The sequence below is a fragment of the Ambystoma mexicanum genome, chromosome 3q (genome assembly GCF_040938575.1).
Source record: "Ambystoma mexicanum isolate Mex_15411 chromosome 3q, UKY_AmexF1_1, whole genome shotgun sequence".
NCBI lineage: Eukaryota > Metazoa > Chordata > Amphibia > Caudata > Ambystomatidae > Ambystoma > Ambystoma mexicanum.
Genome location: NC_090926.1, coordinates 808,791,278 through 809,367,993, shown reverse-complemented (window position 1 = coordinate 809,367,993; position 576,716 = coordinate 808,791,278). Strand labels below are relative to the sequence as shown.

The 576,716-nt window shown below is 45.4% G+C and overlaps 1 protein-coding gene across 2 annotated transcripts; it reads right to left on the bottom strand.

The window, feature by feature from the left end:
- Positions 1 to 141,924: 141,924 nt before the first annotated feature.
- WFIKKN2 (WAP, follistatin/kazal, immunoglobulin, kunitz and netrin domain containing 2) lies at positions 141,925 to 394,020 on the bottom strand. Of its 2 annotated transcripts, none has more exons than XM_069654909.1 (2): positions 393,443 to 394,020; positions 141,925 to 145,466 (listed from the first exon to the last, which is right to left on the bottom strand). In XM_069654909.1, the coding sequence occupies exons 1-2, from the start codon at positions 393,620 to 393,622 to the stop codon at positions 143,949 to 143,951; spliced, it is 1,698 nt and encodes a 565-aa protein (XP_069511010.1). In that variant the 5' UTR covers positions 393,623 to 394,020; the 3' UTR covers positions 141,925 to 143,948. The 2 variants fall into 2 exon arrangements, with proteins under 2 accessions (XP_069511010.1, XP_069511011.1); XM_069654910.1 differs by lacking the exon at positions 393,443 to 394,020 and adding an exon at positions 329,640 to 330,349.
- Between the last annotated feature and the right edge of the window lie 182,696 nt (positions 394,021 to 576,716).

Genomic DNA, 576,716 nt, shown 5'->3' with positions numbered 1-576,716 from the left:
CCTACCGAGACGATCTGCTCTCACGGGAGGGGGGTCAGGTTCTCCATCCAGAGGTCAGATCCCTCAACCTTCACGCTTGGCTTCTGAAAGGTTGAGGTATAGGGATTGGGACCTCCCTGAAGACGTGATGGAGGTGTTGCTTTCGGCCCAAAGGCCAGCAACAAAGTCTCTGTACCGTTGCCGTTGGCGTAAGTTCTGCGACTGGTGCAGAGTTCAGAATGTGGATCCTTTTGCATGCGACATCCCCATGGTTCTGTCCTTTTTACTTTCTTTGGCCCACAGGGGCTTGCAAGTGGGTACCATTAAAGGTTACCTGGCGGCGCTGTCCATCTTTAAGCGCTCGTCTGAAGAGTGTTCTTACTTTAAAATCCCTTTAATTTCACAGTTTCTGAAAGGGCTCACTAATGTGTTCCCTCCGTCACCTTTCCTGGTGCCCGGTTGGGATTTAAACCTTGTTCTTAAGTTTCTTATGGGTGCTCCGTTTGAGCCTTTACATTCTTGCCCTTTGAGGCTGTTAACTCTGAAAACTGTGTTTTTAGTTGCGGTTACTTCCGCTCGCAGAGTGAGTGAGTTACAGGCACTTTCAGTTAAGCCACCCTTCACTGTATTTCACAAGGACAGGGTTGTCCTTAGAGTTCGTCCTTCTTTTCTTCCGAAGGTAGTGACGGAATTTCATTTGTCCCAGAAGGTTTTTCTTCCGGCATTCTATCCTCCTCCGCATCCTGGTAAGGAAGAGGAGAGGCTCCATAGGCTTGATCCTAGGAGAGCTTTAAGCTTTTATGTTTCACGCATGTCTCGGGTCAGAGTGGACGATCAACTCTTTATTGGTTACACTGGAAAGCGTTTGGGGCAAGCTGTGACGAAACAGACTGTCTCGCTGGATTATTTTGGCCATCTCGGAGTGTTACCGCTTGGCGGGTAAGGACCCACCGGCTGGTTTGCGGGCCCATTCTACCAGGGGTATGGCTGCAGCTACTGCACTGCAGAGGGGTGTTCCTATTCGCAACATCTGTGATGCAGCCACCTGGGCTTCAGTACATACATTTGTACGTCACTATTCCCTCGATTCCATCCGAGGACAGGATCTGGCCTTTGGCAAGGCGGTCCTTTGCTCTGCTATTTGATTGGCTATTCTAAATTTTGATTCTAAATTCTTTCCCTCCTCCTTGCTCTGGTACTGCTTTGGGAGTCTGTCATAGATATGGAATGCGTCGGAGGACCCAATCCCCTCGAAGAACAAGTTACTTTCTTACCTGGTAACGTTCTTTCGATGGGATGGTCCGACGACGTATTCCATATCGCTCCCGCCCTGCCTTCCCCGCTGCAGAATTTCTTTTGCGATTGCAGCTTACGTTCCGCAAGGCTTTGTGTCTGACTGGCAGTTGACTAATGTCACACGTTCTGGGGGAAAAAACTACAACTGAGGCTTCGGGCGTCGTGCGTCCTACTTATCACATCGGAGGACGTCGGAGGAGGTCCTCGACGACGGCGCATCGACGTCATCGACGCAGGACGAGCTGTGGTGATTACATGTCATAGATATGGAGTACGTCGTCGGACCATCCCATCGAAAGAACATTACCAGGTAAGAAAGTAACTTGTTCTTCTGTTTCTTTTCATGGTGGTCAGTGGTTTGTCTTGTTGCTTGTTTATTGGAGTGGTCATTGTGATTACAAAGGGAATGATGAGGTGGTCGCTCCAGAGTATTTTAATTTGATGGTGCCGTGGTAATGAGTTCTTTGTTGGCGGAGATTGCGTCAAGTGTATGCCATGCCGAGTGGTTTGCTCGAATAGTTGTTGTAGATTCATTGCTGCTAGTTGGCTGGTTAGAGATTTTTGTGTGGTTGTGGTTTCTTCATCGAACCAGATGTTGAAATCTCCAAGGACGATCAGGTGATTATGCTTGATGGCTAAGATGGTAATTGCTTCCGTGAAGGCATCGACAAATGTTCCATCGAAGGTTGGTGGTCTGGTATATATTTCAGGTTTGTTTTGGGGTTTACTGATAGGCGTAGGATTTAGGATTCACATTTATCGATGTTTAGTGGGTCTTCCAATTTGATAGCCAGGTGTTCCTTGTGGATGTTTGCCAGCCCCCCTCCTCTTTTGGTTTTTCTGTTTGCTTGCATGCATTTGAAGATTTCAGGCATGCAGTTGTTTTGGGTGATCTTGTAGTTGTCGTCTAGCCATGTTTCAGTTACAAATAGGATGTCAATATCTCCGTCACAAAGGTGATTGTATATTTAGGTGGCATGTATGGACACTGACCTTGCATTGATTAAATTGCAGTGGGTGTCTTTGGTGTGGTTTTGCTTATTCATAGTTCCTTGTTTTGGTTTGCAGTTGTTGGGTCGCGGTGCTTCTGTATTGACATTGGTTGGGTGAAGATCAAGATCAGCAAAGGCATTTCCACTACTCTTGGGGAATGCCTGTTTGGAAAGGACAATGTTTTCATCATCCCTAAGAGAGTGCTAAAATGATCCTTGCTCAAGTTGCCAAGAGATACTTTACCATCCTTGAAACATTTTTTTTGGGGAAGAGACATTTTCATCGTAAGGGGGTGTTATATGAAAGAGACATTTCTACTACTCCTAAGGAGCTGTTGTTTGAACTGAACATTTAACTCTTGGACTACTTCAGGGGAAGGGAACTATCCCCTGGATCCAAGGATTGTTGTGTTTGGATTTATGTACTTAGTTTTTGATTTTCTTTCCTCCAAGTTTAAAACAGAGGTATTACCTTGCACATGTAGTTTATTTTTGGTGTGAGAGTCACAAGGACTGTTTGCTAAAGCTGGACAATGAGACACAGACTGTGCCCTAGTTTTCATTTTATAGGTAGGGAAACTCTAATTTGGATAGCGATAGAGAGGCCTTTTTCCAAACCCTTTTTTAAAAAATTGCCAATGTTGAAAATATTACAACTTTGTGTAGGTCTCTCATTTTTGACCCCTCACAGCAGGGTTCTCCCTTTATAAGCAAAATGCCACAGTGAATTGGTCCATAGCACACATCTTAGTGGTTCAATCCAGGCTGCTAATAATTGTCCTTTGCCTTCTGATGTCCTTCTGAGTGCCTTCTCTGCTGTAAGTGGGTTGGGGACAAGGTTTTGGAGACCTTAAAAAATCCAAGATGGTTACAATCCTCTGTGGACTGAAGCTCCCTCTTGTGCTACTCAAACTCCATAACCCCTCTTCTGTCTCCCTACATCAAAAGAACCACCTGGGGGAAGGGTGGCCACTGTAATGGCAGGGCTGCCTTTGAAGTAAAGTACCTGTTCCCAGTTGAACCACTAGGCAGTGTTCCTTTTCCCTGGAGGATATGACCAGCCTTCTCTGGCGGAGCCACGGTAAGGCTTTCTGGGTGGGACACACATGGTGGTTGTAGGTGCAGCCACCCAAGACATTGTAATAGACACCAGGGCCTGTCATGATTGAGTTGCTATTCACCACACTGATGACAAAATGGCATCAAATGCTAGCGGCTGTATATTTGTGTACCCCCAGTAACCACCATGTCAAAACTAGATATGTCATATAGTTTGCATCAACTGCCATAAGTCTGCTAGGGTGAGCAGTTACGATCCTTTGAGCCAAAGGTGCATACAGTTAAAAGTCCACCTCTGCTGTTTCCAGCAGTTGGGTTTAGGAATGCACATGTGGCCTTTGAACCTGCCCTGTTGCCACTACTAGCATTGTTAGTAGACTTTCACAGCAAAGTGCAAGACTCTGTTATGCTTTTTGACATGTAGCATTATGAAAGTGGGGTCTGATTAGCAGCTCTCACTTTCAAAAACCGAATTGCCCACATCAATTTATAATGGAAAATCACAAAAACTCAAGCTTTGGTGCCCTCACCCAATGGCATTCTGTCACAGTAAGGTATCTACTACCTCTCTATTCGTATACCCAGTGCTAGAGTGCCATATATCTGTACTACTCTCCTCCTGTCATGCCAATTCGGATTTAATTTCTCAAAGGTTTGTTCTTCTTTGTAAAGTTGATGCAGGACACAAATACTAGCCCTCATCCACTGCTGGGCAGCGCTTCGTTCTAAACCTGTAAGCTGTCTCCTTCATTAAAATCTACAGTTAGTAGGTAAGGTAACAAAGAGATTTTATATTTTCTAATGGCTCTCTCAGCATTATTATAGGGTTGGCACTTGCATTTGGTGTTGAGCCTCTAAGTCGAAGCTTGAAGATGCCCTAAAAGCGTAGTCCATTGCAACGTAGCGTTTCTCATTCACCCACGTCAAGAAATCAAATGGGACCTTTAGCTGTGAGGCACACATAGGCCTTACAATATTTGGAAGTGTTAATCTTCCCCTCAGCAATGACTTTACTAGATAGTTCTTGACCATCTAATGATTCTTTTCCCCATGCACAGTCTAGAAGCTTTCTTTCACTGTATGGATTGTTGCCATAGGAACCTGAATCAGAAGGGCTTGTAATCCGAAAGACAATCTGGACAAAAGATTTATCCTAACACAAGGCTTTCTTCCTATTAAAACATTCTCAAGTTTTCCCCACATTGGAAGAAAACTGAAAGTTTCCTTCAAAGATTATGCTATATTATTTCTCTATAAAGAGCTATATTTGTTTAATATGTACTAAATGCGGTTTTCAGGTGGCCACGTAGGCATAATTTACTTTCATCACCACTGTAGCCTTGGGTGTGGTTGCAACCATAATGACGTACAATCGATCATTTTAAAACCTAATACTTTCACAAAGAGATTTAGGATCCCTACTTTTCTGGGATGTGAAAATGTTTACATCTTGGATATTAGATGAATAACATTGTCTGCAGATAGCACAATGTCATACCCGGTCTCTTATCAGCACACTTGTCTCTATATTTTGCTCAATAGCGTGCACCAATGTCTCTACTCTCTGGGAAACCTGAAAGGAAACAGGAGGCAACTGTGACTTGTCCTTGCCCAAATAGACCTCTTCAGATAAGCAGCCATTAAAACTCCATTTATATTTGGCATATGCAAAATTCATAATTATTTATTTTTGCATACTGGAGCAGGTTCCAAATTTGTCTGGCACCAACTGTATATATTTCAGTCGCTAGTTCATAGGTTTTTTTGCATGTCATGAAGTCGATATTTCCCCTCAGTAGTGGTAACACATTCCAGAACTTTAAAACTGGTCTTATGTTATCAGATGTTTGTCTCCCCTTTATAAAACATGTTTGCGTTTAGATGAAGATAGGGAGAACATTTTTTAGATGCTTATCAAGTGTTTGAGATCTTTGTTTCACAATTTAGCAAGATCAATGTCAGGACAGATTGTACATTTTAGTTTTTAAGATCCCAAGCTAAGCAGGTGCAAAATGATCAAATAGTTATCTGAAATCTATCATAGAATGAATCAGTCCGGTCCAGAGCCTTACCTCTTGAGTCAATTGCTATGACTGTCTCAGTTATGGCCCTTTCGAAGTCCAGTCTTACACCATTAATCATTGTTATATCAATGTCATATAAAAAGCTATTTTGCCTTTGTAATCAAAACATTCTTTTGGAAGTAATTTGTTGTAATCATCGAAAGCTTGCTCTTTTTTTTTCTTTCCTATTCACAAGTATGATGGTCATCTTGATTAGTTCTGATTTGCCTTCTAAAGTTCCTCTTCAGCTTTCTGAGAAACTCTTGTTTTAAAATTATGGATACATGTTTTGTCTGTTTTATTCTCGTTTCTGTAGCTGACTTAGCATGGTTTGAACCAATTGTGTTTTAATGGCTGTTTATATTGTTTCCGGGTCACTTGTAGCTGCGTAGTGGTGGTTTGTCCCTTTTCTAGGTAGATCGAAGCCAGTCCTTGTACACACCCTGATGCTACTTGTGCAGCAAATTTTCTAGCACGCAAAATATTTCCACGATGGGCTGTGTGCGAAGTATTGAGGTCTGATAATGGACCACATTTTGACAATGAACTTTTTGAACAAATAGGATTCTATTGAGTATAAAACGTACGATTTCTGCTGCTCATCATCCACAAGCAAACTGGCTATGTGAGAGAATCAATGGCTTCCTAAAAGAGAGGATAACCAAGTTCAGATTAACTCTGAAAAGGGATGGCTATACTGCCTACCCTTAACATTCTATGCCCTTTGAAATCAGCCAGGATCAGACCATCATCTTATGCCCCATGAGTTGGTGACAGGGCTTCGCATGAGGACACTTCTTATGCCCCCATCTAGAGTCATAAGTGATGCCCGGTGCTTCTGTGACAGTCAGCCTACTGCTCACCAGGCTAGGATTCCAGGATATGGAATTTCTCTTGGTCGTAAACTGCAGATTTGTTATTTCTAGTGTTTGGTGATTATCCACCATAATGTTAAAGGTTGCCACCAAAATGCTATAATCACTAAGCTCTGTTTTTTCTATTTTGAGATGTTTACATTCCGTAAATAAATCATTTGTGACAAAAATGTAATTAATGCATGTTGATGCCAAGTCATTATGACATTTGTCATTTTTCTTTAGGTCTCCCTGGATATTCCCATTTGACATTTGTAAATCCCAGAATCCTGTTATCAAAATCCATGTTTCCCCATTTCTCAACTTCTTAACATTTAAAGGATAAGGATAACTATGTTCCTTAGTAGAACTACATGTAGAATTAAAATCGCCTGACATGATAACATCACAGATCTCATCCTCTCCAACAAGTGCCTCCAATATTTTCGTCATTTGGTCATGAAAGCAGTCAATGGTGGCATGTGAGGGGTTCCAATATACATTAATCAGGAGTAGCCTTCTATTAACATTAACGTTCATTTAAAATTTTACATCTGAATTTCCGTAATAAGTATCTATGGGCCTCATTCTAAGTTTGCCGGTCCGGAAACAACGGTGCCGTTAAGCTTACCGGCACCGTTGTTTCCGGGCCAGCAAACTACGGGGTTGCCTGCTGTAGCCGCTGTGCCAGACAGGTCTGACCCTGACGGGCACAGTGGTCACGGCAGGCAAAGCCGTCATGGAAGCACCGGCATCGTTAACAATGGTGCCAATGCTTCCGTGTCCCCCCTCGCAATTTGCCGGCGCCTGACTTTCCCGGCCGCCGAGGTTGTAATCCCCCACTGGCACCGGGAAGTCAGACGCTGGTAAATATCTACAAGTCTGTCTACCCCATTTTTTCTGGTAGCGAGTTGCTGAAATATTTTAAAACTGTCATTTCTTATTGGTGAGATTAACCATACTTCCTGTAGAAAGGTATTGGAATTTGGGTTTAATTTTGTGCATACTTCCCAATTATGCAATACATGGACATATCCCCTCACATGAGAGACAAGAAAAAGACTTTCTACATTCTTTCTGATTGGGATCCATCTCTGCTATTTGCGAATCAATGATTTTCACCCAACATATTATTTGGCAGCCAACTCCAGTCTTCTAGCCCATCATTATCAACTCCCAGTGGACTGATGCTTTTACCACCCTTTGCCTCAATGTGCAGTTGGTAAGTTTTATTTGAAGGTTTCTCTGACTAATCTGAATGCAGTTGTTTAGGTTGAGTTATTTTTTACTTCTGGGGATTCTCGAATTTTGAGGCCCTTCCAATGCCAAATGATAGTAGGGTGATATGTCATATCCCATTTGCCCGAGAGCCTGACATTCCGTAACCATCATTTCAAATGCAATGTCTGAATACATGGTAATAACAACAATGACCATTCTTCTACAGTCTACAAAGTCAACCAGATGTATATCCGTAGAGGTAATCAGATGGAATTTTGGAATCTCTTATAGTAGATATTGGAGCGATTAAGCACTATTTGTTTCTCGCTCCTTAATATGAATTCAGGTAGTAGTTGTTTGGAATGTCTAGTTTGACCCGCCGAGGCTAAGTCAAGCTCTTTTCTGTTATTCTGTTAGTCATTGCGCCTGATTCCAATTTGTTCTTTGGGAGTTGCCCATTTCTGCAAGCGTAGAAGTATCATTAGCCAGGCTGTCCATGTGTACTTGTATGGGTCGAAGGTGAGGTCATTAACCTCTTCATTGTTGTACTGTTCGTGATCCCATGCTGTGTCCATTTGATCTTGAATAGTGTCCGTTTGGACATTTATTTCTTTGCATCATTACCTTCCTTCTTCTTATTTGATTTTTTTATTTCTACCTTTTGTTTAGTAATGGGAACTCTTCCTGCATTTGTATGATCTCTTCAATATCTGAATCCTGGAAATTCCTTATTTGGGCCTGACTTGATTCTTCCTCAGTCAAATAGAGGCGTCTCAGAAATGTTTTTGAATTCCTTCGGTTTGCTCCCTTTTTTAGATTTCTTACTTTGTGGGATTAAATGGCGTTTATAAATGTTGGTAGTTATGTTTTTCTCTTCTTATTATTCTCCTTCTCAGTTTACTGTAAAGGTCTGCATTTCTTTTGACCCTGTGTAAACATGAACCAGAGCTGCTACCATTTTGTGCCAGCCTAATTTCACTAAGGATGATCATGTGTGCATTAACTTCCATTTGAATGTTATCGTACAAATGGGCAAGCAAGCTTAGTACCATGTTAAGGGCTGAAATCGAGGGGGAAGTTTATTTTGCCATAAGAGGAAACCATGGAACTTGATAAATAGGATGACGTTTCTAATTGGTGGTTATTTTGTTCAGCCTCATGTTCTATCAGAAAGAAGAGAAAATCTTCAAAGTTGTGCGAGCTGTCTTGATTGTTAAAAGTCTTTGTGTTCCCATTTAATTTCTGCTCACTCCGAGTTATGATACCATCAGCATTTTCCATTTCTAGTATACTTGGGTCATTTATGAAGTTGGGGGCTTGGGGCCGATATGAGCTCCTTCTTTTCATCGTGAGGTTTCAGTGGTACTCACCCGGTAAGTAAATGGAAATCCGCAATTTTTCTTGCTGGTGTGCCCTTGTTGAAGACTTTGTTTATGGGTAGTGGGGCTTTTATTTGCTAATCTCTGATCCGCCTCTCTGCTCTGCAGAGTCCAGTTGTTCTTTGCTAATTTCTGTCACTCTTTAAGCTTGATACGTGCCCCACACAACCTCCCTTGCAACGACTGATATTGTATTTGCATCAATTTCCTTAATGATCATCAGTAAAGGAATAACAGCATTGCAAACAGAATTCTTGAATACTGCTCCTCGCCCAGCATTCCATTGACCCATTTCCAACGATACCTGTTCTGCAGCTATTGTTTAGAAGTTGCTATTTCTCATAGTAACATGCTGCTGCTGATCATCTGGATATATCCTTACCAGCTCAGTGTCACCGTTAACTGCTGCAGTGGAATTATTAAGGTCGTCGGCTTGAGGCAGAGACTCCCTGTTGCTACGGGGCCGCTGTAAAAGTAAGTGATAAGGGAGCTGTTATAGGTCCCGGCATCGTACTAGGGTCTGTGATGTTTTCTGAACTTTCTGAATTGACTGTGTGAGATGGCTTACTGAGAAGATTGTACGTACAAGTGTCCATTTGGACAGTGCTATGCTTAAAAGTAAGTCTCTCACCTCTCTCACACACCTCCAACTGCACTCACTATGGCACTCTGTGCCTGCCAGTGTTTTATTTTTTTATTTTTTTTGGGGTCCTCACCGGCCAGTGGTTTTTACAGCCGATTGCTGGTGACCTCCAGAAATGGTCCTTCCAGGGAACATAGACCACAAGCAGAAGGTGTTGCCAACTGCACTCATTGCAGCACTCCGCGTGGTGCTTTGTACCGGCCCTGTGGTTTTTACAGCCGATTGCTGGTGACCTCCAGAAATGATCCTTCCAGGGAACACAGGCCACAAGCAGAAGGTGTGGCCAACTACACTCACTGCAGCACTCAGTGCCATTGTTTGATATTTCTGAAAACCAATGCGTGTTGATTTTTAGCAACGAAGTGATTAAAGGTTAACATTGTTTACTAGAATACAGCTTTGATGAATTGTGATAATCAGGAAAATGCATACATTTGGGTTTAATCAAACACTTTAATATATGTAAAACATTAATTTGTTGTTCTTGGAGGCTACAAGAATTCCAATGGGTGACCAAAAGATTAAAATGACCATTTTATTTTGCTATAATAAATGTACAACTGAAAGTGTAATCATGAAAGACTGATTAAAAACAAACACTATTCATTTATAAAAGAGATGGTTTGAGTATTTATGAGCCATTGCATATTAAAGTGCATGATTTGAGGTAACACATGTAAAGAAAAATAATTGTCACTGACTCATGTTTTTATTTTGCCAAGTATCTGCCCTTAAAGCCAACCCTTAAAACCAACATCTCTCAAGCCAGTCATCAAGGAAGTCGCAAAGGGCAAAATGTTATAACTGAAAGCTATATTTTGTGTATCTTCACCCGTAGGGAAGTCCCTTGTATCGACACAAGAGGTAGGAAAGTCACTGGGGTTAGAATAAATCTCAAAAGGGCAGCTGATCAAATCTAGTGATTAAAAGAATGACATGCATTAGTGAGGACTGACCGGTAAGGAAACAAGGGTGGTTCAGATGAACCTGAGGTGGGCCTACACACTGCATAGCAACCTGCTCAGAACTGCAGTGACACACAGACTACAGAGGCAGCCGGAAAGCGAGGTTCCGATAGGAGCCAGATTGGAGCAGAGTTTGGACGACCTAGCTGTTTCGCAAGCTGGACCGCCAGGGTAAGAGGAAGCAAGCAGCTAATTCAATGCTTGGACTATTACAGAAGTTCTGTCTAAGGGCCTAGAGCTGGCACTTTGCCATTTTATTCCCAATTCTAATGTTTAGTGCTTGCTTCCTTAATTTGATGAGGAAACTAAATTACAGCGCTGAAATGTTTGGAAAGTAGAAGCAAACCGCTTTCAGATGCCTTCACTATGAAACAGTAAATCTGCTCACTGGCCAAAACTGGTACTTGCCCAATTTTTTACAAGTTATTTTTTGACTGTGACAATACTTTGGGGGCTTTAATAAATAACCCATTCATGCATTTTTGCAAGATACACTTTTGTTTCAATGGTTACACCATTAAGAGGGACCATGATGTATTTTTGTTAGGCAAGCATTTTAACTATCTTTGTGCTGGTGAAACACTGAGTTTATCGTAATACCAAGCGTTGTCAAAGCACATCAGACTGTGCTGTCCCTCATATTTTTGTAGCCAGGTTGTTTTTATTTATACAACGGCTTTTACCAAAGCACTGTAAATAAAACACATGAGTACAATAACAGTAAATGACAGGAGCATGATCCACAAAATAACTCATGTGACAGAAAAAACAAATCAATAATCAGCGTTTTGTGACAAAACAATCTGCAAAAAAAAGAGACAAATGCAGTTTTTTAAATTGGTTTCGAACAAGAGTGAATATCCAAAGGAAGAGAGTTTCATAATTTAGGAGCTAAGAGTTAAACAAGCGAAAATGAGAGAGTGCGTAAGCAAGTTGAGGAACAGAAAGAAGTAATTGAGGGGCAACATGAAGAGCCCTTGCTGGTTGATATGATAAAATCAAGTAATAAAGATTAGCAGGAGCTAAGGCATGGAAGAATGTAACAATCAACTTAGAAACTGATACTCAAAGCTCAATTTAATGGAAAGCTATGTAGCAGCAGAAGGCAAAGCATGATTAAGAGGAAAAGGAAAATAATTAAGAAGACAAACATATAAAGAACAACAATAAATAAAATTAGATAGAACAATAGTTTGTAATACAATTTTAGTAGGCGCATAAAGCAGATGATGAATTTATTTTTGTTTTTAAAAATTAGAACAAGACCTCACTGGAATGGCAAATAGAGCCTGTAATGAGAAGTAAAAATAAAAAATAAAGCCCAGTTACAAGATTGATGCCCGAAAGGAAGCAGAAACAGAGCTAAAGAAATAAAAGGAGACCTAAGGAAGAAAGAAGCAGATAAGAATTGTTTTTATTCATTTTAGGACTGAGACAGAGAAAGCAAAATTACATCCAAGAATGAACAGGTAAAAGACAGGCTGATACACACAGATGAACAAAATCATCAAATGAGGCAAAGGAAAGGGAAATCTGAGTGCCATCAGCTTACAAGTGAGTCTGGAACCATGGGCCTCATTACAAGTCTGCATCTCTGCATATAAGGGTGCTGTTACCGACGTACTGGCACCCTTTCCGGACCGGCAGACTACAACTCTGTTTTTGAGGGCCTGTGTGACCTGCCGGGCTCAACGGTCACGGAAAGCAGAGTTGTCACAGAAGCACCGGCACTGTTATGAACGGTGCCGGTGCTTCCGAGTCCCCATTCCCGTGGAGTCCTATGGGACTGCACAGGAATGGGGACTAACATTTTCCGCCGCCTGATATCTGGGGCTGCCAGGACTTTGAGCTTATGGCCCTTGGAACATGCATCTGTTACTGGATGGGAATACACCAGAATAATTCTGGTCCAAATAACCGGACAAACTCAAGAAGATGGCAAGTTATTTTTTATTAACAATTATCTAAAACAGGGAGGTTACAACGAACATCAACAGATAAGCTCAGTCTCTCAATGATTTCCACAAAAAATACAATTTATATACTTCATTATGCATCAGAGTGACATCATACTATGTGGCAATAGTGAAAAACCTATCGAGGGTTGGGATTGGTTAAGGGAAACATCTGGATATACAATCATATAGGACCTAGGATTGTTATTGACTGTCCTTTATCAGGTGGACAACTTATACCTACCCGAACATACGTGTCATTTTAAGACAAATCAGTTACGTGTTTCATTGGTTTCTTAAGCTATAACGTCCTTCGTTGTATGGACAGATACAATTGGTTTGGCACGCTTGTGCCGTGTCTGGAACATTCGGTTAATTTAGCAACACATAAGCAAGACCCAGGTGCAGGGAGATAGGACATGAAGCTACCTCACCACCCAATTAGCCCAACATCTCTCATCACCCATGCCGTCTGCAATGAAATTGTCTTTGTACTTGGCCTTGCAGAGTATTCTCATCCTGGGAATGCACGGGAGTGAGGGCACTCGCTATTGTGTCTGGAACTCCAAGTTCGAACTCTATTTCCATCCTTAACTCATGTGACAAGAGACCACTATTTGGTTAATTCTGTAGCTTTTAAATGCTTTAAATGAATTAGAATTTGGCATCCTTTGTGTTCTTCCTTGCACCTTAATGTGAGAGGATTCATCCTCCGCAAACATGTTCTTCTACAGCATAGATACCTGACCTTGATTTCTACGATCTTGACTTTCAGCAACCTGTTATTCTACTGCAGCACAGCTTTTCATTCCCCTTTCATGGTTTTTTGATTATTTATTTCATGATACCAGTGTCCAGTTTCTATACTGTGGTGACTTTGCCTGCATTCTATTCACTACATATAGCTAGCCTATATGATGACTTGATCTATCTTGCGTTTCAGAGTCTGCACATTCATTAAACCTCTGTTTTCTGCAGAAAATTTCTACTGTGTACTCTTCTTTATACTTGAAGGTTAATTTAATTCCTTACTTTGTTACTTCTTCTCTGGGATCCATAAATCATCTTTGTTCAGCATCTTGGGACGTCGTGCACACTTTCTTATGACATCATTCATTCATTTTCTTAGCTCTTTCTCATATTCCTTCATGGAGTTCCTCCTGCAGGCCATCAACTCAAGGGTACATTCAATAGGGTTGCCTTAATGGATATCTTCTTCCAAATACTTTCTGCAGTATTGGTACGATAGCTGGTGACAGACAAGGCACAGTCTCACGTCTCCAGTACAAAAGGAGGTAGGGGGTGGGATCTCCTGTGGATGTATAAATCTGCTCCTCTACAATCCCCCCTCTGGTCGAGTCCTCGACCACCTCCTCACGTTTTCCTGCTTCTTTGTACCTTCTCCTGAAGAAGGGTCTCTTGTGTATCCATATTCGTCTCCCCCCTCAGGGTGCCGGTATTTTTAATATGCTCATCCACACTCCAGGTCATGTAATTGCATTCTCCACTTGGGGTACAGAAGACGTGATGTCCCACGTAATTCTTATGATCCTTTGGATACCAGAATTTTGTTCCCTCAGGTGCCACAATACTTGCTCTAATACGATCAGTAATGGCACTTTCGCTCAGCACATTGTCTTCTGGTTCATCCATTGGGTCAATCATAATCTTCATTCCCATTGCTTTCTTGGCTGTTTTCTGGTATTGTCCAATTATTATCCTTATGATACAGAATCCAATCATTATCATCACCAATATTGCTCCAAGGAACTTGAATTCATTTGCTATCCAATAAGGAATCCATGAAAACAGTAGTGAGAACCAACTTTCATCGCCATTGGCCTCTGTCTCCGCCTCCATTTTTACGTGTAGCTCTGTCAACATCGATATCGCATCCGTCAAAGTCCCATTCTCGCCGTCGTGAGATGGTATGAATGTACAACATGATGGCCTGATCTTGGTGCAAACACCTTCCATTGCTGTAATCATTTCGAGGTCATACCTATTCTGGAGGATCATCAACCTTATGACCCTCAGCTCTTCTTTTATGGCATTGATTGTTTGCAGCTGCTCCCACCTGGTGTTCTGTAGTTCTCCAGCATGGGGTCTGGCATGGATTCACATGCTCATGAATATTCCCCGTCGTCAGGCTGGGAATCCTCGGTAAAGAAAAATCAGTATCAGTTTCGTTTCTGATCTGTCCTTCGTAGTAGTAACCAATCACTGATCTCTGCGTCATACTGACCACAGCCAATGACTGCCCTCTACCTAAGCCCCGCCTCTGGCAGCCATCTTCAGATTTTTACTGCACGTTCAAGTGTTGGGAGTCCTCGTGCTTAGCTCTCGAGCTTTTACTGCGTGTTTCGCGCTTTTTCAGGTGAATTTTCAAATTTTTTCCGTTAATCGAGCCTCAAGCTCCACCGTTTCTACTCCCGTTAACGGCTACCCGTTGCAGGATTTTCCTACGCCCCTCAAGGGTGAAGATTTCGTCAAATCAACTTCTTGGAGGATTCCAGAAGATTCGCGGCCTACTTCGAGATGGCCCAGGACGCGAGTTCGTCACCCGGACCAAAGCTGTTTCGCAGCTGCCCTGGATGCGGGCTGCAGAATGTGTTTAAGGAAGACGAACATTCGCGATGCCTCTACTGTCTTCATGGGGACAAGACTCATGTAGAGAAGGACTGCCAGTTCTGCAAGAACTTGTCGGAGCGGACCATGAGGGACCGTCGATCCCGTCTCGCCAGCTGGTTGGAGAAGGGCTCAACGGATGAGAAGAAGAAGAAAGGGTCCGAGCGAGCTTCTAAGTCCTGTGCGGGCGCCCCGGCAACGGGGGCCCAACACCAGGCCAAGCGCCGCAAGTCCGCTGGCTCCGGGAGCGCCGAAAGGTCGGGCTCTTCGGTCGCCAGGCAGGGCGCACCTTCCCCGGCACCGTCAACCACGAGCCAGCGGTTCGGGGAAGAGGAAGTCCGAGACCCGAAGTCGGGAGAAGCCCCGTCCGATCTAGGTTGAAGGGGAGCGAGGCGTTGCCCCTCCCCCTACGGAGAAGGCCCGGGACGCACCTAAGGTGGTGAAGGCCCCTACCCAGCAGGCAAAGGCCTCTATCGAGGCAATCGCGGCGACTCTGGCCAAGCCGGCAGAGACCCCGCCAGCGGAGACTGCCTCCGGGACTAGAGTTTCCCTGCCACCAAGGAGGGAATCCTCTTTTCTGCCCATCGTCACGGCCACCATGATGGAAGAAGCGAGGGGGGGCACGGTAGCCTCCTCGAGCTCGGAGTCAGCCTCGGAGGAGGAACTGACCGAGGCCGTCAGGAACCTCGAAGTCCAATTCGAGAAGGTTCGATCCCGTAAGGAAGATCCTCGGGAGATAACCGAGGAAGACGACGATGGCGGGGAAGAGCAGCCTTCCCTTCCGGCGCAGCTGGAACCTAGGCCTCAGGATGGCTCGACGGCCATTTTGTCTGCGATCCAGTCCTTATGCTCTGAGATAAGGACGAGATTCCCACGGCCCAGGCCGGTGGACCCGCAACCTGGCCCGTCGGGAAGTCCTCAGAACAAACGACGGAGGACCCAACCCTCTCCTCCACTCGCCCCAGTTCCCTCCTCATCCTCCCATGAGTCGGGAGATGACGGTGCGATGGGCTCGACGACAGGTTCTGAGGGCGACGACGACGGAACGGGTCTCCCGTCGCACGGGCCTCGCCACCCGACGAGATTGGCTCATTCCACGCCATGATCGCCAGGGCGTCCGAATTGTTCCAGCTCTGCCCGGAGGAGCAGAAAAAGGAAGGTTTCCTCTATCAGCGCCGGGAGGAAGAGGAAGAGGAAGACTGTCATCGCGGTGCCTCTAATCGATGACATCTGGGAGGAGGGCCTGTCAGTTCTCAAGAACCCCTCCACAGCACCAGCCAAACGGGACCGGTATGAGAAGAAGTACCGGGTCCCCGAAACCGCTCCCCTGTGCCTCAGGGCCCAGCCAACGCCAGACTCGGTCGTCTCGGCGGCAGCGAAGAAGAAATCGGCGGGGTCAGGAGCCTCGACGTCGAATTCCCCGCCGGACAGCGAGGGAAAGAAGTTGGATGCCATGGGGCGGCGGGTCATTTCGTCGGCGGCGGCGACGACGATCAAAGCGGCCAACGCCCTGGCGATCGTGGCCCGCTACGACAGGGAGCTCTGGTTTAAGCTGGCCCCCATATTGGACTTCCTACCGGACGACAAGAGGTCCGAGGCCCTGGAAATACTTCAAGAAGGCGAGGTGACGTCGGACCACGCCATAACGGTGGCAACCGATATTGCCGATACCGGGTTCCGCCAGCTGGGCAACAGTGTTTGCCTACGACGACGGGGTTGGCTCCGGGTGACCGACTTCCGTCAGGACGTCCAGACCAGGGTGTTGGACATGCCGTTCGACGGCAGCAACTTGTTCGGGAAGGCGGTGGATGAATCCCTCCAAGCCATAAAGATGGACACGGAGACGGCCCGCGCCCTAGGAGCCCTTCAGCAACGACGGCCCTTTCAGAGCTCCGGAGGCAGACAGGGTGCCTCCAAGGGATCCAGCGGTGGCTCGTCGTCCTACCGCCAGGCGGCACGCTCCTCGACTCAGGAGGCCTACAGGGGTCGCGGCAAGCAGGGAGCGCCTCGCCGCCGTCGGCAAGGTGGCCAGGGCGGCAAGGCCACCACCTCCAAGCAGGACTGAACCGGCCGTGGTCTCGGGCCCCCACCGAAGCACCCCGGTGGGAGGCCGGCTGACGAATTTCGTCAGCGTGTGGAAGTCCATCTCCACCGACCGTTGGGTGCTGGATACCCTGGCAAGAGGACACTCTATCGAATTCCTGAAGAAGTGCCCTCACGTTCCACCTGTGGCCAGGAAGGAAAATCGCGTCCCGCAACTGCTGTTGGAAGTACGGGCGATGCTCAGGAAAGGCGCCATCGAGCTTGTCCCGAAGAGGCTCCGGGGCTCCGGGGTGTACTCAAGGTACTTCCTCGTCAGGAAGAAGACGGGCGGCTGGCGCCCCATCCTGGACCTTCGTCGTTTGAACAAATACATCAGGTCACAAAAGTTCAGGATGGTCACCCTCCAGCACGTACTGGGACAGCTGGAGGAAGGCGACTTTCTATTGTCGTTGGACCTGGAGGATGCATACTTCCACGTACCCATCCTCAAAAGTCACCGAAAGTTCCTCAGGTTCGTCGTCCAGGGACGCCACTACCAATTCAGAGCACTGCCGTTCAGATTGAAGTCGGCCCCCAGGGTCTTTACCAAGTGCCTAGCACCTGTGGCGGCGCGGCTGCGCCTGCATGGGATTCACGTCTACCCCTACCTGGACGACTGGCTCATCCGCTCAAGGACGAGGGAACTCGCCGTCGAACACACTACGAGGACCGTCCAGCTACTCACAGACCTGGGATTCGCCATAAACTACCCAAAGTCCCACCTGGTGCCGTCGCAGGTGGCCCTGTTTCTGGGAGCGAAGCTCGATACAGTGAGGCGCCTGGCGGCCCCGTCAGAAGAACGGACGAAGACCATTCTGGGCAAAGTGCAGCGCCTGCTAGCCACGGACGTGGCCAGGGTGAGGTCCATCAAGTCCCTCCTGGGGATGATGTCCTCTTGCATCTACCTGGTGCGCCTCTGCAGACTACGGATGGGCCCTCTTCAAGAATTTCCGACGCCTGTTGGATGCAGGCGACGGGCACCTTCGAAGACAGGGTCCCCCTCAACGAGGTGTTCCGGCGGGCGATTCGGTGGTGGGGCGTTCGAGCATGTGCATGTGTGTACTGCTATGTATTCTTACATTCATGAGCATGTGAATCCATGCCAGACCCCATGCTGGAGAAGGAACAAGTTACTTACCTGTAACTGTTGTTCTCCAGCATGGGTCTGGCATGGATTCACATGCAAACCCTCCCGCCTACCCCTCTGCGGCTCTTCACTTGGTCATACTGCCACTTCACGTGCTTCCAAATCTGAAGATGGCTGCCAGAGGCGGGGCTTAGGTAGAGGGCAGTCATTGGCTGTGGTCAGTATGACGCAGAGATCAGTGATTGGTTACTACTACGAAGGACAGATCAGAAACGAAACTGATAATGATTTTTCTTTACCGAGGATTCCCAGCCTGACGGCGGGGAATATTCATGAGCATGTGAATCCATGCCAGACCCATGCTGGAGAACAACAGTTACAGGTAAGTAACGTGTTCCCTATTTGGCATTCACTGCTGTTTGAATTCCAGGCATGAACATAGATGTCGGCATCATCACAGTCTTGCTGAACAACTTGTGCTCATCAGAAATGTCTTCATAAGCCTTTAGTGAGAAATAATTTTCTCTCTTCATCTGCCGGAGTTCAAGTGACCTTCTTTTTTTCAGGTGGTCGTCCACTTTTGGAAATCCTTCAATTTTCAGATCACTCTGTGGAATCGCCAATGCTGGAACATGGATGTATACCAAGGAACACACTCCACCCCAATTCCTGAGCAGTTTCATATATGCTCTAGATACGCAGGCCCAATATTGACCCATTAAGACAGCCATCCCTCTCCTCATTCCTGGAACATCAATTATGTTTTTGCACCCTTTATTCTGTCCAACTCGATTTTTTTTTCCCATGCTCCAAAAGCACAGTGTCGCATTAACCAACGGGACTATAGCCACTGGGCCTGATTTGTCTTCCACCCATGTCAACAGTTTAGAGTACTTGGCCCATGACTTTAGATACTCTTCATTCACCTTCTGCACCTTGTGCTCTGCTTCCTTCCTCAGCCGATGAGCTGCACAGGACATCAATCCATCTTTCCATCCTTTGGCCGTACTCGCTTGTCCATAGTAGATTAGCAGCTGTGAGCGCTCCCAGAATCCAGGCATTCCAACCATTTCTGTCATGTCAGCAAAATTCATCCTCTTCATTTCTTCAATAATCACCTTGTCTTGTCCCGCAGAAGGATGCACAAGCATCTTATCTGTCCATCCAGGCTCCTTTTCCATTTTTGTTGGCTTGATATAATCTTCCTGGTATGGAAATGTCTGTCTTGATCTCCATCGCAAGGTTGCCCAGTTCCCTTGAAACTCTCCTCTAGTAGTACATGCTGCTAGATGACTGAGGCACTTTGCATCTTGCGCCGACATCTATTTTGAAATTAAGGTTCTTACTGTACTCGTGGCATAGGGGATGAGAGAGCAGACGTAGCAGCTCTCATCAGATGCTCTCTCCCCCACCTTTCTCATGTGTTGGTAACACATAATTCCCCAGGTGAGCTGAATTATCAATATAGGTATTTATCCCCTGGTTATCTTCTTCTGCATTCCTCTTATGTCACCTTACATGCCCAAAGAGGACAAAGAAATGATCATCATTTGTACTCATACTTACTAGGAAAAATCACAGGTGTTGTGTTAGGATAATAAAGACTTCAAAATGTAAGATGGAGAAAGAAAAAGAAAATACATAGGGGTGTGTGTGTATGTATATATATATATATATATATATATATGGCATAGAAGTCTAGAAAAGCATTTGGTGTTCCATACCAATACTCTTTGAACGTGCGCTCTATCTATAACCACATTATCTTCTTGACAAATCATTTTAATATAGGTGTGTAATTTACATTCCTAGTTGCACAATATGCTCAATTATCGCAATTAGAAGTCTTCTTATAACAGGACAATGTTTTGGGTCCTGGAGAAATGCATGAATATTAACATCTCTACAAGGGTAAGGTATGACTGATGTATAAACACAAAAATAGCAACTACAAGCCGATGTGTTTCACTTTCAGTGGTATTATGTATTATCCTTGAAACAGAGATGCTCCTAAAAACGAATCTGGGTATTTATCTCTCTTCCAATTTCTAATCCGGAACTGACGTTTAGGCATAGTACTGATGCAATTTTTCTTTTTTCAAAGAATTTCTAGAAAGTAGAACCATCAGAGGAATACATCAGTCAGGGAATGAAGGATACATGATATGGTATTTGTAACGCGCCTATACACAAGTGTTTCTTGCTGTAGTCCTCTAGTTTTCCATGATTTCCTGTGGTCCTTGGACCGACCCACTGGCCCAGACACCAGAAAACTGGGGACACACCATCATTCATTTGACGAGATAACGTGGGAGAAAAAAAGAGAAGTGCAACAGGAACTTAGGGCCCTGAAGCAAACTACTCTATCAAGAGATCAATATGTAGAAAATGTTTGAAAGATCAAAAGAGCCTACATAAATTGGTCCCATCAACATCAGGCCTCGCCTTCAGAATGATGGTGAAAGAATAATTGAGGCTCTCAACGAAAACACCTCTTGTAATTTTTGGTCTATCGTCAACAGAGAGGGGGCTTCTCTAAATCAAGATCTAATAAACTCAGTAACGGAAGTAGAATGGAATGAGTACCTGATGCCCCAATACCTAAGGCCTTTGGCTATAATATCCCAGATGTCATTTGGGAGTTGAACTTTGAAGAGAGAGATGTAAGGGATTTGATTAAAAAAAAAAGCATTGTCCTCACGGGTGGCGGGCCCAAATGGCCTGCCATACCAGGTACTGAAAGAAAACATACATTTATAGGGGAAGGTCCTAACCCAGCTGTTTAAAGAAATTCTGGTTAATGGAACACTCCTCTGGTCCTGGACCACTTCAGTCGTCGTCCCCATATTCAAAAAGGGAGACAGGACATCTGCAGCAAATTATTGCCTTATAGCCTTTTGGATGTTGAGAGCAAATTGTTTGCGGGTCTAGTGCTAGGGAATTACAGAAATGGGCAAAGCGCAATCATATTATCCCCAAATATCAAACTGGTTTTTGGAAGGGCCTTTCGACATCATTAAATAGGACCGTCTTAACGACTTTGATGGAGAATTCAGGCACCATGTGGAGAAAAATCTCTTTGGCGCCTGGATTGATCTGTCAAATGCGTTTGACCTGGTGAATAGAGACCGCCTTTGGGCAAAACTTGAGGGATACCAAAATCACTATTAGCTATCCTGATCGCTCTGTATAGAGACAATATGGTGCAGTGAGATTAGATGGTGGAGGTTTTCTCTCCGATTATATCAGTGGAAAGAGGGGGTAGGCAGGGTTGCTTGGTGGCACCTTTCCTTTTCAATCTGTACCTAGCAGACATGGGAAGGAGGTTGGAAAATTCTGCCTTGATCAGCCCTAGGATAGGAGACAGCACTATTAAATGTCTTATATATGCAGACGATATCGTCCTTTTGGATAGGACTGAAGTTGGTTTGCAGTGATTGTTGAATTCCCTGATTTCATACATTAAGGAAAGTGACCTCCTACTCAATCCAAGCAAATCAAAAATAGTGTACTTCAAGAGTAGAGGTAAACAAGGCTCCAAATGTATCTGGAAAATGGAAGGACAAGTTATTCCGGTTGTCAAGGAGGTCCTTTATTTGGGCTTTCCCTTTTATGCGTCCCCGAGTTTGGCCCAAAGTGGTCAAGAACTCTTCGGGAAAACATCTCAACTTCAAGCCCAAATGGTCAAAATCAAGAGGAAATATTGTAAGTTTTCAATTTTACCTGTAGTCAGATATTGTACAGCAAAGGTCATACCAATTCTTTTATATGTTTTGGAGGTGAAACCATTGACTTGGGAATTCAACTAGTAGCACTTGGAGGGAACCATATGGAAAAGGGTTTTTGGTCTTCCTCAGGGTTTTCTGATAGTAAGTCTATGGTATGAGCTTGGGCTTAAATCTTTAAGGTTACATGCAATTTGGAGACTTGCTTCTCTGTTCCGTCGGATAATCGCCCCTCAGTCAGACTCTGTATGAAGATCTTATGTCTAATTTGACCCAACAAAGATCATCCCTCCTGTGCACCCTTGTGAGATTGGTACTAGTAGTACTCACGGGCTGTAGTAGTGACATGGAGACTCTCATCACTAACCCAGATAAGACCAAAGGAGCCCTTTTTCAGACAGACTAGATCCATACCATCGACCAAATGCAAAAACTTAGAGTGGGAAGTGCACTTTCTCCTTATGATAAAAAGGAGCTTTCTAGCAAGACACTTGAGAAAGTTCCCAGATCCTAAAGTTAGAAAAAACTTCTTAAGGTTTCGCCTAAACCTGTTACACACAGGTGATGTCAAGTCCTTTTGGGGTCGAGGTAACGAGTGTCAAACATTGTGTAAAGTCTGTGAGGACCCTCGTAAGCGGCCCCTGAAACATCTCTTGATGGAATTGCGAGGGAACCTATGAAGTGAGAAAAAGGTGCCTTCGCCAGATGGTGGAAATCCAGAACTAGCTCCTTTCCGAAATGTTTTGGGACAGGCTTATAGCGGGTCATGATATATTGTTAACCATTAATGTAATCAGCATATTGAACTTTATTGGGTTCATACCGTCAGCTTATTGCAGAAATGCTCCCAATACAATGTTGATGGGAAGGATGAAGATACAGGAGGTCTGTGTCTTCTTTGCTCTTCCTGGTATGTTGCGTACCCTGCCTTTTTGTGTTTTCTTTGTGCCAGTACTTAACCTGTTCTGACTTCTTTTTAAATTGCTAGCATTTAACTTGTCTCATGAAATGTTTTGGATGTCCTTTTTTCCTTTCTTCTTTAATGAGGGTGGAAGTTATATACCTTGAATTTTTAGGTTTTGGATTGATTTCATTGTACTTTTTCTATTCAAATATTTGTACTGTCTAAATTGTTGACTTATATGAATTTGATCTTTTGTATGGTTTTTGTGTAAAAATAGATTTTTCGGTTTTAATACACAAATCAAAAAATAAAAATAAAAAATTAAAAAATTAAAATATTTTTTCAAAGAATTTATAGGAAGTACGTTTAGCTTTTGGAATTCTCTGCAAGTCCATGCACTTTCTGCTATGAGTTTTAAGGAGTGTCCAATGAATTCCAGTCCAAAAGAAATGTGTGCTTATCGTCCTTCTTGGTCATTGATCGAGTCCGCAAACACCACTTATTCTTCTTGTCTTCTTGGTCAACGGGTGCTGGGGGGAGGGTCTCGCCTTTGTAGATCTTCACATCACCCCAATGTACCCAAGCTCTTATTCCTGATACCTCAACTGCAGTAGGGGAAACTTCCTCAACACAAAAAGGACCATTACATCTCGGTTCATGCCATCTATGAGAAAAATTCTTTATAAGCACTTGGTCTCCAACATACAACTTTGGTTGCAGCAATAATTTGATTGGTTCGGTTACTAGGCCGTCTTCTTCTGTGTTCCTCAACCCCTCCCTCTGATGCTTGACTTGATCTGCAATGAAAGAAACAGGGGTAGTCATACATGTCAAATAATCGTGCATTTCATCACTCTGGGCATCACTCATGACTCTAGATGGGGGTGTAAGAGGTGACCTCATGCAACACCCTGTAACTAACTCGTGGGGCCCAATATGATGGTCTGAACCTGGCTGATTTCAAAGGGCATAGAAGGCTAAGGTTAGGCAGTATAGCCATCCCTTTTCAAAGTTAATCTGATCTTGATTATCCTCTCTTTTAGGAAGCCATTGATTCTCTCACATAGCCCGTTTGCTTATGGATGATTAGCCGAAGAAAACTTACATTTTATACTCAATAGTAGTCCTATTTATTCAAAAAGTTAATTGACAAAGGATGGTCCATTATCAGACCTCAATACTTCGCACACACCCCATCATAGAAATACTTTGTGCACTAGAAACTTTGCTGCACAAGTAGCATCAGGGTGTGTAGAAGGACTGGCTTCGATCTACCTAGAAAAGGTACACACCACCACTACACAGCTACAAGTAACCCGGAAACAATATAAACAGCCGTTAAAACACAATTGGTTCAAACCATGATAAGTCAGCTACAGCAACGAGAATAAAACAGACAAAACATGTATCTATAATTTTAAAACAAGAGTTTCTCAGAAAGCTGAAGAGGAACTTTATAAGGCAAATCAGAACTAATCAAGAGGACCATCATACGTTTGGATAGGGAAGAAAAAAAAGAGAAAGCTTTCGATGATTAAACCAAATTACTTCCAAAAGAATGTTTTCATTACAAAGGCAAAATAGCTTTTTATATGACATTGAAATAACAATGATTAATGGTGTAAGACTGGACTTCGAGAGGGCCATAACTGAGACAGTCATTGCAATTGACTCAAAAGGTGTAAGCGTCTGGACCGGACTGATTCACTCATTCATTCTGTGATAGATTTCAGATAACTATTTCATCATTTTGCACCATCATCATTTCATTTGCCAGCCCCTGACTTCCCGGACTGCCGCAGTTTTAAAGCCCCAGTGTTACCGGGAAGTCAGGCACTGGTAAATTATTCTGAGTCTGGCTGCAACCCGCCGTTAGCACCGCAGGGTTACCGCTGGACTCAGAATGAGACCCATTGTCTCGTATTTTACCAAAATGATAGTGAAGCTATGTTTTAGAATATTCTAAAAGGAGCTCATGTAATTTTTGGACTCTTATTAGAAATTCAAATTACCCTTAATTATTGGCACAAACTAATCCTATACCAGCTGGTATGCAGATTTGTATTAGGCCCCACCAAACACAGAACCCTTAGATAGTGGAGGGGAATGTGGAATCTGAATTATGATATGGAATCCACCTGAACATTAATCTCCAAAGCTTTTACGTCCAGAGCGCCGGGCCAGAATGGACTGAGTAATTTTGTGTTCAAGAACATGCCAGATACTTGGGCTGCTATCCCATTTGTAATATGATATTCTCTTAAAACATAAAACACCAGCGACATGGAAAGTATTGAACATTATCCCTATATTTAACAGATGAAACAGAGATCGCTCCATTATCCGAACAATTAACAATTACATTTTCAATGTCAATACATTCATTAATACGTTTAAAAGAAAGTAGTCACTTGATTACACAATTTAATTAAAAGACCACTGCACATGCCTTTAAAAACCTTACAATTTGAATTAGTAGAGAAAGTTCATTTGCATTTAAAATCCCCCTCCACACATCCTGTTCTGTCGATATAAAATCCATAGACAGAATTTCCCACCTCAGTATCTGTAGTTGGGACAGTACACACACAAATGTTTCAATGTCTCTATCTGATTACCACAATACATACAAAGTCTCTGTTCCTGCGGGACTTTCATTTGTCTGCCTAAGACTTCTTGGGTTAAGTCTAGATTTTATCTAAATCTTAAAATTTGGGACCTGAAATGCCTTGATGGGTGTTTTTTCAGGTAGGGGCCAATCTCCAAAGCATTGGTGTTGAATGAAATTTTCTCCAAGACCAATCCACATGTGTCTGGATAATTCTCTCTTTACCAAATGGGCTGTTGCTCCCAATTCTTTCACTGTAGCCCCTATTGTTTGTAATAACTTTAAACGCTCGGCACCCCACTGTACCAAAACTTTACATGTGCCTTTTACCCACAGTACATTTAGGATCTCGTACATAGAGGCAACCGGCGGAACCAATATATATGCAAAAATCTGCAGCTTTCCCCAATCAATCCTAGTATGAATGGGGAGCTGTCCAAGTTTGTATAGTATCCCCACTAGTGGGACTGATTGCGGCAGACATAAAAGCCCACCCCAAATCATTCCCTCCTGTTTGTGCCAGTCAATTTGATCTTTCCTTGTCTGAGCGCCATATATTAGTTTAGGGACTCGCTTCTTCACTAAAGCATACCGAAACTTTGATGTCGGTTATCAGGCCCTCCCATGTTACTATGAACGGAGGACCCTAAATATTTGAACGTATTCACCATCTCAAGGCTACCACTATTTAACTTCCAAGGTACAACTCTGCATTTTTTGTTGCCTGCCTTTAGCACCAATACTTTGGATTTCTTTGTGTTAATCAACAAATCCAAACTGCCCAGAAATTCTTCCACTGCAGTTAGAGCGCTTTGGAGACGAATAGCTGTCAGGTCACATATCACAATGTCATCAGCATACAATAACTGTAGAATTTTGAACTCTCCCAGTGTAAAACGACGAGAGACCCTCCCTTACCTCCTCCTCACCTTGACCTTCAGAAGAGCTGTCTCTGGGTTCCGTCTGCTTCTTTCTAGTGTTTCTGGCGTTAGGATCCCCCTTCACCTTGGGTTTATTGTTCTTCCTTTCGTGTAAATGGGGTCTAGCTCCCTCAGAGGCCACCGTGACTGGTAAAAATACCAAAAATCGCAGAGAACTCCAAGGAGCCAAACCCCCAAACCCGGGGAAAAAGCCACAAGGTGCCAAAAAAACCTGGAATAGTCTCTAGTATATTGCTTGAAGTCGTAGAGTTCTGGCAAGTAAACGTCCAAGAGTAAAATCCAAAGGCTTGTACAGCTGTAGAATGGCACAAAAGGATAGGCAGAGCTGGACTTGAGCAGATAATATTCAATGAGGAATACAAAAATACCCCACTGACTCCTTAAGAGCTTCCAAGGAGCAAATTGCAGTCCTGATAAGAGCAACGAGGATGAGGAGCCAGGAGGATTCCGTATATAGAAAGGAACAGAGACACGGGATAGGTAATGAGGTGCTGGCTGTTAAGTTCAAAACAGCTGACACAGTGCACCAGTTACTGCAGCCGATAGAATTCACGATAGCAGAAAGTTAGAGGAAATTCTACCATGAACGGAGAAAGGCAGGGACAGCACAAGTCAGGTAAGAAAGAGTGAACGCGAGATTGCTGAAAACAGCTGACAGAAAGTTAGAAGCCCAGAACAGTAGAATATCTTTGGTAAAAAGCTGAAGGCAGGAAGAAGGTACTGATGTAAGAGATGAAAGAAAGGAAGAGAGAGAGAGAGAGAGAGAGACGCTGCGGCGTGGTACGGAAAGTGTACCGAAGCAAGCTGAATAAACACAGACCCCGTACAAGTATGTAGAAGACACTGCCCGAAGCGAGGACGGACAGAACAGCTGCAAGAAAGAAACCAAGGACAGAAGCTAGGGAGTCAGACAAAAAGCGATAGTGCTGGTCCAAGATGAAAGACGGATACAATGCGCCGTCCAAACGGAACGGAGCATAGATGTAGTCTTAGGTGGTCATCTTGGGTGAGGACTGGACAGTGAGCTGTGCTTCCTCAGTCACATTCCTAATGCTTCCACTTCTGCCACAACTTCCAGGGCGTAAGCTTCACACTGAGCCTCGGGGGATTGGTTCTTATTGAAGTTAAATAATCTAATCCTAAAATATAAAAACAAAACAAAAAAGGCACTAACACACACCCTTGACGTAAACCTCTATTTGTCTCAATCCATGGAATATATGCAACGGGGGCCTCAAGTCTCTCTCTAATTCTTGTGCCCACGTGCATTGCCTCCAAAATCCCCACCAGGGCAGGTGGACAACCCTTGTTCTGTAGATTTTATCCATAGCAAGGCCCCATTTACTTGGTCAAAGGCCTTGCTAATGCCCAAAAACACCAAGAACACAGGTCTACATTGAGCTTTTGCCTGGGCTGCCAACAAGTCCAGCACAAAACTATTTAAGGCATTACCCATGCCCTGACGGAAACTCGTCTGAAAGGAGTCCAAGCAATTAGTATCAGAAGCCCAAATCTGGAGCTCCGTAAGCAACATTTTAGTGAAGATTTAGTTTGAGGCATCTAACAATGAGATAAGTCTATAAAACAAAGTGGAAGACCCATCACCTCCTTTAAAGATGAGAATAATTGTGCCGACAGACCAAGTTTCAGAGAACTCTTTGTTGATCAATATGGATGCAAATAAAGCTGACAATACTTTAGACCAAACAAGATTTGAAAGGCCATCAGGGCCCGGCGCATTAGACTTGTTGCTCTTTTTTTTATCAGTAATGCAATATCGTCCAAATCCCACCTAATAGCCCCCTTCTACCTGGCCTGCAACCACTCTGGTGAGCCATTCAGCCCCAATTTCATATAGAGGTCACTAAAGTGTTTCATCCATACTTCCTCCTGGATCGATTGGGTTTGCAGAAATCGATCTCTGCCTTCGGATTGTATTAGTTCCCAAAATCTACCCAAATTGTTCCCCAACATGCAAGACAACATTTTCTCAGCATTGTTAACATACGTCACGCATTGCCTACCCTTAATCCAGTTTTTGAACTCTTGTTTTATCCTCCCGACCTCTTTACCAGATTCTATAGGGAGTTACTTCTTTACCCTTTTTTATCATTTTGACACAAATAGCCTTGACTAAAGAAACCATGCCACTTTATGTAGCTTGTACCAATATGCTGTTGACTTTTGATTTGGTAAATAGTGGGAAACTGTGGCAGAAAGTGAAAAGATGGGGACTTTCTGGAAAGCCTATTGAACATTCTTATTTACATAAATTTGAAGACGATTGAATGTGTAGGGAGCAATGTTGAATGAGTTAGACACTTTTAATGGCCTTCGGCAGAGCTGTGTAGTGGCTTCCTGCTTGTTCAACCTCTATGCATAGAACATGGGAGAATTTCTGTCAGAAGTAGCTTTTGTCACCCTACATGTAAGACCGGAAAAAAATCAGTTGGCTCACAAATGCTGACAATGTGATGAGTATGGCTCACACCAAGATAGGCCTCCTATGCCTCATAAACTCCTTTTTACAGTATACCATTGACAACAATTTAAAATTATATGCATCAAAAATAAAGATCATAAGAATTATGTGAAATACCACCAAGAAACATGAATACACCTAGAGAACAGGAGACTACCCATTAACAATTACCAAAGAATGTATCTACTTAGGGTTCCATCTGAGATCCAATCCCACTAAGGACGCCTTAATGATAGTCTTGGTGGAGAAGGCAAAAGGTTTTGGATCATAGATGAAACAGATCAATTATCGTTATGGTTGTTTTTCGATTAACCCACAAAATAGAGGGAATATTGTGGAGAAAAGTATTAACATTTCCTAGCTGTGCACCCGCCACAGTCTTAAGATACAAACTGGGGCTGACTTCATTAAAAGGTTTTTACCAATGGAAACTCCTATAATTTTATAGGAATGTCTTAATACAACCTAAGAATTCCTTTTATGAAGATCTTGTACTCCCAACAAATACAAAATCAAACTCTCCTATGGATATTTTTAAATCAATAGCCGCGAATAGTTTGAATGCATCCTCTACAATACTCCTGATTGAGAATCCTTATAAGGTGAATAAGAGGCTTTTTAGAAAGGCCTGGTCTGACATAAGGGATGGAATATTGAAATATAAACATCTTTTCTGGGATATCAGGCGCCAAGGCAAGATTCCTAAATATTTGACCAGTATACTGAACTCATACTGGTGAACACAATTTCTGAAATGTGTTGCCTACAGGGGAAATAAAATATATAAGGTCTAACGTACTTAACATCATGAACTTCTGTACATTTTGTAAGGATCCTGATGCCCCAGAATCTTTTACATTTGATAATTGAACGTCTTTCCCTCCAGAAACTGAGATGTCAAACCTTTGAGAAATGTGTTGATAACATAGGTTGGGTGAATAAACAGGCTTTCTGGCAGTGATTAGTAGCAGGCACTGAGCTCCCCATGGCAATAGCATTAATGCGATGATTTTTAAATGCCCTTAACTTATTTACATTACAATAAGGATGAAATTATATCCATACATCTATTATATGCACAAGTGCTTTACAAGCGTAATTGTTAAGGCTTTTTACATCTATAAATATTAACTAGTGCCATGTTATATGAGAACAAAAGGTCTGTTGAATGTAATAAAACAGTCTCTACGCCCCCTGAGAAACTGTATATTTCTTAAACGTATTCGAAATGTATTTGCTATTTGTGTATTTATTCTCTGTTTTTAGACCTGTGTGAAATGTTTCGTAAACAATAACATACTAATAAAACATTTTGCATCTAGGTGCATTGAAATCATAATATCAACTGCCACATTCTATTCTCACTTTGTCAATCGCTCTAAAATAATTGCTTCTAAAATCAAGTATATTGCAAAATCTATTTGTATAAACGTATTAAAAGTAAAATGTAACCACAACTTCTCCAGAATTGACTTATTGCTAGCCTCCCCCCAGATCCTGGCCTTCACGGACGACGTTACTATAGGCCCTCGAATCCTTTCAGACCATGCTCCTGTCTCTGTAATCCTGCAAGCTCACAACCCCAACCCCCCCCCCTCGCCGCCAATGTACTTTGTATGACCCTATCTTAGGCAATATGTCAGTGAAGGACTCCATTGCCAGAACTATAAAGAACTTCTTCATGGAAAACCACGATGAGGATACCTCCCCAGTCAATACCTGCGATGCTATGAAGGCGGTACTCAGAGGGGTGCTGATCGCCCAAGGCGCGGCCTTCCACAAATGAAAACATGTGTCTCGTGTCATCTTAGAAGCCGCGGTCCGAGTGGCGTAACCATCCATAAACAAAAGGGCTGGTCCCTGAAATCCTACAGGGTCTTACAGGTAGCAAGGAAAAGACTGGAGGCGCACTACGCTGATGCAACGGCTAACCTATTAACCAGATCAAAACAATGGTATTATGCCAACAACAATAAGGCCAACAAGCTGCTGGTAAATAAACTGGCCAAAGTGAAGATAAGAAACACCATCCTGGGCCTCAGTGATTCTCAAGGGGTGATCCAATTTGCGGAACGCGAGAAGCTTCGCCTGGTGGTTACCAATTAATCGTAGATAATGATAGCAGTGCAGAGGAACTCACTCAAACAACAATCTTACATTTGAGAGGCAGCTCTTCTGCCCCTCACTCCCGCGGCAAGGGAAGGACTTGAATCGCCCATCACAAGCGAAGAAGTTGAGGAGGCTATAAAAAGCTTGAAACCCAGGGACCCCGGCCCAGACGGTTTCTCTACTCGATTCTTCAAACTCTTCCGTTTGCACCTGATTGCCCCCTTAACCAAGCTCTTCAACTCGTTCGCTACCACAGGGAATATCACTCCAACTACGCAGGAATCCATTAGTGTCCTTATCCTCAAGCCCGAGAAGGATCTTAAGGACTATAGCTCATATAGCCCCATCTCACTATTAAATTTAGATGCCAACATTTACTCACAAGATTTTGGCCAACTGCCTCGCGCCCATCCTCCCCAGCATTATAGACCCGGACCAGACTGGATTCATAACCCACCGGTCAACGGGGGATAATATCCGCAGAGCATTGAACCTAATAGAGATCGCCAATCAGGAAGCACAACAACTCACCCTGCTGGCCCTAGATGCAACCAAGACCTTTGATAAAGTGGACTGGACCTACCTACACCTCACCCTGAAGCCTTCAGCTTTGTCCCGGGTTTCCAGAAAATGGTCCTGGCCACCTTTCAATCCCCCAGTACACGGTTGATAGTCAATGGCCTCTTGTCGGATCCGATCTCCCTCACATGTGGAACTAGACAAGGATGCCCCTTAATCCCCCTACTCTTCACTTTGGCCATGCAGCCCCTGGCCCAACGCATCCGTCGACATCCCCGAATCAAGGGCCCTCAGATAGACCCCACTCACCATAAGATTGCTCTTTACGCCGATTTGCTACTAACCATCACTGACATTACGGCTTCCATGAATGCGGCCCTGGCTGAAATTCAAAGTTTCGGGAGGGTATCAGGCTTCGACATCAACTTTGTAAAGTCAATAGCCTTAGGGGTGTGCCTGAGCCCAGGCGGGAAAGAAGCCCTAGTAGCGCAAATCCCATTCCAATGGAGCACCAATTCCATTCCTTACCTGGGGGTCCGGATCCCCGCCCACCCAGCAAAAGTATACCAGACAAACTTTCCTCCCCTCTTCGAGGAACTGGAAAGAGACCTCACCTGATGACAGCCGCAGGAGATTTCCCTTTTGGGCCGCATTACGGCATACAAGATGAACCTTCTCCCACGGTTCCTCTAAGCCTGCTCCTTCCTACCCACTTCAATCCCACTCCCGCCCCCTGCAGCGGCTCAAAAGGAAAATGATTGACTTTATCTGGACAGACAAGAAACGGCGCATTCCCTGAAAAACCATGATGGTCAGTGTGAAATTGGGAGGGTTGGGGGTCCCGGATCTCGGCAAATACCAAACCGCAGCGTAGCTGGCTCACTTTCAAGCGTGGGGTATCGCTTCGGGGTGCCCGAAATGGGTGGAGATCGAACAATCATGACTTTCCCTTCCCCTCCGCTTTACCCGTTTATTCCCTCTGCCCTGCACCGCTTTTGGCCATGCTAGCTGACCTCCACCAAATAATCGCTCAGGGCCTGGGACTGGGCTTGCAGACACAAAGGTATCCCTGGGGTACTGAGTACTTTCTCCCCTATCTTTCTCAACCCAGCCTTCTCCCCGGGCTCCCATTCTGCGGATTTCAGGAATTGGGTGGCAGGAGGCCTCGAATCGCTGGGGCAGCTCTTCGAGGGAGGTGCCTCTCGCACCTTTGAGCAATGCAAGGTAACTTTCCAACTCTCGGAAACAGATACTGGTGCTTCCAGACCCGAGCTGCAGCAACACGGCCCCTGCCCCCTTAGAGCTTACGATACAAGACCTGCCTGCCCGTGGTAAGATCTCGGCCCTTTATAAACTGTTGCAAGAGGACCCCTTCTGCAGTAAACCCTCCTACATGGCCCAGTAGGAGGCAGACCTGGGTCAAGCTATTGAGGACCATACCTGGATGGACATCTGGACGAGAACACGCACGGCCGCCCCCTGTATCACCAACTGGGAATGTGCCCAGAAACTGCTTTTACGCTGCTACTTCCACCCTCTTCGCCTTCACCACTTCCAGCAAGCACTAGATCCACATTGTTGGCGCCTTTGCAGCCTCCGGGGATGCTACTTCCACATGTGGTGGACATGCCATAAGGTAAAGGAGTTCTGGTCCCAATGCCTCGCCATAATAAAGGATATTACTCAAGTGACAATACCACTGGCCCCCGAGCAAGTCCTCCTGGGGATTCCGATCACAGGCTCCTACCCGAGAACAGGAAGGAAAGCGGCGCTGATAACTCCTGCTGGTGGCCAAAATCACTGTGGCATGCACCTGGAAGTACGCAGATGGCATTCTGACGACCCTTTGGTGGGTAAAAATTTGGGACATTCTAGTTGCCGAAATGGTCACGGCAGCCAAAGCGGGCTTCCTTCATCGGTTTACGAATATTTGGGCCCCACTGTTAGACTATGACCAGACCTATCTGGCCCGGACCTATAAGCCACGCTTGATTGCGAGAGCCCTTCACGTAACCAGCGAATACTGGTTGCCGGACCCGGCCCAATAAGACTGGGAAACAAGCTCCATCTGGGGATAACGAGGGTGGGGTGGGGTAATTGTTAATTTGTAAGCATTCTGGGGGCAGTAAGCAAATGTTAATGTATATTTTTCTGCTCGCTATAATAAAGAAACAAATTTAAAAAAAAGTAAAATGTACAGACTAGTCTGTGTTATGTTCCATGTGCAGTAGTGCACATTTTCACCACTTAGACCTCAGGCCTAAATCCTCTCATTAAAAACCACTGCTATGACAAGCTTTTTCAACACAAAGCATACATACTTTCCTATACCCCTTGAAACCTTGAATCTGTTCTGCGTTTGGACATAAGCAAAAACATCAATATAACTCTTCCATTCAATGGAACCTGTCCTTTTTTTGGGCACAAGCAAAACTTCAATCTAATGCCTCTATTCAGTCTCGGGAAAAACAGAATCAAAATGCTAGGCCTCTCTTCAATCTTAGGAAAAACAAAATCAAAATGGTAGGCCTCTTGTATCTTTGCAAATACAGAAAGGATGTAACAAATGCAGCACGTCTGTGCTTCAAGGGCTTGGGATGGCATACCGAATACATGGTCTTGCTTGGACTCGACTCAGACTCCCATCTGCTTACCAGCTAGCTGTTTCTGCTGCTGTTTCTCTCACACAGCCGTTGCTGACCATCTTGTCTGCCAGATATAAAAAGATTCTGTCTCATTTCATGTCATGTACTCTATCAGAATCTCATTCAACTTTTTTCTTTTTTAGTTTATAAGATTTTATTTTCTTGAAAGCACAAATAACAAATCAACAATCTCAATGACAATAACATGCAGATAAATACCGTGGTTAGAAAATATAAATGAGAATGTGATAATCAACAACTATTAAATGGCGAAGGAATACGTCAATTGAAATCGATAATGGAACAAATAAAGAGGAGAGGGGACCATGAGGTTATTGAATTACTTAGTTTCAATAATAGATTTTGTGAATTTATCTTGACAATTTGAGCAAGTGAAAGGGCAATTGAAATACCTAGATATTTAATACATATTGGGTTCCAACTGAGACGGAGATGTGTAAAATCTTCTTTCATACCATAAATATTAAGAGGAAGAATTTCAGACTTCTCTATTTAATTTATATCCTGAAAAATGAGAAAATAGGTCAATAGTGTCAATTAAATGAGGAAAAGATGTGTTTGGCTTTTCAAGGAAGATTATGTCATCAGCATATGCAGTCAGTTTGAATATGGAACTACCACACCTAATCCCTACAATATCTTTATTTCTACGTATTAATTCTAATTGGGGATCAAGAGCTAAGACAAAAAAAGTAGGGGAAAGGAGGCAACCTTGCCATGTACTTCTACGAAGGGAGAAACATGGGGAGAAATCGCCATTGATAGAAATGATGCCTTGGGATCAGAGTTCAACCAATTGAATATAGTTATCTCCAATTGCATGCCATTTAAAGGCCTGGAATAGAAAGTTCCACTCAATATGATCAAAAGAATTTGAAAAATTCAGCATCAAGTGCAACTGAGTTTGTTGGTAGGCTCTTTTTATTTATGCAATGGGTGAAATTCATAAAAAGTCTAGTGTTAACTGAGATAAATCTTCCCTTAACAAAGCCTACCTGATCTGATTTGACCAATTTAGACATAAATGATTCTATTCTCTTGGCTAAAATGTTTACAAAGATTTTACAATTGGAATTAATCAACACGATTGACCTATATTTCTTGGGTTGTTCACTATCCTTGTGTTTACGAAAAGGTAAAGGAACCTGATGATTTACCAATTTATGTATATAATGATTCTAGTTTTGTTGAAAGAGCAGGAGAAAAATGCAAAAAGAAATCCATAGAAAAACCATCAGGTCCAGGAGCTTTACCTTTCTTAAGGTTTTTAATAGCCCTGGTAATTTCATTAATGTGAATAGGTGAATTAAGTCTACTTAGATCAATATTTGCCAGGTGATTGTTTTTTAAACGGTGAACAAAATCATTAAAGTCAATATCGGAGTGAGTGTGATCTGAGGAATGTTTTCCATAAAATTTGGCAAATATCTATATCCGAGGTAACTACTTTGCCTTGTCCATTCTTAACTGCAGAAATTCCAGTTTTCTTTTTTGGTTTTGAGATATGAGGCAATAGCTTTACCTGCTTTATTAGATGATTGGTACATTTTGGATTTACATTTAAGCAGTACCCCAGGGGCTAGTTCCATTCATTGTTATTAATAGTGAAACAAAGAGCAAGAGTTTGTAAAAAAAAAAGCGTATCGTTAGCTGTTGAATGATATTGTTTTCTAAATTCTGGAGTTGGCCGCGAAGGATATCTTGATCTTTTTTTGCTTCCTTCTTTCTTTTGGCTGCAAATGAAATAATATGTCCAAGGAGAGATGCTTTATAGGCGTCCCAATTATTGGCCGGGGAAGTTTCCTTATCTTTACTACTTTGAAAGAAAAATTTAGGAAAATTAAGGAAAGCCTTTTCAAAGGTAGCGTTTTGTAGCAAGGAGTTATTGAATCTCCATCTTTAGTAACATTTCTAATACATCCCAATTTGTTATTAGTTATGGGAGAGTGATCTGAGATCGGAGAGCATTCAATAGTAGAATCAATGATTGAAGTTACTAACAATTGGGCAACACAAATATAATCAATATGAGATATAGAATTGTGTGGGAGGGAATACAAGATACAATCTATAACTGTAGGATGAGAGAATCAACAGGAGTCAATAACACCAATTTCTGTTAAACAACTTGTACATTCTATGTGTGACTTATTACTTTTAAATTGACACAGGGATATTCTATCTAAAAAAGGATCGATAGTATGGTTAAAATCTCCATATAGTACCAGATTAGGGAGATCAGTCTGCTGTATCATACATTTCCGCTAACACCAAAATTTGGGATCAGGATTGATAGACCCATAAACATTAAGAATTGAAAAAGTCTGCGAGCCAATTAATAATTTAGCTAAGACCCATCCGCCCATAGTCTGCATTTTTCTGGAATATTGGATAATGAGTACCTTTTTTTTAATAACATTCCCACACCATTATGTTTGCCGTCTGCTTGTCTAGCTAATACTTCACCCACCCAATACTTTTTCAATTTCATGGACTCTTGTGGGGATATGTGGATCTCCTGTAAGCATGCAATGGTTAGTTTGAATCTATTTGTGTGCTAAAACCCTCCGTCTGTTATTGGGTTATTAACACCCTTAACATTCCATGTCATACATCTTAAGGTCATGGTTTAAAAAGAGACAACAAGAAAGATTATAACAGTAAATATATGCTTAACATGTGTTACAAACCAAAATACCTCATGTAAAACCAGAATGAATTAAATAACAGAACAAAGATCATGCTGTTTATACTATTAAAAAAAGAAAAAATGAAACAGCGGAAAAAGAATAACAAAAATATTTAAAAGGCAAAAATTGCAATAATTGAAGGTGTTGTGGAAAGAAAAAATTAAAAGATTATATTGTTTAAAGTGAATCTACCAATCAGGTTTGGAAAAATCAGGTAAGATAAAAATCAAAAGCAAAAAGATCAGAGTCGCAATGTCAAGTGCAAAAAGGGTGTGTAAGCGCATCCAAAAGTGGATGAAATGGTGAGTCAAACAGGAGAGGTTGCCGACTCCAAAATAGATATTAAGGTTGACAAATCCTGAGGAAAAATGTCTAGAGTAAATTCTTAATAAGATAACAACGTAAGACGAAGGTTAAAAAAGAGAAAGCAGCATATCAGGTGTGACTAGTGGGGGCGTGGCCTGGAGCTTATGGCGAGTGGAAGCTGAGTCGCTATGCTCTGGCCGAGACGCCGTATCTCGATCCTTTTGCCTGCCTGAAATCGCACCTGAGACGGAAAGCACCGGTTCCGAGGGAAGGGGAACCGACCCCACACACGATACTGTGGTCTTCTCCTGGATTCGGACCTCCAAACCCACAGATTCTTCCCGATAAAGGTCCCCTCTGTTGGCGGGACCTTAGATGGCGGCCATCTTTTGAAGCCGATGCCGGAGGAAAACGCTAGCCGCCTTCGCAGCGAAGCCGATCCATAAGCTGCTGCCACGACTGAAACAAGGAAGAGGAGCCTCCCCCTCCGCCCGGGTCTGAACTTCTGCTGCGACAGCTTCCGACCGGGGAGCCAACCGGGCGCTCCCGTCCGGGGAGACTGGGCCCGGGCCCTGGACTACGGCACCGCGAGTGGCCACGCCGACCCCCTGGTGCGGGGAGCCCCGCCATCGACAGCAGAAGAAGGTGGAGGTGAGGAGAGCACTGGTTGCGGGCATAAACCAATCGAACATGTGCCGTTGTATATCCCTCCGAGAACTCGGACACTGACCCCGCGTAAAACGGACCACCCCACCTCCGGAACCATAAGCTCCCCAGACCACACACCGAAATCACTGGGCTGGTGGGGGCATTGCTGAGGAAACAACGCCCACCACCATCTACCCCCACACAACCGGGTGGCGTCTCCGAACGCCCCTCATCATGGCGGCCAGGAACAAGACGAAGACAAGCACCATGGACACGTATGTGTCTGCTAAAGCGAAAACTCCTCCGCAGCCATGCACTTCCACTCCCGAACCTCCCCAAGCAAAACCGGCGGACTCCCCTGAAAATCAAGCTCAGGTACTGGAGGCAATTGCATCACTGTGCACATTTATAGATTCCAGAATCGGGGAGTTCAAATCCGAGCTACAACTCATGCGCCAGGATGCCCTCAGTCTAACAGAAAGAGTTAGCACCGCCGAAACAACCATAAAAGAGACGTCGGACGACACAGCGGAGCTGAAAGCTAAGGTACTGGACCTGGAACGGAAGGTGTTTACACTCGAGGCTAGGGCTGAGGAGGCCGAGGGCCGGGCCAGACGCGCCAACATCAGAATACTGGGGGTTCCGGAGGGAAGTGAGGGCTCGAATCCGACGGCCTATATTGAATCCCTGATACAACAGGAGGTGGCCGCTGGAAGGCTAACGCAAGGATTCTCGATCGAAAGGGCGCACAGATCGCTTCAGAAGAGACCCCCGCCGGGCTCACATCCTCGCCCTATAATTGCTAAAGTACTCAACTTCCAGGATAGAGAGACCATCCTCCGGCACTCCAGAGAGGAGGACCCCATTGAACGCGGGAGCTCTAGGATCACGATCTACCCCGATTACACCCCGAAAGTCCAACGGGAGAGGAACTCATTTGTGCCGATTAAAGCCCGACTCAGGCAACTGAACCTGAAGTACATGCTGTTATACCCCTCCAGACTGAAAGTGATCCACAAGGGGAGGGCGATCTTCTTGGAATCTCTGCAAACATGTGGCTGGAAGACAACAATCTAGCCGCAGATAAGGACCCTCAACCCACGGAAAACGGAAGAATCCCCTGCGCCTGAGGCATGGACGAACCCATGACTCATAAAGCTAACTCGGACGCAAGGCAAATGACCTAAGAGAAAGTAAAATCACCCAACAGTTAGCAACGAAGATGCGGCCCTCGCTCGGCCCACGCCAAGCACAGAGCCCTACCCCCACGAACAGTACAGTACAGTACAGGACAGGCCAGTTGCCTGACCGACCTCCCTCGTGCCTGACACCCGGAATGGGTCCTGACGGTACGAGAGCGCCTGAGCACCAGCAGGAACTTGTCGTTGCTGGGCGCACCAGTTCCAGTTTTGTTAATTGTTTTGTTCACACCACAGTCCTCGAAATATTAGCAGAGGGGAAACATGAGACCGGAGGCCCTTGGGGGCTTAGGAAGAGAAAACACCAGAACCCAGAGGGAGAGCCTCACCACCTGGAGAAAGGGCCGCCCCGTGAAAACGGGGGCGACCGGAAAGATGAAACCAAGACACAAACTCAATGGCACTCCAACTTAAGGTGATGACGTGGAATGTGAGGGGCATGGGCACGTACCTGAGAAGGAATCTGATCCACTTACCTGCGTAGGAAAAAGGTGTCGGTAGCGATGCTTCAAGAAACTCACCTCACGGAAGAAACTATGGCCAAATTATCCGAAAGATGGGGTGGGATCGGGAGAGGGGCGCCATACTCCAAATTCGCCAGAGGAGTGTTTACGTGGGTGAGCCCGACTGTGCCCTTCCAGCTACTGGACTATGAAGCCGACAAAGAGGGCAGATACCTAATAATATGGGGTACTATTGAATCCACGCCAGTCTGCCTGGTGAACTCATACTTTCCGCAACACGGAATACCCTCACACCTTGAAATGCTCAGTGCTAAAATGATTCTTCGCAGAGAGAGTGCCTTCATATGGGGTGGCGACTTCAACTGCATCAGGAACGGAGCTGTGGACAGATCAGACCCCCCCGTCATTCAAATAACCCTGCATCTAACGCGCTAAACACCACAATAGAACAGCTCGACCTAGTGGACATCTGGAGGGAACAACATCGCACCGAGAGGTGCTATTCTTATTACACGGCCCCGCACAAGGTCTACACGAGGATAGACTATTTGTTCATAGATCGTGAGCTGGCTCAACAAGTAGACTGCACATTGTATCTAGGCAGAACCATATCCGATCACTCACCGCTGACCATGCAATGGGCTCCTAGAGGACCCAGACCGCCAATCCCGCTATGGAGAATGCCACCCACAGCACTCGCAGACCACGCATTTAAGGAGGAACTTGGTACTAAACTTGAGGAATACCTAGACATTAACACAGGCTCAGTGTCAAGCTGGAGCACACTATGGGAGGCCATGAAGGTTGTAACACGGGGAGAAGTTATATCAGGTGCTGGTGGCATCTGAAAGCACCTGAAGCTGGAACTGGAGAACAAGATCACGCACCTGGAATCCGAAATCGACATCATGCCGGACGCTGAAACAGAACTGAAGGGCACCCGGGAGGAGTGCCTTTTGGCCTGGAATAGACTGTTTAAATTCGACTACACGACCTACATAGCCAGGGCACACAAAGAAGCAGATAAACCTGGTAGAATGTTGGCCTGGCTATGCAAACACGAGTTCCCAAGACACCTCCCAACTGAAATAACTGATGAAAGGGGGATAACCCACAGGACGCAACAAGACATTAACTCAGCATTTGCGGCCTTCTACTCCAAATTGTACGCCCACGACACCAAAATACCAGTTGAAGACATAAGGGCCACACTGGCTGAGATTGAGCTCCCAAGACTGACGGAGGCCCAAAGAGAGCTACTGGACGCGGAAATCACTCCAGAGGACGTGACGGAGGCGATTAAATCGCTATCCATATGCAAGACCCCCGGGAGTGACTGGCTTCCGCCAGAATTCTATAAAGCGTATGAAGCGACCCTTGCCCCAATACTCCACAAGGTGTATATGGAGGCATACAAAAACGGAAACCTACCCAACTCCATGAAAGAAACAATTATCATCCCTATACTTAAACCCAACAAACCTGTCGACAACTGTGAATCATACCGCCCAATCGCCATGCTAAACTATGACTGCAAGATCCTGACCACAATTCTGGCTAAGAGGCTGGCGGGGGTGATAGGAACCCTGATTCACGAGGACCAGAATGGTTTTGTACCAGGACGCAATACCACCGCGAACCTGAGGAGGCTCCAACACATCATGGCAGAGACCTATGATCGAGACGACGACCTAGCAGTGCTATCCCTGGACGCTATAAAAGCCTTCGATTCCATCTACTGGGAGTGGCTGATCGAAGCGCTAAGGGAATTCGGCTTTGGTGAGAGCTTTTTAAAGTGGGTCGAGGTATTGTATACTACTCCGGCAGCGAGAGTGAAGACTGGAGGGACCGTGTCCGAAGCCTGGCCGATACAGCGGGGCACGCGGCAAGGATGCCCGTTGTCCCCGATGCTATACATACTGAGCCTGGAGCCAGTGGCTGCGTATTTCAGGAAACAACACTTCGACGCGGGCATTGGGCTGGGCAGTGATCACGCCATAATATCCATGTATGCAGATGACGTCCTCCTGTATTTGAATAACCCTCAGCTCAATGCACAAGTCGCGTTGGACATCCTCGACAACTATGCCCGATACTCTGGGATAACATTTAGCAAGCTAAAGTCGTGTGCGTTCCCACTGGCCAGACTCAGGGGTCTGAATAAGTCCGACCTTCCAGACGTCGGGATACAGTGGCAACCAGAGAAGTTTAAGTACCTGGGAATCGAAGTGTGTCATACCCCTGCGCTCACGCACAAACACAACACTGAAAAAACAGTAAGAGCCCTTCGCAAATCTATGAACTTTTGGTCGAAGCTACCACTGGCAGTAATGGGCAGAGCGGCAATAGTCAAGATGATAGTTCTCCCCCGTTTCTTATATCACTTCACGAACGTATGCTTCTACATCAGACCTCCCTTCTTCAAAAAACTAGACTCTCTAATCAAGGACTTCATATGGGGGTCGTCCAGACACAAGCTCTCTTTGCCTACACTTGCGCTCCCGTACAAAGAAGGAGGGATACAGCTACCCGATCTGCAAAGGTACTACCTAGCTGCGCAGCTCAGCCACGCGACGAAGTGGCTCTCCGATGACCTGTTAGCTGAAGTGGGGCTCCTGCGACATCCGACCTCCAAGCTATTCCCTAAAGAAATGCTTTGGAACCCGACGAAACAAACTTCCGAAGTTCCCATGATTGTTACCCTGGGCAGGCAGATATGGGCCACAATTGGCTTCCTTCGACAACTAAAACATCCCAACACCCCCATCCTGGCGGATGTATGCAAAACTCAGGCAGACTTAGCGACCGCCAGGAAATGGGAGAGAGCCGGAATCTACACATGGGGAGACCTGTTTGAAGACGGCATGTTCAGAGAACTTGAATCGCTACAAGCTAATGAAGGCATCTCGAACACCCAATTCCTGTGGTACCACCGCCTCAAGCGGACAGCCAGGGCACAGTGGCCTGTCTGGCCAGAGGAACCCCCACCGGACCCCCTCCTCCAGGAGATGTACGATTTAGCAGACGGTTGGAAGCCGGTCTCCCGCTTATACACCAAACTGAACGATAGATCCAATCCAAAAAGCGCGTCCCTGAGACAAAAATGGGAAACCGAATTAGGGACCACACTAACTGACAGTGAATGGGAGTGAATACTACTATACCCCAAAGAGGTGTCGAGGAACATTAGATTCAAACAAGTTCAATTGAATGTGCTATACAGAACGTACATGACCCCATCAAGAGTTGCTACCTTTAACAAACAAGCACCACCGAACTGCCCCTGGTGCGGAAATGATAAAGCAGACATGATCCACATGTTCTGGACCTGCACCAAAACGGCGAAATTCTGGTCCATGGTGGAAAGCACCTGCACCAAAGCGGGACTCACAAGATATGCGTGGAACCCAAAGGAATGCTTACTGGGAGCCCATCCCAGACTCAGCAAATACAAACACCTGGTCAAACTAATGGACCTAGCCTGCATCCTCGCAAAAAGGTCCATAGCTATGGCATGGAAATCACCAGGGGGCCCGAGGCACGGACGTTGGCTTAAGGACCTGGAAAAGTGGACGGAGGCAGAGACCAGAGCCTGGCAGGATGGAATCCACTCAAACGATGACGACTCCAATGACACCCTAGAATCATGGAAGGCCCTGTTGCGCGACATCCAATATGCTTTGGACCACAAACCCCCCTGAGCTCTCACCCTCGCTAGAGACTTGCCTGAGGCTTACCCCCAAGAATGGACAACCCGAAAACCCATCCCCCGTGACCTTGGGTACGCCGACTACCAACCCCTCTCCCTCCCGCTACAATCATGAACAACATATTGAGCTACGAAGACTGTGGTAGTTAATTAGTTGTAGTTTGTTTGTTATGTTACCGTTTGATGGTTATGTACTTATATAAATGCCAATAAAATACTTTAAAATAAATAATCAGGTGTGACTAGTGGACCCGATATCCATTGTTTCAATTTTTTTGAAGTCTTATGAAAGTCGGTAGGGTCTTGGAATGAAGATGTTTTGCCATTGATGGTGACTTTAAAAGTGCAGGGGTGGATCAGACCATAACTCACATTTAATTGCTTGAGTGCAGCGCGAGGGGCAAGTAATTGTTTTCTTCTTTGAACTGTAGTTTTAGATACATCCTTGGGGGCGTGGGCAGTGCTGTACGGGATGGCGGGTTAAATCAGAGCTCCTGCTCCTTTCATTTACTATATAATTTTCCTGAGGGATTCCTACATAATATTTCTTTATTTCTGCCCCGTACCTGCTTCTTTTATCCGTGTCGGGTATTGGAGAGGCTTTCAGCTCTTCTCTGTAACCTTTTTTGAGGCGGTGACAAGGCCCTGCGCACCAGAGCTGCATTAACACTGACGCCACGCTTCCTCTCAGCAGCTTTGGGCCGCATCAGACGTTTGGCGTGGCCCTACACATGGAAGTGCTTTTTCTACCACAACACCGGCAATTCTGCTACAAATGCATTTCCTCCATTAATCTTTGTCCTGGAAGGTACTTTAAGATATATTTAAAGACTAAATACCTGATCGTCTTTCCACAGGGGTGGTATTGGTACCATATCTCTTGCTTAGGGAAAATTTATGAAAGGCTATCTCTCATTTTGATCTTTTTCTCCCATATAGTTGTATACAAACAATAGAGGAGTAATGCATGTGAAAAGAAAATGTATATTGTAATAAGCTGACAGTGATTGGAACTCCTAAAAGGTACTGTGGTAATTGTGATAGCCTCTATTTTCAAGCAACATAAATTGGATGCTCTGTGCTCTTAGGATTTGGGCAAAATAATTGAAAAATAGTGTGGTGTATAGGCACGTTATAAATGTCATATCATACCATACGTGTTCCAGGTTACTCTCAATACCTTTCATTATGGCTTCACTAAAAGGCCAAGCAAAAAGCTCTGCTACCAAAGAAGCTTCGGCACTAGTGGCGGCCACTTTGAAAAGGCCAACAAGTGACTTCCCTCCTCCTGCTCAAACATTATTAGAAATCAATATGGAAACAATTCTGTTGGAAATAAGAGCACTCAAGCCCATTTATGGAGAACACCAATGCTAAACTCCAGCAAATGGATGACTGATGAACCAACTTGAAAGCAGGACTGAAGTCGAGAAAAGAATTGGTGTGGCTGAAGACATTGCCACTTGTGTCGCTCATATGGTAGAATCCATTCACATGCTGCAGAAACAAAATAAAGATTTGTAAAACAAAAATCGCAGAAACAATCCATTGTCCTCAATATACAAAGGGCACACAGATTTGGGCCAAGGAAAACACAATTGCACAAGAGAAATGCACCTAGAACAAAGGTTTTTCTACTTCTGGAGTACACACCACTTCAATTGATCTTACAAAAGGCTAAAGGAACCGACCATCTGGTATGCAATGGGCACAAGATTTACATCTCCTTCAACATTTACACACTTTATTTTAGTCTTATTTAAGTATTTCTATGCTAGCTGGTCACATTGCTATTGCTTCTATCCTGGACAATTGTCTTTGTGTCTAGCATGTTTTTGAAATACAAAAGCAAGCTGTACTATGCTTGGTTTAAAACTGGACATTACCTATTCTTGAAAACAGTGATTAAAGTGTACTGCCCTTAGATGCCTACATTGGTCCTATTTAATTAAACTTCACAATGCAAAATTCCCCACAGCACTTGTGGCCTTTAATTTGCTATCTTGTTCTGGGTGGTTTACATAGTTTGTTTTCGCTTATTCCGTCTACCTTGGTGCTCTCTCCCTCTTAGCCGAGAGTCGAACATGAACACTCATAATTCAATTCTGAATTAACTCTGGAAAAATAGGCATTTACCATTGTACAACTATAAATTCTATATGTATCCACAGCTTATACATTCAATATGCTGGTAACCACTACTCCTAAACTCTAAATGTTTCAGTTGCCTTATACAGTCCCCTGCGCTCTCAGCACTAGTCATGTGCTTACATGCTGTGCACAATGACGTTCTAAACACTTCCCGCTGCTTTACAAGTGCTGATCATGCTGTTAAAAGGTGATGTTTAGGTCTTGCATATAGGATGAGATTTGTGTATTTCACTTACCCCTAAAGCACTACCCAGGTGTTCTGTGCAGCTCCTGTTGTTCAAATGGGGGAACTTAGGGATTGAAATAGCTTATACAACTCGATAAAGCTAGATATGACATTTTTCATAGAATAATATGGGTTTTTGCAATATAGGTTACACTCCTTCTTAGAAACGACATCAAGGAACAATGCCATCCCACTGCACACTTATCAGCTTTCCTTGATCAGTTGTGCCTCACTTTGAGGTCTAAATGCTCACTAAAGATCTTCAGATTTAAACATATACACTGGCTCATTGAAGTTGCACTCCGTTAGCAACTTCTTCATGTGATTGACACTCATGATGACCAAGTAGTTTTTTCTTTCAAGCCATCAGATGGTAATTTTCACAGTTCATATTTACATCATTATATAATGCAAATTATTTAACTGTTGCAATTTTTCAGAATGTGTTCTGCGAGAGAATGTAAATGCGGTTTTCATAGGCTACAATAAACAGTGAATCCCTTCAAATTAACACACTGGGCCTCATTCTGAGTGTGGCGGTCTGGAAACAAGGGTGCCGGTAAGATTACCAGCACCCTTGTTTACAGACTGCCACTCTACGAGTCTGTCTGCAGGGGCAGTTGCGCCCAGCAGGGTCAGACCTGCCTGGGGCCACGGTCCCTGCAGGCAGTCTTTTCACTGAAGCACTGGCACCGTTAGCTATGGGACTCCACAGGAATGGGTAGTTACCAAATCTGCCGCCTGAGTTCCCACGCCGCCTGGACTTGAAATTTCCCAGTCTGGTGAAGGATTCAGTGTTTCCAGGTCGGCCGCAACCCACCGGTAGCACCGGCGGGTTACTGCCGACCTCGGAAACAGGCCCATTCTGTTTAACAAATATCCTCAATAAGTGTTTGAAATGTGCATGTTCTGTTTCATAATAAAATGAGAATTGTTTGATCATGTCCATTTAGCGTGCACTCATTTTGGCATAGAAATGTTTTTAGAGTTATGGTTTAAATGAGCAATATAAGAAAGAAATGAACCCTTTTGTGGGACTTTGTCTATGCAGTCTGCATGGAAAGCATTTACTTTAAATGTACATTTCTTTTCTGGTCATGTTACCATTTTCCAAATGTTGTTTGCATTGGACACATGTTTACATGAACAGCTTTGAAAGCAATTGAAAAGGTTTAATAGTGATTTGTGCATGGTACCTGGGTGTAATATCTTTTCATCCTTTCATCACGAGACTCTGCGCGAGCCTCTCGTGATGGAAGGATGGATATAATGTAGAGACGTATATTAGAATGCGAGTTTCAAACCCGCTTTATTTCAGTTGCTTCCCGTGGTCGGTGGGGCCGATTCACTTTCACTAAGCTCTTAGAGTAAATAAATAACGTGTTAATTAACCACGTCATCTTGCATGTATTTGACCACTTCAAGTGGCGACGAGGATCTTCAGGCTCCACCGCCCCCCGCGTGTCCCAGGCTTTCATCAGCTGCGATTTATGTGCGTGAGCAGGCCTTGCAGCTTTCCTAAAAGCTGTGGCCGCTCCGCTCCGAATCAACTCGACTTCCAGCGACGCCGAGTCAGGGTCAATTAAGTGAGTGTTTTTCTTTCATCCTGCTCGTGTTTACTTCCAATGTATGCTGTCCGGACACACCTCTTGGCCTGTTCTGTTACTTTTACCGTATTTCACAGAGTACAGGTGCTTTCTCCCTGCTTCAAGCCTACCCATCTACCGTAATTCTCAGTGTATGGGCGCAAATACATGGAAAGTGAATGTACACAAGAAATTGAACCAACAAGTGTTTATACTGCAGAAAGTCATATGTTTGGCTGTGCATACCTTATTGTATTGGGACACATAATCTACTACATTTGTATCGCAAGGAAAGGACGATAATTAACTATTTCAAGCCTCTCACCACTATTCTCAGCACACATGTGCAAGTACATGGAAAAAAAAAATACAGAGAATTAAGGTGACAAGTATTTGTACTGCAGCAAGTCACTGCATTTAAATTTAAAAGAGACAATAAGAGGACTGCATTTGCATTTTTGGTCATTCCTTTTCAATTTTGTGGCACATACCCATTTCGATCAGCATGTCTTTCAATAGTGTAGCGCCGCCCATGTTCTTCCTCTCTGATGTTGGTGAGCCAGCTATTCCATGGAAAAGATGGATTAAATCATTTGAACATTACGCTGGCGTTGTGTGTGGTCAGAATTGCAGCGTGGAGAGGAGGAAGTCCCTTTTAATGCATTGTTTGGGCCCGGCAGGGCAGGAAAAGTTTGAAGATCTACCAGATCTGCTTTCTGATGAAGATAATGACCTAAATGAATATGAGCGGTCAGTGAAGAAGATGGGAAAACATTACGAAAAGAAATTGAGCACCATTTTGGAATGTTATACGTTTGGGAAAAGAACTCAAGGAGAGGGTGAGAGTGTAGAACAATACATCACTAATTTGAGGAAGCTAGCCAAAACATGCAATTTCAATACTCAATTGGACGAGAGATTGAGAGATCAATTTATGTTGGAGTGTAGGAGTAGTAAAGTAAGAGAAAGATTATGGACTGAGGACGACCCCAACTTGGGACACTGTCCTACGTGTGGCCAAGGAAGTGGAACACACTGAGAAATGTGTTAAAGAATTAGAAAGCAGGATACAAACTACTGATATTAAACATGAAATTTCCAAAGAGAAGTATGCGACACTTACCGCAAGTAAAGAGAATGAATCCATTGCTCAAATATCAGGAAATCCCAATAGGAGATACAAATCAGAAAGGAGCGGGAGATTGCCTTGGAATGATGATAAAAGAAAAAACCAAGCTTCAGAGTTAATAACAGTGACGGGAGAAAGAAAAGTCCGCACAGGCGAGGAGACGACCCTAGAAGGAAAAGTACAGGGAGATGTTTTAAATGTGATAGCATGGATCATTGGGCGGATAACCCGGAATGTCCTGCCTTGAAAATTATATGTGGAAAATGCAAAGGCAAGGGGCATTACGCCCGATGTTGCAGAATGCAGAACACTTCCACTAACTGGATAGGAAACGATGATAATAGTGATGAAGATGGAGAAGAATGCGTGTTTGTCGTAACTGACGAAGAAAATGAACAAGAAATAGAAAGTCCCAAGGCCGTAGTTTGTGTTGATGGAACTAACATGCACATGATGATTGATTCAGGTGCAAAATATACCTTGATACCACAGACCCTCTGGGACAGGAAGAAACATGAATACCTGCATGAACCAGACATAAAACCCAGGGCATAGGACGAAGTTAAAATAGATGTCATTGGATGGTTTTGGGGAGGACTCAAATTCAAGGAGATGAAAGCCAATGGGAAATAAACATAACAAGAAAGGGGAGAACGCCTTTGTTAAGCTGGACTCACCAACGCAAACTCAAAGTGAAGTTAGATGCTGCATCGGATGAGTCTGTATATTCGGTTGAAAGCAACACTGGAGGAATGCAAGAAAACAAAGAAATCACCAGAGAGGCTGATATGATGAAAGGAATTTTCAGGAAAGAAATTGGATGTCTGCGTGGGTTTGTTCATGAGATCAAAATGAAACCAGGACATGTTCCTGTTGCACAGAAGTTGCGCAACGTCCCGCTCTCAATGAGGGAAGAAGTAAGAAAGGAGATTAAATTATTAGAAGATCAGAAGATCATCGAGAGAGTAGATGCCAGTGAATGGGTTTCACCATTAGTTGTATTAAGAAAAAAGTCTGGAAAATTGAGAATATGTGTGGACATGAGAGAATTAAATAAGAGCGTGATCCCAGACAGACATCCACTCCCCAATATTCAAGAGATTGTATCCACTATTGGGCCCTCGAAGTATTTTTCTACTCTGGATTTAACGTCAGCGTACCATCAAGTTAGACTTCATTAAGAATCCAAGAAAATGACAGCCTTTATCACGCCAGATGGATTGTATCAATACAGAAGATTACCATTTGGGTTGGTGTCAGCTGCTTCAGTATTTCAGAGAATCATGCACAAACTATTTGAAGGTGATGAAGGGATTATTTGTTTTCAAGATGACATTGGTACACGCCATCAACCAGAAGGTGCATAATGAAAGATTACGACATGTCTACAAGAAGTTATATGAAGCAGGTATGACCCTTAGTAGAGACAAATGTAACATAAATCGCAGCGAAATCGAATATTTAGGACATACCATATCTGCTAGCGGCATAAAGCCAAAGAAGCAACTTGCTGATGCCATAATGAACATGCCGAGACCAGAGTCAAAGGAAGGTGTGCGTACGTTCATTGGAATGGCGGAGTACTATTCGAAATTTATAAAGGATTTCGCTATACATACTGTTCCGCTCCGTGAACTTTTAAAGAGGAAGTCATTCGAATGGAACAGGGAGTGCGAAGAAGAATTTGAAAATATCAAATCAGAATTAAACAGAGCACCATCATTGAAGAATTTCAAGAGTGGGAGGAAGACTATAATAACAACAGATGCAAGCAACCTAGGGTTAGGAGCTGCTGTCACACAAGAAGTCGAAGGAAAAGAAGTTCTTATTGCATTTGCATCTAGACTGTTAAAAGGTGCAGAAAGATCGTACGCTGCAATAGAAAAGGAAATATTGGCCATCAAGTGGGCAACAGAAAAGTTCAGGAATTTCATCTGGGGAGTGGAGGTGGAGATTCGCACTGACCACAAACCATTGATACATGTCATTATGAATAAAGGTTTGGACAATGTATCTAACAGGATCAAAAGATGGGTTGTACTTCTGCAAGAATACAACTGTTCCGTACGATATGTACCAGGAGTGAAAAATCGTGCTGCTGATTGTCTGTCGCGGCTTACCAACAATTCTGAGGCAGATAATGAAAGTGAAAATAATCCAGAAGTTGTTTTGAACATTGAAGCGCTATCCATATCCAAAACTGAGTGGGAAGAAGCGGAGAGACAAGATGATAATATAAATCAGTTGAAGCAAATTATACAAAGCAATGGAAGTCTAAAGAAAGTTATGTTTGAAGAGTCCGGTCTCATCGAATACTGGAGAGTTGCAGAGGAACTCAATATAGCAAGTGACAGAATTATGAGAGGAGATCGAATAATTCTGCCTACAAGTCTAAGACAAAGAATCATCGATCTGGGCCATGAAGGCCATCAAGGGATTGTGAAGACTAAGCAGAGAATACGTGATGATTTCTGGTGGCCAGGATGTGACCTGCAAATCGAGAGAACCATCAGAGAATGTATCCTTTGTAATCAGAGTGACAGGGCGTGTGTGAGTGTGAAATACCCGATGGTAATAACGAATATTCCAGGAAAAGTATAGGATGAAGTAGGCATGGATATACTAGGGCCTATTCATTGTGATGGTAAGCAACAATTTTGCTTGGTGGTCATTGACCTTCTGACCAGATGGGTAGAAGTCTTAATCAAACCTCATATGAATGCTAAAATAGTGGTAGATTTTTTGTCAGAGATATGCACCAGGGAGAGTTTCCCAAGAAGCATATTAACAGATAATGGTGTCCAATTCAGGTCAAAAGAGATGGAAAGGTTCTGTACCGGTAATTCCATTGTACCCAAAACTAGCGCAATATACCACCCACAAACCAATGGAGTGGTTGAGAGATTCAACAAAGTACTCAAGGATGCCATTCGGTGGGCTTGGTCAAATGGGCTTAACTGGGAAGAAGCGGTAAAAAGGAAGATAATTGCTCACCGCTTTACTCCCCATAGTACAACTGGTCTATCACCTTTTGAGTTAAGTAGAGGGCGCAGAGCAAACACCAAATTGACACCATCCTGGTTGGAGAGAGAAACTATAGTGAGAAAAGATTTTTGAGAGGCAGTAGAGAGTATCAGGAAAATCCAACTGAGGAATAAGGCAGCTCATGATAGTCAAATGAGCAAAGGGAAAAGAAACAAGGTTCCCAGAGTGGGGGGTCTGGTGAGAATTAAATTACCCCCTGTGCTAAGAGATGGACCCTGCAAATGGTCCAAACCAGTGAGTGTGATTGAGGTCTTTAGACATGCGGTGAGAGTGCAAGATGGTAGAGTCTGGAATATGGAGAGAGTATGTGTGATGAAGTCAAGTAAAGATGTGAGAACTGGTGAAATGGAACACAAGGAGCAATCTAGTAGGGGTGGTAATGAAAGCATGGAGAGGAATGGTGAGCATGTGAGATCTATGTTGAATAGAAATGTGATATCGAAAATTTCCTTGCCAAAACCTAAACCAGATCCTTTGCATGTGTCAAGAACAGGAAGAGTAATCCGCAAACCAGACCACATGAAGGATTTTGTCTAATAATACCGAATATACAGAAGAAGGATACTAGACTGTGTTCCATAAACAGCAAGAGACTAAGGAGGGGAGATGTGTAATATCTTTTCATCCTTTCATCACGAGACTCTGCGCGAGCCTCTCGTGATGGAAGGATGGATAGAATGTAGAGACGTATATTAGAATGCGAGTTTCAAACCCACTTTATTTCAGTTGCTTTCCGTGGTCGGTGGGGCCGATTCACTTTCACTAAGCACTTAGAGTAAATAAATAACGTGTTAATTAACCACGTCATCTTGCGTGTATTTGACCACTTCACTGGGTTTGAAGGGAAGACGTGTGAAACTGAATAGGTCTGAACTCCAATATGTTGATATATATCTCCCTATGTGTTTGTTAAACTTATCAGTCAATTGGCATGAAGGTACATAGGTTACAGGCATATATAGCTTGCCTTAGATTTTTAAGCTGTTCATTCCCATGTATATTTATTAAATAAGCACCAGCCCTTTTGAACGTTCAAACACTCTAAGGAAAGGTTTGAATGTCTTGAGCTGTTTAAATTGCTTATTGGGAGAGAGAAAAGAGGAAAAGAAAACAAACAACTGCTTTGTATTAAATTCATGTGGATATGGTCCACTAGCTACTCTGGAAAATGTGCAGCCTTGTCCGTTTTGACTTCTTAGCTGAAGTGTCTCCTTCTGGCATCCTTGCAAAGAAAGATGAACAAAGTATCTGGTTTCAGTATGGTGGTAAATAAAACTCACAATGTGTCCCCCTCGTCACTCTATCGGTTAGATGACCCTGATGATTATCCAGTCTGAGACTCCTAGAGCAAATTTAAACGGCCAAGAGTTCTCATTTACAAAGACACTTCTGGTCCAGGTACGAAGTCAGTCGTGTACAGTTCCAGGCACATTAATCTCTGTAGAAGGTGGCTAGAATTAGAAATCCATATCTCTAGGGCAAATGGATGAGCATAGTTTATCACCCAGTAATGCTGAATGTGTGCATGATGGACTGGTTCCATTTCTATGCAGGTATCTTCTCCCTCAGTCTCTGCACCAACTGTCTGTGCTGGTTACCCGCAGCAGATCAGTCGTATCGTCTGCAATCAGCGGCTATCACGTTTGCATTCTGCATGAGGAACTGGTGAAGTTATGAATGCACAGTGGATGAGTGATGGTTTTTGCTTACCCGAGTTGGAGATGATGAAGGTTCCGACTGTTCTCAATGTAGCTTGCTCTTGTGAGCACAACAGAAAGCAATTGTGCAGAGTCTTTGAAGATGTAGCCCAGCTTTTAGCAGAATTGCCATTTTTGATTTTCAGTTCTGTTCACCAGTTTGGATTGCAGCAGTCATGCTTGCAGTTGCGTGTCGCTCCTGAAGAGAAAGATGAGGAAAACCAGGATGACTGCAGCTGCAGCAATCAAAAGCAAAGATTAAATGCCAGTGACCAGTCTTGACAGGAAGTAGAGGATGCCTGTCCCTGTATTGAAGACAGAGTGTGTGACCTATATGTGACTATTGCTAGAACGGAAGTGATTGCAGGCAAAGTAGAGCTTTCCAGGATTGTGCTCACGCCATCTAACCAGGTTTAAGTGCCATCCAGTCGTATTTGGTCAGGTACCTTGTCTTGTCTGCTGCTTCTTGGAATGTTTGTTGTGCTGCCAATTGTGCCAACCGAAGTGACAGCAGTGAAAATTGAAGAAGAGTGAGTTTGGCTTCAAGCCATCCCGCTTGTACTGCATCAACATGAACTGGCGGTTAGAGAATGATTCTGCAGCAATTGACCACATGTGTGACAGTTGTCAGGCTAGCAATTGCCACAGACCCACCAGAACATGTTGCATTGAGCTGCACAATGAAGAAACCATTACGTAATGGTATTTATTAAGGAAAATGTTTTGTGCCACGAGAATTCACTTTTGCAATGAATACTCGCGAACAATTCATTATTTAATGTTATTTTATAATGTTGTCTTTCATTTTTATATCAAATGTGTGAAAAGTTTGTATAAATTGTAACATACCTAACAATAAAAATAAATAAAAGAAAACATTAGGTAACGAGTACTATCAGCTTGCATATGTTTTAACCCGTTCCTGCAGTCATGGTTCAGACTGTAGAATTTTATGACGGTTCGCTGAACTGTATTCTTGTGATGACTGGGCACTTCACTTGTAGCGTGCCAACACTGTCTTTAAAGGGTTTGCTGGTAGATTCTTGAATCCGATTGTGCCACTCAGGTATGTGTGTAGAAGATTTCAAAGAAGGTGGTTTTTATCCATTGTTTTTCTACAAAACAGAGTGGATTTTGTATGTACTTGAATGTTCAAGAACCCACGGATTATCGAAGATTTTGCATATGTAGCCCATGCCGATGGTGCACTCAATAGTGGTTATGTTGTTTCTGATGGGACTTGACTTCTTGCTTGTGTTTAAAAGTTCACATCCCTCATCTTAATGGTAAAGGTCAGTGATGTCCAATCTGGAACACCTCATGAGAAGTTATCTAGCAAGAGGTAGAGAGAGAGATCTGCAGAGGGCTGCTAGTAATTTCTTATTATGGACGGATCATGGTGTATTGTGCCAATCAGATACATCCACAATGAAATCTCGAAGGACGCAGCTGTCTTGTAGCTCATTGAAGTTGTCATTGATAGCATAGATTCTCCAGCATTGGATCTTTCATGGATTCACATGCCCTTGAATATTCCCCGTCATCAGGCTGGGAATCCTCAGTAACATTAACTCAGTTTTTCTTTACATTTTTAAACTGCTTGTCACTTTAGTGCTCTATTAGTCATTTTGGGTCATACTACCCACAGCCAATTAGGCAGGTCCCCTTATCTCCACCCCTGGTGGCCGTCATCAGATTTATTACCACACAAGGGAGTCCTTGAGAAATCTCTCTTCAGATCTTTGACGAGTTCATCTATTTTTGTATTTGTTTTTTCCATAATATCATCTGGTTTGGTGCAGTGTCGCTTCCCGCCAAGTGGTGTGAATGTTTGGCCCATTCCATCACTTCCAAGGTTGCTGTATCTTTTCCATCCCGTTTTGGTGCCTTCAGGAGTCTGTGGACTCCACTGACCACCCCGTCAACAAGAAAATCCATTGCTTCAATTCTATCCTCGTCGACGATGTCCGCATTGTCTTAGCTTTCCAGGCCTACTCCCGCTCAGTTATCACAGAAATTGGATCAGTAGAACGGGATGACACTGATTAAGTTTTAATACATATCACATTTTATTCAATTAATTCATCACAATAAAGAATTCATACTAATATCATAAAATCACATAAAAATCAATCAATTCATACCCTCATTCATAACCACATACAACACTCATTCAAACCTTTGAATATAAAAAGCCCTAGTGTTTTCACAATAGGTATTCAAAATATCATTACATCACATGTTCATTACAACAAATGTATTCCCTTTGGCCTATTCAGCAATGACCCAGTCCATAGTATCAAGTGTCATTGTATAACTGGTATCGAATTCCACCAGATATCTTTTTCAGAAAAACGTCGACACGTGTTTCGGTCAGAGACCTTCTTCAGGACGTTGGGCTTGGAGCGAATACTCCACCCTGTTCTTTACGTATATGGGCCAATAGTAAATCTAAAAATCAATAATAAAAACAACAATGTCATCCCTATTTCTTAAACGAGGTGACAGAAAATGTCACATTGTGTTAGAAATTAATACACACAAACGCCCTACTCACCCCAAGATACACTTCTCAGGATCGTGGGTGGGACAACAGGAATAAATCCTCCACTAGCATCAGTATGTATAATAAGCCTGTGGAACCAACAAAAGCAAACAAAGAACACCACTTAGTGTGTTACTTAACATATTCAACACTACCAGGCACATAATGTGCCTACATGTGACCTTATATGGTACACAATTAAAATGAAAAATAAAGATAAATATAAAAACTTACACACAACCTAGTGCCAAAAGAAGCTCCTTCCGGAACCTTCAAGATGTAGTAGCACGATGTATACTAGTATATAGTAATCACTCCGTGGCACTGTAAATGCAACAAATAATGGCAGTCCATCAATAGAAAATATCAACTACCTGTAACATCCAGTGTCCATATTATTATTGTTCTCTGCATTAAATAATACCATGGCCAGGAGCCCTAACATGCGGTATCAACACTATCAATATCCCAGTAACATTCACCACGTGGTATCTATCAACCATTCTCTCACTCGGCTGGCCAATAACACCAATAAAGTAGACCCCAGTGCATTCATATACGCTCTGGCACCCTGCCACATGAGAAACTCTATGTTGAAATCTATCGCCCCTAAGTGTGATCGTAATGTGCCAAATCTCTTCTGTGACTACTCATTCGGCGGACCATCGTCACCACGAGCATCTATCTATTGCTCGCTCGTCCCTTACCTTCTAGGAAACACCGTCCTCGCCATCACAATATAAGTGGAATCGGCACCCTCTTCATTCACGCGGCACCGACCTCCAAACGTAGCAGCAAAGCTTCAAGCTCACTAGACATAATCGAGGGACTAACCTTTATTTACAATGAAGAACACAATCAAAGGACTGCATCAAGGCAGCCAAGCTACATGCTCACTAGACATAGTCAAAGGACTAGCTATCGTTCTAAATGAGGCGCACAAAGAAGGGACTATTATCTCTAAGTATTTTAACACCCAGGCGGGCACGGGTCTACTCCATTGGGAAATAGAAAACAATTCGCTCCAAAGCCACCAGAGCATGATAACACACGTAAGAGCAAAAGCAAGCTCCTGTGTTGTGTTTATAATATGCGCTTTCACACAACTAAAGAGAAAAAAAAAAAGTGAAAAAAAAAAGTCAAGAGAAATGTTTTGTTAAATTAACACATGGCCCCGTGTAATGGATCCCTTCTTAATTTATTCACAGCCTGATTTTATGGACTGAGTTTTTGGCAGTGAAAAATAATAATAAAGAAGGGAATACAGGGATATTGCACAACTATTTGATTGGTAGATCGTGCAGCACTTCTCTAAATGCCTAGACGTATATCATTAACATTATTATTCGTTTAGACATTTTAGATTGTGTCCATATATCTCTGTCAACCTCATTTTGAACAAGCACAAAATTAATGCACAGAAGAAATGCCCAGAGGAAATGAAAACCTAATAGACATCTCGATATCCATAGGTTCTCCATACATAAACACCTTTATATTTAGCATCACTGTGTTTTTCTTTTCTAACATACTGGTACACTGTTTAACATCGGCTGCCAACGGGTGTTATATGCAGTCTCATATTGATCACTAAAATATTTGTAAACAACATGTATCATATTGCACATCCATTTTTTGTGACAAGATTGTTCCATTCCACTGAAACATTTAGTCCCTCCTGAACAGTGTTAAAAGTGTGAATCCATTTTTGTTCGGTACGATGCAGTATTGTACCGATATCACCACCTCTAGAGTTACCTTTAATGTGTTGAAGTATAAACCATCTCATGTCGGTATCTTTGTGTTTCATTTTGACAAAATGATCGACAAGCGGTTTGTCTACCACTTCATTTCTTATACAGCTCCTGTGTTCTGATATCCGCTGACAAACCTCACGTGTGGTTTTACCCACATATAGAAGTTGACAAGGGCAGCTAATGATGTAAATCACATTTTTCGTCAGACAATTAGTGTGGCAATTCATCTTCCACACTCTTTGGCCGTATTGAAAATCTTTTTTTGTTATAGTCAAGGGACATGCTACACATTTGCCACATTTATAGTGGCCAACAATAGGCGGCAGCCCCCATTGTTCATTAATGGTAGTTTCTCTCTTGGGTTCCCTGTAGGTGTGAACCAGTCTTTGTCTAAGCTTCTGGTTACGTTTAAATGTGAACATTGGTTTTTGCACTAATGACCCTGGATGTTTGACTAAATTCCAGTGTTTGTTGATGATTCTTTTCACATCAACACTCACTGGGTTAAAAGTAGTTATGCATACCAAACGTTCATTCTTATGTCTCTCTGGAGTAGTTAAGCAGATTTCACGGTTTGTGTTTTCCGCTCTTTTCAGCTGATCTTTTATCAACCTTCTTGGGTATCCTCTATTTTGTAAGCTGTCTTTTAGCTGTTCAGCATGAACCTTGAATTCATCCTTTTCAGAACAGTTTCTTTTGATACGCAAGAACTGGCCATAAGGTAAGTTCTGTCGTAGACTAGCTGGATGAAAACTATTAAAGTGTAACAAGGTATTCTTGTCGGGGGGTTTCCTAAAAAGAGTGGTGGTGAGTTGGTTCCCAGTTTTTTTAATTACTAGGTCAAGGAAACTCACTTGGCGGTAACTATATTCAATAGTGAACTTTATGTTAACATCGATGATGTTTTTTTAATTTGGAGGGGTACTGCTGCATCTCTGAGTGAATTTCACCTCTGGCTAAATCAGTGCGATGTTAACATAACATCGCACTGATTTAGCCAGAGGTGAAACATAACATCGCACTGATTTAGCCAGAGGTGAAATTCACTCAGAGATGCAGCAGTACCCCTCCAAATTAAAAAAACATCATCGATGTTAACATAAAGTTCACTATTGAATATAGTTACCGCCAAGTGAGTTTCCTTGACCTAGTAATTAAAAAAACTGGGAACCAACTCACCACCACTCTTTTTAGGAAACCCCCCGACAAGAATACCTTGTTACACTTTAATAGTTTTCATCCAGCTAGTCTACGACAGAACTTACCTTATGGCCAGTTCTTGCGTATCAAAAGAAACTGTTCTGAAAAGGATGAATTCAAGGTTCATGCTGAACAGCTAAAAGACAGGTTACAAAATAGAGGATACCCAAGAAGGTTGATAAAAGATCAGCTGAAAAGAGCGGAAAACACAAACCGTGAAATCTGCTTAACTACTCCAGAGAGACATAAAAATGAACGTTTGGTATGCATAACTACTTTTAACCCAGTGAGTGTTGATGTGAAAAGAATCATCAACAAACACTGGAATTTAGTCAAACATCCAGGGTCATTAGTGCAAAAACCAATGTTCACATTTAAACGTAACCAGAAGCTTAGACAAAGACTGGTTCACACCTACAGGGAACCCAAGAGAGAAACTACCATTAATGAACAATGGGGGCTGCCGCCTATTGTTGGCCACTATAAATGTGGCAAATGTGTAGCATGTCCCTTGACTATAACAAAAAAAGATTTTCAATACGGCCAAAGAGTGTGGAAGATGAATTGCCACACTAAGTGTCTGACCAGAAATGTGATTTACATCATTAGCTGCCCTTGTCAACTTCTATATGTGGGTAAAACCACACGTGAGGTTCGTCAGCGGATATCAGAACACAGGAGCTGTATAAGAAATGAAGTGGTAGACAAACCGCTTGTCGATCATTTTGTCAAAATGAAACACAAAGATACCGACATGAGATGGTTTATACTTCAACACATTAAAGGTAACTCTAGAGGTGGTGATATCGGTACAATACTGCATCGTACCGAACAAAAATGGATTCACACTTTTAACACTGTTCAGGAGGGACTAAATGTTTCAGTGGAATGGAACAATCTTGTCACAAAAAATGGATGTGCAATATGATACATGTTGTTTACAAATATTTTAGTGATCAATATGAGACTACATATAACACCCGTTGGCAGCCGATGTTAAACAGTGTACCAGTATGTTAGAAAAGAAAAACACAGTGATGCTAAATATAAAGGTGTTTATGTATGGAGAACCTATGGATATCGAGATGTCTATTAGGTTTTCATTTCCTCTGGGCATTTCTTCTGTGCATTAATTTTGTGCTTGTTCAAAATGAGGTTGACAGATATATGGACACAATCTAAAATGTCTGAACGAATAATAATGTTAATGATATACGTCTAGGCATTTAGGGAAGTGCTGCACGATCTACCAATCAAATAGTTGTGCAATATCCCTGTATTCCCTTCTTTATTATTATTTTTCACTGCCAAAAACTCAGTCCATAAAATCAGGCTGTGAATAAATTAAGAAGGGATCCATTACACGGGGCCATGTGTTAATTTAACAAAACATTTCTCTTGACTTTTTTTCACTTTTTTTTTTTTCTTCTCTTTAGTTGTTGTGTGAAAGCGCGTATTATAAACACGACACAGGGGCTTGCTTTTGCTCTTACGTGTGTTATCATACTCTGGTGGCTTTGGAGCGAATTGTTTTCTATTTCCCAATGGAGTAGACCCGTGCCCGCCTGGGTGTTAAAATACTTAGAGATAATAGTCCCTTCTTTGTGCGCCTCATTTAGAACGATAGCTGGTCCTTTGACTATGTCTAGTGAGCATGTAGCTTGGCTGCCTTGATGCAGTCCTTTGATTGTGTTCTTCATTGTAAATAAAGGTTAGTCCCTCGATTATGTCTAGTGAGCTTGAAGCTTTGCTGCTACGTTTGGAGGTCGGTGCCACGTGAATGAAGAGGGTGCCGATTCCACTTATATTGTGACGGCGAGGACGGTGTTTCCTAGAAGGTAAGGGACGAGCGAGCAATAGATAGATGCTCGTGGTGACGATGGTCCGCCGAATGAGTAGTCACAGAAGAGATTTGGCACATTACGATCGCACTTAGGGGCGATAGATTTCAACATAGAGTTTCTCATGTGGCAGGGTGCCAGAGCGTATATGAATGCACTGGGGTCTACTTTATTGGTGTTATTGGCCAGCCGAGTGAGAGAATGGTTGATAGATACCACGTGGTGAATGTTACTGGGATATTGATAGTGTTGATACCGCATGTTAGGGCTCCTGGCCATGTTATTATTTAATGCAGAGAACAATAATAATATGGACACTGGATGTTACAGGTAGTTGATATTTTCTATTGATGGACTGCCATTATTTGTTGCATTTACAGTGCCACGGAGTGATTACTATATACTAGTATACATCACGCTACTACATCTTGAAGGTTCCGGAAGGAGCTTCTTTTGGCACTAGGTTGTGTGTAAGTTTTTATATTTATCTTTATTTTTCATTTTAATTGTGTACCATATAAGGTCACATGTAGGCACATTATGTGCCTGGTAGTGTTGAATATGTTAAGTAACACACTAAGTGGTGTTCTTTGTTTGCTTTTGTTGGTTCCACAGGCTCATTATACATACTGATGCTAGTGGAGGATTTATTCCTGTTGTCCCACCCACGATCCTGAGAAGTGTATCTTGGGGGTGAGTAGGGCGTTTGTGTGTATTAATTTCTAACACAATGTGACATTTTCTGTCACCTCGTTTAAGAAATAGGGATGACATTGTTGTTTTTATTATTGATTTTTAGATTTACTATTGGCCCATATACGTAAAGAACAGGGTGGAGTATTCGCTCCAAGCCCAACGTCCTGAAGAAGGTCTCTGACCGAAACACGTGTCGACGTTTTTCTGAAAAAGATATCTGGTGGATTTCGATACCAGTTATACAATGACACTTGATACTATGGACTGGGTCATTGCTGAATAGGCCAAAGGAATACATTTGTTGTAATGAACATGTGATGTAATGGTATTTTGAATACCTATTGTGAAAACACTAGGGCTTTTTATATTCAAAGGTTTGAATGAGTGTTTTATGTGGTTATGAATGAGGGTATGAATTGATTGATTTTTATGTGATTTTATGATATTAGTATGAATTCTTTTTTGTGATGAATTAATTGAATAAAATGTGATATGTATTAAAACTTAATCAGTGTCATCCCGTTCTACTGATCCAATTTCTGTGATAACTGTATAATACCTGAAGGATCAGGGATTCTAGTGCAGGTCTACCCCTTTCCTTATTTTTCTACTCCTGCTCAGCCACTGTTTTCACTGGCTCCATATGAACCACCTGCAGTACCCTGTCCGAACATGGCTCCTCCTGAACAACTGTTACAGCAGGGTGATGATTCTGACATGGATGCTCCAGAGGAAGTCTTCTCCAATGACAAGGAATGCCTAGACATAGAAGTTGACAAGGGCAGCTAATGATGTAAATCACATTTTTCGTCAGACAATTAGTGTGGCAATTCATCTTCCACACTCTTTGGCCGTATTGAAAATCTTTTTTTGTTATAGTCAAGGGACATGCTACACATTTGCCACATTTATAGTGGCCAACAATAGGCGGCAGCCCCCATTGTTCATTAATGGTAGTTTCTCTTGGGTTCCCTGTAGGTGTGAACCAGTCTTTGTCTAAGCTTCTGGTTACGTTTAAATGCGATTATGTGCCTTCTCTTCCAGTCATAGCGCAACTGACTCTGCCAAAGCAAGGTCCTTCTCTACATAAGCACGGCCTATTCAACCTACTCCAGTTACATCTGTCCAAGCGAGCATGCTCTCTGGGGCCCCTCATTCTTCTGTAGCTCCTACTCCTTCGGGAACAAGGGACGTGCCTATGGACAACCAATCTGTCCACTCTACAGACATGGGTTCGGAGCTCCAGCAACGGCTCCCAGCAAAGACAGGTTGGCGCCTCCACAACCCTCCAGACCCACTCCAGGGGCTCTGCTTTTGCCACAAGTCACCCTCACAGATGCATGCACAGACAATGGCGATTATCCAATGGACGTTGTCCGCACACTCTCTCAACAGAGGACTTTGATAATCTGGTTCCAAGTGACGGTGAGCAAGCAGATCTACCTCCAAGAGATTTTCCTCCTGACGAGATTGGCTCCTTTCATGCCCTCATGTCACGAGTTGTAAAGTTCTTTTATCTCCTGCCCAAGGGGCAGAAAAGGGAGGGTTTCCTTTCTCAGAGGTGGAAATCCGCCAGAAAGTCCATGGTAGCAATTCCAGTGCTAGAGAACATTTGGGAGGGGAAGAGCCTTTTGGTAATGAGGAATCCATTCTCTTTGCCACCCAAGAAGGATCACTTTGATAAGAAGTTCAAGGTCCCAAATTCAGCACCAAATGCCTAAGCACCTAGCCCTGCCAGACTCGGTTGTCTCGGTCACCGCCCATAAGCGCTCGGACAATCCTTCATCCCATTGTATGGGTCCTCCAGACAAGGAAGGCAGATAGCTGGACACTTTTGGCAAAAGGGTCATATCTACAGCTGCTAACACCATCAAAGCGGCTAATTCATTACGAATCCTCTCCTGCTATGACTGGGAACTGTGGTTCAAGCTGGGGCTGATCCTTGATTTTCTTCGGGACGATAAATAGGATGAGGCACTCGCACTACTGCACGAGGGGGAAACAGCATCCGATCATGCCATCTCTATTGTTGTCGACATTGCAGATACAGGATTCCGTCAGATGGATAATTAGGCAGTGTTACAACGTTAAGGTTGACTTAAAGCACCAACTTCTCTCTGGAAGTTCAGTCCAAGGTGGTCGATATGCTTTTTGACAGCACTCATTTATTTGGGAAGAAAGTAGATGAAACCCTGCAGGCCATCAAGACTGACACCGAAACAGCTTGCCCGTTGGGTACTCTGCAACAGTGTCAACAGTCCTTTCGACCCGGAAAATCAAGGTTTTCAAGGACTTTGAGGGATTATCGATCCTTGTACCGTCAGCAGACATCTCGCGCTGGTGCCTTCCAAAAGGGTTATAAAGGATGATCGGAGTGCTCTTATAGAGGGAACCAGCAACAATGAGGAATTTCCTCCTGAGGTCAAACTCTGAAGCAAGCCTGACCAGGCTCCGGATCTGACCCCTCACTTTGACACTCCAATGGGAGGTGGCGGCTTGCCAACTTTGTCAGTCAGTGGAAATACATTACCAACAACAAATTGGTGCTATTCATTGTTCGGCAGGGCTATACCCTGGAGTTCATTGGAACTCTGTGCTACAGCCCTCCCATCCCAAAGGCGGAAAAACACATACCCTGTGTGGTGACATAGAATGAGAAGTCTGTCCAGGCTCTTAAGGTTTTGGTTATAAACTTTTATTTCGTATTTAAAAACCTATCTTTCCCTATATCTTTTTTTAAACATTTTTTTTTGTCATTTTAAAACATTACAAAACATGCTTCAACAGTGCGCCACATGAGTCCCTACCTCCCCCCGTAGCTGTGATACAAGGATTTTACAACAGTCGCACGTTAATGCAATACATTTTAAATAAGGCAGTAGTCGGAAAGGTGAGGAGACTCTCAATCCTTTCAGCAACTTTGTAGACCATTGTGCTAGATTCAGTCTGGCTAATTTATTAGGTAGTTGATGTAAGGTCCCCATATGTCCGGAGGTCTGGCATGAAGGGGCAGGGTCTTAATGAAATTTGATTCAGTGTCTTGGCAGTATGTTATGTCCTGTAGCCATGTTTGTGTGGTGGGGGGACGGCCCCTCCCTCAGGTCATGGCGACCCTCCGCCGTGCCATTACCAGCAGTAGGCCCGTCAACTTCCTCTCTGAGGCTGGTATGTGCCGGTATGTCCCTCGTGTAACCCAGCATTGCAACTTTAGGGCTATGTTCGAGTTGTTCGCCTATCATTAAGGAGGTTTGTTCCAACACTTTGTTCCAGAAATGGCGAATTGACGAGCACTCCCAGGCTAGGTGTAGGAAGTCAGCTGAGGGTGTGGCACGTTGTTCGCATATTGCTGATATGGTTGGCCGTTGTCTGTGGAGTTTGGCCAGGGTGTGGTACACCTGTTGTAAAAAGTTGAAGTGTATCAACTTATATCGCGAGTTTAGGGACACTTTCTGGGTTTGCCAGAGGACATACACCCAGTCTTCGTCTGGTATCGTGACACCCAGTGACTTTTGCCATCTCGTCTTTGGGGTTGTTGACTGGGTGTAGGAGTTGCCAAGTGGGTGGTTGTGTCGGGAATGTGGAGATTAGGGATTGGAGTGTGTGACGAAGATGGAAGTATGCAAATATGTCTAAGGTGAGTCTGCTCTGCGTTCTTGTTTTTGTTGGAGTGTTAGAAATGTCCCATCTATGAACATGTCATCTAGTGTGTCAATCTGTAGTTTGCTGGCCCACTGGAGGTACCCTTTATCTGCTGCGAGCGGAATCCCTGGGATGAATCTCGCTGGAATAATGGGGGAGAACCTGGTTGGAACACTGCACTTCTGAGCTATCTTCTTCCATATCTCGTATGTGGAGTATGCTACGTTCAGTGTTGGTGGTACCTGGATTACACCTATGATGGCTTTTCGTAGCAAGTTGGGGGTTATCAGGGCCCGTTCGTCTTGGACATGTGGTCTGATAAAGTGGGTGGCATACCAAAGCCAGAGAAATTGAGCGTGAGCTGCCCAGTAATAGTGCTCCAGGTAAGGCAGTAATAGGCCACCTTTTGCTATTGGTTGAATGAGTGTCGTGTGGGCTACTCTCGCAGGGTTTGACAGCCCAAACTAGCTCGAGAACCAGGCTCTGCAGTTGTTGGAAGAACTTTTTCGACATTAGCAAAAGGATGTTTGCGAATAGGTACAGAAGCTTGGGCAGGATGACCATTTTTACTATGGAAATCTGGCCCCACAATGTGTGTGGTAGGTGTTTCCATCTGGATATTTTATTGTGCAGTGTTTCCACAACCCTCCCGCAGTTAACTCGAAAGAGATTGTTAGGGAGAATTCTCTGTTAAGGCTAATTTTCCAAACCTAGTGAGTCCCCCAGCAGCTTTGCTGGATTTTTGGGGTTTATTTTTTCTCCTGCTAAGAGTGAGACTTTTTTTCTCCCACTCTTATGCATGATTTGAGAATGTCCTTTGACTTTGTAATGTGTTTTATGGGCTATGGGGTCTTTTACTCTATAGGGTTTCATGTGTTTTTTGTAAGTGTGTTACACAGCACCCTCATTGCAGTAACACAGGGGTGTCATAGTGACCCCCAAACATAGACTCCATACCCTGGGACTGACTACTGTCTCCCAGGGCATGTAAAGTCACCATTGACTTTACTAGTCTTAAATTGTGAACAGAACCAGTACAAACCATCATATTGTGGAAGTACTGGTATGGGTTATTAGATTGCTCCTGGGTCTGTTTTGCGAGGGGGCACTGTGCAGTCCCCCCTCATCGAGTTTCTGGCTGGTGGCAGTAGTTACCACGCAAAATATTCCACCAGAATATTTCCTATGGTATTTTCCCACCCATTTTAAACGCACCACTTTTCTTGGTGCAATGTTAAAGGTACCGCCGGGTTATTTATTTAATATTTATTCCCCGGTTGGGTCTTTTTGCCAGGACTCGGTTTCAAAATGGCGTTTGTGTTCGCCTCTGTAACTCCAACCCAAGTCGAGCCCTTTGTTCCTCTTTTGGCGGGCTTCTGCACAGAAGCCTACAAAAGTGGTGCCACTCTGTCTGGGTCTACAGGATGTGTGGGAGGGGGGGAATAGGCACCCTGGACTGAGTTGCCTCGGCAACTCAAGTCGCACTCTTGTGTGATTGGCCCAGTGGTGAGCCGCCCGGCTCCCCACTTAGCATGTTTGAGTGACAGCTAGGACTGATGAATGGGGGTTTTCTGCATAAAAGCAGGGCTTTGGGGACTGGAACTTCAGAAGCCGCCACAGGACCTAAAGAATCCGAAGAGGGAGAAGCTGAGCCGACCTGCAACGACGACAGCACCGGCAGAGCCCTGCTGAACCGACTCACCACTTCCCGACGACAGAGAAGATCTTCATCCTGGAGAGTCTTCTTCCTTTGAACTGGTGGGGTTCACCAGTTCGCCTTCCTGGATCATCTCGTGGTCAAATTGCCCGTACAAGCACCCTCGTGGCCAGATAGCCACGCTGCACCACTACCGCGAATAAAAGGGTAGTACCTTTTAACCGAGAAACTCCACGACTGGTTTCTTCCCTGGCAGTGCAACGACCTCCAGCTTTCCTCCACGTCGAGACCTTCTCTTCCCCTGGACGAAGCACCGACTTGCACCCGCTACTAGGAACAACTGCCCCTGCTGGAGCTTTCTCATCATTTCAGGTACTGTGTCCCACCTGGTCTCCCTTGCAACAGACTGTTCAAAGTGTCCCGTAAATCCTTGACTCTCTATCCTGGGGTGACCTGGGACCTGTTAACTAATTTTTCTGAACTGATCCAACTCCTTTTGAACTATCTGCAAAGACTTTGAAAGTGTACTTCAACTGTGTGATCTTGGGCACATACCGCCTTGCTCTCTCCAAGAGTGGGCCTGGCCTATGAACTTTCTTGCTCTACAGTAGACTCTGCCTTCTTGACTTGCTGTGGTTCTTTTAAAAGTGTTGGTATTGTGTGCTTTCCTAATTCTGCCTTTTCCCTCCCTTTTTAAATAATTATTGGAGTGCCATCTTGGTTAAGCGCTCACCCCTGTTTTGATGATAAGTGGTGTTCTTTTCCTAAGACTTGTCGAATAATTAATCAGGGAGGTGTATATATTTCTATTGACTGTGTTTGAACTTGCTTGACATATTAGTGCCAGTGAATTTTTACAAGTGTGTTTTTAAATAAATAATTATATACTTTTATACCAAAGCTCTGCTCAGTGTTTGCTTGTGCTACTGTATTTTTGTACCTAATGTGTATACTCTATATACTGTCTAACTCTTCTTGAGAGAAGTCTGACTGCTCAGCCACAGCTACCAGGTACATCTGGGTGGTGCGGACTGCTACCAATTGGGTTTACTGCCAACACCTGTAGTCTTAAGCCTTTTGCAGTGGTCCCTAAGGGAACTGCACAGGTGCCTGCCTAACAGAGATCTTTGTGATTCCTGGACATCAGTATTCCCAGATATCTCAGTCCTGTGTGTTCCCATCTAAAGCTGTAGTCGTTCCTGAAATATTTGTTTTCAGGGGTTAGTGGAAATATGACCGATTTTGAGTGGTTAATTTTCAGACCCGAAAGTGCACCGAATTTAACGACTTCTCGCATGACTGGATTCAGGTTTGTTACTGGGTCGCTAATGAAGAGGGCCACATCATCGGCATATAGTGACAGTATTAGTTTTTGGGGGTCTAAGGACAGACCTCTTCCTATTTGTCTGGACCGTAGGCAAGCAGCTAGGTGTTCCATTGCCAGTGCAAACAGCAGGGCTGACAGGTGGCAGCCCTGTCTGGTCCCTCTCTGTAGCTCTATGCTTGCAGATTTTACTTTCCCAGGCACGATGTTGGATAGGGTGTGTTTGTAGAGGAGGGAGATCAGGTTTAAGAAGTAATCGCCCAGACCCATTTTCCGTAGCACTGCAAAGAGGTATGGCCATTCGACAGTCAAAGGCTTTTTTCTGCATCTAACAGAACCACCACTGCTTGTGATGATGATTCAAGCGCCTCGATGAACAGTCCTCTGATTAGGAATGACGTGTTGCGGCCCGGGACGAAGCCCGACTGGTCGGCGAGCACCAGACCCGGCATCGGGGGGGAGCAGTCGGAGGTAAGGTTCTTTGCGAGGATTTTGTTATCGACGTTAATCAGTGGTATTGGTCTGTACGAGGCGCATTCTTCAGGGCGTTCCCTTGTATATGGAGCAGAATCATGTTTGCCATGCAAAGTGTGGGGGCAAGCAGCCTTTCTCTAATGCTTCCTCATATACCTGCAGTAGATTGTTGCTTTGATCTGGGCAAATGCTTTAGAAAACTCCCCAGTTAACCCGTCAGGGCCTGGGACTTTGGTGCTTGGGAGTTTTTATCGCTCCTAGGATCTCTTCAAGCGTAAGTGGTTTGTTTAGGGGTACTCTCAGAGCCTCTTCCACCCAGTACAGCTCTGTGTCATCGAGATACTGTTGAAGGGTTTCCAGACTGCTCGAGTATTTAGAACTGTACAGATCACAATAGAAGGCTCAGAAGGTCTCTGCTATGTTGTCTTCCATGTAAACTAGGGTGCCTTTGGAGTTACGAATGCTACCTACCTGCGGGGGTTTACTATCTGCTGCCAGCAGACTCGCTAGGAGGGCTCCTGGTTTTTGGCCTAACCCATACTGGTGGATGCAGGGTCCTTGTGCCAGGAATCAGATTTCTCGGTCGGCGTTGGCCCTGAACTTATCTAATTCCTCTTTGAGATGGACTAGGGTGTGTGGGTCGTTTAGTGTAGCGTGTGTGCGTTACAGGTCCTTTAGCCGTGTCTCGCTTGCAGCAAGTGCTCTTCTAATTGTTTTCAGCATCATGTTCTCTTTGGCTATGCATATCCCTCTAATATAACATTTTAGCATTTCCCAAAGGGTCCCATTCGATGATACAGAGTCTAGGTTGACAGCTAAGAAGGATGTAATCTCCAACCAGAGTTTGTGGACGAACACTTGGTCTTGAAGTGCTCCTGGTTGGAACCTCCAGTGGGATCTGCCCTTCTCATTGTCCTTGGGGATATATTCAAGGGTGACAGGGGAGTGGTCAGAAAGTGTTATTGGGAGTATCTGGCAGGTCCCCCATTGGAAGCTTCCATTCCGAGACACCACCAGGTAGTCCAGCTGTGAGCTAGTGTTGTGAACCCAGGAGTGAAAGGTGAAATCACACGTGTCTTAGTGGCTAAGTCTCCACACATCGACTAAGTCGTAGGCCTTGCTAATTTCACGAATCTGGAGACTCGCCTTGGAGGGAGTGTTGGTGTTTATGTGCGATTTGTCCCGTTTCAGATCTAGTGTGGTATTTAGGTCTGAGTGGCTGTGTCTATTCCTGCAAGATGTGTCATCACCCAATCAAAGGTGTTCACGCTGTCTATGTTTGGGCAATAGGAATTCACTAGAAGAACTTCACTCCCCTCCAGTATCCCCCGGAAGAGAAGAGATCTGCCTTCCAGGTCTCTGTCTGTGGATAATAGCCTGAACTTCACTTTCTTGTTAATTGGTATGGCCACCTCTCTAGCGTACGATGAATAAGACAAGTAGTACCTGTGGCACCCCCAGTCGGACGCCCAGCAGCTCTCAGAGGTTGGGAGGAGGTGTGTTTCCTGTATGAAGGCTACGCCGATGTTACGTCTTCTCAGGTATTGGGACACTTGCAGGGTTTTGGCCGGATTATTGCCCCCTCTAATATTCCATGTTTATAGCTTGAATTGCGTAGCAGACTGTTATGGTTATATAGGATGTGCGTGGCATTCCTGGTTGCTGTCTTGGATATACGTGTATGAGTTTTTGGACTGTAGAAGATTCACCACGGGGTTAGTCAGTGGTGGCTGGGCCCAAACAGGGAGCATTCCATTATGAACTTCCCTCTCCCTGTGTGTTGCTTCCTACTAGGTGTAACTTGCAGCCAGTTACTTTTCCCACCCCCACGAGCAAACCCCAACCCGCCCGTCAATTGACCCTCCCTCCCAACTGGTGACTAACAAACATTGCTGAACTTGGGGTGCTAGTGCCCATCCAAGTTCAGTAGCTCCCTTCGGTTAGACTATTTAGCTGTGGTCGTCTGACATGTAATACTGAGTTCAACATTTCACTATGCCCAGACCGGCTGTACTGTGTTTGAACCCTCGGCCCCTACCAGACTTTTTCAGGATGGGTTCCTTCTGTCTCTGTCACCTCATCGGCCTTTGGTTAGTGCTCAGAGGTCTGCAGCCTAGCTCATCCAAGAAGTTGTTTGCTTCCTCTGGTGTGTTAAAGAACTGTGGCCTCCCAGCGTGTTGAATCCTTCGCTTTGCAGCAAACCGCATCGAATATTGCATTTGACTGTCTCGCAGGTGTCGTTTCACGCACGTGAAGGATCTTCACAAGGCTTGGACCGTGGGAGAGAAGTCGGATATATTTGTATAGTGTCGCTGTCATATTGTTGCTCTCCTTTGTCCCTGGTAAGTCTCAGGATCGTGTCATGGTCTCTGAAATTCAGTATCTTTGCAATAATTGGGCGTTGCCTAGCCCCTGGGATCAGGCGGTTTGACAGCACCCGGTGCGCTCTTTCGCCAACGAATAGTTGGGATAGTGCGGTAGCGCCAAATAGTTCTTTACACATAGTTCCAACACCATTTTCCATTTTCTGCAGAGCTCGTCTCTCTCTCACTCCCACCAGCCTGATTTTGTTGCGGCGTGCCCTTCCTTCTAGGTCTTCGTTCTTGACCGCCACCGCTTTCATTTGGACTTCTAGCACTGTCACCCTAGTCACCAACGCAGTGTTGCCGTCATCTAGGTCTGAGACTCTCTGCTCCACCATATTCAGCCTGTCACCGTGTTTGTCCAGCCAGTGTTGTAGTAGATCGACTTTTGATGAAAAGACATCGAGTTTGGAGTCTAAGTTGCCTGTGCCAGCTTTGAGCTCAAGCAGTATTTCACAAATGTCGATGGTTGGAGCTTGTGTTGACTCTTCCTCTTGTTCCATTGCCAGCGTCGGGGATGCCGATAGTGAATGCAGTCTGGGGGTCTTGACTATGGCTACGGGATCGAAGTTCAACTTCTGTTACGCTCACCTGGTTCCCACAGGGGCGTCGATCGGACCCGGACAGCTGCGGTTTCCACCAACGTGATACGTAGTGCCGAGATGACTGTCTGGACTGGCCGGCCTAATCTCGTCTGCTTGACCCGTAGAAGTATTCTCCTGCAAGTGGAGAAAGGGATTTAGCCACCCGTGGATTTTAGTTATGGCCCCCTCCCACTGTTCTTGTTCTCCCAACTTGTCACCTCCGATATCCCCTTTAAGTAACCGCATGTCATGCCTGCTGGACATATCTCTGGACCAGGAACGACCTCTCCATACAAAATGAGTTACGCCCATAGAGCCACTTGACCATTCTACTCGAAATGGAGGTTGTTCGATGCATTGCCCGGAAAACGACGTCTGCATTTTTCACGTCGTTAAAATTCACGTGACTTTGTTCTGTCACGTGTATCACGGCAGTGCGTACATAAGCAGCGTGGAAACGCCGATCACTGCTTCTGATTAAGTCAATTTTGGCGTTTTGTAGCTGAATTCCTGACCTGCGTTCTCGCATTTTCTTCAGCAACTTCTGTGGCCTTTTTTGAGCGTGTTTTCCTACACACGCTAATTCCTGGAACCTTGTATCCTGTTCGCGTGCCAAATCTCCACGTGGACGCTGTCTGCAAGCGCGGCTGTCCTGAGCTGCGTGTATCCTGTTCGCGTGCCAAATCTCCACGCAGACGCTGTCTGCAAGCGCCGCTGTCCTGAGCTGCGTGTATCCTGTTCGCGTGCCAAATCTCCACGCGGACGCTGTCTCCAAGCACGGCGGTCCTGAGCTGCGTGTATCCTGTTCGCGTGCCAAATCTCCACACGCGGACGCTGTTTTCAAGCGCGGCTGGCCTGGCTGCGTGTACGCTGTCGCGTGCAATCCTGCACGTGGTTTTCTGAACTTCTTTGAACCTTTGGTGCCTGTGGCAGTTAATAGGTGAAAATCTAATTTTGTTCGTCGTGGGAAAGAAAGTATTTCATGAACTATTGGAAGGTGATTGTGCACAGTACTTTGGACGCTATCCTGTGGTGCACCAACCCGGTATCTAGCGTGAGCCTCGTGCCGTTCGGGATAAGTCTCCCTTACTAATTTTCCCCTCCTTTATCGTTGTTTCCACTCCTGGATTTCTTCTTGAGACTTTCGTTGAATCCTTCAGTTTGGCCTTAAGGTTAGTGTTTCGAATTAATGCTAATACTGTGCTATCATAGTGATTTGAGTTTGGGACAGTTTCTTAAGATACTTTATCTATCCTAGGCATATCTTACGATACAATACCCACGCCCTTTCCAGTGATCCATCTCTCTGCCTGTTTTATCAGTCAGAGAGTTGCATCATTTGGAAGGTCTAATTTGACCTGCCTACAATCAAATCGTGTGAAAAAGGATCCGGAAGAGCCCTAACAATCGTATCCTTTTTTGGTTACCGTATCCTTTTCAATTGATACATTGGTGATTTATGACACTGCACCTTATGTTTTTAAATGATGAGCTCTCCATCCTGCGTGGCATGCAGGGGCAAGTAGATACCAGTTACTTCACTGGTTTGAAGGTACTGGAGGAGTTCCGGAGGAATATTGACTCTGGGGTTTATAAAGTTCAAAGAGTTCAATATGTCCGATGTTCACTCTTGTTCCATTCCCTTGTTGAATTGCAGCTGGTCCAAAAGAATATTGCCTGGAAGCAGCTGATGGCGTTCAGGTAAGAGTCTGTATTACCCAACACTGTCCGGTAAAAGTTGCATGAGTTTAACTTGTTGTTTTCTCTCCCTTTATAGGTGCAGCATACGAAGATGAGGCGTATTAAAGGGTAATGCCTCCGGTGGTAAATCAGGTAAGCCTATGGTGGTAAGAGATTGTATTTGTCGGCTCTCTTGGCTCACCTTGTTATTTCTTTTGTTTTCTCCCAGGTGCTGGAGTTCGACGAAGAAAATGATGGAGGCAGCGCCGAGTCGAAAGATGCTGTGGACTGGTGAGTATGACGCGGCGCTGCTGCTGGCGATGCGACGCGTGCTGGAATAATGTCCTTTCCAGGCTCGGAGACGTGCTGGATCCGGAATCAGGTAAGGATTTAAAATAATGTCCGTGATCTAACCTTTTCTCCTTCTTTCCCCTTTTTCTAGGAGCTCCTGATTCGAGGCGGGCGTGGCAGAAGACTGGATGCTGACTTGCAGGCACGGTGAGCGTTACGCTGCAGGATGCAGAATAACGCGAAGCGTGTGCTGCTGTTCGGGCGTGGTTTAAATAGCCTCCAAAGTAGTTCCAGGTAAGAAGTTCCCCAGAACCACACCCGAGTAAAAAATAGTCCCTGTAATAAAATAGTCCCATCCAGGCCTCACGTTGGCTTGGATTCATTTGCAGCATGGTCTGCATGAGGTAAGTAATGTCTATGAGCCTGGCGCCTGTGGCGCCAGGACTGGTTTCTAAGTTGAGGCTGGCGCCTAAGGCGCCAGGTCTGAACCCAAACAGCCCCCAGCCGAGGCTGCTGGGGTTTTAACAATTATCTGGAAGACTGCTCCCGGGGCTGATGGACTCGATCCGGATGCCCGAGGCTAGGCATCATGACAACTTCCTCTGGGATTTATCTGATTTACCCATAGTAGGTTTTTTGCCGTTGAAGTGGAAGGGAGAGGTGGTTTGGTTTGGCATATCGGGCGTACTTGGTCAAGCTAGAGTCCCATTGAGTCTGGAGGCTATCTCGTTGGCTGTGATTGAAGACTGACAGTTCAGTGCCGGGTTGGCTGTCTTTATCCAGGGGCTGAAGTGCTGTATGATTATTGCCCGATGAGTACTATTGCACGATGTGCAGTGTTCCTGTGCATGATTGACGGATGGTGGTTAAACTGCTGAGTTCTACACTTGAGGAGAACGAAGGGATTCTCTGATACCCACCTCCAGTGACCGCTGGAGCTTGTATGAAGAGTGACACGTTTCACCTCTGCATCACTGTTCTCTCGGTTTGATGATGCTCTGAAGTCATGGAGGCCGTTTCAATGTGAGGGGTAGGTGGTATCCTTTGTGGCAGAGCAGGCAATTGCTGAGAATCGTGGCAGCGGCCAGAGAAGCTGTTGTTTATTGTACCCTCAGTCGTCGAGAAGAGATGTGGGCGGAGTCCGGTGCAGCCGTAAGGGTAAGCGCCCTGTCATCCTGGGGACAGGCTGTTGCTTCGTTGGTCTAGGTGCGCTGGATTACTGACGCAGGGGCGGTCTGTGTGGCTGCTTGCCGACACGGATTTGCTTTGCGGTTACGTGGTAATTTGTGGTGCTGTTTTGGCTTCTGTTGTTTCCACTCCTTTACACAAGGTTATGTGATTGCTATGATTGTTGACTGGGTCGGGTTTGGAAACGTCTCAGTGGCTGGGTGAATCTGGCAGCGTTATGAGGAGGCTGGAGTTTGTGTAGGTTGAACAAGGCATCGCCCGGCCCCTCTACGAGTCTATGGGTGCTAGCGTTGGGCAGTGCAGCCTGTCCCGGTTGGGGAGCCACACCCCAGCGGGAACGTTGATCGGAGTGCTTGTAAGCTAGGTGAGGGGCTCTCCTGATCTCTGAGACTTGCTACTGGGGTTATCACCCCTTGTTGAAGCCTTTGGATATGCCTGGATGCCTCGAAGGCGCTGCCTGGGAGATTGTTGCCAGGAGCGAGACAAGAGCCGGCTGAGCCCCTGTGTGGTGGTTCACCAAAGTCTCTTCTCAGCGGGGCAAGGCGGAGGTAGGGAGCGGGACCCAGTGGTCTGGGGGTGTGGCGAGAAGGTGGGGAGTACTTCTTACCTGTACTTCTGTCTGTCTGGACCGGTCCGGTGTGTCAGAACACGGAATCCTAGTGGGCTTTCTCGCTTACCCGACAGTCTTTCAGGGGTCAAAATAGCTAGGAACAACATTAATCGCTTCCGTTCCTTTAAAGGCTTGTTTCAAAGGCATTGGGGGTTGCCATGGCGACGCTGGCCGCTAGTACATCTGCAGTCACGTGTTTCTCCGGTTTCCCGTTCACGTGACTCCCGCGTTGTGGCCATGCAAATTTAGGGCCGCCCCGTTTGCTGCTTCGGTGCTTCTGATCGTTTTCCTCGGCACAACCGTGGCGTTTTCGTTATCCTGGATCTTGCTCCTTCTCGACCTTTTTGCCTGTTTATTGGATTTGCTCTTGTCTTGCCCACGGTACTTCTGCTTCGAACTACTGCTACGACCCGGACTTCCTTTTTGGCTCAGATTCACGTCTCCTGTTTCACTTTGCCTGCTTACTTGGATTTTGACCCGGACCGCTCTCAGATTCGTTGTTTGGATTGTCTACTCTCGTCTCAAAGAAGAAGGATTTTTCACCCTAGGCGTACGCGTGCCGGCGGGAATAGGAACTGGTGCTGGACTAGAGACTACCTACAGCACATTTGGGACTTCGCTTAACTTCCTAGGCGTACGCGTGCTGGCGGGAATAGGATTTTGTGTTGGACCCAAGAAACCCCACAGCACCTGTGAGACTGCGTTCTTCTTGGACTTTCCCTTTGGATCCGTCTATATCAACTACATCACGTTTTCTTCTGCATCTCTTCTTACGGATATACAAGTAAGAAATCTCACCTCTTGTTCTTCTCCAATTGTTCACTCTTTTTGTTTATCCTTGTCTTACGTAAGCTCTTGTATCATTCCAGAGGCTGATTAGTTCCAATCTGCTGTCGTTTTTTCATGTTCGACATGTTATGCACATTACCCTACTGACAGTCAGTGGGGTTCCAGCTTGTCCTGTGCAGTTGTCAAGCACCTTGAAGGAAGTTGCAGTCATCGGGGGTTCCAGAGTGTCCTGTTCCTTCTTCAAACATCTTTCAACCAATTGAATGCTCAGACTGTTTTTTATGCACAACTGAGTGTTACATTGGTGGGAAGAAACAAATGACTGCACTACGGGTTCAGGCGCTTTACCCTATCAAGGTTCACTGATCTGACACGGTGTTCCCGTCCGGTGTTCCCTCTCCAAGGCAGACAGGCCGCGGTATGAGCCCTGAGCTGCTTGTCGTGATGTTGATTCCGAGGGTCGAGCCACGCGTGTGTGTGTGTGCACCTCGCTCTGACCGCGTTAGGCGTGTTGTAAGGCGAGTCGGTTGCCGGAGATCTTCAGAATTGCAGGCTCTGTTGATTAGTGGTGCATAAAGATGTAGGGGGGTGATCCAGCTTCGTACGAGTTTTTATATTCGTCTTGTTATTTGAATGCTCTGCTGCATAGCACACTTTTGGGTGCGCTCCCGGCCCAGCCCAGAGCCCGGCACTGTTGGAGGATTAATGTGTTCAGTGGGGGAAGGCCCTGCAGTTGGTCGGGAATCGTGTCAGGAAGTCTGTTGTCTGGAGGCTGTGGTATGCTGCGTGTCTCGCTGCCCCCCGGGTTGTGGCCAAGTCAGCAGCCGTTGTACTCTCTCCTTGCGCCTCCTGTGTGCGCACCGGGGGTTGCTCCAATGGTGTTGACCAGGTGCCTCAGGGGGGGAGTCGCCACCGCGGTCCTTGTTTTGCTTCATTGTCCCAGATGGCAGTTTGGGGCCTCGCTGCCATGCGTGTGACGGAGGGACCCTTGTGTGTCTGGCACCGGGGCATGCTCCTCACCACCTCTGCTCCGGCTGCCCAGTCCTCCGGGTCTTCTAGGTACACGGCTAGATGGTCCCAGCTGCCCCGGGGCTCAGTGCTGGTTGTGAGGGTGGCGCTGCAGTCCCGGTTCGCACCTTGCCATGGCAGACATGCAGCACAGCCGTTATCAGGGCCCACGTGTCTTGCAATATGTGTGGGCGTGAGGTTGCTCACCGAGGCATGGGTTCAGTGCCCCGGTTTGGGACACCTGTTAGGCGCTACACCCCGACCACGGTCAGTTGGGCTGCAATTGGGACGGAACCGTCCTGTGTATCGGTTTGTCTGCTATGGACGTTAGCCGAGTGTTCTTTACGAGTTGCTGTTCGGCCAATGGTGTTCCATCGGGGGCAAGGCCTCTCCCGCCTTGTGTCGTTGTTGGGGAGAATTCTCATTTATGGCTAATTTCCCTCACCTAGTGAGTCCCCCAGCAGCTTTGTTGGACTTCTGGAGTTTATTTCTTTCACTTGGTAAGAGTGTGAGCTTTTCCCCCACTCTTACCCATGTTTTTCCATGTGTCTTTTACCTGTTTTTGTGATTGTGGGCTCCGGAGTACACCACTTCAGTAGCCGCCTTCTTTTGTGTGTTACACAGCACCTTCAGTGCAGTGGCACAGGGTTGTCTTTTAGACTTCCCACCGACTCCATTTCTAGGGCTGCCTACAGACCCCCAGAAAAGGATAAAGTTGCAATTAACATTACTTATTCAAATTACCACAGATCCTGTACACCCCATCTTCCATGGAGTACTGGAAAGGGTTACTTCGTATCCCTTTGTATCTGTACCTCCTAGAGCATTGTTTCGCTCTTTTAACATTTAGACTTGGCTGGTGGTAATGGTATCTACCCTAACTTTTCTACCGCGATTATATTAGATAAACGTGGTATTGTTTTAGGCTATTATATTATCCTCGAACTTAAACCCGCTTGACCAAATACTTTTTCTTTTGGCTCCGATCGGGTTAATTCGGCATTTCTTTTTGTTAAAGTCCTTCTTGTTTCTTGCTTTGCGTGGCAAACCAGGTTTGCCTCCTTTGTTCACCGTCTTTTGGCGGGCTTCTGCCCAGAAGCCCTTCTCCAGGCGCCTGGGTGTCTAGGTGGGCTGAATGTGAGGGAGGGGTGTAGTCACCCCCTGCACAGGTTATCCTAGGAAACCCAAGTCGCACTTTGCCATGATTGGCTGAGGTGGTTGTCCGGGCTGGACAACCCCCCTGCTGTGTGATTGAAAGCCAGGCTGTGTGAATGGGGGATTTTCGCATAAAAGGCAGGTCTCTTGGGCTAGAAGTCAGAGAGTCGCCACTGGAACTGCAAGGAACCGAAGAGAAGCGGAGAAGAAGACTGCTGCAAGTACCCCGTCCCGGTGAAGCCCTGCTGCAGTCCTGAGCTATCTACCCTTCGACGAACAGAGAAGATCCAGTCCGGAGTCGTCTTCCCTTGAGCTTTGGTGGGGATAACCAGCTCATCTTCCACAGTCAGAGGATCCTCTTCATTGGTCGAAATCGCTGCACACTGCTGTAGTGGTCCGGATAGCCACCTGAAGAGTCTATCCTGTTTTTAAGGAGTGCACCTTTTATTCATCGTCGCTGCTGCCGGCTTCATCCCTGTGTGGTGCAGACTCCTCCAGTCGTCGTCCTTCACACTGAAGCTCCAGGAACCGTGGGTCTGTGGGAAACCAACAGGAAGAACTGCCAGGGCACCAGCTTCTCCACTGAATAAGGTACTGTGTTCTGCTTGAGGAATTAGGGTGAATCCCTTTTCTTCATCTCCAAGGCTTGCCCTCGTCTTCCCTCCTTCTTATAACTTTTGCTTCCGAACATTGACAATATCAAAGTACTCTTGGCTACGTTGAATCGTGAACAGTTCGACTGTGTGATCCTCGACGACAGGCACCCGGTGTCACTTGACTCTGGCTCCGGCCCTTTGACTCTTGAATTCCCGTCTGAGTGTTCCTCATTTCTGTCTGCGTAACTATAATATTGCCTATGATTTTTGCCTCCAACTCCCTCTGGGTATCTCAGCGGCTAAGTGTGTTTTTGCCCCAGTAGCATTTCTTGTCACGGATATGCGTTTATTTAGTAGACCGAACTGTCAAAAAGTGATTGCAATCGTATTCACAGTAACGTGTCTTGTTCGTAACACCAGTCCATTCAAAAACAGGTTACTTACCTTGAGTCATACTGAACAAAGTGAATTGGTTAGTTGCAGTATATTTTACGTGTGGTTTTGAATTTAATAGAATTGTTGTGTTTATAACAAATGGTTTAAAAATAAATGTACTTCTATTTTTCTACCTGAAACCTTGAGTCAGTGTTTGCTTGAGTTACAGTAATTGTGGTCCCTTTGTGTAATCTCTGCTACTGCTCATATACTCTTGCGATAAGCCTGGCTGCTCCGCTACTGCTACCACTTTAACATAGTAGTACAGGCTTGTACCAAAGGTAAAACTTGTATTGCCACCTGTAGTCTTAATTGTGTGTAGTGGTCCCTAAGGGCACTGCACAGGATTCTGCCTAACAGTCGTTTTCGCGGGTTGTTCTTTCGGCTAACCCTCTGCAACTCTACAAACACCCAGCTGTACGCAGTGGAGCTTGGTGAAATGGTTTACGATGACATGGAGATGGATTTCTCAGTGCAGGCTACTGATTTTGCAGGATACATGGGAGCTCTTCACGGAGCTCACGTGGGAGCCGCCATCTTGGTTGGGCTCTCTAGCGCCCTCCTCTTTCCCTATCTCTAATAGTGGTTTTTCATACCTCAACCAAACTAAAACTCTGGTCTGTCAGGAAGTCTGTGATGATCAAAAATAAGATATCCATCCTAGTCTAGTCTGAAAGTCTAAACTATCCCTAGCACTGAGAAACAAAAGTCCAAAACAACATCCCAGGAGAATGACTCCCTTCTCCTAGCTTGTGTTAGATCTGGACTTGAAAGTCTTTTCCTCTTATAGTTCCTTCTGCAGAGGTTTTAGTGGTTTGTCCCATCTTTTGTGAAAAGACAAGGGGAAAGGGGAAAACTGACTCTTGGGGTGATCCGGTGTGGACACAAATCTTTCATCAGCGTATGTAGACCTTCTCCGCTTCGAGGGTGGGGAGAGGTTTGCCTTGATGCTCTTGGAGACAACTTCCAAAGGATGCTTGTTTATGCTAACCGGGCTTTGTCCGATTCTTTTTCTTCAAATTACTAAGCGAACGGAAGAGTTTTTGCTCAGCCCAGGAGAATGACTCCCTTCTCCGGCTTAATAGTTTCTCAAAGTTTGGGTTTTACAAAGTTTGACAAATATCATGAGGCTAGGAGAATGCTCCCTTCTCCTAGTTTAAATCCCAGTTTTTAACAGGTTTTTTCTTAATTTACTTAAGTTACTTCAATTTCGGTTCTTCATGAATTCCTTAAGTTCTCTCCATTGACTTTGTATTCTCTCAATTTAAACACTGTCCTTTAACTTGTCCCCACCGGGAGGAGGAAGAGGCTCCCCAAATCCTTCTTGACTTTTCAATACAACAGTCTTATAGGACTGACCAAGGGACTTGCCTCTCAAATTTATATACTTCTCTCTCGTCTTCTTGTTTCACCTTCTCAAGTTTTCCCAGCCCCCTCCCGGATTTAGTACTGTTCCTGTTACTTTCTCTCTGGGAACTCGTCACCAACTTTGCCAGGGGTCCCCACTTTGTTCTTTCTCTTTTAACATGCACCCATCGGGACGATGGAGAGGCTCCCTGAGTCTTTCTTGACTCTTCAGTACCACAGACATGGAACCGCCTTGGGAGTTGCCTCACAAATAATCTACTTCTCGCTTGTTTTCTTGTTCCGCCTTCACAAGTCTTCCCTCGGGGGAGCTCTTCACAGGCTTCACCAGGGGTCGCGGGGTCGCTCTTTCTCCTTCTTCGGCCCGCGTGACTTCACAACCTGCTACTGTTGACTGTCTGGGTGCTAGTTTCAGACCAGACCGTCCACCTGTTACAGGTCGCACAACCAGCACAGTTCCTCGTACTTCCAATGTAATCGCCTACACAGCTCTGCAGTAGGCTAGTGTTGGCAGTTTCAGCGTCACACCCCCACCACAATGACTCTCAACTTGGCCGATTTCAGCCCCCAGATGACTGACAAGACACTTTACTCGCATCCCTCGGTTCGTTCTCATCACTTCACACCGCTGCTTCGACACAGCCTTTGAATGTCCTGTTTCCAACTCGCAGGCATTTTAGCGGCCACCAAGCTCGCCAACTTCTCCTTCTGAATATCGCTCTACTGTCCTTCTTAAGTAGCTGGTCGAGCCCCAGCATAACGTCAGTTTGATCAAGAACAGCTGGTTGAACACTTTTCATGCTTGACTGTGGCTTTGTTGGGTTCTTCTTGGTCTGAATACTTATCAGAGTCAGACTGCCTCACACATTACAGTAACACATACAGCCTCATTACGGGTCTGGCGGTAACACTGCCGGTGATACTGTCAGGTTGCTGCCAGACCCGTAAAAAAATTACTGCCACCTGACTTTCTGGTAACACTGGGGTACTACAACCCCAGCGGCGGGGAAGTCAGGCGCTAGTAATTTTTTTAATCCCCATTCCCATAGAGTCCCATAGGAGTCTATTGGAGTGGGGTCCACGGAAGCACCGGCACCGTTATTAACGGTGTCGGTGCTTCCGTGACGGTCTGCCTACCGTGGTCACTGTGCCTGGCAGGGTCAGACCTGCCGGGCACAGCAACTCCGGCAGGCAGACCCGTAGTGTGCCGGTCCGGTAACCGGACCAGCACACTTGTCATGAGGCCCACAGTCTTGGATTTTAGCATACTTAAGGCAGGGTTGGGTGTTATTATCTTGTGGGGTTGGGAGATAAGGGGGCCATGTCTCAGACTCACATTGTCCCCAGGAGGGAAGTCCCTCCCCAGGAGATCCTCCTGCATGTTACCACCCCTAGGGGGACTATTGGTTAGCAGCCTCACCTCCCTAGCCTCATGGAAAGGGGCATGCCTCTGGGGAGAAATGACGCCATCTGAAGGATCATCCAACCCTGTTATTACAAGAGGTGCAGTCCCTCCTAAAACAAAAGGGGCAATCAAAGTTGTGCCAACACACAAATCAGCACCAAGAGTATTCACCAAATACGTGGCCCACCTCCAATGTTCAGGCATTCATGTTTACCTGTATCTGGATGACTGGTTGGTGTGTGCCCCATCGCTTCCATTAATGATACAACACACCAGCGATACAAACTTATGTCCAAAAGAAATAAGAAACACCAAAGATTACCTAAAATTTAGGAAATTACTAAAAACCTGGCTCTTCAACACCACAGACTCAAACTGAAACAGGAAAAGGGATGACCAAACTAGACTAGACACGGACAACTCCCAAAACCGACTGGGAAGCTCCCACGGCACCTGAACGAGTGACGCTGGGTAGAGTGCAACACAGGCGACACCCATGGAGACTGAATCAACAAACCCACCCTAATCCTGCCCAACAATCGCTCTTGTACCTTAGTTGCCACCAGGCACCACAGTGTTATGGAATTGTCGGGATATTGGCAATCACCACAATAGTTGAGCTGTGGACATTGGCAGATGCACAGGCCATATGAGTGGGAAGGGAAGATAGGTAGGGCTGTGAGGCAGGCTGCGGGAGGAGGGGGCCAGATGTGAAAGGGACCATGAAGGCCGGACGGACCCAGATCAGGACAGATACGTAGGGGTGCTACCGAAACCCATCTGGTGAGATTACAGAAGCCCACCTCCTCAAGCCAGGATATAGATGCCAACTAACACATTTCCCGCTCTGCATACATCTCTTAAACACCAAACCAAACACAACCACAAACCTACAGCACAACAAACCACACAAACTTCACTACATGGCAACAACAAAACAAAAAGCAGACATAGACTCACACAACAGTACACGACGACTACCGGCCGCAAACACCCCAGGCCCAGCCAATGGACCCACTGGCTGAGGCCGCCAACAGCACATCACTGCTCTCTTGCACTTTTCCAGCTCCCTTCCATTAACCCCCCTCCCTTCCTCTTTCAGAGCCGCCAGAGCACCAGGGGACTACTCCGTTGGTGATAGTACGCGGTACAAATGTCCTTTAACATTAACATCTCTGGGGTTCTCAGTGAACTTTGCAAAATATTGCTTATGTCCTGCACAAAATTCACTGTTCCTTGGCTTTTGCCTCAACACTCTTGCATGTGTTGCCACGCCTTTGGAGGAGAGGTTGCATACCATCCTAAACAATGGTTCAGCAGCTGTCATGCCTACAGATTGTGCCAGTTTGCTCCCTCAAGTTCATTTTAGGAATGATGTCCTCATGCATCCCATTAATCTCACACTGCAGACTCGGATTGATACCACTTGAGGAGTTCTTAGATGCCGGTTGGCAGCAAATATCGGGATCTTAGGAGGACAAACTTCACTTCACGCCCTGCTTCCGACAAGCCCTCCATTGGTGGGGTCATCATCTCAACCTAAGTCGGGGAGTCCCCTTTCACCTTCCGGCACACCATGTAACAGTTATGACTGATAACTCCTTAGAAGGGTGGGGAGCTCACATGAGTGAATTCCACACTAGAAGGCTGTGGTCCACCGAAGAAAAAGCCCTACACATCAATGCCCTGGAGCCTAGGGTGGTGTTCTGGGCCATGAAGTCCTTTAAGCCACATTTGCAGACCTAGGTGGTTTGTGTCTTCATGGACAACACCAACACTGTGTTTTATATTCGCAAGCAAGATGGGACCCGCTCTCCGATTCTGTCTGCAGAGGCGCAGGCACTATGGATATGGTCACTGGCCTTCCTTTGCATCTGCAAGGGATCCACAATACCATAGCAGATTCACTCAGCAGGGAACTCGGGTCATTCCACAAATGGGCACTTCACCAAAGCCAAATTGAGCGGGGTGGTCCGGAGCAATAAGCAACAAATGCACCAGGTTTGCATGCAAGTTTCCCTAATGAGAGAGCCTGGGGGGCTCGTTCTTGTTCCCACGGAAATTACTGTTCCTTCCCGCTTTTCCCCTGATCCCTCTGCTACCTCGAGTTCTCAGTACACTGAAACAGAACTGCTGCACAGTGATCACAGTAGCCCCAGAGTTGGGCGTGCCAAACTTTGTACTCAGATCTGCTTCACCTATCGGTGGCTCCCTGCATGAGTTTGTCCCCGCTCCCTGACCTTCTCTTCGGAGACGTCAGGTCTGTCCTACACTATGACCCAGTGTCCTTCAACTTGATGGCCTGGCTCCTGCAGCCCTAGCATTTGGAAACATTCCGATACTTCCAGACTGCAGAAACATCTTTGACAGGGTCAGAGCGCCATCTACATTGTCCTGCTACAGAAGCAATTGGAAACGCTTTACAATATGCTGCACAACTCAACAACTAGACCCGTTCTGAGTTCAGGCTCCAGATGTTTTTCCATACCTTCCGTCATTGGCATATGTGGGTTTTAGCACACTCTTCTATCAAGTTGCATTTAGAAGCCATCTCATGCTACACATGTGCATCAGGTACGCCCTACCTCTGCTCACAAAAGCCGGTTAAAGAAATCCTTAAAAGTCCTGTTTCACACTGTTCCACCCGTCAGAGCTCCTGCACCAGCTTGGGACCTCACCATGGTCCTATCAAAGCTAATGGGCCCTCCTTTCAAGCCTCTACATAGAGCCTCTGTGAAGTATCTCTCCTTCAAGACAGCATTTCTTGTTATTAATTCATCCAGACGAGTGGGTGAACTGCAAGCCCCCCCCCCCTTCAAGCCTCCTTACTTGACTTTCCATCAGTCAAAGGCGGTCCTTCATACAAACCCTTCATTCATGCCAAAAGTCGCTTCTGCGTTCCACCTTAATTAACCTTTGATTCTACCAGTGTTCTTTGGTTCTTCTTCATCTCCAGCAGAGCGAACCTTACATTCCCTAGATGTCACTGAAATACTCAAGTTCTATGTGGCTCACACTAAAAAGTTCTGGAAGTCATTGCAATTGTTGCCTTTGGACCTGTCGGCAAAGGCAATGCCCTTTCCAAGTCTTCCATTGCGAGATGGCTGTCAGCGTGCATTTCTCACTGCCATTGTCTGGCCAACAGGCCCCTTCCAGGAAGACCAAGAGCACACTTGACAAGGGCTGTGGCTGCTTCTACGGCATTCCTGTCTGGTGTGTCCCTGCTCGGCATCTGCAGGGCAGCCACGTGGAGTTTTGTCCACACCTTCACAAGGTTCCACTGCATCAACAGGGATTCCAGGGATGAGTCCCAAGTTGGCCAGGCAGTGCTTTGCAACCTGTTCAAATGAGGTGAGTGTTCCAGATGTGAGTTGATTACTTATGTTGAGCTGTGCTTCTGCACGTTTTGTTTGTGTATATGTACTGCTGTATAATCTTTTTCAAGAGCATGTGAATCCATGAATGATCCAATGCGGAAAAAGGAATACCTTACCTACCTTTAAATCTTGTTCTTCAGCATTCTCCAATCACTTTAAAAATCAATCTTAATCACTAGCCAAAGATTGGGTTCTATTTTGGAGGGTGGTTTTGTGCCCCCCAAAATGGACCGCAATCTCAGTAATAAAGTTCAAATCGGGCTTGATGTCTTCGGATGCCGTTGTAAAATGGAAAATTCTATTTCTCTGTAGAAAAAAGATTATGGCTACCCGTCACCCGTTGTGGGTTAAGTTAAATGACTTAATCGATGATTCCCAATTAATGCATTTTTAATCTATGGATTGAATACTGGTTTTCCTTACAAAGCTTGATACCATTGTGGACACATTGATAGCTTAAAATATGGAACTTTGATTGGATTACTAACATATCAGATTGTAAAGAAATATAAACAATTTGCTCAATTTACAAGAAAAAGCCTAATATATTACCTCGCTATTTAGAAATATTCCCTAACGGAAGATGGAAGATGCTGTTCTTTAGACATCGTCTTAATCTGTTTCCAGCGAATGAACTTGTCGGGGCTTGTAACCATGCTGAGAGAGATAAAAGAAGCCATTCCTTCATGAGCTGTAGATAGTAATTTGAAACTGCCCTGCTGGTTTGGATTTCACCTTTCAACAGGGTCCTTGTTCTTTTGGGGAATTGTGACTATTACTGTGATGTGCTCCAGATAATAGGTATATATGTTAGGGAATCCTTTGGGGTTAGGACAGCTTGCTTCTAGTCATGTTTTGATGTCCTCATCAGTGTGCGAAGGGAAGCATTGTCAAAGCTGCCACCACAATTCTTATTGAGTGTTTTCTATTACCAGCACTGCGAACAGAATGTGTTGTGCGCTTTAGTGTGCATTGCCCAAACAAGAGGATTTGCCTCTTTGATGTTCTAAAACTTTTTGCCAAAGATGCGTAGATAGTATTAGTTTGCCCTTTTAATTTGTAAAAACTTTATATAACTGCCAATATAGGTCAAAATAGTATCTCCTGGCTATGTATTCTAAATTAGAGACAGTAGTTGTAGGCTTGTGTGGAAGATCCTGTTGGAACGCCATGATAATTCCTTGTAACTCAGCTGTCTGGGCTGATATGTCTCCTAAATGCCTTGATTTGGAGTTTAGACATTCGGATGCATTAAGATAGGTGAAAAGGTCCTTAACATAAACATGTGCAGTGGAGTATGTAGACCTTGCCCAATGGCTGGTATTGCTGAGCCATCGGTGTAAATTACTTGTACAAATATTCCAAGTAGAATGTTTGGTACTGCAACTTCTGATTCAGTTTATAAGCGCCTCTGATGATCAAGATCACACATTTGCATCACATGGTAATGGCAGTGCACATCAGGCAAAGCCTGAATAGCAGCCCATTAAATCCATCTGGGTAGTACTTTAATAATTTAGTGTGCAAAATGCTCGAATGTGTAGCTGCTTCCAGCTGGACGAGTGGTGTATTAATGTGTATAGTTGGATTGGGTGCTAAAGCCCTTTCTTTCTGTACTATAACCTTTACTGGTATTACAATCTTCTCTTCTGGAGCAAATTTTAATTCTGGTACCATTTAAACATGCCAACAATACACTATTGTCTCAGTTTCCCAAAACTTACAAAAGACATGCTTTTGTGTAGGAAGTGATGTTACTTCTAAATCTTTAGCAGTGTTCCTGTGACTTTCAGTCATATATTTGTCAATGCATTGCAAAATGCATGCATGTTCTACTTTTCAATCCAATGAACAGAAAATCAGTTTCACTAATGCATAAATTGATATTACCAAGGATGCGTAGTTGACCATGTACGTATGCCCATAATTAACCAAACCTAATAATGCTTTAAGCTGTCTGAGTGTACAAGAATTCTACAAGTGTGCACATGTTTCTAAAAATTGAGAGGAAATAAATGCCTCTTTTGAGCTAATTGTTTTATGATTAAATCCAACTTTTTTAGGGGAGTGTTTAAATCCTCATCAGTTTGGAATGTCTTCTAGTAGGGTCTGAATTCTCTTTTAGAATGTTGCTGGGCTGTTGTTGTGGTCCTGAGCAATTCTTTTGAAACATTAGCACAACCCTTTTGAAGGCAAATGCAGTGTATTTGAAACTATCTAGGTCTAATATCTGTATGAAGAAACTGTTACCCAGATCTGACACTGTTTTGTATTTGCACCTCTGGGTGTTACTCAACAATCCAAAACTGTGCACGTATATGAGCTGCCTTGGTGTCCGTGTGTACATTGGGTACTATGTAGGCCAAAAGTAAATGGTTTGTACCATCTTGGTTGCCCAATGCAAGAATGGGTGTGTTGTGTGGACTTGCCTGTCGTAGTATGACCTTTGCAAAAAACAAAACAAAAGATCAGGGTGACCCCATAACCACAATGACCCAAAATGTAATAAAGATTTTCACACTGACAAAGAAATTGCAGTATTATCACACTTCATTAGAAGACAACAGATTCAGTAGTTACCAACACATTCCCAACATTTAACATACACGGTACTAAATATTGATAATAAGAATTGGTACACAATAGAGTTTAGGTTAGATACTTCAGAACAATGCCCTGCACAATTCGTCAGGGGCAAGTGATTTCATACAGGTTTTAAACATCAAAACAGTGAGTGCCGGCTTTCCATAACGGGTACTGTGTAGTTTAAAAGTCCTTGGTCTAACAATTGGTTACTGTTGCTTTGATGTAAGGGTTATGTGGTGCTTTAATGGGATAATGTTCCTGCCTTTGAAGTATACCAGTATTTTGTGTGGTGTGATCTACCTGGTTCTTGAATAGTTGAACTGCTCAATATTATGCATGTATTAAGTTTTCCTCAACTTCTTTTGAAAAAGATGGTTTAATAACATCTTCTCCCTTAGGTCTTTCTCTAATGCACAGTGGTGGCCAGTGTTTGGCTGCCAAACAACCCTCTTGTTTTAAATGTAGATAGGGCTAAAAAAGGGTCTCAACCTGTTTTAGTTGTTCTCCTAGGTGAAATGTAATTAAATGAATGTCATTATTTTCTACCATGTGTCCTGTTTGAGTAGTTATTTCTACTTGCTTTTGTGTTAGTCTATTATCTGATTGTTGGTTGTGTTTGCCCACAAATATGGACATTTCCAAACCAGTGTCTAAAAGGAATACTATGCAGTAACTGGTGACTGTAGTTACTGAAATTGTCCTGTTTTTCTGGAGATTTTCCATTGTTTGATTGAAGAGCTTCTGTCTGCTTTTTCTTGCCGTTCTCATCTTATTTTCCCACAGGTTTGTGCTCTCCCTTAGATGCCGAGCCTTGTGTCTTGCCATTCTGTGAGTGAGAGAAAGTATAATCTTAATCTTCTTTGAGGATTTTGGATTTGTGTTCTATCTCTTAGTTTAATGTACTTCTGATGCCACCTTTATCTTTACCGCCTGATCCATTATTTAATTTGGATTTCTGTTTAGGGGTAAGAATTTCTTTTTTCAGAAGACATTTCTCTCTCACAATTTGTAGCAGAAGCCCTATGATCTTACTCTTCTGTACTGGGAAAGCTTTGATTGTGCCACCTTCTCTTTCCCTAGATTTGGGCAGGACTCCCCTATCTCTTGATTTTTCTCTTGTTCTTTTATAGATCCTTCTCCAGGTTGTGACCCCAGGTTAATCTCTACCTTTAAAGGTTTATATGGCTGTGGCTATGTCTCCAAATAGCTTTCTTTCTTGTTTGTTAGGAAGGAAGGCAGTCTCCTTCCAACATCTAGTCTAACAGGTTCTCCTTTAAGGAGTGACATTATCATCCCCTTCTGCTATGGGACTGTTACTCCACCCCCCCAACTATGGCTAACCCCATTGCCGATGTTGTTCCTTGTATGTTTATTTGCCCCAGGATGTTGGTTAATGCTGTAATTGATGGAGTGACTATCAACTCAAAATATAACCAACTAAAAATATAAACCCATCTATCATAGTTTTCTAATGGTGTGTTGCATTCTGTTGGTATGGTCTATGCTTTTTTGTGGAGTGATCTGCTGGCAGAGTGGCGTAAGAGTGGCTGTCTGTGCTGGTACGCCGATTTTGAGTGTTTTCTCCATTGCATTCCCCCTACTTACCTGAAGACGGAGCCTTTTCCTCAAAACCAGCATCCACCCGTGGAGCGGTGCAGAGTGGCTGTCTGTGCTGTCGGTGCAGTACGTGGACGGTGGAGATTTCAGCTACCGACTTCCACTTTTCCTCAAATATGGATAATCACCCAGCATCTTTGTGGGTGATTATCAATGTATCTGATACAATGTATCAGAAGTCAGGTTCGCTCACATGCACGACATGTGGAAGCCCAACCAACTGCATCATCGACGTCACAAGGAAGAGCGTTTTCAATTGCAAATTCCCTAAAGGAATGTTCTTTATCTGGTTCAGCGAGTGATTCTCATCTTACTGCCTCCATGGTGTCTTTCATCTACTGACTTAACTGCTAAAAATCAAAATAGCTTTGTAATGAGTACAAAACTCACTGTAATGACACATTCGAGAGCCAAACAGCCCGCTAACGAGTCTAGCGACTTCTTATGCAAGCCTTAGGCCCCTTGCTCAGCATCACACCCAATGACAAGTTTACCTGGAGTGGCGAGAGTACACCGGGTGTTAACCCATCTTCGTGGGATGTGCCAACCGAAATAGATGACAAGCTGGCATCCAGTGACGCTCATGCACCTGGATCATCTCGCACATTCTTCCACTCTGTCAGGCATACAAGAACTACATCATCTACAATTCCCCACTCCACCCACCTGTGTGAGGAAGTCTGCTGCTTCTGATGTAGACCGTAGCTTAACAACTGCGATTGAAGCAGGCCAAACAGGCTTGTCTCTTAAAGAACCATGCATGCCAATTTGCACCTTGCTTCCACTCAAACTACCAGGAAAGTAGAAGCCACATTGCCCGCAATAAATCCTGGGATGACCAAGGTTACACTAACTCCCCCGTCTCAAGCTCGCTCACCCCGCTGCTTGCTAAAAGCATCTTTCAAGCCCCCGCTGCACCATTGGATGATGATCCAGTTGCGATGTGAGTTTTGACAGTCAGGCCTCTACAGCCTCCCCTGCTGATGTGCCCAGCCCGAGCAAAGATGAACTAGCCAACCAGACGCACCCGACTACATCATTGTTAAAATGTACCCCTTTCACCACTAGTCGGGCCTCACCTCCTGACCTCGAACATGAACATATGAGGAAGTCTTAAGTGCTAGATGGCACCCGAAACAATTTACCTGCCAAAGTCGTGCAGCTTCTAGAGCCGGAGGACTCGTATGTACCAGAAATACTGGAAACAGATTGTTCTCAAAGCTCCACCCTGGATTATGTTTTCCATCAGCAAGTTACCCTAACTCAAGAAAATGCATATCCTGTGGCAACATGTTGGACACAAAAACATATTTTGCAAAAAGCAACTGCTTGAGTTTTGGTAATACTAGAAACAACATAGAAGCTAATACGAGTCACTGTAACATCTGCCTCCATCACAATCGCTTATGCGATTGTAGTGATGCTGACGACGACACTAGCAGTGATTCTTCAGATAGCACGTTTGTTGCTCCATAGGAAGAGGCTGAGTCTAGAAGTCAAGGCAACAAAAGGGCAACACGGAATACCGCTCCTGTGAGATACCTGAAGGTGTCTCCCTAGCTTGTCCCCGGGAATCTGTCATCCAGGTGGTGAGGACATGGCCATTGCTATTGGATTCAGTTCCTGGGGGTGGACCAGTGAGGGAGGATCACCTGGATAGGGAGTCCTTGGGGAGTGGGACACTAACGGGTGAGATACAGTATCTACCTTCTTTCCACACCTTTTCCCCATCCTACTACGTAGGATATTGCAAAACACTGACCCCCACCCTTTCCCGACACAAACACTTTCACACAACATGAAAGACAACGGACTAACTGTTACGCTCACCTGGTGTCCACGGGGGCGTCGATCTGAGCTGGGCTGTTGTTACCTCTTCCAGCGACACACGGGGCGTCGAAATGATGGACTGGACCGGACCAGCCAGCTTAGCTTGTTTTGCCCGTATGAATATTCTTCTGTAATGGAGAAAAGGGAATTAGCCACCTGCGGGGACTGGGCGCCAACCCCACCTTTCCCCACTCCTGCGATCTCTTCCCACAAATTACTTCCGAACTCTTGCTATGTTCTCACCTGATAGTTTGGAAAGATGAGTTCTCCATCCTGCCTCGAGCGCAGGGGCGCGTAGATGACCAGTTACTTCACTGGTGTGGATTGTTGGAGAGTTGCAGAACGGTATTGACTCTGTAAGGAAATAGTTTGAAAAAGAGTTCAAAAACGTCTGGCCTTCACTCTGTCCAAATTCCCTAGGTTGCCTTAACAGTTCTTGAGAAGAGTTCCAAGTGGCAACCAGTGAGATGCAGGTAAGTGTTTATGGATTCTGTTCAGTTCGATAATGAGGACCTGGTCTAACCTGTGACCCTTTCCTTTTGCAGGCGCTGAATCGGTGGAGGTTCCGGTGATTGCGGCCTCAGGCAGTAACCAGGTAAGTCTGTAGCAGAATTCGGTTTCCCCTACTTGCGCTTTTGTGTTGCTTTAGTTTCCCCTTTGGGGCCGGGGTACGGCGGAGAAGCTGTGGAGGCTGCGCCGACCCGAGATGAGGTACGTACTCCCTGTGGTATCAGGTAAGTCCTGGGGATTGCCTTTATTGTCTGGGAATGCTTCCTTGCTCACCTTATTGTCTTTATTTCCACAGGTGTTGGAGAGCGGCCGCTGGATGCTGAAAAGCACGATGGAATGCGGAGGATTGCTTCAGGTGAGTTCCCGCGCGGCGCTGCAGGATGCGAAGCAGCGCGTCTGATGATTTCCTCCTTCTAGGTCAGAGCCAAGATTCAGGATATTCAGGATTCAGGTAAGGATTGCAGGTAAAACTCTGGTTCTAACCTTCCCTCTGCTTTCTTTCAGGTTTTCAGGAGCTCCGGCATCCAGGCGGGCGTGGCTGAAGACTGGAAGCTGCTGCAGGCACGGTGAGCGTTACGCTGCAGGTGCAGAATAACGCGAAGCATGGGTTGCTGTCAGGGCGTGGTTTTAATAGCCTTGGAAGTAGTTCCAAGTAAGTATTCTTCCGCGGCCCCACCCGAGTAAAAAATAGTTCCTAGGGAAAAATAGTCCCTCCTTGGCCTCATTTGACTTCTGGTCACTGGCAGCATGGTCTGCCTCAGGTAAGTTAGCAGCATGGTCTGCTTCAGGTAAGTCCTTGACCATGAGCCTGACGCCCATGGCGCCAGGACTGATTCTGAACTTATGAGCCTGGCGCCATAGGCGCCAGGACTGCACCCAAATAGCCCCTAATTGGGGTTCATGGGCTTGCATTAAATGGCATGATGCCTGCTTCCGGGGTAGCTGGGCCAAACCTGGTTTCCCGGGGGCAGGCATCGTGACACTAACAGAGCTGTTTACATGACATGTCCCAATACAAGGGTCAGGCAATTTACCAAAATCACACACACACCTGACAGTGCTTTCTCTTCCCCACAATGATAAAAGATGGAGCACGACAGCACCCTTGGAGCAAGGCAGACTGCACAACATGAGAGCTTACTCAACACAGTAGTTCAAGAGTAGGTGAAAGAAGGCGCAAGTCGAGAGGATACGAAGGGGAGAAGTGACATTTCCCTTATCGACAGAGACCCGTGAAGCCTCAAGAGAAGGAATCATAAAACAATAGCCAGCATGTGTTGCAGCAGATCTCAACAGTGCCTGTGCGCCTCCTCCGCTGACAGCCAAGCTGGGGAGAGACGCATGGACCAATGGTGCAGGCCTTGAGACTTCAAACAAGAATGCAAAGCAGTTCATCACAACCGTCAGTCGAGGGGAAAGCTGATAAAGAAAGTGAACTGCGTTGAACGAAAATAACATGTGGCTAATTGAACTTTGAACAAACAAAGGAACTATTGAGAAGTTGCAGGCAAAGCCTGCAACAGAGGTGTCCGGCACCACGTGGGCTCTGGCTCTCTGATCACCCGAAGGTAGACACTACTATAAAAAAAAAGGCCTTGGGAAGAGGCGAAGAGAGGTCAAAGTGGTCTTACTGGGGTCTTGTAAAATCCTCTGTACTGTCGAAAGTCTTTGACCGACAAAAGATTGTAAAGAAGGGAAATGAATCCTGCATGGTGAAATCAGTAAGGAACTGTGTTTCATAAAGTTGGCAAGAGTGAACCCGGCAGAGGGAAGCCGACAACCAAGGGTAAAGCCAGGTCATCTGTTTTAAATCACATTGAAGATTTGTGAATGCAGGACCAGGGGAAGTGAATTGTCACCCTTGTCAGTTAGGTCCGATCCCGGCTGAGGGAGATGCAGGGGTGAAATGTCATCACCTAAAGTTCATTGAGCAAAGGAAATGTTTAGTTGTTTAGTGGAATACGACTGGTGAGGGTCCTGCACCCAGAAGAGGGGGTCCAAGGGGTGAAGCAGTCACCCAAAGTAAATTTGGAAAAGAACGTTATGTTTGTTTGCTGAATGCATCGGGCCCTCAAAGGCAAGAGACTTTTATCGAAAGAGACTTAACCATCGAAGAACCTGATAGCTTATATGGAACTGTTGGCTCGTGCTGAGAAGGCTTGAGTGTGTGCTGCACTCCAAAGTTCCACCTTGTTCCGTGCTAAAAACGTGGGGAAGGGAGACTCCTGGAAATCACATCCTGACTTACTGTTTATGAGCACTTTTGCCTTTATTGAAAACCCTAAACCCACACTCTTTATGTAATTTAGTTGTAAGGATTTGTCAATAGGATTATTTTACTATAGGCCCTTTTACTTTAACAAGACGCCACAAGGAATGCCTTATTTTTCATTTCATGGTCGTTGCTTGCTGCCATATTAGAATTAGGTTAGGCGTTTTTCCACCCTGTATATACAGTTTAATAAACACCCTTGAACTGTGATCACTTGTGTTTGTCTTTACTGTTGCCACCATGAATTCCTTGCACTCCTCAGAACACATCATCCGGTTTTGAAGCCAATTGTAGGCTCAAGTCAGTTTTAACGATTACGTTAGCCCTGTTTCTCAAACTGTATGAGTCCATCAATGAGCACTATAAAGATCAAGCCACTTTATTGGCAATGACCCATACCAAACTCAAACATATAGAAGCTTTTATATCGACACTTAAGAGAAACTTAGATCAGGAATCATCCTCTGACAGTCTGGGACAAAAATTGTCTGACCACATGGTTGAAATTGATGCAAGTAAGAAAGTTCAACTGGAAGCTGCAAAAGAAATTTTGAAATGGGGGAAAGATGCTGCCAAAAGAACTCACCTTAATCCAATGGTAGTCATCAAAAAGACGCTTGTCTCTCCACAACCCAGCTAGTCTCTGACCTGAATCCTAACGTTTATCAAGGCGGGACTGAGGATATATCAAAGTTCTCAGAGCTGGACATAAATGAGAATGCACACCAGGGTGAAATACATCCTTTGCACCAATTACCTGATTCAGCAATACAAAAGTCTGGGACCGGAGCCTTGTGGGAGCGGTGTCATTTCTGCTCACCTTAATTGGATTATTTTGTGTCACGCTTCCTTTGTTCACGAAGGTGGCTACTTAACATCCGGGACCCGCGCCCGTGGCGGAAGTGCCTGTTAAGCCTGCGATCCGCTTTCCCCTGCTACCAGAGCCTCGTGGGAGCTGCGTCATTTCTGCCCACCTTAATTGGATTTTTTTGGTATGTTGGACTTTTGTGAACAATTGTTGGCCCTAATAACAGCCCTCTATCTTTATTGTGTAATGACCGTCCTCTTTTATTTTAGTGTCACGCCCCCTTTGTTCACAAAGGCGGCTACTTAACATCCGGGATGCATGCATCCGAGCCAGAAGTGCCTGCTGTAAGTGCCTGTTAAGCCTGTTAGACCTGGGGCCGAGGCAAGGTGCTTATTCTTTATTATAATCTCACTAATGTGTAATGTGGTGGTAGTGCAGATTGGTTGATGTGAAGTGAGTTAACTATTGTATTATTGGTATTGGCGTTTCATTCCTAAACATAGTACCACATGAGAAATATTCTGCAGTCTACCTGACAGACACTCCTGAACGGACACGCTGTTAGCGGCTCGTAAAGCAAATAATGTCACGGAGATGCGCAAGCGTTGAGTACGTTTACTCTCGGGACCGGCTACCAGAAGCTCTAAATTACAAGGGGCACGGATATATGACGACATCTTATCCACGCCCCTTGTATTTACCCCAGTAAAAAACACTATGTGCATGGCATTAAACATGCCTCTTCCTCCCTCTCCCCCAGAGCCTAGTGAGGCACTCTTACTGGACGCAGAGGGAATGGCACATTCCTCAATGCTTTTGATCGGGGGACCTGCGCACACCCAAAATGAGGAAGCCTTGCGTTCCTGTCTTTTTGCCACACAACCTAATAAAAATCTCTTCTCCGCACATGATGCATCCTTTTTGGACACACTGCCAAACTTTTTTTCATCTGACCCTGCACTTTTGGCATTATCCCAACATCATGAAGATCCCCTAGTCAGATAGACTATCCCAATCCTCTACAGAGCACTGACTTGGCGGGAACCTTACTATTAGTATTACAAGAACTGAAAGATCATTGCACGTGCTTTATGGAAATGAGAATTTTAATGGAGCGCTTGATAGCCTCATTGAGAACTCGGAATTCCACACTGGAATCTCTCCCTGTACAAGTGGCTGCACAGTTGAGAGGTCTTAATGTGATGATAGAGAAGGGACCAGGCTCGAAATTAGTGGACCCTCCACCCCATCTTAAAATCTTGGCGAAACTTTATTAGAGAGGACAAGGTGAAAGGTCACCTTATGGAAGAGGAAGCGGTAAAGGTCCTAGGAGAGTCTCTTAGTAGTGATACCGGAGGATATATAACACCTGAAAATACCCTCTTGGATGAGATGACCCATAAAAATGAATTAAAAGAAATAATTCCCGGTCCTACAGTAAAGCCAGACTGCAGTCGGGCTTGTCCAGACTCGCTCCATCCAAGGACAAACTTGCCTATATCTTTAGGAGAGAAGGAGATATATGGCCTCTTTGCTAAACCCAAAATAGTAAGTCAAGCAACGCCTCTAATATTTTCTCCTGCCTCAGCATCTGTGCACCAATTGAACCCCCGGTGTTGGCCTCCTTAACGGGGGCACCTTTGGTACTAAGTGGGACCTCATCACTTAAGCTGCCTCCAAATTTGGATCACGTATTAGATTCTTCCGTTGCCCCCCCCCAGAGATAGTGGATCTGACTTCATCTAAGGACCACACCCAGATTTCTTCGGCAGGAATAGCGATCATGGAGAAACGACTAAGCAATGACACTCAGTTGGAATTGCTTATTCGCTCAACAGTGGAGAAAGTGCTTGGGGCGGGTAGAGTAACAACAGATTCGAGCCACGCTCTTGACCAGCAAACCAAGATGCTGTGCTTAAGCACGAAGGCAACGCCATCTAATAATGAAATAGAGATGACGGGAGGAGCGCATATTGTCATTTCTTCTCCTTCACCAAATTTGCCTGCACAAGAGTAAATAGTTCCGGCCCTAAAGAGCCATAATCCCTTTGTACCGAGAACTGACAATTTGGCGGAATTAAGATAGAGATCTCCAAAATGTTATTTGGAGACAGAACTAAGACATATCCAATGGAGAAAACCCTGTCATCTAGATTCTCCAAGCATTTTATTGTACCCCTTGTTTGATTGTGGTAATCAACCCTCTATGAATAGGGTAAGATCTTTACAGCTATTTAATGACATTGCATCATTAGGAAACCTCACCTCAGCTGACATCAAGAGGATTGATTTTATTCACCCAATGTGTTACGATCATGTGAGGGTTGTATTTCACTCAAGACTGGTCGTCCAGAAAGTACTAGCTGAACTGGATCAATTTAATAGTAGGGGTTTTGATATTCTGTTATTTGGGGATTGGTTACCACAACGAAACGAAAATAAACAAAGTGAACCCTCCCTCCTCCAGTCTTCCTTATGACAGCCACAAAAAAATTAAGTCAGAGAATCCTTTAGATCAGGAAATGAGCTGGCGATGTAATAGACTATCTATAGTATGCTGGAACTCTCGTGGCAATTCCTACTTACCATCGTCACCTCGACTATGTCACAAACTGAGAAGTAAAAGCATATTGTGCATCCAAGAGACTTGGACGACGACCCCTACCCCTCTTGATTGCTTTGAATGTTGTCATTTGCTTGCTACTAAAAGACTTAGAGGCGGACCATCTGGAGGCCTACTTAAAGCTATCAAGCTGGGAGGAGGTTTGCATCTTATTGAATCCTTTTTACTTCCACCATATGTGCTTGGGACTCTAATTGAATTAGATGGAAACAGTCACATCACTCACCACTTGATATTGAATGTTTATTGGTCCCCGGGATCCAATTTGTATGAATTAACTACAAACATGGATTCATTAATGGGGAATTGTTTGTCTAAATGTGTAGGCCTACAGATATTGATTATGGGCGATCTTATTACTAATATGAAGCCTGTAACATAATATGTGGATGCTGCTCCTGCATTTTTGCCAAATGTGGATTCTACTGGTGGGGGCACTGCCGATCTTTCTGTAGCTGTACATAAGAAATGTGACTCTATGGTTTGGAATACATTGTTTAAATCTTGGGGCTTATGATCTTTACACACTATTTTGGGGGCTCAGATGAATTATAATACTTGGTCAATAGGGAATAGATCATCTGCCATTGATTATGTATTTACTTATGATTATATATTTATTTAGTGGAAGCTAAAGCTCCGACCGCATTGAGTGGTCATAAAATGTTGAAAGTTTGAATGTTTTGATCGTAAGATTAGTACCAACATCTCAGTTTATGTCTTCGGCGTTAAGCCTGAATCCAGCTAGAAATAGGATTATCTGGCACCCTGGGAACATCCAGGCATGTAATAACTTGTTTCTGCATGATCATAGTACCTCCACCTATGAAGAAAAGCAAACAAGATTCACATATGCTCAATTTAGTCCATATGTAAAGACCCTCATAGACAACTCCACTAACCAAGTTGCTAGTAAGCAGATAAAGAAATCCCATATTCATCAATATGATAATATGGTGGCCACTGCCAAAACTCTATTGCATCGATCGTTAAGAAAAATCAGATTGTTGCCAGTTTCAGAAAAATCCAAAAAACGAGGGTGCAAAATATCCAAAACTACTATATAAAAATTGGCTAAGAGGCCATACATTCTCAATGTACCAAGCTGACAATGAAAAAATGCTGTTGTCACTGAGGGATAATTCTTTGCGCAGGTTTTGGTGCCTTATCAATGGCAGTGCCATGGTTCGTGCTCAAAACTCCATGGATCCGATGGGCCCACCCCAGTCACTGACTCCCATAAGGGCTTATCAAGCCCCAAAGGAGTGTCCCATAATCTCCTGGACTCAGTCCGTTGGTGCCAGGCTCATAAGAAGGGTTAAATCGCATGGAACTACTTACACAGTCTAGTGAGGCTGAGCCTTTCTGCTTACCCAGGGTGTGGTAAAGGGACTACTTTACCTGGAACTACTTGCAAGGCTATTTAAGCCACGCCCTGCAGGCAGAACATGCTTCGCGTTATTATGCACTTCTGCAGCGTAATGCTCACTGTGTATGTCCTGTCCTCGAACTGCTACAGCCACGCCTGTCCAGAAATCCATCCATCGGTACCTGGAAGAAGAAAGACAAGAGAAACAAAGTCAGTACAACAGCAAAGGCCTTACCTGCAGCATCCCATCCCTCGGTTGCTCCTTCAGCTGTTCCCCGGACCTCCGCACTTGCTGAAGGGAAGGTATCCGCTCAGGCATCTAATACTCACCCAGGGTCAGCATTCTTCCAGAACATCCTCGGAGCGGTTCTTCCATTCTTCTTTCCGGAGCCGCGCTGCTTCTGCAAAGAAGGAAAAGAAACAGCAGGTTAGTCACGCACAGAAGGGAAAACAGTTATTCAGACATTCAGCGCCACACTCTTGCGCTTCCACTCACCTGAAGGAAATCTGCTCAGCATCTTAGAAAGAGTTGATACTCCATTCAAAATCCGCTCGAGACCGCGCCTGAAAAAAAGACAAAACACAGATCAAAAAAGGACTTGGGGAATAAAGATTTCAAGCACCTATACCAAGCAACCATTGGCATAGAGACTTACCTGTTGACCCAGCTCTCCAAGACTCGGCAACCGCACACCGGATCAGTGAAGTCACTAGATCCAGGGAAAGACTGCGTTAATTGCGCCCCTTCTAGATTGCAGGACGGAGAGCCTACCTTACAAAACTCTAAGGTGAGATCAAAGAGGAGTAGGGCATCAGGTGGTTGAGGAGGTGGGTCCAATCCAACCCTACTCAGTAGCTAATATCTTATTCCGATCTTGCAGACAAACGCCTCGTGGGGGTGATAACAAGGGAGAAGTCGCAGCAAGCATCATTATCTGCACAGTACCACGCCAGTACAGACATCATTCGTGCAGCCACGTGCTACGCCCCCGTGGAGACCAGGTGAGCGTGACAGGCAGTGCCCCCCCAATATAGATTCTATTATATATCCAATTACTGAACAGGTGTGGTCCGGGCACTTCAGCTTCCTCTATGCACCCAGAGCTCCACCATTCCAAATAACAAATACCCTGTTATCCACTCAGTGGACTTGTAATTTCTCAATTTTACAAATTCGGGAAAGATTAAATTGGCTAGTGCGTCCTGGGCCTCGGGTACAAACGGCTTGTCAAATATTGTCTTGAAGAGTGATCCAGATACCTGGGCAAGGGAACTATCTCTCCTCTTTGAAAATATAGGCTTAACAAAGTGCATCCCTAACTCCTGAAATATGTCTTTTATAATTCCAATTTATAAAAAGGGTTATAGAACTTTGCCATTAAATTATCGTCCAATCACCCTATTAGATGCAGGCGACGAGTGGAGACAGCAGCAGGAGGACTTAAAATTTCTATCCGCTATGAAATGGGATGGAAGCAAAGAGCTACACCTGTATACCACGCATGTATGGACCTATCTTTAGCGTTCGACTTGGCCGACCAAGCAGTATTATGGAAGAAATTAAATTCATTAGAGATCTGCTCGATTCTGATCCATTTACACGAAGGATCAAAAATCCAAATACGTCTAAATAATGAAGGGCTTCTTTCCTTTCCAATTGTAACCTCTAATGGATTAAGGCAAGGATGCATTTTTGCTCCAGCCCTATATAATCTATATAGGTCTGATATTGGCCCATGCTTACAGAAGGTGTCCTTTATCCAACCTATTTTGGAGGGGAAGAAATTGAGTTGGTGCTCTTATGTGGACGACTTCTTGTTGTTTGACAAGACTCCATTGGGCCTGCAGCATTTGTTGTCTGCCTTTGCAGACTTCATGGCCATAAATGGTTTGATAGTAAATGGGCAAAAATCTCATGTAATGAGTTTTTCCCCAGGAAGAAGCAATCCTCGGAACTATGGTTTTTAGACAGGACAAAACTGGGGATTAAGCATTCAATGATTTATCTTGGCTTCCTCGTGATGGACAATCCAAACAATGCCCAGGCTCGAAATCGCTGTTTTATGAAAGCTAAACGAAGCGTTATCCAAATGCGAATAGTCGATCGCAAGTATGGTGCATTCTCTTGCTTACCGTTGTTGAGGTTTTATTAACACAAAACCATCCCGAAAATTTGTTACGGTTTAGAACTACCGTTTATAGCTGGAACTTGGAACAAACTGGCAGCCAGCATACTGAGAAATATGCTGTTGTGTCTACCGAAATGCATCCCTTTAGCAGCATTGAGATACGAATCAGGTATCCAATCACTACAAAGCATTATTGAATGGAAATGCCTTTCCTTGTATCGAAATCTCATAATAGAAGACATTAAAACCTTGTACTTTGACTTGGGCTACCATTTCAAACAAGACTCTACAAATTCCATCTATCTCAGTAAGCTAATTAATATATATGAACAGTTACTGATAAATGCGGGAGCTGGTTTATGCACCTTGTTACCCAATGCAAAAAAATTAAACAACTCCTTTGGAATGTAGATTGGGCTAATGCAATGCAAGAAGTGACAAAGTCCAGATTATATTCCCATATGGTTTCTCGTTATAAATGCTTAGGCTTTCCGGAACCATATTTACTGCACTTTCCCAATAGAAGCTGGAGAAACGCATTCATGAGGTTTTGCTTTAATGTTTTATTGACGGCAGAAATCATGGCAGTACGAGGTAACTTATTGGCAACTTCCATTGTGTGTAGATTTTGTAAGGAGGCAGGAGTGCAAGAAACATTGAGGCATCTCCTGATTGATTGTTCATTTCTAGTTTCGACTCGAACACTTTATTTTGGTTACTTTGTCCCGGATTTAAATAGCGTGGACCTTGATCTATCATGGAAATGCATGCTCTGACAAGAAGACAGCTTTTCATTTAGCGGTTGTTAGATTTTTAAAAACTGAATGTGGGCTAGTCTAGTTTCTAATTTTTATAGACTATTCCCATTTTATTCTAAATGTTTTATTTTTGACAGTTGTATCTGTTTTTAGAATAATTATTTCATTTCTTTGCTTGTTTCTTGGGAAATGTGTATGCAAAGTTTTTCTCATTTGGAACTTTGTTGAATTACTTGGGAAATGTGTATGTAAATATTTAATATGCTTATGCTTTTGATATTTGTAAAAAGGTTTTTTCTCTTTCTGTCAAAAAACAAAACCATATACAAATAAATAAATAAGAGTCTGAGAAGCCTGTTAGAAAAACCCAGGAGCCTTTTAGAAAAACCCAAAGTGAAAGTGTCATACTAGACTTGATGAGCAAAATCACAGGCACGGCTACAATTGAAGCTGACTGCCTGAATAGTCAACCGGGCGATAACTCTGTTATTACAACCCCATGCCCATCGAGCACACAAGAACACTTGGAATAAACTGCCATGACTATACCTGAAACTGTTGCCATACAAGAAGAAAACGCCAACGAAAACTGAGATTTTATATTCAAGAACAACCCGAAAGCAAGTTCAAAGAAATAATGAACGAGTTCAGCAACAACAAACTAAAAAGACAAAAAACATGACGGCAAAAAATATCCATAAGGTAAATGGTTTGTGCGGATTCATACAAAATCTGAAAGCTCTATTCCTAATGTAGGGACCTCTAAATATGTTTTGAAGGATAGAGATTGCAGTCAACCTAATGCAAGCCCAGATCTAACAACCTCCATCGCAGCCGAAAAAACAGAGCAACAACTGCAACACCCTAATTGTGACGAAAGGTGGGCCCTCAGCAATTTGGAAGAAATCTCTGTTTACGGAGATGAAGCTGGTGAAATAATTTGAGTAGTTGTCCCTCTAACATCTCCAAAACCAACTATAGCCCCTTTGAGCACTGAAGAAAAATATGACATCTCGGTCTGAAGTGTGAATTGACTGGTATCAGTTGACTTATCAAAGTAACATTTCTTAATGTTAGAAGAACGACGAGAGCAAATTCTGCCCGTCGGCTCAGAACAACATCACCAGTGACAATTGAAGATCAACAGGAGGGTGTGAAAAACTAGCAGCATAGACTTCTTGGGCTTACATCTACCTGAAGTGCTTTTCGACCATAAAGGCAGGACCAGTCATCGCAAACCCAGACACCTCTGACTGTAAAGCCGCTCCAGTTGATGGTCAAAATTTCAAAATATCGGCTGAAATTAAGTCACTGGTGATTGAGGAAAGTATCAGATCTATAATCCATCCCTCTCGAGTAGATCAAGGAATTAAACTTTCTGCGGAGTGTGCTGCAGGAAAGATGCAAATAGAACTGGAGAGATTGTCTGTTGATGATGGTCTAATGCTGAACCGATCTAATGTGTTTAGATTATTCCAGCATATACCGAAACTCCAATATCTAGAATCCAGTGATATCACTGCTATTGATTTTCCAGTGCCAAATCGTTTTGATTACCCCCGCCTTCAAATTAACTGTTACGCTCACCTGGCTCCCACAGAGGCGTCGATCTGGACTGGACTGCTGCGGTCTCCACCAATGTGAGGCGTAGGGCCGAGATGACGGACTGGACTGGCCCACCTAGCTTCGTTCGCTTGGCCAGTAGGAATATTCTTCTGCAAGTGCAGAAAGGGAATTAACCACCCGTGGAGTTGAGCGTAAATCCCCCCACCCCACTGTTTTCCCCACTGATCACCTTGGATGTTCCCTCTTATAGTCTCACCTGATGATTTGAAAAGATGAGCTCTCCATCCTGCATTGAGCGTAGGGGCGCGTAGATAACCAGTTGCTTCACTGGCTCAAAGGAATTGGTGAGGTCCAGGACAATATTGACTCCGATATTCCTGGAAAGGCGCCGTAAGTATGTAGTTCGTAAGAGTTCAAATGCCTGACTTTCACTCTTGTCCGATTCCTTGCAGGTTGCAGCTTGACCCTACTGAAGAGTTCTTCGTGGTAACCGGTAATGTTCTGGCAAGGATTTGTATTATCCAACACAGTTCGATAAAATAATGTCCATATGTAACCTGTTGCTTTCTCCCTTATTCAGGCGCTGAGAGAAAGTATGAAGTCTCGGGGAATAATGCCTCCGGCGGTAAAATTAGGTAAGTCTTTTGTGGTGAGGAGGGTTCCCCTTGTTAGTCCCTTTGTTTCACCTTGCTGTCCTTTTGTTTCCCCTTAGGGGCCGGGGTTCGGCTAGGATGCAGTGGAAGCTGCGCCGACCCGTGAAGAGAATAGTACCCCCGGTGGTAAAATCAGGTAAGTCTATGGGGGTATTCCTCTGTGTATTCCCTTGGCTCACCTTGCTGTTCTGGTCTTCTCCTTAGGTGCCGGAGTGCAGCGGTAACATGCAGGAGGTGAAATGTGAAGATGCTGCGAAGGCCGGTGAGTTCAGCGTGGCGCTGCAGCAGGCGAGGCGACGCGCATAAAATAACTTCTTTCTTCCAGCTCGAAGGCGCGATGGATTGGGAATTCAGGTAAGGATCAAAGGTATTGCTCTTGTTCTAACCTTTTCTCCTTCTTTCTGCCTTTTTCTAGGAGCTCTAAACTCGAGGCAGGCGTGGAAGAAGACTGGATGCAGACTTGCATGCACGGTGAGCGTTACGCTGCTAGATGCAGAATAACGCGAAGCGTGTGCTGCTCTTCGGGCGTGGTTTAAATAGCCTCCAAAGTAGTCCCAGGTAAGTATTCCACCCCAGCCCCACCCGAGTAAAAAAATAGTCCCTAGGTAAAATAGTCCCTTCCAAGCCTCGCTTGGCTTGGAGCTCTTGCAGCATGGTCTGCATCAGGTAAGTTTGCAGCATGGTCTGCATCAGGTAAGTTTTAATCTATGAGTCTGGCGCCTAAGGCGCCAGGACTGATTCTCCATAAGAGCATGGCGCCATAGGCGCCAAGACTGCACCCAAATAGCCCCTAGTTGGGTAACTTGATGCCTGCTTCCGGAGTTGCTGGACTTGGTCTGGGTCCCCGGGGGTAGGCATTATGACATTAACTCCAAGATTGTACGCTCTCTGTTATTGGAAGCTGCTGAGCTCTTTTGGCCTTTGGGGTTTGATCTAAAAGAACTAAAATCAGAAACCCTAAACTTATGCCGAGTGACAACAACAGAAAGTCTAACAGGCTTCCCAGCTCCCACGAAATTAATGAGAAATGAAAATCCTGGAACCTCCAGACTGTCTAACCAACAAACCCGCCTGGATCCCCTTAAAGATCTTGAAATGGACCTATCAGTCAAAAAAGTTATGTTTAGAGTTATGATAAGTAGACAAGAGAACGGCAAACGAGAATTTAAAATTTAAGAATCTGAACGCCAGAATCCCTGAGACCAGTTAAATTGGAGCTGGCCTGCAGGGTTGATAAATGTAAATAAAATACAACAGCCAACTTACCTGCCAGAAGCGTCTATCAGCGTTGGTAATTGGAATACCCATGGATTCAATCATCACTTCTACAATGAAAAATCCCTGCTACTCAAATCTGCTATTCTCTGCCTACAATAAACATGGCTATCCATTCCGCCTGTGGTAGATGGCTATTCAGTATTCTTAAATCCAGCAAATAAAGGTTTGAAAGGTAGACCAACCTCAGGCATAATGACACTAATAAAGAACAGAAAAGGCCTGCATGTTATCCGAAAGAAGAATTTTAACCGACACATCAAGATTATAACATTGTAGCTAACGAATGACAAAAAGACTAAACATATCTGCATGGTTCTTTTAAATTTATATTGGAATCCCATCAGATGGATAAAATAATGCTTCATTGACAGTTCTGTCAGCAATTGATGATATCATAGAATATGATGAAACAATGATAATGCTATGTGGAGATTTCAACCTAAATTGTATTGGGGTAACACTATACAACCTGAAGACTCTGGTTAAAGCAAAAACATTAAAGCAAGCTCCAATGCCAGAAAGTGGAAAACCAAAATGGATGAACACAACTTCCACCTTTTAAATGGCCACGTCAGTAACGACATCCCAGCAGCCCCAACCTGGAAGCGATCTAATCAAACTTCAATACTCAATTATGTCTTTGTACCTTCCAACCTGCTGCCACTGGTGAATCTTCAGTTGTGATCGACATGACTCATAGTGATCAGGATCTGGTTGAAGTAGCCCTTTGCTTACCAACTAGCAAGAATTGGGACATATGGGATCATAAGCTAATAGCAGTATCAGGCAGAAATAGACTCCACTTTTTTCGACCCAAGATATTCAACAAATAAATACTGACTATAAACGTGCACTAGCTAAAAAGACCATTGATGCCAACTATGTGCCGCTGTTCAGTGACTTTGTGATGCATATTTCTTGCAGTCGGAAAACACAATTTAAGTCAAAACACATATATGACACTGAAGTAGTCCAAATGAAACGACACCTGCACCAGGACATGAGGTATATAAGACTGGTTGATGGAAAGAACGCAAATAGCACCATAAAATAGCGTAAACAACGGTATAAGAACTGGCTAAATCATAAAAGCATAATGCTCCAGCGAGACGCAGAATGTATGTTGAAGATTCTAGCAGCGAATGATTCAAGAAGCAGATGGCTGTTGTTGAATTAATTAAATGGTAAACAGGCGGCACTCCAAAGTAACCAAGTACAAGATGAAGACTGGATGCTCTTTTATGGTACACTATTCAATCTGACATAAAACAAGGCAATACCCAAAAAAACTACCTACCACATCGCCTTGGTCCCTACATTTTGAGAAGAAAAGAAACCGATGAACTGATTCGAAAAACAAGCAACTTGCGGGCACCGGGCCTTAATGGGCTACTCAATGCAATACTTAAGGAAGCTCCAGATGAATGGGCCGAGTTCAGCATGACCCTATTTAAGGAGATAACTAGGAAACAAATCCCAGAATCTTGGACAAACTCAGTCTTAATACCCATCTTCAAAAAAGGCGATAGGGCAGACCTGAAAAATTACTGACTGATCGCCTTATTGGATGTTCTTGGTAAACTGTTTGCCACTCTGATTTTGCACCAACTAAAAGAATGGATGAAGAAATCGAGCCATTTTGATCAGAGGCAAACAGGTTTTGTCAAAGGGGTAGGCTGTTCCCTAAATGTATTCATTTTAAACATCAAACTAAGAGCATTTAGAAAAAGGTCGAAAATGTATGTGGCAGCTGTGGACCTGGTACACGGCTTCGATGGCATTGACAGAGTGCTGCTGTGGCAGACAATGACGACCTGGGGCTGCCCCCATGTCATCCTAGAACCAATAAAAGCTTTCTACACGACTACTACAATACGTGTAAGGCTGAATCAAGCTGGGCTATCAACTAAACAAATTCCAACGTTCCAAGGATTAAAACAGGGATGTCCTTTAGCAGCCGAATTAGTTAATCTTTTCATCTCGGATATAAAAGATCCAATGTCATCTGATGGATCGTTCACACCTAACTTTGAAAAGTCTTCAGTGGGGTTGATGCTATTTGTAGATGACCTCATCATTCTTGATCAGACTCCTATTGGCTTACACCGGAAACTAGATAAATTACATACTTACATTAAAGCCAATGAGTTTAAGATTAATGTCCCTAAATCGGCCGTCCTGGTTTTCCAGAGGCTAAACGGGAAGTGAAAACAACACAGCTTCCAAAGGCCTATAGGAAATCAAAGATTAACCCAAGTTCCCAACTTGAGATATCTTGGTGTAGACATCAATCTGAGTGTGAATGATGCAACGCAAATAGATGAATTAAGGCCCAAGGCAAAAAATCTGGCCACCCAACGTTCCATTATACAGAGACAATTTGGAAAATTCTCACTAATGCCAACAGACACATTTTATAAACAAAAAGTAATTCCCGTACTGATTTATGGCGCAGAAGCATCCCTGTGCCTCCCGTGGAAGGTATGGAGTACCTTGGAAGGCTTATTTTGGAAAAGAAATACTGAGACTCCATTCCTGTGTGACTCCGTCGATCATAAGACATGAACTAGGCCTAACTTCTATCTATGCAGCAGTAGTTTGGAAATCCTTGTTCAGAAAGCTGATCATGGAAAATCAACCAATCCTGTTTCATATACTCCACTTAAAAAACACCTCGAGCCAAGACTGGGCACTAAACCAATGGGCAGATCACTGGCTAGAAGTACTCGCGGAAGTGAACATGGAACTGGATCTTTTACTTAACAACCCAGATGCAGCAAAAAAGAAAATATGGGTCTGGGACTGGATGAAAACAAAATAAGTTAATTCCAAATATAAGCTCCATGACGACATAATAAATGACGTTAAAGCAAGGAACGTCCCTCCTAAATACTTGCATACGATCGAAATTTACTGCTGCGCATCAGGCTGAACATCCTTCTAACCAACCAAATCCTCAAAGCAAGAAAAGAGGGCATTGGTGACACTGATGCGTGCAGGCTATGCAAACTGCAGAAAGAAACACTAATGCATCTAGTTCTCTGTTGCTCCAGGCTTAGAGAGCAGAGAACTACGTTCCTCGGGCCCCCATGCAAATGAGTTAAACATTCTTGACGCTGAAGGTTGGTGTGTTTTGTTGTGTCGAGAGGTTAAACTCAAAGTGAGTTATGCTTTAACAGCATTTGTACCTGAACTGCTTAAAACAGTGTTGGTAAAGAACTTTGCGAGGCGTGAGAACTAGCCAATAAGTCCATTCATAAAAGCCAAATTGCCTTCTACTTTTCTTTTAAGTGTTAATATTGTATTGCAATAGTAAATTAACCTTTTTCATGAATTGGTAAAGGTTTGTAATAACCATATGCCGAATACAAAAATGCTGCCTGAAGTTGACGCATTTAGTGAATGTGACAGGCTCGGCAATATGACCCTGTCAATAAGGGAAGTGGAGATCCCAACGCCTGGGGTGGGAGGCTTACCAGGAGGGAAACCAGAACAATTCCTACATCAGAGGAGGAAGGCAGCCACTGGGACGGCCCCCATCCCTGTCCCTTTCCCATGTGCTCATTTGATGGCTGACACCACTCTAGATGACCCCAAACCTCTGTATGAAGATTCTGGCCAGTCGTTTTCTTACTTGCAGAAAACTGCATGTGCCAGAATTCCTGGTGGATTACTGACAACAAAGCAGCCCACTGAAGTCTCTAGCACAATGCCCATTGCCAGCACTTTTCCACCAGCAATGGAACGAAAGTGAACTGCCTTGTGATGCAGCAGTGACAATGTGATGAGCGGCAGCTCAGAGCAATGCACACCGCTTGCATCAATGGACTTGCTAACCTGCAGAATAGCCACAAAGCGGCTCCATGTGGAATGATGGAGCCCTGACACAAACTTTGACATGTTCAGCATGGGCTGCCATTGACAATAGCCAGCGGACCCAGGAGAGGGAAAGGAGTGGAGGACAGTAATCACCAGAGCTGTGCTGCTTCGGAAAATCTTCCTGCATTGATGACGTTGATACGCTGTCCTCGAGGGCCTCCGTCGAGCCGACACACGACGCCCGTAGCCTCAGTTATAGTTTTTTCCCCCAGAACGTGTGGCACCAATCTCCTGCCAGTATGACCACAGAAAACCTTGCGGAAACGTAAGATGCAATCGCATAAGAAATTCTGCTGGGGCAGATAGGGAGGGAGCGATATGGAATAAGTCGTCGGACAATCATCGAAAGAACGTTACCAAGTAAGAAAGTAACTTGTTCTTCGAGGGGATTGGGTCCTCCGACGTATTCCATATCTATGACAGACTCCCAAAGCAGTACCAACGTATGGAGGAGGGAAAAGAATTTAGAATATAGAAATTTAGAATGTCCAATTAAATTGTGGAGTAAAGGACCGCCTTGCCAAAGGCCAGATTCTGCCCATGGATAGGATATAGGGAGTAGTGTCTTACAAAAGTATGGACCGAAGCCCAAGTGGCTGCTTCACAGATGTTACGAATAGGAACACCCCTCTGCAGGGCAGTAGAGGCAGCCATACCCCTAGTAGAATGGGCCCGTAAGCCTACCGGAGGGTCCTTACCCGCCAAGCGGTAACATTCAGAAATTGCCAAGATAATCCATCTAGACAAAGTCTGCTTAGTAACAGCTTGTCCCAAACGCCTTCCAGCATAACCTATAAAAGAGTTGATCGTCCACTCTGACCTGGGACATGCATGAAATGTAGCAACATAAAGCTCTCCTAGGATCCAACCTATGGAACTTCTCCTCTTCCTTACCAGGATGCAGAGGAGGATAAAATGCCGGAAGAATGACCTTCTGGCTTAAATGAAATTCCGAGACAACCTTAGGAAGAAAGGAAGGACAAACTCTTAAGGACAACCCAGTCCTTATGAAACACCATGAAGGGTGGCTTAACAGAAAGTGCCTGCAACTCACTCTGCGAGCGGAAGCGACCGCAACTAAAAACACAGTTTTAAGGGTTAACGGTCTCCAAGGACAAGAATGTAAAGGCTCAAATGGAGCACCCATTAGGAATTTCAGAACAAGGTTCAAATCCCAACCGGGCACCTGGAAAGGTGATGGCGGAAACACATTAGTGAGTCCTTTGAGAAACTAAAGGAATCTTGAAATAAGAACACTTCTCAGACGAGCGCTTAAATATGGACAGCGCCGCCAGGTAACCTTTAATGGTACCCACATGCCGGCCCTTGTGGGCCAATGAAAGCAAAAAAGACAGAACCACAGGAATGTCACATGAAAAAGGATCCACATTCTGAACCCTGCACCAGTCGCAACGGTACAGGGACTTGGTTGCAGGCCGTCTGGCCGAAAGCAACACCTCCATCATGTCTTCAGGGAGGTCCCAATCCTTATACCTCAACCTTTCAGAAGCCAAGCGTGAAGGTTGAGGGATCTGACCTCTGATTGGAGAACCTGACCCCCCTCCCGTGAGAGCAGATCGTCTCGGTAGGGAAGACGAGGTGGAGGGCAGATGGACAAGTCGAGAAGGTCCGGGTACCACATTTTCCGGGCCCATGCCGGAGCAATGAGGATCATCTGGGAACCGAACCTCCGTAACCTCTGCAGCACTTGCGGGATGACGTGGACTGGAGGAAATGCGTACAGCAGTGGGAAGGACCACTCCACCATGAATGTGTGCCCTAAGGCTCCTCTTCGAGGAAATTCCCGCGAGAAGAACTCTTTGCACTTCCGGTTGACACTGGAGGCAAAGAGATCCACTTGTGGGATCCCCCAAAGGGCGAAGATCTCCAGGAGAATCTCCTGAGCCAGCTCCCACTCGTGAGAGATCGCGCTCTGCCTGCTCAGAGCGTCTGCTGTCTTGTTTTCGTCTCCTGCCGGATGCACTGCCGAGATCCAAATTTCTTGCTGGATGGCCCAGAACCAGAGCTGTATCGCCTCCCTGCACAGAGGAAGTGGCCAAGCCCCCCCTTTTTGTTGAGGTAGTGCATGGCCACTGTGTTGTCTGGCAGAATCAGGACATTCTTCCCTCGCACAGTTGGCAGAAAAGCCTTCAGGGCAAGCCTGACGGCCCTCCGCTCCAACAGATTGATATGGAGTCTGGACTCCGACGGAGACCAACGACCACTGACTGTCAACTCGTTGGCATGAGCTCCCCATCCCGTGAGGGATGTGTTCGTCACGATCGTCACCTCTGGCCAGGGCAGCCAAAATGGAGCCCTCCTCATTAGATTGCTTTCGACGTCCCACCACAGGAGGTCCTGGGTGACCGAGGGCGGCACCTGAATGGGGTCCGACATCCTGCCGTAGGACTGTGACCACTGCATCTTGAGGGCCCATTGCAGAGATCTCATCCACAACCTGGCCTCTGGCACCAGAAGAATGCAGGATGCCATAAGGCCGAGCAACCTCAAGAACTCGAACACCGGGAGACTCTGGGCATGTTGAAACTTGTGCACCATCTGCAGAATGTGATGAGCCCTCACCTGGGGAGGGAAACACTTTAAGTTCAGGGAGAAGCTCAGCTTGTGAAGGGAGTGGCAGGTGATGGACAGATGATCCAGGACTTGCTCGGGAGAGCGCGCCCTGATCAACCAATCGTCCAGGTAGGGGTAGACGTGAATCCCCCCTTTCCTGAGATACGCTGCCACCACCACCATGAGCTTGGTGAAAACCCTCGGGCGGAGGTCAATCCGAATGGCAGGAGCCGAAACTGAAAGTGCGATTCACCAACCGCGAACCTCAGGTACTTTTTGTTCTTCGGGATTGATCGGCACATGAAAGTAAGTGTCCTTGAGGTCCAGAGACACCAACCAGTCCAGGAGTCGAAGGGCCTGGAGGACTTGAGAAAGAGTAACCATATTGAACTTGTCCTTCCTGAAGAGCTTGTTCAAACCGCGCAAGTCCATGATGGGCCTCAATCCTTCGTCTTTCTTCGAAATCAAAAAATAAGGGGAATACCATCCCTTGTTCCTCTTTGCTACAGGCACCAGTTCTATGGCGCCTTTCTCCAGCAGGGATTGTATTTCCTGCGCAAGGAGCGGATCCGGACTCTTCAAAGAGAGATTCCCTGGTGGATTGTCTTGAGGCCTCTGCCGGAAAGGAAGACAGTAGCCATGGGCTTTGATCTCCAGGACCCACACATCTGAAGTAATGGCACTCCACTCTACAAGATGCTGCACCAGCCTTCCCCCAACCGGCGAACCATGGGGCATTGCCTCATGACTGAGCTTAAGTGGCTGCGGCAGTGCCTGAGGGCAAAGGGACAACTGCCCGAGCGGCCTTGGCACCTCAAGTACCCTGTTTTCCACCTCTGGTACTCCTACGGTGGCCCCTTTGACTTGAAGCTCCTCTCGATTTACCAAAGGATGAGTAATATCGAAAGGAACCTCCCCTCCATTGCTATCCCCTTGGACGAAAGGCAGAGGTTGGCGAACTGCTGCGCTCAACGACTTTGCTGCAGCTTTAGAGGTCTGCAACCTCTCAAGGCTCTCGTCAGCCTTGCTGCCAAAAAGATGTTCACCATCAAAGGGCATGTTTAGGAGCCAGACTTGCACATCCGGAGCAAACCCCAACTTCCGCAACCACGCAAACCTGCGTATTACGGTGCTCGCCGCCATGGACCGGCTGACACAATCTGCCATGTCCAGACCCGACTGAATGGACTCACACATGGCATCCTTGCCATCCTGCACAGTAGCCAGAAAACCATCCCGTTCCTCCCCTTCGGGAATATGATCAGCTGCTAACGACATACAGTTCCACAGAGTATGCATGAAACGTGACAAGGCACAAACGGAGTTGGCTGCCTGTAAAGCCATACCCCCTGAAGAAAACACTTTCTTCGCCCAGCCATCAAAATGCTTGTCGTCCCTATCAGGAGGGATGGTAGGGTATGACGCCTGCTTTCGTGGGGCCGTAGCCGCCTGCACCACCAAACTCTCTGGAGTGGGGTGCTTGGTCAAGTAGCAGGGGTCGCTACTGGCTGGGCGGTATTTTCGCGGCAAAGACTTGCTCACTGCCGGAAGACTCTCCGGAGCAGTCCAAGCTGCTGCCACCCTTCTCTGCAAGGCCATATGGAATGGCAGTACGGGTCAGTTGGTGGACCTTGGTCGAGGATATCCGTCAGGTCATCCTGCAGAAAATCCACTGGTGGCGCAGACCACCCCAAGTATTACGTGACCCTCGACATAAGGCGCCGGTACGAGGACTCGGCATGGGTGCCAGGCTCAGGCCTACAGAACTTCACCTCCGGAGAGGTGTCCAGACCAGTTGCGTCGTGCAACGACTGCCTCAGGCCTTCAATCTGTCTATGCCCAGACAAATTCTTGTCAGTTACCTCCTCGGGAACCATACCTTCCCCAGACCCTTCATCCACCTCAGAAATATAATCCAGAAGCTGGAATGAGGGCACAGAAAAAGGGACAAAGAAATTTTTATCCTTGGCCAGAGCCTTTCTAGGAAAGGCTTTGAGGGTGTCGATGGAATCGATGTCGAGCGTGGCACCGGTGGCTTCGACATAGTCCTCGAGGGCGGAGCCCCGAGCGTGTCCTTCGACAGCCTGGGCGCCGAAGGCGTCGACCTCTTGCTCGGAGGCAGAGCCTCGAGAGAGTCCCACGACCTAGGTGCCGAAGGCGTCGATGTCTTCTTCAAAGACCTCACAGGCTCCGACGGTCTCGAGGGCATCGAGGACCGGGACCTGGAGCGGGCATGTCTAGAGCGACCATCCTTGTCCGACCGGGACCTCGAAGGTGCCCAGTCATTGCGACGACCGCTCGAGCCCGAAGGCATGTGAGTGGCGTTTCTAGCACGGTCACGACCGGCATCTTTCAACGGCGTAGTCGGACCGGAGCCCTGCGACTGAACAATCGGCAACATCTCCTGTTGAAATTAATACCATTCCACAGGAGTGGAATGCTTGTTGGGACAAGCTACCTGCCGACGGGCTGACTCCTCGGATGAGGACGGGGAAGGCGACCGATGCAGGCGCTTCCGTGAGTGCCTCGGAGAGGCAGAGGAATGGCGGGACCTACTCCTGGACTGAGACCCCCCCGGACTTATGCCGACGATGCGGAGAGTCGCCCATCAAATCGTCCGTCGAAAGCCCAGTGGATCTCGACTTCCGGGGCTTGGCCACCTTATCTACAGAAAGCTTCTTCTTACGCTCCCGCAAGGCCTTCGATGTAAGCAACTGGCAGTCTACACAGTCATCCATGTCGTGGTCCTCCCCAGAGGCGTTGTGCGAATCCGTCAACAACATCTTGGACCTGCAGTCCTGACACTTCTTAAAACCCGGCCGCGGGGTGGAAGAAGGTAAAGACATCATGGAAATCTTCACAACGGACAGGTTCGAAGAACCGAAAGAACAGAACTCAGAAGAACCGAGGCGCGCCGAGATCTCCGAAGCGAACACGTTTGCGGAAAAAACTGAACTGAGGCTATGGGCGTCGTGCGTCCTACGTATAACGTCCGGTGACATCGGCTCGATGGAGGCCCTCGTGGACAGCGTATCAACATCATCGTCGCAGGACGCAGACTCCGAAAGATTTTCCGAAGCAGCACAGCTGTGGTGATTACTGTCATAGATATGGAATACGTCGGAGGACCAAATCCCCTCGAATGAAGGATCCCCTTCTTCACTATCTACCGCATGTTCTGGTGCAGCTTCTAGAGGTGATATCTTCATAGCACATGCTCTAACTATGGCAGTACCGGGCCTCATTACGAGTCCGGTGGTAACACTGGCAGTGCTTCTGGCGGGTTGCCATCGGACTCATAACATTTTACCGGCGCCTGACTTCCCAGTCACACCCCCTATGGTACCCAGACAGAGTGGCACCACTTTGGAGGGCTTCTGTGTAGAAGCCCGCCAAAAGTGGAACAAAGGGCTCGAGCTTTGGTTTGGAGTAACAGAGGCGAACACAAACGCCATTTTAAAACCGAGTTCTGGCAAAAAGACCCTACCGGTGAATTAATATTAAATACTTGCGGGAAGTGAGGCACTGGTAAAATGTTACTCCTCATTCCGGTGGAGACCCACACGACTCTGTGGGACTGGGACTTGGAAGCACCAGCACTGCTTCCTTGAAGAGTCTGCCTACCGTGGCCGCTGTGCCTGGCAGGGTCAGACCTGTCGGGCGCAGCGGCCCCGGCAGGCAAACTCGTAGTTTGCCGTTCTGGAAACAAGGGTGCCAGTGAGCTTACCGACACCCTTGTTTCCGGACTGGCAAACTCGTAATGAGGCCCAGTGTCTCTTTAAGATTATATAGTGTTGTCCAGTTTTTGCAGCAGGTGATTTCATGAAAGTGAATAGTGTCTCGCTAGGCAGACCTCCTGGTTGTGCCACAGTAAAATGTATGTTACACATATCTGTCCATCAACTACTTATGTACTGCTTGACAGCATTAAGCAGGTATTGGAACATACATATGTTGTGGTAGTTCTGCCATTGTAGTATCTCTTTACTAGAATTATTTCTCTTTCATTGTCAAGCTTGAAAACGCTAGTAGCTCTTCTTAAGTTCCTAAATGGGGAGTTTAAAAAAAATATTTTTGGGTAAGGAAAAATCCAGTATTTTTATTTTTGGTTCTCGATTTTAAATTCTAGAGATTATTAATCTAGGTAATGTGTACCAACTGTAATGGCATCTCACAATTCAAGCATGTTAAGGGTGCCCACTGTTATGATTTTTATCAAACCCTGCATTCCCATACAGTTGTATCATTAAAACAAGCATTAACACTGGCAATATATTCATAAATGGAAACACATTATTGGCCATATGGATTGGTTTCACTCATTCGTTTTAACATTTATGAATATTTACTTTCATGTAGAGATAATATATTTGTTTGTTTTATTTGCTTATATAGCGTGCCAAACCCAATGGGCGCTTTTCTTAGGTACATAGTTACAATACTATACAAAGACAGTAAATAATACAAGCAGACTATACAATGAAAATACAAACATTTCCAGAAATATACAGAGGAGCAGGAAATGTACAAGAGTTACAGGTTCAATACATAGTTAGGTAGTAGTTTGTGGCATGAGCATTAACAATAGTATTGTCAAACAACATGCGGTTCCCAATAGTAGCAATACAGTAGTTGAAAAGAGTCCCTGAACCCAACTCTTATAAAATGTTAAAGCATCTTGCAACCAATAACCAATGTGTGTGCAGCCTATGTGGCACAGGAAAACTTAAAAGCATACAATAGTTGTCGGGATTGGTGATCCAGAGGACAGATGAGGTTATACATACACTGTAAAACCAATTAAATGGAAAATGTTAAATCACTCTTGATTCTAGGTTGTTCAGGGCATTTGGCAATCTGCAAGGATATCTCTCTTCCTTCTGTCCTCTGTGCTTTAATGGGTCCACTTATACTGGCCAAAGAAATTTGAGAGGCACCACAGGTTAATGTTTTGTGTTTTGCAGAAACTCAATATCACAATTACCCCCATGTTTCACCAGCACATGGATAATTGAAGGAAAGGCTTATCTACCAAAAATAAATAATGGGGCAGAGCCCCCAAAGTATTGTTACAGTCACACATTTTGAAATAGGAAAAGTGCCAGGTTTAGGCCCCTGTGCATATTTACTGTCTCGTGGTGAAGACCCCAGAAAGCTGTTTGCTTGTTCTTACCAAAACAGTGCAGCTCAGTAATTCATTTTGGCCTTCAAATGAAGCAAGCATCAGAAATTAGAACTTTGAAAAATGAGCAAAGTGTCAACTCTAGGCCCACAGACAGAACTACTGTTATGGTGCAGGCATTGAATTGGGCGGTTTCTTTTTCTCACCGAGGCAGGCCAGCCTGTGAATCGGCCAGGTCCTCCAAAATCTGCTCCTTTGGCCTTCTTCAGGAACCTGGCCTCGAGCTGTCTCTGCAGTGTGCGAGTGTGCCGCTGCTGTGCCGAGCAGCTAGTTATATAGGATATAGGCCCTCTCCCCTCAAGCTCATCTAAACCACCTTTGTTTTCTCACCAGCCAATCCTCACTAGTGGGTGTCATTCTTTAAATCATTACATTTGATCTGCTGCCCTTAGTTCTAAGGTCTGCAACTCTTAGAATAACGTAGGTTTTTTTCACTATAGTTCACATTTCAAATTTCAGCATGTTGGAAACCCCTCCAAGGAGCAGTGTGAAAACAGACTTATCAGTGGATCAGTTGTACCTCATTGTCACGTACTATTGAATAACATGGTGTTTTCCAAAATGTTTACCCTAGACCTACAGAATTAAACCTATATAACCTGCTTTTTGTACTTCCAGCCAGTTTGCATCTGCTTCATATAACTGACACCAACAACCAAGCTTTTTTCTTTCATGCCTTCAGATTTTCAAGATGGTGGATGTTCAAAATTCACGTTTATATTGATTATATAATATGAGAATGTTAGGGAGAATTCTCATAAATGTGCCAATTCCCTTCACCTTAGAGACCCCCAGCAACTTTGCTGGATTTTAAGGACTTGATTTTTTTACCTGGAAAGAGGGTGAGACATTTTTCCCACTCTTTCATGTATTTTGATGTGTGTTTTACATTTGTGTTCTTTGACTTTGGAGTTTTAAGATAACTCCATAGGCATCGTTTCATGTGTGTTACACAGCACCCTGAATGCAGTGACACAGGGATGTCCTATTATACTTCCCAAAGGTTTAAATACCTTCTCTGGGATAAACTACTGTTTCCCAGAGAATGTAAAGTGAAATTGACTTTAATAGTCTTTCCAAATTCTTAGACCCAGCACACACCATCTTACAATGGAGTGCTGGAGGGGTTACATAGTATCCCCTGTGTCTAACATACACATGTAGCAGTCAAATTCTACCCTTTTCTACTGAAAAGGCTGGTGGCAGTGGTTTTACAACGAACTACCATGATTTTTCCCTACCGCGAACACTGGTAGCTAAATATCACGGGAGCCATGTTTTTCAAAATGGCGCCTTAAGCCCCTTTGTTTAAACAGGTTCCGGTCTTCTTTTTTTGCCGTTTCTTTTTGGAAAGGTCCTTCTAGAGTTTGTCTCTGCGCGCCAAACCAGGTTTGGTCCCTTTGTTCGTGTGCCTTTGGCGGGCTTCAGGACTGAAGACCGCCTCTGGCATCTGAGTGTCAAGGGTGGGCAGGACGTGAGGGAGGTGCCCGAAACTCCCTGTGCTTAGTCTCCTAGGAGACCCAAATGCACTCTGGCGTGATTGGCTGGCTGACTGTCCGGCCAGGCCAGCCACCCTGCTGAGTGTGACAGCTAGGCTGGAATGAATGGGAGAAAACTGTTTAAAAAGCGAGTCTGCAGGACTGGAAGGCAGTGTCAGCCACTGGAATGCAAGTACCAAATACGAGCTGGAAGAGGACAGCTGCTGCAACTCCTGGACTGTTAGTTTGCCCGTTGAAGCTCTGCTGCAGGTCCGAATTGCCAAACTCCATTCAACAGAGAAGCTCCTTCAAGGACGGCTTCTTCCTTTGAGTTGGTGGGACCATTCAACTCATTAGACACCTGGATACCATTCTCAAGGCTGGTTTAAGGATTAACCAGGGAGAGGAACACCAGCTTGTGTTCTTGAATCTACAGCTACTGCAACTGAAGTGACTCCATTTTGTTTGCATTCTTCAACGATTCCGTGCAGTGCAGGAGTCCCCCCGACATCCTCCCTCTTGTCCCCACTACTGAGGCTCAGGAACAGCGAGATGTGCAGGACTTGCCAGGAACCACGACTTCAGCAGTATTTGTTTCTTCATACCAAGGTACTGTGCCAACCCGATTGAGAGAACACCACTCTCGCTGTGAAAGTTCGTGAAACTTTGCCAACTTGCAGGCCTAATCAGCTTGTGACCCGACATATGATTCTTTTTTCGCCTAAACTACTTCTAAGAAATTTCGCAAAGACTTTACCGTACGATACCAGAATTGCTCTTTCGTATCCAGAACACTAGCCCATTGACTTTGGCCTGGCCTATTGACTTGAATTGAACTCCTCTGGCGAACTGAATCTGTTTGCACTGTCTAAAAAGTATATGTGATCTATTTTACTTACCTTGTGCCTTTTGCTCCTTTCTAAGTATTGAACTGCCATTTTGCTCCTATTTCAGGGGAGCTCAAACTGTCTCAAAACCTTAGACTTTTGTATTGAAGTGTATTGGTTTATAATATTAAGTTGCCTTCTCCTAGTGAAATGTTTTCTAAATGATTGTGTAATAAATTAATAAGTGTTTTTACCAAGAAATCTTGAGTATAAGTGTTTACTTGAAACACTGTGATTGAAAGTCCTTTGTGTAACTACTTGTACTGCTCACATTCACTCTTTTTTTTTCTCCAATAAGTTTTTATTAACCACTTTTCATTGAAACAAGTATGCATAAGAAACCAATAGAAACTCTGTTCATCCCACTTTCCCGCCCCTCCCTTCTCTCCCCCCCTCCCCTCCCAGATTCTACAGGTTCACTGACCGGTCAAATTCAACGAATAGATGGAATAGTACCAGCTCCCATGAGTTCACAGGTCCGATTCGTCCTGAGAGCAAACTATGCCCAATAGTTCCATCACCTTGGGGCACCAGGCTCGGCGGGCACCCGCCTTTAAGAATGACAACAGGCCGGCCCAATCCGACTAGAACCGCATATGAGACCCCTGAATCAAGTAGGTGAGCCACTCCATTTCCACCAGTGTCCACAATTTCGCAACCCACTCATGTTCCTGCGGAGGGTCCTTTGAATTCCACTTTCTAGCTAGGACCAATGCAGCTGACATCATCGCATACAGTTTGCGGTCCGCTTTGGTGGGCAGGGTGGCAAGCATCACGTTAAGGCCCAGTAAGTCCCGCCTTCTGCCTCCACCTTGCTGGGGACCCAACACCTGGGCTATCGCCCGCTGGGCTAGCGACCAAAATACATCAAGTTTCGGGCACTCCCACCAAATGTGAGCCCAGGAGCCCACTTCGCCACATTCCCTCCAACAATACACTGAAGATGTGGGGTACATCTTATTTAACTTAAGAGGGGTATGGTGCCATCTCAGCAAAAGCTTCAACCAAATCTCCCGGATTTGAATAGATCTTGTAAGTTTCGGGATTTGGGACCACAGCCTGACCCATTCCTGCTCCTCCATGCCCGACCCTAGATCCTTCTCCCATTTGCTCATGAAGGTCCTGGAGTGTAGTGCTTCTTCCCGTTTTATAAGTTTGTAAATGGAAGAGACCACCCCTCTGTCTCCCGAGTCTGTGTCCAGATACTTTTTAAATTGGGCAAGGGAGCGTGAGCCCGCCTGCCTTACTGACGGATGGGAAATCCAGTGCCTGAACTGGAGATACGAAAACCTCTGCTTCTCCCCCACGCCAAAGTCCTTCTTACATTGCTCAAAGTTTTTCGCATCACCCCCCCACTAGCATATCCTGCAACATCCTGCAGCCCCCAGAAAACCATGGATCAAAGCTCGGCGCGTAAGTGGCCGCCAGAGTGAATTGCGGGTTACCATGCAGGGGTGAGTACGGGGAAGGGAAGGAGGTGATCCGGGCTCTCCGACAGCTTGGTCCCATGCATCACCTGTCGCCGATGTTATTGCACTACAATACATTCTTTTCGGCCTATCGTGCCTCGGCAACCACAGAGCCCCCTCCAACCCTTTACCCACTACTGCTCTATCCATCGGCCTCCACACCTTGTCCCTGTCGTTCCTTTGCCAGTCCCTAATGACCCTGATCTGTGCTGCTAAATAGTACACTTGGAAGTCCGGCTCCCCTACTCTCCCTCTGTCAGGCAAAGCTTTCATAATGGAAGCCGCCACCCTCGGGCGCTTTCCGTTCCATACAAATCGGTTGGTTATTTTTTGCAGAGCTCTGAAGAAAGATGTAGGAACTCGGATCGGTAAGACTATGAAATGATAAAGGAGCAGAGGAAGGATTGACATCTTTAATGTGTTAATTATACACAACCACAAAATCTCCAGGGTGCCCCAGTCCACCAGCTTAGATTTCACCTTCTGAAGGAGCGGGGGGTTGGGGGGGTAATTTGCTATATATAATTGCTCCACATTCTTGGTCAAATGTATCCCCAGATACTTCAGCGAGGAGTCTACCCATCTATATTTGTAAGCCTTCCTGAGGTCCTGGGTTGCGGAAGATGACATTGTCAGGGGAAGCGCTTCAGACTTGTAGGCATTGGGCCTCATTACGACCCAGGCGGTCCGGAAATAACGGTGGCGGTAAACCCGCCGCCACCGTTGTTTCCGGACCGCCTGAGTCCGACCCCTGCAGGCGGGAGGTGATGTTCCCGCCAGGTTTGACCTGGCGGGTTTAACACCGCCCGCCTGCAGGCGGACGAGGAAACACCGGCAGCATTACGAGATGCTGCCGGTGTTTCCATGATCCCCATTCCCATCGAGTCCCATGGGACTCGATGGAAATGGGGATTAACACCATTCCGCCTCTGTGATTCCCGGAAAACCGGGGTTGTAATGCCCCGGTAATTCCGGGAATCACGGAGGCGGAATGGTAATACGAGTCCGGCGGTACCCAGGCGGTTTTACCGCCTCGGTTACCGCCGGACTCGTAATAAGGCCCATTGACTTTTAGGCCAGCTACTCGACCAAATCTGTTCAGCTCTCTTCCCGCCACCAGCAAAGAGGTGATCGGGTAGGTCAATGAGAGGATCATATCATCAGCAAAAGCTGCGATCTTATGGACCTCGCCGCCAAATGGGATTCCTTTGATATAGTCAGCCCCTCACACTTTCTCCAAAAACGGTTCCAGGTGAAGGGCGTAAAGGAGCGGTGACATTGGGCAGCCCTGCTTGGTACCTCTTCCCACCTGTATCGGTACGGAGACCTGGCCATTTATCGTCAGACGTATGACTGGGTTTTGATAGTTTGCCCTTACCCATGCAGTAAACCCCGGGCCAAATCCCATTCGACCCAAGACCGCAAACAGGAACCCCCGCTCAACCCGATCGAAAGCCTTCTCGGCGTCAATCACCAGAAGAAGGGCCGGGATATTCTTTTTCTGGGACTTTTCAATCAGGTGTGCCAGACATCTGGCATTATCTGAGGTTTGTCTGCCCCTTATGAAACCCGACTGGTCGCTATGAATTAGTTTGGGGAGGATGGATTCTAGACAATTGGCCAGGACTTCACATTCACTCTTGAGATAAGCCTGGCTGCTCAGCTCGCTACCAAACACTGTGTGGTACAGACTTATAACAAAGGTTGGTTTGGCTAACCCCTGTAGTCCTAATTGTGGTTAGTGGTCCCAGAGGGTACTGCCTGCAATTCTGCATAACAGAGAATTATTGAACTAACGTGTTAGTATTTTCTGTGAGAGAATGTAAGATACAATGTTCAATTAACCGCTTTAAGATAACACATTGGGCCACATCTTCATGTTTTTTGGTGGTGCAAGTGAAGAGATGCGCTAGAATGAACTCCCATAAGTGGATTTATTAAAACATGTCAGTCAATAGGCATGAATGCACATAGGTTACAGGCACATATAGCTTGCCTTGGATTGTTAAGATGTTTAATCACAGGTATTTCTACGTGATATGTGACAACTTGGGATCCCTCTAATCTGCCTCGGGGTCCAACCTTGGACAGCGGGAAGAGGTACCATGCACCTTTGGTCACTCATTCATCCATATCTGTAGCCAAGCAGGAGACTGTTACATTATTTAAAATAAAACATTGGAAAAATGTTAGACTTTACTAAGCAGCATCAGATAATGAAATTGAAAGGTTTTTCTAGAGTGCTGGATTATTTTTACTTAACAATGCTTACAAATCTTTAGATGCAATTGTGATTAATTCATGAATGCGGTTTAATGAACAGGTGCAAAATAAAACTAGCAAACCAAAATATATCCTCTAAAAATGACAGTGGACTACACTAGAGCATCCTGTGTGTCCCAGGCATTCCCTCCAGTAAACTGGCAGTTGCATGATCCCCTCAGGCCTGAAAGAGTCAAACGCCAAGACCAGCCCATGCATTAACTAAAGCAAAGCAAATGACTTAGCTTCACAATCAGACTCTTTCATCCAGGGGGCAAATGTCAAATCGGAGAATCTGATAAAAATGCTAGTTATTTAACAAAACCCCCATCATGTTAGCAGGAAATGCAATCACTCAAATACAACCCTGCAGTTCAGGTACTTCCCTTCATTAGCTCTCATTTCCACAAGCTTCCCCCATTCCATTCCTTGGACACACCCCGGTGGTATCCATTGATGTGGAAAAAGGCACAGAGGTACGTGAATGCTCCCTCTTGCTTGATGATGTTGCTGTGCACTTTATGACACAATGCCAATCTTATATAGTGTGGGAGACTCTGGGTGTTCCCATGTTGACTACCATTGAGGAAGCATTTGTACTAGGGAAGGTATGTTCAAGCAGCCTCTGCGGAAGCCATGGTGCCCACATGACAGCCCCCAAAAGGTGTAGAAAGTAAGCATTGTAAGTTGCATGCTACACCATCTATGTAGGGTGTGTCATGTGACAATGGCAATAGAAGACTGCTTTTTGGCAGTAAGTGCTGATGATGACCTAACACATGTACAGAGATGATGGGTGCCTCATTCACCTGGAACTATTAGGCAATGTATTCCAAGGACATGGATGCCAATATCAACCTGTACCCGACATCTTGCTGTAGGACAGAATCACATTTAGAACTGTATTTAGCACATTTAGATCACCACAATAAGTAAATGCCTCTAAGAATAGCATATGTATTCGACAACATCACACTAAATCCTATGAGACCCCTGAACACATCCCATCTATTCTATTTCCATCCCTGTCCACAAGAACACTGCCAATACATCCCTTTCCTCAACTTCACCCTCCTCCACCCAGCTCTCCCCAACACCACTTCCAACCTGTTGTGTTAGGGAGATTTTATAAAGGTCCTCTGCTGAGGGCTTAAGTAATTCATGACTCATGATAATGGCCAGCAAAGGAGTCGAGGCTTCACTCTCAGCAGGGGCGGAGGGGAGTAGGTAGTAAAGTAAAGTTGACTAGCACATAAGTACACAATAAAGGAAGTCCACACAGTACATTACTGAAAAATAGACTTTTATATACATGTGTGCAAAATATAAACATTAAGAATGAGTATTAAACATAGTACGCTAATGCCTAAAGGACACCAGAAAACAGACCAAACAAGTATTAAGCATTTTTTTAAAATCAGGAATACTTTTCAATACTTAAGGAAAGCTGCAGATAGTTTAAAAGTTGCCCATTTAGGTCAACAGGCAGCTACTGGTTAATGAGAAAAATGTTTAAAGGTTACTTCATTCACATGGGAGCTGCAGAGAACACAGTTTTAGGGCAGGTGTCAGCAAGGGAACCCACCAGAGGGGATCCAGCCCAGTAATTGCATAAGATGAATAGCCCATAAAGGAAGACTGCAGGGTTCAGGGTAACATTTAGATGCTCTGCCCAGGAGAAAGGTCTACAGCAGAGCCCCTAGGCACTGGAGAATGTAACCAACAAAGGATAAGGATGCTGGAGATCCTCGGGATGTTGACATGGCTGCTGGTGTGTGAATGATAGGCCTAGGGGGTGAGGGCTAAGAGTATCAATCTAACTTTGAGATTGTGCAGGTTGTGGTTCCAGGCACAAGGACTGCAGTAAAACGTCCTGGTGGCAAAAAGATGGGGCCAGTGCTGTAGATGAGGTTTGAGGATCCCCACGAGATGATGTCAAAATGGTGGATCAAGGCACATCGGGAGCAGCAGTGGACCCAATGTTCGCCCTTCGGTACACACATATTTGCAAATGAAATGAATAACAAATGTGTGACTTTTAGAACCTGGCTGCTATGAAACTAGGATTGGAGGGTGCCAAGGTTGATTTTCATAAGTGCAGTTTCAGCAGAGCTTCTTAATCAGCAGGACCACCATCTCAAAGCCCCTGGTAGCCACGACCCGCTAATACCCACAGTACTCTTCTCTTCAGTCATACTGAGGGCCGATCTGCTGGCTGCCTCAATACCAGGCACCAATAAAACACTTGTTTGGAAAACATTTTCCTTAATTTTGTTTAAAAAGGTTTACATCATTATTTTTAAAAGAATGCCAACATATCTCTGTCTAAACCATCTCCCTGCTGCAAACTGCTCTTGGGGAAATGGGTTATAGAGCTGTGTAATGTTTACATGTTAAAAAAACTAGACATTCATTTTAAAGCCCACATGACTTGCTATCAGTGGCTTGGACAGAGTATGGCATTACATGCCAAGGCACTCAATGTCACCCTAGCCCTTTGGAAGGCTTAAACGCCTGACCACTGTTAAGCTCAAGACAGTATTCCTGTCATTTAACAGTTTGCACAGAAGGTCGTCTAGATGCCCCGGGACAACTTTGGTGGTGGTGATGGTAGTGCCTTGGGGCAGTATAACATCTTTGTAACATGAAAGGAAAACCAAAACATTGAACATGTTGCCTATCTTTCAGGGAGTTGCCAACATGAAAAATGAGCTTTTCTGACATAAAGTCCTTCCCTGATGTTATTAAAAGGGTTTCCAGGTGTGCATGAAGCCCTGATAACCATTTATCTTGGCTGCAAGTACATTTTGGAGCACATTCACTGGTTATCCTACATTTTCTCTACTTTGGTTGGCTGGCTGGGAGGGCCCTCAGCTGTTCTTTGGGTGCACTTGTGTTTATGAATGTTGGCATGTGACCTGAAAGCTCCCATCCCTACTTCCCAGTCCTGATGGCTGGCCTTACTGTGGCATAAAATACTGTACGAAGTTTGTCATCGCTTCATGTTAACACCCAAGAATAATGTGGCAGAAGGATGCCTGTCTGTCACTGCATGCAGAATAACAGACATCTTGCCATTCTCCCCTTAGTTTTCCTGTTTGGTAGCACATCCATCTCAGCCTTTCACATAGTCTAATGAACACATCCTGCTTATGCTATGTAAAGTCTAGCAGGATATGCCATGTGACAAACTCTTGATAATAACATTTTTGACATCGAGGTGCCAGGCTTTTTGAATTTTTCTTGCACGTTTTTTACCACTCTGTTCCATTACCTTGTGTGTTACCAACAACATTCACCTTTATAAATACTCCATTATACATAGTCTATTCTTGACTGTCTTGGCTCAGGCTTGCCAGTTACAAAATGAACATTCTGAAGTTTGACCCTTGGTATAACGTATAGAGATGTCCAGGTAAATAAGTCACTAAACTTCCAGTTTTGGGTCGAGCACACTTTCGAGTCACTCATGCATCAACTTTACATTGTGTACTAACTTGCAATTCTTCACATATGTCTTTGAACCACAACCCAATTATCACAACACTTTAGGACACATCTGCAGAACCATGATCTCCTTGACAAGATTGCCATATACCCATGTGAACACAAAACATTCTTCACCTGCTGCATCTCTCCCTCCTTGTGTTTTCTTTCTTCCTGTAGAATAAGGTCCTGGAACCACTGCTGTCACACTATGGACATACCTAGGCACTCTGATACTACTGTGGTGGTGATATGGCACAGTACAAAAACATATTAAGATAACATAACATGTGTTATGTAATGATTGTACCAGGGCCCATCGTCCATGCTGGCCGCAACTCACCTTTGTTCAGAGTCATCTTTGACAGATGAGGGTGCACACTTGCTTGTTGCACATTTTTGTGGAACTGTACCTATGTATAAAAACCTGCAAGAATGTGACCTTTTTGCTATGTCAGTTTTAGAAGCATTGCAATTCATTGTGCAGGATCTCAACATATCCCCCTTCCAGGAGAAAAAATAATCCAGTCATTGCTTTTATACTCAAATTATATTGTAAACAATGCCAGGATTTAGGGAACATATTTTGAGAGCTTTCATTCAGCCTTTTCTTTTTTCGAAGTAAGAGTCTGAAGGAAGTAGATGGATGAGAAAAGTGGGCAGTGGTATGTCTACATTGCTAGCCTTAGAATGTGTACAGACAGCAGTTAGTTTGCATCCAGATTACGGATGTGTGACTGAATAGAAAACATGTGCCTATATATATGATATATGAGATTCCTATATTGCAAACCGAACTACCAAGCTATGGAACACTGTAGAAAAAAGGGGGAGTGAGGCCAATTAAGACGTTTCCTCTCATGGAGCCAACTTCATATATATGCATACCTTGGTATTCTGGCATGGTCCTTTCTCCCTTGCGCAATCTATAAAATGAGTCTTATGTAGTTGGGTAACAGTAACATCTGTTACCTACAATGCAATGAAGATTGTATATCAAAGTTCCAACTATGGCCTGATCATGTGGGCCTGCAAGAAAACCACTCCAAGAATATAAATATATTTCTCCAGCATGGGGTCTGGCATGGATTCACATGCTCATGAATATTCCCCGTCGTCAGGCTGGGAATCCTTGGTAAAGAAAAAAAAATCAGTTTCAGTTTTGTTTCTGAACTGTCTTTCTATTAATAACCAATCACTGGTCTCTGGGTCATACTGCCCCGAGCCAATGACTGCCCTCTACCTAAGCCCCTCCTCTGGCAGCCATCTTCAGATTTTTACTGCACGTTCAAGTGTTGGGAGTCCTCGTGCTTAGCTCTCGAGCTTTTACTGCGTATTGCGTTTTTTCAAAGAGTTTACTTTTTTTTTGTGTGTCAAATCGAGCCTCAAGCTCCACCGATTCATCTTCCGATTAACGGGGACCCATTTCGGAAATCTCTACACCCCTCAAGAGTGGAATTTCGTTGAATTTCACTTCTTGAAGGATTCCAGAAGATCTTTGAGGCCTACCCCGCGTGGACATGGCCCAAGACAAAGGAGACTCGACACTCTTTGGATCCAAGCTGTTTAGGATCTGCCCAGGATGTGGACTACAGAACGTCTTCAAGGATGAACACTCCCGGTGCCTCTACTGCCTCACTCCGACAAGTCGCACGTAGAGGAGGGCTGCGCGTTCTGCAAGAACATGTCCGTCCGGACCATGACGACCATCGTACACGACTCACTAACTGGCTGGAGGCGAAGAGCCCACAAGCAGGTGAGAAGAAGTCGTCTGAGCGGACTTCCAAGCCCTTTGAGGGTGCTCCAGCGATGGGGGCCCAAAAAAAGGCAAAGCACTGTAAGTCCGCAGGCACCGGGAGCGCCGTTGGTTTGGGCTCCTCGGCTGCCAGGCCGGGCGCAACATCACCGATGCCGTCAACCACAAGCCAATACTCCGGCTCGAAGAGGAAGTCGGTCAACCCAGGTAAGCTTCGGGAGAAGCCTCGGTCAGCCCGGACAGAGAAAGCCAAGGGGGAGCGAGGTGGTGACCCTCCTCCCAAGGTGAATGCCTCAGACATGCCTACGGTCCTGAAGGCCCAGATTCACCCGGCTAAGGCCTCGATTGAGGGAGTCCTGACGTCCCTGGTGAAGCCTGCAGAGGCGACCCCAGTGGAGACAACCTCCATGCCTACAGTTTCCCTGCTATCCTGGAGGGAATCGTCTTTCCAGCCTATTGAAAAGACCCCTGTGGAACCCTGGCCGAGAAGGAGGGGGGGCGCGATGGACCTAACGGACTCCGTTACCTCCTCTGAGGACAAGCTGTCTGGCCTCAAGTCAGTCCTCGACGAGAGGTTTGTCGAGGTCAGGGCCTACAGGAAGGATCACGATGAGGCAGAAGTGGAGAGCGAGGTTGGTGCCGATGAAGAACGTCAGATCGATGAGGAACCGGACACCACGCCTCTGCCGATGTAACCAATGCCGACGTAACCAATGCCACCGCCGACTGACTGATCAGATGACATTTTGCTAGCACTGCACACCTTGTGCACAGAGATGAGGACAAGGTTGCCCTTACCTCCGGCGGACGATCCAACAGTGCCTGGAGCGTCAGGGAGTCCTCCAGCCAAGCAGAGGCGAGTCCATCCTCCCCCACCCTTCCATCCTTCACCTCCATCCCCTCCGCCGAGGGATGAGACGGGGACGGGCGACGACAGAACAGATATCCCATCGCCCCCTCCCCGGGTTTCCCCTCCTGACGAAATTGGCTTCTTTCAGGCCATGATCGCCAGGGCCTCAGAGCTTTTCCAGCTATGCCCCGAAGAACAGAAGGAGGGGTTCCTTTATCAACGACAAGAGGCCAAGAGGAAGACCGGTCTGGGACGAAGCGCTGTCCCTTCTGAAGAACCCGTCCACGACCCCTGCGAAGAGAGACTGGTACAGGAAGAAGTACCGGGTCCCAGACTCCACCCCTATGTGCCTCAGGGCGCAGCCATCACCGGACTCAGTGGTCTCCGTGGCAGACAAGATGAAATCGGCAGGGGTGACGGCATCAACTCCACTTCTCCGCTGGACAGCGAGGGGAAGAAGCTAGACGCCATGGGACGTTGGGGTAGGCTCATCAGCAGCGACGACCACCATGGTGGCCAACGCTCTCGCTATCGTGGCTCGCTACAATAGGGAGTTGTGGTTCAAAATCGCCCCCCTCCTGGACTTCCTTCCAGACGACAAGAGGGCACAAACCCTTGAATACCTGCAAGAGGGCGAGCTGGTGTCGGACAACGCCATCACGGTAGCCACAGAATACCTGCCAGATGGGCAACAGCGTTTGCCTTCGTCGGCGCGGTTGGCTCAGGGCCACCAACTTCCGTCAGGACGTACAGATCAGGGTACTGGACATGCCCTTCGACGGGAACAAACTGTTCGGCAAGGCAGTAAATGAGTTACTGCAGGCCATCAAGGCAGACACAGAGACGGCCTGTCCCTTGGGCATGCTACATCAGCAACAGCCGTCCTTTCCAACCTCCGGAGGCAATTCTCAAGGTGCCGCCAAAGGATTCGGCGGCAGCTCTTCGTCGCACTGTCATGCAGCCCGCTCTTCATCGCAGGAAGCCTACAGAGGCCGCAACAAGGCCGGTGGACATCGTCGTCGTCGCCAAGGGGCCCAAGGTGGCAAGGCCTCGACGAAGCAGGTGCTGACAAAGGGCACAATAGAACTCGTCCCGAAGAGACTCCGGAGCTCTGCAGTACTTCCTCGTCCGAAAGAAGACCGGTGGCTGGCGGCCTATCTCAACAAATACATAAAATCCCAAAAATTCTGGTTGGTCACCCTTCAGCACGTGCTGGGACAGCTGGAAGAAGTGGACTTCCTGATGTCGCTGGACCTGGAGGATGCATACTTCCACATCCCCATACACAAAGGACATTGAAAGTTTCTATGCTTCGTGGTCCAAGGGCGGCACTATCAGTTCAAGGCACTGCCCTTCTGTTTGAAGTCGGCACCTAGGGTCTTCACCAAGTGCCTGGCACCAGTGGCGGCGCGGCTGCACCTGCAGGGGATCCACGTCTACCCCTATCTGCACGATTGGCTCATCCGAATGAAGTCAAGGGAACTCACCGTTGACCACACAGCGAGGACCGTCTGCCTGCTCACGAACTGGGTTTCTCGATAAACTTTGCAAAGTCCTGAAGGAGTTCTTTGACACACGGTGGATACATACAAGTGGCGGGAAGCTTCGAAGACCAGATCTCCCTCAACGAGACTTTCCATCAAGCGATCCGGTTGTGGGGCACCCGCGCGCATCTCATGGCGTTCATGGACTTCCAGACCCCAGCGCATCAGGAAACGGTGACGACGGACGCCTCCCTGGAGGTATAGGGCGCGCACACCGGAGACCTCCACACAAGAGGCTTTTGGCTCCCGGAGGCAAGGTCACTGCACATCAACGTCCTGGAGCTCCGGCCCGTGTTCTGGGCCCTCAGGTCCTTCCTTCCATCCCTCAAGGGCAAAGTGGTAAGGGTCTTCACCGACAACACCGCCACAATGTTCTACATCCAGAAGCAGGGGGCACCAGATCCCCAGCTCTCTCCAAGGAAGCACAGGATCTGTGGCACTGGGCCGTCGACCAGGGAATATTTCTGGTACCCTTTCACCTGGCAGGAGTGAAGAACACCGTTGCCGACTCACTCAGCAGGGAGCTGCGCTCTTGCCACGAGTGGGAGCTTCGGCAAGATCAAGTAGATCTCCTATTTTGACGATGGGGCAATCCCCAGATCGATCTGTTTGCAACGGCGATGAACACCAAGTGCCAGAATTTCACCAGCAGGTTTCCCCAGCCGGGGAGCATGGGGGATGCATTCTCCTTCCCCTGGGATGGCCTGTTTCTCTATGCGTTCCCACCGTTGCTCCTGCGACTCATCAGTCAACTCAGATGGTCCCGGTGCAGGATGATCCTTGTCGCACTGGCGTGGCCGAGGCAGATATGGTTCCTGGACCTTCTGGACATGTCAGCGTCCCCTCCAGTCAAGCTACCGATGGACGCGGATCTTCTTGCCAGGGAAGGTGGTGCGATCCTGCATCAGGACCCAGGATCTCTGAACCTGCAGGCCTGGCTCCTGCAGCACTAGAGTTCAGAGGCTACAAAATCCCGACAGACTGTAAGGAGGTACTTGCCAAGGCCAGGGATTCCTCGACTCTTAAGGGCTATGGACATAAATGGAAGAGGTTCTCTGGTGCTGTGCACAGAAGATTAACCCTCTATGGATTACGGCCCCTCAAGTGCTGCCGTACTTGCTGTCGCTGGCCAAGGCAGGGCTGGCGCATGCCTCCATCAAAATTCATCTGGCGGATATCTCCCAGAACTATGGGGCGGTCGTCGCTGTGGTCTCACCGCCTGGTGAAGGAGTTCATGAAAGGACTGTTCTGCTCATTCCCGCCGGTGAAGGCTCCGGCCCCAGCGTGGGAGCTCAATGTGGTGCTGACCAGGCTCATGGGCCCACCATTCGAGCCTTTGCATTCGGCGCAGCTGAAATTCCTATCGTAGAAAACAGTGTTTCTTGTGGCCATCACCTCCGCATGACGAGTGGGAGAGATCCAGGCCCTCACCTGTAAGCCTCCGTACCTGACATTCCACCAGACAAGGGTAGTGCTGAGGATGCACCCCTTCTTCATGTCCAAGGTGCGATTGGACTGCCATGTCAAGGAGCCCTTGGTGTTGCCTGTTTTCTTCCCGTCGCCTTCATTGCCGGCTGAGAGGACTTTGCACTCGCTGGATGTGGCTAGAGCGCTGAAGTTCTACCTGGACCGCACAAAGAGTTTTCAGAAGACATCACAGCTGTTTGTGAACTTTGGCCCTGTGAACCAAGGGAAGGCCCTCTCCAAGGCTTCCATTTCCATATGGCTCTTCGGCTGCATCATGCACTGTCACCGGTTGGCAAACCGACCGTTGCCCGGCCGTCCGAGAGCCCATTCGACCAGAGCGACCGCTGCTACTACGGTGTGCCTGCCTGCAGGGCAGTTACATGGAGGTCGATGCACACCTTCACGAAATTCTACTGCATCGACCGGGATTCCAGGGAGGAGTCCAGAGTCGGCCAAGCAGTGCTGCGCAACCTGTTCACTTGAAGGTGAGCCTGGTGAGGAGGAAAGAGATGCTCAATGTTGAGTTGTTGAAATGCTTAATATTGAGCCTTGCCACATCCCGTGGATGTGCATGTGTGTACTGCTATGTATTCTTGTATTCATGAGCATGTGAATCCATGCCAGACCCCATGCTTGAGAAGGAACAAGTTACTTACCTGTAACTGTTGTTCTCCAGCATGGGTCTAGCATGGATTCACATGCGAACCCTCCCTCCAAGCCCTCTGCGGCTCTTCTCTTAGTCATACTGCCGCTTTACATGCTACCAAATCTGAAGATGGCTGCCAGAGGTGGGGCTTAGGTAGAGGGCAGTCATTGGCTGGGGGCAGTATGACCCAGAGACCAATGATTGGTTATTAGTAGAAAGACAGTTCAGAAACAAAACTGAAACTGATTTTTTTTGTTTACTGTGGATTCCCAGCCTGTCGATGTAACGCTCACCTGATTCCCGCAGAGGCGCCGGTCTTGACTGGGTGAATGCCGTATCTTCAAAGGTGATGTGTAACACACGGTTTGCTCTTTGGGCTGGACCTCTGTGCACTGTATGTCTGACTCGAAGAGTAAGATGTCTGCAGATAGAAAATATGGGATTAATGAACTGGGGTTATTGGGTGCCTCTCTCCTCTTCCCTTTCTCTTCTCCTGTAGAACCCCAAAGGTTAACGCCCTCACCTTAGGTAAGTGAACGCCGAGCTCTCCATCTGCCTCGGGGCAGGGTGCCGTAACCAGTTCCTTCACTGGATAAGGGTGCAGGCCTCTTGACATCAGAGGACTGCTGTCCGTCGTTAACTGCACGAACGGTAAGTTCTGGGCGCTTCAAATGTCTTAAAAGTCTTTTGTAATGATATCTCTTGTTTTGCAGAGTTCCGGCGATGGCGGATGGCGGGCTGATGAGAGTTGAGGATCGAACCCGCGTGAGGAATAGAAGCGCCTGGAAGCACGTAGGTAAGCGCTTGTAGCCTGCTTCACGATGCGCACTAACTGTCCCTTTTATCTTGAAGGTACAAGTTCGGAGCTTTAGAGAAGATGAAGGGTGCTGGAATACCCACTGGATTCGGCGTGGGAAGGAGTAATGGCACGTGAGTAATAAAGTTGCCCAATGTCTTTAAACGCACCTTCTTTTGTCTTTCAGATGCGGGATGCAGCGCCGAAGGCCTCCGGAGCGTGCGAAGAGCTGGTAAGCTTTTGTCTTTCAGATGCCGGAATGCAGTGCGAAGACCTCCGGAACATGCGAAGAGTAGGTAAGCCTTTGTCTTTCAGATGCCGGAATGCAGCGCGAGGCGTTGGTGACAGCCGATGGACCAGGTAAGAGATGCGCTGCCACTGAAGACCGTAGTGCTAACCTGTTCTTTCTTTGTCTTTACAGGTGCTGCTGAAGACTGGATTCCAGGATGGTAAGCCTTTGTTTCCTTAGGCCCAGGATCAGAAGCAGAAGACACGATGAGCGTTCTGCTGCAGAGAATGCAGAATAACACAAAGCAAGATTCATCCATCGGGTGTGGTTTAAATAGCCTCCTGTAGTGCTTAGGTGTCTCCTTCCACAGCCACGCCTAGGTAAGAAAAGAGTTCCTGCTTTCCAGAAGAGTTCCAGTGTTCTGAACCTAGGGAGTGGCTCCTGCCCCACCCAACAGGAAAAGTAGTCCCAAACAGAAGAGGATCCGGGGTTCAACTGGCAGGTAAGTAAGCAGCATGGTCTGCTGCAGGTAAGTCCACCCAAGCATTATGAGCCCGGCGCTTCCAGCGCTGGGACTGGGCATCTTTATGAGCCTGGTGCCACTGGCGCCAGGACAGGGTCCAAAAGGTCCCAATTGGGACTGGCTGGCACTCGGAACCGGGGTTATGGGTCTGCTTCCAAGGGAGTCGGGCAAGTCCTGATCTTTTGGAAGCAGAGATCATGACAGTCGATGGGGGAATATTCATGAGCATGTGAATCCATGCCAGACCCATGTTGGAGAACAAGTTACAGGTAAGTAACTTGTTCCTTCTCTTAGTTTGGAGGCCCTGCAGTAGGCCCATGTGAATATGACGCAGGCACACGGCGTAGTGAAATTCTGGCTTTACTACTTATCGCTTTTAAAGTTTGCTGCGAGATATGCAGTCCTTTAATTTTGTTTGTTCGGCAGTGGGATGAGGAAAATATTTCTGAGAGTTGGGGCCCCAAAAGCCCTTAAAACTGACACTAATTTCAAGACCAGATTGCCATGTTTTTCATCTCTGTGGGATTAGGAGTCTGAATATGTGAAAGCTTGTAGCCGCCCCTGAATCACTGAGAATATGCTTTTCATTTTCTGTCTTTGGCTGGCCCAACAGGTGTTCTGGATCCTGCATCAAAAGCTTGATTCTTACTGGTTCCATCAACTGATCTTGTAGCCATTTCTGCTTATTTACACAGCATAACCATTTTAGAGTGAATACATATTCATCATTCTCCAGGATTGGATCTTTTATAGATTCACATGCTATGATGCAGGCTTGGAATCCTCTGTAACAAACTTAAACTGAAACTTTCAGTCACTTTTGTGCTCTAGCACAGTCATTTTGGGTCAACTGCCTACAGCCAATAGGAACATCTCCTTTAACTCTTCACCTGTCGGGCACCTTCAAATTTGTTTACTTCACGTTTATGTTGCGAGTCCTCAGATTTTCTCTCTACAAGTAATCTTCATAGAAAATTAACTTTAATTACAATTTCGATTAAATATTCAGCGTATTCAATGACTCATTGGCCCTCATTAGGACCTTGGCGGAGGACCATGGCGCTATTAGCACCATGGTCCATGGCGCTAAGCTGCCAACTCCGCCATGGGGGTTGGCGGACTTACCGCCCCATTCCGACCTTGGCGGGGCGGTAAGTCCCCAATCCCCATTTACCCTTCCCCATTCCCATTTTTGCCCCATAGGGCATAATGGGAGTGGGGAAGGCGTTAATTACGCCACCGTAAATTACGGTGGTGTAATGAACAACAAGTCCCTTAGCGCCATGGATTTTTCCGCCTGCAAAAAGCAGGCGTAAAAATCACCATGGCGCTACAGGAACTCGTACTCAGGCGGTAAGGGGCGCCATGGTTTACGCCGGCGTAAACCCCTTACCGCCTGGGTCCTAATGAGGCCCATTAACAGCTGGCGCTGACAGCAGAGTTGTAAAGTCCATAGACCATTCCCGCCGCCGGTAATTTTTGATGTTCATCGTCTGCGCAGTTTGGGCCTACCTCATGGCTGAGTCCAGAAAAAAAGCCTGTTCAAGGCTTGTGCCCGCTGTGGGCTGAAAAATGTTTACATTGAAGACCACCACGACGACTGTCGGAACTGTCTTCATCTGAATCACGTAATACAGGACTGTGAGATCTGCCAGTCCTTCTCCAAAAAAAAACACTGCGTGATTGTCACTGGCGTGTCGCGTGGCTCTAGTATGCCAGCTGGGCCTCTGACTCCGCTTCTGTATGGAGTCATGCCTCTAAACAGCAGGGCAGGATGGCCCAGCAAACCATATCTGGTAAGAGGTCTAGGTCACATGAAGTCCAGGCCAGATGCAGGAAGAAACATGGGAAATCTTCTGACGATGAGCCGAGATCGTTGCACAAGGACCGGTCATCACCTAATGTCAGTGCCCAGGGGTTTTCTAAGGAAAAGAGCAGCCATGGCCTTTTCCCCCGCCCGATGGAGGTGACCCTGTTAAGCAAATCCACTCCGAAGTCTGGTGGCCACTGTTCGTCGTCAATGGTCAAATCGACCCCGTGGATGTCGTCTTCGAGGTCGACGCCAAAAAAAGTCCTCATTGATGCCCACCTCCAGATCGTCCACACCAAAGTCATCTACACCGTCCACGAGTGCCCCCGCCGACGAAACCATTGATGATGATGACAACGAGCAAGCAGGCAACCTGTGGTGCCCCCGTCAAGGGGGATCGCAAAAACTGTGTCTTCTCGCATTGGTCATGACCACTGTGCCATCGATTGTGATGACCATTTCTGCCATCCCCACCAATACAGTGTCAGCTCTAGCTGAGCCACTGTGACCATCATACACAAGCCTCGGAGTGGGGGTGCTCTTAGAGGGGACCATCATAGTGGAGCCAAGCCTTTCTTCCTCTGAAGATGTAGAAGAACGGGATGTGGAGGCTGTCATGTCACCCCGCTCTTCCCCGCAATGCAGGACACCACCTCCTAGAAATTGGTCTAGTTTGCCATGTGGCAAAGCGAGCTTCCTAAGGCTACCAGTATTGCCCCCCTTGCATCCATCCCCTGTAGGGGACGAATTTCCTCAGGTGCAGCAAACTCCACCACTGCTTCCACAGAGGGACGTGTCGCTGGACATTTTATCCACCCTGACTACGCTGGTGGCTACAGTGCAACTAAGGCTTCTGGCACTGGCACCAACCCTGGCTCCGCTACAATGGCCTTCCACAGATGTTCCTGGTCCATCCAGGGAGGATGACGCTCAGTGACCAGAGACAGGGACGGACACAGATCCAGACCATCTGGACAATGTGGCGTCAACGCATACGTCTCACACTGACGATTTCAAAGATTTGGTCACAGCTGATGGGGAACCTGATGAGATCCCAATTAGAGACTCCCCCTGGATGAAGTGGGGGCTTTCCATGCATCATGGGCAGAGCGGCCAAGATGTTCACCCTCACCCCGGAGGAGCAGCACAAGGACAGTGTCTTGTATCAGCGGAGAGAGCAGCAAAGGAAATCAGTCATGTCCGTTCCTTTCTTGGCGTATGTCTGGGAGGATGTTCTAGTCACCTTGGTAGATCCTGCAATGGCTCTTGCAAAAAAGGACAGTTTTGACAAAAAATACAGGGACCCGGACAGTGCCCATGCCTGCCTCTGCACTCCACCCATGCAAGATTTGGTTCTCTCTGCTGCCGCCAGGAAGAGGTCAGCCAACCTGGCGTCATCGTTCTCTGTTACTCTGGACAAGGAGGGAAAGCACCTGGATGCCTTCGACAAGAAAATCATTACCATCACAGCCACAACTATCGGGACTACTAACACAATTGCCATTCTCGCAAGATATGATCATGAGTTATGGTATAAACTGGGCCCCATCCTAGAGTTTCTGCCTGATGACAAGAAACAGGAAACAATGGACATTTTCCACGAGGGCGAATTGGCATCAGACCATGCCATCATGGTATCCGTGGATATCACAGACACTGTATTTCGCCATCTTGGTAATGGGGCGATCTTTCGGAGACAAGGGTGGCTCAAAGCCACAGTTTGTAGGCTGATGTCCAATCCCGAGTCGTAGACATGCCTTTCGAAGGCATAGACCTGCTTGGAAAGAAGGTGGACAAAGCATTGCAATCTATCAAAACAGACTACTCGCTCCCTGGGCATGCTGCAACAAAGGCGCCAGTCCTTTCGGTCCAGAAAATGACGTTATAGTAGAACTTCACAGGACAACTGTTCCACATAGCAGTCATCTTCCTCGTACAAGTCACTGTACTCCGCAGGGGACCAATACAGGAAGAAGTCCAAGTTCTACAGAGGTTTTCAGCACTGCCATGGCTCCTCTCAATGAAGGAGCCAGTCCGGCAAGCAACCATGACCAGCCCAAGGCCTGTCCTCCCTCTTCAGCACCCCAGTGGGAGTAGGACTGTCACGATTCGTGAAAGAATGGAGAAACATCACATCTGACGAATGGATGCTATCCCTTCTCCAGCAAGGCCAGTCGCTTGAGTTCATACACTTTCCACCCGCACACAAGCCAGAGAAGTTGCTGCACCTCCTGCTACCAGAAGTGCAGGCACTACTAGCAAAAGGGGCAGTGGAGAAGGTGCCAAAGGACGAAATGGCTGCATGAGTCTTCTCCCTCTACTTCCTAGTAAGAAAAAAGGCACTGCACAATACATTGGGGGTTTGAGGCCCATATCAGATCTAAGGGTGCTCAACAAATTCTTAAAGGTGCAAACCTTCCGTATGGTGATCCTGCAATAGGTCCTGTCCCAGCTGCAACAAGGATATTTCCTGGCATCCCGCGACCTTGAGGACGCTTATTTTCATATCCCTATTGGCCGCTCACACCAGTGCTACCTAAACGTCATAGTTGCAGGAGTGCACTATCAATTCAATGCCAAACTGCTCAGCCTGCGTTCAGCTCCACAGGTGTTTACCATGTGCCTTGCACCAGTAGTGGCTCACCTATGACGGAGGGGCATCCACGTATACCCGTACTTAGACGACTGGTTGGTGATAGCCCCCTCCTACCCACTGGAGGACGTCAGCATGACATCCACGATCAGGAAGTCTACAACAACTCGGATTCTCCATAAACTTCCCAAAGTTGCACCTAGTGCCATCAGGACAGGCAATCTACTTCGGAGCAAAATTCAACACTCGATCCTGCACCACCAGGCTTTCAGACGAGAGGGTGGCGGCGCTTCTGGCGAAGGTACACTGCCATCAGAAGTGCCCAGGTGACCCCAGTCCGCAATTACAATTTGTTCCTTTGGATGATGTCATTGTGCATCCCTTTGATCACTCACTGCAGGCTGTGAATGCGGCCGGTGCAGGAATTCCTGAACGCCGGATGGATACCGGTGTCGGGGTTCTGGGACGATTGCATCATTCTGGCACAAACCTTCAAACTGAGCTTTCACAGGTTGTCAGTGAAGGAACATCTGGTGACGGGTGCCCCATTCAGGCTGCCAGAACCATCAGGCCACTGTCACGACGGATACCTCACTGGAAGGTTGGGGCGCCCACTGTCAGGACCAACACACCAGATGCCTCTGGACCAAAGAGGAGAAGAGCCTGCACATCAACCTGATGGAGTTGCAGGCGATTTTCTGGGCCCTGAAGTACTCCCTCCCCCTAATAGCGAAGAAGGTGGTACGAGTCTGCACCGACAATACAACATCAATGTTTTATGTCTGCAAGCAAGGGGGGGGGACCAGGTCCCCACAGCTATCCAAGGAAGCTCAGGCCCTTTGGCACTAGGAATTGCAGCACCAAATGTTTCTCATTCCCTTCCATCTGACAGGGATTCAGAATACCCTAGTAGACTCCCTCAGCAGGGAGTTGCACTCTTGCCATGAGTGGAAGCTGCGCGAAGATCAACTTCACCTGTTGTTCCAGACTTGAGGCACACCGTAGACCGACATTTTTGACCCCTACGACAACAGCCGGTGCAGGAGTTTTGCCAGCTGATTCCCCCACCCAGAAAGTTTGGGGGAAGCCTTTGCATTTCCATGGGAGGGCACCATACCTCCCCCTACTAGCGGAGCAGGTGGTACGAGTGTGCACCGACAATACGACATCAATGTTTTATGTCCGCAAGCAAGGGGGAAGCAGGTCCCCATAGCTATCCAAGGAAGCTCAGGCCCTTTGGCACTGGGAATTGCAGCACCAAATGTTTCTCATTCCCTTCCATCTGCCGGGGATTGAGAATACCCTAGCGGACTCCCTCAGCACGGAGGTGTGCTCTTGTCACGAGTGGAAGCTGTGCGAAGATCAACTGCACCTGTTGTTCCAGACTTGGGACACACCATAGATCAACATTTTTGCCACCTACGACAACAGTCAATGCAAGAGTTTTGTCAGCCGATTCCCCCACCCAGAGAGCTTGGGGGACGCCTTTGCATTTCCATGGAAGGGCAAGTTCCTGTATGCCTTTCCTCCGATCCCGCTGGTGCCTCGGATCATCCACACCTTCACACTATATCGGTGTAGACTGATATCAGTGGCCCCTGTGTGGTCGAGGCAGTTTTGGTACTCAGACCTCCTTGACCTGTTTTCAGCTGCTCCTCTCAAGTTGACACCACACCAGGTTATCCTGTCCAGGAACCAAGGGGCTGTACTACACCACAACCCAGCCTCACTCAATCTAACAGCCTGGCTTCTGTGTTTTTAGAGTTTGGATTCTTGTCCCTTCCACAAGACTGCCAAGAAGTCCTGGCCCGGGCGAGAGCTCCGGCCACTTTTGAAGTGCTACAAGAGCAAGTGGAAATGCTTCCAGGTGTGGTGCAGGAGCCAGCAGTTGCAGCCTCATTCCATCCGGCTACAAGAAATGTTGACTTATTTGTTATCCGTGGCTCAGTCATGCTTGACGCATTCTTCTATCAAGGTGCACTTAGCTGCAATTTCCAGATACAACTGGTACGCAGGCATACCATCCCAGTAGTCCACCGGCTAGAGAAGGAATTCTTATGTGGGCTGTTCAGCTCTTTTCCACCCGCCCGTCGCCCAGCTTCAGCCTGGGAAATGAACGTGCTCATCTTAAAGCTCATGAAACCGCCTTTTGAGCCTCTGCACAAGGCCTCCATCAAATCTTTCCTGGAAGACTGCCTTCTTGGTGGCCATAACATCAGCCAGGTGGGTGAAAACCAGTAATTTTTTTTTTTTGCAAACCACCTTATTTGACATTTCACAAGGATAAGGCTATCCTTCGTACTAATCCGATGTTTATGCCTAAGGTGCCGTCCTTCTTCCATCTGAATCAACCTGTGGTTTTACTAGTGTTTTTCGGCACACCGACGTCTCCAACAGAGCGAGCATTACATATCCTGGATGTGGTACGCACCCTCAAGTACTATGTGGCACATACAAAGTCATTTCGTTCTACTGATCAATTGTTCTTGTCTTTTAGGCCCATTGGACCGGGGAAGGCTTTGCCAAAGTCTTCCATTTCAAGGTGGATTGCGGCCTGCATTTACTTCTGACATCAACACGCTGGCATACCCCTTCCGGGCAGAGTTTGGGCTCACTCCACCAGAGCGGTGGTTGCTACCACTGCCTTCCTCTCTGGGATCCCGCTGCCTGACATCTGCCGTGCAGCTACCTTGAACCCGGTGCATACATTCACCAAGTTCTACTGTGTCGACAGAGATTCAGCTGGAGAATCTATAGTTGGACAGTCGGTCCTGAGGATCGTTTTTGTGTGAGGTTAGTAAGTCCCCAGTGGTAAGTTATGCTGGGAGCTTGCCTCCGGCCATATTGCTTGTAATCTATTCACAGCATGTGAGGAATAAGTTACTTACCTGTAACTCTGGTTCTCCAGTATTGGTTTCTTTCATAGATTCACATGCACCCCTCCCACCTACGGCGCATGGCTCATCTTCTGGCTCTTACCGCCACTCACGCGGGCTTGCAAAATCTGAAGATGGCTGACAGGGGAGCAGTTAATGGAGATGTTCCTATTGGCTGTGGGCAGTATGACCCAAAATGACTGTACTGGAGCACAAAAGTGACTGAAAGTTTCCGTTTAAGTTTAAACTGCTCTATGTTACTGAGGATTCCCAGAATGACGACGGGGAGTATTCACAGCACGTGAATCTATGAAAGATGCCAATGCTGGAGACCCGGAGTTACAGGTAAGTAACTTATTCCATGTGACCAAATAAGCACTTATATTTGAATTGTAATTTGTTTGTGTTTTTAGAATGAATATTCAGGTATGTTTTCGTGCAATGTTGTGGCAAAGGATGAACAAGGTGTAAGACCTCAATATATTGTACCCATTTTAGAAGAAATAGCAATGTACCTGGCTATTGTTGATTTAAATACAAAAATAGTTGATTAAAAAAGGAAATCTACACCAATAAATCTTGACTTGTAGAATATCTACTTGATCATATGAACAGATCACGCTTTTACTAGGTGAGTATGCAATAACTTTATTAATTTATTCTATACATTTGTGACATCAGAATTATGCAGATCACTCTTTCTACATGCAGCCTTTAAACGTGTGCATTTCGTAGCATTATTGGTGATTTTTTGGACTGATGATAATGAGACTGGATTTCCAAGGCTTCAATTCTCAACTCACCTAGTTTTTGATATTGAGAATGTCCAATTTGCACGCTTTGCAGCAAAGCAGCAATACAACAAGCACAGAAGCTGCCTTTGCCTGCATACTTGCCAGTGAAATTGTGTATCCATTGTGGGAGTTAATCATTTTACAATGTGAAGTTCACATTTTATGTATTTTTAGATTTGGGTATTAGGTAGCGCTAATGTGCCACCTATATGACTATTCTTTTATGTACAGATAGGAGGGAGATGGCATGCGAGCAGGGGCACACACTTTATGGGTGGTGTTTGGTTATTTACCCTCCCCCTGGCGTTGTCCACTTACTATCCGTCCTTCCTCACCCAAAACAGATCCTTATGGGATCTCCTTGAGCCAGCTCAATCAAGCAGTAACAGCAAAATGTGTACTGCAAGGGCCTGCTAGTGTTACGCCAAAGCAGTTTGTTTTCGAATTAATGCCTTAATTGATGCTCTAAATGTGCTATCGGTGTAATAAACATGGCGTAACCAAGTGAGCATTCAGCCACTTGATTTATAAGCAGTAAGTGTGTCCTCAATCCTGTTACTTGACGTTCTGTCAGAAACAAGTATTAGCAAAGTCAGCAGTTTTGGCTTGTGTATAGCTGTTAAAAAGGCATTTGCCAGTCACTGCTTCATATGCCCGGGGACTGCCACAATTTCACAGATGTGTCCATCTTGTGCCCGGTAGTAGCGTTGTGGCAGTGCCAAGACAAGGCCTGTACCATTCCCACACAAAAGCCAAAACTGTTGGCTTTGCGAATGCTTGCTTGCTTTGCGACCAGAACTGCATTTACCGAATTGACATGAAACAGTGATTGATGCTAAAATGAGAGAGCAGTGTGCAGGACTTTACAGAATGTTTACAGAAGTACAGTAAACATTGTACACCAGAGTAAATGGGATAAACAGTATGTGCCCTGTCAGTGTTGTTGACCTTGGGTGTAGAGGAAACCAGGAGACTCTTCGGGCTGACAAAGGTAGTGTTGGAGAGCTATTTTGCAGGTGGCTAATCATATGTTGAGGGGGATATTATTCTAGTTAAGGGGGGCAAAAGGGATACAATTACATGATTCCTGACGAAACACAGACATGTAGTGGTGGTAAGGCAGAGTTGGGTTTGTTATCAATGGTGAATAGGTGTATAAAATAGAAGGTGCGAAGAGGGGCAAGGGAGGCCATGTATGCACAGATTTAAACACTAGAAACCGAGACTTCTACAGGGACCTGTGATGCACCGTGATTCAATGTGCTTGCATTACTGGATCTCAATCTTGGTGTGACTGCAGGGGAGTATAGAGGATGTGCTGCCTGAAAGATTGACCAGGAGGTTGGTGGCAAAACCCATTCATGTGCCAAGGAATGGAAGAGTCAGCAGAGAAGGCAGCAAGGTGAACTCGGTAAGTGGTCCACCCTGCAATCCTTGATTGAACGGATGGTGTAGTGGGGATGAATTTTATGCAACCTTTGTTGTGGTGACAGTGACCATTACAGTGCAGCAGGTGGAAGGCCTGATTGTGCTGCCTAAATGAACCTACAGAGTAAGCAAATAGGATAGGATAGGAGATAACATGTTTGTGAAGCAGAGGTTTGTTTTAGGAAGCTTTTGATTGTGTTGCATGGCACAGAGGATAGTGATGCCCGTAAAGTTGGTGGATGAATACACTTATGGGGATCTACTTCTTTGATTTCGTCTACCAGTTGTTTCATATCTGTTTTTCATGTTTAAAAAAGAAATCACTATTGATTTTCCTCAATACACGTTAATACTTTAGGCGAACTATTTTCCTGAAAAGTGTTGAATGGCAATAATTTTTTCTTACAATTACACATTTCCCCACTGTGAACTGATTACTTTTTTTGTACTCCTAGAAAATCCTTCAAAAGCTCACACGTGTTCTTATGAATGACTTCACGAAGTTTTCTTACACGTCGAACACTGGTAAAACCAACAAAACTATTTGGTTGCAGAACTGCCATTCCATTGTGGACCTCTCCCATGATGATTAACTCGCCAATAAGTGTGGTCACGTTGGGACAGGGGCACTTCCAGTCCATGTTTAAGAGTGTGATTTCCAGTGGTTGTTGTCCCAAAAACCTCAACCCCATTTTCTCATCTTTAAGAACCTCGTCTACTGTAACAAGCACGTGCCCAGAATCTTGCTCTTCAGTCAGATCCGTTAGGCGCCCAAGAATGACAAAATCACTTTTGCAGAAGCTTGTCACCATCTTTTGACGAGGTTTGCATATTTTGCAATGCTGATTCCTTGGGAAAGGGCACATATCTTCACAGATCTCCTTACTTTCAAAATTGTTCTCGTTGCCACCGCACCCGCCATAGACAAAAGACTGACATTGCTTCATCCTGCTGTTGTAGGCCCACTTTGGTTCGTAGGCCTTGCACGGGCCTTGAAGCGCTGGCAGGTTACACACGTTCACAGGACCGTTCATGCACGCCGTCATGCAGGACTCGTACGTTTCAAAATGATTTAAGTTTTTATTGCAGTTACCGAAAACGAAGGTGAAACAGTTGTTTTTCTTTGCCTCATAGTACCACCTGGTTTGCTCTTCTCCGCAGTCTTCGCTGTCTGGCTGCTTCAGGCACTCTTCTGTTTGGAACTCTGTTTTGTTTGGCGACGTTGCTTTTATGGAAGCTTCTTTTAAAATGATGGATAGCGGGAAATCCGCCTGAACATGACCACCCGTGTTTTGCGCGGTGCATGTGTAGATCCCTGCGTCTTGCAGTTGCGTGTTGTAGATGACTAACTGCGCAATATTAGTGACAACGACATTGCCCCTGACGTGGTTGGGCTTCATAACAATGTTTGCTTTGCCATCTACCCGTTTTTGCCAAGTGATGTCTGGCTTTGGTTTGCCTGTAACATCACAAACAAAGCTTACAGTTTCCCCGACATAAACCGACTTATGTGTGGGGTGGTTAAGTAACCCCGGCGGCACAACATCTATGACCGTTGTTTCCAGAGAGGCGGTGGTGGGGCGAGCTGTGGTCTCGGGAGGCACAGGGCTGGTGTTTGGCCACGTCAGATGATACTTGCAGGTCACCACGTTCAGCATGATTCCTTTGCTGCAAGCTTCTGCGTCCATGAAACACTTGTTGTAGTAGGTCAGTCCGTCAGAAGCACACGTGAAGCTAGGTTCCCTTTCGCATCGGTCTCTGCATTTGCATACGGGTTGACTGTCCCAGATATCGCATTCCGAGCCTTGTTGAGTGCACATGAAGTGATCGCAGGTTGCAGCTTTTGGCATGCCCACGGGGCCTTTCTTTCCTTTGACATCCATATAGCGTGCAGCTACACAGCTTTTTGTCCCGCAAACATTTGGACAACATTTTTCATAGGTTTCACATTCCTGGAAAAAAGAAGAAACATATTTAACATAACTATTGGAAAGATACACATGATGATTCATGAAGCCACAATTCAAAATGAATAATGAGGTTACATTGAAATGCGGATTCAACTCGACTTCATTGATAGGCATTGGGCTGCATAACGTGTTGTGGGGGGTCTCTTCGGGAAGCGCAGTTTTACAGCAAATATTACACTAGCTCTATGAACGAGCATCCTTTTACGCCATCTCGGGTTTCACTGCCTCCTGCTGTTCTTTCTTGATTTAAATTCTGCGTGTCTGAGGTGTCAGCATTTAGGGTGGCACAACCAGCAGGGTGCAAAACTAAGCCACTGTGTCAGAGTGACTCGTCATAAATCCAGGTGACCTATCTTGCCTGGTCCGGTGGCTAGCAACGTTTCACCGTGCTGGGCTGTTAATTTGAGTAAGTAAAACAAGTTGTCTCCGCCCCATTCTGCACATGCACTGTACACGCCAGAGCACAGTGGGGGCACGTGATGCCACTTCAACTTCAGCGTCTCTTTGCACAGTGAGGGAAGAGACAACGAACACGATTGCCCACCAGAGAGAACACGGTCTGAGCCTGTGAGCTAAGGGCTGCCGGCTCTGTGCAGTATTTATATCTCAGCCTCAGCTGACTGAGACTCTGAGCTAAGCTGGTGGTCACTTGACTGCTACTTCGTGGTTGGTTGGTCGCTCTCATGTGGGAAGTGCTTATTTTTATTTCAGGACCCGTCCTACACATCACACCATTTCTAATGCGTCCATCGTCCTTTCAATGAGCAGCCCTTCCCCTCTATCCAAAGGCCTTTTTCTGGTCCCAACGTGAGACAAAGAGCATCCTACCCCAAACACTTGAAATCGGCCATCTCGCTCGTCGTTGCCACCTCCCCCCTCCCTTCTTTGCCCATTGGGGGACTTCATTGATTGAGAGATGAACGGACAGTTTTTCTTAATGCTGACTGCAATCACATGAACCCCAATCTCTGATGTGTTTAATTTGTGTATTTTGGAAATAGCCCGTTTTAAATCTCCAGAATTAGTTGTCTTCTGGACTGTATTTGCATTTTGACATGTGGTGTGTGACCCTACCAAGTGTGTTGCCCTTTTAAGAAGGGCAGTGTTATGTGTTGCCATCCCACGTGTAGCCCTTTTAAGATGGACCATAACTGTGTCATGGCCCAAGCTAATAAAAGGAGAAACTGCAGACACGTGCCACAGGCCGGCTGAAGACCCCATAAGAGAATGACTGAGGCTGTGTCTCGTTTAGGCCTGCAGGCCCAAACCGTGTGAGCACGGGCCTGCAGGCCAGGATTCTGTGGGGCCCTCATGCCAGCAAGGTGGCAAGGGTCTGCATGGTTAGGGTATGGCCTGCCCTTCTCAACTTCCCCCGGCAACCCCCTGAGGCAGCATTTTACACTGACTGCAGCAAGCTCAGCCTGTGATTGTGCAAGCTCACTTCCAGGGGAAGACTGGCAACTTTTGCCCTGGGGGTGGGTATTATTTTATGTCCCATGGAGCGTTGCAGTGGCCCAACCCCGTAATGCAACTGCCCCAACTTACAGAGCATGCACACTCAATGCCAAACTCTCCCCACCCACACACTCAACCCCGTTTTTTACAATTAACTTTCAGACGTCCATTTCACTTTTGCTCCATGCTTTAACCCTTAACTCAATCCCCTTCCCCACTCTTTCCTTGCCCACATTGCTGAGTCACTAATTCCTTGCCACTCACCTCTGCAATTGGCCATTACCCCAAACCTATTGCTTCCCCGGCACCACCTTCCATTGCTGTGGCTCAGATGTAGACAGTAGAGTACATTGATTGCAGTCAGCCTCTGCCAGAAACGACAGGAAGCTGTGGTCGGGTTCTTGCTGTTAAATGAGGCTATGGGGTCTGCACTCGGACAATTCAGAGTGAAAGATGTTGACTTGGCTTTAATTGTGCTCCCAAGTTTTAGTTTCTTGGAAAGTCGGCTGCATATTTCAATTCAGAGAAGCAGAGGATCTGCAAAGGAATCCGCCTGGGATCTGGTGATGGAACGGGCGCATGGGCGTCCTATTATATTTATTTGTGTTTTCAAGGAAGATGGTGTGCACGCATGTTTGTGTTTCGGTTTCTGTGACTGTGGTGATGTTTTCAGTATATTCTGAGACAGAGGGTTGGGACTTCCTGCTATCTCTTCCTACCATATCTTGATGAGAACTCCAACGCAGGAAGCTGGGCCGGGCTCATCTGTCAAGCTTTGCATATGCCAGCGCCACAGACATTTGCTGACATAGGGTACTTCTAGAAAGGAAATACGAAGTGTTTTTGCAGGTATCATTGGAAATGTTACACCCTTCTGGTTGTTTTGAGCAAAAAAAGCTATTGTCACTGGTAACAAGGGACAGCACTGTTACGGAGGATGAAGACTCCAAGTTTCCATGCCTGTGGTTGCAGTTGTGCTGGCATGCACACACAGATCATCCCCCAAACTGAAGGAATGGGAAATGACAATAAAGGAATATACATTGTGGAGAAAAGAGGCAGGATTTTTGTCAGGCTCCCAAATCTACTGGATATTTGCCAACTTCCGAGCAGAGACAGCCAATCCTATAAGAATAGCTCAACTACCAATGGCTTCTTATTCCCTTTCACAAACGGAAATCATTGCACAGTGGAAAAATGCATAAACATACATATAAAGCAGAAGTAGCAGAAAAAAGGCTCTGGGAAAGACACTTTGCCTACTAAGAAGAACCATTAGTCCAGACAACATTTCAAAAATAAAAACAGCTAAACAAGTGTATTCAAACTGGAGGAAATCTCATTGCATGATTTTAACGCAAGAAGATGCAGAAGCCATCTTGAGAACATATAAAACACATAACCTGAGAGAGCTCTAGAATCTCATGAACAATTCTCAATATCAACATAAACTGACTGCAAACGTCATGCAACAAAAATAGATACAGCACTTTTCCGCTATATATAAAGCCCATTCTACGGGTATCCGCTGATTCTGACCGGAGAAAGAAGTGGCATATACAATGAACAAACAAGACATCATTGAGATGATTCATAACTTAAACACCTCCAGTGCCCCTGCCCCAGGCGGGCTTTCTAACGCGATCATCAAGAAAGATCCCCAAATTTGGGCAAATTTAATGGAACAACTTCTCTCCCTGATCAACAAATTAAATCAGATCCTCTCCTCTTGGCAAACCGCAACAATAGTGCCAATTTATAAGCAGGGAGCTTGAGATGAGCCGGCTAATTTTCGTCCCATTGCCCTCCTCGATCCCTTAGGGAAATTGTTTGCCTCAATTCTGCTTAAAAAATTGAATAAGTGGGCCATTGAAACCAATCGATTTGCCACAATGCAAACAGGCTTCACGGCAAATGTTGGTACTAATGTGAATCTGCTCTTACTAAATCTGATCAAACACAAAGCCATAAAAACAATACCACTGTACACGCAGCGTTCATTGATCTGCACATGGCTTTCGACGCCATCTCCAGACAGAAACTATGGAATAAACTAGTAGGATGGAAATGCCCAAGGGAGATCAACGAGCCAATTAAATTGCTGTACTCTTAACACTTCCATAACGATCAGATTGTCTAAAGAAGCTGCAACCACTCCTTCCATCCACACATCGAACGGTCTGAAGCAGGGCTATCCTCTGCTGCCACACTTTATAATCTGGTCACTGCAGATTTTGAAGATCATCTCCAAAATAATGCTCTAAATCCTCCTAAAATCAACTCTATTCCTGTTCCAGCCATGATGTACGCAGACAACATCATTTTACTTGACAAAACGACATCTGGCCTACAGATAAGGCACGAAATAGCGACCCAATCACTAGCCTCAATCGTTCTATGCAAGCAATTCGATATACTTTGCAAAATGCTGTCTGAGAAAACACCAGCTATGCAAATTCTGAGATTTCGCCCGAACGCCATGAACAATTCCGTTCTACAAGCCTGGAAAGATGAACTAATACAACAACTTGCAAAAGAGGACATCTCAGTCGAAATGTTAACTCTACAGCCACAAAATACAAAAAGAAAACGTATGCAGAATGATTGAATAAAGACCAGCAAGAAGAAAGAAATGTATTGCATGAATCTTCAATGTCTTACTTACATACGGGCTATTAACGAGCTACACAAATACCTAACCATTTTTCCTGACTACAAGACCAGAGCAACCTACATGAAACTTCATCTTAATACTATATCGGCACGATACAAACTGGCCATGTCTAGATTGATACCTCTCACAGAACAGTACTGTCGGTTTTGTCAGGATCACGAGACGCCAGAAACATTATACCATCTTATAATGGTATGCCCAGCACTTGCCCAAAAGAGAGCCTGCTTTGGTGCTTTCTTTGAAATTTCATCGCAGTACATGGATGCCGAAACAAGATGGTCAATGCTAATGAACGGACAAGCCAATAAACTCCACAATCACTCAATTTCTTCACAATATACTAGAACTGGACAAGAGAACAACTTGAAAACCGATATAACTGAGAAATTTCTTTCAACTAGAAACTATCAATAATTATGGATAGGTGTTTATTTAAAAAAAATGTCCTTCTTGTAATTAGTTTGTACAAATATTTGATCTAATGCTTACACTTGAAAATTGTATAAATGAAAAGTTTACAACTAAACTATATAATTTTAAATAAAACATAAAATAAAAATAAGAATACCTGGACATTCCGCTAACAAGCCATTGGGGGTCATTAAAAGTTTGCCGGTCCGGGAAACAACGGTACCAGTACTGTTGTTTCCGGACCGGCAAACTACGAGTTCCGCGAGCGGGTGCCTTTCTGCCTGCCAGGTCTGATCTGGTGGGCGGAGCCGCACCCGCTCGCAGACCTCAAAGGATGCACCGGCACCATTCACAAATAGTGCCGGTGCATCCGCCCTCTCCACTCCATTCCAATGGGATTCAAATGGGAATGGGGAGTAATATTTTCCAGCACCCGGCAATGGGGAATTACCGGGACCGCTGGTGCTGTAATGCCCCAGTAAATCCCCATTGCCGGGTGCTGGAAAGAAAATGACTCCGGCGGCAGCCGTGCCGGTATTTACCGGCACAGCTACCGCCAGAGTCATAATGAGGCCCATTGCCTTTGAAAGGGTGTTTCCCTGTTGGGGATGGGGCAGAATCCGTCACATGTCAGTCCCTGACTGGCCTTTGGGGTTGAGCTGGAAGCAACTTCCAGGCCATGTGTGGCAAAAGACATCTAAGCTGTGGGAGCACCTTTTACTTTGCATTATGTATCAACGTCACCGGAAATTAAATACCAGAAAATGGTGCTACAGGCAGTGACATTGGACTTTGATATTCGAGGGCATCATGAGAAGTTACGTTATAAGAATTTGCCTTGTGTAAGTCAAGAGACAAATAACTTTGATTTGTAATATATGAATGGTCTGTGTAATCTCTATTGAGCAGTACGTTTTTTTTTAGTTTCGGGTATTAGGTGGCGCTGAAAGCGCTGAATATAAAGCTGAAACTATTATCATTAAAAAAAGAGCTTTAACATGAGAGCTTGAAGCAGGGGCTTTGGATGCAGGTTTGTTGTAATGCTTTTCAATGCAGGTTGGCATATGAGCATGGATACATGGTAGTTTGACTACGTGTCCCACCCATTTAACGCCCATCACTAAGTAAAATCAATGGGCTTTTCCTCCGATTCCCTCTCCATCCACGACATGCCTCTTTTTGCACTCTTTTGCTGAATTTGTACTGTGTGGTGGATTGGTCAGCCATTTTTCTTTCCAAAATGGCGGCCGCCATGTTTTAATGTTATTAAAAAAGTTATTTGACTTGATTGATGCTTTAAAAAATATTTACAGCATGTTTTAAGTTATGTTACATATTTTACATTGGGCCTCATTACAAGTGTGCCGTTCCAGTAACTATGGTACCGGTAAGCTTGCCGGAACCGTAGTTACTGGACTGGCAATCTACGAGGTCTGCTCGCGGGTGCCTGTTAGCCCAGCTTGTCGACCTGCCAGGCGGAACGGCACCCGCAAGCAGGCCTACCCTGTAGTGCCGGCACCGTTATTAACGGTGCCGGCGCTACTGGCCTCCCCATTCCCATTGAGCATTATGCGGCTCAAATGGGAATGGGGAGTAATAAATACCGGCAATGGGCAATTACCGGGTCCAGCGGGGCCCGAATGCCCCTGTAATTGGCCATTGCTGAGTGCCAGTAAAAAAACGACTCCGGCCGCAGCCGTGCTGGTAACAAAAGGCACGGCTACCGCCATAGTTGTAATGAGGCCCATTGTTTTTTTGTAAAATGTAGCAGGTATTTTAGGAATTACATTTTGGTTTAAAATGGCTTTGAAAATGTACATCTAGTGACTTGTGGCCATTGCTCTAGGGTTTTGGCGTACGAACACCTGATTGGCTGTGTAGTGGGTGATGTCAGTGGTTCTCCAGTCTGCGGTTCTTTATGCACGGCAGACATTTTCTTCAGCATGCACGTTGGGTAAAGATGCCGGGTCTGAATTCATTTTAGTAACGTTCTAATGTTACTAAAACATACTCAAGGCCGGTGGCAGCATTGGGAGTCCCGATGCCGTACCCGCTATGGGTTTGTTTTAGTAAAGTTAGACTGCGAATAAAACTAAATCAGAGCTATCAGCGGAATTGGGTTTTCCGATGCCGCTGGCTCAGAATTTGTTTTATAAATGTGTTAACGTTACTCGAACAAACTCAGAGTGGGTTGTACCATTAGGAGTCCCAATGCCCTCGCCCATTCGGAATTTGTAACGTACTAACGATACTAAAACAAACTTGGAGCCGGTGGCAGTATTGGGAGTCTCGATACAGTCACCTGCTCTGAGTTTGTTTTAATAACGTTAGACTGCTAATAAAACGAATTCAGAGCCTATGACTCTGAATTCGTTTTATTAACGTTCTAACATTACTAAAACAAACATGGTCCTGGGTGCATTTTGTTTCTTCCACGGCAAATCTTCAATCCGAGTCGCAGCCCCCCAGAGAACCATAGGCTACGTCCCTCTGCAGCCTGTGCCATAATGAACTCGACAACGTGTTTCTTTTGTCATCAGAAAGACCATTAGTCGCCTTGCAAACCCGTGACTGTTAAAGCGAGAAACAAAATAAAGCGCCTTTTGAAATATTTTTTCATACCCATAATGTCTAATAGCTTCATATGCTAAAAAGTAAAGTTTTCTTTGATGTCCTTAGCTGCATTTTCTTAAAACCATACATAAAACAGTGGAGATGTGTGATGAATCTCCAAACATAAGTGAGTTTATTACACAATGGGCCTCATTACAAGTTTGGCGGTAACGTTGCGGGTAAAACCGACAGGCTGCCGCCATACTTGCGATTTTTTTTTTCTGGCCCCCGCGAATGGGCAATTACCGGGTAATTACGGCCCCGCCTGGCCCCGGTAATTGTCAATTCTCAGGCGCCGGAAAAAAATGCTCCCCATTCCCATTTGAGGCCCATGGGCCTCAATGGGAATGGAGAGGTCGGATGCACCGGCACCATTCAGAATGGTGCCGGTGCATCCAACATGCTCTGCTCGCGGGTGCCGGTAAGCCCCCCCAGGCCAGTCCTGGTGGGCGGCAAAGGCACCCGCAAGCATAACTCGTAGTTTGCCTGTCTGTTAACAACGGTACCGGCAAGCTTACCGGTACCGTTGTTACCGGACTGGCAAACTTATAATGAGGCCCGATGTCTTTTATTGTGTCTTAAAGCACTGAAAATAAAGTGGGTAAATGGATATTTTGCTTCTTATAGTTTTCCATTCAGGATGTGGAAAATAAAAATACACTGAATTTTCGTTTGGCTCAACATGCTGCTATAAGGATGTAAATCCTGTTATGATGCTTTACTATGCAATTTGTATATTTTCCAAGTAAACTCTATAGGACAGTATCATTGTAGGCCTTGACACTCAAAACTTAAATATTTGTTGTAAGTAAAGAGTGGAAGAAGGTGGCCGTACCTAAATTTCAGAGTGGGTTAAAATCCCTGTTTTGCTGTTTAGCGTACGTGTGTGTGATCCTGGCCAAATAAAGTGATCCCACCCGGACATCAACTGCAAAAATTGGAGAGCTTATAAGTGATTACGTTTACACCCTTACAATAGGACCGTTTTAGTAAGTGCAGGGACACATTGGTGTACCCTGATGCTTCTCTGCTAGTGGTTCCAATACTGTCGGATAGAATTCCATTATTGCTGCACTGGCCCTTCCCCCAGTCTCGTTTCACTTGATTTGACAGGCAGACATAGTCTCACCAGCCAATCAGTGAACCAGAGATTCTAGTATTGCGGATTAACTTTGTACCCCATTTGAGTGGCTGATGTTCCAGCAATTGTATTCTCGCATCCAAAAACTTAAGCTGTTTGAATAAGTATGTATGGTTCATGGTTACAAACATTTTAATGTTAGGGTGAGTGTTGTGAACCATGATGTGAGCAGCAAGCCATGCGTCTGTTATGAATTTAGAGATTCACACATACAATCCTTTTATCAGAGACTTGTTTATCAAATATAGAGATCTCTGATCACTGTTATATTCCTGAAATGCTCTGTGATTTAATGCAAAGCATACAGGAACCCTCGTTGGTACTATTTGTCACCTTTCCTACTCTCATAGAGGTATTTTGAAAGAGTGCAATAAGAGTGTACCAGACTGTCCATCTTGTAATGATAACCTTCTATCAGAAAATAATTCATATTGTTAGTCTAGTATTGCTCCTTACAAAATACAAGTGAGGTATTACGAACAGAATACCTGCAACAGAGGGCCAGTGGGCCCTCATACCCTGGAAGGCTGGTCACACCGCAGTGTGCCAGTACGAACAGTTTGAAACTGCAGTCCCTAAGAGCAGATGACAGAAAAAACATTTACTTGGGCAACAGTTGTGTTTTCACATTACATTTCTTCTGTACAGTACTTGAATTACAATGTAATGAAACCAGCTTCAATTATATAACAATTATTTATTTATATTGAGGGGTTTTGTAGCATGACACAGAGGTGTAGGTTGAGAGTGATGTGTGGCAGTCAGGGGCTGGAGGGCCGCTTTCTAGTGCTTAGTCCCGGGCACCAAGTTGGCTAGAAACTGCCCTTCATGGAGATGTGCTACTGACGTGATGATGGGGTTAGATTGAAGACCATAAATACAAGCATTGGTACAGTTTGCCTAAGAATTGTACACAAGCCAAAACTGTTGGCTTTGACAGTGCTTGCTCAATAGTGTAGTCTGAACTGAGTAACGTCTAGGGACTTCTAAATTGGGCGCACAAGGCACAGTGAGATATCCTGATTACTCCAGGATCACACACTTCAGGATTTTGGACCAACCTGCAACATAGACACTAAACCACATGTTTTAAGGTCTTTTTGGTATGCTAGTGTGTTAATACTTGGCTTTTAAGAACACTTCGTTTTATAGAGATGACTTGAAAATCACATAAATCCTAGTAGCTGAACCTTACAAATGTCAAGCAAATAGAGAATGATTGTAGCGTTTTCACCTTACAAATGGAACAGACAAGTACCAGAATGCAAAGTAATAGGAGCCTAAAACATGTCCCTGGGTATTGCACATGTACTTTCAAGATTTAGAGACACAACAAAATATAGTGTGTGATAAGGTCACATGCAGATTCATATGGTATGTATGGTGTGAAGAGAATTTCAAGTGCAGAAGTGCGGCAAAAGTGTGGTCAGTTGTGGGCCTCTTAACCTTTGGGAGCTGTTTCTGGAGGGGGGCTCTAACTTGCTACACTGTCCAAAGCAACTTCAAAAACTCCAAGCCACACATGAAAAGTGTGGTTTGTTGTGGTCCATTGGAGGCCGCAGGAGGTTTGCGGGCACTCCACCATAACATAGAACATTGTTCCATCATGTCTCATTTGGATCTGACTTTGTGGCACTGGTACTTCCTGTGGGAATTCAGGTGCCGAATTTTGTAAGTCACTATTGTGAGTTCATCACAAACAACAGGGCTCAAAATTAGGATTGGATAAACTGGAACTACAAGCAGTGCCTTGGTGCAGTAACCGGTCACCAGGGCTACCACTATGGAAAAAGGAGCTAGTTTATATCTTTACATTACTTGGCCTGGGGAAGCCAAAAGTAGCTCCTGGTGACTGTTGGCTCACCAGTCTCTTCTAGATTTGAGTCACATACTTGAAATAATCAAACTGACATGATGGTAATAAATACATAAATCAAAGAAAAATAGACATTTAAGGCCCATCTAGTGACATTACTTCACAAACAATAATTAATAAAGAATAATGTATTTAACAATTACATATCAAGTAACATGCTTTTCCATTTATTGTACAAAGAAAACAGTTTCCAAACACTGTACAAAAGCTTGAAACTTGCTTTGTTAAACATTGTGAAGAGAGTCACAGATCATTTGAATCCTGAAGTCAACTTTTCAACTAGTTCATGTTTGGGAGGGCAAACCTCTTTTGCTATGTTGTGTGACATAGACTGGCTCATGGAAACAGAATTTGGAGCTTTTCCATGTTTGTTTTGTTTATTTATATAGCGCTCCAGACCCAGAGGTAAAAGGGCGCTTCGAGAAAAGGTTACAGAATACATTATATACAGTTTACATTTATACACGTATACAGTTTACAGGTGCACCACACAGTTGGAGTATAGGCAGTATTGTCAGACATAGAAGAGAGAAGATGGTAAAGTTAGGTTGTATCCAGTAACCATCCAATAACCTGTTTCGTGAAAGACTGAAAGGACTCAATAGATTTGATGTTAAATGGTAAAGTGTTCCAAAGTTGGGTGGCAAGGACCGTGAAGCTGGATCCGTGAAGCTGGATCCTCCGTCTCTTTTTAAGGTAAATCTGGGCACTGTTAGGCATAAGATATTGGAAGATCTGGTAACTCTGGTAGCCGATTTCAAGGTGAATTTGTTGTTGAGATAAGGTGGGGCTAGATGGTTTAAGGCTTTGTATGTGAGACAGATGGTTTTTAGGTCAATTTATTGTTGTACAGGGAGCCATTTGCAGGATTTTCTGGTGGTGGAGATGTGCTCTCGCCTGGGGATGTTTAAAGCTGCTCGTAGCGCGTTATTTTGGAGTACCTGAAGTTTGTTAATTATGGATTGTTTGCACCTAGGTATAGGCTGTTACAGTAGTCCAGTTTGGATTGTATAAGAGTCCTGGCCAGCGTAAGGCAGCTATTAGAGGACAAGAAAGGTCTACAGGCCCTGATGAGCCTGCCTGTGTGGGCAGTCAGGAATAAGTGTAACATTACTGCTGAAGCCCTAATACCCTTGGTCCTTCCCATTCTCAACGCACTCCCAGCCAACACCTACAATGACTCTATGGCCAATGCCATTGATACTATCGCCCCATTTAAGCTGCGCAAAGGTAAACCTAGAGCTCATTTGAACTCTTGGTACACCCCTGAACTCAAAATATTGAGAAAAAATAAAGCTAAGCTAGAAACACTATGGAAAACAACACCATCTGCTGAAAACAAAATTAATCTTAAGAATATCCTCCTTATACAAAAAGGAGATAATTTGCACCAAGAAAGAAGCTTACAACGTTAGGATAAATCAGGCACGATCCTGCACCAAAGAACTTTTCATCATTCTAAAGGAATTAGAAAATCCTAATCCACCCACAGATACTTGCATAAAAGACAAACCTTGGTGCACCAGTATCCAGAACGCCCTTGCCAACAAAATCACAGGGTTCCAAACTAAAATTGAGGATAAACGACAACAACTTACTAGTAGCAAGTCTACTAGCCCAAATACACTACCGCCCACAGACACTAATTTAGGCTTCACTTTCAAAAAGGTAACTATACTGGAAGTTCAATAAATGATAACCTCTCTAAAACCATCTAACTGCAAAGGGGACAGTTTATTTATTTATTCGCATTTGTTGAGCGCACAGCAGACCGGAGACATTGTGGCGCTAGTTACAGTGTTGCTTATACTTAGTTGCCTATAGTTACACTGTTGCTTATACTTAGTTGCATATAGTTCATGTCCGTACGGTTACATTGGACAAGATATTCTTTTTCTTACAGATATTCTGGAGCATCAGGAGCACATGATAGCGGGGTTAGTTGAATAGGGCAGTTTTGAGATTTGTTCTGAAGGAGAAGAGTTTAGGTGCGAGGAAGGGGAAGCCTCTTTCTCCTGCTTTAGTTCTGTTGATGCGAGGTATTGCTAGTTGATTCGTGTATTGTGCTCTTCTTGGTCTCGTGGATTGATATCTACCTATCATGTCAGATAGGTAAGAGGGAGCTGTGAGGTTGATGCATTTATGGGTGGTTGTGAGAATTTTGAAGGAGATACGGTCTTCGACTGGGAGCCAGTGGGCTGCCTGTCTGGCTTGTGTGATGTGTTCTCTTTTTGGAATGCTGAGGGCTGCTCTGAGAGCGTTGTTTTGAGTTGTTTGGAGTCTAGATAGTTTTTTTTGGAGGTGCCGGCTAGGAGCGCATTACAATAGTCTAGTTTGGCTCCTATCGTTGCTCGGGCGATGGAAAGGCAGTTATCCTTGCTTAGGAATGGGTTTATTGCATTAATGAGTTTAGTACTCAGTGCTGTGGCCGAGACTATGGCCCAGACTTGTTTGTCCATGGATAGCGTGGCATCTATGTGAACCCCCAGTGTTTTGACTGAGGATAGGACTGGGATGATACAATTGTCTATGTTGAAATTGATATACAGTGGATTGAGGTTGGAGAGGGTGGATTTCTGTCCTAGAATGAGGATTTCGTCTTGTCCCCGTTCAAGCAGAGGCCGTTTGTAGCCATCCATGCTTGTATGGTAGAGTATATTTGCTGTAGGGTAGAGGCGTCTTGGTGGTAATTCCCTGTCAGGGGGAGGAGAACCTGTGTGTTGTCTGCGTAATTTGTGTAGGTGATCCCCAGTGCGTCTAGTTTATCAAATAGTGGCTAGGTAAAAAGATTATAGAGCGTGGGGGCAGTACAGGAACCTTGTGGCACACCACAGTGGATGATGGAGGGTGCTGCATGTGCTGTATTAGAGAACACTTTCATGGCTCTACACTCTACGAATGATGTTACCCACGATGCTGCGTCATTAGAGAAGTGTGCCACGTGTGTCAGGTGTCTAGTAAGAGTAGTGAGGTCTACCAGATCAAACGCCCTGGACAGTTGCCCTGTCCACATTATAAAAGATGCAGCCAGAGATCTATCCCCTTTCATCACTAAACTAATAAATCTGTCCTTTTCCACTAATTCAGTCCCCAGTAACCTGAAACAATCTTGGGTTCTTCCACTATTAAAAAAACAATCATTAGACCAGGCCATTCCCACTAATTATAGACCCATCGCTACGGTCCCATTCTTGCTAGAAATCCTTGACAGAGTTGCCTACATGCAAATTCAGGACTACCTAGAGACTAACCAACTGCTAGGAATACGTCAATCTGGCTTTAGACCTCAACACGGAACAGAAACTGCCCTTGTTGACCTCAAAAGTCAGATTGATGAAATCAAAGATAAAGGTAATGCCGCTATCCTACTCCTTCTAGACCTCTCAGCGGTCTTCGACCTGGTCAACCACAAAATCCTCTGTAACCACCTATCGGCCGCAGCTCACTTCTCCTCCTCTGCTGTCATGTGGATACAATCTTTCTTGGCTAATAGAACCATGAGGGTTTTCTCTCCAGTGGCGGCAGCAGACCCTATCCCCATCACTTGCGGTGTCCCACAAGGCTCATGTGTGTGCATGGCCAGCGCATTCAATGTCAGATCTTTCCAAAATTCAAAATCCATGAACTGGAAGACTGGATTTGCCACCCACTGTTTGCTTCTTTTGGTAAACTCCTTGTTGTAACAAGGCACCCCGAAAAGTCCTGCAGTTTTTTGTTTGTTTCCTTTCAATGTTCTCGTTGCGTGCAAGTACAGCCAGTCTTGTTCTGGCCTCCATAACATTTATACCAAAATGCAACCTTTTAGGCCTGTACCTGACGCACATATTATGGAACACCTCCAAATCTTCAGTGTGGCAGAACTCTGAGAGTCCCCTCAAGTCTCTTGAAGGTGTTTTGAATACAGAGGGGAGCCTGAAACCAACCACCTTTTCTTACGCTCCTGCTCCTTGCTCAATGTTCCTTGTGCACATTCATGGAAATGTTTGTTTTCTTTCCAAGAGTGTAAGTTAGAACAATGGTGCATCAATGAATGCCATTTTTAAAGCGGAATATCTACAGAACTATCACAAGTTTATGAGCTCCACCAAAGATGGTTGCTGATAGAATGTGACCAAAATGTTTTCTGTAGCCTTTTTTTCCAACAGATGACATTTTTTTCAAATTTTGCGACGTGTCAATCATCTTATTGATGCTTGTTCTGTGAAGGGTTCTCGCATGGCCTTGGCTATTGAAACGTGCCTGCACTGGCTATCGGGTCTGTTTGAATTCCTCTGGAATGCAGATGTCAGGGCTGGAGTCATTGGTAGAATTGTGGGGGGCCTGGGAGGCGTTAAGGAGGCTTGCGGTTGTGCCAGCAGCTTGTCCAGGCGAGTTCTCCATCCTTATTTCAGAAAGAAGGCCCAAGGATGGAGAACCGCCCGGAAACTACATCTCCCAGCAGGCCGTGTGCTTCACAGACCTGCTGGGAGCAATCGGATCCCACGCGCACTACTGCGCATGCGCGAGCCGCGCCCAAGGAGCTCCGCTCGCAATCCTGGTCACCGGCAAGAGAGGACGTGTTCTTCCCGAGCTCCAGGAGGCACGCCTACGCGGGGCACCGCCCGCCTGCCACATCCCCGGCCCCGCGTACAAGAAAAGCTAAGTACACGTTTAACTTCTGTCGGAGTGGGACGCGCTACGCGCGGCTGGATCTAAGTTCCTAGGCTGAATCGAAGCACAGGAAACTTGATTACTAGTTGCATGCAGAGCATGAATACTAACCCTAAGTTGGAGTGGGCTAGGCGGTGAAGTAACCGCACTGATTAACAATCTTGAAATCCCACAGGGAACGTTCTAAAGGAACGACTTTTTGCACGCACGTGCATTGACTTTGTTTTACTGTTCACAGCCCGTAGTTGAATCGGATCTGGTGAGAAGTTTCGCAGCCCATCAACACAGAAAGGCCCAAGGACCTCGAACTCACGCAGAAGCCAGAGCTAAGTGTTTAGTACTTGTTTGCATGTTATTGTTTGTTGCCTACACATGGGGTAAATGTGGGGTACTTGTGATTGCACATCGGTAATGCTATCTTGGGCAAGCATTACAAAGTGACACCAGAGCACAAGCTGAATATTGGTTAGAGGCTCCAATACAAAAGCCTTCCAAGAAATAATCTCTGAGTTGAATATGTGGTGCTGGATGTGTGCGTATGAGAGGGCGGTGTATCTCAACTGAATACCTGCAAGATCGGCACAGGGGTCGAGGAGTATGTTACCCCTATTTCCCCCCAACCCATCCACAGTTGGTTCCTAAACCTCTTTCCGGTCATCCTGAACTCCCTCTACCTATCCACTCCACGGACCCTAACCCTCTTTCCCCAGAGGGTTGCGGAGGCCTGTGGTGACTATTTCCCAGGTGCCAAAACCCAATGGGAAGGGAGGCGTTTGTGCTGCTTCTGCGCCTGTCAAGAGGAGTGAGGATCTGACAGCAGAATGCAGAAGCTGAATGGATTTAGTGAAACCATATTTTTCCATGGCAACAGACGATGTACATTTAGTTACTTGCATGACGACTGAACTCACAATTTTTTTGGTTTTCATGTCTTGGAAATGGTAAGTGCAATATTTAGCAGAAAAACCTGGACTGTCACACTGTCCATCACCAGCAAACCAGCCTTTTGCCAGCAAGAGCATTGTCCATTGCCATTTGTTTGAGTGTCCATGCCTGGCTAATAGGAAGGAACAAGAAATCCTTCTGATATTTGTAGTACTGGGTTTTTGAAAGGAACTTGAGCCCCATACACTTGAAAAAACTTGAAATTGTACTGTACGTTGATCCGCTAAACAACAAAGTAGATGAACAAAGTACATTTCCAGGCACTTTTCCAAATGTAGGTTGAGCAGACCCTGAAGAATTAGCTATGGTGGTGTACACAGCTACCCTTGATCTTCTCTTCAGGTTGGTGCCTTTGTCTACATAAGTAAACTTCACCAATGGCTTCACACAAATCCTCCTACGCAATTTATGATTTAACCATTTTCATAATCTCGACCAGGCTGTAGTTGAATATAATGTATTTTGGTTCCATTAATAGCCAATCATCCAGATGTATAGTGGTTTGCAATTCCATGGTGGTGGATAAGTCCTCAACACTAGGAAGACTGAAGTCCACATAATGAGCATAATCGTCACTCAGTAGCGAAGATGCTTCGGTTATTTCTGTCTGTGATATTTCCGATTTTGTCCACATGTATTGGGGAAACAGGGAACATTGTCAGTTTTTTAGAAAGCATTTTTTTAGAAGGTGTGGATTGTGTGAGCGGTTCTGCAGGCAATTCTGAAACATCTTCTGTGTTTGTTTCTTCTGGGTGAAGTTGTGAGCTGTAACAATGATCCAGGATTATTTTCCATGGATCACTGCTGACATTCAATTCACATTCCGTCCACTGTACATCTGCATCATGATACTGAATCTTGCAAGAACCATACTGAGCATCAACACGTAGCTGCTGCCAAGTGACAATGGTTTGGCAAGCAATATCATTATGCTCCTCCTGTTCCTAGGCCTCTAATTGAAAAAAAAACATACTTAATTTATAGCACACATACAGAACATTTGAATTTACAATTTACAACATGAAAATGTAATATCAATGAAATAACTGATAACTTATTTTTTATTTTTTTATTGTGTTATTTGTACTCTAAAACAATAACACACATTTTAAACATGCTTTTATGTTCCCTTGTTTTTTTAATTTTCCTTGAAACAGTCAAATTGGATTTGCTGACCACCAGACCAAGCTGGAAAACAGCATTTTGAAATTGTATGAACCTTGAAATTTGCTCTTCCACTTAAAGAATCATATATATATACATATTGCATTTGTAATATTTATATATTATTTCATCTAACTGCTTAACAAACAGTCATAAAGTCGGGTCGCACTCTCCATGGCAAAAATAAATTCCAGGGCACTGGTTTCTTCTCAATACTTTCCTTTTTATTGTATTCCGTGGAATCAAGGCAAAAAACAAAAGTAAAAAGCCATCCAAATAAGGCTCTCCCATTCAATGTAGCCAGGGATATGCGTGACGAGTTTCGTGGCTTTCTCACCTCTTTTTCACAACAAATGCATACTCCAAAAGGTGCTTGTTAAATTGGCCATTGCATGATGGGATTTAGAGGTAGAAAGGGGACTGATTATTCTTTTTCTGAGATTTTTCGTTTTTTTCATGTCAGCCATCTTTACTTAGTTATAATCAGCATGCATTGTTATTTATAATGCTGATTGTTATACTGTGCAGTACATGGATTAAACAACCAGTGTTGAAACGTTCAGTGATTGTCCATGGAACTGAATTTGCATTTGTAACGTTTGTTAGTAAAATACTAAATACTGCGCGAGATAATACACGTGCATATAAACTTTGTGTTCTCTGATAGGGATACATACTGTTAGCTGCAGTGTAGCGTGGTTGACATAAAGTGCATAGTGCTTGTATTCCCATTTTTAAGGTGTATAGTGCAAAAGCAGCATATTTTTCTGTAGAAAGACATAGTGCATTAGCAGCATATTTCTCTATAAAGTGCCAAGGTGCATTAGCAGCATCATTTTCTATAAAGTACTATGGTCCATTAACAGCATATCTCATTTGGATTCCCCAATGAGATTACCTTAAAGTGCATTATGCATTAATAATCTAAACAAGCATTTTTCTCTCTTGTTAAAGTGCTGTAGTGCATTAGCAGCATTGAATCAACTTTGCCTAACTTATTGCATAGTGCTAGCAGCCTATCCCATGGAACAACACAATTTAAAAAAATGCTTAGTTTAATAGTAACACGTTACCCATCCATCTAAATACATATCTAAAAGCAAACCACTCGATTATTCGTTTTTCGACTCCATAATTACTAATCACATGATTCTGGTTGCAACTCTCATAGGATTGTGTGTCTGAACGACCTGCACAGTATTTAAACATTAACATCCTCTATCCTATACATTTAGGATCACTTTATCTTCCCTTTCATTATTGAATCTTTAACAAGCACTGTGATATATATTAAAAACATCTTAAAGAGAAATAACAATCACCAATAAAAAAACAAAAAATAGTTAAAAACAATGATCATAGCAAACCAGCATTTGCTAACCAATATGTGTTGGCGGTGCTGCTTTTGATATTCAGAACTTAACCTGATACAAAACATTGGACAATATACATGGCTTGACTTATTGACCCAGAAACGTATATAATTCTTCATCGATGTTGTGACCATTTGGTTGTTTACTTTTTAAGTCCAGAATACAACAGCTTTCTTTTTGTCGTAACATATCCTATCTGGTGCCGCCCCGTGGACCAATTGCAATCTAAAACAAAATATCACCATGGAAAACATTAAAACATATTAAATATTACATCACAGTTAAAATGCATGATAACTGATATTTTACAATATCTTATGTATACCTCTTGTCCATGTGTCTCTTCAATTTCAACCGCATCAGTAGTACATTCCTTGTACATAAGTTCAAATAACAGTGATTAAATTGTTAAATAATTTAACGTTAAAATCTTTGATCTCACAGAGTACATCTTGAGAAAGTTGATTTAACGATTATTGACCTTATAAAATCAGTTAAACTAGGTATGGTTAATTGTCTGATTACATTTTTTTTTAATTATTATTGCCATAAAGTCGACACTGTGTACATCTAAAATTTTAAAAAATCATATTTGAAAAGTGTACCTGATAACCTTCAGAGATGTTGCAGGGAGTTGGTGCAAGATCATCGAGCAAAACATATTCATTAAATTGTGGCCCCTTAGTCCCGTTCTGGGGAGACATCAAGCAGGCGATGGAACAAGTGTTTGGGGCAGAGGGAGGCATACCCCCGGAATGGTCACTATTAGGCTTGAGGCCAGCAGAAGGGCCGGCGGGTTCGAGGGGCAGGGAAAGAGCGAGGGTGATGCTCACTCTGGCAGCAATGACAATCATAGCCCAAAGATGGAAGAGCTCGAACATACCAATGTTTCAAGACTGGCTGCGTAAAGTCTGGGAGATAGTAGCGATGGAATGGGCCTCCTATGCAATGAACAATACAATACAAAACTTTGCGGGCGAGTGGGGTGAGGTCCTTTCCTTTCTCAGAGACGATTTCAGGATCGGGTGGCGCCCGCAACGTTTAAGACTTCTGGATCTGGAATAACCCCGACTAGACACTTTGTGGTGACAGGGAGCTACGGAGACTTTGGAACAGCACTGGGGGGAGGGGGGAAGGGAGGGAGAGGGGAGTTATGGGGATTGTTAAAGTTGTTGAAAAATTCAATAAAGAGAATTAAAAAAAAAATTGTGGCCCCTTTAAAGCGTTGTGATGTTATTTTGTTTCACCAATTCCATTTTTCGCTAAGCACCTAAGTTTATAAACAAAAACATACACCATTTATACAGTGAAAGGGTCTGTTATTCAGTGACAAAGTACATTTTTCTGAAGGTTTACTTTCATTGTTGCATGTGTTTCTGTGATACATCATAGTTGTTGTGATGCTTTGCTGACAGTATTGCAAATTATGAAAAAAGTGAGTTATCTTACATTTAAAAAAGACATTGTTAATCAATAACTATTAGTGTAAATCAATAAATTATCACTTCTCATATCTCATCCTCCAGACCGGTTGCAGCAGAAGAAAGGTATATTGTTGAAGTTCTAGGCTCCGCCTCTATAACAGTAATAAAGATGTACCATCAACACCAACAAAAATTACATGTAAAAGTTGGTCGATATTGACAAAGAAGCTTACAAGTCAGTTTGTATCAAAAGCTAATATTATACATAACAATAATCAATATGTTTTAAGTGGTTACAGGTCATTTGGTCGAAAATAAATGGTCGACAGGACAAATGGTCAACGCAATTTGGTCGAAAGACAAATGGTCGAATTTTCTTTTTTGTATTTTCACTTTTTTTTTTGGGGGGGGTCCCCCAACCTCCTTTTTTGCTAAAAAAACCCTTTTTTTTCCTAAACGAAAACCTGAAAAATATATATATAAATAAAAAAAAAATCGACCATTTGTCTTTCGACCAAATTGCGTCAACCATTTGTCTGTCGACCATTTCTCTGTCGATCAAATGACTGGACAGCGTTTTAAGTTGAACTTGAACAAATACCTATTTTGTATAGTCGCATCTGAAGGAATATTCTAAACAAATTACTTGAAAGGTGAGTGAGTTTGCTGTTGATTCTGGAATAGTGGTCGATGTAGCATCATAGTCCTTTAGTCGATGTATATATTCATACTATTGTTCACTAGAAAATGGACTTTAGTATTATGATTTAGACCACATCAAAAACAATAAAAAAAAGTTTGTGTGCAAGTAGCTTGGCCCCACCATTAAGATGTTGGACGTGTCTGTGGTTTCCTCCATGGCAACGGTCTGTAATTCCATCAGTGCAGTCTACGTAAAGACAGACATGGTAATTTTAAAGAAATTACCTATTTTTAAAAGATGCAATGTGAGTGTGTGTTTGGGAAGGCTACCATTGCACTGAACTATTCAGGTGTCTCCAAAGTAGGGATACACAAAGTAATCCAAAGATCAAAATGTACAAACCACAGTAAATCATGTCACAAAGGAAAGCTGTCTAATAAAATATCAATGGAAATACTCCCCAAAAACCTAAAACCGTTCCTTATGTAATGGTTCACAGACTATTTCAATACATTGAGTGTTCATTTATAAGACATATTGAACAGGAAAATTCAGGGGTCAGCGTGTGCAGAAATTCAGTTGGAACTGCATTGGGAAGTAATTTCCAAAGGAGTCTGGGGTGAGACTTTTTATTGTACTATGATTGTTCGTACATATCTTCTGAGAAGTGCATGCTGCATACATGGAATCGATTGCCACTCAGGTAATCCAAGACATCCTTGGCTCTGCTTTCAATTTCAGACATTGCAAATCCGCAACTCAAGAGCCATTTTCTTATTAAGTTTAAATACATGCAAGACTGTACTCTGACTTTTAGCATGGCTGTTATTAGTGCAACCAAAAACAATACAAGAAGGCGCTGTTGGATTGTCCCTATGATCTGTTAAAGAAATATAAATAAATATTAGTATTAAAAAGGTATCACAGTGAGTAAATCAAAAATCATATTCCTTTGATAATAAAAAAAAGTACTTTAGAAAAAATGGCACCTAAAGCAAACATGCATTGAAAACATGCACTACGAAGGATTACGTTTGTAAATAATACTCTGTAATGTTAAGTGCTAATTACAGAGAAAAATGCATAGGATGGTTGATAATGGTGTATATGATATGATATGGCATTTATAACGCACCTATACACAAGTGTTTCAAGTGTAGACATTTTGAATAAAATAACATGAGAATAGGGTTTACATTGGGTATAAAGCAATAGAAAGTGGCCTGGCAAAGAACGTTGACACTACAGAAAACAATAATAAAAGTTGACTAACTGTTACTTAGAAGAACAGATGAGCCAATTTAGCAAGCTAGGTAAAAAGTGGAGAGCTGGCAATATCCGCTGTTGATCTCACAGATGGGTTCTTGTTAACCCCCACATTGTTTATGAAGGATTACAGAAGTAAGTGTGTATGTGAATATCTGACATGGTCGTTCACCCCCACCTGGCTTCTAAGACAATGTTTGACGACCTCAATCCTGCCAGTGCAGCCCCTTTGCGAGCGCACACCCACAAGTGCGAACTGTCATTGATAGCGGAGGGGGATGGATGTGGATGAGGTGAGCACAATAGGCCTGGAGCACAGTCAAAGGACACGGAACATATGTTGATTGCAGGCACAGGGTCTTCAAAGGGGAGTCTGGAGACACCAGGTCTGGGGTGACGATGTGGATATGGGTGCCCAATGCAAAAGAACCCTTTGTGGTGTACATGGTATTCGGCACCTTGAGTGTTCACATACTCCCAGCCCCATTGTGAGCGCACACCCACAGGTGCGAAAAGCCATTGATAGTGGAAAGGGGATAGATGTGGACTACATATTATGTTAGCTGTCTCGGTCGTCAAATACACAACATATATAGAGTGAACTTGCTCATTACTTGTATTACGAGGGCGAACTGTAGCTCGAAGTTCGTGCATAAGGACCATCAACATTCGCAACACAGATCTTGAAAGGCTGGCAGCCTGAAGTCATGCAGCTCGGTAATGCATAGCAGTGGTGTGTCTTCTTTAGCAATGTAGGCCAAGTAGCCAGAGGTTTCTCACCAACAGCAGTTCTCCACCAGAGTAGGCATAAGCTCACAATGATGGAAGGCACACCATGTGGAAACGAGTTCTGTGCGACTGGTTCAGGCTCCGGTGATTAGTCCTCGTGACTTTCATCTGATTCCACATCGTCTAGAATTATCTCTCTTTCAAGGATGTCCTCTTCTGAATATTCAGGATTGTACAGGTAGGACTGAATTGTTGCCATAGTTCCTGAATAGTGAAGAAGCACAGAATCAACAGTGAGGTAAATAAACATTTTTTTGTTTGAATCGAGTAAAGAAAAGATGTTTCCCATTAACATTGACAGTATGTTAACACCCAAAAACCAAAAAAGTGATAGATGGAAGGTTTCAGCATTGCAAAAGGGGCCAATCCATATGCATATCAGTCAGGTACTGCAACCAATGGGAGCAGCCCTGCCCAAACTGCTAGTCCAGGTCCCCTCTACTAGGAAACACAAGCAACCCCAGACATGTTTTAGCCTTGTTGGGCCTCCTGCGTGAGGTGCAGCCTGGTTGCCTATGGCGCAGCGAGCAAGGGACCCACGTCTGGGTATAATAAAGTTACTCACTGTCTCTTTTTACGCGGGGTACCGCATGCGGCCGTAACCCAGCCCTCCTTAGCTCCGCCCAGATCATCGCCCATCTGAGACCTTTAAGCAATAACAGAGGAACCTTATTAGAGGGGACGGCGTGCGGGCGTATGGAGGAAAGGGGACTATGGACTAGGAGTAAGGCAGTCACTACGGTGAGTAACTTTATTATACTCCTACATCCCGTCCCCTTTCCCCCATACTTATGGGAGATTCCCAAGCACTCCTCACAGGAATTACGGGTGCATGAAAACTCCTTACTGAAAAAGGTTTTTAAGCATAGCATGACCAAACTGAGCATCAGCTCTGGTGCTCAGGTCTAGACAGTAATGCCTACAAAAATCCTATGGGGACGCCCACTTAGCCGCTTTCGCAATGGTCTCCCAGGGGACATACTTTTCCCGCCTTTCCCTGCACAAGATGAGCATGAATACCTTTTGGAGGTTGAAGACCCTAAGCAGTGTAAGCCTCCGCAATACAGGCAGTAATCCATCTGGAGATGGTCGCTTTCGAGGCTGGCTTAACTTGCGTATTACTGAAAGTCATCAAAAGCTGAGAAGAGTTTCTGAGCTCAGATGTTCTGTCCAAATAGAACTTAAAAGCTCTTCTAACATCCAGGCAATGCAAAACCCTTTCAGCCTCTGAGGCTGGGTTTGGGAAGAAGACGGGCAAGGAGATTGACTGATTCATTTGAAAATCAGAGATCACTTTTGAAAGGCAGGAAGGATTTGTCCTCAGGACAACCTTATCCTTATGAAAAACCAGGAAGGGATGCTCTGCCGACAAGGCCTGGAGCTCACTCACACTTCTTGCCGAAGTCACAGCCACCAAGAAGGATATTTTGCACGAAAGGTACATAAGGTCGACTGTAGCCGTGGGCTCAAAAGGCTTATGGCACAAGGCCGTAAGGACCACATTCAGATCCCACGTTGGATGCTGTTTGCGAACAGGAGTGTAAGGGTGCATGAGGCCCGCAAAGTGTCTTTTAATGACTGGATTTGACAGCGAAAAAGAGCCCTGATCCATGGACAGATAAGCGGCAATTGCCGATAGATAAGACCTGCAGGACAAGACATGAATGCCAGACTCTACCAGATGTGAGACAAAGGACATAACCAAGTTGATCGTAGCCTCCCTGGGGTCCAGCTGCCTAGCCAAACACCAGTGGCAGAACCGCAGCCATTTACTTTTATACTGAGATCGTGTTGAGCGTTTCCTGGCTGCCTGAATAATGCACATGTTTTCTGCGGACAGATTGAGGCGCTCTAAGGATCTGAACTCGGGCATCAGGCCGCCAAGTTGAACGATTGTGGGGAGGGGTGACACAACTGCTGATCACTTTGGTGAAGCAGGTTGGGAACCATCGGAAGCCTGATTGGCGCACACACCAATCGATGCTGAAGCTCCGAAAACCAAAAAATGGCCGGCCACCACAGTGCTATGAACAGAAGAGAACAATTTGCTGTGCCCCTCAGCTTGCAAAGTGACAGATGAATCAGAGGCGGAAAAGCGAAGGCCCTCATGTTGTGCCAGGGAATTTCGAGAGCATCCCCCAGAGAGAAAGCTCCCAGCCCATTTCTGGAGGCCTAATGGGGAAGCTTCCTGTTTGTCGACGTCGCAAAGAGGTCCACTTCTGGAATACCCCAGCAACGGAAAATCTGTAAGAGGACCTCTGTGTTCAGTTCCCTCTCGGAGCGCACTATTGTTCGTCGGCTGGGGGCATCTGCAGTAACATTCAGCTGCCCTGGGATGTGTACTGCCTCCAGCCAGATACCATGCTGAACAGCCCAGTCCCAAATCTGAATGGCAAGATCCACAAGAGGAGGGGACTCTGTACCCCCCTGCTTGTTGATATAATACATGGACACCACATTGTGCGGACACGGACCATTTTATTCACAATGACATGCTTGAATGCTTTCAGCGCCAAGAATATCGCCACGAGCTCCAGGTGATTTATATGACCTGCGGCGACCAGAGATAGGACACCTGAAGAAGATCCAACGTCGCACCCCAACTCAGAAGGAAGGAGTCTTTCGTGACCGTTAATAGCAGGCAGGGGTCTTGAAAAGCAGCGCCCACCAACAGATTGCTGAGGGAAGACCACCATAGGAGTTCTGTACTCATGAAGGATGGAACCAAAATCCTTTTGGAGTCTGGATCCACTGCTTGGCGCCAAGAGCTCCGAAGAGCCATATGCGTCCTCTTCATCTTGAGACGAACAAGAGGAAGGGCCAGCATACTTGAGGCCATGAGGCCCAGAAGCCTCTGGAACCATCAGACTGACATGCTCTCCGACCACATAAACACCTGACACGTGGCCAACAGATCCGCCATTCTGTCACCGGTCAGGTATACTCTGCAGTCGATCGTGTTCCAACGAAAACCCAGGAAAATCAAGTCCTGAGAGACCGTCATGGAGGATTTTCGCCAGTTCACCGACAGCCCATGGTGGATCAGGAGCTGGAGGAGAGACTGAAGGTTGTTCGAGGCTGACAGTGGACAAGGACTGTGCAGCAGCCAATCATCCAAATACGGATACACATGGATACCCTGTAACCGAAGATAAGCTGCGATGATCAACATCATCTTCGTAAAGACATACAGTGCCGAGCTGAGGCTAAAAGGGAGCACACGAAACTGGAAATGCTCCTCCCCATGGAAAACCGTAGGTATTTCTGATGCGGACTCCAAATAAGGATATTTATATAAGCATCCTGAAGGTCCACCACACTGAGCCAGTTACTATTCTGCAAAGAGGACTTTATCTGACAGGGCGTGATAATCTTGAATTTCTCTTGGGCAAGAGAGTGATTGAACTGGGAAAGGTCTAGGATGATGCGCAGGCTAGCCTGGTTGGGTTTGGGTACCATAAACAGATGGGAGTAGAAGCCCTCCCTCGTTCCCCTAGGGGAACGGGTTCCACCGCCCTGAGATCCAGAACCTTCTGGACCTCGGCTCTGAGGGAGGGCGCCCCCGACTGCTAGAAGGGAGGATTAGAGGGCGGGGTAGGAGGAAGGGGCAAGCAGAAACCCGCCCGAGCAACTGACAAGATCTGCCATGCCTCCCAGTGAGACGCAATGCGCCCTCCCACCAGGGTCTCGTGTGAGCGCAGAAAACCCTCATTTAGCTGGTTTCTCAGTGACGGGACCACCAGATCCTAAGGACGAGGCTGAGGATCGAGAGAAAAACCGGCCGCGTTGCTGATGCTGACGGGAGTTTCCGGTTGGAGTATCGACTCTACGAGTCTTCCGATCCAGAAACCCTCAAAAACCAGAGGAAGGCCATGGCTGTGAAGACATCCTTTGCTCCCGGAAAGGCTGTTTCACCAAAACTTGGCAGTCTGAGTGCTGTCCTTAGTCTTGGTCAGTTTGACGTCTGTCGACAAATTCAAAATCTCTTTGCCGTCAAAAGGCAGGTCCAGAACTTTATCCTGCACCTCTTTTGAAAACTTTGTGGCATGAAGCCAGGCCTGACGAGAGGTGTCCTCGACAAGCATGAGGCCCCAAGCCGAAGTGTCAACATGATGAGCCGCAGCCTCAAGCGTATCCTGCACCAGGACCCTGGCATCTGACAAACCTGCTTTAAAATCATCTAGTTTATCCGCAGGGATGAATTCCTCAAACTCTGACAGACCTTTCCACATTTTCATATTCGCCCCCGCTAACACAAGCTCCACGTTCGCTTCACGCAACTGCAGGGCTGAATTAGCAAAGATCATCCTCCCCAAAGAGTCAAGAAGCCTGTCCTCTTTGGCCAGAACCGGGGCTGCCATGACAGATGATGCCGAAGCCGGTCTGGATTGTAATGTGGCAGCAGCCACCACCGTGGAGGAAGCGGGCAGACAGGACGCTAAGGCTACCTCTTCCCAAGAATGAAGCCTATAACGAGCGTCAATTGTTTTGTTAACAAACAGTCCAGAGTGTGGTTTCTCCCAGACCTTACAAACCTCGGCCAAAACGTCCTTCTGGAAGAACAAGCCAGAACGCTCCAGAGAAGACAAGGTGAATGCCCCAGAAAGCACCCCTTCCTGAGGAGCGGGTGCCTCGGGTACTGGAACATCCGGAAGACACCAGGGCAAAAATGCTCAGTGAATCTCTCACTGGGCTTTTTGGAGACACCTTATGTGTAGTAAATACTACTTTGTGAAACTTCAACCACTTGTTTCTTTTGTTAATTTTTAATTCAACCTGTGTGAGGTTGTGGCCAAATAATACTCTTCAACTCTTCATATATCTTTTTTGGTTGATTATTTTATTCAGAAAATGTTCTCATTATAGCAAGGACCCCAGCCAATGCATTTCGGACATACTGTCCATCCTCAGGGCGGGTTCTACAATGTATAAACAGACAATTGGTTATGTTAACCCTTACTGAAAATTCGGTACATATTACACTGTGCACAGCTATAACTTATACCTGTATCAGCACTTTGCTTTGTCTCAAAACACATACTGCTTTTTTATTTCAAATAGGTTTGTGCGTGGTCAACTCACTGAAACTGCGCTATAATTCACACTGCCATTTTCACAAATTACGTGTTCCTTGTATCATGGCAAAAGTAGCTGTAACAATAAAAAAAATCTTCCTGTACATTTTGTCTATCACTATCTGCAACATCTCTCATATTGTACCTTTTCATCATAAGCTGTAGTTGCTGTTCCCATGTAACATGCTAATACGTTTAGAGACCTACCTTGCTCCCAACTGAGACACACATCTTTGTTCTGTGCAGCACTGTGAGTGCGTGGAAAATTGCTGGTGTGTTCTAAAACAGCGTAGATTGTGTAGTTACTGCATGTCTGGCCTCAGACCTGTAAATTAAGATGCTTGTGATGAACATGCTAGTCTTTAAACAGCACGTTGTGCGCTACTCACCTAAACGTATTGTGAATCCTGGATGTACCTGCATTCTTGCTTTCATGTCGTATTAGCCAGCTTCAGTTCTACCCGCGGCGTCCGTGTTGTTAATGGTTACACGGCGCCGCGGGTCAACTTAATTATAAATACTACGTCAGCATGTACAGAGTGATGGCGTATGCGGATATGTTCCTTTGTAGTTTATTGCAAGCCTGCACCGCAATTATGATGTGGTTACCGTGTTCCCTAGGTTACGCAACGCTGCAACGTTTCATTATGCTTCTCTCATGATTGAGCACAATTAAACAATGCAGATACCTCGCCATCGTCCTTGTCCATAGATGTAACAATTTAACCAACAAATAGCACACATTGTCATGCAAATTATACCAAACCATAACATCATTTTCAAGCATCAATATCAAGGTACAAATGTCAAGATATAAATATCTGCTTATACGTTGTGTGTCCCAAAATAGAAATGATTGTTTGCTTTTCATAAACAAAAAAATGTACTGTACAAAATGTTCATCCTGTACAGATAATATGATCATACTTCCATTGAATATCACTACTCCTTATTGTTTGTTTTCTTGATAAATCCTATGAACCAACACACTATCTCTAAAGGTCCACCCAACGTGTCATCTGAAGACAACTTCTCTTGGACGTTACAAAAAAATGCACATGTCAGAGAGCACAATGATCTTGATATTTATTATAGTTTCAAACTTTCCATGCTCAATCTGGCTCTATATATAAGATTTGTATTGCCTGTATCGTGATGAAATGAGTCTCTCAGCTTTCTTCATCATAATGTATTAGTTCAATGTGTTGTTCTGCCTTGTTACTATAGAAAGCAATGTAAACTTAACTCTTCATTAAGCCCGGCAGGAGCCACTGAGTCTAGTCTATGGATCCAATAAGCTTCACGTTGTTAAAATCTTGTGCCAATACTCAGGCGGAGATGTTTAGTGTAGACCACTTCTAGTACTTGAAAATGAATCTGTGCTATTTCATGCTTGAATAGGTTGAAGTGTCTAGCAACTGGTGAATTCCGGTTGTTGGTCCTTATATTGGATGTTCATTCCATCGTACCTTAACTTTACGACTTGTTTGGCCAACATAAGCCCACACGGACATTTTATAGTGTAGATGCAATTTTGAGTGTCACATGTAGCATAGTCTTTAAGTTTTCTCTAGTTTTTGAATGTGTGAAGACGTTGCCTTTGGTAATGTTATTGCAATTATTGCACAAGAGACAAGGGTATGTTCCTGGGTGCTTGCATGCTTGTTTTACCGTTGCCTCAGATCCTTCATGTTCGACTTCTTTTAAATGCAAAAATTGGTTTCTCCGTGAACTGATTTTGAAGTCTTGTATCATTTGATAGCTTCGGCCAATGTTTCAGAATAGTTTTCTCGATCCTGGTTGTTTGGGTGCTGTATTTGGTTAAAAATACTAGAGGATTTTCAGATCCAGTCCTCTTTTCCTTAGGATTTAACTGACTGTTACGTTCTTGTGTGCTTACTTTCAATTTTGCTTTGTGTAATTCATCATCATGGTAACCTCTGAATTTGAACTTGTTAAGCATTGCTTCTGATTCAATCTCCCAATTACTGGTTGTGTTAATGATCCGTTTGACGTGTAAAAGTTGACTGTATGGTAAGCTCTTTATAGTTGAGGGAGGATGAAAGCTTAGTCTGTGTAGAAGATTGTTTCTGTCAGTGGGTTTATGATAAACATTCGTGACAAGATTTTAAGCTGTTGGTGTTACTTGTACATCCAAGAAATGTAGACCTGGGTTACCAATTTCAAAAGTGAACTGAATTCTTGAATCAATGCAGTTGAGATATGCCAATAAGGAGGTCAAATTCTCTCGTGTCCCACTCCAGATCATAAAAATATCGTTGATGTACCTGCCCCAATGCTTAATGTGTCTGTGCCATACCGGGTGTTTACAAATGTGGTCTTCAAATTTGAGCATGAAGACGTTGGAGTATGCTGGCGCCATGGTCGCCCCCATGGCAGTTCCACTTATCTGAGGATAGAATGTCTTCCCATGTTTAAAGTAAGAGTTTTCCGCAATCATTTGCAATGACATTACTACAAATTCAGCTGATGCTCCAATGTTCTCTTCTCTTAACACTATCCATTCCACTGCTTGGCGTCACAGATCATGTGGTATAGACGTGTATATGCTGCACACGTCGATGGTAACTAAGATATCTTGTGGTTCAATCGTAATTTGATGTATTCTGTTCAGAAAGTCGGTAGTATCCTTGATGTATAGATCCGGAATACACATGTCTAGCACCCAGTCATGGAAGGCTCTAACAGAGCGAGGCTGGTCCTCGCTGTCCTGATCCCCATGTGTGTCATCCGACACATCCGGGTCAAGCTGCGTCGCATCCGGCCCTGCTGAAGATTTGTCCACTGGAGACAAGGGAGGCAAGGGAGGAAGAACAGGAGGCGGGCTGGCCAGTAAATGCGGAGCTGCCGGAACCATCGGTGCTGCCGCTGGAACCAACGGCGCAGGAGCCACTGGAGGGCAAATTTCCCTAAACAAACCTTGGAAATACTCCTTCATGGGGTCAGAGTGCATAAGCCTTTGAAATTTTCCGAAAAAGGCATCCTCCGCCGACGGTTTAGGCGTGGCAAGAGGGGCCCTCTCATGAGCGGAGTAGCTCCAGGGGCGTAAGGGAGAGGGCTGCCAAGAAGGTCCTTCTCCACTAGAATCAACGTAGATCAAGGGCGCAGATGTCCCAGGGAGCGAGATGGTGTGCGGTAAAGGCATCCGAGTGTTCCAGTCAAACACTGGACGGAAAGGATGCGAGTAAGGAAAACGATGTTCACCTGAGGAATCCAAAATGCCCGCCGTAGTCTTGGCGGGAACGGCCGCCATTTTGTCAGCGCCTGAGGAGAACTGCGACACATGTGGGAGTGAGGCAGTGGTCTTCATTTTAGCCTCGACACAAGGAACCTCAGGAGAGCCGGTACTGTGTGGCCTAGGATGTTTCTGAGACATGCTATCAGCCAAATTAGCCTGCAATGGAGGGATCTCGGCCACACCGGTAACAGAGGAATTACGGTCAGAGACCTCACTCTGTGCCCACTCGACAGAACCGGTATCACCGCCCGAGCAGCAACAATGATTACACCTCACCGACAAGACCTTTACAGGCCTCTCAGAACTGTCGGTCACCTTCCCCTCAAACAGAGGAGCCTCAGACCCGAGTCCCGTAACGGCTCCCTCACAAGGGGCCTCGAACCTTAGTTCGGTACAGAAAGCCTCAACTGAGGCTTCAGGACGTAAGCTGGTGTCTGTATGGGATGCCCCAGACAAGGAGACCTCAAAGCAAGCTCCAGTACCCACCGCCTCAGTAGAACTGGGCCCACAAACAGCCCCCACAGGAGGGGCCTTGGATTGTAATCCGGTGGGGATAGGCCCCTTACGGAGACCCTCGGAGAAAACTCCGGTACACTTTTTAGGCCTAGAAGGCAACTTAGGGGAAACCCCAGTAACAGAGCTCTTGAAGCTCCTCCCGGACCGGGAAGACATCGGGAAGGAGTCCCCCGCCCGGGGTGCCCTAAAAACTAAAGAACTTACCGGGTGTCTCTTCTTCTCACCAATGAAGCTCTGAAAATGGGGAGGAGGAGGGCACTGAAACACCTACTCCCACCGATCCGAACGACGCTGAAGAGCCCGGACCGAAAGGGAATCGCAGTAGAAGCACGAGTCCCACCGGTGGTTCGGACCCAAACACTCTAAACAAAGAGGATGGGGATCCGCCCTAGTGAAGGATCGGTCACACAAAGAACAATTTGGAAAATCTAAACGGTACGGCATAGACGGACTACTACGCGACCGCTAAGCTGGAGCCGGAGAGAAGGCCACTGGAAGAAATAAATCTCCCAAAGATGCAAGTGCGTCTAGTTCCGATCGTTCGGAGAAGAGGACTGATGGGCGATGCGCTGGGCAGAGCTAAGGAGGGCGAGGTTAATGCCGCGTGCGGTACCCCACGAAAAAAGTGAGGAAGGACACATTTTTGAAAAATGTGATGCTTTTTACAAAGTGCTCCAGTCCCGTCCCACAGGACGGAGGAATGTCACATGATTATGGAGGAAAGGGGACGGGACGTAGGAGTATATACCCTTTCTCACATAGTGAGACAAACTAAAATCAAAAAAGTGATGTGTGGAAGGTTTGGAATTAATCTGAACCACTGTCATTGCTCTGGGCAACCTTCCACACCACCGTTTTTAGCCCGTCTGCGCCATTCCACAAGGGTTCCAGCCATATGCAAATCAGTCAGGTACTGCCATCAATGGGAGCAGCCCTGCCCAAACTGCTAAGCCAGGTGCCCTCCGCACGGAAACACAAGCAACCCCAAACATGTTTAGGCCTTGTTGGGTCTCCTGAGTGAGGTGCAGCCTGGTTGCCTATGGCGCAGCGAGCAAGGGACCCACATCTGGGTATACCCTTTCTCACATAGGGAGATGAACTAAAACCAAAAAAGTGATGGGTGGGAGGTTTAAAAATTAATCTGAACCACTGGTATTGCTCTCAGGAACCTTCGACACCACAGTTTTTTAGCCCATAACAACGTTTTCTGACTTTCTAAGCAGTTACTGGGACTTTGATGTAAATAGTTATAGCGCAATGTTGTCTAGAATTGTATCTAAACTTATAGGAAAAGGGACAATTCTTGTTCACAAACCATGCACACATGATACGATCAAAGGATCAAACATGTGTCCAGAATTTATCTTCTGGGATCTCCCAGGTTTATTATAGACATAAAAGATGCACTAGTCTTTCAAAAACTTGATTAAGAGACTGAAAGCTAGCGTACTTAATACTTATAGCCAAAATATGCTCTGGCATTAAAAGGGAAACATTCTGCTACATTTTGGGAATTTACCAATATAATCTCAAACAAGCAGTATGCGTTCCATTCTAATATTCCAGCCCCAATCTGGGTAATTTATTGCCAAAAAAATGTATGCATTTAAATTTGTGACCGACAACAACCAAATCATGGTTTGTAAGTTGTATGTTGACTGGACAATAGTTTTCTCTATCCAAAACATACAAATCCTCAAAATGCATTCCTCCAAAGACCCTGGCCTGGATCAATTACTTCTCATAAAGTCAAAATACGATTCAGAACTGTCTATTATTCTTTATAAACATTTTTGTGAAGTAGCAAGGACACACAAGCTTCCCCCCATGTGGAATTCTTCTACAATTCTGTTTTTTTTTTAAAAAGGATGATAGAATGGACCCTTCAAATTATCAGCCTACAGATGCCCCCAGTAAGGTGTTCAGATCCCTTATTCTGAGGTTGTTGAACCCAATGGGGTTCGAAAAACACTGGGCACTACTTTAAATGGTATAATACTTGCACACTTAAATGATTTGGCCAACGGCCTGCAGCCTATGCAAATGCACATTGCAAGCATGGATATGTCCAGTACCTTTGGTCGTGTAGTACACAAAGGACTGTGGGCCAAACTTCAAAACTGGGGAATTTTGGTACAGTTAGTCGAAATATTACATGCAGACACCAATATCATGATCAGAGGGACTGCATGGTAGCTTAAGTCGCCCTACTGCAACCCTTATAGGGCTAAGGCAGGGTTTTATCGTTGCTCTGTTATTGTTTAGTTTGTGACTATCCGGTATAGAGCACTTGTGGTCTTCTACCAACTTAATTAAGGTAAAATTGTGCGCTCTTCAAATTCATTGGTTTGATTTTGCCGATGACCTTATTTTGTTGATCGTTCCTACCCCCATTGGCCTCCAAAGGAAATGTTTTCATCATCTGCAATTGGCAATAACCTTTTTATTTAAAGGAACCAAATCAAAGATCATAATTGTCTCTAATAGACGATCACCGAAACGTCTGATTTGGAGAGAGTTCAATCCTGCAAATAATTGGGATGTACTATCCAACAATAGTTTTTCAAGAGAACCTTAGAGCTAGGATGTTTCCCCTGACAGCTCAGTTGAAGCATATATAATATACATAATGTACATTTTCCATTATGCTAGCATGTGATTATTACTGTACCAACGTTGTTCCAGCACTCATGTTTGGCTTAGAGGTGATCCTTCATGATATGGGACCCTTCTTAAACACATTATAGGGATTAATATGGAAGGGCGTACTTAGATTCCTGAATTTGGTGCCAAATGGCATTTTACGGCATGAGCTAGGATTGGTTTCTTTGTGTTCTATTGTGATGTGGAAAAAACTCAGCGTATATGGCAAAATATCTGACCTCCCTCCTGCAAGTTTGTTCCAGGATCTGAACACAAATCTAATACTAAAGAAACTAGAATCATTACATTATTCCATCTATCTATTAAACAAGGTCCTGGAAGAAATGGGCACTGATGCACATGAATTGACTGCAAATCCCAATAAGGTTAAAACACAATTATATAACGGAGACTGGTCCCAAGCCATTGATAACATAAACTTGTATTCCCGGTATAGGGAATTCAGTCCTAGATTGGGTATCCCTATAGGTCAAAGAATCTGCCGTTGGTGCAACAATCACTTTGAAACTGAAACATTGAAACATCTTGTTATCATCTGCAGGAAGAGGACGACCTCACTGAGAATAAAACATTTAGTTAGGTATGTGTATACCCCGTTCATAGATTATGATTGGGTATTTATAACGTGCTTAATACCCAGAGGTTTCTAAGCGGGGAGCGAACCTGTGTTGCTCTGGATCGTCTTGCTGCCAAGGCGATCGCATTGCCCCTGAGCTATCCTCCCGTGACCTCCACGGCAGGCCCTGTGAGTCAGGATGATGTTAGGTGATGGCGTTTCTTTGACCTGAGCACATTGTAGGTTCCTTCAAACCCTTTTTCCCAACACTGCCACCCAACCTTTCCGCCATCTTTAGTTGTGAGTAATGCCAAATTCGAAAGCAAGGGTATTTTTTTATCCAGTGAAATTTTTGAATTTTGATTTTATATATTGCCAATTTTGCACAATAATGTGGACATTTAAGTCATTAACGTTTCATATAATGCAGTTTGGACTGATGAATTCAGATTTTCTCTCTTGTTATTGTTTATTAGGATTCGAATGGGAAATATATTTTTACATTTTGTACATTCTGATATGATTGTATTTTTTGTCTATAATTATTTTGTTATATGGATTGTGAAAGATTTAATTATATAAAACCATAACACAATGAAAAAAGTGCCACAAAAAATCAAACCCTCTTTTGTGTCAAATAGGCATACATCATGAAAACAAGACAAACAGTTAAAATGCTTTTTTCTAGGTAATAGCCTTGAAAGAAGGTACAGATGTGTGTAGGGTAGTAGAGCATTGTCACCAAATAAAACCATCTAATTTCTTATTCAAACAAGCAATTTTTTGGGTGTTGTCAAAGTCAGCTAGTTAGGAAACATGGTTCTTATATCGTTTTGTGCCATTCACTCCATTCGGGGTAAGAGCCTTCCTGTATCCATGGAAAGTCTGGAAGTTGTTAATATCTCTAGCCCAAGTTTTAACCAAGTGAAAAAACTGCATTGCCAAAAGAACCGTGCGGCATGTGATTCATGTATGAAGCCATTAATCTGAGAGGCCAGCCTGGCTACCTCGCTCCCCAATATGGATTCTCAGCTCTGAGACTCTTTGCTTTGCTGATACACACTTCATTTTTGGATTTAATCTCATGCGTTTCCTTTCAGAACACATTCCCACTCCTTTTCAACAAACTCTTATCTTCATGTGATTTTTTGGTCACGGATCGTTTATCCTCCATGTCTCGTCTGCTATGGCAAGATCAAATAAAATCCTCTGCCTTCAGATCCGGACTCTGGGACAAGAGGAAGGTTATCCACCCAGGATGGGTTATTTCACTATTGCTATTTAATGTCTGCAATTCATCAAACGTCACCTAATTTAATGATTGTTTTCCTTGCCGCCCAGCTTGGGGAAGGAATTGGTTGTTTAAAAGATCCTCTTCACTTTTGCATACACTGATTGGGAGGTCACCTGGTATAACATTCCTTGCCTCCTCTGAGTCCAGTAGAGGTTTGTGGGGGCCAGCAGTAATATCCCCTCAGACGTCTGACACAATGGCTACTCCAATGAAGCACTACTTATAAAAGGCTTCCTATTAAAATGATCTGTTAATAACAAAGTATTAAGTATTTGTGAGGCCCAAGTAGCAGTCCTTGTTTAATAAGTGAGCATTACAAGCATCCTGAATCATGCTGTCGGAAGATATTGATTTTATTGATACATTCTGCTAGTGTGACACCCCCAATTTCCTTTCCTCTCTATATACAGTGCCACCCCCACAATGCTGGACAATGAACAGCAGACAATGTCATTCTCAAAATTCGAAATGTATTCAAAAGAATTGACTAGGTTTAGAGAAAGGTGTTTGAAAAAACCCAAACAGTCAACCAAACGAATTTCTCTTCCTATACAACTCTCACTATTATCAGTCCATACAAGCATTCATTCTAATTACACGGCCCACGGTAGCGGCCGTGTAGTTAGTTATATTGCTAAACTCATAGGTAGATCACTTTTTCTGGCGGTTTATAACTCGCTCCCCCTGGACGAATCCCACTTAACTTTGCAAAAATAGTAGGGGGCGCAGTTGAGCAGCCAAGGAAAATGGCTGCTTGGCTTGGGAGCTGCGTCTCTGCCCACCAGAATCCTTTTAGCATCGGCGTTAATCCTTATTGTCAGCTAAAGCTACTGCCACGATTTTCTTGCTCGCCGTGGCCACTTTCGGCGGTTCGCGGCCGCCCGCTCTGCCCGCCGCCTGGAGGTGCTGCTGCATTGGATCCTGTGACGCTGCCATCCGTGGGCCCCCTGCGGCGCTTCCTTGCGGGGGGGACCGGCTCTCCTGCTGGTGCCCGAGGGGATGGGAATGTGGGGCTTCGCTGCCCCGGCCGCTGACATGCAGCGCGGTGGCCCAGCGCGGCTGCCCTGTCGGCTGCTAAGACTGTGAGGTGATCCGATCGGCTCTGTGCACTGCGGGCTGGGCTGGAGCCCCCCCGTGCCCGTATATAGGTGCGGCCCCCCACGACTGCTTGGTTGGGGCCTGTGCGAGCCGTGCTGGCGGGCCGTGCTCGCTGCTGCTTGGGGCCCTGCGGATCCGGACAAACCCACCATCCGGGTGCTGCCCCCCCCGTGGCTCTCAGTGAGACAGTGCCCGCGGCACCGCCAGGATTGGCCAGCGAGGACTCCCGGAGATGCGCCTGGGCAGTGGAACTGACCTGCCACTCGCTCCTCATCCTTGAAGATCACGCCGCTCAACCGCCGCAGGCCGCAGCCCCCAGGCCCATTGGCCCCGGATCTGGTCCCGCTGGGGGTGCGGCTGTCCTCTGGAAGACATGTGGGGCTAGCCACCCTTAAGGCTGCAAGGTGGGTGTTGGGGGCTGCACTGTATCCCCCTGCTTCTTCCTAGCGCGGGCCCCGCTCCCCATCATAGAGATTTCCAACAGGGCGCGGGGTGCTAACAAAGTAGGCGCCATGGACAATTTCGCCAAGGTGGCGCCCAGGGCGGACCATGCGTCCTCAGCAGCACATGAAGATCGCAAGACCCTACCGGACCCCCGCAACCCGACCTAACCACAATGATGGAGTCCATGGCCAAAAACTTTGCTGCCTGTATCACGTCCAGTGCGCTGTGAAACTGCCTACGCTGGAGGCCGGCTCCCTCCTAGCTCTCTTTACCTACAGGGCTTGGGCGTCTGCGGCCCATCTGCTGCGACTTACCTTGCCTTCACCTCCGCGGCCAACCTGGGGGCGTCGGCCTACACCTCCACCTTTTTGCCCCCTGACACGTTGTGCTCCACAAGCTATTGTGCTGGGGTCTTCTACAGTGAACTGGCGGCCCTCAAGGCGCTACTGGAGGGGAAATCGCCCCACTCACTTTTGCTGCGCGGATGGGAACGGTGTCACCCCCCTTAGCTATATGTGACCTCTAGCCGACCTACTATCAGCTTGGCGCCCCTGGACCCAAGTGTACACCAAGAGCCACTACTTACACAGTATACGCCGGGCCCCCCCTTGGTTCCTTCCGTCTGTGAGGCCTACGGCCCCCCACAAGACGCATGCTGGTCTCGACTCACGACTACACCACCTTCTCTGCCTTGCTACAAACTGCCTTCCTCACCCAGACGGGTCATTTCCAGCACCTCTGAACCTACGATACCTACAAACTGCAGCCGCTGGCCTACCGCCATCCTCCCCACAACGATCCAGCCGGCGAACACCAGCAATCCTTCTAAGCTGAACGGTGCTCCCCACCATAGAGATGTCCAACAGGTTGCGGCGAAATAACATTCGCATAGTGGGGGTTCCCGAATCTGCACTGAAGGGCCGCATGGAACTCGCGGCCGAGCAACTCATCAAAGAGCTCCTTGGTAACCCCATGCTCTCGCCATTCTATACAGTTGAAAGAGCGCATCGCTCTCTGGCACCCCACCCTAAACCAGGTGATTTCCCCAGACTGATAATTGCGAAATTGTTGAGCTACAAAGACAGAGATCATATACTCCGATTGGCCAAAGAGAGAGGGGAACTGAGGCTGGAATCGCAAATCATCAGGATTTTTACTGACTTTTCGGTGGGGGTTCAGATGGAGAGACGCTGATTCAGCGGGGTGAAGAAAATGCTAAGAGATAGAAAAATTGAATACTCGATGCTTTTCCCTGCTCGACTGAAATTCATCCATCGCAATAAAAGCTACTTCTTTACGGTCCCTGATGAGGCCGTTAAGTTCATCGAGGCGCAGATACCCCTGTTGAACCCCCAAGAGGACCCAATGGACGATGATTAATGCTGCGACCCCCAGGCTCCTACGTCGTACTCCAGTGGCTGTGGGCGACCATGGGACTGCTCCCCTTGTGTACTGTTGCTCGCCCCCTCGGAGTCCCACTTGCGGCCCGGACTCGGCCCACTGTCACCATATCTAGTAGTCTATTTCCTGAGGGAGATACTTCCCTAAATCACCTGTTTATAGCGCCACATACTGGGCCTGTACTCTGGAAATCAGTCCGTACTACCACACACTGACCTATGGTAGTTCCAACTTAGACCTTGTTACCCCAAAAAAAACATGAGTATCCACTCTTTGTAACCTGAACTTGATCAGCCAAAAATATTGAAAATGTTCATGTGTCATCATGCAGAGTTTTAACAATTGTGGGCCAGACGGCAGCCCCCACTGCAGCTGCAATGCCGCTTACGGTGGAGGGTTTGCGTTCAAGCCCCGGTTGGGCTATTTCTCAGGCGTTGGCGAGTTGGGGATGGCACGCAGTTTGTTTCAAGGGTGGGTTTCAACGCACTGCTCGTCTATACTGGGCGGTGAGGGTGGGGGGAGGGACAGTTGGGGTTTGTTCTACGCAAAATGGCAGGCTGGTTTTGACTGGTATTAAAAGATGGTGGGTATGCCTCATTGCAGCACTCATGATGATGTTCGAAGTCCGATTCCACATCTGGGACGATCCTTAAATCTTTAGTATGGCTATTAGAGTGTTGACGTGGAATGTACAGGGGCTGACTAATTTTACTAAGTCTCTTAGGATAACGACGTATGCACAGAGACATGGGGTCAAAGTTCTCCTATTGCAGGAGACGCACGCTATGAAACTCTTATCAAACCTTGCACAGACCTGGGGCCCCAACAGATATTATACTCAATACTCCACTCAAGCCAGGGGAGTACTCACTCTCATCCACAAATCGGTAAAGTTCACACTTCACACATCCCACATTGATCCAGAAGGCAGATATGTGATTCTACATTGTACTTTAGCTAATGAAGAATGCCTGCTTGTGAACTCTTACTATCCCAACAATGATCCCCCCGAATTTATAGACACAGTGTCTGCCATCCTTATGAAATATGTAGAAGTCCCCATTATATGGGGTGGGGACATGAACCTTATACTCGATAATGTCCTGGATAGAACGACCACTACCCGGAGAGCCACAACCCGTGCTGCCAAGTGACTCCATACTTACATGAGCACTTTGAATCTACACGATGCTTGGAGAACATTCCACCCCGAGGAGAGAGACTACACCTTCCATTCTACGGTACACGATAGCTCCTCGAGAATAGATCTATTCCTCCTGTCGGGTGACCGGATGGGCAGGGTTTTGGATGTTAAGATCCTCGCACGCACACTCTGACCACTCTCCCGTGCTGCTACAGATCCAACTAGGTAATACATCTGGGGCCCGTCCCGCCTGGCGTTTCAAATCTGACGCCCTCTCTGATATCGTCTTTAAGGCTGATATACTAGCGGACATAAACTTGTTGTTCGAAAACAACAATACCTCCGACACACCCGAAGGGACCCGCTGGGAGGCATTTGAGGTCTACATCAGAGGGATGTGCATCTCTAGGGAAGCTGGGGTCCTCAAAGCCATACGGAAGGCCTTGGATAACTCCGAAACCAAGCTTAAAACCCTAGAACAGGAGTACGCTTCCATACCAGCTCCAGCAACCCTAGCAAAGATTAGAACAGAATTGGAACAATTTGAGGCACACGCCCTAAGTGAGGTGAGATACTACGCCCGCCCTGTGGCTGCCCATAGATATGGTGAGGGGGATAGACCGGGCAGAACCTTGGCTAAACTGGTGCGGGCGGAGGGTGGTAGGACCTGGATAGATAGTATTATTGATGAAACGGGGTTAAGACACTGGTCGGACCAGGCTATCCTTGACACTTTTGCCAACTTTTACGCCAACCTATACGGCCCCCAGCCTGAACACACAGCCCGTGACCTTGATGACCTGCTAGAATCCATCCCGATGACCCTTATTTCTCAGAGCACCAAGGAACTTCTCGATGCCCCGTTCACCTTAGACAAGATAGTCCAGTTGATCTCGGATCTTCCTAAGAGCAAGGCTCCAGGCCCCGACAGGCTCACGTCTGAGTTCTACCGGGAGCATGTTGCCATCCTAGCGCCCATACTGCACGGGGTCTGGACTGAATCACTCCGATCACACACCCTCCCCCCCTCTTTAAGCGAAGCTTTAATCAAAGTCGTCCCCAAACCTGGGAAAGCCCCAGACGAATGCGGGGCCTACAGGCCCCTGTCGCTCATCAACACAGACATGAAGATCTTTGCTAAGGTAATTGCCAATAGGTTCCTCCCTTTCATGCCTCATCTGGTCCATGCCGACCAAAGTGGATTCGTCCCTGGTCATTCTAGGGCACTTAACATCCGCCGTCTCTTCAACGTGCTGTCTAGAATTGATCCGAAGGCTGACGCAGTGGCGGTCACACTAGACGCCCAAAAGACATTTGATATGGTTTCATGGCAATATCTATGGGCCGTGCTGGAAAAAATAGGACCAAACATGATCTCCTATATCAAGCTATTATACACGGGACCATCGGCTAGGGTGCTAGTCAATTCCGTCCCCTCATCCCCCTTCGAACTACACAGGGCTGCCCATTCTCCCCCATCCTTTTTGCGCTTGCCATTGAACCCATGGCCGATCATGTCAGGGATAGACACACGTGAAAGGGCATTCGCCTACAGGATGCACCGGAAATCATTTCACTACGCGGATGACATACTCCTATACGTCAGACAACCTTCCACATACTTAGACCCTATCATTCGAGACATAACAAAAATAGGCACTCAGGCTTCACCATCAACTACTCTAAATCCGAAATGTTCCCACCAACTAAAGCAACTCAGCAACCATCATGTGAATTCCTCCTACATTGGTCCCGGGGCGGCATCAAGTACCTCGGGGTGCAGGTGTCACTGGCCAAAGCTTCCTTGCTGGTGGACAACTACGAAGCAACGGCACAGCTCATTGAATCCAAGATGCTCAAGTGGCGCAATCTCCCGCTATCCCTTGCAGGCAGACTCTCCCTAATAAAAATGATCGCGGTCCCCAAGATCCTCTATATATTTGTTAATGTACCAGTGTGGCCAGGGAAGCAATATTTCAAGAGGCTTCACATGTCGTTCGCTCAATTTCTCTGGCACTCTGGGGCAGTCTGTAAGAAGTGGCAACATATGACCCTGCCCTATGAAAAAGGAGGTTTTACGATCCCAAATCTAACACTGTACTGGAACGCTGCACAGGCCCAACACGCCACCCACTGTTACACACACTTAAATCCGCCCCACACGTTAAATTAGAGAAAAAAGCGGGGGCCGGCACCCAATCCTGTCTTTACTGCTGCTGCCCATTTCATGCAGATGCCCCATTTGACCCTGTGGCCACCACGATTAGGGCGTGGAATAATATCCTTCACTCTAGCCAAGAGCAACACCCATATTATAAGTGGCTCCCCTTGTGGCAATTTCCCGGCCTCCCCCCTACATACGACCAACATCTCTCTCAACATTTGGAAAACCGGGGCTATCGGGCTCTGACTGACCTATAGCCTGATGGCACATTTATCACCCCTCAAACATGGCGCCCCGGGCACTCCAACTCTGCGCTTGACTTGCTGCAATACTATAGGCTGAGAGCAGCGATACGGGAAATGTGGCCCTCCTTCCCAGAGGAGCTTCCAGACTCACCTGAACTCCAATACATAGCAAACTCCACAGGTGGTAGGGGCATAATATCCTCCCTGTACAAAATGCAGATGGGGAAACTAGAGATTATATCCCTGGAACCACGGGAAGCATGGGCCAGCGAGCTTGAAACGGAGATCACTTTAGAAATGTGGAGTAAAATATGTGCACACACGTGCCAAGTCTCACTTAACGCTAGGTTCTGCTGCATACAATACAAACTTCTGAACAGGCTTTATTACACTCCGCACAGAGTAGTGAAATTCACGCCCACTTCGACAAATACATGCCCGAAATGTAAATCGGGCGAGGCAGATCATGCTCATATGTTTTTGTCCTGTGCTGCGTTGAACACGTTTTGGGTTGAGGTGACAAAGGCGCTCTCGGAGCTGGGAGGGCTCTTCCACAATGCCAACCCTCCCAATACGAGCTGGTAATATTTTTTGTGATGTAATGCATATACAAACTGTTATGATGTTTGCTTGTCGATACATAATCTGTTATGTACCAGTCTCAACCTTCGGCCAATTAACAGTTTCAACAAAAAAAAAAAGTATATGGCCCGCTCTGAATTTTTTCGCCAATTTTGGCGAGGTTTCGTGCAGGGGCGGAAAAGTTCTTTGGAAGGGGGATCCAAATTTTTATTTTTTCCCATAGACTGAATGGGGATAAACTTTGCGTACGCCAACAAGCTGAACGACTCGACGGATTTGCACCAAATTTGCAGCAGGAGCGTGGGCTTGGGCCAGAAAGCGTGCTTTTGTGTGTTTGTGTGTTTGGTGGAAATCGGACCAGTACTTTTGTTGCAAAGGACCGAAATGTAAATCCCAAAATATTAGTTATATCCACGGACAGAAGCGTCATTGGCTTGCGGTACGGCGCGCTGTCAGAGAACTTTGGACGCAGCCAGTGCTTGGCTGGAGGGAAGCGCGTTCTGCGTCAACATTCTTTGGCAAGCGCTGCCATGGTGTATCGGAGGACAGTGCACCGGCGAAAGAGTCAGCAAAATGTACCGTACGCCATGTGTTGGTGGCAAGAAGGGAGGGAAAAGGTGGGGGAGTGAGAAGTGCTTCATGTGAAATATGTAAAAAGGTGGAAGAAAACGGAGAAATGGCTGCATTATTTGTGCATATTGCGCCAATTTGCGGGTACCTAGACAGGCGACTACTTTATGTGGTGATTGAAGGCAGCTGTCGTAATGGCCCAATAGCTTCTGACGTGACTTGTTTGCGGCAACCTTTTTCAGTGGCGAGTGGTGGCAGGTGATTTTCAGAAGGGGAGTGAATTGCACATGACATAGGTCGGGTTGGAGTGCGGGTGGCTGTGCTCTGCAGATGGATAGCAGTAGTTGGGCAATGGTGGCATGCATGGGTGCATGAAGTTGCGGTGGGTCTGTTGAAGGATTAGACTATTGGGTGCATGGCAGTAGGCTGTAGACCGTACGGCATGCACTCAAGAGCCTAGGGCTTGAGCACACCCACCTCAGCAGTGCATGTCTGACTCTGCATCCGGTAGAGGGTGGTGCCTGCATAGTGTGGTGTATGCACATTGGTTGGAGTAGGGCCAATGTTGCAAACAGTATGTGGGCAGGTTGGCAGTGACACAATACTTTGTGAATGGAAGTGGGTACAGCCGTAGTATGTGAATGAAAGTGCACACGGGTGCAGGAGACAGGGTTTTATTTTTACATTATGGTTACTGTTGCAGTTTTCCTACAGAGCTCCATGGCGGTGCGCAGGTTGGGTAGGAGTGCTGGTGGCAGTGCTATGTATGTGGTTTGTTGTAGTTGGTGACATGCACGGTGGAATTACGTTGCGGTGGGTCTGTAAAAGGCCTAGACTATTGGGTGCATTTCCGAAGGCCGCAGGCCATGCACTCAAGAGTCTAGGGCTTGAGCACACCCACGGCAGTAATACATTTTGGACGCTGCATCAGTCAGCGGGTGGTGACTTGTACAGAATGGGTGTGGAGAATATTTCCGATGCAATAGAGCAGCAGAAGTGAGCTGCCATGTGTGTGTTTGGTTTCGCAGGTCAGGTGACTGTTAGAACATGGTAAAGTTTTCCATGTGTGGTTGGAGATGGAGCAATGAAAATTCACGCAGTGTGGGCACTGAGTGCAGTGTTTGCATAGTGTTAGTATGGTAGCGGGTATTGTTGCAGGGCAGCTTATGTGTGCTTGGATAGTGTGCTGTGTGCAGACTGCTTGGAGTATGGGCAATGTTGTGAACATTTTGTGGTTAGGATGGCAGTGACACAATACATTTTGAGTGGAAGTGGGTAAGACAATAGTATGTGAATGAAAGGGCATAGGGGTGCCGGAGACAGTGTAATGGTGACTGTTGCATTTAACGCTGTGCATTGCGGTGTGGAGGTTGGATAGGAGTGCTGGTGCCAGTGGTGCGTATGTGCATAGTGGTAGTTGTTGACATGCTGACATGCATGGGTGCATTATGGTGTGGGGAATGTGTGCAAGGAGCACACCCACTGCAGCAATGCAGGTTTGATAGTGCATCAGGCACAGGGTGGTGATCTTTGGGGAATGAGTGTGGAGCACATTGTAGACGTGCTACAGCAGCACAAGTGAGTTGTAAAGCATGTACTGTTGCAACATGCTACAGTATTTGGTATACGGTAGGAAATGGTGAAATGAGAAGTTGTGTAGTGTTGCCACAGGGTGCAGTGTTTATGTAATGTGAATATGGGAGGGTATGGTTGAACTACAGCTTGTATCTGCTTGGTTACTCAGCTGTGTGCAGATTTATTGAAGTAGGCTCAATTGTGTGAAGCTGCTGTGCATAGGTTGCCAGTGACACAATACTTTGTGAATGGTAGTGGGTAGGGGTGGTGCAGGCAGTGGTATGTTTGTGGATGCTGCTAATTGTGACAAGTTTTCATGAATCGATGTTTTATGGTGTGGGGGAGTTGGGTAGAAGTGCTGCTACATATGGTACGTTTGTGTTATATCTTATGGTTTGAAATGCACTTTCATCTACATATGTCTCTCAGCATTTAAAAATGGCACCTACCTCCACACAGGTCTTCAACAATTAGGTATTATGCAGATCTTGAGAGTGAGTCTCCCCTAGAAGCCTCTCCACCTCTCAGCCGGAATAGGCTAGGAAGAAGTGAAGGCTCCAGGGAAAAACCTCAAAAGGGGAAAAAACCCTGTGGTGAGCTGCTAGGGTGCGAAGACTCATGTGGGCAACAGTGGTGTCTTCTTAGTGCTACACGGGAACTTAGTGCAGGCAAAATCCCCCTCGTGGAGAATTCTAATGTAAATAGAATAAAGATTAAGAAGAGAGGAAAATACCACAAATGTATAATAAATCTAGGAGTGGAGGAAGGTTTTACCCTGGAGCAAATGACAGATTCCTGATTACTATCAGCCAAGTCGATAGTGACAGAAAAGCTACAGTGTAAGGAACCTAATAGAGCAGAGGGTAAATAGATTATGCTCAAAAGCGGTAATCTCAATCAAGATAGAAACAGAAGACCGAAAAGCAGGGAATATATAGCCTTACCAAAGTACCCGTAACTCTGTTGACATGAAGGGGTATAACAATCCAGAAGACTTAGGGCGGAAGACTGCAGAATATTCCTATGCCTGCTTCCTAACGTGTGACGAAGGAATAACAAAGTTTAATGGACCATGTGCAGAGTAGAACAAGCGAACTAAAGGATGAATCTCTAGCAACGTGACGCTACGCTCCGGACAAACCTTGAGAAAAAGCTGGTTGTTGAAGGAAGTAACTATTAGCCACGTACGTACGAACAGTCACTGAAATTATCTAACAACACAGATCAAAAGGAAACAGAAGAAAGTAAATTCAAGGGACTCCAAGAAGGGAGGTACAATTCAAGAGTAAGTTTGAGAAGTAGGTAGATAAGCGAACTTACAGAGTGCTGTGCAACTCTGACTAGAGAAGCAACGCATCGGTCTGATGTTCAAGTCTCCGGATATGTGATTCCGGAAGTTGGGGGCGTGGCTACCCGCTCGCAATGAGAGTCGAGAAAGACTGAAGCGTTGCCGGTGGTTCCCGGCTCCTCCATGTTGCGGGGGAAAATCGCATACATAGATGCCTGTAAAGGCGGAGACTGAGAATCCGTTAGAAGGGCTGTAACAGTTTGTATATAATGTTAGGTGCCCCCATGGTTAAATGCATGGATCCATAGTGTTTTGGTGGGTGAGGAAAGGACTGCACTGTTGTGTGCATGGCCAAATGTGTGCTGGGTGCGCCTCAGGATCTTTGTGGATGCTGTAATCGTGCATTCTTTAGCAGACATTTCTGGTGGAGGGGCTTTGAAATCAAACGGAACGTGTACTGAAAGTGTTTAACGGTAAATATGTATTGGTGTACAGAAGTGATAGTGTGCAATGCAGAGGTTTTGTATGTGATTGCTGCATGAGTGTTTGAAAATTTGACAGCACCCAATGGGGGAGTGCTGCAAAAATGCCAGTGCAAAGGGAAGATGTACTGTGTTTGCTTTACTGGGCCATGCCCCTCAGTGTAGATGGGAAAGTGCACGTGCCACATGCTGCCATTATGAGCATGGTGGACATGGAAATGGAATTGTGGCAAATAGGCAATTGGGTGTTTAGGGTGTGGTTGACCGGAAGCGGCGGTACCATTTTGACCCAATAGTGTCTCGAGGTTGGTGGAGATGGAGAGACGCACAGTGCTTATCGTCAGTGATACCTTTGTGCGACATCTGCACAGGTGCTGTGTGAAAAGAGGCATTGCTGGTAATTTCGGGTTGGAAGGAGTGGATGCTTTCTGGGGCTATCAGGGTGACTGCAGTTTCAGCGAGATGGTTCACTTTTGCAGATATGTGGCATCCGTCACAAACGTTGACATTGTCGTGGTGCACTATGGAAGTTTACATTTGGGTAACATGTCATGTGGACGGTTAATCTGTCACCTGAAGAGGTTGCTGAACGCAGTGATGCAGATTTTTCCTACTGCCAAGGTTGTTTTCTCATGCATAACTGTAAGAGGAGTATGGGTCCATGACGGTGTCATTTGTCCCCAGCCAGAGGTTGGAAGGTGTGTTATAAACAGAATTATGCGTGAATTTATGCAGACTGATGGCATGTTCTCCACCCACTATGAGATCATGAGGTCGCAAAATATGCAGTAGTACCGTAGAAATGGCATTTATTTGGGCGCCATTGGCAATGGCGTTTTCTTTTACACTGTGCAAGAAGCATTGACCAGAATGTGGTACAAATGTGAGGAGAGGCAAACAGAAATGCGTATAGAGAGAAAAAAACTAAAATAGTTGCTCGCACGCACACCCCCCCCTCACTATCATGAAAAGGTAGCAGATTCCGCGGTTCTTTCGGGATTACACGTTCCACATCCTGGGTAGACATGCAGATGGAGAAATCGTACATACCTTTACTGAACTTTGTAGTGGGCGTGCTTTGCAATGGCACAACGCTTGTACTGTAAATGTGTAATGGTACATTTGAAGTGTTGTACAGGAGCGACAGTGTTGGATGATGGCAGCTTCGATGCGATTGGTGGATGTGTGTGGGCCTATTTATGCATAACCCAATGGGATAGTGCTGCAGAGAAGAAAGGGAAGAAGGACTGCTTCAGCTTTACAGGGGTGTGGCCCTTGCGGTACTTTGGAAGGCGCACATGCCAGAATCTGCCCTTCGCACCATTTTGCCCAATTGACATGCCACTGTGGGGCCTGTCGGGTACTGTGGGTATGGTTAACAGGAAGGTGCGGTGATGCTGCTGTACATTATACTCTGCGTAGTGAGGGTGGCTGACATGGCGAAACGCATTGTGTTGACTGTAGGTGATCCCTTTGTCATAGATCTGCACAACTATGCCCTGGAAAGACACTTTAACAGCATTTTTGGTTTGGAAGGCGTGGATGCATTGTGGAACGCTGCGTATGAGTGCAATTTTGCCGATATGCATGCACTTTGGGAAGACCTAGCCACTTTTCATCTGTAGATTTTATCGTCATCTACTACGGCGGCATGAATATGGGTTACCCGGCTTGCTTAGATTTGTTCCGTAGACTGAGGAGATTGCTGGATGTCGTGAAGACGCTTTTTCCCACCACCAAGGTGCTTTTCTCATCCATAATACCACAAACAGTATAGGCCACTGCTCATGGATGTTGTTCTGAGCCATACGCAGGAAGGTGTCTCATCAACAGAAGCATGTATACTTTTTTGTCCGCTTCAGCAACAATGACCTCATTAGTTGTGGAACTACAGAGTTTTTCTAGGAAAATGGTATTTTGTTGTCACCCATTGGCAATGCAGTTTTGTTCACCGGTCTACATGACGCGGTAAGGAGTTTACTGTACTAATGTGAGCACAAGAAAACACAAAAGCAAATAAAAAATGAAGAAAGGTGTTTCTGTAGGAGCATCTAAAAAAACAAAAAGAAGGCTCTTCCAAGAGCCACCCCTTACCACGATTTCCCCCTACGCTAGTTGCAAGTTATTCTACCATCGAAAGCCACATCCGGGGATTTTACTGTTGGCGGTCATGGAAATGGGACTGTGGGGATTGTCCAACTAGGTGCTTATGGTGTGCGGCAATAGGAAGGAGGACGCTTGCTTCACTTGGGCCCGGCCCTCGTCGTACTTGGGGAAACTGCACGTGCCACATTCGGCGCTTATTACCATGATGGCTTATGGAAATGGGACTGTAGGGATTGTCCTATAAGGTGCTCAGGGTATGCGTCACAGAAAACCGTGTCAATTGGACAAAGGACTCCTCCAGCTTTGCAGGGGCGCAGTCCTCGTGGTACTTGTGGGGGGAGGAGTCCCGTTCCACATTCTGCACTTCTCACCATGCTGTCCAATGGAAATGGGACTATGGCCTTTGGCCAATCAGGTGCTTAGGGTGTACATCACAGGAAAGAGCACCAATATGGAGAAGGACTCCTCTTGCTCCACTGGGGTGTGGCCCTCGCACTAATTGGGGAAACGCACATGGCACATTCTGCGCTTATCACCATGCTGGCCTATGGAAATGGGACTGTAGGGATTCACCTATCAGGTGCTCAGGATGTGTGTCAAAGAAAAGCGTGCCAATAGGACGAAGGACTCCTCCAGCTTTACTGGGGCATGGCCCTCACGGGCCTTGGGGAAAGACATGTGCCACATTCTGCGCTTGTCACCATGATGGCCAATGGAAATGGGAATATGGCCTTTGGCCAATCAGGTGCTCAAGGTGCACATCACAGGAATGGGCAGCAATCATTTCTTCCATTACTTTGTGTAGTGTGGATGGCAAACATGGCAGGATGCACAGTTTTCGTGGTAGGTGATGCCTTTGTGGAATATCTGTTGTGTATGCCCTCCAAGAAGGCTTTTTTGGCAATTTTTAATTTGGAGGGAGTGGAGGTTTTGTGGCACATAGAAGCATGCTGTTTCGGCAGAGCGCTTGTAGAATGTCAACGCATGGCCACTTCCGGGCCTGTACATGCTGTGGTCGGAGACTTCTTCTGGGGTTCCAGACCTTGTTCCCATGTGTATCGTCAACTGAAGAAGATGATGAAAGCAGTGCTCATTTTTCCCACTGCCAAGGTCCTTTTCTCATGTATACCCCCGAGAATAGTGTGGAACTACTCCAATGATTCCTGTCACAAGTCAGAGGTCAGAAGGGGTCTCATCAACAGAAGCATGTCTGACTTCTTAAGTGCTGCTGGGATGTTTTCCTGTGAGAATGACATTTGCTCTCGATATATACACCTTTTCAAAGGAAATGGCATGTCTTTGTCGACCATTGGCAATGACATTTTCTTTCATAATCTACAAGCTGCAGTGAAGACTCTATTGTAAGAATGTGAGCTGATGTTGAAAACACAGAAATACTTATAAAAACCGCAAAAAAAGTTAGTTTCCATGGAAGCACCTTAACAAAAAAAACAAACAAAGGCTCTTTTTAAGAGCAGCCACAACTAACGACGTCCCCTAGCCTGGTTGAAAGTTATTCCTCCACTCCTGTGCGCGCACAGCACAAAATGTCAGTGAATATCGTGTTAGTTGCACGGTGGCACGTGTTAGATACACCCCTTTTGCAGATGACGCCCATACAAATAGGCCTGTACAGGCCACGGGATTGGTCAATAAGGTTTGTGGGTGTGGTGTGTACGCACAGACTGCGGTACACAGTGTATTTGTCAACAGAAATGCAGAGGGTGCGCTTATGGCTGTGTGTTTCATGAGCTACAGCGTGCAGGTTTTAGGGGAGTTCGCAATACATTGGCTGAAAGTAAATGGAAAACACTGTGCAGTGGCTGCTCATTTTGGAATATATCATGTGGATGTGTAGTGCTATGCAGTCCCTACAATGAAGTGACTGATTTTGGTTTGTCTGTGTGACACTTTGGTGACACGCAATCATGCCGATATTATTATTGTTCATTTTGAAGGAAAAATTGCATAGCATATTACACTAGTTTCAGTGCCGTGTGCGATGAAGGAGGCACTTGCCGGGGTCATAGGTTTGTTTCCGATCTCTTGCATAACTTTCTATCGCATTATGCAGACACCGATGTCGCTACGTCATTTCCTACTTGGTCCGCAAATGGAGAAAGCGCGGTACATTGCGAAGAAGTGTATTTGTGCCTTTGTACGACATGTGCCAATGGTGTACTTCACACATGAGACTGACGTTTCATAGCACAAACAGTTTTCCCCAGCTATACCGTTCATTTTACTATGCTTGCCATCCCGATTTCTGCACACCCCATCCAAATTGCCTTGGTGCCCTTCTTGAAAGTAGTGACATTTTTTGTAGTAAGTGTTGCACACTGACGCTCTTGAAAACGCTTTGCAACACGTAAAGAAACCTCTTTCTACAGTGAACCCCTTTCTAACCAATTGAATTACAGTGTTTTGCACAGTGCCACGCCTGCCACCCTGCATCCGTTCATTGGCAATTCCAATGTTCCTCTCTAAAACGTGCTTTCCTTATTTCCCTTTTTTTGTTACGCTCACCTGGCTCCCAGAGGGGCGTCGGTCGGACCCGGACTGCTGCGGCCTCCACCCACGTGATGCGTAGTGCAGCGATGACTGACTGGATCTGCCCTCCTAATCTTGTCTGCTTGGCTCGTAGAAATATTCTCCTTATATTCTTGAAGGATGAGCCCTCCATCCTGCATAGCACGCAGGGGCGCGTTGATGACCAGTTACTTCACTGGCTTGAAGATATTGGAAGAGTTGTAGATGAATCCTGACTCCAAAAGATCCTGGCTAAGAGCCGTAAGTATATAGTTCGTAAGAGTTCAAAATGTCTGGAATTCACTACTGTCCAATTCCTCTTTTATCTTGCACCTTTGACCCAATAAGAAAATTGACTGCTGAAAGCGCTCTGGTAAAAGTCTGTGTTACCCAACACTGTCCGGTGAATAATGCCAAGGGTTAAACTTGCTGCTTTCTCCTTATCTTACAGGTGCGGCATAAGAAGATGTGGCGTGCTGATGAAATATACCTCCGGTGGTAAAATCAGGTAAGCATATAGCGGCTAAAGAGATTGTCGCTGTCTGTTCTCTCTGCTCACCTTGTTGTTTCTTGTCCCCCTTAGGTGCCGGGATTCGGCGATGTAAAGATAGAGACAGCGCCGGATCGAAGAGATGCTGCGTGGAACGGTGAGTTTGGCATGGCGCTGCTGCTAGCGATGCGACGCGTTTAAAACAAAGTCTTTCCTCTGGTTTGAAGATGCGATGAATCCGGAATCAGGTAAGAAATCAGGTAATACTCTTTTTTTTTTTTTTTTTTTTTTAAATATTTTATTGATTTTATATTTTAGAAAACCAAACACACAACACAATACAACTGTTAATTATTTACAGAAACACAAAAGAAAATACGAAAAAACTCCCCCCACCCCCCATCAAGCCAGAGCCGGCTCCCTTGTATCCTCAGTCGGGGCACTGTCAGGTGGAACATTGTCCGTAGGCTCATCTTCCGAATTCTCAGATTCGTCCAATCCCTGTTGTGGGTTGGTCATAGAGGCCACCAATTGTCGCCTGGCCAGCAAGTGCCCTATCTCCTCCTCGCCCCCTCTAGTGACCGCTTCAAACCATACCACGGATTCAGCCTCCGCCCACCTCATAAGGTCCGCCCACCATAGTTCCACTCTCGGCCTGAAAGCCGATTTCCAGTTCATGGCAATCCTGCGTTTGGCCAGAACATATGCCAGGTCCCTCAGCTTGCTCAGGTGCCTAAAGTGTCTGGGCCTGGGGAAGATCGCAAGCATACACGACCAGGCAGATCCCACGTCCAACACCCCTCCCCCACCTGCGAGCTTCATCTTAACCTCCTCCCAAAATCTATGAAATCAGGTAATACTCTTGTTCTAATCTTTGCTTCTTTCCTTCTTTCTAGGTGCTCCAGGTTCGAGGCGGGCGTGGCAGAAGGCTGGATGCTGCTGCTGGCACGGTGAGCGTTGCGCTGCTGGATGCAGAATAACGCCAAGTATGTGCTGCTCTTTGGGTGTGGTTTAAATAGCCCCCAAAGTAGTCCCAGGTAGGTATTCCTCCCCGACCACAGCCAAGTAACAAAATAGTCCCTAAGGTAAAGTAGTCCCTTCCAGGCCTCACACGGGCTTGGATCTTCCTGCAGCATGGTCTGCATCAGGTAAGTGTGCACTATGAGCCTGGCGCCTATGGCGCCAGGACTGATGTCCCATATGAGCCTGGTGCCATAGGCGCCAGGACTGAACCCAGACAGCCCGTAGCAGGGTTTGCTGGGTTTTCTCAAGGCAACATGATGCCTGCTCCCGGGGCTGATGGAAGTGGTCTGGATGCCCGGGGGTATGCATCATGACATTTGGTTTTACCCATTTCATTTGCATTTATTATGGTATTCTGACACACGCCACAGAAGGAATGGCAGGAAAGGCCCGGTACAGAAGGGGCAGCACTTGCATGGATATTATAGGGGACGTGCCAAGAGACGGAGAGACAGAATTAAAAGTGGCCCTCAGCTACATAGGCGCCAATCATTGTCATGCTCCCGGAAGGACCCTTCCCACACACCTTCTCTCTGTAGAGTAGCGCGTTGCAATACATGCACAATATAATGCCCTTTGCCAGGTAAGGGTCTGTAGTGCGGCATATGGTCTGCAAGGATGTTTTAGAGCTCCGCTGCCCTACAGGAGTGCCCCTCTTGTTGACCGCAGCAGATGGGGTAAATGCTGTACATGAAATGACCCTATGTAATTGTTGGAAGGGAGGTAGACTGCCCACTGGTCTCTTGTGCTTTCATTTCAGTAGTCGTCACATGCAGTACAAACACTTCATGCTACGCCATTAGTTTTAGGGATAGCATTCCCGGAGATGCATACATTGTGGAATACAAGAATGTTTACAACAACGCGAAACACAGCTTCATTACGTGGAGCAGGAAGCCATTTATTCTGTGCAGCACATGCAACTACAATACTTTTCTAACCACCACTAAGATTGTTTGCGCTCTGCATATTGTGCTGTTTGCTTATTTGCCTTTACATGCACTGGTATGTGTGTGACAAAGTCACAGCAGGTTTGTCTTTTTGCAGACTCACTACAAACTGTCCCACCTGCAGTTACATATTTTCTTCAACTGTAAAACCTGCAGGCGACCTTTTGACACTTTCCGTCACACTGCTCAGTGCAGACACGATGTGTCTGTTTCACGGGTCATTGAAAGGCAAGCAGCACATCAATCAAATTAATGTGACATTTACCACGCCCACGTTACACTGCAAGTTACTGTTTCTCGTTTACCAGTGGGCGTCATACAGTCAGGCATGCTTTAGGCACAAATTGGTTGGTCTGCAGAGCCACCCACATAGTCGGCAGCAGTACTTGAAATGCAGTAGCCTACTGTATGAATCCGTAGCACTGGCGACAGGGGCGGTGTTACCAGCACACAGTGCATGACCTATGCATGGGTATAGGTGTGGAATGGATACACATGCGCTTCCACAACTACTTAAAAGTGCATTAGAAGATGCAGACATGCGGCCACTAATGGAGTCCTACTGATACTTGCAGTGTGATTGCACATACGCCGACCAGGTGCAGTCTACCTAGGAAGCGTCCATATTGCTCATCTGTACTCATCTCGGCCAGTACTGTGTTGCACAGATTCACCATGCAATTTTAACACAAAAAGAGAAACTACTCAAACACTCACCAACATTTACCATGTACATCTGTAATTGCTAAGATACACCAACACTATTCAGAAAAGGAAGGGGTAGCGCAAATGGATACATACACCAGACAATTTGCTCTTTTCACAAGTTAATCATGAGGGCAGCCAAGGAATCAGTAACAAACCGTTGTTAAGGGGACGTTATGGTTCTGTTGCAGTTCCAAACAGCTATCATCTTTACAGAAAACACTATGCTAAAGGAACATTGTGGTTACAGTGCCCTACTAAAAACCTATGAAATTTACTAACAAAAACATTGTTAAAGGGGCGTTATGGTTAAGTTGCGCTAGGAAAAACCTATGAAATTCTATGGAAAAACGTTTTTACAGGGAAGTTAAGAGTACAGGTAAAATTGAAAAAAAACCTAAATTCGCCAGTTAAGGTAAGCTAAGCAATCATAACTCGCGCCACCAGTGTGCACTGCAAGGACTAATACCCATGACATCAAAGATGCCATCACAAATCGCTTTGATGACATCACATGTCCATTTACTTTTCATGGAAAGCCTCCACAAGTGATTGTTATTGTAATGGTGGCAGAAAACTATCAAAGATAATTGGAAGAACTATCATGAGATAAGTAGTTCATTGAGCAATGCATTGCTATACACACCATTGTATTACATACCTCCTTGCAGTACATGAACCAACTCATGTGGACACGTAGCCATTGTCTGCACCACGTCCCATAGAAGTGTAAACTTGAAAATCTTCCCATGTTACATAGTGAAATCATGAATACTATTGTTTTAGAGTTGGGTACTGTGAAACATTTAAGAGGTAGCTTCCATTGCTGTAATACCTACTTAATTGCACTACTGCACAGAAAACATGAAGACACCACAATGCATACAAATATGAGCATATACATTGAAATTACAGTAGGCAAACAAAGAGCAGTATTACCGGAAAGTGTTCATAACACAACTGATTACCTGCATGCACAGAAATGATTGCTGTGTTTTACGCTTTCTTCTTCCCCTATATGTCTATGTATCATATGATGTGAGTGAACCCTGAGGAAAGAACATATGAAAAGGGTGCCGTAACCAAATAGCACCTTTTGAATTGTTACTTCCTGACTGGTAATGAAGAAAAGCACCTGGCCTACTTATGTCGGTGAACAAAAAAGTGGCAGCCACACATGTGACGTCATCAGTGATGTCATCAATACGATTTCTGATGGCATCTTTGATGTCATGGGTATTATTCCTTGCAGTGCACACTGGTGACGCGAGTTATGTTTGCTTCGCTTACCATAACTGGTGAATTTCAGGGTTCTTTCGGTTTTACCTTTAACCATAACATCCCTGTAACAACGTTTTTCCATAGAATTTCATAGGTTTTTGCCAGTGCAACTTAACCATAACGTCCCTTTAACAATGTTTTTGTTAGTGAATATATATAAAGGTGAGCAAGCGCTGTGGAAAGCGCAAAACGCGTCCATCCTGGACTGTTCATTTGGTGTCCTGCCTCTGTTGTTTTTATGAATGGTGGCTTTTAAAATGTAAACATTTTTTGTAAACTATTAAACTCGTAATTATTTTCACTACGAGTTTGCTGGCTCACCTTTTTTTGATTCAACGGCTCTCCCTGGTTTTTTGTCTCATGGCCTGGAGTGCGAGCTAAACTGTCTCATCTCCGATGGCAGTTTTCCTCTTGTTTGCTTTTCATATATATATATAATATTCAATGAAAACACTTTGTTAAAGGGACGTTATGGTTACAAGTAAACCGAAAACCCCCAGAAATGTGCCTGTTATGGTAAGCTAAGCTACCATAACTCGCGCCAACACTGTGCACTGCTAAGACCCAGGGCATAAAAGATGACATCACAAATGTCATTGACATTGTCACTGTTATGGCTGCTTAGCTTACCATAACTGCTGAATTTCTGGGATTTTTCGGTTTTACTTGGAAACATAATGTCCCTTTAACGTTTTTTTCAGTGAATTTCATAGATTTTTATTAGTGCAACTTAACCATAACACCCTTTTAAAAACATGTTTTAAGTGAATTGCATGGGTTTTTACAAATTTCCTACAACGTACTAATATCATACTTATCCCAATATAGCAACATTTTTGTCCAATTTACACATTTCACCTTCAAATCCACCTTCTATCATAATTTTTAACACTTCTATAGACTTTTTGCAACTTTTTCTACAGTTTTTGTGTTCGCTGACGTTCCCGAACATCTGACATCATAGCAGACTTTTCAGACAGTGTGATGTAACCATTCGCTCACGCGTGGCATGACGACATGTCTGCGAATGCGGCCATACTTCGCAAATGGGTCCATGCTTCGCGAACAGATCGGAACTGCATTTTCAGCTGATCTAGGAACTTTGAAGCTCAAAATGTACCCTTGTACAGTCCGTACACATATTTTTATTCATTATCCATTAGAAATCTAGCACACAGCACATACCTGGAAGAATATTCGCAAAACTGCTATTTATCTAAAAAATTGCATCAGCTATTGCCATCCCTCCTCTCCACCACCACCACCAGCTGGTGGACCTACACAATAAAAAAAGTGCAGTACTTCAAAAGACAATGAAGAGGACGAAGAAGATGAGGCAGAAGAAGTTCCTACCTCTAGCACCCAGAGAGAATATTTGGTGTGGCAGTCCTTTACGAGTGCTGGGAATGTACCAAAGGCTAAAGCTACCAAAGTTCAATGCACTGACTCAGTCGCGGACTACCTGGACAGTACTCCTAAGGGACCACCTCCATGCGCCATCACACCAAACCCAACCACTGCAATGCTCTCAGAAACGTTGTTCCTTTCTTAGCAAGTAATAGGCTGTCTTCCTCCACCTCATCTTCCTCCACCAATATGATATAAGTCATTTCTGATATGATATGCAACTTCATTTATAACGTACCTGTACACAAGTACACACACATCCTACTTCTGTAACCACACAGCCTACTTCTGTGGGGCACAAAATCCCACCAGCTACCTTGCAAGCAATAAGAGACTGTTGATCCATATCTTTCGAAGGCAACAGTACTCTGTATATACTGCAGCACACCACTATGCACGGGGGAGCAATTCCGAAGTGCTTTTGAAGCTGTAATCAAGGAGCATGAGAAACACTGCCCCTACCTTAGATGTAACACACACGCAACATCTTCCATTTTCCACCTGCACCTCCATATTTGTAGTTGTTGCCTCTTCCCTCATTTCCCTCCCCATCTTACTTTCTGACGTCTCCTGAAGACTTTATTTTAATCAAAAAACACCTAAAAAAAGGTTCCTTTAGGAACCACCTTCACAGTTAAAAAATAGAACAAAAAAAAGTATCTTCTAGCAGGGGCATTGCTAGGAGGGGGCTAAAGGGGCTATAGCCCCTGATCTTTTGGTTGTAGCCCCGGATAGAATCTCAGGAGCTACAGCCAAAAGACTAGCTAGCCCCCAGTCCCAACAGTATCAACAGCAGCTTAGCCCCAGGTCTTTTCCAGACCTAGCAACTCCCCTGTCTTCTAGACTCCATCTACTTTACATTTCTCAGTTAAGTAGATAGACTCAATACGATTCTCCAACATTTCCATTAGCATTTTGTGTTATGCTAATTGGAATAATGGGCAATTGTATAAAAGATAAAAATATAAAAGGACAGAAACAATTTTACATTCCCAAATATTTTTCTCCAGCATAGAATAAGGACCATAATCAATGGACCTTTATAACTCTCTGCGGTCTCAACAGTCCCCTTTTCAGACCATCGATCATAAAAACACCCGAATGGCATGTGCACACCATCGCACAGGGCAGCCCTTCTACCCTTTTTAATTTTATATTTGTAACACTCCCTCAATGCCTGCTTTCAAACAGTCACACATCCATCCACCAATCACTTCCAAAAACTGTACATATAACCCTATGGCCATGTTAAGCTTCCACACACCAACTGCCTCTCAATAATCTTCTACGCATCTTTTGCATCTCCAGTTCCCTTACCTATACGCAAAAATTGTACACAGTGCTCCTATAAATGCACATATGCATCATGCAGTGAGAGAAGTGCATAAATAGAATGGGCAGTATGGATGTAAGTGCTAATGAGATCCCAGGAGGGAAATGCCAAGTGATGCCAAGGTGGGACGCCACTGGCTAACTACTGGAGCAGAGGAGTCCAAAGGGTGGAATGCATCTTTATCGTAAGATCCCTTTAACAACGTTTCTTTCTGTCAATTTAATACATTTTTATACGTGAAAATGTTTTATGGTGTTACATAACTGTATATAAGTTATTAATAATTCCTCTTTTCATATATATGAAAGAACTATAAACCTCCCTTAAGAAATACATTTTTTGCAACACATACTTATGTCTGTCATTATCAGCAGTGCATGCTGGGGATGCAAATCATCATTGAATTGTCTACAGGATAAGGCTCCACCATGACCCCAGCCGAACCAAACCACCCCAATTATTCACTGCACTTAAACTGCATCCTAGCTCAGTGTCCACTAAAGCATAATAATGTAACCAATGGCCAGTGCTAATGGCTTGCAGCCATGCCCAGTCTCCAAATCCATGGAGCATGGGCTTTGGCCATGCTGCATTCCCCAATAAGCAAGTCAGAGTACACATTTGCGTTTGCCAAGGGCCAGGCCCACTACCCAGACACCAAATGCATATTTTTCTCCTTACCTTCATACACTTTGGAAAAATAAAACACAAGACATATTTCTAAAAACATGCTTTCAGGTCCTTGCGAAGGCTTGTCGCGCAAGTTTGTTGTAATCTAGTCCACACTTCAGGCTGTAACAGCAAGCAGAATATTTTTTCCCATTCAAACCTACCTCTTCGGCCATGCCACATGCCCCAATAAGCAAATTACAGTACACATTTCTCCTTGCTGACGGCCAGGCCCATTACCCAGACACCAATGTTATGTCACTGTGCTGTGTACTTACATTTTCACAGTTTCAAAATAATAAAACACAGGACACATTTGCAAAACCATGCTTTCAAGTTCTTGCTGACCCTCCTCATGCATATATGCTGCAATCCCATCCAGCACTTCAACCTGTAGCCACAAACAGATTTTTCTTTCCCATTCAAATCTATCCCAATTTCCAAAAAACATTACCACATAGCCTGTCCCTGGTGACCATGCCCACTTTAATCCCATTGCTTGTCTCTCGTGGTCATGGGCAGTGGCCTGATTGTCCGGGTAATAATATGACCCGGACAATTGGGCCACTACCCATGGCTACAGGGTATATATACATATATCAGTCACCAAAGGTTTATCACTATTATTTGTACCTACATTATGACACTTTTCAAAGAATAAAACACGGCACATTTGCAAAACCATGCTTTCAGTTCCTTGCCAATGCTCCTTACACAAGTTTGCTGCAAACCCATGTTTTATTTTTTGAAAAGTGTCAAAATGTACGTACATAAAATAGTCATATAACTTAGCCCTTACTTGACAATATCCATTCAGGCTTTGCACAAACATTCAAGGTTGAGTCTACAATATTTCTGAAAACATTTGTCCACATTGGTGAAACTGCAACAAAGTTATAATCCATCTACACATGTTGAGATCCCCCCTCTAATTTTGCCCTTCTTGACAAAATCCCACCAGACTTTGCAAAAACATTCATATCTAGGTCGAAAATCTCTTTGCGAACCTTTGTGCAGATTTGTCAAATGGCACCACATTTATAAGCCTTTAACATATTGTGCAAACTCCCTCTAATTGTTTTCCCTCTTGACAAAACAGCACCACACTTTGCAGAACCATTCAGAGTCAGGTCTAGAATGACATTCAAATTTTCATGCAGTTTTGTTGAGTGGCGCCAAGGTTATAAGCCATCCAAAAACTGCTTTTCACCAACCCTGTATTGCAGAAATGGGCATAGTCGCGGAACATCTCAAATGTTATCAAACGTCATAGGACTTCCCCGGACATCTGGACTGTTTGCGGATGTCAGAGTTGAAAAACACCTATTTTTTGTGCTTTTTAAGGCCATATCGCATCCCATTATCATCACCCCTCATCTCTCAATGGATTGTTTCATTAGTTTGACAATTGCAACGTTGTGTTCTTAATACCCAAATATCACTTAACTTTTATTACCTCGTTTTTGGTCGCTTTAAAAAGAACTTCTGGGCAGATTTACACAAAATGTACAAAAGCACACTTTTTTGACTAGGCCGCCACTCCTGCCACAAATTTGGTGAAAATCCGTCCACCTGTGTGGGCTGTAGGTATGAGGAAAATATATTTTCCATTGCGTCGATCTATGGATAAAAACAGCACTCTTGGGACCCCCTATAACTCCCCCAACCCCCACGCACAAAAACGCACCACACTTTTCAGTATCAATTTAACTGGGCCATATAAATTTTCTGCAAAGTTTTGTGAGGATTCTGACTTAAATTGCGCAATGGCTAACGTGAAATTCATGTTCAGTGCATGACACTGCCCAGCTCTCAGCCAATCATATACAGCCATTCTGCAATGGATGGGAATATTGATTTCATTCTCCAGCATGGGGTCTGGCATGAATTCACATGCTCATGAATATTCCCCGTCGTCAGGCCGGGAATCCTCGGAAAAGAAAAAATCAGTATCAGTTTCGTTTCTGATCTGTCTTTCTCAGTAGTAACCAATCACTGGTCTCTGGGTCATACTGCCCCCAGCCAATGACTGCCCTCTCCCTAAGCCAAGTCCTCTGGCAGCCATCTTCAGATTTTTACAGCACGCTCAAGTGTTGGGAGTCCTCGTGTTTAGCTCTCAAGCTTTTTCTGCGTTTTCGCACTTTTTCAAAGAGAATTTCTCATTTTTCGGTCAAATAGAGCCTCAAGCTCCACCGTCTCTACATCCGATTAACGGGGATCCGTGTCGGATTTTCCTACGCCCCTCAAGGGTGAAGATTTCGTCAAGTTACGCTTCTTGGAGGATTCCAGAAGTTTCTGCGGCCTACACGAACATGGCCCAGGAAAAAGGAAGCTCGACGCCCGGAAAGCTGTTCAGGGTTTGCCCTGGATGCCAGCTGCAGAATGTGTTCAAGGAGGACGAGCACGCGAAATGTCTCTACTGCCTTCATGAGGAAGAAACGCACGTGGAGAAGGACTGTGCGTTTTGCAGGAACATGTCGGAACGGACCATCAGGGACCGACACCTTTGTCTCTCCAACTGGCTGGAAGGAAGGAGTCTGTCAGGTGAGGAGAAGAAGAAGAAGTCCGAGCGGTCTTCTAAGTCCTGTGAGGGCGCCCCAGTGATGGGGGCCCAACAGAAGGCAAGCACTCTGAGTCCGCGGGCACCGGGAGCGCCGAACGGTCGGGCTCTTCGGCTGCCAGGCAGGGCGCGCCTTCCCCGGCACCATCAACCACGAGCCAACGCTCTTGTTTGGGGAAGAGGAAATCCGAGATCCCGGGTAAGCTTCTGGAGAGGCCCCGGTTGATCTCGAAGGATTCGGCCGAGGGGGAGCGAGGCGGTGACCCTCCCCCCCCAAGGTGAAGGCCTCAAGCACGCCTAAGGCGGTGAAGGCCTTGATTCACCCGGCCAAGCCCTCTATCGAGGGAGTCGCGGCGGCCCTGGCACAGCCTGTGGAGACTACACCAGTGGAGGTGACCTTGGGGCCCAGAGTCTCCCTGCCTCCTCGGAGGGAAGCCTCTTTCAGACCCATCGAGAAGACCCCCGTGAAGACTCCGGTGGAAAAAGAGGGGAGCGGTGGCCATTGTGGACATGGACACAGCATCCAAGGAGGAGCTGGTAGAAGTCTTACAGGGCCTCGACGAGGGCGTCGAAGAGGCCCGTCTCCACGTGAGGGATCCCGACAAGGGTGACGACGAGAGCGACGGCGGCAGCGGCGAGGGTCCCAGTCACCCGTCGCTTCCGGAGCGGCAGGATAACTCAGCAGCCATTTTCTTGGCAATACAATCCTTATGTTCGGAGATAAGGACGAGATTGCCCTTACCACCGACGGAGGACCCGGAACCAGGCTCGACGGAGGAACCAGAGCCGGGCCTGGCGGGAAGCCCCCCGAACAAGAGAAGATGGATCCATCCAGCCCTGCCTTCTCAGCCCTCGCGGCCTGCTGGGCCCTTACCCACGTCCCCCGTCCCTAGGGATGACACGGGAACGGACACGGGCACGACAGGTACCGACGACGACGGCGCTGATGATGGGACGGAGCTCCCATCGCCAGCCCGGCCCTCCCCGTCCATCGAGATCGGATCTTTCCATGCAATGATCCCCCTGTTGGACTTCCTACCGGATGACAAGAGGGCCGAGTCCCTGGAGATCTTGCAAGAAGGCGAAGTGGCGTTGGACCACGCCATTACGGTGTCAACGGACATTGCCGACACCGGTTTCCGCCAGCTAGGCAACAGCATCTGCCTTAGACGACGAGGTTGGCTCAAGGCGACGGATTTCCACCAGGATGTACAAGCCAAGGTGTTGGACATGCTGTTCGACGGGAACAACCTGTTTGGGAAAACGGTGGATTAATCACTCCAAGCCATCAAGGCGGACACAGAGACAGCTAGGGCACTAGGTGTTCTCCGGCAACGAAGTCCGTCCTTTCGGAGCATCGGAGGCAAGCAGGGTGCCTCCAAGGGATTCAGCGGTGGCTCCTCTACGTACTGCCAAGTGGCCCACTCCTCGTCACAGGAAGCCTATAGAGGATGAGGCAAGTCGGGTGGGCCCCGGCGTCGTCGCCAGGGAGGCCAAGGCGGCAAGCCGTCCTCCAAACAAGATTGAACCGACAGCGGTGTCGGGCCCCCACCGAAGCACCCCGGTGGGAGGCTGGCTGGCGAGGTTCATCAGCGTGTGGGAGTCCATCTCCACCGACCGTTGGGTGCTGGACACCCTGGCCCAGGGGCACGCCCTCGAATTTCTAAAAAAGTGCCCCCCGCATTCCACCCATAGTCAGGAAGGAAAATCACGTCCCTCAACTGCTATTGGAGGTAAGGGCGTTGCTCAAAAAAGGTGCCATCGAGCTTGTCCCGAAGAGGCTCCGGAGTATACTCAAGGTACTTCCTAGTGAAAAAGAAGACAGGAAGGAGGGTGGCGCCCTATCCTGGACCTGCGATGACTGAACAAGTACATCAGGCACAGAAGTTCCGGATGGTCACCCTCCAGCACGTGCTGGGACAGCTGGAGGAGGGTGATTTCCTGTCATCGTTGGATTTGGAGGATGCGTACTTCCACATCCCCATTCTGAAAGGACACCGAAAGTTCCTCAGGTTCATGGTCCAAGGACGGCACTACCAGTTCAAGATCCTCCCGTTCGGATTGAAGTCGGCACCCAGGGTGTTCACCAAGTGCCTCGCAGCGGTGCCGGCACGGCTGCACCTGCAGGGGATCCACTTCTACCCCTACCTGGATGACTAGCTCATCCGAGCAAGAACAAGGGAGCTCGCCGTGGATCACACGGCAAAGACCGTCCAGCTGCTCACGGACCTGGGATTCTCCATCAACTTTCCCAAATCCCACCTGGTCCCGTCGCAAGTCGCACTGTTTCTGGGAGCCAAGCTCGACACAGTGGTGCGTCTGGCCTCAGCGTCGGAGGAAAGGACGAAGGCCATCCTGGGCAAGGTGCAGCGTCTGCTGGCCACAGACGTGGCCAGGTTGAGGTCCATCAAGTCCCTCCTCAGGATGATGTTCTCCTGCATATATCTCGTGCGCCTGTGCAGGCTTCGGATGCGCCCTCTGCAAGAGTTTCTCGACTCCCGCTGGATCCAAGTGACGGGCTGCTTCGAGGACGTGATCCCGCTCGACGAGACCTTCCGATGAGTGATCCGGTGGTGGGGCACCTGCGCTCATCTGACAGCGGGCACAGACTTTCAGGCCCCATCCCACCAGATAACAGTGATGACGGATGCCTCCCTGGAAGGGTGGGGAGCACACACCGGAGAACTTCACACGAGAGGCCTTTGGCTCCTGGAGGAGAAGACACTCCACATCAACATCCTGGAGCTCCATGCAGTGTTCTGGGCCCTCAGGTCCTTTCTCCCGTCCCTCAAGGGCAAGGTGGTGAGAATCTTCACCGACAACACCACCACGATCTTCTACATCCGGAAGCAGGGAGGAACCAGATCCCCAGCCCTCTCCAAGGAAGCCCAGGATCTGTGGCATTGGGCCGTCGCCCAAGGGATGTTTCTGGTGCCCTTTCATCTGGCAGGGATAAAGAACACCATCGCCGACTCACTCAGCAGGGAGCTGCGCTCGTGCCACGAGTGGGAACTACGTCAGGATCAAGTGGATCGACTCTTCCAACGATGGGGAAAACCGCAGATCGAACTGTTCGTGATGGCGGCGAACTCCAAGTGCTAGAGGTTCGCCAGCAGGTTTCCCCAGCCGAGGAGCATGGGCGATGCTTTCTTGTTCCCCTGGGACGGCCTGTTCCTATATTCATTCCCTCAGTTGCCGTTGCTGCTCCGACTCCTCAACCAGCTCAAGAGGTCCCGGTGCAGGATGATCCTAATCGCACCGGCGTGGCCGAGGCAGATCTGGTTCCCGGACCTTCTGGATTTGTCAGCATCCCCACCAGTCAAGCTGCCAACGGACGCGGATCTTCTCTCCAGAAAAGGAGGTGCCATACTTCATCACAACCCAGAGTCGCTGAACTTGCAGGCCTGGCTCCTGCAGCACTATAGTTTGGAGGGTACGATATCCCAGCTGACTGCAGAGAGGTCCTTGCAAAAGCCAGGGCGTCCTCAACTCTTAAATGCTAGGGACATAAGTGGAAGAGGTTCTCTGTCTGGTGCCATGCACAGAAGATTAACCCTCTACGGATTATGGCCCCTCAAGTGCTGCCGTACCTACTGTCACTGGCCAAGGCTGGACTGGCTCATGCCTCCATCAAGATACATCTGGCTGCGATCTCCCGATACACCAGAATCACAGGACGGGCGTCCTTGTGGTCCAATCGCCTGGTGAAGGAATTTATGAAGGGACTGTTCCAATCCTTCCCACCAGTGAAAGCCCCTGCCCCGGCATGGGAACTCAACGTGGTGCTGACCAGGCTCATGGGGGCGCCATTCGAGCCCCTGCATTTGGCACCGTTGAAATTCCTGTCGTGGAAGACTGCGTTTCTTGTGGCCATCACCTCAGCACGGTGAGTGGGAGAGGTCCAGGCCCTATCCTGCAAGCCTCCATACTTGACTTTTCATGACAAGAAGGTGGTGCTGAGGACGCACCCCTCTTTTATGCCCAAGGTGCCATCGGACTTCCACCTCAACGAGCCCTTGGTGTTACCTGTTTTCTTCCCGTCGCCTTCGTCACCGGCCGAGAGGACTTTGCACAGCGCTGAAGTTCTATGTGGACCGCACAAAGAGTTTTTGGAAGACATCACAGCTTTTTGTGAACTTTGGACCTGTGAACCAAGGGAAGGCTCTCGAAGGCTTCCATGTCCAGATGGCTCTCTGGCTGCATCATGCACTTTCATCGGTTGGCTAACCGACCATTGCCTGGCCGTCCGAGAGCCCATTCAACCAGAGCTATCGCTGCTACCACGGCGTTCTTGTCTGGTGTGCCCCTGCTGGACATCTGCAGGGCTGCTACGTGGAGGTCGACACACGCCTTCACGAGATTCTACTGCGTCGTCCGGGATTCCAGGGAGGAGTGCAGGGTCGGCCAAGCAGTGCTGCGCAACCTGTTCGCCTAAGGTGAGCCTGGTGAGGAGGTAAGAACTGCTTAATGTTGAGTTGTTGATGTAATGCTTAATGTTGAGCCTTTGCCACCTCCTGTTGGTTGTGCATGTGTGTACTGCTATGTATTCTTATATTCATGAGCTTGTGAATCCATGCCAGACCCCATGCTGGAGAAGGAACAAGTTACTTACCTGTAATTGTTGTTCTCCATTATGGGTCTGGCATGGATTCACATGCGAACCCTCCCTCCTGCCCCTCTACGGCTTTTCCCTTGGTCATACTGCCACTTTGCGTGCTACCAAATCTGAAGATGGCTGCCAGAGGTGGGGCTTAGGGAGAGGGCAGTCATTGTCTGGGGGCAGTATGACCCAGAGACCAGTGATTGGTTACTACTGAGAAAGACAGATCGGAAACAAAACTGATACTGATTTTTTCTTTACCGAGGATTCCCGGCCTGACAGCGGGAATATTCATGAGCATGTGAATCCATGCCAGACCCATGCTGAGAACAACAGTTACAACAGTAACTTGTTCCTTGTGCATCATCTCCTGTACGCACTCTAACCTCTAAAAGAAATGTTAAAATGTTTTTAGAAAGAAAATGAATGTCTGCCCTGTCCTTCTCCAGTGACTGGGACATGAGGTTATTTAAATAGTAGTAATGGTCTGGTCATCTTTAAGACGTCATATCTTACCGAGATGCCATCTGACTTAATTGCCCCTCAGGGCGTGATGCCCTGCCCGCCCCCCTCGATCCTAGGTAGGGCTGTGTGGCATGGGCACAGAATCAAAAGTGTTAAGTTATGATGAGAGGCGCCTCATGGGTTCCGGCCTAGCGTTTTGACAGTTTCCCTGAGTGTTTGCACATCTTGTCATAATTTACCAAAATTCAGCCAGAGAATATTGTGTAGTTCGTTTTGACCCAGAGACCTCATTTTGAAGCATTACTCAAAAATATGAAGCTGACACTGGAAGGTAGCAAGTCAATATATTTAATATAATTTCTGATCTCTACGAGATGTGATCACCATTACACCTGCTATGATTAACACAGTTAAAACGTAGCATACTGTCAGATATAGAGACAGCATTGTTGCATAAACTATAAACATGATTCGCATTTGTTAGGGAAAATTCTCATTCTATGGCTAATTTCCCTCACCTAGTGAGTCCCCCAGCAGCTTTGCTGGATTTCTGGAGTTTATTATTTCCACTTGGTAAGAGTGTGAGCCTTTTCCCGCTCTTCCATGTGTTTTGCCATGTGTATTTCTACTGTTTGTGTGATCTTGGGCTCTGGAGCACACCACTCCACAAGTCCCTCTTTTTTGTGTGTGTTACATAGCATCCTCAGTGCAGTAACACAGGATTGTCTTTTAGACTTCCCATTGACTCCATTTTTTTCTGGGGCTGACTACTGTCCCTCAGAAACATGTAAAGTTGCCATTAACTTTATGTAGTCATTTAAAACTACAGACCCAGTATACCCCATCTTACATGGAGTGCTGGAAAGGGTTATTTACTATCCCTTTTTGTCTGTGCCTCTCTGAGCTTTGTTTTGCTCTTTTAACATTTAGGCTTGGCTTGTGGCAGTGGTATCGACCCTAACTTTTCTACCACGATTATAGTATATAAACGTGGTATTGTTCCAGGCTATTATATTAGCCTCAAACATAAACTCGCTTGACCAAATGCTCTTTCTTTTGGCTCTGCTCAGGTTTATTCGCCATTTCGTTTTGTTAAAGTCCTTCTTGTGTTTTACTTTGCACGGCAAACCAGGTTTGCCTTCGTTGTTCACTGTCTTTTGGCGGGCTTCTGCAGAGAATCCCTCCTCTGGGTGTCTAGGTGGGATGAATGTGAGTGAGGGGTCTAGTCACCCCCTGCACAGGGTATCCTAGGAAACCCAAGTCGCACTTTGCCATGATTGGCTGAAGTGGTTGTCCGGGCTGGACAACCCCCTTGCTGCGTGATTGACAGCCAGGCTGGGTGAATGGGGGATTTTTGCATAAAAAGCAGGACTCTTGGGCTGGAAGTCAGAGTCTCCACTGGAAATACAAGGAACCAAAGAGAAGCGTAGAAGAAGACGGCTGCTGCAACCCTGAGTCCCGGTGAAGCCCTGCTGCAGTCCTCAACTATCTACCCTTCGACGACCAGAGAAGATCCAGTGCGGAGTCTTCTTCCCCTGAGCCTGGTGAGGTCAAAAGCTCATCTTCTACAGCCAAAGGATCCTCTCCGTGGTCCAAATCGCTGCACACTGCTGTAGTGGTCCGGATAGCCATCTGAAGAAGCCTCTCCTGTTTTCAAGGAGCGCACCTTTTATTCATCTTCACTGCTGCTGGCCTCATCCCTGGGTAGTGCAGATCCCTCCAGACGTCGTCCTTCTTGTCTCCATGACTGAAGCATCAGGAACCGTGAGTCTGCAGGAAACTACCAGGAACAACTGCTGTGGCACCAGCTTCTTTAAAGAATAAGGTACTGTGCCCGACTTCGAGGAACTAGGGTGAACCCCCTTCACTCCTCATCCAAGGCTTGTCCTCATCTTCCTTCCCTCTTATAACTTTTGCTTCCTCTTGTGACAATATCCAAGTACTCCTGGCAACCTTGAATCGTGAACTATCTGACTGTGTGATCCTTGACAACAGGAACCCTGTTCCACCTAAAACTGGCGCAGGCCTATTGACTTTTATCTTTGGGTTAGAAAGTGTTTTCTGATTCTGTCTGCCTTGACCAAAGTATTGCCTATGATTTTTGCCCCCAACTCTCTTGTGGTAACTCAGGTGCTAAGTGTGGTTTTACCCCGGTAACATTTCTTCCCGTGGATACGCGCATCTGTCAAAAAGTGATTGAATATGGATTCCCGGTAACGTCTTTTGTTTCATAACACCTGTCTGTCAAATCCTAAAGTACTTACCTTGAGTTGTTCTACACCAAGAGAAGTGGTTGTGTGTAGTGTATTTTATGTGTGGTTTTAATTTAATAGAAGTGAAGTGTTTTGCAAACAGATGGTCAAAAATAAATGTACTTTTACTTTTTAACCAAAAACCTTGAGTCACAGTAATTGTGGTCCTTTGTGTAATCTCTACTACTGCTCATTTGCTCTTGAGATAAGTCTGTCTGCTCCGCTACAGCTACCACTTTAACAGTGTGGTACAGGCTTGTACCAAAGGTGAACTTGTATTACCACGTGTAGTCTTAATTGTGTGTAGTGGTCCCTAAGGGCACTGCACAGGATTCTGCCTATCATCATTTAACAAAAATGAAGTACAATTCATCATTCTCGAACACCAGTTTGAGCAATCATGGAGTTCATGTTGTGTTTGTCTAAGCTATACTATGGTATGATCAGGAGTGGAGTGACATAATAAAAAATGCCGTCAGTGTAACATGTGCAAAAAGGTTCAACCAACACACTTGAAACTCACGGTTTCCTGGGCTTGCTGCTCCGACCTGCAATCGACTGCTCTTCCCAACCCCCCATGATCTTGTGGTCTGCCTGCTGCGGAACCCATTAGCCTTAGTCTGTTGTGCTTTTATATTCACACGCGTGACTTAGCCTACATGTACTATGTGTGTCACTTCTTCGGCCTGTAGAGAAAGTCTAGAGTCTGAATCTGCTCTTGTGCTTTGGTTTGCATTGCACACATGATTTACCTATGTGAAAACTCAATCGACAGGTACCGTCTCCATCTCTTGGATATTTACCTTACAGTGAATGTGCTCCTTGTAGGGACAAGAGCAAAGCATTTCATTCACTCGTTGACCCCTTTAAAGGCTCATTCTAGTGAATGCCTTTCTCCAGAGGGAAACAGCTACACTTGTACTTCAGCCACTCTAACCGTGTATTTTCTATTTTGGTATTGTGTTTCCTGCCTTTGACTTTTTATCAGCACAGACGCATCTTTTAACTCCTACGAGGTCATCTTAAAACAGGAAGCTGTCACTTGTGGTTGGCTTTCTTCTGTTTGAAAGGGGAAAAAACTGTTTGCCTTTAGCTGACCCTAACGGCAAGTGCCTGTGAGTTTACAGTTAGTGTCTGATTCTGTCTTTTGAAAGCCACGCTAGCATTGTGTGTGAATGCGTGTTTTTTGCCCAAAGAACATCCATAGCGTATTACTATGATCGTGTATTTTCAAGACATTAAGCCGTTGAAGACAAGAGGCTGCTATTCTGTAGTTGGGAATCTATGTGCTTACTTTTAGCTGAAACCACAAGCGTTATTTCATCAATGGCAATATATCGGCTACAGCAGATGTCTTAACTTTGTCTTTTGACACTAGCCTTTGCCGTATGTGCAACCGTGTACTTCGTATTCACTGCATGCACAGTGAGTGAAGTGGTCTAATCTGTGGCACACCTGCTTTAGCTCGTTCGTAACATTTGCAAATCATGTCCAGTGGGGGCGAAGTTATAAGCTGCCCAAAAAGTGCTCTTCCTATGGGTTGAGAAACGTAACCATAACTACACGCCCGCTACCGCAGGCTGTGTAATATGTGTACCGTCGCGCTAGCGCAAGCCATAGTAAAGGTTAAGACGAAGTCTCTATGTCATTTCAGAAAATCACTATTCTTAATGACTTTGGAACGCTTTCATTTAAAAAACCTGAAATTAATATGAAAACATTCATGCTGCATGTGCATGTAAAATTTCGGATTTCAACATTAACGGTTTCATGGTTTATAAAATATTTACTTTGACCACATTTTGAAATGCTTAAATTTCATTGTGTTTTTCCACAGGGAGAAAAAACATGTTTTCTGCAAAAATATCACAAAATTGGCCGCTTTGTATTTCCTAATATTTTGCAAGCGCTTGGATTTTATCTGGAATTGGTGCATTGACCAAACCAATTTGAAAATCGACTGAGCTGTTAAAGATTTCAACTTTATCCATATATGTTGCATGCGCAATGACAACCAACTTTTTCACAAAATAACTATATAGCAGCTATAACCACACACCATACGAACCCACCCTCAGTGCATACAAATTACAGCTTACATCCACAAGCAAACATACTTTTCAAGCAGCAATATCTATATACAACAAATGCACAATAATGAACAAAGTACAAACTACAAGCCAACCACACACAACCTTCCACACACCCACAGCGCGCACAATCCAAAAATACACCCAAGCAAAGAAATACATAATTCAAGCAGCAAGAACCACTCAACACAAACACAACATTTGCACAGACCCCCACTGCATACACATTACAAACACAGACTGAAGCAAAGAAATAAGTATTTCATGCAACAATATTCAACCATCTTTACAATGACCAAACACAACATATGCATGCATCACAACTGTGTACACATTACAACATACACTAAAGCAAGGAAATGCATAATTCAAGCATCAATATGCAGTGAACATTATCATGACCACATACAACATACACAGTCACCCTCACTGCATACGCATCACAACATACATAAAGGTAGGAAATACATAATTCGGACAACAATATTACCCCATACTAATGCAAGGAAATACATACACTAATGCACGGAAATACATAACAATGTAGTAACACAAAACAATATCTATGCTGTGTACAAAAATAAAAGTAAAGCATCCCTGTAGGATAGAAAAATAAAAGTAAAGCAGCCCATGACTGCATATTGTAGGTCTTCAAAGATATTGACTAACAGTAAACTATTCCTCATGACTTTAATGAACTCCATCCACCTTAAAAATACATTTAATGTTCTGGTGAAAAATTAAATATAGACCATTTTGACCGATTGCCATTTGGCAAGGGCGTGAAAGCCCTGGTTTTTTAAAATTTTGTTTTATTAGTCCATGAAATGATGCAGATAATTCTTTCCCCAGAGGGTAATCTGCTGACCAGATCCTCCTTTGTCGCAACCCTATGCAAAACGCATAGTGTACTTGTGCCCTGCTGCATCAGTATCCTGAACCGCAACACCTGCTCTGTTCATGTTGCAAAGCAAGCTCAAAGGTCACAAGATGTCCATTCAGCCACCGCAGGGACAGCAAAGTCCCTTCAGCACAGGTGTGACATTTAAGATATGCACCCGGGGCGCTGTTGCGAGATGACAGGTTGAGAACATGTCTGCCAGCAGCTCTGTAGGAGCCAAAACATCCCGCTCAGTATCCTGTTTTCTTTGTCCATTAGTCGGTGTGCAACCCTATAATCTATGAAGCGGCACCGACGGGGAGCAGAACAGCGTCTCTTCTGTTTAAATCAGTCGTAGCTTGCTCCCATCTTTAGATTTAGGATTATATAGGCATTTCGCAAACCCTTTTTGAAGTTCAATAAACATCTTTGAACTGTGGTCACTTGTGTCTGTCTTTCTGTTGATGCCATGCCTTCCTTAAAGAGAGAAAGCGCTAAAGAGCTTTGATGTGCTTTTGGTATCTTTATTACGGAATAACTAGTCACAGTGTGCTGGTTTTGTTTTTAGTTGTTAAGGGCTGGATGGTGTGAGTGTTTGTGGGATGATTTGTGTGTAATTTGTTGAGTTTTGTGTAGTGTGTTGTGTTTAGTTGGGTGTGCATGTTGTGGTGGTTTTAGGTTTTTGCTGAGCTAGAGTTGTGTGTGTTTTGTTTGGTGTTTGACTGTGAGTATGCAGGATGTCGGAATGTTTTTATTAGGGTTAGTTAGTGTTTGTATTCTGTGCCCTTGTGGGCATGTTGGTCTGACAGGGTTCATATTCTTCTATGGTGGTGTGTCAAAATGCTTTCTTTTGTTGGAACATCCAAGTTTCGGTTCATTAGGTTTTGATTTTTTTGGTGTTTCTCTTGTGTTGTTTTTGTTTGGCTGTGTTTCCTGTTTAGCTCAGTGAGTTGTGAGTCATGTTTTTAGTCATTTTCTGAATTTTAGGTGGTCTCCTGTTAGTATTTCCTTCGGTAGTGAGTACCAATGTGTTGCCGAAATGCAGGAGAATGCTGATCTACCAAATTTCTGCTTTGAGAATTTGAGTATTGTTTTAGTTTCAGACATATGTCCCTTCTGACATTAGAATTTTGTTTGGTTTGCAGATGGAGATTTTTCCCTGTATGAATTCTGCTCCTTGGTCGTAGATTGCTCTGTGGGTTTTGCAGAGTGTTTTGAAGAAATTTTTTTTTTTTGATTGGTAGCCAATGTATGGTTCTCAGTGTTGGTGTGGTTTGTTCTTGCTTAGTGAGTCTGAGGAGTAGTCTTGTCTCTTGTGTTCTGTACTCACTGCAGTTTTTGTTAAGGTAGTCCGGCATGCTGAGATAGATGCTGTTGGTGTAGTCTATTCTTATCATGACACAGAAGATGACAGCAAGCGTTCTATGCGGGAAGCTGAAGAAAGGTATTATCTGCTTGATTGTTTGTATGTGGAGGAAGCACTTATTTACTACTGCATTGACTTGACTGACTCAAGTTTAAAGAGGAAGGTTGCTCTGAAATGTTATTGGCCAATCGATCGGGAATGTATTTCTGAGTATACATTGATCGTAAAATAAATTTCAATGCATCTTAACTTAGTTTTTCTCACATTAACACATGCGAAACGGACAGGTTGGGTACCGCCATCTTGTGCTAAACTTAGCCATTGATCCATTGCCCCATGTTCAAGTGCCCTCACTGCAGTAATTCAGATAACTCGCCCCTCAAGCTGACATGACTAGATGTTTACGCCCCTTTTCACAATGCCAATGCACGTCTCATGTCAACATCCTCTGTGTGTTATCTATGGACTTGTCTCCATGGAAATGCCAAGACGCCTCTTTCCTCGATAAGTATAAACAAACCCTTTTTGATCAGACAACATTGGAGTTTGTATTTCCTTTGTGTCAGTCTATTTCATTACGAGCCTTCCTGACTTATTTTTGCTCTGTTAAGCTATCTTACCAAGTACAATGTATTGAGAACAGGCACTTTCACTACCTAAAAAGAATTAACTATGTAATCGCTTTACATTTAAACATGTGTATTGTACAAGTGTCTTTACCAAACCATTTTAAAATTCTATATTTACATGAATTCTTTTTTACATGTGTCAATGCGAAATTTCAATGTTTGGGCCTATTATTCTTGTCTTGTGTAATTTGTAATATGGCTGCTTCTGCTCTTATTGTTACATTTTAAGGTAAAACCTAATTTTGTCACTGTATACAAACAAAAACCGTTTTATTTTTCTCACTGTTGCCAACCTTTGTGGAGAGCTGCTGTTGCAGCGACACCTCTGACTGCTTGGCCTACATAGCCAAAGAAGACCCAACACTACTATGCATTAACCAGCTGCATGACTTCAGGGAGCCTGCCTTACAAGATCTGTGTTGCGAATGATGATGGTCCTTATGCACAAACTCTCAAAAACAATTTGTCCTCAAAATCCAATTAATGAGTATGTTTCCTCTTTATACATTGTATGTTTGACAACCGAGGCTGCTAACATCTTATGTTGTTCTCCTACATTATTATAACTTCGATTGATCACTGACAAAATAATGTTTCGGGTACATTAAAACATTTATCGGTCTAATCTCAAGTATTCAACATTATATTTTACGACCAAACGATTACATTTCTTTCACTTTAAAGTTAATAACAATTTGGTCAACTCGACTTCCCTGAAGGGCCTCCGTCTCGAGGTTGACATCATCACAGTGTATGTGCACTCCATTTGGGCCGCTACAATCATGTCCATTAAGACTGCTGACATTTAAGACCACGTTATTAGTCTCTTTGACATCAGCCTGCAGGGTGAGCGAGTTACAGGCCTTATCCAGTAAACCACTGTTTACAACTTTTTATAAGGACAACGTTGTTCTAAGGGTTAAGCATACATTTCTTCAGAAGATTGTATCGGATTTTCACATCTCTCAAAAGATGTTTTTGTCAACATTCTATCCACCTCCACATCCTGGCAAGGAGGATGAAAGGCTACACAGGCTAGATCCAAAAAGGTCACTCAGTTTTTACATATCACATAGGGCTAAAATAAGACAAGATGACCAACTCTTTGTGGGGTAGACCGTTCACAAATTGGGTCTTGCTGTCACAAAGCAAACATGATCCAGATGGATAATCCTAGGCATTACAGAATGCTACAGGCTTGCAGGAATGGATCCCCCAGAAGGCGTGAGGGCTCACTCCACAAGGGGCATGGCTACATCTTCTGCCTTGCAAAGAGGGGTGCAGATAAATCACATGTGTGTGGCAGCCACCTGGTCTACCATTCATACCTTTACAAAACACTACTAGCTGGATTTGTATGCAGGAGTGGGGGGAGAATTTGGAAAGGGGGTTTTGAATTCTGTCCAAGACAAAACTTGAGAATGATATTCATGATTCGAAAATTCTTACCCCTCCTCCAAACCTTACACTGCTATGGGACATTATCTAAAGATGAGGAATACGTGGCAGGACACAATTCATTGGAAGAACAAGTTACTTACCCCTGATAACATTCTTTCGACCGGGTTTTGGTCCCACCTATTCCTCATCGCCCCTCCCAGCCTACCCCAGTAGAATTTCTGTGCATTACACCTCACGCTCCTTCATTGCCTGATACTGTCTTGGACACGCTAATGCCGGTAATCCTGTTGGAAGGAGGTGAAAAAACAGAACTGAAGCTAACAGGCGCTGCACGTGTTGTATATACCCATGAGCACCCTCTGACGAAAAATAAATTCTAAAGCTGCTGACCCTGGAAGGAAGATATCTAAAGATGAGGAATATGTGGGAGGAACATCCAGCCGAAACAACAACAGAGGTAAGTAACTTGTTCTTCCCTATGTTCCAAACTGTTTTTGCTGGAATGGGAGCTCACATTTCTAATTCATCCCTACTTGAAATCAAAAGTACTGTCAGTACTTTGCTCGAAAAGGTACTTTTATTAAGGATGACAATGCCTTATATTTTAGAAGACAGGGCAAACAAAATAAATGCATTTATTGGATTCATTCAAGTAAACTATTTCTGTATCTGTTACATAGATGGTACAAACTTGTGGCCTATCGAGCGTTTACATGGTCAACTCATGGAAGACTGGGATTCCACGTTCAACGAGTAATACCTGCATTTGTGGTTTGAGCCATTGATGAGAAATTCTCCATCTACTCCGGACAATACTAGGGATTTATACAGACAGTACCTCAAACACAGCAGTACAATTTGTAGATTGTCAATGCAATCAACCTTAACAAACTTAATTTAAAAAAAATTAGTTAATATGAAAAGTTACTAGAACTAAATTGTAAGTCACCAACACGTCCATACATCCAATATTTAGAAATGTATGCTATCTGTAAGGAAGGCATGGTATCAACAGTAAGACAGACACAAGTGACCACAGTTCAAGGGTGTTTATTGAACTTCAATTGGGTTTGAAAAAACACCTATCTAATCCTAAATCTAAAGATGGGAGCAAGCTACGACCATCAAATAATAACATAGTCCTAGTGGTGTCTTGTCAAAATAAAAGGGCCTATACTAATAAATCATTACCTCTAAATACAAATAGTGTGGGAAATAATGTTATGCAAAAGAAATGTGTTCAAGAAATGATATATCAGGATATTCAAGCCGTTGGCTTCCCTTCCCCACGTTTTCCGCACGGGACATGGTGGCAAACTCGAGCTTAGCACAATCTCTGGCTTCTCAAGCCTAAGGGATGCAGTTCAAAACTTCAACATCATGGCCGTCTGTGTCAAAGTCTCTTTGCCATTCAAAGTTTCTTCTTTCAGAGGACCTGATGCAACAAACAATAAAGTTCCTTTCCTTTATGTATTTAACATATACACAATTTTCTTAGATGATTTACTATTCACCTCGGATCCCCCTCTGCCGTGCTCAGATCCACTTTGACACAAAATCTTCAATCAGTTTCCGTCCGCCGGGCTCGGACCAATTTATCTACTTTAACACAAACTTGCATTAACGCAAAGCTTTCAATTGATCTCTCTCTGCCAGGCTCTGACCAACTTTATCTACTTTGCCATCAACTTTCCTTACTGGATCAACATCAAAGACTTTCAATTGTTCACAGGATTTAGCTTGACCCATTGCAGGACCACTTTGATTCACAATCCTTTGCCACTCTTTCACTTACTCTTAGCTGGATGCCTTACAGAGACCTTCGATTGAGCACCCACGCGGTGCTGGACCACTCTGTCAAAGGTATTGTATCTTGGTTTCAAAGGTAAATCACTCATCTGCAGTTCAACTTTACTAGCGTTGGTTAGCACATGCGTTTCATCAATGTTCGTTCCAGCACTCGCCATACTATGTTGCTGCTTGCAACCTTGGCTACAACACAGACCATTCTTGTGTTGGTCTCCCCAACTCACCGGCTGTGTTGATTTCACTGGCGCTGCTTTGTTGTTGGAGCCAAGGACAGTACTACGGCAGCTGGCGGTTCTCCCCGCCTTGATTATCGACGTGGGAGGGCCCCGAGTACCTCCGACACACAATGCAGGATTTCTCAGCCTGGTTTCCTGGTCTTATGCTTTCTATTCTCGAGGCTTTGTGAAAGTAACAGTTCCTTGTCGAAAAGGATGAGGGTACTTCCCTCCCTGCGCGTTACGCTCACCTGGCCTCTGCGGAGGCGTTGGTGCACGGTCATTGCCCTCCCTGGGATGAAACTCATCTTGTCTGTTCCTCCCTCTGCATCTGTGTGGGGAACTGCGGTGATGAGCAGTGCGGTTCCTGCGTGAATATAAGTGGGGGCTGTATGAGTATGCAGCCTGTGGTCCCTGACCCCTTCTCCAGAACTCTTCTCCCTGGATGTGGCTTCCCTGGGGTTGCACTACTCTTGAGGCTCACCTGCTAAATGATGATGATGAGCTCTCAGTCTTGCTGCTTCTGGCAGGGGAGCTTGTTGAAGGGAACCGAGTTCCTTCACTGGTCTCTTGTCGTGGAAGTCCAGGCCAGCTGCGACTAGTCCACTTCTCTTGTAGGTAAGTGTTTCCTTGTTTCCACTTGCCCGCTTGTCATCCAACTGTTGTAATTGTATTTGTAAAGTTCATTCTCTGTCCTTTGTATTTAATGTCTCTTTTCTCTGCTCTCTCCCCTTGCAGGTGGTGTAGCGGTGCCGGCTTTAGAAGAAGCAGAGCTGGCGGTACAGAGAAGCGGGGCTGAGATGGTCTGATAGCTGGTAGGTAGTCTTTAATGGTGCCTTATGATGCGCGGTGGGTTTAAAATGCGGCGCGACCCTGGGTTGGGTGTTTTCTGGAGTTCTAACCTTGTCTTGTCTTCTTTTCTCGTTTCAGGACTTCGGCTTTGTGGGACAGAGAGCGCAGGTGCTGCGGCGTCGGTTCGGGATCTGCCAAGAAGATGGAGCGTTGTCGTGAGATGCGAGCCAGGGTCCAAGTAAGGATGCTGCTGTTGCAGGATCACGATGTAAGTAGCTGGTCCAGGTGGCGGTGAGCGTCATGTTGCACAAAGGTGCAAAGTAACGCAAAGCGTTTGCTTGAGGGATAGGTGGGTTTATATAGTCTTGTTCCCGGCCACCCTGTCTTGTTCCCGGCCACGCCCAGTAGCTCTGGCCTGCCTGCTGCCACGCCCTGCCACACCCGATGAGTCAGTACCTGAAGACCAGGCCCAGGCAGCCACGCCTGATGAGTCAGCACATGGGGATGTTCTTTGGCATAAAGGCTTTCAGGCTCTGGAAAGTTCTTGTAAAATAAAAGCACTCCAGCACTGAAGTAAAATAAAAGCACTCCTGCACTGAAATAAAGTGTTCCTGCTCACATCTCTATATAAGCCTGGCGCCAAAGGCGCCAGGACTGAGTCCAGCCACGGCCCCTGTGTTTGAGTCCCAAAGGGACATAAGTGAGTCAAGTGACCCATTGCACCTGTCACTAGATGGTGTGTTTTTTGTGTTTTGGGGCCTGTGGCCATGCCATGACAGCACTCCTCCCTCAAGGCCCCTCTCAAGGTTGGTTCCATCCCTGGCCCTGGTTTAGTGGGGTTATTGCGGTGGAACTGCCTGATTAATCGTGGGGCGTGACCATGTTCATTGGCGTCCATAACCTTTCCAGTCTATAAGGTAGAATAGCTTGGACCGGACCATCTTAGAGTCTAGGATTCTTTTATCTTCGTATTCTGGTTCTCCTTCAACTATTTCGGGATTCGGTGGACTATCGATCCGTGTACCTGGTCTCAATGGTTTTAGGAGGAAGACATGAAACACCGGGTGGATCTGCATGTGGGCCGTTAATTCTAATTTCATGGCCGCAGGGTTGATCACAGCTTTGATGGAGTATGGTCCTAGGTACCTGGGATGGAAGATTCATGGCCCCTTCAGAGAAATGTTTTTGGAAGCTAACCAAACCTTGTCCCCGACCTGTTAATTTGGAGCCTCTTTTCGGTGTCGGTCTGCAAACTGTTTCTGATTTTCTTTGGCTCTGATCAAATGTTCTGCTGCTTGCTTAAGGACTCGAGTGATGGTTTCATATAAGGTTGTTACAGCTGGCATCTCCAGTGCTTCAAGTGAATCAAAGACGGATGTTTGTGGATGTCGACCATACACTGTGCAAAATGGCATATGTCGTGTACTGGTGTGGATTTAATTGTTGTATGCATATTCGGCCAACCTGTTACGCTCACCTTGTCTCCGCGGGGGCGTTGAGTCCGAGCGAGGTCAAATGGTGCGTTGTCCAGCGGGGTTGAGCTCCACTCTCTAGCTGGTTTGCACAGGTTACCCTTGTCTCTGCTTGAACTGGCCTGGGGTCGGCTTCCTGATGGAGAAACAGAGTAAATATGAGAGACTGGCGCCGTCCCTGGCGTCTTCAAATTGGAGTCTTTTTGGTTACTCAGCGCGGTGTTTGCTCACCTTAGAGATTTTCAAGATGTGCTCTCCTTCCTGCTCATCTCGGCAGGGATGCAAGTTCTTCTCCTGAATAGTGTAGCTGCTCTGATTCTGGTGCAAGAGTCTTATGGATTAAGTTGCTTCACTGATCCGTTATGAGGGCACTTGGATCGAGTTGCTCCACTGATCCGGTGCAGGTAAGCCTTTCTGTTTAAGTATGCTATAGAACACTTTCGTTTATTCACTGTTCTCTTGCCAATGTTCTCTAATCTCTCTAATGTCTCTTCTCTCAACAGGTTCTGAACGTCGATACAATTGTGAATAGCAGAAGCACAGATGAAGCTGCCACGTGAAGTGCTGGACGCTGTTGAAGGTATGTAAGCTGCGGTCGTGAGAGAGAGCTTTTCCTCTGGACTAACCTTGTTTGCTTTTCTCTCTTTCTTTGTAGATGCCGCCGGTATGCAGAAGTTGGAGCGAAGCGTTGGACATGTACCGGAGGCTGAATCAGCTGCTGTGCAGGAGGATGTAGGTTGCAGACCGCTGCGATGTCAGAGGTCACCAGGTAAGTGTCTGGTAAGCTGGAATCGTCACGCACTTGCAGAATTCTACAATGCTTTCGGATGTCAGCCGAGAGCGTTCTGCTGCCAAGGGCAGTTCAAAGCGAAGCGTCTGACAAGGCCTGGGCAGGGTTTATATAGTCAGGCTTGGCCACACACAAGATCTTGGAGCACTTTCTGCTGTCCACGCCCATACTTGCCACACCCGTTCCAGAAGAATGTTCAGGCCTGCAGACAGTCTGTGCCTGTTGTTGAGCAGGCTTCATACTAAGAGCATGGTGCCAAAGGCGCCGGGCAGGGTCCAGGTGGGCCTTCCTTGATCTCTCCAGCTTTTAATCCGGACCAAGTGTCTTTTAGGCCCCAAAGTCCTGAGGGTATGATTGCTTTGACCCCCAGAGGTGCTGGTCATGACACAACCAGAGTATGTCCTTCCAGGTATCTTCAGTTTGTGGTAACATGCACCTTAAGTACTGCTCTAGAGTTTGATCGGTCCGTTGGGTCTGGCCATCGGTTTGGAGATGATGACTTGTGGACAAACGAAGGTCGATTTTGGTGATTCTGCAACATCTCCCCCAGAGAGCTGTGACAAACTGAGTTCCGCGGTCTGATATCAATAAATATGGGAATGCATGTAGTCGGACAATTTGTTCCAAAAAGATGGTGGCCAGAGTAGAGGCCGTCGGGACCCCTTTTAGAGGAATGAAATGGACCATCTTAGAGAACAGATACACGATGTCCAGGATGGTGTTGTATCCGTTGCACGGGGGAAGATCAGTAATAAAATCCATAGGCAGCGTATGGCAAGGCGCCGGGGGCACCATCAAAGGACGTAGAAGGCCTGCAGGACTTTGTTTCTGAGAATTGTGCTGAGCGCAAACACCAGAGGTCGCGATGAAATGGGCAATATCTTTACGCCAAGTGGGCCACCAGTAATTTTTCTTTATCTTATCTTGGGTTTTAGCCATTCCTGGATGTCCTAAAGAGTCATGGTAGTTTGCTATAATTTGGTTTTGTAGGTCTTTATCCAGAACGTGCAGTCTCCCTTGAAAGTGCAGTAGATTGTTAACAATAGTGTATTGGTCTCCTCTTGACAGCCATTCATGCTGTTCTGATTGGTTCATCAAGTGTTGAAGGTCAATTTTTAGGTTGTCCAAAGTGGCAGTTGCTGCAATTGTGTTCAGGATTCGTTCTTCAGGGATGATTGCCACGGGGTCTGGTGTGGTGAACGCCTTTTCGTCTTCGGTCATTCTTGATAGGGTGTCTGCTTTTCCATTGCATACTCCGGGCCTGTAGGTAACGACAAAGTCATATTCCGCAAAATAGAATCCAGCAGAGTTGACGTGATGATTGTGCTTTTGCGGTTTTCAGATGTTGTAGGTTATGATGGTCCATAATGACGGTGACTGTGTGCCTGGCTCCAAGAAGGTAATGCCCCCATGCCTTGAATGATGCTTTTATTGCTAACAGTTCTTTATCTGTGAATGCATAGTTCAATTCGGGAGCGGAGTACTTACGAGACCAGAAAGCCACGGGATGTAATTGTCCTGTTTCGGGATCTCGCTGAGACAAAACCGCTCCCATTGCTACGTTGGAAGCATCGGTTTCGATGACGTATGGCAATTCGGGTCGGGGATGCCGTAAAATGGGTGCTGATGTGAATGCTCGTTTTAGGGTCTGGAAGGCTACTTCTGCTTCTGTGGTCAACTGAAATAATTTCTTTCGCAGCAGGGATGTGATGGGGTGAACAATCTGGGAGTATTCTGGGATGAACCGATGATAAAAATTGGCGAACCCAAGCACACTTTGTACACCTTTCGTGGAAGTTGGTGAGGGCCATTGGAGGATGGTATTTACTTTGTGCGTGTCAATGTGTTGTACCACTCGCGGTGTGAGTATAAACCTGAGGAATTCAACTTCGTCACGTGAAAGAAGCATTTCTGCAACTTGGCGTACAGCCGATGTTGTCGAAGTCTTTCTAAAACAGCCTGGACATGTTTGTCATGATCCTCCTTGGTGGTTGAGTAAATGAGGATGTCGTCGATCTAGACGAGTGCACACACGTCCAATAGTTCACGGAGCACTTCGTTTATAAAATATTGTAACGCTGAGGGGGCATTACATAGGCCAAACGGCATAACCTGATATTCATAAAGGAAATATTTTGTGCGGAAGGCTGTCTTCCACTCATCCCCCTTTTTGACTCTTATCCGGTGGTAGGCTCCTCATAAATCCAATTTGGTATAAATTTGCGTGTTTTTTACTTGATCCAGAAGTTCTGAAATGAGTGGCAACGGGTACAATTTTTTTACTGTGATCTGATTGAGGGCACTGTAGTCAATACAAGTTCTCAGGTCTGCCTCTTTCTTAGGCACGAAAAATAAGGCTGAGGAAGCAGGGGATTTTGACAGGCGAATGAAGCCGTTGGCTAAATACTGGTCCAAGTATGTTTTTAAATGTTGGTTTTCTTGCTCCGTTATAGCGTAAATCCGACTGCAAGGAATCTGGGCTCTGGGTACAAGATCAATTTGGCAGTCATACATTCTGTGCAGGGTAAGGTATTTGCTTGCTCCTTTTGAAAGACATCTTGGTAATCCAGGTATTCAGAGGGTAAAGAACTGGTGAGACCTAATACGATTCCTTTCTTTGAACTTGGTTTAGTGTGATCTTTCACTAAGCATTCTTTGTTGAAACAGGTGTTAGAACAGTGTGGGGGAAAAGTCAGAACTCTTTTACGCCAGTCGATCTTGGGATTATTGGTTTCCAGCTAAGGCATGCCTAATATCATTTGGAACTGAGGAGTGCCAATGAGATCGAAGGTGATGTCCTCTTGGTGACCTCCCTGACACAGAAGCGTAACTTTTTCAGTATAATGTTTCACTGGGCCAGATGATAACTGAGATCCATCAACCGCTGTAACATTTTCCGATCTCTGCTTCTGTCGGAGAGGAAGACCTATCCGGATAGCCAATTCTTGGTCAATGTAATTCCCCACAGCTCTACTGTCAATATATGCTTCTAAAGCATGCATTTTCGATGGGTGTTTGTGGTATACCAAGAGCACCGGGATGACTAGGTGTGAGGTCTGTGTTGGTTCCTTTTCACCGCTCGACAAGTGGACCCCTACGCTTGCCGGGTGTTGGAGTTTGCCGAGTCCAGTTCTTCTTCTTCACTCTTGTCAGTTGCTCCGACTGTTCTCCTGGGTGGCTACACCATACATTCTCAGAGAAAGTGTCCTGCTTTACCACAATACAAGCAGAGCTGTTGTGGTCTTCTTTTTTCTCTTTCTGCCTTGGTGAGAGGGCTCCGCAAGCCCCTGATCTGCATTGGTTCCGACCGTTCATGCGGCTTGGCCTGATTCTCACAGGGCGCACATAGAACGACTGCCCTTCAGCTCTGGCTCTATACATTTTCCGATTCTGCAATCTATGATCGAGTTGAACTGTTAGGTCAATATATTCAGCACACCCCTATGGGGGATTTACTACTTGGGATAGAACGTCCTTAAGCTCCCCTCGTAATCCACGGTGAAAGAGCGTAGTTCTTTTTCCCTCTGGCCAATTTGTTTGGACTATAAGACGGTTGAAGGAGGCGATGTAGGTTACCAAATCTTGGTTAACCTGCCGGAGTGACAATAATTTGTTGTTCAGAGCCTGACCTTGGGCACGCCGTGCAAATATTTTCTCCATTTCACACTGAAAACCCCCAAAGTCCAAAAGCAAGGGGTCATCTTGAGTTACCAAGGGTATAGACCAGTCCACCGCACTTCCTTCCAAATATGAAAGTACAAATGCCACCCTAGATTGATCGTTGTGGAAGGCCCCAGGTCTGCACAGGAAATGAAGGCAGCATTGATTAATGAATACAGCGTACTTATTTGGATCACCAGTGAAGCATTTGGGCGGAGCCCAATGCCCCTGGAAAAACCGCCCCTGGAAAAACCACCTGTATGGGCGTTAGCATTGACTGTGGTGGCGGAATAGAGTGGGCCATCCCCAGTAATGGGGCATGGCCAGCCTGTGCTTGGAGCATCTGCCTTACTAAATCATCCGTGCGTTCTGAATTCACAATTATGTCCCTCCTTAAGGCATTGGTTTCCTGTCTTGAGGCATGAACTTCAGCCCGTAACTCTCCCAGTAACTGGGCCACCTGGTCCATTTCTGAAGTTTCCATAATGCCCAGGCAGAGGTTCGTAGGAGGCTTTGCATTCTGTTATGCTCACCTGGTCTCTGCAGAGGCGTTGGGGCATGGTCACAGGCCTCCCAGGGATGAAACTCGTCTTGTCTGTTCCTCCCTCTTCGTCTGTGTGGGGAACTGCGGTGATAAGCAGTGCGGTTCCTGCGTGAATATAAGGGGGGGTCGTATTAGTATGCCGCCTGTGGTCCCTGACCCCTTCTCAAGACCTCTTCTCCCTGGATGTGGCTTCCCTGGGGTTGCACTACTCTTGAGGCTCACCTGCTGAATGATGATGATGAGCTCTTCGTCCTGCTGCTTCTGGCAGGAGCGCTTGTTGAAGGGATCCAAGTTCCTTCACTGGTCCCTTGTCGTGGAAGTCCAGGCCAGCTGCGACTAGTCCACTTCTCTTGTAGGTAAGTGTGTCCCTGGTTTCCACTTGCCCGCTTGTCTTCCAACTGTTGTAATTGTATTTGTAAAGTTTGTTCTCTGTCCTTTGTATGCAGTGTCTTTTTTCTCTGCTCTCTCCCTTTGCAAGTGGTGTAGCGGTGCCGGCGGCAGCTGCGGTAGAAGAAGCTGAGCCGACAGTACGGAGGAGCGGGGCTGAGATGGACCGACAGCTGGTAGGTACCCTTTGATGGTGCCTTATGGTGTGTGTTGGGTTTTAAATGCGGCGCAACCCTGGATCGGGTGTTTTCCGGAGTTCTAACATTGTCTTGTCTTATTTTCTCGTTTTAGGACTTTGGCTTCATGGGACAGTGAGCGCAGGTGCTGCCGGGCCGATTCGGGATCTGCCAAGAATTTGGAGCGTTGTCGTGAGATGTAAGCCAGGGTCCAGTTAAGGATGCTGCTGTTGCAGGATCACGAGGTAAGTAGCTGGTCCAAGTGGCGGTGAGCGTCACGTTGCACAGAGGTGCAAAGTAACGCAAAGTGTTTGCTTGAGTGATCGGTGGGTTTATATAGTCTTGTTCCCGGCCACGCCCAGTAGCTCTGGCCTGCCTTCTGCCACGCCCTGTCACACCAGATGAGTCAGCACCTGAAGACCAGGCCCAGAGAGCCACGCCCGATGAGTCAGCAAATGGGGATGTTCTCTGGAATAAATGCTTTCAGCACCTGGAAAGTTCTTGTAAAATAAAACCACTCCCACACTGAAGTAAAATAAAAGCACTTCTGCACTGAAATAAAGGGTGCACTGAAGTAAAATAACAGCACTCCTGCTCTGAAATAAAGTGTTCCTGCTCACATCTCTATATAAGCCTGGCGCCAAAGGCGCCAGGACTGAGTCCAGCCAGGGCCCCTGTGTTTGAATCCCTAAGGGACATAAGTGAGTCATGTGACCCATTGCCCCATCACTAGATGGTGTGGTTCTTGTATTCTGGGGCCTGTGGCCATGACACTGCAATCCCCTTCTGTTTCACTGTCTTTCTCCTTGTGTTAAACTGCCATCTTTGAACTGCTGTTTTCTCGTGTGCTTTTCCTCGCACAGAGTGTGCTCTCGTGCTCCGCCTTTTATCCCTGTGGGGAAGTCTAAAGAAAGTCAGGTGTGTGTTTCACCATTGGGTGTCCCGCTCCCACTCCCCGAAGACCCCTCACCTAGGTGATCCTCCTGTACTGGTCCACCCCCAGCAACTGGATCCAAAAGTGATGGTTGTTTCCTGGCCACCTGGATGCCAGATCCCCGGGGACTAGTGGGTGAGATACCTTCTGGTTTCTCACACATCCCAAGAAGATTGTGAAAGACCGGTTTCCTTTAACAAGGCTCCTGCCATATTGCACTCAACTCATCCACATCCAGCCCCTACTGGGCAGTTTGCACCTGTGACTGTGCGACCCAATGTCTCCAGACACCCCTTTGAAGACCCTATCCCTGAAATCAACATATGTATGTGTCCCTTGACTATGTTCTGGGCCTATTGTGCTCCTCTCCTCCATATCCATCCCCCCTCCGGTGTCAACGGCAGTTCGTACCTGTGACCGTACGCTCACAAGGGGGCTGGATGGTTGGGAACAAACCTATGAAACATTCACATACACACCCACTTTTCTAAGCGTTTATAAACACCTTGAAAGCTATCAAGAAAACCTCTCTGCCATCTACAATGGATATCATTTTCTATCCACTTTCTACCTTGGTTGCTGAATTGGCACATCTATTTTTCCAAGTAATGGTTTGTCAACTTGGTTTCTCGAGTGTCATTGTTTTCAGCTCTGTACTTTTCTATTGCTTTTTACTCAATGTACATCGTATTTTGATTTTAATTTATCTCAACTACTTCATTATTATCAACCTTTCTATATACATGTATCTCTGGAATTGCCACAGCACATGACAGTGTATTGTTTGGAATTGTAATGTTTCATAATCCATGTTTTAAATAGATGTTTTCTTTAGGTGGCTCAAAGGTTGTTTAATGTAACAGTAGTATATTTCTTCTTGTGGTAGACCAATGATTTTTGACTAATTTGATCACCCTGATGGTTAGACCACGTTACAGGGCATTCTTTAAAGTCTAAAAAAAAGTTTACTTTCAAAGCTATGTGATGGTTGAATTACTCACTGTGATGCTTTATTGATTGTAATCTTTATGTATATTTTTTTAACAGATCTACTGAACAATCAGACAATGCTTTCATGTTTCATTTATGGTTGCCCTAATATTAGCCATGCCAAAACTCCTGGTAGTGATGCATGTTTTCCCAAAGGATATGACGTTAATGAGAACATGCTTGTTGAATTGTGGATTTCCAGCATCTGAGATTGAAAGCAGAACCAAGGATTTCTTGGAGGACATGAACAGGATTTGATTTTGCATCTGCAGCATGCACTTCTTCTCGGACGATATGTACGAACCATCAATGTACACTAAAAAGCATCACCCCTGACTCCTTCGCAAATCACTTCTCAATGCAGTGCCAACTGAATTTCAGCACACGCTCACTCGGGTCAGTAGTGAACGTTAAAGGTTTTATGCATGTTCGTATGTATGCAATTGGTGTGTATACATATGTAATCTAAATTATCACAAAATCCATTGACAAAAGGTAATATGATGAAAGTTTGGAGTTTTTTGGGCATATTTGTATCAATATTTTATTACACAATTTTTCCATTGCAACACAGTGTACAGTAGTTTTTAAATGTTTCACTTTAGACTAGTTTGTGTATCCCTAGGGATACACAAATAGGTCAGTGCAATGGGAGCCTTTCTAACAACTTTAATGACGTCCTTTGAAAATTGGTTATTTTGTTAAATGGGTTGATTACTATGTAGGTCTTTACGTAGACCACAATGATGGAAGTACAGTCTGTTACCACAGATGAAATAACAGACACGTCGAAAATTCAAATGGTGAGGCCAACCGACATGCATGTGAACATATTTTAGAGAGTATGAAATGGTCTAAATGTTAATACTAATATACGGTTTCGATTGGACACTGTTATGAATATAGTTTACAAATTTGGGGTGACCAGATGAAGGTGCGCTGCAACTAAAGTTATCCTAGTGTTCAATCAGTTAACAGACAGCTGCAGTTTATGGAACAATAGGTTACCCCTACCTAAAGTGACAATGTATATATCGAATGAATTCCATAAACATGCGCTTGCCAAAACACAGTGTATTCACTAATAATGGTAATTATCCCATTAGGTTAGTGATCAACACTGAGATTGCCTTGATATCAATCAAGTAATTGCCAGTATCTTAGAATGTTTTACTTATGGATCAGTACTGTAATTGCCAACATGTGTTTTGACCATCTTTGGTCTTTTTTAAGGCACAGTATCTGGTCTGTTCTTCATTTTTTTTTTAATGTTTTTATTGGTTTTTCCATACAACAGAACTGGTTACAGTGCATTGTGTCATAGCATATATTGATTCATTTCACTACCCTTACCCCACCCTCCCCACAAGACCTCCCTAACTCCAACATTAACCGAGCTTGGTGACAGGGTCTTTTCCTCTGAGTCTACAATGTCCAGGCTCCATGCCTAGTAGATGGTCTACACCCGGCAGCCCACCAGTTCACTAGGTCATATAGCCATAGTATCTGTTTAATAAATTCAATGCAGCAGTCTCAGGGGGGCTTATCGTCCGGGGAGAACAGTTCATGCATTATTGCGTTCCATGTTGTGATGTCTGTGGAGCCTTTTCTTCGTCCTGCTCGCAGGGTTTCCTGCCAGACTGCCGTCTCTGCGATGGTCCATCTTTTGAGATCTTTCCACCATACGTCTGTTTTGGGTCCATCTTTTGCTTTCCACTACATTGCTATCCTCCTCTTAGCAAGTGCCCATGCTATATTAATCATCTTTCCCATTGCCTTATTTTTGTTCAGGTAGCTGTAAAGGCCCAGGACACAGGCGTCTATGGTCCATGCCTGGCCCCTTATCCCCCTTTCCCTCAGGCACTCTTCTATTTTTTGCAGTAGTTTCGGATTTCTGGACAGTGCCAGAACATGCAGCCTAAGTCTGCTTTCTCGTCTCCACATTTTGGGCAGCTTTGCGCAGTGGCACCTGGGAAGCGAGATATTTTCACTGGGGCCAGGTACGCTCCATGGAGTACATAGAACTGCAGTTGCTTCAGCCAAGCATTTCTAGATATTTTCTTTGGGTAGATTTTTGCTTTCATCCATTCCTTGTCTGTAAGTTTTCTATCTATTATTGTTTCCCACATCTGCCCGCCTCTGTCCTTATCTCTGGGAAGTTCCTCTGTTAGTGTCTGGTATATCCTGGATACCATGTGTCCCCCTTCAGTGACGCCATAGAGAAGCCCCAAAGTTGGGTCCTCAGTTTGTAGCTCTGCTGGGGATGGCCATTTCGTGTCCAGTTGTTTGATGAGCCTTGCATAGATAATTAATTGGCCCGGGTGCAGCCCATGGGACTCGACCAGGTCCTGGAAGTCCAGTTTGGCTCCCTCTGGGGCCAGGTCCCCTGTTGTAATTATTCCTTGGTGCTCCCAGTACTCTCTACTCTGCTTGAGGTGATCTCTACTGGTTCCGTTCAGTGCCGCAAGTGGTATCAGGGGAGAGTAGGGTTCTTCAACCTTCAGTAGTTTTTTCGTCCTATTCCATTTTTATTTGCTGTCCCAGATGTAGGAACGTCGGGGGTTATGTGACTATACTCTTGTCTAGCCACAGCACTTCTTGTAGAAGGAATGGTGATATGATATTGCTCAGAAGGGTGGGCTCCACTGTCTACGTGTCTGCCAGCCAGTTGGCCGTGTGTTGGAGTTCGCCTGCTTGATAATATAATTCGAAGTGCGGTAGACTCCTTCTTAGTAGTCTTTACAGAGTATTTCCATAGCCACCCTCCTCCTTCCACCGCCCCATATAAAGCTACCCAGTAATGTATTGAGGTCTGTGAAGAATTTTCTTGGGATAAGGTATGGCACATTGATGAAGTGGTATAGGAGTCTAAGCAGAACTATCATTTTTACTAGGGATATTCAACCTGTCACCGATAAGGGGAGCTTCTTTCAGAGCTTGATAGAAGCTATTGATAGAAGCTTCTATGCATTGGGTTGCCCTTAATGTGTTGGTTTTATGTGTGTCTTGGATGGAGTGATGTATATTTATACCTAGATATCGGAACGTATGAATATTCCACTTGAGTTCTAGACAAGGGAGTTGGTGCTCAGCCTTACCGGCCCAGCCCGCCAGAGGAAACATGCAGGGCTTGGCTTTACTAATAGTGATTCCTGAGAGGCGTGCAAAGTTGTCTAGAACTTCTAAATATGTTCCAAGGTTGTCTTCTGGTTTCAATATATATGAGTATGTCGTCCGCATACAAGGAAATCACTTGTGTTGTGCAGCCCCATGTCTCGAAATGAATCTCTCATGTATATTGCCAACGGTTCCAACGCTAGGATGTAGAGGAGGGGTGGTAACGAGCAGCCCTGCTTGGTGCCTCTATCAATCCTAAAGGCGTTTGAGATAAGTTTACCAGTGCGTACTCTAGCTGATGGTGTGGGGGTAGAGCATGCGTATCCACCTCATGAACCCTTGTCCTATACCAAAATGTTCTAGTGTGGCTAGCATCCATTCTTACCTGACAGAATCAAAAGCCTTTATGGCATCTAAGGCTGATACTGCACAGCCTCTGGGGTTGGTTCGTGTTCTAGCTATGACCGCCTGGAGGCGTCTTAGGTTTGCTGTGGTAGCTCGACCAGGAACATAACCGGTCTGGTCCGGGTGGACTAGTGTAGTTATCACTCTTTTGAGCCGGTCCGCCGGGACTGCTGTAAGCATTTTTGTGTCTTGGTTTATTAATGCTATAGGTCTACAAAACTCGCAGAGTCTGCTATCTTTGCCTGGTTTCAGGATAGGCAATCAGTAGGGCATGTTCCATCGTATCAGGGAGAGTGTCGGTTTCATATGCTTCGTGCAGAACCTTTAACAATTGTGGGGCTAATATATCTGTGTATTCTTTATAAAATTCAGATGGTAGCCCATCGATACCAAGCGTTTTCACTAGTGGGTAGTGAGGCTATGACTCCCTGTATCTCTTCTAATGGGAGTGGGTTATCTAACAGTTCTCGTTGCTCTACTGTTAGGGTTGGTAATCCTATATCTTCTAGGGTTCCTAGTATTTCAATTTCCATTGAGTGTGTGTCATCTTCATATAGTTTAGAGTAGAATTCTTTAAAGGCCTGACTTATTTCTGCTTGTGACCTCCTTACATACCAATCCTCGTCCACTATTTCTGTCACTTCCTCTTTGTTGTCTAGTCCCCTAACTAGCCAGGCCAAAAGCCTACCCGGTTTGTCCCCCTGGCCGTGTATCTTCTCAGTGTATCTCATGAAGCTGAAGTGGCCCAGTTTCTCCCAATGTTCCATATATTATAGTGACATAAGGGTATTTTCTTTATCTTCTCCCAGGGCCTCAGCTTTTTCTAATTTTGTAATTTCAGCCTCTACTTTCGAAATTTGATTTTCCAGTACTTTCTGGACGCCGCCTGCGGTGGCTATCGCTGCTCCTCTTATGACCACTTTGTAAGCCTCCCATACCATGGCAATGTTGTCCACACTGTCTAGGTTGTGTTTGAAGAACTGTTCCGTTTGAGGACGCAGAGTCTCCTTGAAGGTGGTGTCTCGCAACAACTCTGCACGTAGTTTCCGTGTGGAGATGGGTGCTGGGCGATCTGTAAGTGTCCATTGGATAACGAGGGGGGGAACGATATGATAAGATGCGGCCCTCATATGACGCTTCTGTTATATTCCTCAGATGTTCCCTCCCTGTAAAGATATACTCGATTCTGGTATATATTTTATGTACGCATGAATAGAACGAATATTCCCATGTGTCTCTTCGACTGCAACTGCTTCAGTAGTACACTCCTTGTACATAACACATTAAACAAAAATAGTTTAATAGTTAAACAATTTAATGGGCCCGAGGTATAAATACCATATTTTAAAAGATTAGTTGTCATCTATTTTTCTTTTCATGTCATTTGTATTGTGTGATAATGGTTTTTCAGACGATAATTAGGTTGTATTTGTAATTGTAGATATGTATCTTTAAGTGGAAGAAAAAATGTATGGTTTCTACATTTTCAAAATGCCCTTTTTTAGCTTGGTGATGAAGTCGGCAAATCAAGATGGACTGTATCAAGGCACACTAGGAAAACAGGGGTAAATAACAAACAGGCTTTTTTTTTTTTAAAGGGGTTGTTTAGATTTACCTAATTGATATTACATTATGAGCTTGAAATTCATATATTCTGTAAGTGTCCTATAGATTAGGCATGTTTTTAAATCAATTAGAGGCCTAGGAAGAAGAGGAGCAGAAAGACTCCGACCACACCACAAACTAATGATGACGCTTGCCAAACCGATGTCACTTGGGAGCAACTACATTTTGAGGCTCAGCATGGTCGTCTCAGGAATTAGAGTCAGGGTGCAGATGTCCAGTGCCTGGGATTTGAACTGAATGTCATCAGTGACCCATGGAAAGTAACCATGGATCATTGTTACAGCACATAATATCCCCCAGAAGAGACAGGCAACACAGAAGATGTTTCACAATTACTTGCAGGCCCGTTCACACAATCCACACCCTAGAAAAAATGTCAATCAAGGAAAGACGCAATGTTCCCTGTTTCCCAAAATACATGCTGAAAATATCACAGATTGAAATAACCGCAGCATCTTCGATTGATTGACGAATGTGGTCATGATCTGGAATTCACTATTCTATGCTAGGGATGATCAAAATGATTAAATGCAATCATAAATTATGTAGGAGGATTTGGGTGGAGCCATTGGTGAAGTTTACTCGTGTAGTCAAAGGCACCAACCTGAAGATCAAGGGTAGCTGTGTCCACCAACATGACACATTTTTGTGGTCCGCTCAAGCTGTCCTGGGAAAAGTCCTTGCTGGGAATGTACTTTGTTCACCTGCTTTGTTGTTTAGTGGATCAACATTCAGTAACTTTTCAAGTTTCTGTAAATTTGTGGGACTTGAGTTCCTTGCTAAAACCGCATACTACAAATATCAGAGTAATGTCTTGTTACTCGCTATTAGCTATGCCTGGAATCTCAAACAGATATCAATGGACAATTCTTTCTCCCTGGCAAAAGGCCCAGGCTTGCTGGCGATGGACGTTGTGACAGTCCAGGTTTTTCTGCTAAATACTGCACTTACCACTCCAAGGCATGGACAGCAAAAGAATAGTGAGTTCAGTCCTCGGACAAGTGTCTGGATGTACAGCTTCTGGTGCCATGGAGCAATATGGTTTCTTTAAATCCATTGTACTTCTGCATTCAAGGGGAATGCAAAAATAACTGATAGACACTGACAGGCAGGTTGGAATAGCAAACACAATGCAAGAGCAGTTCCCACACATAAAGCATCAATTTGGTATATTGCGTGTCACAAAATCAATATCTAAAAGATATCAACTGCCGGTAAACAATTGGTACAGAAAAGCTATTAAATTGGTCAAAGTCTTACAGCAACATCTTTGGTGGAGCTCAAAAACTTGTGAGGGATCTGTAGAAATTCTTCTTGAAAAGTAGCGTTCAATGCTGCACCATTGTTCAAACATACACTCTTGGGAAGAAAACAAAAATGTTCACGAATGTGTACCTGAACCTTTGAGTAAGGAGCAAGAGCACAAAAAAAAGTTGTTGGTGCCAGGCTCCCCTCCTCAAACAGTACTTGAGAAGATTGTGTGTGACAAAAACGATTTGAACATGTGCCTAAAGTTCAAGCCTAAAAGGTTGCAGTTCGGCATAGACTGTACTGGTTATCCACAAACACAAAATGGCACCAGATTATGTTGCTACGGCCCAGTCTATGCCACAGAACATTGCATGATGGGTTGTCCTCCAAAACCTGAACTTGTTGAAAGGTTGACTTCAAGATTTAAATGATGTGTTGCGATCATTACAATTTTATCCAAAGCAAGTTTCAATTGTTTGTCTGTTTGGAAACTGTATTGATGACACACAAAGTGTAATTGTATAATACTTGAAACGTAATTGTTGAAGAATTTCTTTTTCTTTAATTATTGTTTGTCATGTAATACAAGTATATATGCATTAATAGTTCGGTTTTACTTGTGCTTTTCTTTACTTTTTTCCCTTCAATATCATCAATTGATAATATAACAATAAATTAAAATGTGATTATTTTAACTATGGGCCTTTATTGAAAAATCATGGAAAAGACTTTTATGATTACGATTCTATATACATGTTTTTTTTTTATTATTGTTGTTGTTGTAAATCTTTACAGTAAAACCAATTCCAGATATAATATTAAATGTGTTACAATTTATCTTGCACACAGAACATGGATTGACAGGAAAAGAACTATTAGTTGTGTGGTTTATAGTAATCAAGCATGCTGACATGGCTGAAGTCGAGAGGACACGAGTCTGGGCAGAGTTGCCCCACTTTTCTTCAGGAGTCGCCACTATTTTCAGAGGGCACCTTCATATGCTAATTTCTGGTGAAACAACATTCAATTGGTATGTTAATGAGTCCACCCACTTTTTATGGGACTTGAATACCGGATTATGGTCTGACCGTGCACACCATTGAGCAGATAGGCTGACCATGTATAGCGTTTAGCATGCAACAAAGATGCATTTCATTGTAAAGTTTGAAGACCATTACTTCTCTGTCGCATTGCATTAAGACGAGTCTTAATTGAAATATATATTCTTAATGCAAGCATGAATCACCTTGTTAGAACAAGAAAGGAGTTGAGCCGGTGCCACAAGGAGTTGCATTGGCTTGCATGTCAGGCATATATCTTTTGCAGCAGTCACTCAATCTAATGACCTACCATTCATGATTTATACCTCTGTCTCATTTACCCTATTTTCCATAAACATCACCTATGGTGTTCTTCTATTGCACCACATCCTTGATGCCCCTTCAGTCTGCGCTTCCTTACAGTTAACTTTCATATCTCTGTTACCCTTTGTGCCGTCCCTTTACTCTTTACTTAGTTCCCTTCTCTAAGCTGGCACACAACCACTTTCGGTTGCCCACATTGCTCATTGACTAATTGCTTGTAATTGGGCCCCATCCACTGCCCTCGTTCACATGTACATGGTCGATCACATGTATTTGCCATTTATCATCTGCAAGTCATGACAGGAATTTGTGGTCGGGTACTTGATGGTAATTGTAGCTATGGGGTCTGAACATGGACAAAACAGCGAAAGACACTGAGTGGACTTGGCATTTATTTTGCTGACATCTTGCACTTTCTTGTAAAGTTTGCTCCATAATTTAATTCATGGCAACAGATGGAACTGTGATGGGTGTCATCCTGGGATATGGTGAATGAGAGAGCGTAAGAGTGACCTATAATATGTATTTGTTTGTTTGTTTGTTTTATTACTTGTATTGCGCACCAGACCCAAGGGTATCAGGGCGCAGAGCATAAGAAGATTTACAGCTTGGTTACATAACAAAGTAGTACAGTACATAGGATTAGTATAAGTTGTAGAAACATAACATGCAGTGGGAATAACCGCTTCCTTGTGTTTTCAAGGAAGTGGAGGGGCTCTCCTTCAAAACACTTCAAATTTTAAGAAAGGGCCATGGAAAGGGGTGAAAAGGATGGCATCTCAAATGCCCACATTCTCACGGCCTTTCACAGGAATTGCTTAAAAGGGACATTATTGACTATTATGTGCATACAATATGACCAGTAATGGTATTATTCTACTAATGAGTAATACCTGTTACATCCTCCTGTGTGTGTTATTCAACTTTGTCCAAAAGTGAGTACCACAAACTACCACACTTGTAATATTCATGCTTGTTATTCAGGGTGCTATTAAACTCTTATTTTGTAATGAACTCATGAGTGCTCAAGAATCTCACCAGAACAGAGGAGAAGCAGTCACACAGAGCAAGGAAAATCTCTTATAAGATATGGCGTCTAACTTCCTTGGCAAGTAGATATCGTGGTAAGTGGCTGCGGATTGCAATCAACCAAAGGTTTATGGGCCATAGTGTTAGCCAACATTGATATCCCGGATGACAGAATATGTCATTTAAATGCATACTTTGCCGATGTGTGTAATGCTGGAAATGCATTGGAGGGACACGGCCTCCTTGTCCTTGTCCTTTTTCATTATGTTCTGTATTTTCTGCCCTATAGTCCACATGGGACTCCAGGCAGTGCAGCTCTTCCTGTTTTTAGTTTGGTGTACAGACCCATGGGATACCCTTATGGCACCTATGGGTGAGGGTACAACCCTGTGCCCCTAGTGTATGTTTTTGGGCACCTGTGTGTGGCCCACAGAGCAGGGTATGGGCTGGTAGCAGCACCATGCTGAATTTGACGGGTGCTCTGAGTATCCTCCATTTTGGGATACCCAGCCCCTGCCATTGGAATCGGTTGATTCCTAATAGGAAAAAAGATGGCCCCTATGGCCTCCTGCTTTCTATTGCTTGTTACCTTGTTTTCCCAAAATACTGGGAAGCCCTGACTCTGTCCCTTCACCCTGACTGGCTGTTGGGTGGAAGTTCCATATATGGTGGTGTTGTGAAGTCCAGGCCAGACTGGCTGGAGCCTTCCCAGTGACTGTATGTTGTGGGTACACCCTGTGTGTGGGTCTTGGGTGAATGGAGTGTGTGACCAATATGCACTTCTTGTTGTGGATGTCTGGGTTATGGTGTTTGACACAATGACTTAGACAGCCCTGCCCGAAACTGTTATGAATGCAGTGTGGTGTTGAATGGCTGGGTACTTGTCCCAATACACATTCCTTGTTGTGAGTGTCTGAGAGGGAGGAGTATGGCCTGAATGCACTGTATGCCTGATTGGCTGACTGACTGCATGAATGCCCTTCTGTATGATTGGCTGCTGAGTGTAACCCAGCAGTGTGGATGAGAGACAGAAAAGTATATCTGGGGACCTCTCACCACTGGAAATTGTTCAGAAGCTGAAGTTGAAACTGATGCTTATTCTCGAAGCTGAGCCTGAAGAAGAAGATTCACTGCGGTCTCCCTTTGCCGAAAGCCGTCGAGACTGATCCAAGAGGACGAGGTTAGGCACCCTCTTCCCGTGCTCGAGGGACCATCGAGCACCGCTAACCTTCGCGGAAGCGCCCTGGAAGTCAGACCCTCGAAAGGCTGCCGTCCGGAGACTGGGACCGCCGAGGAGAATGAATATCAGCACCGGACATTCTGTCCACTGCCGTCGACCAGGGTTCGCAAGTCAAAACTGTGTTGCCCAGAATAGGGGACCGCTTGATGCCGAGCCGCCGACGACCGGAGCCGCACGCTCCTTTGCCTAAAGACTTTTGATTCACGGATGCGCTCGTCTGCACCGCCACCCGCCTTATCCCGCTGTAGACGGCCAGGCCGTCGACGCACTGAGGAGCATCCGCCGGTGGATTTCCCGCCACCCAACGACAGTAGAGACGCCAGACGACTCGATGCCCTTGCTGGGCCACAGTTCTTCATAAACTCTTTGTGGTCCTGAACTATCGTCATCGAGGCGCCCCGCAAGCCTCTTCCTGGCAGGACGTCTTCGCTCCGCTGTCGACGAGCACCACTGGGATCGAAGCTATCGCCTCAACGCCGAGTTCACTTTCTTCGTGGGATCTCGAATATCCGTGGCTCCTGCTTTAAAGGGAGCCACTCAAGAAGGATCCGTCGACGACCCGACATCGAACTCTGCTATTCCAGGTACATTGGGGTGGTAGAAACATTATAGAAGGAAATATTACTTATAGAACAATATATGGACTGGGCTCGTGATACATCTTTGCTTTACAGGTTGCCCAGGTGGGGGGGGATCTCCACACAGAACTGAGCCTAGTGGTAGGGGCCAGTATTCTGCCAGTTGTTCTAACCAACTGCTTTCCTCCTATGTCTATTGTTGGTTACCTTTTATTAAGTGATTTGTGTGACATTTAACCAGAGTACAGTGGATGCACTTTAATGGCATCTAATAATAATTGTGGTTCCACTTAGAACTGTATATATTTGCCATTGTAGATTTTCTGAGCACGAAGTGAGTTATTGTGATTGTGTACATAACCTTGAACTTAATTATATAAAGACTGTGTTTTAACTAATACAGTGTGTGGATATTTCTTTTTGGGGGCTTGGGGACTACATTGTCCTTAAGAACTAGCCTGCATCACCTCCTGAGAAGCTAGGCCTTGATTGCTCGACTACGTTACCGATAATAGAGAATCTTGGCTGGGGTCTTCTGTGCCTCTCCTCTGCCATATAGAGAGCAGAAGTACAGACCACCCATCCAGTTTTTACAATGTACAGTATGAACATGCGCATGTGGCCTATGCGCTTTTCCATCTCATTGTGGAGGCTCACATGTGGTGGCCACCTAAGCGTGCCTGCAACATTGCTGAAATCAAGATGATTGCTTGACTAGATCTACGGGGAAGTCTGCAAGCCTTTCAAATCTCTGCTCATTCTAGGCAGGCTGGAATTGTAAGTATTTTTTCTTTTTCTTTTCTTTTTTTGCACTTTGCACCTCTGGCCATGGGAGAAACAGTCCAACCAGCCTGGTGGGCAATCGCCCCTTTGCCCCTCTTCCCGGTCCATCCATGCTATCTCTATATATTAACCCACTGCTTTTCAGACATCAATATCCATGCATCTGGTTGTGGTCATAAAAACACAGCAATGTGTGGTGCCCATGTTCCAGACCTCTTCTAACCACGTGTGTTGAAGTAGCCAAAAGCGGGTTGGGAGAGGTAGCCTTGAGATCATTAAGATGGTTAAGAGATTGTTAACATGGAAGAAGATAGTTTGTTATGTGGAATAGTTGAAGTATTTCATTAGTTTCACTGCACAGCTTGCAATTGAAAGTAGAAAATAATATAGTACATTTTTGTGGCATTTGTTCCCGAAAATGAAACCTTCCTTTGGCAAGCCGAGAACACACAATGAAGGGTCTCTTTGTTATTTGTCCCTGAATCGCCCGTACTAACAATTTGAAGGACACAATGTGTCAACTATCCGCACAGAATTGATTGCTAAAGTTGGCATGTGTGCTGTATGCTCGACGATTAACGATGTTCCAGATTAATGTTCTCTTTGACGCAAACACTATAAACATCATATGTGTACATTTTACCATAAATTGTTAATTAAAATATTTATGTACTGTGTATATTATATTTTAAAATGGGTAATGAAATATATTTTTGCATTCCCAAATGTATGTAGCTATTTCCTGGGGATGTGCCTTTTTTCATGGATACAATCTTCCCAAGGATGGGTTTATCAACCAGAATTGGACAATACCCATCAACAACGCATCTGTAATATCTGGGACGATCTTTGATCGTTAGGTACCAGTTTGGCCATATGCCCTTGTAGTAATACGGAACAACATGCCTGCTTTTATGATATTAATACTTTCGGATCGAAAAGTGTTGCATTTCAAAGTGAAACAAGTCCTTTCTTCCCACTAACAGAACACCATGCGCATAAATCAAACATCGGAGATGGAACATAAGCGCATTAGAGTTAACCACACAGAACTTTGACTACACAATGCAAATACAGGGATTAATCTATCGACCAAGGCAATCAACAACATTTGATGCAAGTTGACAGTTATAGCAGAAAATGCAAAGCATGCAAAGTTTTTCTAGCTATCACTTCTATTGGCAAAAGTTCTTGTGGATATTATCTTCTATTTTGAGCGTTATGCTTAAAATGTAACTACTTAAACATTCCAGACCATTGCTATTTTCTTCAAAATATGTTATTTTCTCCTTTTTGTGAAAAGGAGAACTTTCGCGCTGAGTGTGGATGTGTGTGTTGATCTTCCTGGTTTTGCGTTAGGTACCATTATTATGACATAATGAATGACAGGGTATGTTTGGCTACGCTGTCCAAGAATGTCATGAGAATAGGTGAAGCATATCGTTTTGACTAGTGATGTCAGCTTGAGGAGCGGGTGATCTGAATTACTGTCATGAGGGCACTTGAATTTAGGGCGATGGATCAACAGCTAAGTTTATCCTAAGCTGGCGGTACCTGAACCGTCAGTTTCACATTTTATAAATGTGAGGAAAACTAAGTTAAGAATAATTGGATTTTCTTTTATGATCTATTGATGTATAGTCAAAATACATGCCCGATCGATTGGGCCAATAACATTTATGAGCAAACTTCCCCTTTGAGTCATTATCCATTAACAATCTGAGGTTTTTAAACACTATGGGAGGTTACGGTCAATTTCTCATTTTGGTAGGTCCTGGAATGTGGTAGTGTTTTTACAGGTCATTGGGCGTGATCAAATTTTCTGTTTTGTCTGGGTTGAGTTTAAGGCTATTGATAAGCATCCAATTGTTAGATCATCTCACACAGTTATGCTGTTTCCATTTCTGTTATGGGTCTGAAGCCGTCCTGTGCCTGGTCTAGTATCCACTTGTTTTCTACATGTTCCAGGATTTGTTCATAAATGTAGCTTTCTATGAGTTTTCCCGGGTACAGGATGTTTGAAATTTGGTTAGGACTTCTGTGTTTCCCGAAGTGTCTTTAAGGAGTGGCTTGGTGTACACCGATTTGAAGGCTCGTGGCACATTTCCTGTTGCTAGTGAATGCTTGGAGTAGTTACGGAAGTATTCGTGTATAAAATGTTTTACTTTCAAAACGTAATATACATTACCATATTAAGAAGTACACAAAATAATTATACATTTTTTTTTTCTTATACACTTACTTGGTGTTCCATTTTCAAAAAACTGCAATTTCACCTTCTTCACAAACGGACTTGCACATATAATTACTAGCTGTACATGCGCAATGTACACTTTCCAATCACCATACAGAAGCACTCAGCCAAAGTTACTTTACAACAAACACATGCCATTTCTGCTTTACACCACGCCCAAGTTCAAAACTTTTACAACCACACCTTTGAAGGCATCATGAAGCAAAACACAGAAAACAGATTCAAGATGTAAACACACTCACTTTATTTAACTTAAATATCAAGATGGATGAAGGCCTAACTTGCCCTAACCTAAGGTGTGATTTGCCTACCTAAAGAAACTAAGGACAGTCTGAGTCAAGTGTTCAACTTAAAAGTCTTTCTGTGTCCAAAACATAAACCTGCCCTCACAACTAAAGCTACACAATGTGTAGAGATGTCAGCAATAACAGAAATAGTGTTCCAAAACAAAGTTCTGAGCGTCTTCCAGCTTCTGGATTACTTTCCAGGTTCAAAACAGTTTCACAAACCTCTCAGTGTTCCCTTCTCCAAGTTCGAGACAGTTCCACAGAGTCTTGGCATTTCCTTCCCCAAGTTCAAGATAGTTCCACAAAGTCATGGAGTTCCCTTCCCCAAGTTCAAGATAGAAAGTTCAAAGTTCAAACAAAACTCTCAAAGGAATGGGATCCTCCCCAACCCTCTTGCCAAGGTTAGTTTCTCTGGTTCACCAATGCAAGGTTTACACTCTTGATTCCTTCTTTCATTTGCTTTCTATGCAGGACCCTCGGTCTAGGCGCAGTTGGCGGACCACATGGTCCACCCATCACAGGCCGCGCAACAGATAACCCTTTCTTGGTTGTTCTATAATACGGCTTCCATGCATGGGTTCCCTCGGTCAAGACGCTGTTAACAGACCACACAGGGTCCAGCCATCACAGGTCACACAACCAATACCACTTTTCATCAGCTTTTACAACAATTGTCCACTGTTTCCTCTTGACAGTGAAAAGTACTTGCAGGATCAGAAATATCCTCTTTCAACCTTTTATCGTGGTTAGCTTGCTCACTATTCACTTGGTTATGCTGTTGATACTTGTTTCTCTTTGTCCCACCCCTCCTTGGGATTTCACTTGCATTTCATTCAACTTGCTTTGTGGTATTGGCCACCTGCACCACGTTGCTTTTGTTCCATTCAAAACATTATTTTTGTTTACTTTATCTCTGTGTAGCGTTCAGAAATACTTGTTCAGTCATACTTTCATGATGCTTTAATTCTCTATGGTACTGTACGGTCCTTTCACAGACTGTACTTCTGCCTGCTCCAAAGGCAATACCGGCTCTCTGTCCATACCAAGAAAAGAGCCCTCATCCAAGCCTGCATCTCCCTGGCATCCAACAACTCGGCTGACCTCTTTAAAATCTGCAAGGAGCTGGCCAGTCCTGCTGCAATCTCTACCTCTCCTGTCCCCTCCCAGGCCGTCGGCACGGCCTTGGCTTCTCATTTCATCTCTAAAACGCAGGACATCCTGTCCCCTCTCTCTTCCCCTCTTCCTGCTCCCTCTAAACCCCGCTCTTCCTCTGGCCCTTCTGTGGCCACCCCTCCTCCCTCCTTCTATGCCTTTGCCCTGTTCTCCCCAGACGAGGTTTCTAGACAAAAACTCTTGTTCAGAGAGGAATTGCCATAGCATTTAGGTGCTGGACTGCCCATGTGGGCAGGACAAAGACTGATATGCAAATGGATATTTCCCATCTGTGAAAGGTATAGTGAGCAAAAAGCGTATGCTGCAAACTCTCGTCTCAGAACAGGTTATCATGCCTTGTTCTTTCTGGAGAGGAGCACCTGCTACCTTTTCTGAAATATTTGCAAGGAACTTGGGGTTGGTCAACCTCAGTTACTTGGGGTCAACCAGACGTGGACTCCCTGCTCACTGTGCTGAGAGAGGCGCAGCTTCACCTCACTGATGAGGCCCAACAAGGCTGAAACACGTGTATGGGGTTGCTGTTGGTATTCTTGTTCAGAGAGGAATTGCCATAGCATTTTGGTGCTGGACTGCCCATGTGGGAGGGACAAAGACTGATATGCAAATGGATACTTCCCATATTTGAAAGGTACAGTGAGCAAAAAGCGTGTGCTGCAAACTCTCATCTCAGAACAGGTTATCATGCCATGTACTTTCTGGAGAGGAGCGCCTGCTACCTTTTTTGAAAGGTTTCTAGACAAGTCGGATCCATGGAAGTCTCATCAAAACAGGTTCTCCCCTGTTCCTCTAAATCATCAAGGACCACATTGACACCCTAGCACCTACATTGTCCGACTTCTACAACCACTCCTTCACCAATGAAGTCTTCCTTTCATCCCTGAATCACTCCCTTGTGCACCCTCTTCTTAAGAAACCTTCAGCCGACCCCTCCTCCCCTGCCAACAACCACCCAATCTCCATCACTCCTTTCCTGGGCAAACTCCTGGAAAAGCTAGCCATCTCCCAGCTTAATCTTCACACTAAATCTGTTGGTTGTCTCCATGACCATCTGTCTGGCTTCAGAGCTGCCAGAAACATGGAAACTGCTCTCCTGAACATCCGTGAAGATGTACTCTCAAACCTTGACTCTAATACCCCCTGTGTCCTCATCTTACTTGATCTCTCTTCTGCCTTTGACACAGGCAACCATGCCATCCTGTTCAACCATCTCCATTATAACCTGGGTATCACCGATCAGGCCTTGGCTTAGCTGACCTCTTTCCTCTCGGATCAACCCTCCCAGGTCCAACTTGGGCCCTTCCTCTCCTCTATCTCTACCAGTGATGTTCCCCAGGGGTCTAACCTCTCTCCCTGACTGTTCAACCAATACCTGGCACTTCTTGTCCACTGCATTGCCGCTCTCTGCCCCAACTTTCAGTGCTATACATACGACACTCAGCCCATTTTCAGGCTCCCCTCTGCCACCTTGTCTGCTTCTCACATTTCTGACTGTCTGCTATCCAGGAGTGGTGTGCCACCAATGATCTCTGCCTTAATGCCAGTAAGACTGAGATTCTCCTCATTGGCACACCTGCTCCCTCCTTTCCTATCGTTCTCTGGCTAGCCTCTTTTGGCCCTCTTCCTTCTCCCACCTGTGAGGCTAAAAGCCTCAGGGTCATCTTCGACTCCAAACTCTCCTTCTCTCCTCACATCTCTGACGTCTCTAAGAAGTCACACTACCAGCTGCACCTCCTCAGAGGTATTCTTCCTTTCCTCTCTGTCTCCAGAGCTCTGGTTCTCTCTAGACTGGACTACTGCAACAGCCTCTTTCTAAATCTGCCTGCTTCTACTCTCCGCCCTATGCAACTCATACAAAACAGGACTGCAGGACTTGTCCTTGGCCTCAAGCCCAGGGATCGTATTTCTCCAGGACTGAAATCTCTGCATTGGCTCCCAGTGGCTGTGAGCATTAAGTTTAAAATCCTATGCATTGTCCACAAGGCCTTCTGGGGCCAGGGGCCTTCATAGCTTCAAATCTCTCTTCCTAATTATCTTCCTTCTTGAGCTCTTCGCTCATCTGCCTCCAACTCCCTCAGGGCCAGTCGCTTCTCCAAGCAACACGTTGCTTGTAGATCTTTCTTCGGCTGGGGCCTCTTTCTGGAACAGCCTCCCTGCATCCCTGAAACTTGAGGTGAACCATCTCCGGTTCTGGAAGCACCTCAAGACCTTCCTCTTTGCTTCTGCTTTCTCTCCTACTCTCCCCTGCTGAACCCCTCACTGAAACAGCACTGGTCACCTGGCTAACCTCTGATCTCAGGCCCAGGTCCACCTCCCCCTGAACCTGGGGGCTGCTTCTGTATCCCTGCAGTCCCCACTAGCTCTTGACACCTGATGTCTGCACTTACCCCTGCCCTTGCCACAAGCTGGCTGCACATTTACCTATTGTTTTTTATTTATTCCATTTATTTATTACTGTTGATCCTATGTACTGCCTCCTACCCCTAAGCCCCACACTTTCCCCCGCCCCTGCACTTGCGCGATCTCAATGTCACCAGGCCTTAAATGATCGTTGTCTCTGTCTTCCCTCTGTTCCACTTCCCCTGCCTTGTCACGCCTTGAAATACTTGTGCATAGGCGCGTTATAAACGCCATATAATATCATATATTCAATAATGCTATCAGTTCATTCAGTATCCGAAAGGGTGCATTTGGTACCCACACACATTACTCATTCACTTTGATATTAAAGATTCCAACTTTTCTCCCTTGTGTGACTCCAGGTTCTCTCTTGCACTTATGCTTCATTCGATTCGGGTCTCTCAAGACATATCAGCAGTCTTCCTGCATGTCCCCTTCATGCATATGACTCTTAGCATAGAGCTTTGCCCTTCTAGACCACCGTGTCTGCCAGGGTCACTGGCCTTTTCTGCATGCTTTTATCGGTACACGACCACCTTCCTAATGTCGCTTCTGCTGCTTGTACACTGGGGACATCCCGCTGCTTCTCCCACCTGTTACACGGCTTTGCACACGCTTGCCAGCCTTCTCTCCGTGGGCGGAACAGCGCTCTCTGGGCAGGTGAGCGGCCCCACCCTCCAAAGCGGTTGCTTCGCTTCAGGTCCTCTTGCATCCCCTTCTTCTCTGTCCAGCCATCTTGCCGCCTGCTCCCTCTCTCAGCTCTGCCTCGCCAAGTGTCACAGCCTCCAGGTTGCACGCTGGTTCCCTTCATACTGCTCGCCATAGCATTCCACAAGCAGGTTTCTCTCTTACGCCTTAAACTGCCCACACTCTTATGCTCCTGAGGCTTGTTAAATGATCTCAGGTGTGGGCCATTTAGGCAAATTGATTTACCATAGTTAGAGGGACATGCCTGATCTTTACAATACTCTACAGGCCTCTTCCTCGCCTCAGTACTAGAGTGGTGAAATGACCTACCAATGTTCATCACTCTTAGTTGCCTCTTCCTCGTTCCAGTACCATAGTGTGCTAAAATGATGGGAAATGTGGGGGAATGTGTTACAATAGCCCATAAAGGCCGGGGAAGGGTTAGGCTGGTCTTCACAAGGGAAAGGGGGAATCTATGTCTCGCCTGTGGATATCCTCTTCCCAATCCCCAAGGACCCTCCACCCAGGTGATCTCCCCTGGCTTCTCCACCCCCAGGGTCAGGATCCAAAAACGATGGCCATTCCCTGGCCACCTGAGAAGAGGACCCAAGGGGAGTAGGTGTGAGGATACCCTCATGTTTCTCACATGCCCTTATCCTATGCGGGTTGGACCAGAGTGCTTCACAGGGGAACCGGGAGAGGATGTCTGTTACCTTGTTCTCGGCCCAGTGTTCTACTGTGAAGCAATACGGTTGGAGGTCTAAGAGCGACTGCATTACCCGAGGGTTGGACTCTTCTTCTGACTAATCCATGCCAAGGGGGAGTGGTCAGTGATTATTTGAAACCTGTGGTAGTACTTCAGATGTATCACTGCCCACTTGATTGCCAGTGCCTCTAACTCTATGACTGAGTATATTTTCTCCCACGAGAACAACTTTCTACTGATATACAAAATTGGGTGTTTCAAATGATATGATTTGATAGTTTATTTATATAGCACGTATACACAATGTGTTTCAAAGCGCTTCAAGGCAAGGGAGGGAAGGATGTGAAATTAACGATCGTACTCAGCCTGACGACATTTCAGATAGTGCAAGAGCTAAAACATAATAAGGAAGGGAGGGAGAGAGTGGGAAGGAAATGGGAATAGACAGGCAACCACCGTACTAGGGCGTGCTAGGCCTGACAACATTTCTGGTACAGCCGGAGAATACAAAAAGCGAGGGAGAGGGGTGCAGAAAGGGAGGGGAGGAACAAAACAAGCAACTATCGTACTAGGCCTGACGACATTTCAGATAGTGCTGGAGGGGGGGGGGGGGGACAATTAAGGGGAGGAGACAGATGAGGTTGCTATCTTACTAGGTCCAGGGACAATTCTGATAGAGTAAGTGCATAGAAGAAAGTAAGGGGAGGAGGAGAGGAGATAGGAACATGGAGAAAGTGAGAGGAGAGAAAAGAGATAAAGCAGTCAAAAAGAGTGGAGAAGCAATAGGGGAGAGCCAATACAATTGCAGAAGTCAGTAGTAACACATAATGTTGCAAGTCTGGAACAAGATGAAGATGGGAACAACATGATTCAGTGCCACCATGAGAAAGGGTGACGCACCGTGAATCAATGAGGTCCGTAAAAGTCAAATCCATCATTGGCCACAAGACAGTGATGGTGAAACCAGAATGTATCAGGACAGACTCCTGCAGAAGTAGGCTCAAGGGGTGCAAGGGGGAGCAGGGTAGAAGAATCAAGCAAAGCAGGCAACGAGAAGGGGGGGCACAAGGGAACATCACGGGGGAACCAGAGGTGGGGATGGCCTGTGGGCACAGAGGGAGTAAACACATGTTGGTTTTTGCTTACCTTCTGTCTGAGGAGGGGTTTGGGCCCTGGATCCTCCTGGTTCGAACAGGTCCAAACAGGAATTGCCCTTTTGTTTGTCTGCCCTTTGCTTCAGACGCCCGGGTGAGGGATGCCTATGATCTAAGAGTTAAGAGCAGGAAGGAAGAGGCTGGGCTAAGAAGGTGGGTGGTGCTTAGGCCAGGTAAACAAGATCCAGAACCACTTGCACCTGCTCCCCATCTGCAAAAGAAAAGAGGCTGGAAGGCTCCTTAAGTAGGGAAAAAGAGCGGCAACCAGGAAGGCACCAGGTGGGTGGGGCTTGCTAAGTGGGAAAAACGAGCGGCAACCAGGAAGGTACCAGGTGGGCAGGGCTTAGGCCAAGTAACCAAGATCCAGTTGCACCTGCTACCCATCTGCTTGGTCCCCCCATGGTCATGATTTTGGGATAAGAGGTCTTCTAACCCCAGTAAGGTAGCTTCAGTCTGGAGGATTAATTATTTAGAGAAATCGGGCACTTTCAAAATGGGGCTCTGGCATAGGGCTTGCTTCATGGTTATATAAAGTATTTCGTCTACGTCCTCCCATCAGATCTTCTGGGGCTCAGCGTTATTTGTCAGTGAATGTAGCTGTCTTGCTGGAAAAATTCAGAATAAATCTGCGAGAGTAACTGCTTGGCCCCAAAAAAGCCCTCAGATATTTTCTTTTTTGAAGTGGGGGTATCGAGAACAGCTCTCACCTTCTCGATGCGGTTGGACAGTCCCATTACCCACAAAGAACCCTGAATATTTTTTTTTTCCACTTTGTATTTATTAAACTTTTCAACAAACAACAATTCCGCCAGGAAACGTCTGGCGTAACCAAAAATTACACACAACAAAAACCAAAGCACTTCACACCCAAACTCCCCCCTCACCCCCACCCCTCACACCCAACACCCCCCCCCCCCCCAACCACAAGCTACCCGGGTTTCAGAGAACAAAAAATACACAAGGTTTAAAGGTAAGGCACAATACACAGTGAGACTTTTCAGCAAGACAACAATGTTAGTAGGGTCCCAGGTGATCGTACGAGATCTAGTGACATGCAAAGCTACCAGCCACCCTCCCCGATCTTCAAGCCTCCCCCCATAGCCGGGTTGTTTACAGCTTCAGGGCGTCACAGTCCGCACTTAGCAGAACTATAGTCCAATCCTGCAAGAAAGAAGACATATTATCATTGGTTATGGCCGACAGTTTCTCATAAGTAAAAATAGCCAATAATCGTTGAGCCACTCCGCCTTGGTGGGGGCATGGGAACCTTTCCATTTATGGGCCTGGGCCATTCTCCCAGCTCTTAACATAACCCCCGCCACCCTAGAGAAAGATACAGAGTCATTATCGGGCATGGGTGTGCCCAGGAGGATCTCCAAGGGGTGGAGGGAAGGGCACGTTCCCAGAATGCCCTTAATCCAACTAAGCCGTTCTGCCCAGAAGATCTGGATGACCGGATACTCCCACCACATGTGGAACCAAGGACCACGAGAGACAACGCCCTAGGACACATTGGAGACACGTTAGCAAACATTTTAGATAAAGTGACAGGGGGACGGTGCCAAGAATGAAGAATCTTGAAATTATACTCCATGGCTGCTGTGTATAACCCTCCCCCAAAAAATTGACTTGAAAACTGCCTTCCATGCATGATCGTCTAGGATAATGCCCAACCTCTCCTCCCAGGTGCGCTTGAACGATTGTCTACCTTCAAGATTAGTTGAAGAAACCAGTACGTTATAAATCTTGGAGAGGGATCCCTTCCTGGACTTAGCTTACACGAAGACTTTTTCTAAAGGAGTCGGAGGACAGGACAGGACCGGTCAGCCAGCCAGCTGGTCTGGGTGAGGATACCCTTCAGCCGCAGGTAATCGAAGATGTAGAGCGGTTTTTCTCGCAACACCTCCGACAACTGACCAAACTCGATAAAACCACCTTGGTAAAAGAGTTGCGCAGCCCTCTCCACCCCCTGGTCCGACCGCGATTGCGTCTCTCGAAACCCTCTGGTCCCTAAATTAAGCTGGGGACCCCACAGAGAAGATAGGGGGGAAGGCCCAGAAGAAAGGAGTTTATTTTCTCTGTTAGGCTTCCAGCACGCCCACAAAACAGACAAAATTAGGTGAGATTTAGCCGCCACTGGGAGGGATCACGGGCGGGCCCAAAGTAAATCCCTGACTTTGTACGGGTGAACCTGAGCATCTTCCACATAAGTCCAGTACGTCCTAAGATCATCCCTCAGATGTTCGAGCATGACACGCAGCTGGGCTGCCTTGTAATACAGTTTAAAATCAGGAAGACCAAACCCCCCGTGAGACTTTGGAAGGGTCAGGGTGGAGTATTTCACTCTAGCCCTCTTGCCACTCCAAACAAAGCGGAGAAGACGAGATTGTAGTAATTCAAAAAAGAGTCTGGAACCATGCATGGAAGGGAAGAAAAGAGATAAAGAAGCTGGGGGAGTATGTTCACTTTAATCGTGACCATACGACCGAACCAAGAGCGAGTGAGGGGAGCCCATTTTGTCAGGTCACTAATTTAACTCGTACACTTTACCTAAGTCTCTGAGGATATTAGTGCCTAGATACCTAGTGGATACCAACTCTACCCTCATCCCCAGCACCTCTGTCCTGCCAATGATCTCATGGTCCAGCCTACCCATCGGCATAATGCATGACTTGGATACATTAATCTTAAGCCCAGAAAATGCCCGAAATGGCAAATTAAACCTAACAAATGCGGGAGGGATTCGTGGAGCCTGGTCAGGTATGCCAAAATATCGTCCACAAAGAGGGATAGTTTGAATTCGCAGTCTCCACACTGCACCCGTAGACACTGGTGTCAGCTCTGACCGCAATGGCAAAGGGCTCCATTGCCAGAGCATATAAAAGGGGGGAGAGGGGGCGCCCCCGACGTGTACCTCTAGAGAGCCTAAAACCTGCCGAGGTACAACCGTTTACCAATACCCGTGTTGAGGGACTGCTGTACAAGGCTGAGACCCACCCACAGAATTTGTCACCCAGGCCCATCTTACGAAGCACCCTCCACATGTAAGGCCATTCGACACGGTCAAAGGCCTTCTCAGAGTCCAACCAGAGGAGGTAAGCCTCCGACTCCCGCTTTGACACTTCGTACATGAGTTTTCCTGACATTATCAGAGCCTTGGCGCCCGGGGATAAAACCAATTTGGTATCCATGGACTAGAGAGGGGAAGAATTTTGACAACCTATTCTGCAGGGGTTTAGCCAGTATTTTGACGTATACATTGAGAAGAGAAATGGGCCTGTAGGAATGATAAAGCGAGGGATCATTACCTTCTTTCAGGAGAACCACTATAAGAGCCGACATCATTGTGTCGGGAAGGGAACCAGTGTCTAGGGCAGTGTTATACTCTTTAGCTAGGAAGGGAGCTAATGTGGAACGAAAGGTCTTAAAAAACCGGACAGAGAAACCATCGTCACCTGGTGCTGTACCGCTCTTCAGAGAAGAGAGAGCGTCAATTATTTCCTGGGGCGTAATAGGAAGCTCCAAAGAGTCTCGAGTTCTCTCGAGCGAGGCTAGGAATTGGAAGAGATTCCAAGAACCGGACCACTTCGGACCCACCCCCAGAATACTCTGAAGCATAGAGACTTTCGTAATACTGCCTAAACTGTTCGACTATCTGGCCGTCCTGTAGAATTTTCTCCCCCGCCCGGCCAGAGACAAAGTTAACTCTTCTACTATTGCGAAGCTCCCTCAGCCTCCAAGCCAAAATTTTGTCCGCCTTTTCCCCTTTCTCCATGTACCACTGTTACAAGCTTACGCTTGCCTGGGCCCATCTGCATTTTCAGCTTACCCCCTGGCTGAATGGTGGCAATTTGCTCCCTCAGCATGAGCTCCTCTCTAGCCCTCTCCTTCTTCCTCCGAGCTCCCATTTTCATCAGAGCACCTCTGATCGTGGCCTTAAATGCGTTACAAACGCTTCTAGTCTCCACTTCCCCAGTGTCATTGAGGAGGAAGAATTCCGTAATAATGGCTAAGAGGGACTGCCTCAACTCCCTATCCAATAGCAAGGCGTCATTACATACCCACCGTGCCTTGTTAGGTGCAGGGGGAGGGACTCCCAAATTGACTCGTACTAGATCGTGATCTGACCATGGGACGGTCTCCACCCCAAAATCAGAGACGCAGTCCCTGATCGAAGAATCTACCAGAACATAATCGATTCTAGAGAATGCTTGATGCACCTTGGAGTAGTAAGTAAAGAGAGATTTGCGGTTGCGCGCAACAAGGTGCGCCTCCACCAGGCCCAGTTCCCCATTAATCCGACGGAATGAGTCCGCCAACTTCATTTGGGTCCTTGGATCAGGGCATGGTTTAGGAGATTTCCTGTCTTTCTATGGACACAGAGAAAGTCCCCCAAACTATTAGCGCACCTTCTGCAAATCCTCTAATTTTCTCCCCCATCCCTTCCCAAAAAACATCTTGCCCTTCATTCAGGGCATATACGCCCACAAAAGTAAAAAGCCCGCCTTTCACCTCTCCCTTGACCATAATATAGCGCCCTTCCAGATCAGCTCTGTGAGCTTTAAGGGAGAACTGAGCATTCGGGGAAATCAAAAGAGCAACCCCCTGCTTTTTTGCCACATATGAGGACCGGAACACCTGCTGGATAGCCTTGAATCTGAACGTAGGTTCAACCCTTAACCCAATGGGACTCCTGGAGAAAGAGAAAATGAAGTTTCAGCCTAGCAAATTCCCTCGACACCAACGATCTCTTAGTCGGATAATTTAAACCCCGTTCATTTAGGGACCCCACCGACAAAAGCTGAAGAGAATCACCCATAGGAAAAGCCGGAGAACTCTTCCGCCTCCACATGGGAGACTATTGTGAGTGCCCAGCCACCTGACCTCAGCGCACATGCGTAAACCAGGTAAAGCCCTGTGAAACCCCTATATCCAGGTAGCCCCAGATGACATAAACAGCCCAACCCAACCCCCAAGAAGTACACCCTCTTCACCCATCCCCCCACCCTACCCTTCCCCAACCACACAAACCCTCTCTGCCCCCACCCACTCTGCCCCTGAGCGCCTGGAACGGCTGCGACATCCAATCGCCGCACCAACAGGCCACCAAGGATCACCTCCACCTGGGCGATTTTCACTGAGAAAAACACAATATTCTGAACCCCCTCTCTATAAAAACAAAACCTAGTACCACATATTCCTTAACACCCCCTCACCAACAAAGCAAGAAACCCTGTAAACAAACTCTGGAGAGGTCATGACAACCTTTTACACGGCCAGACAGCCAACCATTCGATCCCAAAGCACCCAAGCCCATTTCTAGAACAAGACCGTCCGCGTCCAAGTTACGTCGCCGGCTGCTCCGGGGACGATGGTGCCAATATTCTGAACCCCCTCTATATAAAAACAAAACCTAGTACCACATATTCCTTAACACCCCCTCACCAACAAAGCAAGAAACCCTGTAAACAAACTCTGGAGAGGTCATGACAACCTTTTACACGGCCAGACAGCCAACCATTCGATCCCAAAGCACCCAAGCCCATTTCTAGAACAAGACCGTTCGCATCCAAGTTACGTCGCCGGCTGCTCCGGGGACGATGGTGCCACCTTTCTGTACTTCCTGTGCCCTCGGACGCGACGCCGACCTGCAAATTCTGAGGGTTCCTTGTGGCTTTCCTTTTCCAGGCTCCCCCCTTCTTTAACAGGACTCGAGGGAGGCTCTCCCATTAGTTCTCTCGTCACTCTCTGGATGTCTGCCTCAGCGTTAAGGGAATATTTGTAAACATCCTCCTCAAAGGTGAGCGAAAATGGATGACCCCACCTATATCGCACTCCCTTGGACTGCAGCCACCTCGTCAGGGGACCACAAAGTCTCCGGTGCGCCAGGGTGAGCACTGAAAGATCCTGATAAATCAAGATCTTGGCACAGTCCCAGTGAACTGGACCTTTCCTACTCGCCAACTCCAAGATGTTGGTTTTCTCTGCATAATAGTGGAATTTCACAAGGATGGACCTTGGCCCACCCGCACATTCTAACGCTCTATGGGCCCTGTCAATGGTCAGCTTGTTGGTATTTTCACCGTCAAACAACTTACTTATGATTGCCTTAACCCTTCTCGCAATGTCTGGTTGCGTCTCTCCTTCCTGCTCTGGAATACCAAAAAAACTCAGGTTGGAGCGCTGCTCCCTGTTTTCTAGATCGTCCAATTTAAGGATGACCTTCTCCTCGTTCCTCTCCAGCTCTGCCAGCCTCATGTCAAACTGCGTTTCAAATAGGTCAGCTGAGGATTGATTGGCCTCTAGGGCTTGAACACGATCCTCCACAGCGTCCACCTTCTCGTCGAGGGAGTCCAGCCGCCTGCCTATATCCGCCCTGAAACCACAGATCTCATCCAATAGGGCTGCCATGTTGCGGCTCATAGACTGGATCTCCGTTACCTCCAGCTGACTCGTGGACTGCATGACGTTCCCTCCCTCTGTTCGTTCAGGGGAGCACCGAAACCTCTGTAGGGCCTGTGCCCAGTCCATCCAAGGCTCAGAGGGCGAGCCGGCGAGGCGTAGACCCATGAGGCCCGTTGGAACAGCAGGCCAGCCCGCTCCGCCCCGCCTGTAACTCCAGTCCAGGGATCCACCCCACAGGCCGGCCCCCCGACGAGTCACTGTGGGGAACACCTCTTCATTACGCACCGCCCCAGGGGACTGTAGTGTGCAGGCCACCCCCACCAGAGGGACCAGCTACTAATAAGCAGTCAACTCTAAACATTGTAGATCTCAGAAGATAAGGGCTTCCCCCTCTGTAGTGCTTTCTAATTAGGGGGACACTTAGCCAACAGGCCACCCCTCTTCATCTGTCTCAACCTGGAGGAAGAGCCGGATTCCAAGAAGCTGCTAGAGTGTTCCGTCCACTATTGGTCCCGGGGTAATTCATAAGCAGGGGGTGGCAAGCAAGTCCCAAGACCCATCCATGGGTGAAGCTGCAGCAGTGAGACTATGGTGGGACAACAGTTTGAGATGGGGTGAGAGATCCACAGGAGGCGCTGCAAGTATGACTCACCAGTAGCGGGAGGGGCCGTGATCCTGAAATTGTCCTCCTAAATGTGTTGTCCTCAGTGCCCCCCCCAGCGGGGGGCTCCATCCGCGTTCCCCGCTCCGAGTGGCCTTTTGCCGCTCCACAGGATGCTCTGTGGGTGTGTCTCAACAATGGTGGGTGAGGCCAGGGTCTTAAGATTGTCCCTTAACGCGAGGTACCCTTGGTGCCCACCCAGTGAGGAACTCCCTCTACGCACACAGTTTAGAATGGGGGGTCTCCTCCGGCCTCTCAGCCAAGGGAGGGCGGGGGGCTAGCCGCTGCTCCACGGCCGAACACCGACCAAAAGTGCTGCCTACCAAAGCACCAACCCCAGGTGCCACAGCGGCCGCACAGCTGCACCTCCTCCACTTGGCGCACCCTCGGGACGGCGGGAGGATGAAAAGTCCCCACAGACCACTGCCACCCAGTCCGCTTTGAGAAGCCGGCTGCGCCTGGGCTCTTACTCTCAGCAGCCAGCTAGTTCTGCGGTCCTCCGCGCTGGGACGTCCAAAATACAGTGCCGGGGGCCAGAAACTTCTTCTTGGGGTCCGCGGCCCCACAGATGGGCGCTCTGCTCACTAGACTCCTCAGACTATGTGCCCGAGCCGGGGGCCGCTGCCCATCCCCCACCGCCAGTCAGATATCCTCCACACTGCTTCTTCGGCGGGAAGGGCCGTTTCTCCGCTCCTGCTGCCAGTGGGGGTACAGGCAGTTCCAAGATCCCAGACACCCACAGGTGCCAAACTCGCGCTCCGCCGTGTCACCAGTACTTCAGGCTGCCACGGAGGGGGTTGGGGTCCTGCTTCCACAAGGCTGGGGGAGCTCAATCTCCAAAATTAATCGCCCTGGAGAGGAGACCGGCTGAGAGACTTCAGAACATCTCAGCGCCCCCTGGTGGCTCTTCGAACCCCGAATATTTAACCGCAGATTGTGCCAGTTTGCATTTTATGGGGTTAGCGGTTAATCCTGCTTTACTTAACACTCTCATGACTATTTAAAGGTGGTACAGATGATCTTCCATTGTCTTGCTATGGATCACAATGTCATCTATATAGGCTCCGCAAACATCTGAGTATGGCTGTAAGATTTTATATATCCGCCTCTGGAATGTTGCGGAAGAACAATGTAGACAGGAGGGCAGGACATTTAAATGAAACAGTCCTATGGGAGTAGCAAAGGCAGTTTTCTCTTTATCTGGACCATACAACGGGACTTGCCACCCTTTTATTAGATCTATTGTGGAAAGGTAGACCGCATTACCCAGCCGGTCAATCAAATCATCGATACAGGGCATTGAGTAAGCATCAAAGCTTGAAATTGCATTCACTTTTCGAAAGTCTATACAAAACCTCCAACTTCCATCGTGCTTTGCCACCAACATGATAGAGGAGGAACAAGGACTATTGGAAGGTTCAATGGTGTTAGCTTCAAGCATGTTTTTAACTTCCTGAATGATCTCCTTTCCCACTTTGCCTACGGGAGTGCAGATATGGTGATAAATATCTTTCACTCTTCCGGGACCCTCCTTAAAAAGATCAGTGAATTGTCATATCAGGTCATACAGATCGGCTTTTGATTGTTACTGAGATCAGGAGGAATTAATGCATTGTTATCTGTGTCTTCTGGTAACAGACAGGATAATATTACAACCTGGGACTCTGAAGGATTTTCTTGCCATTCCTTTAATAAGTTTATATGGTAAACCTGGGTTTTAAGACGGCGGCCCAGTTGTGCGATCTTATAATTACATGGACCCATTTGTTCCAGAACCTTATTTGGTCTGTGCCACTTGAATATAACCTTTTTTTTAGAAGTGGGCAACAACACCAGCACCTTTTGACCTATGGAAAATGACCTCAAAGAAACCTTTTTATCATAGGTCTTTTGTTGCTCTTGTGTTTTAACCATGATAGTCTGTGCTAAAGATCTAACAGCAGTCATATGTTCCTTAAGCCTAGTTGCCGTTTAGTAGAGTGGAATTGGTACTTCTTCCCTTTTCTCCCATGTTTACCTCAGCATGTCCAGAACATCCTGAGATTCTGGTCCATAAAGGAATTCAAACAGGGACAATTCTGTAGATGCCTGAGGTGTTTTCCTGACTGCAAACAAAGCCCAGGGTATCATCTGATCCCAGTTCTTTCCATCCTGTTCCATTAACTTCTGAAGTATTGTTTTTAGAGTTTTATTAAATCTTTCCAAAGGGCTGTCTGGGGATGATAAATAGATTTCGTAGTGTGATAATATGCAGCAGTTGTTTAACTTCCCCCATAAGCTTACTCATGAAAGTAGAGCCGTGGTCAGTTAATATTTCCTGGATTCAGGATTTGTTGTTGTGTTGACTCCCAAGGGGAAGGCCTCGCATTATCCTGTAGTGTAGTCTACAATGACTAGTATATACTTGTTTTCCAGTTTGGAGGTTTCCAGGGGGCCTACAATGTCCATACCTATCAGAGAGAATGGAATCTCAATTATTGGTAGCAGGTTAAGGTTACTGGTCTTCTGGCAGATCTCACAGGCTTGAATTACATTTTCAATGTCAGCATGGATTCTGGGCCAGTAAAACATATTTGCTAATTGGGTCTGAGTTTTGGACTGTCCCAAATGGCCCCCCGTTAGATGTGAATGGGCTATCTCTAAAACCACTAAGTCTGGAAGTGTCTCAGGTTCGTCCTCTCGCTTTTCGGGGTTCAGGGACAGGAGGGCCACCAGATGATTCATCAGCCTCTCCAGAGCCTTGAGTTACTTGATTAATTTTCTCCTCCCCGGATTCTTCCTTAACCCCTAGGGAACATGGCCTTCTCAAGCATCCCTTGAGCAATTTTATCCCCCTGATGAATTTGGAATGGGTCCTTCCCATGATTTTGTAACAAAACCTTAACATCACCCCTGCAGTCTTGGTCTATCACTCCAGCTAAGACATCAATTCCGAACCTCCATGCCAACCACTATTTTGGTGCCAATCTCATGTAGGTGTTAGGGGGTGAAATAAGGATAAATTAAGTGGGTATCAGTATTCTTTCACCGGGAGGAATAGTCTTGTCCCTACTGCTATAAATCTCAAACCCAGTAGAGCCCTTTGTGGCTACTGAAGGGTCTGATCTTCTGGCACTTAGCTTTCCAAATGTTAGGGTCCCCCAACTTGTATCGGTTGAGGTACATCCCACCCCGACATTAAGACACAAACAACAGATTCAAGATTTAAGTAAACTCCTTTTATTTAACTTGCATGTCAGAATGGGTGAAGTCCTAACTTGCTCTAAATTAAGGTGGGCTTTTCCCTAACTAAAGAAACTATGGACAGTCAAAGAGTTCAACTTAAAAGTCTGTCTGTGTCCAAAACCTATACTTGCCCTCACAACTAAAGCTAAACAACATGTAGGGATGTCAGCAATAACAGAAATAGTATTCCAAAGTGCTGAACTTCTTCCAGCTCCTGGTTTACTTTCCAGGTTCAGAACAGTTCCACAAACCTCAGGGTTCCCTTCCCCATGTTCAGGACAGTTTCACAAAGTCTTGGAATTCCCTTCCTGAAGTTCAGGAAAGAAAGTTCAAACAAAACAACTCTCAAAGGATTGGGATCCACCCCAACCCTCTTGCCAAGGTTAGTTTCTCTGGTTCACCAATGCAAGATTTACACAATTGATTCCTTCTTTCATTTGCTTTCTATGTAGGGTGCTCGGTCTAGGCGCAGTTGACGGACCACATGGTCATCCCATCACAGGTCAAGCAACCAATACCCCTTTTCATCAGCTTTTACAATTTCCCACTGTTTCCTCTTGACAGTGAAAAGTACTTTCAGTATCAGAAATATCCTCTTTCAACTCTTTATCGCGGTTAGCTTGCTCACCATTCACTTGGTTATGCTGGTCATACTTGCTTCTCTTTTCACACCCCTCCTTGAGATTTCACTTGCTTAGCCAACACTTGTATATTTCATACAGCCTGCTTTATTGTATTGGCCACCTGCACCACATTGCGTTTGTTCCATTCAAAACATTTTATTATTATTATTAAATATTTATTTGTTTTTGGTTAAAATATTTCAACCTTTTCAATTACAAAAAAAATCTAAGAACTTGGTTAAAAACATTTCAATTTCATTACAACCCATTTAATTTCACACATATGACAATATATAAAATCTTTAAAATATATTTCCACTAAAATGCATCATATTATTTACAACTTTCCCTTAAAAATGTATATAATCAATCTAAAACAAGGCCAAGAAACATACAGATGCTATATTCAGAGATATTTGTTCAGCAGTGAATATTTTTGCCCACATTGCTTTTTTGCAAAAGCCCTCTGATTTCTTTAAAGAATTTGTAGAACCTATCTTTCTTAATGTTGACAAAGCCAGACAAGCAACAAATAGATGTTCAAGGCTTTCAATTGCATAGACATCGTTACAAAATGGACATTGCTTTTACATTTAATTGTTTTTCACTCTTGAAGCAATGACTGTTTTTGTTGGCCATAAGTCCAATCGATACTGCAACAGTGCACTACGATATTTGGGATCAGGGAACTTGTGCAGATATTTTGGGAGTTGTTTTATTGCTTTTGGGACAAAATGGTCAACTTTCATGATTTTATATTTTTCACAGTTGTCCCATAACCTAATCCACTCAGATTGATACCATTTGTTTTTAACACGGTCTGGATTTTCTATCAGCAGACTCTCTTGAATGTCTGATTTTTCCATAATCGACAGAGAATATTTTTTCCAATGTTTGAAAATGTTTTGATTAGTCAATGGGGCAGAGGCTATTAAAGGAATTAGTGTCGATTTATGGTCTTGGTGCATTAGGCGTTTCCAATATAGTGCCAGTGTTTGCCATTCCACTATGGTTTGAAGTGAGGCCATCACCAGTTGAAACCGAATCACTTGGATTGGGGTTACTTTGGAAATGCCTAAAATAGTTTTTCAATATTTCCCTTCCAGGTAATCCCACTTGGGTTGGTTAATTGGCATTTTAGACTGGGGACCATATGTAACCACAGGAGCTACCTTTTCCTTGTAAAAAGTTAGCATTGGTTTGCAGGAGAATTTGCCATAATTAATTTGAATTACTTTAGCCTGTGATGTTAAGTTAATCATCTTGTTCTTAACTTCATTTCTATATGGCAAATCACCCCTGCCCGTATTAATGTTGAAGCCTAAGTAGCACAATTATTTGATTTTTTTCCAAGCTTTCATTGCCTATACGCCATTTATATTTCAGGGTCTGTTCCTTTTTATTATGCAACAAGATAAGCACATTTGATTTGGCAATATTTATCGTTAGTAAATTCTCAGTGACATACCCTTGTAGTGCATCCAGTTTCCTTTGTATACCAATTGGGGTTTGATCAATAATGACTAAATCATCTGCATATAGCAGGTGAGAAATGTTGGTGTTACCTATTTTTGGTGCAAAGGAGCGCAGAGATTCTAGGGCAGTTTTTATGTCATAAATGTAGAAGTTGAAAAGTGTAGAGGCCAACGTGCAACCCTTTTTTAGCCCACGGAAAGTGGGAATTTTCCCTGTCAGCAAAACTACTTGGTTCAATTTTATTCACACTGATGTATTAGTATATAGCTGCTGTATCAAAAAGGTCATCAGCAGGACAATTTGCAGTTTTTAGTTTTGCCCACAACAATTTCCTGGAAATGGAATTGAATGCCTGCTTAAAATCGATGAATGCCAAATATGTTTTTCTCTGACCCACGGCTTGATGTTTGTGAGCAGTTAACGTTATTAAATTCACCACAGTCCCCAAATGGGTTATAAAGCCTGATTGAAAGATGTCTAAATTTGAGTCACCCTTCAGCCATTTTGTCAACTTGGCTAGCACTAATCTGGCAAAGATCTTGCCTGGAATGTCAAAGAAGAGCAATAGGATAATTGCTCTAATTAATGACTGATGTCCTCCATGATTCTGGAATGAGCCCTGTCACAATTATTTTTTGGAAGATCAAATATAGTATATTGGTCCACTCCTGAGGATTGGCTTTCAGCGTCACATTTGCTAACCCATCGGGCCCGGGTGCCCTGGATGAACTCAATTTGTTTATCAGCATGATAATGTCTTGTTGAATAAAGAGGAATGTGCTCAGATCAACACGCTCAAACTCTGCCACTTCATTATCACCTTCAGGTACTGCGAATAATGCTGTATAATGTACTGTCCATGTTGCAGCACTGATGGTAGTCAGTGCTATGGATGAAAGGGTGTCATGAGGGGTGGTTTTTTAATAGTCTCCATATCTCTGTACTAGATTTGGAGGCAATCGCTACCATCATCAATTACCCACTAATTGCCTTTTTAACACTTTATACTGGTGCAAATGATTTTTTAATTCAGTGTGGATGTTGGTTAGCATGACATTCATATTGCAAGGTCTGACTCATTTAATCCATCATATAATGCTCCTATTTTTCTGGACATAAGGATCACATATATACAATGAGTGATCATGACTGCAAGACCTTTCAGATAAAACTTGTCTCAATTTGCCTGATTGGACAGGTACCTCTGATTCTATTTCTTCTGTGGATTTCTATGGCATGTTTATAGTAGTCGTCCTCTTGCTTTGGGCCCAAAATCCAAGTGATCTTAAGCATGTCCTGATCACTGGCTATTGTTGGTAGGACCGCCAAGTCAACTGCTCTTGCTAGGGCATTTCCAGAAATTAAAGCATAGTCCAGAGTGGCAGCAGACGCCTCTCTCGCCCATGTACACTTTGGAGGTGTATCTCTTTGCGATGTGCCGTTTAGCATCTTGAAATATTTTTTTTTTTCATTAAGTTTAGCCATAGTTTTGCATGCCCTGCCAAGTTATTCTTCTTAATTCCTATGCACTTCAGATTAAGATCACTATTAAAGACAAATTCATTTAACTGTTTTGAGCAATTTCGTCTAGCATGTCTGTGACTAACTGTATGAAGTGCAAATCAGATTCCATTGCCGGATTCCAATATCAATTAAATATTGCTATCTGTGAATATACTAAGTTGTATACGTTTCTAGATGTCAATTTCGCCAGTTGGATGCATGGGCGCGGCGATACCCAAACTGTCAGTGTACTATTTAGGTTTAATTTAGCGCCTGTCAGTAAGCCTGCTGATGGTCTCCCTTTACCGTGATGTATTGCTGGTGTCCATATTATTTCGTACCCTAGCAAAGCTGGTTCGGATAGCAGACAAGTTTCTTGGAGGGAAATAATGTCTGCAGGTGTTTTTTTTTCTGTGGATTTTATTAAGTGTTTAAACCGTATTGTAATACAACTCACCATCCTAATTAATCTTGCCCTATTTGGTTCTTGCCATTATTTCCTGTTAGAGTTGTGTGGTTCATTAATGGCCTTTGCCAAGCACTACCGTGCCGACACTTTGTCCGGTTGTTTTGATGATTCAAAATAAACATTTCGAGACAACTTGCCTGTGTCAACCTTACAACTAATATGCAGTGGCTCGGAGTTAATCTGTACCTGTTTATTTTGCCCTCTGTAGCTATCACTTCTTGTTACAGTACTTTGTTTAGTTGGAAACCTGCTTCGCATACATTTTCTTTTTCATTCCAAATTAGTGCTTTAATAACCATAGAGGGGATTGTCAGAATGACTGTGTCCATGTTGTTGTCCTGCTGAAAACAAATCCTCTCTGTCACATGATCTAATTAACTTTAACTACGGAAGGGTTTTAAATGCAGCCATACGTGTTGACCTGTTAGGGAATGGATCTCTCCTGTGATGATTAATCATTGTCAGAATCTATTTGTCTGCTTGCCTTAAATGGCTTTTGCCATATACTTTTTCTTTGATTGAATGCAGGGTTTGAACATTCACTTAGATTTTTGGTATTTGGACTTTCCCAGTTATAGCCATTTTTGGTAAATAACTTCTTTCTTCTAATGTGAGGAACTGAGATCATAGTCATTCAGGCTTCCAATCTTTATGTCATGCAAATCATAAATGCTTTCAGTCGGTGAACTTATCTCTTCGATCTCTTCCTCCCCACTATTCAGCAGTGGATAGGATGAGATGGAGTAGGTGGATAGATTCATAAGGGTATCTTCTTGTGCTAATGCAATGTTATCACCCACTTTATTTATTTGATTAATTTTGGTCCAGTCTCTATGACACTGCATGTCATGGTCTGTTCTTTCATGGCTTTGAATTTGAATTTTATTTTGTTGATGTATTGGGGTGGTTGGTTGATCAGTCTCTTTGCATTATTTGATTTGCTTTGTTTGACCCATTGTTGCTTTTTTGTGTGTATCTTTACTCTCTAACCCTTTTGTTTTTGTCGTCCTCCCTTTCTTTGCTAGAAATAACTTGAATGCAGGTTCTAAGCACACCAGAGCATCAATCTCATTTACCTTCCTCAGTGGTGATAATGCGACTGAAACTTCCAAAACTGATTGTTGGGGTTCACCCTCCATCATTTCACACCTCAAGACACTCTATTCGATTCTGATGCACATTCGCAGCCTCCATTAGCATCCATGCTTTGTCAGTTTGCACCGCCACCTTCTTTAGACCCTTGTGGGGACATTCTATTTGTAAGATATTATTCTGTGACTGCTCTAAATTAGTGGGGACTCGAGCTGGGCTTATTTCATGGGTCATTCAATACATTTTTGTGCCAAGTAATTTGCTCAGGGTTTCTTGCCCTCCCATTTTGGCTTCCAATGTTTCGTATAATTTGGTTAGTGCAAAAATACCATTATTTATAGCATTCAACGTGATCTCTTGTGACAGCATTAAGGGTGGACGCAACCCAAAGGAAGGCCACGGAAAAGGCTTGGCAAATGATGTGGGTGAGGATGCAGAGGTGTCGATGGCTGAGTTGCCTGGTTTAGGATAAAGAATTGGAGATTGAGACAAATCCAGTGCATTTCTCATTGGCTGAATATCCAACTGTGTTTCAAAAATTATTTGCGCATCCTTATATTGATTACATTTTGGTTGCATGTATTCCTCAATTTCATTGTCGCAAGTTGCCTGTGGAAGTTCATTGAGAAGTGTTCTTTTAGTCAGGCTTTGCATTGGTTGCAAGCACAGTCCCTGATAATAATGGTCAATTGAGTTTTCAACCGAATGAAATTGAGCCTCAATGACTTTAGAGTCTTTTCCCTGGATGAATGTGCCACTCTCCATATCCTTAGGAAAAGCATTTTATTGGTTTACTTGATCTCTGTGGGCATTTAGAAATATTTGTTCAATCATACTTTCATGTTACTTTAATTCTGTACGGAATTCAAGCATGCTTTCAGTTAGTTCAGTATTCAAAGGGGTGCATTTGGAACCCACACACATTACTCGATTACTTTGATATTCACGATTCCAAGTAGTCTCCCTTGAGAAACTCAAGATTCTCTCTTACACTTATGCTTCATTCGATTGGGGTCCCTCAAGACACCCGAGCAGTCTTTCTGCATGCCCCCTTCATCTATCAGACTCTTGGCATAGAGCTCTGCCCATTGTAGACCACCTGTTTCCCCCACTGGTGTCTGGCAGGCTCTCTTATGCCTTGAACTGCCCGCGTTCTTATACTCCTGAGGCTTGTTAAATGACCTCAGGTGTGGGCCATTTAGTCCAATTGCCGGACCATAGTTAGAGGAACATGCCTGATCTTTTCAATACTCTGCAGGCCTCTCCCTCGTCTCAGTACTAGAGTGGTGAAATGACCCACCAGTGTTCATCACTCTTAGTTGCCTCTTCCTTGTCTAAGTTCCATAGTGTGTTAAATGAGGGGGAATGTGTTACAATAGCCCATAAAGGCCGGGGGAGGGTCAGGCTGGTCTTCACAAGGCAAAGGGGGATGCCATGTCTCACCTGTGGATATCCTCTTCCCAATCCCCAAGGCTCCTCCACCCAGGTGATCCTCCCTTGCTTCTCCACCCCCAGGGTCAGGATCCAAATGCGATGGCCTTTCCTTGGCCACCTGAGAAGATGATCCACAGGTAGTAGGTTGGAGGATACCCTCCGTTTTCTCACAGCCTACTAACATTATTATTTACTTCAACTGAAGACAGTTGTTAGGGAGAATTCTCTGTTTAGGCTGAATTTCTGGAGTTTGTTTTTTTCTCCTGCCAAGAGCGAGACTCTTTTTTTCCCACTCTTGGACATGATTTGTGGTGTCCCTTTGAATGTTAATGTGTTTTATGGGCTATGGGGTCTTTTACTCCATAGGGTCTCATGTGTTTTTACTATGTGTGTTACACAGCACCCTCCATGCAGTAACACAGGGGTGTCATAGTGACCCCCCACCATAGACTCCATACCCTGGGACTGACTACTGTCTCCCAGGGCATGTAAAGTCACCATTGGCTTTACTAGTCCCAAATTACTAACAGAACCAGTACAAACCATCATATTGTGGACGTACTGGTAGGGGCAATTCGATTGTCCCTGGGTCTGTTGTTCGAGGGGGCACTGTCCCGTCCCCCCTTGTCGAGTTTTGGCTGGTGGCAGTGGATACTACTCTTTATATTCAACCGCAAATTTATCTCTATGGGATTTTCCCATTGTCCGAGGCTAATACTTTTTAACATAGCTTCTAACATACCGCCGGTTTATTTATTTAATATTAATTCACCGGATGGTATTTTCTGCCAAAACTCGGTTTTAAAATGGCATTTGTGTTCGCCTCTGTAACTCCAAACCAAAGATCGAGCCCTTTGTTCCACTTTTGGCGGGCTTCTACACAGAAGCCCTCCAAAGTGGTGCCATTCTGTCTGGGTGCCACAGGGGGTGAGGGAGGGGGTTTAAGCACCTTGGACTAAGTTGCCTTGCCAACTCAGGTCGCACTCTTGCGTGATTGGCCCAAGTGGTGAGCCGCCCAGCTGACCACTTAGTATGTTTGATTGACAGCTAGGCTGAATGTATGGGGGTTTCTTGCATAAAAGCAGGGCTTTTGGGACTGGAACTTCAGAAGTCACCACAGGACCTGAAAATCCGAAGAGGGAGAAGCTGAGCCGACTTGCTACGACGACACCACCGGTGGAGCCCTGTTGAACCGACTCACCACTTCCCAACGACAGAGGAGATCTCCCTGCTGGAGAGTCTTCTTCCCTTGACTGGTGGGCACAACCAGTTTACCTTCTTTTTCGCTTCCAAGACGTCCAAGTGGTTGAATGGCCCGTGCCAAGCACCCCGGCAACCGGATAGCCACTTACCCTTGCACCGTGAATAAAAGGACTGCTCCTTTTAATTGAGAACTCCGCAGCTGGTTTTATCCCTGGCAGTGCAACGGACTCCTGTTTTCCTCAACGACGAGATCCTCTCTTCCCCCAGACGAAGCACCGACTTGCACCCGCTGCCAGTAACAACTGCGCCCGCTAGAGCGTTCTCACCATTTTAAGGTACCGTGTCTGCCAGGCCTCCCTTTCTAAAGATTGCTACAAGGTAACAATAACCCCTTAACCTTCTGGACTGGGCTGGCCGCCTTGACCATCTAACTGGTCCCTTTCTTTTGGTCCAACTCTTTCTGAACCTTTTGCCAGACTTTTGTGCACTTTTCAACCGTGTGACCTTGGACACATTTCGTCCGGAGCCTCTTAAACACGGGTCCGGCCTCTTGAACTTTGACTTTACGGTTTTAACCTGCCTTCGTCTCCTACTGTGTTCTTCAGAAAGTAGTGGGATCTGTTTCTATCTTTGCTCTGCCTTTCTCTCCCTTGTGAACCAAGTTATTAGAGTGCCATCTTCGTTAAGCACTCACCGCTGTCTGAAAATAAGTGTTGCTTTATTTAAGACTTATCTAATAACCGTTTAAGGGAGTGTATATCTTTTAGTGACTGTGTTTTTGAACTGCTTGATATTAGTGCCAGTGTGATTACTAGATGTGTTTTTAAATAAATAATTATATCTCTTTTACACCAAGCTCTGGTCAGTGTTTGCTTGTTCTTCTGTGTTCTTTTGACCTATTGTGAATACGCTGTATACTGCTTAACTCTTCTTGAGAGAAGTCTGACTGCTCAGCCACAGCTACCAGGTAAATCTGGGTGGTACAGACTGCTACCAATTGGGTTTACTGCCAACCACCCGTAGTCTTAAATCTTTTGCAGTGGTCCCAGAGGGAACTGCACAGGTTTCTGCCTAACAACAGTGACCAGGGTGCAAAGTAAGTACCCTTTATACATGTATATACACATTTGATAAACATAACCCCTAGAATTATAAATAATGTTAAACTTGTACTTTTTGTACTTGAAAATAAATCATGTATTCCAATTTAATTGTACCAATTTGAAAACACTATTACAACCACTTCTTTAGAAGCTTCAACGGAGCCAGTTTAGTAAAATAATTATTTTAAAATCAACATTTATCAGTGAATGCATACATTCTTTACATGTCAACATTGTTAAACAATAAATCCTATCCTTTTAGTTACTTATTTGATAATGAAATATTTCAATAAATATAAACTACAAATACAATTGTATACAGTAGCGCACTATTCAGTTGTTCAACGAGTTCAGGCTCATTATACAATGCATAGCATGAACAAGTGTACACAGTACTTTTCTAATGCTATACAGCACTACATATGACATATTAATACAAAATAATACAGTATCTTACTATTCATACCAGTATACACAAAATGCGAATACGAATGAATTCAGTAACATGCTATTAATTTTGCATGCATCATACACTTAACTTCTCCAGTGTGTATGCTTATAACATAGTTTCTCACTGTAGTGACTTCCTTACTCCTAATCCATAGTCCCCTTTGCTCCATACTTTGCACACATTCCGTCCATCGGCACGAGACCGGAGCACTTTTAAAGCATCAAAAATAAATTGTCCTTCTGTTATTTTTACGCGGGGCCACTGCACGTGACCATAGCCCCGCCTTCCTGAGTTCCACGCATCACCCTTCAGTCCTTTTTTATCACCAAAGTCGAATGACCATTACCAAAATAGAGGATATTTTTTAGAGGGGACGGCGGGCAGGCGTATGGAGGAAAGAGGACTTTGGACTAGGAGTAAGGTAGTCACTACGGTGAGTAACTTTGTTATACTCCTACGCTCTGTCCCATTTCCTCCATACTTTTGGGAGATTCCCAAGCACTGACCAAAGAAACGGGCGGATGGAAATTTCCCTTACTGGAACAGGTTCTTAAGAACTGCCTGGCTGAACTAAGCATCAGCCTGGGTGCTCATGTCAAGACAATCGTAGCTGCAAAAAGCTGAGGGATAAGCCCACATAGCAGCCTTGGCTATGGACTCCTAAGGAACATATTTATGGAAGGCAACAGCAGCTGCTTGGCCACGGACCAAATGCGCATATGCGCATGAGTGCACTTTGGGGGCCAAAGGCCTTGAATTGTATAAGCCTCTAAGATGCATGAAGTGATCCAGTGTGAGATTGAAGCTTTTGAAGCCAGTTCCTCTTTTGGGTCCCTGAAAGTAACAGAGAGTTGTGTAGAGATTCTAAGTTTGCTTGCTCTGGCAAGATAAAACTTTGGAGCTCGTCTGACATCTAGGTTATGTAGAACCTTTTCTGCATCCGAGACCGGGTTGGGAAAAAAACTGGTAAGGATATTGACTGATTTATGTGGAACTCTGAGACCTGAGCACAACCTTATCCTTGTGGAAGGTTAAGAATGGGTGTTCGAAAGAGAGCGCCTAAAGCTCATTTATTCTTCTCGCAGCTCTTACCGCAATCAAGAAAGCCACTTTCCAAGAGAGAAACTTGAGCTCAGTAGTGGCCATTGGTTCAAATGACATGTGACACAAAGCAGTGAGCACAACTTTCAGATCCCATTTCCGGTGAGGAGGCCTGAACGGCAGAAAGACGTCAAGACGACCCGTGAAATGCCTCTTGATTACTGGGTTTGCCAGAGAAAAAGAGCAACTGTGTGTGGAAAGATAAGCTGCAATGGCTGATAGATATGTTCTGCAAGATATAACGTGGATGCCAGAGGCCGCAAGGTCTGATATAAAAGACAAGTCAATAGAAGCCTTTCGAGGATCAAGCTGTTTAGCTAGACACCAATGACAAAAAACAAAGCCATTTACTTTTGTATTGATCACTCGTAGAAGGCTTGTGTTCCGCCTGGATTATGCGCATATTATCCTCTGAAAAGTTAAATTGCGCTAAGGTTCTAAACTGAGGCACCATGCCGCCAAGTTGAAGGATTGTGGATAAGGGTGCCACACTTGATGATTGTTCTGGTGGAGGAAGTTAAGTTTCGGCAGCAACCTGATCGAGTCACGTATTGATAGGTGCTGCAGCTCTGAAAACCAGAGCCTGGCTGGCCACCAAGGAGCTATGAAGAGGAGAGTGCAATTGAAGGCACTCCTGAGCTTCCAGAGCGACCGATGAATCAACGGCAAAGGCAGGATGGCGTAAGCCTTCATGTTGTCCCAAGGAATCTCAAGGGCACCCCCCAGAAAAAATAGTTTGAGACTGTCCCTGAAGGCATAACGTGGAAGTTTCCTGTTGGGTGAAGTAGCAAAAAGGTCCACAGTTGGAGAACCCCATTGTTGGAAAAGCATGACAAGAACATTGTTGTTCATTTCCCACTCATAATTCGCTGTGGGCTGACGACTCAGTCTGCCGCAGCATTGATCTGGCCCGGAATGTGCACAGCCTGTCGCCAGACATTGCGTTGGACTGCTAAATTCCATATCTGGATAGCTAAATCCACCAGAGGAGGAGCCCTGGTGCCCACAAGCATTGATGTAGAACATAGCTACACAATTGTCGGTGCAAATTTGCACCACTCTGTTGATAAGATGATAGAAGGCTGGAAAGCTTTCAATGCCAGAAAAACTGCCAGGATTTCTAGGTAGTTGATATGAGACATTCTGTCCTGGGGCGTCCACAGATCATACACCTCGAGGTGACCCGACGTTGTTTTCTACCCTAGGAGGGATGCGTCTGTTGTAACTGTAATCTGTGGGAAGGGCTCCTGGAAGGAGGTTCCCACTGAAAGGTTGCTGGAGGTTGACCACCATTGAAGATCCGCCATCATGGAGGATCGTATTGGAATCATTTTAGAATCCGGGGTCAAGTGATTGGGACCAGCAGCCCCGAAGCACTAGCTGTGTGCGCGCCTCATTTTCAGTCCCGCAAGAGGTAGGGCTAGAACACATGAAGCCATGAGGCATAGGAGCCTCTGAAACCACTAAGCCGACATGTGGGAGGAGATCAGAAAAAGAAGGCACGTGGCCGATAAGTCCGCCATTCTGTTCTCCATTAGGAAAACTCTGGCACAGACTGTATGCCAACGGAAACCTAAAAAAATCAGGTCTTCAGCAACCATCATAGACAATTTCCGCCAGTTCACCGACTGAAGATTGACTGTTGCAGCCGGTCCCTGCAGAAGCCAATCGTCCAAATATGGATAGACATGAACTCCCTGAAGTCTGAGGAACGCGGCAATAACCACCACCATCATCTTCGTGAAGAAACGCCCTGCTGAGCTGAGTTCAAATGGCAGTACTCGATGTTGGAAGTGTTCCATTCCAACGGAAAACCATAGGTATTTCTGATGTGGGCCACAGATCAGGATGTGCATGTAAGCATCCTGAAGATCTACCACACTGAGCCAATCGCCCTTCCAGAGAGGGGACCTTATCTGGCTGGGCGTGACCATGTTGAATTTCTCTTGGGATAGGAAAATATTGAAGTTGGAGAGGTTGAGGATAGTGCGCAGGCCAGCCTGGTTGGGTTTGGGCACTGTAAATAGACCCCTCCCCTTGGTCATGCAAGGGAACAGGTTCCACCGCTCTGAGGTTCAGATGTTTCTGTACCTCGGCTCTGAGGGAGGGAGACCCAGTCTGCTGAAGAGGAGGGTGAGAGGGTGGGGTATGTAGGAGGGGCAAGCGGAAGTCAGCCCGGGCGACAGACAAAACCCATTTGTCTTTTATGATGGTCTGCCATGCCACCAGATGAGACGATATACGTCCTCCCGCCCGAGTGTCGTGTGACCGATGTAAAACATAATTTTGATGGTTTATCAGTGGCTAGACCACCTGTTGTCTAAGAGGAGGCTGATGACGGAGAGAAAAAACAGGCCCTTTGCCTTTGCTAATTGCATCCAGCAGGTCCTGAGCCAGAATGCTGGCATCGGATAGGCTCCCTTTAAAATCTTTCAGTCTGTCCTGTGGGATACATTCCTGAAATTCAGAAAGCTCCTTCCAAAGCTTGAGATTTGCCACTGCAAAAATGACTTTAGTATTCGCCTGCCGCAGCCGAAGACCACAATTGTAAAAAAAATATATTCCTGATAGCGTCAAGAATTGTATCCTCCTTGGACAGGACCTGAGAGGCAGCAGTGGAGGATGTTGAGGACGGCTTAGACTGGAGCATAGCTGCTGCCACTACCGTTGATGAAGGGAGTGGACATGCAGTGAAAGGTGTCTAAAGTACTTCTTGTGAAGCCAGAGGCTCAGGTATTGGAATATCTAGCAATGCCATCAAATCCAAGACCCGGTCATGAAAAGCTCTGACAGAGTGGGGCCTGGTCTTCGCTATCCTGGTCCGCTTGGTACTCGTCAGTTAGGGCGGGAACAGAAAACTGTTCCGTAGCATGTGGTACCTCAGACACAATGGGCATACTTGTTTGCACAACTAGCATCTTAAGCACTGGTGAAAGTGGAGGCAGTGGTAGCAGTCTATGTGGGTCTCCACTGGAAGAGGAGGAGGAGGCACTACCCAAACTTGCCGAGGAGCAAGCTACGACTCGAGAGGCTAAGGATACATTTCTTTGAATAGATCCTTAAAGTATGCCTTCATCAGGTCAAAGTGGAATTTGCCAAAGGAGGCGTCCTCAGATGAAGGTCTAGGTAGAGGTGTGGGTAGAGGCCGCTCTGATAGGTGCAAGAAACTCATGGTGGCAACAGTAAAGACAGGCACAAGTCATCACACAGGAGTGGTCCTACACAGTTCAAGGGTTTTTATTAAATTGTATGCCGGTTGGAATAACACCTAATCTAAACCTAAATATAAGATGGGAGCAAGCGTCGACCATCAAATGAACATAAGGCAATCCTAGTGGCGTTGTGCAAAATTAAAAGGGCAAATACTAAGAAACCTATTGCCAAACCTTACAACTAATACAAAAAGGGTGTAGGATAGTTTTCAAGAAAAGAAAGAAGTGTTCACAAATAATATGCCAGGATGTGGTAGCTTTGGTCTCCCTTCCCCACGTTTTGAGCACAGGGTAAGGTGGGATCTTGGAACACAGCTTCCGCTGCACGAGATGACAGTTCTGCTTACAGCTATCGGGGCCTTCGATAGGCAAGTTTTGTTTCACTTGAAAGTCTCTTGCCTTCGAGGACCTGACGTATTTAAATAACGAAGCCAAAAGTTTGTTTCCTGCTTTCACATAGGGTGAGGATTTTTTACTGCTGGGTCCCCCTCTTCTGCGTGCTGACCCTTCACAAATAAATCGTATGCCACAAATCAAATAACAGTTCTTTCTCTTAATGGACTTTGGGTGATGGTTTCACCCCTCGACCTCCCTCGTTCGGGCTCGGATCCCTCTCAACTGTTGGCCTCCGTCCACCGCTTTCACTATGGCTGTCAACAAAATCTTCCTCTATAGTTCTCATACAAAGTCTTTTCAACAGTTCACTGTAAACCTCCTTTTCTCAGGTTCACTTGATCAGGATGATACTGGCTCTCCCCTGGGTCCCCCTGTTCTGGGCGGAGACCCCTCTGAATTTCTAGCCTCCCTCCACCGGGTTCACTATGGCTTTCCTTTCACTCTTGCAAATCTTAATATAATTTTAAACAGTTCAAATGGACATCCCTAAGCCGGATTCACTCTTGTCAACACACTGTTTCTTGGGACTTTAGACTGTGCTCCCTCTTCATTAGCATTCCTCGGTTGGGTTCACTCTTGCCAACTTCATATTCTATGTTTATGGGATTCACTTCCCTTGCTTTCTTTACAGTTCTTAGGTCAAAGGTTTTTGACTGTACAGGGATTTTGCTTGACCTCCTGTATGACCACTACGGCCTTCTGGTACCTGTAGTTTCACTCAGATATCTGTAATTTCACTCAGGCGGGGATCGGCCAGAGTGTCTTGAGTTAGCACGCACGTGGTGCCGATTCCCTCTGCAGCTGGTCACCCATCAACACTTTTACAGTTCTTTGAACTTAGTTCAACTTGCCACTTAGCGTCTTTCATTCACCACAGCCCGGCTCTTATCTGCTCTCCCCTTGACTCATCGGCTGCGATGAACCGCTTGGCTTTCCTCGTAACTGGAGTCAAGGCCAGTACCACGGTAGCAGAAGTTTCCCCCGCTCCCGCTTAGCGTTGACACGCTCTGCGTACCGTTGACATCTGCTGTAGCACACTTGGCCTTACAATTCTTTCAGCTGAGGGTTCACTGGATTTTATCGAAGAGAGCAAGGTCATGTCTCTCCTCGTCAGCCTCTCAATGTTTGCGTCCTGTGGAATTGCTGGGTTTGGATAGCTGTCTCATTGTGTGGTCTGCCTTGCTCGTACTGTGTTCTCTTGCTCCACCGTTTATCCCTGTAGGGAAAGGAAAGGGCTGTCAGGTGTGTGGGATTCAGGTTAACTGCCTGACTTTGCCTGATGTTGGGGTTGGAACATGTTAGATAAACAGCTCTAGGGTTAGTCCTTTGGTTTTCATGTTGGGGGAAAAGTGTTTTTGAGTATTCTGCGTGGTAGGACGGGGTAGAGGTGTTATATGTAACTATAGCCTTCATCCTAGGGGGGTAGGTGATTTCGTTTTTTTTTTAATGAGTAGGAGGGCTTGTGGGAACTGTAATTGTGGGTCACTTTCGACTGGGAGTGAGAAGGACGAAATTGGTAGGGTTTACAAGGCAAAGGTGGATATCTATGATTGTGAAATAAACAAGGGGGATTGTGTGAACTGTAGTTTTTTTTTAGCATATTGGGAGAGCAGGAAATAATAATCAGAGGGACGGGAAGAAGAATTATTGGGTGTATTCGGATGCAGACAGGAAAGCAAGGTTTCTCGGAGATGTAGTTTTTAAGTCTAATGGGGTTGGTGCTCAAGGGTATTTACCAGATATGGAGGAGATTTCGGGTTGCGACAGGAGAGATCAGAGGAAGGGAGGCAGATGTAATACAGCTTACAAAGCTTTCAGGGATCTTGCCCACCTCTCCTTATCTGGTACAATACACTGTCTCCCCTGGATTATTCCCTTGAGTACAACCATGGGCTTCCCATCCCGGTGAGCCTTTCTCGCTCTTTCACCCCTAGAGTTGAATCTGAGCAGATTAGCCCTTTGTTGGCCACCTGATAGGGGTTTCTCAAAAGTTTGCTATGTGAGGCAGGTTGCCAAGATGGTCCCCCTCTGACTGGATCCACATAAACTAAGGGAGTGGATGCAGAAGGAAGCGAGACTGTGTGTGTCAGCGGAAACTCCGTGGAAAATGGGGAAGAGAAAAATAGGCCCCTATGTACAGCCATTGAGAACGTTGGTGTGGAAGGGCTCGTCAAAATGGCTGCCTCAGACCGCGTGGGTTGAAATGCCATTTTCTCACCGCCTGAAGTGATCTGCTTCACATGTTTCAGTGAGGCCATTGTCACTACATGGGTTTCAGTAGCCTTTTTATCCATTTTAGCCCTGCAACAGGGAGTCGGTACTAGCAGATCTGGAGTGCTTTTGAGCCCTTTGGAGTCTGCAGAAGAATTAGCCCTCGGCGAGGGAACCTCGGCAGGGCTGGTGCTTGAAGACTTGGGGCCTTTGCCCTCCTTCTTTGCCCCCTCAGCAGGATCGGTACGACCACAAAATTGTTTGTGGGAAGGCTTAGTGTCACACCCAATAGCCAGGGCCCCCAAATGAGGCCCCTTAATCTTGCTGATTTTAATTATAGCCCCTATTTGGGGATCCCCGGTAACTTTAGTCACTGTACAGGAGACCTCTAGACTAGGCTCGGTACGTTTAGTCTCAGGCTTGGAAACCTCAGGAATAACTCTGGTCAAACCAGGCCCAGAAATGTTGGGCTTAGTCTTAGCCAGCAGATGGAAGAAAATACAGTCTTGACAGCCCCTTGACAGGGGGCCTCAGAGAAATGTCCGGAATCCAGGTTAGATCCCTTTCAGGACACCGCAGGGAGAACCCTGGTACCAGAGCCACTTTGGCCCCTCCCGGAATCAGAAGACCCCTGGCCTGGGTGCCCTAAAAAGGAAGGAACTTATCGGACGCTTCCTTTTTTCATCGATGAACTGTTGTAAATGAGGAGGCGGTAGATGATGGAACACCTCCTCCCACCGGACGAGCCTACGCTGGAGTGCCCGGAGGGAAAGAGAGTCGCATTACAATCAAGAGTCCCACCGATGTTCCGGGCCCAAGCACTCCAGACATAGAGAATGGGGATCCGCCCTCGCGAAGCAACATTCGCACGAAGAACAGGACAGGAATCCCAGACGCTCTGGCATAGATGGAGGAAAGAAGACCATGAAACCAGAGCAGGAGGATGAAGGACAAGGGAAACAAAAACTGTAAATTCCCTACAATGCAAGTGCTCCGACTCTGACCGTGCAGAGAAAAGGACTGAAGGTTGATGCGTGGGGCGGGGTTCAGGAAGGCGGGGCTATGGAAATGTGCAGTGACCTTGCGTAAAAATAAAAGGACAACAAGTTATTTTTGATGCTTCAAAAGTGTTCCGGGATATAGGCGGAAGAGTTATCTTTTAGGCCTATACAATATTAAACAGATGCCCTTAAATTATAACATACAGGTGTGTACGCTAAACAGTACACTATTTAAAATGTAACAAGTGTCCGTACAATTATAAAATAAAAAGTATGAATAGCATAATCAATGTACAACAAAGAAAACAATAAACCAACAATACACAATCTAAGCGCTTAAAAAATGTTAATTACTCATGTACGCTTGATATAATATATTTAGTGCTGCATGTATGTAATCTGCTTTACAGCTTTAACAGGTGTATAGACCAAACAGTACTTATAACAGCGTACATACATTATGTTACAATTGGATGAGTATGATGTCTTATTTCCTCTGTATTCTTGTTAAACGTATACAATTTTTAATAACAGCTTTAACACATGTGTATGCTAAACAGTACATATAACATCATCAGCGTACAAATAAAACATACATGCAGTAAACATAATGTAAATCTTATGAAACTGTACGCTTAAATGAATAATCGTAAGCATATTCATGTATGCATAATGTTACTTGGCTTTTGAAAGTGTGCCCCGTTTTCATGATAACATACCTTTTACATCACTTATGTATGCTTGATGTAACGTATGTAGCTCTGCGTACATGTCATCTGTGTATAGCTTGAACCGGTGGATATGTTGAAAAGTATGTATAACATCAGTGGATGGATAACAAAACGTACCAACAGAAAACATATTGTACAGCTGTTACAACTGTATGCTTAAACTAATAAGCACTGTAATTCCTACATAATCTCGGAATAGGCCACTTACTGATTTTAACATTTTACATATTACATATTTTACATGAATAAATGTACTAATGTTACTATTATTACATTATCATTAACATACACATATGTTGCTACTATAACATCATGTTTTGTTTTTGCATAGGTGAAAGATCAACCTCAAGAGAAGATGAACCTACAATTAATTCAACTACATATTGAAAAGAAAAAAAACATAAACATAAAATATAATTTATTGTAAGAAACAAATACAAATCTTTGCAACTAAAACACAGTTAACAAAAGTAAAACCAAATTGTCCTTTGTCTAATAAATATAAAAAACAATTGTGTTTGTTTTAGTACAACACATTTCATATTACAATAAAAGTAAAAATCATTCTCTAAGAAACAAAATGCCCTTTGATATGATATGTCATTTATAACGCTCCTGTACACAAGTGTTTCTAGGCGCGGCAAGACAAGGAGGGGGAAACAGAAGGAAAACAAAATAACGATCTTACTAGGCCTTGTGTCATTCATATAGCGCAAGTGCAGGTGAGGGGGGAGGGGCGGGGGAGCAATCAGGGATATCGGCAGGGCAGAGGAAGAGAGAAAGCAGAAGCTTTAACAGCTGTGAAACCATAACAAATGTAAAACAAAACATGGGTTTCTCTCAAAAAACTAAAACTAAGTTATAGTTTTTAAACAAAATGACAATAAAACATGGTCCTTTTAATATACAACATTTTCCTTTGTTATTCAAGTTCAGTTAGAAGACACAGGCATGAAAAAAGGGGTAACAAAAAAACCCCATAAAGATAAACACCACAAACATTCCTCCAAAAAGGAACACAAAAAAAGGAACACCAAAGCAAACACATCACTAGCGAACAGGAAGTTCAAAACCACATTTCTTGACAAAACAGTGATGATATTATAACTGCACCAACTATTGGTAATGTTACAGAATAGTTGAAGATATATTTTTAAAAGAACAAGTTAATACTGAAACAATGTTTATTGCACCCTTTGACTATTTCATTTAATAGCCACAAGTCCTTTAAAAGATTTAAAAGAAAGAAATGAAAATAGAAATATACTCTTAAATACTCACAATGGTATCACTGAGACTACCTGAACCACTCCCCACCAATAACAGTCCCCATACCAAAAATCTAAAGGTAACAATAACAATTTAAAAATAATTAAAAGCACTCAGTCTAAATTTGAATGTATTTCAACAGTACAAACTTCTCCTACTGAATTGGAAATACAACTACATTGCCTATTACCAGTTCTAGCACTGTCTCAATAAGCGCAAGTGCTGTTACACAAAAAAAAGACAAGATACATATCCTAATACTAAAGATACTACAACCCAACAGTTCAAAGTCCACACATTCCCAGCAATAACACAAATACATTCCCTTTTAATCCTAGTACTATTTCAAAGTACAAACTGTCATTATAAAAGCTGCATAAAAAGATAGTACCTACTACTACTAGCACCATTTCAGCAGCGCAAAGGACTTTTACTCAGCCCAAAGAAATAATACATCATAGCAGTTAACTATTTGTATTTCAAAAGCTTAAGCTTCTCAAATAGCTAAATATTAAACCAGTGATTTGCCAATGCCAACTTTTATAACATCATCAAAAAAACAATGTAACATCTCCATTTTCAAGTAGTAGTATTTTAACAAGTAAAACGGGTGTGGACCACAAAACCAAAAAGATAATTGACATATTGCTGGTACTTCTTTGATTTATACATTGGAAAGTTTAGCTACTGAAGAAATATCACAGTAAAATCACCCTGCTACTGACAGTAATAAAAGCATTTCAGGCTGTGTTATTAAAAAACCAAGAAACAACATCAAGAGATGTAACTGCCTGTGGAACAATTCGATTTGGCAACTTAAGATTGTGGATTTGGGACTGCTTTGAAACACCTAAACCAGATGATGTGCAAAACGTAACTGAAGTAATTTGCACCATCTGCGAAGCAAATTAAAAAAAGGTAGAACCCTCACAAATTTCATTTATAAAATTCCGCAATGATGGCACATATGCAAAATAGACTTGAGTAGATATATTTTTACAATGTTATACAAATAATACAACCGAAGAAACTTCAATTAAAAAAAACGAGTTACACTCTAGTAAGTACAAATAAAGTGTTACAGTGACTTCCAACTTTACCAACTGTTGGAGTATGCTTGTTGCTTTTTCAAGCTGCTAAAAATGTGGAACAATAATTGCTGCTACCCATCTGCCAAAGTAAAAGTTTCATCAATTAAGACATACTTCTAAAAAGTAAATATATTTATGAAACTCATTTTTTTGTAAAATACAGCACATATATCAAAATAAATATTTGCACTTTAAAATGTGTACTTTCTTTCCTATTTATAAATGTGGGCCATTTAAAAGAATGTACTACAATAACATATTTCTATATTTCAAAATTAAATAAAAATTGTGTTTTAAAAATCATATTTTTCCAAACTCTTAAAAATATGTATGTTACATAATAAAGTATAATAATACATAATTAAAAGTATGTTCAATTATAAAATGAAAAGTAAACTATATTAACATATATTAATATCAATAACATACTTAAATTCATTTTAGAGTTGTATGTTTTGTATATACTCACATTTACTATATATAAAACATTCAATTATAGTAAACAAATAATACCGCCGAAACAAAATCATATATTTTAAAAATGTAAATCCATCATATCTACCCCTGTAATATAATTATAATACATAAGTAAAATAATTTTCATTTATAAAGTTAAAATGTAATGCATATATGACATTAACCATTAATAAAATAATACAACTAACACAAGTATACTTCATACCAATTCAAAAACATTATTCCATTAATATTTAAAAATGCATACAACACATAGTATAATTTAAACTATAGCTTTGATGCAAAAAACATATTAACACTAATGTTTTTAACTAATTAAAACAAATGTAAAACCACCATCACATATGCCTATGAAAACACTATAATTACTATGTTTTATGTACTTAATCATACAAACACAAGAAAAAGTACTAATTAAATTATTTAAACAAAAGCAATATTTAAAATGTGAATATAAAAAATGCACCATGAATTAAAATTCATACATTAAAATTCATACATTTAATAATTCACCATAAATTAAACTTTTGTAGTACTTTTACTAAATGTAATCCGTTTCATAAAAAAAAGTATTAAATGAATAAAAACTCAAAAAATGTATTATTTTCATATTAATAACTTTTTCTTGTTTATTGTGACATGGTTTAGAAAACAAACCTTATACACATTTGTAAAATGACAAATATACAAGCATAAAATAAAAATGAGAGTCCCCCAAATACAATGACATCCAGTCATAATGAAACCCATCAAGACTAAGCTGTCAATAACAACATCTCATTAATAAATTGACATAAGCCAATTATCAGTGACACATTGTCCCCCCACATGAGATGAGACCAGAAAAGAGCCTTTGAAAAATCATGATTAAAACAGCCTACATTTCTAAAAAAAACAAAATGTTTCCCTTAGTTTGGCCAACACCTGGCCAGTTCTTTAGGGTTTCAACCCCATCCGACTGCTTACACAGGCGACATTTGGAGCAGTTTCCAGGGTTGCCCACCATTTTCCAATTTCTCCTTCTTTCCTTTGAATGTAATTGATTGAGCCTAAAACGTAGGTAGACAGTTCATAGCTCGCTACAAGGAAAGGTTTTGAGACATGATGCTAGCTGATGCCTTTTATGAGGAAAGCTTGCACATTCAGAATAAGATACAGTAATTCCCCAATCCCGTCTAAGCAGTTTCTGCTTGACTATCTGGGGAAACAATAGGATCCTTCTTCAAACAATTATAAAACCTTAAAATAACAGGGACTTATTTAAAAAAACATTATTTTACAAGAGAGTTAAACCAACAAAAACTTAGTTGACAAACATTAGAAATAACATTAAGGTAACAACATACACATATATTATCAATACATTGATAACAATATTACATTAAAATCAAATGTGGTAACCTTAACTCATTTATGAACCTAAAAACATCCACTATTATTTAATAAACAACATTATCTGCAAACACATTTTTAAGGCAAAATCATTAAAAAGTTAATTAAATGTAAACTGTTAGTACATCATACAAATTCTTTATTTTACAATACAAAAATACTCCATAATTAAAAACGTATTATACATATAATTCATATACAACACTTCTATTTAGAAATAGAATACTCAGCACATATACTTTACATAAAAAGTTAGTTTAATATCTAAATAAAAACACTATTTACATAAACATTTCAATTTCATAAGTTGCATTATAAAAATAAACAAATAACATTTTAAAATGACCAACATATTTAATTCATTAACAATAAGTATGACATAAAATGCAACATACAGTTCACATAAACATAAAACATACACTAAACAACAAAGTATACTATAAGTATTTGGTAACATTTATTTCCACAAATAACATCAATACATACTCAACTTTTACAATTTACAAACTTAGTAACAAATAAATTAGAATACACATACATCACATAAACACAAATACACACATCTCATTTCTACTAAAAAATAATGCAAGATTTAAATAGTAACAAAAGAAGCCCAAATGTAATACATATTAGAAACATAAATTAATAAAAATGGTTTCACATTTTTATCAAACACAAACAAATATTTATAAAATAAATTATATCACATTAACTTTAAACATTTTTACAACCCAAGCTAATCATTACACAACAAAACAGGGTGTGGTAAGTTTACCATGATATTTGCTTTTAATATAATATTTGTATCAATGTATTGATAATATATTTATGTTACCTCTAACGCTATTATTTCTAATGTTTGTAGACTTTGTTTTTGTTGGTTTAACCTCAACTGTTTTGTAAAAAGGTTTTTACAAAGATATATACATATATATTGCACTTTCTACTGCTTCTTGCTAGGCAACACATTGTTTCAGGGATATCATGCCAACATAAGGAAAGCATGTTTAAAATATTCAATGTCCTCCAGTATTAAAACAAGTATGCTATCAGAGAAATGACTTGAACAATTAATATTTTGGGTACAGTTACATCTTGATTTCCTTGTCTAAGTTTGGGGTTGCGAATGTATAGGCACAGGTCACTTTAGGTGAATTGGTTTGAATTTGAAACAAGATACTGTTGAATATTTTTGGCTAGTGGTTCACTCAAGACGTGACATTCTGACCTAATACCCGCCTTTATACAATCTCACCCCACAATTCACAGTAAAGAATAGACAGTGAGGTATTGAAAAATTGAACTTTATTTAAAAGAACAATTCAGTTTCAGACAACTGGGTCTCCAACTTTATCCTAGAGATCACTACAATATGATATATCTGCACAAAATAATACAAAAAACCGAATTGTTACTTGCCTGTAAGAATCTCACAACTTAAAGTCCCCAAGGGCACCCACTTCCCATCACAGTCTTCTTTTAAATATTATGATAACCTAAATGACACAAAGCATTCTAACAAACATCCCTAAACATCTCACTAGAACATTTTACATAATGCTAATATGGTTAAACATTTGCTTTTCTCCAGCATCAAGACAAGTATGGTACCAAAGAAGTTAAAGGAAATAGCAATCAAAGATATACTTCTTAGTGCCGTCCCGTTTCCTCCATCCTTGATGGGCTTCCTCAGGACTCGAACAGTAACAGACCTTCTCTGCGAATTACAGAGAGCTTCCACATTAAATTTGATGACTGGCGCCGGGGCCTGGCCACGGCGTACACACGTCATAAAGCCCCGCCCTCTGCCACCTCACCTCAGTCCCTTTTTCCGCATAGTCAGTGACCGAGCTCTCGGCTGAGTGGAGTTCGTTTTTTCTTTCTCCTTCACAGGAATTACCCTTCCTTTTTTCTAATTTCAGTTTTTCTTCCGTACCGACCTCCAGTTCCTCACCTCTTCGGCACATAGAGGTTTGACACCTTTTGCCTGGTGAGAGCGCGCCTTCCCGGCCTTGGAACCACACGCGATCTGCTTAGAGTGTCTTGGATTTGAACACCGCTGGTGCACCTGCACAGTCTGCAGTGTTCTTACGCTGAAGACCCACAAGAACAGACTAGGACGGTGGCGAGAGATCTTCAGGACATCGCCCCTGCAACACATCAAGGATTTCATCAGCAAGTCGAAGCATCAGGACAAGGTAAGCCCTTTATTTAATTAACCACCCCTAGCACTGGGACTCCATCCCAGGAGCCTTGGCCACTGGGAGGGGATCATCAAGCCCTTCTACCAGGTCCAGGTGAGGGTCTCAAAGGCTCTACCAGGCCGGATTCCCAGGGGCAGCCAAGCTCTAAGACTGCACCACGATGTGAAGGGTTGTTCGATTCTGCTACTGGATCACGGTCCGAGGTGGCGCCTACACGTGATATGAGTAAGGCTATCGGCCACCAGGCCAAGGGACTCCACCCTCCCAGACCTTTGTCTTCCATTCCAGTCAGGAACCCAAAATGGCAGAGTCGAAGGACACTGTTCATAATGCACGTTTCCAGTGCATTCCAGAGGTACAACTGACATCCAACAAGATGGCCACAAGCCAGGCAACTGGCAGCACAGGGCCTGGGATGCCCAAAATGGTGGCAGGGCAGCCCCCACCAGGCGAAACCTCAAGGGGCATAGTTGCACAAACCGTTTCCACCCTTTTGAGTACGCAGTTCATGTGGGCAGCACTCCCTCATCGCCAGTGCAGGGGGTGCTGGGACCTTTATGGGATCCATGGGCTGCTCACCCTACGTACCCCTATCAAGGGCACACGCTCCCCTTCATCCCTCAACAGGGGGATACACGCACACTGCAAAGGAACAGAGCACACCAAGAGCCATCCTACCCAGGGCAGAGCCGCCAACAGCCAGCATTTGAGGAAAGCTTTTTTAATCAATTTCTTTTGCTAATGAGGTTGGAGCAGATGCTGGGAATTCTCAAAGGGATCATCAGGGATGTGATACCTCCGATAGTGCCACAGCAGCCTCTGGCCCCAGTTATGGCCACTCCGGCAGTGCCAGCTCTGGGGCCTCCCCCAGCACCTCTACCACTTTCCCCTTCCCCACCACTGATGCCTCCTCCAGTGCCCCTGGCGCCTGTGAGGCAGCAGGACACGACGGACGGGAAACCATTGAATGCTTCAGCCCCTCTGAAAGACCAGGAGCCGGGCAACTGACAGCAGTGAGGACAACAACGAGGTATCCTCTGCCACCAGGGCGTTCCATGACGGGATGCACAGTAGCTGCCAGGGGTGCTTGGAGAAGTCTTATCCCTCAAATCGAGCAGCAGATTGCGAGTCCCCCTACAGAAAGACATGGTGGCAGTGGTAAAAGATGTTGTGGCTAAAACCGCATAACAATGCACAGGGCAACAAGTAGCTGGAGAACCGCTTCAGGAACATGGAGGAAGATGAGCTGGTGGTGGCAGTCCACCCTCGGCGCACTTGTCAGTAGTTGCAACTGCCTCGCTGTACTCAAAGGCGGCTTGTATCTCCTCAGCCAGTGCGCGTCTGTTGAAGGAGGACAAATTGCTGGAGGATTTTGGATGGATGGTATACAAACAATGCATGCCTACACCTCAAGCAAGCTAACGCAGATGCTATTCTTGCCTCAGCTAATCAAACGTTACGTTACCGGTGACGAATTGGAACTTTCCGCGCTCGGCAGCCTTTCTGATGTCCATGACACTTCGAAGTGTTAATAAAGACTTCTTGGAAGCGGCGGAGAAACGTGCTTTGGAGGATTTCCTTGAACCTCACCCAACACTTGTGCCTTGCTAGTGAAAGCCTGCCGCTCGACTCGGTGGAATCTGAAAGCGTTGGAGGGCGCGGCCGGTGAACACCGCGGGGGTAAGTGCTTTTCACTCGGCTGAGTGTTTCAAACTTATACAAGTCTGGCAGTGTGGTGAGCATTGTTTTCATCGTTCCTTACACCTCATAGCACAAACATGCGTTCAAGTGCAAAATGACCTTTATATGCACGTGTATGATACATTTTTTTACGAAATCCAGTCGGAACTTTGTACACTAAGTGTGCTTAGGATCTACAACAGAGCCACGACCAAAAGACATTTATGGCTTCCCAGGCCAGCATTGAGGCTACAAGAAAAGAACAGGCAGCCAGCCTGTTTAATGAAACTCTTCCCGTAGCCATGGGGAAGGATATGGCGAGAACGGAAAAAGTAAAGGACAATATGGAAATTACATTGTTGAAAGATTTAGAAAAGCTAAAGAAAAAGGAAATAAGCAAATGGTGGGAAGAACATTCCCTCCAAAATTATTTGGATGTAGGTCGAATTCCCTGAGGACTTAGAATTTTGACCATACCTTCCTTTGAGGAACAGGACCCCGAGATGCTTAGAGAATGGGGTGATGCTTCTGATCACTGTTCCAAGACCTTTCTGCACATATTAGTCAAATATGCTGGAAGTGATCGAATTAAAACATCGGTACAAATAAAAGAGCTTGAAGAAAAACTTAAAAGCACAAAAGAAAGCGAGGAAGGGAAGAAACTCAAAATCAATATTGAGAATGGATTAAAAATATATGAAGAGGATATAAAAATGAGAAAACAGCGTAAGTTCCTACGTGACAAAGGAGATTACGAACAGGGCAGAGTGTACACTTTTGCACATTGTTTCGACAAAATGAGACAAAAGGTGAAAGCAGTTGTAGCCCCTGCAGGATCTACAAATGAATTCAATTTGGAATCTGCAGCTTCCAATTCTGAGTCTGATGTGACTGAGAATGAAGATGAAGAACCTATCGTACGCCTCAATTTTTTAGAGGAAATGAGGCTACTGTGCCAAGATGGCCGGACAAACACCAACAACAACAAAAAAACACGTGGAAGTGGGACTGGCCAAAAAGGAAGAGGCAGAGGAGGCAGAAAGCCACGAGGAGGGGGCAGAGGGGCAACAAACACAAACCGCAATCTTCCTCCAAGATCACTACGCTCTGGAAACTAAACCAAGATGATGAGCAAAGCCCACCCCAGCAACAGATTATTAATTTGTCCAATCATGCTTTGACAATAGAGGAAAACAAACTATTTAAACTAGGACTTAACTTCTGTCCTCTGGCAGGTTTTGATTATGTGCAAACAAGGTTAGATCTGATTAGCTTTGTTCGTAAGTTGCGACTTTATACAAAGAAATCGAAACCACCATTGGAAGGACAAACAGATTTAACCATCTCTGATATGGATACTCTCGCCACATTGGCTATTCTTCAAAGTGAAAATGAACAGACATCTATCACAAACTCTGCTAATCTGGACAGATCGGTCATGGAACAACAAGGTATCAGCACTGACTGGCCATCAAAGAGTAAATTGAAATGTAAATCCAGGTTTAATCCTTTGAGTGCACAAAATGTACACATTGAAGCCTTTTCCAATGTGGTGATAGATGATCTCAAATTAGAAAGAAGAAAAAATAATAAACATATCAAAAGAAATTTGTCCTGGAAACAACGGAATGCCCTGTCAAATATATGCAAGATGGATGGATGTATAGTTAAACCTGCGGATAAAGAGAGTAACATCGTCCTGATGAACAGGGTAGACTATATTAAAGAGGCTTATAGAAAGCTCAACAATTCCAGATGCTATGAAAAACTAGAGAAAAACCCCATCAAACAAATGGAGACAACAGTCTGGGAATTCCTAGTAAAATGGGAGAATGCTGATATTTTGGATGAGGACATGGTGAAATGTTTGTTCACCCAACACTCTGTCACCCCCACGATATACTTTTGCCTAAAATTCATAAAAACCCTTCTAAACCACCAGGCAGGCCAATAGTTACATTGTGCTGCTCGCTGCTTGAAAACATGTCCAAATTTGTGGATGAGACGCTGAGTCCATTTGTTTTAACTCTGCCCTCGTATATAAAGGACACTACTGATTTCCTTTGCAAAATTGATGATTTGCCGTGGGAACCAACGTATCTGCTAGCCACTATGGATGTGGTATCTTTATACACATCCATACAACATGAAGATGGCATCAAAGCATGTGAAACTTTTTTTGAAAACTCGTTCTCTTAACTACCTCGACCATTCTACAATGATACTAGAAATGATAAGACTCTGCTTAGAAAATAAAATCTTTCTTTTCAATGATGAACTATTTTGTCAAATTCAAGGAACCGCAATGGGCACCACTTTTGCACCATCTTATGCAAATCTTTTGATGGGGAAATGGGAGAAAACTGTGGTATGGGCTGAAGGAAATGAGCACTTCACCAATAAAATCATTTTGTGGCTACGCTACATAGACTTATTCATTGTATGGAACGGCACAGCTCAAACTTGGAAAGCGTTTGTTGAATTCCTCAATGTCAATGAAATGAATCTACAGTTCACTGAACAACATAGTGAACAATCTATTGTCTTTTTGGATGTGAAGGTAAAAATTAAGGATCATAAAATTGGGTGTGAATTGCATGGGAAGACAACTGGAGCTAATATTCCATTGCATGCAAACAGCGCACACCCTAAAAATCTTTTATGGAGCATCCCATATGGAGAGTTCATTCGAATTAGAAGAAACTGTAGTGATGTGAAAGACTATGATACAGCAAGCAAAATTGCAGCTCATAATTTCCTTAAACAGCGATATCCCAAACAGATAATTGAAAGATCTTACCTAAAGGTCAGAGACATGAATCGACAAATCCTTTTGACAACATCACAAACTGACCATCGGTCCTCCACAGACAAAGATACTACCAGGCTAATACTGACCTTCGGGAGCCATTCAACCATCATAAGAAATATAATCACCAAGTATTGGAAAGTCCTTAAGGTGGATAAAGATCTAGGTAGTATACTAAATGCACGGCCAGATATCACTTTCCGGAAAAGTCAGGCCATCAGAGATCTGGTGGTTCAAAGTTATATCCCCAGGAACTAATTGGCTCATAGGGGGACAAAAAGGCTTCTCTAAGTGCTGCAAATGCAAAGCATGTAAATATGCGATCAACTGCAGAAGCTATACTCATCCAATCCTCCGGACTGAAATAATAATAGCCAGTAGAATTACCTGTGAGTCTGAACTGGTAGTATATGTTCTGAAATGTCCATGCTCCAAATGGTATGTTGACAGCACTAAGTGCAAATTAAAAATACGTATTTTGCAACATATCCAAGCTATTGTTAATAAAGATCACACTTATCCCATGGCCAAACATTTTACAGAGTGCCACAATGGAGATCCAAGCATTCTGAGATTTTTTGGTGTCTATAAAGTCACTTGCGGTCTAACAGGGGGCGATAATGAGAAACAGTTACGACAAGAGGAGACCAGATATATTATAGGCTTTGAGAGCAAAACCCCGATCGGTCACAATGTGGATGAAGAACTGTACACTTTCTTGGGAACCTGAAATGTGCTAATCAGCCTTTCCCTTTTTACTAGTTCACAATATTGTTCAAGTAGCATAACTCCAACAGGCTATGAACTATTTGTCTGGACTTTGTGTATTTCCCCCGGTCAGCGCTTTAATGGTTTCCTCCCTTTGAATATTGTATTCCTGTTTCAGTTTCCTGACCATGTCCCTATGTCTCCTTTTTGCGTTCAGATGCCTCTCTTCCCCTTAGGTTTCTTGCGGGCAGATTTTTTAACTTATATTTTATTAATGTTTTTTTCACATGTCGCCCATGAACATAGTTTATAATGAAATATCAAATAGAGGTGCATTTTTTTGTAATATACAATACCTGCTCATATATGACTGTTAAATAGATTAGATTCCAGGCATATAAGGTCTTCCCAGCATTTATGAATTAAGAGTATGTTGTGCTATGTAGGAGCATTGATTTTAAGTAAAGCACTTGCACTTTAATTGATGGTTATAAGACAATGTCTGGTCATCGAAGTATGCTGCTAAAAGATTGCATTATGCACTAGCACTTTAATACTAAAAAGCTGCTATGCACAAGCACTTTAATCATAAATTGTCTTTTATGCATATGAACCTACATAATGCCACACCATTATTCTGTATAACAAATTTTCTTGTTATGTAGCTTTTTGTAAAAGAGCTTGAAATACCATACCTGCATATGTCCTATTAACAACGTCACTACGATGCTTATTTAAGGTTGAATGCTCGAATATGACTAGGTGTATCACACCTTAACAAGTTTTTCCGAATTATTCTTGAAACTAATATGGAATGTATATTCATACAGGGAATATCTGGAAAAATCTAAAAATCTATAATTTGTCAGGCCTTGACCAACATTGTCTATATGCAGACTTGGTTTTCGAATTGCATTTTGCATTGTCCAAGATGGCCGAATGTAAAAACGTCATCTTTGTTAGTCACCTTTTCTATGTTCATGAGGTATGCCATGGGTTAAAAGAGCTCCCACAACAGGGTGGAGCTACTGTGAACAAGCCACAGGAGTGTGGCTAAACGCGTCAGGTAGCCTTCTCTCTGCTACTGGGAAGCCGTTTTTCTACTGCATATTACTTTTTGAATTAAAATTTATAACTTTTTAAAAAAACAAACTTTTGGCAATGCAGTGATTTATTTTTCGGCGTGCATTTGTTGCTGAACATTGATGGATTTCGTTTACCAAAAGGGAGTGCAACTTCAAAAGGAACTCGACCTCGCGGTCTGTGTTTACCTTTCAATTTCATATATATATACATATATATATATATATATATATATATATATATATATATATATATATATATATATATATTCAGTGAAAAACTTTGTTAAAGGGACGTTATGGTTCCAAGTGGTTCCAAGTAAAACTGAAAAACCCTTGAAATTCGCCAGTTATGGTAAGCTAAGCAACCATAACTAGCACCACCACCGTGCACTGCTAAGACTAACACCCAGGACATCAAAGATGACATCACAAATGTCATTGATGACATCACTGATGACATCACATGTGTATATACTTTTCATTAAATATGTGTACAAGGGATTCTTATTATAATGTTGCGAAAAAAGTGTCAAGGATCATTGCAATAAATTTCATACCCTAATTAGTGCATTGAACGATGCATTGATATAAATAGCATTCTATTATGGGGTTATATCTAGTATACTAAGCTACTCATGCAGAAAACTCTGGGGGGGTATGTTTGATTGTTATATCATAACATAGAAACATTTAACACATTTAAGAAAAGCACACAAACACATTAAATGTACTAATACATAAGAAAGGTAACCCATATATACAACACACTAACCATTCATTTAAATGCACTAAAATGGAATATACCACAAGAAAATAAATTGTCTTCCAACATAATTACCTCACAAACACAACAGAACTGAGAACAAGAGCAGACCCACTGAGTACATAGGACATATCTTACCTGAAATAGTAAGTGTACTTAATTTTATTCATATATTTATAAACTTTCTGTATTAGATAGAAACATATATTATCTTTTTTTTTCTCTCACAGAAATGTTTAGTACTCTGGAATGGCTAGAGGAACATTTCCCACATGAAGAAATGTCACAAGATAGTGAAACTAATGGTAAACACTTTATAATATAAACTATTTAATTATTATTATTTTGTATACATTTAACATATATATATTTTTTTTTTATACAGAGCATACCAAAATAGAAAATACTTCAGAAAAACCTGTTATGGATAACACTTTTCACAGTATAGAAGATAAAATGGTTTTATTGTTGACTAATTTTAATAATTTGAAAACTTTTGTGGAAGATCATTTTAAACCAAAAACCTTGTACCATTGTCCCACATGTACTTGTCCCTCCTCACCATATCCCAGTCAATTATCCCGAAACCCTCTCCATAACCCAAAACGTTTTGATGAGACTTCCATCCCTTCTTCACCTAATAACAATCATGATGAAACCCCTAATTCTCCTGTTTTTGTTTTCTGTTTCTGCCTCACCTTCTCTGTCATAAATTATTAATATATGTTAAATAAAGTTTAATTTTTATATTGTGTTGTAAATAGTTTCGTTTTTTTTTAAAAAAACAATGTAGGTGTCCGCGGACAGTGCAGGTGTTCTGAAATGTTTGTAAATAAATGAAAATGGAGGTGTCCTGAAGAACACTATACCTGTTCGTAACGGTTCACTAGCAAGATGAAACTATTTTAAGAACACACACGGTGTCCTGAAATGTTCGTAAAAAAAAAATTAAAGTGTCCTAAAGAACACTATATCTGTCCGTAGTGTTCGCTAGCAAGTTCAAACTGTTCTAAGAACACACGCAGTGTCCTGAATTGTTCGTAATTAAACGAAAATGGAGGTGTCTTCAAGAACACTATACCTGTCCGTACTGTTCGCGAGCAAGTTGAAAATGTTCTAAGAACACAATTGGTGTCCTGAAATGTTCGTACATAAACGAAATTGAACGTGTCCTGAAGAACACTATATCTGTCCTTACTGTTCGCTAGCAAGTTTAAACTGTTCTAAGAACACACGCAGTGTCCTGAAATGTTCGTTTCACGTCTGCCGCAATTTGAATTAGTTCAGGACCCGAACAGTGTCCGTAGAACATCAACGCGCATGCGCTAGCCAATCTCCGTGCATTTGGTGTCCTGCGGGCATGCGCTTCCTTCGCAGACTTGTTAGCGAACGGATCATATGACCGCGCCCATGCTGATCGCGTGTTCTGAATGCGGACACTGTTCGGGTCCCCGAACAAATTAAAAGTACATTTTCAATTAATCCATAATATTTTTCAATAAAATCTCACCATGGCACAAGTCCCACATGGTAATCCTGAGTTTCTACATACCTTTTGAAACTTTTTTTTGTGTTCGATCTGTCCGCGGACAGCGCGCAAGTCCGCGAACCACGCACAAGCACCCCTATAAAAGACCACGCCCTAGAGCTTATTCTCATTGTGTTTCTGGCTATTCTTCAGAGCACAGCTTTTTCTCCAGCAACTTGCTGATTACACCATCGAGATGGCATCCCTGGCTGCAGAACTGCCACCTGGTGCTGCACCTGCTTCAGCACCACCCCCTCCACCACCACCACCTCCCCAAGGGCCTGAAGAGGGGAACAGGAGTGAGGATGCGGAGGAGGAAGAAGAGGATGATGAGAATGAGGTAGAGGAAAACCCTACTACCCGCACTAGGCGTGAGTCTTGGGTGTGGCGGTTATTTACCATTCATGGTAATGTTCCTAAGGCTCGTGCGAACCGTGTTACCTGCAATGAGTGCAAAATGATACTCAGTTGCGGGAAGCACGGTAAGTACAGCATTGGGACCAGTACTATGAAGCGACACCTGAGGTCATTTCACTCTGGGGCTATTCGCAGGGTTGTACCTTGCGAAGAACGTAGCAGGTTCATTTCCTCTACTTCATCCTCTGTTTCTGATCCTGTCACCACAAGGACCACCTCTGTGGGACAGCGTCTTCCTCAAGCTGCCTCACAGGCCATACAGAATGCTGATGACCCTTACCTTTCGATGGTCACAGTTGTATGTATGTACTGTGACACAGTACTCTGCAGGGGGGAGCGACTTTGTAGTGCTTTTCTGACTATCGTCTCAGAGCACTAGAAGATCTGCTCACTACTCAAATAAAACCCACTCTACATCTTCCTCTCTCAGCTTGCCCTTTCTTATCCCTGTGGTTGGTGTCCCCCCCCCTTACCTTCCTTTCCCCTCCTCTCCTAGTGTGTCGTGTATAAAAAAACCCAAAAAAATACAAAATATCAAAAATGAGGCTCTTTTCAGAGCCGCCGTTCACAGTTAAAAAATAGAAGTGAAAATAAATGAAGCAGGGCCCTTTGTATTTTTTAGAAGTCCGCGGACAGTTCGCGAACATTTAAAAAATTGGGTTGCTACCCAATCACAAACATTGCAATCTTCTCTGGGAAGAAGTGGTGGCTCTGAAAAGAGCCTTTGGGTGGTGTTTGTAAGTCAAAAATTATAAATGCTTAACACCTACTTCAAAATGGTTGTTGTAATTCCAAAAAAGGCTGCAATGCATTTTGTACATTTCTCAGAAAAATCTGATAGCCAGCATAAGTAAGATGGACTCCATCTCTGCGAAAAATGTATGTACTACGAAACATAATATTTTCATTGTGAAAAGAGGACATGCCAACATCTCTTAGAAAGGCACAAACAGCCTTATTAACACTGCGCTTTGCTTTTTCCATTTGTGGACCAAATGAAGAAGAACGAAGCCACATTTGTCTCTGCGCAATCCATGAAAATATCACTTGAGAATTAGGAAACATGTCCATAACCTTCCCAAGTCCTTCTTTCATAGCAAATTGCAAAAGAATTCCAGTCACATGTCCTAAACTGTTCCCTCCACAATGAATTACAATTATGTCTGGATGTTGCTCTGTCTCCAAAGTAGCACAGAGAGGTAGCAAGTCCAACCACTTCATTCCACATACTCCATGCCAGTGTACTTCCACATGTGGGAATCCAAGATCTACAGCTACTCCACAGCTTTCTGCATGCACCTTCAATCAATGTATCCACGAATCTCCCAAAATCCAAACAATCTGTTTTCGGAAACACACAGCCACAGCTATCTTTTGTTCTCTCAGCAAAAAGAGTATCTGAGAAACTCTCTCCTGGCACAACACACCCACTAAACTTTCCTGACCAATCCCTTTCAGTGCTTATTCTCATTTGCATGACTTCTGAACCCAAAAATCCCCGGATGTAACTCCCGATGTCCGCGAACTACCGCCATGTCCGCGGACATATCGTAACATGAACAGCCCTTCTACCATTTCCACTTCACTCTCTCTGCCATTCCCTCATTGGATGTAGCTAAGAAATCACATGACCATGCACCAATCACATTCAAGACCTCTAGATCTAACTACATCATCATAGATCAGCACTGCAAATGTACTGTGAATCTCTCTGAGTACAAGTGTCATATCATTGGTAAGCACCATCTACCAGAAATACTGTACAAGTCTCCAAGATTTCTACTTGCAGCTCCATGCATATCCATATGCATGAACACAAACTTCAGGTATGCATATTTTCTGTACAGTAGATGAACACATTTTCAAACACACTTTTAGCTTGTGTAATCTGTAAAATGAATTTACTGTATTTTTTTTCAATTTCCTAAAATCAACTATCACTTATAAACCTTTATACTATTTACTTTCTTTATACACACACACTCAAATCATGTTAAACTAACATTTTTTAAATGAAATATATAGACTACATATATTCAAACAAAATTGCATGCAAGCACAATCTATGTTTAAATCTTTAAAAAAATACTTATACAATTTCATATTTTTTTGTTTTTATTTATTTCCTTAATTACTTTAATTTAGACATGACATTGAGGCGCTTTTACCTAGAGCAGCTTACATACAGAAATAGTGGTATTCACTGGTATATTATAAATTTCACAAGACATAGTAAAGATATTTTTTTTTGCTACAGTAAGTCATTCAATACAATTTGTTCATTAAGAACATATCATATGTACTGAACTGATGCAATGTATCTTATGTAAATAAATTAGTTTAATGGTTTTAAAGAAGGCACTGAGGATTTCAATTAAAAAAAGCAATATCTAAATTAAAAACAGCGCTATATACAAAGTTACTAATTTGAAGCTTTTACAATTGCAGTGAAGACCAGTCTCCTGAAAAGAAGCAGCCGAATTCGAAGAACAAAGAAGAACTAAGAAGTTACCTGTTAATTTAAGAAAAAAAGTAAGTAGAATATCACCATAATATTTGTATTATTAATCAAACATACTATAACGTTAATACAAGCTATTTTGATGCCTAAAAATAGAGATTGTGTATCGTTTTGTCCAAAAATCTCCATGTCTTAAACAGCGATTTACAGCCAGAATGGCCCACAAATTCCTATTTTTGGAGACACAAATTACCCAACTGAACCGCTACAATTTTCATATTATAGAACAAACAACTGTTTTAATTGTATACATTAGATTTACTATTTGTACTTTTCCACACCACTAGCTTACTTTTTTTGTCATCTGAACCCCAGTTTAGTAACACATAAATTCAAGAATACCTATCCCTACTAGTTGTAGTTCCCAGTGCACAATCACACACCATTACATACACCTTTATCATCTTACTCAAACACTCATGCACACAGCACACATACATTCCAGAACACCCCAACCCATATCTTCTTTATTTTTTTCAACAGAACCTAAAGAATGCCTACCAAAAGTCAAGTCCGTAGAAAGCAACGCAAAAGTAGAGCAAATGAAAATAAAAGTGGCCAACATAAGCATCTAGCAGAATGTGTAAGTAAAAGTTGAAACAAAACAGCTAATACAGTCATTTAGTGAAACACAAGAAGTTTCAAGTACAAAAACTTTGCCTCCTCTATCAAAATGTAAAACAAACCAAAAAACAATTAACAGGCAAGCAGCTATCACTACAGATAAAACTACTTCTTCAAATTTTAATATAGTGCAAAGTAAGCATACCAAGAAAAGTATTTTAGCCAAAATGTACCGTCACAAAGTCCTTCAAAATCTTATAAAAACAGGAGCAAAATCAGGTTTAATGCTTAAAACCTATCGTAGGAAATTAATCTTAGAAGCGTTGATGGACAGTGCAATTCTTCTCAAAAGAAAGTTATTTATTTTACTGTTAAACAAAATGAAACCACTAACAAAACTAATAATAAATTACAAAAAAGACTTCTCAATAAGCGAAATGGCAACAGAAAGAACTTCTTAAGTATCTGCGGAGGTGAATGGAATCACACTACGAGCACAGAACCATATTTTAATGAAGAAGCGTATAAACAAAAGCAGACAAATACAATTGCCATACATAGCAGTGGTCGAGGTTATGAAAAAGTGAATAATACCATAATGGAACAAGAAGTACTCCTTACAAAAATATGCCCTGAAAACTTAGAATTACCCCTCCATTCAACTCAATCAGAACGTCTAGTGTACAAATGGCCATGCACGTCAATGTGTAACATTCCTAAACAATGTTTCAAATCTTTACGCCAATTCCTCAATAAATATGTAAAAAGCAAAGACAAAATCAAAATTAAATTACTGCAAAATATGGATACCTGTCCAGTGCGCAAGTACACAGGACTACAAGGACATTCATTGGCCTGCATTACAGGACCTACTTGTAAAACCACTTTCCATGATATCAAAAGGATATCAACACATCATTCAACTATAAGAAATCTAGTCTATAAACTGTACTATGCTGAAAGGCCTGCTTTAGCACTAGCAAAGTTAAATAACATCCTTCTACATGGTACAGCAAAAGACCTACTTGAAGAAATTCACTATATCCAGAAAAAATATTTTGGAAGTGAAAGCCATTTACAGAATGAAATAGCTTTAAACCAATTAAGCGACAATTCTACACATGGCAAACTTTTGCTAAACACATACAAAAAATAAATACTAAAATTTAAAAGTACATCAGCTGAAGTACCAAACCATGTATGTGCATGTTGCCGTAGAACTTATTATAAAAGTAACACAAAAACTGTAGACCTATCATACAAAATAGAAGACAATGAAGATTCTAAATGGTTTGAATTAGCTCTCTACCTTGTAGCAGAAAACAAATACGAAATAACTGAGCCCTTAATACTTTGCAGTTACTGCACTACAAAACGTGACAACAACCAAACTCCTTCACGTTCTATCACAAATAATTTGGAATTATACCCAGTACCAAAACCCCTACAACAACTTAATTTATATGAGAGCATCATAATTCAAACAGTACACCCATTTCAAGCAATAATACGCCTTCAACCAAAAACAGCAAAATTACCTCCCTCTGAATTGGTAAAAGGCATTAGTGAAAAAGTAGTTTATTTACCATTAGATCTAAAAGAAAATGTGCATACTCTAGGAGTGCAATGTCCAATGCAGCAATCTTTAATTATCTTAGTAAATGGAGTACATACAAAAGACAAAAAAATAAGGCAACAGCTGGTAGATTTATATAAAGTTAGACAAGCCTTCCAATATCTTAAAGAGAATAATGAATATAATATTGAAGAAAACTTGAAAGATACAACCTACATAATTCAAGAAACACAAGAAACTGGTCAATTTGAGCTACTAGATCCTGCTACAATATCAAATACTTTAGACCATTATACAATTCATCCTTTGCACTGTAATGACACCGTAGAATATGTACTGGAAACTTACCAAATGCGTCCAACAAAAGGATCGCCAATCAGCATATGGGAAACAAGTATAGAAGCACATGCTTTTCCTCTACTCTTTCCTACTGGCAAAGGAGGAAGGTATGATTATAGACCTATTCAAATATCAGCTTCAGAATACCGCTCATTACGGATGTATTCTTAAGATCCCAGATTTAGACAAAATGTGGAATACATATTCCACCTACTCTTTGAAAGTGAACTAGCAACTTTATGTTACGGAGTTGCACACATATTAAAATCAGGATCACACTTTCAAAATATGACAGCTACACAATTATTAGAAAAAGTGCAACAAAAGGATGAGGTTTTACAATCAAATATTACAAATCTATTAGCAAATATGTGTGGTACTAAAGAGTACTGGTTTCGACGTCATGGAGATGTACGTTGTATGATCAGAAACCTTGGCCCACCCACTTGGTTTGTTACATTAAGCTGTGCAGAATATGCATGGGAAGATTTACATGATTTCCTACGCATATCAAATAAAAACAAAACAAACATAGATATACTAACACCTGGAGAACTTTGTTCTTTGGATCCTGTTATTGTTTCAAGATATTTTCGCCATCACTTCATTGCTATACTACATTTTATTTATAATAAAACTGTTCCTCCCCTTGGAGAAGTGCAACACTTCTTTTGGAGGAAAGAATACCAAGCCAGAGGAGCACCACATATCCACATGCTTTTATGGATTAAAGATGCTCCTAAATTTGGTCAAGACAGCGATGCCACTTTTTTACAGTTTATTGAAAAATATGTCACTTGTGAAATTCCATCAGAAGCCACAAATAGTGATCTTCATGCACAAATTTTACAATTTCAAAGACACAAATGTGGAAAATATATTCGTCGCAAATACAAAAGCAAAGGGAAATACTACACCAAATGCCGATTTGGTTTCCCTAGAACAGTTACAAATACAGGTCAAGTGAAAAACCTCATGTCTTCAGTTAGACATAGTGTTAAAGGTAAGTCACCTAAAAATACATATTACATAAAAAGAAAAGAAGAAGAAAAATATATCAATGATTATAATGCAATCATTGCCCACTTATGGAATGCAAACATAGATGTGCAGTACATTGCAGACAATTCTACTGCAGTTGCACGATATGTCACAGCATACTTAACTAAAGCAGAAAAGACAGAACTCCAAGACCTCTGGAATGACCTGTAATCAGATAAAACAGTATCTCAGAAATTATACAGCTTGGGCATAAACATGCTCACCCATAGAGAATGTGGATCATATGAAGCAGCTGATCGTTTAACTGGTACTGCATTGTATGGTAAATCTGAAAATATAGTATGGGTAAGTCTTGGTCCAGCTAAATCTAGAAAAAGAGTTCTAAATCATATGAAGATATAGAAACAATAGCCAAACATGATCCCATCAGCCAAGACATTTAAAAAAACAATTTATTGGACACATACTACCCAAACAGAAGTAATACTTTGGAAAACATGTGTCTATACCACATAGCCCAAAACTACACATACAAAAATAATATGAAACCTGATGGAAAAAAAAGGTAAATATAGAGTGACAAACTGTGAAGGCAGCTTAGTTAAACTCACTAAACCAAATTTAATTAATCATATCAAATTGTCATTAAAGACTCCTCAACATAAAGAAGTATATTACATGTCCCTGCTACAACTCTTCAAACCATGGAGAAAAGAAGAACAATTACTAGATAGCTATGACTCATATGAGGATGCTTTCAAAGCAAATGAAAGCACTATAACTGATGTAAACTTTACACAGTACAAAAACAATGTTGCACAAATGAACAGCAACACGAAGAAGAACTCCAAGCCCAACTAGATAAGGACACTCCTGACAGTATTCAACCTTCTGTAACAGGAAGCCAAGAACCACTGGGAGAACCACTAATAATAAATGAGGCAGAATTAGCTATGATAGAAGTAGAAAACACCATGTGTCAGTATGAAGATAAGGAAGACTTAACTATACTACAATCAAAACTAAACAATGAGCAAAGTAGCATTTTTCAAGAAGTAACAAAACAAATTGCACATGGTGTAAAACATGAAAATAAAGAATGTTCCTGCCATAAATATAAACCTATACTACTGTACGTCAGTGGTGAAGCTGGTTCTGGCAAAACATTCATAATCAAAATCATTAGTAAGTTCCTTCAACAATTGACAAACAACACACTGTCAGCTGTTGTCACTGCCCCCACAGGTTTAGCTGCCTACAACATAGGTGGTGTTACATTACACCGATTGCTACTATTACCGGTAGAACACCAGAACAAATTAGACTATTACAAACTTTCTGCAGAAGCTGCAATAGAATTACGCAGAGTATTGAAACAAATGAAAATGCTACTAATAGATGAAGTGAGCATGGTCTCCAACCTGATGTTAGCTTTGATTCACCTCAGATTACAAGAAGTACTCAAAACAGACTATGATGAGCTCTTTGCAGGAAAACACATTATTGCTTTGGGGATCTGCTTCAATTAACACCATTAAAAGGTGAGCCTATTTTTAAAACATTAGGACACAAACTCTGCCGTAAAACTGTTGGCAGCATTGGAAATGTCAACCTTTGGCAACATTTCCAATACAGAGAATTAACAGAAAACATGCAGCAATCTGCAGATCTCACTTATGCCAACATTTTAAAAAGTATCAGAGTTGGTATACTTTCTAAAGAAGCAGAAACAATATTGAAAACCCGACACATTAATGCACTTTATGGCGATAATGCATGTGCTACAGATGTTATGGAATAATTAGCCCACAAAAATGTCAATTGTATGGCCTTAATGCCAACTCTTGCAAGCTGTTTCAAATTCAATGAAATCATGCTAAGTAAAGAAATGCAACAAATCATGGAAATTAGCGCCACAGACAAACTAGATGTAAATGGTATGACACTACCCATGTGCGACCAAGCCACAACAAGACTAAATAGTTTAGAAAAATCAATCTCAAACGCAGCAGGCTTAGAAAAGATATTAAAATTATCCTTAAATTGCAGAGTAATGCTTAAACGTAACCTTGACGTGGACCAAGGACTAGTTAATGGAGCACTGGGTACAGTTGTTGGCTTTCAAACATACCCACACGACAACAAAATTCAGTTTGTCAATATACTCTTTGACAAACTTTCAGAAGTAAAAAGGATAGGACGCTCAACAGCTAGATTCCTTCTCTTCAAAGATACGTATGTACGCAGAGAACAATTTTCTCTAACTCTTGCATACGCAGTCACAATTCATAAATCACAAGGTCTTACCCTAGACAAAGCAATGATAGATATTGATAACGCAGTCTTTAAAGAAGGCATGAGCTATGTAGCACTATCACGCTTACGTACACTTGACGGTCTATTTCTAATCAACTTTGATGCAAGTAAAATAAACGCTGATATTCCTTGCATTTTAGAATACAATGGACTTTGCTCACTATACACCCCCCACCTAAACACATGTTCTATTCCACAAAAAGTAAAACGTTATAAAAGAAAAATAAATCAAACAAAAATGCCACAGGATGTCACTGCAAATCCTCCAAAGAGAGTAAAAGAAACTAATATTTCATCAAGTACCACAAGCAAAAAAGAATCAATTAGGGAAAGTAAACCAGGTACTTCTTTAAAGAAGGAAGACAAACTCCACCATCTTGATTATTTGCGAACATTTCAGGACACCGCGAGTGTTCTTAGAACACATTCAACTTGACAACGAACAATACGGACAGTGTTCTCAGAACACCCCCATTTCGTTTATTTGCGAACATTTCAGGATACCATGAGTGTTCTAAGAACACCTTCAACTTGACAGAGAACAATACAGACAGCGTCCTCAGGACACCCCCATTTTTTTATTTGCGAACATTTCAGGACACTGCGAGTGTTCTTAGAACACATTCAACTTGCCAGCGAACAATACGGACTATGCCTTCAGGACACCCCCTACGAACATTCCATGACACCGGGAGTGCTCTTAGAAACGTCTTCAGGACACCCCCATTTTGTTTATTTGCGAACATTTCAGGACACGCTAGTGTTCTTAGAACACATTCAACTTGACAGAGAACAATACGGACAGCGTCCTCAGGACACCCCCATTTTGTTTATTTGCGAACATTTCAGGACACTGCGAGTGTTCTTAGAACACATTCAACTTGTCAGCCACAACCCCCATTCATATTTGTGAACACTTCTCCTATCTCATACACTCCCACCCTCCCCAAACACTCCTACACACCAACACACTCTACTAAATACAAATTTTGAACAAAGTTTCACCGCGCTGTCCGCAGACGACCGCAAATCCAAGATGGCGGGCGCTACCGAAAATCTGACGTGCTTCACGCTCCACGCCGTCCAATCAGCAAACACGCTGCATGTCTGCGAACATCACGCAAGCCAATTGGCCAATCAGGACACTGTCCGGGGAGCGAACAGGGAAGTGTGTCCACGGACCGAACACAGATATCACTAATTTTTTTTGACCTACTTTTTGGTCATTTAAAAAAAAAACTACTGGATGGATTTTCACCAAATCTGCAAAAGCACGCTTTCGGAATCAAGCCGCTGCTCCTGGTCCAAATTCGGTGAAAATCCGTCCAGCGGTTTGGGCTGTAGACTCGAGCAAAAAAAAATCCTATTCAGTCTATGGGGAAAAAAAAAGTTTTGGGACCCCCCCTATAACTTTGCCCCCCCCGGACAAATCCTCACCAAACTTTGCAACAAAAATTCAGAGTGACCAAAATACTTTTTTTGCAAAGTTTGGTGAGGATCCGTCCAGGGAGAGCGAAGTTATAAGCCACCCAAAAAGTGCTCTTCATATGGAAACAGCAACTTAACCATAACCTACATGGCCACTACCATGGCCATGTAATATATACATACTCATTACCTGTCTGTGCAACAAATGATACATTGGCATGACTACATGTACAATCCGTACTAGAATAGTGGAACATAGTAGCTGTATAAGAACAGCCAATGTTAATGCACCTTTAGTACTCCACTTTTTATTGGAAAAACCATCAAGATTCAGTTTGACCTGGACTGTTTTAATACAAATACAGGGACCAAATGCACAAAGAAGATTAGAACGCTGGGAGCAGCGACTACGTTCTTGAATGAAACGCCATATTAACGGTCTTAATTAAGAAATTAACTGGCTATTATGAAACTAAATAATGTCATGCCTGGATCGGGAGTGCACACATCTAATGCCATGGAAAATCTTGAAACAGTGCCATAATACATATGAGATATCATAGGTAAGGCACTTTTACAAAATGGCTGCCATAATCACACTTGATTTCAACAGTAATAGTTAGGTGTTTACTAATACAATGTTATTGTCACTTTGGTGCACGTTAAGTCCCACGATAGAAAATAAATCGGCCTCGCTTAACATTATTAGCCACAAGTATGGACCAGGACTACTTCACTTAGCACACAGTGGTAAGCAGACTTCTTACTAGATGGATGGTTGTCAGGCTGGGCCCCCCCTTTTTATGACCAAGCCTTTTGGGTTTAGTGCCATTCTGAGCTTAAGTTTTCTATTGTCCAGAGGTGTGTCCATCACTTCCGTGAAGAATTTTCTTCTAAGCTAGAGGCTGGTTCTAGCAGAGTCGACGATATGTGCAACACAAGGTACTGAACCTGGGGGCTAAAATGTTCATAAAACCATAAACATTTCACATCTGTCATTCTTTAGTTTCCAGAATATTGGATAGTGACAACATCCCTATCTGCTCTTGCATCACCCCTTCTGTATAGTGTACATCAATCAACCCTGTAACTGATTGGTCGTCTACCGCAAAGTCTGTGCCAAACCTTACTCATGGAAAATGTTTGGTACACACTTATGGATCTGGGCACACTTCGAGTAAGCATATTGCTGGAGTCCATATATAAGAGACTTACAAGTTACTTATGTTTGATGCTCTCCGTTGTAGGATGTTGGTGTTTTCTTACCTTACATGAACAAGAAATACGAAAATAAGTAATTGTTCTCGTCTAAGGTAATATCTGTTTACGGATAAAATGTCAACATTTTTGCGTTAATTTGAGATAACACCAATGGTAATTGATTGTATTCTAATTGTTCATACGATTATCTATGAATCTTCATAGCAGTGTATGAGCCTGTAGTCCAATAGGATTCAGCACGCATGGAATGTTACATACCCCTGCTTGCATTCATGAACAATTTACCACAGTAGGAGGTTCTAAATATAGAGAACCGTAACTAGTTGGGTCACTTCAGCGCCATGCCGCCTTCGGGCGACTGTGCGCTTTATAATAACTGATAACATAGCATAACATAACATAACTTCGATTCCTAAGAAGAAATAGACTTGGGATCCAAAAATTTCTTTAAAAAACCTTTTACTGTACTGTCACTAAACACATGGAGTGGTCATGGGTTTTGGATATCACTAGTTAAACTATAAACTGTTTTAGATGCCTCAAGGGTATGTGTGCAGATACATAACAAATGCATATATATTATTTCAAAAATAAATTGTATTTTTAAACAATATTGCTTATTATGTTAATTTTTAGATTCTAGAGGGGCTACATTAATCAAGAGGGGACTTGTTCATTTTGAGTTAGATATTGCACCCGGTATAATCCTCCATATGGGTTCCTCCAATTTTGTTAGAAGTTTGAAACCTTAAACCACATCACCCTTTGTATTTGATATATGAGGAACACAGAGCATTTGGATTTTACTATCTTTGTCCCTGTTTTAAAATAGTCCTCCTGCATTCCCAGTCCTCTTACCTTCCAAGATTCCACCCTGAACAAATTGGACAATATATAGGGGATTCCTTTAATTTCACTTTTAAGATGCACCTTCTTATCTTGGAGGAACAGCGAGGGGACCCAGTCAGGCCGGTCTCATTCTGTCAGTAAACCCTCAATTCAGGGGGCCTATTTGGAGCTCAATCACCACAGGCAGACCTGCTTTCCTTCTATAGGCTGATCTCCCCTCTGCCCCAATTAGACATGGGTGGCTAGCAGGGACTCGGCCAAGCACTCATAACCTTAAATGGTGATTAGGCGCACACGCATCCTAGCATCACATAGCTTTCTGATACTTCGGTCCCTCTGCGGGCGTTCTACCTAAAGTAGCACGTTGGGACCGTAACTATGGTGAAAGGCGGTATACAAATGATGGAATGAAATTGAAACGAAATAACACTACACCAGAGTAGCAGTAGTCCACGGAGGACCTCCATTTCAAGCTCAGCTGGGCACACAAGGTTCCCCTTCATGTGCTGCACCCCAATAAAGGAACAGGGTGCCAGTGGTTATTCACTCTCACGCGGCCTGGACCACAGGAAGCAGCGTCCACACCCACTACCTGGCAGCAATTGTGAGAGGTCACTGGTGAGCAAGTGGGGAAGGAGACCTTCCGGGCATTACTCTGCTACAGGCTAGGCAGCAAACAGGGGCTTTGCAGGTTCACCAGGCAAGTCCGCATAGAAACTAGCACCCATCCCTCTATGGATACCAACCCCCTGCTCCAGACCCAACTCACACTAAATCTTCAGATCAAGCAGGACATCACTGCAGGCACGGGCCATTCCCTCTTGGGTCAGCATTCCGGTTAGTAACTTACATTAACATTTGCCTTCCGGGCAGACACAGAGCAGCCTTTGGCTGTGGCCATCTTGGTTGTCAGCCAGCCATTCCCCCACGCTTAAATTATCTTAGTATAGTGATGAGGCATGCTGTTGTGTGCTGGATGGCTTTCGGAGGGGGAATGGTGGCTTCCTGCCCTGTACTCCTGGAGTAGAGGGGAGGGGATGAGCAAGGCTTGGCCGGCTGTTCTGAAAATTGGAGTGGGAAGGAAAGGCCTGTATTTGCAGCAAAGTGGAAAGAAAATAGATAATTATTCACTTGCTTTGAGGTTGTTCAAGATTAGAAAAGAGTCAGAGCACCCATTTCCCAGAGACCGGAGAAATAGCAAGACATTACGGCTAAAAATAAAATACTCATAGTACAAAATCCATAGCACAAAAATCACCAATCTACCTCCTTTGCCGCCGCTAACATTGCATATGCGTTGGCTTGTCTTAGGTGCAGTCCGGATTTGTGGTGCACCTTCCTTACAATTGCTTCTAAGAGTTTGCCCTCTGTAGCCAAACAATTTAAATAGGATGATGCTGCGGATGAACTGTAGGGTTTTGAATTGAGCGCAGCCACCACAACTACAGAGCAGTGTGGTTGTGGGTGGGCTGTAAGCAACACTGTGTCACACTCCAACTGTCTAAAGCATTTCTCCAATCGCTTATTGGTTTGTGTGCTGGAGTGCAGGTTTTGACACACTTTTTGGCCAACATGGTCACATCCTTTTGTAGAGGAAGGCAAGATCTATTAGATGCTCGTAAACATAAAATATTCTGACAGTACATCAGGTTCCTGTTCAGCTTGTTCTGGTTTAGGATCCCCTTGAAGCAATCATGGAATGATTTGGCTGGGGCTGAAATCTCCCCTTCGTCATCTACATCATTGTCTGTATTTGTAGAACTAGGACCTTGCACCGAATCCTAGCCACTGTATGACCTGCCTGTATTAAACGTATCTGCTATGGGGTCTTGCACCAGGGCTGGTAAAGGCAGCAGCAGCAGCAGTGGTGGTGGTGGTGGTGGAGGGGGAGAAGGAGAAGGAGGCGGTGGGGCAATAGAGGAGGAGAGGCTGCAGAGGTACCGGCAGCAATAGAGACACCTGAATTGAAGCCAGTAACCGAGGCTGTTGCGCACCTTAGGAGGCACAGGAACTACAGGATATTGAGGTAGCATTTGAGGAATAACCTCTTTACTAAGCCCCTTAAGAATGTGTGACATCTCTTGGGACTCTGAGGAGAGCAACCTTCTCTGGGCACTGAAGGACCACCATAGGTGTAAGGTGATGACAGCTCCCTCCGAGCCTGTGTCACCCAATCTGAAGGTGATGAAGAGCACAAGGTGCCCAACTGGCCCTCTGTGTCTGAGCTGCCTGTGCCATTATTAGCCACCATTTTGTGTGCTTGCATGAGTATGTCATGAATGCGCAGGGAACTGGAGTCTGCCGCAGTGTCCTTAGTGGTAGGCCTCTGTGGGCTTTGGGCAGTTATTGCCAAGTTAGAGCGGAGCTTGGAGGATACTCCGGTAGGCTTTTCACCCTCAGTTGAATGACTAGTAGCATGCCCCCCCCCCAGCCTTATGCCCGGATAAAGAGCCTTTAGGCCTGTCACACGTGCATGTGGTAGCACAGCTTTTACAGAAGGACAAATGGATCCCACAGAGCTAGCGCGGTAGCTCTAGGAGCCTCAGGCTTGACACCAGTAGTATCTGTTTGATCCCTCCCAACCGAGCAACTACCAGGAAAGGAGTCCCCCTGCTGGGTTACTTTTGCAAATAAATGACTTACCTTTTCCTGCAATCTGGAAGACTTGCTCACAAAGGTCTTAATGTGTCCAGATGGCGACCTGGCAAAGACCACCAAGCTGTGCATGAATCCCACCGGTTATCGACTCCCAGGCACTTCAGGCAGAGCATGGGGCTCTGATGCCAGGAAGGAGCGGTCACATGAGGTGCACCTGGTAATGCCTGCCCTGACCAGCATGTCCAGGGGGAGGTGAAGAACCGGAGGCTGGTGAGGAAAGGAAAAGGAAAAGACTTGGTGGAGCTGTGGAATAGCGAACAAATTGCGTGCACCGTCACTGCTAGGTCCGTTCCTGTTTGTGTAGAAAAAGGGATTGAGGAGAGGCACTAAAGGGCTGGGCTAGTTCTCATGTCCCCGGCCGCGCATGCTATAGCAAAATGTAAAGGGGAAGCAGATTTTGTCGCTGTCAAAAGGTGCCACTACTGTCCACGTACGGGGACACCTATACAGGATGGAGGAAAGGGGACACGACTTATGAGATGCAGATTTTTTACTTTGAACAAATATTTATGATCAAACCTGGTGGGCTAGTTACATTTACTAAAGGATATAAAGTTACCATGCGTAAATAGAGGGTGGCAAAGGAGTCTTTCATGATAACAGAGTGGTGAGCTGTGAGACATGTTCTTTCTTGATGGCAGAGAGTTGTGTGTGCACTCCCAACCATAGAACTGCATACATCAAGACTGATGTAAATTTCAGAAAATGTGCAAGGCTCAGCGAGAGCACCCACTGTTCACCATCAATAATCTTTGTATATGTTTTGCTCTGAGCATGTGCTGGAGTGTTTGTGTTCAGAACTGCACTTTTATGTTAGGGTGAGGCCCAAAGCGGGGTGGAGCATGGGGGGAGAGGGAGGCTGAGGTAAGTTATCACGCTGTCACCATTTAACTAAATGTGCAGCCATGAAGGTAGCATAGGTTTATGGCAACTTCCAGACATTCCCTTTAGGATATGCTGCATGTAATACATAATCAAGGAGAAAATATGCAAGCCGGTTTAATATACTATTAAAACGAAAACCTAAACTTATTGTCTAATAAACCATGGAACTTTAAAATGGTTAAATGTGCTATTATAAAGTGAAGATTGTCTTTCTTTAAAGTAATATTTTCTTCTGTCAAGAGGCACCACAGGACCACATTATCTGGGAGCTTTGGAATGCAACCAAACAAGAAATTGAAGCAACAGAAACTGGGATATCTCGCTAAGGGCTTGTCGATGACACAATCTCAGTGAAAGGTAGATGACACAATCTTAGTGAAAATTGGCCTGGCTTATGCTAAGTTGGAAAAGTCACAACTAGAGTGGATGAGGTGCAGTGCTGTATGGATGATCTTGATAATGGGCATAACCAAGACTACTGAAGCCATTCATAAACTGCAAGAGAAGCTGGACAGAATCATAATGAAGAACAAAGATTTAGAGGGTGGCTCGAGAAGAAACAACCGTCGAGTGATGGTGCTCCTGATAATACTCAGATTGGGCGGTCCTTTCAGATTTTTATTGTAAATGTCCTAGTTTAGCTCTTTCGATATTCCCCATTCTCCAATCAATACCTGATTGAGAGGGCCCACCCTACATTGAGGCTTAGGTTGCCACAGGGGCCTACGCGCAGCATGTTTTCTACAGATTCCTGTATTATAAGGAATTATGATCTGACGCTCAGAACAGCAAGGGAATGCTGTGAATTGCAGTATAAAGGGCTAGAAAATCACCCTTTCCAAACAGTCCGGCAGTGCAGGCTGCCAGCAAATATTTTCTCAAAGGGAAGAGGGAGCTGATATTGAAAGTCTACACGTATGCAATGCTGTTCCTGTCAAAGCTGAAGATCACGCACCAGGGTCGCAAAATCTTCTTCAGTGATCTGGAGGTAGCAATGCTATTCATGGAGAGGCTGTGTGTGCAATAGGAGCAGAAGCGAACTGAGGGTGGTCTGTCCTCACCTGGCAATTGTGAGACACTCATGGTGATAACAAGTAAGACAGACACAAGTGATAACAGTTCAAGGGTGTTTATTGAACAACAAATTCGGTATGAAGGCTCGAGAAACACCTAATCTAAACCTAAGTCTAAGATGGGAGCAAGCGTCAACCATCAAATGAAAAATAAGGCAGTCCTAGTGGCGTTGTGTCAAAACAAAAAGGGCCTATACTAAGAAACCTACTGCCAAATCTCACAACTAATACAAAAAGGGGTGTGGGATAGTTCTCAAGAAAACAAAGAAGAGTTCTTGAATAATATGTCAGGATGCAGTAGCCTGGGTCTCCCTTCCCCACATTTTGGACACGGGACAAGATGGGAGCTTGAAGCACAGTCCAGTCTCTGGCTTCTCCAGCACAAGACAACAGTTCCTCTGGCAGCTCTCAGGGCACACTCTCTGGCTTTTCTGGCACGAAAAGATAGTTCAGCTTTTAACACTCGAGATTTCAGTTACCAGGGCCGTCGATGGCCAAGTCTCGTTTCACTTGAAAGTCTCTTGCCTTCGAGGACCTGATATGTTCAAACAACAAAACAAACGTTTCATTAACAAATGAAAATTCTTTTCCAATGTTTGCTGGGAAATGGGATCACCCCTGGGTCCCCCTCTTCTGGGAGTTGACACTTGTCAATTGCTTATCACAGGTTCACGTAGGGTGACAATTTCACCCCTGAGCCCTCCTCTTCTGGGTGCTGACCCTTCTCAATCGAATTCCAAAATATATCAAAGTTCCTTTATCAATTAACTTTGGGTGATAGCTCCACCAGTGGATCTCCCTCGGTCGGGCTCAGAACCCCCTTCTCTTTATATTATTGGGTGATGGCTTCACCCCTGGATCTCCCTCGGCCGGGCTCAGACCCCTCTTTACTTTACTCTCAAGTTCCATGGGATTTACCTCCCTTGTTTTCTTTCGATGCGGGATTCACATGCCTTTCTTTCTCTTAATGCCAGATTTACTTCCCTTGCTTACATATTGCTTGTAGATCAAAGTCTTTCAATTGTACAGAGATTTTGCTCGACCCTCTGTATGACCACTTTGACCTATTTCGCTGGCTCTCCCATGGCCTCACTCATCACAGCCCGGTTCTTATTGGTTTTCCCCTCGACTCACCGGCTGTGTCGAGCCACTTGGTTGTTGCCTTTCTGGAGTCAAGGTCGGTACAACGGGCGCAGGATCTTCCCATGCTCCTGCTTATCGGCATAGATTTGCCCCATGTACCGTTGACATCTGCTGCAGGACACTTGTGCTATTGTTCGCGGCCTTAGGCTCTCTTCCACGAAGGTTGCACGGGCCTGGGATGAAAAGGGCAAGGTCCATTATCTCATCACCACCCTCTCGATTCCTGCCGCCTTCCTACTTCTTTTAAACTGCTGTGTGGTCGCCGTCTCCATGTGTTGTCTGCTGTACTCGCCTTTCTCGTATGGCACTCTCCTGCTCCACCTTTTGTCCCTGTGGGGAAAAGGAAGGGCCATCAGGTGTGTGTGATTTGATTCAACTGCCTGACTTTGCCTGACCCTCGGGTTGGGACATGTCAGGTAAACAGGTTTTACATCAGTCCATTGTCTTGGGTGTGAAAAAGTTTTCGTATCGGAAAAGGGGGGGTGTTGGAGTGGCAGAGTATCCTACGGGACGGGATAAGGAAGGTTTCTGTAAGGGACGAGAATGACCGGGATGAAGAACAGAACATAGGGGATGGTGGGAACAGTAGTGTTCTGTCATAGTATGTTGGAAAATGACAATTGGAAGGACAGGATTGGTACAGTTTGCAGGTTAAGCAGGAATAGCTGGGGTCGTGACATGTACAAAGGGGATTGGGGGAATCGTAGTGTTTTGTCGGATCAGGTTGGAAATGCGGAAAATGATAATCAGAGAAACAGAAAAAAGAAGGATAGGGAATATTCGAAAGGGAGACTGGTGAAACAAGTATTCTGGGAGTTATGGTTTTTGGGTGTAATTGGGTTTGTAACCTTAGTGGATTGATTGCGTATAGAGGGGTTCTTGGATCTGGGCTGGAGAGATCTGACAGGAGGAAGGGAGGCAGATGCAATAGCACCTGTGAAAGCCTCAGATACCTTCTCTCCTTCTCTGGCACAATACCGCGTCTCACCTGGGGTATTCCCCCAAGCCTACCCCTGGGTTCCCCTAACCAGGTGATCCTCCCCCACTGGACCACCCTCAGGAATTGGCCACCTGAATAAGGGATTCTCAAGGTCCTACTGGGAGAATGGTCTCAGGTTTCTAACAGAATTAATTGGGCTTGCTAATTATGGACAATGACTGATTTGTCTGAAGCTCTACCATACTCTTAATAACTGTGGAATAGGGCCATTTTGGTTGTTTGTTTACTCCTAAAATGGAAGCTCTGAGGGTTTGTGGTGCAGTTGACATGAGACAGGGTATCCTAGTTGTGAATTACCGACTAGCAGCAAGTTGAACCTTTAGGGAGGTCTTTAGGTGAAAGATGCTTCACTGTCTGAAGTGAGGAAGGTGAGAATTAGGATGGGATTCACCTTATGTATTGTCGGTTGGTTTTCCTTGAAAGAGCAGGGGCGCTGGCAGGTACAGGCTTATGTTACAGTTGGTGATTGGATAGAGGTAGTGCCTATAGGGTGTCACACAGTTTCTCCTATCACTTGGAATGTGTTGCTGCAATTCCCCCGCAGGCACAAACAAGGGTTGATCCTATTTCAGGAAAATCATTTGATGGGAGCAAATTGACATTTATTATGATGATCCCAGTACAATACTGTATATCAATTACATTTTACAACGGGATTGAGGGGGTGACAATCATGATTACCAAGTCATTGCCTATTGTAATGGTGCAGATGGAGGAGACGGACACACAGGTGACACAGTGGTTGTTATATACGTATATTCACCAAGAAAATAAAGAGAGCACCTAACTTTGCCTCAACTGAAATGCTAAAGGGATCTATCAGAATGTTCTTGTAAACTAAATAGTCCACCGTCCTGTGTCAAAATCTCAAACTCTGCCCCTTACACTTATACCTTAAATTAGAAGGTTACGTCAATGTTGTTGGTCCAGGGTAATGATTCCCTTCTCATGGACTGGGTGGCACAGTTATGGTTACAAGTTCTTTACCAGGAGGAATGACTTCACAAACAAAGGACTGTCAATCCTATAGCACTCTATCAGAAGGTTTACCATTTCTACACTCAAGGGGAAATGACTCCCTTTCCCTGGATCACTTGTTCCCAACACAGTACTTGCCTTGCCCGGGGGGATGACTCCCTTGTCCTCAAGGTTCTGTATTCAGTTCTCTCAATTGTCAAGAGAATGACTTTCTTCTCTTGATTGTGGCTTTTCTTCAACCTGGGGGAATGGCTCCCTTCCCCAGGCTTCTTGGCTTTTTCCCCGTGGTTGTAGAATTTCCAGGAGAATGGCTCCCTTCTCCTGGTATCTTGGTTTCCACAGTCACTTTACTTTCAGTGATACTCAGGGGGAATTACTCCCTTCGCCTCATGATCCTTGTTTCACTTTTTTCCTTCTTTCTCAACAGTTCATATACAAAAAGGATCCTTGGCCCAGGTTTCCCCAGTATAGCCCACTTGGTTTTCTGGTTTGCCAAGTACAGGCACGAGGGAGAGAGTCACTCTCTCTCTCCTTTTGAGATTGTGGGAATCAGATCTGTATTCCTCTCTTCAGCTCATTGAGCAGACCTGGTTCACTATCCTGCCATGTACTGTGATGACAACTGTGATTTACAAATTTCTCTTGTCCCCCTCTTAGGTCGCTGTACAGACTTGTTTCACTAACCTGCCAAGTACTGTGACGAAAAGGATGATTTACAAAATCCTTTTGACTCTCTCTTTTAAGTTGTTCGGTTATTGGGTTATGCACTGTCTCCTCTTTGGGAGTTCCTCCCCTTTTCCACAATATTCTGTCTTTATATTTGTTCGTCTTTACCCAGGGGTTCCCTTTTTGCCTCTGCTCTGTGGGTCTTGACTTTCTGTCTCTGTCTTCTGAGTCTTCCTTGACTCTGTTGTACCCCCATCAACCATCCCGGCAGCCCAAGTGCCTTTAGGGTCTCTGCGGGCATACTCCGGTCGGTCCCAGGCTCTTCCTTCTGGGTTTTCTCTCCTTCCATGGCTTCTCTCACTTTTTGATGCACTGTGGTGGCTCCACAGCCTCTAGCCCCTCGCTGACTGTGCATCTGTGCTCAAGCACGCAATCCGATTTCTTCGTGGGTCCGGACCTCTGCTTCACAGCTTCTGGAGGACTCCTTCGGTATCAGACTCATTAGAAACGCTTCAGTCCTTTTGACGGCGTCCTGCTCTGCCGTCTCTTCATGCTCCGCGCCAAACTGCTTTTCTGCTTGCAGCTCCTCCAGGGATGGCTTAACAATGCGTTTAGTCTGTTGCCGCTGTTTATCTCAGTTGCTTCAATGTGCTTTCGTGGACAACTAGAATGCTCATGCTGGTTCCTAGTGACATTCTTCATAGTTCCATACCTCCTCCTTGTCTCAGTCGTTATTGCCTCTGAGTCTCTTGGGTAGCCTGGATTCTTCATTGTCCCAGTAGTTGTTAGACCAATAGGCCTACACATATACACTGGGACATTAGTTATTGTATTGGGTTGTACAGTGTGTGGGGTTGTGAGTGGTGATGGTGTGAGGTGATGATACCACGTTCTGCCCAGATGTCTGCCTCTGTCCCCAGATGCTGAGTCTCTCCCCCTGAGATCCTCCTGCTGTGCACCACCCCCAGGGGGACTGTTGGGTAGCAGCCTCACCTCCCTGGCCTCTTGGGAAGGGGCTCCCTTTGGGGGAAAGTGACAACATCTGGGGATTCGTCACACCATTCACACCCTGAAAGTTCTTTCCGACAAGTCTGGCAGATACATATTGGTGGCTGGCGAGAGGGGCAAACTAGAATGTCATTTTTAAACATATATTCTCCTCCTTTGTCTATCACCTTCCTTGCTGAGTCACCACAGCTGGTAGTTCAGCATGCTATGTGATCTCTTTTAATTGTAGAGGATTTCAATGAGATGGTGAATCAACGGTTTGGTAGAGCACAGCCTAGAGAGCAGGGCCACAGAAGAAGTACTAAGCTATTCTCCGCTCGCACTCTTTGGGATGGAAAGACATCTGGCAGGAGGCCCATATGGGTAAGAAGTGGTTCTTATTTCTGTTGGGCACACCCTTTTTTCTAGATTGTTTTTTCTATCCTCATTTGTGTAAATACAGGGTTAAAGAAGTTGGCTTCATGCCACAGGGAGACTCTGGCCACTCTCCAATGTTACTGGTACTAGCAAGTATTTATCCTACGACACAGATAATTTGTTGCCTGGACAGGGTAAATCTTCAAGATAAGCAAGTTGTTTTAATCTCAGGATTCTGATTAGTACTTTATGATTAATATAACTTCAGTAAAATCACTATATTGTAGGCATATAAGGCTGTTTTAAGAGTGGATGCTATTAGCTTCGTTTAAGCAAAGTAGTGGGATCGACTGTCAGGGTGAGCAAACTGGAGCAATCCACTATTTCTTTAAGACACGCCTACTTCATTGATGGAGAACCCGAGGTATTGCGGGAGTTTGAGAGGTCTAGGGAAGCTCTCAGACTAAAACTATTTGATGAAGCTTGGGATGGGGGTGCTCCGGGAGATTTGGTTTGATGAATACGGGAACAAAGCTACTCAAATCTTGGCAACGGAGGAAGAAGAAAGCAGATATGTTGCATTAATTGTCTGAAATGATGGGACCAAATGCGACTCCCTTGATGAGATTGCAGAAGTCAATTCTTATTTTGAAAAACTGTACACGGAGGAAAGAGAAAGCTCAAATCTGTTATTTGGGAGATTTGTGAGAGATATCAGGCTTCCTATGCTTTCTTCATCCCAGAGAAACAAACTAGGGGCAAAATGGTCTCTGAAAGAACTTGAGGTGGCAATAGATCCTATTAATTCAGAAAAGACTGGCCTCTAATGGGTTGCCAGCTGAGCTGTGGACAAAATTGAAAACCCAGAGTTTTGTGAGTGCAAGAATATGGGTGTGTACTCAGACACCCCCTTGCCCTCTCTCAGCTCTCCCGCCGGCCATCCTTTCACGCAACACTAATCTCAATCATCGCACTGATATGACCCTTACCCCCACTCTAGCCAAAGCCCACCCACGCAAGCAGGCACCTTCCCAGCTACTCTACCCAATACCACTCCCAAATCCCTCTATTCGCTGCAGATTCAACCCTTCTGCTGCATCCTCATCAATGCCAGATCCATGGTGTCCCACGCATCAGACATATTCAACCTTATTATCTCAGAAAGCCTCAACATCCTGACTATCACAGAAACTCTGCTCACCCCATCATCTGGTCCCTCCCTAACCATCGCTGTCCCTTCAGGCTATGCAATACTCCTCAGTGAAAGACCCCTCAGACAAGGTGACAGTCACCTTCATTTACAAAGATGACATTCTGCAGTACGCCTTCACCACTACTCAACTCCCCCACTTTGAATCCATCTCAGCCAAACTTACCTGCTCTCCCAATTCAACTATCACCTCAACATCCACCTATTCTGTTGTCTGCCAGGACCGTGTGTAACATTGGAAAGTGACCATACCTAACTCATAGCCACCAACCTTAAGCCCGCTACCCAACATGTTATCTTGTGCAACATCAACCTAGGCTTCAATGACACCACGGATACAGAGGTTTTAGCCCTTGCTAAACCCACCACTGCCCTGGGCTGCACCCAACGTATCCTTAAGCCGGCACACACACGTGGCCGCACACTGGACTGGCTCCTGGACCATAACTGCATCATCTCCATCACTTCCAATCTACCATGTCCATGGTCAGACCACCACGTCATCTCCTTCTCCATCCCCATACCAAGTAAAAGAGCTACAACCAGCACGCCTCTACCTCCCACCTTTGCCTGCACCTTTCACAACCTCACCAGTACACGACTCATCATCCTTCTCAATTGCCCCCTCCCTCACGATACCGCCACCCCTTTTAATCACTACAATTCATTATTAGAGAATGCAATTGACTCTCTAGACCCTCTTAAAGCTCGTAAAGCGAAAAACAGCAGTCCTCACAAGACATGGTTCACAACCGACATTCGTGCCATCCGCACAAGAAGGAGGGCAGCAGAAGCTGCCTGGCTAAAAGACCCCACTACCACCAATGCCCACTTCTCTGACATCTCCCACCAGTACAAGCATGCTATATTCTCCATCAAACCCACATCCTCCAATGAAAGAATAGTGTTCTGGCCATCATTCTGGATGAAGAAGCCCATTCAATACATCTATTCAGGGCTAAATACTATGCTAAAGAAGACTATTCAATAGGGTACTTTTCATGATGCACACAAATGCTGGAACAACCATCATTGCTCTTCTTAAACTGTGGTACAGGGATTTATATGTACATCTGTTGTTCTGAAGTAGGCATTTTAAGCAGGCCATGCATCCTGAAGGCTGTCCTTACGCTCCTCATAAAACCTACAGGACCACTGATTTTACGTAATTGTAACATGTACCCCGCATTTAGCAATATTGTTCATTCCATTTTAAAACTAGGCATTTTATACTCGTCTGTTGCGTATTTATCTCTGTTATTTGGTTAGTCACTGATTAATGGGTAGGTATGTTTTTACAGAGATCTGTCCGCTGCACTTCTTGACTTGAGAGCCCAGCCCTGGATAAACCCATCTCAGGTTTAACTAGAGCTCAGTTAAATCAACCATTTTAAAGTTACCTGCAACTAGGAAAATGATTCTGTGTAATTCATGCTGGTAATGACAGTTTCATTAAGTGCAGGTTATATCAAAAGGGTTAACTGAACCTATATAATGTATTAGACATTTGATCATCTCGTAGAATACTAAAGTACAATGTGTATAGCTGTGCCATACACTAGGCTACACAAACCATCTCTCTTTATATCGGGCAATCTTCTTGGGAAAAATGTGTTATATTTAATATTAAGTTACATCCTATAATATATATAATGTGTCCAGACAACTTTCCAAACAAGATAGACAAAGGTTAGTTGGAGTCTTGGAACTGTCCAGTTTGTAAATACTGAAAGATGCTCATTTTCCATGGATTACGACTAAAAGGAGGATATGTTACGATCTCTCCTCCTTTTAACTTTGTCTGTACTTATGTTAACATGGTTTTAAATTTTTTTGTACAGGATTTTATCTAATTGGTGATTGTTTGTTTATTGATATGCTCACATATATATGATAATTGATTGTTGTTTTTAAACCAGAGTTTGATTTTAATAAGTGGTGTAGAGCGTGTGAAAACAGATGCCGAGTTAGGAAATTGGGGAGTCAAGAGGTCAGGCACCTGGTCCAAATGAGCAAAGTCCCAGATTACGGTGTTATGTACTATGCACTTTACAGTAATGTTTACATTTTAGCGGTATAAATTTCTTTTGCACCATGCACTTTATAATGACTGTTGCACTTTAGCAAGATGGATGCATTGTATTATGCTGCTTGTACAATATATTCAAAAGAAAGTGCTGCACAGAAGTAGTGCGCTCCTGTGCATTTAACATGGGGAAGTGATCATTGCACTTTATTGATTGATTGTGTGCCCTAAAGTGGTGAATGTATTGGCACTATGGCCATTAGACAGTGATTTGCACCGCTGAGGGCGGGCGACACACAGTATGTACAGCAGGCCATCCGATGTAATCGATGATGTGATCTGGGACGGAACAGATATGCCAATGCGAAATTGCATTCCATTTTCTGACCATCATTGGATTACACTTTGGAGCTGGGTAAGCATCTATGCGCTCAAATGGGGGTAATTAGGTTTCCCTCATTTTGATGTCTTGTGAACGATATGTACGTTCACTATAGGTTCCAGGTGCCAGCCGTTCGAGCCCAATAGGATGCGCAGGAAACAGATGCAAGGCATATCCTCGGCACTAAGGGGCTCCATTGACAGACACCCATTAACGGCGGTAGATCAAGGCGAACATTAAGTGGAATAAATACATTTTACTTTCTATCCCTCTCTACCCCCCCATTGTTGACCAGATAAATAGTCAACTGACGGGGACCTGAGAGTCACACTAACAGACACTGATATATAAGTGAAACCGGAGCATTACAGTAATCTTAACAAGTTTAAGATGTCCGCCTTGAGTCTATGCCAAAAGGGGTGTATTTGCTAATGGAGTCCCTCATCTGTTTCGGCGGTAATGGTCGCTGTTCGCTCTACACCTTTGTTTTAAAACTCTTTGGTTTGTTGGGGACGCATTGTTGTGAACAAGCGGCGAGGAAAAGCCGCGAAACGCATTAACGTTCCCTACGCGCACAATATTCTTTGCACTTTGGGAGAGGCAAACTTTGATGGCTTTTTAACTTGATTGTGCTGTTTGTAAGGCACTAATAAAAATTACTATTTCAACTCGAACTTTGTGTCCGGACTTTGTCTACACTGGAGAAGTGAAGAGTGCTACTTATCCTGCCTGATTCAAATAGTGCGAAAAAGATATATATATATATACATATATATATATATATATTTCAAAATTTCAAATACACCTTGTTTAGGGAAATGCTTCATACATATTTAAATAGGCATGACAAACCCCTCTCCCCACCTGTTCTTAGTTTCCAGAAAGGAAGATGTCATGGTCAGGGGATTCAGTCTTTATTAAAATGTTCAATAACATTCTTTTTTTAAATACAAAAAGGAAAATGTATTCCTGGATACATTTTCTTCATGCAATCCTCTTTATTTCTACTTTTCCTCTTTAGGTACTTTTTACTGTCCAATGACATACTCTAGGTTTATAGCTTTTCTTTGGGGGAATGGGGTTGTTAATCCACCTTTTGTATCTGGAATCTTTTCACTAAGCTAGCACCTATTTCATGTCATTTCACTAAGAGAGGGGGTAAAATGGCTAGTTTAGCATCAGGAATGTATACAGAGGATGTTTCTGCTTCTACGCTCTATTTTACCTATTTATTTTCTAAATTATAACACTGTGATTGTAGTGGTATGGCGTACACACACACACACACACGTACACATGTGTATTCTTGGATTATGGGGTACTAAGTGGTGGTAGAGGGTGGAGAAAGGATAGGTGCCGGGTTGGGAGGCAAAGGGGAGACAAGCCATGAAAGAAACACGCATTGGCTATGCCAACAGTTTTGGCTTTTATGTGCCTAATACTTGTACACAAGCCACAACTGTTGGCTTTGCCAATGCTTGTTTTTAACAGGACTTCAGTGAAGGACAGGGAGAGTGCTTATAAATCGAGATGCTGAAGCAAAACCTGGTTTAGGCATTTTTATTGCACCAGTAGCAGTGTTTCAACTCCAATTATGTCATTAGCTTTTTGAAGGCTGCGTGAAAAAACGCTGGCAGGGACTTCGAGTGCAATGTTTGATGGTAAGGCTTGAATAAAGTGAGCTCGAAGAGTTCCCATGAAGAGGTGTTTTGGGCAGGGAGGGGAAGGAACTGGTTTGGAATGTCAACATGAAAAGAGCTTCCTGTCTCTAAAAGGTTTGGTATTTGCAATTACTATGGTGTTGGAAGTGTACCACTTGTTTGATTCCACCAGATCTATGGGAACACAATGCGCATGACTTATTCAACCGGGCAATGTAAAACCCTACATCATATGTTCAAAAAACATTGTTATATCTTTAATACATCCAAAGGACAGGTTACAAACAATCTAATAAAAACCCTCACAAAAAGTGGTGAGTGTCTAATAAAGTGTCCCATGCCTATTGCCTGTCAGGTGATTACAAAGTGCAAATACAGTACAGTACAGAACAGTTATATAATCAAAGTGCAAATGTACAATAATGACAAAGGATGAATGGAGAGCACACATTTTGTAAAGCAAAGACCACAATTGTTATCCACAATAAATAGGGCCTACTTGATATGTAAATCTAATGTCTATGTAAGCACACAAATGCCTATATTATATATGGTATTATCTTAGTATCTACCACAACAATTGGTCTGGTGTTGTCCTATAACCCAACATGTTCCATTCCTGGATTCGGGTAAAAGGGAAAACTACAATCCCCAGCATACTAAGTGTTTTTTGCTCAAACGCCAGAACATCATAATATGATCCTGGTAACAAGCCGGTTTTCCTGCTTTGAAACAAAGTGAAATGCCACGGAACGCTTGATGCCAACTCAAAGCTGAAGGTACTAGTTTTACCCAGCGTGCAAGCTCACATGCACGTTGTTCCAAGAATCTTATTGTGTTCCTGAAATGAAGTAAGCATGCATGTCAAATGTATAAAGATATTGCAGACGAAGACAATTTAAGCTTTCGCATATGGTTAAAAGATGCATCAAAATGTCTTCCAACAGATTGCCGCATAATCTACAGTATTTGTGATTGTATTCAATTTTGTTCAGCCATCTTTTGGGTGATAAGGCTACGGAAGTATTACATTTCAAATGGAGATAAACCCGAAATAACCTTGGGTTTGGGTAAGCCAACATATATCTTGGAGAAACTACTCTTACTCGTCTATATAGACAATATTCTGTAGCAGATTTCAAATGATTCGGGATGTGTCATATTATGGTGGAAAGCTGTTATTGCCAATTTCTTTTTGAGCCATAGTTTAATGTTACCTTCAATATATGGATAGCTATCATCATTAAGCCACTGGCTATGAGTACACTTTAATATACCAATTATACCTACTGGTTTAATGGCATCTAAAGATAAGAAAGCATGTATATAAGGAACAATTATTGTGTCAATAGAAGCCTTAGTCAAACATTGAAAGAGCATCACACATTGTGATAGATACACATTCTATATTCCCTTTCAGTCAAATTCAAGATACAGGTATTGAATGCTTATATTTTTGGGTAAACGGAATAGACGCCTTAGTAATTTGGCTTCAAGCCGAATGAGTGCAGTTTTGAATTTGTGACCCCAAATCACTATTGCGTAAGAGATTATTGCCGTTATTTTTGATTTATATATAGACACAACAGCCGCTGCGCTATATCCGTTATTTCTGCCAATGAATGCACTTAGTATGTTGGTGGAGGCCTCACATTTCAATTTTATTTCTGCCAATTGTAAGTCCCATTTCATATTCTCATCAATGACAATCCCTAGATATTTATAAGAAGATACTTGTTCAATTGTCACATCATGTAAATGCCAATTAAAATGCTTTGGTCTTAACTTCTTGGTGAAAACCATAATTTTGCTTTTTTGATTGTTGATTATGAGACCATTGTTATACGCATATTTGACAAGTGCATTTAGCATAAGTTGTAACCCCACTGGAGTGTAGTCAAGAAGTAAAAGATCATCTGCGTATGCTAGCCATCCCACAGTCACATTCCTTATTTTAATGGGATTAGCAGCATGAATGTTAAAGGAGACGATCATGTCAGCCAAATATAGGTTAAAAAGTGTTGCCGCAACCATACATCCCTGTTTAACACCACGTTTAGAGGGCATAGATTTTGATAGTTTTCCTAAGGCATTAAGACGAACACTAACCGATGTATCGGCATGTAATAACATCAACATACGCAACAAGCCACTCGGAATCTCCCATTCCGTCAATTTGCGCCATAACTGATTCCTGCATATCGTGTCAAACGCAGCAGAGAAATCAATAAAAGCACAATAAACATCAAGGTTCCGCTGCTCCCAAGAGTGTTCGATAGCAGAACTTAAGATAGTAAGGTTATGTAATGTACTTGATTTTGGGCGAAAACCAATCTGGTTGAGTGAAAGGATCTTGTTCGAATTAATCCAAGAATTTAGTTCATACAACAGAACCCTGGTGAAAACTTTGGATGCAGAATCTAACATTGCAAGCATTCTTAAATTAGAGGGATTATCCCAAGCACCCTTCTTATGTACCGTCAAGATATTGCTTGATTTCTAGGACGGTGGTAGTTTACCAGAGATACCGATATGTTTATATAATATGTGCAAGGCCGCTCCCCATAATGGGGGATCACTTTTGATCACTAGATCAGATATACCATCAGGGCCCGCCGCACGGGATGATTTAAAATGTTCTATTATGGCAATAATGTCTACAACTGAGGCCAAACAGTCCCAAGGTGATTCTGGGATCGGTATAGCTTCGGCAACAATATCATTCCTTCCTATCGTCGAGGCAATATGATTAGCCCATTGTTCTTCACTGATGCAATTTATGGCGAAGTCTCTTTTTTTATTTTTGGCTATAAGATGCCATATCGCATTTCCATCACCCATCAATGATAACCTAGCAATCTTTTTCCAGAGATTTATCTCTAGGTTTAACTTATGAGTTTTTAGCCAGTGTTGATAGGTTTTCTTTAAGGCTCGAATCTGAGATGATATAGAGATTGACGTCATCTCCTCCTTTTTTGATTGAACCAATGTTTTTATATTACAGCGTAGTTTCTTTTTCTCATTTTGAATAATTCTGTCATTGTCCTTACGGATAGGTCTTGATATGTTATCTCTCTCAATGACAGATTTGTAATCTCAAAGCTTTAATGTAGTGCTTTGTATATTCGTCATAACTGTAGAAAATTGGCTAATTAGTTGGTCGTCAGAGTATAGTCCTGATGTATATGTTTGAATAAAAACCGGTAACAGTTTTCGAGCCATTGTTTTAGCTTGTTCAAAATTATGGGGTTTTATTAGAATACGATTCTGGCCTTCGTTTAGCAATATCTGGCCATTATTTGCATGTAATGAAGGTGTAAGGTTCGTCTTCAGAGTGTCAATGAGAAGACATAGGGGCAGATGGTCCCTTTCCTCGCGACCTACAACTCCCATATCATTTACAAATGGCAAACCAAGAGCGTTGGTAAATATGTAATCTATGGTTGTTGCTCGTGCACCTTCTACTCTCGTAGGGGCTATATTATGGTCACTCTTAGTAGTGCCATTTAGGCGTGTCATATTGTGTGCTTGTAGCAGACTATGCCACTTTTTTCCTTGATGGTTTGAGCCTTTTTTAATGGGATTAGATTTTATTATGGCATCTACCAATTGCTCAACTTGAAGGAGCTCATCAATCTTGGCATTAAATTCACCAACAAGTAATACCGGGAGTTTATTGGAATACCTTTTTAGAATAACATCAATAACTCTGGTGATTTCTAAAGTTAATGACATCTATGGTGGATCGTAGATGTTGACAATAATAATAGATATTTCCCCCTTTATAATTTTGGCTATTAGTACGTTCGGAGAAGATTGAGGAAGTTTTTCAATTGTCCATGGGCGCTTTACCGATATAAGGAGACCCCCCTTTGGGCGGCCAAGCAGGCCTTTCGTGGCTACTTCATGGACAGTCATACGATTATCTATTTGGATTTCGGCTGTTATCCACGTTTTCTGAAGAGCAACCACATGAAAGATATCAATGTTGGCCAAAAGACCATCCGCATCGAACATGTGGTTAAACCCCCTCGTATTCCACAAGTAGAGCAGTTCCTGTGACCTTTGTCATTCACATGTCCCAGGGAAATGGTCCTTAAAGGATAGAGGCAGCCATTGCCAATATCCTTCAGGGATGGACTCAGTAGACAAAGATTCCTTAGTTATTGGCAGGGCTGGCACCATTTTATCACAAGCTCTTGTGTTATCCTTGTCTGAGATTAATGCTGCACTATCAAAGGTTAGATCCCGTTTCCTGGCGGCTTGAGTATCATAGCTGCCTGACATAGCTGTTAAACGTTTAATAGTCGGAATCTCGACAGGCTGGGCAATATATCCCAGTTTTAGCAAATTCTCCTCAAAGCCGAGCACATAAGTCAGGGTTGCGTCATTTTTGAAACATACATTCGATGAGTAATGATTATTTAACTCAATTTGATCGACCAGCTTGATATCATTAGATGTAACAACCCGAAGTGGGACAATCTCATGGAATAATTTCAAGATTACAGCTCTGTTCAGCGGAACATGCGATATAACAGATGCAATTTGGGTTAATTGAAGAGCTGCCATAAAAGGGCATCCTATATTGGTTCCCGGCACATGTTCAATAACAATAGGCAAACCAGTTTTCTGAAGATTATTTTTAGTTTTTTCTTTTTCAGCCATTCTTTTGGCAGTTTCGTTTGTCGGTCTTCTAAGGGAGTGGCTGCTACTGCCTCAACTAGTTTATTTTTTTTAGATTTTTTATCTTTTGTTTTTTTTTAAACCTTAGGGGAGCCCTTTTTACTGTTAGTTGCTAATTTGTTTTTTTCCTGATGGGAGTTATCAATAGTTACAATGGGGTCAACATAATGATCAGAGGGAGACCGCCAACGAGCATGACTTTTGCCACGACTATTTGCAACTTTCTTCTGATACATAAATGCCTGAAATATGCATTTTTTCCTCTTATATTTGCCTTGTGGTGCTGGTATGTCTGTGTTTGCCACACATTTCATGACAGGCAGGTTATTTGATTGGGGCACAGATCGTGGCATACTACAGGAGCTACAACTTCTTCTAAGACTTGCATGAATAAGCAAGGATTGAACATCAATTTTAGATTCTAGTTGATTGCATTTAGTCAGTAGACTGGTAAGAAGATTTTCTAATGCATCAAATTTCTCATCGGAGGACATACTTGCATCAAAGTCAACATCAGGCAACATGGGCCCATGATCAGTAATCACATTTTTTGTTGGTGGTTCTGTGCCCTGATCAACAAACTTGCCCGTTGATTGAAATGTGAATAATGACTGTGTGTTCAGCACAGGGTCAGTAATCGGATTGTGAATACCTTTTGGCATGTTTGAAGGAAGGAAGACACCTTCCTTAATGTCCGCCAATACCTGCAGCTTAGATGGTGGAATAAAATAGAGTGGAGTGATAGTAGGCTCTCTAATGGACGTTTCAAGATCTTGTCCTAGATATTCTATTTCCATTTCTTCAAGTTTGGAAATGGGTAAGTCAATGACACTTGTTATCAAAGGAACAGCCTCATCCTGTATGCCAAGATTAGGTGAAGCAGTTACTTTGTTAGTGACATTGTGCATTATCATAGTAGGACACATCTCATTGTGTTCTTTCGGGTTGGGAGCTTTGTTAGTTGAAATAGAGCCTCCCAAAATATCATTCAATAACTTAGAGCTCACACAACCCAACTCACTAGATAGTTCACATACCAGTGCGTCCGTAGACGCACACTGTGCTTCACTCAACATAGTCATAGGCGGAATAAAGATTTTATCCTGTAGCTGCGACGAGACATTTTTGTCAAAGTAATCCGTTAAAAGTTTTCCTGAACTGGTACACGCGAGATAACTTTGGGAATACAGATTCGTCTGTTTCTCAATGTTTCGTGTAATTCAAGTTCGCGGGTATGATCAGCCATCTCGACCAGATGGTATCCCTAGATTGCTATGACACACCAATTAGTGGCCAGGTAGCAAATCACTCGTTAATAGCAGCTATACTGTCATATTGCAAACAGCAGATCACGATATAACAATAACAGTGCACTCATTCTAGTCTTGACGTGGCATCAGTAAATCGCAGTAATATTAATTATTGCTACTGAATACTCCAGCAGTTTAAACACGTGTCAACGCACATCTGTTACAAAACAGCTAACATTGCCAGTACACTCTCGTCAAACTAATTTCTGTTATTTTCATGAGATGAAGACGGTACTCACCGTTCGTCGTACTTTGAAAGGCAGATCGATAGCACTCCAGTAAACACAGTGGCTGTTAGAATCCAAGCGCTGATGCAAAACAAAAGCAAAATGCTTTCTACTTTTACTATTTTTGACAACGGCAACTATAGCACATTATTATTAAGCCAGCGATATCAAAGCTAATTAAGCTTGCATAGTTATTTAGAACGTAAATGGGGATCAACAGTGTATACAGCAGTATACGGCAGTATGGAGCAATGTTTATTAAAAGTATTGCAAGATATTGCAAAACCGCCAGAAAGAAAAGGAACTATCTCCCGAAGGGCTGTCGCCGCCGTTCCGCTGCGAACAGCGAACAGCTACTTCGGAGCTACTTCTGGAGTGCGCGTGCTGGAGCGCGCGGTGTCTCCTTGAAGTAGCGTCACAAAAGGGGCGGAGCCAAGTCACCTATGATAAATACAAATAAGGTATATTTAGGTATTGTAATTCTCAAGGAACACTTATAAATATATAAAATGTGTAACAGAGGTTTAGTGAGTCCATAAGTGTCCAAAGTAACCTTGATGGGTTAAGTGAAAGTATGATCCAGTGTGATTGAAGAAAGAGTCCTCCAGCGAACAGCTACTTCGGAGCTACTTCTGAAGCGCGCGGTGTCTCCTTGAAGTAGCGTCACAAAAGGGGCGGAGCCAAGTCACCTTGATGGGTTAAGTGAAAGTACGATCCAGTGTGATTGAAGAAAGAGTCCTCCCACGAACAGCTACTTCGGAGCTACTTCTGAAGCGCGCGGTGTCTCCTTGAAGTAGTGCCACAAAAGGGGCGGGGCCAAGTCACCTTGATGGGTTAAGTGAAAGTACGATCCAGTGTGATTGAAGAAAGAGTCCTTCAGCGAACAGCTACTTCGGAGCTACTTCTGGATAAGTATAAATGCGCCGACAGCTCAGCACCAGCCAATTTAACAGATAGCCATTTACTAAATAAAACACACAATTGCAAAATTGATTTCATTATATGAATGAAGAACGGCATGGGTTATTTGGCCAAACCTGTTTTTTTCTGAAGTAGCACAGATCTTATTCCATTGGCAAACTTGTTTTCATATTTAAGCAAAATCAAAACAAGATCCCAAAATGTAAATTACTTTTCCTATTTTAAACAATGTACCATTTTATTTGGAAGATGCATGGTATCTTTCCGTTTCAAAGATGGCCAGCTTGTTTCCAGAGAGCTTCCTTAAAGACAGTCATCCAAGATGGCTGCCTCCATGGAAGAGCTCACACAAAATCAAAGAGTTCCGAGCTGGGCAGGAATGGGTGGGATTAGCCATAGGGATTACATTGGATAAGGGCAGCGAATGGGTGGGTTTACAATTGTGTATCCCTCTTCAAATATATCTCCATTGGAAAAGCATTACAGACCCTCATTCAAAGCCCATATTTGAAGCTCTTGTGTTAATGACAATAGTTTTGACTTTAAAGGTAGTGCTTTCAGCGCCACCTAATCTCCCAAACTAAAAAAGGGAGTTAGTTGATCTTGGTTGCCAAAAGAATGGCACCCAAAATGACATCGACCAAACAGAAGTTGTTGAAACGATGTAGAACCATTTTAGCAATCCCTTAGAAGCATTCACCCTTTTATCTAAATATTGTTACTTTACCTTCTAACACAGATTCTATTTTTATTCAGGGGTCATCTCAACTATGGTTTCAGATGATTCCTCCGTTTGTCTCATTCTTGAACTGGGATGATAGATCTTCTGCTGGTTAATATGTACCCAGTATTCCTCTGTCTCATCCCCTTTTCGATACTTTTAGTTTTTAGGCAACTGGAGCTATATTGTCTATAATTTCATAGGCTTCTTTCTAAGAAGGTAGAGACTTATGCTTCTCAGATTTCTTCCTTTAAAAGCTATAGAGATCGATTTGGTCACCTATTTAAGATTTCTATTTTGAGGTTTTAGGGTCATGGTATGCATTCGTATTTACAGCAGACTAATCCAGATTTGGTTGGGAAAAGGAGAATGCATGTTTACGGTGTTTCTAATGATTTTTAACACATTCTTTTGTTGTCGGACGTTAATTAACATCTGCTCCCGAGTTTGCTATAACAAATTCTGAGGTCATGCCATTTTTCTACCAGTCATGAGTTCAAAATGGGATATTTGGGTGGTGAAAGTGGGAGTAGATCTCAGAACCATCAGGACCAGTGATAATCATAAATCCCAACTGGGTCCATAATCCACCGCAAACTTCTTAAGAATAACAACAAATGTCTCATATCAATCTACTCCTCTGCTACATGAAGGGTGGTAGACGAAACAATAGTGCTGTTGCATTTAATCAAACTCAAGGAGAAGTGGCTCAATGGACACCCCATATTTAAACGTGCCAGTTTCTGATTCAGAAACACAAATGCAGCACTTGTTCAGCAAAGGTCACTATTGTAAGCAAAAAGGTCAAAAATGCTAGACCGCTCCACTCTCAGAAATCTGTCTTGCTTACTGACTTCTGCTAGTGCTTCCTCATATTCTAATGACAGCTGTCGGGCAGGTTTGAAAAGAAACTTAAAAACTGCCATAAACTGAACCAAGAAACCTAGCTCCTCCAAAGGCTATTATAGTAGTCAAACGCTGTACCCGTTTTCATTAACAACAACACCATGCACACTTAAATGGAGAGACAACAATAGGGCTGAATGAAGACCATCACAGGATTGTCAAAACCTCAGACTCCCCACAGGTAGGACGGGGAGGTACTTAGAAATCAATGCAGTTGAAGGGTACACTTCAACTGGATAGGGGCAGGGAATAGGAGGGTTTACCACTGTGTATTCCGCCTCAAATATATCTCCATTGGAAAAGCATTACAGACCCCAATTCAAAGCCCATATTTGAAGCTCTTGTGCTAATGACAATAGTTTCAGCTTTGAGGCCTTCAAAACCAAATCCAACAATTATTCTGTGTGAGCAGTTTACTAAAATTCCCTGAAGGCGCATTAAAAAGATATTCAAAAGGTACATGATATTCCAATAAATTGTGGTACTCAGTATTTATGGTTTTCTAAATTTAACTCATTCCAAATTTCATTAGTGTTGAGGTTTAGCACGCAAATGTAGATCTTAAAAACGACATTCACATGCAAGCTAAGATATACCCCTTGAACTCTTTATCTCATCATGTACTATTACCATCAGAATTGTGCAGCTGTTAAAAGTAAGGTTTTAATTGAACATGTTTTAAAGAAATGCTATGACTCCATTCTCTTGATAAAGGTTTACAGGCCCAGATGTTCTGGAAACCAAAGGCACTGGAGGCTGAATCGACCAACCCAACAACCCAGTGCTTCTTTTCAAATTGTATCACACATTTCCTAGCAAATATATATTCATTTAATTTAGATGTATGTCAGTTTCTCAGAAAGCCTTCCATACTAATGTATTACAAAGAGAATAACAAAAAGTACATTATAAACACTATCACAATTAAAATAGATATTGACCATACAAACCATAGTAAATTTCAAATTATTAGACATTGTTAACAATCAGAATATTTGAGAAATGAGCACACACAAGAAATATCTAGCCCTTTCAAACACCACACCCAAACACTTCATGATTTTCTACAGAGCCAGAGTCTACAACAATCCTAAAAAGGAGCTACCTTTCTATCGCTGAAAATACTACACTCAATCAGAAGGTGCCTAATGGTTTCAATCATACCCTTTTGCAGACATAATCTACTGTTGGAGGATGTGCTTGTTTACCTCCCTATTTTAGGACTCCCACCAATCAACATTCAGACTTGATACCATCTTCCTTTTAAATTCATTCAAATTGTCATACAAAAAACATGCACATAAACAACTTGGGAATACAAAAACACCCTTACATCATGTATTTATAATGTACAATGAAGCAAAGCCCATTCCTGTGTTACCTGCACATCTATAATGTATATGTTTACCATGCAGAAAAATGAGCAGTGAGCTGGTCAAGTGGCACAGCCAGTAGAGCACTAGCTTTGACATCGGTGCAGAGTCTGCTAACGCAGGTTCGAATCCCCGCGGGGCCAAACTCAGCCTTTCATCCTTCCGAGGTCGATAAATGAGCACCACACACCGTGGGAAATAATAAGCAGCGCTCAGATACCTGAGGGTTCGTAGCGCTATATAAATGCCAAATTATTATTATTATTATTATTATTAACAGTCTCAAACCCTTTTGCTAAGCATGGAAATACATTATTAAACATTTACTACTTCAAAGAAACAAGAAGGTCATGCAAACATGTATTGTCAATTTTCAACACTCAATAATATGAAGCAATGTTGAATAACACTGCATTGTTTGCTCATAGAGTACAAAAAACACTGGTTCATTTCAGATTAAAACAAAAGAAACGTTTACAATATTTCCTCTGGCAACCATTAGTTTTTCAGTCACCCAAGGTCATAGCCAGGAAAACGGATTAGTGAGCCACCTTGCGTGCCTTGTTGACAACAAAGAGGTTCTTCATTGCAAGTACATTTTTCTGGAGGAGCAAGTTTATCGTACTAGATAGTTGACAAAAATGCTGCTTCATTGTCAAAATGACATTATTTACTAATCAATTATAGTACAATGCTACCTATACCTTGCAAAATCACCTCAAAATTCACTGGAACATTGGATGCTTTTCAGTTCCTTTGTTACTGAAGTGGGCCCAGGACAGCCCCCACATGCTTCTAACCATGGGCTGCTCTCGCAAGGGCACAACACAGGTTCTCCACACCTTTGCGATAATGCTGATTCTCTTTCGCTCCCGGAAATGCACTCAAATCTCCACAAATAATACCGTAGGAGTCAGGACCAGGGATTAGGAACCGATCTTGCAGTCGGGTGGGCCTCACCTATATCCCCTCAACATTAGTTCACTGGCCCCAATAAAAGTTGACTTAATCAGCACTACACCCAAATGGAATCTAACCAAAAAATCTAATCAGCCTGAGAAAACAAATGACTGTCCTTGTCTACAGCTGTATTTAATCTCTTTTCTCTTGTCACACCCACTATACATTTTCCATATTATTAGCTTGTGCCTTTCTGCTTATAATGCTTGCATCACTTGCCCCTATCCCCACATGACATTTTTGTAATTTTCCACTTCTCCCTCAAGTCCTGTCCTGTCTTTCGAGCAAATACCACAGATAGGAACTAACATCTTCTGACCTTTGCGCACATAAGGCATAGATCCAGTCTTACCATTTCCTCTACTAATCTTGAGCATTTCATTCAGATCAATTCAGTGTTCCCTTGTGCAGAAATGCCTTTTGCCCTTTGAACCTTACAATCTGCAGTAACAAGTCTAAAATACCAGATTGTTCTCCACACTATCACGCTAGGCTTTGAACCCTTAAGTGCCAGGCTATCATGCAAGTCTATGCAAAAAGGACGAGCATACTTGTCCTTGGCACTTATGGTATGTAATGTTAGTTTATCCCTGAATCTGCTGCTTGTAATTCAATGCAAACTTGAATTACAACAAACCCTATCATGTGATTATGCCCCTAGGGCTGAGTAGCTATGTTAGTATTTCAAACAACATGCATAAATCTATTTCGGGAACGGGAGTGCGTCAGAATGTAGACGCAGTTGTGCAGCATTCTTGTTACTTTTGTCTCGATGTGTGGGATCAATTGAACCTTCCCGAGGATCCACACAGTAAACCTGAAAACCCACAAATTGGTCAACAGCTAATCTGCCAGGGAGCACTCGGCTCGGCTTTACTAGCCTTGTCTGTGTAAATCCTACTTAATCCCGTCCCCAGCACGAAGCACGCATGCACCGGAGTGTAGGCACATTTGTGCAGTTTGGCAATGGTCAGCATGCAGCCCGGCAACATCTTCTTACATTGGGGTGAGTACTGCTTCTAGGGCAGGCAACGTTGTGTTGTGTCTCTCTCAAAGACATTTGATAACTAAAGCTGCACGCTGCTTACACCTTCCCAGTAGTTGCATTTGACCCTAATCAATCAAGACGCCATACCTGCTTCATCCACTCATATACGCATCTCATCGTTTGTAGTTAATTTACAATCTGTGCAGCGGGTGTGAAATGGCGCTGCTTTTATCTATCAATTTTGCCCCCATAACGGATCAAGAAATGCTCCAAGCTGTGTAGCTTCCTCTCCTGCCTTCACCGCCAGTGGGTTCTCCACTGTTTCTTGACCTTGGACATACTGGCTGTGTTTCTCTTAACAATGACAGCCAACAAACCTTACTCACTGTTTCATCCACCCATGGCAAAATGACGCCTTTCTTTCCAGTTGTTTCACACACCATATGATTGGATTTGTTAGGTATTTCCTTAGGATCAATGCCTTCTATTGAGGCTACTAATCCGTCGAGGAACACTGCTTTGGTGCAGTCCGTAGGTGAATCATCACTCGTAGACAACTCTTTTGCTAATTCATCAACTGATCAACATGACAGTGGGCCTCATTACGAGGTTGTTGGTAACCCGCCGGTGTTACCTGTCAGTTGCCACCAACCCCGTAACACCCTTACCGCTGCCTGATATCCCGTTGCCACCGGAATATCACAAGCAGCGGCGGCGGTAAGGTTTTATCCCCATTTCCATGAAGTCCCACAGTACTCCATGGAAATGGGAAGACGGAAGCACCGGCACTGTTGCTTTCATGACAATCAACCAACCAGGTCAGGCCTGCCGGGGGTTCCGTGGCCCCTACCAGCATCATTGTAGTACGACTTTATCTCAATACCCTCCCAAGAATTGGAATCTTCTACATCTTCCTGTTTTCCTCTCCTGCGCAATTGCCTCCGTGCAGACTTTCAGTGCTTTTCCGAAATACTGGTGACAAACTCGAAATCGGTCAATCCGATATTTTAACTGACATTAATCAAATTCTATGTGTTTTAGTTTCCCTCTATGCAGGGATTAAGATCGAAACGAAATCTGTGTGTTCTTCTTGAATCCTTACTTTTTAAATTTGAAAATGTTAATGTTTAAGACAATAGCAAGGGTTTTCTTAATTCTAAACAGCAAAATCCAGCCACTTCAGTGATTATACCGGATGCCAGAGATGAAACCCTGTCTCTACAGAGGGGTGTTTCTACACTGAATGTTGGATCCCAAACATGTTATTCCTTTATGCTAACATTGAAACTCCAGCTTTTGTTCCATCTAAAGGAAATGATGGAACCCCTTGAGTTGGTCCTTCTTATATGTTATCTAATAATGACCCGTCTGCTATTATAGACCCTATAATTATGGAAACTTTAGTTTCCCATAATGGTCAATCCTTGGCGAATACCCATCTCCCGTTTGTTGCAAATTGTGAACTGCCTGCCAATATTGCAATTTTGGGTGAGACTTGTCTAGGAAATAAGCCTCCTATTATTCAATCTAAAACGATGCCCTTGATTAACCTATAGAAGCAGACAACGAGAAAATGTGTTAATCATCTCTTAAATCAGCCCTTGGTGAAAGCGCCACTGGTCAAGGACGCAACATGTGTTCATAAACCTATTGACTTAACATAAACCTATTTCTGCAACCTGCTTCAAATCCTAATTTTCACTGCAGAGTCAATGCATCTGCAGCTTAAAATGTGTATTTATATCATACTCCAACACTACAAACTCGCTCTTATAGGGAGATAACTCTCCTGTCGCCAGAACCCCACAAGTTGAGGTGGCACTGGATACATTTCCAATGCATCTCCCAGATTGGAAAGAGCGCGAAATGGGGCTTGCAAACGTATATAAAGTTTAGTATTTTTGAGCAGACTCTAATATTTATGTTTAACTCAGTTTAGGAACCAATTGTTTTTATCAGCAAGCATGTGATAGTCAAATCCACCCTGATTTCCTTGCTAGGCGCTTATTTCCCTCTAATCATGTAAAAGTCGGACCAATCCGATCCCTAAACCAATAGAAAGATGTTTAGAAAGATGTTTAACCTAATGAAAACGAAAACTACTCTCACATAACAATATAGTCATAGTAGCATAATACTGGTCTCACTTGAAAGACCTCCTGGTTGACACCAAAAGGGTCAGGAGGATAGCTCAGGGCTAACACACTCCTCGTTGAAACAAGTATATGCAAGCAGCATGGGTTCGATACCCTGTTCTGCGCTTGGAAGCCGGAGTCATTCATGAAGTACAATATAAAAACCCAATTTAAATGTTGTCTCCTTTTTTAAAAATAAATGCTTTTGCCAAACCCAGTAAAACATGAAGAGATGAAGTAGTTTGCCTTTGTCTGTTCCTAGCAACTATCTTTCAGCATGCTCTAGCTCCCCTTTCTTCCTTCTCCTCTGTTGGCATGTTGCTTTCTACCAAGAAAACGGAATGGGTGCTGCATCATTTCAGACAGTGGTTCCGACTGAGTGTTCTATAGCGGCTATCTTAGGCTGCCTTGTTGTCATGTTTGCAAAGCCATGCACCCCTGGATGTAGACAGTTTGATTCACACCTAAAGTCCTTCCTTTCCCCTCATCTTAGTACTTGGTACCACGTGCCCGGGTACTTATATCCACCTCTAGCAGGCTATACTGGCTGTTAATGGAATCTGGGCCATAAGCCAGTAGGCAAAAATAATATGAATTAAAGGCAGTAGCTACACACAAAAAAGAGCAACAAAGTCAAACCCTGCAGTACCCTACAGGAAAAAAGTTGAGGGTCAGAAGTATGGAGAGGGCTATGTATGTTTTGACAGAAAGGCTTTTCACCTAAAAAGTGCAGGGTCCTGGGGGGGCGTCTAACTCCATCTTAGAGCGAAGATTGGTGTGGCAAATTGTTTCAAAACGTAGACGTATTAGTGTCACTAGCCCTGAACCCAGTTTTGCTCAAGTCTGATTTCATCAACTGCTATCACCACCTTGTCTAAAACCTTGTTGGAGCATGTACAGAATGTGGTGCAGTGGAAGGTGAGCTGTTTCTTCTAAGAGCGTCCCCATACATGGAATGTTCGCTATAGGGTCATAACTAGACATGTCATCCAAGGCAATATTTGGCTTTATAAGGAAATGGATGACAGCCGTAATTTCAAAGGATGAATGAATCATGCTCTCCCAAAAAGATTAGTGAATACCTAATCAAAATAATGAACCAATTGAAGGGGATTTTAATATTTTGTTAAAAATGTTTGGTGGACAAGGATCATGAGGTGACCAAGAGCATTTACTTATCACTACTAGATTGTTCAAGTTCAGTGTAGAAAGTGGTCCTAAGGCCTGTACAACATGTGCCTGCATTTTGTATGGAGAGAGAGGATGCCAGATAAGGGAAACAGTTGGTCTCTGTGTGATTTTTTACGTTAGCTAGGTGACCATAGATAGATTGAATCTTTGAAGAAAAGTCTGTCACCCCCAAAGAAAATGCCAGGTGATAATATGAAAAAGCAATAATTTCAGCTTTGGTGTTAGGAAGGTCTGTAAGGAGTAAGGGAAAGAGGAACAGATAGGAGCAAGGGGGCATATTGTGGCAGAGGAAAGACGATCAGTGAGTAGCAAGGGAATGAGGGGTGAGTGAGCAGGGAGGTAAGGAATGGAGTTGTCAGGGTGGTGTCTGGAGATGTGTATACAATGAGATTGAGCATGGTGCAGTGCACAAGAAGAGATGAAAATCACCACTGAAATATTCTTCATAGCGTCTCAAGAGCGAACAAGAGCGCATACATCTGCACATTGGTCCAGTTGAAAGAATAATGGTCAAATGGAACAACAGGGCATCCTGCCCACAAGTAAAACAAGGAGACAGCAGAGGCTGTTCAGGCAGGGGTAGCAATGCATTTTGTTTACCGTCACCCCCCAGGAACTTTATATAATTAGCACAAGATGGGGAAAATCATAATCCTTTGGAAACACACTGAACTGGGAACCCCCCGCCCCACCCCCAGGGTGGGCCCATCCAGGGACATCCCGATCTGAAGCACATGACCAACCCCTTCCTGAGGCAAGGGAGAAGGTAGAAAGAGCTCATCCTGCACGTCACAGGCAGAGCGAAGCAGCTAGGACAACACTTGGTGATGTAATTACAGGGCAGTCAGCCAATCCAGCAGTCACACAGGGTAGATGGCAGGTTGCACCTTCGCCTCTCCCTATAGTACCAATATCAGAGAGTTTTTCAGGCACAGCGGAATTGGATGGCACCCGATCTACAAGCAGCTGCTTCTTCGGTAAGTTGCTGCGTTACAATTCCCCCCCCTCCATTGCCAGATGATCGTCTCTTCATTTCCTTGTCCTCTGTGCCAATGTTTCTTCCTCGTTACTCCATCTCCTCAGTATCCTCAGATCCTAAAGCATTACCAGAATTGAACCTTTGCTCCTTATCTTCTGCTGCTCAACCATCGTTCTCCCTGCTGACTCTTGTTCCTCGATTGCTTCCTGCTCTTCCTTTGCTCCTGGATCTCGCTCCTCATCTCCTGACAAGTTTGCTTGAACCTGGCATTTCACCATGTTCTGCTGAACCTTGCTTCTACCATTGAACTGCTCTTCATTCGACTGCTGCCTTCTACATCTGTGCAGTGGGGCTTTTTCCCGCAAGGGTCCCCCCCCCACCCCCGAGTTCAGGGTTCAACTTGAGGTGAGTCCCCCTTTGCCTTCCTATGTCGTCAGGGGGGCAGGGTGGCAGGGTAGCTTCCTGACAGGATAGGCCCTATCTCTTCCCAGAATGTAAACGCCAAACGTCTCAGGTAAGGCATGAACCTCAGAGTAGAGGGGAAATAGATCTGCGCCACTGAACTGGTCACATATCCACCAGTGCCTATTGGCAGGTGGATGTGGAAAAGGGACACTTGATGGAGTGGCGTTCCTGGGGGAACCAATCAGATTGTAAGCCACTGTGTTCCTGTGAGGTGGCCAGCCTTCAGTGTATCCACCACAGGGTATGCGAAGGCCATTATCTAGCCATTATCTAGCAGGTATCGTGTGAATGTCTCGCTTCCCACCAGAAAGGGTGTCTTGTGTTCGGTTCTCAATGGTGCTGACCAATGGCAATGTAAAAATGTTCGGGCCGTCAGCACAACTGTTATTTTACTAATTGCAAATTGTTCCGGGTGAGAATCAATGTGGCACCACAGAGGGAGGTGATGTGTTGGGATGCTTTTTATTTTCAAATTTCTTTATTGGGATTTATGTAATAAAACAGTTGCATCACTGAATCAAACAATCACAATAGTAATAGTCAGGAATACACAAAATAGGCCATTTGTGAATTAACGATTAAACAGAAATAACAAAACAATAACAACATTAGCAAGTCTCCATATGGTCGATGATGTAAGCAACAAGGGGGGGTCAGGCAGCAAGCGAGCACAGGTTAGGTGCTACGCCAGTATTCCATTCCAGATATCGTGTGTCAACGGGGGCTAGATGCTCAAGGGGGTTTATCGTCGTTGGAGGGGTTAAGTAAGGCCCAGGTAAGAGTTTTCCAGGCAGCAAGTCCCAAGCTCGTGTTTTCAGGGGATGTGGTGAGGCCGTTCTCCCAAGCTGAGGTTTCTGCCCCTATCCAGCGCTCCAGTTCGTTGTGCCATACCTGGTATTGTGGGCCTCCAGGTCGCTTCCAAGCCATAGCAATGGTCCTTTTGACCAGAATGCATGCCAGGTCCATGAGCTTGACTGAGTGTTTGAACTTGGCCAGTCTGGGATACGTTCCAAGAAGGCACTCTTTCGGGGTCCATTCATATCTGGTCATGCCTGCCTCGCTACATAGGAGTTCCACTCTCGCCCATAGTCGCCGGACCTGGACACATCCCCAGAACATGTGTAAGAGGTTTGCTTCGTCTCTGCCACACCATGGGCAGTTATGCTGGGGTAGCTTATATATTTTGGCTATTCTAAGTGGTGTCAAGTACGAACGGTATAGCATGTTGAGTTGTATCAATTTAAATCTAGAATTTCTGGATACCGCATTAGGGAACGCTAGTGCTCTACCCCATTCGGCTTCAGACAGTTTGTGACCCAGGTCTCTCTCCCATTTGGTTTTGAGGTCCTGACTACGGGGGTTGGGCCTGTCAATTAGGTGACTATATATGCGGGACAAGGCCTCCATCCATCCGCCAAGCTATATAGGTGTGTTATGAAGGAGTCAGTTTCAGGCTCCTCGGGCCATGTGTCCCATTTAGTCCTAGCCAATTTGCGGATCTTTATGTACCAAAGGAATTGACCAGCCGGGACGCCATCATCAGATTGCAAGGAGGAGAAATCCCGGAAGGTGCCCTCATTGTATAGGTCCCCCCAAGTGTATACTCCCAGCCTTTCCCAGTGTCGAATGGAGGCAAGGTCCACCGAGTTCTGGCATAGGTCGGCTAAGAGCGGTATGTCCGGGTTGTATCTGTGTTTCAAGTGAAGAAGACTCATAACCCTTTGCCATACCTGACGACCCAGGGTAGCTAAGAAAGGAATCCCATTCATAAGACGTTGAGGGGCCCAAATGAGTTCATTTAACCGGATTGGAGCAATCGGGTGCTGTAAAAGCAGCGTTTCAGGGGTAACATCATCGGCTAGCCATTTAGCCACAAAGCTTAGTTGGGCAGCCAGGTAGTAACGTTCCAGGTCAGGAAGCCGAATGCCTCCTTGTTCGTAGGGGAGGGTCAGCGTGGATAATGCAAATTTGTGCCTACTAGTTCCCCACAGGAAGTCTTTGAGTATCTTCCCTAAAAGACGGAAGAAGGGAGTTCTAATGTAATAAAAAATATTTTGGAAACCATAGAGAAATCTGGGGAGAACAATCATCTTAATGATGGAGGCCCTACCCATCATGGATAGGGGGAGGCGAGCCCAAAACCCAATTGACTTGCGCAAGGGAGGCAGCGCCGCTACCGTGTTGTTGGCATGCATGAGTTCAGGCGTATGATGAATATTGATGCCCAGATAGCGGAACGTGGTGGGGCACCAACCTATGCCCAATGAGGGGAGGTCATCCACGTGTGTGTTCCGGAGGGCGCCCAACGGAAACAGACAAGACTTGTGTTTGCTAAAGTGTATACCTGATACCTTGGCAAAGTTGCCGAGGACCTCCAACATGGTTGGGACATTCAGCTGCGGGTCCCTCACATAAAGGAGAACATCATCCGCATACAGGGAAATTATATGGTCCACCCCGTCAATCCTTATACCAGCATCAAAGAATTGTTTCCTAAAGAAAATGGCAATGGGTTCAAGCCCGATTATATATAGCATGGGGGATAGCGGGCAGCCCTGCCTTGTGCCCCTTTGTATGTCCCATGCCGTGGAGATGAGCCGACCAGTTTTCACCCGAGCTCGCGGTTTGGTGTAGAGAACTGTGATCCATCGAATGAATCGTTCTCCGAAACCAAACTCCCTAAGTACCGCAATCAGCCATTCCCAGAAAATTGAATCGAACGCTTTGATGGCGTCCAAAGAAAGCAAAGCGTGGGATTTACCTGTATGAGCGGGATGTGACAATACATGTTGTAATCTACGTAGATTGGCAGTGGTGTTACGGCCCGGCACAAAGCCACTCTGGTCGGGGTGCACCACCTCTCCGATCACCCTGGACAGCCGCTTGGCCAGGATGGTTGTGCGGATTTTAACATCATAATTGAGCATAGCGAGAGGGCGATAGGAGTCACAGTCATCTGCAGGCTTACCAGGCTTGAGGAGCGGAACCACCAAGGTCTCACGCATGCTCCCAGGCAGGATGCCCGACTCATAGGCTTCTAGGAACACCTCGTGCAGCAGCGGGGACAGTTCCGGCTCGTAGGTTTTGTAAACTTCGGCGGGTAGCCCATCACTGCCCGGAGCCTTGCAGGTGGCCAGGGACTCGATGGCATCTTTTATGTCATCTATGTTGATATCAGCATCCAGAGCCTCCTTATGCGGCAGCGGGAGTGGGAGCAGACCAATTTCGTCCAGGGTGTTTGAGATTTCCTCGGAAGGCACCATATCAGTATGGGAGTATAGTCGGGTATAGAACTGCCCGAAGGTGTTATTAATTCCCTGTTGGGACCGTTGTAGCGTGCCATCAGCATCTCTTAGGGCTGTGGTCGAGTACCTAGGGTGTTCTTTCCTACACAGCCAGGCGAGTAGCCTACCAGGTTTGTCGGCGTGGGCGTGTGTTTTGTTGGTTCTGGTAATGTAATCAAATTTGGCCAGTCTGTCCCAGGCTTCCTTGCAGGCGGCCCTAGTACTGGCCAGCTTGTCCTCCTGTGGTTGGGGGTCCAGGGTGTTGGATTCTAGCTGTTCTATTTCAGTTTCTAATAATTCAAGTTCGGTTCTTAGGTGTTTCCTCATGCCTCCAGCCTTTGCTATGACCTCTCCCCTTACGACTACTTTGAGAGCATCCCAGACCGTGCTTAGGTGGTCAACACTGTCTTTATTCTCACTGATGTAGTTCTCTAGAGATTCTCTGAGGCTGTCCCTGAACACTGAGTCTTTAAGTGCCTCGGTGGGCATCCTCCATGTGGGTATGGGAGAACTGGGTCCAGTGATGTTCCATTCAATTACCAGGGGAGAGTGGTCGGAGATGGTGCGACCCAGGTAGTTAGAAGAGTCAATCTGGGGGAAGCTCTCTCTGCCGGTGAAGAGATAGTCGATTCTGGTGTGAAGATTGTGTGGCGAGGAGTAGAAGGAGTAGCCCCGATCCCCGGGGTGTTGTTCCCGCCAGATGTCCACCAGGTCTAGACGGTTTAGCATGGTATTCATGGCAGTGGTAGCAGTCGACGGGCCCGCCAAGGGGGGAGCCGACCTGTCAAGCACGGGGTCGCTGACGCAATTAAAGTCGCCTCCCCAGATAAGGAATGCATCTCTATAGAGTGCAATCTTTGTGTATAACATGGTGAGATGCGCGGGGATGTTATTGTTGGGGAGGTATGAATTGACAATACATATCTCTGTTTGTTCAATGTGGCCCAAGAGTATAACATACCTTCCATCAGGGTCCAGTTCAGCTTTAGTAAGCTGGAAGGGGATGTGAGGACTGATCCAGGTGAACACCCCTCTGGCGAATTTGGAGTATGTGGACCCGAACCCCTGTCCACCCCAGTACGATTTGAGTGCCGCCATGGATTCCTTGGTTAAGTGGGTTTCTTGTAATAGGGCCAACCCTATCCTTTTTCTGTGCAGATAGGATTTTATTCTGTTCCGGCGTAAGTAGGTACCCAGACCCCTCACATTCCAGGTGGCGATTTTAAGGCGTGTTGGCATGATGGTGGCAAAGGAGCCGGGGCGCTGAGCCCGTGGCAGTCTCAACCCTCCACGAGCCAGCTCCATGTGCTGAGCGGTTGCCCCCTGGGTCCGTGCTCTGCAATCTACCTGCTGACCTTGATTGTTGCGTTGATGTGCTAATCGGAGACTTGTGAACAAATTTAACTTCCACTCGAACAGGTGGATTGAACAAGAAAGTTAACTGTGTGTTGCCCCCAGCAGCTGTACTGGGAGGACAACGCTCGGGGGCTTCCGCTACCCATCGGCCTGACCAGGTCATGTGGTGCGGATGTGGTGTTGGCCCTGGGCCAGCCATGCTTGGGGTGGGGTGGGTTGTGGCGATGTCTGTGGGGTGGTCCGTAGAGCTCCCGTCCTGGAAAGAGCCAATCAATCGTTGCTGTGAAAAGATCTATTTGGTTTTAGCCGTTGGGTGTCAAGATGTGATCCTCTCCCTCAGCCAAATTGTTGTGCTCCATCCACATAGTGGCTGCTGCCGGGGTCTCCATGTAGACGGCTTTGCCTTTGTATAGTATCTTGAGGCGCGAGGGGTACAGGAGCATGTATTTAAGGTCGAGCTTCCGCAGTTGGGCTTTGACAGGTATGAATGAGTTCCTGGCTCGCTGCACTTGCGGGGTGTAGTCGGGATAGATTACGATCTTGGAGCCATCGCGTCTGATCTCACCTCCGTCCCTCGAAAATTTGAGGATCGTCTCCCTGTCACGAAAGTTTAAGATCTTGGCGATCATTGGGCGAGGGTGTGATCCCGGAGGGGGTCGCTTTTGTAGGGCGCGGTGGGCTCTCTCGACGGAGAAGCCCTGTGTGAGCTTGCCAGCTCCGACTTCCTGCACTAGTAAGGACTCAATAAATTCTGTGGGGTCAGTGCCTTCCATCCCCTCCGGAACGCCAAGGACTCTGATGTTATTGTGGCGAGCCCTCCCCTCTGCTTCCTCCGATCTCGCTTCAAGATGAGCCACTTGTCTCTCAAGTGTGATGACTTTTTGCTTTAAGTCCTTGGCAGTGTCTGTGGTGTCCTGTAGGTTTATTTCCACCTTGTCTATTCTTTCCGCTAGGTTGCGGGCGTCTTGACGGATGAGCTGTATGTCCACCTTGAGTTCATCTATCCTGGTCTCCATGCACGTCTGGAGTGCTGCGATAGCCTGTAGCACTTGGGCATTGCTGGGGTCGGCAGCGGTTGTTGGGGGTTCTGTCTGCGTGGGGATCTCATATTGGCTGGGCTGTTTGGGTTTAGCCCCTGAGAACGAGTCCATGATTGTTGCACCCCTGTTCTTGTTGCGTGAAGTAGACATTTGTCCTTCCTGGTATTGTGACGGCAGGGATGAGCCCCCAAACGGCCCCTAGGCAGTGTAAAAACAATGTGAGCCACACAGAACTGCGTATTTCAGTGAAGTTCGGCGGTATTCTTTGGCGGCGCCGGAGGGCACAATGGGGTGTAGGTAATTATGTGGCCCAAAACAGAATATTCCCCCAGCAGGACAACGGGGTGCTCTGCGATCCCCTGGCACACCGGGCCGCTATCCCGCAGCCCCTCTGGGCCCTGCCGTCTATGGCACAGGCGAGTCCCGGCTCCCAAGCACTGGGTTAGGGTCTACAGGCTTACCGGTGCATCTGTGCATGAACTGTTCACTCCCCAGCCGCCCGGCTATCTGTTCAGGGTGAGAGGAGGAGGGACCCGCGTAGCTCGCCGCGGCGACAGGGGCCTGCTTAGGTCTCCGCCGCCCCGACACACGGAGCTCCTCGCGGCCGGCAGATCGCCGACGGGGTCTCCCATGTGGTGGCAGCGGTCCGTTCGCTCTCCGTGTCTCCTCCGCGGCGATCCAGGAGCCGCGGATGTGGCTCCGTCCGCTCCCCTGGGCAATGCAGAGGTTCTCTCGCGTGTTCGGGGGCCCCCAGCAGCGGGACGTCCCCCGAGGAGCAGGGAGGTGCAAGGGTGTCCGGTCTTTCCGCTCCGAGACAGGGGAGGCGGCGCCCGATGGATTGTCTCCCCGCTGCCTCGCTGCCAGCTCGGTCCGTCCCTCCGTCAGGCCTCGCCACCGTCCGCCATCTTGTTTCACCCGGGGGCATCAGTACGAAAGCTGCGTTTTCGGGAACGCCGGTTCCGATTCCCCTCGTTCCAGCGCCGAGCGGGGTCGGAGTCGCTCCCCCCTCCTGGGTGTGAGTTTGGGTCTTGATCGGGTCGAGAATATAGGTCGAGTAAAGGATCTGGGCCAGGATCGGGACGGGAGCTCCACACAGTCACGTCTTTACGCCATCAGCGCTGGCCACGCCCCCTCGTGTTGGGATGCTTTTGTACTGTTTGCTTCAATCATACTTCACTAACATACGTCCACTACAAAGTATATGACGTAGACTACTAGCCAATTACATTTCTGGGAAACATCGAAAATATGAACATGCTAAATTCCAAGTATTTCAAAGGGTCTCGACCATTGTGTTTTATAATACAGTCTACTTAGATGTCAACTCTCATAAACCAGATCTATTCCCCTTTTCTGTTTGATCTGTGCTTGCCCAGCTGTAATAAACAGCATCACTTCTTTCCCAGCGTGTGTTCCTTTTTCAAGTGCGTGCTTTTATGGTGTGATTGATGGACACCTCAGTACATTTTTGGAGGCCCCAGTGAGATACTCAGTCCCTGTTTAGCCGAGGGTATCCTGGCCTCCCTTCTTGGGGGCACGAGTCCAGGGACTGCAGACTTGAATAATGCACATCACCAAGGAGGCCCTGCAGACCCTGAGTTCACGAAGGTCTGACTGATTCTGAGCGCCTCCCCACTCTCAGTGGGAGGGGTGAGCTAGTGCTGGAGGTTTGGTGCAGAGGGGACTCAAGGTCTCTAGGACGTGTGTATAACTGTGCATGATGTCACTACATAGTGGTGCATGCCCACGGAGGGGGGAAGGGATAGATTTTTATGGTGTTTAGGACGCATCCTCAAGGAGGGACGATTGTCAGCCATAGTAGTATAGAAATGAGTGCGTACAACCCAATAGCGAGTGGACGCAAGTATTAGAGCAGCAGAGGTGCATAGTGTTTGCAAACCCCGTCAGACGGGAGTTGTGCCCAGTACCAGCAATTGCATAGTTGCATCATTGGGGCAAGAATTGCGTTTTTGCTGTTTCAGGGGCATAGAGAGGGACACTGGTGAGGTCATTAGTGTTGTCTTATGGTGCAGACTCATGGTGCAAGAGTAAGCACCAAGAGGTACCTTGTGTAATTAGTGCACTTGGCATTGTAGCAGCAGGCGTATGCAGACGTTGCAGAGGACGTATGGTGCACAATTGCTTTAACATAGGGAACAGTGAGCCAGTGGAGAGGGCTGTAGGATACTAACACTGAGTGAGGGGTTGGGCCTATGGAGAGGTCCAGTGTGGTGAGTGAAGCGCCTGGTCAGGCCTGTGGAGAGGGTCAGAATGAACGAAAAGTTAGGGGTGATTGGGAGTGTGTGTGTGTGCGCGTAACGGGATAACAGGGAGAGGGAACACATGGTAAATTGGATCAAAAGCAAGGGAGGTCAGAGAATAATGGCTTACATGGACAGCCCCCTAGGCCACATGTGCTGAAAATTGCCCCAGTACCGTGAGAAATTAATAAATTACAATTTTCACTGGGTTCAGGAGACTGCAGGTTAGAGCTTCCATGCGTGGCCAGGGGAAGGTATATTTGGCAGCAAAATAATAGAAAATACGTTGCCGTATCTGTTGATAAAATACAAGGGCTCCAAGATGATAAGCAGACAGAACATATTTGGCTTGGGAAGCTAGTTGAAGAACTAAAAGGGGAAAAAATGAAAAAGGAAGAAGAGGAAAGGGAGGGAGCGGACCAACCTCTCTGTATGCACCCGCCCTATGGGTTATATCTCACATTACGACCCAGAGCAGGGTGCACTAACCCCCAGCAAGAAACTTCAAGGGGTGACCACGGGAAAATGGCAGGGGAGAAAGACAAACACACGAAGGGAGGAAATACACACAAAGGGGAAAAGGAAATATCTAGCAGACAGAATACACGCCAACAAATGGATGCGTTATTCAATTAGGCCAAACTGGTAATAGAGGAGGAAGTGAGGAGGACAAGTAAGGGATACAAAGGGGAATGGCTATCAGGGAGAATAAAATGTAAACTAGATGATGACGAGGAGGAAGAGGGAAAGAAGAAAGAAGCAGACGGAGGGGACGTGGACGATGCAGCCTCAGATGAAGGACTGTTAGGAGAAGAATGGAGTGATGGGGATGTTGATGATGGACACCCGATAAAATGAGAAGGAGGGGGAGAAAAGAGTGAAAGCGACAGGACAGTGATGGAAGTGACAGGGACAGCCCCACCTTCCTTCGCAGCAGGGTTGGAAAGGTGAAAATGGGACTAACACAGGATACCGAAGGGGAGGGATAGGTCCCAAGACACGAGTAATGCCATTACTACAGAAAGGCAAGGGGCGATGCTGTGCCAGACGCCGCTGATGTAGCATCAGCACCACAGGGAGGGTTTCCTGCTGGGAATATACCACAACAAGGAGGCTACATGCAGCTGGAGTAGAGAGGACCTGGGTAGAGGGTCTTCGGACCATCTTGCATATGTCAGAACATAGGACCCCTGGTGCGCACTTGCCCTTTTTGTGCAGTATGCTCAGGCACAGGTGATCCAAGTGGCACAGCAACAGGGGATCCGTACAGTGCAGCTTCTCCAAGGACAGTCACAGCAAGCACAGGTCTCCTTGCAGCAGGGAGGGACACAGATACAAGGGGGACAACTGATGGCAGGATAGCAGCGCCTGCTACGACAACCTCTAACAGTGGCGGCAGGGACTGACGTGGTGTTGGGACAATACGTGGTGCCCCATTATATGGGGGTCAGCGTTATAGGAGGAAATCCTTTCCCTTTGCCGGGAAGTAACACGCAACAATAGGGGGCCCACGGTAAGCTTGAATGTGTCCAGTCTTAGCCGTAACCCTGAGGTGGCAGTGAAAATAGGACCAAGAGAATTCTCCTTCCACAGACACAGGAGCAACCAAAACCTGCATCAGGGAGGGGGAATTCCCATTATCCAACAAGGTGATGGATACGCAGGGCTTCTTTGGGGCGGTGGTCATGGTTCCAGTTACAAAGGATTTACCACTGACAATAGTGACTCAACACCTTGTAGCATCATTACTATATTACAAAGACACTCCTATCAATATCTTAGGGAGAGATTTGCACAGCAAACTAAATCCAATGATATCATTCAAGAAGAAAGGGATGGTGTGCACTACACCTAGTATTTATTATGCCCGCATGGCTGCCCTCTTCTTGGTAGCACACACTGAAAGCACCTGCAAGCACAGCCCTTGTACCCAAGCAAGTTCCTGTTTGGGGTCAAGGTTGTTCTAGGATGGGTCATAGGGATACACGGGAAGGTGCTCCGATTGGCTTCAGAATTCCTGTTCAGACCACAGTGCCAGAAGGATGACCTAAAGGGGACAACTGTTGTGTTACAACTAGAGGAAATAGTGGTACACAAAGACATGGCGTTCCTGTGTGGGACGGATAAAGACAACATGGAATGGCATACTGCTATACATCGACCCTACACTGATAATTACAGGAGTATCGGAAGAACAATTGTTCACCAATGAGGAAGAGGGAAGAGATATGGCATTCCAGATACAGATACTGTGCCTAGTTCAAATAATGCCAGAGAAGTTATGGACCAAGGGGCCCCACAATGTAGGGGTACTAAAAGGAGTTGGGGCATTAAAGATAAAATGAAAGGATGGGGCACTATTGCCCTGTGCACAGCAATCGCCCTTGTCCAGAGAACCAGATGAAGGGATATATTCCATTCTACACGCATTGTGGCAGAGGGGCATTATCCAGACTTCATTGTCACCCTGTAGCACAGCAATATACCCGATTAGTAAATCGAAAGGTGGGTTGTGGCATTTTATCCCGGATTTGCACTCTCTGAATGATATGGTTGAAACAGAATTTCCTGTGGTCCTGAACCTCACCACAATATTGTGCACCATCCTGTTGAAAGCGAAGAACTTCACGGTCATTGACTTGAAGAAAACCTTCTTTTCCATACCCTTGCACTCAGACTCAAGATACCTGACCACGTTCACATATCGCGGAACCATATTCCAAAACGCACTCGTTTGCCTCAAGGGTACTGTTTGCCTCATGGGTACTGCGAGTGACCTAGCATTTTCAACAGGGTAATCCAGGTGGACCTGTGCAATGTACAAACGCCAAGCACAGTGATTCAGTATGTTGATGATTTGTTGATATGCAGTGAGACAGAAGAAGAGTGTAGAGCAGACGCAGTACAAATTCTGTCATTACTAGCAGAAAAAGGATACAAGGTGGACAAAGCCACGTTGCGGTATCGCTACGAAAAGGTTGCATATCTGGGAGATTTAATATGCATAGATGGGGGCAGGATAACACCAGAGAGAGTACATGCTGTTTACTCTACAGCCCGCCCACGTTCAGTGAAGGAGGTGCAGAAGTTCCTGGGATTATGCAACTATTGCAGGGCATGGGTGCTGAATTATTCCACGTTTACCAAACCCAACTGCAGGGCCTTAAGGAAGAACACAAAAAGAAAAGAGGGAACTAAAATGGACATCCAAATTGAATGAGAGTTTCATAGAGTTAAAAAACTCAGTGGCCCACGTGCCAGTGCTAGCTACTCCATATTACATAGAAACATTCTATCTGTTCTCACACTTCGATGGCTCAGTGATGATGGCTGTCCTCACACAAAAGCAGCCACCAGTGCACCAGCCAATGACCTATTACAGTGATATTCTAGACCCAGTGATGAAGGGACGCTTTCCCTGGGAACAAGCGCTCATGGCTGCAGCGTTTGCAATAGAGAAGGCGGTAACTATCACCACGGGGTGGCCCATAGTACTGTATGTGGAGAACTCGCTATTAACCATCCTCGAGAAATGAAAAAGCACATTGACAACACAAAGGGCATCAGGGTACGAGGTAATACTAACAAACCATGCAACAGAGGTTGTAAGGTGCTTTGTGGTCAGCCCAGATACTTATGTAGCAGAATCTGTTCAGGAAGGAGACTGCATACACTATTGCGCAGCATACATGGACAGGATGGGAGGGGACATACAGGTAATGGAAGAAGAAATAGCAGGGTCTGACATGGTCTATATTGACAGATCATCGAGTATTGACCTAGAGACGGTAAGGAGACATACTGGTGCGGCGGTGGTGTGCTACATACATGGGCACTATGTAATAGCATCCCAACAGTGACTACCCTCTCACTATTCAGCACACACAGCAGAGCTTGTGGCAATGAGGAGGGCACTAAACATGATGAAAGAACACGCTGCTAACATTTCTTTTGACTCTGCCTATGTCACATCAACAGTACATTCAGGGTTAGTACGGTGGGAAAGGAGAGGGTTCAGAAGAAGTGACGGGTCCCCCGTGCAACATGCAGAACTGCTCAAACAATTGATTGAAGCCCTAAAAGTACCAGTAGAATTGGTAATAATAAAATGTGCCGGCCACGCAGGTAAACAAGACAGAATATCATAAGGGAATGAAATGGCTGACAGAGAGGCAAAAGAAGCAGCATATTTACCTGAAGGAAGTATCAAAAGTTACCCTAGGCAGAGGAAAGAGCACCACGTATGGCAGCAGAGAGGATAGTGGGTGGGGAGTAAGAAAGAGAGGAGAGTTTCAACACCATCCCCATTGTCCTAATCATAGAGCTGCAAGAAGAGGCATCAAAAGAGGAAAAAGATGTATGGGTGCGGCGGGGGTACTCACTTTCACAACACTGACCTGATTTGGTGACAGAACAGCACAGGGAAGCCTGTGATGGCCAAATAACTGCCAAGTGTAGCACTAGAACAGCTGCACTTCCCCGCCCACGCGTCAACAGAAAGTATAGTGGCAGAACTGAATGAGGGTGGTATGTGCTAAACTTGCATGAGAGAGTGGCTGAGTTTATGGGAAACTGCATAATTTGCCAACAATTTTGTCTGGTCATACTTTGAAAACAGTAAAGGGAACAATACCTTGGCCAGAAGGACTCTTCGGGCACTTGCATACCGACTATGTTGACATGCAAGAAAGATGGGCCTCCTATAGGTACCTAATTGTGGTTGTTTGTTCAGTCTCACGTTGGCTTGAGGCAAGACCCTGTGCAAAAAATGATGCGTGAGCTGCAGCAAAATATTTGGCAAGGGAGGTGTTTAAAGATGGGGGGTGTGTGAGGAGATAAGGCTGGATAATTACACGCACTTTGCCAACAACCTTTTTGAGGAGATCATGTTTCTTATGGATAAAACTCAAGCTTTGCACAGTATACCAGCTCAAGCGAACAGGATTGTTGAAAGGCTCAAAGGCTTACTTAAAGAGCACTTGGCAAAGCTAACCTCTACGCTGTGCCAAAATTGGCTTTCTTGCATCCCTCTTGCTCTTTTTGTGCACCGAAATGTATCCAATGCAGTTAGGAGGATGCATGCACCTGCCCCTCCTTCTCGTTCAACTACGGACACTAACCCTAGCTCAGAAATCCTTGGAAATGAAACAATTCTTGATATAGAGATGACAAATGTGCTTCTCTACATCTCCCGCCAGTTTCAGCAGTCAGCAAATAGACCAACCAATGTTGAAGAGTGCACATGTGCCCATCAAGGGGAAGACTTTCCACAAGCACATAGCCCCTCTATCCCGTAACCAAATTATGATACATAATACAGTGAGACGGTGGAAAGAGCCCTTGTTTTGCGGTCCCTTTGAAGTGGTCTACTCAACCCTCACGGCGGGGAAGATAAAAGAACGAGACGCATGGATTCATCTTTCTGACGTTTGCAGAGACACCAACAGCACACCGGGAAGAGAAAGCTTCCCTGATGCGGAGTATTTATGAACTAACATTAACATTGTGCAGTAAGATTTTACAAAAGGCCCGTAATTGAAAGAGAGGATGGGCAAAAAAAACTGGGGTGGAGGGGCAATGGGGAGAGACCAAAAAATGATGTGAATACCATAGGGATTGGATTGCTTTTGTGTTTCTCTTTTTTCTCTTCTCCTCTTTTGGCTCTTAATATATAAGGGTAGTACAAGCCAACCTGCTGATGGTAAAAGGGCGACATGCACTAGACGAAGTATATCATGTATTACAGAATTCTCCAATTCGCTCGGGGAGGGCGAGGACCCGGTATCTGAAAATGTGTGGTACAGGGAGATGAAGAGAGTGGGGCGAGGAAGCACCAATGGCACATGCTATGTGTGCTCACTCATCCCACACCTTGCAGGAACACTGAAACAATTTCTGCCACAAGAACTGACAGTAGAAGAAGGAGGAAATCTGATGCATATGTCTTTGTGCAAAACCAGGGGGATCTTCCAGGGCAACACGGTAGAAGTGAAATGGATGGATGAGGGGGAGGAGGTGTATGAAGACCACTATATGCAGCTAGAAAGCATGGCCCAGGGAGAAAAGACCAAGCACATTATATCACACTATAACACCAAAGGGGACCAAACAAGGAAAACAGCTGCTCACGCCCCAAAAAAGGATATTCATGAAGACTTCCCCTGGATACGATATACCATGGTGCCACACTAGGCCCTTGATGCAAATCCAGGGTTCAGTGCTCCACAATGTGAAGTGGGAAAGAGGGATGGCACAGTAACGTGCAGAAGGGCAGGTGGAGTTCAAAGAGAACATGGTGAAGAAAATAGATGCAAGGTGTATGAAAATATGCAATAGTAATATACATTCCTTAACCTGGGTAGATGAAAACTATCTCCCAGTATACATAAAACTGCTCACACAGTACTCTTTGTGTTTCAGAGCAAATGGGACATTGGTGATGGGGATGAACACTGGGTGCAAGAGGACAATGAGCATTGCGGCGTTGCAGCAAGGGATAGCGTCAGTGATGGACGTGTGGTGGGCGTATGGAACAAGAGCTTACGCCCAGCTACCACCAAACTGGAAAGGTGTATGCGCACTGGTAACCCTCCACATCTCTACCTTGGTGGTGTCTCGTACAGATTTGATGCCACTTAGTGAACAATAAACCCGGAAATGGAAAGGGCCAGCAGAGACACAAGGAGAGCCAACAAAGATAACAAGGAGGAGAAGGTTGAGTAATTACATATCATCCGAATCCACGCAGAGTTTAGCAGACATTCCGCCCCCTTTAAAATTGTTCAGCAAAGCATCTGTGTTGTTTACCTCTCTCAGGCTTCCTGGGGTGCTAACAGCAGCTAACGCGAAATGGATTCAAATCATGCGTTATGAGCTGCTTCAATTGGAAATGCAACGGTAAAAGGTTTGAATGTGGTATGAGAAGAGCTCTGACCATTGCGTTTGATGGCCCTCCAGAACCGCTATATTTTGGACCTGATGACTGCAATGAAAGGCAGCATGTGCCATAAGATTGGAAGCACATGTTGCACAGCAATACCCGCCAATGATGCAGCAAATGGAACACTTACAGAGGCTGTCAAGGAGATTAGAACAATACATGAGAAAATGATAAAAAAAGACACAAGATGCCACGTTAAGCACCTGGCTGTATGCAGAATTTGCCTGGGTCCTGGATTGGCTGGCAGCAATGTTCAAGATAACTGTTGCTTTGCATGTCACAATCCCCATCACCATCTGCATCGGCCGATAGATCATCAGCTGGTGCAAATGCCACCAGCATAAAGCACACTATATCATGTCAATGAGTACAATTAAGCTTGGTAAAGTATTGGTATTGGATCAAAAGACCTTTTTTTTAATCTGGAGAAAAAAATCAATTTCGAAAGACCGTTCTGTGACCGCACAGAGCGGCCTTTCTAAATCGAATTGTCATTCCCTGCCACACATGAGTATGTGCAGGGGCTGAAAGGTGAGATTTGGTATATATGTGTGTGCGCGTGTATTTGTGCAAATGTGTAGGGGAGGATGTGTGATTTGAGGCAGGAAGGGGGTGGTGGGTGGGGAAATGGGGGTTTCAGGAGGGTTATCCCTCTTAGCCCCCCAACTAACGATAGAATCAGTGGGTGAGGGTGGAGATAGGAAAGGATGGGCACATATTTCCACTTTTTAAAGCCAAAACAAAAACGGCCAGAACAAATCAGTCTTTTTTGTGTTCAGGCTTTAAAAAGCGGAAATATGGCATAGAAACAAAGTATTTGGTGAGGAATCTCCCATTGTAAATGAAAGTGAGGATTATGTGAAGTTAATATTTACAGCACCCCCACAAGATTTGGAAAACTACGAGGCCTTGTGGGGCAAATGCTCACCTGATGGGACAAAAATACGAATTTATGGACATACCTAGAAGGGTATGAAGAGGAAGGGGACATGAGCAGAGAAACCCGGGTGTGGGCACGGAAGGAGAACGGTGAAGCGATGAATGGGAAAGAAATGTCGATTGAAAGCTCGATCGAAGAGGGGAATGTACTAAAGGTGCTAATTCAGTGCCAGATAGGGGGACGCACTTATCACCTGTGAGAGTAAAGAAGTGGGGTGATGGGCCACCTTCTAGGGTGGAAAACATGGGTACACCGAGCCACAGTCATACTATAAAAAGAAGACCTCACTGGGAAACACGGGGTTAGAGCTGCATTGCGTGTACTGTCAGCCCACAGGATCTTTATATAATTGGCACAGGATGGGGGAAAAAAGATATCCTTGGTAAATACATTTGACAAGGAAACCCTGACGGCGGGCACAGCCCAGGAAACCCTGATCTGAAACACATGACCAACACTCACACCGCTAGGGAGGAGGGAGGGAGACAGAGCTGAAGCTGCATGTTACAGGCAGATCAAAACAGCTTGGACAACACAGGACAGTCAGCCAACCCAGCAGTCAAATTGGGTAGAGGGGAAATGGATCTGAGCCAGTGAACCGGTCACATAGCCACCTGTGCCCCTCAGCAGGTAGCTGTGGCAAAGGAACACTGGATGTAGTGTTGTTCCTGGGAGAACCAATCAGGTGGTCAGTCACTGTGTTCCTGGGAAGTGGCCAGCCTTCAGAGTATCCACCACAGGGTTTGCAAAGGCCATTATCTAGAAAGTATTGTGTGAATGTCTCCCTTCGCACCAGAAGCAGGGTGTCTTGTGTTCCGTTCTTAATGGTGCTGACCAATGGCAGTGTAATAAAGTTTTGGCGGTCAGCACAAACGTTATTTTACTAATTGTTCTGGGGTTGGCTGAGAATTGATGTGGCGCCACACAGTGAGGTGATGTGTTGGGATACTGTTGAACTGTTTGCTCCAAGCATACTTCACTAACGTACATCCAGTACTAAGGATATGACGTAGAGTAGCCAATGACATTTCTGGGAAACATCGAAAATATGAACATGCCAAATTGCAAGTGTTTCAAAGGGTCTCAACCATTTTGTTTTATGGTATAAAACAAATGTTCGCAGTACACTCAAGTGTCAGCTCTCATCAATCAAATCTAGTTCACTGTTCTGTTTGATCTGTGCTTGCCCAGCTGTAATAAACAGTGTTACTTCTTGCCTGGTGTGTGCTCCTTTTTCTAGTATGTGTTTATATGGTGTGATTGGTGTACCCCTGAGTACAATTGTCTGCAGGTATAATCTAGAAACGGATTTGGGTGGTGAGGCATGATTTGTGTGCATTGTCTGTTGCAGTCATTACTTGGTGTATAATTAAACATGGAAACAATATGTTAACTATTGGGATTCTGCATTTCTACTCCTGTACCATCTGCATACTGGTCATTGAAATGCTTCATAATTAAAGGCAAAACTGAGAGCTTTTTTCAATATTATTTATAACACTACAAGGCATATCTATGTTCTACTACACCACACATTTAACATGAGCAAAGACTTTTTTTTTAAACGTATTTTATTGATTTCTTCGTGAGAACAAACGTGCGATACAACATGAAATTAAGCAGTGATTCAAACAAGGGAGGAAATGGTGAAGGGGGGGAACAGGGAAGAGGGAAGGAACAGACAAAACAACAACAGTCTTCATGTAGTAGCGAACTTTTCGGTGGATGGATGGGTCAAGGCCAGCGACCCAGAGTTTCAGGAAGCAAGGGGGGTCGCATACAGGGGATGTCCGTTCGGGCTAGGAGCAGGGGATTAGTGTCAGTATGATGCTATGGGATTTCAGGGGGGCTTGTAGTCGGCGCTGAAGCGTATGTCTCTGAGGAGGGCCTTCCATGATTCCAAGGTGCCGCTCTCTGTTTCGCCGCTTGACGTGATTCCTTCTTGCCAGGCTCTGGTTTCGGCTACCGTCCATCTCTCCAACTCTTTGAGCCAGCGTTCATGCCTGGGGCCCGATGGCGTCTTCCAAGCCATCGCAATTGTTCTCTTAGCCAGGATGCATGAGATGTCCATTAACCTCACAGCATGTTTCAACTTGCTAGGTCTGGGGTACTTCCCCAGTAGGCACTCGCCGGGAGTCCATTCGTACCTCGTCATTCCGGCGTCCATGCAAGTCTATTTGGCTTTGGACCACAGTGTCATCGCCCTAGTGCAAGTCCAAAACATGTGGATCATGTCCGCCTCATTGTTCCCACACCATGGGCATGATGGGGAGGATGACTTGTTGAAGGAGGCGACTCTATGTGGGGTCATGTATGTCCTATACAGGACGTTCAACTGAATCTGGCCGAATCTAGCATTCCTAGACACTTTTTTGGGAAATATTAACACTGTTTCCCATTCTTTATCCGTGATCGGGGTCTCGAGGTCTGCTTCCCATCTCGCCCTCAGAGCTTCGCCTTTAGGGTTGGGTTTATCGCATAGTCTGCTATAGAGCCTGGAGACTGGTCTCCAGCCATCCGTGAGGTTGTGCATTTCTTGTAGTAGAGGGTCAGGGGAGGGTTCCTCCGGCCAGCCGTTCCATTGTTTCTTGGCGGTCTGCTTGAGGCTGTGGTACCAGAGAAACTGGCCGGGGGGTATTCCTTCAGTGGCCTTTAGAGATTCAAAGTCCCTGAATTCCCCGTCCTCAAACATGTCACCCCATGTGTATATGCCGGCTTCTTCCCACCTCCTTGCTGTGGAGAGGTCTGCATCCGTTCGGCAGGTATCAGCCAAGATAGGGTTATCCGGAGAGTAAGGGTGTTTCACTCGCCTGATGTAGCAGGACCTGGCCCATATCCTCCTACCTAGTCAATCACTTGTAAGGTAATCGGGGATTGCCTTGTGGGGTACCATAGGGTTTTCTTGGGGATCACGTTGTTCGAGGATTGCCTCAGTAGTTCCGTTTCAGCTGAAGGTTCGTCCGAGAGCCATTTCGTTATGTGGCTTAACTGGGCAGCCAGGTAGTATAACTGGAGATCTGGTAGCTTTATTCCTCCCTCTTTATGTGGCAGGGAAAGGACGGATAGCGACAGTTTGTGCCTGTGAGGACCCCACAGGAAGTCCTTGATGATTGCCTCCAGTTTCTTGAAGAAGGGCGGTCGGACATAGTGGCAAATATTCACGAAGAAGTATAGGAATCGGGAGAGTACGATCATCTTGACTATCGCTGCTCTGCCTACCATGGCCAATGGGAGCTTGGACCACAATTTTATAGAGTGTCTAAGACTCATGGTGGCGACCTCAGTGTTATGTTCGTGCGTGAGTAGCGGGGTGTGGCTCACGTTGATCCCTAGGTACCGGAACTTGACCAGTTGCCACCCTATTCCTAGTACTGGGAGATCGCTTTCTGATATGCTGCGTAGGCCCGCCAGGGGGAATGCGGAGGACTTACTTCTGCTGAATCTGATCCCGAGTACTTCGCGTAGTTGTCGAGCACCTCCAGCGCTGTGGGTGCGTTGACTTCGGGGTTTCTTAGATATAGGAGAACGTCGTCCGCGTATAGAGATATTATGTGGTGTACATTGCCCACCTTGATGCCAGCGACGAAGAGCTGCTGCCTGAAGTATAATGCGATCGGCTCCAGGCCCAGTATGTACAGCATGGGCGATAGCGGGCACCCCTGTCTCGTTCCCCTTTATATTTCCCAGGCTGCTGATACCATTCTTCCCGTTTTCACTCTTGCCATTGGGGAATTATAGAGGACCTCGATCCACCTGATGAAGCCCCCTCCGAAGCCGAATCTCCTCAAGACCTCCCTGATCCATTCCCAATATATCGAGTTGAAGGCCTTGATAGCGTCGAGCGACAACACCGCCAGGTCTTCATCTCTTTCGTATGTTTCAGCCATTACATGTTGTAGCCTCCTAAGGTTAGCTGTGGTGTTGCGCCCAGGCACAAATCCGTTCTGGTCCTCATGGACGATGGATCCCACCACTCTGGCCAGTTTGCCAGCTAATATGGATGTGAGAATCTTAGCATCATAGTTTAGCATGGCCAGAGGGCGATAGGACTCACAGTCGGTGGGTGATTTGTGTGGCTTGAGCATGGGAACGATTATGGTCTCTTTCATGGTGTTGGGGAGGACCCCGTTCGTGTATGCCTCCTGGTAGACTTCGTGAAGAACTGGGGTGAGGTTGGGCTCATACGTTTTGTAGAACTCAGGTGGGAGGCCGTCGCTGCTGGGGGCTTTGCTGTTAGAGAGGGACCTGATTGCCCCTTGTACGTCCTCAAGAGTGATCTCCATCTCCAGTTCCTCTCTCTGCTCGGGTGAAATTCGGGGGAGTTCTATCTCCTCAAGTGTTTCTATAATGTCTTCCGTAGGAATTTTTGCCTCGTGGGCATACAGTTTGGTGTAGAATCTGGCAAATGCGTCGTTGATCCCCAGCTGTGTCGTGTGGGATGTCCCATTGGCTTCCGGTATCTCCATTGGGAGGTGTTTGGGGTGTTCTCGCTTGCAGAGCCAGGCCAGTAATCTCCCTGGTTTGTCCGATTCCTTGTGGGATCTGATAGTGTGTGTGGTGAAATCGAATTTCTCCAGTCTTTCCCAAGCTTGTTGACATTCTGCCCGAGCTTCCTTCAATTTGTTCTCAGCCTCTGTGGAGTTGTCATGGGTAGACTCTAGTCGGTAGATCTCTGCTTCTTGAGCTTCGAGCGTTATCTTTAATTGCCTACGAATTCCGCCGGCTCTCGATATAATTTCTCCTCTGGTCACCACCTTCATAGCTTCCCATAATGTGCTCCAGGAGGATACCGACCCCATGTTGATTTCCAGGTAATCTTCCAGTTTTCCGGCGAGGTCTTCCCTGAACTCAGGGTCTTCAAGTGCCGCAGTCGGCATCCTCCACATAGGGATCGGGGGTCTGGGTCCCTTCAGCTGCCATAGCATGGTTAGTGGAGAATGGTCGGAGATCGTTCTCCCCAGGTATTCTGTGGCTGCGGCTCGTGGGGTTCTTGTATGGACTCCGTGTGGGACTGAGTAGTGGGAGTAGGTCCTATCGACCGGGTGGTGTTCCCTCCAGATGTCCACCAGGTTGAGCTGCTCCAGAGTTTCCTTCAGGGCCCGCGGTGCGAGGTTGCTCGGGTGGGGGGCGGCAGCAATCTGTCCAAGCTTGCGTCAGCCACGCAGTTGAAGTCGCCTCCCCATATAAAGGTGCGGTCCCGGTGCTGAGTCAGCTTTGTGATCATTGTGGTGAGGTACGCCGGTATCCCGTGATGTGGGAGGTATGAGTTGACCAGGCAAACCGGGGTCTGTTCCATTGTGCCCCAAATCACTACATATCTCCCTTCTTTGTCTAGCTCACACCCCTCCATCTGGAAGGGCACATCCGGGCTTATCCATATTAGCACCCCTCTCACGTATTTGGAGTAGGGGGACCCTCTCACAGTCCCGGCCCATTGGTCTACAATCTTGGACATGGCCTCTGTCGTGAGGTGGGTTTCTTGAAGGAGTGCAATCGAGACTTTCTTCCTTTTGAGATAGGACTGTATACGATTACGTCTGAGGTATGAGCCCATACCCCTCACGTTCCATGTCATCACGGTAAGCTGTGCCGCCATCGGGTCTGAGTTTCGGATCTGGCACGGGACTCCATCCCTAGGGTTCGGCTCTGCTTTAGTCCGCAGTAAGCAGGTTGCGAGGGAGATACCACTGGCTCCCGATCTCCCGGGTCAAGTCCTGGGCCCATCCCAGTCTTTGTTGGTGAGAGAAACATGAAGACTGTACAACTAGTGAAACTAATAACAAAACTCAAACTGGTGCGCCCAGCGACTACAACATTGTCGCCGTGCTCAGGCGCTCTCGAGCCGTCGAAGCCCATCCAGGAGTCGGGCGCGAGCTGGGTCAGGCGGGTGCCTGGACCGAGTGGATTCTACGCTGGGGGTGGGGCAAGGGCCTGGCGGCGGAGCCGAGCAAGGCCGTTTCCAAATGATAAACTGAAGTTGGATTACCTTCTGTGTTCCGGCGTCGTATTTGCTGGGTCTTACTGTTGCTTGGGGGTCGCTTGTGAGATCCGAGGGGGTTAGGCCTCAGTCCGTGAGTTGTCCTTGCCATCAGCCAGGTTATTATCCTCTAGCCACATGTTGGCTGCGTCTGGATTGTCGAGGAATACCACTCTCTCCTTATAGATGACCCTGAGGAGTGACAGGTATAGTAGTCTGTATTTTAGGTTCAGTTGGCGGAGCCTAGCTTTTATCGGGACAAATGAATTTCTCTCTCTTTGCACCTTCTGCGTATAGTCCGGGTAAATGGAGATTTTGGAGTCCCCTCTTTCGATGGGGCCACCCTCCCTGGATCGCCTTAAGATAGTTTCTCTGTCCTGAAAGTTCAGTATCTTAGCAATTATTGGTCTAGGGAGCGATCCAGGGGGAGGGCGCCTCTGGAGGGACCTGTGGGCCCTTTCGACCGAGAATCCCTGCGTCAATTTGCCGGCCCCAATTTCTTGCAGCAGAAGGGTTTCGACGAAGGATGTGGTGTTTGCCCCTTCGTTCCCCTCCTGGACACCTAGGATCTTAATGTTGCTCCGTCTGGCCCGGCCTTCGGCCTCTTCCGCCCTTTCCTCCAGGAAGGCGACTTTCCTCCTCAGGAGGGCGACTTCTGACTTTATAGCTGTGGTGGACGCAGATGTAGCCTCTGTTGATTGTTCAACAGTCGTTACCCTCTCAGCTAAGTTGCAAGCGTCCTGGCAAATTAGTTGGATATCTATTTTGAATTTGTCGATCTTGGAGTCTATGTGCGTTTTTAGTGAAGCTATGGCATCAAGTATCTGAGAGTGATTATCGGCGGCCACCCCTTCGCTCATCTGGGCGACTTCAGAGGGACTGGCCCTGGCTTGAGTGAGGGTCTTCACCTTGGTGGAAACAAAGGAGTCCATGGTGGTGGCTCTGGTTTTGTTCTTGGCGGCCATCTTGAGGTGATGGTTGTGGATGTCCTGGGCTTCAAAAGCTAGGTAGCTTGCGGGGTTGCTAGCGAGGCCCTCTTCCTATGCTGGGCTTCGGGCCGTGGACGGTATTTTGCCAGCCCCCGGACCTGGGCTTGCAGCCCCCCGAGGTGGATATCAGAAGAATAGGGATAAGCGGGGGGCCCCTTTCTCAGGTGTTGCGAGGTCTCACGCACCTTGTCTTGTGGGGCTGGATCGGTGGAGTGTCCCGAGTCAGGTCTGTCTTCTCCTTCTGTGCATCGGGTGCTGGGCGATCCTTGCCGGGATCGGATCTGGCACCGTCCCAGTGAGATGAGCCGCAGTGCAGTCGATTGCGACTCGGGATTGGGTTTGTCGATGTGTCCTTGTCCACGAGCGCCCTGCCGCGGAGGCGTTCACCGTCTCGGAGCTTGGTTCACCTCAGTGGGCCGTGCGTAACTTATGGCGGGGCCCAGTGGTGCGCTTCCTCGGCGCATGTGATCCAGCCCGGGTGGCCCCGCGCTGTGCGGTGGGAGAGCGTCCGGGCTGCGGGCTTTGTGTTGGTGCCAGCTGGGTGGCCCCCGGGGGGGTCGTTCTCCTTGTCGTGCTTCCGCTTCACCCCTCCAGGTCTGGGAGTCCGTTGGGGGAGGGGTTCCCCTCAGAGGTTCCGCTATGCGATGCGAGGCGCCATCTTGGATTCGATCGGAGCCGAGGGGGGGGGAGAGCCGTCTTAGGGCTACGGTGGTGTCTAGGAGGTCCTATTCAGTGGGCCCAATGGTGGTTCAGATGCAGGACCGCTTCCCACAACAGCACGTTCTTCTCTGAGGGCTGGAGCCTGACATGAGCCGGAGAAAAGGATCAGGAAACAGCGTCTCAGCCGGAGCTCGGCAGATCAGCTACCGCTCGCCATCGGCGCCAAGCCACGCCCCCTAACATGAGCAAAGACTGAAGTACATTTTGGGGTAGAGAAATTTCAGTTCAAGTTCAATTTGACAAAGACATATGAATGTGTAGCAACTCCATCAAAAAGAGAAATGTAAACAAACATTCACTAGTAGCCAATAAACTCCTTTTTAACGTGGCCAATCATTAAAAAAGCAATAAATGAAATGATTTAATAATGTTCATCATTTCCCTTACACAGGTTTCCCTAGTTTCAAGGTAACAAAATGGAAACGTGTCAAAACGTTTGAGCTTAAAATAAATATTCCTGATAACATAACAAATTCTCTCTGACAAAATACTGTAGCATAACACTGAATATATTTAGACAAACACATGCAACTGGTGAGATTCACGCAAATGCAGGGTGCCCCCCTGTCCCACGCTAAGATGGTTTAGGACAGAAACATACCTGTCACTATCACAGCAGACGGTTTGATTAGGACCAACATGTTTTTGTGACCCAGCAAATCTTGAACCAAAGTTGAACATTAGAAAATGCACAAACCACATTGAAAATATTTCAAGAATTATAATTTCCTTGACTGCAATATGTGTCTTACACACTTTTTCATAGGACCTGGATGGAAGCCACCTACACCCAAACAATTGAGGCTTCAGTGCTACATAAATTCCCACTACAACAGGCAATCAATATCCCATAAAACTTATTAAAATATGATTGTGAAGTGAGATTAAAGAAAGAAATATCTGCGTCACAGTCAATTGAACTGGGAGCCCCAGATTGTCTGCCCCATAGGCACTTTCATTTTATAGAAATAAAAAACTGGAACCAAAGAGTAGTGACCATACCTAGAGTTCAACACAGATGCCTGTGCGGCCAGTATTTTCATTTCGAGGGGATTGGGTCCTCCGACGTATTCCATATCTATGACAGTAATTACCACAGCTGTGCTGCTTCGGAAAATCTTTTGGCGTCTGCGTCCTGCATCGATGACGTCGATACAGCATCCTCGAGGGCTTCCGTCGAGCCGACGTCACCGGATGTTATAAGTAGGACGCACAACGCTCGTAGCCTCAGTTCAGTTTTTTCTGCGGACGTGTTCGCTTCGGAGTTCTCGGTGCGCCTCGATTCTACTGAATCCCGTTCTTTCGGTTCTTCGAACCCGTTTCTTCATTGCTATCGAATATGATGTCTTTCGGCTTCTTCCACACCGCGGTCCGGGTTTAAGATGTGTCGGGTGTGAGGGTCCAAGGATCTGACGGATATGCACGACGCTTGCCTCTGGTGCCTCGGGGAGGACCATTATACGGACGACTGTGTTGACTGCCAATCCCTCACTTCGAAGGCCTTGCGGAGCGTAAGAAGATGCTGTCAGTCTGTAAGGTTGCCAAGCCCCGGAAGTCGCGTTCCATTGGTCTTTCGACGGACGATTCGAGCGGCGACTCTGCGCATCGTCGTCGTGAGTCCGGGGGTTCTCTGTCTGGGAGTCGGTCCCGCCATTCCTCTGCCTCTTTGAGGCACTCCAGGAAGCGCCGTCACAGGTCGCCTTCCCCGTCCTCTTCCGAGGATGCCGCCCGTCGGCAGGCAGCTTGTCCCAACAAGCATTCCACTCCGGAGGAATGGGATTCGTTCCGAAAGGAGATTTTGGCTATTTTTCAATTGCAGGGCTCTGGTCCAGCCGTGCCGTCTGAGGATGCCGGTCGAGGCCGCGCTAGAGAGACCGCTAGTCCGCCTTCGGGCTCGAGCAGTCGTCGCGACCACCGGGCGCCTTCGAGGTCCCGGTCGGACAAGGATGGTCGCTCTAGGCATGCCCGTTCCAGGTCCAGGTCCTCTACGCCATTGGGACCGAAGACTCTGTGAAGTCTTCGAAGAAGACATTGACGCCGGCGGCGCCGAGGTAGTCGACGGACTCTCTCGATGCCCCGCCTCCGAGGAAGTCGTCAATGCCATCGGCGCCCAGGCTGTCGAGAGACACGCTCGGGGCTCCGCCCTCGAGGCCTGTGTCGATGCCGTCGGCGCCGTGCTTGACGTTGACGCCCATTCCGTCGATGCCCTCAACGCCTTTCGAGGCAGCCTTGTCTGAGGTACCCTGTGGCACAGTGGCACCCCCAAGAAAGGCGATGGCTAAGGCTAAACATGTCTTTGTGCCTTTTTCTGTACCCTCTTTCCAGCCTCTAGATTATATTTCTGAGGTGGATGAGGGGTCTGAGGAAGGTGAGGTTCCTGCATTGGTTCCTGATGACATTGTTTCTGGTCACAGTCAACTTGAGGACCTGCGTCAGTCGCTGCACGATGCCAGTGGTCTAAACACCTCTCCGGAAGTGGAGTTTGGTAGGCCGGAGCCTGGCACGCATGCCGAATCTTCATATCGGCGCCTCATGTCGAGGGTCACTGAATACCTGGGTTGGTCTGCCTTCCCTGGGGATTTTCAGCAGGATGACCTGACTGATATCTTGGACCAAGGTCCTCCAACTGACCCGGTGCTGCCATTCTATATGGCCTTGCAGAGAAGGGTGGTTGCGGCTTGGACTTCTCCGGAGAGTCTCCTGGCAGTGAGCAAGTCCTTGCCGAAGAAATATCGCCCAGCCAGTGGCGACCCCTGCTACTTGACCACGCACCCCACTACGGAGAGTTTGGTGGTGCAGGCGGCTATGGCCCCCGCAAAGCAGGCGTCGTACCCTACCCTCGCTACTGATAAGGACGACAAACGTTTTGACGGCTGGGCGAAGAAGGTATTTTCTTCTGGGGGTATGGCGTTGCACGCTGCCAACTCCGTTTGTGCCTTGTCTCGTTTCACACACACTCTGTGGAACTGTATTTCCCTAGCGGCTGATCATATTCCCGAAGGGGAGGAACGGGATGGTTTCCTTGCTATCGTGCAGGATGGCAAGGACGCTATGTGTGAATCCGTTCAGTTGGGTCTGGACATGGTCGATTGCGTCAGCCGGTCCATGGCGGCGAGCACCGTAATTCGCAGGTTTGCGTGGTTGCGGAAGTCAGGTTTTGCTCCGGATGTGCAAGCCCAGCTCCTCAACATGCCCTTTAATGGTGAAAATCTTTTTAGCAGCAAGGCTGACGAGAGTCTTGAGGTTGCAAACCTCGAAAACTGCAGCGAAGTCTTTGGGCGGTGCAGTCCGCCAACCTCCACCTTTTCGTCCTAGGGGACAGCAATGGAGGGGAGGTCCCTTTTGTTATTACTCATCCTTTAGTAAATCGAGAGGAGCTGCGAGTCAAAGGGGCAATTATAGGAGTGTCAGAGGTGGGAAACAAGGTACTCGAGGTGCCAAGGCCACACGTGCAGTTGCCTCTTTGCCCTCAGGCACTGCAGCAGCCGCTTCAGCTCAGCCATGAGGCCCATGCTTCTCAGGTTGGGGGGGAAGGCTGGCGCAGCATCTGGTAGAATGGCCATTACTTCAGATGTGTGGGTTCTGGAGATCATAGCCCACGGCCATTGTCTTCCTTTCCGGCAGAGCCTCATGACAATCCACCAGGCAACCTCTCTTTGAAGAGTCCGGATCCGCTCCTTGCGCAGGAAATTCAATCCCTGCTGGAGAAAGGCGCCATAGAACTGGTGCCGGTAGCTGAGGGCCAAGGGATGGTATTCCCCTTATTTTTTTATTTGGAAGAAAGATGGAGGATTGAGACCCATCATGGACTTGCACGGTTTGTAAAAGCTCCTCAGGAAGGACAAGTTCAAGATGGTTACTCTTTCTCAAGTCCTCCAGGCCCTTCAACTTCAGGACTGGTTGGTGTCTTTCGACCTCAAGGACGCTTATTTTCATGTGCCAATCGATCCAAAGCACAAGAAGTACCTGAGGTTTGCGGTTGACGACTTGCACTTTCAATTTCAGGTCCTGCTGTTCGGATTGACCTCCGCCCCGAGGGTCTTCACCAAGCTCATGGTTGTTGTGGCAGCGCATCTCAGGAAAGGGGGGATTCACGTCTACCCCTCCCTGGACGATTGGTTGATCAGGGCGCGCTTTCCCGAGCAAGTCCTGGATCATCTGTTCGCCACCTGCCACCCCCTTCACAAGCTGGGCTTCTCCCTCAACTTGAAGTCCCATTTGATGCCAACACAGCGGCTCCAGTACATCGGAGCAGTGCTCAACACGTCCCTGGGGCAGTGTTTTCCTCCCCAGGTGAGGGCTCTTCACATTTAGCAGATGGTACACAAGTTTCGACATGCCCAGAGTCTCCCGGCGTTCGAGTTCTTGAGGCTGCTCGGCCTCATGGCATCCTGCTGTCATGATGCCCGCTCCCGGGGAGCCGGTTCAAGCCCTGCGTCCCCGAAAGCGGACATCCAGTCCCCAAGGAAGGACCCAGCAACCCCATATAGGGGCCCTTTGGACAGTGTCCTGGCGCCTATGGCGCCAGGCTCATAAAAGACATCAGTCCTGGCACCATAGGCGCCAGGCTCATTATGGAAGTGCTTGGGTGCACTTACCTGATGCAGACCATGCTGCAGGATCCCAGCCTCCTTGAGGCCTGAAAGGAACTACTTTACCTGTGGGACTAATTTACCATCCGGGCGTGGTCGGGGAAGGATACATACCTGATTGGAGGAAGGATACATACCTGGAACTTCTTCCAAGGCTATTTAAACCCCACCCGAACTGCCACACGTGCTTCGCGTTGTTCTGCATCTAGCAGCTGGGCGCTCACCGTGTCTGCTCCTGCATCCTGACTTCTGCCACGCCTGCCAGCATCCTGGATCACCTGCAAAGGAAGAGAAGAAGAGAACAGAAGAAGAAAAGTCCTTACCTGTTAAATCTGCATCCCGGAGACATCTCGCCGACAATCCTGAAAAGGAAGACTTTTATTTAAAAGCTCATTGCGTCGATCGCTGCAGCGCCGCATTCCACTCACCTTTACAGGGCGCCTCCATGTTCAGCAGCGATCATCCGGATTTGCAGTCACGCCCCAGCGCCTAGGGAGAAAAAGACCAGAACAAAAGGTGAGAGAGAGAAGGGAATAAGGAAAGCTAAATCTCCATGTTAAGACTTACCTGTTGATTCATTCCCTCTTCATTTTGGGTCCGCGCCGCATCCTGGCATTTCCGGACCCCGGTCCCTAAGGGGAAAAAAGACATCAGCGTTCATGAGCGAATGAAAAGACATTACCAAAAAACGCTCATTAAAGACTTACCTGATTTCTACAAGGATTTCACCTCTCATCTCGGGTCGGTGCCTGTTCCCCGGCATTCCGTACCCCGGCCCCTATGGGGAAAAAGACACTAGCATTAGTACATTAATGCATGGACACAAGGGGAACCTCTTATCAAAAAACTTACCTGGAAGCCAAGCAAGTTTGGTTCTCACCAATCCGAACATCCAGTGAAGTAACTGGATACCAACGCACCCCTGCATCAGAAGCAGGATGGAGAGCTCGTCCTTCCAGACCCTAAGGTGAGACGCTACGAGGAATCACAGAAGGGTTTCAAGGAGGGTGAGAGGGGAAAGTGGGAGGCTGATTGCATTACCCCACAGACAGTTAATCCCCTATTTTCGCCTACAGAAGGATACTTCTGCGAGCCAGACAAGCCAGATTTGGGGGCCCAGTCCGTCTTCCGAACCCTGCGCATCACCTTAGAAGAGGTCACAGCAGCGCGAACCAGGCCAGCGCCTCCGTGGGAGTCAGGTGAGCGTTACAGAACGCGAAGCCTTCCTACAAATTCCCACCCAGGCGCTATGGAAAGTTCTGAGACTGATCAGTTGGCCCAATTACTGGGGGAATTACGGGCCGAAGTACATGCCGCTCGTCAAGAGACTAATGCCCTCAGGAGGGAATTAATAATATCAAAGGAAGGAACTGATGACCTGGCCAGACAGCTTTTGCATGGTCAAGCTGGGCAAACTCCTCTACCCGGTTCCGGAGGGAACCCCGCTCCTGTGGTTTCCAGTAACCCTGTGCAGATTAATCTACCTGGAAACATGCCGCTGGCCCCATCCGAACGCTTTGCTGGGGACCCCAAACGATTCGCCATATTCATGAATCAGTGTCGTTTGCACTTCCTATGCAGACCTGGGGCCTTCCCTAATGATCAGACCAAGGTAGCCTTTGTATTGTCATATCTCAGCGGCTGCGCTGCCGATTGGTCAGTTCCACTGGTTACTCAAGATGACCCGATTCACTGTGATTTTCAAAGGTTTCAAGCAAGCATGGAAAGGTTATTTGCTCGACACTCTCAGGGGAGGCTCTGGATGACGAACTTCTATCCCTGCGACAGGGTAATCAGGACCTCCTATCCTATATTGCAACCTTTAATAGACTAATTGTGGAAACGGGATGGCCAGAGGATAAGAGTCACATTGTTTTATCGAGGCCTACGCGGAGAACTTAAAGATTTCTTGGCCCAAGTTGTAAATCCGCCCCAAGAATGCACAGAGTATATAGACTTAGTGTTCCAATTGGATCACCGACTTCAAAACAGAAAAGCAGATCGGTCCAGGTTTGAGACCCAGGTGTTGGTCAAGACCCATGCTAATCCCAAGGGAGTTGATGTCTCTGAGCCTATGCAAATTGGAGGGGTTAAAGGACCCTTAACTCAAAAGGAACGTGAAAGGAGGCGGAAGTTAAAATTATGTCTTTATTGTGGGAATTCTGGACACTTTCTACGAGATTGCCCGGCAAAACCGCCCCGAAAGGCGGTAGGAGCCGCTGATAAAAACCATGAAGACTCTGTTTCGGGAAACGACTCCGCCCGACAAGTGTAGGGGTCCGCTTGCCGAGCTTGAAAACTATCTCTCAGACCTCACATTTCATTGTGCCAATGGTTCTCGTAGATCCAGAACAGCCTAAGCGGTTGCATGCAATAAAGGCATACATCGATAGTGGGGCTATTGGAAACTATGTGGATCGTGAATTGGTCTCTAGGATTAACCTCCCTCTTCGTCCTAAAACCAGCAAAGATGTCATCACCACAGTCGATGGAACTGAAATTGCCTCTGGACCGGTAACACATTCCACTACTGAGGTGACTCTTATTGGTCCCGACGGCCATCGGGAGGGTGTTGTGTTTGATGTAATCAAGGCTCCACAGTTTCAGGTTATCCTTGGAATCCCTTGGTTAGAGACACATAATCCTCGAATTGATTGGCGAGCTAAGAGAATAACCTTCCCGGATTGTACACAAACCTGCTACCCAGAAAACCTGAAGATTAATCTAGCATCTGTAACCTCTGCCTCCTTGCAACTACCTCCGGAATACCAAGACTTTCAGGACGTCTTCCAAAAGGAACAGGCCAGCACGTTACCTCCTCACAGATCGTACGATTGCCAAATCGATCTGGTGCCCGGTGCACAACCCCCTTGTAGCAGGATATATGCCCTTACCAAACCTGAGAATCTGCATTTGAGACAATATTTGGATCAATACCTAGCTAATGGTTTTATTCGCCCGTCAAAGTCCCCGGCATCCTCGGCTTTGTTCTTCGTGCCCAAAAAAGAAGGCGACCTTAGAACTTGTATCGATTACCGCGCATTGAACCAGATAACGGTAAAAAACCGTTATCCTCTGCCTCTGATCCCTGAACTCCTTGACCAGGTGAAGGACGCTTGCATATACACCAAGTTAGATCTCCGGGGGGCGTATCATCTGGTACGAGTTAAAGAAGGCGACGAATGGAAAACTGCCTTCCGTACTAAATACGGATTATTCGAGTACCAGGTGATGCCTTTCGGATTGTGTAACGCGCCGGCTGCCTTCCAATACTTCATGAATGATGTCCTTCGGGAACTCATCAATGTTTGTGTTGTCGTATATATCGATGACATTCTGGTGTACTCCTCTTCGGAATCTGATCACAGAAAACACGTCAGGGCAGTACTTGAAAAACTGCGCCAACACAAACTATTTGCTAAATTGGAGAAATGTGTTTTCCATACCACAGAAGTCGAGTTTCTAGGTTTCATCCTGACACCCAAAGGAGTCCGAATGGACTCAAGAAAAGTGGATGCCATCCTCAAATGGCCATCACCTAGCTCTGTAAAAGGGGTTCAAAGCATGCTCGGCTTTGCCAATTTCTATCGGAGGTTTATCTCGGAATTGTCACGCGTGGTACAACCCATTACTGCACTCTTGAGGAAAAATAAATGTTTTGAATGGTCTGAAGAAGCCGAGCAGGCCTTTCAGGATTTAAAAGCTAAGTTTACCTCTGCACCTATATTGAAACACCCGCGTCCAGACCTCCCTTATGTCGTCGAGACTGACGCATCCAGCCTAGCCATGGGAGCTGTCCTGTCCCAAAGAGATCCCGAAACCAACCAACTGCATCCCGTAGCATTTTGGTCCAGAAAATTCTCGGCACCCGAGGTTAATTATGCAATCACGGACAAAGAACTGTTAGCCATTAAGTCTGCTTTTAAAGCCTGGCGGCATTATCTGCTTGGCGCTCGACATACCATCACAGTGATCACTGATCACCGGAATTTACAGTATTTGAAAACCGCCAAGGCTCAGTCATCACGGCAGCTCCGATGGGCTTTGTTTTTCGCTAAATTTGATTTCGTGATTACCTATCGACCTGGCTGCAAGAATGGCAAAGCAGACGCCTTATCCCGAATTGGAATGGGAGAATCTGATACAAACTCAGAACCAGTACCAATAATTCCCGAACAGAGGATTCTAGGCATGACTTCGTTACAGACGCTTGAAGACATTCAAGCCAGAGTGAAACAACTCCTGGACCATACAACCTTACAGGATTGGATACAAAAGGGATCAGACTTTACCATAGATAATGGTTTACCTTATTTCCAAGGACGCTTATTCCTGCCACATAAGGAATTACACAAACTAGTTATTTCCGGTTATCATGATGCATTAATAGAGGGACACCCCGGTATTGCCAAGACAGAGGAAAAGGTGAAACGACAATTTTGGTGGCCCTCTTGGCGAAAAGATGTTAAATCTTTTGTGATGTCCTGTAGTGTTTGCGCCCAAAATAAAAGTCAAAAGAAAAGACCAGCCGGTCTCCTTCAACCTCTAGACATACCGCCAGCACCCTGGCACACCCTATCAATGGATTTTATTACGGACCTGCCTCCTTGTTCGGGGTACAATACTATTCTGGTAATTGTGGATTTGTTTTCCAAAATGGCCCACTTTATTCCTTTGAAAGGTTTACCTTCAGCTTCTGTCCTAGCCAAAGAATTCCTCGAAAATATTGTTCGGCTACATGGATTCCCATCTATACTAATCTCTGACCGGGGAAGCCAATTCATTTCCCACTTCTGGCGCAAATGTTGTCAAATGGCACAGATCGACATAAGATTATCGACCAGTCACCACCCTCAGACCGATGGTCAGACCGAGAGGACAAATCAGACCCTTGAGCAATACTTACGGTGTATGTTACAGCAATCTGAAAGCAACTGGAAAGACATTCTTTGGATAGCCGAATACGCATATAATAATTCGGTACACTCTGGAACTGGCCACAGTCCTTTTTATACTTTGTTTGGGCATCACCCTCGAACCTCAAACCTTGACTCACCTCAGAACCTCGGAATGCCTGCAGTAGAACATCTGCATTCTACAATTACCCAAGCCTTCAAAGAGGCAACTACGCATTTACAACAAGCCAAGAGAAAATACAAGGAGAATGCTGATCTACATCGGAGTGAAGCACCTCCGTATCAGATTGGGGATCAAGTGTGGTTAGCTACCAGACATTTACCACTCAAAGGGCCTCGAACTTTTAACCCAAAATATCTGGGACCTTATTCTATTACGGCAATAATTAACCCAGTGGCTGTTAAACTTGATTTACCAGCTAGTGTGCGAATTCACCCTGTTTTTCATGTGTCACTTCTGAAACCAGTGGTACCCGGAACCCGACTACTCAAACCTCCAGAACCTATTCTAATAGATGGGGAGCCCGAATTAGAAGTGAAGAAAATTTTAGACTCAAAAATGTTTAGGTCAAAACTGTTCTACCTAATTGATTGGAAGGGGTACGGACCTCAGGAGAGGTCGTGGGAACCCAGCGACCATGTGCATGCACCTCGATTAGTCAGGAAATTCCACCGACTCTTCCCAGACAAACCAAAACCCTCGGAGGGGACAACCTTGGGAGGGGCCTTGGGGGGAGTGCTGTCATGATGCCCGCTCCCGGGGAGCCGGTTCAAGCCCTGCGTCCCCGAAAGCGGACATCCAGTCCCCAAGGAAGGACCCAGCAACCCCATATAGGGGCCCTTTGGACAGTGTCCTGGCGCCTATGGCGCCAGGCTCATAAAAGACATCAGTCCTGGCACCATAAGCGCCAGGCTCATTATGGAAATGCTTGGGTGCACTTACCTGATGCAGACCATGCTGCAGGATCCCGGCCTCCTTGAGGCCTGAAAGGAACTACTTTACCTGTGGGACTAATTTACCATCCGGGCGTGGTCGGGGAAGGATACATACCTGATTGGAGGAAGTATACATACCTGGAACTTCTTCCAAGGCTATTTAAACCCCAACCGAACAGCCACACGTGCTTCGCGTTGTTCTGCATCTAGCAGCTTGACGCTCACCGTGTCTGCTCCTGCATCCTGACTTCTGCCACGCCTGCCAGCATCCTGGATCACCTGCAAAGGAAGAGAAGAAGAGAACAGAAGAAGGAAAAGTCCTTACCTGCTAAATCCGCATCCCGGAGACATCTCGCCGACAATCCTGAAAAGGAAGACTTTTATTTAAAAGCTCATTGCGTCGATCGCTGCAGCGCCGCATTCCACTCACCTTTACAGGGCGCCTCCATGTTCAGCAGCGATCATCCGGATTCGCAGTCACGCCCCAGCGCCTAGGGAGAAAAAGACCAGAACAAAAGGTGAGAGAGAGAAGGGAATAAGGAAAGCTAAATCTCCATGTTAAGACTTACCTGTTGATTCATTCCCTCTTCATTTCGGGTCCGCGCCGCATCCTGGCATTTCCGGACCCCGGCCCCTAAGGGGAAAAAAGACATCAGCGTTAATGAGCGAATGAAAAGACATTACCAAAAAACGCTCATTAAAGACTTACCTGATTTCTACAAGGATTTCACCTCTCATCTCGGGTCGGTGCCTGTTCCCCGGCATTCCGTACCCCGGCCCCTATGGGGAAAAAGACACTAGCATTAGTACATTAATGCATGGACACAAGGGGAACCTCTTATCAAAAAACTTACCTGGAAGCCAAGCAAGTTTGGTTCTCACCAATCCGAAAATCCAGTGAAGTAACTGGATACCAACGCGCCCCTGCATCAGAAGCAGGATGGAGAGCTCGTCCTTCCAGACCCTAAGGTGAGACGCTACGAGGAATCACAGAAGGGTTTCGAGGAGGGTGAGAGGGGAAAGTGGGAGGCTGATTGCATTACCCCGCAGACAGTTAATCCCCTATTTTCGCCTACAGAAGGATACTTCGGCGAGCCAGACAAGCCAGATTTGGGGGCCCGGTCCAGTCCGTCTTCCGAACCCTGCGCATCACCTTAGAAGAGGTCACAGCAGCGCGAACCAGGCCAGCGCCTCCGTGGGAGTCAGGTGAGCGTTACACCTGCATTCTTCAGGTGCCAGAGGCCCGAATGTGGATGAGATCTTTGCAGTGGGCTCTCAAGATGCACTGGTCACAGTCCTCCGGCAGGATGTCGGACCCCGTTCAGGTGCCGCCCTCGATCGCTCAGGACCTTCTGTGGTGGACCGATGAAGGCAATCTGATGAGGGGGGCTCCATTTTGGCTGCCCTGGCCGGAGGTGACGATCGTGATGGACGCATCCCTCACGGGATGGGGAGCTCATGCCAACTAGCTGACAGTCAGCGGTCGTTGGTCTCCGTCGCAGTCCAGACTCCATATCAATCTGTTGGAGCTGAGGGCCGTCAGGCTTGCCCTGAAGGCTTTTCTGCCGATTGTGCGAGGGAAGAATGTCCTGATCCTGACAGACAACACAATGGCCATCAACTACCTCAACAAAAAGGGGGGGCAGGGTCACTTCATCTGTGCAGGGAGACGATGCAGCTCTGGTTCTGGGCCATCCAGCAGGAAATTTCGATCTCGGCAGTTCATCTAGCCGGAGACGAAAACGAGACGGCGGACGCTCTGAGCAGGCAGAGTGCGATCGCTCACGAGTGGGCTCAGGAGATTCTCCTGGAGATCTTCGCCTTTTGGGGGACCCCTCAAGTGTATCTCTTCGCCTCCAGTGTCAACCGGAAGTGCAAAAGGTTCTGCTCGTGGGAATTTCCCCCAAGAGGAGCCTTAGGAGACGTGTTCATGGTAGAGTGGTCCTTCCCACTGCGGTACGCGTTTCCTCCAGTCCCCGTCATCCCGCAGGTGCTGCAGAGGTTACGGAGGTTCGGTTCCCGGATGATCCTCATTGCTCCGGCTTGGGCCAGGAGGGCGTGGACCTTCTCGACTTGTCCATCTGCCCTCCACGTCGTCTTCCCTACCGAGACGATCTGCTCTCACGGGAGGGGGGTCAGGTTCTCCATCCAGTGGTCAGATCCCTCAACCTTCACGCTTGACTTCTGAAAGGTTGAGGTATAAGGATTGGCACCTCCCTGAAGATGTGATGGAGGTGTTGCTTTTGGCCAGATGGCCGGCAACAAAGTCCCTGTACCGTTGCCGTTGGAGAAAGTTCTGTGACTGGTGCAGGGTTAAGAATGTGGATCCTTTTTCATCTGACATTCCTGTAGTTCTGTCTTTTCTGCTTTCTTTAACCCACAGGGGCTTGCAAATGGGTACCATTAAAGGTTACCTGGCGGCGCTGTCCATATTTAAGCGCTCATCTGAGGAGTGTTCTTATTTTAAAATTCCTTTAATTTCTTTGTTTCTGAAAGGGCTCACTAATGTGTTCCCTCCGTCACCTTTCCAGGTGCCCGGTTGGGATTTGAACCTTGTTGTCAGGTTTCTAATGGGTGCTCCATTTGAGCCTTTGCCTTCTTGTCCTTTGAGACTGTTAACCCTTAAAACTGTATTTTTAGTTGCGGTCACTTCCGAGTGAGTTTTCAGTTAAGCCACCCTTCACTGTGTTTCATAAGAACAGGGTTGTCCTTCGAGTTCGTCCTTCCTTTCTTCCGAAGGTGGTGTCGGAATTTCATTTGAGCCAGAAGGTTAGGTTCTAGGAGAGCTTTAAGTTTCTACATTTCACACGTGTCCCTAGTCACAGTGGACGATCAGCTCTTTATTGGTTACGCTGGAAGGCGTTTGGGACAAGCTCTGACTAAGCAGACTTTGTCTAGATGGATTATCTTGGCAATTTCTGAATGTTACCGCATCAGGCGGGTAAGGATCCTCCTGTAGGCTTAGGGCCCATTCGACTATGGGTATGGCTGCCTCTACTGCCCTGCAGAGGGGTGTTCCTATTCGTAACATCTGTGATGCAGCGACTTGGGCTTCGGTCCATACTTTTGTACGTCACTGCTCCCTTGATTCTATCCATGGGCAGGATCTGGCCTTTGGCAAGGCGGTCCTTTACTCTGCAATTTGATTGGGCATTCTAAATTTGCATTTTCTAAATTCTTTTCCCATCTCCTTACATTGGTACTGCTTTGGGAGTCTGTCATAGATATGGAATACTCTCTTACCTGGTAACGTTCTTTCGATGGGATGGTCCAACGAAGTATTCCATATCGCTCCCTCCCGGCCTTCCCCGCTACAGAATTTCTTATGCGATTGCAGCTTACATATCCGCAAGTCTTTCTGTGGTCATATTGGCAGTAGATTGGCGACGAGGATGGGATGCTGTCGAGGAGGGGACAGTTCAGAAACAGGAAAACATTGCCCTCCTGTGAATTCTTGTCCATGAAGAAATAGTCAGCAAGTTTGGCCCAGAGTTGTTTGACTGGGCTGAGTACCCTTTTCAGCAGGCCGGGCGGTGCTGATTCGAGGGGCCCTGTCAGCACACAGGTCAGTGTGCGTTGCTTTTGGCACAGCTGCTGGAATTGCAGATGCTGTCTCAGCAGGCCGGGTGAGCCTCAGCGCAACAGTCCCAGGAGCGTGGCTGTAAGCAGTGTTTTGTGTCTGGACAAGCGCCAACAGGAGCGGTGCTGGTCTAGTGTATCAGCGTGGGGGAACCTGGTGGTCTCGTGGTTTTGTGCTGAACACTTGGACAGCGTGTGTCCTGATGTTTACGGGGCGCATAGTAACATCCTGCCAGGCTGCGTTGAGGTGAGGAAAGAAGGCCCTGCTGAGCTGGTGTCCCGTAAGGACAACAGTCCTTCCCCTGCGTACCTGCGGTGTATGTGCAGCAGTGAGAACACGGTGTGCCTGTACGCTGACCACGGCATCCTTGGCGGCTCTGCTGAGGAGCGGCGCACTAGGAGGTGGTCGCCGCCACTTGACTCTCAGGCAGAGGTCTGCTTTGGCGAGGTGCTGAAGGAGAGCAGTGCCGAATGCCGACATGCACTTAACCGCTGAATTTCAATTGAGTGTTTGCCCGGGTGAGCATGGAGGTCCGCTCTGTGTTTCAAGGAGGAGGGTGTTGGGGAACCGGTGCCCCGGCGCTGCGGACTCCATGGAACCCGCGGCTATCGTTGAGCTGCGGAGCTGTTGCCGCGGCTGCAGCTCAAACCTAATGGTGACGTTGCCTTTCTCTGGGCATGCGTTCCAGCACCAGGAGCTGGAACGTGGTTGTGTCGCTCACTGGAGGGCCGAACGACATTCAAGAGTGACGTCGGCCTGGTCTGGGTGTGCATTCCAGCATGTTGGGCTGGAACGCAAGGAAGTGCTTCGTTGCGTTGCTTGTACGGAGCTCTGGACTAGTACTTTCTTTCTTTCACATGTTGCCGGAAGGAATTTGGAACATGGCAACAATGTGGATTTGGGTGTCCTGATGGAAAGGGTGTTAGCGGACACCCGAAGGGACTTCACGTGGAGTGGTGAACTCGTGTCGGGAAGGCGCAGTGACGTGGACTGTTTACACTGCATTTTTATCAGGTTGGGCGCAAGACAAGATTCGCCTGCAGCCTGCGACCTGAGTTGTGCTTCGTGGGCCTTGGAGGTGTTAGGTCCTATGCCACAGCGGTTTGTTTTGATGCAGAGGACGTTCCTGTGTTTGGGGAACCTGTTTCACTAGTGAGATTTTAGTATTACTGGTTGTGTAGTGTGTGCGTGTGCATGGGCCCGTGTGAGTGAGAGTGGTGCGCGCGCTGTATCTTGTGTGTGAGTGTCTGGATGGTGTTGTTGCGTGGGTTCATTTTGATTGCATTGGCTGTGTGAGTGAGGTTGGTTGTGTATGTGTGCATTACTGTGCTAGTAATTGCATTGTGTTTTGCATTATTTGCCATAAATTGCATTGTATTTTGTGTAACATAACTTCTTGCAGGTGTTGGTACTTAAGGGACTCTAGACTTGTGGGTAGGGGTACTCTCCTGCACAGACCAGGGGCATTGGTCTGATATTAATATGTGTACCAACTGGAGCTGTCAGATGTTCAACAATGTTTTCTTACAGGTCGGGTTCCCACCATTGGGTTTGGACGGACTCGTGGGTGGGTGTACTTGCGGGTTCAAATCCGTCTTTTTAAGAACTGCATTGTATCTTGGCTAAAGGTATTCTTGTTATTGTGAATTGCTGCACTTACAGTTATCTCTTACTAATTGCTTAAATTATATGTTTTGCATATTATGCCACGTTTATGCAGTGTTTTGCGTGTATGCCCTCCTATCGTGGTTTGGATGTGCGCATATGGTGCGCGAGGTAAGCATTGCAGTGTGTGGAACTGGGGTCATGTATTGTTGTGGCGTTCCACATTGGTGCAGGTGGGGGGGACTGGTGTCCTCAGTTGTGGTGTGGTGTCCTGCGTTCGCGCAGTTGGCTGGACCTAGGATCTTGGGTGAGTGTGTGTGTGCTGCCTTGGTGCAGTGTGGCTGGACCTGGGGTCTGAGGTCAGGGGTAGGTGCGCTGTGCAGTGCAGTAGGCTGGACCGGGGGTCCTAGGCGTGTAGTAGGTGTGCTGCGTTCTGAAGTAGGCTGGACCTGGGGTCCAAGGTATGTAGTGAGTGTGCTGCGGGTGGCAGTAGGCTGGACCTGGTGTCCAAGTTATGTGGTAGGTGTGCTGCTAGTGCAGTAGGCTGGACCAGGGGTCCGTGGTGGTTGGTGTGTGGTGTCTGGTTGGTGGTGGTTGTGTTTTCGCAATCCTTGTGGGTTGTGTTCTCGAATGTTCATGGTTTTATGGTGTTGGGTACACTTTGGGTGCTGTGGTGAACTGTTTGCGTTGTTGTGCTGCTTGTTGCTCTGTTGAGCTGTGTGGTTCGTGACCGGGGGTGGCAGCCCTGGTATCCTAAGGGGCAGACTAGAACGGAAGGAGGTTTGTGCACTGAGGGATGAGGATTGTTAGGTAGTTTTTCATGTGGACGCTGGGTCGTGGCAGGACCTAGGTTCCAAGTGGCAGCTTGGAACAGGTGGAGGTGCTTAGTTTTTTTTTCTTTTTTTTTGCTTCTCGGAGGTTGTCCAGTTCTGTTCTGGGAGGAGAGAGCCCTTAGTAGATTGTGTTGGGCTCCTCACTGTTTGTGTATAGAGGGAGGAGTGGAATTGGTGTTGTTGTTGGATGTTGGGTGTGATTGACATTGTTATTGGGTGTTGGGTCTGATTGACACAGGGTGTCATGTTGCCCTTTGTGTTTTGGCACAGTTGTTAATATTCTGCGGGTGCCGTGTAGGTTCTATTGGGTTCCGATTCTTGGGTGGAGCTCTTTCCTCTTTCTAGGTCTTCCTTGGAGTGTCTGGGGTAGTGGTGTTCTCAGGGGGCAGTTCTTGTCGCCAGTTGAGTTACTTGTTGGTGCATTACGTGCAGGCCACACGTACATGTAGGGTTTTTGTCGGGTGGTGGTTTTGGTGTGAAATTTCTCTGATTTCAACAAAGGAAAGGAGGGGGAAGTGTTGTAATGTGTCTTGCTAGCTGAGGGGATGACATCACTGAAGTCAGTGTGAGTGGAGTGTTGGTGTGTTGTGATCTGAAGAGGATTCTATGCTTGGCAGTTGGAAGTATGCTGACTTGGATAGGACATGCCAATGTTTTGTTCCTGGCAATTGAACTACAATAAACCTACTTAATAACTTATTTTCTAACATTGAGGAACTTTTTTGAGATATCGTAGGCCTGTACCTTCGCGACCAAATCGGGGTTACTTGGTGATTATTAGCCTTTTTAGGGTTTTTGTCTTTTGTGGTTGGTTCTTTGTCGCATAAGTGTAGGTCACTACGGAGACACTGAGTTCCTCTACTCGGTTTGTAAACTGTAGGAAAAGTTGTAACTGTGCCTGCACTTATTTGCGCCAAGATCCAAAAGTTCCGTTGTATTTGATGACAGTTTTTATTTTGAATTTTCAGCCCCTCTTGGATGACACGTGTTTCGGCGTACAACCTGCGCCTTTTTCAAATCCGGGCCTTTAATGTGTCATTACGGTTCACACAAAGAATAATGTTCTTGTTGTAAATGAAGCACTTTTAGTCTTGGGCTCAATCCCACCTGAAAATTCTGATGCTCGCACTACAAGCGTCGGGTTTATTTAAAAATAAAAAACGTTATCAAATACAACTGAACTTTTGGATTTGTCATTCATAGCAAAAGGAAATACACCAGTAATTTATCTTGGCGCAAATAAGTGCAGGCACAGTTGCAACTTTTCCTACTTAATAACTTACCTGCTGGTTCGGGTGTTCTTCAGCCTCCAAGTTATTACACATTGCGCCCACTATTCATGCACGTGCTGCCACGCCTATACCTCCACCTATGCCATTTAAACCACCTCTGCGAAGAGACATCCCCTTATCCCCTCTGCGTACCCACTATAGCGCAACTCGGTACAATGCCTTGTGGCGCCCTTAAGATTGGTATTCCAGCAGATGTTCAATGTATACCCAGTTTAACTGCCCTCCACTGCCCCAAACGCATGTCCACTACCTATGTACGTCGGGAGTGCTGAAACGAGCACCGAGCCTCCCTGCCCTTCGCTGTGGCGTACAGTGTACCCCAAACCTCACATGTCACCCAAAGTAACAAGTCCTGCAGACAATCTCCCACCTATGCCCCCCCACCCGACCCCGTTCCTGCCACCACTGCATATTGAGATCACCTGCATGAGCAGGCAGCAGCCTCTCACAGCGCAACTGATTGCTGACATGCTCTTGTGCCCACTGTTCCTGAAGGTAACAACACCCCTCCCCGACTCACACCACCACTACCAATATCATCCAAATGTAGGCTGTGAGGAACCTGAGGGCGTCCTCACTTGCTCTCCCCTGATATTCTCTGCTCATGTGGCCAAGGAAAGGCCGGCCATCGCTTTTGTTCCTGTCCCTCGAGGTAGATATGAGAGGGAGAATCACCTGGGTGGAGAAGTCTTGGGGAATGGGGAGAGGACGTCCTTAAGTGAGGCATGGCATTACCCGTTCCCTTTTCACAGCATCCGGTGGTCCCAACCGCATTCTTAGGCTATTACCAATCCTTCCCCTCCTCTTCCTTTCCAATTGACCCTACAAAAGGCCATTATTTTACTATAACGAGGAAGAAATCCACTAGAAAGGCAATTCCTCAGGTGGGTTGGAAAAATATACATCAGCCTCCTCTTATTAATATAAAGAGATATCAGAGCAATACTGAGACAAGGAAGAAGAAACTGGGAGTAATACACACTTGCATTCATTCAGACCACTCTAGTACTGAGAGGAGGAATAGGGCTGTGGGGGAGTACTGTTGTAAAAGTCAGGCATGTCCAGCTAATTGGCTTAATTATGGTCAAGCAACGAGAATGAAGGACTTGCACGTGAAACCACTTAACAGGTCTCAGGTGTATAAAATGGGTGGAGAGAACCATCCGGGAAAGAACCATGCTGATGTGAACCTTCCAGGAGAGAACGTGATGTACAGAGGCAGAGAAGGCTGGAAAAGGACTGGCTGGAGCAAAGCCGGGTCGAGCAGGAGTGCAGAAAGGATGCATGGGGCTGCAAAGCCTGTGCGAGAGTCAAGAAGCCTGCCATCCCCCTTTTCCGGCGTCCACAGCAGGAACTGTGCGACACTGACCACTCTTAACCGCCACAAGACACTGTTAGCCTCTGCTAGAGGAGAGGAGAGCGGAGCTACAGGCAGCTGAAACCAAGGATGGTGCGCGCTGCTCGCAGAAGCTCACGCGAGGAACAGGCAGAGAAGCTGAATTGGGAGGCCAATAGGAGCGATAAGAGACCGGTGCTGCCCGTAACTGTGCAGATGAAAATGTCAACACTAATTACGCAGCACAGCGCAGTGATCAGATAGATCACTTTGCCCACATCCCCGGCACGAATTTCCCTACCCGACTCCTCACACCACTTACTTTTACGGCAGCACACTTCTGTGTGCGCCGCCTACATCCCGCTATCCCTGCGGCGTCAGTTCCTCCCACTTATGTGGGTCGGACCTGATGCTGCAGGGTGCTTTTCTTTTTTTTTTTTTTTTACTCTCTTGTTCCCTTCTTACCACAATGGTAAGCGGGGATACCGCTGCAACTCCTGACTCCCGTTACTGCGCCCACAGAGAGTGGGGGACACCCCAACAACCCCCACTCTGCTTGGGTGCAGTAATGGGAGTGTGTATTTTGTGCACCCCCAAAGTCACAGTAAATGCGGGGGTGCAGTACTGAGAGCAACATTTTTGTACATTTCCAACAGAGGCAAGTTGGCATAGCGAACAAACCAAGAATTATTATAATTGCTATGGAAGATTGAATTCAATGTTGTTGAATGCCAAACAAGCTGCAAGTTGGCGTAAGTACTTTTAAAAGTGCTGCAAGCATTTCCGAATACTGAATAAAGCTGAAAAGGGTCTCAAATATCTCTGGCAGTGCTACAAGCATTATTGAATGTGCAAAGTATTAAAAGTACTTTTTATGAATGCTGCAAACATTGTTGAATAGCGAACTAAGAGGTGTGATGAGGCTTAGTGAATACAGCATGAGATCAAAGCAAGTGATGAACACTCATGAGCAAAGTGAAAGTAAGGTGATGTAAAAAGGTGAATACCACGGATGGAGTTATGTGACATAGACGTTGTGGCAAAGTCAAGAGAATGCAGAGGAGGATCTGAAATCAGTGCTGATTGATGTATTTCAAGAATACAGAAGTGTCACAAAGTTCCGAGGGTTATCTGTTGCGTGACCTGCAATGGGTGGACCGTGTGGTCTGAAAACTGCTCTTAGACCGAGTGACCCCTATTTGAAAAAGAGCAGCCAAGGAAAAGCAAATGTGAAGAAGCTTGCATTCTGCTACCATTGCTTGTGCTTGAGAAATCCAGAGAGAGGAAAGGGAACCTTTGTGAACTATTGAAAATCCTGAATGGTTAAGGAGTTCACTTGAAACTATTTTAAAAGTCAAGAGACTAGAACTGTTTGATGTTTGGAAACCTGGAACTGTGTTGACCTCTTGGGGAAGGGAACTCCGGAACATTGTGAACTGTGTTGAACTCTTGGGGAAGGTAACCCAATGCCTTTTTGGAATTGTTCTCAACTTGGGGAAGGGAAGCTGAACAAGCCATGAGCTGGAAGAAACTCAGAACTTGGTTTTGGCCACAATTTGTTTTGATGCTGATATCCTTACACATTATATATGATTAGTTGTGAAGGCAAGTATAGGTTTGGCCACAGACAGACTTTTAAGTTTAACTTATGGACACAGACTTTCCTTATTTTCTTTAGGTAGTGAAATCCAACCTTATGTTATGTTATATGAATTTATTGAGCTCACATACGCCCGAAGGCATCTTCATGCTAATTGCAAGAAGGGAATTTCATGTTAAGTACAACTAGAATAGCAGTGTTTACAGCAGCCGGTGGAAAGTAAGATGATCTTCAGTCCCGCGTAGGGTGAGAGGCAAGTCATTCCAGGCTTTGGCGGCAGCCACAGACAACACACGTCCACCTGTCCGTGAGAGTCTGAACCGGGGGATCTCCAACAAGAGGGCGGCTCGTGAGCGCAACATGCGAGTAGGAGCATATGGCACCAATTTCTCCTGCAGATATTCCGCCCACAGGCCATAAAAGGCACGATGTACAATGCACTTGGCCTTAAAGAGAATATGGCATCCTTAGCATAGGGCATGTTAGGTCTTACTCCATCCTGACATTTAAGAAAATAAAACATATACTTAAAAAGTTGAATCTGTTGTCTGTGTCTTAATTCATGATGCCTTCACAGGGCACAAAAAGACGCCTCAAGCTCTGTGCTCACACTTGGTGTCAGAGTTGGGACTCACAACTTTCAGGTCTTGCATGGCCCTTGGAGGGTGAAACTGGGATCCTCTGACTATCCATGCATGCTAGCCCCCAGCTGCCCCTCCCTTGCCAATCCCCCCCCTTCACCTGGCATGCCTAAACACCCCTTGAATGCGCAGCTTCAGGCCCCTCAAGCGTGCCCTGCTTAATGTCCGCTCTCTTGGAGCACACGCCATATCAGTCCACGATCTGATCGTCGACCAGAAACTAGACATCTTTACAGCCAGAGAATCATGACTGCACAATGGCTCTGGCCCCCTTCTCGCCTTGGCTATTCCTCCCAAATCTACCATAATGGGAGCAGGCATAGCTAACACACCAGGAGGTGGTTTGGCCCTCACCGCTAAATCCTCCCTCAATATTAGACAGATAAATATACCCCCTATATCTGGATATGAAATTCTCCTTACAAAACTCGCCATCAACCCCAAGATATCATACAACCTGTTGCTCTTATATCAGCAACCCAAATCCCACTGCTCCCCAGAGCTTGAACTACCATTGCTCCTAACCGTCACATGAAAACTACCACTAAATGTATCATACTGAGAGACGTTAACGTGGGCTTCAATGACCCGGCCGATTCCAAAGTCTTTGCCCTGGCCAAGCACTCAACAAAATGAACTTCTCCCAACATGTCACTTACTCCTGACAAAGGGCGCATCTTAGATTGGATCCTCTCCTCCAACATTCACGTGGATATTTCAACCTCAACCCAGTGCCCTGGTCGGATCACTTTCTGGTTGAGTTTGGCATCTCCCTCACACAAAAAGTTACCAAACGTATTCCTCCAACTCTGCCCACACGGATGCGCAATAGCCATAGGTTGACAAAATCAACTCTCTGGCCCACGTTACAGACACTACTCGTCCATGCAATCTCCACCTCTAATGGCCCACAACTCCATGTAGCTGCCTACTCGCAGAGCCTCCTAATAGCCATGGACCAGCATGCCCTGCAAAAATGAAAATAGCCAAACCTCACAAATCTACTAACTCCTAGTACTAATTTCCCTCTGAAGACAAAACGGAGCCCTCAAACAACGCTGGAGAAAACTCCCCACCCCCACTAACTGAGAAAACCTCTCCAACCTTACTAAAATATACAAACATACCCTCATCAAGTCCAAAAGGTATTCCTACAATTCACGCATCTCCAATACCAGCTCAAACACCAAAGAACTCTTCGTCATTTTCAAAAAGCTAGAATACCCAGTCCCAAACAGTCCACATACTTGCGCAGATAAGGATTGGTGCTCCACCATACAATTGGCCCTAACCAACAAAATGGACTTGCTTAAGACTCAAAATCACAGCCCAAAAAGCCCAACTCGCACCAAAACCCCTCACTCAGAGATTGCAATAGGCCCACCGCCTCCCCCCTACCCTCTGCCTACCCTTTTCTCCTTCTCACAAGTATCCCAAGCTGAAGTGCTCAAAACCGTCCTAGCTCTCAAACATTTGAATTGCAAGGGCGACCCATACCAACAGCTCAGGCCCCTCCAGCCTCAAAGCCTCCTGGGTCATCCCCATCCTCAAGAAACCATTGCTCGACCCCTCTCTCCCCACAAGCTACTGCCCAATCACCACTGTGCCCTTCTTCCTTAAGATTCTGGACCACATGGCCTACCACCAAGTACAGCACTATTTCAAACACCCTAGCCTCCTAGGTGCTAGACAATTGGGATTCTGTCCCAAACATAACACCGACTCAGCCCTACTCAACCTCAAAATTCAATTAGACACCATCCAAGACTCAGGCAACCTGGCCTTGCTCCTACTACTAGACCTCTCAGCAGCTTTTCATCTGGTGGATCGTGGTCTGCTCCACAATCGCCTCAGAGCGAACTTCCATTTCTCCAGTGCAGCCACAGATTGGGTAAAATCGTTCCTTTGTGGACGCATCTCCCGGGTCTAACCGGAGACTCTGCCGCTGATCCCATTGCTGTTCCTATTGGCGTCCCTCAAGGCTCCTGTCTCTCCCCTACTCTCTACAATACCTATACTAAACCCATATTCGACCTGCTTGACTACCTCGCCATTAGGTACACCAACTTTGCGGACGACACCCAAATCCTTATCCCCATCTCAGGAAACCACACTGATAACACAGCTACTGTAAACAGGGTGTAGTATAGTATTATTCAATACCGGATGGCCACTCACAACCTGTGTCTCAACAATGACAAAACTGAACTGCTCATTGTGATCCCCCTCTCTCCCGCCTCAGAGGCCTAGACCTCGCTTGTGCCTCCTTCCTTGTTGACGGCATCCCTACGGCAGTTTCAAAACATGTCAAAAACATAAGGTATGCACTTATATGCAAAACTCTCGATGAACAATCACATCACTGCCCTAGGCTCTTCCAAAGCCTACACAGTCAAGCTCATTTCCCTGAGCAGACATTTCCTCTCCCCAGAAAGCTGCCTCACACTCGCCCAAGCCATCATCCTCAGCAAACTGGACCACTGCAATGCCCTTTACATGAGCACATCATCGAAAAACATTGGTAAATTACAACTCCTACAAAACAAAGCTCTCTGTGCAGCCCTACGGCATTCACACCACATCTCAACCACCAGACGAAAGGTCCATTGGCTCTCCATCATGCCTGCATTGAATTTAAGATTCTGACCTTCGCACATAGATGCAACTACAAAAAGGCCCCTCTCTACCTCAACAACTGCATCGTCCCAAAACGTCATGTGCGCTTAGTGCGCTCCTCCACTAGCATCTCGCTTTCCACTCCCAGATTTAACAGCAAAAGAGCTTGAGCCGCATGCTCCCTGGTCACTGCTTCCTCACTCTGGAACACTCAGCCGTCCAACATCAGAAACAAACGCCTCTACTTGACCTTCAGAAAACTTGTCAAAACCTGGCTGCTCAACAAATATGACTAATTGGCCTTTCCCTGCTATTCCAGGCTCTTCCACACATATGACTTATTTGGCCTTCGCGCTGCTACCTCCTTGCTGCCTCCCTGCCCTCCTCACCCTGATGATCTACCTGTACAAATGCTGTGATACCCTTGGGTTCTGGGCAAATGTAATACATAAATAAATAAAATAAACACTGGGATGTGAATAAAGATTGTGGGCATCATGGCACTGCATTACAGACAAAATCAGTTACTGTTACTGACACTTGGTCCTGTGGGTCTACCGCAGGATTACAAGTGGTGGTAGGGTGGTGTTAGTCCCCATTTTTGCCACAAGCGGCAATTCCACTGCTGTAATTTCACCGATTTTTAGAGGAAAAGTGGAGAATTTACCTCCCGCTCTTTGCTGGAGGCAAATTCTCCACTTTTCCTACTAACTCAGAATTCAGTAGTGCAGTACAAAAGGCCGTAATTCCGTTACCGGCAAAAAAGTGGTGACAACGGAATTACAGCCACTTTTTTACTGCACTGCCGAACTCAGAATGAGGCCCAACTTCTATCTGTAAAGTAGAATATTAGGAATGCATGCAGAGAAAAAGTGTCCTTGCATCTGCGTATCTTACCAAAATAAATGATGTTTCTTTGGAAAAAATATTTTTTTATAAAAATCTAACATTGAGAAGTTACACTGAGACAATGTGTACAGAATAGATTAATTGTATATTTTTTCAACGAAGGGTTACTGGCCCTCATTGAAATGCCACATATGTTTAAACATGTGAAGCTGCTACGTAATCTAGTAGAAAACGTTATCTACATAATATGGTAATTAACAAAAAAACACATACAAAAGAAAACCTATATAATTGAAATCTATGCATTGAAAATCCTGCTTGCATATAATCATATTTTTTATGATTTAATTTGTCATTTGTTAAAGAATAGGAAGCTGAATATGGTAAGTATGATCTAATTAATTGTGCACACCTGTGCAATGCAGTTAGCAAATCTGCTTGCCCCCTTTATACGTTCTCCATATTCTTCAGGCATACACCCTCCTCCCCTCACTAACACGCTCGAATTCTGCTTAACACTTTGTACTACACATATTTACCAATTCACCGAAACAGTGAAATTGAACACCCCCTTATGAACGTCATCCATCAGGACCTTACATCGCTCATGCCAACATGTATAACACAGTCCCAACCAACGCACCTGTGCAGCATGTGCACACGAGGACCCCTTTAGACAAAGATGCTGCAAGTCCTCTCAATACAAGGCAACTGGAAACCTACCTGCACGCAGAACCACGGTTCCTCCGGTCTGGATTCAACAAAGTTAAGTTATGTTACTTGGCATTTATATAGCGCTTTCTATATCATTAGTATGACCTCAAAGCGCTGGTAGGTTGAACGCCCCTGGGAACCGTAGTTCAGGTCAGTAGAGGGAGATGGAGTCGTAAGGTGCGTGGGTGCACCCGGTATGTGTGCAGCTGGTGTAATTGTCGGATGGTAGCTGCTTCCTAGCGATAGGTGGTGCTGAGGATATCAGTTGGATGTGTGCAGTCTGGTGGGTGGACACCCAGACTGGGTTCTGGCTGCATTAGGCCTGAGAAACGCTTATGTGAACAGCTAGGCCGGAATGTGCTCGGCTAGTTCCATTTTATTAGGGTGATGAGGTGTTCATGGGGTCGTATTTGTATGTGAACAGCCAGGCCGAATTATCAGGGATATAGCTGTGTTCTAGTTGAATGATGGTGTATAGAAGAGAGTGAGCATTGCTTGCTTGCATTTTCCCAGTGTCCTTAATAACTAAACCCAGCACCCTCTCTTTTAGAGCCCAGGGCATGAGAAGTCCATGCAGATGCCAAAAGAGCCTAGTATAAAATCCAATAACTTAGTTAGTTAGTAGTAACTTTATTTCTACTGAAAATACATATTACACAAACATATTTTAAGTCGAAATATTTAAAATAGTTAATATAAAAACGATTTTGTATCTGCATTATTTCGGTCATGAACCATAATACAACCTAAAAGCATTAAGTAAATATCATTTACAATCATTCCGTATCAAGTTGCCTATAAGAAGCCAAATTGTAAAATACATAGTCAAGCTTTGACCACAATGTGAATCCTATGCCTCAGGCTTTTGATAAATAATCAACTGTTGTTAATAAGACATCAAGATTACTCAAAGACTTGCAAACGTTTAGCGCAGAGTTTATATCACTCACACAGTATTTTTATCAAGCATGATTTTTTTCATTCAAGTTTTGCTTTCGAATGTCAGTGTAAACCAGGCAGAGAAAGCAAACATGTTTGCACGTTTCCCTATCCAAGTTACAAAGAGGACACGCGTCTGTCTTCGCAGGATCCCAACTGCAACTGCTAGTTTTATGAGCAACTGGTAAAATACCGAAGAGAAGTTTAAAATATACAACTCTTGCTGGCACGTTGTCAATCAATGCAAGGTACCTTTCCTATTCCTTGATATTCTAGTAAATAGAATATTGTTCATATTGTTCCTATGAGCCAAATTCATTACAGATACTAAAAATAATGAATCTTGAAATAGATGAATGACTTCATTGGTGTATCCCAGTACTGTGACAAATCTATTTGTTGTAGATTTCGTTTAACATCTCTAAACCACGTTAGGCCAGAACTCCCTTCCCGAGAAACAACATCGTTCAGAGCTTCTTTGTAAACTTCTACATAGGGGTTTATTCACGATTTCAACCCATATAAGACAGGACGAGTATGTGTTAATTTAGGAGCTGCGGTCCATCTACGTTGCAGATGTATCATCAGGTCTGATAACAAAAGGAGGAGGGCTAACAGCCACTTTCTCACTCCTTGTCAGTATGCTATGGGCTCCACAGTCTCAGATCTCCACCCCGTGCAAACAAGCCTGGAGAGCTTTGCTTTTATACATTGTTAGTGAGGGAACAACAGCCCAGTTGCACTTAAATGCACTTAAATCGAGAGAACCTGAATACTGAGTGAGAAAATGCATTTAGTTTCGAGGTACTCTTAATAATCTGTTGCCTTTAAGAACTTGTTGGAGTGAGCTTCTAGCCCAGACCATTTATTTTAGCATAAATAATGAGCCTTTTTTTCCTTTTGCCAAAAACAGTACATTAACTTGCTATGTTTTTTCAAAGGTTAATTTCCAAGCGTTTTGTCTGATAGATAACTGTAAACAATCCAGTTGTTTCTTGAACCTGGAAATAATTGTAGATATTAAAATGGCATTGTCTGCAAATAGCAGGCTGCCGGCGGATGAACCACTGAAACTAGGGGCATCGGCGGGTAAAGATACAACTTTTTGGCTACGTCATCAATGTAGAAAAGGGCTGGCCCGGGCAAGTAGACAACCTTGATAGACGCCCTTTCCCACCTGAAAGTTGGCAGTCTGCTCACCCATGGTCCCCATATGCCAAAAGCAGAGTGTAGCAGTAATCAGGCTTAGAATTTGTTTTGCTTTGTCACCTCGAGTGGGACTGGTATGATGCGGGTCCTGTGCCTGCTGGGCCTAGAGAGCCAAGCTACTCCTCACTGATGATGCCCAATAAGGCCAAAACATGTTTAGGGATGCGTGTGGTCTCGTGCAGAAGGGATGTGACCTAGCAGTTTGGGCTGGACTACCCCTTTGGGGTGGGACCAAGCCTGATTTGCATATGGTCTTTCCTTTTCTGTAATGACTTGGCAAGCGAAGAACAATGGTCTGGCAATTCCTCTGGGCAACTGTGCAGAGGTTTGATTAATTCTAAACCTTCCCGCCATCACCACTTTGTTTTGACTAACATTCATATCCACTGTGCTAATGCCCTTTTGGAATCCCACTGGAAAAGTTGAAAGGACCTTCGATGATGTCATCCAGTCACCCAAATGGGCAAGGATAGCTGTCCCAAAGGTTTTGCTTGCAGAATCAAGGATCGAGATGAGTCGATAACTTGTAGTGATTGCAGTCCACCTTTTTTCTTATATTGGAATCATTTCCACCGTGTTTCATGATATATTAACCAAACCCAATGGAAAGATAGAATAATAGAGCAAAGTCATGAAAGGGGCCCAAACTGACACTTTTTTTTTTAAACATCTTTCCAGAATTCACTGGAGTTGTTGATTTCCAGGGCCAGGACGGGAGATAGAATATTTATTTTCAGAAAGTATGTTCTTATTTTTGGATAAGTAATGGCGAGCAGCGTGAACCACCTTGCATCCCTTCACCCTGGTGGCCTTAGGTAAAGTCAGCAAATTCAACTTAATTGCTCTGCACTTTTATCAAACAGGTTGGTTTTACGAGAAGGACAATGTAATTTTATGATTGGTTTGATCACTTCCAGATACATTTTGTCTGTGATGAACTTGGTGGGCAACTTGTGTCCCTTTGTGTTTTGGCTGCAACTCCCATCTCTCCTAGCCATCATAGTCAATCGTGAGGGATTATTAGCCCAAAATATCTGGAGGCCTATAAATTGCCCAGCCTGGTGGCATAGGGAATGATGATACATATCTATGGTTGGTGATCGTTTGTTATATAACACTGAAAGAATGACATCATGCCTCATACACTCCTGCTGGTGTTGGTTCGAGGTATCTCTAATGTGCCACTATTACATATGAGCCACTGGGCCTCATTATAACCCTGCCGGGCCGGTAATGAGGTGCTGGTATTTACATATACCGGCACTTTACCGGATCGGCAGAGTACAAGTATGCCGGTGGGGGTAACCAGACTCACTTCTAGCCAAGAGTTGGAGGTAACTCAGGCTCCCACCGGCATAAAACTGCAGGTATTTTCAAAACCGTTATTGCTGGTCCTGAAAATACCAGCAAATCCCTGCCTGGAGTCCTATTGGACTGCAAGGAATGGGGATTTACCGCCCTTCCCTGCCACCTGTAATATCAGGGTAACACTGGGATATCAGGCAGTGGCACAGTAGCTACTTTTCCGCCAGGATACCGGCAAACCTATAATGAGGACCACTGTTTCTTCAAGCAGTGCAATATCTATGGAAACTGTGTTGAGATCACTAACCTAGCATATATAAACCTGCTTAGTGTGATCATACAGAAAACCAAACTTGGGACAACTGTTCCATATTCTAGCTTGAGAGCAAGGAAATTCTGTTTATCACACGAACCAAAGGAAGAAGTGTATTAAGTAGCCAATGCTCTCAAATAGAAATGACCCCCTACGTGTGCAGGAGCAGGACACAGCGCGCAAGGAAATCCTGTGTGCTGTAACACCGCCGTTTGATGCCGAGAGTTATTAACGTGTCCATTTGCGAAATCGGTCTGTGCTCGCAATGCATGCAATATAAAGGCGTTCACATGTGTCCACACTGCTGCTGCTGGTGCTGCTGCACTCGGGGTATGAGAAACGTGCCCGCATTGCACTGCAAAGAGGTTCATTGGAAACCCGGATGCCACTTACCTGGTCGGTCTCGCATTCCCGCTGACAGGTACTCTGTGCGTCCACCCACAGGTTGGGGTTCATGTCGTTGGGGCAGATGCCAGCATGGGAGTACTTGACAGGCGGCGCCGATAGACTCGTCAGCGGGCTGTCCAGCAGCAGGAGAACCCAGAGACACTTATATCGCTGCATCCACCACATCGCGCCACTTCGCCAACAGGAAGAAGAAAAAAAACACCCTGGAATCTTCTGGCGTTTTAATACACCCACCCTCAGAACTTGCAGTGTAGTTACTTCTCGTCTGTGTCTCAGCCTGGCCTGGACTGGATTAAATCCCGAATGTTTACGCTTTGGTCGGAGAAAAAAATGTTAATACTCCGTATAGAGGAGTTGGAATGTATTTCCCAACTTGGCTGGGTGCAGCAAAGCAATGCAAACGTGCGTTGTTCCCCTCGGGCAGACACTCTCCCTGCTTGCGATACTGGCCGGGGCGGATTTGCTAATGAAAAAGGCAGGAGACAGTTTAAAGGGCCAAGGCTGGCACGGTGGGACACCTGAATGTTTGGGGACTTAAAGAGGGCATTCTTAACCTCTTCAGACCTCAAGCAGTTTCCTGCCCCGAGAATGGCATTCTATTATGAAGCGCCGCTCTCCAAACAACTCGCAGTCAGGCTAAGCGGGCTCCCCCTCGGGGACGCGGACTGCTCATTTAAAACTCTGAAATAAGACCGGGGCTGCGGGGCCGTGGAACAGAGCGCTTAATGACAAATCGATACATTTCAGATTGCCTTGGGGACGGAAGAGGTTTATCAGCATTTAAATCTAATATAAATCGGTCTTAAAGTAAAGCATATCCCGTAATACCGACAGGAAGGAGCACACACAAGCCTAGTGAATCCCTTTCTTTTGTCGTGGTGAGTCTAAACCACTTGAATAGACTGAAAACACACACACTGTTCCCGTACGTGTTTCGTGGATCCAGGTTTCGTATTGCACAATGTATGCACCTACAATTACAACTGATGTCTGGGTCTATGATTAATGGAACAACCTGCTAGCCAGACAAACATAAAGATCAGATGGTCTCTTTATGAAGCAAAAAAAAAACACAACGGTCTCTCGGGGAGGAAACATGCATGTGGCTACTAGCATTTATCTTTCCAGTAGAGCACTTAGGGCTCGTGCTCGTAGTCACTGCAGACAGCACGTCCATGGGGAAGAGACCCATGCAGTCCGGAAAGCTACAAATCAAAACGCGCACTGGCGTTTTAAAGGCATTACCTCTGCGCCCCTCTTCCTCGTCCCAGTACGAACTTACATAGCTCTCAACCATTTGTGTTGCAAAGGCGGGAGAAAACACCCGGCTTTGTTTTTGGCGGGCGAGAGCCCATTGAAGTGAATGGGCGTGCAGGATGCTGGGCGGTGTTTACAAGGCGGGTAACACCCGCCACAAGCGTGTGAGTTGAGCGAACACCCGGTTTTGTTTTTGGCGGGTGAGAGCCCATTGAAGTGAATGGGCGTGCAGGATGCTGGGCGGTGTTTACAAGGCGGGTAACACCCGCCAAAAGCGTGTGAGTTGAGCGCTATGAATATGCGCTACCAACCTCGATGACACAAACCCCTTTGCAGCATCCCATGCCCCCCACAAGGTATAACGTCCCCCTAAACCCCAGGATTCCATAATCCCCTTACAAATACGGACTTCGGCATGCAGCTGTGCTGCTTGCTGCAATTAGAATACTTTAGCTGCTGGGTTTTGAGGGGCCGTAGTTGATGATCACTTGCAATGAAGAGTCACAGCTGGAGCCTTGGTAAGAGCAGCTTGTGCCGCCTTTATTGGGAGGACAGTACTCGAAAGGGCAAAGAGAGAACTAATACTAAAGCTGCCCAATCAAGCTGCAACCGCCGCTGTCCATTGAGGCCGCATTCCATGACCCCAACGGTCACTCTACCTCGTGCCAACCATGTAGCACCGCCCGGGCCCCCGAAGAGAGCGCAAGCCGCCCTCGAGGACATGGGTGGGGAACGGTGTAAAACCCGGAACAGGCCAGAACGGTACCCTAATATATACCCTGCAGCAAAACTCACCTGAAAATGATGCAAACACACATGAAGAACATTTTGGAAATGGGGAAGGTTGAACAATGTGCTGTCATTAACCCATTGCTGCCCAAAAGCTACATTTTCACGCGAAAAAGTACCCGGAACGGGCCGGAACGGTACCCTAGTATATACAACGGCAGCACAACTCACCTGAAAATGATGCAAACACACATGAAGAACATTTTGGAAATGGTGAAGGTTGAACAATGTGCTGTCATTAACCCATTGCTGCCCAAAAGCTACATTTTCACACGAAAAAGTACCCAGAACGGGCCGCAACGGTACCCTAAAATATTAAACGGCAGCAAAACTCACCTGAAAATGATGCAGAAACACATGAAGAACATTTTGGAAATGGGGAAAGTTGAACAAAGTGCTGTCATTAACCCATTGCTGCCCAAAAGCTACATTTTCACACAAAAAAGTACCCGGAATGGTCCGGAACAGTACCCTAATATATACAACGGCAGAAAAACTCACCTGAAAATGATGCAAACACACATGAAGAACATTTTGGAAATGGGGAAGGTTGAACAATGTGCTGTCATTAACGCATTATTGCCCAAAACCAACATTTTATCATGAAAAAGTACCCGGAACGGGCCGGAACGCTACCGTAATATATAAAACGGCAGCAAAAATCACCTGAAAATAATGCAAACACACATGAAGAACATTTTGAAATGAGAAAGGTGCACCAATATGCTGTCATTAACCCACTGCCCACAATCTACATTTTATCACGAAAAAGTACCCGTAACGCTACCCTAAAATATAAAATGGCAGCAAAACTCACCTGAAAATGATGCAAACACACATGAAGAACATTTTGGAAATGGGGAAGGTTGAACAATGTGCTGTCATTAACCCATTGCTGCCAAAAAGCTACATTTTCACACGAAAAAGTACCCGGAACGGGCCGGAACGGTACCCTAGTATATACAACGGCAGCAAAACTCACCTGAAAATAATGCAAACACACATGTAGAACATTTTGAAATGAGAAAGGTGCACCAATATGCTGTCATTAACCCATTACTGCCCAAAATCTACATTATATCACAAAAAAAGTACCCGGAACGGGCCGGAATGCTAGCCTAAAATATAAAACGGCAGCAGAAATCACCTGAAAATGATGCAGACACACATGAAGAACATTTTGAAATGAGAAAGGTGCACCAATATGCTGCCATTAACCCATTACTGCCAAAATCTACATTTTATCACGAAAAAGTACCCGGAACGAGCCGGAACGCTACCCTAATATATAAAACGGCAGCAGATGCTGAGATCCCTCTTTTTGTGGCCTTTCAAATCCCGTGGTCTGATAATTTCTTTGTCTCCTTCACCTGGGGCATTAAGGGCCCACCATTTGCTCCACCAGCCAAATTGGTCCAGCTGCGTGGATGGCGCTCAGTATTTAAAACTGATATGACCTCTTTTATACTTGCCTGACTTTCAGGGCTGTCCCCTGTGGACATGAATTCTTTAACTAGTACTCTGACCGCAGTTGCTGGCAGCCTTGCTCAGCTCAAGACATCTAGGCTATCTTCACGCCCCTCTCAGCAGTGGTTCATGGACAAGCTGCGTGCCCTTCGCCTACAATGCAGGCAGATGGAGCAAAAGTGGAGGCACTCTTATACCCCCAGGAAAAAGCTTGCCTTGTCTCTGGTCACCTCCCATTATCACCTAGCCATTTCATGTGCCAAACATGTCTACGTTGCATCTATTATTGAAACTTCTGTGAATCACCCCAAGGAGTTGTTCAAAGTGGTTCGTAATCTCTCTACTAGCTTACCGGTTCCTCTTCCCTCCTCCCAGGCCCTCTGTAATTCCTTGTCCACATGTTTTATGGATGAAATCATTTCTATTCAATCGAATATTGCTCTTACTCACCTTCCTTCTGAGGCTGATATTTATATGATATGATATTTTATTTGTAATGCGCCAATACACAATTGTTTCAGAGCGCAACGAGGCAAGGGAGGGGAAACAAGGGAGGACAGAACAACGATCTTACTAGGCCCAGTAACATTAAGAACGTGCAAGTGCAGGGGAGAAGAGGGAAGGGGGAATTGCGAGGGGCAGGGGAAGAGTGGAAAGTGCCTAACACGTGATAGAACAACAACAGGTATTGTGCCCAGCAGGTGGTAAGTGCGAAAACAAGGTGTAAACAACGGGTGTATTATAGGTGCTCGAAGGGGACTGTAGTGTAGGAGATACAGACCCAAGTGCAAGGGTTGTCAGGAGGTCAGTGTGGGTGTGTGGCTGGGAGGGCAGGGATCTGGGCCCGATATCAGAGGGTAACCAGGTGCCCGGTAGCAAAGCAGACAGTTTAGCAGGGGAGAGGAAGAGCAAAGGCAGAAGCAAAGAGGAAGGTCTTGAGGTACTTCCGGAACCGAAGATGGTTCTCTTCAAGTTTCAGAGAGGAAGGGAGGCTGTGCCAGATGGATGCCCCAGCAGAGTAAAGGGATCTACCCCCAACTTGTTGCTTGTAGAAGCGACTGACACTGAGGGAGTTGGAGGTGAAGTAGCGAAGAGCTCAAGTAGGAAGGTATTTACAGAGGGAGAGTTCAAGGTATTGCGGAACCAGGCACCAGAAACCCTTGTGGACAATGCAAAGGGTCTTGAATTTAATCCTTGCCGATACTGGGAGCCAATGAAGGGATTTTAGGGTTGGAGAGATACGATCGCAGGGCTTGAGGCCAAGGACAAGACTCACAGTCCTGTTCCGGATGAGCTGCAGAGGGCGGAGAATGGTTGCAGGCAGATTGGCAAAGAGGCTGTTGCAGTAGTCCAGCCTAGAGAGAACCAGAGCTCTGGAAACCCTGAGCTTCTGGGGAAGGAGAGGCAAGGAAGAATACCTCCGAGGAGGTACAGTTGGTAGTTAGACTTTTTTTGAGACGTCAGAGATGTGTGGGGAAAAGGAAAGCGTGGAGTCGAAGATGACCCAGAGGTTCTTAGCCTCGCAAGTGGGAGCAGGGAGAGGGCCAAGGGAGGCCGGCCAGAAAGTGACAGGAGAGGAAGGTGCAGGTGTGCCAATGAGGAGGATCTCTGTCTTACTAGCATTAAGGCAGAGGTTGTTGGCGGCGCACCACACCTGGATTGCAGACACACAGTCAGAGATGAGAGAGGGAGAAGAGGTGGCAGAGGGGAGCCTGAAAACAAGTTGTTGTCATCCACATAGCACTGAAAGTTTCAGCAGAGAGCAGAAATGCAGTGGGCGAGCGGTGCCAGGTATTGGTTGAAAAGCCAAGGAGAGAGGTTAGACCCCTGGGGAACACCACAGGTAGAAAGTGAGATAGAGGAAAGGAAGGACCCAAGTTGGACCTAGGAGGGTCGGTTGGAGAGAAAGGGGGTCAGCCAGGCCAGGGCCTAATCAGTGATACCAAGCTTATCACAAGGGCGATTGAGCAGGATGACATGGTTAACCGTGTGAAAGGCAGAAGAAAGATCGAGTAGGATGAGGACAGATGGGATATTAGAATGAAGGGTGGAGAGCAGGTCTTCACAGATGTTCAGGAGAGCACTTTCCATGCTCTGGCAGCTCTGAAGCCAGACTGATGGTCACGGAGACAACCAACAGAATCGGAGTGAAGATTAAGCTCGGAGATGGCCAGCTTTTCCAGGAGTTTGCCCAGGAAAGGAGTGACAGAGATCGGGTGATAGTTGGCCGGGCAATAGGGGTCGGCTATGGGTTTCTTGAGAAGAGGGTGCACAAGAGAGTGCTTCAGATGGGAGGGGAAGGCTCCAGAAGCGAAGGAGTGGTTGCAGAAGTCGGTCAGATCAGGAGCAAGGGTGTCAATGTGGTCCTTGATGGTTTTGTATGAACAGGAAATAACCTGTTTTGATGATACTTTCATAGATTGGACTTTCTGGAAATCTCTTGAAGGGAGAACAGAGGAAAAAGTGAGAAAGAAGGAGGAGAGGCGGCTGCAGGGGGGCCAAAGGTAGCGGAGAGAGAAGCGGGAGGAGGAGGAGAGGACGAGAGGGTGGACAGGATGTCCTGGGTTTTGAGATGAAAAGAAAGGCAAAGGCCATGCAGATGGCCTCGGAGGCGACAGGAGAGGTAAAGATTGCAGCAGGGTTGGCCAGCTCCTTGCAGATTTTAAAAAGTACGGCCACGTTGTTAGATGCCGCAAAGATGCAGGCTTGGATGTGGGCTCCCTTCTTAGTGCGGACAAGGAGCTGGTATTGCCTTTGTAGCAGGCGCAGGCCAGTTTGTCAGAGGATGCACAAGAAGCCCACCATTTCCTCTCAGCCACCCTACACTTGCGTTTAAGGGTAACTAGGTCAGAGTCATACCAAGAGTTGCACTTGGTTTTGGGCTTCAAGCGGATGTTCATGACGGGGGCAAGAACATCAAGAGTATCAGAGATAGAAGAGTAGAGCATGGAAAGGGCTCTGTCTGGATGTGAGTCAGCCAGAGGAGGAGGAGGGGGAGAGAAAGTGGTAGTGAAAGCCTCAACTGACACACGCTTCATGGGTCGGATGAACGAGAAGGTACATGGCAGTGTTGGAGTTGGCTTGGCCTGATGGGTAGATAGGGAGAGATGGGAGGAAAGGAGAGAGTGATCACTCCAGGAGAGAGGAGTGGTCAGAAGGATAGAGAGGGGGAGGTCTGAAGAGATCAGAGCATCCAGAGTGTGCCCTGCAGAGTGAGTTGGGCCAAAGGGGAGAATAGAAAGAGAGATGGAGAGTCACAGAGGTTGCGAAAGCATCCAGATGGATGTTGAAGTCTCCAAGAAGGAGGAGTTGAGTGGTTGAGGCCAGGAGGGAGGAAGTGAGGTCCGCCCACTCAGAGAGGAAGGAGGTGATTTGACCAGGTGGCTGATACATAGTAACCATGGTAAGTGAGTTGCAAGGAGAGAGAGAAAGCCTCAGACAAGGCATTTGAAAGAGGAGTAGGCCTGCAGAGGAATGACAGAGGCTGGAATCCACTCGGGGAAGATCAAGGCTACACCTCTTCCGGAACGGTTCGATCTGGGCGCGGAGAAGATCTTACAACCATTGGGGAGGAGAGTGTCAAAGCCTGTGACAATTGTGACAATTGACAATGTGACAATTGTGACAAAACTGTGGTGCTACATGTCGTCTTGCTTGTAAGGTGAGCACGTTGCCCCTGAGCTATCCTCCCGAAATCTTGAGCAATGGTTGTCGTATTGGTATTGCCGGGTTTTTAAATACTCTTTGCTTGGTATGTTTGTACGCTTTTGTTTGGACTAAAGCTTTGCCACAGGGATTTTGGCCCTTCCACCAACTCACATGCTTGCTTGCACAGTCACTTTAGTTTAATAAGTAAAACATTTGTTGGTTTTGTACGGTTCAGTATTCAGAATTGTAATCACTGCTTCTCTCACTCACACGGGAGTGAAACTGCCTGCCGTGGATAGCGTCAGAGTGATCCGGAGTCACTTGCAAGCTGTGAACTCACAAGGTAAGTCGCTCAATCTAGCTCTGCTTGGTGTTCGCAGGTCTTCTGTCATTGTGGCTCCTCGCGGTCAGGCAAACAGCCTCGTCTGGTCCACCTACGCTTACGCCACTCGGAATTGGAGCTTCCTCCAGTCGGCAGAGGCTCAGGTGCAACCCAGCCACCTAAAGCCTTTAACGAGGGTACACTTCCCTTGCTACTTCCTCTTCCTGCTGCGCAACCTCTGCACAACAAGCCTTCAATGGGCAAGCATCCCATTCTTATGCTTCCCACTGCGCAACCTCTGCAGCAGGAATAGCTTGAGGCAAAGACCCTCACAGGACTTGACACCGCTCTTGGCTGCACAATGGTCCCGGCGTCTTCTCTCATGCCAGCTTCACTTTCCTCTGCAGCCCGCACTGCTTTCTCCTCTCCTGCTGCTCCTGCTGTTCATGTTCTCCCTCTTCCTGCACCTGAGGGGGCTTTTTATGCCTCTCAGTCTCCCTCAGGTGTAGGTCGTTTACACTAATTAGCTGACTGCTCCCACAGCAAAATTACTCTGCATCCCTTTTCCTCGTCCCAGTACTGAATAATTATGGGACTTGAAGTCCCTGCCAACCAAGTTAGTTTTCCTAACTTCTTCTACCTTACAATAAGCCATTCCAAGATTGGGGTTTCAGGGAAAATTAAACAAGGGAGTTTCTCCTTCCTCCTGGCCTGTTCCCACCCCATGTGATCCTCCCGCAGAACACCACCCCCAGGGTTGGGATCAAGAAGCAGCTGCCTTCCCCTGGCCACACGGGAAGGGGCCCAGTTCAAGATTCTGGGGGGAATCACTACTGATTCATCATACTATATGGACATCCATCACTGCTGTAAAATCTTTTCCCAGGTTCTTCTTGTCGCCTACAAGGAATCACTCCCCATACTCTGTTACATCCTGCACTCTGTCACATCACACTGCTACACCAACCTCATCTCTATCTCCATTTTTACCATCACAAACTATCCAGGACCATCAGTTTTTACCCTTCTTCCTTCGACCTCTCTTCATTCTTTCGTCTCTCACTGCAAAAGGCTTAAAAATCTGTGATCTCACTAGCCTCCTTTCCATGCCACCACTCAGTACCTTCTCTCCACTATTCCCCATTCACTCAGATTTTTTCTACACTTCCCATCCTCTGCTCTGCCAACCCTTCCTGTGCGCCCACAGACCCCTTCGTACCCCAGACCTGGAGCCCAATTTAATGCCTGCGGGCCTTCGCCACCATATTTAAATAAATAAATAAATAAACTTTAAATACATAAAATCCCCTCAACCGTCCTACCAATGAAATGCTAGAAAAACATCACAACTCAAAACACATCACCATCCACACTGTTGACCAAACAGCAGGAACTCACACAGGGAACCAGCCTCAAACCCCTCGGAACGACTGCTGACTACCCACCTCAACCAAACAAAACCACTTTATCACCTAACCAAACCAACACTGAGGCTGCTCGACAGACAAGTAACACTACATCACCGCAAATAGATTGCGCATGAAAATGCACCACCAGTGCCCCAACAAGGAGCACCCCAACCACAAGAACAACACATAGGTTGAAACCACCACATCTAAGGTGTGGGAGCGACAATGCCACAAAGGGTACTGGGGTCCCCCCAACACACAATGGCAAAGCACACTTGACCAAATGGCAAAAAAAACATGTGAGTGCGGGGTCCACCTCCACAGAAACAAACTAATGAGGTAAACTATACTCAACAACATTTCTCCAGCCATAACCATGAACGCAAATGGCACGGGCACATAATACCTCCCCAAAGTGCTTTGGTGTGCCATGTGCTGGCAGCTAGCAGCCCAGGTGGCTGGCACTACCCTGCCACACAAAACACAAACAAGACTGTCTAACCCCACAAGGTGGTTTGCCAGTCCACCCAGTGAGCACAACACACACCACATACAGAAGTAACCCCCAGTAAGTCCATGCCCTATTCCCACGTCCATATTCTGACAGACCTGTGGAGGCAAAAGTTAAATCAACATGCAAGAACAAACCAAATTTCAACATCCTTCAACTAACAGAGGAAACGTCTTTACCAAAATACACCAGACACGTCCCAGATCCACCACAATCCACAACGTACCAATGGACAACTTACACCCGAACGGGCTTCACTTCATATAACACTGTTGATCAATATTCACGGTCATGGACAGCTCCCTGAAAAATGACATAAAGCCCTGATCTAGCTTGTGGAAAACTGCGATATATTGACTTCTTGAATCACGCAGGTCAGCCCCACAACCAAGGCAAAAACCCCAGAGCTCTTCCCAGCGAACTGTCAATTCCTGCTTCCCAGAGACGCAGTCAGGATACAGCATAGTGCCATCCACACCATACCCGGAGCTGCTGTCAAGCTGGTACCTGTGACCCGACCCCAACACACGCTGGGCCCAACCTCCATCACTGCCAACTTGACTGTTTCAGGTAGCAGCTGTTCACTGAGCTGACTGTGCCCACATGGGTCTCCGAACACAGCACCCAGCTGTTCACTATGCTGACAGCACACACACGGCTCTCCTGAAACAACTCCCAGCTCCGGCTCGGATAGCATTCCATGCTGGGCACCGCACTAGATGTTACCTGCCACTTTTTCTTTTCAGCAGCATTACCATCAGGACACATTTCCTCCCCTGAGACTCACTTCAAACCCTAAGAGGCGTGCAGCGGCAAACCGTTGTACAGTGTGTGATGCTGTCCATCCCCTTCAATGGCACATCATTCGACATCCTCAGCCATTAGCCACGTCACAACATCCTCTCTGATTGGCCACTGAAGCCTCAATGCCATCATTCAAGCCCCGGCCTCCAAACTACAAGGAGCTCTAAAACACTCTCTCAACATTCCAGAGGCAGGCATTCTACAAGCATTCCGCAGCACCCAGGATCACAACACAGGAACAGGGGAGAAAGCAAGACATAACACATTACACAGAGAAAACAATGAAACAACTTTCTTCATGATGCACATCTAGGTTTCTCTTAGGAAGAGATGATGTGTCTGATTTTTAAGGGCCCCTTCTTAGGGATTCAAGCTTCCTTGTTTGCATGAAAAGTGTTTATAAGCTGCTGAGCCACCTTGAAGACCTTTTATGATCCTTGCTGTGTCACATACGAGGCTGGGCCCTGTCCACTTGAAGACCTCTTTCCAACCAAGTAGTGAAAAGGCAGGGTGCTCCTACATTTGTCAAAGTTGCTGCAGAAGAGCTTTTCTATAAGAAATTATCTGGTCAGCATGAAGCAATCCATTGTTGCACTCTTATGCTCAAAGGCTTGCAGACAGAAAAAACAATATAAATCTGACCTGTATCTAAAGTAAAGGTGATCAGCTCAGACAAGATGAAGCTGCAACATTTAAGTGAAGAAATGTTACCACTTCCTGAAACAAGGATATGGAAGTGATAAAGGGAAACCTGACTATGAACACAACTAAACAGTTACTGCTCCCTCTAGTGTTGAGTAAGGTGTAGTCACCCTCCAGTAATATTTTGAAATATATAATTTCCCTTCATTTCAATCAAATCAAAAGGGTTACAATTCTACCTTTATGTGACTGGAGTATATTTAGGTAGATGAGGATTTTCTAGCACAATATAGATGTCATCACAAAGTCCTTTTTTGAGTTTACTTATTAGCTGCCTTTTTACTGCATTTTGGGCAGTAATGGGTTAATGAAAGCACATTGTTCAACGTTCCCCATTTCCAAAATGTTCTTCATGTGTGTTTGCATCATTTTCAGGTGAGTTTTGCTTCCGTTGTATATATTAGGGTAATGTTCTGGCCCGTTCCGGATACTTTTTCGTGTGAAAATGTAGCTTTTGGGCAGCAATGGGTTAATGACAGCACATTGTTCAACCTTCCCCATTTCCAAAATGTTCTCATGTGTGTTTGCATCATTTTCAGGTGAGTTTTGCTGCCGTTGTATATATTAGGGTACCGTTCCGGCCCGTTCCGGGTACTTTTTCGTGTGAAAATGTAGCTTTTGCGGAGCAATGGGTTAATGACAGCACATTGTTCAACCTTCCCCATTTCAAAAATGTTCTTCATGTGTGTTTGCATCATTTTCAGGTGAGTTTTACTGCCGTTTTATATTTTAGGGTAGCGTTCCGGCCCGTTCCGGGTACTTTTTCGTGATAAAATGTAGATTTTGGACACTAATGGGTTAATGACAGCACATTGGTGCACCTTTCTCATTTCCAAAATGTTCTTTATGTGTGTTTCATTTTCAGGTGATTTTTGCTGTCATTTTATATATTAGGGTACCGTTCCGGCACGTTCCGGCACGTTCCAGGTTTTACACACACCCTGTAAAATAGGAACAAACTACCAAGCTCCACAAAACAAAGCAAATATGCTAAAAAATAAAGAAAACAAAGGAAGGTGAAGAGTTAATGACTGAACCTTTTGAGGTCAAATTTCAGTTTTCTATTTCCTCTTGTGTAAACCTGCTGCACATCACAGGCTAATAATAATAAGCCTGTGAGACGTGCAGCTGATTTACAACATTGTGAAAGGGCATTTATTTATAGTTTTTTCTTTTTACTTATTGGGCATTTATATAGGCCCAATACATGTAAAGGTGTTTCAAAGTGCTCCAACACAAGGAGGGTCAGTAAGCAAACAGAATTGACATTCCTAATAGGCATTGGCACATTGAGAATGGGCAAGTGCTATATATTTGAAGGTACAGCATAGAACAGGAGGAATACAAATTGTTAACAACATATCACATCCCTTATTGTACGTGCCTGATGGTCGTTTCAATAATGCAAGAGCTATACATAAATGACTAGAGAGGGGTGGGGGAGGGTAGGGTAAAACGAACAGGACAATGAGTCCATCCTATCTGCCTGACAGCATTTCTGATAGTGATAAGTGCATGAGACATGCAACAGGAGTGGGGAGGGTGGGAGGGAAGGCAGGGAGAGTCACACTCGGCACACAAAATGAAAGTGTCTGCAGAAGAGAGGGGAAAGTAAACAAAGGGAAGGCACAGTCTCTAGTGAATGTGAGCAGAGCAAATGCAATGCAACATGGATGCAGTGATGTAAAGGCACAACCACCAAGACTTGAATTTTAAACAGAGCAAGTGCAGTGCAAGGTAGGGTATTAGGGAGAGGTAGGGAAGCAGATTGAAAATAAACAACAGATGAGGTTCAGTGGTTAGAGGAGGCAGTTGAAAGATCATCCATCATTCCCGGAATGCAGAGGGGTGCGGAAAAAAGGTCCAGGGGCCACGTTCATTAAGGAGTAATGGTGTAACAAGTGGCCGCCGCATGGATGAAGGGGCAAGAAAGGTCCGGAAGCCCCCCCCCCGGCTCACCAAGGCCCGGCCAGGGCCAGACAGGGAGAGAAATGGTCCTTAGGCATGGCTTGGAGAGAGAAGAAGGAATGAGAAGTCACATAGTCTTTAGAATGGCCATGCCATTATCAGGGAAGACAAATGACCAAACAACGTCTGCTGGCTTTGTGCCATCTTCCCTATCACTGCTATTCCCAGGTAACTACGTTAGGCTGTATAGGTGATAGCCACAACCTAAAAAGCATAGCCTAAAGTGAAACACTGTTGCAAATAACATTTCTCAGTAACTATTTCCTATTTCAGGCGCTCTCTCTATCAGACAAAAGTGAGATTTACTATTGCTGATCACTTCTTTTTGTGAAATATCTGCTTATTGATCGTTCACCAGCAGAAATATATAGAATAAATACAATGATTAACAACCTGAAGGATGATTTAATCAGGTGACATCTAGTTCGATGTATTTTCCATCTGCCCCAAATCGGACTTAACAGTTTTTTTTTATTTAACCAAGTTATTTGTATGAGCCTGGGACACAACAGTCTAGCAGTACTGATTATCACATGATATTTTATTTATATCACACTCGTAAACAAGTGTTTCAGAGTGCAACAAGGCAAGGGAGGGGAACAGGGGAGAACAAAATAACAATCTTACTAGGTCCAGTGACATTGAGAATGCACAAGTGCATGGGAAAGGGAAAGGGGAAAAGTGCATGGAAGGGGGGAGAAGTGGAAAGTGCGGAGCAGGGGAGAAACAGATAAATAATAATAAATAAAAATAAATAAATAATAAAGGCAATAGACGGTGGTAGTGCAGCCAGCAAGTGGCAAATGCTGTGATTGAGGCAGCAGACAGGGTATGTCTGATAAGTGCAGAACGAAAAGAAAGGGGGTGTGGGACTGTATGGGTACTCATACAGTCCCCAATGCAAGAGGGGGCCCGAAAGCAGTGCAGGAGGGTGACAGGGTGAGCAGGAACCTGGGCCTGGAGGACAGAGGGTGGCCAGGTGCACGGTGCAGAGAGAGAAACAGATCAGCATGCGAGAGGGGGGCCGAAGGCAGAAGTGAAGAGGAAGGTCTTGAGGTGCTTCCGGAACCCGAGATGGTCCTCCTCAAGTTTCAGAGTGGCAGGGAGGCTGTTCCAAAGGGAAGCCCCAGCCCGAAGACAGAGATCTGCCCCCAGCTCGTTTCTTTGAAAAACGACTGACCCTGATGGAGTTAGAGGTAGAGGAGTGAAGAGCTCGAGAGGGGAGGTATTTACGGATGGATAGTTGAAGGTATTTTGGACCCAGACTCCAGAATGCCTTGTGGACAATGCAAAAGGTGTTGAATGTAATCCTTGCATCCACTGGGAGCCAATGAAGGGATTTCAGAGCTGGAGAGATACAATCCCAGGGCTTGAGGCCAAGGACAAGTCTTGCAGTCCTGTTATGGATTAGTTGCAGAGGGAAGAGAGCAGAGGTAGGAAGATTTTGAAAGAGGCTGTTACAATAGTCCAACCTGGAGAGAACCAGAGCTTGGGAGACAATGAGCTTCAGGGGGAAGGAAAGGAAAGGCAGAGTACCTCTGAGGAGGTGCAGTAGGAAATTTGACTTTTTAGAGACATTGGAGATTTGGGCGGAGAAGGAAAGTGTGGAGTCAAAGATGACCCCGAGGTTCTTAGCGTTGCAGGTAGTGGTAGGAGGAGTTGCCAGGTATTGCTTGAAAAGCCACAGCGAGAGGTTAGACCCCTGGGGAACACCATAGTTAGAGAGGGAGATGGATGATAGGAAGGACCCAAGTTGGACCTGGGAGGGTTGGTCAGAGAGTAAAGAGGTCAGCCAGGCCAGAGCCTGATCGGTGTCACCAGGTTATCACGGAGATGGTTGAGCAGGGTGATATGGTTGACAGTGTCGAAGGCAGAAGAGAAATCGAGTAGGACGAGGACAGAATGTTAGAGTCAAGGCTAGAGAGCAGGTCTTCACGGATGTTCAGGAGAGCAGTTTTTGTGCTTCTGGCAGCTTTGAAGCCAGACTGGGGGTCATGAGCCAACAGAATCGGGAACGTAGGTTAAGCTGAGAGATGGGCAGTTTTTCCAGGAGTTTACCCAGAAAGGGAGTAATGTAAATTGGGCTATAGTAAGCTGGGCAAGAAGGATCAGCTCTGGGTTTCTTGAGAAGAGGATGTACAAGGGAGTGCTACTGAGGGGAGGGGAAGCATCCTGAGGCAAAGGAGAGGTTGCAAAAATCAGCAAGGGCCGGAGCAAGGGTATCAATGTGGTCCTTAATGGTTTTAGAGGAACAGGGATGAACCTGTTTTGACAAGGCGTTCATAGATCGGATTTGTCTAGCGACCTCATCAGGGGAAAAAAGAAGAAAGCATGAGAAAGAGGGTGGGAGGGTTGAAGGAGGGCCAGCAAGTGCAGAAGGAGAGGGGATAGGAGGGGTAGAGGAGGAGAGGGTGGATAGGATGTCCTGGGATTTTTAGATAAAGTGAGAGGCAAGGGCACTGCAAAGAGCCTGGGAGGCAATGGGGGGGAGAGACTGCAGAAGGGTTGGCCAGCTCCTTATCCACCTTCCCCTTTCTGGACAACAAATACACTGGTCTGCACAGAAGGTCTAGTTATTAAGAATAGAAATAATCAAACCATTTAAAAATATAAACAAATTATACATCTTTACCATTCTCTATGAAATCCCAATGTCAATTAAAATTATAATGATAATGATGAATAATTAATACACTGGTCAATTCAGTTATCAACACTGCATTAAACATGGATATAGGCTTTCTTAAAAGCACACATGTCACCATATGTTCATTTAGTTTACCCTGAGTGCACATTCATCATGGCTTGAAATGTGAATGAGGGTTCAGGGCAAAGCTTTCATTTGATAGAAAACACAATTAAATCAGAACATCCCTGCTTACCTTATTCTCTCTATTTTTCATTTATTGAAAATAAATCCCTACTTTTCTTTACTCCATAGATATGTCAGTATTATAAACAGCATTTTAGAGCACAGAATTTAAAAACGGGCAACTTGAGATTCCTGCATGTAAATCACTTGAAAAAAGAAAGATGTCTGCTTAAAGTGATGCATTATAGGTTCCCTTCGATGGTGTATCTGTTGCAAAAGTTCAGGAACTGCACGTTTTTCCATGGGCAATTTAAAGTGGGGAAAACTGATGGCAATTAAAAACCCTTTCCCAAAACCAAAAACCCTTGGACCACAGCCGAGAACAGGCATTATATGACCAGGCAATGACTTAAATTACATTATTTTCCTAGGTATGTGCAAAGTGAGATCTTATTTGGTCCCCAGCCTGCACTTGGCGATTGCACAGAAAGGGAAGTCAGGATCTCCCACTATACACACCATTTGGGTCCATTTGATCAAATACAAAGTTTCCAAAAGCACTTACACTTCTGAAAAATGTACTAATTTCCCAGGAAGTACAGTCAATTGGCATACCCACACCCTACCAGTATGTTCACAAATAAGAGGGGCTTGGATTTAATCTATTCCGCTTTACAGTATGCGTCCCTTAAGAATGATATTTCCCCATGGCATTACTCTTACAAAGGAATGTATTTTGTCGGTCTTCCAGACAGGTGGGTACTCCCTTAAGTACTAGTTCAATTCTCTCCTTCTAGTAACAGGTGGGCATACGTCAGCAAAATGAGTCAGCTTCGTTCCATATCCTGGTTTCTCTCCTTCGGCATTAGGCCTGTCTGCTTCCTTTTACACCGTGGAAGGCCTGGGGTTGCACTCCATGCTAGCCTTTCTCACAATGGTTTGCCAGCAATCCCAACTCTGTCCAAAGGAAATCAAGCTGTTCTATTCTCCTTTTTGTTGTTGTCAATTCTTCTTACTATCCCAATCTTTCTATCCCAATCTTCCAGTCAGTCTGTCCCCTTAAAACCATGGGCTTGGACATTTATAGAATCAAAAGCACTCACTTTAAAGGTGTGCACCATTTTTCCTTTTTAAAATATTTTAGTCTCAAACTAAACCACCTCCTTTATACTCATTGGGCATATTAATGAGGAGGGTAGTCCAATTGAGTAACATTCTAACCTAGTTTCCCTCCCATTTGATGTGATGTCATCTGGGATATTTTACATTAATCAATCAATCAATCAAAGTAACTTTATTCGGCAATTAAAAGCCATCAAAGTTCATCATACAATCATAAAATGAGACAAACTAGATAAACTACAGAATAAAAGCAGAATCCTACATATGTTAAAAACATTAAAGCAGAATTTGTATATAAAAATCCAGACAGAGAGTATACTCACAGCCCCATCATACCTAACAACATGAATTCAGTGATCTGTCAATTGCTCTAATAAAACATTTTCCAAAATAGCCATGCCCAGTGGATGTATTGGGCTGCACAAGCCACTCTTGAACAATCAACAGCGCATTGGCAAAAATCCAATGCATACTGTGAGGTAGGAATACCTTTGTTCCTCAAGAGCGGCCTTAGGTAGTGTACTCTTAAAGGTTTGGACACATCACATAATAGCAAAACATGAGCAAGACGTGTCTTCTCACCCAAGCCACACAGGGGGCACACTCCTGACACACTGGGGTCCAGTACTTCATGCAACATGTGATGTTCACATTCTAATGCTAGAATACAGGACCCTGGCAAACGGTGGACCTATGCTAGCTAAATACTCTTTGGCTCCAAAGTTCAATTTGCTTGCCAAGTAACAAGGACCTACTTTCAACATATTGGCCGCTTTTATCATTCTCCTCCTAGTGACATCAACAGGCTTGCTCTTTAACCTTTTAGAGTCTGTCGTCACAGTGCTATCTGGGTTCTTCCATAGCTGAGCTTCTTCTAAATCATATAGCATTCTTTTCACATGGACAACCCACGGTATACGTTTCCCCTCAGGTAAGCGCAAAAGTTGTTTTAGAGCATCCCGGTATTTGCCAAGCCTTTCATTGTTCCATAAATGAACCGATATAGGGCCGGGTACAGTGTGGGTGGCTTGTTCCCCAATTGGGTAGATGTCAAGTTCAAGGTAGAGCAGCACATTTGGTGAATTTATGGGAATCTGGACTAGACTTTTTAGATGCTTATTTTCAGCCCTTTCCAGGTTAGCCACATTTGCATATCCCAAAAGATCTGCACCATATAAGGTGGGCATAATGGCACTTCTCCCCTGTCTTGCAAAAACATTCCTGTGAGTGCCACTATGCCTGCTTAGGACGGCACAAGCCATAAACAAATGTGTCAAGGAGGAGCCAGTTTCATTAAACGTTATGCCTAGGTAATCATAAGATCGCACTAGTTCCAGGAGATTTTCAGCCACTGTAATAATTATTTTATGATAGTTAAACAATTGTGATTTTCTAAAACATTATGTTCCACACATGTGATTGTTACTAATTAGTCTGCATGATTATTCTCACTTAGGTGAATCAAATGATGCTAGTCTCATCTTGGTATGAAGTGATGTGTTTGTGACAGATTATTGCTTTTTATTCTCTTTTACTACTACTCCAATATTCTATTCCTATCGCAAAATATCAGCCCAGCCGCACAGATGTTTTTGACATTTCTGTGCAAAAATATCTACATTAATATCATTTGCATAATTAAAAGAATACCTAAAAAATATCGTTTTAACATTCAGCTGATCAACTTTTTCACTCTGAACAAGTTAAAACAAGTAGATTGCTATGATACTCCTATAAAATAATATTCAGAAAAATATGAACCCATATGAAAGATTCAACAATGCCTTATTGCCATTATTTAACAAAATATTAAATAGTAGTTTAATTCCCTGGCCTGGCAACAGCCACTTGGTGCCAGTTCTTTGAAGCTTCAGAGCAGAGCCATTTACAAACCCTGAGAGGCCTTGTTGTCGTGGCACTATTGTCAGAAGGTTCTTCAAAATTAAACTCCTCAGAGCCAAATCTTGACACAGTTCTCGGCCTCTTAAGTGATTTTACCAGCTAGCTTTTACAAATGCTAGACTTCATGTCTCTGCCGGAGTGAAGGGGATCCTTTAATGGAAAGCTTGCTTGTTGAGAGCTCTTTAAAACCTGGGGAAGTCCACTGTGGGTCCAGGTTTCAGAATATATTTCTGTATTTTTAGCGAAGTCTTGGATAGGCACAGTGACAAATGGAAATTGTTAATGGGCCCGATTTGTTTTATTACCAAGTCCTACTTTTCAGAACAAAGAGAGCATTTCATCCTTTGGTGCAAGGACTCTGTCATAAAGTTTATAAACCACTGTCCAGACCTTAGTTTAATTTCTTTTGGGAGAACATCTTCTCCATACTGTATCTGGGTCACAGAGAATGTAAGTTTGTTTCTTAGTCAATGTTGTCAGTTTTACATAAAACTGTAGCATATGAAGTCACTTTTCTTTGCTACATTTTTGCTTTATATGTTGTTTTTTAATAAGGGAAATTATACAGTTTTTGCAATCAGGCTCCTGCCAATAACAATTTACTCTCCAATTCTCTGTAGGTTTCATGGGGTATTCCCAGTCCTGTAAAGAAGAAAGCAGAAATAATAGAACCCCAATTTTCACTTTTTCGATGAAATGCTGTGCTTTTTCATCGCAGATTAACTATTCTCCATTTAATACAGATTGCTGTATAATTTGACGTAACTAAAAAGATTAATTTTGGGCCTTGTCATTTTCTATGGACAAATGCACTTTTGTTGTAGATGGTTCGATGACCTCACAATATATGCTTGCATGTGTTTTTTTCAAATGCTTTGCGCATAATGTGGTTATCATATTTATTTTTTTATGTGGAATTTTCATTTCCTCCTTTTGTTTTGTATAGATTTCCCTAAAAACCCAACATGTAAAGAAAAATGTTCCTGCATACATCACAAGGCACAGATAGCAAAAGAAGGCATGAACAATAAGCAGTTCCAAAATCATATGCACAGAATCTGAAGGTCTTGACAAGATTTGTTTCCCCCGAGCAAAATTACCAATCCAATTGAATTGAGAGACCATACAAACCTATAATACCACTGGTGCTTTACATAGGTTTAAAATCGAGGGGGGACACTGGCCTCTTGAAAGGGGCATGCTCAAAGTGTGCTGTGCATAGTCTAAGGGAGGGCAGGTAGAATAGGCAAGGGCTGCCTGTCCACAAACAATTTATCATGTGGCCCTGTAAATATTTATTTTGAGTCACTCAGCATTGTCACAGGTGTTCTTGTTTGCATACTGAAACAAAGCTTTCTCTGGTTCAGTTTCTAAATTATTTTCTGTCTGTATATAAATCGGTTTCTCACTCAGTATATAAGCAATTAAATCAGTGAGTAAATCACCTTAATTCTGTAAATAAATTGGGTATGTGTGTGCCGCTAGCCTTAAAATGGGTCACTCGAATGCCGGTTCGAACGTTGAAGAAAAGGTTTGAATCGGCTCAAGCCATCTGAGCCTCCATGGAGATGGCTTGCAAGTCAAATTGAGCACTAAATGTGCATCTCAAACCTTGCGCCTGAAAAGTGTGCCCTGTTATCACAGGACGTCTGAATGTGAATATCACAGGTGTGCACATTCAGATGTCCTTTTTTACTACCTTTGTGCATTTGAGTGTGCAAATAAGCAGGTGTTTCTGCACATTTCAAAGCACACCCTGAATCCACAAATGGAATGCTCTTTGAAGTGGGAATAGAATAGCCACATTTCCACTGTGGTTACTTGTAGAAGGTGCACGAGGATGCACAATGCATGACAGATTCATGTTCGACCCTATCAGACACGTTCTTATAAATGGAACAGTCCCACTTGCATTTTTATCCCTCAAACATGGATAGAATTCTTTTTTTCTTCATTTCACAATGTGTGACATATGCCCTCAGCACCATGTGTGAAATGTGCCCTCAGCACCATGTGTGAACTGTGCCCTCAGCACCATGTGGGTGCTGGGAGTCTGTCATACATTAGCATTGGTACTGTGCTCCCAGCGCTAGTTAATGACAGGGGGCTGGTTAGCACATCATTTGCACTGTCCCACAACTCCCTGAAATGGAAAAGGTGATCTTTTCTGTCACAAGTGAAAAAAACTTGCTGATCCCAAACTTCTTTTTTTAGCACAAGTGATGAGATGCGCTTTTACGTCTCATCACTTGCACTAAAACAATGCCCCTTTTCTCAAAGTGTGTTTGAATGTACTCATCACAGATAAAGACATTTCAGGTGGCTCTTTTCACCCCCTTTGCATATTTGCGCAAATATGGTGGCTTACTATGCAGCATTTCAATGCGCAAACCAAATCCACAAACGGAATGCTCTTTGAAATGCTCAGACGATTGTCGCAATCCTTTGTGGATATTTGAAATATTGTAAGGGGATGCAAACTGCTGTCCCACTTGCATTTCTATTCCTGAAATAGTCATTGTGAAATAAGTTCCCAACACTTACATGTGTGCTGGGAGCCTGTCCTACATTAGTGTGAAAGTGCTCTCTCAAAATTAATGTCTGCAAGAGGGCTGGCAAGCCCATCATTTGTACTGCCGCTCAGCCCCCTTGACATTCTCAGGTAACTTTGTGGATAAGACGTTCTGTGCATTTCTACAACTAACCCAAATGAAAAAAGTGCATCGTCTGCGCCTTTTTCATTTGTGTTATTTGTATGTCCCTATTGTATATTTCCGTAGCCATGGGTAATTGTGAATTGTACGAAAGTGGTCCATTATCCTAGAATTTAGTATTACCAAAGAGCTGTAATGGAGTCCATCCACCAAATACTTGTATCTATACGAATGGCTCCAATTCTGGTTCAAAGGTTTAAAATATGTTGATCCTCAGCTCCAAATGGCTCAAATCTTCTGAGCTGAGTCGGACCCCCGCTGTTTAGGTTGGCTCAAATTTTCGCAAGCCCATCGCCAATCCCTAAAATAAATGACCCAGGCTTAGTGACTTTAATAGTTTTTTTAAGTGATCATTTAGGGTTTCAGCTCCGCTGTTGACTGCCTGTCCCGTGATAATCTGCATCTATTCCCCCTTCGTCCATTTCCTAAGGATTGTGCCACAGTATGAAGCCACAAGAAAGGGCTGATAGTATGCCCATTTTCCCTAAGGAGGCACCTGTCTTCTCAAACTACATGCTGTGTCACTTTAAATGTGCTTCTCTAGCCAAAGATAGACCTATTTAAAAAGTTTTACCTTATCACTGCCATCTTTTATCCTGCGTTTAACACTTTGGTGCGGGGCAGGAAATATGCTTGGGGAATAATGAAGTTCAAGGAGGGGCTCATGATATACACCCTCTATGATAAACCCAAGGAACTCGCCCATCGGGGTTTGCATAATAAAACAACTTTATTATAATCTATGCACCAAACAGCTTCCTCAGAAGGGTGGTTTGGGCCCTCCCCAGAAATGTTCAACTGGGCCACCACTAAGCCACTATCCATCTTCAGCCTGATCTGAAATCACCCATGAGAAACGGAAGAAGGACAAATAGATCCAAAGTAAGTTACATGTTCATTTGCATAAAATCGAAGAGCATTTTGGGAACATAAGAATGAACACACATTTGTGTATATATGACATATGTGTGACAGTATTTCAAGCCTGCAACCTTCCTCAGCACATAACACACACTGGCCGGCCTGCTTATTTCATTTATGACAATATTCTATGAGTAAAATGACTGCAGAGCAAGTGTCATATATTTTCACTTGGAGAGTCTCAGCTTTTGGTGTTGGGTGTTCACTGTACAGAATTAGCAGCTTCACTGCATGTATTTCTTTTACAGAATGTTAATCACTCAATCTGTCCCTAGCACAAGTCACCTCTGTGCTCTCTGTGCTCTTAGGCTGTTGACGTGTAGCGCTCAATTATTATTTTTTATTTTATTTAATTTTTAGCATTTGATTTTACATTTGAAAACTTTAAGCTTATTAACAAATTACAGCATAGAAACAAAAACATACACTTTCAATTTGGAAGCAAGAAAAAGCAATAAAAGAAGAAAGAGGAAGAAAGAAAGAGAAAAAAAGGAAAAATAAGGAAGCGCTCAATTATAATAACGATATGTGGGAGGGTGTTTACTCTTGGGGGATGAAGGGAGCACCAGCAGTGCCCCTACTCATGGGGAGATTTTGGAGAATGCTGGGGGTCTAACCCAGTTCGCCCCAGCCAACTGAAAGACCTGAAAACCCCCATTATTAAAAACAGCCCTATTGTTTTAAAACAGTCAACGCTAGCAAAGGATTTCTGAGCGTTCAAGATGGCTACAGACCATTGCCGAGGTGTTGTTTTGCCAATGCTCTGTAATTGAAACTAACATCATAATGTTGGACCTTGTGTGCCTCTGTGGTAAGAATCCTTGCTGGTCCTAACACATAAGTGCAGAGATCACATGAGAAAGACTCCCTGCCCAAACTTTAGCCAATATTTAATAGTCTGCATTAATCATGGATAGTGAATGTTAAGAACCCGAGATCTGTGGGTGTTTACCTAGTTTAGGTAATATTATGAGTAATGCTTCACACAGGGTCTTGAGAAGAGTACCTCTCCCCAACGCCTCTTCATACAATGTCTGGAGGCACTATGGAATTAAATTGTGAGGCCACCCCACACGGAATTGTACCCCTTTCCACATTCTTCATTGCCACCATCTAATTTTCGTTCATTGGAGCCTCTATCAATTCCTTATCCTCATCGGATAATACAGGTAAATCTCCCTTATCAAACCTGTTAGTATTCTGTTCTAGATCTATTCTTGCTTGTTGCAAGTGCAGCTTTTTAAAGAAATCTATAAACACATTGTAAGACTCTTTTATGGTGGTAACCACACTGAGACCCCTGATCCTATTGACAAACCAATGCAACTTTCTCTCATCCTTGTTCATTAGGATGGTGTAGACCATTCAATTCCACTTACCCAACCTGTCCTACAGTATGAATACATCTTTCTTGTGCACTGAAATCTCTTTCAACAGGTCAGCCTCATCAGTCATTCTGCATTCCACTCCCTTAATCCTTTTTTTAAAAATAAACTTTATTTATTCAACTTGACAACCCATTGAGGAAAAAACAAAAGCAAGACACAGAACTGATCAGAAAGGAACATCACGGCATCAGCCTGCAATTCATACAAAGCAGATTCCACAATACAATGCAACATTATTACATGAAACCTTTAGAGCGGATACCGAAGGGAGGCTTACGGCCAGGATTTGAGAGGGAGGTAAATCCTGCAAAGAGCTACCCAGAAGAGTGGTAAGGAGGGGGGGTTCCTGAGTCTGAGCTGGAGGACAGAGCGGACATGTATTCGTGAAATCGTCGCCAGATATCCCTGGGTCTGGAGTGAGGGTGTTGCATAGCCCCCCAGGCCTCCTCCGTGTCGTGCGCCCAGGTGACTGTCCGGAGCCATTGGGAGTGCGTGGGCGCGTTGGGGCAAAGCCAGCGCAACAAAATACAGCGCACTGCCAGCAACATACAGAGTCCAGCCAATTTCCTGCCGTCACGTTTCAGACCGGGTAGCTTGTGAAAGAGGCAGCGCATGGGAGATGGATCTATGGAACAGTCTAGTATGTCTGACATAGAAGAGCATATGTCCTGCCAGTATTGTGTAAGGTGTGAGCAGTGCCAGATCATATGAAGATAAGTAGCTTGGTCGCTTCCACCTTTGGGGCAGAGTGGGGATTACTCTTGGAACATGTGGTGTAATCTAGCTGGTGTGTGGTGATACCTGTGCAGTATCTTGAACTGTACTAATTTAAACCTGGAATTGTAGGACACCTCCTGAGTACGCGAACACATTCGGGCCCAGGGCTCATCAGTGATCGCGACCCCGAGGTCTTCTTCCCATTTGAGTTTCAGCTTGACAAAAGAGGGGGCGGCTCTATTCTGCAGCATGTTATAAAGTCTAGATACTTTCCCTCTGAAGGCATCGGAAGAGCACAGTTCAGTTATTATGGGGTCATCAGGAGGGATTGCAGGAAACTCTGGATATTTGGCTTTGAGAACCCTCCGAAGCGAGGAGTATTGCAGCCATGCTGATGGCTTATGTCTAAGGGGTGGAGGAAGGTCCGACCACTCCAGGAAGTTGTCCCGTTCAAATACATTGCGCAGTGTCAGGAAGCCAGCTTCCGACCAGCGGGAGACTATAGTTTGAGGAATATATGGGACATCAGGAAAATAATTCCAGAGCGGGAGGTCACCATGGAACGGATTAGGTGTTGCAACCATTACCCATATTTTGGTGAGTGCAAGTGACGTGCTAACCACCGGGTCCGGTGAGTCGCGATCAGATGTAACGGGCTTAAGAATTAGGGAACCAATCGTGCGTTCGCTAACCTTTAGTTTTTCAAGTCAGACATGAGGGGGGGACCTCTTACTCCCTTAATCTTGTCTTCCAGCTGATTAACCTACTGCACTGTCACTTTCCTGATGCCGCAGCTATTGGGAATACATTTTCCACTAGTTATGACTACGAAAGCCTCCTATATTTTCCTCACATGTCTATGGTTCCTTCATTTTAACAATAACACTCTTCTTTTGCCAGGTCAATTATATTCTTATATGCTGCATTTATTTTATTTTATGTTTAAAGTGCGAACCTAGTTCGAGAGCAGCAGCGACTGTACAGAGTGTGGGTAGCCAGTGTTTGGGCTGGCATATTTTAATAGTTGTGTAGTACTGTGATTTTCTTTTTTGTGAATTTATTGGGATTAGTCCTTGGTCAGGTGTTGTTTAAAAAAGCCAAGTTTTGAGAGATTTTCCAAACTGGAGAATTGTGGGGGAATTGTGAGCCGCTACCCAGATCTTGTTCTAGAGGGTGGGTGCGTGACAAGAGAAGGATTGTTTGCGGGAGAGTTGTGATTCGAGCCGGTTGGTTAATTTGCTGCACATGTAGCATGGGCCACCAGATATGTGCAGTTTAGCTACCAGGGGCCAGATTACAAAAACATTTCCCTGTGCAAGTGCAAAGTGCCATGGTATTAGCACTAGGGCAAAGTTTTCCCTTCTTTTAAAAACACTGGGACATATTAGAAAACTTTTGCATCATGACAAGTGCAGTTTAACATGGTATAAGCACCAGGGCAAAAATTGCCATAGTGCATTAAAGATATATTTTCTATGAATTTTTTCACCAGGGCAAAGATTGCCCTAGTGCTAATACTATTCTGTGTTAGCACTAGGGCAAACTTCAATAATGCAGTGAACATGTATCCTTTTTGCCAAGGGCAATTTTTGTCCTGGTGCTTATACCACGCCGAACTGCATTTGTCATAGTGCAATAGTGTTCTAATATGTCACCGTGTTTTTAAAAATAGGGCAAACTGTGTCCTAGTGCAAATACCGTGCAACGTTGCACTTGCACCAGTGCAAAGGTTCTGTAATCTGGCCCCAGGTACGCTGGTGTGCTACTCATGACTGCTCTGTAGATGATGCATGCAGTCTTGAACAGTATCCTGGCGGGGAGAGGAAGCCAATGTTGTTGCTTAAAATGGGCGTGATTCAGTCACATTTCTGTGCACTCATAATAAGACGTGCTGCCGCGTGGTGGACTGCTTTACATATCTGTCATTCCTATAATGCGACAGTTCCATTGCCTGCAGAGGTTCTCTCTCTCATACCCATAAAATATGTCCCATGCAGAGGATGTAACCAAAGAACTGATCATCGTCGCACCCCATCTCCTACTCAGCATATCATGTTGCTCAGCTGTCTAGTTAATTTTCTGAAGCTTAGCAATATCTACCTGTCACCTCCACATACATAACCTGCTCAGATTCTCTTTACTATGCTGCTGATACCCCTGGCATTCAAAGTGAGTATTACATAATTACCCATCGTGGCTATGAAAAATGTGTAAATGTCATTGGTCCCGTAAAGGGTGTGCAAAAGGAATTTAATCTGCGTTGGTAGGTCAAACATTTGCTTTAGGCTGAAATTACTGTATGCGTTAATAAAATCATCCCCCTTCCTTTGTAGCCCTCTGATCCCCAACTGGGATTGCAATAAGACATAGTAGTAAACACCCATAGTGCGTGCTTTCTCTAGCCCCAAATATTACCTAAAAAACAGAAATTATGTCTCGTATTCTTGGCCCACTGAGCAGTAGTGGGATATAGTAAATACCCTAAAGTGGAAAGCAAAGTGATAAGTGTTTGAGTATCCAGACAGCGCCTCAACCTCTAAAGATTCCTCCTGGTGATTAGTAGTCACAGCACTGTAAATGATACAACCACTGCTAGGAAACGGAACACATTATTTGAGTTGATAGAATGCTTTTTATTATATTTATTATTATATTATATTTTATTTATTTTATTGAAGCACAGAAGGTCAGAAATTTTGCTGGAAGGATAGCTCAGGGGCAAAGCGTTTGTCTTGGAAGCAATTTTAATCCTGATCCTGTGCTTAGAAACCACTCCTTGGTATTAAGCGCATTATAAATGGACAATTACAACAATACTTTAGGATAAATGTGATTATTTCGAATCCGAAAATTAACAATTTGAAATGTTCACAATGGAAATAATCACGCACATTACCACCGCCCGCCATCCCTGCTTCCTCCACCTCCCTAAACCTTAAAACACCCATACTTACCACCGGCCGCCCAATTTACCTGTACTCCTTCACTGCTATGCGGACACTGCAACGTGAGTTCTGCCTCCCCTTTGAGAGGCAAACATCCACCACAGGGTCGTTTTCTTTTTTTCTTTTTCTTTTTCTTTTTTTAAACTCTTTGTCCACTGCCTTCCTTTGTATGGAAGCAGGGGACACCCCCACAACCTCTGCTCCTCTTAATAGTCATAATGGGTTTTTGTTATTTTTGGCACTGCCAAATTCAGCATTTTTGTGCATGCGTTTATTTTGTGATTTTATTTTCTGCTGATTCCCAACTTTACACTGAAATAGTGAGGAATTAAAGTTAAAAAGACAAAACAATGAAAATTAAATTCACCAGTCACTCTTCTCTAAGAAAACATAATTTGAAAGATAGTTATTATTCCAATATTCACCTTCTAGCTATAGCACCAAAGTAAAGATTTCGTTTATCATGCATTCTGTAAATGTATTAATTGCACATAATTATTTATTTTAATTTTCGTAACGCGCCACATGCCCATGGGCCTCAGGGCGCACACGACGATAAGACAAGAACAGACAAACACAAAAAGGCAGAAGAAGAAAGAAGAATCATGAGCGTGTTATTCCAGGTTAAAGAGATGAGTTTTTATGGTCCGTTTTAATACAGTGTAGCTTTGGATCTGCCATATACGAGCTGGTAGTGTATTCCAAAGAAGGGGACCCTGAGCATCAAGGGTGGTATGTATGCTGAAAGTATAAAATGTATTATGTACAGCCAAGGGTCAAGTGTGCATTTGGTTTACACTGCAATATTTTGTAAATAGATCTGTTTCTGAGAGCAAGTCCCCATGTATTCAGAAAACTGTGAGAAGAAAGGGTTATGTTCAAAGCAAACAGATCTGTTTAAGTTCATTTGCTGTAATGGGATCTGCATGCTACACAGCTCAAAATGAAGTTGTGGTGCTCTATGTCTAAGTAAAAACAAATACTCTAATAAATACATTGAGCTGAGGTCTGTTGTCTAGAAAACACAAATTACTTCAAAATTAGTTTCAGCTGTGCTAACGTACCAATCTGTGCAACAGGACATCAGGATGGAAAAAGAGAAAAAAACCCTGTGGACAACCAGACCACCCACCCAGAAAAGACTGGAACAACCAACCTAACTGGAATACACAGACTCAGAATCAAACAAGAAACCTAGCCTCTAACCAGCAAGCCCACCATACAAAAATGCAGAAAAGACTGACTGCAAAAGAAGTAGCGAAAATAGAACAGACCAAATGGATGAAGACCAACCATCTCAAACCAGCACACCTGGGAGCAAACCAACACCAATAAAGAGCAGGTCAAACTGGCCACAGTATTTGTAAGTACTCTTAAGCTCTGCGTACTGAATAATCACTTAATGCCTATGCAAATATCTCTTCCCAAATCTTCTGTGTAGATGAATCTCGGAGTGTGGGCAGGACGGGAAAGGTACTTTGCTCAAGTTGTGGGTATGTTTGGGCCAAATACTCTATGAACACTTGGTAGTATATCTCGGTGATCATGCTCTAAAGTGTCTGGGCCTTTTGATGGCGTGGACAAATTGGTTGTAGAATGCTTCTGGGCGGTCAGCAGGAGGCAACATTGAGTACTTTATGATACTTCAAATACCATCAAATTCCCCTCGATGTACATCAACAGTCGCAGAACCCTGCATGTGCGAATAAGAAGAATGTTAGGACAGTGTGAACAACCTGCGCATGCAGAATGGTCAAGTTCAATCGCAGTGCCAAAATATTGTTGCTAAGCAGTTTCTGGGTCACAGGAGGGAGATCAGGCAGGGTAATATTCGAATTGCAGTTGTGAAATGTCTTGGGGCAAGGGCAGTGTTCTTCACTGGTCAATTTGCACCAGTGTTGCTGTGGGAATTTCGGGAGCTTGGGAGCGTCTGACCATAGGGTGACTAGTATTGTATTGCTCTGTGTGTTTGGGACAGTCTTAGGTTCGGGGGTAGTTGGGACACTTGTGCTTTTGTGATGATCACTTGTTGCTGTAGCGTTGGCCCTGTCGATTACTGTAGTGGCGCATTGGCATGAGGCCGATGCTTTGTAGGGCTTGATGTCTTGCGTATGGTTCCAGAACGTCTTCGTTTGTAGTTTGACGGCCCTTTCTGCTACCGACACCACATTGTGGGGAGTGGTAAAGCGAGGTGCATTCCAGCGCCTCCTAACATTTTTTAGCAGAACTTGGTCCCCTATTTGGACACATGGTTCTTTGTACACCTCTGTTGTATTCTCGTCTACTTGTATGCTGTCTTCCGACCCCCCCTGTGTTCGCTGTATCTGGCGAGAGATAAAAGAAGCACTAGAAACAAGTGAATTCACAGTCCTACATTTCATTTCCAAAAACATCAGATGCACTTTTGCAATCTTTTACAGCCCTTGTGTGCGGAGCCAGTGGGAGGTGTATACAGCTTCCTGTTACCACCTTGTGGGGTGTTAAATGTTGGTTGGACTCTGGTTTGTTGCGTAGTACAAATGGGGCCAGGGGCAGGCAGTGGAGCCAGTTCTTTTTGGTGCTCTGCTGAGTTTTGGCTTTGCTTTCTGTCATGATTCCTGCCCCTCATGTCCCCAGCCCTCCAAGATGTCAGGCTGGAGCCAGGCCACGATCACCTACATGGCCCTCAAGGGCCTCTCCATCCCTCCAAAGACCCACTTGGAGTCAGACTTGGCGCTTGTGGCACCAGACTCACTCACTCCCATAGGATAACATTGGGGATTGGACTTGTAGTGCATTGATGGGGACAAGATAGATGCCCCCACATATTTCGGTTCCCAGAACTGCATGTGCAGTCTAGTCTTTTGGGTGTGGTTCAGCCCAGAGACACCTGGGATACCCAGAGACTATTTAAGCCACGCCCAGGCTGAGAAACATGCTTTGTGTTTTCTGCACCTGCAGCGTAACACTCACCGTGTTCGGATCGGTCTTCAGTAGGCCTGCATCTTTCTTCTGCACTCAGCTCCTGCAAGAACAAGAACACTGTTAGGAACAGCCTTACCTTGCGGTGCTTCTGCCCATCACTCATCGCTTCTTCTGTTCTGCGGGCATCTTTGGCGGTGTCATTCCCATCCCAGCACACTGCTTCCTAAGGAAAAGGGAAAAGAACAGAAAAAAGGCATTAGTAAGCATTCAGCAAATCTTTGCTTATTTTTAAAGACTATACGAGCTTCAAACGCTTGCCTGAATCCCAGCCGCTCTGTGGAACCTCTGTCTCCGGAACTTCTCATCCATCTGCAAGAGGGAAAAGACACTCCAGGTTAGCGTGGAAACATCTAGAGGCGCTGCATACCACACTTACTCACCGCATTTCATCTTCATAACCGGCATCCACGCTGCAAACGTTGCGGCACCTAAAAGACACAGAAAAAGAACTCAGTTCAATACAAATACGAAAGGGTCGCATCGCGCATTGCGCTCACTCACCTTCAGCGCTACTCATCTCAGCAGCACGTTGCCATCCCCAGATGCCGGCCATCATCTAAGGAAGGAAAGGAATGAAGTTAAAGAACTGTTCAAAGACTCATTATACTTACCTGTCGGACTCTTGCCAGTGAAGTAACTAGGCAGCAACGAGCCCGCATCAATCAACGCGCCCCTGCTCTGAAAGCAGGACGGAGAGCAGACTTTCCAAGAAAACAAGGTGAGCTGTGGATCAAAGGGAAGGGTTGGACCCCAGGGAAGAAGGGGTTCAAGTACACAGAGACAATAGGGAGTTAAACTGTACCAATCCTGTGTTTCAGGCCCAGTCTCCAGTCGAGTAGACTCCAGGGAAGGGTTTGAGGTCGTAAGAGGTCAGAACAGGCTGAGTGACGTCCCCGTGGATACCAGGTGAGCGTTACACTTTCTTTCCTGAGGCCGTTAAGGCGTTCACACATTGCGTTGGCTTGTGGGTGATATGCATAAGCAAATGTGCGTTTTATTCCTAACAGAGCTGTTATGTGTTGGAACATTTCATTGACGAAGTGAGGACATTTTGTCAGACCGCAAGACCTCACAAATTCCCCATCTAGGGAATACTTCTCGGACCAGGAATTTGGCGGCTCTGAGGGCGTCGGCATGGGAACATGGCCCAGCCTCTATCCATTGGGAGAGACAACCACAATCATGTAGTGGTAACCTTGACATACTTGAATCTTGTCCACGTGAAGATATAGGAACGGGCCTTCGGGGCTGGGGATTGTACCTCTTACAACTCTTAGTGTGTGTCCAGCAGTGAACTGCTGGCATTTCAAACAATTGCTGATGAAATTTGCAACGTGTGCATTTAGATTGGGACAGAACCATGATTCTCCAATGCATGTTGCAATGACCTCTTTACCTGAGTGTGTGGGATGATGCAGTTGTGTTAGTGCTGGTTTTAATAATGCAAGAGGCATCACTGCCTTCCCTGTATTATTTTGTCACCATAGGGCATCAGTAGGGGACATTGAACAACACCCTCTTTTTATCCAGAGCTCCTTTTCAGTCATTGGTGCAGCTGCCTGTAGTTCCATTATCTGAGTTTCTGGTAGGTAATTGTATTCCTCTTTCATCAACGTTTGCCTCACCCCTCCCCTTTCTTTTTGTTTTTCTTTTAAATCCCACATTTCTCCAAAATATGATGCACATTTTGCGTGATAGTCTGCTGCTTCATTCCCCTTTGAGATGGGGTCCTCCCCATTAGCATGTGCTTGGCACTTTACTAATGCTAGTTCCACTGGATACGTTACAACCTCTATTAGCTCTCCTAACGTAATGCATGCTGTATAGGTGTCCCATCTGATCTCCTGAACCCTCTTCTCAGCCATCTTGCTAGCCCTGAATGTACTGTTGATGTTACGTAGGCGTTACGTAGGCGCTATCTGAGTAATGCCACTAGTTCTGCTGCCTGTACTGAATACTGTGGAGGTAATCGGACACTCGTCACTACTTTGCTTGTCCAGTCCTCCTTCAATCTGACCACTGCTCCTCCTATTCTCCTGATGCCATCACCTTGATCAATGGTTGAAGACCCATAAATAAACAGCACCTCTCCTCCTGAAGCGCGTCTTCCTCTACCTTCTGCTTTTCAGTGTAAAACTCTATTCTCTCAGTGCAGTCGTGAGCCTATTCTCCAGGTTGGCGGATATCTGCCAAGAACTGTGCTGGATTTACATTTTTGCACCTTACTATCTTTAATTCTGACCTTGATAGGATTATTTCATATCCAGTTGCTCTTTGTGTTGTCAGTGTGCTTTTAGGCTTGTATAGGATTGCAAAGAGGGCATGTTCAACATAAAGGGTGGTGCACCCATGGTTATTGATGAAGCCTTCTCTACTGCGAAAGCTGCAGCAGCCAGGTGTTCTTCGCACGGGATGTGTCCTTTCATTACTGGATCTAATTGCCCACTGCAATAGGCAATTAGCTTGTGGCCCATGCTTGTTTTCTGTGTTAGTATTGCTTTCATAACCACGCCACTGGAGTGTGAGAACTGAAATAATTATTTTTTGTAATCTGTGGTCCTAGAACTGGAGCTGTGGAATCACCTCTTTTAGTTCATTGAATGCCTCCGTCACCTCCCATGTCCATCCTAGTTCTTTTGTTACTCTCTGTGCTTCTTTTAGGTCTGTGAGAAGTGTAGACGTATATGTGCTATAATCAAACACCCATGCTCTATAATAGTTGCATAATCCAAGGAACTGCTGTAGTTCCCGTACTATTTTAGGTTGTGGGGTGTCAAATGGTTCCTGTGCTCTTTTTGGGGCTATGTGCCTGCAATTTATGGATATAAACTGTCCAATGTACAGTACTTCTTTTTGCAGTACTGTAGTTTGGCCTTGTCTACCTTGTACCCTTTTTCTGATAGCACAGAGAGCATGTGCACTGAGCCCTTCTTGCATTCTTCCTCAGTGGTACTGCAAATGAGGATAATATCTACATACTATAAGACTGTGCTTTCTGTTTGGACATTACCCAGGTCCATCTGTATCACTCTGTTAAAGATGGATGGTGACTCGCAGTACCCTTGTGGTAATCTAGTCTGTTTCCATAGGATTGTGGCGGGGTTTGCTGCAACAGGGTACTCTGCTTCTACAATGTCGCTAAGGGGGTCTAAATCCTGAATGAAATGCCACGACCCACCGTTCGCCTTGCGGACGGGGCACACTGCAGTTTTGCATGGAGATTCTGATGGTACCAAAATGAATCTGTCGATGAGGGTACTAGTTGTTTCATAAATGCCTTCATCTGCCTCTATAGTCAGGGGGTATTGTTTGACCCTCGGCAGAATTGCTCCAGGTTTCAATTTTATCTGTACTCCCCCTATGCTTTTTATGCACCCCACGTCATAGGGACTTGCTGTCCATAATGTGTTGGGTACATTTGCTAGATCCCCTTCACAGAAGGGAGGTGGTGCCTCTAGGGTCATTGCCATTTTCTGTGCTACTTCTCTGTATGTTAGACGCAGCCAGAGGTAAACACTCATCTCCAACATCATTTCACCTTCTCCTTTCTTTCATGAGAACAGTTCCTCATCTGAAATTATTTTTAACTGACATCCCTCTGCCACTGCAATGATCGCTGTCCATGCCTTACCATTGTCGTCAATTGCGTGGACAGCAACCCAATCCTCTCTTGCCACAATTCCCTCTATGTCTATCGACACATGTTCCCCCCTCTTCTCATCTGCTGGAGTCTGAATAAGTACTCACCTGGCCTCCACCATATCTTCCCTTTGATGCCAGGCAGCCATGCAAGGGCTATGTCTGTCTCGTACTGGAACATTTCTGAGTCAACCAGCTACCCTCTCTGTACCGTTTTTCCACAATATGCCTGAAGGATTGGTCTAGCAGTGAGCATGTGTATTCCTGGTGTAGAGCATACTATGCCTTTGTCTGTGAATGAGATGGTCATGTTTAGTCGCTCATTATGTTGCGTCCCAATATGTTTACAGGTGCTTGTTTGGAGTAAAGTAGAGGAAAAGGGTATTACCCAAAGTGACCTTTTACAACTGACCTTTTGCACAATTCACCTAATTATAGAGGTCCTAATTGACCTTCTGCACAATTGACCTTTATATTATTTTAGTTATTTTATATATGTTTTGGGTTGGTTTTGGACTATAAATAATATAAGGGGATCGGGTAGGGTGTTGCAGGGGTGTTTGGATTGGGTGGGGGGTTGCAGGGGTTTTCCCCCGCATATATGTCCTAATTGACCTTCTAAATTAGATAAATTCTCCTGAGGTCAATTCTTCCGAGGTCAATTGTGAAAAGGTCAATTAGTATACAACCGAGGAAAAGATAAGTTGTGATCTCCTATAGATAAGGAGATGTTATCAGTAAAGGGAACCACTTCTCGAGCCCCAGAGAATCCTGGAGTGTTCATGGCATCGCCTGACAATGCAAATGTCCCCTCCCGTATACATGACCTAGTCGCCCCAGTTTTAACAAGAAAGGAAAACGTTTTGTCACCTATCGCCACACTTATGTGAAGTTCCTCCGCAGGATTGGGTGCGACCGACAGGATGGGACACAGCAAGTTCATCTGTGGGCTGTCCTATTGTGGGTATAATGATAGTCCGGTCCCCATGTAGGGATTGTGCCCCACTATGGTCACCCCTCCCATCCTATTCACTGTTACGGTTGCCATTGTGTCCATGAGTTCTGGTGAGTGATCCTGTATCTGAGTTAGCTGTTTTGCAGTTTGCAGATGTTGTGGTAGTGGTGCTGTCATCTGTCCTGTCATTTGTTGGGGTATTGTCATTTGTGTGTGCTGAGGGTGGCCCGCAACCCCCGAGAAGCTAAAATACTATGAGTGGTGAGGGTCCCTGTGACCCAGGTTTTGGTCTCAATTTGTTATATATACCTGTGCAGGACAAGATAGCACAGGCAGTTGAAATGTTTGATTAATGTTTTGTTCATTGGGGAATAAGGAGGAATGTTACATCCGCTTCATGTCCTACATGCGCAGTGACGTGAGGCGCAATAAAGGACCTGATAGCCGGAAGCCCAGAAGTTCGGGAGGTGGAAAGCATCAAGGGTGATGTGCATTTATTTGCGCTGTGCAGGGCGACCTGAGGCCTGCCATGCCCGTCCAACATCCTCCCTGATCCCTGCTGGCAGCACTGGCAGTGAACATCAGAGTAGGCTGTTCATGAGGGGGGCAACAGAGGGTGTCCCTAAAATAAAATAAGTACACACACAAACAACACATTCACATTACAAAACGGGGAGGTAACAGAAGAGGACATGAAAACACACAGGGACATTTCAAAGAAAAGGCTCTATGAAATGAAGGAAAAGCAACATTTTTGGTTGGAAAAGTCATGTTTAATGGTTAATACAGGATTAATGGTAAAATCAGTAAAATATATTTGCTGAGTTATTTTCGACCAAAGAAAAACAAGGTGAATACATTTTGGAGAAATGACAGCGCCAAATATGCTAGACTCCGCCACGAACGTGCGTACCTGCACCACTGCCTAACTGATAGCCTTGCAAGGTAGCTGCATGCAGGCCTATGCAGGCCCGTACTCAAACTCAGACAGGAACAGAGGTCAGGTGATACATCATTGATCTTCCTGTCCCTGGGACCGGTCAACACAACACTAGACGCTTGGAGGCAAATGCCATGGCAGTGGTGCTGTCATCTGTGCTGTTGTTTGTTGGGGTATTGTCATTTGTGTGTGCCGAGGTTGTATCTGTGCTGGGGGCGTTGTTTGCTGTTGTATGTTCTGTGTTTGTCCTTGTTGCTGCCTATGGTGAGTTATATTTCTGGCCACGCCTTTGCCCCCATCTCCAGCCAATAATTTCAAATTTGTTTGTACTGGCTCTGGTAATCCTTGCTTCAAAATATGATAAAAGAGTGCTATTGTTTTATCCCATGGCTCTCTAGTTTCAAGGCACCAAAGCTCTTGAATCTCTTGAATATAATGAACAGGATCCTCATTGTCACGCATTTTGTGTGACGTAATTGCCCCTATGTCTGACATGTCGGGGTACTGTGCCCGCAGTGCCTGCCATACTGCTGCCCTGCAATTTGCAAATGGTGACCCGTCGTGTTCTGTGTTTTGGGTGGTCACCCCTGGGAACTCCACCCTCTTCCAGATGTCGTCGGCTGCGTCACCCAATATTGAGACCAGTAGCCCCTTGACATTGCCCACGCCAACCTGTGTCCCGCTGTTAGTTTCTCCATTTCATAGATCCATTTCCTGCTCCTGCAGTTAACGAGGGTAGCTTGTACTTAATATTCTCTTTATCTTTGTGCTTCCAGGGCAAGTACTGTGGTTGTGTCCCCCCTGCTCTAATAGCGGCATCTGCAAGTATGCAGCCCGTTGTTCAGGTGTCCATCTGACTGTCTTATCTGAATGGGCCCCCTCTCGTTCTCAATTTCTGTGCATATGTCTATTGGCTCTACTGCGTGTGTCTGTTGTGGTACATATTGTGCCACTGTCAGCCCCCCCGTGGGCATGAGTGTGCTCTGTTTTGTACAATCACGGCCCTGTCTCTCTTACACCCTGGGAGGTCCCTAAGCCTGTTGTTGTATGGCGTCTGTGGGGCTACCCCTTCTGTTATGTCTTGTGTTTGTTGGCCCGTTTCCTGTCCCCGACCCTCTGTTCATATTTTCCTCCTCCCGTACTCCCATGTGTGCACTCCCATGTGTGCGATGCCACTTCTTGCTGTACTTACCTTAAGTGTATTTGCCCTACATACGGGGCTTTGCTTAGATGTGTTAGTATTGTCTTGAAGCGCAACTCCAACCAAGGAGGAAAACATTTCTAAAAAAACAATTGGGACTAAAATGTTCAGTCCAGCCAGCAAAGTAGGGTATGCTTTATTTTGAAAACCTTCTAATAAGAAAGATTGGATGGGCAGTGACTGTTGTCAAAACATTTGACCTTTCAGATTGGTTGCGAGCTGGTGGACATCATTCAATTATATAGCTAGAATATTAAACCAGAAGAAAGGTATAGTATTATGTCATTTTGGGACCGACATAAAACACAACCAGGCATTTGTGCACAATGAATTGACGATGCTCACGGGTGAGAGCAAGACAGGAGGAAATTGGGGTGATTAGCAGAGCACAGGGATGTGTGAGATAACATTTCACTAAACATTGGTCTGTCACAATAAGTTGGAATGTGGGTCACATTAATAGGGTTACATCCAGTCAAAACCTTAATTACACTGGACAAGGTGGTGTAATGTGAATCCGGCAAGGACAGCCACCCTGCTGGATGAGTGGCAGCCAGGCTGGAATGAATGGGAGCAAACTGTTTAAAAGCAGGTCTCTGGGACTTGGAGGGCATAGTCGACCACTGGAACGAAAGAACCAAAGACGAGCTGAAGGAAGACGAGTGCTGCAACTCCTGGACCATTGGTTTGCCTGGTGAAGCCCTGCTGCAGGTCCGAATAGCCTGAAACTCCCTCGACACAGAAGCCCCTTCAAGGACGACTTCTTCCCTTGAGCTGGTGGGAACAACCAACTTGCAAGCCACCTGGAAACCATCTCCATACAGGTCGAATTTTCTTCAGAGTGCTGTTGAAAACCGGATAGCCAGTGAGAAGGATACCAGTTTGTGGACTTTAAGGCACTCACACCTTAAACTGATGTTTTGCCAAGCTTGTTTATCCTTCCCCGTGCAGTGCAGGAACCTCCCTACGTCCTCCCTCGTGTCCCCACGACTGAGGCCCAGGAACAGCAAGACCTGCAGGAACTGCCAGGAACAAATGCCTCAGCTACAGCTTTTCTTCATTACAAAGGTATTGCGCAAACGCAGTCGAGAAATCCTCTCTGCCACAGTGAAAGTTTGTGAAACTTTCCCAACTTTAGAGTCTTGTTTGCTCCTAATCCGTACTTCTAAAAACATCGTCAAAGACTTAACCGTTTACTACCAGAACTGTGCTATCCTATCCAAGACACTGATCCATTGACTTTGGCCCAGGCCTAGTAAATGAATTGCCTCTTGTATTGAACAGAAACTATTTGCCCTGCCTGAGAAAGTATTTGTGTTTAATTCTTATAACCTGTGTCTTTTTACCCCTTTTTAAAGTTACTGAAGTGCCATTTTGCTCCCACTTCAGGGGAGCCTAACTTGTTCAGAAACTTATTGGTTTGGTACTGGAGTGTATTATAGTGTGATATTAAGCTGCTTATTACTAGCGGAATGTTTTCTAATAAGTTGCTTATTACTAGTGGAATGTTTTCTAATTACTGTGTAATAAATGAATAGTGTTTTACCAAGAAACCTTGAGTAAATGTTTGTTTGAACCACTGTGATTGCAAGTCCTTTGTGTAACCCCCTGTACTGCTCACATCCCTCTTGAGGCCCATAAGGGACTCTGGGTCTAGATTGGCAAACCTTGCAGCTACTATGTTCTTAGGTTGACTATTTGAGTAATATATATTTTTTGTGGTTGAGTATTAGAGTAGCAGTACCCTAACCCTCAGTGTCTGAGGGGGAAGTTGTTTTCTATTGAAATACTATCATCAATAGCAGCAGACACAGTGATCCCGGCGTTAGAGAAAATGTTTGCCACACATGAACTGCTGATATATGTCAAAAGTGACAACCAGCCACCATTCCAAGGGAGAGAGCTAAGGAAATACAAGGACGACCTACACATCCGCTACCACCACATCACACCCAGGTGGCAGCAAGCCAAGGGAGATGTAGAACAATTCATGAGGACAACAAAGTTCTCATATCCAGGGCCTAGAACAACCCGTGGCGAATCGACCTGTACCGATTCTTATGAAATTACAGGGTAACCCCTCATAGTCCAACATACATACTCCCTGCAGACCTTATGTATGGAACAGTGATCAACTCATCAATACCACATCACCAAAGCAGGAAGACGGATGCTTGCGACAGAGAACACACACGCCAAGTGAGTAGCAGCAAACAGACACATGAACCACAGGCGGAACTCAAGAGAATCCAAGTACAAGGTGGGCAACCAGGTGCTGTTGTTACGGTACCCCACCAAGTCAAAACTGGAGGCTTGTTGTGACTTCACACCCTGGAAGGGTAATCGGGAGAGAAGGAACAATGGTAACAGCGAGCTGATGTCATGAGACTATCGCAAGAAATGCTTCTTGGTTCAAGAGGGTGCCAGAGGAAATGTGGACTGAAGGGCAGATCCAGCGCAAGAGGAAGGTGACCACACACCAGATGCCCCAAGACAAAGGCCCGAAGAGCGGTGTGCAAGGCTGTGGCCTAGGTGAACTGTCAGAAAGTGATGAAGTGACTCCCCGTCTTGAAGGTGAGCTGGAAGGGGGAGGAGAGACAGAGACAATACCTCGGCAGCAGCCCAGTGGGTAGAACCTGAGGGCGGCCCGCAACCCCGGGGAAGCTGAGATACCATGGGTGGTGATGGTCCCTGTGACCCAGGTTTTGGTCTCAATTTGTTATATATACGTGTGCAGGACTAGCTAGCACAGGCAGTTGAAATGTTTGATTAATGTTTTGTTCATTGGGGAATAAGGAGGAATGTTACATCCGCCTCATGTCCTGCATGCGCAGTGACGTGAGGCGCAATGAAGGACCTGATGGCCGGAAGCCCAGAAGTTCGGGAGGTGGAAAGCATCAAGGGTGATGTGCATTTATTTGCGCTGTGTAGGGCGACCTGAGGCCTGCCATGCCCGTCCAACATCCTCCCTGATCCCTGCCGGCAGCACTGGCAGTGAACATCAAAGTAGGCTGTTCATGGGGGGGGCAACAGAGGGTGTCCCTAAAAAAAAAAATAAGTACACATACAAACAACACATTCACATTACAAAACGGGCAGGTAACAGAAGAGGACATGAAAACACACAGGGACATTTCAAAGAAAAGACTATGAAATGAAGGAAAAGCAACATTTTTGGTTGGAAAAGTCACGTTTAATGGTTAATACAGGATTAATGGTAAAATCAGTAAAATATAGTTATTTTCGACCAAAGAAAAACAAGGTGAATACATGTTGGAGAAATGACAGCGCCAAATATGCTAGACTCCGCCACGAACGTGACGGTGCGTACCTGCACCACTGCCTAACTGATAGCCTTGCAAGGTAGCTGCATGCAGGCCCATGCAGGCTCGTGCTCAAACGCACACAGGAACAGAGGTCAGGTGATACATCACTGATCTTCCTGTCCCTGGGACCGGTCAACACAACACTAGACGCTTGGAGGCAAATGCCACGGTCGGCAAGACCTCCCACCGTGCACTTGAGCGAAGAACCTTTTCTAAAGTGGGATTTTCGGATGCGCTTTAAACGCGTTGAAATAGCACAGGGCATCCATTGCCACTTAACGGAACAAAAACCTCGGGGGAAAAGAATGGACTACATTATTTTTAAAAACTGTATTCCAAAAATCCAACCAAAATGTACACATACCAACACCTTCAATGGTCATTATTAAGACACGAAAACTTGGCCATTCAGGAAAAGACAAACGATTACGCTATACAGTCTTTTCTTCTTACAAAGAATGCATGTGAATGGTTTGTTACGGGGGACTTTATTTTGTTTTTTTTTGTTTACTGTGTGGAGCAGTAATTACAGGGGTGTACACAACAAGCTGGCCTGCTGTCTTGCCATGCAATCGCAGCCTTCTCCCCGAGTTCCTACATGTGGTCATGGGACAAGTGTTAAATGCCTGCCCCACCTGCATTACCTGAAGGTGGTGCTGCCTGCAAGCAGTTCCGAATCATTATGAGGTGAGAGGGACGGGCTCAGCCGTTTAATTGCGTCATTTAACAGGCAAATGCTGGTTTAATCTTACTTGGCTGAAGGTTTATGGAGAGTGAGTAACCAGCAGCAGAGGTTATGGCGGGGTAAACACATTGCAGCATTCCGCAGAACTCAATTCGCCAACTGCGCCAGTGTGCCTCTGTGACACCCTTCAGGGCCTGCATGTGTGCGTGAAATTAAACCCTTTAATAGCCGTGGAATTCGCGGCCCAGCCTCCCCCTTATTGATGGTTGTTTAAACAGCATGTGGTATGGTCTGATGTGCGGCGGGAATTATTTGGCCCTTTGTGGTTTGCTTGGAATTTGTAATTTGTGTGCGAGTATTTTCCGTTTTCATTGTAATAGCGAATTGTTTCATGAATAGCCTATCCAATGAAGCGTGTGGCCTGATCATTTTTCAAGCCATTGTGTTCTAATGGCTAACATCAATAAAGAGAATTAAAATGTGCGTATGCCCATTTGAGTCATATGGAAGCTTGCTCACACCCAGAGTAACCTCTTTATGTTGCTGACTTCCTCCAATTGGAACTGGGATTAAAGAATGTTTTTAATTCATGGGTGTTCTATACCATGCTGGGGTGCGAGGAAGGTATGTAGGAAAGGACAGAGTGAGGAATGGATGCGTGCTTACCTAAATATAACTATTTGCTATGGAAGCATTGAGGAGCACGGAGGAGGTTGGTGGTCACGTGACCAGGTCCTGCCACTCAGGTGCTCTGCCCACCTCCAGTTTTTCGTTCTTTCCAGGCAGACAGCAGTGAGGTGGCTGCTGGTCACGTGACCAGGTCCTGCGACTCAGTTGCTATGCCTGCCACCAGTTTTCACACCTTCCAGGCAGCTGCGTAAGGACTCCAGACCAGCTCCAGGAGACAGAATTGAGGAGGCCTCTGGTCACGTGGCCAGGTCCTGCCACTCAGTTGCTCCGCCCAAGCCACAAGTTTTCGCACCTTCCAGTCAGCTACATAAGGACTCCAGGCCAGCTCCAGGATGACAGAATGAAAGAGGTAGCTGGTTACGTGATCAGGTCCTGCCACTCAGTTGCTCCGCCCAAGCCACAAGTTTTCACACCTTCCAGTCAGCTACATAAGGACTCCAGGCCAGCTCCAGGAAGACAGAATTGAGGAGGCAGCTGGTTACGTGATCAGGTCCTGACACTCAGTTGTTCCGGCCACCACCAGGTTTAGCACCTACCAGGAAGACAGCATTGATGAGGTTGCTGGTCACATGACCAGGGGCTACCATTCAGTTGCTCCGCCCACCACCACATTTGGCGCTTTCCAGGAAGACTTAAGGACTGCAGGCCAGCTCCAGGCAGACAGCATGACCAGGCCTACCACTCAGTTGCTCCCCCCACCACCTATTTCACCAGTTCTCATTAGGCGTTCTCATCTCTGGCTTCCTCAGCAAAGGACAGACAAAGTCAAAAGCCTCACCTGTTTGTGCCAATTTGGGCCAGATAGGACCAAGGGCCAGACACGCTATTATGCATTTCACCTACAAAGTAGTCTCTACTACTACTACTCAACAAAAGACATCATCATGTGTCTCCTCCCTCCAGAGCCTATTCCCACCCTGGCGTTCGAAGGGCCAAGCACCCTGGACAGCCCCGGCAAGCTACCGTAGTGAACTTCATCAATATCGCCCTTCCCCCATCAAATCTCCACAGCCCACACACACACTCCCCCTCATGGTGATCAATGGTTGCTCAGCAGTCGCTCCTGCCGCAGTGATCACTGACCTCATCTCGCACAATAACCCTGATGCCTACTTCAACACAGAAACTTGGTTTACCCCATCCTCCCCTCTGTTTTCTATGTCCTCCTACCACTAGGCTGCCGTGAACATAATGCTGGCAAGCAGGCGGCTAGTGGCAATCACCCATAGAAGTGATTGGCCATACTCCATCATCCCCACTCCCAGAGTGATATCATTTGAATCCCTCACCTACTGAGTCCCTTTATCTCAGAAGGAATTCATAACATATCACCTAATCTACAGACCACCTCACAGGAGTGAGTCTTTCATTGCTGACATCTTCAACATAGTCTCCTCAGCCAAATTAGTACACAGTAAAAATGTCTTTCTCTGATATTTTAACCACAAATTTTAACCTTTACCAGGTTTTCCTTTAACATAGCTATATCCACCTCTAAGCCCTTCAGGGTCTCTGTCATTTCCTCAAACCAGTTTACCAACAATTCTTTCTTACAGCTTTCTTCTAACCTTAATATGGAATAGGAGCTGGCCAGATCCTGCATGATACATTTCCTAAAGAAGGAAATTTCCTTCCATAGGACGATCATTGTCATTCATGACAGTCTCAATTCATGGCGAATTTTGGCTGTCGAAAGGCTAGTAGGTAATCTTAAGGTTCTATGCCAAAAATGGCCTTCCATCTGAGGCCAAATTTCCTTGTTCATATTCGGTAGAGTTTCTGGACTTGTACTACTTTTTGTTGGGAGAACCTTAAGAGAGGTCATATGGAAAAAGCGTCAGTGGATAGCAATTCCTTGGTTTGTAAGGGCTAAGAGTTTTATTTTTATCCCCGCTACATGAGTGCCTTGGTTAGTATTTCTGTTGATTTTCACACCCAAGTATGTGATTGCGTCCACCACTTCCATACACATGGTACCCACCCTCCAAGAAAAGGCTGTTATCTTCCTTTTCCTTGTCGCTCTCATAACCACAAACTGAGACTTTCCAACATTCATCTTTATGCCGTTTAGATTTCTGGATTTGAGCTTCAGTTTCCAGTCTCAGACAACCTTCAGATCAATAATGTACGGCCGAACAAACCTGCCCCCAAACTTTGGTATGGCATGGTATTGTTTATTTATAAAGCGCCTATACACAGGCATGTGTTTCAAAGCGCTCAAGGGGGGAAGAGGGTAAAAAAACAACAGTCGCTCAGAGCCCTTGAAATTCGGAGACGATAATAGTCTGCACAGGCAGATATAGACAGGCTGCCTTGGTAGCAGAAGGGCAAAGAGCACCTGCCTATGTGGTGTACGCCCTCAGCAGTGACTATACCAACCTTGCTGCAGTCATATGCGTTGGACCAAAAACAACCATACCCCCCCAGTCTACATGTGTGGGATGTCACTCCACCAATTATCAGCTGTGACTAACAAGCAAATCTACAGTTATGCACGATGACTGACAGCATGTCACTGTCCCCCTACAGGGTTGCAGTCGACTCAGGAGGAAGAGGAGGAGGAAGGTGCATTGTCGTCCCATGGCTGGGCCTCCAGGGCGAAACCATCTACTACCACCACTGAAAAGCCAAGCGATGGGAAGGGCAGGCGAAAGGGACAGCATGCGGCACCAGGGTCCAGCAGCACCACCACTGGCAGTGCTAGCGCAGGCACTGCACCCATTGCAGTGATGGGGACCCAGCCACAGGGACTGCACCCCTGGCACCTCAAACCTGCCCTCAACGGCTGGCCAATGTAGACATGACAGGGGATCCAGCTGCTGGCAGGCAAGCAGGAGACACTGTGCTACCGACCACCCCAGATGTCCATGAAGCCATCACGTCACCCACCTCCACGCCATCCAGGATTGTATCCAGGGTGCCGCATGCAGGATTGTGCGGGCCATGGACTGTGACCAACATCAGGCAGCTGCAACATCTACCGCCTTGACTGTCTGTAGGCAGAGAGTGCAGGAATTAACTGAAGGCATCTCAGTCTTTGCCAAGGCCTTGAAGGCAAACATGCAGCTGACCATGCAACACAGGCCAGAGTCTGAGTCAGAGTCTGAGCAGTCCAGTTCTATCACCTCCACAGAGGGCTCATTGCCCAGCACCCTGAGGCACTGCTCGGGGCATATTCTAGCACCAAAGGTGCTGGGGATGCCAGTAAGGGGAAGAGGCCATGCAGGTGACTTGACATTTGGAGATCGACAGAAGGGTGTGTTGGGAATGGTGTTTTGGGGTGCATGTGCTGGTGGTGGTGTTGTGGGGTGGGCTTGTTTGGGATGGTGTTGTGGGGTGTGGGTGGTTGTGTTAGGGATGGTATTATGGGGTGGGGGTGGGTGTGTTGGAGATGGTGTTGTGGGGTGGGGGTAGGTGTGTTTGGGATGTGTTGTTGGTGGGGGTGGGTGTGTTGGGGTTGGTGTTGTGGAGAGGGTGGGTTGGGGGTGTCTGAACATTTACACATTAAACATGAGTTCACTCAAAGTAATGCAAGGTAATTCATATTTTTGTTCAGGTGATTTTGTATTCATGTGTCAGTATTTACACTGGTGCAAAAAATGTGGTAAGTAAACTTTTCAGAAAAAAGTGTCCGTTAGTTCCTGACGGACCATTCATTCATCTCAGATCTCTCCCTGCACACCGCCTGCCAGTGCTTCGCCCACATGCAGCTTGTCCACCTCATCAGGGGGCGGCATGTCCACCTCATGGGGTAGAGGGTCAATCCTCCTTGGGGACACATTGTGCAGTATGGCACAGGCTAGGACGATTTTTCCCACCTTCTCAGGCCCATACATTACTGCACTTCCAGTCCGGTCCAGGCAGCGTAAACGGGCCTTCAAGAAGCCGAAGGTCCGCTCTACACAGAACCCGGTCCGGACATGAGCCTCATTGTAGACCACCTACTGTGGCGTCTGGGGATCCCGCACAGTTGTCATGAGTCACAGTAGCTGGTAGAGTCACATGCAAGGACAAATGCCAAAGGTGTCAGTCACAGGGAATTGCTTATGTATCGCCATTTACTACAGCATGTAGATGGACGTTCTGTGCATGCATTCCAGCTTACATCACACTACACATCTCGCAATCACTGTACTTGTATGTGGAATCAATTACTAGTTGCATTTTCGTTTCACCCCATGCACCCAGGTCACTGCCAGCAGTAGGCGTATTCTAGGTCTGTGATTGTAATGGCATCATGCCATGGTGCCTGTTTTGGGCCTGCGCTTTGCTCTCAAGCATGTGCCCTGATGCATGATCAGTTGTACCTCAGCATGATTATGTCTACTGCATCTGTGACATGTTGGTGTCACATTCCTGTGTACATGGCTTGACTACTGCCAGTTTTACCTGTCATTGGTGCTGTGTTTCATTTTGTGAATCAATGTATAGGGATGTGCTATGTTATATTGTGGTACCTGGAGTCATGTGTATGTTGGTAGGCTGGGAAAAGTGCGTTCACATAATTGTTATCATCATGTCTTAGTCCTGTGGGTTGTATGCTGCCATCCGTGAGGTGAGAGGTCAGGTCATGCATGCATATTTCTGTATGCACCCGCTTACCATTCCTCTTCTGGGATGCAATAAAATTGCAATTGTGTGTTGGCAATTGTACTCACACACAATCCACGTCCGTTGCCCTCTGTGCCTCTCCATGTGTCCTGGCAGTGTACTATTGCGCAGGACCATGGTGTCGTGGGTGTATCCCAGGAAGCGGGCGCAGCAGTGTTTAATGTAGAGGTACACTTCCTCATGTGCCCCGGGGACTACCAACGACACGTGGGTACCATCTGCTGCACTAATGACATTTGCATGTGCGCCACAACAGAGAACAACCTCACTGAGGAGGCCCAACAAGGCTGATACACGTGGGGTTGCTGTTGGTACTCTTGTTCAGAAGAGAATTGCCATAGAATTTCAGTGCTGGACTGTCCATGTGGCGGGACAAAGACTGATATTTTCCTTCTGTGAAAGGTGCAGTGAGCTAAAGTGTGGCTGTGCACTCTAGAGTTGGTACCTTCCCAAAGAACAGGCCATTTAGCCATGTCCGTTCTCGCAGAGGGGCACATATGACTATTTTTGGATTGTTTAAGGGACTTAGGTTTAGTGACCTTAAGTTTCCTAGGGTCATCCAGACGCGGACTCCTTGCTCACTGTGCTCAAGAAGGCACAGCTCCACCACACTGATGAGGCCCAACAAGGCTGAAGCACATGTCTGGGGTTGCTGTTGGTATTCTTGCTCAGACAAGAACTGGCATAACATTTCAGTGCTGGACAAACGGGGTGTTAGGTGTACCTTCATAGTGTTTGTGGACTGGATGTCCACATTGTACATAGTTAACATTTCATCATAGTCACAGTACATAGTTACTTCTTTGGATTGTGCATCATAGTTACTGTTGTCATGTTTACCTATGTGCGTCTCATGCCATGGAATGGGAATGTTGGAGGCTGGTGAAGTTCCTTCACTGTCAGTTGATGGTTAGTTCCCTGGCTGGGGGTTGTCTTAACCTTTTTCTCTGAATAAATATTGAACCTGTTCTGCCAACGTGTGAGCCTGTGTCCTTACTCACACACACAACAAACCCGCGACGAGGATGGGATGTGGAGAGTGACAACCCCGGCGGCTCTCTGTGAGGCTCCCGGTGATGCGAGACAAGTGTCTGCGGGAGCGAGAGTGAAACCAGCTGGACAATCGGGCGGTGGACCGGAGCACCCAAGTCCCTGCAGTTGGGCACACCAAGTGAGGAGAGACCCTGGGCGCAGCCCTGGTGCTAGGAAGCACCCCGGATCTGAGGAAGACACCCAGTGCCAAGGCGAAGGAAACAAACAGAGTTCGGCTGGGTCTCGTTGGAAAGCACTGGTGAGGGCAGAAGCACAAGGAGGGTGTCGGTGGTGTACCATCTGTGGCCCCGAGGGCAGTGGCTTACCTCATCGCAGATGCTGGATGCAGGAGCCAACTCACACATTTCGGTGAAGCCTGGAGGGTGAGGTTAGAGGAAAGCACGTTAAGCAACGTGAATTGCGCCATAACACAGACTTTAAAAAGGGCACCTTGCTGTGTGTCGGCAACGTGGTTGTCTTGTTTGTCCCCAGCGATTTACAAGGAGTTTTGTGAGGCGCGCTCACACGAGTGACTCCATAAAACAGACAAGATATTACGCTGCGGAGAAAAAGCTTGTGAACGAGGTTGTAAGCACTACCAGGTCAAGTACATGGAGTGACAAGTCTGGCCAAAGAGGAATGTGGCAGATGCCATGAGTGTGTGTGACTGTGGACTGTTTTGAGAGAGTCACTGGAACAGTGGCCAAAGTGGTCAACGACATTTAGTCCATTTCCATATACACTGAACAAGTGATTGTTTACATTTTGTGAGAGGGGCAGCTCTGGTTTAACTGGGACAGCCATGGCAAATATTCCTGCCCCGTATTTTTCTTGCCTTGCGCAGGAGAGCCCAGGATAAGGTGGGCTGATTGGAAGGAAGGATTCATGAAATGGGCACTAGCGATGTTTGGGGCAAATTATTCAAATGAGAGGAAGGAAGCCCTTTTATTTCACTGCTTGGCCCAGCGGGTCAGGATGTACTGAGAAAACGTCCTGACCCAACAGATGTAGGCGTTGCAGGTCCATATGAAAGGACACCTGCTAAGGTGAGCCCTTCCTCACCTGGGTGAAGTTGCCCACCAAGGTGAGAAAGGGCTCATCTGTATATTCTGAACCGAAGTTGGTGATGAAAGATCTTGGGTCGTTGGTTTTGGTGGAAGGTGGAGCTGTGTCGAACAAAGAGAGAGTGATGTAAGAGGGTTTGGTGCAAGGAAGGGAGGGTCTGGATCCAATGATGGTTAAACAATTTTGTCCTCCCTTCAGATCTGGCTAAGGTTAAGACCTGTTGAAGGAAAGGAGGTGTTAGGCGTACCTTCATAGTATTTGTGGACTGGATGTCCACACTGTACATAGTTATCAATGGACATTTCATCATAGTCACTGTACAGTTACTCCTTTGGATTGTGCATCATAGTTACTGTTGTCATGTTTACCTGTGTGCCTCTCATGCCATGGAATGGGAATGTTGGAGGCTGGTGAAGTTCCTTCACTGTCAGTTGATGGTTAGCTCCCGGCTGGGGGTTGTCTTAACCTTCTGCTCTTAATACATTTTGAACCTGTTCTGCCAACGTGTGAGCCTGTGTCCTTACTCACACACACAAGAAATGGTCATCACAAGTTGGGCGGTAACCCTTAAATGCAGTGCTAACGCTATTACCGCTGCATTTAAGGGTCTGCCCAATCACAGGTTTGGCAGTATTTACCCCAAGCTCTGAGCTGGTGGGAAATCTGCCAGGAATTGTCTTATTTTCGGCACTATTACTGCCTGGTAATATCGCTGACGGTAATCGCGCCGAAGATTCCCCATTGGGTCCAATGGGGAATGGGGAATTCCTGAATGGGCCCAATGGGGAATGGGGAAGGACCATTCTGCCAAACCCATGATGCGGCACCAACAGCGCCGGACCGGGTGGCGGTAGCGTTATTAGTGTGGGCGGTATCCCAGCAGGAATACTGCTGGGATATCGCCAGACTGATATACACATAGATATTTCCCTTCTGTGAAAGGTACAGTGAGCTTAAGTGTGCTGCGGACTCTAGAGTGGGTACCTTCCCAAAGAACAGGTCATTTAGCCATGTTCGTTCTTGCAGAGGGGCGTCTATGACTATTTTTTGATGGTAGAAAACTGTACCTTCATGACATGCACCTGTGCTGGGGTGGTGGGCATGGAGATGTACCGGGACACATGATGCAGGAGGGCATCCAGCACCTGTCCAAGCATGATGGAAAATGTGGGCTATGCAATGCCGTGCAGCATGGCCACAGAGTGCTGGAATGTGCCAGAACCCAGTAATTGCACTACAGACACTAGCTTGAGCAGCGGGGGCACAGTTGTTCCGATGTCAATTCTGCTCTCTAAGTGCACCTGGATTAGGGTGATCAGCTCACCTATGGTGTCCCGGTTCAGCCGGTAGATGGTTAACAGCTGGGTGCCTGTGTACGTCCAGGGTGTGGCCCTGACCCTAGGTATGAGTACTCGCCTGGCATGGCATCTCCTCTTCCTCCTCTCTGCTCACTGTGCTGTTCTCTCAGCCTCTGTACATGGATGTGCAGTCTGACCAGCTGCATGTCCCATTCCCCAATAGCGAGTGGCAGTATGGTGTTTGTAAGTGTGTTTGGGGAAGGCCTATACCTTATGTCGTCTTCTTGGGTGGATTGGGTGCACCTGTGGCTTCATTTCTGGCACCTGTCTGCATTTACCTCCACCTTTCAGGTGGAGGTAAATGCGCTGTGTTTTGAGCAGTATTACCACCCTATTTTGACGGTATTACTGTTGCATCCCAACTCGTAGAATGATGGTAATACCATTCTGGAATCTCGACAGTATTACCGCCGATAGTAATACCACTGACAGATTTTCTGATGACTGTATTACCATGGTATTACCATTGATGGTATAACCGCCGATGGTATTACCATTGACTCGTGATTCAGCGGTACGGTAAATCTGGCAGCAGTTATTCTGTTACTGCCACATTTACTGTATACCGCCCAACTTGTAATGAAGCCCAAAGTCATTATCATTTCAAAGGTTAAGTGGCCTAGTAAATAGATTATAATCTAAGAAGACTTCGTGATTTTATGTTACGTTACGTTATTGTGATTAATCCCACATACTGCTGCCATTTTCATGGTCTCCAGGTGCTCTGAAAAGGAAGGAGGGCTGGGAGGGCTTATCTAGTAAGATAGAGAGGGAAAGCGCTAGAGAGCTTTGTTGTGCTGTTTGTAGCTTCAGTTTGGAAAAAAAGGGTCACTGTGCTGGGTTTGTTTTTAGTTGGTACGGGTTAGGTGGTGTTTATTGTATGAGTGTGTGTGTTATGATATGCGTGTAATTGGTTTAGTTTTCTGTAGTGTGTTATGTTTAGTTGGGTGCTGCTGAGTGTGTGCATTTTGTGGAGGTTTTAGGTTTCTGCTGCGGTATAGGTATGTGTGTTTTTTTTGGTGTTTGAGGGTGAGTATGCAGGATATCGGAATGTTTTGAGTAGGGTTAGTTAATGATGTTAGTAGTCTGTGCCCTTCTATGTGATGGTTATCTTGACCTTGCACAGTTCATATTCTTCCTTGGGGATTTGTGCTAAAATGATATGATATGATATGATATGGCATTTATAACGCGCCTATACACAAGTGTTTCAAGGCGCGACGAGGCAAGGGAGGGTGAACAGAGGGAAGACAGACAGCGATCCTACTAGGCAGGTGTCATTCAGATCACGCAAGTGCATGGGAAGGGGAAGGGGAAGGAGGACAGTGCAGTACATGGGATAAGACAATAAACAATAAGTAAAAAGTATGGCCAGCAGGTGGCAAGTGAAAGGGTAAGTGCAGACGTCCGGTGTCAAGTGCTGGAAGTGGGACCGTAGGGATACAGAAACAGTCACCAAGTGTGGGGGTTGCCAGGAAGGCAGTGTAGGAGTGCGACTGGCAGAGGAGTGGACCTGGGCCCGAGGTCAGAGGGTGGCCAGGTACCCAGTGCAGTTTCAGTGTCAGCCAGGAAATCAGCAAGGGGGCGGAGGAGAAAAAGCAGACCGAAAGAGAAAGGTTTTGAGGTGCTTCCGGAACCGAAGCTGATTCTCCTCAAGTTTCAGGGAGGCAGGTAGGCTGTTCCAGAGGGAGGCACCAGCCGAAGAAAGAGATCTACCACCAACTCATAGCTTGGAAAAGCGACTGACCTTGAGGGAATTGGAGGCAGATGAGCGAAAAGCTCCAGAAGGAAGGTATTTAATGTTTTATTTCCTTGGGGTATCCATGTTTTGCTCATTATGTTTCGGTTGTTTCCAGGTGTTTCTCTTGTGTTGTATTCACTGTTTTCCTTTACAGTGTTTCCTGTTTAGCTCAGTGAGTTAAAGATCCATGTTTTCAGGAATTCTGTTGTTTGTATTGTCTTCTGGAGTGAGTTCAAAGTTTTGCCGAAATGTAGGAGAATGGCGATCCACCAAATTTCCACTTTCAGTATCTTTTGGTTTGATGCGCTTGTCATTGCTGGACCTAAGTGTTCAGTTTGATTTGTACAGAGAGATATTTCCCTGTATGAATTCCACTCCTTGGCTGGGGAATGCTCTGTGGGTTATGCAGAGTTTCTGGTAGCCAATGCAGGTTTCTCTGCTGGTGTGATGTGTTCTCTCTTAGTGAGTCTGAGGAGTAGTCTTGCTGCTGCGTTCTGTATTTGCTGTAGTTTTTTGGTAAGGTAGTCTGACATTCCAAGATAGATGCTATTGGCGTAGTCTATTCTTGACATGACGAGGGAGATGACGGCTTGTGTTCTATATTCTATGTGGGAAGATGAAGAAAGGTAGTATTCACTTGATTGTGTGTAGACAGAAGAACTTCTACTACTGCACTAACTTGAGATTTGAGATTTGAGTGTTAAGTCACTTTCCATTAATATTCAGAGGTTTTTAATCACTTTGGAAGGTTCTGGTCAATTTCCCATTTTGGTAGGCCATGGAATATGGTGTTGGTTCAGCAGTTCCAGGTGGGTTTAAGGCTGTTGGTACTCATCCAATGGTTGATTTCTGTGAGGCAGTTGATGAGGGGTGGGTCTTGGTCTCCTCTAGTGTTGATTTTGTGCATGATTGGTGTGTTATCGGCATAGTTGTTGCAAGTGAGAACATGGGGCCTCATTACAGTTTTGCTGGTCCAGTAAAATTGCAGGTATAATTGCTGGTAATTCTGGCACCAGCAATTTGACTGGACTAGCTAAACAAGAGCTTCGCAGGTAAGGGCCTGATTTACTGCCGGCTCTTGTTTAGCTGGTCCGATAAAATTGCTGGTGCCGGAATTGCCAGCAATTATACCAGCAATTTTACTGGTGTGGCAAAACTGTAATGAAGCCCATGGTCTCAATTTGCTACAGCTATGCAGATAACACACCAATCATGCACAAAATCAACACTAGAGGAGAACAAGACCCTTTCGAAGGCTGCTGATAGATCTAGTAGTATAAGTGCCAATGTGACGCTGGAGTCTGCATTTATCATCCCATATAGACAGTAATGCTGTTTCCATTTCTCTCATGGTGTAAAGGACCGGTGGGGGGTGTCTGTACTTCTGCTCTCTATATGGTAGAAGAGAGGCACAGAGGACCCCAGCCAAGATTCTCTAGTACGGTAGCAATGGTCGAGCAATCAAGGCCTAGCTTCTCAGGAGGTGATGCAGGCTGGTTCTTAAGTACAGTGTAGTCCCCAAGCCCCCACAAAGGAATGTCCACACACTGTATTGGTTAGAACACAGTCTTTATATAATCAATATTCAAGGTTATGTACACTTATCATAATAACTCACTTTGTACTTAGGAAAATCAACAATGGCAAATATGTACAATTCTAAAGTGGTACCACCCTTTGTATTGGATCTCATTGAAGTGCATCAACAATACTGTAACAATGTCACACAGATCAATAGAGTGAAACCAGCAATAGAGAGAGGAGAGAAAATAAGATGGTTGAGCAATAGGCAGAATACTGGCCCCTACCACTAGACACAGTTCTGTGTGGAGATCCCCCCACCTGGGCAACCTGTAAAATAAAGATATAGCACAAGCCCAGTCCATATATTGTTCTGCAAGTCTTATTCCCTCCTATAATGTTTTTACCCCCCCAATGTACCTGGTGGAGTCGAGTTCGTCGAGAGGCGTCGAGAAGCGTCGAGGAACTCGGCGTTCGGCGACGGGGAATCGACGGCCCTTCTTGAATGCCTTCCCTTTCAAGCGGGAGACACGGGGCGTCGAACATCCGTCGACAAACAGGGTAGAACGGCGTCGATGAGGCGGCAGCTTCGTCCGAGCGGTACTCGTCGGCGTCGGAGCGTCGGCGTCCTGCAAGGCTGAGGCGTGCGGGGCACCTCGGTGACAATAGTTCTGGACCGCAAAGATTGTGGAGACAGAGGCCCAGCAAGGGCGTCGAGTCATTCGAGTCTTTGTGGTCTTCGGGTGGCGGGAAACCCACCGGCAGGTTTCTCCTCGGCGCGTTGGTCGTCCACGACTTTCTCCGGCAGGATAAAGCGGTCGACGGTGCGGACGAGGGAGTCCTTCGATTCGAATGTTCTTAGGCAAAGGAGCGGGCGGCTCCGGTCGTCGGCGGCACGGCGTCAAGTGGTTCCCACGGCTGGGCAACACAACTTCGACGGGCCTCCAGCGGTTACACAAACCTGCGAACCCTGGTCGACGGCAATGGACTTCGACGGCGGCGATGTCCGGGTGCTTCACTTCGATCTCCTCGGCGGTCCCGTCTCGGGTCGGCAGCCTTTCGAGGGTCTATCTTCCATGGCGCTTCGGCGAAGATGGAGCGGTGCTCGATGGTCCCTCGGAGCACGGGAAGAGGGCGCCTTACCAGGTCCTCTCTCGGGTCGGCAGCCTTCGGATCGGTCGAAGCAAATGCAACAGCAAGTCTTCTTCTTCCAGCTGGACGTCGAGGATCAGCAGTTCCAGTTACTCTTAGAGTGGAGACTCAGCTCCAGAACGCTTCTGAACGCTTCTGAACCTTCCCTGAACAATTACCAGTGGTGAGAGGTCCCCAGATATACTATTCTGTCTCTCATCCACACTGCTGGCACACACTCAGCAGCCAATCATACAGAAGGGCATTCATGCAGTCAGCCAGCCAATCAGGCACACAGTGCATTCAGGCCACACTCCTCCCTTTCAGACACTCACAACAAGGAATGTGGATTGGGACAAGTACCCAGCCATTCATCACTACACACTGCATTCAGGCCAGTTTCGGGCAGGGCTGTCTCAGTCTTTGTCTCTCATGCCAGAAACCAGACAACCACAACAAGGAGTGTATATTGGTCACACACTCCATTCACCCAGGTCCCACCCACAGAAGGTACCCACAACATACAGTCACTGGGAAGGCTCCAGTCAGTCTAGCTGGGCCTTCACAACAGCACCATATATAGAACTTCCACCCAACAGCCAGTCAGGGGGAAGGGACAGAGTCAGGGCTTCCCAGGACTTTGGGAAAACAAGGTAACAGGCAATAGAAAGCAAGAGGCCACAGGGGCCATCTTGTTTCCTGTCAGGAAATCAACTGATCCCAATGGCAGGGCCTGGGTATCCCAAAATGGAGGACACCCAGAGCACCTGTCAAATTCAGCATGGAGCTGCCACCAGCCCATACCCTGCTCTGTGGGCCACCCACAGGTGCCCAAAAACATACACTAGGGGCACAGGGTTGTACCCCTACCCATGGGTGCCATAAGGGTATCCCATGGGTCTGTTCACCAAACCAAAAGAGAGAGCTGCACTGCCAGGAGTCCCACATGGACTCCTGGGCAGAAAACACAACAGAACACACGATAAAAAGCAGTAAAGGACAAGGATTCAGAGGCCCTGTCCCTCTGATGCATTTCCAGCATCACACATGGGTCTGAAGCCGACTTGTGCCTGATTTAGTACCCAATTGTTTTCTACATGTTCCAGGATTTGTTTGTAAATGTAGCTTTCTATGAGTTTCTGTTTGAAATTGGTCGGTAGTTGGTTAGGTCTTCTGTGTTTCACTGTGGGTCTTTAAGGAGTGGCTTGATATATGCCGATTTGAAGTCTTCTGCCACATTTCCTGTTGCTAGTGAATGGTTGCAGAGGTTACAAAAGTATTCTGCAGGTGTTTTTTGTGTGAGTATGGTCTTGTAGATGTCTGATGGGCAAGGATCTGCTGGCGAGCGGTTCTTTTGCTTTTGTTCATAAGGCTGGTGAATTAGTCTGCCACAATTGGAGGGTAGTTGTTTAGTCTTTCAGTTGGTTCCAGCACTGGCTGGTTAGAGGAGATGTTGGTGTTTTTGGGTATGCTCTTGAGGACTTTCTGGAGATGATTTTATTTTTGAAGCAGTCTGTAAGGCCATCGTAAAGGTTTTGTGAGGGTGTGGTTCTGTTGTTTCAGGCAGTTGGGTTCTTAGCTCATTGATGTTGAACATCTCTTTCTGGGTGTCATCTTTTCTTTTGTTCATAGTTTGGCCTCCATTCTTGTTCCAGTTTGCTGTTAGTTTTCTTCAGCACTCTGAGGTGGGGCGTGGGAGTCCAAGACATTGATTGATGGTTTTGTGGATTCCAGTCTCGTGTTTAGTTCCACAATGTTTATGGATTTCCATTTTCTTTTCTGAATTGCAGGAGTTTTTGAGAGGCTAGTTAGTCTTAGCATTGGGGTGGATCACAAAGGATATTATGAAGTGGTCGCTACAGAGGTTCTGCTTTGGGGTGCAGTTGTGACCAGGTTTCTTTTGAAAAAGATTAAAAGTGTGCCCTGCTGTGTGTGCTGCTTTGTGTGTTGCTACCTTAACCAATTGCTGGAGATGCATCGTTGCTAGTTGATTTGTTAGTGTTTTAGGTGATGTGGTGTTTTCTTCTTCAAACCAGATGTTGAAATCTCCTAGCATGATCAAGTGGCCATAATCTATGGCAATGTTGTTGATTGGCATCCACAAGTGTGTCTGAGAAAGTAAGATTGTATGTCGGCTGTCTGTAGATGAGTAGGAATGTCAGGTTGGGTTGGTGGTCTAAGGCTAAGTGCAGAAAGAGTGATTCACAGCTTGGGATGTTTAGTGGTTGTACTGTTGTCATCTTAAAGTCTTAAAGTTTGTATGCAACGATGAGACCTCCTCCTCTGTTGGCTTGTTTATATTTTAAGTTGTTGGGTAAGGATTTGTGTGCGACTACCTTGAAGTTTTGAGTTAGCTAGGTTTTGTTGAGGAATAGGATGTCTGTTCCTCCATCACTTAGGAATTTGTACATCTCTGTGGTGTGTTTTCACATTGATCTAGCGTTGACTAGCTGACTAGGTTGCAGTGTATCTTTTTGCTTTCTGGGTTTTGTTTGCCCTTTAATGGTGGCGTTCGTATTTTGAGTTGGCATTGATTTGTTTTTCCTTTAGATTCTGCATTCAGTTGTGTTGCTTCTGTTTCCTCGTTGGGTAGATTTAGAAGGCTGGGTTTTGGGTTGATGTTTTCTTCGGGGGGCGTCTACCTGCTCATGCTGCTGATTTGTATGCCTTGCCAATTTATTATGATGAATGGTGAGTTGAGTTCATTTCATTTGGTATTGTATATGTGGATTTCAGGTCTGTCCATTGTGTTTCCAGTGTTTCCAGTGTTTCGTGGGTGCTTGGTTGTGCGAGTGGGTAGTGAGTTGATAGGTAGCGAGATAAGTAGAGTGATTTTGGTCTTTGTGATGTAGTCAATCGTGGACCTCCTCACGCTCATGCTCAAGTGTCGCCCTTTCATGCATGCATACCAGAAAGGAGAGGCGGCACGAGGAGCTGGGGTGCAACACGTCTTTATTCTTGACGATCCGGCATTAGACTAACTTCTAGGCGGTAACCCCGCCCTTCAACATACGCGGGTCGCAGCCCGCGGAGCAAACATAAACAGAGGACTGTCGTCCTTAGATAAGGAAGTGAGGACATCACATCCCCCCGTTACTAAACCTCAAGTCCAACTCAGCTCATCTCCTCAATGAGGCGGTGGGGCTTTTTCCTCGTCCTGGTTGGTCGACCTTCTATTCTTGTCGAAAGATCTGTCCATGTCTCAGGATTCACTTCTCCTTCGGAGTCTTCTCTGTCTCCTTCATATGGAGCATCCCATGGGTTAAGCTCATCACTCAGGTTTGTGTCGTCCAAGGCTGGGGCTCTCGATACCCGTCGGAAGTGGGAAGAGTTCCTTGTGATGGTTCTGCGGTCTCCTTCCGCGGTGATGAGTGATCCTTTCCTGCGGATGACGATGAGAGGCTCCTTGCTGAATGGGGCTACGTTTTTTCGAGGCTGGGGCTGGCGGACTATGACCATGTCTCCTGGCGCCAAATCATTTGTCTTGGCTTGTCGTTTTGTGTCCGCGGCCCTTTTCATGGTTTCCTTCATGTGTGCATCCTTCACCCTCATTTCTGCATCCCTTGCATAGTGGTCTTCCTCAATGGCTACGTGTGGTATTCTTGTTCTTATTGTTCGCCCAAACATCACTTCTGAAGGTGTTTTCCCCGTGGTGCTGTGCGGCGTATTTCTGTAGTCTCGCATGAGTTGGTATAACAGTTTTTCCACAGGTTCGCCCGTGATGCGAGCAATTTGTGTGGTGCGTTTGATGTTGCTCATGAACCGTTCGACGGTCCCATTGGCTTGTGGCCATAGAGGTGTTACTTTTCTGTGTCTGAAACCCATGTATTCGGCAAATCTTTGGAAGTCCTGGCCTGTGAATGGAGGTCCATTGTCAGATTTGACTACTTTGGGTACTCCGTACGTTGCGAACATCCGATCTAGGACGGGTATGGTGTGGTGTGCAGATGTCGATGGGACTATCTGTAGATCGGGGTATCTTGAGTACTCGTCTACTGCCACCAGGATGTATTCTCCTCCTTCCATGGGCCCAAAGTGATCGATGGCTATTTCTTCCCAGGCCCCTTCAGGTAGTGCGGTCATGTTTAGAGGTTCTGGGGAGGTGTGTGGCTTCACGAGAGCACAGGTGGGGCAGTCTTTTAGCAGTTCTTCTACTGCGGTATCTAGCTGTAGGAACCATATTTTCTGCCTCAGCATCCTTTTGGTGGACACAACTCCTCGATGTCCTTCGTGGGCAAGTTCGAGTATCTTCTGGCGCAGACTGCGCGGTATCACTAGCTTTGTTCCTTTTAGCAGCATCCCTTCGTCGGATTTTGCCAGTTCTTCCTTCACAGCTAGGAAAAAGGTGAGATCCCGCTTGACATCCTCGTTCATGTTTTCTCGAATTTGCTTGGCATGCTTCCATCGCCCTGTCTCTAGGCATCAGAGGATGGTTTGTATCCCTTGATCCGTGTTTGATTCACTGATGATGCGATCCATGTCCAGACCTTGCGGTGTGTTGCTGTGAATGACATATCTTATGTACTGGTCAGCTATGGATGGTTCTGCTCCACACGCGTCCTTCGGGTGTCTCGAGAGGAAGTCGGCAGGGTTCTGTTCTTTTCCGGGTCTGTGAGTGATGGAGAATTGATAGTCCTGTAGCCGGAGGGCCCATCGGGCAATGCGTGGTGGCATTTTAGCTTGAGGGTTGCCATAAATGAAGATGAGGGCTTGGTGGTCCGTTACAACTACGGAAGGCTTTCCGTATAGGAACAAATGGAAGTGTTCACAGGCCCACACCACGGCCAGGCCCTCTTTCTCTGCCTGCGAGTAGGCTTGCTCGGTCTTGGAGAGGCTTCGGCTGGCATAAGATATGATGTGTTTCTTGTTTTCTTCTCGGTCATCGAGTTGTGTCAGGATGGCGCCTAGGCCTACTGGACTGGCGTCGACAATGAGTTCTGTCGTTCTTTTGGGGTCGAAGTAGGCCATATTCTGGGCGTCGGATATGCGATCTTTAATCGTTTGGAATGCTTCCTGGCACTGAGGGGACCATGTAAACTCCGTGTTGAGTTTGGTGAGTGCTCGGAGGGGTTCACTGATGGATGCGAAATCTCGTATGTATCGGGTGCAGTAACTCGCAAGGCCCAAGAAGGACCTGAGGTCTGATGTAGTCGCGGGTGGCGGGGCTTCTCGGAGTGCACTCACTTTTTCCGGGTCGGGTGTCATTCCCTTTTCAGAGAATATGTGACCAAAGAAGTGGAGCGTTTTCTTGCGAAATTCACATTTGTCCTTGTTTAGTGTGAGTTGTGCCTCTTCCAGGGCCATGCACACTCTCAGTAGTGTATCATCGTGTTGCTCTTGAGTTTGACCAAAGACCAGGATGTCGTCGCTATAGTTTAGGCAGTTGGGTACATGTTTGATGATGTTGTGAATTTCTGCCTGAAAGATTTCAGCAGCGGACGACACACCAAAACTTAGCCGTTTGTAGCGGAAGAGTCCTAGGTGAGTGGCGAAAGTTGTTATATATCGAGAGCTTTTGCGTAGTTCCAGCTGATGGTACCCTTTGTTGAGGTCCAGTTTAGAGAACACAGTTGCCCCATTTAATAGATGTACCATATCTGTTATCCTCGGGGCTTGATGGCGTTCCCTTAGTATTGCCTCATTCGGCCTTCTCATATCCACGCATATTCGGATGTCTTGAGAGTCCTTTTTGGGTACTGGTACAATTGGGGAGACCAATGGCATGGGTCCTTCTGCCGGCTCAATGATGTCTGCATCCAGCAATTTTGATAGTTCCTTTTCCACTTGTTTTTGGATGTTTATGGGTATTCCTCGATAGTGTTGGGCTATGGGTGGGACCTTGGGGTCAATGTGGAGTTCTATTTGTCTGTCCTTCAGCTTCCCGAGGCCTTTGAATAGTGAGGGGAACACCTGTTCTATGCTTGCAGTGGGGTCTAGGTATTTGCGTACCATAAGACGGTACAATATGTGTATTAGTCCCATTTCTATTGCTGCCTGATAACTTAGTATGCATCCGCTCTCAGTCGCTGCTTCGAGGACGTGCATGGGTATCTTCTTTTCATGTTCTTTGTATCGGCACGAGGCCATGAAGAAGCCTTTACATGCGAGCGGGGTCTTTGATCCATAGGGAAAAATGAGTGTTCGCGCTGGTTGCAGGCGGGGGGCATTAGGTATGCTCTCGTAAACTTTCTCGCTGATCACGTTTACGGTTGCTCCCGTGTCAATTAGAAATTCGGCTGTCGCTTGATTCACTTGTATTCTGAGGATTGGGCTATGCTCTTTTGCTGTGCTGTTTCCTAACGCATATAGGTATCCTTTCCTTCTTGGTGTTTCTGGGTGTCTTTCCGATTTGGGTGTTTTCTCATCCGACGAAACACTGGACGCGCTGTCAGACTGGGATTGTTCGATGAGGCACCGTACGTATCTCCGTGGTCTTCTCCTTGACCTGGGAAGTGGTGTTCTGTTCTCCCTCCATTCTCTCTTCTCATGCCTTCTTTCCGTCTGGTCGTCGTGATGTTTGTGGCGCCCCTGTTCATGGGTCTGGTGTGACCCTCGATGGTTGCGGTAGGGCGTTGTTTGATTTTGTTCTGGTTCTGGTATGGGCTTGTGGCCCCTTCCAGCCCCTCTCATCTTGCTGCGGAAGATCAGACATACGGCTTTGTAGTGGTCTTCACCACCGCACGCGGAACAGTTTTGTCCTATTGCCGGGCATATTCCTTCGTGGGGATATTCGTGTCCGCACCGGTAGCAGAACGGATCACTGTTTCTTGCAGTCCCTTCCAGTTTGTTGAGGCATTCGTGTTTTCCATGTGTAATCTTTATGTCATCCAAACCTTCCACTTGTGCAGCTAGGGCTGCATCCGAGCGAGCCAGTCGAAGAATTTCGTCAAGGCTGCGCGGTTTCTGCAGGAGTCGCTTGCGGAAGTCGGCACTTTCACATCCCACTATGATCTGTGACCTGAGGGCCTCCTCATTAGAGTAATTATTGAAATCACAGTGCTTCATTTTCGCTCGTAATCTCATGACGAATGCATCTATGGTTTCACCCTTTTGTTGTTTGGTGGTGTGGAAAATGTGCCGCTCATAGTCTACATTGGTGTGAGGTGTGAAATATTCTGTGAGCGTAGTTTTTAGCTTCACGTACGTGTCTGTGCTGTCCTCGGGAATTTCGTCGAGAATGTCTCGGACATTTGGTCCAACAGCATGATTTAGAAGATTGAGTTTTTGGTCATCTTCCAGTGCGCCTGCCGCTTTCAGGCATACCTCAAAGTCCCTCAGCCACCTCTTCCACCTTGATCCTAGGGTGCCGGAGTCGGTGAGGTCGAAATTTGCTGGTAGCTGTGTTAGGAGGCTGTCCGTCATTTTCTTATAGCCTGTGCTGTTTGGTGTTACCGGGATGGTTAGTGAGTCTTCCTCTGAATTACTCATGAAACTGTTTGTGTGGTTATTTGACTGAGCCGGGTGTGATTTGTCACTCTGCAGCTGGGGGGGCGCTGTAATTCAGGGTCCTAGTAGAAAGTCTTGGCGCGGTGGCACCCTGTTGTCAGCAGGGGGGGGGGCGCTGTGGTTTCTCTTCCTAGTGCGGTGGCGCTTTATTGCCACCAGGGTGCTGCAGACGGGGGCCTTAGCTGCTGATGTCGACAGGTGCGTGCTGTGATTCAATTTGTGCCTGGGGGGGAGAGGGCTCGCTCTTACCCCTTTGTGTCGGACTGTTGGAGCGGGAGATTTTCGCCTCCACCGCTCGTGCGCGTTGCCGTTGGCGGGAGGCCACTCCTCCACCACCCGGTGATGTGTCTGCGGGGAGCTGGCAATTGCTCCACCCGCGCGGGGAGCCTTTGCTCCACCCGCCGATTGCTCCGTGTGCTGGGCCGGGCCTCCGCGGGCGTTGCCGTTGGCGGGAGGTCACTCCTCCACCACCCGGAAGAGTGTCTACGCAGGGAGCTGACAGCTGCTCCACCCGCGCGAAACACTCGCGCTGGAGATTTGGGCCTATGTGGGCCCACGTGCGATCAAGGTCCGGGCTCCCAGTGGTGACAGGGGATGTACCACGAGCAGCGGACCGACTATTTTTGGGCACTGTGGGAACTTTATATCCTCGTCGCCAGTGTGATGTAGTCAATCGTGGACCTCCTCACGCTCATGCTCAAGTGTCGCCCTTTCATGCATGCATACCAGAAAGGAGAGGTGGCACGAGGAGCTGGGGTGCAACACGTCTTTATTCTTGACGATCCGGCATTAGACTAACTTCTAGGCGGTAACCCCGCCCTTCAACATACGCGGGTCGCAGCCCGCGGAGCAAACATAAACAGAGGACTGTCGTCCTTAGATAAGGAAGTGAGGACATCACAGTCTTGCTCATGCAAAGGGGCTCTCTTACAGTGGCCAGTTTGACCTGCTGTTTATTGGTGTTGGTTTGCTCCCAGGTGTGCTTGTTTGAGATGGTTGGTCTTCATCCATTTGGTCTGTTCTATTTTTGCTACTTCTGTTGCAGTCAGTCTTTTCTGCATTTTTGTATGATGGGCTTGCTGGTTAGAGGCTAGGTTTCTTGTTTGATACTGAGTCTGTGTATTCCAGTTAGGTTGGTTGTTCCATTCTTTTCTGGGTGGGTGGTCTGGTTGTCCACAGGGTTTTTTTCTCTTTTTCCATCCTGATGTCCTGTTGCACAGATTGGTACGTTAGCACAGCTGAAACTAATTTTGAAGTAATTTGTGTTTTCTAGACAACAGACCTCAGCTCAATGTATTTATTAGAGTATTTGTTTTTACTTAGACATAGAGCACCACAACTTCATTTTGAGCTGTGTAGCATGCAGATCCCTTTACAGCAAATGAACTTAAACAGATCTGTTTGCTTTGAACATAACCCTTTCTTCTCACAGTTTTCTGAATACATGGGGACTTGCTCTCAGAAACAGATCTATTTACAAAATATTGCATTGTAAACCAAATGCACACTTGGCTCTTGGCTTTAAATAATACATGTTATACTTTCAGCATACATACCACTATGTGCAATGAATACATTTACAGAATGCATGATAAAGGCAATCTTTACTTTGATGCTATAGGTAGAAGGTGAATATTGGAATAATAACTATCTTAAAGATGGTCTTGAGCTGTGCCGACATGCAAATCATGTTTTGTTAGAGAAAAGTGGCTGGTGAATTTCATGTTCATTGTTTTATATTTTTAACTTTAATTCCTCACTATTTCAGTGTAAAGTTGGGAATCAGCAGAAAAAAATCACAAAATAAATGCATGCACAAAAATGCTGAATTCGGCAGTGCCAAAAATAATCAAAACCCATAATGATGATTAAGGGGAGCAGGAGTTGCGGGGGTGTTCCCTGCTTCCATAGAATGGAAAGCAGTGGACAAAGAATTTTTTGAAAGAAAAAAAAAAAAAAAGAAATTGACCCTGCGGTGGAAGTTCGGCCTCTCAATTTTGAGGCGGAACTCACGTCGCAGTGTCCGCATGGCAATGAAGGAGTACAGGTAAATTGGGCGCCTGCAGGTAAAAATGGGTGTTTTTAGGGTTAGGGAGGTGGAGGAAGCAGGGATGGCGTGCGGTGGTAATGTGCGTGATTATTTCCATAGTGAAAATTTCAAATTTGTGTTCTTTTCGGATTCAAAATAATCACGTTTATCCTAAAGTATCGTTATAATTGTTCATTTCTAACAAGCTTAATACCAAGGACTGGTTTCTAAGCACAGGATCAGGATTCAAATCTGTGTTGAACTGCGTTGTCTTGCTTCCAAGACAAACGCTTTGCCCCTGAGCTATCCTTCCTCCAAATATTCTGACCTTCTGTGCTTCAATAAAAAGCATTCTATCAACTCAAATAATGTGTTCCATTTCCTAGCAGTGGTTGTATCATTTACAGTGCTGTGACTACTAATCACGAGGAGTAATCTTTAGGGGTTGAGGCGCTGTCTGGATACTCAAACACTTATCACTTTGTTTTCCACTTTAGGGTATTTACTATATCCCACTACTGCTCAGTGGGCCAAGAATACGAGACATAATTTCTGTTTTTTAGGTAATATTTGGGGCTAGAGAAAGCACGCACTATGGGTGTTTACTACTATGGCCCTCATTACGACCCTGGCGGAAAGTGACTGACCGGACCGCCACAGCGTAAATAGCGTTTCCGCCATTGCACGATGGAGCAAAGTGCGGCCCATTCCGACCCATCGGGCACGAGCACCACGCCATGGCGGAAGTGCAAAGTCCGCGATGGCGGAAATGACCCCAAAACGGCCCACACCGCCGCCGTACGGCGCCCTAGGTGCAATACCGCCACCCATCATAGCGGAAAGTACGGCGACCGTAAAAATACGGAAACGGAAGTAAAAACATGGGCCCGGAACGGGAAACAACACCCCGTACACCTATAAAACCACAAAATACACACAACCACTAAAAACACCACCCTGAGACACATCCCAACCCGTCATCCACCCTAGTGAAACCAAGAAAAATGGGAAAAGTAGCGAAGAAAGCGTGCGACCGCAAGCGGCAGGTCCACTTCTCCCGTGAGGAACTCACCGTGCTAACAGAGACCCTCCAGGAGAATGCCGGCGCCGTCTTCTCCACGCAAATGACCAGGACGGCACTTGCGAACACGAAGGCCATATGGGCCCTGGTGGCACAGCGGGTAAGTGCGGTGGGGACCGCACCCCGCAACCCACAGCAATGCAGGAAGCGGTGGGACGACCTGCGGATACGCGTCCGTAGCATACTTTCTGCCAACCGCAACATTGCCACAGCCACCGGGGGAGGGTCGGAATCACCCATCAAGCTGACCCCCTGGGAAGAAATCTGTGCCTCCACCATTGGAATGGAGAGCATAGAGGGAGTCGGAGGGATGGAGAAAGGAGTGCAGACATCCGGAGAATCAGGTAGGTGGCCCAAATAAAACAATGCCAAAACCACAATGTACAATCATGTGAAGTACCACGTGCCCACATAGTGCAACAGAAACACATGGCCAGGAGAACGTCCACACACATTGGCCTGATAGCGCACTTTAAAACCACAATAAATACATAAATAATTAAAAACCCAAAAAACACCCACTACACGTGCAGCAGGCACACCCTAACTGCAGGCTGCCAAACAACTGCACCCTCACTCCACACACAAATGAAAGCACCTCCAAGGCCCCGACCCAAATCACCCTCAGGTACCACCCCAATGCATGTGATACATTGCCATTCCAATTCCCACAGACCCATTAATAACGCTCGCCCTCCTTTACTCCACCACAGGGTCCGATCCAAACGACGAGCTCCAGGACACCCCTACCAGCACACCTGCAAAGAGGGCCAAGACCGACGGCCAAAGACCCTCCACCTCAGCTGCACGCATCAAGACACGGCAGCAGCACATATCAAGTGGCAGCACACAGGAGGGAACATCAACAGGCACCCCAGCAGCCAGCATGCCCACAACAGCACCACCACAGGTCCCCCCAATGGATGCCACAGAAGGTACTGCCTCTGGTGGCAGCAGCACCATAGGTGACACCCCATTAATGGCAGCATGCTCCGACACAGAAGACGGGGATGTCGAAGTCAGATCCATCCATGACCTGTCCCAATCCCCCTGTCTGTTCCATCCCGTACACCATGAGGATACCACGCAGGGGCACCCACAAGACGACGACTGGCCATCCCCCACAAGCCCTGTGGCAGGGCAACATGAGGCGAACAGCCCCTCTGTGACACCACCGCAAATGGCCATGGCACAGCAGAGGCAACAGTCCCTCGACCAGTTAATCGTGCAACAGCAGCAACTGGCCACGCTCCTCAAGGACCATGCCGATGGATGTGGGGGCACTAAGGCAGACATAGAAACATCAACTGAGACACTTAGGGCACAAATCGAGAGTAGCACCGAGAGCCTGAGAGTCCAAATGGAGAGTAGCACCGAGAGCCTGAGAGTCCAAATGGAGAGAAGCACCGAGAGCCTCAGGGGGGAACTGCATGCGACGTCCAAAGACGTATGTGCCGAACTTGCCGCAGTGCGCCGTGTGCTCACTGAGCTCTCACAAACCCTTAGGGACATGCATGGACGTGAGCAGGCAGAGACATCATCCGTTGCAAGTTCCGTCCAGGGAAGCCCCCAACGTAGATCTGGGAGGAACCTGCGCTCCACAGGCAGGGGTGCCCCTGATACCCGCAGAGGGGGCTTGCAATAGCGACTGCCCACTGACAATGAGCATCTTTGGACACTGGTGTTCGGGGGGGAGGTAGGAGGGTGGAGGGGGTGTGTTGGGCTCACTTGGGTGGCGGGTCGATAGGGTGTTCAACATGATATCACATATGCCATAAACAATGCACGATCAAACAATGAGATGTGTGGACAATGATCTTTGTGTACTAGGCCATCATAGGCGTACAGTCCATTTTGTGCATGTACCAGACACACACAGTGCCACGAGTCCCATGTCCATGTATCAGCCACCAGGCGTGAGTGCTAGAAGCATGCATCTATGAGATGCTGACGAATTTCACGGCCCTCCTGTGCCTCGCAGACTCCTTGAGGTGCTGCCACATCCCCACCCTCATCATGACCATCTTCAGGTGCTTGCAGTTCTGCGTCAGGGGGCATGGTTGTAGTCCTCCTCATGCTGGTCCCGTGGGTTCCGGACTGGTGTGAGGAGCCATCTCTTCAGTGGATATCCGGCATCACCTGTATGTGGACGATAAACGAATTATGTGGAATGCCATTGCTACGTACGCACCCCCCCCCTTCCTGCCAGGTCATTGCCGCATCACATACCCCACATCATCATGCATGAAATGAGACTCACCGAGTAGCCAGGATCTGTTCCCTGCGTGTCGCTCCATGTAGCGTGGTATTGTAGAGTTCCTCAAGACCATAGAATCATGGGTTGATCCAGGGAATCGGGCACAACAATGTGTAATGATCCTGTTGGAGTCACACACCATTTGTACATTCAGTGAATGAAATTGTTTTCGGTTGCGGTACTGGGCCTCCATGGCATGTGGGACGACCAATTCCACATGGGTGCAGTCGATGGCACCAATGCAACCCGGTATGCCGCCAAGTGCATGGAATCCCACTTTTGTGTTGGTTATTTCCTGCTCCGAGCGTGGTAGAGAGATGTAGTCGTCTGCGTGCTGCAGGAGAGCATCGAGCACTTGCAATAGTGTCCGTGAGAACAGTGGCTGAGAAATGCCATGCAACTGTCCGACTGTGTGCTGGTAGGTGCCTGTGGCCAGGAAGTGGAGTACAGACACCACCTTCAGTAGGGGTGGGATGGCGGTTGGGCTATCTATCATGCTGACAAGGTCAGCCTGTGTCATGTCCACAATGGCGGCTATGGTGTCCCGGTCCAAACGGTAGAGGGTGTGGATCTGCTCATCAGTGAGGTTGAACGGATGTGCTCGGAGGCGTGGGATTGCGGGCTGCCTGCGTGGTGGTAGTGGCTGTGCTGGCAGCCCTTGCTGGCCCTGCCTTGCCCTCCTCCTCCTCCTGCGTCTCCTCCGTGCGGCCGGTTGTAGTTGGTGTTCGTCTTCTTCTTGGAGTTGGAGTACTTGCAGTGCTATCAGGTCCCCCAGGGCCAACATCGCGAGTCCTGCCGGTAGCATTTCGGAGTGGTTGTGGGAGGAGACTGGGCGTGCAATTTATGTGTTTTCAGGCTGTATGGCCTCCACCTGTGGTGATTCATTCCACCTGTGCAAGCTGCTCTCCCCTTTGGGCGAGCACGTCCCGCACACAACGCTGCAATTCGAGGAATGGCATCTTGCTATTACAATCATGTATTAGTACCCGATGGCCGTGTAACATTGGTTGATATGTTCATTCGGCTATGGTCCCATTGTTTCACATGCATTCTTTGCAGTCGCGAACAGACTTGTGAAGGGTCAGTGGAACGTAGTACTCGAGTAACGGTGGACCCTCATGCATCACTGTACCGAGTTGCACCGACGGGCGGGGCGTCCCATTTGTGGGTGAAGGCAGTTGCCATTTTCACACACAGCCGCACTAGATGGATTAATTTGTGATTTCAAGCGGCCACAGATGCCTTTTCGACGTGATGTTGCAAATGAGGAATTCGAAGGGCGGCGCTTTCGGTCTTCAGCTAGCGGCGAGGAGATGCCCACAGGTCTGACTGCAAATATAACGTTCTATTGTTCAGTGTCCTTGGGACAGGGGCCATGGCGAGGATGCAATGATTGATATGAATAGTTTGGGATGCGCAATAGCGAAGTGGATGATGAGGCCGGACGTTCCCAAATACATGTTACTTCACAACACTGGAATTACGGGCTGGGGCACAGTGGATTTTGCAGGCTGCATAACGCACAGACTCAATGGAATTCTCACATGTTATGTGAGTATGGAAACAGGCGTTATCATTACGGGATGAGGGAATGATGAATGGATGCATGGGCAGATGATTTGATACGGTGTTTGCCATGTACAGGGCTTCTTGGAATCTGTCCGCCTCCCCTGCGCTATGTGATGCAGGGCTGCCATAGTGGGACCATCGTCTATCTGGCCTTGTTGAGCCCTCCCTGTCTCGACGCGCCTTCAGACACTTGTGTCCATGCACGTTACCAATCCCATCTGATGGATTCTGTTTTCACAGACGCATGCACAGGTACACTCGTTTGTGATGGTGTTTTCACCTCGATATGGATAGTTATGAGTCGCAAGTGGTTTTGGGGTGGTGATGATCCTTTGGAGTGGGCTAGCATGCATATGGCTGTGGATCTAGTGTGATCATTGAAGTGAGTTGTTCGAATGTAGTTCTGATGGCCATTCTTTTCTTTTTCTTTTCTTTTGGTTGACAGGTATCTCCTCCCCTTTTGCCACTGCCATCTGTATGCCACTCCTGCAGATGGGTTTTACTCCCGACACCTGCTGCTTCGTGTTAATCAGTGGAGCAGCATTACGATCTTATGGGACGATCGCCAATGGGCCACATGCCCTTACGCAGTACTAGTGGCTCGGAGCAACATTTCGGCCTTTCAGCTGGACTAGTGCCTCCCTATTGGGACGGCCCTGCGGTTCTAGGCGCTTCCATGTTGCCTTTTCGTACGAGAATGTAGCCCCTGTGTACCATGAAGGAACAGGGCGTCACACAAGAAGTAGCTGGTCATTTCTTGCGGATGCAGCCCACAATGGTGAAATGTGTTTTGGAGTTCATGGCCTAATGGCTGTATGGGCTTGGTGAATTTGTTGTGCATTAAATTTCTATTCTGATATGGGCCGTGTAGCGTTCTTCTTTGCAAGTGATGTGGCATATTCCTATTTGGGGAGCGATGTATTGTGAGGAGATCTGCATTGGGTTCCAGCTTCGGAGTATAGTTGCGTGGTACTGTGCTGGGCGCGTTTGCCTACGAAGCCCAGTGAGGTCAGGGGTGAGGGCTGCCAATATGACTGTTTGGATGATGTCATGCTCAGGGGCGGGGGATTAGGTTTTGTGTAACAGATGCCGGTCAGCCAGGTGGATTGGTGGAATGATGTGATTATCGGAATGTTGCTGGTCACAGGTGCCTGTGTTTGCGTGCGTTTCTTGGTGGGAGACTGGGGTCATGTCCATTGGTATAGCTTCTGTATTCGTGCCATCTGTGCCCTGCAGCTCCCATTGGCCCCTCTTGTGATTCTTTTGTTCGTTGGCATGCATGGGTGACTTGTACATTTCACTGGTTGCATTGTGACTTCGTTGCACCTATGGGGAGTTGTACTATGTGGCCAGGGAGCGGTGTACAGGCACTCAGTGGGGCCGTTTACGGTTGATTCGCGATGCCGTACTTCTCACCATGGCGGAATGGTACTTTCCGCCGTGCTTGATGGCGTTAGGTACATGTCCGCTAGGGTCGGAATTCGCGTACCCTTGCGCCATGGTGCTAATTACGGTTTGGCATGGCGCGCGCGTACTTGGTGCAGTTAGCGTTGGCGTTCACTGCGGTGTCGCTAATGGCATCGTACTTTACGGTGACGGGTCATAGTCGCACCGAGCGCTATTCGATGGCGGTATTGCATTTCCGCCATCGTTTTTCGCTTTCCGCCAGGGTCGTAATGAGGGCCTATGTCTTATTGCAATCCCAGTTGCGGATCAGAGGGCTACAAAGGAAGGGGGATGATTTTATTAACGCATACAGTAATTGCAGCCTAAAGCACATGTTTGACCTACCAACGCAGATTAAATTCCTTTTGCACACCCTTTACGGGACCAATGACATTTACACATTTTTCATAGCCACGATGGGTAATTATGTAATACTCACTTTGAATGCCAGGGGTATCAGCAGCATAGTAAAGAGAATCTGAGCAGGTTATGTATGTGGAGGTGACAGGTAGACATTGCTATGCTCCAGAAAATTAACTAGACAGCTGAGCAACATGATATGCTGAGTAGGAGATGGGGTGCGACGATGATCAGTTCTTTGGTTACATCCTCTGCATGGGACATATTGTTATGGGTATGAGAGAGAGAGCCTCTGCAGACAATGGAACTGTCGCATTATAGGAATGACAGATATGTAAAGCAGTCCACCACGCGGCAGCACGTCTTATTATGAGTGCACAGAAATGTGACTGAATCACGCCCATTTTAAGCAACAACATTGGCTTCCTCTCCCCGCCAGGATACTGTTCAAGACTGCATGCATCATCTACAGAGCAGTCATGAGTAGCACACCAGCGTACCTGGGGCCAGATTACAGAACCTTTGCACTGGTGCAAGTGCAACGTTGCACGGTATTTGCACTAGGACAAAGTTTGCCCTATTTTTTAAAACACGCTGACATATTAGAACACTATTGCACTATGACAAATGCAGTTTGGCATGGTATAAGCAACAGGACAAAAATTGCCCTTGGCAAAAAGGATACATGTTCACTGCATTATTGAAGTTTGCCCTAGTGCTAACACAGAATAGTATTAGCACTAGGGCAAACTTTGCCCTGGTGAAAAAATGCATTGAAAATGTATCTTTTATGCACTATGGCCATTTCTAGCCTGGTGCATATACCATGTTAAACTGCACTTGTGATGCAATAGATTTCTAATATGTCCCAGTGTTTTTAAAAGTAGGGCAAACTTTGCCCTAGTGCTAATACCATGGCACTTTGCACTTGCACAGGGAAATGTTTCTGTAATCTGGCCCCTGGTAGCTAAACTGCACATATCTGGTGGCCCATGCTACATGTGCAGCAAATTAACCAACCGGCTCGAATCACAACTCTCCCGCAAACAATCCTTCTCTTGTCACGCACCCACCCTCTAGAACAAGATCTGGGTAGCGGCTCACAATTCCCCCACAATTCTCCAATTTGGAAAATCGCTCAAAACGTTCCTTTTCTTAACAACACCTGACCCAGGACTAATCCCAATAAATGCACAAAAAAGAAAATCACAGTACTACACAACTATTAAAATATGCCAGCCTAAATACTGGCTACCCACACTCTGTACAGTCGCTACTGCTCTCGATATAGGTTCACACTTTAAACATAAAATAAAACAAATGCAGCATATAAGAATATAATTGGGCTGGCAAAAGAAGACTGTTGTTAAAATGAAGGAACCATAGACATGTGGGGAAAATATTGGAGGCTTTCATAGTCATAACTAGTGGAAAATGTGTTCCCAATAGCTGTGGCATCAGGAAAGTGACAGTGCAGTAGGTTAATCAGCTGGAAGACAAGATTAAGGGAGTGGAATGCAGAATGACTGATGATGCTGACCTGTTGAAAGAGATTTCAATGGACAGGAAAGATGTATTCATACTGTAGGACAGGTTGGGCAAATGGGATTGAATGGTCTACATCACCCAAACACATAATGAACAAGGCTGAGAGAAAGTTGCCTTGGTTTGTCAATCGGATCAGGGGTCCCAGGGTGGTCATTACCATAAAAGAGTCTAACCATGTATTTATGGATTTCTTTAAAAGCTGTACTTGCAACAAACAGCAATGGACCTTGAACAGAATACTAACAGGTTTGATAAGGGAGATTTACCTGTGTTATCCGATGAGGATAAGGAATTGATAGTGGCTCCAATGCACTCGAATTAGATGATGGCAATGAAGAATGTGGAAAGGAGTAACATTCTGTGTGGGGTGGCCTCTCAATTTAATTCAACAGTGCCTGACATTGTATGAAGATGCGTTGGGGAGAAGTATTCTTCTCAAGACCCTGTGTGAAGCATTCATCCTAATATTACCTAAAATAGGTAATATTAGGAACACCCACAGACCTAGGGGTCTTAACATTCACTATCAATGATTAAATCAGACAATGAAATATTGGCTGAAGTTTGGGCAGGGAGTCTTTTTCATGTGATCTCTACCCTTGTGCATTAAGTTAAGACCAGTAAGGATTCTTACCACAAGGGCACAAAAAGGTCCAACATTATGAAGTTAGTTTCAATTACGGAGCATTGACAAAAAAAACACCTCAGCAATGGTCTGTAGCCATCTTGGACGCTCATAAATCCTTTGCTAGCGTTGACTGTTTTAAAACAACAGGGCTGTTTTTAGTAATATATTTGGTGGTTTTCACTTGGCTGGGGCGAACCAGGTTAGACCCCCAGCATTCTCCAAAAACTCCCCATGAGTCGGGGCACTGCTGGTGCTCCCTCCATCACACAAGAGTAAACACCCTCGCATGATTATAATTGAGGGCTGCACGTCAATAGCCCAAGAGCACAGAGGCAACACATGTGACTTGTGCTAGGGACAGATTGAGTGATTAACATTCTGTAAAAGAAATACATGCAGTGAAGCTGCTAATTCGGTACCGTGAACACCCGACTCCAAAAGCTGAGACTGTCCAAGTGAAAATATATGACACTTGGTCTGCATTCATTTTACTCATAGAATATTGTCATAAATATGAAATAAGCAGGCAGGCCAGTGTGTGTTATGTGCTGAGGAAGGTTGCAGGCTTGAAATACTGTCACACATATGTCATATATACACAAATGTGAAATTAATGCCAAGAAGCCAAAGATGGCAATAATTAAGACAGAGATTGCTGGTTGGTGATGGGGGGAATTGGAAGGGGTAAGGAAAGCATATGAGAGAACCAGCAAGTTGAAGCAAGAACAAACTTTGCTAACTAAGCAAAAATCGACATCCTCCAAATCAATGGAAGTAATGTTCATAACGAAGTTCAGCAAGCATCACCACCGAATACAAAAAGCTTTGCAGAAACATTGGTATCTGCTTAAATTGGATGAGCACATCAACAAGTATGTGGGGGATAACCCAGCAATGATCTTTAAAAGAGCAGATACATTGAAGACTATTGTAAGTCCATCATTACTACCAAACATAGAGGACATTAACCAACAAACATGGCTGAGAATGGACGAGATTGAGTTCAGAAAGTGTGGTATATGTTCCATGTGCAAATATGCACATGATAAAACAAAGGCATTAAGAGACATTAATGACAAAATCATCAAGACTAAGCAAGGAATTAATTGCAGGATTAAATTTGTCATTTATGGCATAATTTGCACTTGTCGTAAAGTGTACATTGGCAGTAATAAGAGAGAACTGAGAACGAGGATCAGAGAACGCTTGGCTAAAATTGGGAGCCAGGACCCTTCCTTCATACTGGCATCCCATTGAACATCGCACCAAATGGAGGAGAAATCGAATATCAGGTTCATTGGACTGCAACAGGTCATCTTGGGTAGAAGAGGAGGCGACAGGACTAAAGCACTACGACAAGCAGAAGCGTGAATAACTTGTTATCTTAATTCAACGTGACAGGTTTAAACACTGATAACGAAATGACAGCCTTCCTATAGGTGTAGAGAACTGCAATCCATCTTTATCAATGTTAACAAACACAGTTGGTAACTAACACTGCGACAATCACTATATCCAAATGTAAGAATATGTGGACACGTGTATTGATGTGTTATTGTTTTAGGAATATTTTATTCTAAATTATAGGTCCATCAATTAAGGCTGTACAAAGATGATGTTTCAAAAAGGTTGAAGTCAAATGAGGTGGCCCTCGCACTCGGATGAGGCAGGGATATGATATTCTTGTTAAATAATCAGGCACAGATTCTGTAAAGTTGAAAAATTGGTGACAAGGCAGGCGCTCTGTTGCCAGTCAAGCTTTCCTGCATTAGCTTCTCCTCCAAACGCACGTTTTCATGACTCCATCAATCTTCAGGGAGGCTGTGTTTCTTTGCTTTTTCAGGCGTTGTTTCCAGTCACCTGCCAGCAAAATCAAGTGCGAAAAATAGAAGTACCAGAATCCTCAGAGCTAATTAACTTTTCACACCTGAAACAGAAATGCAGACCCGCCTGAAAAAACAAAGAAACTCAGCCTCCCTGAAGATTGATGAAGTCATGAAAACGTGCTTTAGGAGGAGAAGCTAAAGACTGGTAACAGAGCGCCTACCTTCACATCTTTAAACATTGTTCCAGGAGTCCCGGGCTCACAAGGCAGTGCAGCAGGACCATCATGCCTTACATTGGAGAGCCACAACCATGGCTTTCCCCCTCCCCCATCAAGGGGAAGATTTGTGCTATGGATGGAGTTGTTTCCAGTCACCTGCAGGCAAAATCAAGTTTGAAAAATACAAGTACCAGAATCCTCAGAGCTAATTAACTTGTCACACCTGAAACATAAATGCAGACCCGCCTGAAAAAACAAAGAAACTCAGCCTCCCTGAAGATTGATGCAGTCATGAAAATGTGCGTTAGGAGGAGAAGCTAAAGACGGTACCAGAGTGCCTGCCTTCACATCTTTAAACATTGTTCCAGGAGTCCCGGGCTCACAAGGCAGGGCAGCAGGGCCATCATGCCTTATATTGGAGAGCCACAACCATGGCTTTCCCCCTGGCCCCATCAAAGGGAAGATTTGTGCAATGGAGGGAGTTGTTTCCAGTCACCTGCCAGCAAAATCAAGTGCGAAAAATACAAGTACCAGAATCCTCAGAGCTAATTAACTTGTCACAGCTGAAACAGAAATGCAGACCCGCCTGAAAAAACAAAGAAACTCAGCCTCCCTGAAGATTGATGAGGTCATGAAAACGTGCGTTGGGAGGAGAAGCTAAAGACTGGTAACAGAGCGCCTGCCTTCACATCTTTAAACATTGTTCCAGGCGTCCCGGGCTCACAAGGCAGTGCAGCAGGGCCATCATGCCTTACATTGGAGAGCCACAACCATGGCTTTCACCCTCCCCCGTCACCTGCCAGCAAAATCAAGTGCGAAAAATACAAGTACCAGAATCCTCAGAGCTAATTAACTTGTCACACCTGAAACAGAAATGCAGACCCGCCTGAAAAAACAAAGAAACTCAGCCTCCCTGAAGATTGATGAAGTCATGAAAACGTGCGTTAGGAGGAGAAGCTAAAGACTGGTAACAGAGTGCCTGCCTTCACATCTTTAAACATTGTTCCAGGAGTCCCGGGCTCACAAGGCAGGGCAGCAGGGCCATCATGCCTTACATTGGAGAGCCACAACCATGGCTTTCCCCCTCCCCCATCAAGGGGAAGATTTGTGCTGTGGAGGGAGTTGTTTCCAGTCACCTGCCAGCAAAATCAAGTGCGAAAAATACAAGTACCAGAATCCTCAGAGCTAATTAACTTGTCACAGCTGAAACAGAAATGCAGACCCGCCTGAAAAAACAAAGAAACTCAGCCTCCCTGAAGATTGATGTAGTCATGAAAACGTGCGTTAGGAGAAGAAGCTAAAGACTGGTAACAGAGCGCCTGCCTTCACATCTTTAAACATTGTTCCAGGAGTCCCGTGCTCACAAGGCAGTGAAGCAGGGCCATCATGACTTACATTGGAGAGCCACAACCATGGCTTTCTCCCTCCCCCACCAAGGGGAAGATTTATGCTATAGAGGGAGTTGTTTCCAGTCACCTGCCAGCAAAATCAAGTGCGAAAAATACAAGTACCAGAATCCTCAGAGCTAATTAACTTGTCACACCTGAAACAGAAATGCAGACCCGCCTGAAAAAACAAAGAAACTCAGCCTCCCTGAAGATTGATGTAGTCATGAAAACGTGCGTTAGGAGAAGAAGCTAAAGACTGGTAACAGAGCGCCTGCCTTCACATCTTTAAACATTGTTCCAGGAGTCCCGTGCTCACAAGGCAGTGAAGCAGGGCCATCATGACTTACATTGGAGAGCCACAACCATGGCTTTCTCCCTCCCCCACCAAGGGGAAGATTTATGCTATAGAGGGAGTTGTTTCCAGTCACCTGCCAGCAAAATCAAGTGCGAAAAATACAAGTACCAGAATCCTCAGAGCTAATTAACTTGTCACACCTGAAACAGAAATGCAGACCCGCCTGAAAAAACAAAGAAACTCAGCCTCCCTGAAGATTGATGAAGTCATGAAAACGTGCGTTAGGGGGAGAAGCTAAAGAATGGTAACAGAGTGCCTGCCTTCACACCTTTAAAGATTGTTCCAGGAGTCCCGGGATCACAAGGCAGGGCAGCAGGGCCATCATGCCTTACATTGGAGAGCCACAACCATGGCTTTCCCCCTCCCCCATCAAGGGGAGGATTTGTGCTATGGAGGCAGTTGTTTCCAGTCACCTGCCAGCAAAATCAAGTGCGAAAAATACAAGTACCAGAATCCTCAGAGCTAATAAACTTGTCACACCTGAAACAGAAATGCAGACCCTCCTGAAAAAACAAAGAAACTCAGCCTCCCTGAAGATAGATGAAGTCATGAAAACGTGCGTTAGGAGGAGAAGCTAAAGACTGGCAACAGAGCGCCTGCCTTCACATCTTTAAACATTGTTCCAGGAGTCCCGGGCTCACAAGGCAGTGCAGCAGGGCCATCATGCCTTACATTGGAGAGCCACAACCATGGCTTTCCCCCTCCCCCATCAAGGGGAAGATTTGTGCTATGGATGGAGTTGTTTCCAGTCACCTGCAGGCAAAATCAAGTTTGAAAAATACAAGTACCAGAATCCTCAGAGCTAATTAACTTGTCACACCTGAAACATAAATGCAGACCCGCCTGAAAAAACAAAGAAACTCAGCCTCCCTGAAGATTGATGAAGTCATGAAAATGTGCGTTAGGAGGAGAAGCTAAAGACGGTACCAGAGTGCCTGCCTTCACATCTTTAAACATTGTTCCAGGAGTCCCGGGCTCACAAGGCAGGGCAGCAGGGCCATCATGCCTTATATTGGAGAGCCACAACCATGGCTTTCCCCCTGGCCCCATCAAAGGGAAGATTTGTGCAATGGAGGGAGTTGTTTCCAGTCACCTGCCAGCAAAATCAAGTGCGAAAAATACAAGTACCAGAATCCTCAGAGCTAATTAACTTGTCACAGCTGAAACAGAAATGCAGACCCGCCTGAAAAAACAAAGAAACTCAGCCTCCCTGAAGATTGATGAAGTCATGAAAACGTGCGTTAGGAGGAGAAGCTAAAGACTGGTAACAGAGCACCTGCCTTCACATCTTTAAACACAGATTCTGTAAAGACATAATCGATATAATCATTTATGTTAAAATGCAGTGAAGATGTGTAAATATTGATTTTCATATTTCACATAAATGCTGTTAGTATGAGTAAATGTGTAATTAAACATAAACAACAGGTGTCTATGTATAACAATCAACACAATGTCAAGATGGCAGTGTGTTTCTACAGACACTCTAGGGCAGTGGTCTTCAAACATTATGCCCAGGCCCCCCTGAGCAAACAGTAAATTGTTCGGGACCTCCATGCCCCGCCCGCTGTGTTGTTTTTTTTATAGAGATAGCTGCGAAATGTGTGATGTCCATACATGACCACCCTGGATTGTTTTGTATATGAGACTCTGACGAGCATGCCAATCAAAGTAGTTGCCTCAAATCATAAATACACTAGGCCAGTGGTCTTCATACTTTTTAGGCCCCCCCGAGAAAAATGTAGGCAGGCCGGGCCCACCAAAAAATGCCAAATGGACAGTATGTATTGCGCACCGTCACTGCACCCTACTCCCAGTATAGTCCCTGGGCTCCTCCATCTGCTCCCATCACAGTGGCTGGGCTCCCTCATCCCACTCCTACCGAGTCCCTGGGCTCTCCCCACACCATCACACACCCTGGGCTCTCCCCACCCTGCTCCCACCACTATCCCATGGTCCCCACCCATTCTGCTCCCACCACAGTCCCTGGGCTCCCCCATCCCGTTCCTAACACAGTCCGAGTGCAAGTGGCGGCTGGTGAATTTTTTAAGTGGTGGGCATAACTATTTCCCCCAAAAATGCCATAGCGACCGAGCGCAATGGGGATGCCCGAGATCAAGAAGGGTTCGGTGGGGGGGATTTCCCCCATGAATTATTTTATAAACTAAAGGGTTAAAATGATGCATTGTAGAGCATTCTTTAAAAATAATTGGTAAATATCCAAACAGTTTGCAATTGAAAATGCGGGGGCTCAGGGGGCAAGCATGAACTGTTTTACTGGCCATCTATTATAGATGTCCACCAAAAATATACAATCCCTGTCCCCTGGGCCCCACTAGGCCTAACACAATCAACATGGTTATGTGTGTATGCAAGGCGCTGGGGTGCCAAGGGGGAAATCATGGTATTTGTGACTGGACATCTATGGTAGAAATCCAGTAAAAAAATACCATCCCTGTCCCCTGGGCTCCACAGCATCTTAGAAGAAGAGCCGATTTTGGCAGGTGGGTATGGGGATTGTGCAACAAAGGCACTTAGGCATTTTTAAAATGCCTTTGTTGTACAACCCTCCTTCCCCCATCTATCCACCACTTGCCAAAATCAGCTCAACGGTCCAAAACAAACTAACACACACACACACACACACACACACATTCATACATCAATCATTCTATTATTCACACAAGCATTCATCACCATACACTCACACATAAAACAAGCATTCATGCATCCATACACATGTTTCAATAAAAAAATGAACATAAACATACATTCTGCATTAGCCTGCATATGGGTGCTGAAACAACCTGTTCCAGGCTGCTCTGTCCGTATGTGCGAGGAGGCGCAGGAGCTCCCCCTCGCACATACAGACATGCAGTGACCCAGCCAGCATTTCCAATGAGCTATGCAATGCTGGCACAGCAAAACACCCCAGCCTTGCATGGCTCAGTGAGCATGTGCGGCTGGGGAACTGAACTGAAATGTCAATGGGAAATATGGTTTCCCTTTGACAGTTCAGCCAGCCCAGGAGCACTCCCTCAGATGCAAAAAGCAGCTGAGGGAGTGCTCATTGTTTCACTGGGCTGGCTCCTTGGCTCCTCCATAATGGCTAAGGGGGCCACTGGGTGGGCGCCCCCTCGCCATTATGGATGAGCTGCCAGGCTCGGACTGGTTTATAGGGCAATGCATGTCCCAAAAATACAAAATACCAGTGTGGGCCAGTAAAAATGTGCCACCTTTTTGGCTAATGTGGGCCAGTTTGATGAGTTACTTCACTATGCAGTTAGTAATTTTGACCATTGTTTTTTTTAAAATAAAATAATTTTTATTGTTTTATAGGTACAAACAAAACACAATCAAGATACATAATTAACACTTAGTCATGACATATAACCACACAGGTATACACTTCTTCCTGGCATCTGGCTTATCTTTGCATACATTATACAATTGTTACATCTAATAGATCTTGAGTTCGTTTCGATCACTTATATCAGTTCATTGCATAGCATTCAGTGTTTCTATGGCTCTTCTTTGTTAGCCTTCAGTTATCCTCCCATCTCTGCCATATCTTGGATGCTTTCTCTGGGCACCCCCTTGTGGTATACACTCTCACTTCCATTGGCACACTCACGTCTACATCCGTTACCCATTTGTCGTACCGCGGTGGTGTGGGTGAGCCCCACAATTGAGCGATATTTCTTTTTGCAAGACTTGTGGTTGTTGCGAACATGAGTTTTTCAAATCTTGACAGCTCTATATCCGCATCTATCCCAAGTATCAGGAGTTTGGGATCCATCGGAATTACGCGGCAAAGTACTGTTGATAGTCTATCGCAGCATTGTTGCCAAACGTCTTGTATATGCGGACATTCCCATAAAGTGTGGAAGAAGGTTCCTCTCGGGTGGTGGCCTCTTAGACAGTTAGGGTCCGTCGCCCTTCCCCATTGGTGCAAGGCCTCTTTGGGATAGTATATCCTGTGTAGGATTTTTTGCTGGATCAGCCTAATTCTGGCTGAGATTGCTGATCCTCGGGGGTACATAAGAGCCACTGTCCAGTCCTCTGCTTGTATTTGACCCACATCTCTTTCCCATTTCTCTTTGAGCCCTATGAGCTCTTTCGTGGCAAACAAGTTGATGGCGTTGTACATCGTAGATGTTACTTTTTGTTCAATTCGATCCATCACAATGTTTCTCTCGATCGGGGTGCATTCTGGCACATTTGGGATATCTATTTCGCTTGCCGTGAGTGGATATCTTATCTGTAGGTAGTGGAAGTGCTCCGTGATGGGGAGATTAAATTCATCTCTCAGGACTTGGAATGTCTTGATTTCACCATCCCGTACCATGTCTTCCAATGTCTTTATCCCCGACTCCTCCCAGGTTACCCATTTGGGGATGTCTTTAAGTTCTGGGAGATGTTTATTATACCACAGGGGTTGTTTCAGTGTGACTTTCCCTTCCCATCCCAGGTATCTATGTGCATCTAACCATATTTGCGCTCTTTGAGCAATCATTATAGGTGTGGCTTGTCGTGTTTTCTTTTGATAGAGGCTTTCTAGCGGGGTGATCCCATAGTCTGCCTGGGTGTCTGCTCTATTATGCGGTAACATTGGATCGCCATGCAGGACGTCATTCACCACTAACATTTGGGCTGCCCAGTAGTACGTCTGCAGGTGTGGGAGTCCGATTCCTCCTTCCCATATTGAGCGCTGTAGGGTTTTTAGTGCAATTCGGGGGTGCCCTCCTCCCCAGAGCAGTTTCCTAAGTGGTTCATCTATATTGCAAATTTCTATTTTAGGTATATATAGTGGTGCGTTCTGCAAGACATATAGAAACCGGGGGAGGGCCAACATCTTGAATAAGGCAGCTCTCCCTAGCAGGGTGAGCGGGAGGTTCATCCAGTGGCTTACGTCATTTACGAATCTATCCCTCACTGGATGCAGGTTTTTCTCTATATATTGTGTTAGGTTGGTCGTGATTTGTATCCCAAGGTATCGGAACTGCTCTTCCACTGTCTTAAATAAGCAAGTATCTAGGGTTGCTGAATCAAGCCCCTTAATCAGAAAAAGCAGGGATGTATCATAGTTTACTCTTAGCCCGCTAAAATTTCCATATGTGTTTAGTATATTCATAACAATGGGACAGGAGACTGCTGGGTCACTTAGGTAGATTAGGAGGTCGTCTGCATATAGGGACACCTTGTCCTCCCAGTTTTGTGCCCAGTGGAACCCCTTCCAATCTAGGGAGTCTCTTAGCATTATTGCTAGTGGTTCAATTGCGAGTGCAAATAACATCGCAGAGAGGGGACATCCCTGTCTAGTACCCTTCCCAAGTGCTATGGTGCGTGAGGACCAGCCATTAACTCTAATTTCTGCCATCGTTGCATTGTACAGGAGTTTGACCCAGTTTGTGAAGTGCTCTCCAAATCCCATTTTACCCATAATGAGCCACAGGGCCTCCCAGTGGACCGAATCAAAGGCCTTCTCGAAATCAATAGTAAGCAATGCTAGTGGGTCCTGTAGGTTGGGTGATTTTTCAATGGCAGCGTGAAGTCTGTGAATGTTCATTCGTGTGGACCTTTGTGGCATAAAGCCGCATTGGTCCGGGTGGACCAAGGAGGGTATTACTGTTTGCATTCTGTTGGTCAGTATTTTTGCCAGTATTTTAGCTTCGGTGTTAATGAGAGAGATTGGTCGGTACGAACTGCATGCATCTGGAGGTTTGCCTTCCTTATGTATCACGACTATACTGGCTTTCCTTAGGTCCGGTGGTAGTATGCCTTTCTCCTTTGCTTGTAAGAACATTTTAAGCATGTGTGGCGCCACTTCTCCTGTGCCAATTTTTTTCCATATTTCCACTGGAAGGCCATTAGGCTCTGGGGCAGTCGTCAATTCCTCCTCCGTTATTACGGCCTCAAGATTCATCCTCTGGGTTTCATTTAGTTCTGGGATGGTCATTGTGTCCAATATGCTGGGATCCAGTGGGGTCGTCGGCCCATTCAGTGCTCGTGATGCCTATCCGGCGCACCTGGGGGTGGCTCTCCTCTCTCTTTTCCAGCCTTGCTGGCTTTGTCTCCCGTTTCATATATCCTTGCACACATAGTTCTGTGTGCTTGTTTTGCGCATGTTAGCGCAACGTTGTATAGTTTCTTTTGTGCCACTTGTAGGGAAGTGTTGTCTTCCTCCGTTCCGGAGCTTATGAGGTTCTCATCAGCCCGCTTCACCCCCGCTTCTGCTCTGCCACTTCTCGCTGGTGTGCTTTTTTGTGTGCTGCAGTCCAGCTCAGAATTTCACCCCTTAGAGTTGCCTTGTACGCTTCCCATACTATTCCAGCATTGTCCACGGAATCCTGATTTAATTCAAAGTACATTGCAGTTGCTTCTTGAATTTTCTCTGTAAGTTCCGGGAATCCTAGATAGTATGCATTCAATCGCCACTTCGGTGGAGGTTGGGGTCCGTCTGTGTCGAGCAGCATCGTGAGTGGGGAGTGGTCCGATATTCCTCGAGGCAGAAGATTTGCCTCAATTACTTTATGCACATTTTCACTGGGGAGGAAAAAGTAGTCAATCCTGGACATCGACCCGTGTGCACCCGAGTGGAAAGAGAATTGTCTCTCCTCTGGGTGGAGGTCCCTCCATGCGTCTTTCAGGCCCAGTGCTGATGCAAAGCTGGCCAGCTTGGTCGGTAGTGTCGGATTTCTTCCCCTTTGGTGTGTGCGATCCTCAATAATGCTCATCACTTCATTGAAGTCTGCGCCCATCACCAGTGTATCCACAGGGTTGTTTACTATTATGGGCGTGATTTCCTCAATTAGAGGGGTCATTAGTGCTGGGGGTGAGTAGATCGCCATTATAGCTATGGTTTGGTTCCATAGTGTGCCTTGCACGAACACAAATCTGCCCCCCGGATCTTGGATTACTTTTGTTATGTCCATCGGTGTTCTTTTGTTTATCAGTATTAACACTCCCCTCGAACCCATGGAGAAACCTGCGTGAATTGCTGTTTTATACTTTGTTCTCTTGAAAAATTGGCAGTTGGTGCCCGCCAGGTGTGTTTCGGTAAGCATCACTATATCCGGATCGTGCCGGTTTATATATTGCGTTACTAGTCTTCTCTTTATACTGTTTCCCAGGCCATTCACATTCCATGTCATGAAGGCAAGCTTTTTTTCCCTATGTGCAGCAGTAGCCATTGTTCACTGAGTTCCTCGCTGTATACGGATAATTGACATTTGTGATCTTCATATATGTCGTGTTCGAAGTGGCCTTGATGGGCCAGGTGTCATTTGGATACCTGTGTAACTCCCGATTCCCACTCCCTATACTCCTTCCCCAACTGAAGCATCTGTCGCCCATTGAACAAAACATTAAACTTTTCTAACTAATTTTAAAGTGCTTAGGTCTCGTTAGCTTGAGAGTACCTCCTTATACACTTCCTGCTGTGGGGGATCGTGCCTTATTGGTCTTCGGGCCGCCAGCTTTCGTTTCCGGATGCTGTCTGTGTTGGGCAAGATACTTTTCATGCTCGCCATGTGCTCTGTCATTGTACATATATCGTTGCAGTTATTCATCTTCTCTCTGGGGCATCACTTGCCGTTCTTGATGGTCTGGCCTATCCGGCGGTTCATTTCGGCGTGGTCTGTTCCTTCTTGTTTCTTGTCGTTTGTGTGGGTTCCATTCCCCCTTCAGGTTCCTTTCGGCCCAGGTCCACGCTTCTTTGGGGTCAGGGAACAGGAGGCCATATTTTACATTCAGTGTCTGTAGGCGCCTTTTGAGGGGGTCAAAGGATTGTCTCATCTTTTGCACTTCCCTAGTGAAATCTGGAAAGAAACCAATCCTGGAGCCATTGTATGTTATCGCTCCCTTTGTCCTGGCCATCTGCAGCACTGCGTCCCGATCTCTGTAGTTAGGGATCTTCGCTACTACAGTTCTCGGTTGTTTCCCAGGGATCGGGACGCCTGTTGGGACTCGATGTGCTCTTTCTATTGAGAGCAGTGCCGACAGGTTCTTGGGAGCAAACAGATCGACAAGCCATTGTTCCAGGAAAAGTTCCATGCTTTCTCCTTCAGTTTTTTCGGGCAGCCCAAGAATGCGGATGTTATTTCTTCTTGACCTGCCTTCTCCCTCCTCCACTCTGCTCTCCAGTACCTTTCTGTGTTCTAGCGCTCTGTTAATTTGCTGGCTCATACCTCTCAGCTCGTCTTCCGCAACCGATATGCGGGTTTTGGCTTCTCCGGTGCGGGACGATAGTTTCTGAAGATAATGCCGCAACAGGGAGACTTCTGTTGAGATGCCATCCATTTTGACTTCCATGGAAGTCCGTGAATTGGCAATGGCGGTCATCACATCCCTTAGGGAGAGAGTTTCTTCCGGATTTTGCAAGTCTTCCTGTCTATTTGATTCAGTTGGCGGAGGCAGGGTAGCAGTTGTGAATTGCTCCATAGTGCTCTGGTTGCCCACCTTTTTTGTAATCACCTTATCCTTGCCCATGGCAGCTGCTTGCCTGTTTGGTTTTGCGTAGGATGTGGACTTTAGTATGCCGTATCGTCTTATGAGGTGGTGCTTTCGATGTTGGTTGTCTATGCTGGGAGATTGCTATCTTAGATGGGTGATGCACTGTGTGGCTTCTTATATTTTACGTTTTATGTTTTTGGGCCGCGCCACCAGCGGGTGCCTGCGGTTGCTGGGCTGGTTGTTGGTGCAGAGGGTTGCTTATGGGGAGTTTCTCAGTCTTTCCGCTGGTATTGTATGCTGATTATTTACCCCCCATTGTTAGTGTTGGATGTACATGCTTCCTTTTCTTGCCCCTGTGTCTCTCCCTGTTTCTGGCCTTTCAATTTATGGCCTGTAGACCCCCTTTGCTCTTCGTGCCACAGCCTGGGTCTGTTTAGCTCCGTTTGTCTCTTGCCTTCTCAGAGCGGTCGGGGCTGTTGCCACTTCCTGTCCTCCTGTGGGACCTTGTCTTCTCCCCTCTCTGCGGCAGTTCTCTGTTTGCTAGCCCATGGGCTATGCCAGCCTTATCCTTGTTGCAGTCAGGTGGGGGGGGGCGAAAAGAGGGGAAAAGCTCTGCTCTTCCCTTCCCTCGTATCGTTTTAGCCCGTCCAACTCAGTGTCTGGCGCTTTCCCCCTCCCCTTCTCCTACTCCTTACCGGCCTGTTGCTCCGTCGTGTGTTTGCCAGATTCTAGCAGCTTGTCGGCAGTGTGCGGGCGCTCAACGATGTACGGAGCGCCCGCGATCGACTGTGATCCGCCTGGACGAGGGGACGTAACAGGGCTCGACTCCAGCTGCAACGCCTTCCACTTTGGATATACTCGATTCGCTGATGCGGCGTGGTATTCCGCTTATCCAAATCCACCTTCACGTGTCGTTCCGTCTCACGCCGGGACACCGGCGTCTCTCCCTCACCTCTCCTCGCCCTTCTCGGAAATGTCTGGGCCTGGGGGAGGGTCCTCCTCTCAGCACCCGCTGGTCGTCTCAGCGATGCTGCAGAGTGACAAAGGGGTCTGTGTATTTGCTGGTCCAACGGCTTCAGAGGTGCTTGGTTTCACCCCCTCACCTCCCGTATCAGCAGCCTCTCGTCTATGCGGCTTTCTCCCCTTCTTAATGTGCGGCGGCCATCTTAGATTTGCCATGATGCCGGCCACGATATTTTCTTCGTAGGATTCCTCGGCTGTGGTCGCCGATTCACCTTCTTATTTCAGCGATTTGTTGGTGAGAGATTCACGCTTTCCGTAGAATTCTTTCTATGCTTGCTTTCTCATATTTTGCCAGGATTTAGTCAGGATACTGTTGGCGGCCCGGGAGCACCGAGAGATCACGTCTCCATGCTTCGCCCGTTGTCCAATTTTGACCATTGTTGCTGAATAATGTTCTATAAATATCACAATGTTCTTACATTTTAACACAAAGCACCCCCCTGGGTATTATTCAAAGTCTGTGGATGAATATCCATTTACAACTGTGGGCCACTTTTTCATTGGTGCCTGAGACAGTGTCATGCTTCAGCCCGACCATGTGAGCCACCCATGCCCATTTCTTCCAATCTAAAAAAAACAAAAAAAAACAACAAAAAAAAACATTTTTTTACTATTCATTCTGGGCTCTCACGGCTCCCCCCAACCCGGATGCGGCCACCACAGTTTGAATACCACTGCTCTAGGAGGTGCTTGCAGAGACGCTGCATCGTCTTGACAACAATCCAGCAGCCGTACAACGTTGCCTTGACAACGTGTCAACAACAGTTCCTGATATGGCATCAGCTCGCAGGAGCCGATGCGTGTGATTGTAAAGAATCTACGGTAAGCGCACTTTTTAAGATCCCGAATCCGACCACGGCTAAAACATTAATATGCACAGTATTGCTTGGAGGATTATCCATAAGATCTCCTCACTCGCCACATATCTAATTTGCGACTTGGATTAGCGTGACAAACACACACAGGGACCATGACACAGAAACAGAGTCCATGTACGCGATCAGAATATTTTACTCTTCTAGCTTGAACTATACATATTGAAGCACTCATTTGGTTCAGACATTATTATCAATGTGATGACTGTTTAAGTTTCATGGGGTCATGTGCAAATACCGATGCTAATGTAGAGCACTCTGTATCACACCATTGGAGTAGTGAAAACACTGGTCAAAACGGGAACTGGATTAAGAATGGTAAAGATAGTGAAATGTAGGTAGAAATCGTGCATGTGACACGTATTTTGGAACGTTTTAAATATATCCCTTGCAGTGACACGAATAATGGGATCAAACCCATGAGAATGACCAACAATTCAGTTATTTTTTGCACCATTATCAGAACCAATATGGTAAGTGTGGGCTAGTCTATTTACTAAAACACTCATAAAAATACTGGCAAATTAATAGCATGTAATTTCTAAGAACTTGTGAAGTAATGTTCATATTTCTTACTTTCTTCTCGCTCTCTCCACTTTCCTTACCCCTTCCAATCCTCCCCATCACCAACCCGCAATCTCTGTCTTAATTATTGCCATCTTTGGGTATCTTAGCATTAATTTGATGTTTTCAACATTAATGTTTTGTGCAAATTACTTGGACTAACTTAACATGTGCTAATGTTGATTTTTTCATTATGTTTACCATTTTGCTATTTATTCAATACAAACTGATTGGATAATGTATGGATAATTCTATGTGTATAGATCTAGCCCTGATTTGAGAAAGGCTGCATAGTGCCGAAACACGTGTCATTAGGAAGGGAATGTTGTGACTAAACCTCAATTAAACTAACTTACATACAAATATTGGCGCAGAACTCCGGGAGCTTTCTTTATCTTTGTTTCAATAATCGACGGTCTTTGGCATTTCAGCATCAGACTCCAGTGAACTGCGACACCGCATTGACCCAGAACCTTTGATACCAATTACTAATCACCAATTGAATAAGGTATTCCAATGAGTCGCAGACTAGACCAGCTTTAAGAAAAGCCATACCTCTGAGATATACACAAATGTGTGTTCATACTTATGTTCCCAAAATTCTCTTTGATTTTATGCAAATAAACATGTAACATACTTTGGTTCTATTTGTCCTCCTTCCGTTTCTAATGGGTGATTTCATATCAGGCTGAAGATGGATAGTGGCTTAGTGGTGTCCCAGATGAACATTTCTGGAAAGGGCCCAAACTACCTTCCTGAGGAAGCTGTTTGGTGCATAGATTATATTAAAGTTATTTTATTATGCAAACCCCGATGGGTGAGTTCCTTTGGTTTATCATAAAGGGTGCATATCATGAGCCCCTCCTTTAGCTTCATTATTCTCCAAGCATATTCCCTGCCCCGCACCAAAGTGTTGAACGCAGGATAAAAGATGGCAGTGATAAGGTAAGACTTTTTAAATAGGTCTGTCTTTGACTAGAGAAGCACATTTAAAGTGACACAGCATGTAGTTTGAGAAGACAGGTGCCTCCTTAGGAAAAATTGGCATACTATCAGCCCTTTCTTGTAGCTTCATACTGTGGCACAATCCTTAGGAAATGGACGAAGGGGCTAATATATTCTGAAGAGGGAAAATCTGAGTATGCCTTCCGTCCCGAAAGACACCCCAACCAGAAGAAGCACCAAAGACAACATGGCCGTCGATCATACGAGCTCACAGCAATTCCCACTGCTCCCACGATGGATAACTACCACGAAAGATACCCTGTCAGTAGACCTTACAACCCTGCAGCAATAGGAACTCTACCCAGAGTGGACGAAGACACACAAGACAGACCTGGAACCGGCTACATGGACAGAATCGACTAAAGCACTAAGAAGCCATGCCTCAAGTAGTTAGAGACATCATGGCGACATAGCCACGTTAGACAGTAAGCACACATGCAATCCGCACATTGGGGACACTCACACACCCAACCTACACAAAGAACACACGCGTACAGCTCTATGAGTTAGAGGACAATGACATAGGCATCCTGTCTGCACATTTATTATTTTGCCACTAAGGTTTATCGCAGCAACACAGGAACGCAACATGCTTTAAGAGCTTGTGTACATGCTTACCGACACTTACATGCAACTATCCCTATGGCGTGACAGGCGCACTCAAGGGACCTGGGACCTGGCAGCCATGACGCACTTACCTATGGACACCATGGAAAACATGTACTAGAAACCAGACTAGGCCTTAGGAAATCCAGTAGGCCATGAACGTCTTAGAGAAATCTCAAGCCCACAAGATGCTGTGCAAGCAGAACTGCTACGGCAGGAGTAACCGCACTGCCAAGGCCACAATGTTGCAAACAACATTCCACACGAAGAGCCAAGGTGACACCGGCTGCAGCAAGGAATATTCCCTGCAGAATACAGATTAATTCTAAGCAATTGAGCTTGCAAGAGTGGTCTCCAAACACATGACCTGGCAGAGCTGATACTGGGCCAAGACTCGGAGGCTGGGACGAAGCAGCCGTCCCAAGACCAGACAGCGGTTTGAAACAAACTCTCTACCCTCCAGATACTCTTGTACGATGGGAATGCAACGCTGTCATGGTATTAGTCTTCTACACACTAGTATAAACACTGACACATAGTTGCACCTCGCTGACACATAGTATACATGTATTACAAACAGGTATCTCGTGGGCTGGGAACAGAGTTTGTCCCAGGCTTGGGGGGCCGTGGCCTGGCCAATCAGGCCCCTTGGGTCTAAGGGGCTGATAGCGGGGGTTACTGACCAATCACCAGGCTTGATCACTGTAACATTTTCAGAGAAGAATTTTCAGAAATGATCCAAGCACACCACCTGACACAGGTTCGTCCACTAATATCACTCTTCTATAGGCTCCTATATGGGTAATACCACTCAGTGATTTATCATGAGTGGCAATAGGTTTTCTGGGAAGAGCCTAATGAGTGACGAAGGTTGTGATTCACAAGGTATGAAAACTGGCCTGCGAGCCAGTGTTCTCCAAGATATGCCTGGACTTTCCTCCATGCATATGACCACTGTGTGTTTGTTGTCTGTAATAAACCGCAGTGAGATTTTGCTACTTGTGTGGACCTCGACTTCTTTGGGACAAGGGAAGGAGTTCGGGCCTTCCGTGAGTTGGGTGCCCGCGGACTCCTACCATGGGTCTGCCTGGCTGGGGGTCCCCCTAACAATACATTAGCCCTGAAAAAGACCTGTGTTCTGTAAGGTCGAAACATGTGTTGGCAGGAGCATAACCAATCACCAATTGAAATTAAAAAACTGAACATGAAGAATCCATTGAAAACTTTCATTTGTGAAGAACTGGAAATAATAACAATACCTATTGACTAACTTGTATATTTAGGAAAGGTCGGACTAAAGGTCTATGCACAGTGGTTGAATCAATACCCTGTCTGATGATAGTATTTCCACCTCAGATTATCACGAGTAGTCGTCGATAGTCACCAACAGGCATGTACCTTCCTCTTCTGTGCAGACGTCACTGCTGATGCTTTGTACCAGGGTACGAATGTTTAGGTTTGAGGGTGCTTTGTGTCACCAGGGCATTGGAGTTGATGTTGATTGTGAGCGTGTTGTTGAGGTTTTGCAGAAACGAGATGCAGCCCTAGCTCATCTGAGGTAGATCATCAAATGTGAGGTGGAGTCTGGCAAGATCTTCAGTGAGAGATTACAATAGGAAGTTCTTGAATGATCTAAATGCTTGTTTGCTGGGTTTCCAGTGGGTGTGCTTGACTAGGGTGTTATGGCTAATAATGTCAAAAGAGATTGCCAGATGGTCTGACCTGTCGAGCGATTTGTATAGCTGTGGCATAGGGTGGGCAGGGGGGTGATGATGAGGTTGTCAATATTACCTTTCCTGTGAGTTGTATCTTTCATGCGTTGAGGTTCAGGGCATCAAGAAGGCAATGAAGATCTTCTTCCATGGACTTGGTTGCTGGATTGCCATGGATTTGCAGTCCCTGTGGAAGCTGATGGTGGTGACCAAGTCCATGAACTCTCTGATTAAGGACTGTAGGTGTGGTGCAAAGTGACTGTGTCCTTTGGGGAGGGTGGGAAGTGGCAAGACAGGTTTTTCAAAAGAGCCAATGGTGGCAACCTCCAGCTGGTTGAATGTCCATGAGTACTTGTAAATTATGGTGAGGCAACTCTAGGATGTGGGTGTAGATGTATGCCATTCAGGTCCCGGGGAGGAAGATGACATACATGTTGTGTGTGGTGATGAGGTTGGTGATATCTGCTGTGAGGTTATTAGGAAAGAATTCTCTTTACTGCACCTTTCCTTTCATCTTTACGGAACCCCCAAACATTTTGCTTTTATATTTGATTTTGACCTATACTTTTTGCAGTGTCTGAGTTGTATGCATGAATGTTCCCACCAGTGGACTGCTGGGGTGTGTTTGTGGGCTAGTCCTGCCATTGGCTAGCGGGAGTTTCAGCTCTTACCTGGATTTTCGGATACAAAGAGGACCCCTGCACCCATTCTTCATCCTGGAGAAACCTGAGGGAGCCAAGAATCCTATCCAGCTGCGAGACCCGCAAAGAAACCTGAAACCTGACTAAAGGAGGCCTGGCGACCAACTTCTACTGCTGTCCTGGAGGAGCCATGTCTTGCTTGTGATCTTTAGCAGTCCTGCGAAGGAGCTGTGACCCTTGGAGTAGAGGGACCATCCATTCCTGACATCTGCTCTATGCCCTGCCAAAGAGAGCTTTCGGAAGTGCCCCGAGACCGTCCTTTGGGTGACCAGTTTCGATTTTGGGCTATCATGCTGCCAGTGTCACTGTTCTGAGTTTTGTCCTGGAGCTTATGGAACCTCAGCTGGCAATACGAGACTGGCCTCTGTGAAATTTCAGCATCCTCACATTGAGGGGACCCGAGAAAGGAGGGAAAGTCTGACCGTGGCTGTTGAGTCAATTTTCATCACCGCTCTTCAGTGACCACCATCTGAAATCTCTTACCTGACCTAAGTCCAGTCCTGTGATGGGTTCTGCATCATGTTTTGCTGCAATCTTGCTTCGAGAGTCCTTGCAACAGTGAAAGACACCAACCAGAGATCAGCTAGAACCTGCAACCCATGTGAATCGAGGACTGCGACTTTCAGTGGGAAAAGCAACCTTGGGACCCCTTCCTTTTGTCCTGCCAGGTCTGAGGAAGAATCGAAGTACAGGGGGTAAGTTACAGAGCTTCTTACCTACCCATATACTCCCATTATAAGTCAATGGGCTTACAATAAACCTTTAGCCTGACAAGTTTAGCTTTTCCATTACTTGCTTGCGCAAGACCTCTGAAAGTTGGGGCTACTTTTGGTAGTTAGTTTAACTCATACCCTAACCATGAGAACCCTTCACTGGACACATAGACCTTTCCTGCATTTTTCCCTGCTTCAAAGATTTTATGGAACTTTTACCTGAATTATTGGGCAAAGGGCACCAGACAACTCAGGGCTGGACAATTTTAGTTAGGTGTCATCTCTGTTACTTTGAGTGCATAATACTAAACTAACCTTTCCTTTGCAGGAGTTTCTGATAGGTATTATGCCCTATAACAAGTGAATGTATATATGTATCTATGTTTATTAGTCTTGTGTGATAACTTTACTTGCTAGTAGTGGTTTTTCATAGTGTGTTTTGGCCAATAAATAACTGTATTTGTATACATCCTGTCTAAGTGTAATTTGTGATTCCCATTGTGTGACCTCATTGTGGACCCTTTACAAGCTCACCACCTCTGAAGAATTTAGCTTAGACTGACTGTCACTGCTACCTGAACTGGTTTGGCTACAGCTCCCCAGAGTGGTCCCTGTCACACTGTAGGTTGGCCTTCTATACATCTGTCCACCAGGCCAGAGTATAGAAAATCAGTACTAACAGAGATTGATTGCTGAATTACTGGGTGAAAGTTTGCAAGGATCAGTTTTCGTGTAATAGTGGATGATGGAGGGCTGATGGGGCCTATAGTGACATGGGTCACCTGGCTGTAACGAATGACATGCCTCCTCTTGTTCTTTTGGTAAGGGTTGACAAGTGGTTGGAAAAGTGGTCTGCTGTGGTACTACCGTCTGTTTCCAGTTGCTGTTTACTGGAGGAGGAGCTTGACTGCCCTGCTTGCTTGCAGTTTAGAAAATCTCAATTACAGCGCGGAGCGCCGCATGGTTGACAAGTGGTTGGAAAAATGGTCTGCAGTGGTCCGCTGTGGGCAGATGAGACAGGTGAGCTGACAGTCTACATCGATTGCTTTTTAAGGTATGAGAGAGTGTTGGTGCTAAAGTCATGTATACATGAATTACCACAAACTACCACATTGCCACAACATTTGCTGCCTGTGCTGTGAAAAATAGCACAGGACTGTTTTCCTCTGTAAATCTGCACTACTCTTTGAGCTTCTTTATTAGCCTGATTTTTTAAATTATGCCGGGCAAGATCTAAAGCATACAATCTGCACAAGGATACACCGTATAAAAAGGCAAATACTCCCTCATGCTCTACTAGCATGGAGCGGCCTGGCCCCGACAACCTTGCCATCAGAAACAAAAGTGATGCTGACTGAGAAAACGGTCTGCGGCCAAATTACATCATATTTTGCACCGGAAGCAGCACAAAATACAAACATAAACATGGTGCCAGAATCGAGTGGTACTGATCTCTTAACCGCACTGATGGAAGAATAGCTTTCAGGCAGTGGGAATCGCTCAATAATTGGGATTGATAATAATAATTCCCTATTAGCGCTTTGCTATTCCTTGCCAGCAGTGACCCAACTATCTCGAGATGATCATGTCTCTGACCCCTCAAATATGCTAGCATCTTCTGTGCCTCAATTTCCTGCCCCCCCTCAGTAATGTCACTGGCAGAGGATGATTGGAGTACTTTGTGATAGAAACACAAGGTCAATTTGGCAGCTACTGACTGCTGCCAAGGGGCCTACGGAACAACAAATCCTGAATCCCATTGGGGAGCGGGTATGGTTAGACTTTGCTGGTGGCAAGATGAAGTCTATCTTAGCATGCCCTACCCCATGTGATATTGGGAATTTTGACTGCTGGCCCTTGGTACTTCCATTGAGACGCTATTGGCAGCCATTAAAAATGTAAAGTCTTGGAGGCGCTATTTGATAGGGTCTGTTGCGAGCATGCCATTTCAGTCTCATGGTGGCAGTCTGTACTTGTTTCTGTCTGCAAGAAAGGAGACAAGAGCGTGCTGTAAAATTACAGACTGCTGTCCATGTTGGACGTGACTGGTAAACTGTTCTCAGGCTTGGTCTTGAAGGAGATACGAATACAAACATTCTATATGATTTCCAGAAGGGTTTTCAGCCTTGTTCTTCAACCCTATACAATATACGGTTATTATATTGCCTTATTTTCGAGTCCTCATGTAAAGAGGCTCCAGTGCTATGCATAAAGTTTGTCGACTTTAGGTCGACTTTTGACCTTGTAAAGAGTACCATGCTTTGGAATAAAATAAGGGGCATGGGGTGACCGGGCTGCATCTTGTCTACAATCCAGAAACTTTATGAAGAAACGGGTGCCAGGGTACGTTTAGACAATGATGGTCGGATGGCCTCTTCAGTTGAGTTGAGTAGGGGAGTCAGGCAAGGTGCAGTGCTGACTCCCATGCTGTTTAACCTATATGTCTCTGATCTTCCTGAGAGGATGTTGAGTAATGCAACCTCCTCCCCCAGGATTGTAAAGACGAATGTCACCTGCATGTTGTATGCTTGATCACACTCGGGAATTAGATCTATGCAAGATGAACTGGCTGAATATGCGAGGGAGAATGGCCTTGCAGTAATACAGAAAAGACTAAGACACTGCTGATCTCAGGGAAAAAGGTCATTAGAGTGAAACTTGATTGCAACATGGGGAATGTGGCGTATGTAGATCATTATCATTATCTTGGACTGGAGATGGGTGCAGAGGTTAATTATCCCTACATCATTGCCAACAAAAAGAGGAAAGCTGCTCTATTGACTCACCTTTTCTCTATATTTGCCCATCAGACAGCTGGGTATTCCTTTGAGGGAATTGTAATCCTATATAAGCAGTGCTTCTGTCCGGCTATTTTATATGGCCTGGAGGTGCTGAGGAGGAAGGATTTGAGGTGGGTAATTGTGTTGAGGGAGCTTTCTGGAGGAAGTTGCTGAAGCTCCGCCCATCAGTCCCTGTGGAACTGTTGTGTCTGGAGCTGGGCCTGATTTCACTGGGTGGGAAGGTGGAATGGAAACAGGGAGAATTATACCTTAATGCCAAGAAGACTTCAGAGTGCCCTATTTTTAAAATGTTGGGCACCAACTGTGGGAAAATGGTCACACTAACAGCAATACGTTTGACGATCTTGTAATGTGTACATTTCAAGAGCTATATTGGTTCCCAAAAGCATAATTTCAAGCTACATTTGATTTATATGATTGGAATAAAAACTACAATCACATTTCCACCTTAAATAGTCTCAGAAATGTGTCCAGTGTGGTCCATAGGTATAAATGATCTCAATTGTATGTCATTCAGAGTCCCAATCTCGAAGTACGCAGGCTCATGCTGTGCCTTCGAATTAATCGACTTCCACTGCTGTCAGTATTGGGCTCTCAATTGAAATTGTTGCCGGAAGACAGATTCTGTCATATCTGTAAGAACCATGGAATACTTGAAACATCCAAACATTTGTGTGCAGAATGTGCAACTCTGGGTACCTTTTATATGTGCACTTATGAGCCTTTTGTCTATGTCTATGATAACATCAAATCTGATGACTTCTGGATTTATTGTTTGATCTCTCCCTCTGTCTCAATCTATAGGGTTTGGAATCAGATAGCAAAGATATTGGCTATTGGAACAAAAACATTTTAGTTTTCAGGTATTATAGGCAAAGATACAATGATTGTCGGTTTACATTTACTAACTCTTGAGCCAGAAATGTTTGTACGTGGTGTATTTTGGACAGACCTAGGAACAGATGGTCTCTTGATCTGCTGCTTGCTTGTTTTGGACGGGAACTGTATTGTGGCTACTACACTGGCTGTAATGTTGCTTTACTTAGGTGAAGTATATTTATTTTGCCCATCTTTCCATAATATTTTATATGTGTATGTATTTATGAAATTGGTTTCAGATTGTGACTGTAAGCATTGATTGGAACTGTAATTTTTGTATTTTAAATCTATGCTATAGTATTGTTGTATGTGTAATATGTTGTTTTTGTCTTTTGTATTAAAACAAGTAATTTGACTAATTACAATAAATAATAATAAAAACAAATCTGCAAGTGGATAGCTCTAATATAGGTAATGAGTCTTACACAACACTTCACCATCATGTCGTCAGTCAGATTGGGACTCATATAGGACACATTCAGCGGTAGTGATAAGAAAAGATGCATGATGCGATCCATCAAAGCCTCATGAGTACTTTAACAAGCTTCCCTCTTAATAGTACCTTGAATGCTAAACATTTCTAATGGTAAGGCATCGGGCACATAAGGCCAGCTTCAGCACACAACTTGGCCAATTTGATTTTGATAATACCATTATAGCTCTTAACCACCCCTGCTTATTGAGGTTAGTGGCAGTGCATTTTCTGTTATACTTCGAGTGCTGTGCACAGTCTCTTTGGCTGGAGATGTCACTCCCCTGTCCATATTTATACTGACAAGGACTCCTAATTGAGGCACAAAATCTCTCATTACCAATGTAACTACTGTGTTAGTGTCAGTATTGTGACAGGGGTACACCTCGTACCATCACAAAAAGTATTCCCAATGACCAAAACATGTTGTTATCCGCAACATCTCTGTAACGGGACATTGACAAATGGGCCCCTGTGTCCAGGATGCATTCCTGGCTTTGCATTACCTACATTGTGCTGCCAGCAAATAACACATTTCTACAATAAATATGAACAATTCAGGAAGGTCTGGTGTGTCCCAGCCCTACATGAGGTGAGCAGTCATCCCTCCCCTTTCTTTGATGGGTGAGTCTGTAATACATGTCATTCAAAGAGTGCAACCATGTCTTTGGTGCGACTAGATGGCCATTTTCATCTTGCCAAAGGTTACCAATGGCGCAGATGAAATCCCGTCTTAGAGCAGAATATTTTCTTTGATTCTGGAGCCTTTTACTGTATAATGGCTATCCCTGGCAATGAAAAGAAGGGCACGTTCTGCTCATGGCACTTTAATCTCAACAGAAACTCAACTTCACAGTCGGAAACAGTTGCCTTTTTATCAGCAGCATTTCCTAAAGTGTTTCCTTTGGATATCTCATCACATAGGGTTTGGTGGGATGCCCATTTGACAATATTTGATTTGGTAACACAATTGTATCTAACAGTGCAAAAACATAATTGCTATTTTTGATGGGAGGACCTGCTGATTGGAGGAAGCCTCTCTGCACCATACTGGACCAGAATTGTGGGTAACCGTGAACGCATACTTTGAGTTGTTGTAATAGTGACACTCTGCTAATATGCACACTCTAATTAGAACTATTCATTCAGCAATTTGGGCAGAAACAAATGTGCTTTTTGGGCACTTTCTACCACTATTTGAGAGTAACAAACTGCGTATGATATAACTAATGTGCCTTTGTCATTACAGAAACATGACCCATTAACAAAATACATCAACTCAAGATTATGTAAGGGCACCCAAAAGAGGCATTGTCTTGGTTGTGTAAGTTCATCAGTAATGGCTACAGAATCATCAGGATTACCAGCAAGTGGCCTGAGTAATAGAGATGCAGGATTTAAAATGGAGCAGCGTGTTAGAGTAAGATGAGATGACTTCAACTATAACATTTCATATTTTACTAAGCAAGGATGTGAAAGGTGTTACATTATAGTTTTCAATAGCAGTGAAGTTATAATATGTGGCACTACAACTGCCAGTGGGGATCCCACATAAATTCATTGACATTTGTGTACAGCAAGTGCAGCTGATGTAGCAGACCTGAGACAAGAAGAAAAACCTGCAGTCCCTGCATCAAGTGCGATGCTACAATATGCACGTGTACAGTGTTTCTACTATATGTTTGCGTGTGAACTGCCCATGAATACCCATTCCTTTGGTGCCAAAGCAAAATGCACTTTTAAATGTAATCATGCAACCCGTGAGCAGGCATGCTTGAGAGTGTGCATTTTGCTGCCATGAAAGTCTGTTCAGCTTTTGCTGACCATGGTGGTGCCTCTCGTGCAGACTTGTAAAATCACTCTCTTTGGCGGGTGCCACTCACATAGAGTCAGTTGACTCGTGGGCATCAAAACCAAAAACCAAATCGTTTGTGTTCCCCCGCATTGGAAAATCAAAATGTTGACAGACATGCTGGTGTGCTTAGTTTCATTAGTTCTTGTAAAGGTTTTTCCAGTGCTGCATAACTTAGTATTGATTAATGATAGTATCCTGCTATACCTAAAAATGCATGCAACTGCATACTTCTAGTTGGATAAGACTACCCTTTAACATGGCTTCAGTGCTGGTGTTTGCTAACAGCAGGTGTCTGGATATGATGTTGTGCTCTAGGTAATGTAGTCTTTCTCAACACACCTGCCATTTCTGTTTGCATGCTTTTTTGCCCTTCTGATCTAATGCAGTTACTAACACCAGTGCATCTTGTTTGCAACCGTCATAAGAGGGTGACGCTAAAAGGAGAATGTGCACATACTGAATCAACACAGATTTTCCTGGTAATATTATATCATCTAGCTCCTTCTACAAGAGCTGATAAACATGTGGGGATACTGACTGTGTACCCATGTGGGACCCACATGCATGTATATTGTAACCCACAGTACAAAAATGAATACTTGTTATATGGATGCACTGGGATAGAGAACAAGGCAGATCACAGATCTTCAACAGTGAACCAAGTACCTGAGGGTGAAATACCCTACAATATAGTAGCAGGATGTGCGATCGCTGGGAAGATTGGTGACACTGCTGCATTGATTGCACAGAGAGGACCAGAACAAGAAGTGTTCTTGCAAGGCTTTTTCATAGGGAGGATAGGTGTATTACAAGGGCTACTCATAGCTATTCCCTACGGTAAAAATGATAGTATCAAAGGGGCAATTCTGTCCTCTGGATCTGGGGGTAACTGGTACTGGGGAATCCTAGGCAATCATTTGGGGGCTCCACATATTTGGATGGGCTCTGCTTTGTGAATGTACCTTCCTTCATTATCATATGAGGGCCTGTAATAATCATTGAGTGAGCTCTGTGGACAAGTGGCTCGTAGTAATAGGGAAGCCGTCCAGATCTTCCAGAGGTCCTTCTCTGACCTGCACTCATCATCAAAGTGAAATGTAATCATCTCCATGGGAGGACCATTTTGAACATCTGATTCGTTTTCATCCATTTGTTGGTATCCTGAATGCAGCTGACCGATTCAGATGGCATTCCTGCTTCATCAGTTGCCATTCAGTCAGTAATCGTACTCTGATACTTTTTAGAAGTATGGAGTTGGTGGTGGTTCTGTCTGGCTCGTAAAGTTTGAGTAGCTGCTCATGGCTAAACACCCTGGTAATTGCCTCATCCTCTCAGAGTTGGCATCCGCCACCTCCTCACCCTACTCATCCCATGAGCCAACTGTCCCCTCTGCTTCTGAAGCTTGGATGCCCACATCCACAGAATTAATTTATTAGCTCATGCAGATACCTGCCTTCATTGAATGGAATTAATTCACTCATGCAACTCATTCATTAACTTATGCAGGTAGAATCATTCGATGCTCATAATTTTGGTCCAAGGAATCAACAAAGATAGCTTGGGAAAAAGAATCTGCGGCAAACACGATGCAAGCTTCTGTAATCAGATTTCTGCAGGCACGGGCAGCTTCAGGAACAAGGAATCAACAAAAATAGCTTGGGAAGAAGAATCCGTGGCAAAACAACTTGGGAGCTTCTGTAATCAGATTTCTGCAGGCACGGGCAGCTTAAGGAACAAGGAATCAACAAAAATAGCTTGGGAAGAAGAATCTGTGGCAAAACAACTTGAGAGCTTATGTAATCAGATTTTCGCAAGCACGGGCAGGTTCAGGAACAAAATCTAGATGCCTGTTTTGAAGGTATATACGGAATTTAGGTGGAGTATCCACTCCACCTGAAATTAGCAGCTCCTTCCTGCTGGCTGCTTCTGAAGCTGAATTTCAACATCTCTACAGCACAGCTGTGAATTCCAACATCACAGCTGAGAAGGTAAGCCCCGAAGGGGCTTGGGCCTGCAATTTAGGGCATTTGGAGCATGCGTGGTAGCGAGCACGAAATTAATTAATTTTGCATTGCTGGCTTTCACTTTTCTGCTGCTACGCACCCCTCCAGCAACGTATGCTAATTCATGCCGTAGCTGTGTTTTCGGCCAGTAGGTCATGCAGTGCCTTTGTCTTCTTTGCACCTTTAATATGGCTGCTTTATTATTCCAAGCACCGAGTGGTCAGCTAGCTGGCCCTGCCTCACTCTGATGGGCCTGTCTTCTCCATTTCTAGCCAATCAGGAGCCAGAAGGCGAATAGCCGGCCCCTGTCTCAAAGGCCCACTTTCTAAGCAGCCTGTCTGTGTCTGTCCGGGCCATGGAGGGCCCGGAGAGTCATAGAAAATTCTAATCTAACTATGTTGCTTCACCCGGACTAATTCCTGGACTGCTACTCTGTATCTGGATCAAAGGTCCCCTACGATACCTGCAGTAATGATTGTGAGTTTGGCTGTTCTAACTCTCCTGAGGCATTGCCAATGCTGTCCTCTCAATTAATTATCTTAACTAACGTCATTCCATTTTTACTACATTTACTTCTTTCATACATGTATATCAGTGTTTCTGTTTCCCTGTGCACCATCTGCATTCAGTGTTTGCTGCATTTAAAATCGTTTGTTTTGGGGTGTGCTGCTAAATTCGGATGTGGGTGCTTCTCTTTGCCTGTGAACCATCTGCATTCAGTGTTTGCTGCATTTAAAATCGTTTTTGGTTTTTGCTGCTTAAATTCGAATTTGGGTGCTTCTGTTTCCCTGTGCTCCATCTCATACTCTCTCACTCTCTCTCACGCAACCTACTAGGCATCCTAGTGAGCTAGCCAGAACTCTGCAGTACTCTCTCACTCCTTGACTTAAACCTCTGCCTTCCTATGGCTCTCTCCATCTCTCCTATATTCTCTAACTGCTACACCATCTCCTATCCCCCATCCCTCTTCATTTCCGGCAAGAAAAAGCACAAAAAAGATATCCTGAGTGCAAACCCGGGGCTTCCCATTTCAGACACCTATGTCACTGCTTCACTGATATCCTTTTCTCTGTCCCCTTGCCTACTCAATGGGCTCCCCATCTCATCTCCACTCTCTCTCCCTCCTCATACTCTTCTATTTTTATTTTTTAAAAATGTTTTATTTCTAATACGCCACAGCCCATGGGCATCAGGGCACAGAGAAGAGATACAGGAAAAAGCACAGCAGTGTGATCAGAGAAGAAGATCGGGACAACTTAAGACTTAAGAAAATAGAATAGTGTCCATATCTTTTTTAAAGGCTGGTATATTTCTTTCACAGCGTAAATCCATCGGCAGCTTATTCCATGCAATAGCCGCTTTTACAGGGTAAGAACTTTCTTTTCCCTTGACTCGACGGGATATAGGGCACTGCAATCACGTGGAATCTTTCCATCTAGTGTTTCTTGCTGAGATTTGGACAGTGATGCGCCTTTTAAGTAAACTGGGGGCATCACCAAACAAACTCTTATGAGTCAAGACATTAATTTTAAACTCTATTTTTGCTTCCACAGGGAACCAGTGTAGATCTCTTGTATGCTGTGATTATATGCTCATGCTTTGACACACGTTTCACCATTCTCACTGCATCATTTTGCAAGATCTGTAATTTCTTAGTACAGTATTTACTTGCTCCGCCTAATAGTGTGTTGCAATAATCTAGTCTCGATAAGACTAGAGCTCTTACTAACGTGGCACTGTTAGCTGCTAAGACAAAAGGTTTTTATCAGGTGTATTAGCCTGAGGTAACATTGTATATTCTTTGTCACACTTGCAACTTGAGCATCTGCCTTAAGTGATGCCTCAATGGTAACCCCCAGTGTTTTTACTTTGTTACCTTTGTACATTATATGCTGGTCAATATGTAGTTTTTCATAGGCCACTCCTAGTTTTTCTCTTGCTTTAGCTGAGCCAAAGATCAAAAGCTCAGTCTTCTGACCATTCAGGCAAAGGCTGTTTTCCATCATCCAGGTGTACATTTTTTCATATGCGGACGTGATCAGATCTCTATCTTTTTCATATTCTCCACTTAATCTAAAAAAAAGCTGAGAGTCATTAGTATAATTAGTAAAGTATAGTCCCATGGACTCTAATAGGTCACACATGGATCTACAAAAAACAATAAAAAGAGCGGTAGACGAACAGACTCCCTGCAGTCAGAGGATGCTTTTTGCCAAGTGATTTTAGATTTCCTATTACTTAAGAATGACCAAAGCCATTTAACTGAGTTAGAAGAACAATTTCTACTTTCCTGAATGCAAGTCAAAGGTTTAGAATGATCTACAAGATCAAACGCACCTGAGAGAGCTAAAAGCATCAGCAGACCGGCTTTGCCGTTATTCACTATGCCCAGCATTTATGTTTGTAAATCTAATACTGCAGTTTCAGTCATTTGTGCGGTCCTAAAACCGGACTGCCGCTTAGGTAAAATATTTGATTTTTCGATGCGGTGTTGGAACTTAATAGCTGCAATATTGTCAACTATCTTCAATAAAAATTGTGCATTAGTAATTGGTCTATAATTAGAATATATTTTGGGGTCCAAATTGGATTTTGTAAGCAGCGGGGGTAACTGAGACACTTTTCAATAGGTTTGGCACTTCGTTGTCTAAAAAGGAATCATTTATAAAATGAGTTAAAGCAGCGCAAAAATCACTAAGTGTTGTAAAACAATTTATGAAGGTAAAATGTCCATCTGACAGGTGGTAGGGTGCATTTTCTTTCTTCAAAACTTTGACCAAGGAATCCACTGTAATAGGTTCAAATGAAAAAGAGGTATTGACATGAATTTTAGATTGACTGGTAGAGCTATGGGACTCACAATCATTATGTGTATTTCTTGCGTTAGCAATGGAACATTGTGCTTTGCATACTTTGTACGAAAAAGCTATTTGCACCGCTTCACACTCTGCATTAATTGGGCATCAAAAAAGCCTTTTTTTTGCCTGGAAGATTTGTATTTGATAACTTTTTTCTAAAACTTTCCAATTCTCTTCATCCACTAGCAATTGAGTTTTCATCCACAGTCATTCCGCTTTTCTCTTCTCTTGTTTCAAAGAGGTTAGTTCCGGTGTATAGCATTTTTGGTTATTTTCTCTAATTCTAATTTTCTTTTCTTTTAAAGGTGCCACCTGATCAATTAATTAATGTATATTTTCAGTATACTTGGATACCAATGAAGTAGGTGTATCCTGATCTGATGTGGAGGCCAGTAGCTCCTGGATAAATGTCTGTAACTTATGAGATGACAGTTTATTAAAATTCCTACTCACGACTGATTGCCGTTTGTTAGGTTTATGAAATTCCTATTTACAGTGGCACCAAGTGGGAAGTCCTCTTGGAGGGCTTTGCATCCTTTTGTTGCTTCGCTAATGTCTATCACACCGGCACCATCCTGGTTCATGGCCCACAACCCATCCTTCTGTGCTCTGACTGCATCCTGCCTTCTCTCATTAACTTCCTTCCCTCGTCTGCATCTACCCCTTCTACTCTCTTTCCGCCTCTTCTGAATGGTATACCACGCCCCTGTACCCCACTTCATAAAACCTTCAAAAGCACTGAACACCTCCTCCTAGCGACTCTTAACGCCTGCTCAGCCAACAAACACTCCCCTGACACCTGTCTCCTTCTTGATGACATTGACCTTGACATTCTCGCGCTTACCGAGACTTGGTTCAATGCCAGCTCGGTCAATGCCTTTGACTCCCTCCTCCCTCTAGGATTCAAGATCATCTCCAAGCCTCTACCTCACCGCACTGGTGGGGGGGTTTCCTTAATTTTCCCCGAGAGGGTGCCTGCTTCCATCTTACCTACCCAGACCTATTCCTCTATTGAAAGCCTGGTCTGCAAGTTGGTCACCTCTCCCACCTCTTCCACCTCTACTCTGACCATTGCTACCATCTACGGTCCTCCAGGCGCCGTCTCCCTATTCCTCTCTGAATGGGCTGACTTCTGCTCTTGTTTACTTGCTTTCACTTCTAACCTTCTCCTCTTCAGTGACTTCAACATTTAATTGGACTGCGCTGGCTCCTCAACCACTCTATTCACTGATCTCTGCTTCTCGCTTTCCCTCTCCATTCTCCCTTCTGGGCTAACCCACAGATTTGGACACACTCTGGATGCCCTCATACACTCGGACCCCCCCCCATTAGTCACCCCTTTATCCTGGTCAGACCACTCTCTCCTCTCCTCTCACCTGGGTGCCATTGTTCCCCTTACCGCCCCCCAAAAAGTTGCACCAACCTCGTTCTCTGACACCCACCCGATGAAACGAGTGACTGCGGCTGCCTGTGCCTCCACCTTCCTACCCCCTCACCCTCTCACCTGACTCTACCTGTGACTCTGCCCTCAGCAACCCACACCTGTCCCTCACCAACACCTTTGACCTTCTTGCCCCAGTCATGAGGATTTGTCTGTAACCTGGCTCAAAGCGTAACAATTGGCACAACTCTGAACATGCAGCCCTGAAATGAAATTGCAGGGCAGCAGAACGGAAGTGGCTAACCGCAGGTTCATCCTCTGTCAAACTGGCCTGTCGCCTGCTCCAAAGGCAATACAGACTCGCCGTCCGTGCAAAGCAAAGAGCCCACATTCAGGCACGGTTCTCCGGCGCATACAATAACTCAACTGAACTTTTCAAAATCTGCAGGGAACTAGCCGACCCCTCCGCAGTCTCCTCCTCTCCTTCTTTTTCACAGGCCCTCTGCATTGCGTTGGCCTCACACTTTGCCACCAAAACACAGGGCATTCTGACCTCTCTTTCTACACTTCCCCACATCCCATCCACCCCGTAACCACACCACTCCCCCAAACTACTCCTTTCCTTGTTTCTCACCTGGCACTCCCGAGGAAGTTACCAGAGTTGTCCGCTCCATGAAGGTCTCTTCTAAACAGGTCTCCCCTTGCTCATCCAGGACCATCAATGATAACATTGGCTCTCTTGCCCCTGCTCTTGCTGAGTTCTGCACTCACTTTTTTGCCACAGGATTTTTCCCCACTCCTTTAAAGCACTCCCTGTTGGGCCCACTCCTGAAAAAACCTTCCTCTGACCCTACCTGCCCTGCCAGCTATCTCCCTATTTCCATCACCCCCTTCCTTGTGAAGCTTCTTGAGAAGATGGCCTTGCCCCAACTTAACTCTCACACTGAACTTGTTGGTGGCCTCCCTGACCATCAATCTGGATTCCAAGCATCCCGAAGCACGGAAACTGCTCTTCTGAACACCAGTGAAGAACTGCTCGCCTCTCTTGACTCTAACTCCCCAGCGGTCCTTATCCTTCTTGATCTCTCCTCTACATTTGACACAGTTAACCATTCCATCCTGATACAAAGGCTCCACAATACACTTGGTATCTCAGAGCTGGCACTGGACTGGCTGTCCTCTTTCCTCACTAACTGCTCTTACCAAGTCATCCTGGGCCCATTCTCCTCTCCTACTCCCAGCTCCACCTGTGGCATCCCCCAGGGTTCTATTCCCCCCCCCTTTACTTTAACATCTACCTTGCTCTCCTTGCATGCCTCATCTCCTCTTTCTCCTCCAACTTCCAGTGTTACACAGACGACTCACAGCTCTTCTTCAGACTCCCTGCTGACCCTCTTGCATACTCCATCATCCCACACTGCCTATCTGCCTTGCAGTCCTGGTGCACCTCCAATGACCTCTGCCTCAATGCCAGTAAAACTGAGATCCTTCCCATTGGCACCTCTGCTCCCTCTTTCCTCCCTTCACTCTGGCCTTCCCATTGACACCCCTGCTCCTTCAACTGAAGCCAGAAACCCTGGAGTCATCTTTGACTCGTCTCTCTCCTTCCTCCGTCTTACTCAGGATATTGCCAAGAAGTCCACTACCAGCTCTTCCTTCGCCAGGATACTGGCAAATGGATCTACTGTTACCGGCACCTGATATCCCACTATTACCAGGATATTACAGGTGCCGGTTAAAGATAGGTAAATCCCCCTTTTGCTGGAGGTAAATCGGTCAGCCCCCCCCTCACAGGAAAAGTGTTGGTAACAGAATTGCTGCTATTTTTTTTTCCTGCACCCCCAAACTTGGAATTTCGCCATACCAATGTGTATGAACTGTGTACAGTTGAGCTCAGCACTCACGTACTTATTCATGCTCAAAATATTTAAAGGTGGGCCATATCCTTGAGTCCACCCTCTGACAAAAATGACAAAAAATGGGCTGACACGGGTTGCATCTCTTTTCATCAATGTGTTTTTCATTCTATGTCTTTTCATCTTTTTAAAATGGGGTTATACCCCCTGCTCTGCACATATTTTCACCCCTTTTTCTTTCCCTATCTCTCATCTGTTTGGTTGTTTTTTGTGCTTTTCTCTGTGCTTTGTATGCACCCAAATAAAAATACGCCAATAAAAAACCATAACACTCAGTTTTGACCAATGAAAATAAGTGTCACATAAGAAGGCTCTAATAAATAAGAAGCGCATTAATTTAAAGCATCATGTCAGCTAATTATAACGCCAAGGAATTAGAAAGGTCCCTGAGGGTGGCCCTGTTGCTCTACATTGAAAATATGGATTCGCCTGTTGGCCATGCTGAGCCCAGCGTCTCTGTGCAAAGTAAAGGTGTCAAAACTAAACGAATCCAAAAAAGAAAGAACGCTGGTGGTAAAATAGATGACGGACTAACCGATACTAGGCATTTGAGGAGGCAAGAGCCCTCTGAGCTTGCTGCTGCTTATACCTATCCCGGATAGTTCTGATGACCTGAGGAGGACACTAGTGTCTACACTACTGATGGCTGTAGTATGAGGTCACACCATGCAGTGGCAAATTGCAGTAGCAGGAATTCACTAATCATTCAGAAGAGCTGACAGTTGTATTCCAGTGATCAAGTGGCAAAATCGGTCATGTGCCCTTCTGCACTCGCATGCATACAGCTAGGCTTATGATGGGTATGTGGCAAACATTGGAGGATGTTCAGGTGGGTGTGCTGGAGCAGAGCAAAACGAGGGCAGGAGGCTCCAGCTGCAGCACATCCTGTGATGGCTCCAAGAGTAATGAACAAAAACGCAAAGCAGGGCCTGGAAGAGCTGGAGCGCAAGAGAGCCAATGCAGAGGAGAGGCGGCGAGAGATAAAGGAGGCTCACAATGCTGTGGCTAACATGTATAGCTTCTGTTTGGCTCCCAAAGATAGATCCCCTTTTTTGTGAGTTGTGCATTGAAAATTGTGTCGAAAGCCCTGAAAGTCTCAAAGCCTGTCCAACAGACTTTCGTGTTGGTTCTTTGTTGATCTTGTAGCCTAATTGCCGGGCAGCCAGCACATCTAACCGAATACTGTGCCTTTGGAAGTGCCTCATTGGATGATGCGTTGCTGGCAAAGAGGGCATAGACATACTATGCCAGTCAGAACCAACAGTACTAATAATACCCGCTGTATAGCGTCCTGGTAGCGGCCCCTTCATTACTATTTGCGCAAGTGCCCTTTCCTTCGTTAGTACATTCCTCCAGCATGGTCAGCGAATATTAGTTTCCACTATGACCTTTAATCTTGGGTGGGCCTCCTGCATGTGTTTTGGCTTGACTGGGCTTGTTAGATCTGTGCACTGCTATCCATCTGCCATTGGGGGCGAAGTGAATATGGCAGTCCGGTGGTGTACTAATGCTATGTCTTCAAAGACCATCAGTGCCAGCCAGAGTTTACTCGACGTGCGGAAAATTTCGAAAGTGAAGCAATCTACAAAAAAAATTATTAACAAAAGAAACCTATTAAGTAAATATTGAATAAGAGTACGGGAACAAATAATGTAAATAGATAGAGTCATACCCAGAAATTGGTTTATTTGAGTATGCGTTCGGTAAGTGTTAGTCCATCAGCTGGATGTGTAAAGACCAGAGCTCTGTGTAGCTCTTACTGCCAGAACTTCACTGTGAAGGCAGAGTCCTGACGTAATACTCTAGCGCGGACGCTGAAACCAATGTGAAGAAAGTGCATAAATACACGTAACGATTCATCACTTTTCAGAGAGTCCCTGACATTCTATTCAAGGAGCGATGATTCTTACCTCCGACCGCGAGAAAAAGCGCAGTCACGAAATCGCATGCAAGCATCGGCATAGGTTGCCATGGTAACGACTTAAAACCCTTAAAAAAGGATTATGTGATGAATGCATCATGTGATAATCCAAGCGGATGCAATAGACGTCAAATCAGAAGAAGGACAAAGAGTGTCCTTTTCGATGTAGCGCGGTGGCCATATTGAAATGTAACTCAAGTGCTGCGAGCAAACATAATGATTAAGGAGGTTCTTACAAGGAAAAGCTGAGAAAACGAAATAACTAGAGATTACAGATAAGGCAAATGGGTGAATAGAGGGACAAGAAAAAATTATGAAAAAACAGTATAGAGTAGTGATATAAACAGTATCAAAAGTCGTATAAATGGGAAAAACAAATTAAAATAGAAATAGTAGTAACAAGGGTGGCTAATGTGTACTGTAGTTAAGAAACGTAATAAGAAAGTCTGAAAGATTAATAAGAGTGTGGAGTGACCCAACAAGAGGTCGACACTGGTACTGATAAAAGGGGAATAGAGACCGCAAAAGGTCCTTACTCAAGTCGGACAGTCATGGATATCACATAGTGGACCAACCAAATCCAGCAGTGCTGGCGCTGTTAGTTGTAGAAAGAGGCCTCATATCACAGTGATCATAACTGTACAGAGAAAGTAATCTCAAACTTCAGGTTTTAAATCCTAATGGAAAACAAACATAATAATTGGTTAACATGTACTACAAGAAAAACAATTCAGAGGAGTTATTCAATTTACATGATATTGTTGTGGTACATAAAAGAAAGTTCAATTCACGAGGTCTAATGTAATACATAAAGAGTGGAGGGCAAGATTGGTTTCACAACATCTCCCTGGTAGAGTACCCAGGAGTCTACAAAAAATGATAAATCGCAATAAGATTAAGATCAAAACAAATGTTTACACATTAAAAGCAGTTGTATTAAGCCCAGATGGAGAACTTCAAAATCAACCCTTATAGAAAACAATTCAGTGATTGCTCTTCATTTAGTCCTTTGGGTTGCACAGTGTCTAAGAGGTTGATCCAAAATAGTTCTCTCCGAAGGAGCATGGAGTGATAATCACCACCTCTTTGGGGTTTCCTTACAACCTCAAGAATCTGAAATCGCATCTGGGCAATTGTATGGTGTTCGGAGTTAAAATGTCTTGCCACTGGTGAACGTTGATTATTACATCGTATGTTGGATTTATGTTCTGTCCAACGTTCCTTAGCTGGTCATATAGATGACCTACGTACAGTTTACCGCAGGGGCATTTGATCATGTAAATAACTCCTGATGTTAAACAAGTAGAGAAGTCATGAATTTTTATTTTCTTGCCTGTTTGTGGATGGGAGAGCAAATTACCCCTGGTGATGTTATTACAGTGTGTGCAGCTCAGACATGGGTAAGTGCCTTTCTTCTGAGTGCTTAGGAATCGTTGATTTTCTTTCAGTGGTCTTTCGGCTTTAATGAGTTTTTCCCTCAAATTTCTACCTCTTTTGAGACTCATCGTGGGGGCCTTCGGGAACAATTTGAGAAGTGATGAATCATTATGTAGGATTGCCCAGTGTTTCTTAATACTTTTGCTGATTTGGAAACTCTGGCGTGAGAATTTAGAGATGAATAGTAAAGGGATGTCTTTCTCACAAGGTTTTGATTTTAATAAATCAGTTCTTGTCACGTTAAGGGATCTAGTCTTGGCATCATTCAGTACTTCATCAGTGTAACCTCTTTGTTTAAATTTTTCAATGAGTGTAGAGCATTCAGTGTCAAGGCCTTCTGGTTCTGAGATGATTATCTTTAGCCTCAAGATCTGGCTATATGGAAGGCTTTGTAACATGGCTTTGGGGTGGAAGCTTGAAAAGTGTAATAGGTTGTTCTAAGAAGTGAAGGGATGGATTTCCAATTTCCATGGTGAACTTAATTTTTGAATGTACTGAATTGATGTAAAAAATGATTCCAGTTCATCATGAGTCCCACCCAAAGATGTCGTCGATGAAACGTTTCCATATCAATATGTATGATGACCATTTGGGATGATTTAATACATAGTCACTTTCAAATTTAAACATAAAGGTGCTTGCATACACAGGTGCCATGGAAGGCCCCATTGAGGTTCCCGATACCTGTAGATAGTATTTGCCCAAAAATCGAAAACAACTATTGTATAATATGATGTTCAATAGTTCAATAGTGAATTCTGCCTCTCCTCTGAGATTTGTTGTATTGAGAAGTAGCCATTCAACCGCTTCAATGCCCTCACCATGAGGTATAGAGGTATAAAGGCTACACACATCAAGACTGAACAAAATACAGTCTGAGCTAATAGCCGTGATTTCCTTCAAACAGTTGAGAAAGTCAATGGTATCCTTCAGATAGGTGGACGTAGATTGAACCAAAGGTTGAAGTAATATGTCAACATATACTGAAAGGGGATCAAAAATACTTTCCGTTCCCGCTACAATTGGTCGTAATGGTGGGTTCAAACGGTCTTTGTGGATCTTTGGCAATCCATAAAATACGGGTGTGGTAGGATGTTTATTAATAAGGTATTCAAATGTTTTGTCACTAATCCATTGATTGAGTTTAGCTTTCTCTAAGGTCTTGATGATTAATGATTTAATCTCGAGAATGGGATCATTGTCTAGTTTCAAATATGTACCCTCATTGCCAAGTAAATCAAGCCATTTCTTGTTGTAAAATGGAGTGTCCATTACAACGATGGCACCTCCCTTATCCATAGGCTTAATAGTTAGCGATTCATCTTTAGCCAAGCTCTCTATATGATCCAATTGGCTGTTTTTAATGTTCAGTGGTATGTTTCTTTTGTAATTAATTCTGTTGAGATCTTGTAAAACATTTTTTTCAAAAAGATTTAGCACTGCATTTTGGATGTGAGGGTCAAAGGAGCTTTTAGCGTGCATTTCTAATGGGTCATCAGTTGTGCTGACAGATTCCATCACTGGTTGCGAGTCAAAGAATATTTTCAATCTAATTTTCCTTAGAAGTCGATGTAAGCAAACCTTCTCATCAAAGAACGTGGTGTTGCAGGTCAGAACAAATGACAGACCTTTATTCAGTATATTCAATTGACCACTAGACAATGTCTTGCTGGAGATGTAAACCACTAGATTCACAGAGTTTATTTGTTCTTTTTTCTGGGCTGTTTTTTTGTTGCCTCTCCTGGCTTTTCTCTTATGCCTAAAAAAGCATCCGAGTTTGATGGTTCATTAACTATTTGTGGTGTTGAGTTATTATTTTCGGATAAGTCTTCAGATTGTGTGGCGGGAATAGACTGATGTGGAGCACGATTTTGTATTGGTTCACCTATACTGCTGTCACTGCTGTTACCACTGTTGCCAGAATTTGCTGACCCGTCCTGTCTAGGTCTTGCTCGATTGGAGTTCCTTTGGCGATAAAATTCCTGCCAATTGTAAACTATATCGTTTAAATAGTCAAAAGTGTCACGTTTAAATTTACGTAATTTTCTCTGTTCAATTTCAGATCTATAGTTTGCTAATTTGGAATTCATTTCCTCTAATAAGTCAGACAGTTCCTGAGGAGTTTTAAATTTTGAAAGTTGTTCTTTCAAGGTGGAAATATCAGTATCAATAGTTGTAAGAGATTTTGATCATTCTTCTATGGTGAGGAGAATCAAATATAAGGAGCATTTATTGAGAATTTGATCCCATCTTGCAACAAATGCTTTGTTGTCACTACAAAGAGTGGGTCTCAGGTAAACCCTAAGAACCCTTGGTATTTTTTGTGATTTGTATTACTCTACTAAAGTACTTGCATGGAGTTTCTGTGAAATCTCTCGCCTGATGATTTTCTCAAGTTTGAAAATTAGTCTATCCGGATTATCTTGATCCTGCAATGTTTTGCCTGTATCTTTAATGAGAGAAAGAATACGATTAGCTTCCTCCAAGCTAAACGCAAGAGTTGTAGCCCTTTTATCGGTTAATTCATTGATCTTTGAAAATGACATCCCTAACGGATGTTATTCGCGTGGTGGGTGCTACCAATTAAATGTGCCACACTAGAGAGCTAGTGAAACAAAACACGAGAATTCCTAAATTCGTGCACTCCTACTTGAAAGTGCTGTTTTGGAGAAGTAAACAAACACCTCAATTGAGTTTAAGGTGCAGGGGAGGAACTGAGATCCTGGCACAAGACCTCCACCTCTGATTGGACAGTAATGGTGTTCATGGGACGCCCACCTACCTCACTTTTAATATTTGGGGCACCACATCAGTGGTCATGTTTAAATTTGGAAAGGATCCTAGAGTCCTTGTTTTGAAACACATGAATGTATTCTTGCTTTATTCACTTATAACAAAGCTGAATGTAAATATATGAGGAGTATTTTTGTTTATATCATGTAAACCAAAAAGTGTTTTGGTAGAAAAATTGTTTTTGATCTCTCTGTTAACATTGACTCGATGTATAAGCTACTTAGTATGTATGGTTTATCAAATTGGACAGTTCCTTTGTAAAACATATATTTCTTTATAGTCTGTTTTTAGGCCTATGAAGAAGAGGCATTTTCCCTCGAAACGCGTCGCCACTTGAAAATAACGGAATACTGACAACAATTCTTCCATTTATTTCTTCTTTGTGCAAAAACATTGTCACTTTTTCTTGTATGCAATTTATTCTTTACAAAAAAATATATATACACAAATGTGTTTTACAAAAATTACTGTTGTTGAAAATTATTTTCTATATTTAAATCTCTATCCTCAGATTACAGTAGTTGGTTTATCCAACACTATATAGTGTGCAGGGGACGGGAGGATTCAAAGCTTGAATCTTCTCCTTTCTTTTTTTGTTAATGTGGAGGTCTTGTGCCAGGATCTCAGTTCCTCCCCTGCACCTTAAACTCAATTGAGTTGTTTGTTTACTTCTCCAAAACAGCACTTTAAAGTAGGAGTGCACCAATTTAGGAATTCTCATATATTAGTTATAGCCAGTGCTTCATTTGTATGAACATAAGTACCAGGCCCAAATATTTTCTAGCACTCCTGTGACACATCGGGCATGACAGCTCCTCACCCACTGTTGACGCCACTCACGGCTGATCCTGGCAGTGTCAACATATTTGGGGGTTAAAGTTGCATCACCCGCCGGTTCATTGAGGTGGATGGATACAGTGTGCGATTTACAGATACTAATTGACATAACATATTAGCTATGTTTTGAAATGAAAACAATGTTGAAGTGCTTCTTTAAAGCACACCATCATTAACAGTTTGCTCTGATGTTGCAAGTGGAACACATAAACCATCTATCCACAGAAAGAAGACCCAACATGCTTTCCTCCTATGTTAAATTGATAAATAAATGCCAGCAAAATCATTATTGAGCTGATGTAGAGAAACCTCTCAACGGTCACACCAGAAAAAATGCAAACCACTAAGGAAAAAGGCCCAGCAAATCTCTTGCAGGGAGAACAAGGTTTATTTCTTCAAAAACAAAGATGCACAAGCAAAGTACTCTGCTGCCACGGAACGTTCTGGCAAAATTCGAATGAGCAACACTTTATGAAGGCACACAGCATCATCAGTGACTTATATGATGTATAAATCCAAATGGCTAGTTAGTTGAGACCGTATAGATAGGATACCTGATCCATAAAGGATGCCAGGCCATTGGTTCCAGCCCCTTCTGTCCATCTTCTTCCATGTGGGCTCCTCCTTGCATGTCATCAGGCATGAAGCTACAATTAATTAGTGATTATGTAAAGAAAAACAATGCAGGCTCTATCTGTAACCTGATGTGTTACCTGGTGCTGTAGACAAGGGCTAAGAGGATACTTCAAGGTCATTGCATATAGCAGACTATAGCTCAATTCCAGACAGGACGTTGCCCGTCCAAAGCTCCCCACCCTTGTTTTGGCAATGTTGTTTTACCTCCCCTGGCACCTCGCAGCACAAATAATGTGACCTATGGTTAAGGCAACTGGTCCCTGCTTTCTGAACTTTGTTGATCGATTGGGGTTTTAACAGTTTTATGGTCAGTGGTCTGGGACTGACTTGTGCCTTGGAATGCTGGGTATCTTGGTACCCCCCCCCGCAGCCGTGGCCTTGCAGTGCGCATTCCTTCTGGGATACGAGTGCTAGCAACATAAGACAATGATGTGTTTATAAATCTCTGTAGATCTGGCCTTTCTCACTGGTGCCCATGCTACAATCTATTCCCTATTCTCGCATGCATACACATATTTCCATGTGCGTTTGGCTTTAGCCACGACCCTGGCTAGCTTCCAATTTCAATATGACTGCTACTATCTATGATGGAGTTTGGTTCCCCATTCACACTAGAGCAAAAACATACACCACCCTCCCCACACTATAGTCCCTGTCAATGCCCCCCTCGCCCGTGTATCCTTCCGAATCCCTACTGCACACTTCCAGGACTCTGCCTCATCCAAAAGTGCAGGGGGCCTGGGAGGATCATCCCCCTTCCCAATATTCCCTCCTTTCATTAATACTACATTAACAAATTCCATGTGAGCTCCCCGTCCTTCTTTACCATTCTTTCCCTTTCCAATCTTTTCAGCCGCCAAGTATGGAGGTGACCTTTCCTTTGGCACCCATGCCCTACATACGGACCGTAAACTTTACCCTGCTTGTGCGTATGTGTGATATATATATATACATCAGCCATCTCCTGTTAAATCTACTCAGTGTTCGGTGTAATTCTCAGGGTCAGGTGGGGGAACTGTGGTGGTGCCTGGGGGGTGAAGGTGTTGCTCTATTGCAACCATGCATGGCTTATTTGGGTCGGCGGTCTGAGCTGCACTGTCTTTTGAACCACAAGGTGCCTCTCGTTCCCCAATTGAGACCATCATCATTTCACTGCTAGGCACTGCTATGGCACAGCATCGAAGCCCCAGGTGGCATGTGCCGAAGATCATCAAAACAAACACAATCACAGGAACCAACATCTTCATGATTGCCCCCATCCACGATGGTGCCCACGAAAACAGGTTATCAAACCAATCACTCTCTTGTATCCCAGCTTCTGTCTGCATGTGAGTGCAGAGTACATTCAGGGCCCCTATTATATTTGTCTTTTAAAACATTTCGACACACCAAAATGTGAAACACTAGGAAAGAAAGTGTCATTTACAGTTATGTTAGAGAACACATTAAGTAGGTAGGTAAATTATTTATTCTGGATTAACAGGAATCCATAAAAGATACAGCACATTCAACATATACATCAATAAAACACCAGATTACATTTCATTATTGGTTTCCTTTCATATCAAATCAAGACGAATTAATACAGTGACACATAAAATATCTCACGCATTGTAGAAAGTTTAGTGCAAAATCATTTGTGCTTTACCTACAGTCAATCTAAAAAAGAAAGGGTTAAGAAACAAATAATTAAAACATCATAAAAACAGTGATATAAAAGCCCTTGGTTTAAAATCAGCTCAGCTATTTCAATTGTTATTTCTAGATGTTTTTCCTTGATTTTAGGCCCCTTTCTCTTATGCGGCAGCTAGTTCTTACATATAACGACAAATTCCAGGATATAGTGGGCGTGAGTACATTCAGCAGGTTACAGTACAGAGCTGGCTTGTTTTGCGAAAAGCCTCTGCCTATGAACAATGGGAATAGGTATTTTTTCCTTTGCTTGCTATAGGAAGGGCAAAAAAATAAAAAGTTAGCTAGATCCTCTCATCCGGCATCCCACATGGGGCATTTTGCTTCGAATTCACGGCCCGATCTCTGACTATATTTTGACCCACCAAAACACTAGGAAAGAAAGAAAGTGTCATTTACAGTTCTGTTAGAGAACACATTAGGAAATAACGATAACATGAGCACATTTGCTAAATTCCCCATACGTTGCTGGGTGGCAAGTCTATCATGAACAGATGCATTAGGCTGTGTATCATGGACCGCAGCAGCAGTATTATTAATTTCAGTTACATTTGCAACCTTGCCATGTGTTAAAGAACCCAAAGAACCATTAGTAAAACATGTGGTAGTTCTGGTTGCATTTCTTATTTTTATATGACTACCACATATAAAACTGCATACTAAGAGGGTAATTCATAGAATTTAGTGTACAAGTGGCGCACGCGGCTGGCGCACAGAGTGCGCGTGCGGCTGTCTGCGCTAGCCGTGTGTGCCAAAACCCATTTAGGAGCACAGCGTATTCATGGAATTATACATCTATAAGCAGCCGTGGCGCAGAGTAGCACAGCGACCCTGCAGCAGCGCCAGTTAAACTCCCAAGCCCGCTCTGTGCACCAAAAACATTGCACAAATCCAGTACATGGCGCAAAGGCCAGTGAACCAGCATACGGCCCCCCAACCACGAAAACGCGTGTAAATCTCCCTCCGTACACCTCGGAATACACGTACCCCGCTCGCACCAGGCCTATTGCGTATGAAACTCCACGCGCACCCCCGGAATACACGTACCCCGCTCGCGCCAGCGAAATCACGTGTAAATCTCCCTGCGCACCCCTCGGAATACACATACCCCACTCGTGCCAGCGAAAACACATGTAAAAGTCCCCCCTGTGGAGTGGGCTGCCTGCAGAGCATTCCCAGGGTGGATGGGCTGTCTGCGGGCCATGGACTGGGGTGATGGGCTGCCTGCGGGGCATGCCCAGGGTGGATGGGCTGCCTGTGGGGCATGCCAAGGGGTGATGGGCTGCATGCAGGCCTTGGACTGGGGTGATGGGCTGTCTGCGAGCATGCCCAGGGTGGATGGGCTGCCTGTGGGGCATGCCCAGGGGTGATGGGCTGCATGCAGACCTTGGACTGGGGTGATGGGCTGCCTTTGGGGCATGCCCAGGGGTGATGGGTTGCCTGTGGGGCATGCCAAGGGGTGATGGGCTGCATGTGGGCCTTGGATTGGGGTGATGGGCTGCCTTTGGGGCATGCCCAAGGGTGATGGGCTGCCTGCGGGCCATGGACTGGGGTGATGGGCTGCCTGCGGGGCCTGCCCAGGGTGGATGGGCTGCCTGTGGGGCATGCCCAGGGGTGATGGGCTGCCTGCGGACCATGGACTGGGGTGATGGGCTGCCTGCAGGGCATGCCCAGTGTGGATGGGTTGCATGTGGGGCATGCCCAGGGGTGATGGGCTGCCTGCGAACCATGGACTGGAGTGATGGGCTGCCTACAGGGCATGCACAGGGTGGATGGGCTGCCTGCGGGCCATGGACTGGGGTGATGGGCTGCCTGCGGGCCATGTGGAGGATGGATGGGCTGCCTGCACGTATTCCTGGGGTGCGCATGGAGTTTTACAAGCGATTTCGCTGGCGCGAGCGGGGTACGTGTATTTCGAGAGGTGCGTGTGAAGTTTTACACGCGATTTCGCTGGCGCGAGCAGGGTACGTGTATTCCAAGGGGTGCATGTGAAGTTTCACACGCGAATTCGCTGGTGCGAGCTGGGTACGTGTATTACGAGGGGTGCGTGTGAAGTTTTAGACGCGATTTCGCTGGCGCGAGTGGGATATGTGTATTCCAAGGGGTGCGTGTGAAGTTTTACACGCGATTTCGCTGGCGCAAGCGGGGTACATGTATTCCGGGGGTGCGTGTGGACTTTCACACGTGATTTGGCAGTGTGTGCCCTCCCAGGTGTGCCCCCCTCCCCATGCCCCGCAGGCAGCCCATCACCCCAGTCCATGCCCCACAGGCAGGCCACATGGCACCATGCACTCTGGAGCACTGACACATGTCCCTCCACCACCCCCATTGACGGCACCTGCCAGCAGGCCCCGACACATGGCCCACCAAACAACATGTCCTAACAAAACAGACCCATGGCCCTAATTCCAACCCAAATCCCCCTTGCCCCCCAGTACAAGCATGCAACCATCCATAGCACCCACTCCCAAATTACCCATGTCATGACAGTCTTAAAAGAACCACCAGGCCCATGCATAAATGCACAACAGAGCCACACAGGGGCAACACATGACTGAGGCAATGTTCATTGAGACATGCACAAAACCAATGATAGTACACAACACCAATCATGAAGTTAGAATAAATGCATTGAAAACATAATGAAATTACATAAAGAAAATCAAACTTGAAAATCAATAAACAATGACAGATATTACCAAAAAATACAGAAAATCCAATGAAAAACAAAAATCCACAGCATGAAAAAAGAAAAGTGGTCCATCACCAATGTCAATATGAAAAAAATAATCCAAAAAAATGAAACCATTGATCCATGGAAAATGTCAAAAAAAGAAAGTATGTGCAAGTCTTCAACTAAATACAATCCAAGTACAAAGAGTCCATGATCCCCAAAACAAATGTAACCTACCAAAAAGTCCTAGGAATAAAAAACTATATCCATGAAGTGGAGCACAGTCCATTAACTCCAAAAAAAAAGAAAAAACAAAGGAAACCTAACACTAAATATCTATGTACAAAGGCGGCGGGCAAGTCCAACGGCTCACTTGTTGATGTTCATGGCCAGGGCATCATCGAACTCCACGTCGATGTCCCGGAGGCGGGCCTCTTCCCTGGCCTCGTGGTCTTGCAGGGAGGCAGTCATGGCATCCTCCAACTCCCTGCGAGTTGCCTCGAGGCACTCAGCCCACCTCAATGCCCTGCACATGGAGTTCTCCGCCATGATCATAGAAGACACTCCCAATCCAGGGTCCTCCTGCTCTCCGGCCGATTCCTGTTGAAGGCCCTGAGCCATCATCGCTCCCACCCTGAGACTGCTGCTGCCGTGCATGTGCCCTGCTTGGTGATGCCTGCACGCCCTCCTCTTGCTGGGGTCCAGTTGTTGGGGTGGCCACCCCTGCTGGACCTCCGACTCCCGACTGTGGCAGGGATGTGTCCTCCACCAGCCTGGCCGCTGGGTCAGGGGCAGCTCCACAGGGTGCCCAGGTGATACTTGGGCTGGAAGATGGCATGGAGGACGACTGGCGCACAGGGGGTTCAGTTGAGGAGAGGGTCGCTAGGAGATCCAGCACACGGAGGAACCCAGCCTTGGTGACCTGTCCTAGTAGGCCGATGCGGTCAATGAGGTATTCGAAATGACGTGCATTGTCCTCACGAGAACCCTGCACGTCATCCCGAATACCACGTTGACGCAACGCCATCCCAACTAGGACAGGCTCAACACAGTCACGGATTGCCACATCCGCAGGGAGAGGAAGGCCAGTTGTTGTGTGCGAATCCCCTCCCTGAAAACGGGTCTGGACGAAGGCATCCCTGCTGGTGCAGGAAGATGCAATCACAGGATCGGGGACAGGATTACACACAGGCACCTCTGCAGCGGCCTGTGCTGCCTTCTGTCCCTGCCCCTGGACTGCACCACTAGCACCAGTGGAATCCCCCCTCCAGGCCCCATGCGTGGGCCTTCCACGGCCTCCTCCTCAACCAAACCCCCCACCAACCTGGATGACTCTGTGCCATCTTCCTCCATAGGCCCCTGTGGGGGCTCAGCTGCCCCTACTGCTGCCAAGGAGTCCACCTCCAACCTCCGCCTCTTGGACCTCCCCTCGGCAGCTGTGGCCATGGACGCGGCACCAGACTCCTCACTCCCGGAAGAGATGACAACGTGGGAGGAGAGCTGGGCCTTGCGTCTCCGGCTGGCGGGGGGATCCCTGCCTCTGTGCTCCACAGCACCGTCTCCGCCCTCTTCATCAGTCGATGATGTAGACAGGGAGAGACAGAACACATGCATCAGGGCACTGTACAATGGTCGGATACACACGTGACAGTTGCACATGAGTGGCAGTGTCTAACTTCACAGATGGCATCAGACTCCCCAACACTCATATCATTTGAACCAACACACATGCACAGCACAAAAGGCAGCAGCATCCACACCCACACACCAGCATGAACATCCGAAGGTTGGCATGACGTCACAAGCAACATGGGGAGTGCCGAACACATGCACACACGCCAACAGACAGACATGCATCTGTACATCTCCACTACCTGTCACAGTGCAATCATCGGCAACTATGTCACATCTGCCAATCGGGTTCATACATGTCCGTGTCACATGCATTCATGGCGTATCACAGTCACACACCTGTCAAACACACACACGCACATGTATGCCATGCACGCACATGAAGGTGGAACCAGCATCCATGTGTCACACCCCAACCATGCCATAGTACATACACAGAAATGCTAACATGTGTGCCTCTCCATATGCAGTTGTGCATCATGCTGTCATGGTGCAGTAAACCCAAACCCTGAAACTGGTGGGGCCATCCTGGACTTTGGCCCCCTTGGGGGCTTATCAGGCCCCAGCCAGGCTCACCTGGACTCAGTCCTGGCGCCGCTGGCGCCAGGCTCATGGAGGTGTTAGTTACACAGGCCCTCATTACGACCCTGGCGGAGTGGGTTACCGCCAGCGGTAATCGTGGCGGACCCGTTCGCCCTACTACGAGTTCCCGTAGCGCCATGGAGCCTTTCTCCGCCTGGTTTTACCGGGCGGAGAAATCCATGGCGCTAAGGGACCTCATTGTTAATTACGCCACCGTACTTTACGGTGGCGTAATTAACGCCTTCCCCACTCCCATTATACCCTATGGGGCAAGAATGGGAATGGGGAAGGGCAAAATGGGGATTGGGGATTTACCGCTCCGCCAAGGTCGGCATGGGGTGGAAAATCCGCCAACCCCCATGGCGCTATCGGCAGCTTTCCGCCGTGCTCAGCGGTGCATTTAGCACCGCAAATTCCGCCAGGGTCGTAATGAGGGCCACAGTCCATTAACTTGGCTCTGAGAGGCTGAGCCATTCAGTTCAGGGTGTGGCCTGGAACTACTTTACCTGAGAGAAGGGATATAGAGAAGAGGACTATTTTCTTGGAACTACTTGCAAGGCTATTTAAACCGCACCCAACAATCTGAATACGCTTCACGTTATTCTGCACTCCTGCAGCGTAACGCTAACCGTGTCAGATCAGTTCTTGCTTCCTTCTGCCACACCCGTCCAGAGTCTTCCATCCATTGGCACCTGCGAACAGAGAATAACAGGAGTTATTTAAGCATCGAAGGCCTTACCTGCAGTACATCCAGCTCTCATCTCCTGCTTTCCCACGGACCGCCGCATCTGCAGAACAGAACGAAAAGCACCCTCTCGGGTAGCTACTCACCTGATCGGCCCGTTCCAGGAACTTCATCGCACAGTTCTTCACTCAGCAGCGCGCCGCAGCTCGCCACCGCCACACGGATCTTCTATTCTTTTTCCTGGACTCGTGCCGTACCTGTTGAACAGAAAAGGACATCCTGAGCATCATTGTCAGGGGGGTCATCCATCATCAGAAGGTCGCTTAACGCCGCACCTGTAAGACAATAACGGACATTAGTTATCTTGAACAGAAAGACTTAAAGGCAGTCATTTCAAGCAGTTATTGGAATAGAGACTTACCTGCTTACTCCCGGGCCTTCTACTTCAGCAACTTCCTTCGGATCAGTGATGTAACTCGATCCAAGAAAGACTGTGAACCGCGCCCCTGCCAGAGTGTGAAGGACGGAGAGCTTGCCCATTAAAAAAACAGAGGTGAGCCAGAAGAAGTGAAGGATAGACCGGAAGGAGGTGAAACCACTGACCAGCTCCCTTCAGTAGCTAATATCTTGTTTCGACTTGCAGGCTAACATCTCCTGAAGCAAGGACTAAGGGGAGACGCAAGCTAGCATCACCAGCCAAGCAGAGCATCATCAGGGCAGACAACACCCTACGCACCCGAGCACGCCCCCGTGGAGACCAGGTGAGCGTGACACATGCTTTGTAACACATACACCATTGATGTGCATCACACATGATTGGACTCACATGCAGCACGGTCATGTCCCTGCACATGCACATCCATACGTGGCCCATTTCAGACATATGTCCAAGCTGCACACTCCTGGCACACCTCAACATGCACTGCGTCCAATAAGTACACATAGACACTTACCGCTCGACTCCGGACCGCTCTGCCTCTCGAGGATCTGGCAGTGAAACGGTGGGTTAATGCATTCCAGGACCCTCATGTCGTCGGTGGTAAGGTGGATCCGGCGCCTCACTGCACCCGCTGCTTGCAAGAGGAGCCGGGCCTTCCTGAGGGTCCTGGACCTGAAGTCCTCCCAGCGCTTCCGGACGTGTCGTATGTCGTGAGCTGCCACCCCCTCCATGTTGATGGCAGCCACAATGTCCTTCCAGATCCTCTCACGTCCATCCTTGTTGGCACGTCTTCTTCCGTAGAGGGCATCATAATGCACCAGGACTTGCTCCACCAGGATACCAACTTCTGCGGCACTGAAGCTGGTAGCCCTCTGCCTCTCTGGCTGGGGGTCGCCAGTGGTTTCTGATGGTGTTTGCCCCGACATGGCAACCCCCGAGGCAGGTGTGTGTGGGCAACTGGGTCCTGGTGCTGGGCTGTGGAGCGATGGAACTGCAGTCGGGAGTCTTCTGTTCCAGCAGGGGTATTCACAGAAACTGGACCCCTGCAGATGGCTGACGTGCAGGCACCAATTAGCAGGGCACATGGTCAGCAGGCAGGCAGGCAGCAGCAGATGGCTGGTGGGAGTCGGCTCAGGGCTCTGGGGGGCAGGTAAATGGCCTTCTGGGCAGGAGCGTGGTCTTCCGTGTGTAGTCGCGTGGCCAGCTTGATACGGAGTGAATTGGCACGTGAAAAAACAGCATGTCAGTGTGTAATTCGAGGAAAGGCCCGTAGCGCATAAGCAGGTTATGTGACGTAACACGCGCAGACGTTTCCCTTGGCACGGGTTAAAGGTCCCACGTGGGTTTCCATCGCTCTGTACGTGCTTTTCGTGGAGAGCAGTGCGTGTGTTTTCCAGACGTTGGGGTTCACACGCGATTACTTCACATCGGCTACAGTGCGTACTTCTGCGTACGGGGGTGTTGCCTACGCGTTCTTCTTCTACACGCACGGCAGACGGTGAGTCGCACATGCTCTTTTTCCCACTGCGGGTGTCCCTTTTTGTTGCGTATCCCTTTATTTCGGTCATACTAGCCTGCGTGTTTACCAAGTACTCATTTTTGGTGTTCCTGCCTGCTACAGCATGCTGCGTGTGTTTTTTTACACGCACGTAGGCTACAGGGGTCACATATCTCTTTTTCTTGTTATTTTGGGATGCCTGAGCATTGCGTGACCCGTCAGCTCTTTCTAAGGGGCCACAGGCAGCCTTGCAGGAGCACAGGGGTGCTGTTTGCATCACGTTCCTTGCCCCCGCCACCCAAGTTGCCCAGGACAATTGTTCTGTGCACCTCCCATTGGTACTAGTACATCTGTGCCATGGTTGGGAGGCCACAAAAGGTGAGGGCCCCCTCTGTTGTGCGGCCTCCACGTACCCTTTCCCCTCACATGCGCAGCACCTGTGCATGTGGTTGGAGATGTGGGGGCACCACCATGTCCACCGGTATGCCCCGCCGTGTTGCAACATTGTGCCGGACACATGCTGCCGCAATGATCCTGCACACTACTGGAGGTGCATACAGTAGCTGCCTGCCAGGGCGATCAAGGGACCAGAAGCGTGACTTGAGCACTCCGAATGTGCCCTCCACTATGGGCCAGAGGGTAGGCACTGTTCCCTGGGGAGGTGATAATGGTTGTCATTAGTTTGGTTTGTGTATTTGTCTGTGTGTGACAAGCATGCATGTGCAAAGGCATTTGTACTCACCAATGAGCCATGTGTCTCCATGCTTCCCAGTTTCCAGGTCCCGGCTCAGGGCGGACATTCTGTACATGAAACTGTCATGGGTGGACCGAGGATAGTTATTATAGACCAAGGTGATGAGCCCCTGTGCATCGCATACAACCTGCACGTTGATGGAATGCCAGTGCTTGCGGTGGATATTCTCCATGGCCCTAGGTGGACCTAGGGCCATGCCTTTGGGGAAGTGTGGCACCCTGTAAAGGTCCTGGACATTGGCTTGCCTTTCTGTGGGTGTTCTGGGCATGTATATGTGCCTGCGGACTGAGGGTCGCCCAGTCATGATTGCAAACACCTGGTGTAGGCTGCTTGACTATGTGGGCTGTGAGACCCCCCCACTATGGCAGTGGTCCGCTGAAATGACCCAGTGGCCAAGAAATGCAGTACATTGAGCACCCTTTACAAGGGGCTCAGTGCTTGGGAGCACAAGGTGGGTGATGTGAGGTCATCCTCCCACTCCTGGACCAGGTCTAGGATGATATGAGGTAGAAATCTATACCTGCCATAGACCTGGTCATCAGGCATCCCAATGAGGCTGGTCGTGGGCAAAAAGAATGCGAGCCCTGGCTATTCTCCTCCTCCTGCGGTGTCCCATGATCAGTGCTGCGAGAAATACGACATTCATCGTAGCTGTTATGCGTGTTTTTTTAGCACACTTTTATAATGCGCGGGGACGCTACCGCCTGCCTTCATGTGGCAGACGTGTTTAGGCCTGTGCGTGTCTTTTTCCGTGTGTGGGTTTCCCTATTCAATTCCATTAATACGTGTAGTTCGTGTGCGTGTGGGCGTTCCGTGTACTTCCTGGCAGTACTTCCCCAGTTACGCCCTTATTTTCACGCGTTGTTCCCCATTCCGCGTGTTCCGCCCCCTTTTTGGTGTGTGCGCTAATGTTGTGCGCTTTCGCTGTGCGCGTCACACACAGCATTCGGGATGTTGCAGGGACGTGTGCGCCCGTGTGCATCACGCACGGATTGGGCGCACATCCATGGGAAAAGACGCACAGGGCCTTCCATGAATCGAACGCGTGCGCTTGCTTTTTCACGCTTGCGCCAGCTTGCGCCACGATTTTCGGCGCACATTTGTTCTATGAATCGGCCCCTAAATATATTCCTAATCCAAACATTGAAATGGCAAATATACCAGCTACCCAATGCATTACACACATGTACGTGGGAGAAAGTACTGTAGAGTACTTTACTGTAGAGAGTATTTCTGAAAACAAGAATGTGTCTTTTTTTATAAATGAAGCTGTTGGACCCTTGTACATCCATTGTGAGGTAAATGGAGGAGAGAGAGACAGAGAAGGAAGATATTTAGAGAGAGAGAGAGAAAAGGGAAAGAGAGGTAGGTTGTAGAACTTTGAGAACATTAAGTCAAAAACACATCAAGAAGGAAACAACAGTGACTCTGCAGCTACATGTGTTTTTTTCAGAATTATAACCAGGAGGAGAGTTTTTACATACAGCACTTAATCAGGACTGTTACTACTTCACTGAGTTTGGGCGGGGGGTGTGGCCTGCAGTGCCTAGCGAACATCAGATAAATACACCCAGTACCGCAACTCATGAACCTTTACCACAAGGGAAATCGCATAGACGATCTCAAATGGGTCGTTATATCTAGGCTCACTCCACCAGCGGGCAAAGTTGTTTACAAAAACACGGTCAACAAGGAAAAGTTGTAGTGCAGGCGACATGGGTGGAGAATCAAATGCAGCGCTGGTCATCTCTTCAGTCCTTGGAAGCATGATGTGTTGAGTGATACATTTTATGGCTTTCGTTAGGTCACACACGTAGCTATGAAATTCGTCCCCTACAATAGACGCAGCCCTGTGAGCATCTGATGCTCTCCTGATTGGACATAGGGTGTGTGCATGCGCTACGCTTTTACCACGTCGAGGGACGATAAGTGATGATCCTTACAGGACTGCGTGCGCATGCTAAATAGAGCAAGGCGTAAGCAGTGCACCCAGTTCTTCTTTAATGTAGTGCAAAGCTTGGACAATTTGCTTTTCAGAGACCATTTATCCTCTCCACAAACCTGTTGGCCTGAGGGTGGTAAATTGTACACATCCGATGCTTAATGCCCAATAATGCTATGATCTCTTTGAAGAGCTCATTGAAAAAGTGTGTGTCATTGTCATACGTTAGTATTTTGCACATGCCCCAGCGAGGGAAAAACTCTCTGTCCAAGAACTAGGCTGCACATTTTGCAGCAGGGTGTGCACAAGGATGAGCTTCCACCCACTGTGAAAAAGGACACACTACCACTATCAGATATCGAGACTGCATTTGTCTATGATAGTTTAGCGTGAGCTAATCCATTAATTCATTAATTCATTCATGCATCCATTTAGTATGAACTATAGTTTGTTTTGATTATAGATCGATATTTGCTGAAATCTATGCATATATATTTAGCTTGGTATTTTGTAGAATGCACATTTGTATTGTTTTCTAGGAGCTAGCGCTATTGTGTTTTTGTCCATCATTAATCTGGCTCATGCTGAGCGCGGAGAGAGAATTGTGTTCGCAGCCGGGCACAGTGGATGCGATGTTTCCATAATAAAGTGACTCTTTGCATACTGTTAGAGAAACAACCATGGCTGACTGCGGAGAAATGTTTGTTTCTGAATGAGACTGTCTCGATGCGAAGAGACAGGAATGTTCAGTTCTTAGAATAGAATGTAGAAGAACATGTCACCATGCACTAGCACAGTATAAGATTATGCTATGCTGAAATTATAGAATGCACACACGTAGCCATAGAATCTTTTCTATGCATGCAATCGTAGAAATGCGTCATTGCTCTGTATAACAGTAGATTGCTATTCTGTTCAGTAGGTTCAGGAGGGAGTCTGTCTCAGAGTTGGTTGAGAGAGAGGGGAGGCAGTCTCACAGTCTTAGAGCTAATGCTGGGAGGGTTGGGGTTGCTAATGAACTCATTGCTAGAGAGTGCTGCTTGTTAGAGATTAGTGACATTCTGCCATCATGCATAAAGATGCATTCTGTTTTGAAATTTCCGATTCCTGTGTCTTTATGATCTTCTCTGTTTTGTTTACATAGAATAGCATATTTAGTTTCACAGATATGCAACTCCCGGAATGGCCCAGTAGGGTGGGGTAGCGTACCCCTAATTGTCCACAGGGCGAGACCAGTGCTGTAAATCAGGCAAGTAGTACAGTTGATAGCCATTTTATTATTTATTTATTTATTTATTATTGTTTGTTTATAGTTGGATTCAAACTTTAACAAATCAATTAACACAAACACAATCTCATGAATATTTACCATACAATAGAAATACAGGTAAAATTAAATAAATAAATAAAATGCTTACATCCAATTAATCATTAATACTTGTTAAAACTGCTGTTCTTTTCAAAAGGGTAAGAAAGTGAATTACAAAAACTCATTAAAATCTAATCATCAGTGCAAGCTTTAGAAAGGTGGGCAGTCTGTTTCATCTACTTTAAAACCTATTTAGAGTGGGGCTCATGACATTGTCGATTCGTAGGATTATGTCCTAAGTAGCAAATCTGCCCGTTCGAGTCAGAATCAGTCACTGCCAATTGCCCAGGTTAGTCTACTGCCAAACGCTTTTCCATTACTTTCCAGACTGAATAAGGTGCTATGTGCATTTGAGTTGAGTGAGTTTTTAGGCAGTAGATCCAGAACGAGTCTGATCTAATTGATTCGTAACCGTGTAGTCTGATGCCCAAAAGACACAAGTATACTGACCCAAGAGCACTACATTATGTCAGTACATGCCTCGCAGATTCCAGATGCACATTCGATTTGCAATGTCCAATTGTGGTCCTTTCATTGTTAATAGTGGGAGTAAGTTGATTCCCAATCTCAACATAAAATGCATTACCGCAGGGCTAGACCTTAAAACATGGGTATTCAAACTGTGGGGCGCAAACCCCCAGGGGTCCGCGGGTGCATCCCTGGGGGGCCCTGAGAGCTCAGCATGAAATATAAAAAAGAAAAAAAGATTTTTCTTTTTTTTAGATTGGTAGAAATGGCCGGTGGTGGCTCACATGGTCGGGCTGAAGCATGAAAATGTCTCAGGCAACAATGAAAAAGTGGCCCGCAGTTGTAAATGGATATTCATTCCTTTAGTCACAGACTGGGCCTCATTACAACTATGGCGGTACGGTAACAACGGTGCCGGTAAGCTACCGCCATAGTAAGAGTTGTGCTTGCGGGTGCCTGACAGCCCACCAGGTCTTACCTGGCAGGCCGTGTGGCACCCGCGAGCACAGCTCATCGGATGCACCGGCACTGTTATTAATGGTACCGGTGCATCTGAGTTCCCCATTCCCATTTGAGCCCTAAGGGGCTCAAATGGGAATGGGGATCTACTGGTACCGGCACCCACGAAAGGGCAATTATCAGGTCCGTCTAATTCGGCATGACCCGGTAATTGCCCATTCGCGGGTGCCGGACCTGGATGCAACTCCGGCAGCAGCCATGTCGGTTTTACCGGCACAGCTACCACCAGGGTTGCAATGAGGCCCACTGTTTCAATAGTACCCACGGGGGTGCTTTGTGTTAAAATTTAAGTAAATTGTGATATATTCAGCAACAATGATCAAAATTGAGTAACTCATCAAACTGGTCCACGTTGGCCAAAATGGTGGCCCATTTTGATTGGCCCACACTAGCATTTTACATTTTTGGTACATGCATTGCCCCATAGGCCAGTCCGAGCCTGGCGGCTCATCCATAATGGCGAGGGGGCGCCCACCCAGTTGCCCCTCACCCATTATGGAGGAGCTAAGGAGCCAGCCCAGTGAAACAGTGAGCACTCCCTCAGCTGCTATTTCCAGCTGATGGAGTGCTCCTGTGCTGGCTGAACTGTGAAAGGGAAACACTGTTTCCCTTTGACAATTCAGTTTAGTTCCCCAGCCGCACATGCTCACTGAGCCATGCAAGTGCTGGGGCATTTTGCTCCGCAAGCATTGCATAGCTCATTGGAAATGCTGGCTGGGGCACTGCATGTCTGTATGTCCGAGGGGGAGCTCCTGCGCCTCCTCGCACATATGGACAGAGCAGCCTGGAGCAGGGCGTTTCAGCACCCACACGCAGGCCAATGCAGAAGGTACGTTTAGGTTCATTGTTTTTATTTAAACATGTGTATGGATGCGTGTATGCTTATGTTATGAGTGAGTGTATGGTGATGGATGCTCGTGTGAAGGATAGAGTGATTGCTGCATGAATGTGCAGCGCCTTGCATACACACATAATCATGTTGATTGTGTTAGGCCCAGTGGGGCCCAGGAGACAGGGATGGTATCTTTTTACTGGACATCTATCATAGATTTCCAGTAACAAAATGTCATGCCTGCCCCCTGGGCCCCCAGCACCAATTGCAAACTGTTTGGCTATTTACCCATTTTTTTGTTAAATGTATGCTCTACAATGCAACATTTTAACCCATTATTAAAATAAAATCACTGGGGAAACCCCCCCAAAACCCCTTTTATTGGTTCGGGCTCCCTCACTATGCTCGGTCGCTATGGCATTTTTGGGGAAAATAGTTATGCCCCTCCACTTAAAAAAATCAGCCGCCACTGGCCCTCAGACTGTGTTGGGAACAGGATGGAGGGAACCCAGGGACTATGGTGGGAGAACAATAGGCAGGAACCATGGGATAGTGGTGGGATCAGAGTGAGGAGAGCCCGGGGTGTGTGATGGGGTGGGGAGAGCCCAGGGACTGGGTAGGAGTGGGATGAGGGAGCCCAGCGACTGTGATGGGAGCAGGTGACGGCGCGCAATCTATACTGTCCATTTGGGATTTCTGGGGTGTCCCAACCTGCCCAAATTTTGCTCAGGGGGCCCCGGCCAAAAAAGTTTGAAGACCACTGCCTTAAAAGGAGATAGGGCTCTGGGTTCAGCCAACCACAAGATACCTGAGCCATGGCACTATATTTGCTTAGGGTTGACAGGTGGGTATAATTTTTAGTCCAGTCCCAAATATTAGCCTTTCTAAAAAAGGATGCTTTTACGCGATCAAAATTGTACCTGGACTCTTGACGAGGCATCCAGCTTACTTTATCAAAAATGCCAAATTTAGGAATTCAAAATAGTTCCCACTAATTGTTCCATCGTTTCCACCACATGTGCCCAGTTTGTTCAATAATGGACATACAGGTGACATTTTAGATTTAATATATAAAGCCCCTCTCCTTTTAAACAACTAGTTACTTAATGATACAATGTCAATTCAAGCCGTACATATTCCACAGGGCACGATGTTGGTAGATTAAGGGCCCTATGCCAAAACCTGCTCTCTGGCCGATCCAACCAACTAACCTCTCTCATCACTATGGCCTCCAACCCATATAGTATCATGGGGCATTAACATTGCTTATAAAAGGTCAAAATGCCCTGGATCGTGTCCCTGAGGAGTTAGTGACAAATTTCCATAGGAGAAGCGTTGAATGGCGTGCTTTGCTTGTTTTGGAATCTACAATTTCATCATAGATATTTCTGTTGCTCACTTCAAGACTCGAGCATGCATAACTATTCACTTAATCGATCACCCCAAAATGTAATGTTCAAAGTTGCTTTATACACTTTAAAAGAAGAAATTAACATACATTTAGTCTTGGTGAGTTTTACATGAGAGAGTTTTTCTGCGCACAGTCATAAAGTTCATTTACCATGGCTTTCATCCCACTAAACGCATTGTCAAATAAAACCAAATCATCAGCGTACAACATGCACCCTATTGTTTCCATTCCCGATATTGGGGGACAGTTAGAGCTCTTTAGATGACGAGCAGACAGATCAGTAAGGTACAAATTATACATTAGGGGAGCCAGCAAACATCTTTGCTTCACTCCCCTAGTTATACTTATCATCCCAGACATACTTACCTCATTATCCAGACACACTCTTGCAAAGTTGTTATAGTGGAAAAGCCTGATAGCATGTAATAGCCACTTGGGGCATCCGAGTATCCACAACTTAGACCACAATCTGTCTCGGTCTACCCAGTCCAACGCTGTCTTAAAGTCCATAAATGTGACATATAGAGATGGGCTATCTTTACAGACCAACGTTTTGAACAAAGTGTCCAACAATCTAATATTGTGTGCAGCTGCGGAACTGGGCCGAAAACCCGTTTGGTATTGATAGAGCACACCTACTGCATCCGCCCATCTCTGAAGTTCCCCCAACAACAGTGAGCCATACAGTTTGCCCATGACATCTAACATTGACAACAGCATGTAATTGTCTGGGAGATTCCTGTCCCCTTTTTGTAAATAGAGACCAATACGGATTGCTGCCAAGAAGTCAGGATCTTATGCATATCACCAATTTTCTTAAACAGGACCAAGAGAAGCGAGGCCCAGGTGTCAGCGGAAAACTTCAGGACCAAATTGGACAGTTCATTTGGGCCAGGTGCTTGTGAGTCTTTTAGTTTAATAATAGCTTCTACCAATGATTTGTGGGTAAGGTTTATGGGCCACTCACACCATTTTAGTTATTGCCTCCTGCAGATTGGGGACAAACTATTCCTGCTGAATATCTGCAGTGTTATGTTGTTTTGATACATGGGATGGATGATGCCGCTGGTTGAATGCGACCAGTAGCAACTCGTGTGGCATAACTGCTTTGCCTGATGTTTCTTGTAGTCTCAATAAATCTATAGGGCACTGCTTGCATTCCCTTGGCAACCACAAATCTTTCTCTTCTTGTGAGGCCCTTCATTTAGTTGTGCAATCGGTAAGGAATTGTTAGACTCTGGCAGCTGTTCACTGCTCTGCGCTACCGCTGGGTACTCAGAAACACTTGGCACCATTAAATACGCTGCCTGCTTTGGCGCTGCATCCGTAGCAGCATTACTGAGTGAGTCCTCATCTGCATTGTTGGTACGGGCGGTGCATTTCACCACCGCTGTCAAGGAGATTTTTAATAGTGCGTCAATTAGCTTATCTAGCAGTGCTGCATGTTGTACCAAGGACCCGTCAGCCTTCCTAAATCCCCTCCTCTTCCAATGTGCCAGTCCTGCATGCACTATGGTGGTGACGTAGGCCGAGTTAGAATAGATGGTGACACAGAACCCTTGAGACACCAGAAGCACCTCAATGAGCGCTATAGGTTCTGCTGCTTGGGCTGAATAGTGCATGGGCAATCTCTTTTGCACCAATACCTCATAGACTCTGACAACTAGGTGGACCACTGCCACCCCAGTATGCCTCAGACCTGTGCCCTGGTCGATAGTTGCTGACCCGTCAACAAAAAGTGCCCCCCACCGCTTAGAGTGGGCTATCTCTTGCATTCAGGATGTCATCCCCTCCCCCTCAAATGTTACACAATCATGTGCTGCAAGGTCGTCATCGGTACACTGCTCTCTCAAAAAGGTGGCAGGATTTACAGTTTTGAACCTCACAATATGAATGTTGGGTCTGGACTGGATGATCTCACATGCGGACTCCCGCTGCAGGGTCAAAGTTGATTTGTAACGCTTCAAAATGGCGAACACTGGGTTCTCCACGTACAGTGTTACAGAGCACCTTATAACAATTGTGGAGCTGGTGGGATTCTAGAATGGCAGGCTATGGTGTAGCAGCTTAGTTCTACTGCTCCTGGACCTCTCCCTTAAGACATTTACAAGACATTATGAATTTAAAAAAAAAAAGATTGCTGAAGCTGAAAACCCTGTTTTAAAGAAGCCTAAGCAAGTTGGAGAAATGGAAGATAACCCAAGCATCCAGAATATCTACAAAATCCTTCTCCAGGTGGGCCAGGATGTCTGTGAGGTGAAGGTCACTTTGGCTGATCTTAATTCAAAAACAGGACAGCTTGATGGCAGGGTAGCGGCTTTAGAGGAATCATCTTCATCTATGAGCACTGAAATTGCGGGCAGCTTTCAGGCTTACAACAACTTGAAGACAGATTTGCAGAAAGAGAAAGAACTGCGCCTGGGGATGGAAATGAGGCTGAGGGCTAAAAACATCAGGCTGGTTAGTGTGGATGAATCTACTGATAGGAGGATTTGACATCACTGGTCATTCAAGTATTCAAAGACAGCTTTAATTGTGATCAGATATCTCCAATGGATATTGATAATGCCTACAGAATTGGTAAAGTCAAAGGACGTAGAGCAAGACACATCCTAGTGACCTTTCAATATCAGAAATCAAAAGAGAGTTTGATAACTGCTGCCAGACTGAAAGGGAAAGCCAATTTTAAAGGTAAACCTGTTTTTATTTACCCAGACTTTCCCAGGGAGATCTTGTTAATGAGGAAATCTTTCAGGGTGCTAAAGATCTGGCCAGGCAGCTTCATTTGAAGGCCTTTTTAAATAAACATAATGTTTTCACTGTTTTACTGCCAGATGGAGAAAAGAGCACTCCTGATCTTTCACAAGCCATGCACTGGCTGGAGCAACTAAAGATTGCTGCCCCTAATTATTGATCTCCTTGCCTCCCCATTAGACCCATTTCATTTTTTTTTTTTTTTAATGTTTGGTTTATTTATAATTATATTGCTATGTTAAAATGGCACCGGTGAAAACATTCATGCATTGGAACTTCTTCCCTGCTCAATTACGCGTCATCGCCATGATACAAACGTTTCATTTATACCTTCTGCGGCTTCTATGTTGATGTTCGTTCTTTGTGATCCGCTAGAGTAAGGGACCCTCAAGAACTGTGTCAGCTGACCTGGATATGCGTGCGTGGTGCTACGTGGACACGGCGGACCTGTTATTGCAGAGTTCTGACGCCGCCGCATGATGAGACCTCAACTGTGGGGTCCGTTCATTCCTCCACAAGCACGGATTTTGGGTCCGTTCATTCCTCCACAAGCACAGATTTTGGTCGCCAGCTCTCGCTGAGCTTATGTGCTAATGCTTGTTGATAGGAACTGTTCGGTGTCACGGATAGGATATGTACTGCACGCAACCTGTTGGAATACCATAGTGCTGCTTGCGGATGCCTGTGGACAGAAATGAAACGTGGACATGAACTTGTCAGACCTACACGTGGAACCTTGGAGAGGGCCATATTTAATGACACGGGTTAATGGTGGGCAGAGATGGGGCTGATGTTGGGCTGTTTGGAGTATGTTGGCTATCAATGAATGGCAGGGCTGCGTATGTTAATGTCATAGGTACTAATTATAATGGTTGTTTAGTGGTACAAATTATTTGTTTTGTTAAACACAAATATTTAATGTGATTCTGAACGGCATACTAAGTTTGAAGTTTAGGAAAATAGAGATTCCTCTTGTAATACAATGTTTGCATGCCTCATGAGACTTAGTCACTGTTAGTGATTGGCTGTTGATACGGATACAGCCTGTCAGGCTTCTTTATATAGTGTGACTGGCTACTGGTAAGTGCATGACCTTCCTCGGTTTGGTGAAGGACTGTAAATGATTGGGGCGACTCTCTGAATACTTGGCTGAATAGCAGGGAATGTTTGTGCTAGCTGTCTCTTTACTGTGAGTGAATGCTCCCTACATCATGCCGGTCATCTGTGTACATGTGCTGCTCATGCTTGCGTATTTCACTGTGTAGTTATTTTTGGGGTTGTCTTATAAGTCGTGGGGAATACACCAAGGGGACCATCTTCTGTGCTATCAGTGTTTGCTCTACCTAGTTTAATGATATCTTGCACACCATGATTTCAGTGTATTATTTTAAGTAGTATATTCCGTGGAGTCTGATAACTTTGCAGGCACTATAAAATAGCAGGATTCCATTGGTTTACTGAGCATAGAAGCAAATAGCACAGTTGACTATGGTCTTTGTATATATTGTGATGTCAGAAACTGCTAAAACTGCAAATCCTTAGGAATAGTGAAGCAGGTTTTAGTCACGCGACTATACCTTGGACGTATGCTATTTACATGTTTTATCAGTACGTGGTTTTTGTTAATAATTAACTTGGTATGCAAGAGTTGGTGCATAATGTGTAGCTATGTGGTCTTCCTATGTGTATATGAATCCTTGTGATGCTGTATGACCTTTCCAGCATAATGCTTTGGCCTGCCTGCATTTCCTCTATTTTTGTGTCATATGCATAATGTGTTAATATAATACTTTTGTACTTCTGAGCAGATGTATTCTACCAGTGTGAACGCCCTCTTTCTGCCGTGTGTGACCACGCTTTTCTAAGAATCTGTACCTGCCTTTATAACTAATAACATTTGCGGAATGCTACAGATGTTAGCTGTCTGTGTAATCTGCCTGTGAACATTGACTGGGCAGATTCCTGCTTTCATTTGTCAATGTTTCAATGTCTTGGTATTGGCCATTTGTATTGACCAGGATGGGCATAATGCTATGGGGTTGGTAAAGTGATAATGTGGTAGCAAAGAAGACGCAGTTATCACTGTTATGTCTTATTGAGGAATTAATGTTACCGGTACCCGCCTTGCATTTAAGACTCTCATCTATTATGGCTGTAACATTGTTTCTATGAATAATTTTAAATGGTTGACCTGAATTAGAATGGACATGTGGTTCAGTTTGATTAATGATCATAAGCATGATGTGGATGGCAGTGGAATAGGATTGTAATGCATATTTGCTGTATCTATACTAAGGTATTATCTATTTTTCAGATCTGTCATCTTGCCTTCTCTCTTTTCACTATTGTCTCCACTTTATCTTTTCCTTTTATTTTCTTTGAGTCATCTATATTTAGTTCTTTGAATGGATTACCAATTGTCTCTTTGACTCTTGTTGTACTGTCTGTTTGGGTAATTCATTTACTCTGTGTTATGGACACGAATATTGCTGGTTTCCAGATACTTGTGTGCATAATTTAGGTGTTCATATTTCACATTTCCATTGAGTTTCTTTTGATTCAGTACAATGGTTTTTTACTTTAGCAAGAGTTTTTAGCTTAGTTGACTTGATCTAACTGTTACTATTGAATGTTTTCACTATGAAGGGGGGATGGGGAATTTTTGCGTTCATGTACTGTGTTTCTGACTTGTTTATCTTTTTTTCGGATTTAATTACTGTTTTTTTTGCTTAGAGGTTTTTATTGTTATGTTTTTTCAATTTCAAAGTTTACTTGGGATTTGGGAGAGGTCCTAGAGACTTTCTTTTTTGATGTTTTTTCTTACATTCGCTAGGCTGAATGGTTTTTGTGGTTTTGACCGTTCTATCATTGGTTGTTTAATTTTTGTTTTTTGTTTTTACTTTTTCTTTTGTGTTTATGTTTTTCACACCGATTGTGACTTGATGGCCTTAAAACCAACTGGTATGGCTAATGAGAACTTTTGTGTCATTTATTGGAACGTCAATGGGATTAATAATCCCCTTAAAAGAAAGAAAGTGTTTGCAATTCTGAATAATTTGAAAACTGATATTTGTTTTCTGCAAGAAACTCATATTTTGACTGATGAGCTCTCGAAGTTAGAGAGGGAGTGGGTTGGTTTGGCATTTGGCTCATCATTCTCATCTAGGTCTAGGGGGGTTGCCATTCTATTTCGCAAAAAGCTACCTATTATAATCTTGAGAAATTGTTCTGACAAAGATAGAAGAATGATAGCTTTATTGGTTGAGATTCAGGGGGAGCAGATGACTCTTTGTAATATATACGTTCCCACAGTAGACAATGGCCCTTTTTTTAGGATGGTAGCCCAGACTCTCTTGGATTTGAATTCTCCTAACATCATTCTAGGTGTGGATTTTAATACTGTTATTAATCCATCGCTGTATAGAAGTAATGTCAGAAATTTGAATCGGTGTGATTTACATCATCAGGCTCTTTTGTCTTTGTTGGATGAACACAATTTGAAAGATAATTGGCGCCTTATCCATCCACTAAGTCGTGAATATAGTTTTCTTTCTGGTGCTCATAATATGTATTCACGTTTAGACATGCTATTGACAGGCGGGGTAGTGACGGAAAGTTTTTTGGCCTGTGATATTGGGAACATTTCAGTGAGTGATCACGGTCCTGTGACGATGCACTTGAAATTTAAACTTCGGTTTCACAGATCATTCTCTTGGAAATTGAATACTTCCATTTTAATGGATGATGATATTTTGGAGAAGATTACATTTGAGGCTAATTTGTTTTATTGTGGAGAACCGTTCTGATGAGGTTAGTATACAGAACACATGGGAGGCTTTCAAATGTTGTATGCGTGGGATTTGGTTGGGGTTGTCGAGTGGAAAAAAAAAAGAAAGAAGAGAGTAATAGATTGGAACTTTAATGGAAAATGAGTGCAATATCCAGAGAATTGATGATTGACCCGTTGAATTCAGCTAAATTGACACTATTGAAGAAGCTTAAAAGAGAAATGAATGATATACTAACATTAAGGGCAGAACGTAGCTTATTCTATTCTCATTGTACTTACTTTGAGAAAGGTGAGAAATGCGATAGGTGGCTCGCATACAGATTGAAACAGAAAATGTCGGAGGCTGCTATTGCTTCCATCATTGATACTGATGGTGAGTTTACATTTGACCCACATAAATTTAATTTGGTTTTCCATGACTTCTATGTGAATTTATATTGCAATGAAGCTGGGGTCAATGGTATTGGGAGAGATTTTTTTAGTAATCTTGAAATTCCGAAAATTTCAGATGAAGAATGTCGGCTTCTTCCAGCTGACCTTTCGGTCGATGAAGTGAAAACTGCAATTTCTAGATTGAACGTTGGTAAATCCCCTGGTCCTGACAGACTTCCTTGTGAAGATTCTTCCAGTTTCAGCTCTCAAACTTTTAAGGGATATGTTTGTTGCTAGTAAGTCGATGAAGATGCTGCCTGACAGCACAAGACATGCCTCTATTTCAGTATTTTTGAAGAGGGGGAAAGATGTAAAATATCCGGTGAACTACTGCCCTATCAGTCTCATCAATACTGATAATAAAATTTTGGGTAAAGTTTTGGCTTTGAGACTGGAAACATATCTCCCAAAATTGATTGGTATAGAACAGTCAGGTTTTATGAGGAATAGATGCACGTAGAGTCATATTAGACAATTGTTTCACACTATTGAGAGAGCTACTGAGGTTGATTGTGACACTGCTGTCTTCTCCCATGACGCAGAGAAAGCTTTCGATCAGCTTAATTGGAATTATTTGTTTTCCGTTTTGGAAAAAATGAATCTTGGGATGGAGTTTATTTCGTGGATTGAGCTTTTAAACTCCTGTCCGATGGCTGATATCAATACTAATGGAATCAAATCTGAAAGCTTTGTTTTGGAGAGGTGAACTCGCCAGGGATGTCCGTTTTCTCCGCTTTTGTTTATTCTGGCAATTGAACTGTAGGCTGTTTCTCCGAAAAATGATCCTGGTTTGTAAGGAGTGAGTTGTTGGGGTATTACACAGAAAACATGGTTGTATGCGGACGATCCTTTGTTGGTTCTTAGGAATTTGGATGATTCTCTCCCATGTTTGATGCGTATTTTGCAGGAGTTTTACACATCCTCTGGATTCAAGGTGAACTGGTTAAAGTCTGAGGTTTTGCCTCTTTCTTTTCGATGTGATAAATCTTTGGTGACCGGTTTGGGATTTAAATGGTGTGACTTAAGACTGCAGTATTTAGGCTTCTGGTTGACGTCCTCAGTTACGAGGGTGGTTGATGAGAATATGTGTGAAATTACTTGGGAGTGTAGAATGGCACTTGAAAGGTGGACTCTTCTTAATCTGTCATTATGGGGTAAGGTTAACCCCATTAAGATGAATTTGACTCCTAAGGTTAATTTTGTGACAAGTATGCTGCCTTTGAAAATCAGTAATCGCTATTGGAAAGATTTAGACCGTCTCATACAAGAATTTTTGTGGGACAAGAAACCCCCGAGACTTAGCATTTGGAAACTGCAACTTCCAGTTCATGAAGGTGGACTGGGAGTTCCGAATTTCAAGGCATATCATTTGGCCTTTTTTTCACATTCATTCATTCCCTTTTTGAGTGCAGATCAAGATCGCTGGGCTTTGGCGGAATCTAATGCCTTTGGTCCACTTGGACTGGAGGCATTGTTAACTACTAATTCTAAGGATAGAGGATTCAGATCATTCGTAACGGCATCTTTACGCTGTTGGCGCTTGAGTGAGCTGTTGGCGCTTTTGGGTAGGGATGCTTTCAGGTGTTTACGAGCATCCATTTGGTTGAATCCTAGGATTAGGGACAACAACAATACCTTTTTTTGGCCTGATTGTTTTTTTGCTGGTATTAAACTGATTGGTGATCTTGGGAGGGATGGTAGATGGATGTCTGCAAATGAGTTGAGGAATAAGTGGGATTTTTGGGATCTGATGGACTCTGCCTATAGACGTTTGAAGAGCTCACTAGGCGAAGTTGATTGGACTAATACGGTGGACTTGAATATTTTTCTTGCGACACCTGAAAAGAATGGGGGTGGTCTGGGAAGTAGAATTTATAAATTGATTGTGTCAAACTATCGTAATAATGATGCACGGCGGAATGTTTGGAATATGAGGATCGGCTCTGAAATCACACCTGATTGCTGGCGAAATATTTGTAAGAATGTTTCCTTGTGTTCTTTGAACTTAGGCGAAAGGACACGTCAACTAAAAATTCTTAATCATGTTTATTGGTGTCCAGAGAAGTTAAAAATGAGAGGTATGATGGATAGCGAGGAATGTTGGGGTTGTATGCATGCAGTTGGTTTGTTGGAACATATGTTGTGGAGTTGTGTCAGGGTTTCTGGATTCTGGTCTGAAGTTTGTAATGCTTGTACTCAGATTTCCGGTGGGGATCCCAATTTGGATTTCAAGACGATGATATTAGGTGATGACTCTGAAATTTGTGATCTCACCTCTTCCCACAAAAAATGTCTCTTTAGAGGGGCCATTGTTGCCAAACGCTTGATACTTTGGGGCTGGAACAGCAGGATTTCTCCTTCATTTGATGATTGGACAGAGGAAATGCACAAACTCTCAAGGACTAAAAAGTTGATTTATAAACTGAAATGCAAATTGTCTTTTTATGACAAGAGATGGGGGAAGTTTAATGGTCTTTTTTGAATTATTATTTATTTTTATTTTTTTTCTCTCATCTTTAGTTGAATGAACTTGTATATATACTGTTATGAATTTGTGTGATATTTTGTTTAACTTGTAAATAGTCTGTAAATAAACAAATTTAAAAAAAAACAATTGTGGAGCTTTTCTCATTTGAAAATGCAGCTGCAGCAAGCATATGTTTGCATGGCAACTGGCCCTGCATCACAGAATCTAGTAGTCCACTGTAGTAGGCCAATGGGTTGTGGCCCATCATGCTCTTTTGTGTCAGTACTGCAGTAATTAATTGGCCATTTGAATGGGAAAATAGATAAAACTCTTGTGTGTAATCAGGTGTACCCAGTACTGGGGAAGAGGCACATACCACCCCACAGTCCATAAAGAAAATGGTCATGTTCAGTTGCCTCAACAAATCTCGTCCCAACCAATTTATCGGGGAGGACTTGGAATACAGTAAGGGTGCATGCACCACTTTTCCCCCTATTTTGATAGATACCTCTTCTGTGTAGGGATCTGTTGTGACAGCCCCAGAGAATCCTTGCATGCCAATAATTTCACCTGATAATGGAAAGTCTCCCTCACTGATGCATGCTTTAGTGGCACTTGTGTCGACCATAAAGATGCATTTTTTATCACCTATCTAAGCACCCACCAAGGGCTCCTTGTAAGGATGAGTAGTCATGACCAGGACTGGGCACGCAAGAGCCTTTTGTGGGCTGTCCTAATCAGGATACGTATTAGTACCAGGCAATGTGAAGGGGTTTCCTCTCATGACGCTGACCCCTCATTTAGATGCTACCATCCATTTTGGCACTGCATTGGGTGTGGGTATTTGCCGTCCGTATAAGATGTTCTGCTGGGCCGCTTGCGGTTGCACAGTGGGCAGTGATTTGGCCTGCATGTGTGGTGGGTTTGGTGGCAGCTGGGTGTAGGCCTGGTGTATTTCATAAGGTATAGAAGTGAACCTGTGCAGCTGTTATAGTGCTGGGGCAGGTTGATTGTATGCATTATACGCACCCCCTGCCTGCTTCTACACTCTCTTGAAAATGTCCCCTCTTCCCACAGTTCCAACACTGAGACGGTCTCATACCACCTCTGGGTCCCATTCTGCCAAACCACCCTCAGTTCCCTGCGCTCCCTGGGAACCCTCCTCTTCCCTGCTGCGGACCTCCTTGGTGCCACTCAGGATACTGATGTGGGGGCCCGCCTCCCCACTCCCCCTGTCTTCAACCTGACCAAAACGCTGCTATCCTTACATCTGAATGAGCTGCAGCCTGCTGTGCTGAATTTGTCTCAGTGTTCGCAGTCACTGCCCCTGCAATGCTATATTAGCTAACTTCTTCTGCACTTGTTTCGCTTCCTCTGCCTGCAACATTTGAGCTGTTTCTTTTTTTCGTCCTTTTGCAATGGTGTATTATTATAGTCTGAATCTCGGCCCACCCCTTCGCCTCTATGCCCACTATCTTGTCAAGCACTTTCTGAACTTCCTTATACAATCCCCTCTTGATAACAAAATAGAAAAGAGGACTTGATCGGTCCCACTGGTTAACCATCTCCGCTCGCCACATCTCCTGCACTTTTAGCAGCATCTTCATCATCCCCCATGGTGTACTGCATTATGGACTGCAAGTCTGGTGAGTCAGGGTACGCCTGCCTAAATGCACCCCACACCTGTTCTCTAACATTGTTGCATGGGCCCCATTGTGCGCATCATCATGTAACTTCACTCCTGAATACCCTGTCTTTTTCCACACTTCCCCAGCCTGGTTCCCCACAAATGCAACAAGTAAAGATTTCATGTCTCCCACCACCAAAGGCATTCCTGCGGTCTGCTTCTCAAATGCATATTTCCACTTCTCAGCCCTGGCAGTAAGAGGCAGGAGCGTTTTTATCAATGTATTCGTATCCATTTGGGCCCATGACACTTAATGTGCACTTCCGGGTCCCTTATACAATAACGACAGTTGTGTGCTGTAAGGAAGGCATAGTATCAAAAGTAAGACAGATACAAGTGACCACAGTTCAAGGGTGTTTGTTGAACTTCAATTGTGTTTGAAAAATGCATATTTAATCCTAAATCTAAAGAAACGAGCAAGCTACAACCATCAAATAATAATAACACAGACCTAGTGGAGTCTTGTCAAAATAAAAGGACCTATACTAATAAAACAATTGCCAATCCTTACCTCTAAATACAAATAAAGTGGGAAACAATTACCTCTAAATACAAATAGTGTGGGAAACAATGTTATGCAAAAGAAAAGTGTTAAAGAAATCAAAAGCCAGGATTTTGAAACTGTAGTCTTCCCTTCCCCACATTTGCAGCACAGCACAAGGCGGCACACTCAAGCTTAGCTCAGTCTCTGACTTCTCTAGCAAGAGGGTGCAGTTAAAAACATCATGGCCTTCTGTGCCAAAGTCTCTTTGCCATTCAAAGTCTCTTCTTTCAGAGGGCCTGATGCAAAAAAAACAATAGAGTTCCTCTCCTTTTTCGATTTCAGATGTACACAATTTTCCCAGGTAATTTACTATTCACCTCGGATCCCCCTCTGCCGGCCACTGATCCACCTTACCACAATGTTCAATCAGTCTCCCTCGGTCGGGTTTGCACCAATTTATCTACTTTAACACAAACCTGCTTTAACTCAAAGCTTTCAATTTATATCCCTCTGCGGAGCTCGGTCCAACTTTACTTTGCCATACATTTTCTTAACTGTATCAACATCGAAGACTTTCAATTGTGCACAGGATTTTGCTTGCCCCATCGCAGGACCACTTCGATTCACAATTCTTTGCCTCCTTTCCACTTTTGCCACCTACTCAGCTGGATACCTTACAGAGACCTTCCAATGAGCACACACACAGTGCCAGACCACTCTGTCAAAGATATCGCATCTTGGTTTCAAAGTTCAATCACTCATCTGCAGCTCAACTTTACTCACGTCGGTTATAACACATGCTTCAAACAATGTTCGTTCCAGCGTTCACCATGCAATGTTGCCGCTTTCAACCTTGGCTTTATATTAGTGTCCTAGACCCCCCAACCCCCAAGCTAAATACAGGTAACATGCCAGGCTGATCAATGGTTCCAGTATTGCAAAAATCAGAATTATAGTGCTTTTTGAAGACAAAGGGTACATATAGGGTGACATATATTTTTGGGGTCAGAAGGACCCAGGAGATGGAGGGTGTCTCAGGTATTACATGCACATCATGAATATGTAAAAGTGTAGTCTGAAAACTGGATAGAAAATGAATTATGCTTAAAAGTAAATTGGTTTACCGTTTGGTAGCAGAACTTCTTGGCTGAGCAGGCTCAGATATTTTTTAATATGGATGCTAGAGACAAAATGGCTTCTCAGGTGCAGGTGTATATTTTGAATTTCTTGGCAGGAAAAACATACAATGATTGATAGTAAATCAGATAAGGAGCATGGGAATGCTACCAATTAGGTGGAACAACTGTTAAACTAGCAACAAATAAGTTGAGCTCGTGAGGGGTTTTCAGCTGCCAAGTAGATTTGGCAGGCCTCGAGGTTCAGATAGAGGGCTGCTTCTTGGCAGGCATCTAAGGGTTTATAATGAGGTCCGGTTGGATCTCACACAAGCTTATCAGATTATGTGTCAGTAAAACCATGCTTGCCAAAATGAACTCATTTGGGCTTCCTGAGTGACAGTTAAGCCAACCAATCATAGACAAGTAGGGGTTTATTTTTGGTTGAAGGGACCAATGAGATTTGTATTGTGCAATTGTATGTAATGTTGCATCAGTCTCAAAAGTGCGTAAAAGCAAGATTATTGTAGGAGCTCAGTGCTGTTGCTTCTGGTGTCTTTTGAATCTGTATTAAAGATGACTTTGTACCAGGTACCCGGGCATCCTTTTCCTGCTCTATCCATGTCCAATCTCCAGTGCCTGAGTCTACAGATGTTAAATGCTCAGGGAGGGCATAGGGTCCTCCTGTTCAGCTTCCACACAGACCGGTCTTGTATCAGTCTTCCCAAATTACTGGCTGTGTTGATTTCGCTGTGGCGTTGCTTTGTTCTTGGAGCCAAGGACAGTACCATGGCAGCTGCTGATTCTCCCCGTCTTGATTATCTATGCGGGTGGGCCCCGGGTACCTCCGACACACAATGCAGGATTCTTCAGCCTGGTTTCCTGGTCTTACGCTTTCTATTCTCGAAGTTTCACAAAAGTGACAGTTCCTTGTTGGAAAGGTCAAGGGAACTTCCCTCCTTATAATCTCCTTCTGTCTTGCCGTCTTTCTTCTCTCGTTAAATTGCTATCTTGGAACTGCTGTTTCCTCGTGTTCTTTGGCTCGCTCAGAGTGTGCTCTCTTGCTCTGCCTTTTATCCATGTGGGGAAATGTAATGGAAGTCAGGTATGTGTGATGGTCAGTAATTGCCTGACCTTGCATGACCATTGTATTGGGACATGTCAGGTATACCGCTCTGGTGTTTTCTCGGATCCCGGGCTGTACGTGAGAAAGTGTTCATGTTGTAAAAGGGGGAGAGGGGTTGAGTTCCTAAATATCCTACCTGGTAGGATGGGGTAAAGGTGTTATAAGGAAGAGGATACTGTGTCTCACCATCCGGTGCCCCACGCCCACTTCCCGAAGACTGCTCACCCAGGGGATCCTCCCACACTGGTACGCCCCAGGAACTGGATCAAAAAGCGATGGCCGTGTCCTGGCCACCTGGATGACAAATACCCAGGGACTAGTGGGTGAGACACCTTCTGGTTTCTCACAGTGCCCACTCCCCACCCAGCTTTCCATCCATCACTTCCCTTTTTCCTGGCTACTGTTACATGCCCAAACCTGCTCCTCAATTGGTTGTCCCACAAGCTTTCTACCATTGGCATTATTTCTGGAGCCCCTTGTACCTCACCTTCCTCATCCTCGAAATTCTTCCACACTGTCCCATTCTCCTTCCTCCTCTTGATGTGCTTCCCTGTCCGACCTCACTGTCCCATATCTAGCACTTTCCGCCCCTCGATCTCCACTACCATGCTTCTCAACACGCACATCCTTAATAGCAGTGTTATCCAGTCTAAACAAAATTTCTCCAGCCCTCCACTCTTCCAATCCACACCCCTTTTGGCTCTCCCCTTCTTTGTTGTCCTCAAACAGGCCAGCTCCACTTGTGTTTTGCTCTAATACCTCCTCTAACTCTTTCTGTGATTTGGTCTCCCACTGTGTAATGCTGGTTGGCCAATATGGGGGTGGAGCGGTGCCAGGTAGGGACACATATGTTGCATTGGTGTATCCTGTGGCTGGGTGGGCGGTAACTGGATAAACCCCCTCTCTAGGCATGGGTTGCGGCACTTCCTCTGTCGCTGTTGTGTTTACTATATTTGAGGTGGCGCTATCTTCGCATTGGGGCATACACCCAGCGGTATCCTCTACATCCTCAACCATTTTTCACAGGTCTAAAATGTCTTTTTGCTTCTGCAGTTGTTTACCTTCATACATAGCAGTTAGGAACGTAGTCATGTGCTCTAATATCTCTCTGTTATTAGTACCACACTCTGGCTAGGGGCGGGGCATTCCCCCTTGGGCCTCTACCATCCACTGCTTGTGGTACTTCTCTATATCATCCTTGTATAATGGCAACATATTATACATGTACTCCAGCGGAGTCATCAGCCCCATATTGACAATTATATATTTAAAAGAAACTTCTCGATGTGCATCCCACACAATGGTAATATAGCCGTCACTACCAGTCTTCCGTCCCCACCTCCCAGTTGCCCCCTGTGCCTTCCCCCCACCTCCGTGCAAACTTCTGCATTTCTCATTCCTCACACTCACAACACTTCCACAGGTCCTCCCTCGGCATCCACTAAATTCACAATGATAATTCAAAACCCTAAAACAACAAACTAAAATAATAAGCTAAAACAAAAACCACTACTCTGCCTCCTTCCCACACCCAAAATATATTGGGCACAGAAATCCGTGCTCTCTAATTATATGGAGCTCCTACTTTTTTATCCTCCTTATCAGAAAAAAAATGGCACCCCTTCTCCCTTACTCGGAAAGGATCCCACACTCCTGTTTTCCTCTTTGTTATCTCCTCAATAATAATAATAATTAAAAAAAACACAAGACCTGCAGGCAGTTTCACGCTTTCTCGTCATCCTCACACACCCTTTCCCTCCCAGCTAACTCTTACCCTTGTTGTTGTGACCTGCAAAAGGTGTACTTACATCTGCCTGTTCACCTGAGCTCCTCCATCACGGGGTCCCAATAACGGCCTGCATTCTCCTAGGAGCCGCGCCCCGCTCCAAAGAGCAGACAGGAATGCTGTGAAAATGGCGTCTGTACACCACTGCGGGTTGCGGGCTTCGGACTGGTCACTGTAGGTGGGTGCAGCCCCTCCAGAGATGCGGCCTGGAAACCTCTATCTTTGCCGGGGTCACTAGGATCACATCGGGTCACCAAAAATGTAGAGAAACCGCTCAACGCTCACACCAGAGAAAATGCAGCCCACTAGGAATAAAGGTCCAGCACACCTCTTGCACGGTGAACAAGGTTTATTTCCACAAACAAATATGTGCCAGAAAAATACTCTGCTGCCTGGAAACGTTCTGGCAAAATGAATATAAGCAGCACTTTATGAAGGCACACAGATTCATCAGTGACGTAAATTACATGATGCACATATTAAAATGGCTCGTTGGTTGAGACCCTATAAATTGGCTACCTGCTCTATAAGGGATGCTAGGCCATTGGTCCGAGCCCCTACTGTCCATCTTCTTCCACGGTGGCTCCTCCTTGCATATCATCAGGCCTGAAGCTACAATTAATTAGTGATTATGTAAAGAAAAACAATGCAGGCTCTATCTCTAACCTGATGTGCACCTGGTACGGCAGACAAGGGCTAAGAGGATACTTCGAGGTCATTGCATCTAATAGACTACAGCTCGATTCGAGACATGTCGGCGCCCGTCCAAAGCTCCCCACCCTCGTTTTGGCTATGTTGTTTGACCCCTCCAGGCACCTTGTATTACAAATCACATGACCTCTGGTGAAGGCAACTGGTCCCTGCTTTCTGATCTTTCTTGATCTGTTGGGGGGTTAACAGTTTTATGGTCGGTGGTATGGGGCTGACAGGTACCTTGGAATGCTGGGGGTCTTGGGATGGGGGCATCTGAGTGCTATTACTTAGAGCTGGGACGTGGAAGGTCAGAGGCTCATGGCCTCCTTTTTGTGGGGCTGCTTTTCGCAGAGAGCTCTCAACCCCCCTTGTGGCCTTGCAGGGCGCATTCCTTCTGGGATACGAATGCTGGCAACATAAGACAATGATGGGTCTATGATTCTCTGTAGCCCTGGCCTTTCTCACTGTTGCCCACGCTACAATCTATTCCCTATTCTCGCGTGCATACACGTATTTCCACTTGTGTGTGGCTCGAGCTGTGACCCGGGCTGCAGCGCAGAACTAGGCATCAGTTTCAATATGGATGATGCTATCTAAGATGGCTTTTGTATCCCCATGCACACAAGAGCAAAAACACACACTACACTTGCCACACTTTAGCCCCTTTCAATGCCCCCTTCCCCCTCTACCACCCCCGAATCCCTACTGCACACTTCCAGGCTTCTGCCTCATCCGAAAGTGCTGGGGGACCTGTAACGATCGTCCCCCCTTCCCAACACTGATGAACTTGTCTGTCAAACACTGCAGCAAGATCTTCTTGTACAGGTCGGCACACATGACAGGCACTCCTCTTCATTTTTGCTCTATTCACTGACCTTTCCCCTCTGTTTGGGCTGCTGGTTGTTGATTGTCCCATTCTTATCAACCCACCATGCTGGTAATCACAGTAGAGAATTTGCAGCAATATAATTCAGGCTTAGTGGAGCAGTGTGCGGGCATGGCTAGCATCAGTGACCAACATTGTCACGGTCCAACTCATTGTTATTCATGAAAATGAATAAATAGCCCTGCCCTGCCCACCTGAGTCATTAGATTTGTGAATAACAAAGATCCAACCCAGGATTCAGAGACCCTGGCCAGTGCACACTGCTGTTAATTGTTATATTACTATGATTGACTTATAGTTAAAAATTAAAGTTGCCAAAACCCCAAAACACACTCAAGCTGGGATAAAAAATAAGTGCTGGGGCAGAGCCCTGGCAAGCCCACACTGGTTATAGCTTTACATATCCAGTTACTTCTATTATATGTTCAGTGCATTCTGAATCTAGTAATGCCTCATCCACCTAGTATGGTCTGCATATGTAAGGGAGTGCCTCACTAGTTTAATTTCTGCCATCATATGTGAGGTGCAGCCTCAAATGCCCCAGTAATATCATGTATGCATGGTATAAGGTACCATATGAGCAGCCTGACATGGACATTATTCCATCATATGCCAAGTGCATCCTCAAATGATCCATAAACACCACATAGTTCCTTTACCATGAGTGATGTGCAGCCTCAGATGTCCCCGGGAAATGACTATGAATACCTCCTGCAAATGTTATGTCACTGCATGTCATATGCAGCCTCATGCACAGTTGCTGCTGTCATATGCCAAATGCAGCCTTAAATACCAGCAAAACATCACTTAGCTCCTCATATAGAGGTCATCTTTACCATCAGGGGGCGGCAGCCTGTGACTTATGAGATGTTTTCACTCATGATTCTCATAATTGACAATGCTGCATAAGGCTAATAAGAGATGTAGTTCAAAACATCAAGAGAGGAAAAGGTGGCAGGCCAGTGCCATAGGTGATGTGTAGCCTCATGTGTCCATTTGCTGCCTTCATATGCCAAATATAGCCTCAAAAGCCCCTTTAAATCAGTTTTATCTGACAGTGATGGAGGAAGAGATAGACAAGATAGGAATGAAGATACAAAGTGCATAATGGAGGAAGACCACAGACAGACAGATTATATGGGGCAAAAGGAAAGATGATGCAGTGGGGGAAGGGGGAGAGATAGGGATGAGGAGAGACAGGTAAGCGGGGGAAAGAAAAAGTGTGCAGAAAAAAAGACACCTGGAAAGAGTGAGAGAGAGAAGCAAAAGCGGAATGTGAGTGGAGCTGCAGAGACTACTGTGGGCTGAGTAGAATGGGAGGTGCAACAGAAAATATGTCTCCTCATTCCTTTCAAGTCACCTCTCGAGTAAGTAACATTTCCCTCTTTATCTGTATACCTGGAACCCCTCAACAAACAAGCACACACCTCTACCCTTGCAGAGATATTTTGATTGGTAGGAAGTTTATTGCTCGACTTAAAAGTGATTGTATTTATTTTGCTGAGTTTTTTTGTTAGAAATCTGGTTGGTGACAGGCAATATTGGTGGGGTTGGAAGGGGGAATGGGGGCGGCGGGGCACACCATCCGGCATTCTTTGGTAAAACAATTTAGCAAAAAAAGCAAGCAAAATAGTTCAAGCTGTTTTTTTAGCATAAGATATACGTCTTTTCGATTCAACCCATTGCCCTTCCACGAGGCCTGTTTTCTCCCAACATACTACACTGACCTATTAAATGTGCAAATTAACTTTGATTCGATCAAATATATGGAATAAGCACCGGGTCGGGGAATTGGGTGTGGCCTTTCAGCCAATCAGGAGGCTCGGAATGGGGGTTTTACCATATGGTAAAAGCCCCGCTCCCAGAATCGGGGGGCTGCCATCTACCCAGCTAAGATTTAGCTAGGTACGTCCCCGGCCCTCCACTCCCCTTCCCCTCCACTCCCCTCATTGACAGTCTTGAATTTCAAAATCGCTCACCAACCCCCTTACCTTGAGTTCCTTTGTGCTTCACAGCTGCCTGAAACACTTTTCCCTGTGAACAAACATTTGCCCTATTGTCACTTTAAAACATTTTCATAGTGGTGTTTGTGTCTACAATAGCCATAATATATGTCTGCAAGATGCCAGCATAGAATCAGTGTGCCAAACCCCGGTAAACACTCAAGTGTTATTATGTAAGAAAGTTTTTATATAGTGCCAAATTACCACCATAGTGGTTTCACAGCACTGATGCTTCCACGTGTATAGGCGTATTGCGCCCATGCCAGGGGTATCCAGATGTGGTCTGTGGAGGAAAGGAAAAGCGAGAAAGGGGGCAAGGCAAGGGTAAAGTGGGTGCAGAATTAGACTACCAGAAAGAGTTTGGGAGAAAGCTGTGCAGGGCTGATGACAAGCGTAACTCTTGTGGGCTTTTGGATGCCTGTTGTTCCCCATGGGTGGATCGTGGGGTGGCCAGATTGAGGAGAGACAGTTGCATTGCGCCTGTGCAAGATAGGAGGTTATTCATAGACACAGTTTCCAGTGATAAACTCCTAGAAGTAGTGTGTGGTTGTGTGATGGGCTTGAGATGTGTTCAAGTGGACTTATATAGCATGGATTCCAGTTTCTTTTATTCTTACATTTACTGACCCAAAAAAAAAAAAAAAAAAAGAATCCTAATTCTAAAACTGGTCAGCCTGGTGGAAAAGAAGCAGAGTAGAGAGTAGACTGTGAGAAAGGAGAATGTGAAAGGAAACATTAAGGAAAGCAGAGAAAGGAATTGGTTGGATTCCGTCCCTCGGTGTGCTAGGAATGCATGGCATTATACTGCATTGGTGAGTAGAATCAATAAAGGTTTGGGACTGTCTCACCTGTGCTGTTCGATGTAAGGAGGCCTGACTTGATATATTGTGGTCTCTATAGCAAGGCACCCTCTAGTGCCATAGGCTCTGAAATGACTCACTCAAATGTACAGGGATGGGAAACTCTAATGGTAGGATCACAGTAGGGCCCAACTCAGGGGCAAGATCGCATTGGAGACCACAAATATAGCAGAGTGTGCAGTAGGCAGAAAACGGTAGCCAGGCAGTGAGTGGTACAGAGTCCAGTGGGCAGAGCCAAGAGACAGACCTAGCAGCAAGTTCATGTTGGAACACATTTGGGATTACAATCACATGTGGAGCACAACCCTTTCTTCCTTTCCTTAAATTGTACCAGCGCTGTGATACTTATGAGTTTGGGCGTGGTCAATAAATGTGATAAATAAACCCAGTAGGGTAAATCAATTAGGCAAAACCTAGTGGCAATTCACAAAGAACAAAATCACACCAGGGTCACACATCGTAGTGAGCATGTTGGCGGTAAACTGAGAGGCACGGATTCACATTTGACAGCACAACGGCTGAGGCAACAGTTTTAGGCAAACCCAGGAACATCTCAATGGCTAACACAAGTAACAGATCATGTTGCAACAGCCCAGGGTTAAAACTCATCAGGGAGCACAATCACAGCGGGCATGGCACCGGGCCCATATGTATATCACCAAAGCATCATCACTGTTTGAAAAAAGCAGAAAGGGGAGCAGAAAACACTGTTTTACATATTCAAATAATGACTAGGTTTCATAAAGCACCCTCCTCTGTTAAGGAGAAGCGATGTCAAAGCTGGAAGTAGGATGAGCGTTTCTTGCCATCTTCATGGTCATTAAGACCTGGCCACCGTCGTCGGCTCTTCTTATAACCACATGGGACATTCTTGAGCATTTCAAACACAACTGTCAAAATAATATGATTATAGCACGTCCGTGCACAACGTGCAAGATAACTTAAGGAATATATATGATAAACTAATTAAAATACAGCGTTCACATTATCTGCTCTCGACATTGGTGACTTTTCCTGGCCTCAAATCCTTTCTCAGACCATTCCTGATGTGAAAGTACTCCAACTCGTTACATGTAACTGTTCCACCAATTGCCTTCTGGGGCTTGTAGTTCGGATAAATCAAACCATTCCCTCAAAAAAAGGCAGATGTAAAGAACGTATGTGCCCTCAAACATTTACATCTAAACCTGTTTTAAATGATATAATTGAAATAAAAATAGCTATGAATCCATTATGACGCCCAAACACTAATAAGATAATATCTTTTTGCAAGCAGCCTCCATGTATTGGGTTCCTGCCTGCAATCATGTCAGCAAATATAAGTACATTTTAGCTCCTGCTCGAGGGAAGAAAATGTGTGGAGCAGTGTGCTGATCCGCAGTTTATAAGAGGAAAGGGGTGGACTACAGGGATTGCACTCCCAATACGCGTTTCGCTACTCTTGTAAATTGTTCAATGGCAGGGCATTTAACCTCGCACTGTCAAATATATATATACGTTTTTACAAACTTTATTTGTTCCTCAAGAACATACAACTATGCCACATCTATATCTGTTACACAGGTACTCATGAGTTTAACTGTTATAAGATCTTCCCTCCAGCCCCCCATTTGCCATGTAAAGTCCGGTATTTGATTAAGGCAACAGGACAATGCTCAGTACAAAGAAGTGCCTTGTGAACCAGTTTGTTTCCTTAAGGCACAACGGTCACAGGTTGGAAATCTTGCAGATGGAATTAGGTTTAAAGTACATTTGTTCCCTATCGTCCATAAACTCGTGGAATGGCAGCCATATGTTCTGGTATTTCGAGAGCGATCCACATGCCAATGCTGTTACCTTTTCCATGGCCATCACTCCACACAGTCTCACCCACCATCTGGCCACTACCGGCCCCTGTTTATTTTTCCATGTTTGTGCTAGGTTGGTTCTGGCCGAGCTCAACATATGGGTGATGAGGGTGGTTTTGTTCCCAGTATTGGCATAGCTCCCCTCTATCGCCTTTCCCAGCAGGATTACCATTGGGTCAAGGGGCAGCTGTACAACCACCACCTCCTTAATATGGCGTAGAATTTCTTTCCAATTTGTCTCAGCGTAGGGCAAGCCCACCACAAATGAAATAAGTCCCTGATTTGCCCACATCCTCTCCAGCATGTTGGGGGGTATTTTGGGTTAATGGCATGCATCCGCTGCAGCGGCATGTACCACCTCCAATGCATTTTGTACCCTGCCTCTTTGATGGAGGCACATTTGGAGCCTTTCGTGGCTCTTTGCATATTTGACTCCATACGTCTCCAGGCACTGGTTCCCCTATATCTAGCTCCCATTTCTGCATGTGCGGTAAGCTCTCTTCAGGGTCTGCTCCACTCATCAACCTATAGAGTGTCGACACCCCCTTCTCCGGAGTCCCCACCTTCGTGGTGAGTTCTAAGCCTACTGGGTCTCTGGTTGCCTCCTCCCGTGTTTTGGTGTTTGTAATCCAATGTCTGACTTGGGTATAATGAAATCTTTCTGGGGTTTGGAATTTGTCCTTGCATCCTTAAAATGTCAAGGGTGTTCCCTCCATGTACAAGTCCCCCAATGCCAGGGGATGTCCCCCTCCCCACTGTGTCCAAAAGCCAGGCTGTAGCCCTGGCGTGAAATCAGGGTTATTTGCCAATGGCGTGCGGGGGCCTCCCCCTATTTTTACTCCTTTTCCTCGCAGCGCCTTATCCCAGTACCATAGTGTGGTCTTAGTTGTTTCCAAGAGTGTTCCTCCCCTGCCGCTATGCCTTGCTGGTAGGAATCCCAGACTTTCCAGAGGGATCCTAGTTGCCTCCCTTTCTAGGGTTGTCCATCTATTTTGGTATTCTATAGGCACCCATTGCAGCATCAGTGCCACTTGTGCGGCCCATAGGTAGCTAGGGAGTTCTGGAACCCCTAGCCCCCCTAATGCCTGTGGCCTGTACAAGACCTATCTGGGAACTCAGGGCTTTTTCCTATTCCAAATGAAGGACATCACTACCTTTTGTACATTTTTGATCACTGGGCTTGGGATCCGTATTGGGAGCGCCCCATGACATTTAGAAACCTGGGAAGAATGGACATCTTGGCTTGCGTCTATACGAGCGAGCCAGGATAACTCCTACATGTCCCAACGTTTAAGGTCCGCTATTAGCGTTTTCAGTAGTTCCGGAACATTTGCCCCATAGAGCCTCCCATATTCGGTTGTTAAGTGTACCCCTAGGTATTTCATGGATTTCCGTTCCCATTTCATTGCATAGCGGCTTTCCCATTCGGGTACTTGATCTGGGTCTTTGGAAATCTTGAGGGCCTTGGATTTGGGGTAATTAATATGGAATTTGGAGACTCTGGCAAAACTGTCAAGCAGCTCTATGGTCGCAGGGAGTGGGTGTGTTGTATTTTTCAGGAACATTAGTAAGTCATCCGCATAGAGTGTGATTTTCTGGAGCCCACTGGTTCCCAACCCCACCCCTTGGATTCACTGATCGTCGCAGGCTTTCTGCGCTCCATGGCCATTGCAAAAATGAGTGGTGACAATGGGCACCCTTGCCTCGTCCCTTTACAGATCGGGATGCTAACCATTAGTCGTGGTGGGATTTCAGTAGTTGGCTAGGATCATATGGGTGAAAATTGGCCCACACCCGAATTTCTCTAGGGTCAGTCGTAGGAACTCCCAATTTAGGCTATCGAAAGCTGTAGAGGCGTCTAGGGCCAGCACAGAAAACCGCTGCTCTGTCCTTTGCCCCCATTCAATGGTGTTTATGGCCCTACGGATATTATAATATGTGTGGCGCCCTTTCACAAAACCTACCTGATCCGGGTGGATTCTTTTTGGGAGCACGCTTGCCAGCCTCTGGGCCAGAATTGTAGAATACATTTTTGTGTCCCCATTCAACAATGGAATGGGGTGATAGCTTGCACACCCTGGATCACCACTTCGATGAGCATCTCGAACGGCTGGAGAGTCACTCATCAACCCATCCCAGTGGGTAAAACCCGACTCGGCCTTGCAAAGTATTCCTGGCTCTGCCCGACCTGCATCTTTGAGAGCCGCCCTTCTATAGAACGGAGCACCCGCATTCACCCCTACTTGACGCCCACTTGCTGCCGGGGTCTCCACAATCCTACATGCCCGAACTGAGCCTGATCAGCTCGCATACACGTTCAACCCCAGATCTGACTGCATCAGCCCACCAAGAACTGAATCCAGGTACTGTTGACTCTGAACTGCCCCCTCAGTCCACTTGGACCCTAGAGACTGGTTAGGTCGGATTCACTTCTGCTATAAACAAGATATCCTTTTTGTGGATAGTACTTTACCTGTCACCCCTGGAACTTCGATCAGAATGCTACTTTCTCCTGTCTGTAGCATTATCTCTGTTCCTCCTTTGGGGGTGGGTTTTTGTACAGCATTTTCTATTTGTTCTACGTGCAGATGGTATGTTTAAAGTGTATATATTTTTTATAGAGGCTTAATTAGACATTGCCTTTATTTGGAACTGTGATACTTTGTTGTTTGAGTCACTATTGGGTCACCTTCATACCCCTTTTAAGGGCAAAGCCTTCCCTCAGCCTGCATTACCACAAAAAGGAAAGGAGGTATATTTCTTGTCTGTCTCTGTATTGCCTTCATTATTGGGCTGTCTTTTGGTTTGTAGATGGTGAGGGATGAGTGGGAAATTTACTCCTACTCACTGTTGTACTGCTGCGGAGCAGACGCCAATTCGTTACCGGGGGTATGTCTGGAATGTACTCATATGGTGAGCCAAGGCGTGTTGAAGCCATACCAAAAAAATCACAGACGCCTAAGCCTTTCTACTTCCTTCCTTTCCTAGGCCCTGCCATAAACATTTGGGAGAGGTTACATGTCAGAAATTGGAATTTGCCAAGTTTGACAAAAAGCTCCCCGAAAAGTAAGCAAAACAACCATGCTTTTTGGGGATTCCTTGTTTATTTCATGGTTACCAAAAGGATTTTATTCTTACCAGTACCCTCGGCTTGTGCTTTTGTGAAAGGTTCTTATGGATATGCAGTGTTCAGACTTTCAGCCTGCCACAGTGTGGTGGAGAGCCAAGGCGTACACATGGTGGGGAACCCGATTCCACTGAGAGTATTGAAGAGTGACCTCGACAACATAATTTCGAGCAGTATCCATTCAGATTGCATCATGAGCTAGGTTTAATAAAGATGTTCATGTTTGTTGCTATGCAGTTAGAATCTGTTTTTTGAAAATGTAATCCTTCCTCTGTACACTGGTACTTATCCAGCATTTTACTGTATGCAAGCGGTGTAGCCCTTGCTGCCCCCCCCCACCAACCCTCCCTGGGTGTATGATCTAAATCCCGCTCTGGGTGCGGAAGCTGTTGTTGAAGTACAAACCAGTGTAGATCTTTGCCAGAAAGTTTAAAGTGATCCACCGGTGGGTTCATCTTGATGTGATTGCGAATGCACAACATGTGCTCTGAAATATATTGTTTTATCGGTCTGATCGTTTTCCCAACGTATATCGGGTTGCACGGGCATTGGATCATGTGAATTACATTGGCCCGATTGTAATTGATATGACCCCTCGCGACCTATTTCCCTCCATTATGTTCAAACGATTTTCTTTTTCAATTGACACATATATAGGTAGCATACATTGTGCCCATCCTGCAAAGTGTGGTTATAGTTAGTTTTGTTTCAGTCTTACTGTATGTGTGTGCTAATCTTTGTTACAAATTACATTTCTTAAAGCAAAAAGAGGTTTTTGGGCTGGTGTCTCTGTATAACTGAATTTACTTTTTGTCAGTGTAATTCTGAATAATTTTGCGGTGCCAGCAAGGTGCACGCATGTGAGTAAATAGGTTGTTGCTTGCCAAGTTCCTTTTCTGTATTCTCCCTACAGACCCCCATTTCAAAATGGATTCCTTTCCTTAGAAACATTAGGCCTGATCCTGAATGCAGAGGCTAAGGGCCTCATTACACAGAAGGCGGTAAGGGTTAACGGTCACCGTTAATGGTACCGGTGACCGTTAACCCTTACCGCCTTACTACGAGGTCCGTTTGTGGGTTGGTACTTTAACGCCTGCTTTTTAGCAGGCGTTAAAGACCAACCCGCAAAGGGATCAGGGTGCTAATTACGGTACCGCAATATGCGGTACCGTAATTAGCACCTTCCCCATTATGCCCTATGGGGCAAAAATGGGAATGGGGAAGGGCAATGGGGGAAGGGGAATTACCGCCCCGCCAACCTTGGAATAGGGCGGTAATTCCCCTTTCCTCCAAGGCGGTGCCGGTATTTTACCGGCATAGACCAAGGTGCTAATAGCACCTTGGTCCACCGCCTACCGTGTAATGAGGCCCTTAGTCTTTCTTGATAAGATGCACCCTCCAAGCCCCCTCAGCCCAGTATATCTCCAGATGACCACTGCATACAGAGCAACGCCCTATTCCACCCTGAACCCCATTTCATCAACTGTCACAAGTTCCCCACTAATTGCAAATGTTAAATATTTCCTGCTATCCTAAATGCTATACAACAAGAAATGATACGTCTGAATAATCATCTAATATCCGCTGCCCATTGTGATAGCACACAGTCTCCAGACTAATAAATACATGCATAATTGGGGCAGCTTTCCATTTCAGAAAATAATCTTCTCAGTGGATTATTCTGCTCCAGTTCCCAGTTCTCAGCGTTGATTATTTTTCTATCTTTTTTCGGACTTTGGTTAGGTAAAACCCTTTCCCCTGTTAGCTGTGGACAAGCAGTGTATGTGTACTGGACTACACATGTGAGTCAAAGCTGCTGACTATGAGCCTTTTCTTCATTCGGAGTTAGGCCAGTAAATGATACCGGCAGAAACCATATTAAACAATGGATGGTTCCATAAAAACGAAAGCTGTTATGGGGGCAGAAACCCTATGCCCCTCGTCTGAGGAGGGGGGACCGTACGTATCTCAAAACAACCACAATGAACCGGTATCCGGTAATAATATCCCTATATGTATGGCCACCGTATATAATCTCGCCGGGAAAAGGTTGTGGTGGACGAACTGGCAAACAAGATGTTCCCTTTCCCTAAACGACCTTCTCCCTGGCCGTCCAGTTGTAGGCTGCTTTCAAAGGTCTGATGGCTGATCACTCCACCACCCAATTCATTGTATCGCAAATTAGCAAGGGTCTGCCATGTAAGTATGAAAGCAGCTGCTTCCACTGATCAACCGTGTGAAACGCTGCAATTGAGTCAATGATGGGATCCGGTGCTGATTTTAGGATAACTCCGAAGTCACCTTCAACTAGATGGGATACGATTGGCTGCCCAGATGGTCAAAGGTCAGCTACGGATTGAAACAAAAACTGATTAAATGGATTGAATTAAGTGATCAAAACAAAAGAAATACAATAAAAATATGTCATATGCATTGAATTGTACCTAGAGGTGATGTGGAGTCTTACACTTTCTGCCATAGTATGCCAAGTGCAGTCCTGAATGTACACAAATATAGTTAATTCCTCATATGCGTGCTAGCATCAGAACAGGTGATCAGCCATGTCCCTAGATTTCATGATTGTAGGTAATTTTCCTTCCATGTGGCAACCCCCAAACTTTTTGCTGTTGTTTTACACGCTGATCTAGACTTTGCCGGAGAAGCGCAGCCTTCTGCCGCACTCCTCTGGGCTTTCTCTCCATTCTTACGGGGAAACTGACATGCCCTTAAGACAGTCAGTCCCGGGAGACTGTGTTTCTCTTAGTCCTTTCCTCATGTTGCAGCTTTTGATCAACATGAAACAAGAGTGCACCATTACCGCGCTCTTGGGTCTCTAGTCATTCCAATGGCCCTAGAAACTCTCGCTGGACTTATCATGAAATGTGCAAGTTTGTCACGGAGGGGACTGGTGGCAGCTATCGTTTCTTTGTGTTTTGAACCCATTTTTGCCATGTTAACCGCGCTTCCCGTGTTTGGCCCAAATGGGTGTCCTGGCCTCCAAAATGGCCATGCCACGAGGTTCTTTGTCCTGTCCGCTAACCGGCTTGCCCCTTCACCTTCCCCCAGGTCGAGCCGACCCGGGGCAGTGCTTATTTGGTCATGCACTTTCCCACGAAACACAACGCTTTCGCGGGCTTCTGCATGCCTTGTGTCTGCCTCCAGGATGTGGGCTGGGATGTCTGTTCCCAATACACATCCTGGGTGCCAGAGAGTCTAGAGTGTCTTGAATGCCTGGGACCACCGTGGTCCGTGATAGGTCCACGTATGGTGTGAGTATTTTGTGAGCAGATCTCCCATTGGGTCCTCTGGATAAGAGGAGGCTGGAAACACCACTACCATGTCGATCTCATGAGTTCTCACGAACAAAGGATAAGGAGCCAAGTATCCTGCAACTAAGAAGCTGAGTCGAGGAATCGCTGGTGACCCGCTGAAGGTTTGGCACCCTGCACTGCTGTCGTCCTGTGAGACCTCTCTGCCTCTGATCGAACGAGAAGGCCTGTACTGGCGCTTCGACCCTTTAGAATAATGGGAACAACTATTCTCGGCATCTTCACCAAATCCTGTACGTAAGCCTTCGGAAGCGTCCCTGGGCCATCCAGTGGACTGACCAGCCTACACAGTAACCTTGCTCTGTCACCGCTGCCTGGCTTACTGCTAATCCTGTGTCCTCGGCACTCTCATATGATTCGTACACTTGTCATTCCCAGGTCTGAAGTGAGACGTGTGCTTTGGGACCGGGATACACGCGGTTCCCGAGTTGCTCTGCTGTGGTAACAAACCTGTGCGTGTTCGCTGCATTTGGGACACCCTCGACCCTGACTCCTGCTGTCGCGGAATCTACACGGCATCGAGACATCCTGCTGATCGCATCTGAACCTGCCAGTACTGAAACGGAACCGGAGAAGCCTGGGTCTGCCTGCATCGGGGACCGGTGAGTAGTCAATACCCTAACCGGTCGCCCTCCCGCAGGAGCCTGTGGCTCTCCACCGCTGTCGTAAACAGCAACCCTTTTCCGCACTCGCACCCTGCTTCTGCCCACAAGTGGAGGCCGCGCTTGAGTAGCGGGGAACTGTTCATCATCATTTTGTTCACCACTCTGAACTGCCTGATCTCCCTGAAGAGACTCTCCTTTGCGCGTTGGCACCTGCGTGTGCAGGTACTTTTGAGCACAAGGCTCCACTCTTCATAGGGCTCGGACTTCCTTCTAGTTAGGTGGCCTCTGATGTCGAACTGGGTCTAACGATTACTTGCACTGCCTGTTTTCCTCCCCATCTAGGTGGTCTGCATATTTCGTGCTTCTAACTCTTTAGACCCCTTGGTCTTGCATATATATTGTATTGCTTTTGATGTGTTGGTTTATTGGAGTTTTACCGTGATTCTTTACTATGGTCGATGTTACAAAGGCCTTGTAATAAATGTGTCTATATTTTTAATATAACACCTGTCTGGAGTAATTTATAAGCGTTCTTGCTTTGTGTACTCATTGCGGGCTTTCAGTCACCCTCACCCCTCTTGAGACCTAGTCTTGACCGCCACCATCGCTACCCTGATTGGTCTGGCTTGTCCAGAGGTTACCCTGTTCCAAGAAACTAGGCTGGCCTTCTGAACCTCTGCCCCTCCAGGACAGAGTTTAGAAATCCATCTTAACAGTCCCAAATGCATTTCACTTCCTGCTTGCACATGGTACCTACCATCCAGCTCTGGCACTGCTCCTGGCGTCCCTCCATGCTTGAGCTTCCGATCTGCTTCTGCTGCTCCACGTGCATAGCTCCTGGATCGCTCACCCACACTTCTTCTGAAGGTGTCGCTGACACCCCAGCACACTATGTCAGCAACCTCCTGCTGGAATTTTGCCAGTGGGAACAGCACTTCCTAGCCATTTTCCTCAACCCGTCAGCAGCAGGGGGTCAAAAAGGCACTACCAGGGTTTTCAGCAGGAGCACCTACCCATGGTGATCTGAAAATGAGGTCCATGAAGTGGACATGCCTACTTGAAAGGCAGGTCTGTGGATTTGAGGAGATGAATCACTGCTGCCTTTTTCCCTCTGAAAAAGGGGCATAGTTCTCTGGTCACAGAAAGGGTCCCTTAGCCACTGGCACAGCTCAGGAAAAAAAACAGCATGGACAGATAAGACAGTGAAACAATTGGGCAACTTACTTAGGATAGTTGAGCTCCCTTTAAGAGAAAAGTGGGTATCCCATTGGCCTCAAGGATTTATAAATATAGGAGGCTCTTCAGGGATGACCTAAAGACCGTTTGAAATCTCCTTCTAGACCAGAAGGTGTTTCCAAGAAAGTAACAAAAAAAACATGTTCTCTCTAATGTTAAATCGGAGAAGTGTTTTCCTGTCCATAATCTCATGAACAGCCTTCACCTACCAGAGTTGATAAATCAGCGTTGCCAGATGCAAAAGTGCTAAGAATAAAGGGATTCAGGCAGGAGCACTAAACCAAACTAAAAGCCTACCTCCTTGCCTCCGAGTTACCCTCTTAAACTGCCTCTCATTTGCTTTCTGGTTAACATTTTTACCACACCTCTAATTTGCCCCGATCCCTCACTCCAACACTTCATCATGATCACATCCCTAAGACAGCTGTTCTTACCGTCCACCTGCACTTAAAAAAGTCTAAAGTTGGTTGTCTTTAATCTATGTATGTCCACCCATGTACTGTCCCTGGTGACTGTTCCATTTACTACCCTCAACAACTTGGTCAGAATGTCACTTGAGCTCACTGCTTCCTGTCAAATCTGATTTCTTATCTACTGTATGTTATTTTGTTATTGAAAGAGCATTGTTCCTCCACGTGTATGGGTGTTGGGGAAGAACCGTAATCAAACCAGGCGCTCGGTCATGGATGTTGCTAGTATCCGTAAGTACAATTGAACTTATAAGTAATGGATACAGTTACTTTGTGTATATAGGGTGCTTTAATTGGACGCATCTGCCGACATGCTTTTCGACCCGACAGACAAGGGCCTTTTTCAAGGCTCTGGTGGTTATACAGTGTGTGGTATACATTGTAGTCAGTGCGCAGTTACCTGTGAGGTGGACCTTCAAGTCAGTTGTGAACCACATTCCAAAGTGAGATATAATGGTAATGTGGCATTCGAATGTAGATTGCCAATGTGCAAATGCAACAGTTATATTAAAAGGTGTATCAAACATAGTGGTTGTGGTGACAATAATGGGTAAGCAATTGTACAATGGTTATTGTTGGGCAAATTACATTTTGGCATTAAAGATCTGGTTCAAGATGAATTGTTGGTGACATGCTTGAACGCATAGAACAAATTGTGAAAGCAGTTCATGTCAATTATAATGTTGCGCCAAGGGGAAGGAAGAAGCAAAGGGAAAAGAGCAAGGAAAAATAGGTGTTAGATGTTGAGGGTGTGGAAACTGGGCTGTCTGAAGCCAAAGCAATCAAGATGGATGTGGGTATGGTTCCTTATCATGTGTTTTAGAGCGAGAAGATTATAAGTAGAATGTGAGTTCCGGTATGGGGGCTCTGTTTACTAACAATCTGTGGCGTAAGCATAGATGGGGGTTGGTAAGGCCCATTAGGGGATGTGATGTTGTAAACATGTATGTCAAGCAAGGTTTTTTTTTTTTTTTAAATATATTTTTATTGTTTTTTTCAAGAAACATACAACCAGTATCATCAACACGACAATCAATTAAATATCCGCAATAATTCCCATTCCCTCCCTCCCCAAGTGAACCCGGACCGGGGTTACGCAGTCTGCTGCTGGCATTAGGGTGAGCCCGGGCTGTCCGGGTCCTCACCTGAGGTGCTGGCTTCCTTAGGACTGAACAGGGCCGTCGTGAGGGCAATCCACTGCAGGAGGTCCTCCGAGTCATTTATTTTTTGCTGTCTTTGCGCCAGCTCCCAGGCCCCGGTTTCAGCCACAGTCCATCTGCGAAGGTCCTCCCACCATGTTACAAGTTTAGGGGCTCTGGGACACTTCCAGGCCATTGCGATGCGCCTTTTAGCGAGGATGTACATCAAATCTTTGAGCCTGTTGAGAGATTTGTTTTTTTTCCCTCGTGGGTACGAGCCCAATAGACATGCCTTGGGGGATTGCACGTCTAGCGTTATGTCCTCCTCTGCTACCTTGGTCTGAATTTGCGACCAGAAGGTTCGTATGTTCGGGCAGGCCCAAAACATGTGGGTCAGGGAGGCCGCAGGTTCTTGGCACTTGGGGCACCGCACCACACCAGCGCCATTGAATCTCGAGATGACAGCTGGGGTAAGGTAGGCCCTATGGATGATGTAAAATTGGATAAGTTGAAATCGGGCATTCCTAGAGACCTTTTTGTGATAGTGTGTTATTGTTTCCCACTCCGTGTCGCCAAATAGTGTGTTCAGCTCGGCCTCCCATTTGCTCTTGCATGTGAGTTCGCTATGTGTGGTGTTGTCAATTAGGATCTCATAAAGCCTAGAGGTTTCGTGTCCCCCTTCTGCCACACCTATCAGGTTCTCTATGGCCTCGTGTCCGGCGCATTGGGATTCTGCATCCGGCCATCGCCTCCTAAGTCTGTCCAGCACCGCCCCGTATAGAAGGAACTGACCCAGTGGGACCCCAGTCAATTCGTGCAGCTCGGGAAATGTGTGGATGCCCTGGTCATCCACCAGATCGCCCAGAGTGGCGACGCCAGAGGGCTCCCATATATTCCGGATCGCCCTCCGGTCTTCCGGCCTAGTGAACATGATGGCGGCTATAGGGATCTGTGGGGAGTAAGGGTCGGACAGCTTGACCAACTTGCAGGCCCGACTCCAAATTTGAGTGCCTAGGCGGATGAGGTGCGCGTCCAGCGTTTTGGGCATTGGTCCGATCCAGAGGAGGTCCCTGAGCAGCCATGGTGCGTCTGGGGGCTGCAATAGGCGTGTGTCCGTCATGGCATCATCAGCCATCCACTGGATCACGTGCTTAAGCTGGGCCGCTATGTAGTAGAGCTCAAAGTTAGGTGTGTTCAGGCCTCCCCTCTCGTACGGTCTTTGAGTAATGTCTAGGGCAACTCTGTGCCTCCCCTCCCGCCATAAGAGTTTCCTACATAGCATGTATGTCAAGCAAGGTTAGTGGTGGCCTGTTTGGGTAGAAGGTCACCCTGTGGCTGGCGTGCTGAAGCTTCAGTGCCTGGATTGCTGCAAAAGTGAAGTCTGAGATATGAACTGCAACGATGATGGCCTGGAGGCACTGGATTGTGCTGGTTTGCTAAGAACGGCTGGTCCCAGAGGTGGGAACAGGGCTGGTGTGCTGGGTGGGAGGGCCATCTGATGGGTGCAGTAGCGTTTGGGAACATGGGGGACTCCAGGCATTGCAATGGTGGTACAGTGAGTTTAAAGGATGCAGCACTGCAAGACATGTGTTGATACGATGGAGCCTGAGGGGCTTGGAAAGTGGGACCTGATGTGATGGTCTTTGGGAGCAGGGGCGGTCTAGTGTGGCGAATGCTCAGTCTCAGTCAATTGTACTGCAGCGGGTGGTGTTTAACACGTGAGAGGTGCATCTCTCGTGTACTCATCTGGAATAGTAGTGAGCTGGGGAGCAGAGGAAGCAGGGCAAGACTAGGTGGTCTGGCGAAAAGGCAGGTTAGAATGATAGGGCCAGTAAGTTCAGGCACGCGCTGAGTCAAAGTAAACTAAAAATGTGTTATGAGTAGGACATGGACACTACAATGTGTATGTCCGTTCGGCAGCAAGAGAAAACGTTAATGGGGTGAGGTTTGGGGGGTCTGGAGAAGCCATATGGAGGTGTGAAAATGCATTTATTTCAGGTTAGCCTTAAGCTCCCCTATTTTGTTTCATGCACTCACTCCATCTGGCAAAATCTCCTATTTGGAGCTGGAAGGAATTACTGCACAAGAGTGCTGAGTTTGCTGTTGCAAAGAAATTAGTTCATAGTTAGTACAGCTTTGGATCTTGCACAGGCTGGTCCAAGTGCATTGAAAATATTCAACTCTGCAGCTCTTTAATTTCATGGGTCTCACAATTGCACATACTCATATGAGAATCGTTTATGACATAGGAGATGTTCTGTTCTGTTCTCTTCAGTTTGTACCAGGAAAGGGCTATCCTAAACTGCCTGTGAAAAATTGCTGCCATACAAGTAACCCTCGGTCATGAAAACAAAAGATAATGTTGATAGGAAGGTTTTCCTTTCAGTACGAACAGTCTGTTGTCCTGTAAGGTCTGAAAATTAGAATGTACAAACAGGAAATCACTTATAGAAATGTATGTTTTCACAGAAAACCCTATACGTAGAATGGAGCAGTAAACTATCTATGATATCTATGGCATCACACTCACAGCAGAACTCATGTAAACACTGGTGCATAAAAGGGTGTCATTTTCTTTCTGTAAGCTGCTCACCTCTGCACAGCTATTGCTGGGTAGAACTTGAGTCTGCTTGAAGCGAATAAACATTCTCATCTCTGTGTCTGTTGGTCTCTTATCTTGTTTGCAGTACTGTTACCAGATTTTGGTTTTACAATTGGCGTCCAGGACGTGGGCTTTCTTGAGGATGATCCATCGTATTTCGAGGACAGAGTGACCATGGTGTGACCACTGAGTACTGGGGATCCCTGCAAAATCTGAGATGAAGTTTCTCGCAGCTGCTACTAGTGATCCACGTCGGCCTCTCCATGCCCAGTGATCATCTCGGCGAGGGTCCCGGGCCATAGCTGTGTGACTATGTTACACCCTTTTGATGACCACCAGCCACAGATTTCGTTTGATGGGGGATGATTGCCTTGATTGAAGTCAGGTGAGCTTGTTTCGAGTTGGTTTATAAAAAATATTTTGCAAAATATTTTTCCCAGGTGAGAAATACCATTTTGTGTAAAATGCCTGGTTTCAACAAAATGTGCAGTTGTTGGGGAATGTTGTGCTGTTGTAGAAAACAACCCGCTGGGTTAGAATATAGACAGCCTCCCCTACTAGAAGGTTCTCCCTCATATGAAATGTATGTTAAATATGGCCTAGGAGCAATTGTTTTTAATAGTCTTTGGCATCGCCAGACAAGACGTGAACCGCATTTGCAGTGGCCTGATTTTGTTTCATTTGAACTAGCAAAGATATAGCATTTGGAGTCAGTTTTATTGCAGAAAAGGGCTAGGCCAGCTGCTTTTGATGCATTTAGGAATTGGCACAAAGACGCAACCCATCGAATCAACTGTAGACAGAAGCAAGCTCGTAAACATATGACCTAAACAGAAAAGGCTTTAGTGCATGACCAAAAGCAACAGGAAGACTGTGAGAGGGAAACATATAGAGAAATACAGTTAGACATATGCAAAATATACACATACAAAGAGCTGCACACAGCTGATAAATTAATGGATGCACTATTGAGTGAAAGACGAGAACGTCTGACTGCACGACTTCCCTATGTACCAGCGGTGCTTCGACCAGTACCGCAGGAACCCGACACCGACTCTTGGTCTGCTGCACCTCCCACACCGGAGCTCCAAAACTGATATCCCTCCATTGTAATATTCACACTAACTTAGTGATCAGAGAGCTGGGCTTCGTAACACACTAACAGAGAATAAAAAGGCAATATTAGAAGTAACAGCAGAAGACTACATACTGGAAGGGACTGAATTAGCTGTCTTACGTATGTTGACTGACTGCCATACCCCTGAACGAGAATATTTGGTAGAACACATGGGAAAAACACCTGCCCAAGAGAATGGTGCAAGCTCACTGATACCGCAGTACCCAGAGAATTGCAACATTTAAATTATTCTGCATGCACCATAAATACACTAGAAGACGCACATCAGCACCTATGTGAGCTTGTCTCACATAAAGAGGAACTACATGAACTACAGATGGCAAAGCTAGATGCTTTAGGAATATCTTGTCCTTTAATAAACAACGTGTTCATTCAGAAAAGCAGTGTCCCAAAACACGGTGAAGATAGTGCAGAGAAACGCTTCATCTATAGAGACACTCTCAGATAGATTACTAATCCATCCCTTTCCCCTATCGAGATCCATGACTCATTTAAACAATACTCCCCATCCATTCAGAAACATGTGTTACAAATAATGGCTGAATACCTACAGGACGAATAGATTAAAAGGAAATGGTGTTGTACAGCAGATGTTATGAAAATATATAAGCCTACTTTTACAGATGACACTGCACTCACTTCCCTGTCTCTCGACTTAGCTTTACTGCTTTAGGATTGATAAAGCCACTGCTCAGTTGTCCATGAGACAGGTGCCTCCGGCACTTGTCCCACAAATAGAGGATCCAGCCAATGGTGATGTGCCTGCTAGAACAGTTGCTGCACACTATATTGAACAATTTGTATATGCCCCCTTTTCCAGACAAGAAGTTAACACAATTAAGCTATCCATCCCAGACATAACAAAGAACCCCACCAGGTTCTATAAGGAAGTATAGTCGGACTTGTCTTGTTCAGCTTTTACCTTAAAGGATATAGATTTGTTATTTCCTGTCATTTTACCTTTCGACTTATGGTAGCAAACCAGGAACATAGATGATAACGGGGCATTGGGGGGGTCCATGGCCAGAACTCATGGCTGCCGACATACAGAGAAAAGTAGGTGATAAAACCTTGAGAGAAAATATTAGCATTATGTAACGCCATCCTTGCTAAACTTAAAACTTTAGTACCAAAGCAAAGGATTGTATGGGACAAATTAACACCATGCATGCAAGGGAAATCTGAGGGGGCAACAGAGTATTTCAATAGATTTGAGCAGGTATTTGCTGACTACAGCGGACAAGATTTGAGCACTTAATCAGAAAAGAGATTGTTTGTTGACAAATTTGCATGTGCTCGCTTGCCTGAAATTCAGTCTCAAATCACGGCTTCGGGGAGTGCCTGGCAAGGAAAGACACGTTCTGAAATACTGCTGATGGCTCAGTATTATGAGAACAGAGTTAATACTGAGAAGGAAAGAATAGAACAGAAAAAACTAGATCTGAAGACTAGGGTGTTGTTAAAGGAGACCGCAAGAATATCCCCCAAATAGGGGACAGGTTATGCCACACACTGGGATAGTGAATGAGAACCAGTTTGCCTACTGCAAGCAGGAAGGCCACTGGAGGGCGCTATGGCCAATACTTCAGCAGAAATGAAACAATATTCATGCAAGACGAGGAAGAGGACATAGTATTAGCGTGCAGGGACCGAATAGAAGGCAGTTTTCTCACCTTCCACAGTTCAGCAATAATACAGCAAATAAAGACACACAACCCCCGATTAAGGCCGCCAACATTTCTTCGATAGCACTCCCTCACGGAATTATTTTTCTGATGACTACACATATGACAACATATTCTTTGGCTAGGACAGCCCAAAAAACCTGCCAATCAAAAAGGACCCGACTTTACAATAAAAGTTGGGGATAAGCCACACACATTTCTCTTTGATACTGGTGCACATAAGTGTTCCATTGATCACCTATCGGTTCCAGATATTCCTCTGTCAGGGCAACAAAATGTTTCTGTAGGGTTCGCTGGCATACCTGTAATAAGTCTGGTCTTCAAACCGGTACCGATTTCTCTAGGATCATTCACTGATGCATTCCTTTCCTATCGACAACTAACTGTGGTGAAACCTTTTTAGGTAAGAATTTACTGAAGAAATGATATGTTGTTATTTACTGCTCACCGATCGTGTATGTCTGACTATTTCACCGCAGCACACTTCTACATCTCAGTTGTTAGCACTCCCACTACCCAGTGAATTGCAAAGTGTACACACTCATTTATGGACCCTTAGCGATAATCACATGGGAATGCTAGATCTTGAACCAGTACGCACCCAGTTAAAGCAAAATGTCACATTACCGCGCATACCCCAATACAAGGTTTAAGTGGACGGAGAAGCTGCACTGAAAATAATAATTTCAGATCTTTTACCTCTAGGTGTCATTGAATAGATTACGGGTAGCACTTTTGACAGTCCCATACTTTTTGTGTACAAAAAGGGTGACAAACGCACTGACTTACCGTTTTGTAATTGATTTACGGGCCATCAATAACATTGTTTGTCCACAATTTCTCATAGTGCTTCACATCATGACTATTTTGATTATGATTCCTGCCCAGGCCACTCATTTTTCTGTGGTAGATTTAAAGAACATATTTTTTAGCATACCGATTCATACTGACAGTAGGTAGTTATTCGCCTTTACTCTAGGAGGGTTATTGTTTACATTCACTAGAATACCCCAAGGATACACTGAAAGACCAAGAATTTATTGTAGAGCACTCAAGGAACAACTGGACACTTTAGAATTACCTTCATCTTGCACATTGATACAGTACATTGACGACTTACTTATTGCCGTGGATTGTGAGGAAGCGTGCATGGAGGGAACTGTGTTGTTGTTAAAACACTTGGCTAACATCGGTCACAAGGCTTCTTTAAAGAAATTCCAATATTGTCAAAAGTCGGAAGTAAGCGGCAGTCTATCATTTTCCCATGCTCATCTCCCATGGCACTTGGATGCCCACTTGGACCCCCTGGAAAGCTTGTTTCACGCTAACCCAGAGCCCGCTCTGTGTGTCTCTTCTGTCGCCTTTTAGACACGGGTATTTGGACCCTTACTCCCGCGAGGGCGTTTTTCAACAGCCTTTTTAGAGTACCTCTGACGCTACTGTGCCTTCCAGATACAGGCAAACATTATGTGATACAGGTAACCTCTATAGAGATTTTCATGCACACCGGTGCATTTCCTGATCACAACGTGATTTTAACAAAAATTTAATTTCTAACACATCATCCCTGCTTTATCACACAGGGACTGGCAACATAAGTTGAATGCCTGGCAGCCCAGCGACCCTTTATCAACTAGCGGTTCTCGCAGATATCGCCTCAACTGTAGACAAACACTTAGATCTCTAAGCGGACGTCCGTCGTCTGCATTTAAATTGTATTAGATACAGGTAAGCCATTGAATTTTTCTCTCAGCTCGCTGGCCTTGATCCTACTCTCAATTTAGGGGACTTGTAGACACTTTTGATTTGATTCTGACACCTGTCTTCCTCACACAGGCCGTCCAATCTCCATTGAAGATTTGGAACTACTGAGGTTACCCGAATCTTCATGGGTTTCACCTCCTTTTTCAAAATCTGTGTATTCTCCACCACAGTAAGAAAGTAATTTATAGACATACAAACCAATAACTATCTTTACTTATACCCTATATGCCCCATTACTGACACATGCCTATTTTATTCCACCCCTTAGGCAGCACACACATAGAGCAGTTCCTCCAATCTCTTCCGTCCTGATGAAGGCCCCTCCAAGATTGGCTGGCACTACAGTCTACGAGGGCCGAAACACATTTATGTAGACCAGCTTTTGAATCAAAACTGCAGTGTTTATTTGCCAACACTCTATTACCAGGCTTAATTCCTGTGTTTTGTTTTGTTTCACTGTCCTAATCACTATTGTAACCACTGTTGTGACACACACAACAAGTAGGCTTGATATTGTTCTAACCTGCTTGTACTGATTTTTGAGTCTTATGTATCTCAAAATTTGTGTGGAAAATTGTTTACATATTTGTTTTATGTCTTAAGAGTGGATAACTCTATATTGATGGGTGCTTGTAGACCAATAGGTCTTTACCCTTGAATACACATATGTTGTATAAACTCCAACAGGGTGCGTCGTGTATTTTAGAGATAAACGAATAGTGAGACATAGGCATAGGTGAGTTTGACCCATTCATTTGTTGCTTTATGTTTTAACGCAGGAACATGGGGGAAAGAACAGGCTGTGTGACTATTTTTCCTCCATGTTGGACCCTGTTGCATGCGCTTTGACAAAATGTCTTAAAGCGGTGGCTGCTGCCGATGCATCTGTAAAACAGAGCAAAGGCATGGTTTTGGATAACTCCTCAACCATCATGGTGCCTCATTCTATAAATGTACTATTGAACAGAACGCAAACACAGCATTTCACATCTGCTCACCTCACTAGATACAAGCTCATTTTATTTGCACCTCACATCCAAATTAAATGATGTAACAGGTTAAACCCAGCTGAACTGTTACCTCCCCTAGAGGAGAGTAGCATTCCTGATACCAATCATGATTGCATTTTTATCACTGAAAATTAAAAGGAAGAATCGATTTGATTGACACACCTCTGCCATCCTCAGATGGAGAAATATTTTGTAATGGTTCTTGTTTTAAACTTCCGGACAGCACTTCTACTGCTGCCTATGCAATCACCACACTAGATACAGTGGTAGAAACTAGGAGGATTCCTTACAACTCTGCCCAAGCAGCAGAAATAATTGCCCTAACTCGAGCTTGTGGGGTATCTCAAGGGCTGAAAGTAAACATGTATACGGACAGCCAGTACGCCTTCGGTGTAGCTCACAATTTAATGTAACTATGGGTCGAAAGGGGATTTCTTACATCCGATGGCACCAATATTCAGCATGGTCCCTTGATAGTGCAGCTTTTATCAGCACTAACATTACCTGTACAGCTAGCAATAATGAAATGTGCAACCCACCAGAAAATCACTGACAGTATTGGGAAAGGCAATGCTTTCGCAGACCGAATTGACAAACAAACAGCCACAGACTTAGTCTGCAATGTACGCATTGGGTCCTACTAGATGGGTCACTGAGACTGGGATGATGGAAGAGGGCATTAGCAGTGTAAAAGAGATTCAGGCCGAGGCCACAGCCAAAGAAATCAAAGAGTGGGGATCGGGTCCAGCCCGCGTAAATGAGGAAGGTGGTTGGGTTTACCATGACAAACAGAGATGGATGTTACCTAATGCATACGTACAAGCTATAGTGACTGTGGCCCATGGCCCAGCCCACATAAGCGCAAAAAAGGCATTTGTAAACACCTAGAGGGGTGCGGAAAGTGGGATCTGATGTGATGGTCTTGGGAAGCAGTGGCGGTGTAGTGTGGTGAACTCTCAGTCTCAGCCAATTGTGCTGCAGCATATGGTGTTTAACACGTGAGAGGTGCATCTCCAGTCTGCTTGTCTAGAACAGTAGTGAGCTGGGGAGGAGAGAAAGCAAGGTAAGACTAGGTTGTCTTGTGAGAAGGTGGGTTAGAATGATAGGACCAGTAAGTTCTGGCTAGCGCTGAATCAAACTAAACTAAAAATGTCTTACCGAATATGATATTGATACTGCGACATATATGTCGGGTCGGCAACAGGAGAAAAGTTTGGTTAATGTGGTAGTGGGTGGGTTCTGGAAGAGCCATATGGAAGGTACAGATCTGTAGACAGTGCTAAATCAAGCAGCATGAATAGGTCGGAGCGCGTCAGGTTGTGGCCGTGAGGTCCAGGGAATTGTGTGAAACTACTGTGGAGTTTACTTGAATAAAATGACAGGTGTGCATCTCCGGTGAGAGTGCACTTACATGTTCATCAAACTAGGCAACTGCAAAAAGATGGGCAGTCACAGCGATCTTTCAATGCAGGACACAATCTTGGTTTGCATTTAAATAGTTAGCACAGTCTTTAATGATTAGTCAGTCGTAAGGAGGACTGCTGATTGGTGGATGATGTGAGAACTGCGAGATTCACCGAGCTGCAACATAGTAAGCTGATAATGCGAACTTGACATCATAGCAATATGGAGCATGAGTGTACCGTAGTAAGCATGGTTTAAAAACCAAAATAAAATGGATAATCCAACCGTTGTTGTAAGAACATTAATTTTGCGAAAGATTACATTTCATAATGTTTAAGAAACATATCATTGTCTAATGTTTTCTTGTGTAAATGCTAGGTCTGCGTAGTGGGCAAGAGTCCCAGTTGTTACGAGTAGCTTGAAAGTGATGTAGGCCACGGGGTAAGATGGACACGCCAAACATGGGGCACCTGGCTCTGAAATAGCGTGCAAAGTGTAGCAACCTCAATTTTGTGAAAGATTACATTTCACAATGTTTAAGAAATGTATAATTGTGTAATGTTTGCTAGTGTAAATACGAGATCTGCGTGGTGGGCAAGAGTCCCATTTGTTACGAGGGGCAGGATTGTGATGTAGGCCTTGGTGGAAAATGGACACGCCAGGCATGGGTCGCCTGGCTCTGATATAGCATGCAAAGTGTAGCAATTTGGGCTGGCATTGTATATCAAGTGGATGTTAGTGTGGGGCTCGGTGAGCGTCACAGATTAAGTGAGCCCATGGATGCGCCTACGTAGATGTGCTCGGGCTGATTGGTGAGACCTGACTAGCTAATGAGTAGCTGAGATGGTCTGGAGGGCAGGTGTGCCTGTTGACCAGTGGAAGGAACGTGAGTCCTGTCTATAGTGTAGTAGTACAGAGAAAAGATCATTGGTGGGTACAGCAAGGTGGCCTGGTTGAGATCCAAAAAGGGGAGCTAGGCCTCCAGGAGGGTAGCCAAGAAGTGGGGTGGTCACATCAGTGTGTGAGGAGAGGGATTAATGGTAAAGCGGGTGGCGTTGGGGTGTGAGAAGTGCTCTACCCAATCTGCTGATAAATTCATCTGATCCCTAGTTCAAAATGAAAAGCAAATACTTGGCCACAGGAGAACGGGGCTTTACATCACGTAGAACTCTTGAGTAGAGCATAACACAAAGCTATTCTCAAGTGATAAACAGATTACAGTTACAGTGGCGAGAGTCACTTTCAAGGAACAAAATGTTAGCCTCTGTAGCTCCGTAGAAATTAAGGGGTGGCATCCAGTTGCCTAGAGGACTAGGATCAGGCCATTGTTTGGCAATCACGTGCACAGGTGTCCTTACGCACGCAAGATCACGTGGCTGTGGCAGGAAGTGATAACTTTATCAGTAGGATAATTTGTAAGGCAAAACTGTAAAAAATGTTTGCTTACAAACCAGGATTTGTGGTTTTCGTGAATAACAATTGTGCTTGCAAAGGTAGGCCGGGCTTTCTATGACAGTATACTCCAACTAATGTCCACCCAGGATTTCTTTTTTTCTTTTTTTAAAAGAAAGACAACTTTGTCATTTAAATGGCTTCTGTGAAATGTATGCAATTTAGGTAAAGGTTCCGATAAGAGCCTTTTCTGTGAGGGAGGCTATTTTTATCAATAGCTGCATGAAACAAAAATAACGACATAAACGGACTGAACATTGACCGTATAGTCTGACAATATCAGGAAGCAGCAGTTGGGGGGGCGCCCCATCACATTGAGATTTAGAAGACGTTTGAATAAAGTTCAGTAAAACCTGAATGACTCCATGTGGATAGAGCACAAAAGTGAGACAGAAGTGGCAACAGGGAGGATAGAGTGCTTTCACTCCCGCCTGTCCTTCATACAAATCTCCGCAGAGGCCCTGTGACTGCCCGAAGGAGATGCGGCCGCATTACCGCTGCGTTCACTGAAAGGAAAGGAGATGCCCACTGGCACGAAGATATAGGGCATCTTGCATTACTGAAGTTTCTACCCAAGGCAACTATTTTGCAACTGAAAAAACACTGTTTTTTTTTTCATGAGTGAGACATTTGATTTGATTGGTAACAACAAATGTGTGTTAATGGCAATGACAATTTTGGTAGGTAACTGGTACATCATATTCTGAGGAGGATCTTTTTTAATCACTGGTATTGACTAAGCTAAAATGTTTTATAACTGTTTTCAATAATTGAACTGAATCGTGAAGGTTCTAAAACGTCTGAAAAACTCAGATCATATTCTAATAAAAAAATAAAAGCAACCTCCTCCTACAGCAAGCACTTTCATGTTGCAGCAGGTGGTGGGTAGGGGAATGGAGAAGGTTAATAATACTAAATTGCCAAGAAGACTCCTGGTCCAGAGAAATGTCCCAGAATTCTTTTTCAGATGATTCCTGTTTGCTGAAAATCCAAAAGAGGACTCGTGAGACTTCCCAGACTGTGTGTTCTTAGAGCCTTGTACAAAGAGCAAAATAATGTATAGAGCGTTCGGATCAGTATTAGTGGTCTTTGATAAGAAGGACCAAAACGTAGCTGCCTAAAAGAAGCCTTTAGATGCAAATCAACATATTTCTGGAACTGTAATAACTTGGAGCATTGCACTATACTGTGCTGTTTCTTACTTTACTCAAACCTGGAGCAGGAAATAAGGATGCAGATTTAGTATTCAGAAATGTTGACAACGAAACTAAACTAATTAAGAGAACATGATCAATCCTGCCTTCTGAAACATTTGCTAATACGCTCTCATGTTTCAAATAGCAAGATACGATTTAGAAAATCATGTTGCCTAAATAAATGCAAAACTCAGTCCAATAACTTCCACATCATACATTTTGAGATCAGCATATGTCAAGAACCAAATCCACATGCCAACAAAGAAACTGCAGTCTCAGATTGTATTGATATCATCGCGATATGATGGGATGTCAGTTGGCTCATACTTCTCGCTTTTGTTCCATGTCTGTGGAAATAGTTAAGGAAATCCCAGGTTAACCAACCAGGAACCTGCATCTAGGCGCAGATGTTACAATCCTTCCAACCAGCATAGTAAGAACTCACTGGAACAGATGGGTTTTCAGTTTCTTCTGAAAAAGAGCCATAGACCAGGTGTTCCGCAGGTTGTCTGGGAGTGAATTCCAAAGGTGGGGGCCCCTGATCGAAAAACAACGGTCACCTCAGGAAACAAAATGAGAGAAGGGGACAGACAGCAAATTTTCTCCAGATGAACTCAGGACTCGCAAAGATGAGTGGGGTTTTATCTTTGAAATCAGGTACTTGGGAGCTGTTCCATAAATACATCTGTGTATGAGGCACAGTGCTCTAAACTAAATTCTCTTGCGAACTGGTAGCCAATGTAGTCTCCTCCAATAAATAGGAATAGGGGACATTTTTTACAGATCGTATATCAGTCTAATGGCGGTATTCTGGGCCACTTGTAGTCGTTAAAGTTGAATGTCAGGTGTTCCCAAAAGGAGGGTGCCACAATAGTCTACCCTGGAATTAATCGTTGTGCCCACCACCACAGCCTGGGCTGAGTTAGGGATAAGTGACAGAATGGGTTTGAGGAGCCTAATTTGGTAGAGCACAGACTTAACCACCTCCGAAACATGGGCCTTACAGCCCAGTGACGCTTTCCAGATGCAACTGAGAATGTTTACCTTGTCTGAAAAAGATGATATTGTGTCAAAAACTGCTGGAAAAGAGGTAGTTTCATGATCATTTCTAAGATGATGTGTTAACCCAAATACTATTACCTCGGTTTTGGAGGAATTGAGCTGAAGTTTGCTCTTGATCATCCAATCTTTAATCTCAATGGAACAGGCCAAAACACACGTTAAATTGCATCCGGTACAGATTTTAGTCAGACATAGATTTTCGTGTCACATGCGTACGGGTGGTAGTTCAATTTATAGTTCAGGAAGACATTCATCAGGGGTCTGAAATAGATATTGAAAAGGATTGGAGATAAAGATAATCCCTGAGCCACTCTGCACATGACCGGGCAGGCAGCGAAGTAGAAACCTCCAATTTTAACTACCTGAGTGCGATTATCAAGAAAAGCGGAGAACCATTTCATGGATCCTTCTGAAACATGAGCTACCTCGGAAAGTCTAGAAAAGAGGAGACCAAAGTCATCTGTGTCAAAGGCTGCTGTTAAATTGTGCATTACTACAATGCTTAGTTCCCCTTTGTCAGCCGCCCTTAAGATGTCGTCTTGAACAGCCACCATTGATGTCTCAGTCCTATGACTGGGCCTGAAACTGGACTGAAAAGTGTCTAAAATAGAATTTCTGTAGTTGAAGGGTGACAATCTTTTCCGAGACTGTAGATGGCCAAGGAAGACCGGCAATTGGGCGCTTGTTTGCCAGGACCTGGTGGTCAAGAGAGGGTTTTTACAAAAGTGGAGTCAGAACGGATTTCTAAAGTTCCACTGGCATGGATCCCTGAGCCAAAGCTGCATTCACAAATTCTGTGATTAATGGAGTGAGGGCCCTGGCATGTTTAATTGCCAAATATGCTCGGATAGGGTCGTACTCGTGATTTGTAGATTTAAGTTTTTGAATCAAGACTTCAGTATCATTTGGCTCTACTTGTGAGAAGGCAAAACGAGCCAATGGACAGATCAACCAGGATGAGAGTTCACATACCTGCATGGAGGAGTCTACCCTGGTAGTTTGAGAGTCAATATTTAGTCGAATGGAATTGATCTTTTCAGTGAAAAAAATCATTAAATTGATTAGCCAAAGTACGGGAAGGAGATGGCCTAGATGCTGCACAGGAAGGCGAAGTCATGTTTTTTATTATAGAAAATAATTCCTTAAATTGTTTTTTTGAAGATCAATTTGATTTTGGAGAAAATGCGATTTAGCATTTAGTACTGCTTGTTTGTATTCTTCAAATGCTAATTTGGCGGATTGGTGAAAAGACAGGTCTTGGTTTTTCTGCTAAGTTTTTTCCTTCCTGTGCAGTCTTGCTGTAGCTTTTTTAGAGACTGGGAGAAACAAAGCTTAATCTTATTTTTACTATATTTTATTTTAGTACCATACTCTGATTAATCTGGTTTGTTTTTTCACTCACATAGGAATTCCTTCAAAAACAAAGGCAGTTCAGTTCGTTTTTCATCAGGTTGCAAGGCTTTCTGGAGTTCCCTCAAGAACATCATTTTTGGAGGCACTGAACTAGCATCCGGAGTTTGGAGGGAATTTTCCTTGTAGAGGTACACCAGTAAATTTGCCTATGAGCAACTGTATCATCCGCAAATGAATTTACAAACTGAAAGAGTCAACCAACCGTGATATGATATGATAGGTTATTTATAACGCGCTTAATACCCAGAGGTTTCTAAGTGCAGACCCGTGTATCGAACCTGTGTTGATCTGTGTCGTCTTGCTTCCCAGGCAAGCACGTTGCTGCTGAGCTATCCTCCCATGGAGCAATACCTGCAGTGAAATTTGACACACTCCTCCATTTCTTGGTTATGGTTGCCCTTTATTGTAAAATTTTCTTGCAGGAATGATGTATATCTTAACATAACAATCTCCATTTCACTGCATTAGTGGAGTTAAGCTCAAAAGAATTCCTGCGCACTGCGGACAGAAGGTGGGAGGTGCTGACAGCAGGGGCTGCAGTGATGAGATGCATGCCAGCAGCAATGCTGATGAAACAGAGCACCATCAGAGGGCAGAGCTTGGAGTGCCAGAGACCATGAGCATGCCTGTAGTCACCCTCCTTGAATTTACAGGCATTTCCTTCCCAGCTAATACTCCCATCAGAAGAGTCACCAGTATGTAATGCCATGATGCTTGTGTCTAGTTTGGCATCCCTGCATTCCCTATATCTCTGCTCCTTCAATGCTTGGGTTGGACTTTTTTGCTCTGTGTTGCCCTTTGTTGCTGTATCCGGTGCTGTAGCCACTGCTGCTTTTTCATCATTGCCAGCTGTTTCCCTTGTATGCCTCACTGCCAGGGATACCCTAGGGGCTCTGAGGTACACAGTGATACTTTCGAGGTGTCTTACGACTAAAACTATGGGCCTCATTAAACGGTAGACGGTAAGGGGTTACCGGCACCGGTAAGGGCACCATCCCTTACCGCCCTACTACGAGGTCCCTTAGCGGGTTTTAGCTGGTTTTACCAGGCGTTATGGAAGGACTCGCTAAGGGACTTCAGAGCTAATAACGGTACCGCAAATTGCACTACCGTTATTAGCTCCTTCCCCATTCCCATTGAGCCCTATGGGGGCTCAAATGGGAATGGGGATGGTTCCCGGAATGGGGACTTACCGGGTCCTCTAGGGTCAGAATGACCCGGTAAATCCCTATTCCGGGAACACGGACCCAGAATGCGGTAAGGGGATAGCCATGGCGCTAATAGCGCCATGGCTACTGCCTACCATGTAATGAGGCCCTATGTGTTTTATGTTTTATGTTGTAAATACTGACATTTTAACCTGGGTATCTTTTCTGTTTTGTTTTATACTCTCATATTGTTATAAAGATGTTTTTGTAAAGGATTTTTTTAAACCATAAACAAATAAAAAAATAAAAATATATATAAGTGGCTGGTGGCTATAGTGCTGCCTGTGTGGCCTGTGAACAGGTACCTCTTTTTGGTCCTGCTTTCAATGTGCTTATGTATTAATTCAAGTGCGCAGGGCCAGTGAGGCATGGCAATAACAAGGCGGCAGGAAAGCTGTGTAGAGTGCAATCGATAGGGAAATATTGGCAGGTTCTAGAACCCTTGGCTGTTATGCTTTTTGTTTTCGCTTCTGCTTGTGGGTTGCTGTGAGTTCAAAGAATGCCAATTAAATGTTTGGCTGCTTCTCCCTCAGTGCTGCATGTGGCCCTCGTTCCTCTTTGCCTTGATAACTGATTAAATGTTGGGGTTTCGCATGACTCGCTCTACTTCAGCTTTGCATACTTACCTGCACTGATGAGGAAAAGCACCTGACTGGATCAGATCACAGGGAAACATTTTTTTTAGCATTCTCTTTGTTTTGCTGTTCGCATTCAAGCTCTTTAGCTCTTCATCATCATGCAACAATCATGCTCTCCTCCTTCCTATCATGGCAAAATCATGCATTTAGAATCTCCCCGGGTAATTTCCTCATGTGCACATCATTAGAACCCTTCAAGGATTTGCAAACAATGGTGTAGGTGGATGAACTCTGGTCATGGTGTCCTTTTATCTTGACTCCTGTTGTTTTAGCATTTTCTATATTTTTGCTGGCTGGTACAGTGCTCTTGGAGGCCTTGGGTGGTCTCGCCCACTGAACTCTTTATTTTTAGAATGGTAACTCTGCTGAGGATTTAGGAGTGAATATGTAAAGAGTCAAGGTTTCTGAACTGGTGCAACTACACCTACAACGTTCTGGAGGCCTCTTGCATAGGAACAAAAAGCCTCCTGCCGCCAGTTCCACTAAAACAAAGCATTGATGGCGAAGTGCCATAATAAACCCATTTTGTCTTCAGACATTGGTTTGATGGACACTGCCATGCATATAAATATGAGGATGGTGTATTTATTTTTTTGACATTGTGACTAAAAAGTCTTCCACATGTGTAACACATACATTCTGTATTGTGTATAAACTGTGAAGTCAAAACGAGTTGGCTGATATGTTTTCAGTGTTTTAGCTGCAAACTGAAATATCAGTTCGTCAGAGTTGTTCTTTTGTTTGGTGTTCAACTCCATTAATAGCCACACTTCAGCAAGAGGGGTGTACTGCACAGGATAACAAACTGGCACGCAGCATATATAATATATAAGAGCATGTTTTATTGCTCGCCAGTTAGCAGTTCTGTCTCTGCTTCCCTATGTGACTATGGACCTCTCTCATGTGAGGACAGAGGTGTTGCTGGGGGATGACTGAGGGGGCTATAGCCCCAGGTCTTTCGGTTTTGCTGAGATAGAAGCTCAGGTGATACAACCAAAATGCTAGCTACCCCGAGTCCCGCCAGTCCTGACATTAGCTTAGCCCCTGATCTTTTCCTTAACCTTGACATAAAGTGGATAGGCCTCCTAATGTGGCAACCTGTCCATCATTCAGATACAGGCTGCAACCCTAAGGATGTTTCCTCCTCGTTACAGCCCTCTCCTAGCGCATCTCATAACGCTTTTACATTGACTGACTGTTTTCTAGCCACCAGGTTCTGCTGCCTTCGGTTTCCCTATTTAAATATTAATCTTAAAATCATTTATTTTAGGATTTCTCTTTCCGGAAGCAAAATTATGTTGCTCAGGGCTCTATGAAGGGTATGCCACCTCCATCTGTCAAGGAAGCCCCCCAAAGTTCTACTGAACACGACCATGATACTCCCTGGAGGGCCCATCTCGTTTATTTACTATTGCTCCCCAAACTCACCCGAGGGATTCTCCCATGTAAAATGTTCACCTGGTATTTTCAGCCAATATAATCCAGACCCTTCTTTTACTGGGCTTCTGAAAAAGAAAAAAAAGGACAGAATGGTCAATGTATCAATAGCAATAGTCTGTACCTTTTACTCCGCCTTATCTAAGATGTCTAATGAGGGAGCCATGGAAGTGGGCGCTCCTTTGGCAGGGAGGTTTGTTTGCTCTGTGGTGAATTGGGCATTGTTATGTCGATGGATAGGATATGCTCAGTTCCCCAGATGGAAATGGCAGGTGAGGATATTGCGTCTGTGTCTGTACTTGCAGAAAAAAACCCATGCTCATGGATTATGGCCAGTTGAATTGTATCTCCTGGCTCATACTGAATGCTAACAATGGGGTGTATTGGTGCACCGGCTGCTGTAGTGTTGATGGTGGACCCAGGGATGTATTGGTGAGCCAGCTGCTGTAGTGTTGACAGTGGGCCCAGGGATGTATTGGTGAGCCAGCTGCTGTAGTGTTGACGGTGAACCCATGGATGTATTGGTGAGCTGGTTGCTGTAGTGTTGACGGAGGACCGAGGGATGTATTGGTGAGCCGGCTGCTGTAGTGTTGATGGTGGACCGAGGGATGTATTGGTGAACCAGCTGCTGTAGTGTTGACGGTGGACCCAGGGATTCTTTGGTGAGCCAGCTGCTGTAGTGTTGACGGTGGACCCAGGGATGTATTGGTGAGCCAGCTGCTGTAGTGTTGACGGTGGACCCAAGGATGTATTGGTGAGCCAGCTGCTGTAGTGTTGACGGTGGACCCAAGGATGTATTGGTGAGCCAGCTGCTGTAATGTTGACGGTGGACCCAAGGATATATTGACTAGCCAGCAGCTGTAGTGTTGACGGTGGACCCAGGGATGTATTGGTGAGCCGGCTGCTGTAGTGTTGACGGTGGACCAAGGGATGTATTGATGAACCAGCTGCCGTAGTGTTGACAGTGTACCCAAGGATGTATTGGTGAGCCAGCTGCTGTAATGTTGACGGTGGACCCAAGGATGTATTGACTAGCCAGCAGCGGTAGTGTTGTCGGTGGACCCAGGAATGTGTTGGTAAGCCAGCTGCTGTAGTGTTGACGGTGGACCCAGGGATGTATTATTGGTGAGCCGGCTGCTGTAGTGTTGATGGTGGACCGAGGGATGTATTGGTGAACCAGCTGCTGTAGTGTTGATGGTGGACCGAGGGATGTATTGGTGAACCAGCTGCTGTAGTGTTGACGGTGGACCCAGAAATATTTTGGTGAGCCAGCTGCTATAGTGTTGACGGTGGACCCAGGGATGTATTGGTGAGCCAGCTGCTGTAGTGTTGATGGTGGACCCAAGGATGTATTGGTGAGCCAGCTGCTGTAGTGTTGACGGTGGACCCAGGGATGTATTGGTGAGCCAGCTGCTGTAATGTTGACGGTGGACCCAAGGATATATTGAATAGCCAGCAGCTGTAGTGTTGACGGTGGACCCAGGGATGTATTGGTGAGCCGGCTGCTGTAGTGTTGACGGTGGACCAAGGGATGTACTGGTGAACCAGCTGCCGTAGTGTTGACGGTGTACCCAAGGATGTATTGGTGAGCCAGCTGCTGTAATGTTGATGGTGGACCCAAGGATGTATTGACTAGCCAGCAGCGGTAGTGTTGTTGGTGGACCCAGGAATGTGTTGGTGAGCCAGCTGCTGTAGTGTTGACGGTGGACCCAAGGATGTATTGGTGAGCCAGCTGCTGTAGTGTTGACGGTGGACCCAAGGATGTATTGGTGAGCCAGCTGCTGTAGTGTTGACGGTGGACCCAGGGATGTATTGGTGAGCCAGCTGCTGTAATGTTGACGGTGGACCCAAGGATATGTTGACTAGCCAGCAGCTGTAGTGTTGACGGTGGACCCAGGGATGTATTGGTGAGCTGGCTGCTGTAGTGTTGACGGTGGACCAAGGGATGTATTGATGAACCAGCTGCCGTAGTGTTGACAGTGTACTCAAGGATGTATTGGTGAGCCAGCTGCTGTAATGTTGACGGTGGACCCAAGGATGTATTGACTAGCCAGCAGCGGTAGTGTTGTCGGTGGACCCAGGGATGTATTGGTGAGCCAGCTGCTGTAGTGTTGACGGTGGACCCAGGGATGTATTGGTGAGCCGGCTGCTGTAGTGTTGACGGTGGACCCAGGGATGTATTGGTGAACCAGCTGCTGTAGTGTTGATGGTGGACCCAGGGATTTATTGGTGAGCCAGCTGCTGTAGTGTTGACGGTGGACCCAGGGATGTATTGGTGAGCCAGCTGCTGTAGTGTTGACGGTGGACCCAAGGATGTATTGGTGAGCCAGCTGCTGTAGTGTTGACGGCGGACCCAAGGATGTATTGGTGAGCCAGCTGCTGTAGTGTTGACGGTGGACCCAGGGATGTATTGGTGAGCCGGCTGCTGTAGTGTTGACGGTGGACCCAGGGATGTATTGGTGAGCCAGCTGCTGTAGTGTTGACGGTGGACCCAGGGATGTTTCCTGTAGTGATTAATAAGTTGTGCTATAACATACATAGGGGGATATTCAGTCAGAGTGGGTGGTTGCATCATCCCCTTTGCACACAGAGTAATTGTTGCTGCTGACGGCAGTTAAGGGGGGGGATTGAGGAGCCACCCGTAGACCCCTATTATTGAACATACGATGCTCTCACCAAAATACCTGCAATATGTGTTAAATATCGAGGCATACCAATAAAACATGACGACCACTCTGCTTCGTGTATCCCAGTGTCCACAGGTTTGTGGTGGATGGTGTTTGGCTACACAAGTGGGGATCCGGGATGATCGTTTTTGGGGATGTTCCCATTAGTGCCACTACCATTGACACTCCTGTTGATACCTATGGTGTTGACCTGTATTCCTGTAATAACTGGTGAAGCAGTCTTTCAACATAAGAGCCCCCAATGCAAAGTGTTTTTATTTATAGTGCAAATAAATATTTCTGCATTACCATTACCTTGTGGCCAACATGTAGTAATGTGCAGGTGGGTGAGTCCTATGGTACTCTAAAAGAGACGGTCATGGACTGTTTTCAATGATTCT

Coding starts and splice junctions, on each gene's coding strand:
- WFIKKN2 (XM_069654909.1), bottom strand. CDS start 393,622: ATGTGGTGGATGCAGCGATATAAGTGTCTCTGGGTTCTCCTGCTGCTG. Junction 145,467..393,442: donor GGGAATGCGAGACCGACCAG/GTAAGTGGCATC, acceptor TCTTTTTTCCAG/GAATGTGAAACCTATGAAAA.